We start from the raw sequence: 576,716 nt of genomic DNA, 5'->3' as shown, positions 1-576,716 counted from the left end.
ATCCTGGGCTGTCAGAGGAGTTTGATTCTTGCTAGGGGCCTGCTGCATTTACCAGGAAGAGATCATCCTAGCCTTTCCATCCCTTTCTGCTGATACACCTTACAGGTTACAGTGGTCTAAGTGATTCTCTGGTCTCTCACTATGCACTCATCACCCTCGATAAAACCAGCCAGGTTAGGTTCCCACTAGTGGAGTTTTTTTGTGGCTTGAACAAATTAATGTACAAGCTTAAACAAATAGCAGAAGTAGGTTATTCAGTCACTTAGGCCTGCTCAGCTCTTTAATTTGATCATAGCTGATCACATTGTGACCTTAAATTCACATTCCTGTTTACGTCAATAACTGTTCATCCACTTCCCTACCAAAAATCTATTCATGTCCTCCTCAGAAATAGTTGAAGATTCTGCCAGTATCATCTTTGCAGGAAGTGAGCTCCAAAGACCCACAGCCTTCTGAGAGAAAAGAAAATTGCCTCATCCCTGTTTAAAATGGCTGACCCCTTATTTTTAAACAGCAACCCCCCCAGTGGTATTTTCTTCCATAAGAGGAAATATCCTATCCAGATGCAACCTATCAAAACTCCTCAAGAGCTGATATGTTTCTATTAAGTTAAAAATCACACAAAACCAGGTTATAGTCCACTGGTGCTTCCAATTAAACCTGCTGGACTATAACCTGGTGTTGTGTGATTTTTAACTTTGTCCACATCAGTCCAACACTGGTGTCTCCAGGTTGTGTGCTTATTAAGTTGTCTCTTGCTTTTTTTAAATTCAGCAAATAATAACCTAACCCATCTAACTGTTCTTCATAAGACACCCATCCATTCCAGATATTAGTCTGGTAAACCTTCTCTGAACTGCTTCCAATGTATTTACTTTTTTCCTTAAATAAACAGGCCAATACTGTACTTAGCACTCCATATGCATTGAGTATTTGAAGAAAACCCCTCTAGATTTGCATTCAATTCCCCTCTCAATAAATTATGACATTCTATTAGCTTTTCTAATTACTTGTTATACCACATACTAAACTTTTTTGTGATTTATGCATTTCTGCATCTCAAAGATTTGCAATCTCTCAACATTTAGATAATATGCTTTTTTTAATTCTTCATACTAAAATGAATGATTTCACATTTCCTCATATTATGCTCCATTTGGCACATTCTTCCCAGTCACTTAACTTCGCTTTATCCCTCTTGCTTCCTCAAGTCATCTGTACAACTAATTTCCTATCTATCATTGTGTCATAATAGCATTGGACCACATGGACCATGGCTTATTTCTCTAGGTACGTATGATGAATATGTTTTCTGAGTGCCTACTTCTTTGCTACTTCTTTAAGAAGTTTAGCTTTTGTTATGCTTTACTCACTGCAAATGATTGATTTTTTTTCTTGTTGTGATCTGCGCACTTTATCACAGACGTACTTCTAAACTTCCTTCAGCTTCTGAGTGCTTTTTCCTGTTCCACTTTTCAGTGTTTAGTTATGCCCCAGAATTCACTGCCAGCTGATCCCTAAGCTGCTGAGCTTCACTTCAAGGGTACCTCCCTGACCTTGGGGTTTGGATCAGTGTGCTGGCCTTGTCATTTCTTCCCAAGCAGGTTCCATTGCTGGGCTTCACTTCTCCTGCTTCCCTCCACTTTCATGAGTCTGGTCACCATAGCCACCATGTAGTAATGTGAAATCTTGAGCAACAATAATCTTTATTGACTGTAACTATAGTTAGAAGATGATAAGAGAGAACATCTTATCTGGAGCTGTGATGACCCAGGCTTCAGTTCCATGTGATTTGATGTTATTACGATATACCTTCCTTCTCACAAGCTCAGTAGAGTAGATGTGTAATTCCTTTTATTCTATGCCTTGCATTATAGAGAATGAATACTAATGTCTGGAATTCTGTAAGTTGAGATAATTCCTAACCAACTTGCTCAATTGATCATGAGTGATGTGTGAACATAGTAAGTACTTATTTTGTAAGAGATATCACTTTTAATATTCTCTCTGCAGGTTGTAGAATCCCTACAGTGTGGAAGCAGGCCATTCGTCCAATCAAATCCACACCAATCCTCTGAAGAGCATCCCACCCCAGACCCACCCCCATACCATGTAACCCTGCATTTCACATGGCTAATCCACCTAACCTGTGCATCTTTGGACTGTGGGAGGAAATCCATGCAGACATGGGGAGAATGTACAAATTCCACACAAACATTCATCCAAGGTTGAGACTGCGCCTGGAGTATTGTGTGCAGTTTTGGTCTCCAAATTTGACAAAGGACATTTTGGCTATTGATGGAGTACAGTGTAAGTTCACGAGTTCAATACCCGGAATGGCGGGAATACCATATATTGAAAGTTTGGAGTGACTGGGCATGCATACACTTGAGTTTAGAAGGGTGAGAGGAGGTCTGATTGAGATGTATTAGATTATTAAAGGATTGGACACTCTGGAGGCAGGAAGCATGTTTCTGCTGATGGGTGAGTCCAGAACCAGAGGACATGGTTTAAAAATAAGGGGTAGGCCACTTAGAACAGAGTTGAGGAGAATCTTTTTCACCCGAAGAGTGATGGATATGTGGAATGCTCTGCCCCAGAAGGCAGTGGAGGCCAATTCTCTGGATACTTTCAAGAAAGAGATGGATAGAGCTCTTAAGGATAGTGGAATCAAGAGTTATGGGGATAAGGCAGGAACAGGATACTGATTGTGGATGATCAGCCATGATCATAATAAATGATGGTACAGGCTCGAAGGGCCGAATGGCCTAATCCTGCATCTTTTGTCTATTGTCTATTGTCTATTGTCAAGGGTGGAGTCAAAACCATATCTCTAACATTGTGAGGTAGCAGTGCTAGCCACTGAGCCATCATGCCACCAATACTGCCAGATCTGTTGAGTTTCTGCAGCATTCACTGTTTAAGTCAAATACCTGCCTGGTTTTGCCTTCCTAACAGTGGGGGCGGGGAAACCTATTGTAAGCCCTCAATAATGCTAGAGTTGAAATGAGCTATTTCATCAGAGAGTGAGGACACAGCAGTTTTATTTGCTGTAAAGTGCAATCCAATCCAAAATCAACCAATTCCCACCCAAAACAAAATCAATCTCACGACTAGGGTCAAGTTGATTAGTTTTTTCATTGACAATTTATCAACCATTTATGGCTGAGTTGAAGAGAAATTTCTTCATTATAAATGATGTAAGTATTTGGAATTTTAAAGCCAGAAGATAGTGGATGTTTAATCTCTAATGACTGAGATTGACAGACTCTTGGGTTACAAAGGGAATTGAGAGATGTAAAAATAGTGTAGTAAGTGCTGTAAAGATAGAAGACCCAGCAAGTTCTAGTTGAATGACAGAGAGGGATGGAAAGAGCACACAGTCTACTCCTGCTCCTATTTCTCATGTTTGTATTTTTTATTTGTTGTTGTTATGTAAGGAATTACAGCAGCTGATTTGCACCAGCAGCGAATTTGGTGAAAGGCAAGTCTGTTTTATTGGTTTTAGAAGTTGCACCTCACTGATTGTCCAGTATGTGTCAGTCAAGTTCAACATTGATTAAAAATTGCTAAATATGGTTCATCCTCAAACAGGAAAAAAATCACTGCATTTCAATCGCTTCCTATATGGAAATTTTCGGCCATATAATTTAAGGACCATTCAGTTAGACACTTTTTGAAAACAGGAGCACACCTGCAACTCTATATCCCTTCAACACCGCCTTCCAACCTGGTTGTCATAGCGCAACACTTATGCAATTATGTACTAAATGGTTAGAACCTTCAATAGAGTGCCTGGGACTGAGGACAAGGCAGATTCAAATGTGGCCTTCAAAAGAGAATTGGATCATTATCCGAAAGATAAAAAGTTGCAGGACCATGTGGAAAAAGCGGGAGAGTGGTACCTGGTGAATTGCTGTTGCAGAGAGCTAGCACAGACATGATTGACCATGTTGCTGCCTTCGGTGCTGTAATCACTCTGAGACATGGAGGTTTGAATTAATCACAATCCAGTTGATGTCAGCTGCAACAATTCATCACTCAGTGGAACATTAGCCTGAATTCCTGTTGTGGCCTTTATACCCATACCTTTTGGCACATATAGAGCTACGGTACCAAAGCAAAAATAAATCTAAAAATTTTAAAGTGAAACAGTAGCAGCAACACAAAAAAATGAAGGTATGGATTACAAAGAACTCAAGTTAAATGAACTAGTACCAGAACAGGGAAGAGAAGAAAAGGAAAGCTTTGAACAATTTTATTTTGATAGAGCAATAGTTTTACAGCATCTGAAAGATCTCTGATACCACAGTGACATTACTTGAATAATATTCAGGGATTTTTCCACCATCGCAGGATTTGTGATTCAAAATGTTCAATTAAATGTGACTGGAGAAAATGTATTTCAAAGCTGGAAATGACTTGAGGTCAGAAAAAAATGGAAAATTTACAATCTTGTACCATGTGACAGCTTTTAAAGTCCTGAACTATTTGGGATCATCAGTCAGAGTCGCCTTAGTCTTCCTGCAACCAACTGAGAAAACATTGCAGTTTTTTTCTAAGGAGACCAGTAAATATTGTAATAGGTATGTGCACAGTGTTCCCAAGCACACGATCATTGCTTTGGTAATACTTTAAGCATTTTTTCCTAAAGAGACACTGAGAGCAGGAAAAATGCACACTGTGTCGTATGAAAGTCTGTGGGTGAGTGGAGAGATTAATGTGGCCATTAACAGCTTACACCTGCGGTTTCCCCCTGTGCACTTTGATCTAACATCAGATCATTTGTAATTCGGCATTCCCCCCCGTGGTTCCTTTTAAAAAGCTGGCACCAACTGCATGGGTCTGTCAACAGCAGCAGGGTGACAAGTCAGCAAAGGACTTGCTATCTGCCTCTCCTTTGACTACCTCATCAATCGGCTGCTTCGTGCATCTGTGACCTTTCATTGACATGTAAATTTTTACATCCAGCCTTCTTGTTAAGTCCATGTTGTGCACATCGTCCTTACAATGGCCAGCCATTTTCAGACATTTTTTTGTTTCCCAATATGCTGAAGAATGATCAGATAGATTTTCAATACGGTTTTCTGATTTCAATTTTTTGCAGTTCATTCTTTTGTGGGAATCACTGGCAAGTGCTCTTGAATTGAATGGCTTGCTGGGCCATTTCAGTGACAGTTAAGAGTCAGCCACATTACTGTGAACTTAGAATCGTATACAGGCAGCTACCTAGTTATGGTGGGTAGTTCTGGGAATGGTGATTGGTAAGATGGGGATAGAATTGCAAGTGCTGAACACCATAGCCTATGTAGTAGTTGGTTAAGAAGGTGCTTTTGGTCAAATACAGTAAGAAATCTCACCAGGCCTCGCAGCAGATACCCTCAGTGTTGGAGTGTTTCTTAGAAATGAGGTGGACCAAGTAAATCCATTGTCAGTGAGATATGTTTAGGAGGCAGTGATCATCGTATTATAAGATTGAAGATGACATAATGGTAAATCCAGAGTAAGAAAACTGAATCAGCAAAAGCTGATTTCAATGGACCTAGTCTGAATTGACAAGAACAAAAGGTTGGTGGAAACCGCTGAAGCTGAACAGTGGGCTGCCTTCAAAAGAGGAGAGGGCATAGAGTTAAAGTGATTTACAAAATAAGCAAATAGGATATGAGAAAAGACTTTTCACACAATGAGTGGTTTGAATCAAGAATGTAATGCCAGAAGTGTAGTGGGGGCAGGTTCATTTGAAGTATTTGAGATCACAGTAGATGATTATTTGTTTAGAAACAATGTGCCTTGTCATCAGCGGCAATCATTCGCCAGTGAATATTGATCATTCACCTGGAAGATTCTGTGTCCTTGGTTGTAGCTTCTATGGGTGATGAGCCTGATCCCAGAACCACATCTCCAACTGTACATTTAGCAGGTATTTCCTGGAGATGGATTTGGTCCTTGCCTTTGAGATTGCTGGCATTCCTTTTTCAGGTTCCTTTTTCCATACTTCCTCATGCCAATGGGTCTTCTCAAAGAATTGTAGCCTTTCATAGAGGAGTTTCCTTCAAATAGGTTTCTTCTGAACAAGGGTCTCCCATGCATTGACATCCATGTTGCAATTCTCGACGAAAACCTTCAGGGAGTCTTTGAGATGCCTTCCTCTCATCCAGGTGCCTTCTGGGAGCTGGGTAAAGATGATTCGCTTTGATAGTTGGAATTCAGGCATCGTAAGCATGTGGCTGGTCCAGCAGACTTGGTTTCGGGTGATCATGGCCTTGATGCTGGTGCTATTGGCTGGTTCAAAGACGATGATGTTAGTATGCCTGTCCTCCCAGCTGATGAGGAGAAACCATCTCAAACAGCATTGATGGTACGGTCAAGGGCCTTGAGGTGGTGTCTGTATATATTACAGGTTTCAGAGCCATATAGAAGTGTCGGAAGGATAAGATCTTGGGATCAGTCATCAAAGATTGTCATCCTTCACCTTAAAAAGGTGACGTTCATAGATCGGATGCGATGTTGAATCTATTCATTAGTGCCATCCTTAGATGATTGATTTTAATGGGGAGAAGGACTGGAACTTGACAAGTTATTGAAGGATTTGGGTCTTCTTGAGGTTGAGGCTGAGTCTAATTCTCATTCTCCCGTGTGTCTCTGCAAAAATATTAACCAAGGATTGAAGATTCTCTTCCAAGAGAATTGAAATGATTCTGCCATCCACATACTGAAGTTCATCAAATGAGATTGCGATCGTTTTCTTCATGGATTTCAACCAGTTGAGGTTGAAGTTTGCCATCAATCCTGTACACAATATCCACATGACTGGCAAGCTTATTTTTGACAAGATGAATAGTGGCAATGAAGATGGCGAAAAGGTTCGGGGTGGTGACACATCACTACTCGACCCCTGTTTTGACCTCAGGATTCTTCCATATGACAGTCGGTGAGGACCACAGCTGACATCTTACTGTGGAACGGTCAGAAGACATTGATGAGTTTCACTGAACAGCCAGCCTTTGACAGGGTCTTCTGTAACACCTCCCATTTGTCTGAATCAAACATCTTGGTCAGATCAATAAAAGCCAATGGAATGGTTGCTTCTGGCATTTCTCTTGGAGTTGCTGAGCAGTAAAAACATGTCCCTAGATCCAGAGTTTCGTCAGAAGCCTCACTGGCTTTCAGGAAGGATTTCCTCAGAGACTGGGAGAAGACGCCTAGTGAGAATTTGGGTGATCATCTTTCCAATAATGGAGAGTAAGGAAGATTCCTTAGTAGCTTCCACAGTCCATTTTGTCTCCTTTCTTGAAGATGGTGGTGACTGCAGCATCATTGAGATTGGAAGGGCGTTCTTCTTTGTCCTAGATTTCCACAGTGGTTCATGGTCTTGGAGCTGATGGTTATTTCACAGCATGAGATGATGGCTGTACTCAGCGCTTTCCATATTTCCCCCATTGCATTAAAATGAACGCTTTGGAGCTTTTGCTGAAGAAGTTGCCAGAAGTTCACTCATCTTATTTAAGCCACTCAACATTGAACTGTTTCTCCATCTTCAGTTGCCTCTGGTGGTATTTGATGGACATTGAAGAGTGGATAAACTGGTGGTCTATCTAGCAGTCATCTGTACTGGCCATCATTTTGGTAATGAGGATATCTTTCAGATCTCAGGATCAAATAATGATGTATTTGATCATTTGCCAGTGCATTGATCGTGGATACCTCTAAGAAGCCTTGAAGTTGCCTTTTGGTGGAACTATGTGTTGGTGACAATCAGCTGGTGTTCTGCACATCTGGTGTGCAACTACAATAGGACTCTGTTGCTGTTCCTGTTTTCATTGGCCCCTTTCCAGATTTTGAAGCCTGATGAAGGAGCAGCACCCCGAAAGCTAGTGCTTCCAATTAAATCTGTTGGACTATAACCTGGTGTTGTGTGATTTTTAACTTTGTACATCCCAGTCTAACACCAGCATCTCCAAATCATGTTTTCCAACCCTGGTATTGAAGTTCCCAATGATAATAATCTTACAATCCATAGGGATATTGATTAGTATGGTTTCCAGGATGGAGTACAAATCTTCTTTATTTACATCTGTGGCATCAAATGTTGGAACATTGGCACTCACAATGGCTTGCTTATTCTTGGCAAGCTGTAGTCAGAGAGTCATGGAGGTGATTGTTGCTGCCAACAGGATGTCCCAAGAGTTGGTTGATGAGTTTGCTCTTGGTAGCAAATCGAGTTCCAAATGTCCTGGGTTCATTTTTAGGTTTTTCTCTCCAGAAGAAAGTGCAACTATCACTTTCTTCCCCTCAGTTGCCCTTCGCCTGGTCTTCAAATCTCCTGCAGGGCAGCAATATCAACGTTGAGGCGCCTGAGTTCATGAGCAACAATGACAGTTCTTCATTCTGGCTGACTTGTTTTACTCATTTTCCATGAGGCTTCGTACATTCCAGGTTCTGACATTGAGCTTGACTTTGGTTCCCAGATTGTATGTAGGTGAATACAATAGATGTGGTTTTCTAGTCAGGTTGGTGATGGAACAGACTACTTTTAAGGAACCCTTTTCTCACCCATTCCCTAGGCAGGATGAACAGAATGGATTATCTGAGGATTGCTCGATTGTGAAGAAGGATGTAGTCCTTAGAACCATTTCCTATAAAGATTCTATTCCATTCTCTCAGTTCCTCTGTCTCCATCGCGTCCATTCTGATAATGCTGCCTTCTGCAAAGGAGAGTCCTAAACATCCATCTTTTTCCTCAACTGAGTATTCCTCAGAACTGTAATTGGCAAGAGCCTCAGCAATGTCTGACCCATCTCCAGCGCTCAGCCTTCCCCCCCACTCTTCCTTACTACATCAGCGATAAGGTTGCCTATTCTTCACTTACCATCCCACTAGCATCCACATACAAAAGATCATAAGCCACCATTTCTGCCACCTTCAGTAGGGTGTCACCATCAGACACATATTTCCCTCCCCTCTCCTGTCAGCCTTCCGCAGCTTCTGGTCACTCTTGAACATGTTGGTCCACTCCTCCTCCACTCCCAGCACCTCCTGACACACCCAAACACCTTTCCCTGCAATCACAGAAGGTGTAAGACCTGCCCGTTTATTTTCTCTCTCCTCACAACCAGGCATACCTTCCAGGTGAAGCAATGGCTTTCCTGCACTTCACTCAATCTAGTCTACAGTATTCACTGCTCACAGTGTGGTCTCCTCTACACTGGGGAAAGGAAACAGAGACGAGGTGACTGCTTTGCAGAGCATCTATGTTCTGTCAGTAAAAAAAAGACCTTAAGCTTCCGGTTGCCTGTCACTTCAACATACCGCCTTGTTGCCATCTCTGTCTTGGGCTTGCTGCAGTGCCCCAGTGAAGCTTAGCACAAACTTGGGAACCTTGCAGCCTTCAGGGCTCAATGTTAAGGTCAATAATTTTAGGGCCTGAGTACCTCTCCCCTGTTGCAAACCGCACACATCGTGTCCTCTGCCTGTTTTGGTACGCCAATCCACTTCACCCACTATTAGTCCCCATTAGCAGCATTTCTTTCTCGCTGCTCAGCATTATCATTCATTCCATCCCCCCTCCCCCAAACTCCTCGATATCTTCAACCGTTTTCTAACTATCATCAGTTCTGAAGAGGGGTCACCGGATTGACAGTGCTCTGCCTCTGCAGATGCTAACAGACCTGTTGAGTTTCTCCAGCTATTTTGTTTTTGCTTATTTTGTTAATTCCTTTTTAAAATATCTACAGAAATGCTTACTATCTGTCTTTAATATTCTCACCAAGTTTCTCTCATACTCTAATTTTTCTTTCTTTTTGTTCTTTTGGTGATTGCTTTTTTTAATGTGCTGTCTAATCTTCTGATCTGTGATCTTTCCTTGTATAATTATATGTTTTTTCCTTTGAGGTTTATACTGTCTTCAATGTTTCAGTTGAGCAAATGGATGGTGAGCACTTCCCTTGAAATTTTTAATTCTGTCTGCAAAATAAATATTCTGTGTATTTTGAAATATCCATTTAAATCTCCTTATCCCCTTTGATGTTGCATCACTATTGACATATTCCCTACTCTAATGTATCAGTTCACTTTAGCTAGCTCTGCTTTCATGCCTTCACAATTGCCCTTATTTAATGTTACAATGCTAGTCGTAGACACACTCCTCAATCTGAATGCAAAATCCATATTATAATCACACGTGAAACATCTGAAAGTTGGGTATCATTGTAGTTACTTGACTCTGATGAGTGGTGGGTGTAATGAAATGTGCAGTGTGAGAGTCATTCGCGAGAGAAAGGTAATATTTAAGATATATTCACTGATCTTGATGACTGTGTAATTGAGTTTTTTGAATAAATAACAAAGAGGATTGATGAGGGCAGAGAAGTAGATGTGATCTATATGGACTTCAGTAAGGCATTCAACTAGGTTCCCCTTGGGAGACTAGTTAGCAAGGTTAGATTTCAAGGAATAAAGGGAGAACTAGCCACTTGGATGCAGAACTGGCTCAAAGGTAGAAGACAGAGGGTGGTGGTGGAGGGTTGTTTTTCAGACTGGAGGCCTGTGACCAGTGGAGTGCCACAAGGATCGGTGCTGGGTTCTCTACTTTTTGTCATTTATATAAATGATTTGGATGCAAACCTAAGAGGTTTATTTAGTAAATTTGCAGATGACACCAAAATTGTAGGTGTAGTGACAGTGAAGAAGGTTACCTCAGAATACAATGGGATCTTTATCAGAGGGGCCAATGGGCTGAGGAGTGGCAGATGGAGTTTAATTCAGATAAATGCGAGGTGCTGCATTTTGAGAAAACAAATCTTCGCAGGACTTATACACTTAATGGTAAGGTCCTGGGGAGTGTTGCTGAACAAGAAGACCTTGGAGTGCAGGTTCATAGCTCCTTGAAAGTGGAGATGCAAGTAGATAGGATAGTGAAGAAGGCATTTGGTATGCTTTCCTTTATTGTTCAGAGTATTGAGTACAGGAGTTGGGAGGTCATGTTGCGACGGGCTGTACAGGACATTGGTTAGGCCGCTGTTGGAATATTGCATGCAATTCTGGTTTCCTTCCTCAGAGAGATGTTGTGAAATTTGAAAGGGTTCAGAGAAGATATACAAGGATGTTGCCAGGGTTGGAGGATTTGAGCCATAGGTTGGAGGATTTGAGACTGAACTGTTTTCCCTGGAGCGCGGAGGCAGAGGGGTGATCTTATAGAAGTTTACAAAATTATGAGGGGCATGAATACGATAAATAGACCAAGTCTTTTCCCTAGGGCGGGGGAGTCCAGAACTAGAGGGCATAGGTTTAGGGAGAGAGGGGAAAGATATAAAAGAGACCTAAGGGGCAACGTTTTCACGCAGAGGGGGCTACGTGTGTGGAATCAGCTGCCAGAAGAAGTGGTGAAGGCTGGTACAATTGCAACATTTAAAAGGCATTTGGATGAGTATATGAATAGGAAGGGTTTGACTAGATTAGATTAGATTCCCTACAGTGTAGAAACAGGCCCTTCGGCTCAACAAAAAAGTCCACAACAAGTTTGGAGGGATATGAGCTGGGTGCTGGCAGGTGGGGCTAGAATGGGTTGGGATATCTGGTCTGTTTCCATGCTGTACATCTCTGTGACTCTATGACTCTAAGTCTCTGTGGAAAATTATAAAGATGTTTACACACATTGACTTTCATTACTGAAATGAACATCATGCATCTTATGATTGATATATTCTAGTTATGAGTAAAAACTACATTCTTACAATTTTATAACCATGCTGCTAACTTTCTTTAAGATTTGTTCAAAGAATTATATTAAAATATGCTTTCAATTGTCACAAATATGGAAAAAAATCTTGGTGAATGTGATAAATTCTTAATTCTAAAGCAGCATTAACTTTGGCAAATTTAGCTCAAACATACTTTTTAGTTACCAACAGTTTATTTCCTATAATTCAACAAATTAGCTGAATGATGACCGTATTGTTCACGGGAGAATGATTAATTACACTCTCAACCCCCTCACTCCTGAAAATCTTTTTCCATTACTTCATTGTTTTCCTTGCTCCATTGTTCACAAATTACCACTAATTCTAAACTTTTGATTTGAGTTGAAAGATCTACAAAGTCTTTCATACACAGCAACACTGGTTCTCTGCCCCATTATTGTCCTCCTATAAAAAAATGTATTAGTCAAATAATTTGATGTTAAAGTTTTTAAAATTATCATTCTTTTGCTTTCTGAACCCTCCACATTCTCGCCCCTCTATATCTTTACAAGCAATTCCTACCCCAAAATCCTTTTGGTGTCTGCAATCTCATCGAATCCAGACAGTGTGGAAACAGACCATCTGGCCCATTGAGTCCTTACAAATCCTCCAAATAGCATCCCGCACAATCGTTGTATTATCCAGCGCTAATCAACCTAGCGTGCATATTCCTGCATAATTTAGCATGGCCAATCCAACTATCCTGCACATCCTTGGACTGTGAAACTCACACAGACATGGAGAAAACATGGCTAGAATTGTACCTGGGTCTCTGGTACTATGAGGCAGCAGTGCTAACCATTGAGCCACCCATGCCACCTCGATTGGCAGGTCTAGATAGCTCCCAATTTTGAAACGCTTAGGCTGCGCCTTCAGTTGCCTATAGACCCAAGCTCTGGAATTTTCTCAATATTTTCCCCTGTTAATGCACACTGTAAAAGCTAGTTATTTGATCAGGTTTTTGGCTATTTAGCATAATTTTCTCAATTTGGCCGGACATCAAGTTTTATTTGATCACTCTCTGCAAACTGTCTTAGAAAGTTTTATTATGTTAAAGTTGTTTAAAAGTATAAATTGTTGTCATTCTATTGTGGTTAACAGATTTCTTCATTATCTGAGCAATAACCTCCTGCTGAACGTTTCAGCCTGATGCTGACCACAGACTGCTGCATCCCCCAGAACTTCCACAGCTTTCCATTCTCCCTGTCTAGTACTCTGTTTGCTTATTCCCTTTAACCATTAATGACTATCATGTCACAACTGGGTTAAAACAGCTCATTTTCCATTTCTTCCAGTAATTGTCACAAACTTATATTAGTGATTGTGCTTTTGGTTTCTCCCTCTGCTTCAGTTCTTCAGATTAAGTCTCTTTCTCGAGGATAGACAATGCACGGTCTTCTGCAACACGAGAGACAAGATACATTGAGTGATAAGCTGTTGTTAATGTTTTAATCCTCCCCACTGAAAGTAGAATGGGAGGTGTTTTTCCGACACGGTAAGCAGATGAATTCAGATTTATATCTGAGATTTTTTACGATCAACCAGAATGGCTGCAAAATGAATCAGTTCATACCAAGTGCATGACACACCTCACTTTAAAACAGTTGTAAATTCAACAGTTGTAAGTGGAAATTTATAGCTAAGCTATAAACTAGTAAGAATTTACATGATGGACTAGAGATGTGCTATGACCCATAGACCTTACAAGATCAGGGGCAAACTGAACTCAGCAGGTTTAGTAGGCTCCAGCTACCTCACTGGAGCGAAAAAGCAGTATAAGTTTCATTGAACTCTCAATACCCTTTTGTATATGAGCTCCAGGTTTAGACAAAAAGCAGGTCAATTCAGCATCAAGCTGTTTGTGTAATAATATTAGTTTAATTAATATAGCATTTAAATGCTATGCCCTATCAGGCACCCCTTCTTGATTTGGGTAGAGAGTTCAGGGGATGGTCTCTTCAGGAAAGTACCTCAATTTCCCCAGAATGAGCTTCGGCTTTTACCCAGATGAAAAAGTATTTTCAACATAATTTTTCTCCATTATCTTGCAAAGAGAACCTTAGTTTTAGCAAGGCCAGTGGGTCATTTGGAGTTTGATGTGTTAGTTAACAGCATTTAGAAGATTTTCTTTTTCTATCTATTACAAAGGTTTGCTTTGGGGAAAATTGCTGTTTCATTGTGGTACATATTGGTGTAAGTGGCAAGTGTCATACTTAATTATTTGTGTACATCTTCAAAACTTTCTACAACCATATATCAAATTTCTGGATGATGATATTGTCAGAATTTAATATGCACAAACCAGATGAAATTACTAAAATATATTCCTTCAAGTAGTCCCTCATAGATAATGTTAACCAAACAGCCTTGTGTCTACCTGCAGTGAAATCAGTCACGATTTACTTGTTTGGTTTTAGATATTAGGAAAGGGCTCTACTTTCTAAAGCCCATTAGGTTTTGCCCTTGTTAGAAAAATAACAGTTACAGTTGAATTGTGCGAGACTTTGGAGGGAAAAGGGGTGACGTATGTCAGAGACAGCCACTTAAAATTTTATAATTTTCATTTTGACAACGCAATGTAAAATATTGATGAATATTGTTGCTACTCAGCTAGAGCAGAAATAGTGACTGAATTTGGATGAACAAGCAGAGAAAAAGATAATTGATTCAAAAAAGTAGCTGATCTAAGGAAATTAACACATTTCTCAGGTGTTTGTTAAATAAAACACAAAATAGATGCATAAGCGATTACAATCACCAGCTTCACGCTGTCCCTGAAGGCTTTTTCACAGTGGAATAAACCTTTTGAGAAGGACAAACATTGACTAATAAAAGCTACCAGGAAACACAGCTACTGTGTCCACATCATTTATTTCTGTCATCCAGGCTAAGACTGACCTTGTAGTAATTAATACCATCAGCACAAAAAAAAATGAAGGTGAAGGTTGCGGGGGTATTCAGTTCTTCAGAGTAAGTCTCATTCCGTAAGCATCTTCCAAGTTATCAATATTCAATGTCTTGGTCTGTTTGTATCATTTGAAGTTGCAATGTATCTCCATTTATAGACTTACAGTTAAAGGCTAATGAGCTGGAGGGATACATATTTTTATAAAGCATCCATTCCAAGAAATTTTCTTTCTTCTGTAAACCTGTTTGTTCATTCTGACTGTAGTGTGGCTGTTGCGGGATTAATTTATATTTATGGTTAAAATCCAGAATTTCCTGGCATTCAACTTCCAATGAGTAGCAGCGGAAATGTTGAGAGGCTAACACTGGAACAAAGTAAATCATGAAGCCATTTGTGACAATTCACAATTCCTGGTGTGTCTCTTGTCTCTACAAGTCTCACCCACTAAAATGGCAGGCACCTTAAAGCTGTTATTACTTTTTCAGCAATTTCTGTCCCTATCATTCATTATTTACTCTCACAAGTACTGTCAAAATTGTGATTCCTGCTATCATGGATATTTAACATTCAACTTATCAATTCCTTGAACACAGCATGTCTTTTCAAAGTTCTTATCATCATAGAATCCAGTGTGGAAGCAAGCCATTTAGCCCAACAAGAGCACACTGCCCCTCCAAAGCGCATCCCACCCAGATCCAAACCCTTACCCTATCCCTGTAACTCTGCGTTTGCCATGGTTAATCATGTGGACACAATGGCAATTTAGCATGGTCAGTCCACCTAACCTGCACGTGTTTGGACTGTGGGAGAAAAACTGAGCACCCAGATGAAACCCACGCAGACATGGGGAGAATGTGCAAACTGCACGCACACAGTCGCTTGAGGGTGGAATCAAGCACTGGTCCCTGGTGCTATGAGGCAGCAATACTAATCATTGAGTCATGTTGCCAACCCATAACTATATGGTAGCATTTTACATTGTACTTTTCTCATGTATCCTACATAATTTCCCATAATGGAGTCAACACAATACATCAGCAATGAACTAACCAGTGATTTGTGTGTCATAGAGTCATAGAGATGTACAGCATGTAAACAGACCCTTCAGTCCAAAACGTCCATGCCGACCAGATATCCCAACCCAATCTAGTCCCATTTGCCAGCACCCAGCCCATGTCCCTCCAAACCCTTCCTAATCATATACCCATACAAATGCCTTTTAAATGTTGCAATTGTACCAGCCTCCACCACTTCCTCTGGCAACTCATTCCATACACATACCACTCTCTGCGTGAAAAGGTTGCCCCTTAGGTCTCTTTTATATCTTTCCCCCCTCACTCTAAACCTATGCCCTCTGGTTCTAGACTCTGCCACCACAGGGAAAAGACTTTGTCTATTTATCCTATCCATGCCCCTCAATTTTGTAAACCTCTATAAGGTCACCCCTCAGTCTCCGACGCTCCAGGGAAAACAGCCCCAGCCTGTTCAGCCTCTCCCTATAGCTCAAATTCTCCAATCCTGGCAATATCCTTGTAAATCTTTTCTGAACCCTTTCAAGTTTCACAACATCTTTCTGATAGGAAGGAGACCAGAATTGCCCACAATATTCCAACAGTGGCCTAACCAATGTCCTGTACAGCCGCAACATGACCTCCCAACTCCTGTACTCAATAATCTGACCAATAAAGGAATGCGTACCAAATGCCTTCTTCACTATCCTATCTACCTGCAACTCCACTTTCAAGGAACTATGAACCTGCACTCCAAGGTCTCTTTGTTCAGCAACACTCCCTAGGACCTTACCATTAAGTGTATAAATCCTGCGAAGATTTGCTTTCCTAAAATGCAGCACCTCGCATTTATTTGAATTAAACTCCATCTGCCACTTCTCAGCCCATTGGCCTATCTGATCAAGATCCTGTAGTAATCTGAGGTAACCTTCTTCACTGTCCATTACACCTCCAATTTTGGTGTCATTTGCAAACTTACTAACTATACCTCTTATGCTCGCATCCAAATCATTTATGTAAATGACAAAAAGTAGAGGACCCAGCACCGATCCTTGTGGCACTCCACTGGTCATAGGCCTCCTGTCTGAAAAACAACCCTCCACCACCACCCTCTGTCTTCTACCTTTGAGCCAGTTCTGTATCCAAATGGCTAGTTCTCCCTGTATTCCATGAGATCTAACCTTGTTAATCAGTCTCCCATGGGGAATCTTGTCGAACGCCTTACTGAAGTCCATATGGATCACATCTACTGCTCTGCCCTCATCAATCTTCTTTGTTACTTCTTCAGTCATTGTCTAACGAAATTTTGTCATTTGTATTTACAGACATTATTTGACAGCAACCTTTAGCTTTGCCTAGCACTGCATCGTGGATTTTATTCCTTGTAGTCCTGTTTTTTAGAATGATCGTCATACCTGCATTCCTAGTTCTTTCTGTTTCCCCACTCCAAAGTAAATTTCAACACATAAATATATTTTTATTTTTTGTTCCATTTCCAAAAATGCATTACATTCAAGTGCATTTACCTTCTCCACTTCTCTAATTTGCCAACACCTCTTTACAGTTTATCACATGTATTCCCACAGTTTTACTTGACCCTACTTGTTATTTCTAATAGGCAGACTCTCTTTCCGCTTACAAATTCTTACATATTTTAAGAAGAAGAAAGACCAAAACATAAATGCCTGAAACATAACAGTTACCATATCCTGGCATTTGACAGATACGCATACACATTTATTATGTTTTCTGTCCTCAGGCAACTGTCTAATTCAAGCATTTCTGTACCTTTAACACTGTGAGAAAAATAAACAAGACCTATAATTTAAAATGTAATAGATTATTTATTTAATTTGCTGTTAATTCCTTTTACTGTTCATATAATGTAATTCTCTATGAGGTAACTGTTTGGTTAACTCATCATTGGGTTCAATAGCAAGAATGACCTTTATTGCCCAGCCCAAGTTAGTCTTGATAAAACGATGGTGAGTGTTCTTAAAACTATTACTGCTGAGTGATGTTCATTCTCTTGCAATACTGTTAGGTAGACAGTTGCTTCATTTTGACCCAGCAGTGTAATCTGGTTGATTTTAAAAATTACTGTAATTTTTCTGATGAAAAACTAGTAGTCCCTTTAGAATTGTATGACTATACCATCAGTTACATTGCCATACTTATACTTTTGGTTTCCAAATTGGTCCTATCTGCACAGATTTCTAATGAGTGGCAGGGAAATTAATGTTACAGTGTATAAACAATGCAGTGCTAGGCAAAGGTAAAGGTTGCTGTCAAATAATGTCTGTAAATACAAATGACAAAATTTCGTTAGACAATGACTGCCTGTAGGCATGAAGCATATTAACACAGGTAGCAATTGTCATTGTAATAGATGAGTTAAGTGGGATGACAAGGAAAGCAAAGATTGGAAAAGTTATACAGAGATGGCAGCTTAAAAAAAAGGATGGCAATGAGAATTCGCCTGTAAAATCTCAGGTTACAGTTCCTGCTATGTTTCAGGCATTTATGTTCCGGTCATTATCCAATACAAATACATAAGAAATTTGGAACAGGGAGTCTACCTAATAAAAATAACAGGGTTCCAAAAACGGATGAGCTTTCCTCTAGAAAACCAGTCTTGACCAAAGCCAAATAAAGGACTTATGGTTCTTATCACTGGAGGACAGGGAAGATTTGAAGGAGACTAAAATTGACCTGCATATAAAAAAAAGGAAGAATTAGTTTGATGTTCTTGAATTATGCATATCAATTTAATAACTGATTGAACTTGTACTATAAATATGCTTTGGTATTTATAAATGACTAAACACACAGCAATATCACTGTAGTTTTCCGAGCACATAAAGTATTATTATACAGAATACTAAAATGACCATTTGTAGTACCGACAAACTTCAACCTTCTCATAGTTCACAGTAAAATTTCCATTGTGATTCTTAGGAAACAATCTCCTTGATCTGGCCTAGGAACAGCCCGCACGTTATCAAATTGATAATATTTTGCAATGGAATATCCTGATGTACACAGAGAAAGTTCCATGCAGTTATACATGTGTAGACAATGGGCCCCATAGGGAAATCAAAGAACCAAACCAGTTTTGCTAAAGCTGGGATTTTGAGAAACCAGTGTGATACTTTCAGGGGAATAAAATGTGCTGTAATTAAGGTCTTTGTCCATGCGCCTGTTTGTTATGACACTGATTGGACAGCCTTTAGTGTGACTGGAGATACAAACAGGGACATAATCTACTCTGATGATTATACAGGCAGTAATATTAAAAGTGCTGATGAATTTAATGTATAAACAGTCACCATGTTGAGGAAAGTTCTGAAATAAGCTGACGCTCAATTAACCTTTAAATGTAACAGCAAGTTAAAACATTATAACGAAATGTTCATATGGCAGTCAAAGTAAGAAAAACACAATGACTAAAAGAAATATAATTCAAAATATGCAAAGACACGGGCTGATTTTCTGGTAATTTAGGATGCTATTTTTTGAATTGTTGCCTAATTATGCTGGTTTAAGGGAAATCTTGCGGGCATAGATTTCTAAATAAATTTGGAGAAAACCCTCTCACTATATGATGGATTTTGAGTATAATTTGTATTGCAGGTAATCATTATGCCCAAAACAGAAACTTGATCCAGTAGGGTTGTCTGTATGGTCAAATATAGATTAGTGTTTCAAGTGAAGATTCTGCCAATTCATAGACTAAAATTCATCAGTAAGCTAATGAGCTTTTGCTGCTATCAATGCTTTTTTTTTAAACACTTGCTTCATCTATTACTGTCTATAAAAGGCTTTGTTACACATATAGTTTCTCTGGAAGGTTTTCAGCTCAGAGATATTCCCTTCACAGCAATAGTTCATCTCTGTGTATTTTTCTCTGTCTACAAGCTGATCTTAAAGCTGTGCCAATGATATTTTTGAAGAAGTGATTTGTTGAATTGTTTTCTTTTTTAGGTGATCTCACGTATGGTTCTTAACTTTCACTGCTGGCACAATTTTCTCAGCAGCATTTCCACTGGCTGCCAAAGTCTTTTATCATGTGGTTTCATGCTACATTCGGAGCTTGTACTCAAAAAAGAATGGTCAAGGAGAAGGCAAAGTCAAGTACTATCTTATGGCTGAGGCTTCAAAATAACACTGTTTATTATTCATTAATAATATATATTATTATGCATGGTAATAATAAATATGCTAGACTCTGATTTATAGTTATGTTAGGAAAGGACTGATCTATCTTCATCATGTGCTCAGGGCCATATTATATTAAGGCTGTTTTTACTAAATTGTTGCAGAGATGCAGTGCATATTGTATTCTAACTCTGCCCATACTGCTCTATTTACCCTTCTGTGGTGTGCAGCTATCAGACATCATCTGAAGGTTTCTCCACTTTTATACAACAGCACTCAAGATACTTTGCATATTTCAGTTCTCCTCGTGGCTTTGGTAAAGTTGGGTAAAGAGGTCATCTAAACATAATATGAATTCCAATCAAAGCATTAAACTCTCATTTTTGGATGTTAATTTACTCACATTTTTAGAACAGTCATTACTTTATATCTACAAGGGTTCTATTCCTGAAAACCACTGCGACTAAGGAATTCACAAGTGCTGAGTTTAATAACTTATGATAAAAATGGGTTTAGGTTCACAAACCTCAAGATTATGATTTCCATCTATTAAAACTTATGAAATAGAAGTTAATATTAATAGAATAAAAACATCAAAAACAATTCTAATAAATTGGAACTTTCAGATCAAAGTGAAAATTCTGGGGTTGGCGCGAATGGGGAGGTTATGGATGGTTACTGGGTGTGGAAGGGGGAAAGGATGTTCAGATTGTCTCCTTCCCAGCCACTCTTTTCCTTAACCTGTTTTCATCCTCCTGAACACCTATGCCTTTGTCAAAGATTGAGGGGAAGAGCTACGTACTGGACAGGTCAGACAGTGAGAATGAGAGTGAGATTTCTGGGTAAGTGAATGTGCTAATGGATGGACAAGTTTGCTCATGATTTTGAATGATTGGTTACTTATTTTTTGACACGAACAGACAAATTCACAAATTGTGACTGAAAGGAATGATGACATTTTCAATATTTTTGCCAAAAAATATATATTTTTGTTCTTTTTAAATAGTTTAAGCCTCATTTTTAAACAAAATAACTTTTCTGTTTTTGAACTTTTCTGTTGTTACTTAATGGTTCATTGGTTCCCGTGTTGTCAGTCAAAATGAACAAAGATTGGTAACATTAATAGCAAGATTTTTGCGGTATTTTAAAAAATTATTTACTTGTTCACAGCAGGTATTCTGTCAAATGACACTGAGCAAGCACAACCAAAAGCAAACAGGATATTCAGGAATAATTAAAGTCCTTCCTGAGTAATTCATTTCCTCCCTCAGACATAGCTATCAAGGGTATTACAAGCTGAGAAGTCAGAAATTATAGTGATTTTTTTTTACATTTACTCCATTCCAAAGAATTACAGAGCCATCGTAGAATACTTATGGGATCAAAACTCTGGCTAGACATTTTCTGAATATAATCAAAACAAAGCAAAAATAAAATCTATTTGACACCTTTTGTTCTGCAGCTTTTATTGCTAGGTATCTCAGTGTAGCTGTTTTATAGTTCACGTATACGGAACAACATAAAGAGGTTTTAGACTTTGCAAATTGTTTATCTTGATAAGCTGTGAAGTCATCCAAATGAAGTTTTAGATGAAGCATTATATGGGCTTAAGAGTACCACTTTGGCTTTATATCCCAAACAATGATTGAACTTGCATTTATATATTGGCTTTTATAGCCTCAGGACAACCTGTTGCTTTTTAGAGCCAAGGAAATAATTTAAAATGTTGTCGCTGTTATAATGTTGGAAAAATGGCGACTAATCTTCATCAGGAAGCTCCAACAAACACAAATGCAACAATGACGAGATAGTTAGTTGCAGTGTTGATGACTGATTGGAGTATGTTTGTCTGGACAACAGAAATAACCTCCTTGCTGTTCTATGAAATGGTTCCAGTGGATCTTAATCAGCGAGGAGAGGAAGAGGACTTGGTTTAACATCCCATCTAAAAGACAGAAGCTTTGTCAGCATTGCACTCCCTTTGTACTGAACTGGAATACTGCAACTAATGCACCAAAGAAATATACAGAGACTCCATATCAGTTACACATCATAAAATGTCTCTATTTTCAGAATATGGAAATTCTCAAAAATAAGACTTTTCAATAAAATGCCAGCACATATAACTTTTGATGAAAACCAGTTTAATTGACACATTGAGCAGAATCTTACAGGGGCCTGATAAGAAATATGACAGAATCACCCACAACATTGAGAGCAACTTGCTGCAGCTTTTAACCAAGTTTTAGACATCCTGTTATTGTAGACTATTGCTTGTTAATTGTATAACTTGCTTCATTAATAATGCAGCTACCTATTGTATCTCCCACCATGACAAAATTGTACGTTGACAATTCTTGGCGAGGAAGGCAGGCTGGATAGATGGTAAATTCAGCTTGCTGCTTATTCCAAAAGAATGGCTTTCAATAAAAATCCCTAATGTAGAGGAGTATTCAAACCATCAAGTCTACTCTGCTATTCAATGAAATCATGGCTGATTTAAAAATCCTCAAGTCCACTTTCTTTCATTTTCCCCATAACGCTTGATTCCCACACAGATTAAAATTCTGTCCATCTCAATCTTGAATATACTTAACAACCCAGCCTTGACATCTTTCTGTGTTAAAGAATTCCAAAGATTCACTTCCATCAGAGAGTTAAAAATATCTCTTCATCTTGGTCTTAAATGTGCGACCCCTTATTCTGAAATTATGCCCATAAGGGGAAACAAGCACTAGCCTGTCAAACCTCCTAATAATCTGATATATTTCAACAAAGTCTCCTGTATTATTCTAAACTCCAATAATTACAAGCCCAACCTACTTAACCTTTCATCAAAAAGAAAATCCCAGGGCGGCACGGTGGCTCAGTGGTTCGCACTGCTGGTTAGCACAGCACCAGGGTCCCTGGTTCGATTCCAACCTTGGGCGACTGTCAGTGTGGGTTTCCTCTGGGTGCTCTGGTTTCCTCCCACAGTCCAAAGATGTGCAGGTTAGGTGAGTTGGCCATGCTAAATTGCCCGTAGTGTCAGGTGCATTAGTCAGAGGGGAAAAGGGGTTTGGGTGGGTTACTCTTCAGAGGGTCAGTGTGGACTTGCTGGGCCGAAGGGCCTGTTTCCACACTATACGTAATCTAATATATAGATTCAACCGAGTGAACTTTCTCTGGACTGCCTCAAATGCCTGTGGAGCTTTCCTTGAATATGGAAACCTAAACATTCAGGTTATTCCAAATGTGATCTGACTTGTGCCTTCTATAATTTTAGCAAGTCCTCCTTATTTTTAAACTCCATTCTATAAGAACAGAAGAAACAGATAACTGGAGTAGGCCATTCACCCCTTGATCCTGCTCCACCATTCACTTGGCTCATGGCTGGTCTGGCACTTCTCACATTCACTTTCTTGCATTTTCCCAGTAATCCTTGATTCCCCTACTGATCAAGAGCACATCTATCTCAGCTTTAAATATACACTAGGACTCTGCCTCAATAGTTCTCTGTGGTAAGGAATCCCAAAGCCTCACTCTGAGGGAAGAAATTCCTCCTCGTTTCAGTCTTAAATTGGCACCCCTTTCATTCTGAGACTATGCCCTTTGGTCCTAGCCTCTCCCATGACTGTCAACATTTACCCTGCCAAGCCTCTCACTAATCAATTATTTTTCAGTGAGACCAGCTCTTATTCTTCTAGACCTCGGTGAGTAGTGTTTCAACCTGTTTAGCTTTTTTGCAAAAGATATTCCCTCCATGTCAAGGATCATCCTAGTGAACCTTCTCTGAAATGCCACCAATTAAATAATATCTTTTCTTCCCTTTGAAATAAAGGACAACATTCCATTTGTCCTCCCTATTACTGGCTTAACTTGGACATTAGCTTGTTGTGATTCACGCATGAGCACCCCAAATCTATTTGTTCTGTCGCTTTTTGTAGTTTTTCCTCATTTAAATGTTGTGCAACAGCAATTATTATTATAAAGGCATTGTATGCTCAGGGATTGTACCCAGCTCATGTAACGAACCATGCCGCATCTCTGGGATCTTCGCTTGTCCTCATAGGACTCGCTGACTCTGAGCCTACCTGGATGCTCAAAGCAGCTCTACAATGCCTTGCACTGTCTTGCCTCCTGGTGCTTTGCCCCCTCAACCAGAGATACCAGGATCACAGTACAGTTCAAGCTTTTGACAAAGGGTCAGTTAGACTCGAAACGTCCGCTCTTTTCTCTCCTTACAGATACTGCCAGACCCGCTGAGATTTTCCAGCATTTTCTCTTTTGGTCACAGTACTGTTGCATTGTAGTGGAGTTCCTCAGGCAGAAGGCCAGGAAGCTTGTCATGGCTGTCATCCGCCATTAATCATGTGAAAGGGGTCCCAGCACAATTGGTCAAGGGCATCCTCCAGTACCAGTTCAGGGGCTTGGACACAGTCAGCTGCTTGGAGTGGTCAGAGCCTGGATTATCTCGTAGAGGGGCGAGGCAGCCCACCACATGCCTGAACTGAGAAAAAAGCAGATATTAAATGAAATCAAAGTGGGTAGCATAATGCCACTGTTGGTCAAAGTAGCGAGATGTCTTGAGGCAGCACAGAGGCCATGCAGAATTGTGGTTTCAGAGGTTGGGTGGGAGACAGCATGTGAGCGAAGATTTTACAAGCAACAGTGAGATTGGTATTACACAAATGTTGGTGGGAGTTAGGTACAGTAGTAGAGATTCTATTAGTGTGAGGTATTGGAGAAAACGTAGCCGCACATATGCTGGCAGAGTAAACAATGTCATTGACCTTTATCCTACACTGCTAAACATTCCACCAGCTGGCTATGACTGCACTGCCCTGGATGGCAATCTTTGTCCAGGCTGGCATGGCCCGTTGTGATGGCCTCCACTCCTGCTCCTGGGGAAAAGGACATCCTGCCTTTAAATCCCTCCCCCCTCCCAAACCTCTGCCCAATAGGATCTCCAGATCACTGCCCACAAACCAAGGCACTGATTTTCCCTTCTCCGCCATGTCCCAGAGCAAATGTCATGGACCATGTGGGGAAACTTCCGACAAACTGCTCGCCCAATAGACAATGGCCTTTTAAAGATGACACCGGCACCAGGGATGGATATTCTAGCAGTGGCAACTTGTTCTGAGCGCAGCGAGTGGTAGACTGGAATCATAACTGGATGAAAGGAGTGCCTTGGGGGCGAGGTAGATTGTTAATAAGGTGAGTTTGGTGTGATATAGTAAGAAGTCTCATTAGGCCTCAAGGGGAGAAACCCTCACTGAAACTCAATAAAACTGACACTTAGCCAAAAATATGTACGATTCAGCCCTTTGAGTATCTTTAATACCTTTGTGTATCAAGTCTCAAAATAGACAAACTATCTTTCGGGATTATTTAAACAATATATCCCCTTTGGCCACTTATTCGGAATGTGGCTAAATATTATGCAAGAGTTATTAAACCTGACAAGGTTAAACTAAGCCTATATATAGAAAGACCAGTGCTACTGGAAATATATCAGCTATATTCTCAGTGGATAATAGTTGGCAGAAAGAGAGAGCATGCTGAATGCAAACCTCATTACAATTTTCTCCACAAGACTTGTATCCATTGGATAAGACAATAACAAGATACTGTATACATATTAAAGCTTTCTACAATGATCTTTAATGCCACTACAAGACTAAGGATGTATTCTTGTCCTATTGAGTCAGTGTTATACGAGCAGGATGCAGAGGTAACATAAATATTCTACAAGCTCAGTTGGTCCTTCTCATGCCTGCTGTGCCATGTTATGCCCTCTATCCATCCCATGACTCTCATGCTTCTCCATGCCAGGGTATGTTCCCTGTTGCACCCTCCATGGCACCTCATGACACACAAGCCAAGCAATGGCACTTTGTGCCCATTCATTCGCTGTACATTGGAGAACCAATGAATCTTGTTGTGACAGTACAATACCTTGTGATAGGCATGACTCAGCTCATGGAATGTTTTCCTCAATTTCCATTGATTCTACTTTTTGCGAGGACTCCTTGATGCTGTACTCAGTGGCACGTTGCCTTGATGTCACTCTTACCTCTCCTCTGATATTCGGCTCTTTTTTCCATGTTGGGATTGAGGTTGTGATGAGCTCAGGAGCTATTATTTGTGAAGCTATTATTTGAACCATTGGAGCCTGCTCCTCCAGTGATTGCTCAGTTGTCCATCACCATTCACTACTGCATGTGCAGGACTACAGAGCTTAGATTGAACCATTCTATTCTATTGATCTCTTTCTGCTTGCGTGGTATGGTGCTTAGATTGTCCTTCACCAGGTTGATGATACATTTTTAGGTCCGCCTGGTGCTGCTCTCTGTATGCCCTCCTGCACCCTTCATTAAACTAGGGTTCATCCCCTGGGTTGGTGGTACTGGTAATGGTAGAGTGGGGGATATAACAGAGTACAATTCTGCTCCTGCTGATGGTCCACTGCACCTCATGGATGCCAAATCTTTAATTGTTAGATGTGTTCAAAGTTTATCTGGAGATCATAGTTTTAGATTAATGTGTAGCAAATTTAAAACAGCAATGAGGAAAATTATTTGTCTCCAAGGATTGTGAATCTGTGGAATTCACTGCATCAAACCATGATGGACACTGGAGCACTGAATTAATCTAAGGAGGTATAAACAGATTTTTAGTTAGTAATGGGTTAAAGGGTTATAGGGTAGGAAAGTGGAGTTGAGGCCTGGATGAAATCAGCCATAACTGCATTGAAGGTCTGGGCAGGCTCCAGAGGCTCAATTACCTACTCCTGCTCCTACACTGTCAGTGCTTTACCTTCTTATTTCCCACGACACCATTGTGCCAGATGCTCTGCTGGAATGTGATGGTGTTGTCTAGTATGGAATGATCCCATGAGTATGACAATGTCATGCTGTTGCTGGACTAGTTTGTGAGACAAATCTGTTAGTTTTGGCAGTGGACTCCAGTTGTTTGTAAGGAAGGCTCTGAAGGGTTGATAGGGCTGAGTTTGCCATTGTTGGTGCCTTTGTCCATGCCATGTGGGCATCCAGTTTCATTTTCCTTTTAATGCTGGCTTGATAGGTGATTTCAGAGAGCACTTAGCGGTCAATTATATTGTATGTCACTGGAGTGACATGAGACCAGTCCTGAATCAACTCTTAAAAACCCTGCTGACCAGACAGGGTTTTACAATAATTATAGTTATTTTAAAGCCGTCTGTTTGGTGATGTTATACATCTGGGGTAGGTAGGACTTCAAACCAGATTTTTGGCTCAGAGGTGGGGACACCTCAGAGGTAGAGCTCTTACAACAAGTGCATAATTGTTATATGGTCATTATTAGACGTTTTTAATTCCATTCATGATGAGATCTGAGCCAAATCTTTCAGAGCATTACCTAGAGTATTAACCCAGTAACAGTACCATTACTCCATCTCCTCTCTATTGATGGTGAAGGTGTGAGAGGGGAGTGTGTGTCAGAGGTGAGTTTTTTAGAGAGGCTTCCTAGTCTGGTTATAACTTGCACAAAGACCCTCAGCACTAAGCAGGCCTTTTAAATAGTCCACTTTGGCACCTGACAAATTATTCCCAAGTTGATTGGCCCCAACTGCAGCCCACACACAGCACTTCCCTTCGCTCTGAAGGTCAGTGCAATTCTCCCAGTCCTCCCAAGCCACCTTGGGGATAAAAGCTCACACCAATGTAACAGACACACGACTCACATACAAATATACATACACATACAAACACACATCTACCCTATAGGGAGGTGGTGGTCTACTGGTATTATTGCTAGACTATTAATCCAGGGACTTAGATCAGAGTGGTGCTGGAAAAGGCAGCATCTGAGGAACAGGAAAATCGACGTTTTGGGCAAAAGCCCTTCATCAGGAGTAAACAGGGAGCCAGATAAATGTTCTGGGGACCTGAGTTTGAATCCCATTGTGGCAGATGCTGGAATTTGAATATAATGAATAATAGAATTAAGATTTAAATGATGACCAGTTGCTGGGGGATAACCTACTTGTTTCACTAATCATCTTTTAGAAAGGAAACTGCCATCCTTACTTGGTCTGACCTATGTGTGATTTCAGATCCACAATAGTGTGATTGACTTGTAATTGCTCTCCACGCAATAAATGTTGACCTAGCCAGTGATGTCCACACTGTTCACAGTCACAAACACCTACACCTGGTCTAGAATTGTGCTGCAGTGTACAAAGCTCTGGTATGGCCACACTTGGAGTATTGTGTACAGTTCTGGTCACCGCATTATAAGAAGGATGTGAAAGCTTTGTAAAGGTGCAGAGCAGATTTACTAGGATGTTGCCTGGTATGGAGGAAAGGTCTTATGAGGAAAGGCTGAGGGCCTTGAGGCTGTTCTTGTTAGAGAGAAGAAGGTTGAGACGTGACTTAATAGAGACATACAAGATAATTAGAGGGTTAGATAGGGTGGACAGGGAGAGCCTTTTTCCAAGTATGGGGACGGCAAACATGAGGGGACACATCTTTAAAGTGAGGGGAGATAGGTATAAGACAGATGTCGGCGGTAGTTTCTTTACTCGGAAAGTAGTAAGGATATGGAATGCTTTGCCTGTATCGGTCGTAGATTTGCCCAAGTTTAAGTGCTTTAAGTCGTCATTGGACAGGCAAATGGATGTACATGGAATAGTGTAGCTGGGATGGGCTTCAGATTAGTATGACAGGGCAACACAACATCGAGGGCCGAAGGGCCTGTACTGCGCTGTAATGTTCTATGTTCTATAATGAGAGTTTGTACTTTTTAGAGGAAAGAATGGTAAATTCAAAATAGAGATGAAGAGGAATTACTTTTTTTCAAAGGATCATGAATCTGTGGAATTCACTACACTGGAGTGTGTTAGATTCTAGTTCAATGAATACATTTAAGGAGGAGCTTGACAGATTTTTAATTAGTAGCAGGTTAAAGAGTGATGGAGAGCAGGCAGGAAAGTGAGACTGAGATGAGATCAACCATGATCATATTCACTGGTGGAGAAAGCTGGAGAGGCTGAGTTGTCCAGTACTGCTTCAAAATTTTAAACACACACACACACATACATATAGACACAACATACTCATATATATATATATAATGCATACACACATGCGCACAAGTGAAATTTAGTTGTTATTACCTGTGCAGCCTGAAGTTTGTCAGCAACGTAAAATGGTTTTGAAGGGAAATAATAATCATACAGGTTTAAAATGTGCCACCAATTCATTATTGCTTGTTTTTGTATTAATGTTGTGAACCAAATTTACCCTGCACACTTTCTGTCAATTGCAGAAATCAATATGGCTTTGGCAGAAAGAAATCATTTACATATTTAATCCAGTCTAATTAATCTGCTTTCTGAGACATGCCATTCCGCAAGGCATGGTGATGTTCAGGTTTAACATTCAGCCCCACTGTGAAATAATAAAGATTGAAGAAATCAAGGGTGTCTATAGCCTAATCCATCAGGGTTATGTGCTTTTATATCCTTATTGCAAGAAAACAACAGAGTAAAAGATAAAACATTTTCACCCAGGTTTAATTCACCCATGATACTTTTTTTCTTTCCGTTCACAGCATTTTGTACCAATAAATGTATCGAGAAAGTAGAGGGCAGAACAATGTCTTTGGAGCAACACCCGATTGAAAACTGTGCACTTTCCAGTGAATTATTTGTGTATCACAGGTCAGTTAAAGGCTGAATCTTGCCAATCCACGTCAGGTCCCAGTCGCACTACCAGAAGCAGGTGTTATTGCCGCCCTTGAACTAGCCCATGGTGAACATAATCACAAACTAAACTAGTCCAACCTGCCTGCTCCTGACCTACATCTCGCCAAACCTTTCCTATTCATGCACCTATCCAAATGTCGTTTAAACATTGTAATTGTATCCATGGCAAGTTCATTCCATATGTGAACCACCCTCTGTGTAAAAGAAAAAGCCCCCATGTCTTTTTTAAATCTCTCTCTTCTCGTCTTAAAAATGTGCCTCCTGGTCTTAAAATTTCCCATCCGAAGAAAAAGACAACTACCATTAACCCTTATCTATACTCATTATTTTATAAAATTCTATCAGGTCATCTCTTAATCTCCTATGCTCCAGTGAAAAAAGCCAGAGACTAAACAAACTGCAGGTGCTGGAATCCAAAGTAGACAGGCAGGAGGTTGGAAGAGCACAGCAAACTGGGCAGTATCAGAAGGTGGCGAAGTCGATGTTTCGGGTATAACCCTTCCTCCAGCCTAACCAGCTTTTTCTTTATAACTCAAACCTTCCATACCCGGAAACATTCTGGTAAATCTCTTCTGAACTCTCTCTAGCTTTATAATATCCTTCCTACAACCGAGCAACCAGAACGGGACACATGATGAATGCAAATCATGTTTTCCTGCTCTCCACACTGCCCAACCCACCCATTCAGGACATACAAACTTCAACTCTGTATGTGCAAACCAGTCAGATTAAAAAGAGATAAAAATCTTGCATTTCTGTAGCATCTCCCATGAGCTCAGAATTATTAAAATATATTCATTCCCAGGATGCAGACATCGCTGACTTGACCAGCGTTTATAATGGATGTCTTGGAAAAGGTAGTGAGTTGCCTTCTTGAACAACTGCAATCCATGTGGTGTCGAGGTACTCACAGTGCTGTTAGGAAGAGAGTTCCAAGATTTTGATCCAGCAACATGAAAGGAACAGCAACAGAGTTCCAAATCAGGATGGTGTATAACTTGGAGGGGAAATTGCAGATGTTGGTGTTCCCATGCATCTAATGCCCCTAAGCTTCTAGATGGTAGAGGTCTTAGGTTTGAAAGTGCTGATAAAGGAGCCTTGGTGAGTTCTGCAGTATACCTTACAGATAGTACACACAACTGCTCCTGGTAAGGAAGGGAGTGACTATTGTAGATGGTGAATGAGGTGCAAATCAGGAAGACTGTTTTGTCCTGGATGATGTCAAGCTTATTTAGTGTTGCTGAATTGCATCCAACCAGCCAAGTGGGGAGTATTCCATCACATTCTTGACACATAGTGAGCAGAAGGGCACCGGAGAGACTGGAGCTGAGTTACTTGTCACAGAATTCCTGGCCCCTGACTGCTTCTGTAGCCACAGAATTTATGTTCTGGTCATTGGTGACCTCTGGGATGTTGATAGTGAATGATTCAGTAATGGTAATGCCATTGAATAGCAAGGGGAGATGGTTAGATTCTCTCTTGTTGGAGGTGCACAACTGTCACTTTCCAGTTATCAACTAAGCTTGAATTTTATTCAAATCTTACTGCATATGGGCATGACCTGCTTCAGTATCTGAGGAGTTGTAATGCTGCTGAGCATTGTGCAGTTTGCAATGAACATCTCCATTTCTGACATTACAATGTGGGGAGGTCTTTAATGAAGCAGCTGAAGATAGTTAGGCCTAGGCCACTGTCCTAAGGAACAACTGCAAAGATGTCCTGTAACTGAAATGATTGATTTCTAACAATCCCACCCATGGGATGTGTTTTTTTGTGTAAGGTATGAGTCCAGCCAGTGGACAGCTTTCCCCTTATACCATTTTCCTCTGGCTCCTTGGCAGCACACTCAGTTAAATATTGCTTTGATGCCAAATGCAATAACTTTCACCTCACTCTGACATTCAGCTCTTCTATCCATGTTTGGACCGAGGCTTTAATGAGGTCAGGAGCTGGGTGGCCCTGGTGAAATCCAAACTGATTGTTACCAAGCAGATTATTGCTGTGCAAATCCTACTCAAAACCAATATTGACAATCCCTTCCCTTGTTTTGCGGCTGATGGAGAGTAGACTGATAGGGCAGTAACTGTCCGACTGGCATGAAATACCCTTCCTCAAAAGCAAGACAAAGATGTGTCAAAACATTTTACAGACAATGAAATGCTGTTCGATGTATAGTCACTTATGTAACACAACAAAAATGGCTGCAAATTTCAGTGTTGTAGGATCCCAGAAATAGCAAACTGATAATGCTATGATGATCTTCTTTAATTGATGTTGAATGAGGAAAACAAGTTACATTATTTTTTATGCAAAAAGTACCAGTTTTGATAACTGTTATCTAACATGGCAAAATGTGACTCAGCAATACTTTCAATGTCTAGTCTTGTTAGCCAGTTTTTCAAAATCACATTAAATGTGCAAAAGTTTGTACCTAGGTAACTTTGTATCTAAGAAGGGGTCGGGAATGGTGACTTTGTCACTTTTCACTGTCCTCCTGCATCCTCCTGTACACGTGACAATAAAACCAAAGACCTAATTCTAAAATATGCGGATATTTTACATTTTCATGTTATGTTACAGTTATTTTACAGTTTTATGTTATGACGTAGTGAAATAATTCTGTGTAGAAATTAAGTGAGAATTGGTCAGGCTTTAATCATGGCATCTTTGATAAACAATTTCAGTTTTTATGAAAGAGATACTTTTATTTTGTCATTTTATTCAAACTGAATTCTGTATTTATTTAATGAACTATATATTATAATATATATATTATATATATTATAACTATATATTTTATATATTATAACTATATTATATATACTATAACTATATATATATTACTAGGGCCCAAATTTGACACACTCTTCAGTTGCATCTTATCACTCCAAAATATTGTTTGCAAGTGCTGTAGTTTCTCTGGAATTAAGTTGATAATTTTATTGAGTGTGCCACCAATATTATATTGCTTTATGAAGTAGTGCAGCCATTTCATTTAAGTATTCCTCTGTCCATTATACTAATGCAGCAATAAATGCTACCATAAAGCTGAGCAAACATTTGCTATAAATGATAAAAATAATACAACAATAATACTTATGGAACACTTTATCACATCTATATATTTCAAACATATTCCACAACAGAGCATTTAGGAATTGCATTGATTTTGGCTGTTTGGAAACACAAAAGTGATTGAAGAGTGTAACAATTCTATTCCAGATCTTCCTGCTTGGAACAGAATCAGTGTAAGCTGCATAATATTATGCTCGTTAACTCTAAGTAACACAGTCCACAAATTAAGCAAACCAACAAATTGGTTGCATAGAATTCTGTCAAAAGTTTTCAACTGCAGAATGTCAACGTTCTAAAAGAACCAAGTTTGGTTCTCTATTTATGCATGTTATTACCTGATGCTATACATTTTTCATTTGTAAAAGATGTTCTCTGGTCTCTCCTCTATGTGGACCCACTATCTTTTACAATTGTGAGCTTGCCTTTACTGTACAATATTCTGTTACATAAGAATGCAACAATGAAGACTTCTTTATTGACAATTGGATATTGTAACCTTAAGCACCCTCACGTGCATTTCTCGTATCTTCCAGAAGGCGGCCTCATGAACATTGCAGTGGAACAAAGGGAGTTATAAAACAACAGGGTGATTCACTTTACATGTAAGATTTTACAACACGGCTTAGAATTTGGGAAATAACAATGAACACAATAATTAGCTTATGAGCAAGGTAATTCCATTTCCCTAACATTCTCCCCAATGCCAGTCTACAATATACTTATGAGGAGAGAGTTTTCACCTACTGAGACCTTTTCATATCACACAGCTTAACAGACTGCATATGTCCTTGGTTAGCTGGACAGGCAGGCAAAAGTTTGACCTTTGTCGTTTCCCCAACTCCTCATGCCAAGATGTTGGCCAATTGAGCAACCATTATCCGGGATGTGAAATTATAAGACAGCATCTCCTGCTGGGCTCACGTGAATTAAACCATTCCAACTATCATATTAAATTTCCTCCTTGGGAGGTGTTAACATATCTCATTATACCAAATGAATATGAATGGGGGAAATAACAGAATGCCTAGATTCTTTAAATTGATTTTTGTGCTGAATTCTAATCAATACAAAACATGTTGCGGATTTAAATCAGTTATACTGAATTTAGTGTTATACCAACATTATAATTTAAATACCAAAAACATCTTTGTTAAATAGCCAAAATTCTCAAAGTTATAACACTTCCTTAACAATGGCAATTTGATTCTAAAATATTTGGCAATTACATAAAGATAACTCAATATGAGGTCTGCAGTCAGTTTTAATTAATTTACTTTTTGACTTTAGAGAACTGTTTGTTTTTCACCTTAAACAGGCTGAGAAGACAGCTGCTGTTGACCTTTAGCTAGTTTTGTTCATTTGTTCCATATCTCATTCATGGTAGTTATTATAGCAAAGACCGATTCTGAAGTATTCCTCAGATCACTGGGTTTTTCCTGTACCATCAGAGTCACATACAGTATTTTGATTGACAGGGTGCTTCTAGCCAACTGCTATCAACCAGAACATCCCACTGTGCAGCATATGCCAGCTACTAAAATTAATATTAATATATTGAACCATGAAGTTTGTATTTGGAATGACATTTTTCTTCTTTCTTAATCATGCAGGTAGTGCTGGATTGGAAACATGTGTCTCCTGGGTCCTGCCAATAAAGCTGTCTTTGTTCTGTGACCTAAAATGCTGTAAAGGTACAAACCAACAGTAGTCAGCTGGAAGATATGAGCCACCACCAATGCAGCACATTCTTACTTCACTCAATATTCCTCTTGCATCTTAGTCTTGTGAATACTAGATGAACATTCTTTTCAAACTGGTGCTATCTTCTTTCATATCCTTTTAACTCATCCCAGCTATGGAGAATGAGGTTCAAATCAAGATTTCATACATTCCAATGTCTGCACACCATAATTTTATTTCCCTTAAATTGTGATGTTTGCATATTATTAGGTGCATTGTCATTTCAAACCGTGGAATTCAAATGAAAATAATTCCAAACAGAAATAGAAGAAAGAACAACCTTGAATTTATGTAGAACCTTTTCAATCTCAGGACCACCCAAAATGCATTACAGTTAACTGCATACTTTTGAAGCGATCACTGAGGTAATCTAGGGAAGCTAAGACGCAATTTGTGCACAAAACACCATAAATAGCAACAATCAGATAATCAGTTTTTTTTAATGTTGGTTTTTGAACAAGAATTAGCCAAAACCAAATGAATTAGAAGCAGGCAGAGATCGTTCAGCCACATGAGCCTGTTCTTCCGTTCAACAGGATCATGGCTCCTCTGTTTGTATTTTGAATTTCACATTATTATGCATTATTACTCATCTTTGATTCATTTACCTATCAAAAATCTATCCACTTCTATTTTTAAAATATTCAATGACATTGGCTCCATCACCTTCTGAAGCAAAACATTCCAAAAATGTTTTCCTCACCTCTGTGCTAAAAGAGAAATCCCAAATTGTAAAACAATGCCTCTTAGTTGTGGACTCATCCACAAGAGGATAGATCATTGCCTTGTCCATCTTGTCAATACCATTCAGTATCTTACACACTTTAATCGATTCACTCCGCACTCTTCGAAACTGCAAGGTAAACAAATTTGGCCTATGCAAGCTTCCCTCATATGACAGCTGACTCATTCAGGGTATCAATCTTCTCTGAACTGCCACCAATGCATTTACATTCTCCCCTTAATAAAAAGACCAAGACTACACACAATATTTGAGATGTGATCTCACCGGTGGCCTGTACCTGCATAACTGAAACATAACATCCTTCCTTTTAAGTTCAGTTCCTCTTATAATAAATGATAGCATTCCATTAGCCTTCTTCATTGTTTGCTATAACTGTAAATTACCTTTTGGTGACTCATGAACTGGAAATCCTAGACCCTAGCATATTGGAAGTTTGCAATCAGTCCCTGTTTAGTTAATACTTCTGAATGATGAAATCCTTCGTGTTCATCAGAGAGACTGACAGAGCAGCTTTTGACTTAACGTCTCATCTGAAAGATTACACAACTGATTGGCGCAGTACTGAGGGAGTTTTGCACTGAGTGCTAATTTAGATTAGGTACTTAAGACTCTGGAGTCTGACCTTTGTCAGTAGCCTGGGATTAAAAAAACTAGCAGCAGAGAAAATATTATTTATTATGAATATAAATGAGAATAGCAATAATAGTAATATTTTTCCTGAGTCATACATAACACAATCAGTGTATATTCTTCTTTGCACAATATCTTAAATGGGGAATCAGCAGTTTAATAATTATTTTCTGTTAAGTTTTTTTATTACTTTGTCTTTTTCAGATTCTAAATTTTAATTTTTGAAAGTTTATTCAAGGTGCTTCACAACAAAACTGTTTGGTGGTTTGTTATTGGAAATGGAGTCAGCTTAACTCAGTTGTAAATTCAGTAAAATTAATAAATTGGAAAGTATGTTCAGTGAAATGTTAGAAGTGCCAATAGTAGCCATATATGAAGTGATATGCAATTTTCAATGGTAAGATGCTTAACAGAAATATTAATACTTTAAGTTTTACAAATTAGAGATTAGTGAATATATTAAAAGTATTCCATTCATTCCAACTCATATGATCATTCATCTCGGAAGGAACCTATGACAGGTTGATCAATATTGAGACATTCAAGCAAATGTTGTGATTTTCCTTTTCACTAATTTGTATCGGAATATTTGTGCTAACAATGACTTTACCTACTTCCCGAGGACAGGACTTCCTAGTTCCTGTAACTCAAAAAAAAGCCTATCTTCCATATAATCTAATTGTCATTTGTAAGTAAAGTTTATTTTGCATAATTAATTAACATATTATCTTTAATAACATAATTATATTTTCAAGTTGTGTCATGGATTGTAGTTTTGAGTTAATAAAGTCTATTTGCAAATGATGTCAATTTACATATGGAAATAGAGTAAAACTAATATTTATTATTTATAGTGTCTCACTGGGTGGCAAGATTTATAAACCTAGTCTTGTGTTTGTGAATCATTTTACTGAATTTAAATTAATATAATTTCCACAAAGAAATTAGCTTAAATGAGGATAATTAATTATTGTTATAGCTCCTTTTTAGCAGCACAGCAGTTGTATCCTCCTTGTTTTATGAATCATAGAATCAATGAGATTTGAGATAATAATGCAAAATGCAGAAAGTATATTAAAGATCTAGTTGCAGAACCTGTTTCCAGGTCTCCAGCTTCATCTTGTACCATAAAACCTTCAAGTAATTATTCAGTCTAATTGGTTGTTCTAATTTTCACTGAACAGTGGGGAAATTTAAAAAGAACCCCTTTTGCCTGGAAGTTGATGGTTTTGGGTGTATAACACTAATTTCCAACTCACTCAGCCCCAACCTATGTCCTGTAATTTCAATTTTATTCTCCACTGAAGACAATGGGAGGAGTAAATTATTCATGGTGCAGCTGATTTCTTGTATTTCCAGTCAGTAAAATGTGATGAAATTACTCCCATGATCTAAGGCTAAGAATTCTCTGTCTATGGGGGTTATTTCTGGAATGTTAATGTTATATCAACTAGTTGTTTAATTGTATTCAGGTAGATTCAAATTGCAGTTGTCAGGTTGGAGGTGCCTCTGTCCATGAAAGCTTGCAAGTGTACAGAGACTAAACTCCAGTTCTAGCCTTTACCACATTGCTATGAGCATTAACATAAAGCATGTTCTTTCCAGTGAATTGCCCAATGAATTGGACACAAAGGCTTTATTTTCCCTTTCCGAGAGGTAGATTGAGATGTATCAAGAGGAAATTGAGGGACAAATTTCCTTTCAGAGCTAACTTACCACTTTCTCACCACCCAAACAATTAAGAGCCCATTGACCTTGGTAGATCTCATGACTCATCAGCAATTAAGCTTTTTATGGTTTAGATTACATTACAGCGTGGAAACAGGCCCTTTGGCCCAACAGGTCCACACCGACCCGCCGAAGCGCAACCTACCCATACCCCTACATTTACCCCTGCACCTAACACTACTAGCAATTTAGCATGGCCAATTCACCTAACCTGCACATCTTTGGACTGTGGGAGGAAACCGGAGCACCTGAAGGAAACCCATGCAGACACGGGGGGAACGTACAAACTCCACACAGTCAGTCACCTGAGGCTGGAACTGAGGTGTCAACTATTAGCCACTGAAGAGCCTCAATTCATATCCTCTCACTCACTTGTCTTTCCAATGAGCAAGAAAGAAGTCCAATTTCTCAACTGGAATGATGACCTGCCTACCAAGCAGGGAGAATGATCAGAGATACAGATAGAGGTCAAGGAAGTGGTGTCTGAAAGCCATCCTTTTAAGCTTTGCCATTAAATCCCTGACAACCCCCTCCCACTGAATCCCTCAGGGAGTAGGCCTTAACTGGTGGATGTTAGGACCAAGAAACCATTGGCCAGCAGCTTCTGGTGTCTCAGGTCATCAGTATCAGTGCTTGGGATAGGTTGAGATACTCACCCTTGCTCACATGCCAGCTCTTATTTAGCAGATTGGTGAGTGATCAGGTGAATTACCTTGCTGTTGAGGTAGCAAATTAATCATCACCTAATGCATTAACAACATACTTAGAAATTAAATGGAAAAGTTTTGTTTGTGGATACTAATGCAACACTGTATTTGAAAAACACTGCACAAAATGTCTGCATTTTAAATGTGGCTTACATGCCTCTGGACAGTTTATAAGTCAGTCAGGAAAATTCTTGTCCAAATAATCACCTAGCTTGTTCATTACTCATCCACACTGATTACATCTAAGTTTTTTAAATTTAAGATTGTCTAAACTGTTTTGTTATACTCATCTCTATAGACCTTTCCAGTTTGCCAGCATACATATGAAGATGAATTCTGGATGAGATATCACACAGTTGCTGATATTGGTGGGTCCAAACTATGGTATGAGTAAAAGACTTACTGAAATTTAGGGATAAGGAAGACAATTCTGTGTGTGAAATATAATTCTAGAGTGAACTGATTGATCACAAGGCCAAGTACATTGTATATGCCACAAAGGTCATTGTTTCAATGCCCTCCGTTAACTACTTTGTTCCTATTGGAGTGGATCTTTCATTTAACCTACTCAAGACGATACTGTCAAAAAGAATTTTTAAAAAGTTTGAAAGGAAAGTCATCTTAATATTTATCCATTTTAATGCATTGCATTTCTAATTCTTATTATACATTTTAAATATTTCTTAATGTGTATTCATGAAATGAAAATGCATAGAAGTACATTTTTTCAACACATCAATAGGTTAATGCAGGCTGCTTCAATGACATTAAGGAGAATTGAAATCTGCTATTTATAAAGATTATGCTAAAGTAATAAATAATGATGTTAAACTGGTACCAACATATCAACAAAGTCAGGATTAATATTTCTAAGCATAGAATGAATCTTCTGACCTGTAATATCTGCAAGCATAAATGTCTTATATTGGCATTTATAGAAGTCATGGATATATACGCCAGTAAACTAATGTTAGCAAAGAAGCTGCAATTGCAAAAAAGAAAACAAAAGAGACAATTTATAACCTAGTTATTGTTCAACAACTCCTTGGGAAATCTGTCCTAAGGGTTCTTCTGGCAATATCATCTTTGGAGCACTCTTGCCAGCTGAATATGAGCATTTGTGATATTCATCTGAAACAGTCAGCGAAGAGATTCCAGATTTCACTTCTGCTCTGATCATGTAGAAAACAGACAGAGACCAAATATCTACTGCTGCTTCCAGTAAAGAAAGTACAAAGAAATAACAAATGATAAACCAAATGCGTAGGAAAAAGGCAAAAGCTTATTATATTTCTAAAGTAATGAAGAATAAAATCTGCATGGCTCTTGGGATGACAAGTCATAATCTTATGATTCATAAAATTCTCTCAATGTCTCAAACTTCAGACTTCTAGCTTTATTAGTAAAGTCTCACAAAAAGAATTGACGGATTGAAATTATATCTGCTAAACATACTTTATACTGATCCCAATAGGTAAATACTCACTACTCTATTTGGACTAAAATGGGTCCCATCCTTATTTTAATGCAGCTGCAAAATGTTCTATTTTAACAAGCCAACCTTCAGCTCAAATAGTAAGGGAGGACATTTATATTCAATGTTTACACTCTGGAGTAGACACAGAGCCTTCAAGTACAGGTTATATTAGAAATGAATGGAACAGAAGAATATGAACTGGACTTTAAAGGGTACATATACCCCATTCCTCCAATTAAAAACTTAGGAGCCTACCTACTAAAATGTTCACTGCCATACTCTGCTTGACTTCCCAACATTTCACATGATTAGATTAGATTAGATTCCCCACAGTGTGGAAGCAGGCCCTTCGGCCCAACAAGTCCACACTGACCCGCCGAAGTGTAACTCACCCAGACCCATTCCCCCACACCTACCCCTTCACCTAACACTACGGGCAATTTAGTGTGGCCAATTCACCTGACCTGCACATTTTTGGATTGTGGGAGGAAACCGGAGCACCCGGAGGAAACCCACGTAGACACGAGGAGAGTGTGCAAACTCCACACAGAGAGTCGCCTGAGGCGGGAATTGAACCCAGGTCTCTGGTGCTGCGAGGCAGCAGTGCTAACCACTGTGCCACCGTGCCACCCCAACCTTTATTAAAATTGTCTAACTTACACTTGTACCGTACTGTGAACAGTTTAGTTAAAAGATGGACTTGATTGCATTTTGGGTGCAATCTCTGGGCCCAGAGGCTGTGGGTCTACAGGCAGGAAATAAATGTAATTAGGTGAGATGGAGATGGTCCAGAAATCCATCATTCTCCTGGCATTCCCTGATTTGAGTTTAAACTCCACCTTTCTGATTGATATCAAATAATAACCACTTAATGGTCTTACTCTGCCTGGGCTGATATGATTTCAGCGCCATGAGGGACAGGAACAGACCTACCAACTAGTTACTCAGTACTACCAGGCTGTGGGAGGTGGAATGAAGGGGGAGAGAGTGGTAAGTCCTCTATCTGCACTCTATGAGGAACTGGACCCTTTGAGAGAGATGTTTCCTCAGCCACCACAAATGTCGCCACCCACCACCTCCATCACAAAAGACCCATCACAAGCAACACTTTCCTTTCTTGTAGGCATTCCTTTATTATTGGAATCCAGTACCAGTTGCCTTTGCAGCACATCTGACCTTTGCCCCTGCTGCTGTAACTCTCTGAAGCTGTCATCTGATTGGCTGGCAGCCCTTGGCAGTTGGTCTGGAGTCCTGATTCTAGCAGAAAGCCAGTTGACAACCAATCAGCTCCCTGTTTGTCAGAGATCACATGGGCCTTCTTAGCTTCGTAAACCATGGGTTTCTTCCCTGAAAACTCTCCCACTTTTGAATTTAATCCAAAAAATGGGGAAGATCCCAGCCTCTATCCTTATTGTGAATATAACATTTATGAAGGTAGAGCTTTTATTTATTCATCTCAGCCTAAATTATATTGCAATTATTAAGCAGATCATAATTGTCCATTTATTGTTCCAAAAATAACATATTTGATGCCTTGCTTTAAGTTGGATCAGATAACTGGCACTTAAGCCCGTCAGGAAGTGGTACTTAGAATATATCTTGGAGCTCAATAATTCAATGCCATTTTTGGTTCAAAATCCGGTTTGCTAATCTTTCATAAAAACCACACTAGATTTGCAATTTTTGCATACTTCCATAACTATATTGGGTTACAAAAGTGTTTTTGTATGTCTTACCAGTGAACATGATCCTCCCAAGAACATCTAAATGGTTGCAAATTACTACTGTACTTCCTGAAGCAAATTACTTCAGCTTTTAAATGAAAGCAATCTACATTAAGAGCCTCCTTTTATTAAACTGCCTTTGCAAACTGTAGCTCTTATTGGAAAATAAGTTTATATCCTGAACAAACAAAGTTCTTAAGCCCAGCAATATCACTAAAGCTATAAGCAAACACGATCATTTGCCAATTTTATATTCACTTTTATTTCTCATGTGACATTAAAGATAGAAACTCAAATTGATTTTAAGTTTGTTTTTGCTTATGTCAAACAAAATACAGCTTATTTAAAACAGCACCAGTACCCCTTAGGGACTATGTAGTCTGAAGTCTCTTGGAGTTTGCTGCTTTTTTTTCCCAAAGAATTAGACACAGCAGAATTGTTGATGATTTTTTTTTTCCACAATTCTAAGACATAAAACACAAATGTTCAGCTTTTTCTGCCCATCATGCTTTTTTTCCTCTTTGCCTTGCTGCTCAATCAGCCTCTTCCAGTCAGAAGGTTAAAAGCCAATGATAATTGTGCAGTCCATACTGGTGGTTGGCTAACAGGAGGACAGAATAAAACAAGTTGGGCAGAATTTTACTGTAGCTCCAGGTATCAGGAACACTAGTAAAATGCTGGAGTATTTTCCAAGCAACAGGCTGTAATATGGACTAGCTGACTGTTCTAAATTGGGGTTTCATCAAGATCAATAGAAAAGTGTGAGGTGGTGCATTTTGATTTAAAAGAAAGACAATACAAAATGGGGGTACAATTCTACCAGGGTGGGGTGCGGGGGTTTGGGAGGGTGGAGTGCAAGAGCAGAGGGACCCAGGTATATATATGCACAAATCATTGAATGTGGCATGGCAGGTAAAGAGAGCAGTTAATAACATAGACAGTGTCCTCAGCTTTATTGATAGGGGCACAGAGTTCAAGAACAAGGAGATGCTGCTGAACTTGTATAAGATACTTGTTCCTCAGTTGAAGTATTGTGTGAAGTTCAAAGCGCTACTTTTAGAAAGGATATGAATGCATTGGACATTGCAAAACAGATTTACAAGAATTGTTCTAGGGCTGGGAAACTTCAGTAATGAAAATTGTTGGAAGGTTGGGACTGTCTACCTTGGAGAGAAGGTGACTAAGCAGAGATCTGATGGAAGTTTCCAAGTAATGAAGGGGTTTCATAGAGTAGATAGTGAGAAACAACTCTCACTCAAAAGAATAATGAAAAATAAGATAGCACCAAAATAAGTTGATTTGCAAAAGATTTATCTGAAAGGTGAGAAAACATGGTTTTCACAGACTCAATTGGGGCTGGAATGCATTGCCTTGAGGTTGGTGGAGGCAGATTCAGGTCAGGCATTCAAAAGAGTGTTGGATAATGGAAATAATTTACAAGGGTATGGGAAAAAGCAGGTAATGGCACTAAGTCTTGATGCTTATTATTGAGCCAGTGCAGGCACAATAGGCAAACTGGTTTCCTGCATTGTAACATTCCTGTGAATTGAAAGACAAGCTTCTCTGTCCTGACATCAGTCTCCCACTATTGCAACAATCAAGTGGACTGTCAGACAAAAAATTATTTTCTATCTTAGATATTTAATCTTTGGAAATTTGTTTACCCTGTCCATATTCATTTTCAACCCATTGTGCATGTGTTAAACTATTTATCTTTTGTCTGTCTTCATTGTGATTGAGTGTGTGAGATTTGATGGGTTTTGATGAAGCACAGTTTAAAGTTGCATAAATAGAAATAATTTCTTTGTACTGTTCTTGTTAAGTGTATTACAATAAATAGCGTTACTGGTACTGAAGAAAAAACGGGTGTGTATTCCTATTGTCAGTCAGGCAAATTGATAATTTTGTTGGTCTCATTGGCATTTTCATATATCCATTAAATTTGTGAAAATTTGTGAAACAGTGGGACACAATTATCGATGCACTTTCCCAATTAGGTCATGTGAGTGGTCTTATGTTAATTCTTTTAGATTTCCATTCTCACATTATTCATCCAGCCTGTAAAGGCTATTAATACAAACATCTACTAGTTTACTTCGTTTCTGGACTCTTTTGTTGATATTGGCCCATCACTAGATCTTATTACTTCTTACTTTGTAAAACGTTGTCAAAGGCTTTCATGACTTCTTTAAATTTATCTGAGATCTCATTAATGCCCTGTCTCATAGAATCATCATTTACTACTGTTGCTATGTTATAATGTGTTGACCTATTCAGCTTTTAATTTACAGACCAAAACTGAAGCAATTTTGTGTCTCAAGCATCTTTTTTCTCCAGACCCCAATTTTGAGTTTGAATTGTTGTCTGCATGTGTCTAACCCTCACAGACGGTGTGACTTCAGGATATGTAGCTTTTCTAAGCCTTTAGATGTTTTACCTGAAGTTTTGAATTTTCCTACCAGCTTTTGAAGTTGCAATGCACTGTTACACCACTCACTGACTCCCATTGTGGCCATTAAATCTCCCTGGGGAATCTCTTAGTGAGACCTATGGTTGAATATTCCCAATTCTAGTTAAAGTGTGGCAGTGAGTGCATTTCAGTACACCCCAGGATAATTTTCACACGTTTTTCCATTTTTCATCAAATTAACTAAGCAGAGACACTGGGCACATTTTATTGAGGAATGCTGTGGTGAATGAGATGGATGAACTTGGCACTGATGAGATCTACTGGCTTTAAGCCTCTGGTGCCATATTTAATATCACGTCAGATTTTAAATGCTAAGGATGAGCTCTCACACTGCATATGCACTTGCACTACAGTCTTTACAGTATGGAAACAGGCTATTCGGCCCATCAAGTCCACAGCGATCTGCCGAAGAGCATCCATCCAAACACCACCCCCTTGTCCCACCCTACCCTCTCCCTGCAACCCTGCATTTCCCATGGCTAATCCGAAGTTTATAAAGCATGGTGCTGGAAAAGGCACAGCAGGTCAGGCAGCACCTGAGGAGCAAGAGAGTCAATGTTTCAAGCATAACCCTTCTTCATGACTGAGGTGAGGGAAGGGGGCTCACAAATAAAGAGGGGAAGGGCATGGAGCTAGGGGAAAGAAAAGTGGGATTGCGTTGGTGGGGGGGGGGGGAGGTAGGAAGTGATGGTTCAGTGGGAAGTGTAGAGAGGATAGGTGGGAAGGAAGTTGGACAGGTAGGTCAGATTAACATGGTCAATCCACCTGACCTGCACATCTTTGGACTGTGGGAAGAAACCGGAACACCCGGAGTGAACCCACACAAACAGGGGAAGAATGTGAAAATTCCACAAAGGCAATTGGATGAGGGTGGAATCGAATCCAGGTCCCTGGCACTTTGAGACAGCAGTGCCAACCACTGAGCCACCATGCCACCCATGCCAAAGAAAATGTCTTAGAAGGAAGGCAAGCTTGCTTTCCTGTTCCAGGAGAAGGACTGGAAATCTTGATGGACAAGATGGTGGAGAGGATGGCAATTTTTTTCCCTGGTCCCAAAGGAGACCGTGCCAGTAGACACAACGAGCCTGGACAGAAATCACAGCATGTGCCTCAAGTTAAAAGGTTTAGAAAGAAGATCAATCATTTCCTGCATTCCACAGAGGAAAGTGCCACCATCTCCTGTCTGCTATCTCAAACTCAAAGGGTCATTACTCAATTTAACTCCGCCACTACACACATGTCGCAAGGTTCACCTTCGGTATCCATGCACGATGTTCACTCAAGTGCTCTCATCCACCTCGTCCTTACAAATTCCAAATCCTGGCTGTCCTCTGCACTTCATTTACACCCACCAGGGACACCTCACCACCAGTCCTGCCCAGCCGTAACCATTAATTGATTTTTGCATCATAATCAGCAACTTCCTCTGCCTCATAGCAGCAAGAACTGATCCACAACGAGTTGTGAGGTCCAAATTGAGAGGGGGTTGGCAGACATCAGGCTTCTCACTCATTTTATGAGAATACAGTGAGTTTGTCAGGTGGAAGAGGAAAACAAAACCTAAAGGGGATACCAGGTGGAACAGGTGCTACATCATTGTGAATAATCTATCACTTGTGGTGACATATTTTCCTTTGCGCTATTGTATCCATTTGCTGTAATATCATTCCTATTGTTGGACCATGTGAGAGATGAGCAGCCATTTCAGGCAGCCCAATGATGAAAGAAGTCGTATTGGCCAAGCTACTGAATCCTTGACTGTCGATGGCTTCATACATCAGGGATTCTGGAACAATGACATTATGTACTGCAGCCAAGGCATTGCACTTGAATGGGGAAAGCACTCAAATCTAAAAAAAATCAGCGTGGAGGGATTGTGTTAGTGCCTGGCATTCCACACTTACAGCCATCTAAGGATTGAGTACATAATCAGTGATGATCCCACACATCTGTGCAGGGAAAAGTTCATTCCATATGTCAGCTTCACAAGGGAGCATATTGCTGTTCAATACTGAGTGACATCAAAGGGACAGCTCACATATCCACTGCCCCTCATTTTGCAACTGTTCCTGACAAACTGCTGCATTAAGTCCCAGCTCCCAGCTGGTTTAACACTATCCTAGAGATGCTCAAGCATTTCAGGAAACCTTACAGCCGAGGTGCATTCTGAAAGAGTGCAGGGTTAATGATGATGGAAGGATCAAGTAGAGATTCCTTAGGATTCCTGTCATCTTGCTGGCTATCGTAAAAGATTCACTATACAACAATCTTGTCTGATATCCTAAGGGATGCCGTAAGTGCTATCAAACATTTGTAGGATGCAGTGTTAGTGCAGAACCTGACTGATGTGTTTTCCCTAACAGTTATGTCAGGCAAGTTATGTGTAAATATGTTAAACTGGGATGACCCAAAGATATCAAGCATTAAATCACATCAATAACAAGATGCTTATTCAGAAACACAAAGCTCAAGGACTGGAAAATATAACACTCATAAATATATCAAACCCCAACATGACTTGTGCACTGAACAGAAAATGCCTCCAGAGAAGTACATTGATTACAAATAATTACATGAAGTTCAAACCCAACTTGTTCATCTCAGGCATGGGTGACAATAACATTCATCACATTCCTGATGAAGGGCTTATGCCTCAAACATCGACTGTCCTGTTCCTGTCCTGACCTGCTGTGCTTTTCCACTGCCACCCTTGGTGACTCACTTTCTCCGAGTGGGTGACAATAAGGTTGCCTCTGACCTTTTGCTTTCTGTGATACATTCCTCTGTTCTGTTATCATGGATGGCCCTCCTGCCAAATGTTCTAATCCTCAGCCTCATCTTCATCCTCTGAAGATTGCTGTTCACCCCCACATTTCATTTATAGAGTCATAGAGTCATAGAGATGTACAACATGGAAACAGACCCTTCCGTCCAACCTGTCCATGCCAACCAGATATTCCAACCCAATCTAGTCCCACCTCCCAGCACCCGACCCATATCCCTCCAAACCCTTCCTATTCATATACTCATCCAAATGCCTCTTAAATGTTGCAATTATACCAGCCTCCATCACATCATCGGTAGCTCGTTCCATAGACGTACGATCCTCTGCGTGAAAAGGTTGCCCCTTAGGTCTCTTTTATATCTTTCCCCTCTCACCCTAAACCTATGCCCTCTAGTTCTGGACTCCACAACCCCAGAGAAAAGACTTTGCCTATTTATCCTACCCATGCCCCTCATAATTTTGTAAACCTCTATAAGGTCACCCCTCAGCCTCCAATGCTCCAGGGAAAATAGCCCCAACCTGTTCAGTCTTTCCCTATAGCTCTAATTCTCCAACCCTGGCAACATTCTTGTAAATCTTTTCTGAACCCTTTCAAGTTTCACAACATCTTTCCGATAGGAAGGAGACCAGAATTGAACGCAATATTCCAACAGTGGCCTAACCAATGTCCTGTACAGCTGCAACATGACCTCCCAACTCCTGTACTCAATAATCTGACCAATAAAGGAAAGCATACCAAATGCCTTCTTCACTATCCTATCTACCTGCGACTCCACTTTCAAGGAGCTATGAACCTGCACTCCAAGGTGTCTTTGTTCAACAACACTCCCTCAGACCTTACTATTAAGTGTATAAGTCCTGCGAAGATTTGCTTTCCCAAAATGCAGCACCTCGCATTTATCAGAATTAAACTCCATCTGCCACTTCTCAGTCCATTGGCCCATCTGGTCCAGATCCTGTTGTAATCTGAGGTAACCTTCTTCGCTGTCCACTACACCTCCAATTTTGGTGTTATCTGCAAACTTACTAACTATACCTCTTATGCTCACATCCAAATCATTTATATATCCTGTCTGTTTGATATTGATGCTCCCCCACCTGGAGATATTCTACACGTTTGGTACCCTCAGTGATTCCTGCAAGCGATGCTCAAATGGAGGAGCACTGTTGCATCAGCTAAAGTTGTTGCTGGAGGTGGGGAAGGGGGGAGGTAAATCGTAATGATTAGGAGTTTTCCTCCTCTATATTAGACACAATACCACGACAAATCATGGGGTCCAGAATTCATCGTGAATGCTCATAGGATGACTGGCTTCTGGGTGACTGCAGATTACTGACACTTTTGACAATAATCATCCCCACACACCCAAAAATGTTTACCACATCTACACCTTCTGACAATGCTCTCCCTCGCACCCTGATCATATTTACTGCTCCTACACACCTCAACAATTTTCAAACTCTGCACCCTCTCCTGACATTGCTCACCCCCACTACACAATGCAGAATGCCCACCCTAACCCTCGCCAACAATATCCACACTGTGCACTCCTGACAATGCTGACCCCTTACAGAACCACCCCCATCACAGTGATGACCCTCTCCCACTCCTGACAATGCTCACCATCTCTTCTCCCCACCCCATTGTTGGACTGCAGCAATTAAAGAAGGCAGTTCACCACGATCTCCCTCAGGACAACTAGAGATACACAGTAAGAATAGGCCCAGCCAGCGACACCCACCTTCTATGAATGAATTTAAAAACAATACTGGCAATGCTCAACTCCTGACACCTAACAATGTCCACCCCTTCTCCAATTGTAAATGTGATAATGTAATACTGGGTAAGATTTTCTGATGCTAATGTTAGTAAATATTGAGGCATGTACTGCAGTTATTTTGAAGATATGCACAAACCCTGTAATTACCCAGGAAGTTTAGATTCCATGTAAGCTAATTTGTTTTGCCTATAACCCTCCATCAATATCTCTAACATTGATCTAATTGTTAGGGTTGGGATAACTATGGCTACTTAAGCAGATAGTTGCTGTTTAACCTTTGGTGTAACACAATGATTAACAGTGTAACTCAACCCACGACCTTAACTGATTCATCCACCGATATCCATGACCTCCATATATTCTTAATCCAGACTGCAACATTACAAAAAAGTAGGTGACAGCAAGTCTAACACATTTTTTCTGACACAGGTGATATAGAAATCTGATGTAGTCATTTAACTCATTTAAGGTCGTTCTGATAGCAAAATAGGTTTCTATACATTATTGCTTATAAAAAGCATGATAAAAATAATGCAGATAACAGAAACTGAGAAATATGCATCAATTTGATTTTGTAGCAAATATTTCCTAGGTAGGAAAGCAGGAGAGTAAAGAGACCAACTTTGCAAGGCTATCTCCCACGTATAAAATACATCTGATCTTATGTTGAATGGACCCCTGACACCACATAAAACAAGCAGCAACCCTTTGCTTATGCCAATGAGTAGCCTGTTGCATGGCTTATGGCAGCTTCATGAAATTATTCAGTTTTTTTTCAATCTGGTTTTGTACTGGCTGTGATATAAGAACACAAGAATTAGGAACTGGAGCAGACTATACAACCCTGTTCTGCCATTTATTAAGATCATGGCTAATTTGCTACTTCAATTCATATTCCTCTGCTATTCATATATCATTTACGCACCCAAAAAATGTCTATTGATCCCTGTCCTGAATTCCTTAAATGAGCATGCATATTTCAAAGAATCACAACATTTTGAGTGAAAAACTTTCATTTCATCCCACTTCAAAATGTTCAATCCTTTATTCACAGTTAGTGACACTGCCTTATTCTGAGAAGGTATACACCTGTGCCTAAAACTGTTGTATATTTCAATTCCATTTCTTATTCCTCCAAATCTACGGAATGTAGGCCTGACCTATTCAATCCATCTTGATGGGATAATCCCTTCATTCCAGGAGACAGAGTGGTCCCCGACTGTTTATTTCATAATATAATCAGTTGGCTCAGCTTCCTTGGTACAGGTAGTTCTTCTATAACACGATGATTGCGTTCTTGTGCAACTCTGTAATACAGAAAAATCGTGCTTCAGAAACAGCACTTAAAGTGTTGGCAATGTAATCGCATTTCAGGAATGAAAGTTCGTGCTTTAGAAACAGTGTCCCCAATTTGTTAATTGTGTTATAACAAATACACGTTAACCAACATGCATTATAGCAGAACGACTTGTATCTTTATTTTCTTGTGTGGAACCAAAATATTTAAGTGATAGGAAATGTAACATTTTAAAATGTGAATTCTTGGAGTGTCCAATTAACAGGTTTCTCACATACTGCACCTTTGGGACAATTATATTAAACAAAAGCATATTAATAAGTTAAAAAATGCACTGAAGGTGGAGGAAAGCAATGATATAGTGTCCTTCGACTGTCTCAGGTTACATCAGTTTGACTTGTTTTCATACAGACAAGTAGTTTCAGGCTATGTGGATTAATTGGTTTGAAAATGAACTCTCACCTATCATTGTCACAATTAGAATTTAAAATGCCAAAGTATTGGCCATTCACTGTGTGGCTAGGTGAAAAAGTTTGATTAAGTGCACTTAACCCTTGCGACGCCACACCACAGCCTCTGGAAGAAACTAAGACATAACTGATCAGAAATGACAAAGCTTACTTTTTGTAAGCTTCATCAAATGTTTTGGCAGGAATGTTTGCATTTGATATATGCCTTTGTTATCTCTCTTTGCTATACTGTGACGGACAATATTCTTCATTCTGAGGTAAAAGGTTTGTCTGGATATTTCTGGGGTCCACCTTTAACTGTTTAAATATAGTGGAGCCGCCATCAACTCTTCCTAATGACCTAAGCTAACAGGAGGAGAGTGAGGGAGATTGATGGTGAGCTGGAAACAAACCTGACTTTGCTCACTGACCTGTTTTAAAATATCCACATGAGACTAAGCAACTGAAAGCAGGCTTCTTAAAACATGCCACTGATTGAAATTAAAGTTTGTGATCTCATGGTCCTGTTACTGTAAAGAGTAGAGTCTGAAGATGAACATCTTGTGTAAATTCTTTTAACCAAGTGCAACTAAGTGTGACCTGGAATAGATTACAGTTCACTTCCAACAAAGTGGATGGAAAGAATTCTCCAAATGTGCTAAGGATACTTTCCTTTATAACAGCTTACTGATTGTTGACAGGATAGTTAAATGGGGAAATTTTGTGAATGCTTAGTCCAAGATTTTGATATTGTCTTTGGAATTAAGCCAGCATCCATTAAAAAAAAACCTGCTTGAGATTGGATTCGCTTAGTAATGACTGGCAGAATTTTTATTCTTGTAAAACTAAACTTCAATTTTTTTGAACATATCGGTCCGCTGTAGATCTACTTCTAACACTGTGGAGATATGTGCAAGATTTAACACAAGTCAGTGCCAGTTCTGCTCTATTAAAATTGATAGATAATGGGAAGATACAATGCTTCTCAAACATGTGTCCTGGGAAACTCTATTTTAATGCTTCAAAATTCATGTAGCCCCAGAATGAAATTTTGGGGCTATGAGAACTGTTGTAATGGTTGGTAAATTAGTGGAGGATTTAATTCTGGAACAGAGGTGAAAGGAAGCAGAAAATTCTCAGTTGCTGAGGCAGAGGTAGGATGCCTTTAGTTTCCAGGTAACAAGGGATGTGGAAGGAGGGGCTTTGATTCAGTGATATTAGTGGGTGGGAGTTGGGGATTGGGTGAGGGTGTGCAGGTAACTGAAGATTGCACAGTGTTGTACACAAAGAAATTTAACCAAAAGGTGTAAAACTAGACAAAATGCCAAGTGAAAGTGAGGACTGCAGATGCTGAAGATCAGAGTTGAGAGTGCAGTGCTGGAACAGCACAGCAGGTCAGGAGAATCGATGTTTCGGGCATAAGCTGTTCATCAGGAATGAGGCTTGTGGACCGGGGGGGATGAGAGATAAATGGGAGGGGAGTGGCATTGGGGGAAGGTAGCTGAGAATGCGATAGGTGGATGAAGGTGAGGGAGAAGGTGATAGGTCATAGAGGAGGCTGGAGGGAAGAGATGGAAAAGGTGATGGACAGGTCAGGAGGGTGGTGCTGAGTTGGAGGCTTGGGACTGGTTAATATGGGTGGAGGAGAAATGAGGAAACTGTTGAAATCCACATTGATCCTGTGTGGTTACAGGATCCCAAGGCAGAATATGAGGCATTCTTCCTCCAGGTCTCGAGTGGTAAGGGTTTGGCGATGGAGGAGGCCCAGATTAATTAGATAAACAAAGCTGGAAAATTCCTCTTCAACATTTTAGTTGAGAACGTTAGTCTAGGAAAGCACATTGGCTCTGATTAACATTCAAATTAAATATTGAGAAAGGGTATATTCCTCACCAAGATTCACTTGTGTCAATCAGCGTGACTGGAATCTATGGAGGCATACATGCCAGTCCCAAATTAATTTTTCTGATTGCCATTAGCACCTTCACCCGCAGACCCTTTCACTTAAACTCTCCCTTCTCAACTAATAGGGGAAGGTCACTGGCCACCCCTTCATTGCTGTCAATAAGAAACCAAAGGGGTCTGGAAACAAAATTGATTTTCTTGCTTTGTGCTGCTGATCCCACTGACTCAAAGGGGCACCAAGCAAAGAGTGTGAGTCATCCTGGGGCTGCTAAAACCCTTTTTGAGAGTGTACAAATAACGGACATTTCTCCCTCTCTTTATGACCCAACAATTTACTTTTGTAGGTCTTTTCAGAATTCCTCTGCCTCAGTTAGGATGTTTCTCTTCTTGTTTACTGGAACACCACTATTCCTGCTGTAATGTTGCCCTTAATAGTCTTGTCAGACAGTAGCAAGCTGCTTGTCATAGTAGTCATATTTCACTGGGAACAGACTTTGCAAAGATGATCAGTGATCCAGAAAAGTGGATCGGGGTCAACATGATTTGGGTGATGAGTGGAAATCCCATCCTGAGCCTCCTCCAGCAGCAGGAGGGAAATCCACCTCACATTCTCTGAGATTTAATAGTTGAAGGAAGGTTCGTGTCCAGGGAGGGCTCCTGTTACAATGTTTCACCGAGTTGTCTGTATTTCCTTTCAAAAAAAAATTGGGGACCTTGTTACAAAGCAATAATGAATGTTACTTCATGAATTTTGTCCTTAATGCTGATTGAGTGCAGGTTACAATGTGCCTCCAATATAACATTTCAATATGTTCATTTCTTAAAGCAAGAAACTGATCGAATTTTACACTGATTTCCCTTAAATTCTGTCTTCCCCATGCAGAGTATTTGTATTTCATAAAATATTTATTGAGAAAATAAATTCTGTGCTGTGATTAGGGGTGGCATGGTGGCTCAGTGGTTAGCACCGCTGCCTCACAGTGCCAGGGACCCGGGTTCAGTTCCCAACTTGGGTTACTGTCTGTGTGGAGTTTGCACATTCTCCCCGTGTCAGTGTGGGTTTCTTCCGAGTGCTCCGGTTTCCTCCAATAGTCCAAAGATGTGCAGGTTAGGTGAATTGGCCATGCTAAATTGCCCATGCTAAATTGCCCATAGTGTCAGGTATGTTAGTCAGGAGTAAATGGGTCTGGGTGGTTGCTCTTCGGAGGGTCGATGTGCATTTGTTGGGCTGAAGGGCCTGTTTCCACACTGTAGGGAATCTAATCTAATCTTAAAAACAAGATCAGAAATCTCAACAGGTAAATGTTTATTTGTTTTGCCCATAGCCATGTCAATGGTGATCTTCCACAGAATTTGGAATATTTTCTCCTTTTTGTATCAGAGGTTCATGCATTTATGCATAAGCAATTTAAACATCTCTGTGTTCAATAGGTCCTGTGGATGTATTTTGACGTTTTCAAAAACCATACACACACACACACACACACACACACACACACACACACACGATCATGGATCAGGGCAAACATAAAGCTTGTTACAAGGTTTGAAATGTTCTAAGGTATTTGCTTGTGCAAATCAGCCATGAAGGCTGATGTTCTCGCAGAGATTTGAAATCCCTTGTTATAATTTGAATTTTCTTTAGGGCTTTCTGACGCATGCATAGCCCAATGCATGAATAGAGTTTGTCTATAGATTATAGAATCCCCACAGTTGGAAGCAGGCCATTTGGCCAATCGAGTCCACACCGGCCCTCCAAAGAGCACCCCACCCAAACCACCTCCCTTACCCTATCCCTCTAATCTTGTACTCCCTACGACTAATCCATATAGCCTGCACATCCCTGAACACTATGGACAATTTAGCATGACCAATCCACCGAACCTACGCATCTTTGGATTGTGGGAGGAGACTGGAGTATCTGGAGGAAACTCACATAGACATGGTGAGAATGTGCAAGCTCCATACAGACAGTTGTCCGAGGTTAGGATCGAATTCAGATCCTTGGCACTGTGAGGCAGCAGTGCTAACCGCTGAGCCACCATGCTACCCGCTGGCAGGATGACAGGAAAACATTATACCTGAGCGCTCTGTAGAAAGGGAAAGCGTTCCTTTGCATTTGTCTAGGAGAAAGGAGTGGAGGCTGGGTCAAGCATAGGCTCAATTAGAATATGCCCCCATTCTTTGCTAACACTGGAAGGATGTATCTGTGAAAGATTTCCTTAATCCATTCCCCCTTATAGCAATGCCTTTAAACAGGCAATCTAAAAGTACTGTGGCTAGTGTACTCACTGAGAGCCATCATGTTGTCATTATCTTGTCAACTCTGTCTTCTGCAAAATGTGGAAAAAAGACAAAATAACAAATTTGTGAATTACAGAGCATAATAACAAAGTTATTTTAAAAATTTCCATTCACAATCCTCCATGAATTTGCTGAAAACTATTAAGCAATGATCATTGCCATATATTCTCATTTCTTAAAAGGAACGAAAGGAAGAAACTTTTTAAAAGCATGTGTAAATAGCCTCAAGAGTATCAATGCATTATTTGGAAATAGTATCATTATGATTTTAAAGAAAGATGACCAAACTACTGGTTTATATTTTATGAAGTAAAATGATCGCACATGACTAAACCTATTGCTAAGGTGACTATTATCCTGCAGTGCTGGGCAGGCTATTTCCTGACAGCAATCACCATTATACTTCTATAAAACACATAATAGCGAATGTAATCAGAAGGCAACCACAGAACAGAGGGGAGAGGCCAAAGGGTAATGGAAGAAATGAAAGAGAGAACAATTACACTATGCTCCAGTTAGGATAGTGGAAGATGTCTCATTTTGTGTGGGAATTCCAATGTCAGACAGCTATAAATTAGTCACAGAATGCAAATCATGGCAAACTCTCCAGCCCTGGTGTTTTGCAGCTCTTACATGGTGTATTGCAACATCTGCAAAGTGATTGTTGTAAAATTGTGCTCTTCTGAATATGAAGTTAATTGTATTCACAGAAATGCACCAGAGAATGTTTGTTAATGGGTGGGGTTTTTTTCTCATTGAATAAATAGAGGCTATTGAAATGCAGAGAAAAAGCTGTGACTGTCTTCTCTGAAAGGATCATAACTCATCAGCACTGCATGCATTAGTTAGTTGCGATGGGAGTGATAAACCACCTGGAAAGTCATTTCACTGGCGTGATATTATTCTGTTTACTTTTTGGCTCCTGGCTTCTGACAGGCCCTTAAAAACATCTTTAACTGAATTCTGAATCACTGACCTTTAAGCACTCTATTTTACTTCTGATGCTGCTTGTGGGTGCAAAGTATCTGGAAGAAAAAGGGGATTTTTAAATATCCTTTTTACGATTTAAGAATTTAAACATCTCCAAATATTGACATTTACATTTCCTCACTGCATCAGGCTTGCTCTACATACTTCTTCCCACTTTATCTATTTTTCATTCTTTAGTGCTTTTTGTATATTTCTTATCCATGAGGTAATGGCCTGAGAAAATAAACAGAGGGGAAAAATTAGAGGAAAGAACATCTCTTTTTTTTAACAGCGGGCTTCTGATTTATGTAACAGGAATGAATACAAGTCTTAAGTAACTATATAGAACAGGAAACTTTACTATCAGTTAAATGCCCACTCACTGAGCTCTGAGACTGCACTGTTATCCGACAGGAAGGCTCTCTTCATGTCATTGCTGCTTGCGCACATTCCGAATGATTTACCAGATGGAAGACTTTTGCATCTACAGAATTTCAATGTTGGTAAACTCACTGTTGTTGTCTGCTTGGCCCATTGACATGTGTTTCATTGCCACTGCTTTATTGATTGGCAACCTGTATCTTTGTCATTGTGTTGACTAAAAGTTTGACTTTACAACTGCAGATCATTATCTGCCTGCCCAGAGGAAAGTCCAGTAAAATGAAACAGTTTGGAAATGAATGTACTGTGTATACTGGAGCTCCATGTTGATGTATATGAGTTGGACCAGTAAGTCTCCTTTGCAAGTTTCATCCTGGCTGCCTGAAATGGTTCTACTCTGGACTCTGAGTCAGAACACGTGGCTTCAAGCATTACTCCAAATATGGGCACAGAAATCCAGCAATCACTTTATTTTGTAACTAAAAAGTTGCTCATTTTCAGAGATTCCAGATTTTAAATGCGATTTTAAAATAACTTCCCATCCAACTTTTCTAGTGAATGCAAAATATCCCATGGCAGTGTTCGAAATATAACTGGGAGACATCACAGCCCACATGCCTCCTTTAACTTACACTATCAAAAGCACGTTTTCTATTTGTTCATTTATATACAATTTGTTGCGTGCAACATTCAGATACAGTATAGTGTTATGTTCCTCTTGCTCAATATAGGAGCTCAGGGATGCGGCTGATGTTCCTGACTCCTTCATATGCAGGAAGTGTGTCCATCTGCAGCTCTTGTTAGACTGCACGATGGCTCTGGAGCTGCAGATGGACTCACTGGAGCATCCGCAATGCTGAGGAGGTCATGGATAGCACGTTTAGTGAATTGGTCACGCTGTAGATGAGGTTTGCTGAGGGAGAAAGGAAATGGGTGACCAAAGGCAGAGAAAGAGTAGGAAGGCGGTGCAGAGTCATCTCCCTCCAAAACAGATATACCGTATTGGATATGTTGGGGGAGATGGATCACCAGGGGAAGGTAGCAGTAGCCAGGCTCATGGCACTGTGGTTGGCTCTGCTGTTCAGAAGAATGGGAAAAAGAATGGAAGGGCTATAGTCATGGGGGTTCAATTGTAAGGGGAGTAGATAGGCAGTGCTGTGGTCGAAAATGAGATCCACTGCTGCCTCACAGCGCCAGAGACCTGGGTTCAGTTCCCGCCTCAGGCGACTGACTGTGTGGAGTTTGCACGTTCTCCCCGTGTCTGCGTGGGTTTCCTCTGGGTGCTCCGGTTTCCTCCCACAGTCCAAAGATGTGCAGTTCAGGTGAATTGGCCATGCTAAATTGTCCGTAGTGTTAGGTAAGAGGTAAATGTAGGGGTATGGGTGGATTGTGCTTCGGCAGGGCGGTGTGGACTTGTTGGGCCGAAGGGCCTGTTTCCACACTGTAAGTAATCTAATCTAATCTAATCTAATCCCGAATGGTTGTTGCTTCTCAGGTGCATGGGTCAGGAATGTCTCAGATGGGCCGCAGGACATTCTGAAAGGGGAGGGTGAACTGCCAGCTGTCATGGTGCATATAGGTACCAATGATATTGGTAATAAATGGGTTGAGGTTCTACAAGCAGAATTTAGGGAGTTAGAGGGCAAGTTAAATAGTAGGACCTCAGAGGTGGTAATCTCAGGATTGCTGCCAGTGCCACGTGCTAGTCAGAGTAGCAATAAAAGAATAGGTAGGATGCATGCGTGGCTTTAAAGATGATGCAGGAGGGAGGGATTCATTTGGGACATTGGAATCGGTTCTGGGGGAAGTGGGATGATTACAAATTGGACGGTCTACACCTGGGCTGGACTGAAACTAGTGTTCTAGGGGGTATTTTTGCTAAGACTGTTGGGTATGGTTTAACCTAATGTGGCAGGAGGATAGAATCCAAATAAGGAGGCTAGTGGACAGGAAGGAGGTAGAAACTAAAGCCTGTAAGGAACTTGATAATGAAGTCAGCATGATTAAGAGGAAGAGTAGGCAGGGAGCAGATGATAAACACAAGGGGACTGGTGGTCTGAGGTTCATTTTTTTAATGTGGGAAGTATAGTAGGTAAGGCAGATGAACTAATGGCTTGGATTAGTACCTGGGAGTATGATGTTATTGTTATTACTGAGGCTTGGTTGAGGGAAGGGAAAGATTGGCAACTAAATATCCCAGGATATCAATGCTTCAGGCAGGATAGAGAGGGAGGTAAAAGGGGTGGAGGAGTTGCATTACTGATCACAGAGGATATCCCATCTGTGCTGAAGGAAGGCACTATGGAGGACTCGAGCAGTGAAGCAATATGGGCAGAGCTCAGTAATAGGAAGGGTGCAGTAACAATGTTGGGGCTGTACTACAGGACTCCCAACAGTGTGTGTGAGATAGAGGTAAAAATATGTAAACAGATTATGAAAAGATGTAGGAGCAACAGGGTTTTGGTGATGGGAGGTTTTCATTTTCGCAACATTGGCTTAGTTTTAGAGGTCTAGTTGGAGCAGAATTTGTGTATGGAGCATCCAGGAGGGTTTTATAGAGTACTATGTACATAGTCGAACTCGGGAAGGGGCCATACTAGACCCGGTGTTGGGGAATGGACCCGGCCAAGTTTTAGTAGGGGAACACTTTGGGAATAGTGATCACAATTCCGTTAGTTTTAGAATACTCATGGACAAAGACGAGAGTGGTCCTAAAGGAAAAGTGATAAATTGGGGAAAGGCCAAATATAGCAGAATTTGGCAGGAGCTGGGGAATGTAGATTGGGAGCAGCTGTTTAGGGGTTAATCCACATGTGATATTGTGGGACGCTTTTAAAGAGAGGTTGATTAGAGTGCAGGAGAGACGTGACCCAGTGAAAATGAGGGATAGGAATGGCAAGATTAGGGAACTATAGATGACAGGTGAAATTAAGAGACTAGCTAAGCGGAAACAATTATCCATACATAAGGTAGAGGTGACTGAAGACAAATGAAGCTTTGGAAGAATATCGGGAAAGTAAGACCAACCTGACACAATGAATTCAGAGGACTAAAAGGGGTCATGAAATATCTTTAGCAAACAGGGTTAAGGAAAATCCCAAACCTTTTATTCATATAGAAGGAGCAAGAGGGTAACTAGAGAAAGAGTTGGCCCACTCAAGGAAAAAGGAGGCAAGTTATGCATGGAGTCAAAGGAAATAGGTGGGATTCTTAAATGAGTACTATGTGTCAGTATTCACCAAGGAGAGGAACATGGTGGATGTTAAGGTTATGGATAGATTTTTGATTACTCTCAGTCAAGTCAGCATGAGGAGGGAGAAAGTGTTGGGTATTTTGAAAGGCATTAAGCTGGAAAGGTTTCTTGGTCTAGATGGGATCTATCGCAGGTTACTGAGGGAAGTGAGAGAGGAAATAGCTGACTCCTTAACAGATATCTTTGCAGCATCCTTGAAAAAGGGTGAGGTCCTGGAGGACTGGAGAATTGTTAGTGTTGTTCCCTTGTTTAAGAAGGGCAGCAGGGATAATCCAGGTAATTATAGACCAGTGATCCTGCCATCAGAGAAGCTGCTGGAGAAGATACTGAGGGATAGGATTTATTTACATTTGGAAGAAAATGGGCTTATCAGTGCTTTGCAGCATGGTTTTGTGCAGCGAAGGTCATGTCTTACCAACTTAATAGAATTCTTTGAGGAAGTGACAAAGTTGATTGATGAGGGAAGGGCTGTAGATGTCGTACACATGGACTTCAGTAAGGCATTTGATAAGGATCCCCATGGTAGGCTGATGGAAAAAGTGAAGTCGCATGGGGTCCAGGGTGTTCCAGCCAGATAGATAGAGAACTGGCTGAGCAGCAGAAGACAGAGATTAGTGGTGGAAGGGAATTTCTCAAAATGGAGAACTGTGACCAGTGGTGTTTCACAAGGATGTTGGGACTACTGTTGTTTGTGATATACGTAAATGATCTGGAGAAAGGTATAGGTGGTCTGATTAGCAAGTTTGCAGATGACACTAAGATTGGTGGAGTAGCAGATAGTGAAGGGGACTGTCAGAGAATACAGCAGAATATAGATTAGATTAGATTAGATTAGATTACTTACAGTGTGGAAACAGGCCCTTCGGCCCAACAAGTCCACACCGCCCCGCCGAAGCGCAACCCACCCATACCCCTACATCTACCCCTTACCTAACACTACGGACAATTTAGCATGGCCAATTCACCTAACCTGCACATCTTTGGACTGTGGGAGGAAACCGGAGCAGCACCCGGAGGAAACCCACGCAGACACGGGGAGAATGTGCAAACTCCACACAGTCAGTCGCCTGAGGCAGGAATTGAACCCAGGTCTCTGGCGCTGTGAGGCAGCAGTGCTAACCACTGTGCCACCGTGCCTGCCTATATAGATAGATTGAAAATTTAGGCAGATAAATGGCAGATGGAGTTCAATCCGGGCATATGCGAGGTGATGCATTTTGGAAGATCCAATTCAAGAGTGAACTATACAGTAAATGGAAAAGCTCTGTGGAAAACTGATGTACAGAGAGATCTGGGTGTTCAGGTCCATTGTACCCTAAAGGTGGCAACGCAGGTCAATAGAGTAGTCAAGAAGGCATATGGCATGCTTTCCTTGATTTTATGGGGTATTGAGTACAAGAGTTGGCAGGTCATGTTACAGTTGTATAGGTCTTTGGTTCAGCCACATTTGGAATACTGTGGACAGTTCTGGTCGTCACATTACCAAAAGGATGTGGATGCTTTGGAAAGAGTGCAGAGGAGTTTCACCAGGATGTTGGCTGGTATGGTGGGTGCTAGCTATGAAGAGAGGTTGAGTAAATAAGAATTATTTTCATTAGAAAGACGAAGGTTGAGGGGTGACCTGACTGAGTTCTACCAAATTGGGTGGCATGGTGGCTCAGTGGTTAGTACTGCTGCCTCTCAGCGCCAGGGACCTGAGTTCAATTCCAGCCTTGGCCGACTGTCTGTGTGGAGTTTACATATTCTCCCTGTATCTGTGTGGGTTTCTTCTGGGTGAGGAGGGAGCAGAGCGAAACAGATCCTGAGAGAATAGGTGAAGGTTTAGAAAGAAGATCTGGATCGGCACAGGTTTGGAGTGCAGAAGGGCCTGTTCTTGTGTTGTAATGTTCTTTGTAGGACAATAGTGATCACTATTCAGAACTAATCCACTATTTGTAACTTGCTCATCAACTCAGACAACAGGAAAGGTGCTAAATTAACGGTTAACTATTTTTAAGTTCTCAAAATTTACATATTTTAAAATCTCAACTTTGGAGTTGCTGAACCACTAAGTGTATCACTTAGTGCTTTCAATCCTTATGGCAGCCAATGCTACAGATCTTCATCCATGTTTCTCAGTAGAAAGCAAGTCATGGACATCTACATCCTAAAGTGATAAAATCTCCATCTATTTAAAACAGTTTGCATACATTTCTGGTCCTCAGACCTTACTTTCTGTTGTTATTTTTACTTATAATCTCGTGCCAACACTTCCCATTGTAAATTAGCACATAAAAATCTCCTATTCAATTTTACATTGTTAACGTCTATGTATAGTCATAGACACTCTGGTCGCTAAGTGACTCTGTGGAATAACTCTCGAAAGAATTTCTTCTCAGTTTGGCTTCTTGCTCTATGCAGGCATATTCTAAACTCCTGTTTCTCTTAGTCTTTTTTTTTATTTGTTACGAGTATTCACTTTGCCTTTCATCTTCTTAAATCCAAACTTTCAGCCTTTGTTTTTCAGGCATTTGGGCGGCCTAGTCAGCAGTCATTGATGGTGGAAGGACAAAGGCAAGAGGTGTGGAATTCAACTCAGGTCAGAGCCCAAGACAGACAGTATCCTGTGACACAACAATGCTCAGTGCTCTTTGACACCAACTGACAATTACAAAGCATCTTAAAATATTCCAAGATATTGGAATATTTGTAGGGCAATCAGAGAAAAACTGAAACCAAGCCAAAGAAGTAGGTATCAGCTTTTACTATAAAGGGATTAAAGTATAAAAACAAAGAAATCTTGTTTCAGTTTAAAAAAAAAGTCAAGCAAGATCACACCTGAAATACTAGGTACAGTATTTGTCTCCTTGCTTCATAAAGAATGTACTTACTTCCAGAGGAAGTGCAAGTACCGTTCACTAGTCTGATTCCTGGAATTAAGGAATTGACCTATGAGGAGAGATTGAGTAGACTAAGCCTATACTCCCTGCAAGTAAGAAGAGTGAGAGGTGATCTCAGTGAAATACAACATTCTTAAGGGGTTTGACAGGGCATACATATGTTGGGATAAAAAGCCTTTGACTGGAATATTTAGGATCAGAATTCTCAGTCTCAGAATGAGGCATTGTCTATCTAGGATTGAGATGAGATGAAATTTGTTTATTCAGAGGCTCATGACTCTTTAGAGTTCTTTAGCCCAGTGACATGCAGTTGCTCAGTCATTGAGTATGTCCAATAATGGCATTGATAGATTTTTGTATGTTTTTGCACCCAGGATAGTGCAAGAGGGAAGATTTGGGGTAAAAGATCAGGAATGATATTACTGAATGGGAGGAACATGTTCAAGAGGCTGAATGACCATCTCGCTCTCCCATTTCTTCTGTAAAGAGATATATAACCCATTGACTGAACCTTTGGCAAAGTGCTGGATTACATCTCAACGGAGGATAGAGATATGAAAGAGAGAACAATAGACAATAGACAATAGGTGCAGGAGTAGGCCATTCTGCCCTTCGAGCCTGCACCACCATTCAATATGATCATGGTTGATTATCCTTAATCAGTATCCTGTTCCTGCCTTATCTCCATAACCCTTGATTCCACTATCCTTGAGAGCTCTATCCAACTCTTTCTTAAATGAATCCAGAGACTGGGCCTCCACTGCCCTCTGGGGCAGAACATTCCACACAGCCACCACTCTCTGGTTTAAAAAGTTTCTCCTCATCTCTGTCCTAAATGGTCTACCCTGTATTTTTAAGCTGTGTCCTCTGGTTTGGCACTCACCCATCAGCGGAAACATGTTTCCTGCTGCCAGAGTGTCCAATCCTTTAATAATTTTATATGTCTCAATCAGATCCCCTCTCAGTCTTCTAAACTCAAGGGTATACAAGCCCAGTCACTCCAGTCTTTCAGTGTAAGGTAATCCTGCCATTCCAAGAAATGACCTCGTGAACCTACGCTGCACGCCCTCAATAGCCAGAATGTCTTTCCTGAACAAAGGAATTTTGTTACAGCTGAAGCCTTGGCTACTATTGGAGGAGTGAAAGAAATGTGAAGTGTATGGGAGGCCTTTGTTGAAGAAATTGAGATTTCTCAGAAGGTTACATTTTTACTATATAAATCTGTCATTGCCACGAGCCAAATATCATTTCATCAAACACATCCTCAACTGTACTCACCTTTCATCCGCAGTGCCCTGACTCACTCCAGAGCACAAAATATTTTTTTCAATGGCTATTCTTGAAGTTTACTCAAAAGCTAATTCATAATTTTCAGGACTTTTTTTGGTTTTCAAATCCCCTTCTCATTATCACCAGTCAGCTTTTATACGATGTGATCATGTAGAAACAATACTATTTGCATTTGTGGTGGCGTACAGTATTTGAACTGACAGAAACACAATGAGAAGAATTTATCAATGCCCTGAGACCTTTTCAATTCTTCATTGAACTTAGAATCAGAACACACAGGGAAACATTTGATTTATTAAACAAAACAGTGTTTAAATTGACATAAGAAAACAAACATGAGTTAGCAACAATTTTTTCCACAAAATAATTGATATACACTTCTGCATACAAAAAGTCCATCACTTTAAACACACATTTCACAGGCTTGTGGGCCCACCATTAATGTATTTCTATGACATATGCACAAATAGAGATTTTAATCAAATAATTATAAAAATTGTTACTTCAACTCAGATCTCAACCTTAGATTTACAATTTAACAATTTAGCAATTAGTACTGTTTATTGCAACAGTTTTCACATATAGTAGTTCCTGAACAGATGCTGCCTTAAGCTAGAGATTCCATATTCAATGAAAGAAGATTATGAGCTCAGTTATTTCAGATTTGCCTAGCTCCTATTTGTTGACAGGTTAAAACTCGTCTGTCTCTTGGGTCAGAATGGTAGCTCAGTGGTTAGCACTACTACCTCACAGTACCAGGGACCCGGGTTTGATTCCAGCCTCGGGTGACTGTCTGTGTGGAATTTGCACACTTTTCCTGTGTCTGCATGGATTTCCTCCAGGTGGTCCAGTTTCCTCCCAGATGTACAGGTTAGGTGGAGTGGCCATAGTGAAATTGTTCATAGTGTTCAGGGATGTGTGTTCTAGGGGGATTCACCATGGGAAATGCAGGCTGTGCGGATAGGACAGACATCTGGGTGGAATTCACGGTGAGCTGAATGGGGTGCTTCTGCACTGTAGGGGCTCTATGATTCTTTGCAGCCTTCCTCTCATCTCCTTGCAATTTCCTTTTTGACCAAACTTTACAGCCTATCTCACCAGTCCTCCACCATTGCAGTCTCCTTCTGTCAGCCTTTACAATTGCTCCCTTTCCTCATTCTCCCTACCTCCTTGCAGACTTTCCCTTTTTACTGACTCCCCCACAACCTCTTTGCAACATCCTCTCTCCTCCATAACCTATGCTTGCTTCCCTCTCCCTCAACCCTCCTGCAGCCTCTTTCATCTCTCCCTTCTGAAAGCAGATGGTCCTCTGTCCCCACCCCATGACCTAGAAAATGTAACTCCAGATACATGGCTCTCCAACTTTGGCATACCCTGGCTTTGACCCATTACTCCTTGGCTCTCTTTGAAGAAAAGCTTCCATCTTACTGATCATTCACTTGCTCTTGTTCCTTCTTTTCATCTTACACATTTTGCCTGCTGCTCCCTCCAAACACAGGCTGTCTCTCTCCTTATCTCTGTCCTGAAAGTTCTGTACTTGCCCACAAAGGAAGCATCCTTTCTACATTATTCAGTACCTTATACACTTCAATCAAATACTTACTATGATCTGAGGTTCCCCCTGTTTCAAGAAGACCACTATTATCCTGGTGCCAATGAAAAATCAGACAATTTGCCTCAATGATTGCTGCCTAGTGGCTCTGACATCCATCATTATGAAGTGTTTTGTGAGAATGGTAATGGCACACATCAAGTCCAGCCTCCCAGATTGCCTTGATCCACGACAATTCTCCCACCATCACATACATCTATCGTAGGTGCCATCTCCCTTGACCTGCACTCATCCCTGGAACATCTGGATAACAAGGACACCTATGTCAGATTCATATTTATTGACTTGAGCCCAGCCTTCAACAGAATAATTCTCCAGCAAAATTCATCTCCAAACTCCGAGATGTAGGACGCTGCCCCTTTCCCACAACTGGATCCTTGACTTACTGACCCAGAGACCACAATCAGTAAGGATAGGTGACAATACCTCCTCTACAATAATCCTCAATACCAGTGCCCACAAAACTACATATTCAGCCTCTTACTTTACTCCTTATACACTCACAACTGTGTAGCCAAATTCAGCTTTAACTCCTTTTACAAATTTGTTGATGACATTACTGCAGTGGGTCAGATCTCAAACAACAAGACAGACTAAAGGAAAGAGATAGGCAACTTAGTGGAATGGTGTAAAAACAACAATCTCTCCTCACAAAATGAAGGAACTGGTCATCGACTTCAGGAAGTAGAGAGGAGGGCAGACTCCTGTCCTTATCAGTGATGCTGAGGTGGAGCTGGTGGAGATCTTCAAGTTCCTAAAAGTAAATATCATCAACGGTCTATCCGGGTCTATCCATGTCAACACTACCATCAAGAAAGCCAATGCCATGACTTCCACAGAAGTTTAAGGAAATTTGGCATGTCTACAAAGACGTTACCAACTTCTAAAGAAGCACCGTAAAAAGCATCCTATCTAGATGCAGCACAGCTTGGTATGGCAAGACCACAAGAAACTACATAAAGTTGCAAATGCAGCTCAGGCCATCACACACAAAAAAAGCAGCCTTCCTTCTATTAACTCCATCTACACTTCCCACTGCCTTAGGAAAGCAGCCAACATCATCAAAGACCCCTGTCACCCTGTGTTACGCTCTCTTCCGCCCTCTACCATCAGGCAGAAGCTACATATGTTCGAAAATACATACCAACAGGTTTAAGAACAACTTCTTCCCTGCAATTATCAGAATTATGAATAGATCTCTCATATATTAGAGTTTACCTTTCTCTGCACCTTATTAGTAGCTGTAGCACTATATTCTGTATTCTATTGTATTATTTTTATGGAACAATATAAGATCTGATTTGCCTGGTTAGCACACAATAAAATGCTTTTCACTGTATATACATACATGTGACAATAATAAATCAAATCAAATTAAATAAAATCAAATCACCCCTCAGTCCTTGAAATGCCAGTGGAAGCAAGTCCTGCCTGTCCAACCTTTCCACATAAGATGATTCACTCTTCCATGTTTCAACTAGTAAACATCCTCAGAACTAACTCCACTAAATTTACATCCTTCCTTAAAGAAGGAGGTCAAGACTTCATACAGTATTCAAAATGTGGTCTCACTAATACCCTGTATAATTGAAGCATAAAATGTTTACTTCTAAGATCAATTTTTCTTGTAATAAAGACTCACATTCTATTCAGCTTTTTGATTGCATGCTGTCTCTATATTGCAACATCTATTCTCTCCCTTGTTCAAGAAAGGGAATAGTGATAATCCTGGGAATTACAGACCAGTCAGTCTTACATCAGTGGTGGGCAAATTATTGGAGAGAATTCTGAGAGACAGGATTTATGATTATTTGGAAAAGCATAGTTTGAATAGAGATAGTCAGCATGGCTTTGTGAGGGCAGGTCATGCGTCACAAACCTTATTGAATTCTTTGAGAATATGACAAAACACATTGATGAAGGTAGAGCCGTGGATGTGGTGTACTTGGGTTTTAGTAAGGTATTTGATAAGGTTCCCCACGGTAGGCTCATTTGGAAAATAAGGAAGTATGGGGTACAGAAAAATTTGGCTGTCTGGATACAGAATTGGCTGGATCATAGAAGACAGAGAGTGGTGGTAGATGGAAAGTATTCATCTTGGAGCTCAGTGACCAGTGGCGTTCCACAGGGATCTGTTCTGGGACCTCAGCTCTTTGTGATTTTTATAAATGACTTGGATGAGAAAGTGGAAGGGTGGGTTAATAAGTTTACTGGTGACATGAAGGTTGGTGGACTTGTGGATAGTGTGGAAGGCTGTTTGTAGGTTGCAATGGGACATTGACAGGGTGCAGAGCTGGGCTGAGAAATGGCAGATGGAGTTCAACCTGGTAAAGTGTGAAGTGATTCAGTTTGGAAGGTACAATTTGAATGCAGATTACAGGATTAAAGGCAGTGCAGATGAACAGAGTGATCTTTGGGTCCACGTCCATTGATCCCTCAAAGTTGCCACCCAGTTAAATGGTTGTTAAGAAGATATATGATGTGCTGGATTTCATTAGTGGGGGATTAAGTTTAAGAGCCGTGAGGTTATGCTGCAGCTCTATAAAGCCCTGGTGAGACCTAAAATATTGCGTTCAGTTCTGGCCACCTCATTATAGGAACTATGTGGAAGATTTCGAGAGGGTGCAGAGGAGATTTATCAGGATGCTGCCTGGACTGGAGGGCATGTCTTATGAAGAAAGGTTGAGGATGCTTGGGCTTTCCTCACTGGGGTGAAGAAGGCTGAAAGGTGACTTGATAGAGGTGTACAAGATGATGTGAGGCATACATAGACTGGATAGCCAGAGACTTTTTCCCAGGGCAGAAATGGCTATTTCAAGCCAGCATAATTTAATGGTGATTAGAGGAAGGTTTAGAGGAGATGTCAGAGGTAAGTTCTTTACACAGAGAGTGGTGAGTGTGTGGAATGCACTGCCAGTGGTGGTAGTAGAGTCAAATACATTAGCGACATTTAAGTGATTCTTAGATAGGCATATGAATGATAGCACAACGAAGGATATGTGGGTTTGTTTGATCTTAGAGTAAGATGAAAGGTCAGCACAACGTCGAGGGCTGAAGGACTTGTACTATGCTGCACTGTTCTATGTTCTATGCTTTAATTCCCTCTGCACCGCTGAGTTCTGCAGTCATCTATACTGAAACAATACTTTGCTTTATTATTCTCCCTGCCAAAGTGAAACTATCACATTTTCCCAGATTACACTCCATCTGCCAGGTTTTTGCCTACTCACTAATACTAACTGTATACTTCAGTAATTTCTTTATGTCTCCTTCACATTATATTTAACTACTTATTTTGGTGCTGCCTGCAAATTAATCCACTATGCCTTAGTTCCCCTTAGCTAGGTCACCACATGAAAAATATTATAATCTTTTTAAATAGCTACAGTTATTGGAGCATGGAGCTAGAAATTTAAACCATTTCCATGACAAGTTACTTCAGTACAGAACTTCATTTTCTTGGAGCTGTGAATGTAGTTTTTACTAGGAGTAGGAAGATGGTGTTAAAATATCTTAACTCCCAGTTCATATAGCCAGTTGTTTTTTCTCACAGAAGATTAATTACCAACTGTCAGTTTCTTTGATAGGTATATCATCCTTGCAATAATATTTGATCTCTGTCCCTACCCATTTTGCTGTGATATATGTTAGGCATCCTGATCGTAGTCATCACTGAACATAAGAACATGAGGAATAGAATCTGCAGTGGATACGTTTACCTTTTCAACCTGTTTCTGCCACTCAGCAAAGAAAAGCTAAGCTTTTATCTCAACATCACCTTCCCAAGCCCTCCCCATATTCCTTGAAGGAGAATTCTCAGGGTTTGCAAGATTTTGCATGTAATAATTTTAGTCTTTATTGCTCAACACATTATTGCATCACAGTGACCCTATGTTCTCGACTCCCGAAACAGGCGTATCATTTTCTCCACAATTACCTTGTCAAACCATTAAAGATGTTATATTTGTTAGGTAGATTGCCTCTTATACTCCTAAAACTCAGGAGATATTGGGCAATCCACTCATTATGATCCCAAGCCATACTAACATCTGCCTTAGGAGATTATATTTTGTTTTTATTTTGGTTTTAACAAGATGATTTTTCACTGAAATGCGGACATGCAATGCTGCAATTTAGGTTTTAAAAATGAAACAGCAACTTATTATGCAAAAGAAATGAAGATGAAATAGAATAAGCCAATTTATTTACATGTAACACAATTTGAAATATTTCAAAATGCACAGTAAAATACAATCCCACCCATCCCAACACTATCACATGATAGTAATTAAATAACAGAAAGAATACGTTTCTCGATCACAACCATAAATTTGACAATTTTTTTTTGAATTCCTGATCTTGAGAGTTTGCTAGCTTCTTCCTTGATTTGTCATTCAACTAATTTTTGACTTTTTCAGCTTCAAATTACTACATTAGGGTTCCTACCAAACAGTTCTGGTCTGCAATCCTAAAACCCTTAGATTGAGGTAATCTACCTTTTCACTGTTCTATACTGATACCTTTCTCCAGGTATTTTTCCTTCATCAAACTTCTACTAATCTTCTGCAAATTGAAATCAAAAGCTTTTCAACCTCTGGGTTTTTCACGTAAGCCAAATAAAAAACATGCCTCTAAATATAAAGCAAGCCAATCATTGTCAATATTTGATCTATCCAATCATAAAACTCCTAAAACATAAACAAATAGTATTATTACTCCTGGAACTCTCTCCCACCTTGTTTTTAAAAGCCTAGCTACCAAAATACTGATAAGATAATCATTAAACTCTTTTGTATACATAGACTATAACACATATACCATTAGTTCAAAATCCAAACTCTAAAGTAAATGATATTGAGATATATTTTCCTTACATTACACTCCTTACAAGATAATGCCACTATTAGACCTGAGGTGAGTTCAAACCTCCTATGAGAGTTGGACTGAATGCAGGTTTGGGATTTTTCTCCCAGATCAGGAGCATAGATTGAAAAGAAATCCAATTTCTACAATCCTGACATTTTAAAAAAAATAGTTGCCTGCATTTCATATTTTTGGTCTAGGATGCAGACTGGATTAGGATTCAGGTGAGCTGGCATTGGAAAACACCCTAATAGACTACCACAGCAAGCTGAATGGAGACAATTGTTGGCAAAGTTCAAAAAGTTGAAACAGAAAACATTCCTCCTGCTCCCAACCCCTCAATGTTAACCAATGCCTTCTGTTGGCCATCATAACCTTTATGTTCCCATAAACCCATCCCTCATAGCCCCTAAGCCAATCTATACCCATCTACCCATTCCCCATGGGTGCTCATACTCATTATGTCATGTTCATCTGTCCAATCCCAATGGTCCCTCATACCTCCATGCCCTGCAGTCACATTCCATGAGTCTTACTACATCCTGTGCCATGCTACACTCATCTCAATTGACTCCTCATTGGCCATATGCTCCCAATCATTCTAGGGCCCTTTGAGGCCCAATGCTACCGCGGTGCCAATCATCATCCTTTACCCTTTCCTCTCCATGTCAACTCACCTCCCATCCAGTATGGGCATTAAGAAGCAAGCATCATGACAGAACATAAAGTCACTAGTCTATTGTTGTTGTCACTATTAAAAAGAACTCTCATTGCAATTCAATCAAAGTGCACAAATAAGTCCTTATGAGAGAAAAAATCACAGAAGAGCTCAATGATTTATATAAACAATCAGTTCACTTGTAGTTGCTACATTATGTCAATAAACAACTCATTCAAGTACTTGCAAAGTTTATGTCAATACACTTTTCCATTCAATAAGCAGGTGGGGTTATCCATCAGTAGGCACTCCATCGTGAAGATGATGATTTGGCAAAACAGTCAGACAACACATGTTCTATGATGATTTTATGTCATACAATTCCTACAGTGTGGATACAGGCCATTCAGCCCATTGAGACCACACAATCCCCTGAAGAGCATCCCACCCAAACCCACCTCAGTACCCTATAAACCTGCATTTTCCACAGCTTATCTTTCTAGCCTGTACATCTGTTGACTGTGGGAGGAAACCAGAGCACCTAGAGGAAATTCACACAAACACAGGGAAAGTGTGCAGACTCCATTCAGGCATGCCCCTGAGGGTAGGATCAAACCCGGGTCCTTGGTGTTGCGAGGCAGCAGTGCTAACCATTGAGCCATCATGCCACTTAGTCACTTTCAAATACATAGCAGTGCTTCGTTATGAAATGCATTTTTCTTTTGGGCAGCTTATTGGAAAATTTGCAGGTTCAAATGTGTTAATGCATTTTTTACACACAAGCATATCTTTTCACAATTCCCAAGGTTGACTTACCTTTCCCAAAGAGTACCTTATATCTGCCAAAAATGACCCAGGACCAGATCTAATGGGGTACCTTACCCCTCCAAAAATGGAGAAATATAAAACATTCATCCCATGCTCTCCTACACACTCCCCATGCCCCACTAATGCCAACTTATACAATTCTAATTGCCATATGCCCAAACTGATGATATTTTCTAGCACTAATTTTAACTTGGTGCCTATTTCTCCCTTCACCCACTATTCCAATACATTGAATATCTTAGATGAATGCAACTGCAATAATTGTCAAGAAGCTCAACACCATCTGAGATGAAGCAGCCTGCTTGCTTGGCACTCCACCAAACACTTTCACATTCACTCTCTCCACCACTGACACAGAATGGCACCAGTGTGTACCATCTGTGAGGTGCTCTGCCACAACTCACTCAGGTATCTTCAACCACACTTTCCAAACTCTCAAACTCATGCCATCTGGAAGGTCAAGGGCAGCAGGTACTTGCGAACTCTACCACTTGCAAATTTCCTTCAACATTCACCATCCTGACTTAGAACTATAATCGCCATTGCTTCAGAGTCACTGGGTCAAAATCTTAGAACTCCCTCCTTAACACTATGGGGTATACTTACGCCATATGGATGGCAGCAGTTCAAGAAGACAGACCACCAACTTTTCAAAGGCAATTCGTGATAGGTGGTAAGTGCTGGCATTTGCCCATACCCCAACAACAAATTTAGAAATCTACAATACCCATATACAGAGTAGAAAAAATGTAGTTATATTCCTTAAATTTCTGTGTCATGGACTATTGAGAAAAAAAACATTATAATCATAAATCAAATTATTTCACAGGTCATGGAAGGGGATAAGAAGAATTTGTGGTGAGAAACAAGCTTCCAATGTAGTTGGGAGGGTACTAATCAGCCCCAGCATGCTTTGTTTAGCGTGTATGAAGCAAGGGGGAAGGAACTGGTGGGACTGCACATCTTCAGGTCAGCCTCATGTAATCTGAACACAAACTTCACTCTTGTGTTTCTCCACCACTTGACTGTGTGAATGCTGGGTCTAACAGAAGGTTTGAAGCTTTATAAGGTTGAAACAAAATACATGAAGAACCTTGATAAACAGTACTTCAGTTACCTAGATGACATAATTGTGGACTAATAGTTGGAGGTCACAGTAGCCCCTGCTCTTGCTTGCTAGGACCTGAAGGATCAAGCTTCCAACAGTTGTATTTTTGAGCAGCTTGTGAGCAGATTCTTCCCTGGAACTTGTTTCCAAAGCTGGCAGCAGGAAGTTGTGAAGTTGAATGATAATTTGTTCAGTGTTGACATGGATATAAATAAAAGACCCCTAGTGTCAGTGTATGTGTGGGCCCACATGGAACATTTAATGTACAATCTTACCTGTCTTTCATGCCTCCTGTGGTCTTTGTTCACTATCTTGGAAACTACAGCTAATCTCCTTCCTACTAGGAATATCTACACGTGAGAAGTAATGAGCTCTCTCACAACTGAAGCTATATAAAGTTTGACTGCCAAAAATTTCAGCACAGCTTTAAGTAGCTACCAAGGAAGCTCCAACATGTTTCAATTATTTGCTTCATGCCTGAAGACAAAAATGGGACCGAGGTACAGTATCACCCATTAGATAAAAAGAACCATACTGAAAGAAGCCCGCTTCATAAACAGGGCGTTAAAGAAGCACACAGCTGGTCACAACCTGTAGCTATCTCTCCCCTGAAATGTTGTGATGCTTCCTTTTTAAATGAAATTGGAGGCAAGAATAACTACTGCACATGATGTGTACACAGGGCTCTCTGCATGTAGGTTTACAGCTGATCTTAAAATGTACCTCATTCTTAGGCTATTATTGGGTGCTGTCCAAAATGGTCCAATCATTAACCTGTGCTCACTCATGATTTCCCAATGCTTGGAGTCATTTGATGATTTGCCCTGTTCACATTTCATTTGCATAATTCATTGCAACGTGAGTTATGGAGATGTTTGTGAAGCAGTTAGTTATCATGATGAAGAGACTGGAGGCCTTTTCTGGCTGGCTGAACAAGCATAGGTCAATTTTACATTTTGTGAATTACCTTGAGAAACTGTAAAAAGTAAAAAAAAGGCTTGGATTGATGTAGAACATCTCTTAACCAGACAGTGTCCCAAAACAGTTTACAACCAGTAAAATACTTTTGAAGTGTAATTAATATTGCAATGTGGGAAACATGGATGTCAATTACCATAGTTGGTCCATTCTGAAGACAATTCAAAGCGAATTGAAATTAAGTGCATTTTGTAGATTGACAACTGACTTATAGTTTGTAAAATAAACCATCATAAAATGACTTGGAGTGATGTTCCTTCTTTCACACTTACACTGTCAGACATCAGTCAACAACTTTCGCCATCAAATATTGCAAACTAATTCAGAGTAAGGCAAGAGCAAATTAGAACCAAAACCTTGAAAACGCATCAAATGTGAGGGAATGGATGAAGTACATCGATGGACAAGGGACATGGAGCATTTGAAAATAACTGACCCTGAACGTTGGTGTGCTGCAAATTCATGTGTTTTATAAATCCTTAGAGTACGATGACAAAAATATTACATGACAGGAATTAATTAGCATAACAGGAAGTGCAGACAGTTTAAGATGAAATGGATATATTTCCAACCTGTTGACATGCTACAATGCATATTGTTAGGGTATGTTGACTGTAAATAGTGCTAAGAATGAGTGAGCAATTGAGACAGAGTTATGTACATTTTAAGTGGGCGGTAAAATTACAGTATTGGCTTTATCTACACATTGCTTCCATTACATTATAAATCCTTGCAACAATTTCCAATCACTGTAATAATATTGAATGATTTATGCTAAAAGAAATGCTTAAAAAAAGATGCATTACCTAAGAGATTACAATTCCAAATATTGTTTAACACCAAAGCAATATATGCCAATAATTGGTACAGTTACTAATTGTGAATTCTTACCTCCTCTTGAGTTATGCTACACGTTCATTGATACATATTGTGGTTTTCCATGTTAGTCTGCATAATATAGACCACAATTACTCAGATTTTATTTGGAGGCAGATGTCTTGAAGTTTATTAATAAATTGTGTGACAATAATATCAAAATTACATATGTAGTCTGAGTTCAGTGCATGTATGTTGTACATTGAGTTCTGTGCATACTCATGACGTTGTATGTGATATTCTCGTGAGACAATGGTGACTATACCTTTACATCCCATGCAAGAACAAAAATCCATTATTTGAGAACAAGGCCTAATTTATATTTGGTGAGTATGCACTGTATTACAATAGCACTTCCATACTGCTCTAAGTATTTGAATGGCAAGTTTCTCAAAGAGCAGTCAGTGTAAAGAAACTTTCAGCGAAACGTATAGAACAATTCAGATAGCAACCTCCTGACTTTCATGTTCAATGGCCATCGAAGGTTTTTGGTCAATTTACCTTATAATTTTAGTGAGAACTTGCCATTATTTTTATCATTACACTTAAGTCATTATAATGAAAGTGCAGTGGAAGGTTGCAAACTTTTAACAAACGCATATCCTTTGACTGTTTTTACATCTTAATGTGATTATTTTTTAGGACTGTTCACTATTTGGAATGCTTCCTGAGTCCCCTTTGACATTTCACTGTTTTGCCTGGGTTATTACATGGATTCCTTTCTAGAAACAAGACTAAAATTCTCTGAAAAGACAAACCCACCTTTAATCCATAAATTATTACTTTTTGAAGAGACATGTGGGGCCTGAAGTTCTTATTTCAGATATGAGGGCTGACAAAGAATTTAACCAACATCTGTTTCATTAATAATTTATTCTCATCAGGATTTCTCATTTGAAAAAAAATGTCAGATTGATTGAAATATTAATACATGTTGTACATTGTAATGTCTGGTATACTGCTCATTGTATTAAAAGATGGGAAATTCATTTTAACATCAACAGTATAGAGCATGATGGATAAAGTGTTCTTGTGATATGTGCTTCCGTGAAAGTAGAACGTGTCATTTGCCGTGTGTCTAAGGCACCAGTGTAGATGGTTGCTTCTTTTGAACAGACATGCTTTATTCATTAATTTAAACATTTTGCATTTTTCTTGTCATTTCCAATTCCATCAAAAAAAATAAACTACTGCAGTTGCATTGACAAATGTAAAATAAAACTATGTTACTTTTAGCTTCAAATATATATTCTCCATTGTTAGTTTCCTGGCATCAAATTCTGTAATACACAGGTTGCTCCCATATATTGCATGTCTTAGACAGAGTTTCTAGCACACATTTAGACCAGATCTTTTAACCAAAAACATAGTAAATTCTACAAGGGGAATTAATTGGTGTAGCAGTAACTATACTCTGAATTATCAAGCTGTTTGATGCATCTAATGACATCAGATGGTTGCCACCATGAGTTACACAGAACAAGTACAGGTACAGAGCCATAGAATTTTAAAAAAAAACATTGAATTTAAAAATATGAGTAACAAAGTTCTTCTTAGGATTAGCTCTGACACACGTTGATGGACAAGTTGCTGATTTTATTCTCAAGCAAGTAGGAGACACGGCTCATTGACTTAGTACTACCCAACACTCACTTCAAGTTGTGGATATTACATCCAGATTGGCAAAGGAATGTGATGCATAGCCAAATTACATAACAAATAATCAGACAGGCTGAAAAGTTCGTCTGTGTACTGAGTAAGGCAATAGATCACATTGAACAAAGTTATAGATGTCACAACACATGTCTAAATTTTCCATGCAGCCAATCAATGGGCAGTCAATGGACCATGGCTGAGTAACCTCTCATATAAAAAGACAAAGTCATTTTAAAGGATCATGTTGAATTGTCTGTTAGTGAAAGAACTCAGTTGTAATTAAACACCTTGTAAAAGTCAGTGAGTGAATAAAGGAACACACATCCGGGTGAAGAATAGGAATTTGGTCCACCAATTAAATAGGCAAGAGTGCATACAGGAAATGATGAACAACTTACAGCAGTGTCAATTAAACATGGTATGTGCCCACTTGAGTCTCAATTAAATAATGAAAGATTTATATTTCAGTTATCCCATAGACATTGTTTGCTTGATTAACACGTCATTCTATTCACCACTGACAACATTAAGGAAATTCATGTAAAATGTATTAAATCTTCCATCGAGGAAGGGCTGATTGCCTATTGTTAATGACCTGTGTATTTATTGGAGCATTCTACTTTTCAAATGCATATACCTGCTTCTAATCAGTTAGCTGATGCAATTGCTGCATATTTTCTATTTAGGGGTGGTCATAGTCAGACAAAAAAAAAAATCAGTGATAGTAAGTTTATTTTGTAATTATCAGTGTCCTTTGATTATATTTGAAAACCAATGAGCTTGAAATTTGCAATTACTGAATTAATATTATTTTTATGTCGTCATTCTCTGCTTGCAGCTGAGAATTAGAATTACAACCTAACAAAAACATACCAATTACAATTTACTGTCATTACACTCAGTGGTTCCACTCATTTTGTGCTGGAAGCAAAGAGGTGACCAGATCAAGTCTCTTGCTCCTGCCAGGGCCTGAAGCAATTGTGCACGAGGTCTTAGTAAAACAGTTCTAAATATACACACTACTGCCGGCTATCAATAAAAGATGCACATTAACTCTGCAGGTTTTCTACTAAGTCTCACAAATGATGCTTAATGTGAGTTTGTCAGGTTTACAAATGTTACTAAACTGAAAAAAAATTGAGAACTGACGAGCAGCCAGAGAACCACAGAATGAAATAGACAAAATTTGGAAGTGTTAGAACTATCACAGATGAATGCAACATGGAAAATTTGACATTGCATACTGGAAGGAAAATGGTGATGTACAGTATAAGTGATGACAACCTTGCTATGAGAAAGACTAAGAAGTCCCTTCATGAGAACTCAAGAATTAGGAGCAGGAGTAGACCATTTCATCTTGTCCTACTCCATCAATTGATGACATTTTGTCTGGTCTGATTTTCCTACTTTGCTGTCTGCTACCACCATTACTATTCTTGATTCTCTTGTTCATTAAAATGTTGTCTAACTCAGCCTTGAATATTTATAATGATCAACCTCCTACGGTCTCTGGGGAAGAGAATTCCACAGATAATAAAGAACCCCTTCCACAAAAAAGTTCCAATTTTTAAACACCATCCCTTATTTCTAGATTTACTCCAAAGTGGCAAATTGTAATCACCTGTCAAGTTCTCAGAATGACAGAATTGTTATGGTGAAGAAGGATGCAATTTGATCCATCAAATTGGTTCTTCAAATGAGTATCATTACCCAGAGACAGTCTTCTGCTTTTCCTCCATATCATTGTACACAATTTCTCTCTAAAAAGCCATCTGATGTGCTCTCTAATGACAAATTGAACCTGTCTCCACCACATTTCCAGACAATTCATTCCACATCTTAACTCCTCATTGTGTAAAATGTTTTTTTTTCTCCCTTTACTCTTAATTCTTTACTTTAAATCCATGCTCTCTCATTATTGTTTGTTTTACAAGCGGACATAATTTGTTGCTTATTAACAACTGGTTAAACTGACATGATAGACATTATTACCATGACTACAACGAGGGCTTGGATTTAGCATTTTACACCTCTGAGATTCTAAACTGTTCTCCCAAAAGTTCACAAGTCATCATCATAGTAGGTGTTGCTTGTGGAACTCATCGTAATTAATCCTTTCAGATGCTTTGAGGCACATTAACATCAGTAATTAGATTTCCAAAGATATATGAGGTTTCGAGATGCAGTTTGAGGTTGGAAATATCTCAATTAAAAATCCAATTTTAGGTTAGTTGATGATCTCCTCTGATGACACTCTGTAAATTAAAGAATGGATTATTTTCTACCGCATATACATATTTCTAAGAAGCTATGCAAAATCCATAGACAAAGGAATGGTCATCTGACATTTCCATTTACAAAGCAGATATTGACAAAGGGAAGACTTTGAAAACATTTTTTTTATGAAACTATAACAATGATTTAAATAACTAATAGCAAGCTAGAAGCTTAGCCAAGTAACAGAAAATCAGGGAAGGGGTGAAACATAAGTCATACATTGTTATTACAGGGATTGAAAATTGTTGCAAGGATTTATAATGTTATGGAAGCACGGTATGGATAAATTCATTATGAATCATGTTGAATTTCATGTTTTTGGGTCACAAAATTATTCTTTTATGTGGATATGTAATTGGATGGCTGAACTTAAAGTTAAGACCACTAAAAGAATTTTGGAACAAAACTGAACTTTGGTTGTTTGGCTTTCTGACATTTACATTATTCATCTATGGCAGCTTTGAAAACAAAAATCAGCATGCAATCTTTTTTATGGTAATTACTCAGTCATCTTTGGTAATTTTCACTGTTTTGATTCAATTACCTTTATTGATAAATTATTATCTTAACCGAGTGATATATAACACTTTAAAGAGTAATGTACTTGATGTTTAACCCGACTGATATGTGATTGGTATCAGACTTATCTTTGTATGAATGGACATATCACTTAAAATTTTTTCTAATAATGAAAAGACTAGGAAGATGAAGTCCATGAGGCACGTTTTTTCCAAGAAATCTTTGCTGTGAGAACATTAGTGGAATTCATTTAACAGCGCAACAGTGGTCACAGATAAAGTATTAAAAGAAGATTAGAGTAAGTTTACATACGTAGAAAGAATTGGAAAATTGAATACTTTTCAAATCAAGAAAACTATTGTTACACTCTTGTTAGAGACTGATACTTTCCAAAAAGATATTTGAATTTCCAATAAGTAGATCAAAGGATCACACAACCAAATTTCATGTTTTAATACTTTTAGTGGAATTACAAACTAAAGTCAACATTAACTAAACATTAATTAGTAGGCAACTAATACACTAAACCATAGATTTATTATCCTCCTTTACATGACTGAAAAACTCACACTGCTTTTATATGTTAGACTGCATTCTTCATAAATTGCAATCTATATAGGAGACAGTTGAAAGTCATTTCCAGCATCCAACTGGCTCATTTTTCCCACTTTCATAAGTCGTAATGTCGTATATCCATCAAAAAGTAATTTCTCCTAATCTTCTGTGAATTTGTGAACGAATTTCAAGAGGAAGCAGCTGAACAACAAAATCAAGATAAATCCAAAGTTGAGAATACCATCTTTTGGAAGAAAAACATTTTTATGCGATATCTCCTCTCAGCTCACAAAGGTAAGTGAAGAGTTGAAAAGAAAGAAATCAGGATGAGCTACAAGCTTTACTTCATCAAACCAATGAAAGAAAGAAGATGTGAGGTAATTCATACATAAAGCAGATCAAGCTCAGCAGGAGCAGAGACAGAAACACTGGCTTGAAATCAAAGAAATATTAAACATTAGAAACAGTTGTGATGCCTAGCACACAAACCAAGGAGTTGCAAATCACTCATGTGGTAGTCCTTTCAGAAATGAATGCCAGCAATGATGCTCTAGTGAAAGAACTAAATCATCACTTAAAAGAAAACAAACAAATCTGAGGCAAATGAATGGAAGAAGTCCAGGCATCCAAGAAAATAAGTAAAACATTGGAAGAGGCTGTTGTTATAAAACTATATGGGATGAACAGAATGCTAACAGTTTGGTAGGCTTAGAAGAATTCAGGGGACAAAACATGGACTGTTTGGACTTAATGGTCTGTTTCTGTGTTGTACGGCTCTATGAGTAGAATCTCAACAACAAAAACAGGAATAACAGTAAATATTATTGATAACTCTTGTAACCAACAGCCTTGTGGACAGAGTTACCATCATGAAATCTGGATATCTCAATAAATTGCCAGTATGTTATAGAAACTCTCGCTTGTCACTGTAAATGCTTAAACCTTTCCTTGTAAAAGAAAGGGATGCTGTATACATATCTTGTTTTAAAATTAAAACATTGTACAGTGAATGCTGGAAATATGAAATTTAAAAAAAAACAGAAGATGCAGTCAAAACTCAGCAGGTCTTGCAGCATCTGTAGAGAGAAAAATCGATTTACCATTTCCAGTCCAACATGACTTCTTCAGAACTTCTTTAGTTCCTTTGCAAACATAGAAATGTCCATTGAGAGTATGAGAGAGACTACACATTAATTTTGCAGAATTTGCATATGAACAGACATTCATTATGATCGACAGCCCATTGAATTGTGTTGAGAATATCTGATATAGCGAATAACAATGAGTATAAAGTGAGAGTTTTGTTTTGTTCACTCATAGACCGTGGGCATCACTGACTGGACATTATTCATTGTCCATCCCTAGTTGCCACTGAGAAAATGGTAGTGAGCTGACTTCTTGAACTGCTATAGTTCATGTGTTGTCGGTTGACCCACAATGTCCTCAGGGAGGGAATCAGTTTACATAGGTTGATCGCTGTTTATGGATTCACAAAGGAAATTGTGTCTGACAATGCACCTCAGTTTTGTTCAGAGGAGTTTTCAATCTTCAGAAGGACAAATAGGACAAAACATGGAGGAACAGAGTGCACAGTACAAATTGTTAACTGATATTTTAAAATAAATGTTGGATAAGAACAGGAAGAAATGTCAGATGTCATGGAATTACAAACTGGCAATGTTTTTTGTATTTATTGTAATACATGTTATATGACACAAATCAAGCAGAGACTCTTATGAGGTGTTCAAAATTATGAAGGGGAAGCTATTTCCAAAGACACAAGGCTCAGTAACTAGATTAGGCAGATAAGATTATTTGTATCAAACTTTGAGAAGTGAAGAGATTTTTTTAAAACAGTGAGTTATGATCTGGAATTCATAGCCTGAGAAGGAAGTGGATGGAGGTGCAATATGAATTTCAAAAGAGTGTTAGGCATATACTTGAAACATTAACTTTTGCAATGAGAGAGGATAGGGAAGTGGGACTAATTACTTGTTCTTACAAAGAGCCAGTACAGCCTCAATGGGTCAAAGCATCTGCCTCTGTATTGGAAGGTTCTGTGACCACTGAAATATCTTTCATTTCTATCCTTGCATTGTACTATCCATTCTCTCTAAGGCTTCCTCCAGCTGTATCCAATTTAGGTTTGTTCAATATATCATTTTAATTGCATGACACTGTGCTCTTTTGCTATAAATTCTGTGTCTTATAATCCTGCCCCACTAGTTACCTGATGAAGGAGCAGCCCTCTGAAAGCTAGTACTTCCAAATAAATCTTTGGACTATAACCTGATGTTGTGTGATTTTTAACTTTCTCCATTTTGAGACATTCTCGAAAAGGAGGTGAGAAACATATTGTTGTGCTGGGCTCAGTGAGGTAGATGCCGGGATCAGAAGGAAAACCCTTCTAAACATGGGGCCATGAGGCAGCCATTGCCATCTTTATGGTCACATACCTCCAGAAACTTAGTTCAACCATCCTTCCTCAACTCTGAGAAGCTGCTGGGACAGCATCTCCAATCAGCTGCTGATCTCCCCAAGTGGCAGGGAGCACTTTGCTGGTGGGAAGATGCCAGTGACCTGAGAAAGTGGTCAAAAGTTAATTTGTTTGGCATCCTCTCACCTCTTCATGAGTGGCCAAGCATCCCCCTTTCCAACTAGGCAAATAGATATGGGACTAGTGTATCGGGGAGTCCTGTAGTCACAGTCACTCAGTTCCCCTGCTTCCTGGCCTGCCAGCAGATGCTGGACATCTTGCATCCCCCAATTCTGCCAAATTTCTGCCAGAGATTCATCCTGAAGTGTACTCAATTTTCCAACTAAAGCTTTTTAAACACTGTCATTATTCCCCAAAAACACAGTATCAGAAGTAAAATCTTTATGCTTTGATCACCAAATTGTCAGTCTTTGTTGATTGGCTTGTTCGGTAGGTCAATCAAGGTACCATTTCTTGTTGCATTGTGTCAATATTGAGTAAATCATTATTAACAAATACATTAGAAACTAGTCATATATGGATTTCAAGTGAAATCTGGTGGTAGTCAAGCCATCAGGAAGTTACTGAACATAATGTTTTGCTGAACAAACTGGATAATTTCAGCCATGTACTGTGACGTATCATTTTAAGGAATCGCTCCATGCAGTTGTACTTATCTCTTAAGACAACATATCCATTCAGCATGTGGTAATCTGGTGATTTTAGTTCAAACAACTTATTAAAACCATTTGTTAATTCTAAGAACTCTTTGTTCTCATGGGTGCGGACTAACTATTTGTTAAAATTCCCAGCATTAACATTGAGCTTCTCAACTTAAACAATATTTTTATTTACTGGTAAGAATTTGTTAACGTTTGTGTGACAATCCATGCTTTCCAACTCATGCACCAAAGTATCATAAACTTTTTGTATGTTTTTGAATCAACCAGCACATTGTTCTAAAAGGTCAAAGGTTGTCTTTTCGCAAGCCAAGAGTTAAGTCTAACCCTATCTCTTCTGTTGCTTTTAAAACTGAGGGGTTAGAGTGGCGGGCAGTGTTGCTCACCAAATAGAAAATCAAGTATTTCCCAACATTATTGATTGTCAACTACAGCTTTAAGCAACCTGTTAAGTCACCCACCTAAAACAACTGGAAGTCTCATAGTGTTATATAAGCCACATTTTATTGTGTTAAAAGAAATTCAATTGTATTTTAATTGGGGCCTCTGGAATATCAGCCTCTATTGTTGTGTTGTTACATAATATTTGATGTGTTCTGAGTTTAAATGGTAAATTTTTAATATTGATAGAATCCCCATAGTGTGAAAACAGGACATTTGGCCCATTGAATCCACACTGACCCTCTGAACAGCATCCTACTCAGACCAACCCCCCTTACCCTATCCCTGTAACCCCACATTTTCCTTGGCTAGCCCACCTAGCCTGCACATTCCTGGACACTATGGGCAATTTAGCATGGCCAACCCCACTACACGTGCATATCTTTGGACTGTGGGAGGAAACCAGAGCACCTGGAGGGAACATGGGGAAGAATGTGCAAACTCCATGCAGACAGCTGCCCAACTGGAATTAAACCGGGGCCCCTGATACTGTGAAGCAACAATGCTAACTGCTGAGCCACCATGTGCCCCCCCATGAATGTTAATAGGATAGTTGATCATCAGGAGACATTATCTCCCACATTTTGTTCTCACGCACATCTCCCTTTCTAAAACAAAACTACCAGATAGCCAGCAGGAGCAGAAAACATGACATATTTACCTCTGGATTGGGGTATCTGAGAACAATTTAAAACTCAATCACCATCAGCTAGATCAGCAGCTTGACACACATACATAGCCAGCACTGCAAGACTTGCATACAGATTTGCATTTACCAGCTGAAGCTCTGAAGAAGCTTTTGTTTTCAATGCCATCTTGTGCTTTCCCTTCAACGGGATGGATGTTGTAGTGATGTGTTGATGTGAGAGTGCCGATGTTGACCTGCAAGGCTGACAAGCTCGCTTGCATTTATGGAATTGAGTTTTGTCTGATATTATGGGATTTATTAACTGGTGCTGAGTATCTCAAAGGATTTGCTGTATCTGTTGAATTGTTTTCACTGTTTGAGGATTATCTGTCTCTTCTGGAATTTAGAACTCATCTATTCCCTGTGGCCCTTGTTGCCGGAGAGCTTCTGTTTCTGGGAATAATATTTATTCCAGCTCTTCTGGATCACAGTCAAATTATTTTTGGAAATATGTCTGAAAATTGTCAGTGTGAACAATAAACAATGAAGTACTGTCCCTTTTGACTGTACATTTAAACATACACAGAAATTAATTTTCATTTTGGTCTCTGGCACTTCTGCTGTGATTTTTATTGCTGAAGGATTAAGATGCAAAATTGACAGTTCCTGTTACAGTTTGTCTACTGTTTAAGAACAAGACTACTGCAGGCCATTGTTTATGGCTTATCATGAACTAAGTCAGCAGGCGGCAGGGGTTACAGGAGGCATGGTGGATCAGTGGTTAGCACTGCTGCCTCACAGCACCAGGGACCCGGATTCGATCCCAGCCTCGGGTGACTGCCTGTGAGGAGTTTGCACGTTCTCCCTGTGTCTGTGTGGGTTTCCTGCTGGTGCTCCACTTTCCTCCCACAATCCAAAGGTGTGCAGGTCAGGTGAATTGGCCATGCAAAATTGCCCATAGTGTTAGATGCTTTAGTCAGAGGGAAATGGGTCTGGGTAGGTTACTCTTCAGGGGCTAGAATGGACTTGTTGGGCCGAAAGGCTTGTTTCCACCCTGTAGGGAATCTAATCAGATTAAACTTCAGCTAAGGGTTTTGTAGTACAGTGGTAATGTCCCCACCCTGGACTAGAAAGTGTGGATTTGAATCCCACCAACTCTGGAAATACGGCACAACATATCTGACCAGGTTAATTAGTGAAACTAAATGCAGCATGTGTACCATATTCCCTACTTAGGAGAAAAAGATTAAAAACTTAAAAAATAAACACTTTGCAAATCTTCCATCAATAACACACTCAATGTTAGCAGCTAGTGCCAAGTCTGTTATAGCAAACCCAATATTAGATTAGATTCCCTACAGTGTGGAAATAGGCCCTTCGGTCCAACAAGTCCACACTGACAAGTAACCATTTCCCTCTGACTAATGCACCGAACACTATGGGCAATTAATCTGACCTGCATGTTTTTGGACTGTGGGAGGAAAGTGGAGCACCCAGAAGAAACCCACGCAGACACGGGGAGAATGTACAAACTCCACACAGACAGTCACCCAAGGTTAGGATCGAACCTGGGACCATGGTGGCTCAGTGGTTAGCATTGCTGACTCACAGCACCAGGGACCCAAGTTCGATCCCAGCCTCGGGCGACTGTCTTTGTAGAGTTTGTACATTCTCCCTGTGTCTGCGTGGGTTTGCTCTGGTTTCCTCCCACAGTCCAAAGATGTGCAGGTCGGATGAATTGGCCATGCTAAATTGCCCATAGTGTTCGGTGCATTAGTCAGAAGGAAATGTGTCTGGGTGGGTTACTCTTCGAAGGGTCGGTGTGGACTTGTTGGGCCGAAGGGCCTGTTTCCATGCTGTAGGGAATCTAATCTCAATATGTACATGGTCTAAAATGTTGTATTTATGGGAATTATGTGACCAGATTATAAGATTATGCTATCACCCTGGACTTGAGATTTGTGGCATGATCTTTCTTTGTTAGTCGGTGGAATTTTCCCCTTCCCTGGTTGACACTGATATTGGAAAGCAAGTTAGGAAAATCACAGGAGATGGCCATGAGGAGATTCTCAACATTAAGAGCAAAATGTCCCACTTTCCAAGTTTTGGATGGGGAAATGTGAGCAGCGAAAGTTCTATTTGTATGTCTTAGCCTGCATTAATATCCTATTGTTACTGAATCAGATCTCATTAATATATTATTTCCCATTATCCCATCCATCAGATAGCAATTTGATGGCGACAATTCTCTAACATACCGCCAGAGCAGTTAGCTGGTTACTGCAGCTTACTTCTACAGATGCAATTGAAAATAGAAACTAACTAAAGAAGAAATAATTACAGAATACAATGTTGTGGTACTCCGTTCCCGGAAACAGTGATCCCTGCATGCGCATGTGCAGAACATAAGAAACCTTCTTTCGCGGGCTTTTGTTGTACATGTCATCCAGACTATGAAAACTGCTGTACCTGTTTTTCGGGGAGAGACAACATGGTCAAGTCCCACTGTTAGGGTCAGAATCACGCTGCACCTCCCAAAAGCTTTTGATTTTATAAATATGATTGACTTGCTCCTAAATTTGAATTTTATTAATTTTACTACGGCACAATCTTGGACATAAAGTGCCAACATCTCAGTGAATGCTTCTTGGCCAGCGATGACTCACACTCCCAATCCATGGATTTTGGCATCTGACACATACCACCCTCACTGCACTTCATGGCACTCTTCCGATACACTTATATCGTTCTGTATTTCAAGCAATAATTTGGAGCATATATCACCTTTCATTGAAATGCTGTTGCCAGGACACTGACCTGGGGACATCACCTGCATCTCAGAGATCCTCTCTTGCTGTCTTCACTCACATTGTGTTCACTCACATTGTATCTGCTTTAATTCCCACATTATCCCTGCCTTTCCTTGCCTTTTTGCACTTTGACCTCTCAGCCAGCACTTACAGGCTCACAGTATCTCTAGCTTGCTTGCTGCTTAGTGCAGACAGAAAGCCAGGCAGAATGTTAAACGTGCAGGCAGTGGTCAGTCAAGAGGTGGACATGTTCCTGTGGTACTGTTCTACCCCCAATCTCACACCTGCACCATGGGCCAGCAGCAGATGTGGCAAACCCAGTGCATCTGCTTTAACCAAATGGTCATGTCTCAAAGTCTAAGAGAAGCCATCCTCAGCCAAGTCAAGGGAGACAACCTTCAGTAGGGGAGTACTGGCACAGTGGGTGAAGGTTTACCTCTGAAGTCTGTCCAGGGCTTGGGGAGGTCAGAGGGTCCATGGTTAGTCCGGTGGATCTGATACAAGCGGTCCACAGTGTTGCAGGAAATTAGTTAGGAAGATGCACAGAAATCAGTCTGGTCACTTACCAGTTGGTGCTATACTTTCAAGTGGGTCAATGGGTGGACAACAGTTAGTCCTAAGGTTCCATCCAGTCAAGGTCAAGAGGCGATTGTCAGGGGCCAGTGATAGTTAGGGTAGTTAGGGAACATAATTGTGGGGATATGTTGATGGAGGAAATAGCTTCTCATTCACAGAAATATTCAGAGCTGAGGAAAACCTGATCTTGAATTGCAATAGAATTGAAAATTGGTAGTGTGCAATAACCTTCTCTGAACAGGCTGACCAGAAAGCAACTGAGAAGGGCATACTGCTTCATTGGAGTATAGTTGGCATGGATACAAAGCAAAAACTATTAGCTAATTGATTAAATCTAAACCAGGCAAGTTGACTTTAATTGGTCAGTGTGTTGCCATGAGGATAGAACTGGGATTATATTTCCTCACTACTCTTTGCTCAGTGAAAAGTTTGCAGTATACAGTATTAAGGCCCTGTTGTGAATAAATGTAAGCCTACATACCTGGCATCACAATAGAACTGAAGTTTTTTTTTCCTTCCTGTATTACTCATTTGTGAGATAGCAAGAACGTCTTTATGACTTCATGGCAGTATCCTTCTTTTTAATTCACTCATGGTTTGTGGGTCTCACTGGCTGGGCCATTTTGTTTGTGAAGAATACCGTTCAGGTATTTATTACAAACTATCAGTACAAGATAGCAAGCTTAACCTGTTCCTCAAATTTTTGAGTCTTCTTCCTCAATGGAAATCTAAGGTAAACTGGGCACCATTTAGGGTCATAAGTGGTGGCCATAAGTCTTTCCATGAAGTTGCATGATAGACAGTGAGCAATTGTCTTTTATGGTCTTTTCTGGCCAGAATCTTGATTCAATTTACTTGTAATTCAATCAATTTAATACACTTGACTGCCCATGATGTTATCTATACATTAGGGAGACCGATATCCCAAACTCATTGAGCACTTTGCCAAACACATACATTCAGGCTGCAAATTGTGAACCTATGTTTCCAGTTGCTGATCATTTTAATTCTACAACTGCTCTGACCTTTCCATCTTCAGGTGCCCGAACTGTTCCCATGAAACATCAGGAGCAACACATCATCTTTCATTTCAGCAAGTTACAACCTTGTCAATAGATATTGAGTTCAACTGTCTGAAGCATTACCCATTCTCCTAATTTTCAAAGATCTCTGCCAGTCATTTGATTTTACTTTTGTCATTTTCAGTTCCTCTAGACCAATCTTTTGTTGCCTTTTATTGTCAAATATTTCTTTAAAATCCATTCTTCATATGGAGACTCTTTTTGGCAGGGCCATCAATTGTTGTCTATCCCTGATTGCCTTTGCAAATGTGGTGATGAGTCACCTTCTTGAACTGTTTGTGTCTATGTGGCGTCTATGCTGTTAGGGGATCATTTCAGATTATAGATCCAGTGGCAGTGAAGGAAAAGTGACTCAGTTCTAAGTCCATGTATGTTCTTTATATAAGTGGTGGAGCTCCCATGCAATTGCCACCATATCCTTTCTGGGGTGGCAATGGTCACAGATTTAAAAGTTCCTGTTCAAGGCATATTGATGAGTTGTTGCAATGCATCTTGCAGCTGGTATCCACTGCTGCTACTGTGCACTGGTGTTGAAGGAGTAGATATTTAACATGGTGGATGAGAAGCCATTGAAGCAGGTTGGTTTGTCCTGGGTGAGATCAAGCTTTCTAAAATTTGTTGGAGCTATACACATGCAGGAAAGTGCAGGACCGAATCATAGTCCTGATTTGTGTCGGTGGACAGACTTTGGAGAGTCAGCAGGTAAGTTACTGATTGCAGAATTCCCAGCCTCACAACTTGCTCTTTAGTCACAGTATTTATTTGCCACTTGTGAGCCCAAACTTGGATATTATTCAAGGCTTATTGCATTTGGACTCGGACTGCTTCAGTATCTGAGAATTTTAAACGGTGCTGAACATCATGCAATCTTCAGTGAACACCTCCATTTCTGATTTCATGATGGATGGAAGCAGTTAAAGATGATTGAACCAAGGGAACTAATGACCCTGAGGAACATCTGCAGTGATATCTGGAGGCTCAGATGATTGGACTGCATCAATGACAAGTATCTTTCTTTGTGATAGGTTTGAATCCCCCTACTTAACATTTACTTCAATTTTCCTTGGATTCCTTGATGTTACAATGGGTGAAGTGTTGTTCTTATGTCAAGGGTAGTCACTCTTATCTTAGAAGTTCAGCTCTTTTGTACATTTTTGAAGCAAAGTTATAACAAAGTCTGGAGCTGAGTGGCCCTGGCAGAACCAAAGGCATTGTACCATCACTGTTCTTATTTAATCATTCCTTCCTTCCACCCTTCTACAGAACTTCCTGTTTTATTCTTTTCCTTATATTTTCCTTATATCTTGTGTACTACCTATTACATCTTTATCTTTTCAATGGAAGTCATTCACCTGAAGTCCTAAAAGCAAGCAGAACTGGAAAACATTTAATCCTACTGTTTCAAGTTAAAGTACAAATCTATAAGTTATTTATAAGGAAGCGAAAGAAAGCTTAAGTCTCATGAAATTGATCAAAATCCTAATCTAATATATATAGTTTTCTTTGGTTTCCGGACGTCACAATAAGTGAAATAATACATATGTATTCTATATGTACTAACATATATTTTTCGGTGACATTTTGTATACCATCGTCATTTCTGATGGTATTGGCTGAAGGTGAAGGAGTGATGAAATGGAGCAGATCTTTCACCTCTGTCTGTTTAGGCTGTAACATTTTTAACAGCAAGAACTGAAGAGAAAATGTGTCCTCAAGTTGTCCGCAGCAACCAGACTGGGTGGATTAATCTAAAAATTAGGATGCATGGGCTTTGTTCTAGTACAAATTGAATTGTGCATGCTCAGAACTCAGACAACCTGTGCACCTGCTCATTAATAATCTCCGCAATGCTTCCTGCTGATGTGTCTTTGAGCATGGAAGATTGACAAACTGAACTTCAGAGCTCAATTTCACCAGACAGGAGATTCTCCATAATATATCATACCCACCATCAAATCTTAAACTCTGGCTGAACTTTGATTTACAGCATCCAGCTTTAATATTACATCTGGAAGAGATGACAAATGAGGCATTTCAGATGTACAGCTATTTGCAGATCCATCAGGAATAAGTTCTTAAAATGGGGTGTTTAATCCTATTAAGGCCTGACTCAATTATATTCATTCAAAATGTTCACAGGGTTTCTTCTTCTTTTATACCTTCAGTATTATACCTTCTATTGTAACACTCATGGAATGGTAGCTATTTGTACATTGTTCCTGGAACTAATGGGGTGGAAGTCTCGATTGCCAGCCCTCATGGTTGTTCTTGGTATAAAAAGATAATTTAGACTTGGTACTGCCAATAGTCTTTGATAACACCAAAGTAGAGTTTAGCAAACATTAAGATAGATTTGTAAATTATTTTCAGGCTGGAATTTGGAACTTCCATAAAATGCCAATAAAGCCAATGTTTTGAAGAAAGGTCACTTGACCCAAAACGCTAAGTCTGACTTCTCTCCACAGATGCTGCTCTCCACAATTGCTGAGATTTTCCAGCAATTTCTGTTTTTTGTTAATAATTAGAAATTATTTTATAAAACATGTTCAGCTTGTAGTTGGACAGTTTTGAATGCTTCATTATACTGTACTCATATGAATCCACATACTGCAAATTGAAGCACAAGAAATGATTTGGTATACTGACAATATTTTCACCAGAGCAGAGAAATCTGTGAGGAGATTTAATAGAGAGTTTTCAAATTATAACTCACAAATAATCTACCATGTTCATTAGCACATCTTCTCCCTCTTTCCCTCAGTACAAACATACTTTTGAAGATGGTACAATATATGACTGAATTTGTTAACAGATAATCCAAGTCACTCCATTCGTCAATAGTCATCCCAAATCTCAGCATTTTTTCACTAAGTACATAATAGTTTTCCAGCATTGTGTGAGGTCCTACCACAAACTACATGTCACTGCTAATATTTCTTGTACACCAAAATACTGTGCCAAATCCCAGACAAACTAATGACTGGCTGCTTAGTCAAAGGCTTTGGTAAATATGCATCCATTGTGAAGCTGTTCCTCATTCCATAGTGTTCAAAAGTAGGTTGGCACACTTCCTGTGTCTTCCCTCTCTGTAATAGTTTACCCTTTTTGTCACAAATTCACATCATAGTGCCTGGATCCTTGACATAGTTTGGTGAAATATCTCCAACCTCTAAACCACGAAAGAGAAGTCGTCCAAGAAAATCAATGGAAAACTGCTTTGCAACGTTATTTTTATACTACAATGTCATTCCAAGGGAAATTTGATTTTGATTTCCGCTGACATTTTTTCACACAGTATTAGATAGCACTTTAATTCCTTCGCAGTGAATCTGCTGGAGGGAAGGACAGCTGGAGCCCAATCCCAGAAGTCAGCGATCACTTTGTGTAACTGCAGTGAATATTTAACTGCAAGTTACAAAAGGACATAGAGGATATGTCATTGCCAGCAATAGGAATTGATAAATATCTCCAGCAGTTAACCTGACTTAATGGTTTATGTGTTGCCAACAGACTGTCTGCGAACCATCGTTAGGAGTGTTTGTCATACCACTCATCTGTCCATGACATATTGAATTTACAACTGGAGATCGTTTTAAAAAAATGTTATTAGTGTTACTGTAGTTTTCTTAATTGTCCATGAAAAACAGATTGCATTGCAATGTGATATTCTTTGTCCTTGCAATTTCAAAGCTGATATTCAAACACATTTGCTCACTTGTACTACTGGCGGCTAGTTGATAATCTGTCACAGGAAAGACTATAGGATATTTGTGTCAGACTGTGCCTTTATTGCACTTACTTGCATAATTTCACCAGAGCTGAAAATGTGTTGCTAGAAAAGCGCAGCAGGTCAGGCAGCATCCAAGGAGCAGGAGAATCAGTGTTTTGGGCATGAGCCTTTTTCAGAAATTCAGCAACACATTTTCAGCTCTGATCCCCAGCATCTGCAGTCCTCACTTTCTCCTAATTTCACCAGAGCCAGAGAAAACTCTCTGATCTACATTTATTCTTCAACTATCTGGAGATAGATAGTCCTGGGCAATTAGTTGATCAATTAACTCTGACCTATCTGTCCCACTCCTCCTTACACTGCTGCCTCTATTGAAATTAGTCAGTCGTCAGCTCCTTGATCAGGTTTTATCCATGGTGGAATCAGTCAGCCTCAGCAATTTTGGTGTAGCAAATAGTTGATGAGAAATATTGTGAATATGGAACAGAAGTTTCCATGGGAGAAATAGCACTTCTATGGGGATACAGATAAGAATTGAAAAAGTGCTCTTTCCAGACTTTCCTCCATTCAAGTTGCTTGAGTATCAAAATAGCTTACCATTCTGTGTTACCTAGCGCTCTATTTTAGAAATCTTGAAATTTTGTTTCAGATCTAATTAAAGTATTGCACACATACCAACTTCATACCTACTCAGATAACTACAGAAAAGACTGGAAATACTTAGCCTTTCTGACAACATATGTGGTCACACGCCCTGATTTTCAAAACAGACTGTCGTTCTTCTAGATAGACCATTCACATTTACATTAGACTATTGCAGGCTTGGAAGAACTTACACACTCAACAATGCTGAGCTTATTTGGAGTACTATGGCAGGTCAAAGACTAAAATACATGACAATGCCTCTACTTTCTCAGGACGTTAAGGAAATTCAGCACGTCCACAAAGACTCTTATCAATCTTGCAATTTTTTTTAGAACACATTCTTTCCAGATGTATCGCAGCTTGGTATGGCAACTGCTCTGCCCAGGACCATAAGAAATTACCGAAAGTTGTGAACACAGCCCAGTCCATCACACAAGCCAATCTCTCATCCATTGACTCCATCTATACTTCTTGCTGCTTTGGAAAGATAGCCAACATAATTAAAGACCCGCCCCTCCCCCCACCCCCGACCCTGGTTATAATCTTTTCCAAACTCTTCTGCCAAGCAGAAGATACAAAAGCATAAACACACATATCAACAGATTGAAGAACAGCTTCTTCCTGGGTATTATTAGACATCTGAATGGACCTTTCAAATCTCAAATTTAATGTTGACCTCGCTTTTTGTGTACCTTCACTGAAACCGAAACACTGTATTCCTCCCTCTGTTTTATTACCTTTATGCATTTTGTATGGTATGATCTGCCATGCAAAACAAAGGTTTTCACTGTACCCAGGCACAATAATAATAATTAACCAAATCAAATCAAAAAGTCAAAGTGGGAGGAGTTAGAGGATTAACTAGCAACTCAGGATCATGTTTACGGACTAAGTGAAGGTGTTGCACAAAGTAATCACACAGTCTGTCTTTAGTTTGTCGAAGATAGAGAAAATGACAATGTAAGAAATAAATACTGTACTAAATTGAAGGAAGTGCAAATAAGTCATTGCTTCACTTAGAAGAAGTGAATGGGCTTTTGAGCAGTTACAAGAGAGGAGAAAAAAGGACGTGTATTGAATTTTCTCGACAGAGGGATTTCTCTGTCCACAAATGCTGCCTGACCTGCTGTGCCTTTCCGACATTTTCTGTTTGGTTTTTCAGATTTCCAGCTTCTGCAATATTCTTCCCAGTATAAGCCTTACCAGTTCCAAGCTTCCATTGTTGTTAAGGAAATGAGTGCAAACTTTGTAAAACACATACTCATTATAGTCCGGGAATAATGTAACATCAGATCAATTCCATGCTTTGCACTAGGGCACTGGGACTTACAGATCATTGTGCCAATTCAATGCAGGCAATTGCTGTCAGCCTTACTGCAGAAATAAAATTTCCCTGTCGATAAAACATTACCAACACTTGAACTTACTCGCAAGTCTGGGGGTTGAAATTAAATGAGACCTCAAAAAAGTGAACATTACTTCCCCAAATCCCTTAATGCAGTCAACCATATCAATACTGAACCAGACCTCTGCTTGTTTCTCATCAGGATCAAATCCCTGTTGCACTCATAGTTTAATTGTTTTGAAGGAAGAATTACCAGGGCTACCTTGACTTTTAATTTGCTGAACATAGTTCCGATTCTTCTCTTCTGAGCTACCATTCTGAGAAGATCATGTCGGATAACTGATGTTTGAAAGTGAGGTTGTGCTTGTGCTGTGAATGCCTTCAAATGAAAATAGCAGTAATTGGATCAGGGAGCTGCAGCAACCCTGATTACAATTAGGTTTACAGCTGGATCATACTGAATGAGAAACACTGAAAAGATCCACAAACTATCGCTGCATTAGAAGGTTATTCTAGCACAGAACCTGTTATTGATCGGTGTCAAAATTGCTGTTGTTGTGAATTCAAAGGAACAAGACAGCAACAGGGGATATAATTTTCTAAGTATTTGTAATGATAATCGATACATACATAGACTGAAAACTAATGGCTAGCAATCAAAAGTAGTCACTAGACTTTTTAAAGTCTTTATTACTTCACTACAGTAACTGGGAAAACAGCCAAGGATGTGCAAAACCTTACATTCCTCTGAGTTAGAGCAACTTCCAAACCACAAAAAGCTGCAACACATCCAGGTAGAGTTAGAATTATTTTCTCAATGTGGTTATTTCTGCTGTAGCTGACTGTTGATTTTTTAAATCATCTGTTAGCAATTCATCTTTCTTTTGTAAATAGTGTAAGTTGGTAGAAGGCTTTCCCACACTTTGTTATGGTATTGTTCCCAAGAAGGTTTTGACATTTGCAAACCATTTGCCTTCACTGCAATTCAGCCATCAGTCAGGTTAGGGAAGGGATATTTTGGAAAGTAAAGCTTTGATTTCTTTCAGATTTCTGCCTTTTCAAGCCCTTCTCAAGGTCACTGGATCTCAATTATCTCCCAAACATTTCAACATCACGGTGGCACAGTGGTTAGCACTGCTGCCTCACAGCGCCAGAGACCCGGGTTCAATTCCCGCCTTAGGTGACTGACTGTGTGGAGTTTGCACGTTCTCCCCGTGTCTGCGTGGGTTTCCTCTGGGTGCTATGGTTTCCTCCCACAGTCCAAAGATGTGCGGGTGAATTGGCCATGCTAAATTGCCCGTAGTGTTAGGTAAGGGGTAAATGTAGGGGTATGGGTGGGTTACGCTTCGGCGGGTCGGTGTGGACTTGTTGGGCCGAAGGGCCTGTTTCCACACTGTAAGTAATCTAATCTAATCTAATCACTTGCTGTTCTGTAAAGAAAAGAAGAAAGGTCCTGAAGTTGTTTGATGACATTAGTCACCACTTTAGGCGAACACGGAATTAGTGACAAACAAATTAATATCATTTATGTTGATGTCTATTCAAGTCTATAATCCGTAGGCCTGACCTCTTCAGTACCTTACAAACTTAATGTATCCATCAAGGTTATCTGTATACAGTTTGAACATTATTGGAACACAGAGCCAGAAATAACAAAATCCAATAAAAGGAAGTTTAGCCATTGGGTATCCATTTTCAGAAACAGCATCTGCCATGGGCATAATTATTTCTTTAAGAGAAGGGTTGACATCTTCAGATCAATTCCATTTTGTCATGGAGAATGCAGCTTTTATAGTTTATTAAGTTTTGTAACTGGGTTTTACAATTTCGTTTTGGCCTCAGCTAAAGTGAAGGCTAAGAACCAAGGGAGAAGGGGGAATTGGAGGTCAGCTCACCTTATCTTTATTGGGTGAAGAGTTTTTTTTCATCTAATGTAGGCATCACTGGTGAGACCTACATTTATTGACCATCCCTAATTTCTCTTCAAAAGGACACTAATAATCCAATTATTATTTTAATAATGCGAGAATCATTATTGACATTGAAATTGGAGCCTCTAATCTAATGGTGAGGAGCTTTTGTAATATGTGATTTGTTCTGGATGTGTGTTACATGGTCTCTGATATCAGGGCCCTGGGAAGTCTGCACATTTACCATAACTACAGAGCAATTTAACCTTCATGTCATATGTAAAGTTACAGTTTTAAATCAGAAAAAAAAATCCATCTTCACAAATCTGATCCCTCTTGTCTGAATTATTCAAGTCCAAATGCACAAAATTTAGAAAACATCAATAATTCTAAGCTCAAATACAAAATATTATTCTAATTCCTCCAATGTTACTAACTGTGCTCACTCCCAAACCTTCACTGTTTGTGCATAGTTTGTAGTTTGTCCTGCTCCAAAATATGAAAGCTGAAGAAATTCAGCTTCACCTCATTAAACAGCATGGCTGAAAGGTCAAGTGAAGCTAAAAGGTAGTTTAGATTTAGATCAATCATCACAAGGATCTATTATAAAATTGCAGTTTCAATTCTTGTTAATTTCAGCTACTGTGAAGCAAAATTGCATTCAAAATAGCTTTGAACTTTTAATGAGAGAAAGTGAGGATCAGACAAAAGATATACAGTACTCACCAGCTGAAATGGGAGGTAAGCCCACCTGGAATATGATTTGGAAGAGCCAGTTTTGGGCTGGGGTGTACAAAGTTAAAAATCACACAACACCAGGTTAAAGTCCAACAGGTTTATTTGGAAGCACTAGCTTTTGGAGCACTGCTCCTTGACAACCACCTGATGAAGGAGCGGTGCACCGAAAGCTGGTGCTTCCAAATAAACCTGTTGGACTTTAACCTGGTGTTGTGTGATATCTACCTGGAATATATTCCACTTCTGGTTTTAACAGAGGACAGGGAAGGCTCAAGCAGCAACCCGTTCATGGGAAGGGTATTAGTTATTTCAATGTAATGACGAGTCTGTGTGCCTTCATTTTAACAGTTAATCTTTACCCAAGTGGAATGGAAGTTGGATCCAGGAGGTAAGCATTTTCCTAGCATTGTATGTAAGGCAAGAGAAGCAGGAGTGGTTCTTTCAGTTCCAGTGAGCAGCAGCCCACAACTCCACACCCTAGCCAACAACAGAGCCTCTGATCACCAATAAAATTGGGACCCCCGAGCAAATCACAAGCAGCTTAACAACTCTGTCTTCCTATTAAACACCTCAATTCGAACCAGTCTCATTCACTAGCACACAAGTTCTGTTTGCTCACCCATATAATCTCTCCTGCCAAAACCACCCATTGCTGTAAACCAACAGTTACCCCACAACCACACTGAGCTACACATGAAGGTCTATAATCTGGAAATCCCAACACCACAATGACGATAGTTGAAATCTGAAACTGTTTTCGAAAGATAATGTGTTGGGGCTAAGTCAGATGAAAATGTCAAAATTGAGATTGCTAGATTTGCTTTCAGGAAAAGATAATAGAGATCACAAAGCCAAGATACAGAGATACAGATACAGATCAACCATGTGTGATGAGTGTAATGAAAATTGACTATCAATATTCAACTTCCATCATTTTACTTTAACACTTTAGACTTTCATGAGACCAAATCTGGTTTTAAGAAGGACATACAGATCATTTTGCTATAACACACAATTTGTCTGTGCGAATTGGCTATAATGTGATTGATAAATAGTGGATGTTGAAAAGTGTGGTGCTGGAAAAGCACAGCGGGCCAGGCAGCATCTGAGGAGCAGGAGAATCGACGTTTCAGGCATAAGTCCTTCTTCAGGAATGAGGAGGGTGTGCCAAGCAGGCTAAGATAAAAGGTGGGTGGGGGGTGGAATATGACAAGTAGAAGGAGGTGAGGGTGAGGGTGATAGGCCGGAGAGGGGGTGGGGGCGGAGAGGTCGGGAAGAAGATTGCAGGTCAAGAGGGCGGTGCTGAATCCGGGGGTTGGGACTGAGATAAGGTGGGGGGAGGGGAAATGTGGAAGCTAGAGAAATCTACATTCATCCCGTGTGGTTGGAGGGTTCTTAGGCGGAAGATGAGGCGCTCTTCCTCCAGGCATCGTGTGGTCAGGGTCTGGCGATGGAGGAGGCCAAGGACCTGCATGTTATTGGCGGAATGGGAGGGGGAGTTAAAGTGTTCAGCCACGGGGCAGTTGGGTCGGTTGGTGAGGGTGTCCCAGAGGTGTTCCCTGAAACGTTCCGCAAGTAGGCGGCCTGTCTCCCCAGTGTAGAGGAGACCACATCGGGTGCAACAGATACAGTAAATGATGTGTGTGGAGGTGCAGGTGAATTTGCGACGGATATGGAAGGATCCCTTGGGGCCTTGGAGGGAGGTGAGGAGGGAGGTTTGGGTGCAAGTTTTGCATTTCTTGCAGTTGCAGGGGAAGGTGCCGGGAGTGGAGGTGGGGTTGGCGGGGTGTGTGGACCTGACGAGGGAGTCGCAGAGGGAGTGGTCTCTCCGGAACGCTGACAGGGGTGGGGAGGGAAATATAGCCCTGGTGGTGGGGTTTGTTTGGAGGTGGCGGAAATGACGGAGGATGATACGATGTATCTGGAGTTTGGTGGCTGGAAGGTGAGGACCAGTGGGGTTCTGACCTGGTGGCGATTGGAGGGGCGGGTTTCAAGGGCGGAGGTGCAGGAAGTGGAGGAGATGCGGTGGAGAGCATCGTCAACCACGTCGGAGGGAAAATTGCGGTCTTTGAAGAAGGAGGCCATTTGAGTTGTTCGGTAGTGGAATTGGTCCACCTGGGAGCAGATGCAGCGGAGGCGAAAGAATTGGGAATATGGGATGGCGTTTTTACAGGGGGCAGGGTGGGAGGAGGTGTAATCTAGGTAGCTGTGGGAGTTGGTTGGTTTGTAGTAAATGTCTGTGTTGAGTTGGTCGCCCGAGATAGAAATGGAGAAGTCTAGGAAGGGGAGGGAGGAGTCTGAGACGGTCCAGGTAAACTTGAGGTTGTGGTGGAAGGTGTTAGTAAAGTGGATGAACTGTTCAACCTCCTCGTGGGAGCACGAGGTAGCGCCAATACAATCATCGATGTAGCAGAGGAAAAGGTGGGGGGTGGTGCCAGTGAAGCTGCGGAAGATGGACTGTTCCACATATCCAATGAAGAGGCAGGCATAGCTGGGGCCCATGTGGGTGCCCAGGGCTACTCCTTTGGTTTGGAGGAAGTGGGAGGATTGGAAGGAGAAGTTGTTAAGAGTGAGGACCAGTTCAGTCAGTCGAAGGAGGATGTCAGTGGAAGGGTACTGGTTGGGGTGGCGGGATAGGAAGAAGCGGAGGGCTTTGAGGCCTTCGTGATGGGGGATGGAAATGTATATGGACTGGATGTCCATCGTGAAGATAAGGCGTTGGGGGCTGGGGAAGCAAAAGTCATGGAGGAGGTGGAGGGCATGGGTGGTGTCCCGAATGTAGGTGGGGAGTTCTTGGACTAAGGGGGACAGGACCGTGTTGACGTATGCAGAGATGAGTTCGGTGGGGCAGGAGCAGGCTGAGACAATGGATCGGCCGGGGCAGTCAGGTTTGTGGATTTTGGGCAGGAGTTAGAAACGGCAGTCCGGGGTTGTGGGACTATGAGATTGGAGGCGGTGGATGGGAGATCCCCTGAGGTGATAATGTTATGGATGGTCTGGGCGATGATGGTTTGGTGGTGGGAGATGGGGTCATGGTCAAGGGGGCAGTAGGAGGAGGTGTCCGCGAGTTGGCGCCTAGCTTCAGCGATGTAAAGATCGGTGCGCCAAACTACCACTGCGCCTCCCTTGTCTGCCTGTTTGATGGTGAGGTTGGGGTTGGAGCGGAGGGAGTGGAGGGCTGCACATTGTGAGGGTGAGAAGTTGGAGTGGGTGAGAGGGGTGGACAGGTTGAGGCGGTCAATGGCGCTGTGGTAGTTGGATATGAAGAGATCGAGGGCGGGTAAGAGGCCAGCACGGGGTGTCCAGGTGGATGGGGTGTGTTGGAGGTGGGAGAAGGGGTCGTCAGAGGGTGGGCGAGAGTCCTGGTTGAACAAGTAGGAGCGAAGGCGAAGGCGGCAGAAGAAATGCTCGATGTCTCGCTGCATGTCGAACTCATTGATCCGGGAGCGTAGGGGGATGAAGGTGAGGCCTCTGCTGAGGACTGATAGTGGATGTTGCTTGGATAATGTGAACTTTCTACTGAGCGGGTATAGCAATTTTCTATTAGTGACTGTCTACAAGATGATTTTCTATCGCGGTTTCCCATAGTACCATTTTCTATAGCGTTACGGAGGCACGCAACAGTCACATTTTAGCAGAACAACCTGTAACTAATTCAAAATGAATGTTGTGGTTCTGTTCGCCGCGCTGGGAATTTGTGTTGCAGACGTTTCGTCCCCTGTCTAGGTGACATCCTCAGTGCTTGGGAGCCTCCTGTGAAGCGCTTCTGTGATCTTTCCTCCGGCATTTGTAGTGGTTTGAATCTGCGCTTCCGGTTGTCAGTTCCAGCTGTCCGCTGTAGTGGCCGGTATATTGGGTCCAGGTCGATGTGCTTATTGATTGAATCCATGGATGAGTGCCATGCCTCTAGGAATTCCCTGGCTGTTGTCTGTTTGGCTTGTCCTATAATTTTAGTGTTGTCCCAGCTGAATTCATGTTGCTTGTCATCTGTGTCATCTCCACACACACGCAGATGACAAGCAACATGAATTCGACTTGGACAACACTACTATTATAGGACAAGCCAAACAGAGAACAACCAGGGAATTCCTAGAGGCATGGCACTCATCCACAGATTCAATCAATAAGCACATCGACCTGGACCCAATATACCGACCACTGCAGCGGACAGCTGGAACTGACAACCAGAAGCGGCAGAGACAAACCACTGCAAATGGCGGAGGAAAGATCACAGAAGCGCTTCACAGGAGGCTCCCAAGCACTGAGGATGTCACCTAGACAGGGGACGAAATGTCTGCAACACAAATTCCCAGCTCAGCGAACAGAACCACAACAATGAGCACCCAAGCTACAAATCTTCTCACAAACTTTGAATCTAAAATGACTGTTGTGATCACCTGAAAAACTCAGGGAACCTACATAAAATATACAAAGCTGGCTGCATCAGAATTACCATTTTAATCAAAAACAACTGAAAATCAGTGAGGTGTCAAGAAATTCCTTGTTTTACTCACATTTGCTTGATAAATTGTCAAATTGACAGATTAAAGTGTCTACAATGACCCAGCTTACAATGAAACAATTAGACAGATAGCAAGATCCACAGAGAATCTCTGTATCATCAGTAGCCTTTGAGCAGCAATAGAGAGGGAAAACAATATGGACTGATAACAGCAAGAATACAGAAAGCTCTTTTCTCTCTTATTCCAAAGAAAACACCATTCACTTCAATCTACAATTGCAGATTCCTGATTGTATTCGATATCCCTTCCTGTATCTTTTTAAGATTATACATGTGTTTGTGTGTGCATTTGATTTAATTATTTTCTTTCAAAGCAATAATATCCCTTTTTCTCAAAAAAACTTTTACTTTATTGACCCCATCGTTCTGACCTAAGTAATTGTATTTTAGTTGAATTGTGTGAGCTGCATTTTAAAAAATAACACAAATAATACTTTTGCAATAAATGAAAAGGCAGTTTAAAAAGAGAAGAACTGATCAACTCTCCTCATTTGATTGCAACAATGATCTACTTGAATGATGGAATAGGCTAAATGACACTGTTCTCCCAAGGAGCTGATTTTAAATCTGTATAATTGCATGCTTGGAGATGGTGTATATACAATGGGCAAAATGACCTCCTTCAGCACAATAATAAATCTCTAGCCTCATCTCATTTAATGACAAAGAAAGGAAAATGGTAGTGCTAGCTAAATTCAAAATTTCTTTTTAAAAGGAGTAAATTATTTGTTAGCTTTGACTTTTTCTCATGCATATGCCTGGGCAGCCCTGTGTCTGGGTATAATCAGCAAATTGAAAATAAATGTAATGAAGCCATTAAACAATTGAGCAGAATTTTACAGCAGGCTTTGCCAGCTGCAGTCTATAAAGTTTCTTGGGTAACGTCCCCTGCTGACTCTCCCTCATGTTCCCAACTTCAACTCTATGGAAGGCAAAAGAAGAAGCTGAAACTGACCTATACACCCTCACCCCAAGTGAGGCCTGTAATGGTTAATGGATAATTATTGGCCATACATGGGCTACTTTCCACTCAGATGTAATTCTGAGATAGGTGGGTGGAGATCAGGAATGCGTTGGGGGGTGGATATCTGGTAGATCACATTGTACAAGTCTTAGGCATGAAGGAGAGGGGCTTCCTCAAGGTCAATTCTTCCACGACAGGTAGCTCTATCCCAAGATGTGTCCTCCACATATGGTCTTACTCACTTACCCCTGCTTTCTTCATATGTTGAGCAAGACTCCCACCTGAACACCAGGACTGAGAATGTGTGGGGACTATTTTCCAGTTCCGTTCCTGGTCAGTGCTGCCATTGATGCTGCTAGGCCTATAAGTTGGGCTAGCAGCTCCCCAAAGTGGGATATCCTCCTGAGTGAGGGGCAGAAGTCTTGGCACCAGCTAATTTGTACTCGTTGAGGATTAAAAGTCTGTGCGGCTGCAATAATTGGTAGGGATGCTTTCCCTGGTGACTTCTCAGGTGGCAAGGTAGGAACATCCATCATCTAAAAATCCCTGCCCATCGGTATTGAAACTAAGGCATGGAGGTGCTACATCAGTCATGAGACAAAAATAATCATTTCAGGACTGATGGCATGACTAGCTCAAAAAAGTAATTTCACAGATAACAGACATCATATCTTTCAAATTAGAGTCATAGAGATGTACAGCACAGAAACAGACCTGTTGGTCCAACTCAACCATGCCGACCAGATATCCCAACCCAATCTCGTCCCACCTACCAGCACCTGCCCCATATCCCTCCAAACCCTTCCTATTCATATACCCACTTAAATGTTGCAATTGTACCAGCCTCCACAACTTCCGCTGGCAGCTCATTCCATACACATACCACCCTGAGTGAAAAAGTTGCCCCTTACATCTCTTTTATATCTTTCCCCTCTCACCCTAAACCTATGCCCTCTAGATCTGGACTCCCTGACCCCAGGGAAAAGACTTTGCCTATTTACCCTATCCATGCCCCTCATACTTTTGTAAACCTCAGCCTCCGATGCTCCAGGCAAAACTGCCCCAGCCTGTTCAGCCTCTCCCTATAGCTCAAATCCTCCAACCCTGGCAACATCCTTGTAAATCTTTTCTGAACCCTTTCAAGTTTCACAACATCTTTCCGATAGGAAGGAGACCAGAATTGCACACAATATTCCAACAAAGGCCTAACCAACGTCCTGTACAGCCGCAACATGACCTTCCAACTCCTGTACTCAATACTCTGACCAATAAAAGAAAGCACACCAAATGCCTTTTTCACTATCCTATCTACCTGCGACTCCACTTTCAAGGAGCTATGAACCTGCACTCCAAGATCTCTTTGTTCATCAACACTCCCTAGGACCTTACCATTCAGTGTATAAGGCCTGCTAAGAATTGCTTTCCAAAATGCAGCACCTCATGTTTATCTAAATTAAACTCCATCTGCCATTCCTCAGCCCATTGGCCCATCTCTTCAAGATCCCGTTGTAATCTGAAGTAAGTCTCTACACTGTCCACTACACCTCCAATTTAGGTGTTATCAGCAAACTGTTATGCTCACATCCAAATCATTTATGTAAATGATGAAAAGTAGTCGACCCAGCACCGATCCTTGTGGCACTCTACTGGTCACAGGCCTCCAGTCTGAAAAACAACCCTCCACCACCACCCTCTGTCTTCTACCTTTGAGCCAGTTCTGTATCCAAATGGCTAGTTTTCCCCAGTTCACCAGTCTCCCATGGGGAACCTTGTCGAACACCTTACTGAAGTCCATATTGTTCCCATCTACTGCTCTACCCTCATCAATCCTCTTTGTTACTTCTTCAAAAATCTCAATCAAGTTTGTGAAACATGATTTCCCACGCACAAAGCCATGTTGACTATCCCTAATCAACCCTTGCCTTTCCAAATACATGTACATCCTGTCCCTCAGGATTCCCTCCAACAACTTGCCCACCACCGAGGTCAGGCTTACTGGTCTATAGTTCCCTGGTTTGTCCTTACCACCCTTCATAAACAGTGGCACCACGTTTGCCAACCTCCAGTCTTCCGGCACCTCACCTGTGATTATCGATGATACAAATATCTCAGCAAGACGCCAGCAATCACTTCTCTGGCTTTCCACAGAGTTCTCGGGTATACCTGACCAGGTCCTGGGGATTTATCCACGTTTATGCTTTTCAAGACATCCAGCACTTCCTCCTCTGTAACATGGACATTTTGCAAGATGTCACCATCTTTCTCCCTACATTCTATATCTTCCATGTCCTTTTCCACAGTAAATACTGATGCAGAATATTCATTTAGTATCTACCTCATCTGCTGCAGCTCCACACAAAGGCTGCCTTGCTGATCTTTGAGGCGCCTTATTCTCTCCCTAGTTACCCTTTTGTCCTTAATGTATTTGTAAAAACCCTTTGGATTCTCCTTAACTCTATTTGCCAACGCTATCTCACGTCCCCTTTTTACCCTCCTGATTTCTCTCTTCAGTATATTCCTACTGCCTTTATATTCTTCTAAGGATTCACTCGATCTAGTCTGTCTATACCTGATGTATGCTTCTTTCTTTTTCTTAACCAAACCCCTCAATTTCTTTAATCATCTAGCATTCCCTATACCTATTAGCGTTTCCTTTCACCCTAACAGGAAAATAATTTTTCTGGACTCTCATCTCATTTCTGAAGCCTTCGTATTTTCCAGCTGTCCGTTTACCTGCAAACATCTGCACCCGATCAGCTTTTGAAAGTTTTTGCCTAATACCGTCAAAATTGGCCTTTCTCCAATTTAGACTTTCAACTTTTAGATCTGGTCTATCCTTTTCCATCACTACTTCAAAGCTAATAGAATTATGTTCACTAGTCCCAAAGTGCTCCCTCACTGACACCTTAGTCACCTGCCCTGCCTTATTTCCCAAGAGTAGGTCGAGTTTTGCACTTTCTCTAGTAGGTACATCCACATACTGAATCAGAAAATTTTCTTGCACACACTTAACAAATTTGTGTCCATCTAAACCCTTAACACTATGGCAGTCCCAGTCTATGTTTGGAAAGTTAAAATCCCCTAACATCCCCTAAATCCCCTAAAATCCCCTAAAATCCCCTAACCTGTTATTGGTAACTGAGATCTCCTTACAAATTTATTTCTCAATTTCCCTCTGACTATGAGGGTCTCTAATATACAATCACAATCAGGTGATCAACCCTTTCTTATTTCTCAGTTCCACCCAAATAACTTCCCTGGATGTATTTCCGGGAATTTCCTCCCTCAGTACAGCTGTAATGCTATCCTTTATCAAAAATGCCACTTCCCCTCCTGTCTTGCCTCCCTTTCTGTCCTTCCTGTAGCATTTGTATCCTGGAATATTAAGCTGCCAGTCCTGTCCATCCTTGAGCCATGTTTCTGTAATTACTATGATATCCCAGTCCCATGTTCCTAACCATGCCCTGAGTTCATCTACCTTCCCTGTTAGGCCTCTTGCATAGAAATAAATGCAGTTTATCAGTCCTATCTGATTCTCTGCTTTGTCCCTGCCTGCCCTGTTTGACTCACCTTTGTTCTCAACTGGATTAGTGGTGCTGGAAGAGCACAGCAGTTCAGGCAGCATCCAACGAGCAGCGAAATCGACGTTTCGGGCAAAAGCCCTTCATCAGGAATGGTTTCCAGCATCTGCAGTCATTGTTTTTACCTCGTTTTTACCTTTGTTCTCAACTGTACCAGTCTCAGATTGAAATCTTTCCTCACTATCTCCCTGGGTCTCACCCACCAACTTACTAGTTTAAATCCTCTCAAGCAGCTCTTGCAAATCCCTGCCAGTATGTTAGTCCCATTCCAATTTAGGTGCAATCCATCCTTCTATTCAGGTCACTTCTACCCCAAAACAGCTTCCAATGATCCAAAAATGTGAATCCTTCTCCCATTCACCAGCTCCTCAGCCATGCAGTCAGCTGCTCTATTCTCTTATTTCTGCCCTCACCAGCTCATAGCACCAGGAGTAATTCAGATATTAATACACTCAAGGACCTCCTTTTTAAATTCCTGTCTAACTCTCTGCAATCTCCCTTCAGAATCTCATACTTTTCCCTTCCTATGTTGTTGGTTCCAATGTGTACAATGACCTCCTGCTGGCACCTCTCCCCTTTGAGAACATTCTGCACCCTCTCTGAGACATCCTTGATCCTGGCACCAGGGAAGCAAAACACCATTCTGATTTTTTGCTGCTGGCCAGAGAAACATCTGTCTGTACCTTGGATGAGACAGTATCCTAACGCAATCAATCACTTGGAACCTGACATACCTCTCATTACATTAGAGCCAGTCTCAATACCAGAAACTTAGTGGTTCATGCTCCATTCCCCTGAGAATCCATCACTCCCTACATTTTCCAAAACACCATATTTGTTTGAAATGGGGATAGCCAAAGAAGACTCCTGCACTACCTGCCTACCTGTCTTACCTTTTCTGGAGTTAACCCATCTATGTGACTGTATCTGAGACTTTCCCCCCTTCCTCTAACTGCCATCCATCACATCCCCTTGCTCTTGTAAATTCCTCATTTTCTCTAACTGTCTCTTCAACTGACCCATTCGATCTGATAGAATTCATGACCAACGGCATTTATTGCAGATATAATCCTCAGTAATCCATAAACTCTCCCTAAACTCCCACATCCGACAAGAAGAGCACATCACTCTACTAAAAGCCATTTTTGTTTCTTTCAGTCTACAGACCCAGAAAATAGTCCTCTTCAAAACACTGGTCCAGGTTAAATTAATACTTATGGCTTATATTTTAAGTTTAATCAACAGACATATCTCAATAAAACATATAATTAAGAGAGAGTCACTCCACTCACTACTGCAGACTTAGTTTAAGGCCACACTTAAAATCCACTTATCTGTTTCTGTGCTGTGACCTCTCCCAGATAGGTTCCTCCAAGATCAGTTGTGAATTTCACTGTTTTTTAAACTTTTCCAGACGCATTCCAATGTCCAGCAAAGGCAGTAACTGCTAACAGCAATGTGGGTTATTTTCTCTCTCTCTCTCTCTCCTGCACTGACCTCAGCATGTGCTTCCTTTGTCTGTTCCTCTCCCTTTTAAAATTGCTGTTGTTTTGACTTTTTTTCCCCCCAAATTTCCAAAACAATGCAACAGTAATTGCTGCTCCTGGAGTTCGAAGAAGTCACCTCCAACACCTAAAATACCTCAAGAAGGAAGTAGCTGTTACAGCCAGAAATTTTTTCCATCCTCCATCTTGGATTACCCAAATCTGATTGGTTGGAAGAGGAAGCTAAAAACAAATGTATGCTAAGTGAATTTCCAATGCACATAAAATAACGTCACACTCGTTAGAATAAAACATATGCAATACAAGGCAAATTCATTTGGATGGCAATCTCTTTTTATAAAGCTTACTAATGTTCATTGACCTCTCACAGTTCATAAATTTGAGTGGAAAATTGATCTCAGGGTCAAATGTAGTTGCCTGAAAACAAAAAGAGGTTTGCAGATGATGAGCCTTCAGATGTTGTAAATTTAATATTTAATGTTCTCATCTCCACAAGATGATTCATGCACATCCCAAGACAGCAATTATTTTTTTCCCGTCTGGCGATTAAGTTCTTGTGGATTTGAATGGGAAGGAAGAAGATGATTCTGAGGGGGGAGCGGTGAGTCTGAAAAGTTAGAAGCATTAACCACCTAGGGGCAAACTAAAGTAGAGAAGACTCAGTGGGAGGAAGCCACCCCTGAAAAGTCATGAGAAATCAAAGGGAGCAGAGATTATGTCCTAAAACCCTTCACCCCATACACTAGAGAAAACAGGAGGCAGGAGGATGTGAAGCTATGTAGGAAGGTGCAGGGAATTATCATTTTATATTGAAGTCCATTTATCATTATATTCTTTGAATACACCAAATACTTATATAGCATTAGCAAGTTTTGTACTTTTTTTCCATTCAACAGAAATACTAGGCTCAAAATTACAGCTAGCAATGCTACCACATGAATGTTTAGCATACTTATATGAGGTTCCTCTCTGCTATTTTAACAAAAGTTTTAACCCATTTAAACTAAATTTAATATGAGAGCATTTAGCAATCACACCATAGTGTCACTGATCGTAACTTCTGAGAATTAATGCTTAGACAGTCTTCCAGGGAAGAATGTCCTTAAAGAGTAAAACATGCTAACAAAGCAATTTTCATTTAATGTTTTATTCTTCAGAGAGGTCATAGAATTGTGTTGCATAGCATTCTGTGATTAATGTCTCATTTTCTGCTCTGCTCTAATGTCAAGGGTAACGGAAGAACAAGTTTGCTTTGTGCTCTCATCATCCCAACAGTTTACTTTTGATTCATAGTCCCTATCTACTTTGGTTCAGTAAAATAAAGGTAACCATTTGCTATCAATTTGTTTAACCCTGAGAAAAAGTGTTGGCTGTGGCAAATATGATAGCCTTGATATACTTGAGTCTGCTCTCCGTAACCCTGACTATTGTACTCAGAAACATTTATCTGTTCATCTTTCTAGACAGAGAACCAGGATCAGAATGCAAGTGTGATTCAGTGGCATGAATTTAAATTTGCTGTTTGGATCAAAGAAGTGGCAATTGATTCTCCAACAGATGAAAGCTGTTTTTGGAAGAATACAACAATATTTCCGATTAGATAAATTGACAAGGGTAATCAGTACCTGCTAAGATCAATTACCAGTTAAATTCCACACAACCTCTCCCTAGTCTACTGGAATTTAAAGGGTAATTTGACAATGAGGAATCCAAAATTACTAGTGTCTCCAAATGGAAATTATATTTTTTCTGTCCCTTCCAAATTCAACTCACTGATTTGAATATGACTGCTTGAAGAATTTTTAATGTAAGCTTTTAATAATGCAAAACATAAGCCAAAAGTTTTCATTGTGAATGCACTTGGAGATTCAAGAACAGATTACTCTCAGAATTGCCTTTGTTTATCTCCAATGTATGCTCAAATTCAATTTTATTTCCAAAGAAGCGTTTCTGGACCCGAAACGTTAATTCCATTTCTCTCCCAATAGATGATGCCAGACATGCTGAGTTTCTACAGCAATTTCTGTTTTTTGGTTTGGCTTTATTTATTGGGGCGGCACAGTGGCTCAGTGGTTAGCACTGCTACCTCACAGCAGGAGGTCCCAGGCTCGATTCCAGCCTTGGGCTGGATTCCAGTCTGTGTGGAGTTTGCACATTCTCCCTGTGTCTGCGTGGGTTTCCTCTGGTTGTTCTGGTTTACTCCCACAGTCCAAAGATGTCCAGGCCAGGTGAATTGGCAATGCTAAATTGTCCATAGTGTTGAGGTGCATTAGTCAGAGAGAAATGGGTCTGGGTGGATTCTCTTCGGCGGGTCAATGTGGGCTTGTCAGGCCAAGGGCCTGTTTCCACACTGTAGGGAATCTAATTTAAGAAGACTTTGGAAATGTCTGGCTAGGCTAACATTCATTGCTCATCCAAACTGCCCTTGAGAAGATGGTGGTGAGTCATTTCCTGACACTTCTACAGTCTTTGCAGTTTAGATGCTCCGAGCTGCTGTTTACAGGGAGTGTTACAAGATATTGACTCCACAAAGGAGAATGAAAAGTAATATAGCTGCATGTCAGAGCTGTGTGTGGCCTGCTGCTCCAGCTTTTCTAATCATTAGAGATTGAGGATCTGGAAGGTGGTGTTGAAGGAGGCTGAGTTGAAATACATCTTTTAGTTAGCAAAAGTACACTGATTGTGAAGGGCGTTACTGGTGAAGACAGTGGACTGGTGCCAATCAAAGAGGTTGCTTTATCCTGGATGGTGTCAAGCTTCTTGAGTGTTGTTGGAGCTGCATCCATCCGAGCAAGTTTGTGACTATTCCAACATGTGCTTTCTGGATGGTTGACAGGCTTTGGGGTTACTTACTTCAGGATTCCTATTCTCTGGGGTTTTCTTGTCATCACTGTCTTAGGTGGCAAGTCCAGTTGAGTTTCTAGTCAATGGTTGATAGTGGAAGATTCAGCAATGGTGACTCCCTTGAATGTCAAGGGGCAATGGTTTGATGGTCAGAAGGGTGGGAAAATTGTAGAAATAAGAAAAAAAAACACTATAAAATAATGAAGGGGGAGAAATTAGAATGTATGAAAAACTAGCAAGTAACATAAAAACAGACAGTAAAAGCATCTATAAGTATCAAAATGATAAGAAAACATTAAAATTAACTGTTAGACAATAGACAATAGACAATAGACAATAGATGCAGGAGTAGGCCATTCTGCCCTTCGAGCCTGCACCGCCATTCAATATGATCATGGCTGATCATTCCTAATCAGTATCCTGTTCCAGCCTTATCTCCATACCCCTTGACTCCACTATCTTTAAGAGCTCTATCCAATTCTTTCTTAAAAGAATCCAGAGACTGGGCCTCCACTGCCCTCTGGGGCAGAGCATTCCACACAGCCACCACTCTCTGGGTGAAGTAGTTTCTCCTCATCTCTGTCCTAAATGGTCTACCCCGTATTTTTAAGTTGTGTCCTCTGGTTCGGCACTCCCCCATCAACGGAAATATGTTCCCTCCTGCCAGAGTGTCCAGTCCTTTCATAAGCCTATAAGTTTCAATCAGATCCCCTCTCAGTCTTCTAAACTCAAGGGTATACAAGCCCAGTCGCTTCAGTCTTTCCGTGTAAGGCAATCCTGCCATTCCAGGAATTGACCTCGTGAACCTACGCTGCACTCCCTCAATAGCCAGAATGTCTTTCCTCAAATTTGGAGACCAGAACTGTACACAGTACTCCAGGTGTGGTCTCACCAGGGCCCTGTACAGCTGCAGAAGCACCTCTTTGCTTCTATACTCAATCCCTCTTGTTATGAAGGCCAGCATGCTATTAGCCTTCTTCACGACCTGCTGTACCTGCATGCTTGCCTTCATTGACTGGTGGACAAGAACACCCAGATCTCTCTGAACAGCCCCTTTACCTAATTTGATACCATTGAGGTAGTAATCTGCCTTCCTGTTCTTGCCACCAAAGTGGATAACCAGACATTTATCCACATTAAACTGCATCTGCCATGCATCTGCCCACTCACCTAACTTGTCCAGGTCACCCTGTAATCCCCTAACATCCTCATCACATTTCACCCTACCACCTAGCTTTGTGTCATCAGCAAATTTGCTAATGTTATTGCTGATACCATCTTCTATATCATTTACATATATTGTAAAAAGCTGCGGTCCCAGCACGGATCCCTGCGGTACCCCACTGGTCACTGCCTGCCATTTCGAAATGGAGCCGTTAATCACTACCCTTTGTTTCCTATTAGCCAACCAATTCTCTATCCAATCTAGTACTTTGCCCCCAATCCCGTGCGCCCTAATTTTACTCACTAACCTCTTGTGTGGGACTTTATCAAAAGCTTTCTGAAAGTCCAGGTACACTACATCCACTGGATCTCCCTCGTCCATCTTCCGAGTTACATCCTCAAAAAATTCAAGAAGATTAGTCAAGCATGATTTCCCCTTCATAAATCCATGCTGACTCTGTCCTATCCTGTTACTATTATCCAGATGTGCCGTAATTTCATCCTTTATAATAGACTCCAGCATCTTTCCCACCACTGAGGTCAGACTAACTGGTCTATAATTTCCTGCTTTCTCCCGCCCACCCTTCTTAAAAAGTGGCACAACATTAGCCGCCCTCCAATCCTCAGGAACCAACCCCGATTCTATTGAACTCTGGAAAATAATCACCAGCGCATCCACGATTTCCCGAGCCCCTCCTTTAGTACCCTGGGATGCAGGCCATCAGGTCCCGGAGACTTATCAACCTTCAGACCTAACAGTCTCTCCAACACCAAATCCTGGTAAATAGAAATTCCCTTAAGTTGATGCCTTAGAGAATGGGATTGGGGAATTAATATTGGGAAATAGGAAATGGCATATTGTCTTCACAATAGAGGACATAAAAGCATCCGAGGATAGCATAAAGTAAGGTGGGGGAGGAAGTAGGGAAGTGGGGAGGAATTCAAAACGATCACAATTATAAGAGAAAAAGGTACAGGGAAAACAAATGGGACTGAAAAGTACTCCAAACCTGGAAGCTTTAGAAAAAGGGGATATATTGAAATGACTGTAGCGATAATGGATGCATTGGTTGTCTTTTTCCAAAATCTCCTAAAGGTGTCAACGGATTGGAAAACACCGAATATAACACCTCTATTCAATAAAAAGAGAGACAGAATACAGGAATCTATAACCAAGTTAGCATTTCATTAGGAAATGCTAGAACCAGTTTTTAAGGAGGTTTCAAGATGACATTGAGGAGATCTTGTGGTGCAACAGTTAGTGTCTCTAACTCTGAGCCAGAAGCTTATAGGTTCACGTTCTTCATCAGCATTTCCTGGCTGAGGAAGTATATTTATAATATGATCAAATAAGTTGTGTTTCAACCTAATAATTCTTCCACACATGTCAATGGCAGGTCTTAAGAAGAACAGAGATTCCTGGTTAACTATGCGATGGACAGAACATTAATGCCTCTACCATCACTATTGTAGTTCCAGACTGCAGGATCCGTGTAAAAATGTATATTACCACCTCAACCCGGACCCACAGACTGTGCAGCATTAGCATATTTTTGTGAAATGAGCTGTGTTTGACCAACCAAACAATGTTCTTTGAGGATGTAACCAATGGGGTGGATAAGAATATAGCAGTGGAAATGATGCATTTGGATTTTCAAAAAGCATTCAATGAAGTGCCACATAAAACGTCATTGCATAAGAATGTTAACGTGGATAGTTGGTTGTTTAATGAAAAGAAACAGAGAGTTAGGAAAATGGATCATTTTCAATTTGGGAAAACATATGGAATGGAATGCCACAGGGGTCAGTGCTAGAGACACAATTATTTATTATATCATTAAATGACTTGGATAAAAGGGACTAATAACAGGACTGATAATATAACTATTCAAGAGAGCTCTTAATGACATATATTTGATACAGAAAATAATGCAGACATGCACCCAGTTCAAAGATTTTCCTCAAATCATAGATTCCCTACAATGCAGAAAGATGCCATTTGGTATATTGAGTCTGCACCGACACTCCGAAGAGCATCGCATCCAGATCCCCCAACAACCCACATTCACCCTGGCTAATCTACCTGGCCTGCATACCCTGTACACTGCAGGGCAATTTGGCCTTGTCAATCCATCTATCCTGTACATCTTTGCACTATGAGAGGAAACCGGTGTGCCCAGTGGAATACTCCGCAGACAAGGGGAGATCATTCAAATGGCACGGAGACAGTCATCTAAGGTTGGGCCCTTGGCACTGTGAAGCAACTATGCTAATCACTTAGCCACTGTGCTGCCCCTAACTCCACAAGACTTGAACTTTACATGACCTCAAGAGGTTGAACTGTAATAAGAACAATAATCCTCTATTCGGCAACCACATCAAATATAGCTCATCCTTTAATAGCATCTTAAAACCATCAAATTGTGAACTCAGTCCTTCTGAAATAATTAATTTTGTCACTTTTGAAACTCAGTCAAGCATTCACAGTTGGATCATCTGTACTAACAGTCCTTGGAATATCAACAATACAGCATATTGAAACTGCAGAACTTTTTTTTTATGCAACTCTTCAAATTACCTCTTAATCAATGCATTCCTGTAGCTGGTTCTGATCTCAAACAACCCAGTTATTTGCTGTCTCTGTTCATCTTTCATGCTTTTGCGGGGCTGGCAAATTTAAATAACTTAAAGCCATAATACTTGCACAGATTTTAACATCCTTCAAGAGAATTTACGTTACCTCCATAAATTTGTGACTAAAACACTATAGATTAATAGCCTTGAAACAGGGAAACTGGACTCTGTTGGAACTCAGCTCTAATTTCAAAGCGTCCTCTTGAGTTTGAGTTTCTTAGCTCTGTGATACCCTCTTTTGGCAAAACGGAGTCTGCAACAAACTGGGAGGGGTGTAGCACGGTGTGGCAACTGGTCGGGGTGGGGGTGGGGACATCCTGTATCAATGTCTACCATTCTTCAAATCCTCTGAAGTCAGCAAAGATCTGGCTCACAGAGTCCGCAATAGCATTCGGATTGAAGTAGTCATTTCTGTAGTAACTTGTTTATATAATTTTGCTAAAGCTTTTCATTTTGTACTCATTGAGACAATTGGTAGGAAATAACAGTGCAATATGAAAACAGCATTTATACTGAGTGAGAGGAAAGTTAATTTGTTGACAACTGGATGCTTATTGTTAGAAACATTGACATGGAAAATGCACAGTAAACCTTTATCATTGGCTTATTATAGAATCATTGACACCATGAATCTTTTGTTTTCTTATTTCCAACTTACATATTAATATTCAGTCCAATATTTTCAATATGCCTCAGCTAATTACATACTCAATGATGCTAAAACTATAGCACTATATCAAATATGCTTCTGACTACCTCAGACTGTCTAACAGTTATAAATGAAATCAATTGAATGTTAAATTTGTCAGACTTCAAACTGTAATATCAAAGCTTCACAATTAAATAAAATATTGTAGTTTTGAAAAATTAAACAGCAGATGAATTAAACCATGAGCTAGCAGGATTCAGAGGAAATCATTTCACTGCGTCATTGTTTTAACTGTACCTGTAGCAATAATCCAATTCAATTTTGAAGAAAGTAGCATAATTTCAAACTTGGACCTTGTCCCAATTGTTGTAAAACTTCTGCAAACAAGGTGTGCATAAAAACATGAGAATCTTTCAGAAAAGCAAAAGGCCAGCAAAACTAAAATTTCAAACTTTTTTGTAATGAATCAATGCTTTCCTTTTACAAATTTCAGTTTGTTAATGCAGTGGGAGTAATGGCTAAGATGTTCCCAAAAGCACCCTGCTTGTTCAGAGCTAAAGAATTACAGGGAAAATGAAGATTACAATTCATGGGTTCAACCTCATTTCAGGAAAACATAAAACATAGAGTCATAGAGATGTACAGCACAGAAACAGACCTGTTGGTCCAACTCATCCATGCCAGCCAGATATCCTAAATTAATCTACTGTCATTTGCCAGCACTTAGCCCATGTCCCTCTCAACCCTTCCTATTCATATACCCATACAGATGGCCTTTAAATGTTGTAATTGTGCCAGCCTCCACCACTTCCTCTGACAGCTTGTTCCATACACATACCATCCTCTGCATGAAAAAGTTGCCCCTTAGGTCCCTTTTAAATCTTTCCCTTCTCACTTGAAACCATAGTAAATGTTTCAGTCACTGTAATGTTTTTATTCTGGGAAGTGTTTTCTACATATAAATGTACATTGTTTGTTGCTGCACATGCCAATGCACACAAAAAAAAACCCCACAATTCACGATCATCAACTCATGGAAAGCTCTGAGTATCGGCTTATGCCCTGGGACCACTATTGCATGGTGATAGAATGGCTGCAATATGTTGAACAAGACGTTTGGCTGAATGTTGTTATTCTGCATGGCAGAAATCAGGCCCACTATTCTGGAGTAATTACAAAAATTAAAGATCGAATGGAAGTATGCAAAATTGCTCAATTTACCTGATTTTTAAACCAAGGTTACAGAAAACTTGGACCAGATATCTACTTAAAAAGAGTTACTATTTAGTAATTACATAGGCATATACACAGCATCACAGAGAGGAAAAAGTAACATTTAGGGGATCCTGTTGAAAAGACCAAGTGAGGTGATAATTAGCTGATCGAAGATTGCTTCTTGGTCTTCCTTTCCAAGATGCACACTGGTTTGTAGGAGCCACAGGGTGACTGAAACAAATGCTAAAAGTCTCTGACTTATTAATTAAAGTTCATAGTTTTCAGAAACTGTTGAAAGCAAGTCACTTAGCTTCTTCAGGCTGAAAGTGGCTTTTACTACAGAGAATAGAGACAAAGCTTCTGACCTGGTAGAGATCAGATGACTTTTCATTATGTTCTTCACAGCTCCAAACTATTCAGCCATTTGAAAACCATTCACATAGTTGCTGTCAGCCACAAGGACTTTGTCACAATAATTGGCCACTGGTCCACAGAGCAACCAGCTACTTGTTACTGGAGGAATATCCATTTGTACACCACCCTTGGCTCCATTTGTCTGCACCTGCCCTGGTTACTGCTTGAACCAGCAGCTCTGTCAACAACGCTTCAAATGAGTTGCAGGTAACTTGCCTTTACAAACCTCAGTCCTTGATTTTGAAAACTGTTTGTTTTCCATTTCAGTCCACAATTAAAAATACTGAACAATAAAAATGATATGGTCTTTACCTTAATGAATAAGAATAGAAATACTTACTTAGGTAAAAGGACTATTTGATGAAGTTTGCTAGTATTATGTCCACCAGCTTTGCTTCGTATTTCATAAGGCCATGATGTCTATGTTTGCTGTCTGAATGTTTAGCTTTATGTGGGCTTTCCCATGTATATTTTGTTGACATCGAGCCTGGTTTAGTATCAAAGTCAATTATTGTACAAGCTGCAATTTCCTGCAGAAGGGATTTGGAAGAATTTAGCCCCTGTCACAAATTCCATAACCTTGACACCTAACCTAACTCCGTTTCTGGTATCAGGTTTAAGATAACTGATCTCAGCACTTCAATTATCTGATTGAATCCCAGCTGAACTTCTAACTCTCTGTTCTGTCTATCACAGAGACCATGTATTTGCACTTTTGTGTCACCACTACGTTCTGCTCCTATTCCAGTCCCTCAACTGTTGAAATCTTCAGAGACAGCAGCATTTTTTACGTGCAATGCTATTTTTTCACCTTTTTTCCTACTATGAGTAAATCACCCATGTTTTCCAACTGATCAATTTACATGCAAAGCCTGTTAAGGACAATACAGATCAGCAAGGATGAGGGAGACCAAGGGAGACGGGGAGGGGGCATGGAGGCCAGGAATCATTGTCGTGATCAGAGTCGTTAGTATAGACATACTGAGAAATTCACCAAGTGAATTGCTACTTTCCTGATGTTAAATTCTTGTGCTGCTTTAGTGTCATGCTTGATTTATAATTTCACCTGTAAATAAGTCAGACTGTCAGCCTACCGACCTATTGTCCAAGGCTTTCAAAAGTATGGAATAAACATAATGGACATGCCATGTATTTGCTGAGACAATCCATTATATATAAGGAGTTAGTCAATCTAATCTTTGCAATGATGTGCCAACTTAAGTTTATTTTAGACAATTTGTATGCCAACAGAATTTATGACCACAGGGGAGAAGTTTTGAGAGAAACACCAAAACTGCGTGACTCAGGCCTCATTAACACGTTATTCTGACCTTCATCTTGTCTTCACAAGCAATCCTCCAGCATAAGCCACTGAAGGTTAAAACCCTCTAATTCTTCCCTTTAGCAAACCAACAGAGTGTGAGGCCAATTGCAGTGAGCCTTGTTTCACACCTAATGAATCTTCCTTGTCAGAAAGTGAAGTTTTACTTCTAAGGATCTTTGTAATAAACATTGTTTGAAATATTTCATTCTTTTTGCTTCCCCATTTTCTCAGACTCTGTGGTTTATGAATGAAAGCTTGTTCCAGAGAACAAATCTTGTTTGGAACCTTGGAGTTTTCCATAGACATCTGAGAGTCTGGTTTTCTGTAAGTTTTCTTTTCATTTGTCTGTGTTGCTTTGTTCATCAAAATTTGGAAATGTGCATCTCCCCCTTTTCCCTTTGATGATCAGACCAAACACAGTTAAATCTGGTTGTTGTATTAAAACTGAGCTCATGTGTGAAGTTCCAACATCTGAATAAGACTTCCTCCCTATTACAAGACTGATGTTCTCATACTCAAACTTCGTAGTCTTCCTGAACAAACAGGTCTTTATTAGTCTAATTTTTAAGTATAATTCAAGGACGTTGGATGTTACTTTAGGAAATCAACTCAGGCTTGAATCCTCACTCCCAAACCCGATGGAGTGGAGGTGTGGATGGATATTAACAGAAGTCAAGCCAATCACAACTGGAAAGAGTTCAAAGACAGCCATAGGGGCTATTGTGTGCAGGGATGGATGTGGGAAAGCCTTCTTTGGTGATCTAAGATTTTGCCCCAATTGTAACAAAAGAATTAGAACAATTCTATAGTGATTGCTTTCAGGCTCATGTCAACTGATAAACTGAATCAGCAATTATATTTTAAGTCTACTTTTAAAACCCATTCACACCTATTTTAAAAAAGACCAAAGAGTACTTGACCTATCCCAAGGTATTTGATCTCTCCCAAAGGAAGTCAACATCCTCAAAAGAACACCTTATGTCTCCAACAAAGGGAAACTGGACCTATACAAAATTGTAAATTTAGACCTTTCTTGGAAAATGTAAATTCTGGAAATTATGCTTTGGACATTGCATTAATGATACTTGAATTTGACTGAAGGCAGCTGCAATTTTCAGTGTGAAAAGTTGGTGAACCCTGCAAATTATAACAGATCATCCTTTTGGTAAAAATGGTGGGCTCAGGAGTAAGAGCTCTATAATTAGGGATCTGGCCCCATTTCTTTGTGAAACTGAAGACCCTTTCCATCATTGTGATAACCTTGCTATAAAATTTTGTTAAGCATTTTCTGTACCCTCTTTAATTTTCTATATATTATCCTCTTTTTTTTGCCAATTAATCATTAAGCAACAGAAATTGAACTTCCTCTCTTGTTCCTCATTAGCAAAAAGAAGATAACTTGCAGTTCTGTAACACTTTCACATTTATTTTTGAGAGACTAACATAGAGATAGTTATTGATCAGGGCACCAGACATAATTTTCCTGCTCTCATTTGAAATAATGTCATGTCATAGGTACCTTTACCTGAATGGACACACGAGTGGGTTTAATTGTCATTCAAAACCTTAGTGGACACAGTAATGGGTTTAACTGTCATTCAAAAGACAACACTTCTAACAATGCAACACTCCCTCAGTACGCATTCAAGGACCAGCCTTGAATTTTATGCTTAATCTCTGGAGATAAATGTGAGCCAGGATCTCAGTATTCAGAGACAAGAGGGCTAGGCACTGAATCACAGTTCACCGTGTCTGCTAATATTGACAAGGTTATAATCCTGATGGTTACCTGCTGCTCATTCTCACTATGGAACTTTGCCACTCTGATGTGATAAAAGTTCACTGAGTCTTTGGAGAAGTCTGCAAAGACAGATCTTTAGCAGTGAAGTAGACATTTCTGTGGTTGTCTCCACTGTCAACCCTCTGGAAATGTTGAAACAACTCGCTGAATCCAGGCCAACCATTGCCCCAGCTTATTGAGCCTAGAATATGCAAATATTAACCTCGTGGTGAGAGTGGTCATGTTAATTCTGGGTAAGGTGATTTAAGTCCCATTAAGATCAGGACCTGACACATCTAGGTCTTAACTGAGATTCCAACTGTTCTGGAAGACTCCTGCCAAAGTTGTGGTGTGATACTTATGGAACAACTGGATAAAGTTTAGATTTTCTGAATACTTTGTTTTTACCCACATGTTTTGCTTCAGAGCACTTTGATTCTCACAGTGTCACTGAAGGTTCTGCTTTCAGTTCCACCTTATTGTCCATCAGGTGAACCTGTACAGCTCTGAATGGTAATGTCCCCATTACACAATGATGTGGTGGTTCAGTATCAGTATAATCAGCAGGCTAATAACCTAACCAATATATTTAATTAATTGGTTTCAGTCCTGTTGGATAATGAATAGCAAGTCTGTTGTGGCTTTATGCAGCTAAAATAACACATACAGGACGGAAGTCCTTGCAGCGCTCCCATCCCTTGGGTTTCTCCAAGTATAAATCCAGAGCACAAGGCTGCCCCTAATTAGTCAATTGTCAGTCTGGCTCAGGTAGCATTCCTGTCTCTGAGTCAAATGGTTATGAGTTCAAATCACATTCTAGAAGTAAAGCAGAAATCATTTTACTGCAATATGGTGTTAAGCTAGGGCCGTATTGCCAGAAGTTCTTTCCTTTAGATGATACATTAAGCTGCAATGCAATCTGCTTCATCTACTGATTCAGTTGGATGTTAAATGTGCCAATGCAAAATATAAGTGAGAACAGGATGCTGTCCCAACGTGTCATGCTATTGGGTTTAAAGAAAAAGTCACATTGCAGTTGGCACAACTTCACCTGATTTAAGAGTGCTTGACACTGACTGTATATACTTATAACAAGAAGCTGTTCCATGCTTCACCACATATATGACCTAATAAATTACCATGCACAAAAAGAACAGAACAATTGTGGTCAGTGATCCAAAGATATCATTGTTTCATCAATCATACTAATTCATTTCTTATGAAGCAAATCAAATACATCCCAAAGCTACATGACTATCTACAAATCATAGGCTATAGTCTTCAAGCAGCAATGCTGCAATAATTAGTTTTGACTGATCCTTCATAAACATTAAGTTGAATGTTGAGTGCTTCTCTCTGCTATCGTGACATCCAATTACTCATAAAAACATATATCCTGAAGGCTGACCATGTTTCCTGTTAATTGCACCAGAAACAGACTTGCCATGCATCACTTTTGATGAACAGTGACATCCGATTGTCGTTTAAGCTTGTGCCCAGGTAATATGCCAGCTGAAAATGCCATAGTCGGTTTAGGATCTGGCCTTCAAAAAAACACGTGCAAATTAAGAGTTGTAATGAGTCTTAACCTTTAGCTAATGTTGCATGTCAATCAATATCTCACACTGCTTATGAGGCAAATTCTAATCAACAGTTATAAACAAGTCAATGCAGGATTGAATTGGATTGGTCAAATTGACTCTTTTAAGATATCATTGGGTTAACTGACTACTTTGAAGAAAAACAACTGTATTGCTTTGCTTAAAAACATACTGAAAATTGCAGGTATAAGTCAACTTAGAATATTTTCCGGATGCCAAAAGTCATTGTTTGTTCACATATTTGGCACAAAAGACTACACTATCTTCAGCTACAAAATGCTATATCCACAATTATAGTCAGTTTTAATTTTTCACCACAGAAATATGTTTTACTTGCCTTCTACTGTGAGTTGTTTTAAGCAGCAAGTATGGGCTTTGTTGTAAAGATGATGATGCAAGGCAGCTGAAGACATGCTCACATATAGCAGACCATTCATGGCATGGTGTGTCGCCATCAGAATTGGATACTTCAAAAAGGATTACATTACAAAGCTGCTTTCTCATTAAAAGTTGGATCATTTGCTAACTTGTCAACTAACCACCACAGCAAAGGAATTCAGTATCAGTGAAAATCCATTGCAGGAGTAGAAAAGGAAGATAGCTGTCCTGAAGAAAATACCAGAGATCAAATAAACCATCAGAACTGGAACCAGACACTGACGTCATCTTGAGAAGCATCTAGACCAGCATCTGGGGCAGCACAGTCACTCAGCAGTTAGCATCGTTGCCTCACAGCACCAGGGACCTGGATTTGATTCCAGCCTCAGGTGACTGTCCGTGTGGAGTTTGCACATTCTCACCATGTCTGCCTGGGTTTCCTCCCACAATCCAAGAAGATGTGCAGTCAAGTGAATTGGCCGTGCTAAATTGTCCATAGTATTAGGTGCATTAGTCTGGGGTAAATACAGGGTAGGGGAATGGGTTTGGATGGGTTACTCTTTGGAGGGTTGGTGTGGACATGTTGGGCTGAAGGGCCTGTTTCCATACTGTAGGGAATCAGTCTTTACTATATATCAGTGTGGGTCATTGAAAATAATCACAATGGATGCAGCATCATGAGAAGTGCAAAACATTTTTGCATATAAATGGACCGGATTGAATCCTGAGCCCAGCAAATATTTCAAGTTAAAAACTACAGATTTCAAAATTATCAGCATCTAACAGTTTATCATCAGACAGCAGCAAAAATGTAGATATCCATTATGTAATTTGGACAACATGGGTGAAGCACTCATGAATTTTGGTACATTCAGCAGATAAATGGTAAAGTGGAAATGATCAAGAACAGTTCAAGTGAAAAATGCAGAATTGAGAAGGCTACATTCATTGTGCTGGAAGGCTGGATGGCTGACAGAATGAAATTAAAGCCTAAAGTAATTTTCAAATAGTAAACCATGCCAAACACCAAGTTTCTTTAAGGAGCCTTCTTGCTTGTGCACCACAATAGTAGCATGAACGAGGAGATGTGAAGCTATGGATCAATAAATTATGGAATAGCCCTCCCAGAGCTTCATCCAAAGAAATTTACCAGGATGTTGCTGGGGATGGAGCATTTGACTTATAAGGAGAGGGTGGGACTTTTTTCACTAGAGTGTAAGAGGTTGAGAGGTTTACAGAGGCTTATTAGATCATGAGGGGTATGGATAGCATGAATGGCAGGTGTAATTTTCCTAGGATGGGGGACTTCAAGACGAGGGGGCATACTTTTGAGGTGAGAGGAGAAAGACTTAAAAAGGACATGACAGGCAATTTTTTTACACACACAATAATTTGTGTGTGGAATGAACTTCCAGACAAAGTAGTGGATACGGGCACAGTACGACAGTTAAAAGACATTTGGATGAGTACATGAATCAGAAATGTTTGGAGGCATATGGGCCAAGCTCAGAGGGTGAGACTAGTTTAATTTGGGACTATGTTGACATGGACTGGTTGTGTCTGGTCTGTTTCTGTGCTATATGACTCTTTAAATCAGCCTGTTCGTGTGGGGCATGTTCAGATCCTGTATAATTGATGAGATCAATAGGTACCTGCAAATAAATTACTCCCAAATTGCAGTTATACTATTTCTATTTCTGGACATATGACTCAACAAACCATTGAATGATCATGTTTGTATTGAATGGAATCAATGGATGATTAAGGGGGAAAAAGTGGAAATGTGCAGACTGCCCTGCTTGCTGTTTTGTGTGATTTCATGAGAAAATTGCACGATGATGATCGTCTACAAAGTTTAATTAGTTTATTCAAAAAATGCAAAAACTCCAAGTCAATGGTTGGAGAGGAAGATGATTTATTGTGGAAGGATGATTCTGCGAGTGTCAAATCTGTTTCACAGTAGACTACTTATGATGGTGCCATAACCAAAGTGATTCAGTATGTATTCAATTAAACATTTGTATCAGATGCCAAAGTCAACAAATTTGAAATGTTCAAAATACTTTTTGATTTTGAGTACAAGTAATTTTTTTGCGATTGATTCATTTAAAAAGCCATGCTACATTAGTTTAATATGAATTGCCACCATTACATATTTTCATGATTCAAAATGGTGACCACATATTTTATACTTAGCCATGAGTCAATCTGTTTTTGAAAGGGTTTTTCGAATTTTCAAAGGTTGACTCTTGCACTGTGATCTGGAGTTCTTTTCAGGGAGAAATAAACTTCTTACTTCTCTCAGAATTTTTCCTAAACCTGTTCTGTGTCACAAAATTCAGAGAAACAAGGAAAATTAATTTGAGGGAATGTGCAATCATAGTTAGAAATAATCAGGGAAAAATAGTCTAAATTTGATCGCAATAATTTGGCTTCTTTTGGTTGCATGTTAACAAGCAGATATGAAGATACATTCTATTATATGGTAGCATATTTAAAGAAGGAAACACTTCAGAGTCATAGAGTCATAGAGACGTACAGCATGGAAACAGACCCTTTGGTCCAACCTGTCCATGCCGACCAGATATCCCAACCCAAACTAGTCCTACCTGCCAGCACCCGGCCCATATCTCTCCAAACTCTTCCTATTCATATACCCATCCAAATGCTTCTTAAATGTTGCAATTGTACCAGCCTCCACCACATCCTGTGACAGCTCATTCCATACACATACCACCCTCTGCATGAAAAGGTTGCCCCTTAGGTCTCTTTTATATCTTTCCCCTCTCACCCTAAACCTATGCCCTCTAGTTCTGGACTCCCCGACCCCAGGGAAAAGACTTTGCCTATTTACCCTATCCATGCCCCTCATAATTTTGTAAACCTCTATAAAGTCTCCCCTCAGCCTTCGACGCTCCAGGGAAAACAGCCCCAGCCTGTTCAGCCTCTCCTTTTAACTCAAATCCTCCAACCCTGGCAACATCTTTGTAAATCTTTTCTGAACCCTTTCAAGTTTCACAACATCTTTCCGATAGGAAGGAGACCAGAATTGCATGCAATATTCCAACAATGGCCTAACCAATGTCTTGTGCAGCCGCAACATGACCTCCCAACTCCTGTACTCAATACTCTGACCAATAAACAAAAGCATACCAAATGCCTTCTTCACTATCCTTCTTCACTATTCATTTACGATTCCACTTTCAAGGAGCTGTGAACCTGCATTCCAAGGTCTCCATGTTCAGCAACACTCCCTAAGACCTTACCATTAAGTGTATAAGTCCTGCTAAGATTTGCTTTCCCAAAACCTTGCATTTATCTGAATTAAACTCCATCTGCCACTACTCAGCCCATTGGCCCATCTGGTCAAGATCCTGTTGCAATCTAAGGTAACCCTCTTCGCTGTCCACTACATCTCCAATTTTGGTGTCATCTGCAAACTTACTAACTATATCTCTTATGCTCGCATCCAAATCATTTATGTAAATGACAAAAAGTAGTGGACCTAGCACCAATCCTTGTGGCACTCCACTGGTCACAGGCCTCCAGTCTGAAAAACAACCCTCCACCACCTCTTCTACCTTTGAGCCAGTTCTGTATCCAAATGGCTAGTTCTCCCTGAACTCTGTGAGATCTAACCTTGCTAATCAGTCTCCCATGGGGAACACATATTGCCATATAAATGGTAGCAGAAAAACTGTTAAAATGTCTCAAATACATTACATTCAAAGTGCAGCAACTAATCCTGTTTAGACAAAATATACAGCTAACTGTAAGACCTCAGATTGTGTCCTGACCACTTCATGTCTGCCTGAACCACCAGAGCAGGGATTAAGGAATATGCAAACGTGCCTCAGAGATATGCTGTGATGTAATCGTGATTTGAGTATTCATGAGAAGCAGACTCTGCCAGAAGATTGGAACTGGAGATGTCTACTGTAAATAAATGCTGTTTGAAGAAATGACTGAATCTTGAGATTGATTTGACCTGAACCTTAACTGTGAACAGGCAAACCCACACCAAAAGCCTTTCTTGGATTTAATTTCTAATCTGAAGGATGACATTCTGAAGAATACAGCAGTCCCTCAGTCTCATCCCTCAGGTTTAGTATTGAGGCTGCTCAGAGGGCATGCTGAGATTATGTGCAGCTGGGAATTACCTCAGACACTGCCCTCTGAGGAAACTGAAATGCCTCAGAAAGAGATGCTGGCACCAAGCTTTCCAGGTGGGAACTTCGATGTCCTAATCCGGTAAGATAGCAATGGAGTCGGGCTCTGACCCTGGAGCTCGTCCACTCCATCTGCTTTTCTCTTCATTTGTTTTCTTTTTTTCTTTTTTTTGTGTTTTATTTTCTTCTTTTCTCGTTTATTTTCCATACCTCTTGTTTAAGATCTCGATCGTGGGGACGATATCAGCAGTGGGGTGATGGCCCAGTGCGGACATGTAGCTGCTGTGATGGAAGTGAGTTTGGGTTCTCAGTGGTGTCTGCATCCAGTGCAGACTCATGGAGGCAGTGGTGGTGGCGAGTCTAGGGCCAGGTGAAGAGCTGACAGCATTGGTAGCGGCTGCATTGGCAAGGTTGGCCTGAAGAAGACTTATGGCAGCGGCAAAGTTGGGTTTGAGCAGGTGCAGTACCTGGCTGCATTGGTGAGGTGCAGCGAGGAGTCATAGTGTCGAGTGTACCAGTGGAGGGGAGATGGCACCGAGGAGTAGCAACTTTAGGTCTAGTGATGGGAGCACGGCAAAGGAGATTTGTGCCCAGCCCCCAGTCCCATGGCCCATGGCAGAGCATTTAACAAGGAGGACTATAAAGCTGAACACTTTTTCTTTATTTTTCTGCCTTTATACTCTATGCTTTGGCTTATTTTTCTATATTTTAATATGGTGCCAGAGAGTGATGACACCATACAACACCTTTCACTATATCTTGCAACAACAGACATGAGAATAAGTGACTCAGATCAAATATTGGATCAAGTGGTCAAGAGGAGGACATCTTTTGTCTGATGGGCCACTAAAGGAGGTTGAGCCACCAAACACAGCCATTCTGGAAGCAGAGAGAAGTCTGGATCAGTGCTATCTCCAGGGCGAGGAGGCGTGCATAGAAATGCAGGAAAAATACAATCATCGTCTGTGATCTTCAAGGCAAATTGCCACCATCTTTCCTGCTGACAGTCACAGGGCCAGCATTCACTATCACTCTACCACTGCACACAAACTCCAGCAACGATCACACATTACCAACCTCACAACTGCACACAACATTTCTATCCAATGCAGGACTGCTCACCTTTCCTGCTCTCTGGTTAAAAGGCTGTGCAACCCACAAAAGCTGGCAGCCTCCAGATAGGTGCAAAGTGAATGAGGACCAAGAAATAAAGCGAGAAGCAGTAAGTTGCATCCTGTTCAGAGACAGGGGAAGATTGTGTGTCCCAATGTGCAAAATGGCCCAGCAGGAGCAGACAAGTCAGAGGTGTCCATCAGCTGAAAGCAAAATGCAGAAGATCTGAAATGGACTTTGAATTGATCTGAAATCAGCCATGGTTTGCTCGGGATGGGACCATTCACCATAACAGATTCGCTGCTGATGATTCGCCACTGCCCTTTGACCACTGTGGACGCTGAGCCACCGCCCATTGGCCACTGAAGATGATTCGCCACCGCAAATTCCGCAAATAGAAGTATATATAATATTGGATGAACCCCATCAAGTCTTTTTGCTAAAATACAATATACCTGAGAGAATAAAATAGGGGCTAGGTTGAATGTACCATCCACAAACCACGTGGATTCTGCTAAATGATGTAGCCAAGATTCCCTACCAAATATGATTATACAATTACTTCCTTGGCCATCCAATAGTGTATATACTTCTACCAAATAAGCAGCATTCAACGTATATATGCATGTTTGAAATGGTGAAGTCTTTGGTACCTAATCCCAGACCACAGTATATCCATTGTGACTTTGAGCAGGCAGTTATTAGTGCTGTGAGAGAAAGTTTTCCTGAAGTTAGAATTAGGGGCTGTTTCTTTCATTTGGCACAAAGTATGCATAGATGTATTGATGCAGTTGGAGCAACTCGTCAATACCACACCCATCCTGATTATGCTTTAAAAGCAAAAATGATAATTGCTTTGGCTTTTATCTTTATAAATAAATAGCACATAACTAACAAATGAACCAAAATTTCATTGTTTAATATTAATGTGAGATATTACTGCCATCATAACGATTTTTAAAGTATATTTTCTTTTTCTGGTTAAAGTTTGTAACTCGTTTTTATATGTAAACCAATTAAATGATATTTATTTTACCTTTTTTTTAATCAATAAATAGTATGTAGTTGTATAAATAAAGGGGAATGAGAAGTATGAAAGAACAGGCAGGAGGGAAAACAATCAGTACATATATATATATATATATATTTCCAGGGGCGAACAGTCTCCAGAGGTCAAACGACCCCAGTGGAGAAACGTTGGTGGTGAACCGGCAGTGGCTAATCATCGGCGGTGAATCTGCCGTGGCGAATTGTCACCGATCCTGTTTGAAAATGTCAACTTCCGTCGATGAAGGGTGGAGGAGAACACTGTCCATGAAACGTTCAATGACATGTTATTGAAGGTACATTGAAATGGAGACCTGGAGAAGCAAGAGATGGTCTACTTCAACCAGGTAGCTGTTCGTCCTTTCAAGCCAGGAATTGTCACGTCCAGTTTCCCAAGAGAAGAGGGGAGAATTGCAAAGTGTAAAGAAATGAGCTATTTGAGGTGTTAATGAGATTGAGATGGAAATAAAGCAGTTACAACTTATTAACGAGATTCTAATATTGCCATTGACTGCCTAAGAAAAGAAAGAATTGCTTTTCAGAGAATCCAATATTTTTCATTCACACCATGTTTTCCCATATTTTACACCTACATTTCCTAATGCATGGGTAGATTCTGCCCTGAATTACTGCCCTTCATCAGTTCTGAATGTTTAATAAGTCTTTGGGATGAGGGTTTAAAGGCTCAATGCTTGGATTTCACAGGCTGTTGGATGCTCTACTCCATATAACTACAAATTAAGGAATGATAGATTTAAGATAGATGTCAGAGGCAGGTTCTCTACTCAGAGAGTGGTAAGTGCGTGGAATGCCCTTCCTGTTAATGGAATCAACTCAGCCACATTAGGGAGATTTAAACAATCTTTGGATAAGCACATGGGTGATGATGGGATAATGTAGGGGGATGAGCTGAGAATAGTTCACAGATTGGCATAACATAGAGGGCCAAAGGGCCTGTTCTGCACTGTATTGTTCTATGTTCTGTGTTCTATGTTCAATGTTCTATAACAACTCTGCCAACAAGAGAAGAACTGAGGTCAAGGATGTTCTATTACTCGAAGAAAGATGCTTATAGCAGCCATTACAGAAGGGGCTACTCTGATCACCCACTGTAACTTTGGCAAAAAGATTTGCTGGCATCCTGGTGAAACAGTACAATCAATCTTTATATAAATTCTCCAAGGTTTCCATGTATGTACTGCCAAAGGTACAGCAGATGATCAGGAGAATCCTGTGGAAATTCAACCCTGGGGAATTTTGCGAATTGTCAAGCATGAACAATGCGAAGCAGGAATAGAATAGATGGATTTAAATTGTCATTTGCAGGACTGATTTGCTTCAAGAGACTCCAATTCAAATAGATACACAGATTCAGCAATGGAGCAGATGAATGGAAAAATAAACTTTGAGATAGATCAAATGATTTATACTCCACGTAGAAAGCACATATTGCTGCAAAGTGAAGACATAATCCTGGTGTTATAGATTCATAGTCGAGAGTGTGGTGCTGGAAAAGCATAACAGGTCAGGCAGTATCTGAGGAGCAGGAGAATCGACATTTCAGGCATAAGCCCTTCATCAGGATTAAAAATCTACAGCAAGTTTGGAAGGAACATTATTTGACCCACTGTTGTTGTAACTGTTGGTGGAAAATCACTTCCGTCTTTTGCCCAGATTGAAATGTGGTGAGCATTCTCTGCCCATTACTGACTGTGTATTGAATAGTAGCACAGAGAAAGTTCCTAAATGTTAATCAGAACAATCACAGAGACTTGCTGCTATAATAATAATAATATTTAAAAATCAGTTGTTCCATTATGAAATTAAAAATCACACAACACCAGGTTATAGTCCAACGGGTTTAATTGGAAACACACTAGTTTTCGGAGCGACGCTCCTTCATCAGGTGATAGTGATGAAGGAGCATCGCTCCGAAAGCTCGTGTGCTTCCAAGTAAACCTGTTGGACTATAACCTGGTGTTGTGTGATTTTTAACTTTGTACACCCCAGTCCAACACAGGCACCTCCAAGTCATGCCTATTATGAAACACATTGTTGAGTCAGAAAATGTGTCTAACTGTACAACTCCTGACATTAAGCACTCAGAAAATGGCAAGGAAAGAAGTAAAGAAAATGTTTATGTTCAATGCGAGGGTGAATATTATGGGGAAGAATTTAACAGCAAAGCTCTAGAATTTAATTTGGGCCTATGGTGTCAGAGAAAGCAAATTTTCCCAGGCGCTGAATGACATGGGCGAGTCAGTGGGAAAATATGGTGAGATCAGAAAAATGGGATTTGCGCCATCAGATAAACAAAGTCTGATATTCCACCCTGGATTTGAGCAGTGAGATGTAAAAGCAATGACAGGCTTACTTGTGAGCAATTGTATTTCCTGAATACCTAATCTGGTGTCATTTATATGCAATATCCTATTCTCCCATAGAGTGAAAAGAACCTAGACAGTGACAACTCCTGACATGAAAGGCATCCTGGGTGCTTGGCAGTTCCAGCTCACTCTTGTTCTTCTGGGCCTTCATTTTGGACAGCGATTCCAAACCTCTCAGGGTATATTCCGTGGACAGTGACTGCCTGCACACTCTCACCCATGCAAGCTGGCACTGGACCCACACCAACCTCACCACATCAACATGACACAATTTTGATTCGCTTAGAACATAGTTCTCCACTAAAATGCTGCACTTTGGAGCGCATCAACACCTTGCATTGTAATGCTGCTGTAAGCCCACCGTGTGGAAAGAGACAGATACCCAACATATTGATTAAGAGCAGGATGCACTTCAGGGCTCTTGGCTTGCTCTTGTAGTGCTCACTCAGTTCATGTATCAGTGCAAACACCAAGAAAACCTTGTCACTGTTTGTCAGAAGTGGTTAAACAAGGAGGTACAGCACCATGTTATGTCAAGGTCACGCCCACAGCGGGTGAAGTCAGCTTATGCAGCAAACACACCAAATGTGCTTCAGCCAAATAGCACCGTCTCAAAGTCTGAGTGAGTCCTCAGTGAAGTCAACACAGACTGTCATTGAGGCTGACTTCACAGTCAGTCAGGGACAGCATCTGATCTCATTTTGGACATAGTCAGTAAGCTGTTTGTGTCATAGGCTATTGCAGGGACAACTCACCATTCAGCAGATGTCTGCTGGAAAACCAATATCCCTGGTGCTTGCACAATATTGAACTGGCCATTGTGTGCCTGGATGAACACTGGCATTCTGAAGCTGCCCTGCTCACTCAAGGACATTTTGGGAAAATTACAGAAAAGAGGAAGATGGCACCATGATCTTCTGACAGAGACCTGGAGGTGCTGGTTCCCTTCCTCGAAAACCAGACCCAGGAAGTCTGGTGCAAGGTTGCCATCTGGATCAATGCCATCCCCAGAGAAATGGTCAACAATGCTGTCAGAGAATAGAATAGGTCTAAATATCCCTGAACACCATGGGCAATTTAGCATGGCCAATTCACCTAAACTGCACATTTTTGGATTGTGGCAGGAAACCAGAGCACTCAGAGGAAAGCCTCGCAGACACAGGGAGATTGTGCAAACTTCACACAGATAGTCACCCAAGGTGGGAATCAAACCTGTGTCCCTGACATTGTGAAGCAGCAGTGCTAGCCACTGAGCCACCGTGGATGATCATATTCTCCACTTTGCCAGTCCATGTGCCACATTCTTTTCTTTGCTACTCAAACTGACAATGGATTGTGACTGCTTTTGCACTTTTGTAAAAATGTTACTGGTATAACCTTACGTTTGATTGTCCATCTCTCTGTGTAGACCCAAATAGCATCATGACAGCATCAGGCAGTACTTCATGGCTACACCCAGCTTCCATGGCTGGAGGTCTGTGCTGAGAGCTGACTGCATTGTCTGGAAGTAAGAGGAACAGTGCTTATACATTGGGTGTGCAGGCAGTCACTGTTCAGAGACCTTCACCTGAGAGTTTGGGAATTGCTCTCCAAAATCAAGGCCTAGAAGAATGAGGATGAGCTGACCACTCTGACTTTCAGGTCAGGAATTGTCTCTATCTAGTTTCCTTCCACTGCATAGGAGAATAGGAAATTGCATATAAATGAGGTCAGATTAGGTTGCACCTTTAACTGTCTTCAGAAGGCACCCCTATTCTTTCACAGCCTCTGCATCCAAAAATGCAACTATCAATGAATTATTCAATGAGGACTGGAGCCGGGAGGTGTAAGACTTGGAGTGGGGGTAGTGCTTTAGAATGGCCCGGACGTAGGGAAGCTTCACGATTGTGTCCTGCGTTAAATAGATGTTTGTGTATGATCTTCATTCACTTTAAAAGCCCTTCCATTGGTGGGTCCTGTAGCTGTGCTCCCTCCCCACCCCTGGGCCGAATCGCTTATTCTACCCCCTGAGCCTGGTTGCAATCTTTTTTTTCCCCATTATGCATTTCTGATTTCTAGCAAGAAGGAAGGGAAACCATGAAGGTCCCTGAGTTAGTTCTTCAAACCTCTCCTGTGGTGTTTCAATAAGCTTCCAAACACATAAATCCCCTTCCAACCCATCTAGAGGAGATTGCAACTGCCAATCTTTCTCACCCTGTCCTCGGAGTGAGGTGACCATGGCATGTGGGATCACACACTCCTCCCCACCTTGAAAACAGGGTGCTCTCAACTCTGGACTAATTCCTCTTCTACTAGAAAACCTAATGTCCATGCGCTACTGGATCCTCACCTTGCGCCCCCCACCCATTTCATAATTGTCATTCCCCCCTTTCCCAAAGCCTGCACATCCCTCCCAGTCTCATTGTTCAACTTATCAAGTCTCGGTCTTTCAACAACTGCTGCCCCTTCCTCAGCTCACCCGCTCAATGCTCTTTCCATCTTCGTTTCTGAGGATGGACTGTCCATGGCCCACCCTCTTGATAGACCCAAGGGGGCAGTCTTGGACAAGACGTACCAGATCCTGACTAGTGACTGTACTTCTCTTCAACTGCATTGGCCCTAACAACAATAGTTGGCATGGAACCATAGAATTGACTATGACCCAATGCCTGGACTGTAGAGACCTGGACCCCATGACTGACATTGCCCTGTGCTGATGCCTGACCATGGTCAATCAATTCCCTGGGCTGAGATCAGAGGACACCCTTGATGTACTGTGCTGCTGGGACCTCTTGATTGATGGTGCCTCCCTGGGCTTCAATGAAGATCATTCCGCTAAGGCTCTGAGATATGACTGCTTGCTTGCTGCATGTGCAGTGTGTTTGTCACATAGACTGTTGGCATGTGCTGCTGGTATGAGATTGATGTGGCATGTTGCCAGATAGCAAGATGTACACCCTCCTTGACTGAGGACAGCTGAACAGTAAGTCACTGCCTGGCTGAACGATGACACTAATTGGCAAGGCAAGGCAGGGATGATGTGAGCACACAGGTAAGTGGCACAAAAACAAATGAGGTGCAGCCTGGTCCAATCCTTAAGCTGGGTACCTGCCTGTGCACACAGGGTCTATTTGCTGCAGCACTGCAATGGTATGTGTTTGCCCTTTAATGCACACTTGAGCTTCCAGAGCCACCTACCAATTTATTGGAGAGGTGCCATGACAGTCATGAAGGGTTGACAGATACTGAATACCAGGCTACATGGACAAACATCGCTGGTGCCCAAACGTTGTGCCTGGGCTGTTGTTTGATCAAATGTAAGACATATGTCCTTCAATACATACAACAAGTTGAATGTGCTTGTTGGTACCTGTGCTTGTTTCCAAGTTAAGTTTCCTCAAAATCTAGCTTAGGTAGGATAGAAAGCTGAATATTAATGAGATGAGTCAGGCCATCAACAAGGTTTAACAAGCAATATTTCACTGCAATTGGCAAATCACTGTTGCCTTCAAGAAATTGACACTTAGCTGACTTTTGATGGAATTCAGCCCATTAAATTTCTGTATGATGTGAAGGTGCTGCTGTTGGACTGGGGTGAACAAGGTCAGAAGTCACAAGATGCCAGGCTATAGTCCAGCAGGTTTATTTGGAATCACAAGCTTTTGTAGATTTGTCCCTTCACCTGACGCTATCCAAAAAGCTCAGTTAAATGTCACATGTTGGGATGTTGGGAAGAATGGGCACAATGTCCCATCTGTGAATGAGTCATCTTTTGACATTCACTGTCAAGACTTGCATGTGATTAACGAGCTCACAAGTGAAACCTGACAAGAAGCCTATTGGTAGGTCTTGTAGAAGGTTGGCATTTTAAGGAGGGATGGAGGTGCAAAAATTAGCAATAGAAATATTTGAACACTGTTGAAAAGAGAGTCATGTTGCTGAAGATTTCCAACTTCCATATTTTAGGACAAAGACAGGAATGCCAAATTTTAAATGATCAGGAGAAATGTATGCTGACTGGTTGACATGTCGTATTTGATTGGCTGAAGCATTACCATAGCAAAAGAAGCAAGAAACAAGCTCCCAGTTAATTTGAAAAATGCTTGAACAAGTTCCTTTTGGTTTCTTGAAGGCAGGACTATGAAGGGCTTTTGCCCGAAACGTCAATTTCGCTGCTCCTTGGATGCTGCCTGAACTGCTGTGCTCTTCCAGCACCACTAATCCAGTCTATATTATCAATATTTGTTGCTTTCAGTGAGCCTAGGTGAGCCACATGAGGAGTTAGATAGAATATCTTAAATTTGACATCTTCTACAAACCCACCGAGTCCCACAGCTATCTGGACTATACCTCCTCCCATCCTGCCTCCTATAAAAACACTATCCCTTATTCCTAATTCCTCCACCTTCACTGCATCTGCTTTCAGGAGGATAAGTTCCACTACAGATCATACCAGATGGCCTCCTTCTTCAAAGACCACAATTTCCCCTCCCACGTGGTTGATAATGTCTTCCAGTGCATTTCATCCACTTCCCCCACCTCCGCTCTCAGACCCCACCCCTCCAACTGCAACAAGGACAGAACCCCCCTGGTCCTCACCTTCCACCCCACTGCATCATCTTCTGCCATTTCCGCCACTTACAAATGGACCGCATCACTAGATGTATATTTCCCTCCCCACCCCACTGCTTTCCGTAAAGCAGGTCCATGACCCCCTATCAACCCAGCCTCTACTTCTAGCACTTTCCCCTGTCACTGCAGGAATTGCAAAACCTGCGCCCACACCTTCCCCCCTTACCTCCATCTAAGGCCCCACAGGAGTCTTCCACATCCATCAAAGTTTCACCTGTCATTTACTGTGTCCATCAAAGTTCCACACATGTCATTTACTGTGTCCTTTGCTCCCAATACGGTCTCGCCTACATTGGGGAGACAGAATGCCTACTCGCAGAATGCTTCAGAGAATATCTCCAGGACACCACACCAACCAACCCCACCACCTTATGGCCAAGCACTTCAACTCCCCCTCCCACTACGCCAAGGACATGCAAGTCCTGGGCCTCCTCCATCGCCACTCCCTAACCACCCAAACCTGGAGGAAGAACGCCTCATCTTCTGGCTCTGGACCCTCCAACCCAATGGCATCAATGTGGATTTTATCAGTTTCCTCATTTCCCCTACCCCTACCTTATCCCAGATCCAACCTTCAAACTCGGCACCGCCCTCATGACCTGTCCTACCTGTCCATCTTCCTTCCCACCTATCCACTCCACCTCCCCTCTGACCTATCACCTTCACCCCCACCTCCAACTATTTATCACAATCTCAGCTACCTTCCCCCTAGCCCCACCCCCCTCCTCCCATTTATCTCACCATTCTCTCAGCTCAGAGCCTCATTCCTGATGAAGGGCTTCTGCCCGAAACGTGACTCCCCTGCTCCTTGGATGCCTCCTGACCTGCTGTGCTTTTCCGGCACCACACTCTCGACTCTTATCTCCAGCATCTGCTGTCCTCACTTTGCCTATCTCAAATTTGTTGTTGGTGTAAGTTTTCCCCTTCTTGTAATGATTGTTGTGATTGTTTGAAATTTGGCATTCTCCTGATGAGCGAAAGACAAAACACTTTGGCACCATGTGTTTCTTGTCAACAATATTCAAGTTCTGCACTAACAATAGAAAAATTGTGAACATTGGAAATATGACATAAAGATCATGTCACATTACCCAGAAGGAAATGTTAAGCAAACAAAGTGGACAAATGAAATTTTAACCAGCTGAATTACTTCACAATTCATCAGAAAACAGAATAAATACTTTTGTTCCGTTAATGAATAATGTTTGATAGGTTTTTCTTAAGCTGAAGTTACATGGCACCAGGTTATAGTCCAACAGGTTTATTTGAATCACAAGCTTTCATCATCACATTCCTGATGAAGAGCTTATGCCTGAAACATTGACTCTCCTGCTCCTTAGATGCTGCCTGACCTGCTGTGCTTTTCCAGCGTCACACGTGTTGACTTTTGGTCACCAACAGAGACTTGTTATTAGGCCTGTCAACCCTCCACTCATACCATTTGTACGACCTTTTTATCTCTCTGCCTATAAATTCTCTGCCTGTGTACTTTCATTCACTTCACTTGATGAAGGAGCAGCACTTCAAAAGCTTGTGATTTCAAATAAATCTGTTGGATTAAAACTTGATGTCACGTGACTTCTGACTCTGTCCACCCTTGTCCAACACCGGCACCACCAGATCATTTCTTTCACTGATGGAATTCTCCATCAAAATGACAGCTTTAATTTCCTGAAACATCCAACACTTCATGAGGAGCTGCATTTGTTAACATGCAAGAACCAAAGCGATTGTGCTGTTTGTTGCTGCATGTAATCATCCTCTTAAACCCTTCCAAAACTAGTAGAGTTTTCTCCCAGGACACTTGAGAATTTACAGTGGGAGTTTGGCAGCGGTTTATAGTTCTAATCATTGTGTGAATGTTCGAGCATTAAAACAAATGTGTACATTGGTCCATATGAAATTCTTTAGTTCATTTGTCAGAAAATTCATTTTGTACTGTTGCATAATTACACCCTTTGAGATTTCTTTGAGATTGCTCTGTCAGATCTGTTGAACTATTAGAGGGGAGACAGTAAACAAGGAAAATGATCAAGTAGATTTCAGTTTGAAGAAAATAAGATGTGGCAGCGTGGGGAAAATATTGAATATTTCAGCAAATAGTTGCAATTGAGATCAAACTGTTGACTGGTAGTTCCAAATGTTCATGACTCACCTTAATGGACTCATGTAATCAATAAAGTGTTGATATGTCAACATTTACAAGATTGCACTTGAAAGGATTCTAATGAATAACTGTCGGTTCAGTATGGGAACCAACTCTGTACCTGCTATACTTATTTAATATTTAGTTACTTATATTTAACTGTTACTTTAAAAATATTCATTGGTAATGCATTGGCATTGGTGGTTCATTGCCTGACAGTTACTTTTCAAGAATTTTATAACAATAGCGAATATTCAAATAACATCTAAAGAAATCAAACAAAATACAACATCAAGACACTTCAGGGACTCCACTTAATGCACCACAGCACCTGACGAAATTTATATGCAATTCATAAATTCTAAAATCTCAATCAAGTCTCAGTGATAGTGACTATGGACGGAGGATTTCACAAGAAAAGACATTATGGGCCATGGGGGACTGGGTGCCATGAATTTCACTTGAGAAGACAGGAGAATGCAGCTCCATGAAGCTATTATTGATTTTTGGAAAGAGCATCCACTGTTCTTACCTGGTCTGGCCGATACGTGATTCCAGAGACACAAAAATGTAATTGGCTCTTAACTACCTTTGAAACGGTCCAGACAGCCACAAGGGCAATTATGGATGGCTAACAATTTCTGGCCTTGTCAGTGATACCCATGAAAAAGAATAAAGAGCAAAACAAAACCATCCCCGGATCCTGGGCCACAAGGTGAATAATAATGGAAAGGGTGTCAGGGACTGGGGATTGTCGCAACTCAAGCTGAAAGAACACCACTCAAAGTCACATATTTATCTCCAGTTATCACATCATTTAATCCTTGACTTCCCAACGTACTAGCTGTCCTTGCACCTTCAGATTGGGTGACCTCTTATATAACACAGATTGTACCTAACAGTATTTTATCTGAGTATTGTAACGGGCATTAAAGGGAGTCATAGAGGCAGGATGAAGGAGTTTGGACAGAGGAGAGTAGGACTGTTTTATCTCTCAGAGGATTCCTACTTTTCCCAGTGCTGGGTCCTGCACTCAGACTCTGAATGCTGTTCAATACAGTAAAAATGAACCAATCAGCAGCAAGCTCGTGATCAGGGAGCAGCTCTTCACCATTTCCTTCCATTCTTCTGAAAGGGCTGACTATAATTGCCCCAGGATTGAATTTTCCAGGCTGATTCAGAAAGGACTCTGAGCTTGTGAGGCAAATTATAGTCAGACGACTATGTTTTCAATATGCTTTCAAAATCAGCAAAACCTATCTCATAGACAGGGTTCCACCATAAACCATTGAATTAGTTGCAAACCAGTAAGTAGACAAGGCAATTAACATAATACCTTGAAAGCAGAAGATCCCAATGGAGAGAAGGAACCACCTAGAAATTCAACTGGGAAAAAATTTCACAACCTGCATAGAATCTTCACTTCACAAGACCCTCACTCCAACTTTAAAATATAAATGTAATTCATGGAACCAGCCTCTTTCATGTGAGGAGATCCTAAACCAGAGATGGAGTTAACCATAATTTATAACAGTCTTACTATCTTTACCTATAATTAGCATTTGTGTGTGCGTGTGTGTATGTATTTCTGTGCATGTGTGTGTATGTGTTTCGGTACATGCATGTGTGTGCAAGCACTTTTGTAAGACATTGCATTTCAAACTTGGGGTAAACAGATGAGGATTTTTAAAAATTTTTTTAAACTCACAAAGGTCTGCCGCTGGGTATATTCAATCAGGTGACAGAGAGGCTAAAAATGCCCACATTCCTTCCATTCAAAACATACTGATCACAGACACTAAAGGGAACATAGATTTTGTCTTTAATAGTTATATTTTGGCATGCCATTCTCAGCTCACTGAAAAATAGAGTTACTGGGATCGGTTCAGAGCCTAGCACATGTACTTTGGATCAGGTTAGACTGTGATGCCTCCTGCGGCCAAATACTCCATTGACAATCATTGCCAAGGCACATAAAGAAAGACTATTTGGATAAGTCTGTGGAGGAGAAGGATAAAAAGAATTTGGATTCTCTAAAGGTAAACATGCAGGTTGAGACTGTGATTAAGAAAGCGAATGCAATGTTGTCTCTTATCTCAAGAGGGTTGGAATATAAAAGCAGAGATGTACTACTAAGACTTTATAAAGCTCTGGTTAGGCCCCATTTGGAGTACTGTGTCCAGTTTTGGTCCCCACACCTCAGGAAGGACATACTGGCACTGGAACGTGTCCAGCGGAGATTCACACGGATGATCCCTGGAATGACAGGTCTAGCATATGAGGAACGGCTGAGGATACTGGGATTGTATTCGTTGGAGTTTAGAAGATTAAGGGGAGATCTAATAGAGACGTACAAAATAATACATGGCTTTGAAAAGGTGGATGCTAGGAAATTGTTTCTATTAGGCGAGGAGACTAGGATCCGTGGACACAGCCTGAGAATGAGAGTGGGTCATTTCAGAACAGTAATGCAGAGACATTTCTTCAGCCAGAGAGTGGTGGGCCTGTGGAATTCATTGCCACGGAGTGCAGTGGAAGCCGGGACGCTAAATGTCTTCAAGGCCGAGATTGATAGGTTCTTGTTGTCTAGAGGAATTAAGGGCTACGGGGAGAATGCTGGCAAGTGGAGCTGAAATGCTCATCAGCTATGATTGAATGGCGGAGTGGACTCGATGGGCCGAATGGCCTTACTTCCACTCCTATGTCTTATGGTCTTATGGTCTTATGGGAAGCAAGAAACAAGGAAATATGTACAAAACAAGTTGAAAGGCTGCTGTACAAAGATGACTGCTCCACTGTAAAAGTATAACTAACAAATGGTGATTATCTGCACAAACATGTTTACAAATCTATCAAAAGGCAAGTTCAAATTACAGCACAAAAACATTTTTTAGAACTGACATTATACAGCTGGCATGTAGAGCTGTAGATTCAGTATATCTGAACAATCAGTCTTGCAGCCCTATGGGATTATTTTTATTAGAAAAAGCCATGATTTGAGACTCTGATACTGAAAAACAATTCATTATCTGTTTGTCTTCCAGACATAATAGTGCTGCCTTAAAAGTACTTTTGAAAACTTAATTATCTAAGCACATGGCATCATCAGTAAAACAGGCATCTTAAAGATAGTTATTGTAAGTTGCAGGGCAGAAATAATTTATACGAAAGACTGTTTTACATTTACGGTAATAGTATATTTTGAACTGTTTAAAGGAGTTGAAGTGAGATTATTACACTAGCCAGATGTTAAACAATTAAACAATTAGTATAGTGCAAATGGTGCTGTAGAATTTAACTTTACATCCTTAAAAAATTATTGCAGGGTTTATTTGGAAGTAACAGGACATTGCACATGTAATTAAAGATGCTAGATTTAACAATATTTGTCAAGTGCTCTCCCACATTTTCCAAATATCTAAAATGAATTTCTAAATCTGATTATGGATTAAAAAATCCTTAAAGCTTCTGGTGCAGGTGAATGGTTTAAAAACAGGTTTGAACCAGGTACGCAATCCTGGATTCAGATCTTTGATCCTGTGTCTGCTCCAAACAAGAGCAATTAAACTTCAACCAAATACTCTGACATTGACAACAATGTTTACATGGGAAAAAATAAGGACTGCAGATGCTGGAGATCAGAGTCCAGATTAGAGTGGTGCTGGAAAAGCACAGCAGGTCAGGCGGCATTTAAGGAGCAGGAAAATTGATGTTTCGGGCAAAAGCTCTTCATCAGGATTCCTGATGAAGGGCTTTTGCCTGAAACGTTGATTTTCACTATCCTCAGATGCTGCCTGACCTGCTGTGCTTTACCAGCACCACTCTAATCTGAAGATGAATGCACATGCTTCAGCCTTAGCTTTTGCACTGAGGTGCTGGGGTCCCCGTTTTTGACAAACAGCTTGGTTGTGAAACCCCTCCTCTAGTGAATTGTTTAACTGTCCAATGTCATTCATGACCACATGTGGCAGGATTAAAGAAATTTGTTCTAATCCATTCGTGTAGGATGAGTTAACATCGTGGTCCTGTGTTGTAGACTTACCAGACTGGCACCACATGTTTAGGTGTACCTGGTATTGCTTCTGGCATGATCTCCTTCACTGTTGGTTGACCCAGAGGTGACCCTTGTCTTCATGGTAATAGTTGAGTGAGGAATATGTATTCACAGATATACAATTCTGCTGCTGCTGATGGCACTCATTAGTTGCCCAATTTTGAGTTGCTGGATTTGTCTTGAATTTTCCTACTTAGCACAGTGGATTGCCACAAACACATGGGATGCTATCTTCAGTGTGAAGATGAGATCCATAAGATTTGTGCAGTTGTCATTCCTACCAATAATATCATGGACAGATTAATTTGTGATAGACTGTTATAAACAAGATAATGTAGATGTTCCCCTTTTGTCACTTCTCTGACCACTAGCTGCGGGCCCAGTCTGGTCTCACTGCTTCTAGGGACTCACCACCTCATCAGTGGAATTGCCTGAGCCAATTCTGGTGGTGGACATTTAAATCTCCCAGCCATACCCAAGTTGTGGTGTTTAACTTGAAGGAATATTGACTCATCAGATGAAGGTGGTGGTATGTGGTAATCAGTGGAATGTTTCTTCCCTTGTTTTATCTGAGATCATGAGATTTCAATAGTCTGAGCTCCTTGATTACTGATGTAGTAGCATTATTACCACTGTGCTCCAGTTCCCATAAATTCCTCATTAGTAAACTTAGCAAGCAAAAATTATTTTGCTTTCCATAAGAGGGAGGGAATTTCAGACCAGAAGATCACTGTCTTTGCTTGGTGATTGTGCATGGATTTGCTGCATACTTTTTTTTAAAAAACAAAATGTGACGATCACAATGTCTTCATCAAAATACTAAATTGTCAAACAGCACAGATGCCATCGACTAATAAAATGTTTATTAATTCAGTAGCAATGCCGCCTCAACACTCAACCAAAGTCCTGACCAATTACAGTGCTAATGCTTTTGGTCTTTCTTCACATGTCATTGAAAATAAGACAGCAGTCCATCATAAACCTGATCAAACTCTTAGTGGGACTTCCTCAAAAAATATCAATAAATCAATAAAGACTCATGTTTTGATATTTTCAATGCACCATGTTCCTGTTGACTCACTCAAGGGTGATATAATTATTTTTATTTCCTGTTATACTTCTTCCCTGGAGTTCTTTTGCTCATGCTGTCTACAATGGGACATTCAAGTGGGAAATGTGAAATCACACAGATTTATGAGTCACTCAGTGATTTGAATTGAATTTTTCTGTCTGCTACTTTATCAGAGGCAGCTGGAATAAACAGATTAAGGTGAACCCTCAGTACATGGCAAAAGCATTTCAGAAGCAAATCCAAAGCATTCATGTTAATATTAGACAGTGTGATCTCAAAGTGGGTGAGTTTCATTGCCAAAGGGTAAGAAGTGCAGTCATCATAATAAAAGATTGTATGTGTAACAATATTGTGCATGGACATCTGATTATTCCTGGTTCAGAATAAAGAGTATTTCAGGCTTCATAGATTTTGCTATAAAATTAAACATACACCATATGTGGCAGATTTAGGTGATCTGCCCTACACTGTATAGTTCCAAGTGCGAGAAGAATATTGTCTATCAGAGAGACTGGTCAGTCCATCATTCCCACATGGTACTGTAGGCTAAAAGACCAAATTCTCTTCTGAAAATGAATACACACAGCAATATTTGTTATTTATAATGGCCTCGATAATGAATTGCTTTACATTAGCAACAAACCATCCACAATTGCACACAATTAACATTTGTTATTATTGTTTTTTTTACATTATAGTTTTTGTAACTCCATTGAGTCCATTGGATTTGAACAAAGAAACAATTACTTATATGAAAAATGTCAACAGAAATAAATAATATCTACATATTCTGATAAAAATAAAATGGTAATTGGGGTATTTAGAATCAGAGAGTCATAGGGTCATATAACACAGTAACCAAACCTTTGCTCCAACTCACCTGTGCCAATCAGGTTTCCCAAACTAAACTAGTACCATTTGCCTGCATTTGGACCATATCCTTCTAAACCTTTCCTATGTATGTACTTGACAATATGTCTTTTAAATGTTGTAACTGTACCTGCACTTAGCATTCCTCTGGCAACTCATTCCACATAAGCACCACCTTCTGTACGAAAATGTTACTCCTCATGTCCCATTTAAATCTTTCTCTTCTCATTTTAAAAGTATGCCCTTGTGATTTGAAATCCCCTATCCTGGTGAAAAGACCTTTGCTATTGACCTTATTCAGGTCCATCATGATTTTATAAACCTCTATAAGCTTATCCCTCTAGCTCCTTTGCTCCAAGGAATAAAACTCCCAGTCTATCCAGCCTCTCCTTATAACTGAAACCTTCCCAGTTCTGGTAGCATCCCAGAATCTTTTCTGCACCCTTTCCAATTTAGCAATGCCATGACACCAGGTTATAGTCCAACAGATTTATTTGAAGTCACAAGTTTTCAGAGCACTACTCCTTCGTCAGGTAATTTCAAGTAAACCTGTTGAACTATAACTTGGTGTTAAGTGACTACTAACTTTCTCCGCCCCAGTCCAGCATCAGCACCTACACAATTTAACAATGCCCTTCCTATAGCAGCATGACCAGAACTGTATGAAGTACTCCAAAAATAGCCTCAGCAACATCCTGTACAGCAGCAGTATAATGTCCCAACTCCTATACTCAATGCACTGAGAAATGAAGGCAAGCACACTACCCTTTTTCCCAGGCCAAACTTAATTAACTACCAGTTACACAATCTAACACAACCTATCTTCTCAGATGGTTCACATTCTTCATGTACCCCTGCTGAAAACTGAAATACTTGTGTTATCAATACATTTGTCGAGCAAAATATGACAGCAAATGCCAACCATGCCATTTGAAAATAGAAAAAAAATCCAGGTAATTTTACAAATATTTAAGGATGTACATACATTGGTTTTCTTTGTTTTGTAATATTTTCAAACTTAAAGAAAAATAATGATAGTGCCACAAGATAGGTTCGTGAAATGTCTGAACAATAAACAAGCTACAAGTTATAATTACACAATTCTAACTCATAACTGATATGGTAAGCGGCAATCCATCTAAATTCTATCTGCTAGGCACAGCCAGCAGTTGCACTGCACAATCCTATTAAGATTGACTAGTGTGTACATTTTATAAATATTTGCATTTGTATGATGCTGTAACATGAAGAAATGCAACATTTACACAGTCTTTTGTTGCTCTTCATTCCACTTGCCAATGACTTTACTCTTTTGAAGGTTCTGGAGCTTGTTCAAGGACAACCTGATGTTTTGGCCAAGTGCCCATTCTTCACATTTGAACCTGCAGCCTCTTATAACATGAGTGATAACATTCCCAAGCCCAATGCTACTCTCACCTGTTATCCACACACAGTTTCCAACTGAAGAGAGTGGAAGCTGTTGCATATAGCTAACAGCGGGAACCCCACCTGGCTTTTTCTCTCTCACTTCTAGATTCTAGAGCATTCCAATTACTGACCTGACAAAGGTTCTCACAGGCAATTGAATATACACATAATGATCCATTTTAGATGGTCAGTATCAGACCATGAGAAAAAGAATGAGCTTTCTGAGACAGAAAAAAAAACAGAATTCAAGGTCACCATTTGCTCTCCACAGAATCTATTAATCAGATTCCAATACCTCTGACAAAGCCAATAATTCAAAATAGAAATTAGTTTGGACTGGCAATTCTGATTAATTCAGGCTATGTGCACATTATTGTTCAGTGTCTGTAGGTTTTAACATTTTCAGGAACGTGCAATATCATCTTCATTCTGCTTTGATCAAAGAATTAGAGAATGTTTACCCAACCATCTTGCAAATTCTCTTGGTTATGAATAGTATATAACATTTTAAATAAATTCATCAGGTCTGGTCCTAAGTCAGGCTGCTGTGCACGACTTTCTAATCATAATTTGAAGATCAAATCGGTCAACTTATTAACCCTTTCTCCCCACTGTCATACTGCCAAAATTTTCCTGATGGTCTCTGGATATGTGATTTCTGATATAAATTCATTGTTAATTGAAGCCCAATGAAATAGAGACGATCCTGCTAATGAATCCAACCTGTATTAATCTGCAAAGTCTGTCTATTAAATTCTATCCCATTATATAGATGGTGAAACTGTATTTTATTGGTGGAAAGATCTGTGCCAATATAACTCCATGAAATTACAAGACCAACGAAGATCTCTTGAGCATGCCTATTTTAATTGGTTTGTGATTGATGCCGAAACCCTGAGCTCTAGAATTCCCATCTCTTTGAAAATGTTCTTACCTGGCCCCACTCGGTGTTTGTTTTTCAGTGGAGAGCAAAAAGCAAAAGGACTGGTGCCCAGATCATCGTTTTCTGACTCACCAATAATATGAAAGGTGTGTACTGCAGATGTTGTCTCTTAACCTCCCTCTTCAATCCAGCGTCTGGTCACCTCTTTGAATATATCCTTGTGTACCTCAATGCAAAATTATGTTTGATAGTAAACAGATAAAATGTTTACTAAATTAACATAATTCTAGGTTGTCATTAAGTCACAGGTGCACTATGTAATTTCAATTTAATCAGTTTACAGGACAACTGTTGTGGCACAGTGGTACCATCCTTACCAGGAGGATTGGGTTCAAGTCTTGCCTACTCCTGAGGTGTGTAATGGTGTCTCTGAGCAGGCTGATTAGAAGATACCTGTTGAATGTTGATTTCCTGATCCAGATTAATCCTTTGGGGTGGTAAATGGATTTTGGAACTTACATATTTATAAACAGCTGAATAAAATGCAGTCATGAATGTAGACATAATACAGTTTTAAATCAGATACCAACACGTTCACGCTCTTGTAAGTTTCAGAATATTTCATTCAGCTGCCCAATTCTCATGGACTATAAATATTCAACTTGATGTTGGCTTGACTAAACTCTTGTGACAAATGAACAAGGAATTAACTGTCAGAAGTAGACAGATATATAACTAATATTTGCAATTGGAAAAAAAAAGTACTGCAAAGCATTTTATTAAAGATACTGAAAATTGATAACCTCAATTGAAAGCATAGGTAGTAAGATAATAATGATATTGAGACCCAGACTGTAATGTTCAAGCAACATGGATTTGAATCCAAATTTGGCAGATGGTGAAATTTGAGATAAGTACTCACATTCAGACTCGAGTTTGCTTTCCCTGGACTGCGCATGACAGTTGGCTACATCTTTTCAGCCTGGTCCTTGGCTCGTTCTCATATCCAGCTCTTAAAGCATTAGTACTTTCTGACCCACCAGCTTTTCCAATATTTTATCTTTATTCATTTTTCTATCCCATGTCTCACGATCAGATGGATGTAAGGTTAAAGGTCAGTTTTAGCATGAAGCTTGACAACAGCAAAGTTTGGATTGTGCAATCGAGTAACAGCAGGAAATTGTGGGCTTTAACACAAAGATAGATTACCAGATAGATCAGCTGGAAATGAATCTTCTGGAGGACAGTCTTGCTAACTCTCCAGCTCATATATAGTGCTTGGCTTCCCATGTCAGATTTTTGCTACCCCATAACAGGAAGTGAATTATTAGTAATTTTAACCCAGAGACCTCTGTGGTTCAGGGACTCTCCAAGGTCTAAAGTGTAATCAGGAGAATCCTAGCCTTGAACTGAGGTCTAAATCAATGCTGATGCATTGAGAGTTCCACAAGATTTCAATGCCCTCATGAGTGATTTAGGAATGTAAAACAAGAGATTTCTTTCTTTCCTTTATACCGGAAGATATTTTATCACTGAAGTGCTTGCTCCAGTATGAATGGAAGGAAATAAAAATCTCCCTGATTCCCATTCTTGTCTTTTGCAAATGCAAATCATTGAATATTTTTTTTAAAAATATGCAAACAAAGATCTTAATGAACTCCCTACAAGAACAGAATTGAGCAGGAATAAATACTAAAACTCTGAATTCTCAAGACTGTGCTACAATTTTATATAAAGTCCTTATATTTACAAATAATTATGAATTATACAATATCACATTGCTGTTAGACTTGAAAATAAATGGAAGAATGTACTTCTCTATTATCATAAAAGTATTCTCTCTTTAATGCCAGCATGAGACATATCAGAAAAGGATATCATAACATTCCACTTCAATACAAAATGGCTATATATTTATAATATGATTAAAATCTGGCACCTATGCATATTTCATGTCAACATGTTTGTATGACATGGCAATCATCACCTTGCTATTAGAAACTGCCTCTGTACATTTGTCAACTGCAATGTTATCCCTCTTTCAGTGATGGTTCTGCAATGTTATATCTGATGTGTGTGGTATGAAGTGTTACTTCATACAGAATGGTAAAGTTCAACTTTTACATTGTTACAAAATAGACAGTTGTGGATCACATGCCAATTATTTTTATACTGCTTGATTCTGTCATATATGTCTCATTTTCAGTAACATGGTGTTCCATATACTTGCTTTGAGAAACGTGGCACAGTGGTTAGCACTGCTGCCTCACAGCTCCAGAGACCCGGGTTCAATTCCCACCTCAGGCGACTCTCTGTGTGGAGTTTGCACATTCTCCCCGTGTCTGCGTGGGTTTCCTCCGGGTGCTCCGGTTTCCTCCCACAGTCCAAAGATGTGCAGGTCAGGTGAATTGGCCATGCTAAATTGCCCGTAGTGTTAGGTAAGGGGTAGATGTAGGGGAATGGGTGGGTTGCGCTTCGGCGGGGCGGTGTGGACTTGTTGGGCTGAAGGGCCTGTTTCCACACTGTAAGTAATCTAATCTAATCTGGTAACTGGGCAATAACCATTTGAAAATATATGAAACTGAATATCTATTGCAACAAGAAACACAAGAAATATATCGTAAAGATAATGAGAATATAAGAACATAAGAACTAGGAGCAGGAGTAGGCCATCTGGCCCTTTGAGTCTGCCCCACGATTCAATAAGATCATGGCTAATCTTTTTGTGGACTCAGCTCCACCTACCCTCATTTTCACCATATCCCTTAATTCCTTTATTTTTCAAAATAAAAGTATGTATCTTCACTTTCCTGGGCAAGGAATTCCATAGATTATCAACCCTCTGGGTGAAGAAGTTCCTTCTCAGTTCAGATCTAAACCTATTACCTCTAATCTTGAGGCTATGCCCTGTTGCCCTAGTCTCACCTACCAGTGGAAACATCCTATTTCTATTTTATCAATTCCCTTCATAATTTTATATATTTCTGTAACATCCCCCCTCATTCTTCTGAATTCCAATGAATATAATCCCAATCTACTCAGCCTCATAAGTCAACACCCTCAACCCTGGCATCAACCTAGTGAACATCCTCTGAACCCACTCCAGTGCCAGTGTATCCTTTCATAAGTAAGGAGACCAAATCTGCACACAGTACTCCAGGTGTGGCTTCACCAGCATCCTGTACAGCTGTAACATTACCTCTCTGCTTTTAAACTCAACCCCTTTAACAATGAACAACAAAGTTTCATCTGCCTTCTTAATTATGTGTTGTACCTGCAGACCAACCTTCTATGATTAATGCACAAAGACACCCAGGTCCCTCTGTATAGCAGCATGCTGCAACTTTTTACCATTCGAGTATTAATCTATTTTGTTGTTACTCCTACCAAAATGTACGATTTACTAACATTGTATTCCATCTGCCAGACCTTTGCCCACTCACTCACTCAATGTATCTATGTTCCTCTGCAAAGTTTCACAGTCCTCTGCACACTTTGCTCTGCCACTCATCTTATTGTCATTGGCAACTTTTGACACCGTAAATGTCGTCCCCAACTCCAAATTATCAATATAAATTGTAAATAATAGTGGTCCCAACACCGATCCCTGAGGCACACCACTAGTCTCTGATTGCCAGCCAGAATAGCACTCATTTATCCCCACTCTTTGCTCCCTGTCAGTCAAACAATCCTCTATCCATGCTAATACTCCACCCATAACACCATGCACCATGCATCCTCATCTTATACAGCAGCCTCATGTGCAGCCCCTCATCAAAAGCCTTTTGGAAATGTAGGTACACCACATCTACCCCATTGTCCACCTTGCTTGAAATGCCTTCATAGAATTCCAAAACATTTGTGAAGCATGACCTGCCCTTCATGAACTCATGCTGTGTCTGTACAGTGGGACAATTTCTTTCAAGATATCCTACTATTTCTTCCTTGATAATAGACACAAGCATCTCCCCACTACAGAGGTTAAGCTTACTGGTCTATAATTCCACATCTTTTGTCCACTTCCCTTTTTCAACAGTGACATCACATTTGCTATTTTCCAATCTGCTGCAACTGCTCCAGAGACCAGCAAATTTTAGAAAATTACCGCCAGTCCACTACTTCTCCCACCATCTCTTTTAGTACCCTGGGATGCATTCCATCAGGGCTAGGAGACTTATCTATCCTTAGCTCCATGAGCTTACACCAGCTCTTCCATAATAATAATTGTTTCCAGGTCCTCACCTACCTTTGTCTCTTTGACACTGACTGGCACATTATTGGCATTCCTGATGAGGGGATTTTGCCCGAAACGTCGATTTTCCTACTCCTCAGATGCTGCCTGACCTGCTGTGCTTTTCCAGCACCACTCTAATCTTGTTATTAGTATTCTCTACTGTGAAGACTGATGCAAAGTTCAATGCCTCAGCCATTTCATCATATCCCATAACTAACTGCCCCTTCTCATCTTCTAAAGGACCAACATTTACTTTAGCCACTCTTCTTCATTTTATATACTTATAGAAACATTTGCTATCTCTCTTTATATTCTGTGCTAGTTTTTTTTTCTCATACTCTATCTTACTTTTCTTTATAGCTCCTTTTGTGGCTTTCTATTGACCTTTAAAGTTTTCCCGATCTTCTAGATTCCTACTTTTTCTTGGCCACTTTGTATGCCTTCTCTTTCACTTTGATAGCCTGCCTTATTCCTCAGGCACCCATGGCAGATTACCCCTCCTCTTACAGTCCTTCCTTCTCACAGGAATATTCTCTTGCTGAGGACTTTGAAAAGTTTTTTTGAAGGCCCTCCACTGCTCATCAACTGTCACACCATAAAGTCTTTGTTTCCAGTCTACTTTAGCCAGGTCCTTCCTCATTCTATAATAGTCCACCTTAATCAAGCACAGGATTCTGGTATTGGATTTTATCTTCACACTATCCAGCTGTATTTTAAATTCAACCATACTGTGATCACTCTTTCCCAGAGGATCTCCGGCTACAAGGTCATTAATTATTTCTGTCTCATTACATAGGACCAGATCTAGGAAAGCTCCCTCGTAGGTTCCATTACATGCTGTTCAAGAAAAGTATCATGGATACACTCAATGTACACATCCTGAAGGCTACCCTGACCGAGCTGGCTCAATCAATCTATATGCAGATCTACACAGCCTTGAACTTAAACCCTCCTGTATACATACAAACTGCTACTTACCTTTTCATTTATCACCATACTTCCTGTTGCTTTCCCTTTCCCTTACCCCCGACTCACAAGTTTAAAGTCCTAGGGACCACCCTATTCATCCTTTTCGCTTGAACACTGGTTCCAGATCGGTTCAGGTGGAGACCTGTCCCATCAGTACAAATCCCACTGGTTCCAAAACTGATGCTAATGTCCCATGAAATGGAAACCCCTCTTTCCCACACTACTCCCTTAGCTATGTGTTTTCTTCCCTAAGTTTCTTGTCCCTAAGCCAATTGCATGAGGTTCCGACAGTAATTCGGAGATTATGACCCTTGAGGACCTGTTCCTTAATTTCGTCCCTAATGCTCAATAATCTCCAAACAGGTCCTCCATCCTACCCTTGCCTATGTTGTTAGTCCCAATGTGGACCACAACAACTGGATCCTCCCCCTCCCGCTCCAATATCCTTTCAAGCCAGATGGAGATGTCCTGCACCCTGGTACCGGGCAGGCAACACATCATGCAGGACTCCCTGTCCAGCTTGCATAGGATACTATCTGTCCCTCTAATTAAAGAATTCTCTATAACTACCACTGGTCTTTTTGCTCCCCCTCTTGAATGGCCTTCTGCAGCATGGAGCCATGGTGATCCAGCCTATCTTCCCCGCAGCCCTTTTCCTCATCCACACAGGGAGCAAACATCTCATACGGATAAGGTCAAAAGCTGAGGCTCCTCCTCTCCTGAATTCAGAATCCCTCTACCAGCCTCACTTCCAGTCAAACCCTGTTGTCCCTGATTACTAACTGAATTTGAATTACTTAATCTACCAGATGCGACTCCCTCCTGAAACAAAGCATCCAGGTAACTCTCCCCCTCCCGGATGTGTTGCAGTGTTTGAAGCATAGATTCCAGATCATCAATTCTGATCCAGAGTTCTTCCAGCAACCAACGCTTGCTGTAGATGTGGTCACTGCCATTCACAATGAGATCAGCCGGCTCCCACATCATACAGCTACTGCATATCATCTGTCCAGCCATCTCTATCCATTTAATTAATATATACAAATTTGAGTTAAATAATTTCCAATACGTCTCTGCTATGGTCTTATTCAATTAACCAATTAATAGAAGATAAAGTAAATGTTTAACCAATTAACTTACCTTATCAACCCACCACAGAGTCCTATTTCTTTGGTCAGAGGAGATGGCAGGTGGGAGACACTGCATGTGTATGGTCTCAGGTTCAGCTGCTGCCCCAATATATTGCCAGCAGCCCCCGGTTGTTATCCTTCTTGATGCTCCCGCACTTCCTGCTGTTGGAGCAACAATAAGTTACTCCAGGTGGATTAGTTTTTCTATTCGCCTATGGGACTTGTGTATTACTGGATGGACAACATTTATTACTCAACCCTAGTTGTCCCTGAGAAGGTGGTAGTGAGCTGCCTGTTTGAACTTCTGCAGTCTTTGTGCTGTAGGTAAACCCACAATGCTCTTAGGGAAGGAGTTCCAAATGTTTGACCCAATGATCCTGAAGGAACAGCAATATATGTCCAAGTCAAGATGGTGATTGGAAGGGGACTTTGAGTGGTGTTGTTCCTATGTATCTTTGTCCTTGCCCTTTTAAATGGAAATGGTTGTGGGTTTGGAAGGGGTTGTCTCGGGAAACTTTGGTGAATTTCTGTAGTGCATCTTGTAGATGGTACACTCTGCAGCTGTGGAGCATCAGAGATGTTTGAGGTGCCAATCAAGCAGGCTGTATTGTCCTCGATGGTGTCAAGCTTCTTGTGTGTTGTTGGAGCTGCACCCATCCAGGCAAGAGGGGAGTTTTCTATCATTCTCCTGACATGTGCCTTGTAGATGGTGGTCACGCTTTGGGGAGTCAGGAAGTGAGTTACTTGTTGCAGGATTCCTAGCTTCTGACCTGCTTTTGTAGTCATAATATTTATGTGGTGAGTCCAGTTTTTGTTTCTGGTCAACGGCATTCTTGGGATGTTGATAATGGGAAATTCAGTGATGGAAACAGCCTTGATTGTCAAGGGGCGGTGGTTAGATTATCTCCTACTGGAAATGGTCATTGACTGCAATTTATGGGGTGCTAATGTTGCTTGCCGCTTTTCAACCAAAGCCTGGATATTGTCCAGGTTTTGCTGCATTTAGACATGAACTGCTTCAGCATCTGAGGAGTCACAAATGTTGCTGAGCATTGCACAATGATCAGTAAACATCACCACGTCTGTCCTTATGATGGAGGGAAGGCCAATAATGAAGCAGCTGAAGATGGTTGGGCTAAGGCCATTACCCGAAGGAACTCCTGCAGAGATGTCGTGGAGCTGAGATGACTGACTTCTAATAACCTCAACCATCTTCCTATGTATCAGGTGTGACTCCATGCAGTGGAGAGGCTTCCTTCATTCCACACAACATAATATGAAGTATTGTCAATGTGAAAGTAAGACTTTTTTCTCCACAAAGACTATACAGTGCTCACTCTTAACCGATACTGCTATGGAAAGACCCATCTGTAGCAGGCAGATTGGTGAGGATCAATTAAAGAACATTTTTCCCTTTTGTATGTTCCCTCCCTAAGTGCCGCAGACTCAGTCTAGGTACTGTATTCTTTAAGATTCAACCAATTTGGTTGGAAGTGGTTTTCCACATTTCTAAAAACTTGTTATGTTTTCAGCATAGCTAAGCCATTTCAGAGATTGGCTAAGAGTTAATTACATTGGCCTCATGTACACCTGACCTGATAAGGGCAATAGATTTCCTTCCCAAAAGGACATTAATTAATCAGATGAGCTTTTAACACAAGCAACAATGGATATATGGTCATCATTAGATTAGATTAAATTCCAGATTAGGTTAACTCAATTCAAATTTCACTATCTGTCATGATGAGATTTGAGCACTTGTCTCTGGGATTTTAGTCTGAGGCTCTAGTATTCCAGTTGTCATGACACAACTGGTTCCTTCATCTGTGAAGAAAACTTATCTAAGTTGATTTTTAAAAATGAATTGGCAAAAAGCTAGAAGCAAGTAGTGGTTTTCGATAATGACTCATCAATAAATAGTCAAAGTTGACCACAACCTTCATAACTCTGTTTGGGAGGTTGTCATTCAACAGGTTACATTTTGGCATAACTTCAGTGCCAGAAATCCCATGGGATAACCTGAAGTATCCTGAAGGAGTTGTATGTCATGTTGATATTGTCATGGTCCCGAAGTCCATTCAGACAGTACATGACACTAAATTGTGAGCTTTGGCATGATGCCTAGAGGAAGCAGAACTTATAATCAAAATCAAATTTGAATTCTCACAGCTAAACAGTCAAGCTCCTTGAGCACATTCCGGATGCAAACAGTTGATGCACAGAAGAAAACTACCAGGAAGTTTCTGCTCCTCACAACATGTCTGAGCTCCAGAGATTCATGGGTATTGGAAACAATATTAGGAAGTTCTTTCCCAACTGACCCAGTGAAATGAACCACTACATCAGCTGTTGTGACAGGCCAATGGATGGTGCTTGGAGGAACCATAACAGACTTTGTAGAATCCCTACAATGTGGAAGCTGGCCATTTGGCCTATCAGGTCCACACCACCCCTCCAAAGATCATCCTACCCAGACTGACCCCCATCTCTGTAATCCTGCATTTCCCATGGCTAATCCATTTATCCTGTACATCCTTGGACACTATGGTTAATTTTGCATGGCCAATCCACCTAACTTGCACATCTTTGGACTGTGGGAGCACCCTGCAGAAATGAGGAGTATATGCAAACTCCACAATGTCCGTCACCCAAGGATGGAATCAAAGCTGGGTCCCTGGCACTGTAAGGCAGTAGTGGTTACCACTGAGCCACTGTGATGCACTTCTTTTGAGAAAATCAAAGGAGTGTTGATATCACTTGATATTCCAGCTCACTATGAATTAGAGCTTCTCTTTATCATTGCTGCAGATCTATCTCTGAAAAGATTGGGAGCTACTCTCTTCAGATATAGAGAGATTGAAAGTGCAGACCAATTGACCATGCATCTTGTTCACTAACAGAAGTTAAGTAGAGATATGCAATGACAATGAAAGAAACATTAGTTGTGAAGTGGGCTTGTGAAAGGCTTGTAGATTATTTACTTCACCTCCGCTTCACAAAACAGACAAACAGCAACATCCTTGTAAATCTTTTCTGAACCCTTTCAAGTTTCACCACATCCATATAGGATGGAGACCAGAACTGTACACAATATTCCAAAAGTGGCCTAACCAATGTCCTGTACAGCCACAATACCACCTCCCAACTCCTATACTCAATGCTCTGACCAATACAGGAAAGCATACCAAACACCTTCTTCACTATCCTATCTACCTGAGACTCCACTTTCAAGGAACTTTGAATCTGCACTCCAAGGTGTCTTTGTTCAGCAACACTCCCCAAGACCTGACCATTAAGTGTGTATGCCCTGCCCTGATTTGCCTTTCCAAATTGCAGCACCTCACATTTATCTAAGTTAAGCTCCATCTGCAACTCCTTGGCCCATTGGTTCATCTGAACAAGATCCCATTGTACTCTGAGGTAACCTTCTCCTTAACCCTATTTGCGAAAGCTTTCTCGTGTCCCCTTTTTACCCTCCTGATTTCCATCGTAAGTATAATTCTACTGCCTTTATACTCCTCTAAGGATTTACTCAATCTCTCCTTTCTATACCTGACATATGCTTCCTTCTTTTTCTTGACCGAAACCTCAATTTCTCCAGTCATCCAGCATTCCCTATACCTACCAGCCTTTCCTTTCACCCTAACAGGAACATACTGTCTCTGGACTCTTGTTATCACATTTTTGAAGGCTTCTCATTTTCCAGCCGTCCTTTTACTTGTGAACATCTGCCCCCAGTCAGCTTTTGAAGGTTCTTGCCTAATACCATCAAAATTAGTCTTCCTCCAATTTAGAACTTTAACATTTAGATCTGGTCTGTCCTTTTCCATCACTATTTCAAAAGTATTAGAATTATGATCACTGGCCCCAAAGTGCTCCCCCATTGACACCTAAGTCACTAGCCCTGCCTTATTTCCCAAGAGGAGGTCAAGTTTTGCACCTTCTCTAGTAGGTACATCCACATACTGAATCTGAATATTTTCTTGTACATACTTAACAAACTTGCAGGGTTTGAGTTTTTGAGAGATGCTGAATAGGCTGGGGCAGTTTTCCCTGGAGCATCAGAGGCTGAGGAGTGGCTGTATAAAGATTTATAACACCATGATATTGATATATCATGAAACACCATATCATATAAAATCATATCATGTATAAATTTCATATAAAATCGTGATATGGATAGGGCAAATAGACAAGATCTTTTCCCTGGGTTGGGGGAATCCAGAACTAGAGGGCACAAGTTTAGAATGAGAGAAGAAAGATTTAATAGGGACCTAAGGGGCAACTGTTTTACGCGAAGGGTGTGGTGTGTATAGAATGAGCTGTCAGAGGAAGTGGTGGAGGCTGGTACAATTACGGTATTTAAAAGGCATCTGGATGGATATATGAATCGGAAGGGTTTAGAAGGATATGCGTCAAATGGGACGAGATTAGTTGAGGATATCTAGTCATCATGAATGAGTTGGACTGAAGGCCCTGTTTCCATGCTGTACATCTCTATGACTCTATGACTCCACACTTACTGGCACTCTTAAATTCTGAGAAATTGGCAAACATGCCTCCATGATACAAGATTCAGACTTAGGATGTTGAGGTCTGATGCAAAGACAGAGCTTATTGCAGGGTTAGAGCAGATAATAGCTGATCCTTCATCACCTATCCCTGTGGTATGGCCTGAAAAAAGTGAAGTAGCACTTGTTGAAGAGGTAGAAACATTTACATTGATAATAACTGTACCTCTATTAGTGACAACTCAGCAACTGAATCAAACCAGAGATACACAGAAATCGAATAAGAATGTGCTAGGCAGTATTATGAACACACTTGAAGGAACTATGTACAGAAGGGATGCCTCAGTGTAGTTAATGATTCACTCATCCATGATGAGAGAGGGATTGTTTCTAGTGTTTGGAAACTCAACCTTTTACAAAGGACATTTGAGCATTACAGAATGTCAAGCCAGAGCAAATATTCATTTCGATGGCCAGGTCTCTCAAACTTGTTGGAAAAGTTGATTTTGAGCAGTTTACCTTGTCGAGATGTTTGTCATCAGAAACAAAGAGAACTATTGGTGTCACCTTCCTTTCCATCATGACCATAAGCACTCCTCTGCTAAGACTAGGAACTCAAACCCTTCTTCTCCTACAGGTCTCATTCTGCAAGTGCAAGCAGATGGCTGGGACAAGTGAGAATGAGGTCAAGTATCATTCCAGCAAAATGAAAATTATGACAACCTGTAAGACCTCCCAGAGAGTTGCTTGGCTTTGAGTTTAAGCTTGTTTTGAATAAGTAGCCATACAGAAACCACATTCACAGTCATATTTCATTCAAACAGAAAATAGAAGATAAAATGTAATAGCAACAATGATTGCCATATAGAAGCAGTCATTTATCCAACTGAACTGGCCAGAGAAGCTGCATTCATCTTTCTATCCACGTGGCCATTGAACAAGAAACATCAGTCAATTTCACTGCTGTTCAGCAGAGTCTGAGAGATGACATACAGTACTCAATCCCAAAGGAGCAAAAGGAGATTTCAGGTAGTCTCATGAAATTGTAATACAGGCTGTCCTTATAAAAATGAAATGGAAGTCAAAGACTTGAGGGAAATGCAGTATCATGGGTTAGAATCAGAGACCTGGAGGTAGGTGGAGTATCATGGAGTATCATGGAGTTCATTGTAATTGCTCAACATGCCCATGAGGCATTAAGTCCATCACCACAGAAGTGATGCAGCATGACATGGTTATGTTTTTATTTTCAGATGCAAACACAATTAGACATACTTTAATTAAATTAGCGTTTAATATACCTCACAGACTCTGTCAACATTCTGTATTAACAAATAAAGGCAAAAACATTTTTTAAATAATGCAGAATTTCATTCACAGTCCCACTAATTGAAAATGATACAAATGATGGACTTTGAAATGAAAGGTCTTTTGTTTCTCAATGAAAATTCGCGTGGCAGAAACTCACGGGTTGTGCATACAAAAAGCAGATATCATGGAGAGATAATAACAGTTAATAATTAAACAATGCCAATATAATAAATGCTATGCTATAATAGCACCCCATCCATAAACTGTGACACACTTTCCAATGTAGTAAAAATGAAAACTTTAGTTTTTTGTGGTGAAGGTTCACAATATGTTATTATTATTATTTGAAAACTTAGGTTCTACAGGGGAAAAAGAAAATGGACTCTAGTTTCAGTAAAGATTAGAACATTATTGTTTGTGGTATGATTTTAAAAGTAAAACAACATTTCCAAGAAATCATAAGATATTAGATAATTGATTTCCAGGGTGTTTGATTCCTTGAGTTTTGGAACTCAGAGACAGAGAGAGAAGTATGTTTATTCAGAGAGAAAAGGTTTTTAACAGCAGAATTGCTGTTATTAGCAATCCAAACAATCAGGGCTAGGAATAAAATCCCAAGTTGCTTTGAAAATGCCAGAAACAGGAAGTTGTTGACATGGAAGAGAAGAAGACATTCAACAAGATTATTGAAGACATGAGGTTAAGAAACGTAATAATAAATGAGCCGAGTTAGCAGTTTGTTTAAGGGACTCACATTAACTGAAGAAATAACATGAAGTAAATTTGCTGAAAGGAAACCAAATTACAGCCATCTTGGCTGAACAAGGATCTGTTGCATCGAGATTAGGATGGTCTATTATTGAGATTTTCATATCTGTGAGGTTACTATGGGATAAAAATGTTGTAACTTTCTTTCTGCCATTTGCAATAAGACCATTTCAAATCCTTCTTGCGCTATAATGTAGTTCATGAAGTTTTTTGTTCTTTGTTAAAGGTATGTTAGCAGGCTCTTGTGAGTACGTTCAGTGACTGACCTCCATTGTAAACTAAAAGAAAAATAGAAATGGTCTACAGTCTATCTAGCCAGGTCTCATTCTGGGATATGACTTATCCACTATTATCATCAACTGGGATCATAATACCAAAGGTTGCACTGTAGAAACATGCCAAGATTTCTTGGTATTAGCTCTTGAACTCTCAAACATTCTGCCCAAAAAGGACAAAGGCAGGATAATGGAACACTACCAGCATCCATCCAAATTGCACACCTTCCTGAATTAGAAATATATAATTGTTCTTCCATTTTCACTTGGCTAATACCTCACTATTCCATGTCCAAAAGCACTGTCGAAACATTTACACCACACGGACTGCAACAGTTCAAGAGGCTGCTCACCAGCATATTTATAAAGGAAATTAAAAATGGGGTATAACTGCTAGTCTTGTCAGTGATACACATATCCAGCGTATGAATTTTTAATCAATGCACGATAACACCAAACATTGGCTGAAACATTATACTTGAGCGGCACATTTCCAATATCTGTGAAGAGTTCCTGGTATATCTGAAATACATTTCCAATAACAAGCCAAGTTCAGGAGAAAATGCGTGCTCTTATTGTAGTTGGTTGGGCTTATTTTCCAGTTTAGTGGCTACCACACGAAAATTTCACACAACAACCATGGTGTCTACTGATGGCCTTGTGAGAAAATTGCTGATAATGTGACTAGGTACCCATTTCAAACATTTACAAAGCAGTTTAGGAAAATCGTAATGATATAATACTCAACTGCTCTCTGAAGTGGCCTAGCAAGCCACTTGGTTGCATCAATCACTATTGAAATCTCAACGAAGAAATAAAATGGATTGTGGACTGCTGCAGTTCAAGAAGGCAGGTCATCACCACCACCTTCTCAACAGTAACTAGAGACGGGCAATAAATTCTGGCCAGCCAGCAACACTGACATCCCACGAATACATTTTTAAAAGTTCGAGAATAAATACAGTTTGGAGTGACAAGAATACAGAACTTCTGTGAAAATATGTACTTTACTTATAGCCTTTGGTCTGTCAGCCAAAACTTTAAACTGTAATTTCAATACGAAACAGAAACCGAACCAGCCGATATCAAATACTTGAACAAGGAAGCCCTCAAGTTCCAAAGTAATTTGCAGGTGAGAGAGGGAGAGAATTGCATGCAATTCAGACATGTTGCTCATACTAGTTTGGTCTGCTCATTTCTATATGTTCGAATGAAATGCAATTCTCCAAATTTTATTTTGTAAAGGACTAATCAAATCTAAGCAATTTATTGTAAGACTAATCCCACTCCCCTGGTCCCTCCACCATTGTGGCAGTGAAGAAGCTGTGTCATTTTGAGGCCTAGCCTCACTGATATTTGGCAGCCATCCCAATGCAGCTTGTTACATTGGAGCCTGAAAACCGAGCCAGAAAAAATTGCCCAGCAGCAAGGTAAGTTGCCTGGTGAAGGGGTTATCTGGGGATTTGGGGTTATTCTCATAAGAAAGCCAGCCAGATTATTTTTTGTGAACTCTGCAAGAATACTGATCATTGGAGGACCTTCAAAATCTATGTAACTAGTTATACACATCCTATCTAAAATGGCAGTTTTCATCAGATACTTATTTCCATTTTGATATAGGTGTTTAGAGAATCACTACAGTGTAGAAACAGGCCATCCAGCCCAGACGTCCCCTCTAACCCAAGCCCACCCCTGTATTTCCCATGGCTAGTCCACCTAGCCTACACATTCTTGGACGCTACAGGCAATTTAGCATAGCCAATCCACCTAGCCTGCACAACTTTGGAAGGAAACAAGAGCACCCAGAGGGTACCCACACAGGCATGGGGAGAATGTGCAAACTCCACACAAACAGTCACCTGAGGGTAGAATCAAACCTAGGCTCCTGATGCTGTGAGATAGCATGCTAACCACTTAACCACCATGCCACCCATGCAGTCAGCTTTTCTATCCAGCAGTAGGTCTCTCAAAGTGGAACCAGCCACTTTGCTGGTTTTGACAGAGCACAAATGATGACTATGAATTCTCTTAATGCTGGACCAATTATTCTGATTGGCTGGTCCTTAAAAGATCACTTGATAGCCATGGTCAGTGCAATCATGCCTGTTTTTATGCTCTTGGTAATTTTCTTGACAAAAACAAGTGACATGGTTTTGATAAGTTATCAAGCACTTAGATTGTCCTTCTTGCAATTGTCACTCAAAATTCCTGAAGGTGCAGCTAAATGTTGTCATGACAACTATGTCAGAGATGTTCAGCTCTATACAAATTGCTTGGCCTCCAGTATCAATCCACAATTTTCCTGCTGCTGTTCATTACCACACCATCATGTTATTGGGGAATGTACACCATAAACCCTTCCCATGCACAAAACTTGAGAAGCCCATCACAAAGCAGTTCAAAGTACAACCGTCTATTTGGGATAGCTGCAGCTGGTATCACCTTACGATCCAGAGGGACAGAATCACAACAAGAATACTTCACGAGGGAGGAACATGTGGTCACTAAGCCAATAGCCAAGGTCCTTGCCTTCACATTCCCTCAAAGACAATGGACAATGCTCAATTAAATCTGCAGTGGGTATGGGTAATGGGGCAGTCTGATTCATAACTGGAACCACAGAATCCCTACAGTGTAGAAGCAGGCCATTAACTCCATCGAATCCACACCAACCCTCTGAAGAGTAACCTTGTAACCTTGCATATCCCATGGATAATCCATCTAGCCTGCACATCACAGGTCACTATGGGCAATTTAGCATGGCGAATGCACCTAACCCTAATCTTTGGACTGTGGGGGGAAACCAGAGCACACCTGCACATCACAGCCATGAGGAGAATGTGCAAGCTCCATACAGACAGTGACCTGAGGATGGAATATGAACCCAGCAATGCTAACCATTCAGCCACCATGCTGCCCTAACTTGAAGATGAGGAAAGACCCAAGGTCTGATTGTGAGTGTGAATCCCAAGCTATGGATGGCCTTGCATTAACACATCCACTAAGATCTGTTTCAGAAAGCACCTAATTTCTCCACTTGGTAGAGAAGGAGGCCATTGACTAAATAGCCAAGCCAGAGATCCCATTATAGACTATACCCATCATACAGAAGGGTACAGGGCGGTATGGCTATGGACCCTAATCTGAGGTTGCTATTAAGAGAAGACATTAAAAATCAGTCTTGCTATTCCCTAAAAAGCAGGATTCTCAAAACTTCCCATTTAGTTTTTTTAAGTAATTTGAATAATTGTACAGCAATACAAAGCAGGCGTACTAATGCAAATGAAATGTAATATTTTCTTGAATTTATTTTGGCAGTCGTAGATTTATAATATTTAATAGCTGCTTCAATTGCATACTTAAATTCTAAAACAGTTTCTGTCTAATTCTGGTGCCTGACATACACTACATTATTATGTTTAAATCAAAGTGATTTCCAAAAGTAAACTGCTTCATACACAGCACTTAGTATTAATGGAACAATCTAGGGCTGCAGTTCTACTTTAGTTTGACACTGAAGGGAAGCAGTCTGTGCTGTTATCAATGGAAAAGCAGCAGCATTATATCAGAATCCAGTCTCAATCTTTGGAATGAACTGAAGACAACACGGGAGGTGAGGGGGAAAGGGAGTGTGCGACAGGGTGGTGATAACAGGGGCCTTCCAAGAGGGCTCAAAGCAGTGTCTGTCTAATTTAAGTTTTGAAAAGATCTCATGGCATTGAGAAGTCTTGTTCTTGTAATAGTTATTGCAGTGTCTTTCAAATATTCTAAAGAAATGTGAATTTTGGCACCCACAATCTGCAAAATCTAGACTGACACTTCAGTCAACACTGTGGTAGTGCTGCACTGTCAGAGATGCTGTCTTTCAGAGGAAATGTGAAAAATGGCTTTTAATTCAAATGCCTTATTTATTCACTGGATGGGCACTCTCTCATAGCATTGTTTTGGTAATACTTCAAAAGGGAGAAAGATAGATTTCTCCATTGCCCTAGTCACCAGTTATCCTTTACCCAACATCACTAAAGCAGATTATTAGGTAATATCTCAGCTATTAGAAGGATCTAATGTGGTTAAATTGACTGCTGTGTTTATTACTTTACTAAAGTAATTCATAAGCAACTCTATTGCTTGTCAAATGTTTTATGATGTTGTGAGAACATAAAAGATGATATTTAAATGCAAATTATTTCTTGAACTGAAGAAAATGGCTACATGCAGTGTAGTCACTGACATCCATTGTATATTCCGACTCACTGATATGTAGTTAAGAATCGATACATTTGACAGTGCTTTTGCAAGTTTAACAAGAGGTCATTTGCAGTCAAGTCTCACTTACCAAGCAATTCAGAATCCATTACCCCACACTGAGCATAATATGATATCAAAATCAAATGAAAGCGAGTTTCAAATTAGATGAAAGGTTTTAACTGTTTAACCTTGTTTAAAAAAGATCCTCAACAGAGCAAATTACACCTCATTGTCATTCATTAATCTTCAAGAAATATTTTAATTATTCCAACTAAAGTACTGAATCCATATGTCTTAATGGGTCTCATATTTTGCACATTCTTAGAATACAAAATCTCATTATTTTGTTTTAATGGTTTCTACATATTAATACACAATGTTCATTTCATATCCACTATGCATCAAGTCATTGACAGTTTTAGTTCACTCACTTGCCAAGTCATGTTAGTTATAGAAGTTTCAAAGGACTATTTCCTTTCTTGGGAACAGAAACATCTTCATTAATCTTGGAAAGGTGCTTTTGTGATTGTAAGCCTGTGACCATTGGTGTACTATAGTGATCAGTGCTGGGACTTTTGCTGTTTGCTATGTACATTAATGACTTGGATGTGAATGTAGCAGGTATAATAAGTAATTTGCATATGACGTGAAAATTGCTGGTTTTGTTGATAGAGAGGAGTTTGGTCTCAGGCTCAGGAATTTGATAAGCTGGTAAATTGGGCAGCCCAATAAGAGATTGAATGTGATCTTGATAAGTGTGAGGTGATGTGTTTTGGAAGGTCTAATAATATACAGAATGTGTGGTAGGTCCCTAGGGAGTACTGATGAACAAAGTGACCTTCATATACAGGTCTATTGATCCCTGAAGATGTCAGCACAGTTAGACACAATGGTGAAGAAAGCATTTGTGATGCTTGATGTCAGTAACCTGGGAGTAGAATATAATAGCAAACAAGTCCTATTACACTGGTTAGGCCACAGATAGAACATTGTTTGCAATTCTGGTTGCCACACTATCAGCAGGATCTAATTGCACCAGAGAGGGTGCAAAGTAGATTCACCAGGATGTTGCCTGAATGAAAAGTCTCAGTTATAGAACACAGAACATAGAACATTACAGCGCAGTACAGGCCCTTTGGCCCTCGATGTTGCGCCGACCTGTCATACTAATCTGAAGCCCATCTAACCTACACTATTCCACTATGTCCATATGCTTGTCCAATGACAACTTAAATGTACTTAAAGTTGGCAAATCTACTACTGCTTTAAGCAAAGCATTCCATACCCTTACTACTTTCTGAATAAAGAAACTACCTCTGACATCTGTCCTATATCTATCACTCCTCAATTTAAAGCTATGCCCCCTCATGCTTGCCGTCACCATACTTGGAAAAAGGCTGTCCCTGTCCACTCTATCTAACCCTCTGATTACCTTATATGTCTCTATTAAGTCACCTCTCAACCTTCTTCTCACAAAAACAGCCTCAAGTCCCTCAGCCTTTCCTCATAAGACTTTCCCTCCATACCAGGCAATATCCGAGTAAATCTCCTCTGCACCCTTTCCAAAGCTTCCACATCCTTCTTATAATCCGGTGACCAGAATATTCCAAGTGCGGCCGCACCAGCATTTTGTACAGCTGTAGCATAACCTCATGGTTTCGGAACGCGATCCCTCTATTAATAAAATCTAAAACACTGTATGAACAACCCTGAACAACCCTGTCAACCTGGGTGGCAACTTTCAAGGATCTGTGTACCTGGACACCGAGATCTCTCTGCTCATCTACATCAGCAAGAATCTTACCATTAGCCTAGTACTTTGCATTCCGGTTACTCCGACCAACGTGATTCACCTCACACTTGTCCCCATTAAACTCCATTTGCCACCTCTCAGCCCAGCTCTGCAGCTTATCTTTGTCTCTCTGTAACCTACAACATCCTTCGTCACTATGCACAACTCCACTGCCCTTAGTGTCGTCTGCAAATTTACTAACCCACCCTTCTATGCCCTCATCCAGGTCGCTTATAAAAATGAAGAACAGCAGTGGACCCAAAACCGACCCTTGCGGTACACCACTAGTAACTGGATTACAGGATGAACATTTCTCATCAACCACCACCCTCTGTCTTCTTTCAGCAAGTCAATTACTGATCCAAACTGCTATATCTCTCACAATCCCGTTTCTCTGCATTTTGTACAATAGCCTACTGTGGGGAACCTTATCGAACACCTTGCTGAAATCCATATACACCACATCAACCAGTTTACTCTCATCTACCTGTTTGGTCACCTTCACAAAGAACTCAATAAGGTTTGTGAGGCATGACCTACCCTTCACAAAACCGTGCTGAATGTCCCTAATCAAATTATTCTTTTCTAGATGATTATAAATCCTATCTCTTATAACCTTTTCCAACACTTTACCAACAACAGAAGTAAGGCTCACTGGTCTATAATTACCAGGGTTGTCTCAACTCCCCTTCTTGAACAGGGGAACCATATTTGCTCTCCTCCAGTCTTCTGGCACTATTCCTGTAGATAATGACCATTTAAAGATCAATGCCAAAGGCTCGGCAATCTCCTCCCTGGCTTCCCAGAGGATCCTAGGATAAATCCCATCCGGCCCAGGGGACATATCTATTTTCACACTCTGCAGGATTTCTAATACCTCTTCCTTGTGAACCTCAATCCCACCTAGTCTAGTAGCCTGTATCTCAGTATTCTCCTCAACAACATTGTCTTTTTCTAGAGTGAATACTGTTGAAAAATATTCATTTAGTGCTTCCCCTATCTCCTCTGACTCCACACACAACTTCCCACAATTATCCTTGATTGGCCCTCATCTTACTTTCGTCATTCTTTTATTCCTTAAATACCTATAGAAAGCCTTAGGGTTTACCCCGATCCTATCCGCCAACAACTTCTCATGTCTCCTCCTGGCTCTTCTGAGTTCTCTCTTTAGATCTTTCCTGGCTACCTTGTAACCCTCAAGCACCCTAACTGAGCCTTCACATCTCATCCTAACATAAGCCTCTTCCTCTTGACCAGAGATTCCACTTCCTTCGTAAACCACGGCTCCCACACTCTACAGCTTCCTCCCTGCCTGATAGGTACATACTTATCTAGGACACCCAGGAGCTTTTCCTTGAATAAGCTCCACATTTCTAATGTACCCATCCCCCGCAGTTTCCTTCCCCATACTATGCTTCCTAAATCTTGCCTAATTGCATCGTAATTGCCTTTCCCCCAGCTGTAACTCTTGCCCAGTGGTATACACCTATCCCTTTCTATCACTAAAGTAAACATAACAGAATTGTGATCGCCATCACCAAAGTGCTCACCTACTTCCAAGTCGAACACCTGACCGGGTTCATTACCTAATACTAAATCTAATGTGGCTTCGCCCCTTGCAGGCCTGTCTACATACTGTGTCAGGAAGCTCTCCTGTACACACTGGACAAAAACTGACCCATCTATAGTACTCGTACTATAGTGTTCCCAGTCAATATTTGGAAAGTTGAAGTCCCCTATGACAATGACCCTGTCTCTCTCACTCCTATCGAGAATCATCTTTGCTATCCTTTCCTCTTCATCTCGGGAACTATTTAGAAGCCTATAGAAAACTCCCAACAGGGTGACCTCTCCTTTCCTGTTGCTAACCTCAGCCCATACAACCTCAGTTGATGAGTCCCCCAACATCCTTTCTGCAACTGTAATACTGTCCTTGACCAATAATGCAATACCTCCCCCTCTTTACCATCTTCTCTGTTCTTACTGAAAGATCTAAATCCTGGAACCTGCAACAACCATTCCTGTCCCTGCTCTATCCATGTCTCCAAAATGGCCACAACATCGAAGTCCCAGGTACCAACCCATGCTGCAAGTTCACCCACCTTATTCCAGATGCTCCTGACGTTGAAGTAGACACACTTCAAACCAACTTCTTGCTTGCCGGTGCCATCTTGTGTCCCTGAAACCTGATTTCGGACCTCCCTACTCTCAACCTTTTGTATACTTGAACTACAATTTTGGTTCCCATCCACCTGCTGGATTAGTTTAAACCCACCCCAATAGCCTTAGCGAATTCCCCCCCCCCCCAGGATATTGGCATCCCTCTGGTTCAGATGAAAACCGTTCTGCTTGTAGAGGTCTCACCTACCCCAGAAAGAGCCCCAATTATCCAAGAATCCAAAACCCTCCCTCCTGCACCATCCCTGTAGCCACGTGTTCAACTCCTCTCTCTTCCTATTCTTCGCCTCACTAGCACATGGCACGGGCAACAGAGACAACAACTCTGTTCATCCTAGCTCTAAGCTTCCATCCTAGCTCCCTGAGTTTCTGCCTTAAATCCTCATCTTTCTTCCTACCTATGTCGTTGGTGCCTATATGGACCATGACTTGGGACTGCTCCCCCTCCCCCTTAAGGATCCCAAATACACAATCAGAGACATCACGAACCCTGGGAGGCAACACACCAACCATGAGTGTCTCTCGTCCCCACAGAACCTCCTATCTGTCCCCCTAATATGGAGTCCCCAATGACTACTGCTCTGATCCTCTTCCCCCTTCCCTTCTGAGCAGTAGGGACAGACTCTGTGCCAGAGCCCTGTGCCCCACTGCTTTCCCCTGGTAAGTCGTCCCCCCCCCCAACAGTATCCAAAACTGTATACTTATTGTTGAGGGGAATGGCCACAGGGGATTCCTGCACTGCCTGCCGGTTCTCTTTCCGTCCCCTGACTGTAATCCATCTGCCTTTTTCTTGTACCTGTGGAGTAACTATCTCCCTGTAACTCCCTTCAATGACCCCCTCTGCCTCCCGAATGATCCAAAGTTCATTCAGCTCCAGCTCCAGTTCTGTAATGTGGTTTTCGAGGAGCTGGAATTGGGCGTATTTCCTGCAGATGTAGTCAGCAGGGACACTAGTGGTGACCCTTACCTCCCACATTCTGCAGGAGGAACATTCAACTGCCCTCACCTCCATTCCCACTATTCTAAATTCTCAAAGAGACTGTTGAAAAATAAGGAATAAAAAATAAACTGATTACCTTACCAATCTGGCGCACAGAACCTTTTTTTTGGTTAGAGGAGGAGGATGGGTGGGAGACACGACCTGAGTAGTGTTTCGGGTAACGCAACCACACAAATATATGACTTCCCAGAAGTCCTTCGCTCCTCCCTCACACCTCTAGGCAAATGGAGGCCCCGACTCGCGAGGTAAGTCCCTTTTAATGCGGGAAAACTCACCCTTCCCGGCAGCCCTCGCTTCACCACTCCTTCTCTCCTCGCCGCTCTGGCAAAATGGAGATACTAGATAGGCTGGATTTATTTTCCCTGCAGCAAAGAGGCTGAAGGGGGGAGGTGGGGTGTGGGGAGGTAGGGGTGGATGTGGATCTGATTGATGGAAACAGAATTATGAGGCGGCATAGATCAGGTAGATTGTGAGAATCTTTTTCCCAAGGCAGATGTCTCTAAGTCTAGAGGGCATAAGTTTAAAGTGAGGAGCAAGTGACTTCGAGGGGATCTGAGGTAAAATGCTTTCACATAAAAAGCAGTAGAAATATGGAATATTCTGCCTGAGAAGGTGGTGGAGGCAGGTACTTTCACAGCATTTAAGAAGCGTCTGGACAAGCATATAAAATGCCAGGGCATAGTAGGCTATCAACCAAATGTAAATAAATGGAATTAATGTAGTCTGATAATTGTTGGTCAGCATAGGCATGGTGGACCGAAAGGCTTGTTGCTACCCTGTATGACACTATGACTAATTCTCATACTGTAAGTGGTCATATCATGTTAATACCTTAAAACTTCTTTAAGGTGTAATGTTGACAAATTACATAGACACAGATGACCCCATTAAGTATCATAAGGCAACGCTAGCTGAGAAAGGAATAATTTTCCAGCACATAACTTGTTGAAATATTGTCAGGTGTTCTCAAATATTCAGTTGAACAGCCAAGTCGTAGTCCACATGGGCACCAACAAGCTTGGTTTAAAATCTTATCTAACAACAGTGCAATACCCCCCCACTGAAGTCCCAGACTTATGATGCATTCAAGCCTCCAGGTATAAGCCTTGAACTTTCAACTCTCTGACCTGGAAGCAGAAGTGGCACTGCAATTAAGACCATAAGTCGTAGGAGTAGAAGCAGACCAATCTACCCATCGAGTCCGCTCTGCTATTCAAGTGAGATTGCGGTTGCTCTGATAATTCTTAACTCTACTGTTTAAGATTACTGTCACTTCCCAAACTGAATTCTATTTTTAAAAGTTTATTTTTAGCTCTAATCATGCTTGCCTTCTCACATTTTTTAACATAAATATTGACGTGCCGTTGTAAATGGTGCATGGGAATACAACATGGTCTTGAACTTACTCATGGAAAATTCCTGCAACAGTCACTCCCCAGAGATCCAGACATGATCTCTGGGATGCTATGTTGCCAATATTGAGTAAAAGGAGCTATCTGAACTTCATATGTGATCTGAATGGTATTCACACTGTTGTTTAGTTAATCCATAAAATCACTTTCCACTGTTTAATGGTTAAAAGGCCCAGGAAGAAGGACTATAAATGATATAATTTTTATAGGACTAGATATCCCAATGACTGGTGTTGGGTTCATTATGACCCAATATTAATATATCAGCTTTATAATATCTGAAGCCATCTTTTTTTTTGTATGAAGCTGTTGCTAGCTGATACATATGTAAGCACATCTTGCCGAAATAAAAATTCCATTAATGGATATTAATGCCCATAAACCGTGAAAACTTTGCAGAAATTCATAAAAAATTGCTGTGAATTTAGAAAGTTCACACAAAAAAATTCCCATCTGAGCAAAACATAATTGCAAAAACAACAACCCAGGGATAGTGTAGTGCAGAAGGTACTCGATAATCTGTGCATGATTTAATTAGAGATGGCACCGTTACTCCCAGGAGATATCACAGTGTTGCCTGATGAGGATGAAATGTTCTTTTCGAGTTATACATATATTGAAACTTGGATTCAGTCCACATCATGATCCTTTGAGGACTGAGGGACCTTTTTTTTCTGCTGTGAAATCCATCCCTGTCTTCACCCTGAAGTGACATTCTGTAAAATCCTAATACTGGCTCTAATAAAGCAGTCTGAGAACAATGTGCACAACACATGGACTTGGTCTGCAATTATGGCACACACGGAAGGAATTGGAAACTTCTAATCTTGTATTATTTTTGGACACGGTACAAAATAAATACTCCCTCAGTCCAAAGAGGATTAATAAAAGAAGTGCACAAGTACACAATGAACTTATGTGTATGACCCTATCAATCCAAGCTTAAGAAATTAAACTTCCACAACCATATAGGCCACATTTTTCAAATACATATTTAAACATTTCAACTGCTTGGCTGTGATGTGTGTGTATGTAATATAGACATCACAATACAAGAGAAAAGGCAAGATGTTGTGACAAAAATAGATAAAAAATTTAATGTAGATAATACATATTTCACAAAATTTTCAATACTGTGGGGGAAACATCATTTTTGAAAAATGAATTAACATTTGAATATGTGAAATTGGGATACCTTGTATAGGCTAATGTTTAATGATAATCTGTGCACACTTCAACATGGCAGAACAATAGGAAAAGTTGGGAGGGGTCTTCACTCTGACAGCAAAGTCTAAAATATGCTCTATAAATTGTTTAAGACATAATGCCGTAAGATAGTCATTAAACTTTCCATTCACCGCGAGTTATCTAGTGCCAAATTGTATCGGGTTTGTTTGAGGAAATAATTTAATCAGTTTAAAAACTGAAAGCCACACTCAAGCTTGCATCACTTCTGCTGCTTCTAACTCATAGATTGGCTTACCACTGTCCAAAACATCATTTATCTTTCTAACTATAATTTTTTGTATTTAAAAAAAACAAAAAAGAAATTCCTTTCTTCCCTGTGACAGATTTTAACCAGATTTTCTTCTGCTGCCAGCCGCCGAAAGGTTTTGAGATCTTCATTGTTTTACCACCATAAATAATACTTAAACATACCACCTTTTTTTAAATATATAAAAAAGGTAGAAAACAGAGCCATCATTCCTTCTTTTTAAGGCATTTACACTTATAAAGTTTGTAAGTCTTTCATGTGCCACATCAACTGACCAAATTGTTTCTCATTCCTATGTGACCTTCATTGTACTAATACAGGTTCCCATACTACGTCAGTCTTATCATCATTGGTTACATCCCTTGATGCACAAAGACTTGTCTTGTCGTTTACACTGCAACCGGACTGTTCTTGGTGTGTGTTTCCAGTTGCTTAATGCTGCTCACTATCTTTTTCTGATGACCAGAAAGAGTAACTCCCAGCTTCATTATATCACTGCAAAAGAGGATAACAACAGTTACATTTTCTTTTGTTTTAAAAAAACCCGCTTTGTTCCCTTTATTTTTCAGTACTTCTAAATCCACAGTATAAACAAAAAGGATGCATGTCTGTCGTTGTATATCTTCATTCCATTTCAGATAGAATTTGCCTTCATTAATCAACTATAAGTGAATAGTGTTATGGCTTTGGTGTCACATTTGTATCAACATGAAAGGGACAATGTAGTTTCAGAGACAGGCAAGCATATCATTTGCAACTAAAACTCTTGAGGCAAACACAACAAAAACAGGAGTTCTGAGTTTTCCAATGGGATGTAGATTTGTATCTGTTTGAGTTCAGTCTCAGAGAAGCAGACTTTTTCATAGACATTTGCCCTATTGTACTGTTCACAGCCTGCCATCTACTGACATAGAAAAGCAGATAATTAAAATCTGAAACCAAAGATTTATTTTATTGCATCTCAGTTTTAATTCTGACTCATTTGAGGAATGGTTGTACTTTTCGATGCTAGAATCTAACAGCAAAAACAATCAGGACTCCCCTCAATAACTTTGATCCACATGTGATAGATGGTAAAATAGAATAGGCAGGATTTCCCACCCTACTATCAGAGGTGTTGCAGGTGACATAACAGAATTCTGAGAGGCCTAGATAACGTAGACATGAAGGAGATGTTTCCACGAGTAGAAGAGAATAGGACCCGAGGATACAGCCTCAGAGTGAAGGGACAACCCTTAAAACTGAAGTGAGGAGAAATTTGTTCACATAAGAAGATGGTGAATCTATGGAACTCATTGCCAAGTCATTGAGTGAATTCAAAACAGAGGTAGATAGATTTTTGATTAGTAAGGGGATCAAGGGTTGTTGGAAGATGGTGGGAAAATGTGGCCAAGAAACACATTAGCCATGACTGAATTGTGGAGCAGACTTGATTGGCTAATGGCTTAATTCTGCTCCTAAATCTTACGGTTTTATGATCTTGTGGTGTGACACTTACAACTACCGTCAGGGAATGCTCTGAAGAGGGCTAATTCCTGCTGGAGGCAGGAAATCTACCCCTCACTCAGAAAGGCAGACAGCTGCTGGCTATCTGATTGACTAGCAAATCTATAGTTCCAATCATACTACCAGGAGCAGCAACCACTGCTGGGAATATAAGCAGCCCCACTAGTACTGTAGTTGTAGGGTCAATAGTAAGACAAAAAGGGAAGCCCAGTGGTGGAGGGAAGAAGTAGAGTTGGGATTTATGGGTGGTGGGGTAGTCAAAGAGTTCCTGATTTCAGGACCAGGGAGGTTCTAGGAGATATAGAAAGCAAGGCCAGTCATAAAGGTAGCCACCCTCCCCTATTTCCCACCTGACATCCAAGCAGGATCATCTGTCAGGATTCCTCCCCATCCTTGAATTCCACCCCCGGCAACAAAATTATGGCTGGGCAAGCAGCTCTTAAGTGGCCAATCAAGGGTCTCAAATGAGGTGAGAGTGGGAAAGAAGAGGCTCTGCCCACTCTCAAACTTGGTGCCAGATTGATGTAGCAGGGTGGAGGGGATGCAAACCATTGAATTTTGCAGATGGTTCCCCTCACCTGAAACAGGCTCAGGGATGATAGTAAAATTGCAGCCAATGTCAAATATCAAGGGACATGGAGAACACAACAGCAGTGGAGTCACAAACATTCAAATATTTTACTTTGGTTGAATGCAAATTAGTACATGATCTCGGACATGACATGTCTGAAAAATGTGACAATAATTTCCAAGCTTTTACTGTATTGACTACTGCTGCTATTCCTAGTCCTATGAAGAGTTAATTAACTATCTCTGAAAGGAAGAAGATGAGCTTTTTGGAGTTGCCTCCTGAACGTCCATGTGCACATTCCCCATTTGCATTTGAAAATCATGGCTGGAGTCTTACAGAACCACAGGATTCAGACTATTTCGTCTTGGACTGCTGGTTCATCATTTAGCTTTAAGCATCTATGAAGCAGCGATTGTTTTACTGCTGCTATCAACCGCTAGATGTCTTGGAGAATTAAGCCCCTTTATTGTCATTGATACATGGTAGAAAATGAAGATACTGTGGCTACATGGGAGTGCATATATTTATCCTTATAATTTTCAGTTTTGAGGTGCCAGGGTAGCAGAGTTTGATTTTGCTCTTACTAAGTACTCATATTGCCATTTCAAAAGAAACCAATGGATAGCAAGCAGACCAGGCCTCTTGGCCTAGTTCAATGATACTGAGTGTCTCTACCTCCGACTGAAGTCAAGTAACTCAAAAGGAGAGTAGCATTCCAGCTGGAGGGATTATTGCCTGTATGACTCGGGACCACATTAAGGTATATATCCATCCTGAGCCAATGGGACAAACCTCTGAACGCCCAGTTAATTAAGTCAGTTTCAGACATCTTTGAAATGTGATTAATGAATTCTAATTGAACGGTTCTGTGATATTTACTGTTAGGGTTTAGCAGATTAAAGCAAATGGATTACTGGAGTAGTTAAAGTAGCTGTCAAGAAATAAACCACCTTCATCCAATATCGGACAGCGTTTCAAATGAAGTATCCAACGTTATAAAATGAAAAAGGAGGGGATGCTAGTTGTTAGAATGGATCAGACAGGGAACTTTCATCTCTGGATCTCAGAGGGATGACATAAACGTTTACTGGCTGTAAGGGACCTGGTTGGACTGAGCTTGGCTCATCTCGAAGCCACAAAGTCTCACAATTGGCACAATATGGTAATTTCACTCAGAAAGACTATTGGACGGCTAATATCCTGTGGGTGAAATACTGATGTTCTTTTTGAAGCTGAACCTTTTGTACACTGTTGTTTCTGTTTTACTAATACTGTAATTGGATATTTTTTTAAAAACTGAAAACAAGCTCTGCAGTTTTAGCCAGATTGGAAAGCACTGCTTCCTTTTAATATACTGCAGCTTGGAACAGTTGATATGAGCCTGTTGTTCCCTGGTTATAGACAGGGACAAAAATCAAACTACTCATTCTTGGCTCAAAGAGACAAGTTTCCGATTTCCATCTCTGGTTATAATTCTTAATTTCCAACAGCAGTATTTATTCCTGCTGAGGGGAACATTTGGCACTGCAGTAAGCTCCCAGGACTATTTTTCTGAGCTGCTAGCCTTCAATCAGAAGTTGTTAGATACAGTAGCAGGCATTTCCTGTTTTGAACATGCTTGGTCAGGACCCTTTTTGTTCTCTTTATGGAATCATCCGTTAAATTGCTTGGTGTTCAGAATTTTGCCATGAAGAAAGATTGATTGGCAGTGTTTCTCTATTTGAAAATGAAGATTTCATGTCCAGCTTTGAAACATTTTTGTATGCCCCTAGGAAAATTCTTATTATTACTTACTGGACTACAGTCTAGAAGCAAATGTACTACTTCCCTATTGAAACAAATCCAACACTGAACAAGAAAATTTACAGTTTTCATTCTTACAAAATAAAAGTGATTCAATCGGTGAATATTTAATGCTTGTCTAATTCTATTTAAATTTTTTTTGACATAGAATAGGGCAACATCTCAGTACATAAGTGCACCAGTTCCCATTAACACAGTTGTCACCTAACATATACTCAATAATCCCATTACATGAGTTTCTGCATTAACCCATCTTCAGAAAACATTTTCAAAAGCATCAAAATGGGAATTAAATCTTGAATTTACTAAGTTGATGAACTATCCTTCAGTAATCTAAAGAGCTGTATGACTCTGTGACTCCATGAGATCCTTATTCAGTGAAAACACAGAAGCCTAATATATATTTAAATTGGTTGTTGTGCACACATGAATTAAAATAAATTCTTTTTGATTCTATATGTGTACAAGATGTTGAGAGGCATAGGTAGAATACATAGCTACAGACTTTTTCCCATGGTTGAAACATCTATCATGAGGGGGCATAATTTTAAGGTAATTGGAGGAAAGTTTAGAGGAGATGTCAGACATAGGTTCCTTACTCAGAGAGTGGGGGGTGCATGGAATGCATTGCCATCAGTGATAATAGAGTCAGATACACTAAAGACATTTAAGTCACTCATGGAAGTTAGTACAATGAAGGGTATGTAGGTTAGTCTGATCTTAGAGTAGGCCAGAAGGGCGGCACAACATCAAGAACCAAAGGGCCTGTACTGTGCTGGAAAAGCACATCAGATCAAGCAGCATCCGAGGAGCAGGAAAATCAATGTTTCCTGATGAAGGGCTCTTTTACAAAACATTGATTCTCCTGTTCCTCGGATGTTGCTTGACCTGCTGTGCTTTTCCAGCACCACACTCTCGACTTTGATTTCCAGCAACAGTGCTATGATAAAATACTGGGAAACAATCCACTTTCATGTGGCTGAAAGGATCCATGTAGTGGTTTGACCCACAGTGGTGTTTTTAAAATACTAATATTCATTTCTTTAACAATTTAATAAGGGTCTTCAGCTTGCACCAAATGTCAGCTGAGAGTAATCAAACCTCCCTGTTGGCATTAGATCTCAGCCAAACAACCTTATATGTTCATGAACTTGGAAATAGTGAAAACTTCAGATGCTCAAGAATCAGGATGGATAAAGAATGGAGCTGGAAAAAGAACAGCAGGTCAGACAGCATCTGAGGAGAAGGGGAGTGGATGTTTCAGATCGGAACCTTTCTGAATACAACTATAAAAAGTAGGGTGAGAATTCCTAACTTTTCAATTCCACAGTTCTGATTTTTAACTCTGGGCAGGAATCATGCATGTTGGATTTGAATGGAAAGCCTAGATGATTGCATTATTGTTTTTATTGCTATTTGAGTTCTGTCTCTGGCCAAGAATAAGCGACAGGGAATAGATAGTGAGGGATGCAGCAATGACAGGGACTTGAATGTAAAGGGTAGATAGTTCGATTCTCTTTTTTTGGAAACAGTCGGTGTATGGTATTTGTATGGCACAAATATTACTTGCTACGCATCAGTCCAAACCCGGATGTTGTCCAGGTCATGCTGCATATTGGCAAATACTGATTCAGTCATCTTAGCAGTCACAAGTGATGCTGAAAATTGTGCAAGGGCGGCACGGTGGCTCAGTGGTTAGCACTGCTGCTTCACAGTGCTAGGGTCCCAGGTTCAATTCCAGCCTCAGGAGTTTGTACATTCTCCCTGTGTCTGTGTGGGTTTCCTCCAGGTGCTCTAGTTTCCTCCCACAATCCAAAGATGTGCAGGTCAGGTGAGTTGGCCATGCTAAATTGTCCATAGTATTAGGTGCACTAGTCAGAGGGGAATGGGTCTGGGTGGATTACTCTTCAGAGGGTTGGTGTTGACTTGTTGGGCGAAGGGCCTGTTTCCACACTGTAGGGAATCTAATCTAATCTGCCCTTATGATGGGCTTAGGGCACTACCCTGAGGAATTCCTGCAGCAATGCCCTGAGCCTGAGAGTCTCTCCTCCAATAATCCAACCATCTTTCTTTGTGTTGGATATGGCTCCAATTAATCTTTTCCCCAGATTCCCACTGACTACAAGTTGCCCAGGGCTTCTTGAGCCATACTCGGTCAAATGCTACCTTCGTGTCAAGGGCAGTCACTCTCACCTCACAGAATCAATAGAGATGTACAGCACAGAAACAGACACTTCGGTCCAACTCATCCACGCACCAGATATCCTACATTAATCTAGTCCCATTTGCCAACACTTGGTCCATATCCCTCTAAATCCTTCCTATTCATATATCCATCCAGATGCCTTTTAAATGTTGTAATTGTACCAGCCTCCACTACTTCCTGTAGCAGCTCATTTCATACAAGAACCATGCATCACTTAAGTTTAACTCTTTTGTCTACATTTGAACCAAAGTTGCAGTGAGGTCAGATCTCTTGATGGCACCTTTGAGGGAAATGCTTTGGGTATGGTGCGTACATCTTATTCAGTGAAGGAGATGTTGAGGCCTTCTGGCCAGCAGAGAAAGAGTACTACCCCTTTCCAAATGGTTGGCTACAATCCATTGATCCATTCCTACTGATGGTGAGGCCCATGTTATATTATTAAGGGCGCACCTCACTGGGTAGTTAGAATGCTTACTTAATCAGACAGTAGTCCCCTTTAAAGATGTTAATGATGGTCCTATAATATTCCCAAGGCCTTAATTGCCACTGCAGAGCTCAGTTGGATGCAGCCACTCTGTTCACACAGTCTACAATCCATTAGAGGAGGAGGCCACAAGGCAATTGACATTTTCAAATTTATCTCTCTGGGGCCGGAGGTAGCCCAGTGTTATCACAGGCTCCACAAGTGATCCTGTGCCTCCATGCTAGGAATTAGGAGCAAACAACTGGTTAGGGGCACTCAATGTTCCTCCACAAGTTACTAGTCCTATCATCATAAGGCTCGGTCCTCAAAATGGACCGAATTGGACTAACTAAATGCTACAATAAAGAACATCTTTGAAAGGTTTTTCTTTCAAGAATAGAATTATAGGCTTTTTGCTCAAATTAAGTTGATCTTTATTGGAAGGTTATGATGAAAAGGAAGAGCAGTCCTTTTAAAAAATGATAAGAATATTAAAGACTCAAAAAGAATGCGATGACATCAGAAAGCACAAAGACTGAAATTTCAAATACAGTACATCTACTGGTTTTCCTTGTTTTAAACAATATCTCTAAAAATTCCAACAGGTTTATCAAATATGATTTCCCTTTCCAATATCTGTGTTGACTCTGTGCAATTTTACCATTTTGTTCCAAATGTCCAGTTATCACAGTTTTTATAATAGACTCTAACAGTTTTCTGACTGTTGATAAAAATGAACAGGTCTGTAACTTCTCTCATCACCCTCTTTCTCCCTTAGTAAATAGTAGGATTATATTTGCTACATTCCAGTCTGCAGAAACCTTTCTAGAGATTAAGAATTTTGGAAGGTGACCACCTTTGAATACTTGAGATGAAACTCATCTGATCTGGGGCATTTATTAATCCTTAATCCTATTAACCTTTCAAATACTACTTCTTTATAGATACCAATTTTGTTCAGTTCTTCAATTTTTCAAGTTCTTTCTCTGTTTAGCATTTCTGGGAAATTCACACCTTAAAATTTTAAAGGACTGTGAAGCCAGACACAAACTAACTGTTTAGTTTCTCCACCACGACCCGGTTCACCACAAAAAAATCTCTTGTTCCCTACCTGTAGTGGTCCCAGACTTGACCTAGCTAATCCTTTCCTATGCATGTACCTAATGAAGCTTATAGATTCTCGTTTTATGTTCTGCACTAATTTGCGTTCATGCTCCTTTTCTCTTTCTTAATTAGTTCCTTGGTCCTCCTTTGCTAGGTTCGAAATTGCTCTGAGTTCTCAGATTTACCAATTTTTTCTGGCATTCCTTTATGTTTTAACTTGTTTTGCTAACCAAAGTTCATTTTTCTTTAAGTGTTTGTGCCTAGAGGAATGTGTAATCTGCTGTGGACCAAGGGGTGCATCTTCACATACTAGTCATTACCTGTCTATCATCAAATCTTCCATTGTATTTTCCAATCAACTAGTTCACCTGCCCCGATACTTTATAAAAACCCCAGTTTTAAAACCCTAGTTTCAGTATGAGTTATATTTTATTCAAACATAATGAGAATTTTTTATCATATCACGGTCACTGTTTTCTAAAATCCCCTTCACAGTAATGTTATTAATTATGTCTTTCTTATTACTCAGCACTAAATCCAAAATTGCTTGATGACCAGTTAGCTTCTTAATGTACTATTCCAGAAACCCATCTGGGATACAATCAAGGAATTCATCCTTCACAAGATCAGTGCTGATTTGGTTAATCCAGTTTATGTAAAGTCTCCCATGACTACCATAATACTAACATGACATGTGTCTCTAATTTCCTGAATTATACCATGTACAACATTACCACTACAATTTTGTTACCTACAAATAATTCCATCAATGTCTGCTGCCCTTTGCTGTCTCTTGGCCACATACAAATCGATTTTTTTTAAAAATAGCCATTTGTAGGATGTGGGCATCACTGGCTGGCTAGGATTTATTGCCTGTCCCTAGTTGCCCGCGAGCAGGTTGTGGTGAGCTACTGTCTTGAGCCACTGCAATCCACTGTTGGTTGACCCACAATGACATTACGGAGGGAGTTTCAGGATTTTGACCCAGCGACAGTGAAAGAACGATGACGTATTTCCATGTCAGGATGGTGAGTGGTTTGGAGGGAAACTTGCAGGTGGTGGTGTTCCCATGTATCTTCTGCCCTTACCCTTTTAGACGAAGTGGTCACTTGATTGGACAGTGCTGTCTGAAGATCTTGGATGGATTTCTGCAGTGCATCTTGTAAATGGTACACACTGCTGCAAATGTGGGTCGCTGGTGGACAGGGTGAATGCATCTGAATGTAATGTCAAACAAGTGGGCTGCTTTGTTCTGAATGGTATCACGCTTCTATTGAAACCGCACCATTCCAGACAAGTGAGGAGTATTCCATTGCACTCCTGACTTGTGCCTTGTCGATGATGGACATGCTTTGAGGATTCAGGAGATGAGTTACTCGCCATAATATTCCGAGCTTCAGACCTGCTCTTGCAGCCACTGTGTTTAAGTGGCAGGTCCAGTTGAGTTTCTGGTCAATGATAACACCCAGGATGTTGATGGTGGGGATTTCAGTGATGGTGACACCACTGAATGTCAATGAGTGCTGGGTAGATTGTCTCTTATTGGTGATTGTAATAGTCTGGCATTTGTGTGGTGCGAACGTTACTTGCCACGCATCAGCCCAAGCCTGGATATTGTCAAGTCTTGTTGCATTTGAACATGGACTGCTTCAGTATCTGAAGAGTCATGAATAGTGCTGAACATTGTGGAATCATCAGCAAACATCCCCACTTCTGATGTTATGATGGAAGGGAAATCATTGATGAAGCAGTTGAAGATGGTTGGGCCCAGGACACTACCCAGAGGGACTCTTGCAGAGGTGGTCTGAAGCTGAGATGACTGACTTCCAATAACCACAAACATTTTCCTATGTGCCATGTATGAACCCAACCAGTGGAGAGTTTGTCCCCGACACCCATTGATTCCAGTTTTGCATCCTTGATGCCACACTCAGTTAAATGTACCCTTGATGCCTTAGGCTGTCACTCTCACCTCGCCTCTGGAATTCAGCTCTTTTGTCCATGTTAGAACCAAGGCTGTAATGAGGTCAGGAGCTGAGTGACCCTGACAGGATTCTTGCAAGGATGCCTACCTTGAAGAAGTTCTCCTCCTCTCTCTACAAGAATCTCAGTGAGTCTCTCTCTCACGGCAACCCCCAGGTCATCTCCTCTGCCCTGCCTCATGACCTGTCCTACCTGCCAATCTTCCTTCCCACCTATCCGCTCCACCCTCACCTTCATCCACCTATTGTACTCTTGGCTATCTCCTTCCCAGCTCCACCTCCCCCCCTCCCATTTATCACTCCATCCCGGAGGCTCCCTGCCTTCATTCCTGATGAAGGGCTTTTGCCTGAAACGTCGATTTTCCTGCTCTTCAGATGCTGCCTGACCTGCTGTGCTTTTCCAGCACCACTCTAATCTGGACCCAAACTAGGCATCACTGAGCAGGTTATTGATGATCAGGTGCTACTTGATAGCACTGTTGATGACACCTTCCATCTCTTTACTGATCAAGATTCTACATCTTGTTCCTTTATTCTAAGATCTTCTCTTACTAATGTACTAATCATGTTTCTTCTGAATGGTGCTATCCCACCTCCTTTTCCTTCCAGTTATCACTACTCAATGTTGAATATTCTTGTCTATTTAGTTCTCAGTCTTGGTCACTCTGTAGCCATGGCAAGTAAATCATAGCCATTTAGCCAAATTTGTGCATTCAAATAATCAACCTTTTTTTGTAAATGGTTTGCACCTTTTTTAAATAGGAAGCTTTACACTCAATGAAGAATGCTGTTTTTTCTATTATAGTTTACATTTCTCATTGGAATGTACTGTTCAATTAGTTGACATTTTTTCACAGGACTTGGTGCTTTAATTGTTCACTTCGAGCTGTTTTGTTCAGAGTTTCATGGCCCTTGCGTCCAATATCACAAACTGGCTGATGTATAAACCATGACATCATTTTAATACCTTTGTGCATGTGTGCTGCTGCCCTCTGATTGTATTAATGAAGAAACAGTAAAAGCAGCACAAGATTCTGTGTGCCTTTACAGCCTTACAAAATAACAGTGGCTAAACATCAAGTGTAGTTCACAGGTTGTCAAGTACTTCAGGGTATAGAGTCATAGAAATGTACAGCATGAAACAGACCCTTCGGTCCAATCCATCCATGCCTACCGGATATCCCAACCCAATCTAGTCCCACCTGCCAGCAGCCGGCCCATATCCCTCCAAACCTTTCCTATTCATATACCCATCTAAATGCCTTTTAAATGTTGCAATTGTACTAGACTCCACCACTTCCTCTGGCAGCCCATTCCATACGCGTACCTGTCTGAAAAAGTTGCCCCTTAGGTCTCTTTTATATGTTTCCCCTCTCCCCCTAAACCATTGCCCGCTAGTTCTAGACTCCCCCACCCCAAGGAAAAGACTTTGTCTATTTATCTTATCCATGTCCCTCATGATTTTGTAAACCTCTATAAGGCTGCCAATCAGCCTCTGACACTGCAGGGAAAACAGCCCCAGCCTGTTCAGCCTCTCCCTATAGTTCACATCCTCCAACCCTGGCCACATCCTTGTAAATCTTTTCTGAACTATTTCAAGTTTCACAACATCGTTCCAATAGGAAGGAGACCAGAATTGCACGCAATATTCCAACAGTGGCCTAACCAATGTCCTGTACAGCTGCAACATGACCTCCCAACTCCTGTACTCAATACTCTGACCCATAAAGGAAAGCATGCCAAATGCCTTTTCACTGTCCTATTTACCTGCGACTCCACTTTCAAGGAACTATGAACCTGCACTCCAAGGTTTCTTTGTTCAGCAACACTCCTTAGAACTTACCATTAGGTGTATAAGTCCTTCTAAGATTTGTTTTCCCAAAATGCAGCACCTCAAATTTATCTGAATTAAACTCCATCTGCCTCTTCTCAGCCCATTGGCATATGAAGCAAAAGTTGTTAAACACATTTTGACTTTATCTATTTAATTGCATGTGAGAATAGTTGCACTGTAAGATTCTGTTTTCTTCTATAATCAGCTGCTCCTCTTTCAATTGAGAGCTCTGGAAAGATTCAGCAACATTTAAAACTTCTTTCAAACTTGGCACCAAATTGCCAGTTTTTTTCTCAACATCAAGGTGATACACTCCAGACTACACTTAAATCCAACTTCTGATCCTGAACTGATGTTTCGTTTTGTGATATTTGGTAAACTTTGATCAGTTTCCATTCTCTCTGAGAGAATGAGGGAATTGATGCTCCTGCTGAGACTGTTCAGACCACAGTTATCTTTTACTTTTCAGCTTCAGTTTGTTCCTGATCCTAAAATTTCTCACCTGGCTCAATGAAACCCCACAACTTGTCTCAAGATTTTATGGTGTCCTGCAGCATTACCATCAATTTTCCATTCTGCAACGGACTCTGTCCACCTCCTGCATCCTCATTTCTCAGGGACACCTGTCAGCGTGTCCTCAGTAACTCTCTCTGGACATTGCTTATTCCATCTTGCTTTGAATGCAGCCTGTCAATGCTTCATGATGACTCCATCACCCTATACTATAATTACCTTACATTGAGATCTCTGACTATAACCCCGGTCACCTGTTATCTCCCATCTAGTTTTGTTTATGAACTGTAGTTTTTCAACATGTTTTCACTTTTCCTCTTTCTGTTAAAGAGCCTTTTTTGTTCTACTCTTCCTGAACACAATTCTATTATCTGTTTTCATTTATTCTGTTGTTAGTCACACTGTTCTCCCAATTCCTTTCCCCAACCTTTCAGTACACTGCACTCTTTCCCCAACCCCACAGTACGTTGCACTCTTTCTGCTCTCTTGCCATCATTCCAGGCTCAATTCCTCTTTAGATAGGCCTACAGCTTCTCTCTTTGCCTGTTTTGTCATCTTCAGGAAGGAACCTCGGCACTGGCACATTCTCAACTGTCCCCTCCCACACCCTCATCTATCTTTTCACTCAGTGAGTCCTCTGTGCAGTAATCTTGCTCATCCCTTTCCTTCTTGTCTCACTCATCCACCTCACTGCTGACCCTATGGACTCTGCCAGCAGATTAGCTCTCAGCAACCCTCTATACATCACTCTCCAAAATGCCTGTGAACTCAGTGCCATCCATGAACATATTGTGGATAACTGCATAAACATTACGGCATTAACACATTCTTGGATGATGGATGATAACATCTTTCCCTTTAATAAACTTTTTGCACCCTGGCTACATCTTTCATTACTTGCCTTGTCAAGATCATCTTGGTGGTAGTGTGATACTGAGCACCAAGTCTCACCTTGATCTGGTCACCTTCTCCTCTGGAAACATCCTTGAGCATCTAAACAATTCTCTTCCTAAAGTCAGACCATCAGATCTGAGGTAGGTCTTTCAGCTCATTCAATGACATCATGATCTGACCTGAACTGCACGTTTCTGCTTCAACCTCATAACATTTGACTCATCCCATGTCTCAATCAATAACTATTCTCAATCACTCTCCCATGTACAATAATTATTTTGAATTGAGGCATCTTCACTGCTTTCATCCCTCAGCCTCAGCACTGCATAACTTTTCAACTTCTGTGATCTTCAAATTGCCTCTCAATTCATCAAGCTCTCCCTCCTCTGAGTTCACTGCTTCTTATCCTACTGCATCTCTTCCTCAATTGAATATCCCCAACCCATATTCACAGTCACCCCCATGACTTTGCTTTTTTAGATTGTCTTGCTAGACCCATCATATCATTCATAGATAAGACTTCTATTATCATTGTTTGCCACATCTCCTTTCCATATTCCCAACTTTACTTCTTTCCACAACAGCCACTGGAAAACAAAAGAACCTCCCAAATTACTAACAATTGCACTTTCAAAATCACAACCACATCTAGCCTTTGATCATTGTTTCACCTTGACTTTTCTGTTCAACCTATGCTCAACTCCACCTTTTATGTCCAAGTCCATAATAAATCATCATTCTCTCTTACACTGGCAACTCCCTCTGGAATGGCTTATATCTCCATTCCCTTAAATTCAATGAGAGTTAGGGACTATCAGATCAACCGTGATCTCATAGAATGGATAGCAGACTCAATGGGATAAATGGTCTACCTCTGCTCCTACATCTTATGGTCTTACGGAACACAGATCTGACTGGAGCACTCTCCGAGCTCTGATTCAGACTAAATTGCTGATCATCCAAATCACGGCCACAGTCAATTTGCTGTTTTTCTAACCATCAACAACCACAAAATGCTTCTTCATGTGTACCCTTATTCTGCCTCACTCATTTAATGAATCTGTTGAATGAACAGAAATCCTGAGAGATCTTTATTTCTTAAAAAAAACTATATCACATGAGCAACACAAGTAATCAATTGACTTCAATTCTTTCCAGCAATGCACAACCTAAAGCATTGATGTTGACTCGCCTATGAAGTAGTATTTCATTCATTTATGTCAGATAGGAAACCTCAAAAGTGAAATAAGATTTAATTACCCTGGTGTTAGTCTTACACAAAGCTTGAAAAACTAAGGTTGATATGACACCCATAGTTGGATGAGTGCATTTGAGTACAATACCACTTCTGGACCCTAACATGTATTCCTAACATTTGCGTAACTTCTTCGAAATGTTGTATTGCCGCTGAAAAAGAAAAGTTGTCTTACTCTGAGGCCAATTTTGCCACCATGTCGCAGGAGCTGTACCCTGCCCCCGAGAAGGTATCCTTGTATTGTCCCATCCGGACACCATCAAGCCAGTCACCTACAGAACGGAAAGCTGAAACGTCTGTGTTGCTCCGGTCAAGCAGGAGATTTGATGGCCTAATTGGAAGGAAATAAAGAAGGCAGGTATAAGTACAGAGCATTGTGCATGAAAATAACAACTAGCAACAGCTGGGACTTCCAGGCTCCATGCAGGTTTTAAACACGACCATGGAATTTGTCTATCACTCTGCCTTCATCTGTTCATGCTGTTAGATTAAGGCTTGACAGACCATTATGCAATCACCAGACCTGAAACAAGCCAAACAACCTATGCTCTACTGAAGCATAGGATCTAAATGGGGACATTAACAGCACCACAAGACTATACAAATTTCAAACTAAAATATATTTATGTCGCATTATTGCCTCGTAACTGGAACATGCAACAGGACAGTCTGGGTGTTGTCCATGGACTTTTCCATCACCTTCAGTTGCCCACTGTGTATCGCAAATAACAATGTGAAAACCAAGCAGTGTGGTATGCCCCCATCAGCCACTGCCAATATTTTTATTTTCAACTGGATCCCTTGACTTTTAGTGCACTCTAAGTAAGAGACCCTGCCTGTCAACGTGACAAGTCCAATCGACCTGTTCAACTGAGACTGGAATTTGATGTCAAGCTGGAACTGACTGACATGAAGCCGTCTACCCAGTGGAAGTCAGATGAATGCAGATGCTAAATATATACAACAATATGTTCCCTCCAATCTCTGAATGGATTGGAGTGCTAATTTGCTTTTTTTAAGTGTCAAGTGGCATAGCAGGATCTGCCTTTAAAATGTGTCACAGGGAGCCAGTTGGAAAGAGACACTCTGACAGCTTTGTAGAGGGAGGAGAAAAACCTCTTCAAGGTGGGCATCCTTGGAAGAGGCTTTGCAGTATTTTTCGCAGCAACTAAGAGACAGTGACGACTATCGATGCTGGAGACAGTAGAGACAATAAAGTGTGGCGCTGGAAAAAGCTCAGCAGGTCATTGCATCTCAGTCTGGGCCCACAGTATCCAGGGAATAAAGGCTAACCCACCAGAAGTTTCCTGTAATGTTAGTCTGTGTATGAGGTTAACCTCAACATCTCGGGTGGCACAATGGCTCAATGGTTTTCACTGCTGCCTCACAGAGCCAGGGACCCGGGTCCGATTCCCACCTCGGGTGACTGTCTTTGTGGAGATTGCACATTCTCCTCATGTCTGGGTGCTCTAGTTTCCTCCCACAATCCTAAGATGTGCTGACCACGTGAATTGGACATGCTAAATTGCCCATAGTGTTAGGTGCATTAGTCAGGGGTAAATGTACGGGAATGGGTCTGGGTGGGTCACTCTTCAGAGGGTTGGTGTGGACTTGTTGTGCTGAAGGACCTGTTTTCTTACTGTAGGGAATCTAATCTAATCTCAATTCTGCAGAAACCAAGGAAAATTGCAATCTCCAAATGAAGAGATTCCTGTCGCGCCACACGTCACCCACTCACAGGGAGGCATAATTACCTCATGACAGCCTAGACAATAAAGCCAAATTGGCTTCTTCACCAGACCACAGGCATCAACTGGATTCGAGGTCAGTGGAGGCCTATAGGAAAATGACACTTTCTTTCTTTCTTGCTCCGTCATGATTCGGAGGAACAGAGCTGCTTCACAAGGAGACAGGAGATCTTGGGTATTGCCTCCCTGTGACATCCTTTAACTTCACTGATCTGACCTGAATGCAAGAAACCATCCTTACGGGCCTCATGCTGCCCAAACTTTTGCCCCCACTCACCAACCAGACAGTGTTTTGCATGAGTGGGAGATTGACCAGAGCCTATGCAGTGAACCTCTGGGAGTTAAAATCGTTCCAGCCTCCCCTTGCAGAGGGTTGGTGGGTCAAGCATTCACCTCAGTTATCACTCAGACAATTTGTGCTGGGAGTTAATATCCATCCTTGGGTCTCCTTCCTTGCAGCACCTATGAGTTTCCTGGTGAATCAGTAGTCAACTAAACATGACCAGACAGTGCAGTCTATATATTAAAAGAAACCAAAGACATTTTGTTTTTAATGGAAATTTAAAAAAAGGCAGTGCCCTGGGAAAATACAAGTTCAGATTATTTCACCACAGATCAAAGATTTGCCTATGGTTGCAGGTAAATTGAGACAAAATTTCTGAGGGAAGAAATTTATTCCTTTTATTCTGGTCCAATGCAAAGTCGGACATGATAACGAAGCTAGGATTGTGCAACTGAAACAATTATGAATGTCCACTATATTGGGCTTTACGTTTTTGACATTCATAACATATCATAACATATATTAGTTAACAAGAAAGTAATTTATTTTCACTACTGGACCTCGCATCTCTTTTCATGGTTGCTTGAATGACAACTGCATTATAATCACTAAACTTTACACGCATGATGTCCTGCATTATGTTGCTGCTACAGTGGAGCTGTGTTCAATATGGACTATCCCTTTAAGGCCTTAATAACTTTGGCAATCAACACCCTTGCAACAATTGCAGATTAATTCCTATGACGAAGGACATTTGCAGAATGATGATCTTGTAACTGCCTGATTCCTGGTCATTTTGCAGGAGTGCCTTAACAAAAGTCAATTAACCTATTTGACCTAAGCAAGTACCAGCTGCCTATCTTTCACCTCCTATTTTCTCACACTCCAAGGTGTGAAATTAGAAGAGTGACAGATGCACCAAAAACTTTTACAAGGACTATCAATTCTTCCCACTGTCTCTCAGCTGTTCACTTGGCAGCACTTTTACCTTCATCAGAAGGTTGTGTACTGAAGTCATACTGGGGCTGATTTTAAATTAGTGCAAATGAAAGCGATTTGAGTGAGTTAAAATCTCGCTGCAGAACTTGAATGGAAAAATTTAAGGCTGATATTCCAGTGCAGTTCTGAGGCAATACTGCACTATCAGAAACGCTGTCCTTTGGATGAGATGTTAAAGCAAGGCATCTCCACACTGACAGGTGAACGGAGACGATTGATGGCACTATATTGAAAAGGGCAGGAGAGGTACTTTTGGTGGCCTGGCCATTATGTTTGAACATTTAGTTTTATTCCTTTTAGTTTAGACTTAACACTAAGAAGGGCTTTAACTTTATCTATTTATATTTTACACTATTCTAAGAGTGACTGCAATGTTTAACTTTGCTCCTTATTTCTTTATACCTTGTTCTTAAGTTTTTGTAGCTAGTTACTTGGACCTAAGAAGACACCAGAGTGGGGACATTGAAAACTCCTGTACTTTTGTACTTGGGTACATGTGACAATAAAGTCTAAATATAAATCTAAATTATTGATGCCTCAGTTGACGCCACAAAAGTAGCTTATTGAGTCATAACAATGCTGTTTGTGGGAACCATCTGTGTGAAAAATGGCTGCTGTCTTTCAGCAGTGTCTACTGGGTAGAAAGAATTCTGGGATGTAATATTTGCATGAAAGTATTATGTGTAATTATTTTTTTGTTTGCTCACAGAGAGTCAGAATAGTCATTAAACTGTAATGAGTGAAAGTAGGCAACTAGCAAACCAACAGCCCACTGGATACCACTTCTGGTTTTCTTCTTTGACTTCAATGGGAAAGAAAAGCAGGTTTTAAGCCTGTTTTGCATTATTCAATCACGACAGTTAAAGTGAGACTGGAAGTAAACACAAGGCTCCCAGGAAACATCAATGCTTATCTCAAAATGGGAGTGGAGAAAAAGGGTAGACTTCACTTGATAAACTACAAATGACTGGAACGAAAGCATAGTTGACTGGTGAGGTTCCAACCAGGAAAGGTCAAAAATACTGAGTCAAATATCACACGACATTGGGTTATAGTCCAACAGGTTTATTTGAAACTGCAAGCGTTCAGAGACCCTGCTCCTTCACCAAATAGCTAGCTGCCTGAGGAAGGAGCAGGGCTCTGAAAGCTTGCAGTTTCATATAAACCTGTTGGACTATAACCCAATGTCGTGTGATTTTTGACTTCATCCACCCTGGTCCAACACCGGCACCTTCACATCAATAATATTGAGTAAAAGCAATCACATATAAAATTAAGTCTCTCCTCCCTTAAATGATCTTTATATTGTCTGACAGCAGAAAGTAGGTTTAAATGTTTATAAAGGCTACAGAAAGCTCTTCATTTGGAGGTTGGAATTTTCCTACAGCATTGAGATGTTGAAGTTAACCTCATCACACAGACTGACATTACTGGAAATTTCTGGTTGGTTAGCCATTATTCCCTGGAGACTGTGGGTCCAGATTAAGATGCAATGATAAATATCAATGCACAGTTTAAATGAATTTCAATTCCTGAAGTGAGGGATTACAATCTTCTCAGATGTATTGATTATCCAACTCCAGTAAAGACAAAGCAGTGAGCCCAACACTTCAATTAAGTCTTTATTGTCTTGGTCTGAGACCTTTACAGAGATTATGTCAGCTGTCATGAATCATCACTCATTTGTCATCTGCTAATGTTTGTTTGTTTCCAATCAGTCAAGTGTGAATTAGTTTTACAGTAATTATACACTTATAACGTTCTGTGAGTAAATATAGGCCAGTTGTTCTCAGGATAGCTGCAGATAGGAAATGATGAAATGTTATTTTTGACCAGTCCCAGGATACTTAGATAAAAATTGACCGCTTCATTGGCTCAAATTGTATCAACGATTAGTTTGCTTGTTTTTTGCAACTTAACATATATTTAGAGGTCTGATATTATCTCAACATTTCTCTCTTTCGTCATAACTACAGCCTATGACCTGGACCAGGATTACAATTGGATCATTTAAACTGGTCAGTTGTTCTGACCCAGGCAGGGGGAGTGCATCTTTGCTCTCGTCCCACTACTGCAAGGATGTCAACATAAAATAAAAATCGTTTCTCAGTTACCAAGAAGACTCATTAAGTATTTATCTTTATCAGGTTTTAAATAACAAAATCTGTCAATCAGATTTATTAATAAATAGATATGGGCTTATCATCAAAAGAACACTCACTCAATAAAGATGTCCCTTTATTGGATAACGTGCAGAGTCAGTAATATGGAATTAGATTACTTACAGTGTGGAAACAGGCCCTTCGGCCCAACAAGTCCACATCAAACCTCCGAAGAGCAACCCATCCCCCTACATTTACCCCTTCACCTAACACTATGGGCAATTTAGCATGGCCAATTCACCTCATCTGCACATCTTTGGACTGTGGGAGGAAACCGGAGCACCTGGTGGAAACCCACGCAGACACAGGGAGAATGTGCAAACTCCACACAGACAGTTGCCCGAGGTGGTTATTGAACCCGGGTCCCTGGTGTTGTGAGGTAGCAGTGCTAACCAGTGCACCACCGTGCCACCCATTGTGCCACTGTGCCACCCATAAATGTATAAACACACACACTCTCTCTCTCTTTAGGAAAATAGAAGAATAAAGAGATATTCTTGCAGAAATTGGTTTTCTCAAAAAAAAATCAATGTGTTATTCTTGAAGGTAAAAGGATAAAGCATAATTTATTCCAGATTGTGTTGTTACTCATATTGTATAATGCATGCTCAAGTCACTAATCAAAAATCATTGCCTCTAACATCTTGCAAATGCAACTTGCTCAATCTTGAGATGTTCTTTTAATCACTCTTCAAGGGAACAAATATTTTTCACACTGAAATGATGTGGATGGTTTTCTTTTCAGAAATGAGAGTGATCAGCTGGGCCGCTTGTTCTAAGCAACTTTCCTCCAACTCAGCTTGTTCTTAGCAGGCTTCCCTGCAAATGAACCAGAGAAACAAACACCTCTCCAACCAATCACTGCGAAATCGCCACCAGGCAGCACTTACAGTCAAGAATACAGTTATCACTGGTCATTGGATGTCTAGGAAGACTTGCCAAAAATCTCCAATGTCTACATTTAACTTTTAATGATCACTTTCAAAGAAACCATTCCAGAGCTGTCCACAAAACATGAAAAATTTTTTTTTTTTTTACACAATCCTTCAAAATGTAAGTCCGACAAGCAATGTGAAACATAAAGCATATAATCATGCTCTTGGGGCCAGACAAGAACAATGTGCTTTTTATGTGTACTGTTCTGGTCTGGCGCATGACTGGAGTGGTGGGATTTGTTGGGCGGTATGTGGGTGGGGTGCTAAAACTGCTCTGATAGGTTTAATTTAAAACAAGCTACATCAGAGATTATATTGTATATTTATGTAGTCAGAGAAAGTCTTGGGTAATTAATGATGGCCCTTGTATAAATGGAATTGCTCCTCTCTGCTTCCAAAAGCCTACATTATTCATTAAATACCTCCTACAGGCCATATATTAAGTGCTACAACATGAAATTGCTGGAATTCAGGACAGATTTTGATGGTTCCTACAGCTTGTGAGAATTATATTCAACTGCGACCCACGTATGGATCCACAGCTCCCTGAATACAGCACACAGTGCCCATGTAACTTCTGCCAACCCTGGTGTCTATTGAGTCAGCAACCATCTGTCTCTTTATGTATTTCACAAAGAGGGAAAGTAGTTCAGTTTTAATTTCAGATCTTGCAACAAGCATGTTGTTCACATTAATCTCAGTCAATTATACACAATAAATCAAAATAAATATATCAGTTGTGTATACAATATATACTGGCATATCCAAAAAAAACATTGATTGTATCTTGTTAATGCCTTAATGTATATATGGGTGGCCAATTTGCTTTGCAAGGTGGGGTTGTTTTGATAATCAAATTCTAAGCTGAGTGTCCAGTGGAACATCGGTTTGATGACCTAACTGAATCTAGGTCATCATACTTTCCATATATTGTGTCTATCAGCTGTACAATTACTGTTTGTTTGAAGAGAAAGGGTGTTTCTTGACCATTGGGTGTTGTCTCATTGGTTGCTATCACTTTCAGTCACATAAACCCTGTTCATGTGGAATAACCAGTGTTTTACTATGGATTTATCTGTTCTTCACATCAGCTTAAGCCAAGCTTCAAGACTTGTCTTTATAACAATATGCTGTATACATAATGATGTTCCAGCAGGTATCTCTGCCCAGAGCTGCACATTCGAGTAGAATCTCTACCACACAATAACTAATGAGGTTACAGTTCCATCACCTCAGAGGCTCCCATTAGAACTTATCTCTGTTACCAAGTGCTAACTGTGTCAGAAAAAGCCACTACCACTTTCAACCAACCCCGATGAAAGTTGACAGAGCCCTTAGCTATGCCAGAGCCATTTCCTACACTTCTGCCCTTACCCCTTTCCCTCGCTCTTAGAAGAACAATAAGATTCACCCATGAATTCAAAGGTCACTGAGGTATCATCTGAGTGATGTAACTGTAATCTCAGTAGTTAATTTGTCATAGAGACTTTCCTAGAAAGTGCAGCCGTGGGCCTGCTGCCACATCATTGTCCTCCATTATTTCTCCAACATTTACCACCATACAGATCTTCCTCGCCTCTCCACCATCAGCATAGCTCAGTACAGGTGAGTCTATCAAGGTTCAATAACCAGTGCTAAGTGCTGTTTGAGTCAGGGTCAGCAGTGAAACCCATGATTTCTATCCCCAATATTGCATGTCAGCATTCCCAGACATAGGAACAGAAATTAGGCCATTCAGCCCATTGAGTCTGCTCCACCATTCAAACATGGCTGATACGTTTCTCAACCCCTTTCTCCCACTTTCTCCCCGTAACCCTCAATCCCCTTGACAATCAAGAACCTATCAAACTCCATCTTAAATACATTCAATGACCTAGCCTCCACAGCCTTGTGTGGCAGTGAATTCCATAGATTCACCACTCTCTGTCTGAAGAACTTTCTCCTTATCTCCGTTCCTAAAAGTCTTCCCTTTTCTCTAAGGCTGTGCCCTTGGTTCTTAGTCCCTCCCACCAATGGAAACATTTTTCCAACATCCACTGTCTCCAGGTCATTCAGTATTCTGTAGTCAATACTACTGAGTATTATGACACCCAGGTCCATTCCTCTGACACTCCCAAACCTCTTAATTCCCCCTCGTAGCAACTTCCACTGCAGTCCCAGAAGGTGTAAGTGCCCATTTATGTAGTTCCTTATCACTGTCCAAGGCCTTAACCACACCTTTCAGGTGAAGCAACAATTTACTTGTACATCGCTCCATCTAGTTGACTGCATTCACTGCTGATAATGAGGTCTCTCCTACACTGGCGAGAACAAACAGACTGAGTGACTACTTTGTGGAACACCTTTATTCCATCCGCAAAAACAATCTAGCCTTCCATTCACATGCTGTTTCAATATACCATCTCCCTCACGTTAACATTTCACTAGTATGCCTGCTGCAGTGTCCCAGAGAAGCTCAGCACAAGGGATCAGTGTCTTATCTTCCACTTAAACACATAGCCTTCAGGATGTCAAACTGATTTCAACAACTTCATACCAGAAACCCTATTCCATTTTGTTTCTGGCACCCCACTGTTTCCAAGGTCTCGTTTATGTGGGTTTATTCTCGTTAGGGTTGAACTGTTTACTGCTAATAGCTATTTGCAGGTTCTTCTATCAAAAAGTCTTCTGTAGTGGAATGCAAGTGAGCTTAACTGCAGAGAGCGAGAGAGATACCAAACTGAACTCTTTGCAAAGTAGAGCAATAACAGGAATATAAAAGGCGAATCCTGCTTCCTGTTACAGAATGTTAACTGCAACAATGAACACTGCATCCTCCTTCTAGCATTAGGAAAATCAAGCTGATGTTGTTACTCACAAGACGTGTGATGTCGGTGTTGCAACAGTTTAAAGAAAACTTGCTGCTGCTCCAGTTCAACTGAAATGTATTTAGCTTTGTCAGGGCACTGCCACGCCTGGAAGTTGCAGGCAGGAAACTTATCAACAATGTTCATATGCTTATAGCAAATGCACATGCTTTTCTCCCTAATTAATTCATTTATTAACGATAGCTTTATAAACATTACAGTGAGAAATTTCATCCGTGTGCGCCAAGGGTTTGCATGGTAAAATGCAAGTGTCAATTCTCATTTTTAACAAATGGTGTTGAAACAGGAAAATGAATTAAAATTTAAATATTCATAAATGATTGAACAATGGATAATGAAATTTAACAAGTCAATTTGATTTTGTTTTAAATTGAGTAACTAATAGACAGGAATGCAGCATACAGCAACTTAAATGATTTCTGCAGAGGACATGGAACTCAGGCTGAAATTGTTTGAACTTATGAATGAAATCTAAAATTACTGATTTCTAGTGTATTCCAAGAGAATACAATTCTCCCCAACCTCTTCTTGACCTTGCCCCAGTGATTGCAAAGATACTGGCTGTTTTTTTCTCTCCTGAGGGAGGACATCTGGACAATTTAGTAATCTAAAGGAATTTGGATCTGACTGTGAATAGTCTGTGATGTCTCAGTGCGAGATCTCAGGAACGGAGATATTCCGCAATAGTTGCATGCATCAGCATGTGATCCAGATGCCTGTCTATGGCCTCGACCATGCAATTTATTGGCCAGGTCATGCATCCTATTAGTTCATACAGGAACAGACAAATTAGGTGTGTTTTACTCTCTGCCGTTGTTACAAGCTGAGTTGCTGTCCTGCTGTTTCCTAGCAGGCTATTAATGCCTTTCATAAATCACCAATTCTAAGTTCTGAGGTGATGTGTGTGTGTGCTTGCGTATATATGTGAGTCTGAGGATGTCAGAGTGTGTGTGCGTCTATGTGTGTGTGTGTGCGGGAGGAGAAGGAAGAGACAGCAGATCGTGAACCATTTTTTCTTAACAAGAAACCTGAACAAATCTGCAAGACATTGAACATGAAAGGTTTTAATGACCTCTGAGTATCGAACTTTCACAAAATCCAAGTTCCCTCTGTCCCCATTTCATAATGGCACCAACTGAAACATCATTCTCAACTGGCTCCTGCATTTAGGAAAGTTTGCCAGAGTTACACTAACTTACTTGGACCCTGCATCAAAAAGCAACCTCTCTAGAAAGGAATTATGAAGGAAGACTCATCCCACTGTATAGAACACACATGGCAGTGGCAGTACCACGGAACTTGGAAATTCCATGGAGAGACTAATACCCTCGGGCAGCCAGTGCTTAACAAAAAGGAAACATATTTATAGAGTGCCTTTGATGAAATGAAATGTCCCAATGTGCTTCACAGGAAGGAACATTCTAAAACCAAGTATAACACCAATCCACAAATGAGCTATTATGCAGATTACTAAAGTCTCAGTAAAAGAGTTGGGTTTTAAGCAATGTCTTAAAGGAGGTAAGTAAGGCAAAGAGGGGAGATATTCCACAAGTTTGGGATCTAGGCAACTAAAGGTCCAATCACTAATGGTGGAGAAATTATGCTTGGGAATAAATAAATAGTCAGAAATAGAGGATATTTTAGAGGGTTAGAAGTTATTACAGAGTTAGGGAGGGATGAGGCCATTGAAGGATTTGTGAACAAAGATGAAAACTTTAAAATTAAGACATTGCTTGGCTGGAAACCAAGGTAGGTCAGTGACAACAGGGGGGAATAGTTGAACAGAACTTACTACACAAAAATAAAAGACACCAGATAGACAGTTTTGAATGAGCTAACTTTACAGAGTGTACAATATACAACTGAACAAGGGCTGCATCAGAATAGTTAAGATCTATCAGACTGCTTAGACAAGATCCAAAACTGGATGAGGAGAAATCTCCTCTGATAAAATACTGGTATAACTGAAGCTACTGATTCTACCCCTGCTCCAAACTCTATACCACGCTACCGTCTGAGATTGAGGCTATTTGCAACTTTAGTGCTACATTTGATCCCAAGATGAGCTTTCAACATCATTTCATGCCAATCTAAGATCACCCCTTTACATCTCTATAACATCACTCAATGTCACCTCTGCTGAAACTCTCATCCATGCCAATGGATTACAAACTGGGACACTTAGATAATTGGAGAGAAACGTAGATAAGATGCATTGTGCACATATAATTTATTTAGATGGCATATTTATTATTAATCTTGAAGAGTAAAATTCTAATATGAATTCTAATATGAAACTTTGAGTTAAAGTTTATAACTATGTATTGATATTCAGAATGATTTCTCCAAATTTTAAGTCTTTGGTACATCACAGAGATGTCCTAGTTGAGGATTAGTGAGACTTGTCAGCAGATTGGAGGTTCCATCCAATTGAAGACTCTGAACCCGATGGAGCAACTCATGATATGAGAATGCATTACCTCGAGGGCCTAATCATCTCTGATGATGCACAGCTTCTGTAAATGCATCGGTGTAAACAAAACAAGATTCCTTCTCAATCAGGAGCCACTGATTTTAATCATGCACAAGTGAATTGGGAAATAGTAGACTGTTGTTCATGGTTTATTTTACAAAATGAATTACATTCAAATTAATTATCAAGTTTGATCAAGGTTGGGTCTCTGGCATTAAATCACATATATCATACCTCATGTATTACCAAATCACTAGGATACTTGTACAGTCAATGGAATCCACTTAAAGCTAGCTTCATTTATGTATTTGCTATACTCCTTAAATAATTTTCTTTGAATTCCAACAAAAGTAATAGTGGAGTCCAACATGCAATTTGGGATTTGAGGCTTAACATTTTTATCATGTATTAAAGTTGTTTTAATAGATTCTGATAGAAACATAGAAATTGAAAAAAAAAGCACAGAAAATCACTGCTCAGTTAATTGTGTTTGTGCCACCTGAAAAAGGACTATGATAACATGCTTAATCCCCACTTTCCAACTCTTTGTCAATAATCCCATAGCATATAGCACTGGAAGTGCACATCTAAGTGTTTGTTCAGTGCATTTAAGGCCTCTGTGTCTGTGGTGGTTTGTAGCTTAAATTAATATATTGTACACAAAAACAGAGAAGTAACAAAGCCAATTCTGGAATCTGGAGGATGTCTGAGGAAACCACTTTGTGTTATAATGAAATTTCAGGTGGGATAAAATTCTTTTCATTGCCATCTCCTCACGACTGCATGCTTGTAACTCACTGCATAATGGTGCAGGAGAAAACATAAACTTCAGAATAGGAGTCCAGTAAGTCAAGTGCACATCACTATGTGCGTTATTTCAATGGCTTCTTATATCCCTTTTAGAGAATGGCCAACTCTTTTCACCCTTGCCAACATCATGATGTAATTTTGCAGAATTAACCACTAATATGTGTCAACATGCAGCTCCTGACCCTTTGGTTTAGTATTTTAAAAAGCAGTAAACAGAGTCATGGATATTGAAATGCATTTTTTTAAAGTAACCAGTCACCTTGCTGCGGTATTAGCAATGATCTTCAGGCTGCTGGGATTCCGAATCAACTTGTCCAGAATGCTGACAATCTGTTCAAACTTCGGCCTGTTATTCCTATCCTTCTGCCAACAGTCCAGCATCAGCTGATACAGGGCAGCTGGGCAGTCCATGGGGGGCGGCAGCCGATACCCTTCATCAACCGCTTTAATTACCTGAATGAGAATTCAATACAGGACAACGTCAGTGTATCACAACGAAAGCTACTCATCTAAGATATACAGTCATGAGCAATCATGGAAAAGAAAAGTGTGTGCTTATCATTGATTTTAACATAGTAGGGACTTCTTTGGCAAAAAGCAAAGTTGGGCTGAATAAAGGGCTTTTATATTTAAATCTAGATGACCATACACTTACCTTGTTGTACTGAAAATTTGTACCCAAATAGCATTACTTGGTACACACTTGGAGGGGTGATGATGTCGTAGTGTTAATGTGACTAGACTGGTAATCCAGAGGCCCAGGATAACATTCTAAGAACACAGGTTCAAGTTAAATTTAAATACAATTAAAAAATCTGGAATATAAAACTACTCTCAGCAATAGTGGTTTTTTTGTAGAAACTGATCTGGTTCACTGTTGTCCTTCAGAGTAGGAAATCTGTCAGCTTTATCTGGTGTTGCCTACATGTGACCTGAGACCTACAGCATTGTGGTTGACGCTTCAGTGCCTCTGAAATGGCCGAACAAGCCAAACAGTTAATGGGCACTTAGGGTGGAGTAACAAGTGATGGCCTTAACTCTGATGCCCTCACTCACTGATAGGGCAACTAAAAGAAAAAGCTAGAACAATAATACACGCTCTAGTGTGAATAGTATAATGGCAAATTGGCCACCCATTAACATCTCTCAAAATTCAATTCAATTGAAATAATAATCAGGAGAAATGTAAATCTGGCTACCCACTAGCATTGCACAAAGTTCAATGATTCCCATTCACTCAGATCATTATTTAAAATGAACCCTCCAGGAATGAACACAATGCTCAATTTAGATTCTGTGATAAGCAGAATTTAGGTGTAGCTCAGAGGTGGTATACCTGAAGTTTTAGGTTCAATCAAAGTTTGATTTTTCAATTCATGGAAATTTCTGAGCTGATTGGAACTTGAAAAACATACAGCAAAATTGAAATGGAGCCAGATTTAGTTCAGAGGAGGCGTTGGAGTCTATTGCTATCTATCTCTTGAGCTCTGTCAGCAGTGAAGGAGGGGCACAATGCTGGACTGATGTAAATGCCTGATGTGAATCTCCTACTGTTTTCTGTGGAAAAATGAAATGCAGCCGGTGCTGAGGGTGGGTAATTTAATACGACTGGTGCACACACTGAATCTGGCCAGCTCTCAGCATAAATACACAGATCATGTTCTGCCCGGGTCAACTTGATGAATGTCACCCAGGCACACATACGTGTGTGTGTGTTTAATACGTGTGTGTGTGTTTCTGACATGAGTTTTGTATAAATGGGGCATTTGAGATGATTATTCTGTTAATGGTAATTTTGGTTGCTGCTGATTAAGTGCACGGGGACGATTTGGTACTATGTCGAGGAACTTCCCAAAGTGAAGAGTGAAATGAAAATGCAATGGTGTTGTTTTCACAATTAGACAACGAATTTGAGATATTTCCTCATCTGGAATTTACTGCCCAGGAGGACAGTGGAGGCAGAGACAATGAATCTCCTCAAAAGGATTAAGAATGGCCACTTGAGGAAATAAACTTGCAGGGATATGGGGATGGAGCTGGGGATTGGGACCACCTTGGGGAATATAGCCTTGAAGGGCTGAATGGCCCCATTCTGTATTCTAAATGACTGTTGACTCTGATAGGATTAGATGTGGACATAACAATGCTTGAACGCATTCTATATTTTCCTTGAATTTGGATTACTGTAAAGATAAAGTAAAAGATAATAATGTGGTAGTGAAAAGGAGACATTGAGCCACATGTGAATGGCAGAGGAAAAGCAAGTAGATAATAAAATCACAGGGTGCATTTAATAGCGATGACAGGAGTCTTGTTCTCTGGTTAGAGAGCTAGCAAAAACCCATCCTCAAACACTTTGGGGTAGGTCTACCTTACTGAGGTGGTACAAAGAGTAAAGAGGAGAGATGAGTAAAAGATTAAAGATGAGTAAAGAAGAACTCAATATCATTCCAGAAAAGTCGGAAAGCAATAGTCAGTCTCAAAGATGGCCCTGCTGGAATTGAACATAATTGAAGGAATAGGAATCCATGACTCAGTGACCTGAATCATATCCTGAATCGAGTGTGAGTGACCAGTGTCAGATTTGAAGGGAGGCTGCAGCAGTATTCTTGGGTGTCCCTTGGTTGGTAACACCACTCTGGACAAGGAGGTGCATCACATCTTCTTCAGCAGTGACAGTGAGTGGAAGTAGTAGGTTAGGGTGTGACATGACCCCCCTCATTCCAGAATGGCTTCTCACTGATCAGAATGGGGGCTGGAGAGGGCCGGGGTGGTGCAGCAGAATAAAGGAGACCTACTTTCCACACACAGCTGGGAATGGGAAGCTCTGTTTTCTTAACGTCCCTGTTGAATTTCTGTAGCGCCTTGTAGATAGCACAAACTGCTACTACTATGCATCCGCAATGATGAAGGGAATGTGTGTGAATGTAGTGCAAATCAAGTGGGCTTCTTTGCCCTGTATGGTGTTAAGCATCAAACTCCTTTCTTGTACCTTTAGATGGTGAAAGGCTTTGAGGAGTCAAGCGAGGAGTTACTCATGGAGGATTCCTAGCCTTTGACTTGCTCTTGTAACTATTGCATTTAGATGTCAAGTCCAGTTCAGTTTCTGGTCAATGGCAACCCCAGCATACTAATATAAGACATTGAGTGAATGTAATGCTATTGAATGTCAAAGGGTGATGGCTAGATTCATTCTGCTGAAGCCATAAATATCACTTGCCACGTTTCAACCCAAGCCTGCTTCAGTTTCTGAGGACTTGCGAACAATGCTGAACATTGTGTAACCATCGCCGAGCACCCCTCTTTCGTGACCTTATGACGGAGGGAAGGTCACTGATGAAATGGTTGGACCTAAGGCACTATGTTGAGGAACTCCTGTAGAGATGGCCTGTAGCTAAGATGACTGACCTCCTACAACCACAACCATCTTCCTGTGTGCCAGGCATGGGTCTAACCAGTGGATGATTTTCTCCTGATGCCCATTGAGTTCAGTTTTACTTAGGCTCCTGGACATCACACTTGGTCAGGTGCAACAATGATGTCAAATGTTACTCTTACCTCACCTCAGGAATTTAGCTCTTTTGCCCATATTTGAACCAAGGCTGTAATAAGATCACATGCTGAGTGGCTAAAGCAGAATCTAAACAAGGCATCAGTGAGCAGGTTATTCCTGAACAAGGGCTGCTTGATAACACTGATGATAACTTCCATCACTTTACTGATGATCATGGGTAGACTGATGGGGCAGTAATTGGCTGGTTTGCATTTGACCTGCTTTTTGTGAACAGGACTTATCTAGGCAATTGTCCACATTGTCAGGTAGATGCCAATGTTGTAATTGCAATGGAAGAGCATGACTAGGGCAAGTTCTGGAGCACATGTCTTCAGTAATATTGCCAGAGTGTTGTCAGGGCCGACAGTCTTTGCACAATCCAATACTCAAGCTATTTCTTGATATGATGTGAAGTGTATCAAATTGGCTGAGCCTGGCATCAGTGATGCTGGGTATATCTTGGAGGAGGCCTGGCCTTGTGACCCCTCTGCCTAATGAAACACATCCCTCGGAGATCAGGCAGGGCCAGATGGGGAGGGCAAAAAGGCGAAACTATCAGCGCAACAAGTTAAAAGAACTTTTGACAACGCGATCAAGATGGATATAGAAAAAAACACAAGACAGAATTACAACCAGAATATTTTAAAAACAAAAAGTTGGAGATCTAATTCTTGGACATAAAAAAATAGAGAGCAAAAATAATTGTTTTAATCTGCAGTCAAACATTTAATTATACCAGCACAGAATGTTGTGGTGGATTATAATCGCTCTCAGGTTCCCAAGATTATATCACATGTTTTGAATTGCAATCATCTCCAGGTCCTTTATCTGTTCTGAATAAAGGGTATTGCTTCTTGCGTGTTTACTAATGATATATACATGCACCTCACAGTGGAATACATGTGCACAATGCAGACATTAGATTCATGTGCAACAATTTATGATGTTAAAATTCTGTTTTGTCATACCAAAGTGCCTTGATATGCTGTCACAGGAAGGTGTATTTTCTAACCCTTTGCAACTGTATAATACATTCATACTGAATTGTCTCTGCACATTTTCAACACAGGGATTAACCTGGTGGGAAAACATACCTTATATTTATGAGTTGGTACATAGAAACAGTTCAAGCTGCTGAATATTAACTTCCACAAAGGTTTCACATTGATAGATTGGAATTCTACTGGGACACCCAGGAGGAAGTGACCTCTGTGGGTCAGCAGAAAGACAGAGGCCTTTTCACCTCTGTCAAAAATAAGAACTTAAAAAAATGCACTACATCCAGGAGTACAGATAAAAGCAACTTTGACGCAGATATGTATTGCCACCATATACGTTTTTCCCCAAGAACCTGAGATGAGGAAGGAATCATGTGAGGAACAATGGGTATTAAGTTGTGTTAGCAGATATGAATTATGCATACCCTATAGAATACATTACTCATAGTTAACAATGCAAAGCCAGTGCTAAATGTTTTAACAGTTTAAGTGCACATAGTTTTTTTTACACTGATCAGTTTTAGTCCTGTGAACAACCTTTATTTTCCTCATTTACAGCTGGTATTTTTCTTTTAGTGAAAGTGTCCGCTATATAAAGATGTGTAAACTGGTGTTCGGTGCTGAAAGTTAGCTTGTGTGTCTTCTCTGTTGCTTTCAATGACACAGAAATGCATGGCCACCTGGCATTCCCATGCTCGACTTCCTCACCCAGCTTGACTCATTTACAACAGAGCAATTCACAGAAGATACTCACATCCTGATTGGACATTTCCCAGTAAGGCCTCTCTCCATACGACATCACCTCCCATAGAACAATCCCATAACTCCACACATCACTGGCTGAGGTGAATTTGCGGTAGGCGATGGCTTCTGGCGCTGTCCATCGGATGGGGATTTTCCCACCCTAGAAAAGAGTTTATTTAGAAAAAGTGGTTATGCATGACTGTACTTTTGGTGACCATGCAAGAAAAGCAAAACTTGTTTGTAGGTCAAATCAAGACATTCGAGTTAAAATTGCATTAATCAAAACCAGCCGTAAACACACTGTGGGTTTCTTTTGTCTGCTGCCTTAACCCAGCCATTAATCTATATGAGCGATTTGAAATGCATTTGTGGCCAGAATAAACAGCAGGATTTCAAAGTGATAGTTTGAAAGCAATTCTTCTCTTTATTTTCCATTCAATTAGGATTATTACCATAAAAACAAAACGTACTGCTCTTAATTTTATTATCACATGCAATTTGTAAACACAGATTGGCAACAATTCCTGACAGGCTGAGAAACAATGGAGGTGGCAAAAATGTCATAATTCCACTTCTGTATTTCAAGTATTGAAGATTCTTATTTTTTTCCACACAGGGGTATTCAGTATAAGCCCAAGTATTTCTTAAAGTGTTACTGGTTTCACAATGAAGCTGTCTGTTGTACATATGTGTGACAACAAGCCCAATGAGGCAGATGCAATCAAAATTGAGGGTTTCATTTAGAACAAAGAACAATACAGCACAGTAACAGGCCCTTTGGCCCTCCAAGCCTGTGCTGCCACATTTATCCCTTCCATGCTAAACTGTCTTCACGTACAGGATCCATATCCCTCTATTCCCTTCCTATCATGTATTCATCCAGGTGCTACTTGAATGCTGCTACTGTTGTCTGTTTGCACCAGCTCCAATGGCTGCGTCCTCCAGGACTCACTATCCTTTCTGGGACAAAAAAACCTGCCTTGTACATCTCTTTTAAACTGCCCCATCGCACCTTGAACCTGCCTTGCCTAGTAACTGACCTCTCCACCCTGGGAAAAAGCCTCGTACTTTCCCCTCTACCCATGCCATTCACAATCTTATAAACTTCTATTAGGACATCCCTCAAACTCCTGTGTTCCAGTGAAAACAGACCTAGTCCATCCAACCTTTCTTCGTAACTAAAATCTCCCATACCAGGCAACGTCCTGGTAAACCTTTTCTGTACCCTCTCCAAAGCATCCACCAAATCCTTCTGCTAGTGTGGTGACCAGAACTATAGACAATATTCCAAGTTTAGCCTATCTAAAGTTCTACAAAGCTGCAACATAACTTGTCTATCCTCAAAATCAATGCCTCTTCCAATGAAGGGAAGCAAGCTATAGCCTTTTTCACTACCTTATCTACCTGCACTGTCACCTTCAGAGAGCTATGGACCTGTACACCCTGATCTCTCTGCATATCAATACTACTAAGCGGTCTGCCATTCACTGTGTAATTTCCATCTGTACTTGACCTTCCAAAACGCATCACCTCACATTTGTCTGGATTAATCTCCATCTGTCATTTTGCTGCCCATGCTTCCAACTGATCTATATCTTGCTGTATCCTCTGACAATCCTCCTCACTATCCCCAACTCCACCAATCTTTTTATTGTCTGCAAACATACTAATTAGACCAGCTCTGTTTTCCTCCAAGTCATTTATGTAGATCACGAACTGCAGAGGTCCCAGCACTGATCCCTGAGGAACATCAGTAGTCACAACCCTCCATTCTGAAAGGCATCCTTCCACCAATAACCTGTCTCCTATGAGTAAGCCAGTTCTGTATCCATCTTGCCAGTTCACCCCGAAACCATGTGACTTCATCTTTCGTACCAGTCTGTCATGAAGGACCTTGTCAAAAGCTTTACTGAAGTCCATGCAGACATCAACTGCTGGATGTAAATCTGCTGGAAGGTTCATTTTCAGACATTTTGTCACCATACTAAGTAACATCATTAGTGAGCCTCCAGTGAAGTGCTGGTGTTATGTCCTTCTTTCTATTTATGTTTAGGTTTCCTTGAGTTGGTGATGTCATTTCCAGTTCTTTTTTTCAGAGGGTGGTAGATGGGGTCCAAATTGACGTGTTTGTCGATAGAGTTCCGGTTGGAATGCCATGCTTATATGAATTCTCCTGCATGTCTCTGGCTTGTCCTAGGTTGGATGTGTTGTCCCAAAGTACAAAATACCTTCTATGAACTGTAACAAACACTACATTGGACAAACAGGCAGAAAACTAGCCACCAGGATACATGAACATCAACTAGCCGCAAAAAGACTTGACTATCACTAGTATCCTTACATACAGATGAGGAAGGACACCACTTCGACTGGGACAACACATCCATCCTAGGATATGCCTAACAGAGTCATGCACAAGAATTTCTAGAAGCATGGCATTCCAACCGGAACTCTATCAACAAATATGTCAATTTAGACCCGATCTACCACCCTCTGAGAAAAAGAACTGGAAATGATATCACCGACCCAAGGAAACCTAAACATATAAATAGAAAACAGGACATAACACCAGCGCTTCACCAGAGGCTCAGTGATGATGTTACCTAGTATGGTGATAAAACGTCTAAAAACAAACCTTCCAGCTCAGTGAGCAAACTTACATCCAGAACCTCAACCTGAGCTACACATCTTCTCAAAACTCACTAACATCAACTGCTTTTCCCTCATCAATCACCTTTGTCACCTCCTCAAACAACTCATTGAGTCATAGAGTCATAGAGATGTACAGCATGGAAACAAATTCTTCAGTCCAACCTGTCCATGCTGACCAGATATCCCAACCCAATCTAGTCCCACCTGCCAGCACCCAGCCCATATCCCTTCAAACCCTTCTTATTCATATACCCATCCAAATGTCTCTTAAATGTTGCAATTGTACCAGCCTCCACCACTCCCTCTGGCAGCTCATTTCATACTCGTACCACCTGCTGCGTGAAAAAGTTGCCCCTTAAGTCTCTTTTATATATTTCCCCTCTCACCCTAAACCTATGCTCTCTAGTTCTGGACTCCCCAGTCCCAGGGAAAAGACTTTGCCTATTTACCCTATCCATGCCCCTCATAATTTTGTACAAAGTTAAAAATCACATAACACCAGGTTATAGTCCAACAAGTTTAATTGGAAGCACACTAGCTTTCGGAGCGATGCTCCTTCATCAGGTGAATCATAATTTTGTAAACCTCTATAAAGTCGCCCCTCAGCCTCCGATGCTCCAGGGAAAACAGCCACAGCCTGTTCAGCCTCTTCCTATAGCTTAAATCCTCCAACCCTGGCAACATCCTTGTAAATCTTTTCTGAACCCTTTTAAGTGTCACAACATCTTTCCGATAGGAAGGAGTCCAGAATTGCCCGCAATATTCCAACAGTGGCCTAACCAATGTCCTGTACAGCCGCAACATGACCTCCCAACTCCTGTACTCAATACTCTGACCAATAAAAGAAAGCATACCAAACGCCTTCTTCACTATCCTATCTACCTGTGACTCCACTTTCAAGGAGCTATGAACCTGCACTCCAAGGTCTCTTTGTTCAGCAACACTCCCTAGGACCTTACCATTAAGTGTATAAGTCCTGCTAAGATTTGCTTTCCCAAAATGCAGCACCTTGCATTTTTCTGAATTAAACTCCATCTGCCACTTCTCAGCCCATTGGCCCATCTGGTCAAGATCCTGTTGTAATTCAATATAACCCTCTTCGCTGTCCACTACACCTCCAATTTTGGTGTCATCTGCTCGATTAAGTTAACGATGCACCAGCCCTATACAAAACCATGCAGTATCGCTAATAAATCCATTAACTTCTAAAATGCATGTAGATCTTGGCCCTGAGAATCGTTTCCAATAATTTCCCTACTACCTACAGGAGACTCACAGATCTATAATTTCCAGGATTATCCCTGCTACCCTTCTTCAACAATGGGACAACATTTGCTCTTCTCCAGTCCTCTGGGACTTCACCTGTGGCCAAAGAGGATACAAAGATGTCTGTCAATTCTCCAGCAATTTGTTCTCTTGTGCCCCTCAATACTCTGGGATATATCCGATCAGAACCCAGGGACCTATCCCCCGAATACATTTTTAAAATGCAAAACATCTCTTCGTTTTTAATGCCAATTTGGCTTAGAAACTTGATACCCTCTTCCCTGACAGCATCCTGCACCAATTCCTTCTCTTTGGTGAATACCGACACAAAGTGTTCGTTTCGAACCTCACCTACCTTTGCTGGCTCCACCCGTAGATTTCCTCCTTTGTCCTTGAGTGGGCCAACCTTTCCCTGGCTAGCTCTTGCTTCTTATATAATCTATAAAAAGCCTTGGATTTTCCTGAATCCCTATTGCTAACAACTATTCATGACCCCTTTTCGTCCTTCTAATTCCTTGTTTAAGGAATTTCCTACTTTCCTCATATATTTTAAGGGCTTCATCAGTTCCCATCCTCCAAGACCTTAGTGAATCCCAGTCAATTTAGGGGAAGTTAAAATCACCTACCACAATAACCCTGCTGTTTTGTATCTTTCCAAAATTTGTTTACATGTTCTCTCCTCTATCTCCCACTGGCTGTTGGGAGACCTGTAGTATACCCCCAGCATTGTGATTTCACATTTCCTATTCCTGAGTTCTATCCAGTTTGCCTCGCTGCACGAGTCCTCTGATGTACCCTCCCTCAGTGCAACTGTGAGACACTCCTTTATCAGTAATGCAACTCTCCCACCCCTTTTACCTCCCTTTCTCTGACACCTGAAACATCTAAATCCTGGCGCATTCAGCTGCCAGTGCTATCCCTCTTTCAGCCAAGTCTCTGTAATCACAATAAGGCCATTGTTCCAAGTACTAACCATTTCATGAATTGTGAGCTCAAACCTAAATTCTAACTGACATTCCCATCAGCATGCCTCAGCTTGGTGAATTTTATTAGCCGACATTCTTGGTCTGCACCTTCCTTCTTAAAAAAGAAACACATGGGCAGAGAACAGCAATGGAAAAAATCAGAAAACAAAGTGTGAGGGAGGACTGAGTGGCCAGAATTTATTCATTTGTTTTTAACATGTAGAAGATAAGATTATTAAGGGCAGAATACAATGGAACCTCTAGAAATGGGAAATAAGGCTGGTGGGGCTGGAATTAAATAGACATTAACATTTAAGTTCCTTATGATGGGTTAAGTTTTTGAACCAAATCAGGCAGCATTTCAATGACAGAGCAGGCATCTCCTCACCTCGTGTCAAGAAGTTTTGTCCCATTTATGGATATACCATTAATATTCATTAAATGGAAACCCAAAATTTAGCTCTATCTTCCAGATGAAGTCGCCAGTATTTTTTCAACTATTTAAAGGTGCTGCACACCAGTGGGTTTGCTGTGGTTAGTGACGATTGGGTCGTCAAATAGCAGGAAGGTTGGTTTGTGAAGTGGACAATGCATCAAGTCACTTGTGTGTTTGGGACTTGGCATGTCCAAATAGAGCCAGGCTACTCTAGCCTGCATCTCAAAGGGAGGCAAGTAAACCATACATGGTTGGTCTACAGTCAGAGAGGGGATCTTAAGCTCGAAGCAACTTCTTCTAGAGAGAGGATCTTGGAGGGATGGTCAAAGGACATGGGGGGGGTGGGCAGGTCAGGGTTAACAGAAGAAAGTTTCAGGACAATGGTGAACCAATCAAATGTGATGGTCAGAGTTTGAAGAGTGATTGTCAGTAAGAGGCGAGGGTGACGAGTAATGGGAAAAACCTTAAAGGTGACTGAATAGAAGTGGATGGGTCATGGCTGAAGGGTCATACTGTGTTTTTCCATCAAGGTGGTTGCAAACTCCTGATGAAGGGCTTATGCCTGAAATGTCGATTCTTCAGCTCTTCGAATGCTGCCTGACCTGCTGTGATTTTCCAGCACCACACTCTCGACTCCTCCCTGCAAACTCAGTTAAGCTGGCAGAGGATAAGATTCTTGAGGGAGGTGGGCAGAGGAGTCCTAAGTATGGTTCATTGGAGTATTCTGCAAATTTACTGGTCAACTGCAGCACTGGAGCCATTTTTGCTATAGCTCACCTCCTCACCTCATGTCCTGTGTGGACACTTCAGTCAAATAGGAAGATCTTCCATTTCCATTGGTTAGAAAGGGCATCTTCCATCAATTCCAGATTGCCCGGACAAACCCCTGTATTGTTGAAGCATGTTGATGCTCATTGTTTGGAACCGGACCTGGGAGAAGAATGAATGGGATCCAGAAAGATGCTCACTGGCATCGGGAGCTTCAGTATACAATAATTGCATGAAAAGTGATAGTTTTAGGATGAGGGGTAGCAGATTTAACACAAAAATATGAGGAGAATTTACTTCCTTCAAATGGTCATGAATCTGGGGAATTCATTGCCCCAAATTACTGTGGATGCCGGGACGTTTAGTAAATTGAATTAATCATGGGTTGAAGGATTATGGAAAGCAGACAAGAAGGTGGACTTGAAGCCAAGGTGAGGTCAGCCATGACTGTATTAAATGGTGCACACTTGAGGGGCTGAATTACCTACCCCTGCTGCTCATTCTTATGGAATTTCAGGGACAGATACTTGTGCACTCCCAACATCCCCAAGGTGTAATTGCAATAGACACTTTTGATTTACATTGCAAATGCATGTGTGAAGATTATTGATATGAGTTGAAGATGTCCCCAATTCCTGTCCTGCCATTGGGAAATATGCTCTTTCCGTTAAATTCTTCAATGTAGGCGATGTGTTTGATTGCAATTACATGTGCAGCAAATGCTGGATCAAACCAAGTTAAATAGATTTGCATTTATCTTAAACAGATCGAAGTCTATCTTAATATAACCTCAAGAAGTCCACAGCATTGAATCACAATTGTTTTCAATTTGATTGTTGCAAACTCGTAATAGGGCACTTGTTTCTATCAGTCTTATTTAAGTGTAAGTCCCAGTTTTGGCTGAGGCAGGGTCTTGTGAGCGCTGAAGAGGACATTTGGTTGGGTCCCGTGCAGCTTTAATGTCACAGAGTGTGTCTGTTGGATGGGAACGTTCTGCGAACCAGGGAGATGATCAATTGACAAGATTCTTGATCAATAATTGAGTCTAAACCTATGAGAGGTAGGCAAGAAAATGGAGTTGAGGTCACAATCAGATCAGTCGTGAGCTAATCAGATGATGGAACAGGGTTGAGGAGTTGAAAAAGCCATTCTTGCTCCTACATTTGTACAATCGGCACTTTCATCCAGCTGGAAGTATATCTGGAGAATCCTACTGGATAACTAATGGTGAGAGTGGGGGTAGGGCAGGAATGAAAAGGGACCATCATGTAAATGGGCAGCACTCTGACCTGTACAGCAGTGATTGCTGTGCCTGGCATCTCTGAATGATTTTTATAAAAGCATTTTGAAAAGTTAGTCAGGGCAGATTGACAGTTGGAAGCCGGGGCAGAGTAGAAAAATGTTAGTCTTGTTAAAATTTAATGGATGCACAATTGATTTTTGTCAAAACCTCCACTCCTGAATGCTGCCAACCCTGTTGCCGACAGACTGGAGCTGTTCAGCTTTACACAGCTTCCAGAGATCACACACCCCTTTGAAATTCTTGAGACATTAGAAGGCACGTTCTTAACAAGGTCTTTAATTCTATAAAATGCATCCAATTAACAATGCAGGCTACTATACTTTCCCACCCTCCCTCTAGCTCTTGCGAAAGTTAGTAGGTTCAGAAACAGAAGCAGCAGAATGGCACACAATCTACTGGCGTCATTGTTCGGGTAGCCCACCTTTGTGCCAACCTAATTTGGTGTCCGGAAATCCTGCCTCTGGTCTTGGCTGGCCTGATGGTTAATGAGAATGCACTGGGTATTCATCCCTGTGGCCGAACCATTCTGCTTTCCAGTTCCCGCCTGCCAGCTACAGCTGAGAAGTGTCCAGAACTAAAAGGTTTCAGAGCCGTAAGGGCTGAGCTGTTTTTAAAAGTGCACCCATTCAAAATCCTCAGCTATTCTGAGGACTCCTGGCTTTTCAAATTGATAAATCTAACTATCAAGCCAAAAATGCTTGCAAACCAAGGCTGAGAATGTGATTCCTTTGTCTGCTGTTGCAATTTATTTCGAAGGCATTTTCATTTTAATAGCATGCAAAGGATTTTCACATGGCATGCTGACATTAATATCCAGTACAACTCAGCTTAAATCACAGAAAAGGACTGGTTCAAAGTTGGGAAATAGAATCTGTAAACTGTTGGCTGTATTAGTGACTCGGGGGAGGTAGATTTTTGTGAATTTGTGGTGCTCAGGAAGAATGAGATTGTACAATTATATGTTGCTGGAGCAAACACCTCAGCCTGATATTTTCGTGCAAGATCCTTTGCCAGCTCTCAAGTGCAGAAAAATAAAATCACACGACAGCAAGGAAAACACAGCTGCATGTTAAACTGACTAAATCAATTTGAATATTTTACTGATCTGTTAGCTATTTATCTCTTCTTCTGAAGCAGTGTACGTCTTTCTATTATTGCTCTTCAAAGGCTTTCAACATAGTTTAAACAGAACCGCTATTTCGCATGGTAATTAGATGCAAGGCAATATTCAAATCAGAATTTCATAATCAGCAGGTTGCTTTGCCTGTTGTTGCTTTAACTCTTAGAGTGCAGGACCAAAGAAATTATCTATAAACCTTTTTTAAAGCCATCAGTTCAGGCATTATTACATTTAAAGTCAAAATTATACTAAGAATGGCATTTGAAAGTCTGGAGTAGATTTATCACTGTAATCTTAGTCTTCAGCTATAAAACCAAATGATTAGAATAATTTTAGTTCAAGTTAATTATGAAAAAAATACATATTTTAAACATTTGCTACTTTCACTTCCCCCAATCTTTCTCTATTCATTATTCGTTCAATTTTGTTCTTTTTCTTCCTAATTTAACCCATTTTTCTAGCTGCTTTGCTCACTCCTCCCTAAAATCATAATTTATGGTTGAAAACTTTCATTGTATTAATAAAAGGAAAGTAGGTTTCTCTTAAGGGGTGATGTAATGCTAAGAAAATCACAGGACAGAGCAGCTTGTAAACATAAGAACTGTGAGAATGGAATTTCATTAGAAGTAGCATTGGATCACGCACATCTGCAATAACGATTCTTTAACACTTCGCAAGCAGCTAATGAGGCGCCTAACCACAATAAATGTCAAAACTTCCATAATCCAGCTGTGAAGTATGGATTGTTGAAGAATGTGTTTGACTGGAAGGAAGTTAAAAAGGAACAATTCAGTGGCGATGTCCTGTAAATGGAGGTGAGCACAATAATGGATTGATGCAAATGTGTTTTTTTTACTGCAAGACAATTGCCTTTTGGTACTCAGGCAGGAAACGTGGCAGTTCATCACAGGCATGGTCAATACCACCTCATCAGAAGGAAGGAGGTCTAGAAAAAGGTGCATGATTATAATGAAGCATGGCAGAAATATGACTATCTTAAAAGTCCAGGATGTATACAAAAAGGAAATCAACAGCTGTGAAAAATAAATAGGTCATCCATTGGCAAGGAAGCAGTAAGTAAATTGTTGGGAAACAAAAATGCAGATTTTTTCCGAGACAATATGGATGCCAGAACAGCTGATAATGCACCACACATTGGTCAAACCTGAATCTCCATTACCTGATGGTTTCAAAATAAAGATTATAGATTTAATTGACTTCCATAGGTGAATCCTCAGATATGAGAACATTTGAGAGATTAGGAATTGTTTAGAACTGTCAAGATTAAATTAGAGGATAGAGCTAATGGTATTTATTATGCAAAATATATTCTTGTACTATGCAAAACATAGAACAAACACTGTTGATGGACAAGTTGAAAATGTCATTCTTATCATTCTTATTTTTCTTTTCTTAATAATATTCATGCCTCATTCTCTGGTTCATCACAAGAGGTTATATCCATTTCGAATATTTGTACTTCTAGTTTCACAGATTCAAATAGGAATGGGGATGATAGGTGTCCATAGGTGTTGATTGCTTATTTATATTAGAAGTATGATTGTCCATTTGGATTTTGTAATATCATTTACTTGCACTTTTTAAACTTGTCATCAATAGTATTTATGTTTTGATATGATACGTCATAATTATTCTTTGTTTTGCATAATACAGATGGATTAGCTCTACCCTCTAATTCAATCTTGACAGTTCTAAACAGTTCCCAATCTCTTCAGGGCCTTAATTGTTCTTGACTTCTGTCCTTGATGGATACTAGGTACATGAGCGTTGTGCTAGCTAGATGCTTAACATCCATGGACAGAGCTGGACTAATGTCACCATAAAGGTTTGCAGGCTACTAACTTGCTTGCTTCAGCAATCTCTTACCCCCAGTCCCAACCAAGGCTTGCATTGGGAGCTGGGATCCAACTCCAGCCTATTTCTATATAACCAAAAACACAAAGCCAAGTGCAGACAGGCACTGTCAGGCAACAGGAAAGAATATAAAATCTCCTCCGTCATAATTCCCACCATAAAGTGGAAAAGACTGATTCCATGAATGCAATCTGGATCTCTGTCTACCATTGAGAAAGATGCCCGGGGATGTGAATGTATCAAGGATTGCTCCTGATGTAGCTCCAACGTTTTCTTAATCACCCACAACCTTTTTCACATTTCCAAACCTGCCCAAGTGGGCTGGGCCAATCCAGTACAAGCAATATTTATATTAAAACAAAACACCGTGGATGCTAGACATCTGAAATAAAAACAGAAAGTGCTGGAGAAATTCAGCAGGTGTGGAGAGAAAAAAATGAAGTTATCACTTCAAGTCCATTTCTTTAGAAACAAAAGAAGCTGGGAAATATTTATGGCTTTTTTTACAGTGAATTCCTGGTTTGCCCACAGCTCCTCATGCACGCCTCCTCCACTGTGCCCACCTAATATCTGTTGGTCTGGTATATCCATTACCTTCCGTGCACAAAACAAAACCATCCTCTCCTCTCCTGCTTTACTGTGCAACCACCCAAGCAGTAAGTGTCTTTGTACTATTTAATTATTTCACTGCTTTGGTGATTGTAGGAACATTTGTCAGCTTATAGCCTAAACAGTCTTTAGTTAGATATGGAACTGAAAAGCTCACATTTTGCCATGAGTTCTGTAACTATGGGATACCAAATAAACACATCATTAAAAGTTTAATTATGCTTTTAGCAAGTTAACTTTTCTTTTTCACTGCCTTTCACTGGGATAGTCAGAGGCCTTTTTTGCCCCAGGGTGGAAAGCAATAGTTCATGGTGAAAGGGGAAAAGTTTAAGGGAGAAGTGTGGGGAAAATCTTTCACACAGAGGGTGGTGGGAGCCTGGAACACACTGCCAGTGGAGGTGGGGGAAGCTGGCACATGAGCAATGTATAGCACCGCACGGTGGCTCAGTGGGTGGAACTGCAGCCTCACAGCACCAGGGACCCAGGTTCGATTCCATCCTTGGGTGACTGTCTATGTGGAGTTTGCACATTCTCCCCATGTCTGTGTGGGTTTCCTCCAGATGCTCCAGTTTCCTCCCACAATCCAAAGATGTTCAGGTCAGGTGGATTGGCCATGTGCCCATAGTGTTAGGTGCATTAGTCAGAGGGAAATGGGTCTGGTATGGGTTACTCTCCAGAGGGTCGGTGTAGACTTGTTGGGCTGAATGGCCTGTTTCCAAACTGTAGGGAATCTAATCATAAGGCGTAACTTGATAGACGTATGAATGGGGTGCGAACAGATGAATTGAAATCGTGTATGTGCAATAAATAAGGATTGGGAAACAGCACAGTCTTGGTGGGCTGAGGGGCCTGTTTCTGTGCTATGTTGTATTGTTGAAGGACAGGATTGCTAATTGCTTGATTCATTGAATGTTGTTCTCTCTCACTGGTTTGTCAGTTGGATTAGATAATGCAGAAACATATCATTATTACTTACTTAGATTTGTTTTTCTCTTTAATCTGGGTTCTCACCTGTCAATTCAGAAGTGGGATTACCTTGCACACAAAAAGGCACAGGTTTCATTTGTTTAAAGCTGGCTGTAATAAACTTTTATGTAGCTCATCAAAAGTACAAAAATCAGAAGCCTGCTTCAATCATATCAATAAAGGATTTAGCTCTATTTTAAATTGTAAAAAGATATTCAACAACAAGTAAGGATGTTGACAGGTGAATAAACTCATCAGCAGCCCAGACCTTTATGACACCCAGACAAGAAAGTTCATCTGTGTTAAGGAATATTCAGACTTGAGAGATAAAAATATATTTACACTGTTATTGTTATACTAACTAGAGAGGAAGGAACAATAAGGTGTCAACCACACAGAAATAAATCAAAGTGCTAATTATTGGCATCACCTTCATCAGTACAAACTATACTCCAGATGTCGTTTTAATTCTACGTAGAAATTTTATTTCAGTATGATTTTGTCTTGCACTTTGATACTTTGAAATTCTCTATTCAATTCTATAAATTGAACCTGCATTAAATAGCAGGCAAAGATATTTTATTGTTTTGGCATTAAAGTATTTCTTGCCATTATCTCACTGTGATTTCAACACATGAATGGCACTGCACAAAGGTACAGCTAGAGGCAACTATAGTTATAGCAGACACCTTGAAAATGTGATCTTGCTGGCTGCTAAGAATATATAGAAATGTTGTTAGTGTGAGGCAATTAACGCCTCGCTGTCGTCTATGTCCAAAAGGAGTGGTAATTGATAAAGTGCGCTGAATTACAAGTTGGAGCAGTCATGTTGCTTATCCAGAAGCTTTGAACCTTTCCACTTGCATTTTACAGCAATTTGAGGTTACTTTATCAGAAGATTATCAATGGTAAACATACAATTCATTGATTTCAAATTCTGCTCTATGCATGCATCATCGTCAACTGTTTTCTATTGATATTGAATATCAATAATTTACAACTTTAAATTTTATTTTGTCAATATCAAAATCACAATATCTATTGTTCTCCTAGCAGTTTTATTTGTTTTGTTGTAAAACCATGCTTCATAATGATTTTTTATACATTTACTTGCTGGAAAGCAATAACTGATTTTATTAAAGTAAAATTGAAGCAACATTCAAACAACTTGAAAATTGATGTCTGAATATTTGCATCCCTGCACTTTTAACATTCTAAAGCCATTGAATTTGAAGGTAATAATGTGAAGCATGATAGACAACTGCTGGTGTTTTACATGGAGCCAATGGACAAATCTTGAATCCTGATCTGTATCATTCACTGTTTCTGATACAGGCAACAGATTAGCTGTGCTAAGTTCTCTCAACGATAATGACTTATCTCTGTTATGCTTATGCTGCACATCTTGTATAAACATGTGGCAAATTCTGTTCAGCATCTTGTCTGAAAGCCTGTATAACACTTCTAAAGAGACTGCAAACTTTCCTGCAAGTCAAAAGCTCCTCTCGGGAAGATTCTATCTATACGCTAGATACTTGTAAATAGCTTTAAGATATTTTGTGAAATTAAAATAGCAGGAGAATATTCTCCAAAAGGACTATAATCAATACAGTTCATCAGTTCTATGAATAGCTTTACAATAATAGTGATTGTGATCTGCTCCTTCATCAGGTGGTTGTGAAGTATAAGATCATAAGACACAGAATTTATAGCAAAGTTGTACAGTGTGATGCGACTGAAATTATATACTGAAAAAGATCTGGATTATTTGTTAAGTCTCTCATCAACCAACATGTTCATTCTAAAAGATGAGAGAGTTCACATACAATCCAGGTCTTTTTCAATATATAATTTCATTTACATCACACTGTAAACTTTTGCTATAAATTCTGTGTCTTCTGAAGGTCCTGTTTCCATACTGTTGGGATTCTAATTCTAATTCTAAATTTCCAGAAAACAATTCCATTTTCTCCATATCTGCAGACCTCCAAAACTCAATCTCCCATCTCAGGAATCTCATTGTCGCCCTGGATTTGGTGACAAAGGCAGAGAAGGTCTTTTACGATAATGAGATACTTTTGGAAAGCTCATGCAGGTTGAAGACATCACTTAGTGCCACAAACTGGTCCAACGCATGGGAAATTCTATAAATCACCCTCACATCACCCCAATCCCACTAAGTGCAAGTGGGGGAATTCCAAATTTCTTGGGTCATTTGCTGAACCAGTACTAATAATGTTCATATTACAGATTAAGATCTATTATTTCAATTATAGTGTGCAAAGAGGTGTATGTGTGTCATGGGTTTAGCAGATCAGAGTTAGCACAGCAAAGCAATGCTCATTAACTTGCGGTCTGATGAAGGAGCTCCACATTCTTCACCAAGATAACAGTTACAAGTCAATGCTAGCCAGTGGAGTTCATAAAGTTCAAGTGATTCCCTCAGATCACTGTTCATATCTGAACCTTACCTTGGATAACACAAGAGACTAATTGGTGGTTCAGTATTATGAATCATGTTAACTGCGCCTGACCTTGAGGTGAAGCACCAAGAGACCATGATATTGTTATATTCTGATTAAAGCGAAGGAGGGTAGTAATGACTTTATACCAGCACAGATTGAATGAATATGTTCATGACGGAATTAATTGCTTTGGAATTTGTAATCTATGCTGTCCCACACACTGGGAAATACACGTACATGTGAATTTATAAAGTATTACCTGTGTATTTTTAGTAAATGGGTTATATATTATGAAACCAATTACCTCTTGAACAGCTAAATTCCAGATAATGAAGAACACATCTGACAATAATGTACATTTGTAGTAGGTAATTAAATGGGAGCAGTACAGCAATAGCATTGTAAAAATTAGGAGTGGTATTGTATAATAGGATGCTAACCTGTTATTTGTGAAGCAAACATTTACCTTCTATGGTGGCATTTTACAATGAAGGACAATTAACACTGAGGGATGAACATGGATTCATGCTCCAATGGCTAATATATCATTTAATTTAAATTTGGCAGCTCGCAGCAGGGAAATGAGGAAATGAATCACACTAATTCAAACTTCTCCAGGGCTGACTCTGAGCGAAGAATTTTCTAACATATCCGAATTGTTGAGGACATATTTGTTGCAATACAGGGGGAAACCATTTAAATGTTGAGCCAGAATCTTACTAAATAAAGATTAGCTTCAGTGTTGTTAGGACAGCTTACTAGTACAGAATTCATATTTTGATTGACAAGCTTAAGTGCAGGTCAGTTCAATCATGAGATGCTCATCCAAGCCTGCAAGTACGTCCAGAAATTTGTGCTGAATTATGCCAAGTTTGGGTTTTCCAAGCTGTGTAGAGTACGGAGCTATTGTAGATCTTGGAAATTTGCCAATCATAGTCACTTGCCAATCATATCAATGAGGCTGCTAGTTCAGGGCACTATAAGGGAGTGTTGCATTGACAAAGATGCCAGCTTTCAGATGCAGTCTGAAACTATAGCATTGTTTGCCCTTTCAGGGAGATGGAAAAGATCTTAGGGCACACTTCAAAGGAGATCCAGAAAGCTCCTCTTAGCACCGTGTTAACAAATATCCATCAACAAACATTTAAAGCAGATGATCTGGTCATTAATTATTTCTATTTGTGGGAACTTACTGCACACAGATTTTCCACTGTGCTTCATATATTACAATAGGAATTATTTCTCAAAAGTACTTCATTGGATTTAAATGCACACAAAAGCCTTTTTTTTACTTATTTTCTTTCTCTCTGAGAAAGAATGCAAAGTTAAAGCCTATAAGTCATCACTTGATGCAGTGAGGATGAAAAGACTACAATGAATTTGTAGCTTCGAAGAATCAGCAGAAAGAAGCTCAGGGAGCATGAGCCATAACGATATCCAAAGAGGAGTGGCTGGCAGGTGAGATTAAAGTATACAGACTGGAGGTGGCTTATGGCTGAAGGTGAGAGAGAGGTTGCACAACGAAGATACACTTCTTCTGTATTTGTCTCAAGTGTTATTTTGCATTCACAGCTGGCATGAAATCTTGTCTCCTACAGCAGCAGCAGAGATCATAAATGATATATTTTTAGGACCACATAGCTTGAATAAACCATCAGTTTCCACCTGCTGTGTGTCTTAATAACTATCCAGATATGAAATATTATGCTTATTCACAAGAAGAGACAGACTTGATAGCATGATCTGGGAAGAAGGATGGTTTCTTACCCTTGTGGTGTATGCAGCTTCAGGGTCATCTTCAAGAACTCTGGAGAGTCCAAAGTCAGACACTTTACACACCAAGTTGCTGTTGACAAGGATATTGCGAGCAGCCAGGTCCCGATGCACGTAGCCCATGTCAGATAGGTACTTCATCCCAGAAGCTATCCCCCGAAGCATGCCGACCAGCTGGATGACTGTGAATTGGGCATCGTGTTTCTGAAAGAAAACGGAGAAAGTTTTCAAATATAGTTCGAAATCTATGTTTCGGAACTTTAGTGGGGGTGCGGCATCTGGCAATTCACCAGTGGCTTACCCTGAGGAAACTGTCCAAAGAACCGTTCTCCATGTACTCTGTAACAATCATGACAGGTTTACCTAAAAGAAAGAGAAGTCAGATATGAAAACAAAACATAGTATGATATAGATAAAAGATAAGGTTGGCCTAGTCTTACCAGACCATAGGGCTGCTTTCTCATTAGAGAGAGATAACTGGTGATTACCACGCCTCATGTGAAATGAGAGGCCAATAAGGAGTATTCTTTGTGATAATTAAAAAGGATTTTCCTGTTGAAGCTCCATCTTGATTGTATAGTTGTCACGACTGTGGTTCGAACAATAGTAGTAAATAAGTAGCAAATATGTCTTTTTCACGTGAAAAGTATATTTGAAAAAACAGATAAATAAAAGAAAAAAACATCAAATAGTAGGGAGTTCAACCAATTCAGAATCTTCAGAGAAGAAATCCCTCCTCACCTGAGTCTTAAACTGGTGCACTTGATTCTGAGACTATGCCCTCTGGTCCTCGATTCTCCCATGAGGGGAAGCATCCTTTCAGCATTTACCCTGTCATCCCCATAAGAATCCTATAAGTTTCCGTGAGATGCCTTCTCATTCTTTTAAACTCTAATGAGTACAGTCTCAACCCATTTAACCTTTATTCGCAAGGCAAACCCCTTCATATTTGGGATTATCCCAGTGAGCCTTCTCTGAACTGCCTCTAATGAAATAACATCTTTCCTTAAATAAGGACAACCAGAACTGCTCACATAACTCCAGATGTGGTCTCACCAGCACCTTGTGCAGTTGCAGTAAGACTTCACTAGGCTTATGAAAGTACCCACCATGGCCAACATGTTCTGGTAAGGGATGTGAACCCAGAATGTTTGGCCCAGAGGTATTGGAATACTGCCAAGCCATTTCATAATCTCTAAAAGGAATCCATGCAGTAAGGCAGAACCTGAAAAAGTAAACCCACCTAAGTTTTGTAATCGAACAAAAATATATTAGTTTCTGAGGTCTGTGAGGACATTTCTTTGTTTTAAGCAGATTGTAGCTTATAATTGTTATATCAGTTCACTTAGATAAACAGTATTCACAGTGCATTCTGGCTTGCATTCTGCACATGCAGTAGCAAGCATTATTACAATTCTGACAGCTTCCATTCCAACTTCTAATGATTCTTTAGAAGCTGCAGGAAATTTTATTTGCTCACCACTTTTTCTAATAGAGGATACATGGAGAATATTAATGGATTTTCTGTTCATATTAAATTGTGACCCTTACTTTTTGTAACCACTCCTTCCAAATGAATGATGTTTGGGTGGTCAAACTGTCCCATAATGCTTGCTTCACTCAGGAAATCCCGCCTTTGTTTCTCGGTGTAACCAACTTTAAGGGTCTTGATGGCGACGGAGATCTCTTTTTTGGAGGGTAGCTTTAGACGCCCGCTGCACACTTCTCCAAATTCACCTGCAGCATCCAAAATGATTCTGGTTGTAGTTTCAAAGCAAGTCAACATTCCTTCCTTTTTGCATCGCATGTAAGCGTTAATCAAGTCAGGATTTACTCATGTTTCCTCAGATAATGGTTGTGTTTGGAAAAAGAAAATATTTTGATCCTGTTTCAAAATTCAAAGCAATCCTGCATTAGACTATTGATGGCACTCCTGAAGAATGGGACTGAAGCTCTGTTTGGGTAACTAACGTAAATGAGATTGTGAGCCACCATATAAGCTGTACCCATCTTTTAGAAGAAGTTCCCTACTGCTATACAATCTATTGGCTGTCAATAATGCAGCTGAAATGTCTGAATTGGAGGCCTTCCTTAAACATCACATATTTTCCTTTCTTCATAGTATACTCATGTCCCCTATTCCATCCCTGAGCTCAGAGTGAGCAGACAGCTATCCACTTTACGACTCAAAATGGCAGTCTTGGTTCTGAAATGCATCAAGAGTGAGAAATCTCAAATATAAGATTAAGTTAAATGCATAATTAAGTCAACCTCTCTTTGTGGGCTGGTCAATCTGTGCCTAAGTGGCATTGACATAACCTTCAAATGATTTTTATCATTAACCTGCAGCTACTCAATAATAATGCTTGCTGAACTCAGTACCTGCACCAACAACTTTGTCAATAGATATGGAGGAAGAATCCAGCTCTTTGGCAAACTCATGGACAGCTTGGCTGGGGTCTTCATACGTGTGTGGATCCACATATGTTCGTAGACCCGGAAGTTTAACTGTTAACACAGAATTTGAGAAATATCACACACACCCTTGACATTAACATAACTTAGCAATATTCACAACACCACTGCTTTAGAGATAATTGTTAAAACTAGATACAAGAAATGCTCACAACTTTTCCTGCTGCCACAAACATTTCAGACACAGTGGTGTCACTGAATTTTTTTTAAAGTATTTCTTGTTCCAAATTTTAATTTTCCCTTTTTCACTTCAACATGTTGCTGTTCTTTATCAAATAAAAGTTTGGCTGCCATGGCGCACGTAGACTGTGCCAAAATCATTCCCTAACCCATCTATGTAAATATATATGTATACGTCACTAGAGGAGCACTTAGACAGACAATTGGTGGTGGGTCAATCTGAGGGTCACCATGCCTCAGTCAAGGGTAAAGGTTCAGATGGAGAGTCCTTCATGAAAACCTCAGCTCATGCACAAACCGAACCCACACTTTTGGCATTACTTTGCATTGCAAACCAGCTGTCTAGCCAAATGAGGTAACCTGTTTAAGGAGGTTTTCATTATTGTTAGAATGTTCCAGGTAGGCATCTAGATCCTATTACAACTAATCTGTCTTGTCCTTCAAATAATGCAAGGATGGTTGATGCCTGGAAAATGATTGCTGCCAGACTGGGCTGACCCATTATCCTAAACGTCAGTGTAATAAGGAAAGACCGAGGAGTATTTTAGCTTTGAAACAGGTGATTTTCTAAGAGTCCATAGAGTAGTAACTGAAATAGGAAAGATAAAATTACAACATGGGCGGCACAGTGGCACAGTGGTTAGCACTGCTACCTCACAGCGCTAGAGACCCGGGTTCAATTCCCGCCTCAGGCGACTGACTGTGTGGAGTTTGCACATTCTCCCTGTGTCTGCATGGGGACTTGTTGGGTCGAAGGGCCTGTTTCCACACTGTAATGTAATCTAAAAACAAGTTTATTTTAACCTAAGTTGCCATAGTTGGACATGCAGGATATGTTCAAAGTACTTCAAGATAAATAGATTACTGAGCAGTTCTTTTTTCACATAAAGAATTGACAATATATAGAATTGGGTAAAAACAAAGGCTGCAGATGCTGGAAACCAGAGTGTAGATTATAGTGGTGCTGGAAAAGCACAGCAGGTCAGGCAGATAGGGAGGAAAGAGGATAACGGGCTAAAATCATTTAAGAAACAACTGGTTGCCATAATGGAATAATTTCATGTTCTTCTGGATGAATGGACACAGAAGGCCTAAGAGCTATTCTATAAATCGGATTTTCCATAACCTCTCACACACCCACTTATAAAGCTAAAATACTCCTAAGTCTTTCACCAATGCATTAACCTCTAGCACCATGGAAGTCTGGCAGCAATTACAGCATCATTCATCATGTCAAGGATATTGGAAGGAGTATGCAGACTGGTTAGTTGGTTGTAAAAGGATAATAAAAATCATGTGATTGATTGACAATTTACGAGTCTTACACACTTGCACATGGACAGCATGAGAGCTTTGTCTATTGATATACCTTTAATGGTGATGTAGACAACATGAGTCTATGTGCTTTTACATAGAATACACATTCATCCTAGTACAAACCAAACAGAGACATGCACGAGAATTCCTAAGCATGGCATTCCAACCAGAACTCTATCAACAAACACATTGACTTGGATCCCATTTACCACCCTCTCAGAAAAAGAACAGGAAATGACATCACCAACCCAAGGAAACCTAAACTCATAAGTAGAAAGTGGGCACTAACACCAGTGCTTCACCGGAGGCTCATTGATGTTACCTCCTATGGTGACAAAACATCTAAAAATGAACCTTCCAGCTCAACAAGCAAACTTACATCCAGACTGCCATCTGTTAAAAGTATTTTTTAGTCTTTTCCTGTTGTCTCCTTTCCAAGGGGAGAAATGACAATAGTCTCCCAGATACACAAATCTTCTGTTACAAAGTAATACTCAACCACAGGCAAGCTATTGCAGCATGTGTCATCAACAAAGGCCAGGAATCATCCAGTTGAACAACAACTTAGTGCTGAATTTGTCTTCATGGCTGTAGACAGGGTTTCCTTTGCAATAATTAATGTTGAAGTTAAGTTTGAAAACATGTCATATATTTTGCAACATCAAAGGCAGATTTCTTCAGATAGGGTGTACCTGAGTCTGAGCACTGATTTGAACCTAAGTAACCTGACCAAAAACATCGCTCTCATCATATACACCATGCCCCAACCTAAACACACTCTCAAAATTGTAAGTTCTATTGACTACACCTTACAGTAAAAGTGGATGGGTATACAAGAGTTGTCAGAAATAACTTTGCCCTAAGTTCCACCAAGTGGGCTAGATTGGAATCTGAGACAAAGTCAAGTTTTACCAAACTAACTGTGGTACAGTACTAACAAAACGTTTAATTGTTCCATCTTCATAGACTTCTTCTTCCAAATCCATTGGAAGCCTCAATTGAATTGAATGTGGCTAATTCCTGTCTGCACCATTTCTGTAGTATAAGTCTGTGCAAAAGAAAACATTTGCAGGTATGCAGCAGCAAACAATAGGAGAGGATAATATTTCAAAGACAACACTAATATAATAGAAAAGCTCCTGAGAAATTCAAAGTCAAACTCACAATAGCGTAAATGAACTCTCTGAGAACATACAATGTGGATTCCCTCTTATACCACTTTGTAAAGCTAAACAAAATAGTATAGTAAATGAGTACTGAAACAAATATTCTGAACATAATCAAAGTGAATGATAAGTGTATTGTGTCTTCAAGATATCAGTTTTTGAATTCTTATGTAACTTTTTTTTGGGTAGAAAGAAGAACTTTCCTTTATTCACTATATAGCTCATTTTATATCTTCAGGAAGTCCCTTAAAGACTTCACAGATTTGCATATATTACAATAGAGAAAACACTTCAAAATCCTTTTTGCACAGCAAAATCCCACAAACAGCGTTGAGGTAAGTGAGCTGTTGCCTGACTCACTGAGCATTAAACTTAGTGTTTTCAGTTCAATACTTACGGTGGCTATTTGGGTAATATATTCTTTTGTCATCAGAAATATGTTTTGATTTATTATAACCACAGAATCTGCAAATAAGAGCAAAAGAAAAATCAAATATTCACAGTAATCAAATATTTCCATGTTCCACTGTACTGAAAGCTAAATTTTGCCTTATAAGACTGAATTTTAAGCTCCTGTCACATTTAATTCAGTGGTAGGGGGCACTTGAAATGTGATGAGTATCTCATCCATCACCCTTCACCTCAGTCCCAATACAATGACAGTTGGACAATGACACCTGACACTGGATTAGTGGTGCTGGAAGAGTACAGCAGTTCAGGCAGCATCCAAGGAGCTTCGAAATCGACGTTTCGGGATTCCTGATGAAGGGCTTTTGCCCGAAACGTTGATTTCGAAGCTCCTTGGATGCTGCCTGAACTGCTGTGTTCTTCCAGCACCACTAATCCAGAATCTGGTTTCCAGCATCTGCAGTCATTATTTTTACCTCGTTGATTTTAACCCTACTGCGAATCCCCTTGCAAGAATGACACCTGACAGTTGTAATTTCTAAAAGAAAGTTTCAGTTCTAGCAGTGCTTACTTCTCAATTCTGCCATTGCTGAGATTGCTGTGGAGGTGCCAGTATTGGACTGAGATGGGCAAAGTTAAAAATCACACAGCACCAGATTATAGTCCAACAGGTTTAATTGGAAGCAGTAAATTTGAAGCGATGCTTCTTTATCAGATAACTGTGAAGCAGGATTGTAAGACACAGAACTTATAGCAAATGACCACAGTGTCATGCATGTGACTAATAAGAGATATTGAACAAACCTGGATTGTTGTTAAGTCTTTCATCTTTTAGAATGGGTTGAAAGTTTTGATTCATTAAAATGTAAATCCCAGAACTTCTTTCAAATCACATTCTCAAGATAACTTAACGTTTTGTAAAAACAAAAGATGACATCTCAGCTTTAAAATTGTTAGATTAGAGTCTGTCTGTCTCCCAGTCTTGAGTCAGACTGGTTCTATTTCTAGTAGGAATTTATAGAATGTTACATGGATTGATGCCTGTAGATTGTGTGTTTTTTGAACAAAATAGAATGTATCTACAATTACAATTCTGCAAATGCAAATTCACCCATAAACTTATATATGTGTGTGTGCATGTGTGTGCCTCTCGGGGGGTGTATGTGTGTGTGTCTGAGAGAGAGTGTGTTTATGAGACAGGGTCTGTGTGAGTACATAAGAGTGCAATAACCAAGTTTGGTGCCCATGAGGATGGCCTCAACCCGGGACCTTGTGTTCATGTCACACTACAGGTGACTCCATTGCACTATACACTCACACACACTTCCTGCAAGCTCTTACACACTCACACACTCATGCAGACCCTCTCTCATATACACACAGTCTCTCAGATACACACATATACACCCCTGAGAGGTGCACACACACAAACATATGCTCTCACACGCATGCGCACTCACACTCTCTCCCACACTCACTCTCTCTCCCTCACATGCACACATGCACAAATGTAAGTCTATGGGGTGAGTTTGCATTTGTAGAGTTGTAATTGCAGATATATTCTATTTTGTTCGAAAAACACAAAATCTGCAGTCAGTCAATCCATGCAACATTTTATAAATTCTGATAAAGGAGCAGCACTCTGAAAACTAGTACTTCCGAATAAACCTGTTAGACTATAACTTAGTGTTGTGTGATTTTTAACATTGCTGAGATTGATAGAGCAAGCAACCTATCAAACCCATCTAACCTCGCACCAAACATGAAGCATGTTATGGTAGCCAGTGGTCTCATGAAACATTGGTTGGTGTGGCACTGACTTCTCTGCAGGCTGGGAAAGTGGAGCAGTACATTCTCCCATAAAAATCAGCCTATAGTTATCATATATTTTAGGAAAAAGGGGGTCCTATCATCAAAACGTATTAAGTTCAATGTCAATGTAATTTCATGTATTTGACCAATTGCTCTAGAGTCTCATCAATTCAAGTCCCATCCTGCCAGGCAGTTTTTCTGGACATCTCTGAACTGACCAGTATGTCTGACTCCAGCATCATATATAAAAGGCCACTGTTCACCTGTACAAGAACTGAGTGTCTGCAGCTTCACTGCATGGTTACTGATACTTGTCAGGGAGAAAGTGAGGACTCATTGCTGATGAAGGGCTTATGCCCGAAACTTCAATTCTCCTGCTCCTCAGAGAATGCCTGACCTGCTGTGCTTTTCCACCACCACACTCTGGGCTACTGATACTTGTCCTCAACCTGGCAAAGCAGGGAAATATATAACCCACTTTGCTCCACCTGGAGCTTCTGCCAGCCAGGGTGGTGCAGAAGCTGGATGTCCTCATTCCCTCAGGACCAACAGTGCAGGCCACGCTTCCAGACCTCACCAGGGACAGCACTGTCTCAGCCATCCAGAGGAATACAATGTAGGAAGAAGGTCAATCACTTTCTCCACTCTGTGAGTGTAAGTGCAGCCATCTTCTCTCCAATAGATCACACTCACTCCATCCCTACTACCGCACCCATGTCCCACTAAAGGCTGATATTCTACCACTCTCTCTAGTTCCTGAAATATCTGCCCTCACTTACTATCACCCACCCCAACACCCAGCACCACGAACCCAGCATGATCCCTGTGCTGACTACTCATTAGACACCTCCCCAACTGCACCAAAAGGAAATAGCTATTCCATCCATTTTTATCTCCCATAAAACCTCCCTCTCTCTCATTCCAGGTGGAAAAGAGCCCACTATAAGGCAGAGAAGAGTCAAGATGGGTGGTGAGCTTCTTCACATTTAGCTCCTCATCTCTTATGTGGAGAAGATTTTGACGCTGATCACCCCAAGTAGCTGACTATGCCATGTACAATCCTCTGCACTGGTATCACAGGCTGCCTTTGACTTACTGGGACATCCTGACTCTTGACTCACTTGAGGACTGCTGACAACTATGGCATATTTCCTGGCTTTGTGTCTGTGTTAAATGACATGACTTGTGAGCATGGTGTTTCTGACTGAGTGGGCAAAGGGCAAAAAGGCAAGGCAATGAATGCAAGGCAGGGATGCTGTAAGCACGCAGGTCAAGTTGGAATGCGTGACAGCAAGTGAACAGGTTGGAAATGCAGCCTGATCTAATCCACGGGCTGGTATCAGAAGCTGCCCTTGACCTATTGCCCTTGATCCATTAGAATAACAGATGCTACTTAAACCTAAGTTGCAGCATTGCCATTCAGATGCATTTTGTAAGTGGATAGGAGATGTATCATGAGGAATAATAGTGGCTAACATATGTCTATGGATGTGGGGTGCATGTGGCTATTGCCCATCGAGTGTGCCCAGAGATGTTGGTGCCCAACGTCTAACAATGGAAGTCTTTTAGATCAAGTGATGAGCTAAGTTTGCCAGGTACCCACACTGATTTCCATGTCAAGAATTCCCAGGATCTAATTTGTTCTGCACATTTAATAAGTTAGGAAAAAGCGTGTTAATGAGGAAGGCATGTGCCACTAATAAACCCGTTAAGGAATAACCATCCTTGATAGGCAACACAGCACTTCCTATTGATAAACTTGCCTCAATGACAAGCTTCTAATATCAAGATAGACCTTGTTGGACTTCTGGTGTAATTCTGCCACAAAATCTACCCATACTGTTCAGGCTCCAATTAAATTCCACCCAATATAACTATTTCCATTAATATATCAATTTGTGTTATTAAATCATGTACAATTAAGCATGATTCATCAACTTCACTATTTAATCCATTGTGTGACCATGCTGTGGCTTTAAGAGGCTATTTTATCCTGTCTTTTTTTTTGAAGCAAGGTTGTAAGGCAGAGGCATCAAGCACTTTACAAAAACTACTAGAGTAAACAGCTTCTGAGGCCTTGAGCGTTTTTTTTTTAAGTTGGAACAGTAGAAGCAGCCTGGCTGGGCATGGGCCAGCTCTCACAGTCTAGGTTTTCTAGTTTTTTTTAGTTTTAGGGTTAGCTTTAAGCAGTTGCTGTTGTGGGCTTGAAGAGATAGAAGTTTGACCAGTCACATTGCATTTGAAACAAGACACTTTCTATTTGCCTTAAAAATAAGAAAGGTTGAGGTGTAGGCTATCTTCTTAAAATATTCTGAGGGAATCTGACCTGATACACAAAAATGACAAATCACCTCTCATAGGTGCTAAGTAAAAGTACCTAAGAAATGGTCATTTTACCAGAGAATATAATGTTCGACTAACCTCCCGATTATGATGTACATCACTACTGTGAGGAGTACGATAGCGACAGCTGCTGATATGGCAATCATTACAACCTGGCTATTCTCACCAGCGATGGAGAAAGCTGAAATAAAAAGAGAAAGAAACCTTGTTCTTTTAGGCAGAGCAGAGCATTTAGGGAGAACAGAAAATACAACAAACACTGCATGAGTGACCAGCTGGAAAAAAAAATGACCGGGTACATTTCATAGCAAGGAGTTCAAATTATATCATTAATTGCACATTATTAACCATTGGCTGAACCTCTGTGATAAAATTACAACATGGTGATCATTTCCTGAGCTCATACCTTTGCAAGCGTACAGCCAATCCTACTGCTGATATTTTCCAGAAATGTCTTTGCAACTGATACTAAATTGATGGATCTTGCTTCTCCCTCCCAGACTAGTTAACTCTTCAAGTGCTTATCATTTCAAGAAAGCTAACTTTCACTTACAGTCTGGACTGGTCTCAAATTCAAACTTGCGACTGGGCATCCCATATCCAGCTGCGGTCCGAGCTCTGATCTGAAACAGGTAAGTGGTCTCAGGTTTCAGCCCATTGATGGTGACATTGGTGCCCTTCGATCTCATGATAGTGTAACTGGTCTCCTGTTCCTGCTTTAAAACAAATTTATGATGATTCAGTTCTTCCTTTTAAGTAACTTTCTCTGTGAGGCACAATTCATTTCATCATCAAAAGCCGGACATTATGCTTGAAATTGGACTTCATTCATGTTTTCCTCCATTGTCAAAGTAAATGAACCATAACCAACAATATTTCCATGTGTGAGGGTGGACATCCAGTGCTAACTTTCATGCGTTAGAGACTCATATGTTTGAGATGAGAACGATTTATATGATACTTTTAACATGGGAAAAACAGTCTGAAGCATTTCACAAAAGGTACAGGTACAATAAGAAAGAATGGATTTCTTGCCAAAGGTACATTTGTGAAAGCTGCAGAGTTTGAGGAAGGATTTACAGGAAAGGAGGGAAGCAGAGGGGTGGAGGGTTCGTGCAAAGGCCAGGCTGAGGGTTAGTTGATTATGTGGCCCAGTAGATCCAGCTTCACCCAGGGTCATGCATGTGCACTTCATCAAGTCTGAGTGAACAATGATCTAAGACTTGACACCTGGATGAATGTTTCTCTTGAAAGCTTTGTGGGTTTTTAGGCCAATTGTAAAATCCCTGTTGTCAGGTATGCCAAAGCAATAAGAGGCTTGGAAAGTATACCAAGCTTTGAGCTTAGTCAAAATGCAGTGAGATGTTATGATGATAATGTCGTCAGGTGAGAGAGTAGTGTAATGGTAATGTCAGACATGGCAGACATCCAGACAAATACATTGGGAACAGGTTTAAATTCCACCTTGGTAACTGGGTAGAATTTAAATTCAGATAATTAGTCTGGAATACAAAGCTACTGATGACCACAACTGATTGTCCCAAACATTCTTCTGGTTTACCTATGTCCTGTGGAGAAGGAAACCTGTCATCCTTACCCAGTCTAGTCTACACGTGTGAGCCAGCCTGACAGCAATGTGATTGGCTCTTAGCAGCCCTAGCAAGCCACACAGTTCAAGGGCAATTAGGGTCGGGCAAGGAATACTGACCTTGCCAGTAACACCTATATCTCAGGTAAAGTTGAAAAGGATTTAATATACAAGGTAAATGAACTTTGATGTGTTGTAGAACAATTATTATTGTTCTTTACTTTCAATATGCAGTTTGACTATCCTTTTAAAAGAGTGATATTATTGACATTAAAATTGAACCTTTAAGTGAAAATCAGAGTGCAGGATTTTCAATTACTTGTGGGAGTGAGGTTAAACAAGTATGGCTCTGAAAATGGCACTTTTGAGCAGCACTTCAATTTTTTCGATGTCTCTCCCTAGCGCTGAAATTTCTAAAGGGAGAGAGGCGATATTGGCAAACAGCATGCCACCAATGAACCTGCTGCTAAATTTTGAAAAACTTGTCCCAGGCTGGAAAGGGGAGGCAGACTTAAATTTTCAGCATTAGTAACAAGAAGGGAGAGGAAGTCTGGAAAGCATTCATAGGGAGCCATTATTAATTGCGGTTCCTGATGAAAAGAGGAGAAAGTGAGGACTGCGGATAATCAAGCTGTACTCCTGCATGGAGTTGCCACTACTCAAACCACGTGGCTTGAAACAAAAACAGAAATAGCTGGTGAAACTCAGCACATCGGCAGCATGTGTGGGAGAGTTAACATTTCATGTCCATTGGCTCTTCATCAGAACTGTGCCTTGAACACAGGTGAACCGAGTGTTTGAGAGTTTGAATGGAAAACTGGTCTTCCACTGCCCTCCCTGTTTGATTTCTGCAGGCAGCAGCCATCCCAGTAAAGGCTGACGTTTGCCTTTTAAAATTATCCTCCAGAAGTACTTTAAGTTTCTTCACCATCCCCATTGCCTCAAATTAGGCAATGAACTGGCCTCAGTGCTAATTAGGACATTTTTCATTGAAAATCTCATCAAGTGACTGACGTGGTACAGGGTCAGGACCTGGATATGGTGCTGCTGTCGACTTCCCTCACGGAAATCTCAGGCCCTGGAAGCAGTAATTAGCTGGTGAAGATGTTTTAAGGAAAATGAGCTGTTCCTCCAGCAAGGAGAGACTTTGAAGTGACTTAAGTAAAATGAAGTACATTATAATAGTGCAGATCCTTACATTAGAGCGTGAATACATTTTTTGGCAATATTTCACAGACTCAAAAATGTTTCTGGATGTTCTAGGATGTAAAAGGTCATGTATAATAAATAAACATAGCGTACACTCATACATTGCTTTCTTTACATGCAGCCAGCTGAACTGATCGACAACAAACATACTAACAACAAACAAGTGGAGGCCATTCAGCCCTTCAATCTTGTTCCACCATTTAATAACATCATGGCTGATCTGATTTACCCATCAGCTCTACATTCCTGCAATTCCCCCAATAATCTTTCATCCCATTGATCATCAGGAATGGCTTTTTGGGTGGCACGGTGGCTCAGGGGTTAACACTGCTGCCTCACAGCGCTAGGGACCTGGTTCGATCCCTGTCTTGGGCAACTGTCTGTGTGGAGTTTGCACATTCTCCCCGTGCCTGCATGGGTTTCCTCCGGGTGCTCTGGTTTCCTACCACAATCCAAAGATGTGCAGGTTAGGTGAATTGGCCATGCTAAATTGGCCATAGAGTCAAGTGCATTAGTCAGGGGTAAATATGGAATGGGTCTGGATGGGTTGCTCTTCAGAGAGTTGGTATGGATTTGTTGGACCGAAGGGCCTCTAAAGAAACTATCTACCTCTGCCTTAAAAATAAGAGCTGGCCCATGTATGTGCCAATTCATCATATTCTTTGCAGTAGTTCCTATGATTGCATAAGTTTTCAACTTAACATGGAATAGTAACATTTTAGCAAGGTAAATTAGTAATGGTGCAATCTCCATGCTCACTGGCAGCGATAGGTGCTGGAGGTTCTATTCAATGAGAGGCTGTGGAAAAAAAAGGACATTTTTCTGCTGCCAATTCTAGGTTCAGCCAGGAGCTTTATTTGAATCATGCACCTTCTTTAGACAAAACATAAATCCATTCCCTAAGACAGACATTCCTCACCCGAGTGAATGCAAAACAACCTCCATCAAAGAAAAACTCCTAACAGGTTTCAGATAAAATCTTTACATCGGGTTATTTTCAAATGAATTGCCACTAATGTTGACATTTGTACAAATGTGTTCAAAACACAGTATAGAATCAGTTTAGTTTCACTGAGATCTTACTCCAAGATAAACACGTGATATCGGCTAATATGTCACACCTTTACAGAAGGATTCTTTTCTAGCTAGCACTGTTGTCCCTTCAGAAAATATTAAATCCTTATATGACCATTGGGTAAATGTGTTAAAAATGACATAGCATTATTCAAAAAAGAGCATGAAGTCCTGCCCAAAATTTTTCTTCAGAAAACATGATGAATTGGTATTACTCCATAGGTTGGTTATGGGTTTCTTCGTTTTCCGACATGACAAGGTGTGAGCTTTTCAGTAATTAAGCATTTTCAGATATCCCAAGGACATGAGAAGGATCCATATAAATGAAAATTGCTGCGCAAATTGTGTGGAAACTACATATCCTCATATATCTTGGAATGTTCTGAAAGCAGTCGCTATATGATAATTGCAACATTTTGTAATATATTTTAGCTTTTGTGACTGCTTGGCATGTAATGTAAACATCACAATTTGCAGCTTCTGTGAACAACACTTTGTATAGATAGTAGCGTTTTACTTTAGTCTCCAGAATAACAAGCAGTAAGATTTCATCTTAAGAGAATGCACAGTAGGCCTCCGATGCCGTTAAACATGAAAACAAAATATGCGTTCTCTTAATTGTGACTGCTTGGCATGTTACGTAGACATCACAATTTGCAGCTTCTACAAATCTTGCAGAATCTGCAGAAATCTAGCATGTTTGTTAGTTTTTAATGAACACAAGCAATTTGTTTGGAAATTCTTGCCATTTCTACCTTGGATCTTGGGTTGCCCCATTGATCTTGGGAGAAATTTGATGCTGCTGTTATTGGTAGCGAAAACAAAACACTGAAACAGTGTTGGAAAAAATAATTAATTGATTCTGAAAGGAAAAAGATGCTGTGAGTAATGCAATGGCAGATTACTTTCGAGATGTGCTTCAGCTTACTGAGCATCAAGCATTGTCCTGGACTCTCCAGGAATTAAATAATGAGATGCTTTAAGTGGGGACAAAATAATTAAGACATCAAATAAAGCTTGTTAGAAAAATATTTGAGATGTGTAAAACAACTGTTTGACTGAGGTTGAATGTCAAGAAACCTCTGGAAGAATTATTTGGCAATTACAGGAATACCTGTGCCTGATGGAATTATCCCAAACAGAGCTGAGATTATTCGTATACAGAGGAACTTCAATTATCCGAGGGACATGGGCAGGGAGTATTTCAGTCGGTTAATCGAATTCCAGATAATCAAATGCCGGATGACATAGTTTAGCCAAGCATCGGGACCTTGCGATCTTGCCAGACAATCCAATATTCAGCTAATCGATTGTCGGATAATCAAGGTTCCTTTATAGTTCTTCCAGAGTTCACTGTCCAAATGCATTGCCAAGGCACTTGGGCCACAACAGCAAGACATCAGCCACCAATGTATGAACATACAAACAAGCAGCAGGCAATTCAGACCCTTCAGCCTCTTCACTAATCATCGGGATGTAACCTCTGAATAACCTTTCCCATTGCTCTTAACAAGAATCTACCCAATTCTGCTTCAAAAAGTACTCAAATACTTTGCCTTTGAAGAGAGAGTTCCAAAGTCTTATGACACTCTGTAAGAAAATAAATTCAACTCACCTTTGTTTTAAATGAGCGACCCCTGATTTTTAAACAGCTCCCCGCCACTCAACTTGTAGATTCACCCTCTCCACATCCACCCCATCAAGACCCCTCGGGCTCTAGTATGTATGAATCAAGGTACCACTTACTTTCCTAAGCTCCAATGGATAGAAGGATAAGCCCGCCCAACTTTTCCTCATAAGGTAATCCTTAATCCAGGTATGAGCCTGGTCAATCTTCTCTGAATTGCTTCCAATGCATATGCATTCTTCCTTAAATAATGTATCCAATGCTCTGCATTCCAGATGTGACCTCATCAGTGAACAACTAAAGCAATTCACCTTAATTTTACATTCCATTACACTCGCAGTGATAATATTTTATTATTCCCTAATTACTTGCTATACCTGCATACTTGCTGGTTGTGATCCATGCATGAGGACAGGCAGATCCCTCTGCATCTCAAAGCTGTGCAATCTCTCACCGTTTCGATAATACTCTTCTTCTTCTTTATTCTATCTGCCAAAATGGATAATTGCGCATTTTCCCACATTATGCTCTGTTGCCAGATCTTTGCTCACTCACTTAACCTAATCTATACCTTTTCATAGCTTCCTTATGTTCTCTTCACAATTTACTTTTCTACCTACCTTTGTATCATCAGCAAGTTTGGTATCCCTATCTTCTGTTCCTTCATCCAAGTCAATTATATAATTAGTGTACTGTTGCACTTCAGCACACTGTTTGCTATATCCTGCCAACCTAAACAAACACTTTTGCCAACTCTCTGGTTCCTGTTAGCCAGCCAATCTTCCATCCATGCCAATATGCTACCCACTACCCACTTTTATTGTCTGCAATAACCTTTGATGTAGCATTTTTGCATACCTTCTGGAATTCTAAGTACGCTACATCCACCAGTACCTCTTAATGCATAGCACCTTTTACTTGCTTGCAGAATTCTCATACATTAATTAAAGCATGATTTCCCTTCACAAAGTCATGTTGACTCTGCCAGATTACCTGAAGCTATCAAACAAAGATTTGGAGATGCTGGTGTTGGACTGGGGTGGACAAAGTCAAAAATCACACAACACCAGGTTATAGTCCAATAGGTTTATTTGGAAGCATGGGGCTTCCTAGCACTACTCCTTCATCAGTTGATTGTGGAGCAGGACCACAGGACACAGAATTTATATCAAAAAGTTACAGTGTCATGCAGCTGCAATATATTAAACAAACTTAGGTGAAGTCTTTCATCTTTTAGAATGGCTTTGCTAGTTTCAGTTCATTAATACGTAAATCCCAGCACTTCTTTTAAGTCACTTTCTCAAGATAATTTCAGGTTTTCGAACAAAATGTGTCATTTCAGCTCAGACAATGTATTAAAGGTGTGAGGTTAAAGTCTGCCAGTGTCCAAAACCTGACTCAGACTGGTTCAAATATAGATTCTCCCCATAAACTTAGATGTGTGTGCGTGCAGGAGAGACAGAGTGAGTGTGTGTATGTGAGTGTGCATGCATGTGGGTGTGAGTGCAAGTGAGAGAGTGTATGTAAGTGAGTGTGTAAGCTTGCTAAAGTACATGTGTGAGTGTGATGGGGTATAAGCCTGTGAGAGGACATCTGTGGGTGTGAGTGTGGGGGTGGGGGGTGGGGGGTATATGTGTGTGCGTATGAGAGAGAGTTTGTGTAAGAGAGAGGGTCTGTGTCAGTTTGTGAGTAATTAGGAGAGTGTGTGTGTGAGAGAGAGAGACTCCTACTTCTATGTTCATAATTTTTAATACTGTGGTAAATGAGTGCTTTATGATTCCTTTAGAACTAGTGAACAAATGAATTTATGTATATACTCAAATGGCATACTTTTTCCCCTGTTAAGACATTTCCTTGAGAGAAAGTGAGTGGCAGATTTTATAACATCACTCTCTCTTTATAAATCATATATTCAAAAAAGCCTTTACTATATCTTGAGTTGAGTTATAATAAGGTAATGAAAAAATGGCATTCTGATTTAAAACAGTAAGATTAAATATGCCCAATTGGTTTGTCAGTACCTCCAAAGAGCAAAAGGCAGGCAAATGTTCACCAAGCAGAACACATTTTTATTTATTTTAGGACTGATGGTCATCTACCTGAACCTTTTATTTTGTTTGACATTTGTGGCTCAATGGGTAGCATGCTCTCCTTTGAATAATTGGCTGTTATGGGTCCAAGTCCCACTCCAGAGAGCTGAGTATAGAGATCTAGGCCATTGATTCAGTGCAGCACTGTCAGAGATGAAGATCTAGATCTTACAGTTTCTGAGTGCTTGGTGACCAGACTTATCCCCAAAGTCCCAGTGCAATCACAACACAGAATTTCCTGGAAAGTCTGAACTTCTGATTACCCTGCACCCTGAGCACTTACAAATAAAGGTCTTTGACTCTTAAAAACACCAACTTTAAAAATGGTTACGCTTCATCTTTCAGAAGCGGCTCAATTTGGAAGTCTAGGCCCAAAATGCAGGGCTCTGTTGGAATGCAAAAAAAAACAACTGGAGGTGGTGCCACAATCCAGCAGTGATTGTCACTCGTTGGACATTTTAGATTGACATTTCTCAGACATTACATCTAGGATTTATCTGCTCTCTCAGCTGGATGCAGAAGATGAAGAAGTTCAGGACATCAGAGGAAAGAAAGCGGTGCTGAATCTAAGTTTTTTTCCTTTATTAATACAATGAATTCATCATATTACTCTGGATACTATTAATCCCACAAGCAGCCACATTAGAACAGATTATCTGGTCATTTTCACACTGCAGCTTTTGGGAGCTCACTGTGTGAAAATTGGCTGCTGTTTTTCTTATACTACATCAGAGACTACACTTCAAAAGCACATTGATATCCCACAGCACTTTACAGACAGTAATGACACAATATAAACACACAAAGTTCTTTTCTCTTCAGTGCTACCTGACCTGTTGATTATTCCCAGCATTCTTGTTTTTTTTTCAGATTTTCAGCATCTGTAGTGTTTATTGTCTTGCATATTGTCTTATAGAGTTTTAATGCAATTAAATATAATTGCTAAGTAAATTTTTTTTACTTGTTCATGGGATATCAGCACAATATGCAAGACCAGCATTATTTCCCAACCCTGTGCCTTCTTGAGTTTCTGCAGTCAATGTGGTGTAGTCACTCCCATAGAAGCTCTACAGTGTGGAAACAGGCCCTTTGGCCCAACAGGTCTATACCAACCCTCTGAAGAGTAACCGACCAAACCCATTCCCCAACACAATTATCCTCTATTTACCCCTGACTAACACACCTAACCTACACATCCCTGAACACTATGCACAATTTAGCATGGCCAATTCACTTGACCTGCACATCTTTGGAGAGCACCCAGAGAAAACTCACACAGACATGGGGAGAATGTGCAAACTCCACGCAGTCAGCTGAAGGTGGAATCAAACCCAGGTCCCTGGTGCTGTGAGGCAGCAGTGCTTATCACTGAGCCACTGTGCCACTCATAATAATTATTTTCTAGTTATAATAATGCAGAATCTCCTTTATCAAAAATTCCTCCATTATGAAAGCAACAAAATTTGATGGTTTTGAGATGCACATCGATACATGAGGTATTAACTTACAGCTCGGGCTTTAAAAGAGATTTGTGTATATTAGGTAACTTAGTCACAGGAACTCTTGAACAAATGGATACTCTTTGAAATATCTAGAGATAATTTCCAAATGTTTGCAATGTTTTTGTTTAGCTGCTAATCATTTTATCAATTTTTAAATGTATTTTCCCACCTTCTCATAGAATTTGACCTCGTAGTCCAATATGATTCCGTTCGGATGTTCCGGCTCCTGCCAAGATAAAGAAATGCTGTTTCGGGATGTCCGCTCCTTCTTAACAACAGTGACAAGGGATGGAGCTGAGAAAGAGCAAAATAGAGTGAAAAGAACAATTCACACTTCATATGGCCGAATTGCTGGATGATGATCAACTGCACAAACTTTGATTGTTTTTTCCCCTTCCTTAGTCTGGGAACACAAAGTCATTTTGATTATTCCCACTGCTGAAATGGTTGACATCAGCTAAGTGAAAAAATACCAGGGACCAAACCTGAGACAAGCCAGACTTGGATGGATCAGTACACAACATGCAGTGCATTTCCCCAATGAGCAACCAATGGAAATACAAGGCAAGTATTTCTGATGCAGGATTAATTACATATATATATATATATATATTTAACTTTTCTTAGAACTTAGGTGACCCACCAATCTTCTAGTGTTGTCCACTCAACGGAATGTATTATCCACTGGCAGCACATATCACAAATACTATTGCACACTGCACAGCCCTGTGCCAATGTTTGTATCCAAAGCAGTTTCTAATTAACACCATTCTTGTGGCAAGACTAGGCAGCTGGAAACGTTGACTCTGAACATACTTTGGAAATGATGACCTTAACAAAAGATTAGACTAAATTTCACAATATTTAAGCTCCTTCAAGTGGAGAGTACCACTACTGTGAGCAATCTGTCAGAATCCTTAACCAAACAACTGGTGTGCATTTGGTCATGAAACTCACAAACATTGCATATGCCAATGTAAAGCTTTGCCAACATCCGACCTGTCTCACAAATGACAGTCTGCCCAATGGCTAACCTTTATCCATGCACTCACAACATTGTAGTACAAAATGTGTTTAAATCATAAATATGTTAAGTGTTTCTTATTCTGAAGGGGTCAATGGGCAAGCCCAATAAGGAGCTACAGTCTTTCGTGTTAGAGGATATGCTTGATTTAAATTTCAGCAGATGCCACATCAACCCTTGAATCATTTTTGCAACAATTTCTCAGAACTTTCACCTGTATCTTTCTTCCACAGGAGGCTTCTAGTTTCCTGAAAATCAACAGCTTTCTGCTATAAGAAAGCTTGCTTCAATTAAATGTTCTTCCTTTGTGACCACTGCAATCTGATCAAGTATGGGGCCCAAACATTTGTTCATCCAAAATTCACACTTCATATGGACAAATTGCTGGATGATGATCAACTGCGCAAACTTTGATTGTTTTCTTCCCTTCCTTAGTCTGGGAACACAAAGTCATTTTGATTATTCCCACTGCTGAAATGACTGACATCAGCTAAGTGAAAAAATACCAGGGACCAAATCTGAGACTATCCAGACTTGGATGGATCAGTATACAACATGCAGTGCATTTCCCCAGTGAGCAACCAATGGAAGCACAAGACAAACATTTCTAATGCAGTATAGAAAACTTTTCTTAGAACTTAGATGACCCACCAATCTTCCAGTGTTGTCCATCGAGTGGAATGTCTTATCCACTGGCAGCACATATCACAAATACTATTACATACTGCACACCATTTTCCAACCATTACTTAGAATGACAGAGTCTATCACATCTGAACATTGAACTCAATGGATCCTATTGGTGCTAATACTCCATGCAAGTCACCCTCCACTTTACTTATCTCTTTTCATCCAAGGTTGCTTTGTCACCCAAGTGTGCATTAAACCTCCCCAAAAAGTCATCAATGCTATTTCCTTTAAACATTCCAAAAGGCAGAGAGTTCCATTTTAAGACCACACTTATAAAGTTAAAAATCACACAACACTAGGTTATAGTCCAACAGGTTTATTTGGAAGCACTAGCTTTCAGAGAACTGTTCCTTCACCACCTGAAGAAGGAGCAGCGATCCGAAAGCTAGTGCTTTCAAATAAACTTGTTGGATTTTAACCTAATGTTGTGTGGTTTTTAACTTTGTCTATACCAGTCCAACATCGGCATCTCCAAATCATAGTGTTGTATAAAGAAATTATTCCAAAACTGGTCTGTATACATATCTTACGCACTTTATTGCTGGACTCATACACAAGTTTCTCTACATGTGCCCAATATCTCATAATATTAAAGATTTCTTTCCTTAGTCTTGTTTTTTCCAAGCATAGAGCTTCCACATCTCCAATTTTTCTTGATAGTTCCTAGTACTTGCTAAGTAGGATGTGTTATTTTCAATATCTTTGGTTCTGACATGGATTATGATAAGTAGTTCATCTCCCTCAACTCAATGAGTTAATCTCTTTAGATTTCTCTTCTTATAGACAGCCACTCAGAACCAAGGATAGCTTTCTTCTACTCTGGAATTGTGTAAACTAAGGTGACAAACTAGTCCAATACCAATCAGCACACCAAATTGCAGGACAGTCTTTAGCATGGTCTTTCCACTGTTTGAGTTTGGCTTGTTGGAGCTGCTTGAGACGACGCACCTTCATGGAAGCTTTTCTGCAGTTTGGGTGATCTTGGCCATTTGTTGACGGAGATGTTGTATTTCTCAAGAAGGCTTTGAGAATATCCTCGTAGCATTTCCTCTTCCCTTCTGGTAAACACTTACCACGATGGAGTTGAGAGTTGAGCTTATTTTGGTAGTCTTGTTTCCAGCATGCAGAAAATGTGGCCCACCCAATGCAGCTCATGGACAGTAACCAGAGCTTCAATAAAAACTGAAAGAACTGTGGATCTTGTAAATCTGAGACAAAAATATAAATTGCTGGAAAAGCTCAGCAGATTGAATGAGGAAGGGTCCTCAAAACTGAGGAAGGGTCACTCAATCTGAAACGTTAACTCTGGCTTCTCTCCACAGATGCTGCCAGACCTGCTGAGTTTTCCAGCAATGTTTTGGCACCAGCGCTTCAATATTCAGGAAGTGAATGCAAGGGAGGACACTAACATGGGAGTGCTTGACTTGCCATTCAATTTGCAGAGACACCGCTATTTTACTTCTCCAAAGATTTGAACTGTTTGTTGTATATTGTTCATGCCTCAGATCATACAAGAGAGCAGGTAACACTATACCCTGTAGACCATGAGCTTGGAGTTTGGTTTGCAAATGTTCTGTTCCTCAGATGGCCAGGAGCTACACTGAGACAAGAGGTAAGTGGAGTAGGCACATAGCAAATCGGTGGACCACCTGTTTGATTTTGGCTACTCCTACCTTCAAATGTATAAAATCCAGTGCTGTCGGTCAACATGGACAAGAAGCAAGCATTGAGAAAATAGCTTGGCTTTGTGATTTCCTTTGACAAAACAGAAATATTCATCTAATTAGAGCTGACTTTGCACAGATCAGCTCCATTACAGCTTCATCAATACATAGCAAGTATGCAGAGAATTGTTTGTTTGCCCTGCTTTTAGAATAAATAGTAACTTAGTCACTGTCAATATAGGAGACAAGGTAGTAACACAGGCATCTCTTTGCAGAGATACCTTCAGGCTGTTGATAATTAACTTGCTTACACTAGGAAATCCCAATCAAGTTACCTCAGAGTCAGTACCACAGATTAACGTTACACTCACATCTATCTTGAGTTTGAAGGCCTGAAAGACTCCAAATAGGCATTATATAAACTGTAAAAATGTCAGATACTTCAAATTAGTCCATTTTGCACAAGAATTTACATGTTTCCTATTTCTGTCATTTTCATTTCTGATATCAGACCAATAAATAATGCTATTTCCATCACCAGCACAACTAGCCCTCTTCTCAGGTCTTGTTACAATGAATATACGTGCACATTTTACAGTGCATGTAACTTTGAGACAAAACAGATGTGGCTGAATTGTCAGCTTGTAGCAGTTATAGAATCTGATTAATGCATGTGTTTTCCTCAGGCAGAATGGGAATCGAGAACTTGAGACAGATTGCTGTGAATATTACTTTGCAGTTGGCTATGTGGCACCTGGAGTTTAGAATCTTACCTTAAACTAAACTGGGAATAAGGAGATTTGCAGTGGCGTTTGGAATTTTGAAGACTCTAAAACCGGGCAGAGGGATCTTCTAAATAAGCCTCACCTGATACCATAACTACCAGCATCTCTTCACCACCCACTTCAACCTTAAACTTCCACAGTAAATAGATGATTTACACATGAAGCCCATTTAGGTCACTGCAAACATAGCATGAAATGAGTTGCTAATCCTGAACAGAGGTTTCAGAGATTTGGAGCATATTTGTTCAAGCCACAGCCCATTAACATAGCTTTTCTTTTCCACTAATTACTAATTTAATAGCAAAATGGAGATAAACAGATCCACATGGTATAATTGTTGAACATCACATCTCACAGAAGACAATGTTTTAGTCACTGGACCGTGACAAAACTTACACATCAATATATGTGGAAAGCATCAGACAAGAGTCCTTTGTGGAAGAATTACTGAAAAGTTGAAAACATTGAGTACATACTAAATGGCTAATCCTAGAAGAATAATAGTTCCGACTTTGCATGCAAGTTGCTTGTAATGGATTGATACGGTTGAGAGGTTACTTCAAAAGACAAGGAAAATATAATCATATTCACAACATTGACCAATCCAAAATGGGATGTAGGTTTAATTGGTAAAGTTTCTACTAGTCTGCTGTGCTCAGTCTTCAAAAGTAAGAAGGGATTATGACAGGATTATGTTGTGAAAGAACTAGATGCGTACATTCTACAAACTTTTCATGACAGTCATGAAAGCAATTGAGAAAAGATATACTTCTCAACATGATCAGTTTTCTTATGAAGTTGTTGTATTATTCCAAAGTAAGTAAGTAAGTAAGTAATAATTTTATTGTAAGGGATCATGCTGACTACATTGAAGGTAGTTTTTTAATTGTTGATTCCAGTGTATGGCAAAACTCCAGATATTTTTCACAGTAAACACAGCAAACAAACACAACTCACTCAGAAATAATTCACAACATCGCTATAACAATGTTCCGTTTTGAATTGTATTTGGAATTGTTTGAACGGTGAAGTTACAGTGGTTTTAATTTTAACATTGATTTGTTTTATTTCATCAAATCTTGCTTATTCCAGTCAGTAGAATGCAACAAATATATTCAACTATTTGACTGATGGACTATGTACCGATACATCCTGTTCCATGACAGGTATTTCTACATTGCATACTTCTAAGATAAATAAACTGTAACATATGTTAGTTTTTATTTGTCAAGCTAACAAGCCCTCTATGAAGATGTTAAAACATCAGTAATGATGTTTGTTTTAAGACCATATCCCCTTTTTCAGGATGTGGTATATCTCACTCTGGCACATAGAAATAGTTTTTTTTTAAACTTAGGAGTCTGGGTTTCCTGAAATCTCAGCTCCATCATTACATTTGGTGAGGAAGCAGAAGATAGGAGCCAAAATCTTCAATACTTGATGTATCTTTTGGTTTTCAAGTTACCAGAACCTCAAATTTCAATTGTAAACTCTACATTTAAAGTATTTAATATGCACCCCATTTAGATTAAAAGAAAATACCTTTATTTGAAAACACAAAGAAACATCAAGAATAGGAAAGGCTACTCATACCAACCTTGATCCTGTATATGTATACATTATTACAACAACTTGCTGTTTTATTTTAAAGTGGTTGAAATTTGTGATCTTTGTAATGAAAGGGTTAAAATGTGCATCAAAAGGTCTGTTTTCCTTCTTACGTTAACAACAAAGGGCTTTATAAAGTTGTTGTATTATTCCAAAGTAAGTAAGTAAGTAAGTAAAGAGGATGGGACGTAATACAAAATAAAATAAGAAAATGCTGAGAATGCTCAGCAGGCCAAGCAGCTTCAATGTTGCCTTGAGATCTTAATGCTGGTTCTCTCTGCATAGTTGTTGCCTGACATGCTGAGTATTGCCGGCAGCATTTGTTTACATTTCAGATTTCCAACATCTGCAATATCCTGTTTTCTGATTCATATTTAATACAACGTGACTTCAACCCACAGAGCACACCATCTGGCTCATCCCTTTTGTGCTGACTGCTTTGTAGAGCAATATGCGGTACCTACATGAAACTGCATTCCAATTACATGGGCAAACGCTGGTCCTTCAGAATTTCTGTATTGACAATTTGAATGCCGTTTAAACAATATTCTGCTTTTCCACTTTTACTACCACCCACATGATCCTTCACTGACCACACTGTTGATCAAGGGGACATAAATTTAAGGTGAAGGGTGGAAGGTATAGGGGAGATGTCAGGGGTAGGTTCTTTACCCAGAGAGTGGTGGGGGCATGGAATGCGCTGCCTGTGGGAGTGGCAGAGTCAGAATCATTGGCGACCTATAAGCGGCAATTGGATAGGTACATGGATGGGTGCTTAAGCTAGGACAAATGTTCGGCACAACATCGTGGGCTGAAGGGCCTGTTCTGTGCTGCATTGTTCTATGTTCTATGTTCTATCTATTTACTCTAGCTGTAGAGCCCAGAGAAACTCCCAGGACCAGGACAAAAGTCGGAAATGAAGTTGTTTCCAAATCATGGTTCTTGGTAGCCAGTGCTGAAAATATGTTGCTGGAAAAGCGCAGCAGGTCAGGCAGCATCCAAGGAACAGGAGAATCGACGTTTCGGGCATCAGCCCTTCTTCAGGAATGAGGAAAGTGTGTCCAGCAGGCTAAGATAAAAGGTAGCCAGTAGCAGGAACATATTTTCAATGTACTAGCAAGTCCTGCAAATTAATTGAAATGCTTGATCATCACGTACAGTTTATTTCTATTAGAAGTATGCAATGTCAGGAACAGGATGTATCAGTACATAGTACATCAGTCAAATAGTTTAATATATTATTTGCATACTACTGACTGGAATAAGCAAGATTTGGTAAAACAAAAAAATTCAATGTTAAAATTAAAATCACTGCAAATTTCACCATTCAAACAATTCCAAATAGCATTTAAAATGGAACATTGTTATAGCGATGTTGTGAAATATTTCTATGAGTGAGTTGTGTTTGTTAGCTGTGTTTATTGTGAAAAATGTCTGGAATTCTTCCATACACTGGAATCAAAAATTAACAAACTACCTTCAATGTAGTCAGCATGATCCCTTACAATAAAAGTATTACTTACTTCTTTGGAATAATAAAACAATATCATAAGAAAACTGATCAGGTTGAGCTTCCATGATTATCGGGCAATGTTTGTAGAATGTGTATATCTATTTCTTTCACAACATAATCCTGTAATAATCCCTTCTTACTTCATCAGGTAAAATCATACTTCTGTAGTTTAAAGTGAAAAGAAAGAGCATTGTAGATCACTGTAAGTATTCAAAAAGGAGGTAAGTGGGTTTTTGAAATATCAGGGAGTTGAGGACTGTGATGAGCTGGTGGAAAGAAGAGTTGAGCATGCATCTCCCAGGATGTTGGTGCAGTAGGAGGAGAGTTGGTGGAAGCAGTTCATATTCTGAACCCTCCTCTCACAGAGAAAACTGCTGGTTGCAGGAGGTAGATACCTGCCATCCAATATGGCATTTGGATCTTCAAGCATCATGAACTAACTCCTTTCCTGTTCTGTTGCACAATTGGCCATGCCTCTTGAGTGTGCATTGTTAATTGACTAAATATTATCACACACAGAATTCCTTTTGAATGAAAGTTCTGCTCCTCCCATTCTTACTGATATGAGGATTCAACCCAAAATGTTCAAATCTTTTGATAGCCTGCTTTTGTCCTTTTCATAGCTGGTAATCCCGACCAGTTGTGTAACATCTACAAACCAGCCACAGCCTGCCAATGTGAAAATGCCTCATTTCTCTCCACTGTGCATCTCCTATTCATGATAGTGCATTGGCCGGAGTTGTCTGGTCAGCATTGGAACCTCTCTTCCTGGCGCAGATCCAACATTTTAAAAAAATCTTCCAATTACTCTGCTCAAAATTCTAATGGAGGATCCTCAGAATTCAGTTAATGAAGAAAATCTCAGAAATATCAGTGACATCCCCCCAAAAGCCCCTATGGTTTTAGGTGGGAAGTGGGTAGGATGGTAGTTTTCATGGAGTCAGGAGTCAATGCATCAGGAAGTCTGCAGGGTCTTGGTGCACATTTTGAACCAATATCCAGTGTTTGAATTTCCAGAACCTGGAAGATTTGGGCTTCTATTCCCAACTCCATGAGTCCTTATCTTACATGTTAGCTTTTGTATGGAGCCATATTGAATGCCTTTTGAAAATTCATATATGCAGCAGTCCCTTTATGTCCCTTACTAGTTACAGTCTACAAAAACCCCAGTAACTTTATTGAATAGGATTTACTTTTCATGAAAACCATCCTTGGACTAAAGAATGTTTTGGAACAGGAAGAAGAAGCACTGTTATGATTAGGATCCAAAATCAATGATACTTTGACAAGTACTTCCTGAAGATAGATGTCAGAATTCACACTAAATTGATCCTTGGGTCCTGTTCACATATGACCTGTGAGCTGTAAACATCAACTAGACATCTCAATGAAACTCAGTGGCCTGGCTGGTTCCAAGATGAGCTGGAGCAGACAGAAGGTAAATCCCAGAAGCAATAGGAATAGGGAAAGGGAGACGGACTTATCCATTCTTCTAAGTCTGATTATATGGAAATGAGGAGCAAAGATCATTTTAAGGACAGTAAATTTTCCAAGAATGGATCAAGAGCAATTCAGTGCAGCATGCCAGCTGCAAATTCTGTCCAGGTTTTGCCAAAATTGGCATCGGAGTTTTGAAACAATCAGTAAAGCTTCTGATGGATAGGTTTTGCTTAGCAGTCAAAACACTCCAAAGATATTTGGAACACGGTAGATTATGTCCAGAAATTACACTTGTCATTTTTGTGACATGGACCAATTTGCCGGTGTGTGGTAAGTATACTATACTGTTTATACAAGTGAGAAACTAATAGCAGTTTACTAAACACAATAAGTACAATATAGTTAGTCAAATAAGTTTACAGAAAAGTAATCTAGTTTGAGCTTTTGAATCATTTTAGGCAAAGCTGATCATTTGTCCTTCAAGTCATCACTGACATTGTTGTATATGAGCAAAACTGATGAATCTGCCTTTTCTTCTCAACTTTATAGAGTTTTCTTACTTTAGTAAAATACAAGATTATAATTAAAATAATTAACACTGAGGCAAAGTGTATGATTAAGAAGACAAGTTCTTAAACATAGTAAATTCTCTCAAAGTTTCTCTCATACTCAAAATTCTCTCTAGTGCTTATGGATGGTCTAATGATAAACTTATCCATTAGTTAGGCTCAGTTTTTGAATAAATATATTCCTACAAAGTTTATACACCTATTAAGCCCATTCTTATATTGAGTTAGTTCTCTGTCACACTCTATAATTTCAGTTATCTATCCACTCATAAAAACATTTTTGTTAAAGAAAGTATTTTGCCTGATGACATTCCTTTATTGTAAATACAGTCAGCAGTTTTCCTAATAAATTGTTTTTCATCATGAAATGCATGAAAATATCTTCCAATGTAAGTATGCAAGAGCAAACTAAACAACATTCCTGCTTGCTGCCCACCATTGCTATCATACGAAATGTTTCTTGCCTCTCTTTGTTACAGACGGCTTCACTTGAATTGGGACAATAGTAATGAAACCTTAATATATCTGTGAACTTTCAGCTAATGCACATTTTTTATAGGTGGTTGCTGGAAGTGGAAAGTAGGGAAATAGAAAATTAGAAAAAGGAAGCTCAGGGAATAGAAAACATTCAGGAAACATGTAAATGTCAAAGGTTAAGTTGGAAGCATTGATCCAGAAATGAAACTGAGGATGTGTCATCCTGCCCCATCTCTCTCACTGACAGTCACCACTAAATCTCAGTAATGTTCATAGTAACAACATATTGTGGACTATGTTCTGCTTCCATGTGTTAAAATATGCCCTCTAAACAAAGAATCTTATATTTCACAACCTGAGGTGTACCTACGTACTTTGTCACCTGTGAGGCATTTTTAAAGTGCAGTTGTTTTAATGGCAAGCAATTTTTGCACAGCAAACTCCCACAGGCACCAGTAAAATGAATAAGCAAATAATTCATTTTCTTCTTATTGATGTTATCTAGGGGACAGACAATGGCCAAAATACCAAGGCAAACTCCCTGCTCTTCTTGAAATCAAGCCATTCCATGGTTTAAATTTTCTTCCAACTACAATGGTGGATTCTTTCTGTTTTTTTTTCTACATAGGAGCCCTGTAGTCCTTGACCGTTTCATGTATGAGGCCAGACAGTGAGCATAAATAGGCAACGTAATTGTGAAGGCATCACAGATAAGACCATTCCACTCTCATAAGACAGACATGGGGCAATGAATTTGCTGCATTTTACGTAGTAAGTTCCATTTGTACAAATAAGGTTTCACACCTGAAATCACTGGGATTCTTGCAAAACATCTGTGAGGCATTAACATTTGAGCAGGACTGTGGGAGTCTGCAATCAGGAAGGTGGTGAACATAGTCTTGAGTGAAGGGGATTGTTATTGTCTGGGGAAGAAGGGTACAGACTCACAATTCATCAACCTTTGTGGCTGTTTCTTTTTTAATGGAGAAATGAGCTGACAAGAATGGAATTTATAGAATTTGAAACCTTAAAAAAAATGATTAGTTTGCTTGTAGGTAAAAAGGAGAGACAAAGTGCTTTCACGATGGCGTGTGAGTGCCTCACTGAGAGAAAAGGCAGTTTTCACCCCTTTATAATAAGGCAGACTTTGCTTTTCTAATATCAACAAATGCTTGGAAAACAAGATATATGAATCCATTTGTTATGTTTCTTTTTTTGGTTTCTAGCTTCCTGGTATGGCCTCTCTTGCCACTTAACATCTAATCACCACATCAGCCTCTCCCCTCAACCAGTCTGCAAGGACTTAAAAAAAGTTTACATTGAAAAGGCTACCCCTGGATATCAGCAATGGTGCAAAATTGCAAACCACAAACATCATTCATCAATGATCCACCAGTAAGGCTTTTAGAGCTATTGCAGCTACTGCAGGAACTTGGTAATGGCCATTCTTTTTTCTTTTGTGGCTCAATTCCAACCATATTCAGTAAAGCTACATGACTCAATGTAGAGTACAACAGCTGACATGGCAGGGGTTAGGCAAGCTCAGTCCAACCCTATCTGCACCACCAAAACTCTACACCACTGAAGGGGGAATGATATTGCCAGCCCAATCAAAAGCAACCCAGACAGAAATCAAGATCCAATAAATTGCTTCAGTCCTTAAACATATATTAACACTCAACGCATGTGCATGCATCAGGAGGTGGAGAAGTCAACATTTTGGGTCAACTTTACTTCCTGACGCTGCTTGGCTTATAGTGTTCTTCCAGCCTCCTGCTTGTTTACCTTGGATTCCAGCATCTGCAGTTTTTTTTGTCTCTAACTTCTCACAAAAGCACAGAACCAATCTGCATGTTGACTTTAAAACATCTGTACTTGTCTCAGGCCCAAGAAAACATAGTGAAAATGTTTAAAGTGAGATACTAAGCAAATTTTACCTGAGCATATTGCTCTGGCTGTTAGGCCAAGGGGAAAATCTGCAAGCTTGCAATGGCACTGCTGTTTTTAACACCCAACTGTCACGAGTTGGAATATCATTATCAGGTTTAAGAAGGGAAGAAAAACAGATTGGTTTGAAATTGTTGCTGAAATCTATGAATTTATATGGACATGATTCACTCGTTAAAGTCAGATTGCACCTCTTTTGAAGATATTTTGTAACAGGTCAACCGCCCTCCTTCATCAAATTCTTTTCCACCTTACTTAGGGATTTCAATGCTAAGATTCCCTTAGATCTCCCGTGGCTACAACCTGGTCAATAAATCAGATGGGCTGCACTCAGATCCTCTACCTTGAGCAAATCTGACAGTACTTTGATTGATGTAATCTCATCCATTATACTCAACATTCCCTAGTGACTCAAGATGTTGAGTGGATTGGAAGGGTATTTGCAAGTGGTGGCAGTCCCATGGATGTGCTGTCCTTGTCATTCTAGATGGAAATAGTCGTAGGTTTGGAAAGTGCTGTCAAAGGAGCTGTTTTGAATTGCTCAACCTGCAGCCCCACCAGGAGCTAAGTTTAGATCAGGAACTCAGCATGGTCAAATTTTATTAATACTTTGGTAAATGTTCATTGAAGAACATTGGCGTGGATCAGCTCCATAAATAGACTAGTGTAAGCAAAGCTCATTTTACACATTGAGACAAGCCTTGTAAATGTAGTAGCGATTTCCAATCACCCTGAAGGCAGCTTGATGTGCTTTGCTTATTGTCATTCTGAATGGGTACAAAACACATAAAATCAGTGCCTTGAACTTTTAACAGTTCAAAAATAAAATGAACAAGATGCTGTGCACCTTGGAAAAGGAGATCCAGTGACTGGTTATTTCTCAGATCAGCTTTCAAACCAGCCTTTACTCTTCCTGCCCGACTTCAGATTTTGCATATCGTTTCAGCAGACTGCTGCATTTATAAAGAAACATTTTGTCTGCCATGCTTCCAGAAATAAAAACTATCCTTTGTCTTCCTCTAGCTGGAAGTTACAACCAATCTGAAAAGTTACATTTTTATTTATAGCTGGGCTGTTTGATTGTCAAAAGATGTATGCCCTTATAAAGTGAACACTTCTAGATCCTAAACTGAATGCGCTACAGCTGTAATAACAGTCAGTGCAGCACAATCTTACTATATCATATCATTAGATTGCTTTTAATAATTTGAACAGCATTTTATGGCCACCTATAGGGGGAAAATCCATATCAAGCAATAAATCTCCCCTTCATCATGTAGATTAAAAATAAAGATTTAGTTACCCAGGAAGATGATCAAAACATTCAGGAGCTGTTAAATTCAGACCACACCAATATAGGCGACTGCTTTATTGCTACATGAGAAGGGAAAGGCCACAGTGAACTTTCTCCCAGCAATAAGATAAATAAAGATGGCAACTCTGTGCAGTCAGTGCTGAGATCTGTCAAATGTCAATTGAGGTCAGGGAGAATGTCCACTTAATGTAGCCCAGCTCTAGCAAGGGCTGCGGCATTTTTTCTTTTTACAAAAGGATTATGTGTCAGACTAAATCAGATATGGTCTTTTTCCTAGAGTTGGGGAGTCCAAGACGAGAGGTTGAGATGAGAGGGAAAAGATTTAAAAAGGACCTGAGGGGTAACATTTTCACGCAGAGGGTGGTGCGTGAATGGAATAAGCTGCCAGAGTAAGTGGTGGAGGCTGATTTACAACATTTAAATCTGGATGGGTATATGAACAGGAATGGTTTAGAGGGATGTGGGCGAAGTGCTGGCAAATGGGATTCGATCAGAGTGGGCTGGCTGGTAGGCATGGCCGAGTTGGATTGAAGGGTCGGTTTCTGTAATGTATGGCTTGATATATGTCACAGAAAAAAAGCCATTCAGCTCAACCACTGACTGCCGGTATTTATGCTGCCTTCATGCTCCTTTCATCCCATATTTTCTTATCTAACTCTATTGTCATGAGCACTGATTCCCTCTTCCCGCAAATTCTTGCCAGTTTCCTCTTAAAAGCATCCACACCATTTACTTCAACCAATCTCCCTGGCAGTGTGTTCTGCATTCTTACCACTCTTCAAGTATAATTGTTTGTTCTGAGTTCTCTATTAAACTTCTTGGTGACTATCTTATATCGATGGCCTCTAGAAATGTTCTTCCCCAAAATTCTCTCAAATATTATTAGTGTCAGCGATAAAATTAATGGGTATTGTCGTCCAAGCCTGCACAAACACCTATTGAAGGCAGCCGTCTTGCACTGCCCAAACACATTGAATCATAGAAATTAAAATAGAAAGAAAACTGAAGACGTTTCTTCATCCTCAGTGTCAGCAATGTCTCTGCAGTTAAGACAGAATTTCCACTGCATTAATAATCTCTTGTAAATGCAACATAAATTAAACTGTACAGTGACCTTGTCATAAGTTATTTCTCAGCAACATCTTCTCAACAGCAATTAGGGACAGGACAGAAATGTTGGCCTCGCCTGTGGTGTTCACTCTCCAGGAACAAATAATCTAAAATGTCAAACTTACAATGAAGTAATTTTTTAAAAAAAGAAAAATTTTCACTTAGATAAACAACAGTGTGATGGTGAAGATTCATCAGGGTTTGATTTTACCTTCAGCACACACTTTCGGTCAAGACTATGAGCTCAAATGTGCTGCAGGGAATGTTCTGAATGTTCTACTATCAGCTGAAGTCAGATTCATGGCCTCAGTTGTTTTTGGTTCCAGAGAATCCCTTCAGTGTGGAATCAGGCAATTAGGCACAACAAGTCTCCTCACCAACCTCCCTAAGAGTAACCCACCCAGACCCATTCCCCTACCTTATTACTCTACATTTACCCCAACTAATGTACCTAATCTACACATCCCTGAACACTACGGACAATTTAGCATGGCCAGTTCACCTAAACTGCACATCTTTGGATTGTGGGAGTAAACCAGAGCAGTCAGAGGAAACCCATGCTGACACAGGGAGAGGAAACAAAATCCACACAGAGGCTGGAATCGAACATAGGTCTCTAGCACTGTGAGACAGCAGTGCTAACCACTGAACTGCTGTTTTTATCCATCCAAGGCAGAGGCTGTTATTCTAAATGATTTGGTGTGATATCTAATAAGACCAACCCATGATTCAGTTGGAATGATAGCTATAGTTCTGCCTTAAAATCAGACTGGTGTGAGCAAGCACCTTACCAATTGGATGCTACGCTATTTCCTACAATGGAGCACCTTCCATCTCCAGCAACTGAAAAGGTCTACGCATAATGTGACTGGTTCAGTTTCATGTGGGAGCATTCTCACACTATTGTTCAAGGGAAAAGTTCATTCGAATCCTTGCTTGCTCTCTCAGGGGGATGTAAAAGATCCATGACACGTTTTCAACAAAGGGTTTAATCTCAGTGTCTCAGTCAATATTTATTCTGCAGTTCTGAAAAATATGCCATCTGGTCTTTATCCACTTGCTGTTTCTAGAAGCTTCTTGGTTGCTAATTGGGTGTTGGCATTAACAAAAAGTTACTACAATCCAAAAATGCTTCATTTGTTATAATGTGATTTCTGATGTTCTGAGGTTGTAAAAGAGACTTCACAAAATGCATGCCTTTCTCTTATTTCCTCTGATGGCTATAATCTGAAACTGCGAACATGTTCTCATGATTTAACCAGAGTGATTGACAAAGAGGACCCACCCCACTTTTTAATTGCATTTGTATTCAGCTTTTAAAATGATGGTACATTCATTTTAGGATTGGCTTGGTACTGGAAAAGTACTTCTTTCTGAAGATCAGAATGGGCAGAAACCTTTTGTCACAAATCCACAAACAGAAAAGAAGTTGGGAATTAACTGGTAGCAATATTAACAAGAGCCATTTAAAAAAAATATATACATACGAAAGTAGCTTCACTCTTGGACTGCAATGGTTGTCAATGTTAGCTCACTGCCACCTTCTTCCAGACAACTGGCTGTCAGTGAGGCCCTTGTTGGTGAATGAATAATCAGAAAAATAAAGCATTCTGATGCCTTTGTCGAAACAGCTTCTCACAATTAATGTGCTCCTTTAGATGTTGGAATCCAATCACAGAAGAATGGATTCCCCAGTGAAAAGGCACCGGGACAGGGTGCAATGGATGTAAATACTACTTCATAATCAACCCTTCTGAAATTCCAGAAAATGTTCTTGTGTTCATTGGCTGTGTTCAAGAAGCTCAAACAGTAAGAGGTGGGGTTGCCTAATTTCTTTCTTACCCTATGTACTACAAAGAAAGTTTAGTACTCAGACTTGATTGACAGCATTTGGTTGTGCAAGCTGACAGGATTTAATATAGTCATGGAATTGCCAGATGCAGCACTTAAAAGTTCCCTTTAGGATAGGGTACTGCAACGTTAATAAAGAATGGATAGGAAAAGGATAGAAAAATGAAACATTCGATTGGCTCTCTTGCAAACTTATACATGTAAAAATGTCTCTGTCATCAACATTTACCCTGCACAAGCAAGTGAGGAGCAAGAGGGATTCATATTTTTGAGAGTTACATAAAGACGTGCATTGACAAGGAAAGTGTTGGTCAGTATCTTTACACCCAGTGTGAAAGCGCAAGGCTCCTAAATAAGTAAATTAAAGCATTTTAATCACAACAATTATCAATTTGTTTCAATTACTTAAAAATTCATTTTGCACGTGCAAACTTTGAAAGGTGGGAAATCATTCCAAAATAATTCAAATCGGCTGCAAAGTCAATGGAGCACAAGATACAATTAATATTTACCTAAAGTTTACTCTGCTGACAAGATTACAAATTAAATACATTGATTAAAGCAGTGGTGATGCACATGGTTGAACATTCTATTTCATAGGAGATCATTGGAAGGGGTTTAAAAGAGCAGTTCTCACCAATGTTACATTCCTGAATGTATACAATTTAGTGGAAGGCATCTTTCAAGTGCTGAAAGAGGCAATAAAATAAAAAACAGAACTTCCATTGTTGGTATCCAAGGATAGCTTCTAGGACATTCGTAAAGTAAGTCAATGGTTGAGACTCAAACTGACTTGAGTACCATTGCTCTTGACTTGTAATTGACTTGGGTTGGTGACATTCTTCAGTCAGAAAAAGAAAGCTGTACTTTTTTACTACAGCTGATCAAAAGTTTAGCATAAAGAAACTTTGTGGAGTCCGGCACAGATTTTGATCTCCTTCTACCTGATCCTTCTCAGTGCCACCTTTGCTTCAGAGACTGGACTGACAGATCAGCAGCAGTGATTGGTCTAACATCTAGTCAAGCAAGGATGGTCCAATCAAAAGGTTCTCCATTTTCAGTCTTTCACTGACCTCATATGAGGCGATCTCTGCCTGTCAAAATACTCCCAGCTACAGGATACAACTCCAACTCAAGTTAAATAAGGAGATTTAGCCAAATTCCTGCCAGCACATGCTGCCAAGCCTGAACACAATGGCCCTAATTTTTGTCATGGTCAAGAAGTAGTTCTCTGCTCTGATGAAAATGATAGAAAGGGTCTGAATTCACAAGTATTCATGAGTGCGGCACTTCCCATAATAATGGGGACTGAACTTGTTAGTCTGGGCTATCTGTACATTTTACAGAGGCAGCTGGCCAGCTACATCTCACCTGTCTCCACTGTACCATGGAACTTGACGTGTATATATTAGACATGCTGAAAGCAATTCTGAATTTTGTAGGATTGCTTAGATAGTGAAGATACATCTTTCAGAGAGGTGAGGTGCTTATTTAAATAAGGCCACAGGGCATCTTTGACGTTGGGTGAAGGGTGGGTCAAGTGCCCTTCAGGGAGGGGCTGCAGCTGCCTTTCTTTGGAGGGTGGAGGGCAAAAGGTACATTTTGCAAGGGCTACCTTTGAGATTGTTAAAAATAGGCATGAATGTGTCTAAAATTTGCTTAACTCAACTAAAAGTATCAAGTGTCAGAGAACTGTCATAGCTGTCAAAGAACTGTCAAGGTGTCCAAGAACTATTAAAGTTGTTAAATGATTTGACTTTCTGGATTTTAAAACCGAAACAAAAGGTTCAGTTTATTTTAGAAAGTCAATCGATGTTTTTTCACAGACAGATAGAAGGTAAGAGCAGGAGTGGGCCATTCAATCCTTCGAGCCTGCTCCACCATTCAACATGATCCTCGCTGATCATTGAGCTGAATGCCCTAATCCCACCCTCTGTCTGTTGGCATGAGCCTGGAACTAGCATTACAGGATTTGAGATGAAACCTGACATTGTAGGATGCCTGTTAAATAAACAATTTTATTTACATCTCTAAATGGTTGTAGAATACCAATGTTTGTTTTTCTGAAGGTTTAGTTGAGGGAATCACAATGTATTCTTTTTTTTTAACTATTAGTTTTTTTTTCATTGCATTATCAATAAAAGGATAACTTCATTTTATGACAATATGACTCCTGAATTTTGCAAATGATGGACGTTTGATGAGTTTGCATTGGCATTGGGTGTAAGGAGATTATCAAAGACTGGGGCATGAGTTGACATAAGAGGTATGATGGAGAATGGGATGTGGGTACAAGGGAATAAGTTAGCATGGAAGGTTTGTGGGGGTGGGTGCAGGGCATTAGGTGACATGGAGAGTATGGGGCTATGTGAATAGGTAGATGGGTACAAGGTAGAATTGTGAATATGAGCAGAGGAACACAGGTGGGAATAGGGGCATGAGATGGCATGGCTTGGTATGAACGGGCATGGAGTGCATGTGTGGCAGGGAAGGTGCAAGAGGACTGTTATTTGTTTCATTCGATTTTTATTGATCTTCCACATAGTGCCTGTGCACAAAGACAGGTCTTGCACCCAACCCAGACCTGAAATCGGCAGCTTTCACTCCCATTTGGAGATTACCTAACCTGCCTCCCAAGGAGCCCCACCATTCCAGAAGGAAACTCCAAACTCCAGTTTCTCCTGGATTAGATTTGCAGAGGCAAAAGATGTCTTTTGGTTCTAACCCAAAGACAGCTGTGTTTGGCTATCACCGATCCAACCCTTCGAGCATTCTTTTTGTTCACTCAACAAATGTAATGAAGTCAAGGTTTTGTCAGCTTCCATGTTACACGCATAAACAGTGATTCAAACACAAATTAGTCTATCCAGTTTGCTGAATACACCACTGTACAGTGAAAAAGGTAAGATGATGTGTTCCTGAAAAATGAGTTGTGAGTTGGTGAGGGGGAAAAATACTGTTACATTCTTGTAGGATGTGTGTTCCTAACAATAAGGCTATAACTGTGAAAGTAGGCAGGCCTTAGGAAAGACACCAACTTAATGCCACTGAGAAGATTCTTGCACAAAGTATTTCTTAGAGGTATGAATTCACAAAACATGTCCTCATAATGTCTTTAAAACCAATACTATCCTTGTATTAGGCACTTCTTGAAAGCTTGCATCCTTTTGAGCTTCTTATGAACACACAATATATTGAATGACATGATACAGGATATTATTTTCAGAACAAATTAAAGTCTTCACATAATAAATCCTTGTAATGCGCCCTGATATGCATCGGGTTACTGATGGATTATACGGGCAACTATGCTATGTTACTATTGCTGTCAATGAGAAAGGAAATGGTGTATTGTCTCAGCTGCACAGATAATGCAGTGGATCTTGTGGATGGTACACACTGCTGTTGCTGACTCAGTGTGGAGGGAGTGGATGTGATTTCACAGGTCGGAGCAAAATTGAGGGCCTAAGGGCCTGTACTGCGCAATAATGTTCTATGTTCTATAAAGAGCCTCTTAGTTAATACACTTATAAGCAAAATGGTTACAACAACTGTTATACAATTATATATATTTATATAACTTTTTATAAAAATTCATTCTTGTGATGTGGGAGTTGCTGGCTTGGCCAGACTTTATCACTCTAGTTGCCATTGAGAAGGTGGGGGCTATGCTACCTTCTTCAATCACTACAATCCACATGTTGCAGGCACAACCACAATGCAATAGGGGAGGGAATTCCAGAATTTTGATCCAGATACACTGAAGAAATGATGAAATATTTCCAAGTCAGGATAGTGAGTAGTTTGAAGGAAATCTTGCAGCTCATAACGTTCCCATGTATCTGCTGCCCTTGTGTTTCTCAATAGTAGTGGTTGTCAGTTTGGAAGATGCTGTCTCAGCAGCCTTAGTGAATTTCAGCAGTGGATCTTGTGGATGGTACACACTGCTGCTACTGACTCAGAATGGCCGGAGTGGATATGGTGCTAATCAAGCAGGCTGCTTTGTCCTCGATGGTGTCAAGCTCTTGAGTGTTGTCAGAGCTGCACTTATTCACACAAGTTCAACTGACCAGAATTGCACGCAATATTCCAACAGTGGCCTGACCAATGTCGTGTACAGCCGCAACATGACCTCCCAACTCCTATACTCAATAGTCTGACCAATAAAGGAAAGCATACCAAACGCTGCCTTCACTATCCTACCAACCTGTGGCTCCACTTTCAAGGAGCTATGAACCTGCACTCCAAGGTCTCTTTGTTCAGCAACACTCCCTAGGACTTTACCATTAAGTGTATAAGTCCCGCTAAGATTTACTTTCCCAAAATGTGAAATTTGAAAGGGTTCAGAAAAGATTTACAAGGATGTTGCCAGGGTTGGAGGATTTGAGCTATCAGGAGTGTCAGAGGCTGAGAGGTGACCTTATAGAGGTTTACAAAATTATGAGGGGCATGGATAGGGTAAATAGGCAAAGTCTTTTCCCTGGGGCTGGGGAGTCCAGAACTAGAGGGCATAGGTTTAGGGTGAGATGGGAAAGATATAAAAGAGTCCTAAGGGGCAACGTTTTCACACAGAGGGTGGTACGTGTATGGAATGAGCTGCCAGAGGATGTGGTGGAGGCTGGTACAATTGCAATATTTAAAAGGCATTTGGATGGGTAAATGAATAGGAAGGGTTTGGAGGAATATGGGCCAGGTGCTGGCAGGTGGGACTAGATTGGGTTGGGATATCTAGTTGGCATGGTTGGGTTGGACCAAAGGGTCTGTTTCCATACTGTACATCTCTATGACTATGACTCTATAAGTTGGGAGTATTCCATCACAGTCCTGACTTGTGACTTTTAGATGCTGTCAAGATTAGAGTGGTGCTGGAAAAGCACAGCAGGTCAGGCAGCATCCAAGCAGCAGGAAAATTGATGTTACGGGCAAAAGCCCTTCATCAGGAATTTATCACTCTAGTTTCCTGATGAAGGGCTTTTGCCCAAAACATTGATTTTCCTGCTCCTCGGATACTATCTGACTTGCTGTTCTTTTCCAGCACCACTCTAATCTTGACTCTGATCTCCAGCATCTCCACTTCTACCATTGTAAATGCTGGACAGGCAAGAGGTGAATTATTCACCACAAGATTCCTAATTCTGACCTGTTCTTGTCGACACTGTATTTATCTGGCATAAAATTTCATCAAAATCCTAGGATGTTTTAAATTCTTAGGCAATGTCACTTTGCCTCTTAAGGTTACGGGAGGGGAGTTTGAATCCAGCAAAAATGCCGATATGAATACAGAACAAAAAAACTCAATCTTACATTGACTCCAGTTTTTCATTAAAATAACAGCAGGAATTTTACACTTTGTTTTTATTTCACTGAACATTAGGGAACAGTGGGGTGTAGCCAAGTGTGTGAACATTTTCAAAAGCCATAACTCTCAAAAAATTTAACAAGTACAACTGGGCTGTAACAATCTGTACCATTTATTCTAAGGCCACATGATCATAGAACATTACGTGTTCCTCCTCCTGTGATATAATTCATTATTGATCTCTTGGTGAACTAACAATTTTTACACAGCACAGTCTCACGTAGATTGGTTCTGTTAAAATATAACTTGCTTCTCTCAAAAAGTTTGAGGGAGATCAGATGTCATGGTAAAATGCGAAAAAAAAGTACTGATTCCAGTATTTCCCCTGGAACTGGTTTAGGAAGTTTAGTGCTGACCTGCGATTTACTTTTCTGACTTAGAATCCATTGTGCCAAGTTCTCAGCATGATGTTTGGGTGGGAACTAATTGGACATCTGCCTCTGTAAACATTTAATGGTGGAGCACCCTATTCTACTGCCAATCATCTCAACAATATCAGATAACTAGAAATGTAGTAGCTGTTAATTGAAAATACTAAACTTAATTGAAGAGGAATCCTTCAGTTATACCTGTCATTTTATATGCCTTTTTATCAAGTATATCCTATTATTACATTTCATGTGCATTATTGCTTTAATAATATCCTTAAGTTATTTTGATTTCTAGCTCAAAATGTTGCTTTGCCATTTTGAAACTTTTCCTTGTGACTTGCTCTTATGATGGTGACATCTTTCAGCCTTTGTCTTGCACAGGTAGATCCCATGAGCTTGCTCAACAATTGTGAACCCAATCTTTCTAAATCCATTTACATTTTGGCTACTCCTGCTGCACACAAAACACAGTACCCCTCCCATCCGGATTTGAGCACTGTATTTAGGTCGACATGAGGTGAACGTGCCAGTGTTGGACTGGGGTGACATGTTAAGCGCAGTGTTGAACAAGTGCCACATTGTCAAAGGTACTGTTTCTCAGGTGAGAAATTAAGCTGATGAACCTTTAATCAGTGGGACAGAGAAAGACTGAAACAGTTGCAACTATCTTAAACCTTAACTGCTAAATCGCTGATCCATCTCTGCCTTGTCCTTGGGTTTCCAACATCCCTGATGTTAATCCTCAGCTAATTTGATTCATTTTATGTGATATCTAGGAATAGCTGAAAGCATTGGATACTGTAAGGCTATGGACTCGACAACATCCCAACAACAGCACTAAAAGATTTATGCTCCATCTCTAGTTGTGCCGCACTTAGCAAGTTGTTCCATTAGCTGCCACACTGGTTTACTCCTGACCATGTTGAGAATTACCTAAGTAGATCCTGTGCACAAAAAGCAGGGCAAATCCAGTGTGGTCATTTGCCTTCTTTCAATCATTAGAAAAGTGATGGAAGATGTCATCAACATTGCTATCAAAAGATATTTAAATAGCATTTACTTGCTCAATGATATTCAGTTTGTGCTTCACCATTGTCACTCAGATCCTGACTTCAGTCCAGCCTTGCTTCTGACATGGACAAAAGAACTAAACTATACAGGGGAGGTGAGAGTAATTGACCTTGACACCAATACAGTGATTGATCGAGTGTGATGTCAAAAGCCCGAGCAAAATTGAAGCAATGCGGATTATCAGGAAACATCTCCACTGGTTGGAATTAAACTGAGCACACAAGAAGATGGTTGCGTTTGTCGGAGGCCAATTATCTCAGTCCCAGGACAACGCTGTTAGAATTCCTCAATGTGATGTTCCAAACCCACAATCTTCAGCTGCTTCACCAATGACTTCCCTCCATTATGAGGTCAGAAGTGGGAATATTCACACAAGATTGCACAATGTTCACATGATTCCATGCTCCTCAGATAACATCATAAGGCATAGGAGCAGAAGTAAGCCATTCAGTTTATTATATCTATCCCGCCATTCAGATTATTATATCTGCTCCACCATTCAATGAGATCATGCTAACCTGATAATCCTTAAGCCAACTTTCCTTCCTTTTCCCTTTAACCCACAATTTTCTTACTAATTAAAACTCTGTCTAATTCAGCTTTGAATATCCATAATAATCCAGCCTTGACAGTCCTCTTCTTTAAAGAGGTCCACAGGTTCATTACTCTCAGAGAAGAAGGTCCTCCTCATCTGTCTTAATTAGGCAACCTCTTATTCAGAAAGTATGCTCTCTGATTCAAGATGCTCCCAAAAGGGGAAATAACCTTTTCTGCATCTATCTTGTTAATTCTCCTAAGAATTCTGTATGTTTCAGCATAGTCACCCCACTTTCTTCTAAGCTCCTACTGGTTCAGCCCTTGCTCCTCATAAGACAATCCCTCCACACCAGGTATTAGCTTAGTGAACCTTCTCTGGACTGCTTCCAATGCCAGTATGTCATGAGATACTGAAGGCTTACAATCCAATCCATGTCCAAACACAGCAACATGTGGACAGCATTCAAGTTATGGCTGATAAGGAGCAAATAACATCCACACCACACAAGCGCCAGGTAACATCCATCTGCAATACAGAGAATCTTGACATTCAATGGCAATACTGTTGCTAAGTTTCCGACTACAAACATCCTGCCTGTTAAAATTGATCTGATACAGCTATATAAATATTGTGACTACAACAGCATTTCAGTGGCTGAAAATTCTGCTGTGATTACACACCTCTTGATTCCCCAAAGCCTGTTCATTACCTACAGGCCACGTCAAATACCCTTCACCCGCCAGGATGAGTGCAGCTGTAATAACATTCAAGCAAACCAATGCCACCCAGGACAAAGCAGCCCACTCGTATGGCATCTCATCTACCACCTTAAACATTCAGCGCCTCCACCATCAGCACACAGTTGCAGCAATGCACACCAACTTTAAGATGCATTGTAGACAAGGACAGCTGATACATGGGAATACCATGACCTGTAAGTTTCCCTTTAAACCACATACACAATCCTGACAAGATCTTCACTGCTGCTAAGACCAAATCTAAGCACTTCCTCCTTACAGCAGTGTAGGTTTACTTGCACCAGATTAAGTGGAGCAGTTCAAGGTGGCTCACACTGATAGGTAACAAATGCTGGCCTTGCCAGCAACCTCCCATTCTATGAAAGAATGAAAAAAATAAATATACTGATCAGGGCCTTTAAGCCAACACTGGAGGAAACTTATCCAAGTTAAACAACTGCTGTTTTTATGTAAGTCTTTTAGCACAAGCACTATAAATGATTAAAAACAATAAACTGATAGGTTATTTTCATTTGTGCAAACCTATATTTATGTTATGTTGATATACAATTTATACTTTCTATTTTATCATTTTATACTTGTTCAATAAATACACATTACTTAATATATCCTTGTGAAAATATTATTTTGCTCTTATGCCATAAGTGAAACAGATTTAAACAACTGAAATTACTAGTGTTACAAGCAATGACAAGAATGGATAGACCAAACCATCTTTTGCACTCCATACTGTTCAATACGTGAGGTAACAACAATGACTGCAGATGCTGGAAACCAGATTCTGGATTAGTGGTGCTGGAAGAGCACAGCAGTTCAGGCAGCATCCAAGGAGCAGGGAAACCGACGTTTCGGGCAAAAGCCCTTCATCAGGAAAGAGGGCAGCAGAATTTCACAGCAGAATTTTCAGCCACTGAAATGCTGTTGACGTCACATTATTTATATAGTGTTCAATACATGAGCCATACAGACTAGGGAAACTTCAGCTTTGCGGAAGTGGGTACTGCAGATGCTGGAGATTAGAGCCAAGATTAAGAATGGTGCTGCAAAAGCACAGCAGGTCAGGCAGCATCCGAGGAGCAGGAAAATAATTCATTCCTGATGAAGGGCTTTTGTCCGAAACGTCGATTTTCCTGCTCCTCAGATGCTGCCTGACCTGCTGTGCTTTTCCAGCACCACTCTAATCTTAAAACTTCAGCTTTAATCCCCTCATTATAAATTTCAGATGAAGTGTCATGTGGGAATATTACAATAGATCTCAGTGGTCTTGGGAATAGAGGGAAGAAGTTGGTCTGGGTTACCATCTATGATCACTATCTAGTGGCTCCCATTTGAAGTAGATCATAGTCGAGAGACAGGATTTACTCCAATAGTCAATGAATGATGTGCAAGCGAGTTACCAGTCATCAATAACTAACATGGATCTGCATCTCCAGGAGAAAAGATTGAGAAGATATGTCAAAATTAAAGTAAATAGGAATTATTCATCATTAGAGTTGCTGCATCTTACAATTGAATGTTTCATATTTTTGTTTCTCTCTTTTATAATTGGCAAACAAAATCAATGAAAAAGTCATAACTGTAAAATTGTGTTCATGATAAACACTAATACTTCTTTGTTTTGTCCCATTTGTATCTATTTTTGAGTTCAGTAAATACTAATGACATCATGAGGTCTTGATTTGACTATGTTATTGAGGCTAACTATTACAGACTGGAATTAATGTTAAGGCAAATGCAGTTAGAAAACTAGTGCCTGATTCAGAATTAACTGTGTTAATGTACCTTTTATTTTGGCATTACTATCACAGTATTAGCTTAGCTGAAAGGGCTGAGTTATTTTGCAAAGTCAAGGCACTATAAAGGATGGGAGCTATGCAGCTCAGCATATCTTCATCCAAGTTATCCTATAAGACGCAGAATGCAACATGACTCAATTAGCCTTGTTGAATTGAATTGAACTGAATTTATTATCACATGTACCGAGGCACAGTGAAAAGCTTTGTCTTGCGAGCAATACAGGCAGATCACAGAGTTAAGTAGCATAGATAGTAAATAATAGGTTCTGTCAGAAGGAAACTGAATGATAGCACAACTCAAACAGACACGTAAGTAAAGATAAGAGGATTGTTTCTTCAGCATTACAGTCAACTAGAAGGAGGAATGGACAGCCAGTGACTTAAATGTGCACATAACATTGATCTGGCATCTCGCTTTCAAAGCACAGTGATTCTGTGACTCGAGTGCAGAGAGTAATCCGATTATATGTCCAATGTTCGTTCTTTTTGATAAGTTTCAAGGAACAAATTGTTCAAACTGGCATCACCAGGCTTACAATCCAATCCAATCCAATCCAATCCAGAGACTTGATTGACTGGCCCAAGAATAGATAGATTCTAATTTATACTGTGTATAAAGATGCTTTCTAAGGGCAGACCTCATTATCAGCACCAAAGTCTTGTCACATCCATTGAGCTCAGATATACTTCTGATGCATTATAACAATTTTAAAACAATATATACATACCTTATGGAAAGGTTCATAGAATCATTCAGCATTTGGTTCTCTGTGTTTGTTCCTGCTCTCATTAGCCCCTTCCACCCTTATGTTTCCCCATAGCCTGGCAGATATTCCCTTTTAAAACGAACAACCAATTCCATCTGAAAGTCATCTTGAATCTATTTCCATCCACTATTTTACACAATACAATCCAGATCATAACAGCTTGCTATATGATGGCTCAGTGGTTTTATTGCCAGACGATTAGTCCGGAGATGCAGGTAACATTCTGGAGACCCCGGTTCGAATCCTACCATGGCAGATGCTGGAATTTGAATTCAATAAAAATCTGGAATTGGAAGTCCAATGATGACCATGAAACCATTGCCAATTGTCAAGACAAACCCCATCTGGTTCATTAGTGTCCTTCAGGGAAGGAAACTGCCATCCTTATCTGGTCTGGTCTGCATGTGACTTCAGACCCACAACAACATGGTTGACTCTTAACTACTCTTTGGCCAGTTAGGGATGGGCAATAATTGTTGTCCTAGCTGGCCACACTCAGATCTTGTGAATGAACACAAAACAGTTTCTCTACTCATCACCCCCGTCCTTTCACTAAATATCTTGTTTTTTTAGATTACTTACTTACTTACTTACAGTGTGGAAGCAGGCCCTTCGGCCCAACAAGTCCACACCGACCCTCAAAACAGCAACCCATCCAGACCCATTCCCCTACATTTACCCCTTCACCGAACACTACGGGCAATTTAGCATGGCCAATTCACCTAACCTGCACATTTTGGACTGTGGGAGGAAACTGGAGCACCCAGAGGAAACCCACACAGACACGGGGCGAGTGTGCAAACTCCACACAGACAGTTGCCTGAGGTGGGAATTGAACCCAGGTCTCTGGCGCTGTGAGTATTGGAAGTAGTTTCTTCATATGTACTTCATTGTGTTGCCTTTTGGATTCTTTACCCTTCAAATGAGGAATAAGCTCAGTGACTTACCCGCCTGATTTGTGGTGATGGAGACTGCAGCAAACTGCCGTGGCACCGAACTCATTCCGGACACCCCATTCACCGCCTCAATCTCAAAGGTGTAGTTGGTGTGTGCCAGCAGGTCGACCACCGTCACCGTAGTGTTGGCCAGACCTGTCTGCCGAGGGAGAAACTGAACATTGCTCATACACGGCTCACATTGTGTCGGACCGCTGGTGCACTTCTTACAGATGACACTGAAGGTGACGTCCTTGCGGCCTCCTGCATCAGTCGGCCAGCTCCAGTCTAAAATGACTGATGTCTCATTGATGTTGGAAAACACGTTCCTTGGGATAGAAGGAGGCCCTGGGACCAAAGAGGTCAAGGAAGAAAATTAGAAAAACAGGAAATGTTACAACCATCACAATTCATTGTTCTACAACAAAGACACTTCATTTTCATATTTGGGCCCAGAGCTGTGGGGAAATAGTACAATCATTTGACTCTTCAGTCTGCAATAATATTTGAATTAACTTTGGCTTACAATAATTTTGGTTTAATCCTTTGAGCCCTCAGCCTCACCGACAAAGAAACGTAAGCAATGTCTGGCTTTATTAGCAGAAGAAAATATATCACACTTAAGGGATTTCATATTCACTCTTCATCTTAGACTGAAATTAACTATTAATCCTTCTACTAAAAATTGATACTAAAAAAGTATCAGAAGCACGATGTGTCAATGATTAACCGACACAACTGTGAAGTATGCAGATACTTTATTAATTCTTCTTAAATTCATATTTCCTAACTCTCTTTCATTTTGTAAAGCAAGGTTAGAAATCACTATCTGAATGCCTCTGGGTGTATTTCACTTTGATGTCTGAGGATTTAGGACTGGGATTGGTTTCCCCTAGTGGCATTGGTACAAAACTGCTGCTTCTCTTATGCATCCCATTCTAATAAGTTCTGTTACTCTGCTGCCTCTGCACTGTCGTACTTAAAGAGACTTGATATGCTGTCTAGCAGAAAGTGAGGACTGCAGACGCTGGAGATCAGAGTCGAGAGTGTCGTGCTGGAAAAGCACGGCAGGTCAGGCAGCATCCGAGGAGCAGAAGAATCGACATTTCGGGCATAAGCCCTTCATCAGGAATCTATATTGGATGTTGCTTGATATGCTGTCTGTTTATCTGCTTGAGACTTTAAATTTAATCAACCAATCAGGTAACAAATAGCCACCACAGTTTGCATCATGTTTCATGTGTGCATGAGGTTATGTGAAGCACTACACTTCGAGCTTCTGATTTTCCTTTTGATGATGGTTGCATCATGATAGATGAAACTATGCTTTGTCATCTTGGGAAACATGTACCAACATATTTATATGAAATTTCTATGTGATTTGTTTTTTACAGAGGGCCTGAAATAGGTTCACATCCCAGTGAAAAGTAGATAGAAAAGCACACAAAATAGCAGCAGGAATAGGCCTTGCAGACTTTTGAGCTTGCTCCTTCATTTAATATGATCATGTCTGATCCTTGTCACCTTCCTACCAGAATACCATATTCTTTGATTCCCTTCAAAGTTTGAAAATCTACCAAACATGCTCATCCTTGACTATACTCCATGACAGAACATCCTCTAGGGGGTAGAGAATTCCAAAGATTGGCAACTCTTTGGGTGTACGAATGTTTCCTTGTCCTAGTCAGAAATGCTTTATCTTGAGACATTTTCTCTTAGTCCCAGACATTGTAGCCAGGGAAATATTTCCTCAGCATCCACCCTGTCAAGCAGGAAAGATGTTTTGGGAGAAATCTAAATATAACTGGATGTGAACTATTGGGTATGAACGTTAATCTAAAAAGTACATTTTCATGATAACAGAACTAAATATACAGTCTGCCACAAAAGAGTAACACATTGAGAAATTCCATGTTTATCATGAGGTATTAACTGATTGGGTCCAATTTATGGGACATCTGTCATACTGCAGTTATCTTTGGTCATGCCCTGCTGTTATGCTAGCCAATTCATAAAAAAAGGTTTGATAGGTTTATCGGTGTGTTAATGACTTGGATCACATTCCTAGATATTTTTCTTTGGTTGCTGAATTTCTCAGACTGTAATTTTGATTTCCCAAGCCAAGCTCTTCTCTGGGTGGTCCAAGTCACTCCAGAATGTTCCACAAAATTGATAGGATCAAAGGGAAGACAGTACTTGAGATTCTCTGTACCACGAGCAACATTTTCTCAAAATTACAAATTGTTCTATTCAGTGTATTATCTTCTGTAAAGTGGTAAGCAACTTCAACAAGAAATGTAATCTGCAAAATGTCCATTCCCCATTTAACAGGACACTTTTAATAGTTATGAACTTTGCATGCCACAATTAAAACTCATAAATTTACTTTATGATGCTGCTGAATAGCCAGTTAGACCATTGCAGTGGGTACTGCTTTGGATCCTGACATCACTCTGGCAATATTACTTAGCCTTATGTTCCAGAACTAGCCATGCCACAAGCTAAGTTGTTCCAGTTTAGCTAGAACATTGGCATTTACTCAGCAATGTCAAAAACTGCCCAGGTATGTCCTGTACACAAAAAAAGGATAACATCCAACATAGCCAGTTAGATCCCTATCAGTCTAGTTGTAATCTTCAACAAGGCGATGGAAGGTGTTGATAATGTTTTCAAAGGAAACTTGCTCAGCAATAACCTGCTCAGAGATTCTCAGTTTGGCAAGCTCAGACCTGACCTCATTAGAGCCTTGGATTTAAAATGTTCATAGGATCTGAACTCCAAATGGGAAATGAGGGAAATGTCACTGATATCAAGGTGGCATTTGACTGAACATAGGAGCACTCAAAACAGATAAACCAATGTGCATGAGGATGAAAATACTCAGCTGGTTAGTGTCAGACCTGGCACAAAGAAGATAGTTGTGATTGCTCAAAGCCAACCATCTTAGCTCCACGACATCTCTGCTGATGTTACCTAGGACGGTATCCTGTTCCCAACCATCTACAGTTGCTTCGTTAATCATCTTCCCTCCATCACAGAAGTGGGGATGTTCACTAATGATCACACAATATTCAGCACAATTTGTAGCAGCTCAGATACTGAAGCAGTCCACGTCCAAATGCAGTAAGACTGGACAACTTCCATACAAGTGGGAAGCAATGATCATTCCAAAAAGAGAGAATCCAACATCACCACTTGACATTATCATTATGATCATAGAATTCCCTACTATCAACATCCTGGGGATTACTTTTTGACCAGGAATTGAACCGGACTAATAAGCTTCCTGGCTGGTCAAAGTCTGTCCACCATCTGTAATGTGACAGAATACTTTTCACTTGCCTGGATAAGTGAATAGAATCCCTACATTGTGGAAACAGGCTCTTCAGCCCAATGCGTTCACACTGACTCTCCGAAGACTAACCCACCCGGACCGATTCTTCTCCATTTACCCCTGACTAATGCATCTAACCTACACATCCATGAACACTATGGGCAATTTAGCATGGCCAAGTGACTTAACCTGCACATCTTTGGACTGTGGGAGGAAACCAGCGCACCCAGAGGAAACCCACGTAGACACGGGGAGAATGTGCAAACTCCACACAGACAGTTGCCCGAGGCTGGAATCGAATCTGAGTTCCTGGTGCTATGAGGCAGCAGTGCTAACCAGTGAGCTACCATGCCGGTCCTCCAACAACACTCAAGAAGCTCAATACCATCCAGAACAAAGCAACCAGTTTGATTGTGCACTAACACTTCCAACAGTACTTTGGTCTGGTCAGCAGCAGAGTAGAAGTGTTGGACCCCAATGGCGGGATCACAGTGCTGAGAGCAAATGCTAGCACTCAGGCTCTTTCTATCAGTGTTGGTCCAGTAAATTTTTCCCATTAACTGCCATCATTAATACACAGTGACAGCAGTGTGCGCCATCTACTGTTACATCTCCCAAAGGTTCATTAGGCAATGCATTAGAAGGGTGGCACAGTGGTTAACTCTGCTGCCTCACGGTGACAGGGACCTGGGTTCAATTCTGGCCTCGGGCGACTGTCTGTGTGGAGTTTGCACATTCTCCCTGTGTCCGTGTGGGTTTCCTCTGGGTGCTCCGGCTTCCTCCCACAGTCCAATGAACGTGAAGGTTAGATGAATTGGCACATGATGAATTGTGCATAGTGTTCAGAGATGTGTAGGTAAGGTGCATTGGTCAGGGGTAAATGTAGAGTAATAGGGTAGGGGAATGGGTCTGCGTGGGTTACTCGTTTGAAGATCGGAATGGCTTTGTTGAGTCTCATGGCCTGTTTTCACACTGCAGGGATTCTATGAATACCTTTCATACTGGCAAACCCTATGACCCAGAAGGACAAAGACAGCAGCAAATACTCAGAAGCATCACCTGCAAGCTCCCATCCCAGTCCACATCACTCTGACTTCAAAATATATTGTTGTTCCTTCATGGGGCAACCTCATGGCAATCGCTCCCTCATAGCACTGGGTGTACCAACATCACATGGATAGAGTGGCTCATGATCACCTTCTGAAGGGCAACTAGGATGAACAACAGATGTTGGCCTCACCAGCAGTGCCCCCACTTGTTCTCACCTGAACTCAACAGAGGTTTTTACACAATATTGAAAACAATGGAGGAACGTTTAAACAAGTACCACAGAGGATGGGAAGGTCTAAATTTGAAATTGGAGAGGAGTTCAGGTTTAATAAATCTATTGAAATGAACAATGAGAAAGGTTATCACAGGGACAGGAAAAGTAAGAGACTAAAACATAAAAAGAAGACAAAAGAAAACTGTAGAAGGGGCATTTTCCCTTAAAAGATGGAATGGTCTCTAGCTCAACCATCCACTGTGACAAATAGTCAAAGAAATACTTTGTGATAGGCATTATAAAACCTAAATAATTAGAGGCCTTTTCTTTTATTCCTTTTGAACCTATAACGTATCGAGTTTTTTTGTTCTGAAGGAAGACTATTAAGCCGAAATGTTAACTCTGCTTTTCTCTGTCCAAGTCTGCTGGACCTGTAGCATGTTTCCAACATTCTACCACAATTCACAGTTCCATCATCAAGATTGCTGTGGGAATATATAGAGATCTATGACCATCTAGTGAACACCCTAGTGATTAAAATAACATAAAGCCATCTCTTGGCCAGGAAACGTAAGGGAAGTTTGATTACAAATCACAGCAAAGGCTGACTGTCTTCCTTGTATGGTCAGTTTCTTCCCATATGGTCAAGTGTTGAGGGCAAACAATGTCACCAAGTAACAAAGTAACAGAGAAAAATTAATACTCACTCGTGCAAGCCATGGAGATGGGATCTTTATGTGCTCTGAAGTAATTCCTGTCACAGTCGCAGTACACAGAACCGTCTTCTTGAGCGTGGCTGTGAGGGGGGCACTTAGAACATTTAACATTTCCAGCAAAGGCTTTGTAGAACCCAGATTTACAGGCTGATGAGAAAAAAAAGGGTGTAAATTAATATTGTTTTCTGGGCATGCAATAAATGCAGCTCATCTGTTACTGGCAATGCAATTCTTTAATGGCAGATGATGAAATCCAGATGACAGACATTACACATGGAACAGAACTGAAAATATAAGGATAGAGAATAGGACTAACATCTTTTTCTAGATATTAACATATTGTTATTTGTGGGATGTCACTGTACATGAAGTAGTTGCCACATTTCCCACATTACAGCCTAGCCACACTTTAACAGTCAGGATGCCTGAATGTTTAGAATGGCACTATATACATGCAAGTTCTTCTTGAAGTTGAGAGCTGGAATATAATTAAATGTGGCAATCTTGCTTTTAACAATGACAGGGCAGATGGTGAGGTCTCTTGAAGTCCTGTTGTGTTTGGAAAAAATATGCTTAGAGTTCAGAGTAACATGTTGGGTTTTGATCAACATTTGTTTTGAGATCCCCCGAACTGGAGTTCCTGCTGAAGTAAAAGAAAACATTTTTTTCTAGCAAGTTATTCAAGTCAAGGGTTACAACAATAATGTTTCAAAATAGAGGTTGTGAATTTTTTTACAAGGATTTTCCTGATCTTCTGCTGGGTGGGGACTGGGGGGTGGGGATAGTGGTAGTGATGAAATGGCTCTGCTAGTCTCTCACTGAGGTTACAGTAGAAGACTGGCTGAGCAATTATACACTTTCAGGACCATAGGATTTAATGTGAAATCCTGAGACACTGATCACTCCTACATAGGAGCCAATTTTTCAAAGGTCTTGTTTAGATTGGGGAATGGTCTCCAAGACCAACAAAAGGGGGGAACAAATCGTCTGCTTTCTAGCTTTTTTTTAATTCATGGAACATGAGTATTGTTGCCTAGGCTAGCACTTATTACCCATTCCTAATTGACCAGAGGGTAGTGAAGAGTCAACCACATTGCTGTGGGTCTGGAGTCAAATGTAGGCTAAACCAGGTAAAGATGGCAGTTTCCTACCCCAAAAAGTCATTAGTGAACGAAGTGGGTTTTTCCTGACAATTGACAATAGTTTCGTGGTCATCATTAGATTCTTAATTACAGATTTTTTTTTGAGATTGAATTCAAATTCCACCATCTGCAGTGGCAGGATTAAAACCCGGGTCACCAGAGCATTATCTGGATCTCAGGATTAACAGCCCAGAGATAATACCAACAAGTCACTGCCTCCCTATATGAGCTACCTAAGATCTGGCAGATTCAAGACAGTGTCTTCAAATGGACAGCTAGTGTTCTTGCTTATTCTGTTATTTAAATTCTTATGTGTTTTTGTACTGATAGGAATACCCATGTTTGACGTATCTTCTCCTGTGTTTCAGCTCCCATCACAGAAAGTCCGAACCAAACCATTCTCATTCCCTGCAATAAACAAATGAAATGTTCTTCTGTTTTTGTGAGGTTAGGAGAATCTGAAGCTGGCAGTAGTTCAACCTCTCTGCTCCTTTACTGAACTCGAAGCCCCTGGTCTCAAGTTGTAAGACTTGACTACAAAGGTTGTTCACGCCCCTCAAGGATGTGATCTCAAACAGGCTGTTCCATCTCAGGAAGAACAGGTAGATGAAGGCCCATAGGATACTTGCTTTTAAAGGCTAAGGCATTAAATACAAGGCAGTTATGATAGAGTTGACTATAACATCAGCAAGGCAAAAGCTGGGGTAATGTGTGCAGTTCTGGTCACCACACTGTTTGAAGAACATGACTGTACTAAAGAGGTTGCGGGAGATGTTCACCAGGATGATGCCTGGGCTGGAGAGATTCAGCTATGAAGAGGGATTAAATATTTTAGAGGTCTTTCCCTTAGCCGAGAGAAGACTGTGGTTGGGGAGGTTCCTGATTGAGGTACAAGTAATTATAAAGGGCATTGACAGGGTGATTAAGGGAGAAATGTTTTGTCTTCATAAGGGGTCATTAATAAAGGGCACAGTGTTCAGGTAAGAAGCAGGAGAATTGGAGAGGATTTCAGGAGAAAATGTTTCACCAGAGGTTTGGGTATCTGGAACTCACTGAGTGGTACAGGTGGGAACCCTCAAGATATTTAAGGAATAATTAGATGAGCACTTCAAATGCCGTAGCATACAAGGCTATGGGTCAAATGCTGCAAAACAGTATTTGCGGAGATAGATGCTTAATGACTGGCATGGATATGATGGGCCAAGTGGTGGTTTCTCATACTGTAAAAACTTCTGTGACTCTATAACCTTCATCACCCAACTCATTACCACAGCTAACCTAAACGTCTCCATAGTTACAAAATGGTCATAACATGTGCAGTTGAAGATACCTACTCTCTCACATTGAAATCAATCCAATCTTTAAAATGCATCTTTGTATTTTATATGTCCTATCAGACAGAACCTTTGGTCTGTTTTTTCAGTGGAAAGCCTACACATTTGTCCTTTGTACTCTCTAAACTGGACTTCTGATCTAATTACCAGAATTAGAATTAAGTGTATATGATCATATTCCTTTGTATTCTGAAAGAAATGCCACAACTTGAAATTTATTTTTTCTGTTGAGGCATTCAGGATATTTGAGGCTGCCATCTTGGCCATTCATCAGCCGAGATAAAATTTTAAAAAGCCACATTTGAGTTTAATACAGTCCCTTTTATGTAAACACATCTTTATGCTTAATGCCTTCATTGTTAGATGGAGGTATTCATCATAATCTGACTTGCGACATGAGTTTGATCTATCTCAATAGATTGACATAAAAACCTTTCACTGACAGGAGTTTTTTGTGCTCAGCTTTTGGAAAGTTGATAGACTGAGAACACACAAAAGGAATGTGGCATTAATAATGGCTCTGCATCACTTGAGTGCAGGGAGTAAAAGCATCTCCTGAAGTGGGTCACAGTGCAATGTGAGTTCCAGGTACCACCTTTTTTACATTACTATGGCAGCCAGAAGGGAAGCAGCTTCACCTGGACCGCTGGCTAAGAACTGAGGCGCAAATCACACTTGGAATGATCACTATATCAATGAGAAACACTTGATCTGAATTTGGTTAAAAAAAAACATGCTGTGCAATTAACAGAATTCCTGACAGACTGGAGTGTGAACAGCACAGTTAAAAACACAGTTCCATCTTCTAACCTGTAAATTATCCATCTTAACATCTTAGCAACTTCTAAAAGCTCTGAAATGCTGACTGATTGTGCTAAAATGGATGGCAAGATACAAACCCAATGTCTGAGCGCTGCACTCAAAATGGATCTTCCTCCTTGTATAACAATAAGTTTATCCGCATCACTATTTATGAAAAAAGTCATTAACTCTTTCAGGTCTCCTGCCAGGATCTCAGGTGCACTTACAGAACTGGTGTGTAACCATAGACACATTACCACAAGAAACATTGCTGAGCAGACAGCCCACTGGCCAAACTGTTCCTGCTGCTTAGAACATTTTGGAGGATGGACCAGAGAGAATCTAAATTGATGGCCTTCTGATGCATACCTCATCTCTTTACCATCATGAAAGAACAATCTTTAACATCAACTGGGCATCAGGAAATACAGGAGACAGATAAACTGGATGACAAGGGTTAACAGTAAGAAGAGAAGGTAGAGTAGGAGTTACATCAACTGCTAGTCTCCAATCTGTCAGAGAGTAACTCAACCATGTGCTTGACATGATTATGCTTCTCATCTTCAACATACTGACAGTTGCACAGATCTTTATCAGCTTCCTTCCAAATGCTATTCATCTTCTCCCTGCTTTAGAAGTCTTGTTCACTCTTCAATCCAAATATAAATGGTAACTCAAAATTGTGAACAATAAACAAATCTATCCCACAATTCAAGTCCCTCTAGTCATAATCAGAAATACACTAGAAAAACTAAAAAAAATACACTTTTGCTAATTTTTAGTGCCCATTTCTTGTTCTCATTTACAGAGTACAGAGGTACCTAAAGTATTTCACCAGTGACCACAGCATCAGTAACTAGAAGGTTGCTATGCTCAGACTGGGGACTGCCCAGATGGTAATGGTAGGCTACCAGTTTGTGATCCCAGTTGCAGTCTATAGTCCCTAACCCTGCATTTAGGCAGTTTGGCTGAGCTGTCTGTGTGCCATTAGAGAGACATTGCCAGAGTAGGCAGTGGAGGAACAGCTACTTTGCTGTCCTGAGGGAGGACAGGAGGTGCCTTACTCATGGACTGACAACCACCTGCCTGGGGCTGAACAGCAGCACTGCTACAGGTCTTTAAGAGAACTGAGTGCAGGCAGAATATGGCATTCTCTGCATGCACTGTCAACAATGGCTTCCAGGATCAAGAAGGAGATTATCTGAGCTTCTACATCAACAGTACCATCTGCTATGCAAACTGCAAAAGAAGGCTCAAGTATGGTGCGCACCACTATGGCTTTCACAGAGTTCACCACTGAGTCCAGGTAGATGGAAAGCTCTCTCTGCTCTGTGTGAAACTTTGACACAAAGGAGCTGAACTCCTTCATGCACTTGATCGCTGGCAGGCTTCTTACCACACTGAACCTTTCCTGTTCATGTACCCATCAGCTTTCCTCATCAAACAAAAACAGAAATTGCTGGAGAAACTCAGCAGGTATGGCAGCATCTGTGGAGAGGAAACAGTTCACATTTCTTCAGATGAAGCTTGAAACATTATGCTGCCAGACCTGCTGAGTTTCTCCAGAAATTTCTGATTTTGTTTGATTCTGATCCCCAGCATCCATCCTTCTGTGTTTCATTTTAGCTTTCTTCATCACCCAGATCCTTAATGTTACCCTTAAGGAGATCCCTGAACAAGATTAGTATGTGTCCATGCCCTCAACCTTTAGCGTCTAATTTTTCTTCTTTTACCTTACGGTATCTGTGACTGGTCATTTACTATGTGAAGACATTTCCTATTGCTTAACTTCGAAAGTATGCTTGATGCCAGTCTTTGAATTAGAGTTTGCTGGAATCAAATTGTACCTTCAAGAAGGTTGTGCCCTGCTCCTGACATGGCAGAGGTTTATCATGTTTTCTATGTTGTATAAGGTAAAGGTTCTAAAAGGGTTAATGCTCATGTTGCATTAGCTCCGCCCATTCTACTGATGTCACACACAGGCTCTGAGTGGAAATACAAAGTTCTACTCCAGCTTTTGAATGGAATAGAAGCAACGATACCAACACCCCCACCCCCCCCAGTGATTATACCTGACCTGGTCAACATCTGAAGTGCAGAGATGGTGGAACTACGTAAGCCACACCAATCACAACTGACCTCTGTTAATTATATCAACAATGACTGATTTCTGCTCATTATATCAACACAACTAATAAATATGTTCCATGCCAGAATTTATGGCAAGATACAGAACATACTCATTGAATGTAAGATACTGCATGTGATGAAGAATACAATGAAACGTCTCTCGTTAACAAGACTCTGGCGGGAGCTATTGACCAGCACAAAAGGGCAGAGGATGAAAACACAAAAGACAACCAGCTCTTGGTCTCCAAAGCCGATGCATTTTTGATTATGAAGACATTATATTAAACTTTTTGTCTTAAAGCAGACTTGAATTTTGAAGGATTGTGGAGAAAAAAAGTTTATTTGGATACGATTGCATTTATGTCTTTTAAAATAAAAGGTCAACAAAATGCCACTGTTTTTAACCATTGCATTTCATCAAAACCAGTTTGTTTCAACTAATCGCTGGATCTGTCTGCCCGAGGCCTCCCTGGCTGCGTTTTATGGCTGTTCTGTGTGAACAATGTTTTGCAGACAGTTGGAAGATTTGGTTTTTGGTTTGGGGGAATCTGCTAAAGAGCAGGATAGAACATAGGACATAGAACAATACAGCACAGAACAGGCCCTTCAGCCTACGATGTTGTGCCGAACATTTGTCATAGCTTAAGCACCTATCCATGTACCTATCCAATTGCCGCTTAAAGGTCACCAATAAATCTACCTCTGCCACTCCCACAGGCAGCGCATTCCATGCCCCCACCACTCTCTTGATAAAGAACCTACCCCTGACATCCCCCCATACCTTCCACCCTTCACCTTAAATTTATGTCCCCTTGTAACACTCTGTTGTACCCGGGGAAAAAGTCTCTGACTGTCTACTCTATCTATTCCCCTGATAATCTTATAAACCTCTATCAAATCACCCCTCATCCTTCGCCGTTCCAATGAGAAAAGGCCTAGCACTCTCAACCTCTCCTCGCATGACCTATTCTCCATTTCAGGCAACATCCTGGTAAGTCTCCTCTGCACCCTCTCCAAAGCTTCCAAATCTTTCCTAAAATGAGGCAACCAGAACTGCACACAGTACTCCAAATGTGGCCTTACCAAGGTCCTATACAGCTGCAACATCACCTCACAACTCTTGAATTCAATCCCTCTGCTAATGAACGATAATACTCCATAGGCCTTCTTACAAGCTCTATCCACCTGAGTGGCAACTTTCAAAGATCAATGAACATAGGCCCCAAGATCCCTCTGCTCCTCCACCTTACTAAGAACCCTACCGTTAACCCTATATTCCGCATTCTTATTTGTCCTTCCAAAATGGACAACCTCACACTTGACAGGGTTGAACTCCATCTGCCACTCCTCAGCCCAGCTCTGCATCATATCTAAGTCCCTTTGCAGCCGACAACAGCACTCCTCACTATCCACAACTCCACCAATCCACAGAGCTAATTACATATCCAGACTCGTCATAAAAGAAGCTAATTTTTGTTTTTAAATGAAAAAGGAGTTTATCCGACTCCAGTGTTGCACAAACTGGGTTCCTTTGGTCTCGGCACCAGCAATTTCTCTGTACCAGACAGTGACCTGGTTCCATTGCACACTTATTATTAATCCAGTTTGATATCTAATTGCCCACTCGAAGGTCAACTCTAAGAATTCTCAAGACTGTGTTCTGTGAGCAAGCTGTGTCTGCCAAGATTCCAGAGAAATTTGTTGTATCAGATCTGTTTATATTGCCAGAATGCCAAATCAGCATTCATCTGTTCTTGCCACATTTTGCCCTATTGTTTCTTTCAAGAACTAACCATTATTGGCTAAAAAATGTCTTTGTCCAAGGTGAACCTCTGCAGAAAGAAATCAATCTTTTCCCTTGAACTCATGTACATGTGTGTTCCGGGTTATTAGGAGGTAAACATTTTCAGATTACAAACTGTGGGTTAACCAACTTGCATAGAGTATGTTTTATTTTGTAATATATCAATAAGATTGTGTTCACTAAAGAAACCTGATTGATTAATCTTTTTATTCTAAATTTAATATAGAAAACTCATATGATTGGCCATACCTGAAACTGGTTAAAACAATGAAAGTTATGCTGTGACCTGTGGAGTAGAGAAAACAATACACTTATCCCTTCTCAGTCGTTACATCTAGACTATGCTGCACAGAGAGTAAGTACTTTCAACAACTGACTTTTAGCAAATGACATCCGATAAACCTGCTTAATTAATTAATCTTTAATTGGTTTCAGTCTCTGTAATTGTCTAGTCTCAGTAAGAGGTTGGAGAGGTGGGAATCACTATGGGACCAAGTGTATAAGCGTGTTCAAGCACTCTGCATGCTTAATGTCCTGAGCCTATGGCTTCAGCAGAGGTCTCTCTCCTCATGTGTTAATTTAATTCTGAAGACAACAGATGGAGAATAAGAATTCAAGCAAATCATGTTTTGTTTCAAAATTTGGCAAAAATTTACTTCCATAAAAGTAAAGTCTGGAAATGGCTTCCCCAACATGTAGAATGCAGCTGCGTTGTGAGAAATTTCTGTCTTCCCAAAACTGGAAAGTGAAGAGACTAATTATGGAATGAAGGTCAAAGAGTTTTGTTAAGAAAAAATGTTTTGCCCTGATCTCAATTGCAAAAAACAACACCAAATAAAGCCAAGCAATGTTTGATCTCAGATGGAGGACTCCTGCTGCCACTCTACCCCACCAGCATTAGATACAACACATTTGGTGGCAAAATATTACATGCCTGCTGTTCATTGTACACCCTGAGGTGGTGTAGGTAGGCAGGCATAGTGTTGTCATGGTAACAGAGCCTCTGAGTTCAGCATATGGTTGGCTACACTCATTTCCTAAAGGCACAGTGACTTTGTGAGAAGGCAGCTTTCAAATATTCAATAGGTTTTTTTCCAAAAATAAGAGCTCAATGCAATAAGCAAAATCCTATTTTTATTAGGTTTCTGTGTGTGACAGAAACACATCGCACCCCCTAAACAAAACAAAGATGAGGTTGTGGGGTTTGGGGGGGGTGGTCGAAGTTATTACCTTCATCCACATAAATGTATTGCACCTTACATTTCCTTGACCAGGCACAGCTGAGGAGTTACTCTCCCGAAATGACATTTCAAAAGACCCTCTAGGATATAGCAGAGAAAAGTTTTTTTTTAATCAGCTTTAATACTCAAGAGGCTCTGAACATGATTTTTTTTTGTACAGCAGCTGACAGGAGGCCAGGTGGTGTTATTTTCTATGTGCTGTGGAGAATATAACTAAAAGAGTAAAAAAAAATGAAACAGGAAAGAGCAGAAAGCATTCCAAGGAGGAATAAAGAGCTCAGATTGCTCTTTTCTCAAGGGAGAAGCCTTATGATTGGTTTCACACTCAGTTCACTTCCCTCAGCTGTTATAGCTCTAAGTGATGTTGAAAATGAGCTATTCAGGAGCCTGTCAGGCCACCATGTCCCAACCACGGGACCCCAAACTAGTTATTTTCCTCAGTTCCAACTATTATTTAAGCCCATACACTGGATAATGCAGGAAATGTTCTTATTAGGAATTGTACCTTCAGGACTTGAGGGTATCTTAAAATGCTTTAATGCATTCAATTCCAAGCAGAAGGTTGATTTTTTTTTATCCTTTTCTTAAAGTGGGGATGCCAGGGTTATTGAAAAGTTTGATACACAGATATCAGAAAAGGTAATATGAATGTTGGTATAAAGTCTATCTGAAAACATCCACTCAACTGATGAAATACTGGCATCTTGTAGGCAGGTTATGCAGCAAGAGCCTTTTGTGCAACATTTCAATCTCCTGATGTTATACAGGAAGTTTTAAAAGAGGATTGCCACTAGGCATCATTAGTAATGCAACAACATCACAATGTCGCTCACCATGCTATTTCTCTGTGGAAAAAGTTGATTAATGCTGGTCTGGGGTGATTTACTAAGTGATAATTCCTTCAGATACATAAATGTCACTCCCCAAATGTCTCAGTTGGTAACAAGAAGCTGTAACTGAGGAATATAGATCAAAATAAATTAAGTATAATCTGCCTGTTCTGTGCAGTTAGCTGATTTTGTGTAACATTAGAGCACTACAAATGGGAGTAGAACCACTGGAGTACACAGGGGAGGACCTATCAAGAGTTTCCACTGTTTCAATGATTCTTGTTGTAAAATGTGAATCCGTGGAAGTCAGAAGAGGATGAGATTGAGATTGTATATGAAGTCCACTACTATTGATCAAGTGACAACATTCACTGTTAATAGTTACACTTGGGAAATATATTGAAAACATCTTCTGATGTATACAGATGCATACAGCACCTTCAAGTGAGAAGGAGAAGAATATTCGAAACCATTTTAAAAAAACACAACTTATAAGTAAAGAAATGATAAAACAATTTATAAATTAGCAGTTGTCATTCATAATGGCTTTGGGCTTGTGGCGCAACAGTAGGGTGTCTGACTCACAATCAGAAGGTTGCATGTTCAAGTAACATCAGGTTCACTGAAGCTCAATTCCTGGGGTGGCATGGTGGCTCAGTGGTTAGTACTGCTATCTCATGGCAACAGGGTCCCAGGTTTGATTCCAGCCTTGGGTGACTGTGTGTGGAGTTTGCACATTCTACCACATCTGCGTGGGTTTCCCTTGGGTGCTCCGGTTTCCTCCCACAGTCCAAAGATGTGCAGGGCAGGTGAATTGGCCATGCTAAATTGCCCGTAGTGTTAGGTGCACTAACCAGAGGGAAATGGGTCTGGGTGGGTTACTCTTGGGACAGTTGGTGTGGACTTGTTGGGACAAAGGGCCTGTTTCGACACTGTAGGGAATCTAATCTAATCATGGCATCACAGGCTCATCTTGATTGTCAACTGGGTATGTACGTACGTTGTGATGTTTTGATCTCCGTTAATGTCACTTCTGGATCGGTCAGATCTCCGAATGAAATCCCATTTGATGAATCATATTTTTCTTTAATTTAACATGTTGGTTATTGTCACACAAGGCTGCAGAGTTGGTTTTATCATTAAGGCAGAGGTTTACTACACAAAATAAAGAAAAAATAAAATACACCAAGCTATCTAGATTTAACAGTTTGCAAGATTTCAAAACATGCCAAAATAAAATCGCATCTTCTTTCAAACACTATCACTTTATGGTTACTCAAAGCTCCGAAGAACTTTTCTTTACTTATCAAATCCCCGAGTTGCCCCTTAGGTCCCTTTTATATCTTTCACCTCTCACCCTAAACCTATGCCCTCTAGTTCTGGACTCCCTCACCCCAGGGAAGAGATTTTGTCTATTTACCCTAGCCATGCCCCTCATGATTTTACAAACCTCTATAAGGTCACCCCTCAGCCTTCGAAGCTCCAGGAAAACAGCCCCAGCCTATTCAACCTCTCCTATAGCTCAAATCCTCCAACCCTGGCAACATCCTTGTAAATCTTCTCTGAACCCTTTCAGTTTCACAACATCATTCCTATTGGAAGGAGACCAGAATTGCACTCAATATTCCAACAGTGGCCTAACCAATGTCCTGTACAGCCGCAACATGACCTCCCATTACTCTGAACGATAAAGGAAAGCATACCAAATGCCTTCTTCACTATCCTATCTACCTGTGACTCCATTTTCAAGGAGCTATGAACCTGTAGTCCAAGGTCTATTTGTTCAGCAACACTCCCTAGGACCTTACCATTAAGTGTATAAGTCCCGCTAAGATTTGCTTTCCCAAAATGCAGTACCTCACATTTATCTGAATTAAACTCCATCTGCCACTTCTCAGCCCATTGGCCCATTTGATCAAGATCCCATTGTAATCTGAGGTAACCTTCTTCGCTGTCCACTACACATCCAATTTTGGTGTCATCTGCAAACTTACTAACTATACTTCTTATGCTCACATCCAAATCATTTAGATAATGATGAAAAGTAGTGGGCTCGGCACCGATCCTTGTGGCATGCCACTGGTAGGATAAAGTTCAAGGAAAGCAATGTTGTATAACTTTAAAACTCTCTTTCTAATAGGAGACCAGTCAAATGCTGCTTTCCACATACAGCATCACAACATAGATTAAGCTTTAATAACTTGTCAACTAGCAAAGCTGTATGGACAAGAAAATCTTTGACCAATGACTTAGCAGATAGTTTCTGACCTGGTAATAAGACTAGTGCTGTCTTTTAGCTAATATGTTGCATGATGTATCAAATACTCTGTGGAAAGCAGAACACACAGGCCTGTACAAAGACCTAGATGACAGTGTTTGACCAGTGTTAGGAGACAGGTTTGTAAGGAACGCTATAATCAAAGGCCTAATTGTTACCTGGAATTATTGCCTAAAAGAAAGTGACCGAATGGTAACAGGCAGCTTCTAACCTCACACTGATAATAATCTTGTACTAATTACACAACAGAGTGATCCTCTGTAATTCTTGCAGATTCAAATGACCAGGAGCTATGTTGTTCATGCTAATTGCAAGAAGCTACTCATACATCCATTCATTCACTCCATTTGTTCCAAATCAAATGGTGCTCATTTGGGTTTTCATTTAAATGGAGGAAACTTATTTTGAGTTTCTAAGTAGAATGTGCCCTTTTGTTCACGTCCGTTGACATTATTGATTTTGCATAAGCAAACTTTACTGAGAATATGAATACAGAAAGCAGGGGGATGAAGCAGTACATGATTGATTATTTCTTTGAGCACTGAATTTCGGTAATACTTTGCAGGGCACAAATCTGTTTTCTGTCACTTGACAAATATAATGATGATACTCAGTACAGCTGTAGAGATGAATAATGACATAAGAATAAGCTGATGACTTTAATCTGAGTTCTTAGGTCACTTTAGATTCTTCAATTCCTTCATACCAGAGGGCTCAAACGTTTGAATGCCCTCTACACCTGGCATTTAAATCTACCAATGATTTAGCGTCTAAGCTTAAAATGCTGAGTGACATCTTCCTGAAGACCTATGTCCAATCAAATGCAGGACTGACAAAAACCTTGCACATCCTTCAGGAATCAAATTTCTATTGAATATTAAGCAGCTCTGACAGTAGAGAAAGGGAAGAGGCTGGGCATTTCTGGCATGTTTATCTGTATACCTGCAATCACTTCAAATAAAATCAAGTAAAACAATCATTGAGATGCTTTTCTATACTGAGGAATAAGATGCATGAATTTGTCTCAGTCGTGGTATTAGAAACATCAAAAGCTGAATCCATAGCCAGAAAGGAATTCTAAAATTTGAATTTAGTCATGTTTGGTCTCTCTTTCAATGGAGGCAGAATGTGATATTTACCCTTGTGAAGTGTATAAACTCTAAGTGACCAGTGTGACACTGGGACAATTATACAATTGTGATAATCTTTTTAGTTTGAAAATAAAGGCGAGCAATCATGAGTGTCCTTGGTTATGATCTGCATGATGGGTTGAGTTTCAATAACCACTGGGTCTGGATGACTTTGGGTTAGTTCAGTGCTGACTCCAAGGAAAATTGCTAGTGTGGCAAAGAAAATCCCTGAGTCATACCGTCGTGTGAGAACTGTAGCTCCAATACATCATCGAAGGAAAGGTGGGGGAGGGGTTTCCACCAATAGCGAAATGTTGGTGATCTCAACCATATCATCTTTGGAAAATATGAAGTCTCACAGAAATAAAGAGCAACTTAGAGGGAGAGTTATTACAGACTGTCATTGTGTACTCCCTTGTATATGATCATAGAACAACATTAGCAGAGATCTGAAAGGAATTTACATTCTTAGTCAGAATTACTATTCCTAGTATTATGAAGGTAAGCCCAACAAAGAGGAGGAAAAATAATAATCCCAAAAGTATAACAAATGTACATATATAATAGATACATCTGTCATACATCAAGTGACAAACTTTGACACTTTTTCAGTGAAACTTTCCCAACAATGCAGAATAGTTTCTAATCAGCTTCATGTTCTACTTAAGGACATAGGAAAACAATGAGCAGGAAAAGATTCAATGAGCATGTTCACAACAACATAAACTCTTTAATTGTTAACCCAAGAAATATGATTGACTTGTTTCTCCCTAGCTTTAGGCGTGCTGAAGTAAATAGTGAATTGAAAAATCACATCTTTTTAAACATTCAAATTCAGTCATAACCAAACTCAGGAGTGAATAGAAGGAAATTTAATTACTCCTCCAGACTTAATCATAACACAAAGCTTCCCAATCTGTTTTCCAACTCTGCAACCACATTTTAATGTTTGAAAATTGGTTTGACCCAAGAGTAACTGGGGGAGGAAGGTGCTGAGTGTGGAGAATGGTAAGGAGTTGTTGGATAAAGGCAGGATTTTTGAATCAGGCAAGCACCTTTGTCCACAGTAGTTTTGAAGAATCTGAATCGGGCCTCAGAACTAAGAACCATGCATATCAGTCACCAGGGCATGATGTCAGTCCAAGTACTGTTCTGCCAATCACTACAGCAAATATTCAAATTACCCTCCTCCATTCCAAGCCTCCAAGGAAATCCCTGGTTAACAAATCAGAGTAATGATCTGAACATCTAATCAGAGCATTGAATGGGCAACCAGAGTAGTGAAAACTAGCCTTGTGTCAAACCATATAGGGAAAAAATACTTTCTGGTCAAAAGTTCTATTTAATAGTCTCCACTGCTGCTTCAGAGCTAATGACCCCAGGTAAACAGTCCATGACCCTAACAGGGGTATGACCCATGGTTTGGATAACACTGCTTTATTTCTTTGAAAGGGCTTACAACTGCACACTAATGGGTTCTGCTCAAAGAAATATTTATACGCAGCTCTAACTTTCCATCATCTCTCTTAATTATATTCATCCCCTAATCATCACCGACTTCTGCTGTGTCAATATCCAGCACTGCATGAGTAGAAATTTGCCTCAGTTCATTTTTTGGGAAGAGATCAGTTTTTGGTCCCACCACAAATTCCATTTTCCAAACAACTAACTTTACCCTTTGTTCAGACAACTACCTAAGTTTGTAGCATATTATTTGCAACCTTGGTGTCATATTTCAATCTGAAATGAGTTTCCAGCCATATACCTACACTGTCACCAAAGCTGCTACTTGCATCTTCATCACATCCATCAACACTAACTTTGCATCAGGTCATCTGCTGCTGAGTCACTTATTCATTCTTTTATTATTCCTACAATTAGCTTCACGAGTGCTTTCCTAGGTTGTTTCTATCTTTCAGTTATAAACTTGAACTCATCCAAATCCCCATTACTCATGCATAATATAGGCTAAGTCTCGCTGTGCTCACTACATGGCCAGATTAGGAATCAATGCCTTGACTTTCAATTGTCATCCTTGATTATTAAATCAATCAATGGTCTCACTTTTCATTCATATACCCCCATGCCTCACCCAGCCTCCAATCCCAACCCAATTAGTGACCTCCTCCAGCTATACATATCTTGTGATATTTCTGCATTTCTCCAAATTTGGTTGTATGCACTTTCTCATGATAATCACTCCACCACTGTGACCACACTTTGACTAATGAGGTTCTGAGCTCTGCAACATGCCAAATAATCATTTCCACCTCTCCTTCCTCCTTTTAAGGGCTCTTGAAAACTCATCTCTTTGACCATCTACTCTCATGTGACTTGATGTCACATTTTATTTGCTAGTGCTGCAATGAAGTGTATTTGGATGTTTTCTTACCTTTTAAAGGCCCAACATGGTACAACATCCTCATCTTATAAAGCAACATATCTGCTGATTTACTCTGATCAGCTCATATTTTTCATTTCATGGTATTAATCTCCAACAAACTGTTCAATTTTATATTTGTTATTCTTCAAATTTGGCAATTGTCAGTCAATCCCCAAGCCCATAATTTCCCATGTTATCCACCCAATAAAAATAAGAGCGCTTCCAACTGGTTGCATTTTACAAGCTAAATGAATATTGCAGTTACAAAATCATACTGCAAACTGACATGCTTTTAACCTTCAGTTTAATTTACTATTATTTGAAATCTTAAACAAAAACCAGGTCTGGGTAAAAGTGGTAGTAACTTACTTCTGTAAACAGACCAACATCACTGTAAACACGCTTAATGATCCAAGTCATATTGGCTAAATAGGCAATTTCCTGAGACCACTCCCTATTCTGGACCTACCAGCTCCTGTTTACATATTAACTCAATGTAGCTGTTTATTTAAAAGTTGAAGTTTGCTTTAGGTTCCTGCAGGAAACCTATTCTTCGCATTATGAATGGAACAGAAGTATGGAGGCAATATTCCAAGATTTCCATTCCACAAAGAGGATGGTGCATTGTGTGAATTATTGCATACAGTACTGGGACTGTACAGTGCTGACAGCTATTTCCTTCCCATGTTATTGCAACGTACAGTGTGATTACATGGTCAAAAGCTTTCCTTTAATGGACGGGAGCAACCTGTTTACCACTTCACTGCTCAGGCATGGTTATAGTTCACAGGAGTTTCAATCATACTCTTTTCTTCTGGCACTGACAGCAACCTGGGTGGAAAACAAATTGTTTCTGTCTGTTGATCATTTCAATTCTGTGCAGTGACCGTGTGCTGGAATGGACAGCTCCAAATGACAATTGAAGTCATCTCATTTAATTTAATTTATCTAAAGAGTTGGATACATTTTTGGATTTTAAAGGCATCAAGGGGTATGGAGAGAAATCAAGAATTGATATAAAGGAAGAGCCATGATCAGCTTGAATGGTGGAGCAGGCTCAAAGTTTGGGTGGCCTATTACAGTTCCTAATTTCTATATTCCCATGATTCAGCATTTAGGTGGACTGCTGGCTCTGTAAGTGCAATTTGACTTAATACATTCACCCAAGACAGAGATCCAGCGATATGTCTGTCGACTGTGTAGTGAGTGAGGTGGGTGGGGGAGGAAATAAAACAAATTTAACAATGTTGGTCTTAAATTAAGCCTGGGCTCATTTTAGGTGACTCCAGTGTTGTCTTTAAACAAAAGTACCAGCTAATTGAGCAGTGACCACAATGTCATATGACCTGCTTAACATTCAGGTTTGGGTTAATAAAGGGCACAACATGGTTACACAACAAAAATACCAAATCATACCAACAAGAAAAAGTCTAACCATCTCCCCTTGATCGAGGCAATGGATGCTGTCATGGTCAGTGACACCTACATCCCATGAATACTCGAAATAAAAGAAAGGCTTTCCAATCATCAATATCCTGGGATTATCATTGACCAGAAATCAAACCACATAAATACTGTTGTAACAAGAGCAGGTCAGAGGCTGGGAACACTGGTGGGAAGTGACTCATTTCCTGACTCTCAAAAGCCTGTCGACAGCATACAAATGATTGAGAACATGTTATGACTAGACCCTGGGCAAGATTCCTCAATGTGTTACAGTTCCAGATGGGACAGCTGTACTATTGAGGTCCTAGCTGAGAAGAGATGGAACTGACTCTCCTTTATTCACCCAACCTCAACTTCAGTTGGTTGCAAATAAAATTCTGTTTTGACAGGAGCCAAATTAACCAAGCTTTCCTGAATTATAGAGTCATAGAGATGTACAGCATGGAAACAGACCCTTCAGTCCAACCTGTCCATGCTGACCAGATATCCCAACCCAATCTAGTCCCACCTGCCAGCACACAGCCCATATCCCTCCAAACCCTTCCTATTCATATTCCCATCCAAATGCCTCTTAAATATTGCAATTGTACCAGCCTCCACCACTTCCACTGGCAGCTCATTCCACACCCGTACCACCCCCGTGTGAAAAAGTTACCCCTTAGGTCTCTTTTATATCTTTCCCCTCTCACCCTAAACCTATGCCCTCTAGATCTGGACTCCCAAGCCCCATGGAAAAGACTTTGCCTATTTACCCTATCCATGCCCCTCATAATTTTGTAAATCTCTATAAGGTCACCCCTCAGCCTCCGATGCTCCAGGGAAAACAGCCCCAGCCTGTTCAGCCTCTCCTTTTAGCTCAAATCCTCCAACCCTGGCAACATCCTTGTAAATCTTTTCTGAACCCTTTCAAGTTTCACAACATCCGATAGGAAGGGGAGCAGAATTGCACACAATATTCCAACAGTGGCCTAACCAATGTCCTGTACAGCCACAACATGACCTCCCAACTCCTACACTCAATACTCTGACCAATAAAAGAAAGCGCACCAAATGCCTTCTTCACTATCCTATCTAGTTTAATAATTACTGCAGGCCAGAAGAAATACTATCACATGCACAGATTAGAAGTAAGATGTAAGTCCAACAAAGTTTTTAAAAACATCAGTCTCCAAATTGTTCACAAAGAGTGAAGAGTTGAACATTGTGAGTGGTGGTTGCCAATAGTGTTAATGTACTTTTTTAAAATTCCTTTGTGGGATCATGGGCCTTGCTGGTTGCCCAGTATTTATTGTCATCTAACCATAGAGTTGCACAACATGGAAACAGACCCTTCAGTCCAACTTGTCCAGATATCCTAAATTAATCTAGTCCTGTTTGCCACCCTTTAGCCCATATCCTGTAAACCCTTTCCTATTCATGCAGCCAAACCAGATGCGTTTTAAATGTTGTAATTGTATCAGCCTCCACCACCTTCTCTGGCAGCTCATGCTATACACGCACCACTTTCTGCGTGAAAAAGGTGTGGAATCAGTGGGCTGAATGGCCTACTTCCACAATGTAGGGATTCCATGTTTCTACGAGTGCTGCTTCAATAACACACCAGATGTTCAGCACCACCCACGTTAAAGCAGCCCACTTAGCTGTAAGTTTCAAATGATAGTCACGCTAGACTCAAAACATTAACTCTTTCTCTCTCCACAGATTTTACCTGACCTGCTGAGTTTCTCCAACATGCCCTATTTTTATTCTGCTTGACTGGGACCTGTTACCTTCAACAATTGCTCCCTTCACAATAGGCACACAGGGGTAGGGTAGTGCATACCATATACAAAACACACTGCAGCAAACATCCTTCAACAGCACACCTGAGTCACACATAATCCAAATTTGGGTGTGTATCATCATCCCTTCAGTGTCGCTGAGCCAAAAAACTGAGGACACCCTGCCTAACAATACTTTAAAAGCCCTTACATCAGGTGGACTGCAATAGTTTGAGAAGTGATCCATCATCACCGTAAGGGCAATGGGGATGCGCAACAAATGCTGACCTTACCATTGAAACTCACATGCCATGAAAGAAAATATTGTTCTTAAGAATTGCTCACTGACCTGCCAATTTCTTTATTGTTTTGCCCATTTTAGACCTACAAAATAGGTCCATGTTGAATTTTGACTCCAACATTTGTGGCTGACATATGCAATTTCTAGCTCACTGGCAACTTGCTGTGCTACTCTGTAGTGCGACATTGCATTTTTAAACTATATGCAAATAACCTGACAGCACAGTGGGTGAGCAATGTATCACCACAGGATTCCACTCCTAACAACCTTCAAATTCCACTGTGCTTTTTGAAGAATGTATCTCCCTTCTGCTTAAGGATATAAATTCCTTGTAATATTAACAGACATGTTTTATTAGTGGCACTATATTTTACTTTTAATCACAAGGTCAACTCAGGAAGAAGTCACTTGCTGGTGTTTAGAAACAATTCCTGATGACTATTGCACTTGATCCAACTTTCAAACTCAAATGCCTGTACTGTTTGCAATTTTGTTAAGCAAGTCATAAGTCTGTGTACAGTTACGGAAAATGTGGATTTTTTTTTGTGTGTTCCTTTGGAGATTTCTCTCGCTTGCCTCAAAGTTCACTTCAGCTTTCCGTTGAGTTTTGGTGAATACGATGTATGCAGGTGCACAGTACAGAAGACAGGGATTAATTGCACGTTATGTTCTTACTTTTGTTTTCTCACAAATCAATCAATTTCAGTGAAACGTGGTAATTAGTCTGCCCTTCCCACCTCCTTCCTCTCCTTCACTTCAGTTTTTATCCCTCCCACTCTCAATGAACCATCCCTTGCAGAGGTAGGATACACTATACAGTGACTGCTCTTTGTGTGCAGCTTAGTTATTGTCTATTGGTTGCTCATTCACCAAGGAAAGGACTGCACTAATATACAATCTAATTTGGATCCTGTTATCACATAGGCATGCTTTATAGCATAGCAAACCAGACTTTAATCATGTACGAGAACCCTGACTGCTTTATGCTCTTGCCATAGCTGTCATGCTTCTTTGATGCTCCTCTACTCCAAATATCAAAGCAATTTTGTTTGTCTCCATATCTCTCCACAGCTGCTTAACTCCCCAACTGAGATATTTTCCAACTCTTTTATTCTCTTAATTGCGTCTTGAATGCTTAACTGAGGTAATCTTCATTCATATTCCATCAGTTTTTATTTCCTTTAATTGTTCCAAAAAAAAAATTCCTTTTGACACAACACATCATTGGTAAATAACGGGGGTTCAGCATTCATGATCCATGGGGTAATGACCCCACTTTGTTCAATGTTGTTTAATGATATACTTCTCCTATTGATTCTAGTTCTGTTGAAGGATCTAACCCATTAAATTAACCTGCCACATTTCTTCATAGCTGCTAAACGATGTGCTGCACTCTCTCTGCTATTTTCTGCTTTTCATTCTTCTGTTTTTTTTTCAAACAGGTCAGACCTAAATAAAGAGCTGCGCAGCAGGTTTTTAAAAAGAGACACATCTGTTAAGAGACAGAATCAGGAGATGTGTTTCTTCACAGCTACATTCTGTGCAGGTACGTCAAATTAAAAGTCACAACAAGCAGAACATCTTGTGCATTAACAAAATCAAGTAATAATTAAGCACTGTCAATGCTTCGATACACATTTGTAGCTACAAGAAACTTTTAATAAAACGTTAGTCTTCCCTACTGATATTTCAGATGGCTGAATCTCAGTTATTTGTTCATTCAGTTGCGTGCATCTGACATTGGGGACAATGTTACAAGTGGCACCAGCTTCCCAGTCTGTTTTCTGCAGTTTCTACATAAAAGGCACCTAGACTGTCACCAATTAGCTCTTCTATGATTGCTTGCTTTATTTATGGGGATAGGAAATTTGGACCGGTGTTCCCCAAAGGCAACCTGCTATTGGAATACAAGGGATGGATGAAGTGCCCTATTGTGAGCCATTATGAACATTCCCTGGAGATTCTTCAGCAGCAGGTTTACTTGCAGCGTTGCAATCACCCAGAGGCTGGGTGTTTGCTCTCTCGGGCAGAGAACTGACTTTATATTTGAGTGATATTAAAAGTGCCACATCATGCTTGGTCTGAAATAATCCTGGAACCGTGGTGTTATCCAACTGCTTGAAATAGTGCAATATTTGTGCTGGTGGTACTATCCCATCCTGTTACATTTTGACCAGGTGGCAATGGGAGAATGGCAATCATGAATCCAAGAATTCTGACCCAGAGCAAGATGAAGGGGCAGTGGTGTACATCCAAGTCAAGATTAGTGACAAAACTCAGAAGAGATCCTTAAGCCCCTACTGGCCCAAAGATCAGTTAAGAGTCAGCTACATTGCTGTGGGTCTGGAGTCACATTTAAGTCAGATCAGGTAAGGACAGCAGTTTCCTTCCCCAAAGGGTTTTTCCAACAATTGACAATGGTTTCATGGTCATCATTAGACTCTTAATTCCAGTTTTTTTCCTTAATGAATTCAACATCTATCATCTACCATGATAGGATTTGAACCCAGTTTCCCAGAACATTTCTTGAATATCTGCATCAACGATAATACCACTAGGTCGGCACCTCTCCACCTTAACAAGTGCATCCTAACAGGTGGTGCCTATCTTCGGCACAATGCACTGGGAGGAAGGAGAATTGAAAACAGATGAGTGTGAAGCCTTGGGAAGTGGGAGGTGAGCAACTCATGAACGTGGGCTGGATTCATTCATTTCTCAGCAAGGAGCTCTGCTGACTCCTTCTCTTGCTCCAGCATTTCAGCTTGTCCAATCTAGTGTTGGATAGACAATTCAAGGAAGGAGATCAGTTAGAAGCATAAGGTATAAAAACGTACTTTGTGGGGGTTTTGAGGTGTAGTAGCAGTATCCCTACCTCTAAGCCACTAAGGCCCCAAGTTCAAGTCTTACCTACTTCATAAGAGTGCTGTAACACTGCTGAACAGGTTAATTAGGAAAATATCCAAACATTTACTCCATAGGATAAAACAAGCAGTCTTTGCCTTAACAACAGTACATGTTTATATTTGCATGTTCTAGTGAGCCATGTACTGTCAAACCAATATAGCAGCACTATCCAGTTAATACAGGATTCATCGATAATGATAAAATCACAGCATAACTTGAATGTTAACTGAAAATGGAGATTTCTTTCTATTGCTTTTCGTACCTTTAACCTAGCAACTGGCATCTTATTCTGTTCTTTCACAGATTTGACAAAGCGTTTTCAAGTGCTGTGAAAGCAGAACAGCCAACTGTAATTGATGTGTTGTAGAATTTACACTGCATAACTTTGCAGGTTTATGTCAGAAAATTTAAAATTTTGTGAAGCATTTTAACATGCATTTTACATCGGCAACAGCCCAGCAAGATTTGTAATTAAAAAGAAAACTTTTAAGAAGCGCAAATACCCTTGCTGTGTCCTTACCCAGATCTCTCAGTATATGGCACTGACCCCTGTGGCACACCATTTGTTACAGTCTGCCATCTTGAAAATGCTCCCTTTATCAAAACTCTATCCATGCTAATATACTGCTTCCAATTTAGGGATTCTTATTCTATTAAGCAACCTAATATGTGATACTTTATCAAATACCTTTTAAAAAAACTAAATATATTCCATCCACTGCTTGCCTTTTTTATACCCTACTGAAAGAATTGTGGTAAATTTTTTAGGCATGCTTTTCCCTTGACGAAGCCACGCTGATGCTATTTAATTATACTATGTATTTCTAAATGTTCTGCAATTACATCTTTTATATAATTTCTAACATTTTTTCAATAACTGATGTTAAGCTAACTGGCCTATAGTTACCTATTTTTTGTCTCCTTCCTTTCTTTATACAAAAGTGTTCCAATCTGGGAATTTTCTAGAATCTAAAAATTTCTGCATGATTATTACTGGCACATACACTACCTATGTAGCTACTTCCTTTAAAATCCTAGGATGCATTCCAACAGGTCTAGGGGACTTACTGCTCTTCAGTCTCCTTAATTCACCTAAACGTATTTCCTCTAGTGATAAGTATTATATAATCATTTGCTCTCTTCTTTTTGCCCCTTGAATATTTAGTAATCTTGTGATGCTATTAGTGTCTCCTACTCTGATGATTGATGCAATATTGATTTTGGACAACATTAAGGCAACAAGAAAAGTGTACACATAGCAAAATACTGCTGATGCTAGAAATCTGAAGTAAAGTTAGAAAATGTTGGAATTGCTCAGGTAGTCTGGCAGCAGATACAGAGTGAGAGGCAGAGTCAACAGTTCAGATCAATCTTTCAGTCAGGCCTGACCAGTTGAGTATTTATAGCATTCAAATTTTATCCGGATAGCATTGAGCAGGTAGTTAAACTGATTTGAGATTTAATGAAGGACTGACAATGTATTTGAAGAAGGGTTACAACCGAAATGTTAACTTCTCCACCTCCTGATGCTGCCTGGCTTGCTGTGTTCTTCCAACCTCCTACTTGTCTTTCAGGGTTGCACTAAGCAGCTATCTTGATCTGCCCCATTCAGGTTTTGTAGCAGCCTTTGTGTCTTAACCAGTAGCTACCAACAAAAAGGAAATGTTAAAAGAAAAATGATATTTGTGTGTCGCCAGGAGACACAAGAGCATTGCCTTTTTATTAACCCCAACAAAATGCAGACATACTTAATAGCTGGTTTCAAGTTGCAACAGTACTTTTCAAGTTGAAAATTGACACTCTATCATCTTCATTTTTTCCTCACTCTCATAGCCTGCTCTCTTTCTTTCACTTGCTAATATTAATTGAACCAAAAACAAAAGCTGAAAATATCTGCCAAATAGTCTTTGTCTCTCACAAAAACACACAGCAAGATATTCCCTCTGGGGCTGGGAAAGAGAGGTCACAACTGTTTCTGAGTCCTGAACACTTTCCTGAGGGGGAAGAAATTACAGGTGCTGATTTTGAAAGGGTGTGGCTTTGGATAGCAGACAGGCTTTCCAAACTGAAGGCCCAACCAAAGACCTTCTATCTGAGAAGGAACAGTTAGAAGAGGAAAAGTAAAAGATAGGGCATTTCAAAATAGTAATAACCTCGCTCCAATCTTTCTAAACCAAAATTAACATGTGGGTCTCCCCGTGTGGGGGTGGGGGGTCCAGAAATGGAGGGCATGGGTTGAAGGTGAGGGGGAATAGATTTGAATGGAACCTGGTGGTGGGTGGGTGGGGGGGGGGTGTGGGGGTATTAAGGCAGCGGCTTTTTCATGCAGACAGTGGAGCATGTATGGAATGAGCTGCCAGAGGAAATGGTGGAGGCTGGTACAATTACTTAAAAGACATCTGGATGGGCACATGAATAGGAAGGGTTTAGAGGGATATGGCCAAATGCTGAAAAATGGGAGTAGATTAATTTCGGATATCTGGTCGGCATGGATGCATTGGACCGAAGGGTCTGTTTCTGTGCTGTATATCTCTATGACTCTATGACTCACTATTAGGTGCCCTCTACAAGGTAGAATAAGTTTGGACATTCTCCCTGTTAGTGAGTTTTGAGAAGATTTGTAGCTCAGGTTGAGGTTCTGGATGTAGGTTTGCTTGCTGAGCTGGAAGATTCATCCCAACAACACACTAAAACAGCAGCTAATGACCTTGAAAGACCCTACACAGACAACAAGCAAAACTAATGTCATTTACAAAATACCTTGCAAGAACTGTAACAAATACTACATTGGACAAACAGGCAGGAAACTAGCCACCAGGATACATGAACATCAACTAGCCACAAAAAGACATGACCCACTCTCACTAGTTTCCTCACATATGGATGAGGGAGAACACCACTTCGACTGGGACAACACATCCATCCTAGGACAAGCCAAACAGAGACACTTACGAGAGTTCCAAGAAGTATGGCATTCCAACCATATCAACATACACATGGACTTGAATCCCATTTACCATCCCTTGAGAAAAAGAACAGGAAATGACATCACCATAGAAAATGGTGTCATTACAGGAAATGACATCACCAACCCAAGGAAACCGAAACATATAAATGGAAAGTGGGCTACACCACCAGAGGCTCACTGAAGATGTTACCTAGTATGGTGACGAAACGTCTGAGAATGAACCTTCTAGCTCAGCGAGCAAAACTACATCCATTCTCCCTATGTGTGTGTAGGTTTCCTCTGGGTGCTCCCGTTCCTTCCCACAGTCCAAAGATGCACAGGGAAGTGCAGGGTTACAGGGATAGGTAGAAGTTGGGTTGGCTGCTCTTCAGAGGGTTGGTGCAGACTCGATGAGATGAATGGCCTGCTACCACTGTGGAGGTTCTATGCAATACATTTTTCAATGAGTCAATTCCATTATAATCATGAATAATAATTGTAGCTATGTGACTGGATTCATTTCAAAATTACTCCTTTTTTTATTTTAGTGCACTATGAGGAGACAGTGTTACTGGAGAACAGATCCATTTTAAAGTTCTCTTGAGCTTGATTTAGATATGATGCATTGCTCACCACTATAAGCATTGCCATATCATCTCTAGCAATGTAACCTTAGCAGCGATCCTCCCATTACATGAATGAAATTTTCCACTTCTTCGATTGCCTGCCTGTATTCCCATCTGGGTAAAATGGCCAATTTTATGCTAGTTATGCACTAGATCACTTTTGTGCTGCAGGCTCATGAACACTGAAATATAAACAGACATTTCTCCCTGATACATTTATCTTAATCTGAAGGGCACAAAAGCTGTAAATTCTCATCTTGTGTGCCTGAGCCAGGTATCAAGACAAGGCCCATGTGCTGATTAAAGACTAGTTTAAGTGTATACATGCAAAACACATATGGCATTATTTATGGATAAAAGGTTTTGAACCTACTATAATTTATCCTTGGTTTCTCTCTTGTAATTATATTTCTGCCCAGTTTTTTTCTGGGAAGGTGTTTCATAGCTAACGGGCTGTTGAGAGTCTCTAATACCTCAGGTGAGCATTCCTCATATTGCATACATTAGCAGGAATTTTAATTATTGAGGCATCACAGTGAAACTCCTGTTATCTCAAGCAGGTATGCAGCAGGGGTCACTGGACAGTTATCAGCAGCAGGAACCATAGACAATTTGCTTCTCTTTCTTACATTCGGCACTGAGCCCCTTTGTGGCAAATCCATTTAGTGTCAGATGGGTTCTGCTGACTACTGCAGAATGGTTCAGTACCATTACCATATTTGCTCTCTCTTTACCGAAATAATCAATGAAATAGCACCATATATCAGTTATCTCTTCCAGAAATAATGGTAGAGTGTTTGGTAATTGGTTCAGTGTTCCAAACTGTTACATATCACTCAATGTTCACATCCTGAAATTAATTCTCAAATCTGATTCCAAACTCAGAGCTTCCTATACTTTCCCAGGTCAGTAAAACCAGGGTAACTACAAAGATTTTCAAATATTTCATTCCACAAGGAAATATTCCCATGAGACATGGCATGCTTTCTGAACATTTCTAATCAATTCACTTATAGACCATTTACTTTTAATAAGGAAGTGAAAATTGAGCACAGCTCTCTTGGAAAAGTGAAGAACCAGAGTTATGCATAAAGTCAGATTGAAAATCTTAGTTCTTCAAGAAGAGAAACCTGAATAAAAGAGGTTCATATTCCCAAGCCAAATGCACTCACACATCAGACACTGATCTATTAATTGTGGCTGATCAAATAATGTCTTTATCATAATATCAATCAGGAACTTTTATTAAAGCTTTACACTCTTTGCTGACAACAATTGCGATCACTATCAGAGGTACTTCCTGATAGATAGATGGTTAAAATAGTTGCTTTCAATATTTGCTTCTTGAATATGAATGCAAATGATTGTTCAGATTAATTATCTTGTGAATCCATCTAAATTGAACTGAGAGGCTGCAGAAAAATGGCAATGCTGCTTTCCTTCCCCATTCTGAAGTGTACTAATAAGTGTAATACCTCAGTTATGGTATCCTAAACATTGCCGGGCACATTAACTCTAAAGAAGATCAGCTATTAGCAGTGTCTAAATGAATGCTGTGATATTATTCAATTCTCCAGATGGCATCGTACAGATGCTCATATTCTATGATTAAATGTTGCCTGGCAACTCTGAATGGATAAATATGCAGGGTTTTGCTACAGTGATGTTAAGGGGTTCTGATGCTGAATCCCAGGCTCTGTATAAGGACCTGAAATTATCTTGCAAAGTAGTCAAAAATGAAAAGCGGAAAATCAGTAATCAGAAAATAGTGCAGTGACTGGCCCGCTGAATTAACCTTCCTTCTCTTTTATCCTTCTCGATTCTTCAATGTAATCCAGAGACAAAACTCCTCTAGGTTTTCCATGCATTTGAAGTCCCCCATCTCTAGGATTATTTCCAGTGAATCATTTCTCCACCCTCTCAGTCTTTGGCCTGCTCCTAAAGTTGGATTCGCAGAATTGAACAAAATTCTCCAGCTAGGGCTGGGTCAATAATTTGTATACACTTTGCCACAGTTCAGTATTATGTAGTTTTATACTAATCTCCTTTGTACAAAGACTTTTTTAAAAATTGTGCTATTCCATCTATCTAAATAAAACATTACATTTCTGAGCCTTTCTAACGAACCTACGATCAAAAACCAGGATGGTGACTTTTGTTGCTGTTAAGTGTTTTCACTCAGTGACTGTGAGGTAAGGTTTCTCTCCACCTTATAGTCAAAAAGACTTTTCCAGCTGCTCTGGAGACAGCTGAGTATCATCCCCTGCAGCTGTCTCAGCAGACAGCAGACAGGTCGCAGCATCAGATGCTGATCATTCCAACCAGCCCACAGAATTCAATGGCCAAGAGGCCATATTGACTGTCAGCTGTACATCACAACGCAGGGCTAGAGCAGAGTAATGACATTACAAGACAAGTAATTCTGCTTAATATATCATAGTCCGTGGCTTGCAACCAAGATGCCACAATTGGGTTACGGGGCTTCGGACACAATTTCCCTGTGTATGCTTGGTACAAATAGTATTTATAGGGATGGTAAACAGGGATACAACACTATTTATGGAATATTTTGAGCTTACTCTCCATGCTGCCATAAAGGCTGAGAAGCCAGCTTCTTTGACCTGAAACAGTGAATGAAACAAGAGAAGCTGGTAAGGAGAGAGACAAGGAACTCAGTATAGTAACTTTTCTGTATTGATGTATTAAAATAAAGTGCATTGATAAAATTAACTGACCACTCTGTGAATTAGGAAAAAATTTCAAAGGATAAAATTAGAGTATTATATTCCTTTGTTCCAGCTGCATGCTATTCAGCTATCGATATAGTTTCTCTTATGATTGCTGTATAGCTGATACTAAACAACATGTAAAGGAGAGCATCTGCAATGATTTGAATGATTGTAATAAGAAAACTAAAGGTGCAATTATACTGCCATTAGCTATTGATACGAAGTGGTTTGTGATTTAAATCAACATGAAATTGGCAATAAGATGTGAGCATTGCCAGCAATCTAGCTTTCACGTGTCCTAAAGTAAGAGAGGTCAAATCATATTCATCGAGCACTCTTGGACAATTTTGCCTTTCACATAGTATGGCCTACTATGAGCGCATTTTTTAAAAAAGTGCCCAACCATTTCACTGAGATGTTTCTCAACTGATTGTTGTAACATTTTCATGCAAGGAAAGACTTGAAATTCTCCTCTCCTCTGCCATTAAAGGTTATCCTCCTGGGACCAGAGTTCTGAACAGGGAATGTGTGAGTTAAATGTGATTCTTAGAATTAGAACTAGAATTAGTATTAGGTTTATTGTCGCGTGTACTCAAGTACAGGGATGCATGAGTACAGGGAAGTGTACAAAGGCAATCATTTTGGGCGTCATGTTAGGTACAAAGATACCTAGGTACACAATCTTTGGTAGAATTTAGAAAAATGAATAAATGAAATTAAAAGATCAGCACTGTAGTCCTTATAAAGCTAGGTACAAGGATACTAGGTACAAAATTTTAGGTATAATGAGAAAAGCAAAGAGATAGAGGTTAAAGGTCAGCATGATAGTCCTTCTAAAATTTGTGAAGATCAGATATAACCTGGTGCAGGGTCATCTCCCCATTAGCAATTCTGCTGGAGCTATCCCTGTAGTTGCATAAGGGGTGGTCCTATTATCAAATAAGAACTAGAACAGTTTGGTATCGAATGAACCCAAAAGCTGTTTCTTGAAGTCTGCCTTCAAAGTTTAAGCATTATGTGTGCCTTCAAAGGTCAGCATTATAGTCCTTCTATAGTCTTTCTATAGTCCTTCAAGCGAGTCCACCCTTGACTTCACCTCGAGGCTGGGAGTCCATTGAGTCCACTCTGGCTCAAATCTCCCCACTGATGCTGTCTGAGGAAGGGAGGTAAGTAGAGATAAAAAGAAAGAGAAAAATAAAACACATGAAGAGGAAAAAGATGTCCTGTAGACATCATAATGCCAAGAACATAATGATTAGCATGAAACCAGCAACTTGAGTTGTACTTGAGTAAGTACATCTTAGAAATTCGGGATATGTGCAAATTAGGGATAAGTGCAAATTATGCTGCTTTTTGAATATGATAAAAAGAAATGCATGTTCATGAAACAATTAAAGCTAAGTAGATTCCAATGTTGCAAAATATTTCGAAGACAGCCAGAAGCTTAACTAATAATTTAGGAATGGAGGAACCAGTTGGTTTCTTTTTTCTTTAAATCAAAATACTCCTGTTCCTGAAATGACTTGAAGTCTTTCGCCTCTTTCAGATGTTTCCTTCTTAGGTTAATCTAATGCTAATAACTTCTCAATGTAAGACCAATGGTCCATGTCACAAGACGTAGCAGGTTGGATTCCTGGGAATCTTATCCAGGTAAAGAACATTGTCCCGAGCAAAGATTGCCACAAGATACAGACAAAACTTCACCAGAGTCATCCAGGGATTTCCCAAATGAAGTTGCTGTTGACAAGTTTTGTTTGGTGGCCAAGTTTTGATGCAGACGTAGCCACATTGGTGGGGCAGTGCCAGAGTGGCAACAAGGGCAAAAAGTACTACCAATAGCTCTCCAATAGTCATGGGAACAGCCGGGTAAACCCTGGACTCAGTTACGTGTTGACTATATAGCTCCTTTCATGGGCTCAATGTTCTTAGTCATTGTGCATGCCCACTCAAAGTGGCTGATATGCATAGAGTTCATTTGTCAAACACAATAGAAAAACTGCACATATCTTTTGCAATACACAGACTCCCAGAAATGTTGGTCACAGATAATAGACCATTGTTTACCAGCAGGGAATTTGAATACTGCCTAAAGCTGAATGATATTCAACATATAAGGACGGCTCCAAACCATCCAATGGTCTGGCAGAAAGAGCAGTCAAAACTTTGACGGTAGACTTAAAGAAACAGCTTTTGGCTTCATTAGATACCAAACTGTTCTAGTTCTTATTTGGTAATAGGACCACCCCTTATGCAACTACAGGGATAGCTCCAGCAGAATTGCTATTGAGAAGATGGCCCTGCACCAGGTTATATCTGATCGTCATAAAGCTGGGGGGGATGGTAAAACATCTTCAGGAATGCCAGTGCCCAACACAAGACTCTTCTAAGTGAGAGTGACAGTTTACTTCAGGCGACGAAGTTTGGTGTAGAAACCACGGGAATGGCCCTGCAAGTATAAGAAGCACGGTTGATGCGAGATCAGATCCAGTGACATATAAAGTTTAGTTAGATACAATAGTCCTGAACAAGCACGTCGACCACATGAAAGCTACAAACTCGCAAATGGTACAGGAGCAAAACGGGCCCGGCCCCTCAACAGCCTTTCCGACTGTCCCAGAACTCCCACTCCATCAAGCATGAAGATACCTTGGAATCGGAGATGGACACAGCAGATGCTGCCACCTTGATGTTTTCCAGCTGGAAGAAGAGAATGAATTTCGTCTGACACATTCTGGGCGCAAGAGATGAGCTACTGTACATTACATGCTGCCCATGTCAGAGACAGAGATGGAGGAACCTGACCCAGTGCTAAAATGTCGCAGGAGAAGCTACAACAACAAAAAAGACCGGCCTATGTCCTCGGACTCAGAGGCGGTGGGATGTAGTGATTGTACTGAGGTCTGCTGGTTGGACCTCACAGAATTTTAGTTCCCTGGTTGGGAGCTGTTAATATGGTCCAATCAGGGAGCCCTGGCTGACAGATACAAACAGGAGATTCAAAGTCTCCTCAGTTTAGGGGACTGACTCTGTGCTGGCTGGGCCACAGTCAGTGTGTTACTGTTAACCTGGTCCAATCAGGAAAGCCCTGGCTGACTGATATAAACATGAGATTCAGAGTCTCCTCAGTTTAGGGGACTGACTCTGTGCTGGCTGGTGCTACAGTCAGTATGTTACTGTTGGTTTCTGTTTCCCTTTTTTTAGGGGGGTGGGGAAACCTGATTCCTGAACTGGCTGAATCATTTAGCCAGTTTGTTAACTGGCATTCCTTTTAGTGAGGACTGATTTTTAAATTCCTGATGCCCACAATGTGTTTCAGGTGTAACTCAGTTCTCATTAGGGGATTGTTGTTTCCCTGGCTGGTTACAGCCTGTGTGTTACTCTTTTCTCTTTTTCTTTTTTTGAGAAAAGAACAATGTTAATTTTGTGGTAGGGCTTAGCCCTAGTACTCTAGTTTTCTTTGTTTTTTGTGTAAGTGTCTTCACTGTTTTTGGTGGTTGGACTGAGCCCTTGTGGAAGACATCCATTTCACCAGAGAAGCTGTTCCTGTGGGGAGGCCTAGCCCTGGGACTGGGCCTCTGAAGATTGAACACCTGTGTGTGTGTGTGCTGGGAGGTGAGCAGTTGCTGTATCCTAGAGTTTGGTTGAAGACCTTGCCTTCAGGAATGGACCAAACTCCTGTGAGTTAACTGCACCTGTACAATGTACTATGTTCCTGTGAGTGGGCCTGGTTTTCCAAGGCTGGGTCAGGACTCCACAGAGACTGAACACCTGTGCTGTGGGGTGTGTATTTGCTGCCTTCGGGAGTGGACTCTGCCCTTGGTTGTGGATCCTTTTTTTTAGCAGTGGACTCTGCAGTTTGGAGTGGACTCCATTTTGGACAATGCACCTTGTAAACTGGAGTGGACTCCATTCCTGGGAATGGACTTTATATTTGAAGACTCTATATTTGGACTGTGGACCAGAAAGGACTCTGTTTTTATGTAATTAACTGTTTTGTGTTGTTTGGGTCTATCAGCTGCACTGTCTTGTGTGTCTCTGGGTCTGGCAGGTCATACTGTGAGCTGGGAGGCTCATGGGTCATCCTGAAAGCTGTCACCCCGAGATCCGGAGGGTGGGTAGGCCATCCTGTGAACCTGAAGGTTGGTAGGCTGTCCCGAAAGCCGGAGGGTGGGTAGGCCACTCTGATGCCAGTCACCCTGAGAGACAGATGGTGGGTAGGCCGTTCTGAGCACTGTCGTCCCGAGAAGGGGTAATCGGGACGGACTGTCCTAGAAGTGGTCGAAAGGTGTGTCAGAGCAGCCGAGAGTCAGAAGGCTGGTAGGGGCAGGCTGAGATCCGGAAGGCTTGTGGGCTACCCTGCACGCTGTTATCCCAGGGAAGGGGACGGGCTGTCCTAGAGGTGGCCGGAAGGTGTGCCAGGATAGCCCACTGGCCGGACGGCGCATCGGGGTGGGTGAGAGCCTAATGGTATGTAGGGGCAGACCGAGAGCCAGAAGGCGGGTAGCCGTTCTCAGCGCTGTCACCCCTGGCAGGTACCGGGGTGGGCTGCCCCAGAGGTGGTCGAAAGGTGCTAAGGGTGGTTAGTGAAGCCGGAGGGTGGGTAGGCCGTCCTGACCGCTGTCACCCCGGGCGGGCTGCCCTAGAAGTGGTCGAAAGGTGTGTCAGGGCAGACCGAGAACTGGAAGGGGCATGGGGTGGACAGAGAGCCGGAAGGTACATAGGGCAGGCTGTCTTAGAGTGGCCGGAAGGTGGGAGGGACGGGGACTTGCTGGGTCTGTATTGTACACTGTTTATGTAACTGGATTAGCTTTTTATGTACAAATGTCATTGTCGCTGACTTTTATATGTGGAACTGGGATTTGGGGTTTTTGCTCATCTCCCTGTAAACTGGTTGAATGGTAGGGTTTGGTGCCTAGCTTTGCTGCTCCTCTCCCTTGTAAAATTGCTGTTGTAAACAGCTGTAAATGTTAACTGTTTTTTGTAAACTGTGTTTTGTAATTTGGTTAATAAAATATTACAAACAGGAGTGTCAGAGGTTCTGGTCACTCTGAGAGCTGGCTCTGAGGAAGCTGGATCAGTGTCAAGGAATCTCCATGTGTAAGTAAAGAATGAGTTGGTGGCAGGATACCAATCTCTGTGGAGTTATTTCAGGATTGAGGATTACAGAGAGAAGGCAGGAGAATGGGGTTGAGAGGCATATGATCGAATGGCGGGGCCAACTCAATGGGCTGAATGGCCAGTTCTCTATCAATGTATCATTTCTGATTTGAGCAGTCTACAGTTTCCCTAAATTTGACAATTTTGTACCATTTAATGCCCGTTTTGCACTTAATGCTACAACACATTATCTCCATAAGACAGAAACCAGCAATCACCCCACATGCTATTTACAATCTTGTTCCTAATGAAGAGCTCCTATCAATTTCACTAAGATGTGAAATCAATCCCAATCCCAAAAAGTTTTGTGTAGGACAATGATCAAATAGTTAATTGAATGATATGGTTACAATTTTCCTGTGGCTGTGGAATGTCATTTGTGCAAAGTAATGGATCACGATTGAATTGGCAGGACCCAGCATGGCCCACTCCCCGGGACCAGCAGGACCGAGCGTGGCCCACTCCCCGGGACCAGCAGGACCGAGCGTGGCCCACTCCCCGGGACCAGCAGGACCCAGCATGGCCCACTCCCCGGGACCAGCAGGACCGAGCGTGGCCCACTCCCCGGGACCAGCAGGACCGAGCGTGGCCCACTCCCCGGGACCAGCAGGACCCAGCATGGCCCACTCCCCGGGACCAGCAGGACCGAGCGTGGCCCACTCCCCGGGACCAGCAGGACCGAGCGTGGCCCACTCCCTGGGACCAGCAGGACCCAGCGTGGCCCACTCCCCGGGACCAGCAGGACCGAGCGTGGCCCACTTCCTGGGACTGAACGTGGCCCACTCCCCGGAACCGGCAGGACCCAGCGTAGCCCACTCCCCGGGACCAGCAGGACCCAGCGTGGCCCACTCCCCGGGACCAACAGGAGTGAGTGTGGCCCTTTCCCCAGAACAAGCAGGATGAAGCGTGACCCACTCCCTGGGACCAGCAGGACCCAGCGTGGCCCACTTCCTGGGACCAGCAGGATCCAGCGTGACCCACTTCCTGGGACCAGCAGGACCCAGCGTGGCCCACTTCCTGGGACCAGCAGGACCCAGCGTGACCCACTTCCTGGGGCCAACAGGACCCCGCATGGCCCACTCCCCGGGACCAACAGGACCCAGCGTGGCCCACTCCCCGGGACCAGCAGGTGTGAGTGGGGCCTATTACCCTGACCTCCCTGCCTCTAACTGGCTCAAATGCCTCACTGACCGTGTCCAGCCCCCTGCCCAGGTATCACACAATGCTGTTACCCCTTGACTGACAACATTCCCCTTAGGTGTATCTAAGGAGTACTCCCCTTAAAATTCAGACATGGCCATTTTGATGAGCCACAACCAGTGTTACTGTAATGCGGATGTGGCATGGTGCCCTACAGCAACATGTTCACACACTTAATCGATTACTGCTGGCAAATGTGACCGGCTGCCTTGCTTCATGTCTGCACTAAAAAGCAATGCAAGACAGTAGTACTGTGAATCTGTGTGTACGGCATCAGGTAGTAAGATCCAGAATGATGAGACCAGGCAAAGAATCTGTCAGCATCCATATAGGAGCAAGCACCAAGAGAAGAGCCTTAAGATGCACACTGCTCCAATCTATGATGGATTCTTGTCTCTGCGAGTAAAGTGATCTGGCAGCAGCATAAAATGAAAGGTATTGGTGCATTTAAAACGTGCAGCACTAGAGAACTGCATTCTGAGTGGTGCATGAGCTATGACAACATGGTGAGGCTGTTGCATGTCCAATGCTAAGCTCAGTGGAAGAAGGATGCAGGCAGTCACTATTTATGGAGTGCACTGTGAGGTGTTGAGCCAAGCTGGAGGCCTGGAGGAGCACATAGCAAACTAGAATCGCCAGATACCTGCTCAGAATTGCATATAATTTTTTATGTTCTCTCTTCCATGTGGGAGAACAGCAAACCACATATAAATTAGGCAAGAAGAGGTAAGGGGTGGCACAGTGGGTCACTGGTTAGTGTTGTGGCCTCACAGTGCCAGGAATCTGGGTTCAATTCTGCGACTGTGTGGAGTTTTCACATTCTCCCTGCGTCTGTATGAGTTTCCTCTGGATGCTCATGTTTCCTCCCACAGTCCAAAGATGCACAGGTTAACTGGATTGGCCATGCTAAATTGCCCTGCAGTGACTAGGGATGTGCAGGATAGGTAGATTAGCCAAAGGGAAATGCAGGGTTACTGGGTTGGATGGGCCAAATGCCCTGCTCCCACACCATAGGGTTTCTATGTAATGATGAGATCTTATCGCAAGGAACCAAGCCTCAGTTGTTGTTCAAACCTTGAGTGGAAAAATAGACTTTTGCTGAACATCGAGAATCTCTTTTCTAATCTAACCATATTTTCCCAACACATCATTGTCCACGTTGCTCCAGGACTGGGAAAATACTCCCTGAACACTGTGCTTGCAAAGGTTGGAGAAACATTTTGTCTAGTTTTCTTGGAACCTTTACTTCAGAGAGTTGATGGTCTTTGCATCGGAAAAATAAACTCACTAAACAAAATTGTGAATGCAAATATACACACACAGACACATACAAACACACACACACAAACACACACACACACTCCGAAGTGTTGCTGCTGTAATAAAAGCTCAATAACAAGTTACCATGTAGTTATTGATTAATGAACAATATGACTTTAAAACAATTGATTTTGAATAAATTATTTACAGCAAGGGCCAAGGGTTGCTCAACTGGGGAATTTTCAGTTCCAACAGCAGCTTGCTCCAAAGACTCCATTACAACATTACCCAATTGGTGACAGCAACAAGTCATTCCTACATCTGCTGCACTGTAAACTTGATCAATACAATTTTCGTAATTTAACCTAATTGGAATTGAAATACAAATACATTTGAACTTATTAATGCCATTGCTGATGTGTTGTCATTCAATTACATTTTAATTTGTCAAAGACGTCATCTGTAATATAATGAGTACCATAGAATACATTGCAATATCGTCCTCTAAGTTAAACCAGCATGGGAGAAAAAGGCTAAATTTTTTGACAAAGCCGAGAGCTGACTGAAACGATCATTCAGGACTCATTCTTCTCCCAAGAGCCAAGGACACCCAGTCTATGATGTTAACATGTTCCATGTTAAAGATCTCTTCCCCTTTATACTTGATTTCACAATGATGGAATTATGTCCATTTATTTTCTCAATGTGTTATGATGAAGTCTCCACAGGGAATATGAATGAAAATAGTTTGGCGGAGTCTCTTATGTTGAACAATGTTGAATCTTATGTAAAAGATTCCGAGGAAAACTGAATAATAATAACTTTATCCCGGTATTTGGCCTGAGGTCGTTCCTTGAATAAACTTTAATCATCAATAGCTCCAGCTGCTGCTATATTTAACATGCTGTGATAAAACCTCTTGGACAAAGCCTTTCCTTTTGTCTTGATAACTCTCCCATTGCGGACACCTGTGACAACACCAAGTAGATATGAGGAGCTTGCCTCAGAAGGAGGAACAGGAGGATAGTGGGATTCGATCGGGCTTGTATCGGCACTTTCAAGTTAGTCCCATTCACTTGCTCCTTCCCTGTAGCCCTGCACTCATGACGTCTTTGTACTTCTCCACCTCTTCCAGTTGGCAATTTTAAAGTGAAGTTCAGCATTTTCAAAAATCGGGTAACTTATAAAATTACAGTAGCAAATATTAACTCAGCTAACAAGTATTTAGGTGTCCCACAGTACCAGAGATCCAAGTTTGATTCTAGCCTTGGGTGACTGTCTGTGGAGTTTGCACATTCTCCCTATGTGTGTGTGCGTTTCCTCTGAGTGCTCTGGTTTCCTCCCACAGTCCAAAGATGTGCAGGTTAGGTGGATTGGCTATGGTTAATTGCCCACAGTGTCCAGGGATGTGTAGGTGACAAAGATTAGCAATCACCCCACATGCTATTTACAATCTTGTTCCTAATGAAAAGCTCCTATCAATTTCACTAAGATTTGAAATCAATCCCAATCCCAAAAAGTTTTGTGTAGGACAATGATCAAATAGTTAATTGAATGATATGGTTTCAATTTTCCTGTGGCTGTGGAGTGTCATTTGTGCAAAGTAATAAATCACGATTGAATTGGCAGGACCCAGCATGGCCCACTCCCCGGGACCAGCAGGACCTAGCATAGCCCACTCCCCGGGACTACAGGACATGGCATGGCCCACTCTCCGGGACCAGCAGATTCTGGGAAATATAGTTTTGCTGGGTTCTGCTTCATATGCAGTTGCTGATGGGTTTGCAGTGATGTGTGGATGCAAACCAGTCCCCATGATTATTTTGTTTATTAGCTCACAGGATGTGGGTGTCATTGACAGAGCCACTATTTAATGCCAGACCCTGTTTGCCCTTGAGAAGATGGTGATGAGCTATTTTCCTGAACTGCTGCAACCCACATGGTGTTGACAAACTACAGTGCAATTACGTATGGAGTTGACCCAGCAATAGTGATATAGTGTGAGACTTGAAGGCGAACATGCAGGTGGCTGTGTTTTGCTGCTGTCCTGTCCTTGGTAGTGAACAATGTGGGTTTGGAAAGTCCTATCAAAGGAGACTTGGTGAGCTGCTGCAGTGCATTGGATAGATAGTATGAGTTGACAATTCTGACTTGACATATTCCTTGAGGTTACAACAGACCAACATCTTCCTTGCTCACTGAAACAATCTTCTTACCAATATGTTTACAACTAATAAAATAAAAGAACTAAAATAAAAATAAAAGAAAATAAAAGAACTATCCAATGAGTTTGATGCCAATATGATTCTTTTTTCTGGATTGCTTCTGGAGATGAATGAATACCATTTGGGAATTCTCAGGCAATTCTGAAGGGCTAAGCAGACACGTTTACATTCTTGGGCAATTGAAAGGGGAAGCAGAGAAGAGAATTATTATCCATGGGAATCAATAATCTAAATGTGAAGATGCCATCTGAAAGTTTATTCATAGTTCTAAGAACAAATGAGGAAAGAACCCCGTACAAAAGTATTTTGTTTCTCTCTCTCCTACCCTTTAAATCAGCACATTATTGCTTTTATATATGTGTGATTACAAATATAGACATATATGCTACAGCAAGACTAAACAGACAAGCACACAATGATCTCAGATGAAGAATTAGTGGAGTTGTGTTTGCTTCAGACGATGTCAGTGAAAGCCACTGTCATTTCCTGTGTTTCACTGAAAGAAAATCCACTGCCAGAAATGCTGCTTGTTCATACGAGCTGAGCGAATCAATCATATCAGATGCCTACAGCTCAGATGAGATGTCAGCACCTTCAATAGTGTTCAGCTGCTGACATCCGAAGCTCTGCATCATGCCCCCACCTTCATTCTGCACAGTTCCCCCATGCTTCCACCTCACCCTCACCCCCTTAACCCCACCTACTGCCATTCATCTGAACCGATTAAGCTCAGTATATGCCCTGCATTACCAACCTGCTCAAAATATATCAGACCTCATTTTAAAAGTTCACTGAGGGAACAGAAGCATTCATAAATCACATCAGCCTTGTATGAATGTCACATAAATCACCAAACCTTCAAACGAGGCCAGCGATAACACACAGAGGAATCAAGTGGCACAAGAACAGATTTTCATTTGAGATTTGATATGTCTATCCCATTTCTATTAACCCTAGAATTTCCATTGGGCAGGCCCGCTTGTTAAAATCCAGTTGTGAGTTGTTGACTTGCTGGAGATTATACGCTGATTAAAGGCAACCATAATTCTGGAGGCAGTCACTTCTGGTCAGATGGGAATAAGCATGGTTGGATTCACACCACACTACAAGGTCTAAGGTCAATTGCTGCATGCTACTGCTGGCCCAGATTACGTTAGCTAACTCAGCATAAGTCAGGATCAGAGATAGTCTTTCAAAGGTGATGTACTTCCTCTGGTACAGATCAACTCCTTATCCATCCTTGTGGAAATACTAATTGTTTATTGAGATGACACTTGGGTAATTTTGTGACTAGTCCATTATTAGACTAGCAGATACAAACATCTAACTCTTAACACACTCTGACACATGAAGGATTCTAATTAATTTAGATAGAAATTCATAGTACTTCAGTTGGAATGAGACAGCAATATCAGCAATTATCTGAATAGTTTTGACATAACTTCATGTTCTGCTATAAAACAAATCAATGAACTAAATGCAAAGCTCTTTTGATTACACAATGCAGTGGACTAGTAACATTAGCCCAAACCAAACCAAGGATGGTTTACTGTTAATGCAGTGTTTCTGTTGCTGAAATATTTGAGTGAAGGGAGATTCCCAAGATATCTCTATTAAAGTGTTTCGTTGACAAGTGGTATATGGAATGAAAGAGCTTTGCTTTTCACAAAGCTTGAAAAGCAGATGAGCACTAACACACTGATCCTCATTCCTGGCTACCTATTTTTAACCTGAGCCAACTTGGGGCTCTGCAGCTGTGGATTCCTGACTCCCTGCAGCCTGAGTCTGTTTCTCTGGCAGCATGTGGCATGGGGGAACAGATACAAGAGGCCCACTATTCTGTCTGTCACAATGCCAGACTCCAATTAATATTACTGACTTGACAGAAATATAGGAGCAAAAGGATTACATTAAAGTTAATCCTCTCATGCAAATAAAAGTTGTGGAGCAAAGCCACAAGTAAACCTTTCCAAAACTGTGCACCCAAATCTGTGGTTTCATCAAACTTTCTGCTTCCAGTCATCTGTACTTCGTCACTCCTCTCTTGAATACAATAAAAAAAGATTTATACAGGGTCTTGCATGACTTCACAACTTTCCAAAAATACTCATTTTGTCAGAGTAGCATTGGACCTGATTAGTCAGGCTCACTTCAGGTCGCTTTGGAGAGGCCAGATTGGATTTTATGTTCATTAGGCAGCAATTGAGCTGCTGTTGGAGCTCCAATTCTTTTCTGGGTCACGATACCACCTCCAAGAGCCAATCAGTGGGGCCAGCAGCTCTTGCATACAAGCAATGCCACCAGGAGCAGTGGCCACCGCTGATACTGCACCCAACCTCAAGGTGCAGGATGGATTCCACCTTCATAATAGGGTCAGTAGGAGTCTGATGTTTCAGGGGCCAGTGAGGCTGCCCTGGCAATCAAGAAGGGAGCCAGTGGGTGACTTGTTCAGTAGGGCAGAGATACAGGAGGTGGAGGTGGATCATGGAGTGTTGCTGTCATTGGGTGCTTGATCAGCAAGGACTCAGTCTCTCCTCGTCACCCCACTGCCTAAGCCCACAGGAAGAAACATATAATTACCAGATGGCCTTGTCACACCATGGAAAATCTGACCATAAGACACTGTTTAATCGGCCACTTAAGTGGCACAATTGGCCTCTTGTCAGAAAGCCTATTTGCCAACCTCCCCATGGTTGACAAAATGCCTAAGATATCAACGGGGCATCCCTACCTGCCTCTCAGTTCTTCATCTGATCCCTCTCCTGCAGGCTCTATATAATCCCTACCACAATTTCTTGAAATGGGAAACGTGGTAGTGAGTTATCACATAACTAGGCACATCAAACACTAATGAGATAATGATCAAATCACTTGTCTTAGTCTTATTGTTTGAGGCATGAATATTGACCAAATGACACCAAAATGTAGCCACATGCGCTGTCAATTTTCAGAAGGCTGGAGTCATACCTGAAAGACATAAAAACAGATGTTGCAATTAGGTTCCTATTATCCCAGTTTGGGGGTATCTTTACAGAGGTTCACCTCGGTAACACGGTCAGCCTATAAATGTCCTCAGCAATTTGCTCAATTTTCCAATCTGATTAATTAAGAACTGGAGCTGTTCATTGATAATTCCAGAGTGCAGCTACGTTCACAAATCCCCTGATAATGAGCATACTACCATACAGCCATACAATATCCAGGTTTTGTTTGACTAGTGACAGGAAATGTGAGGAAATAACAATCTCCAATAAATGTTGACCAGCCAGTTTCCTCTGACCATTCACATTCACTGTTCACAATTACGTCACCACTGGCATCCAAGTAGATCGCCACTGATTAGGAGCTGAATTGGAAATATACATATCAACACTTTGCGTGATACAGTATACCAGCCCAGAGGCTGAATTCTCAGAAACAAACAGCTCACTTTCCACAAAACTTCATAACATTTGAACAGCTCATGCCAGGTGAGTGATGGAATGCTACCACTTACTTGGTAGGAAACTGACAGAAGCTTTAAACCCCTTTTAGGATAAAAACTTTTGTTTGATAGGATACCCTTCCACTATATATCTACCATATCAGTAAAACTAGAATGAGTCACCCTTTTACCCACTTCTAGCAAAGTGTAGACCAAATGGTTTATGGTATTTATCAGTAGATAAGCAGAAGTGCTTCAGTTTACAAATTACAATCTGGAAAAATCTTTTTCACCCTCTGTTCCCTGCAATCATCTCTTATCTTTCAGCACTGGAATTAGCAAGGATATGTCAGAGCAAATAATGACAGACTGAACTTGCAGTAAATTTATCTTTAAAGTCCAAATGAGATAAATGTTTATTTTCTAAACATTTTTTAGTTTCTTGAAAGTTTAAAACATGCCACCATGCTTATTAAAGATTTTGGTGAATTGATCCAGCAGTACACAACTCAGTTCATCCTACCCACCTCCCAGTCAAAATAAAATCTTCACACTAATGTTGTAGGTCCCTTACAATTCAATGTTACTAAATTCACCAAATAATTCGAAACAAAATTGGAGAAATGGATGTAGCAGAATAAAAATGTTTGAGTTAGTGCTGACATCGTGATAATATCATTCGACTAGTATCCAGAGTCTGATACTAATGTTCTAGGAACAAAGATTTAAAGCCCACCATGGTGAAATTTGAATTCAATAAAAGTCCAGAATTTAACAAAAAACTAGCTGAATTGGTGTGTTATTACAAAAACAATCTAGTCCACTAATGTCTTAGATATCATTCTTAAGGCTAAAGGGAACAAAGGAAATGAGGAGAAAGTAGGGAAGTGGGAACAGGTTAATGAATTGGATCAGACATAGTCATATTGAATGGTGGAGCAGGCTTGAAGGCTCCCATTTTCCATGTTTCCATGTAAAAATTGTTAAGACAGGCACCAATTCTAGGGAAATCAAGGAAATGTGTTACTAAGGCGGAGAAGCTTTGTTAAGAACATCTACACATGAAAACATTACAAAGACCAAGTGGCTCAATGGTTAGCCTTGCTGCCTCACAGCGTCAGGGACCCGGGTTCAATTCCAACCTCGGGCAACTGTCTGTGCGGAGTTTGCACATTCTCCCCATGTCTGCGCGGGTTTCTTCCGGCTACTCCAGTTTCCTCCCACAGTCCAAAGATGTGCAGGTTAACTGAACTGGCCATGCTAAATTGCCTGTAGTGTTAGGTGTAGGGGAATGGGTCTGGGTCCGTTGCTCTTCGGGGTGGGGGTCGGTGTGGACTTGTTGGGCCGAAGGGCCTGTTTCCACACTGTTGGGCATCTAATCTAATCAAGGACAATTCCCCATCTTTGCAATAATGTTAGCTCTTGTTTGTCAAAAATGACAGGGAAAATTGAGTGAAAAATGCATAGATATGTAATCCACATTTAAAGTATATGTGATGTTAAGCAGAGAAATCTATTTTGCAAATTATTACAACAGGAGTACAGGTATAATGTTATTCAGGCTTAATTATATTGTTAGTGATGTCTTTAAAATGGAACATTCAAATTGCATTATTTGATGGAGGACAGAAAGCTAATTAAAGCACTAACTAATAGTTGAGGGAGTTAATTAGCTCAAGGGTAACTATTCCAGCACAGAACCTTTGAGTCATAATGTATTGGCATTGGGTTATGACTGAGTCAAGATAAGCCAATTTGACATTTATTTCATGCAGACATGATGACATATTTTGCTCTGGTCCTATCTGTTGATGATTAGAATTTAGGATTTACCTTCTGAACATTTTGATTTAATCCTGATCCTTTATGCATCTCAATTGATTTTCAAGAACTTTATTTTATGAACCATCTGCCCTAGCATAGCTAGGCCTATAGCAACATTTGAGAGTCTGGGCTAATTCTAATTCCAGCACTCTTAAGGGAGTGCTTCAATGCAAGAGAAACAGTCCATCAAATTCAACATTAACCTAGACTTCCCAATTAGGTTTGGATACCCTGAAGAGATGAAATTAGCAAGGCCAACTGGAAAACAAATAAAATTATTTTTTGTCTACCTTATTTTGGATGATATGCCACTTCTTTCGAAAGTGTTAGTGTCTTACAACTGTGGAAGAGTATTATCAGCTTTCAATAAATTTAGATTAGATTGCTTACAATGTGGAAACAGGCCCTTCGGCCCAACAAGTCCACACTGACCCGCCGAAGTGTAACCCACCCATTCCTGTACATTTACCCCTTTACCTAACACTACAGGCAATTTAGCATGGCCAATTCACCTGACGTGCAAATCTTTGGACTGTGGGAGGAAACCGGAGCACCCAGAGGAAACCCACACAGACACTGGGGAGAATGTGCAAACTCCACACAGTCAGTCGCCTGAGTCGGGAATTGAACCCGGCCGGGTCTCTGGCGCTGTGAGGCAGCAGTGCTAACCAATGTGCCACCGTGCCGCCCGAGATGGTGAGGGAAATGTCACATGGTTCATGAATTAAGCATTATGCATTTGGGCAACAAGTACACCTACATTTTTAAATGGGACAAAGTTGAGATTAATTGGAACAGAATAGATTTTAGTGATAAAATCCATACTTCAGTATAAGCTCATGTCCAATGCACTAAAAATGCAAAAGAAAAGTAATGTACTTATTAAGTTGTATTAACAAGATTATTTATAAGAAAACAAAGAACAGAAATTTGTCAATATGCTGACCTTGGTTATACCACATTAAACAAAACTTTTTATCTAATTTTGGCCCACCCACCTGAGGGGTGGTTTACAATGCAGGAGAACAGGTTATTTGGTCAAAATATTGATTTCCACTTAATAGTGTTACTTTCTCAGAAAGACTGAAAACGTTGTGTTCATTCAAAAAGTCCAGTTGGAGTTGATTTAATAGTGATATCTAAAGTAGCTCAAGGATAAGATTGCATTCCTAAGCATAAAGGTCAGGTGTCAAACACCTCAGTTACACAGGGGTGCAGTGAGCTTCGATGTTTTTTTCCAAAAGGGTCTGGATTTACTGAATGAGTTCTTGGTGTAGGGGAAGTGCTGGCAAAGTGGCAATGTCACTGGGCTAGCAATCCAGACCCTGGTGTTCTGGGACATGGATTTAAATATCACCATGGCAGTTAATAAAATTTGAATTAAATAAAATCTGAAATTAAAAGCTAATTGTTGCAAAACACATCTAGTTTACGAATGCTCTTTGGAGAAGAGAGTCTGCCACTGGTCTGGCCCACTGTGACTCCAGAAACAGAGCAATGTGGTTGACTCTGAGCTGCTTTTTGGGCAACAAATACTAGTCTAGCTAGAGACACCCACATCTTCTGAATTAACTTTTTAAAAATGTGGTGCTGACTCTTTGTAAATCCAACCAACAGATTTGGGCTGGTGGGGAAATTATGTCTTGTACAATGATAGTAGACAAATAACTAGGAAAGGTCTTGTAATGCAAATGATAGTGTCCTTGCCTCTGAGCCACAAAACTACTTTCAGGTCACATTCCAGGACCTAATGACCCAAGATGGTACAAACATAACATGGCCAAATAGATCGAGCATCAACTTGCAAATCCTTCCAATATATGCAGCTGACAGGTGACAAAGGTAGACAAGATTCCTGGTCAACCATGCTCCAGGCTACAGGATGTGTCTAAATATTGCCATAGCACTTCAGATTCATTGGGGTTGAGGGAATGCAGGGTCAGTGGGTACTGTTTGGCTCAGTTGGCTGGACAACAGTATAGGTCAGAAATCAACAGCGCAAGAGTCCTAGCCCTGTTCTACCTGGAGTCGGTTTGGGAATATCTTTTTTTTCTCTAGCCATGACAGGAGTCATGACCTTGTGGGTCTTCAGGCAGAGAACTGATGATGAAGAAGATGAAAATACTAGGGCACATAAGCATGGCCAATGTGCTTCCAGGACAACTTCTTATTTACATTAGCCAGGTTGGAAAGTTGTCTTCCACTGTTTTTCAGTAACTAGACTTGGGTTTTTCCCTGTCCCAAGAGATTATATTATTATCAGAGGGTAAGGTTTCTCTAATTATAACTTTTTGAAGATCATGACTGTGTGAGGTAGTTTAACGAACTAGACTTTTTTTATACTGTTATGTTCAAATGTCTATAAGCTATACATGATGTATTTCTAGGGTACAGCAAACAACAGCAGAAAGTGCCTGCCTAATAGAACAGGTTCTGCATTGAAATAGTTAAACTTGAGAGAGAACACTCTGCATATAGTATCTGAATGGTGAAGGTTCAGTAACATTGGATGTAGACAATAAAGACCAGCTGGACAACATTGTCCAAACTCAAGAGCAAAGAAAAATCATTTCTTCTGTTTGCAAAACACTTCCTCTGTTTAATTACACAGCAATACCCACCACATTTGGAAAGTAATTAGACATGAAGGCCAGTGAAACAATTGAGAGATGAGATGCAAATAAAAATATTTTAATTTCAGGTCTTTTTTTAAAAATCAAGTCTCCACTTGCTCAGCAGTTTACAAAGAGGATAAATGTTGGGACATGTCCAATGTTGTTTCCTCAGGAATTTGAATGTATCAGAGTGGCCTGTAGCAACAAGGTGCCTATGTACACTTAAATTTACATAATTTTCAGCACAACATTATATTCATTCGCAGTTGGTGGATATTCTAAATTATGTTTTTAAGCATTTGCATGTATATAACAACTTATCATCCCTCCCAGAAATTTCTCACATTACTTCAATTAAATTGAACAATTATTGTTTTGTAGGCCATTTTTCCTAAAAAAAATCATATGGTAATTAAGACTTACAGTACCTTCAACTATATAGCAACAAAACATCATCTTGGAAAATATATCAAAGACTGGCTGTAGATTTTGAACCAATAACCTTTAGACCTTGACATGTGTGTGATACCAACTGAAACAACTTGACACTCTGAAGAAACACTGCAATTAAAATTAAAATCTGAGCATTGCTAATGTGAAGCATCAAAGCAACTGAAGAGAGCATTAGTGTAATATCTACTCTTATGTTAAACCCTAGTCTAGAATAGTATTGTAGTGACTGTAGCAAGGACAGTCAGTTGTACCTCATAGAATGAGAGTTCCTGATTGGGGTTGTTAATCTGGTCCAATCAGGGAGCCCTGGCTGACAGGTAAAACAAAGGGTTTGTGTCAGTAATACTGAAAATCTGATAACTGACTACGAATGAGACAGTACTAACGTCAACAACTGTTCATGTGTAAACAAAGGGAGACTTGCTGACTATTTATTGGTCTCTGCGGAGTTATTTCAAGTGCCACCCACTTGACTGATGCTTTTTTTAAAGGGCAAAAGTGAGGACTGCAGATGCTGGAAATCAAAGACTAGATTAGAGTGGTGCTGGAAAAGCACAGCCAGTTCAGGCAGCAACTGAGGAGCAGGTAAATCGATGTTTCGGGCAAAAGCCCTTCATCAGGACTCAGGACACAGTCCTGATGAAGGGCTTTTGGCCGAAACGTTGATTTTCCTGCTCCTCAGATACTGCCTGACTGGCTGTGCTTTTCCAGCACCACTCTAATCTAGACTAATGCTTTTTTAAGAATGCCTTCACTTGTGGTATCCCAATTGCATTAAACCAATTGTGTATGCATGTTAATTTTTACACATATAAGAGAAGCAAATTCACATTTTTCACCTGTATCAAGAGTGTTTCAGATTTAGTGTGAATGAAAGTGTGGCCGTGGGTGTGTGAAAGATGCAATGTTATGAGATAGTCCTACTCAAACTTGACAGTTGGTATGTATGCAAATATTTAACACCAGATGCTATCTTCATTTCATTGAAATGCACGGAAATATGATAAAATTTGCAAAAGGAGAAATATATTTACTGGTTGATTGTTCATTATTTTTTTCTTTAATCAGCATCTTCAATCTATAAAGGATAATATCAACAATGTGTCATATCACAAATCAGGGAAGTTCATTGCAGGAAAAAGTTTCATTTACATTGCTGTTAATACATTATAACAAACAAATGTTACCAAGATTTATTTCAAAGGAAACATAGTCTAATATTGTACTGTTCTATACTGATCAAGAATTTTAATTAGATCTGTTGCCTGTGCAAAGTAGGTAAACTGAACAAGGTTAGCAGAAGAAGAATTACAATTGGCTCCAATTTCCTTTGGCTAGGATATAGAATGATCTATCCTCAGTAAATATGGTGACCCTTGCTGACTTAGTTGTATTTGTTGAATATTTGATGATAATCAGAAATGGACTTATAACATTGTTTGGGATAAAAATGGAATCTGTGCATATGTGCTTACTGGATTATTATAGTTGTGATACCTCTTGCAGCAAATATTAATAAAATCACAGTATTGCTTTCTTGGGAAAACATAACAGTGACTTAGAATTGGATCTGAGTTTGAGTGTTGATGATCTGTAAGAGAAAAAGCACATTGCTAGAGATACACAGACGTGTAGAAAGCTGTGAAAGCTACAAAACACAAATGAAAGAAAAAGTGAAAAAGAACAAAAATAAAATAGGCAATGACTGAAACATTAACGAATAAACAATGGTTCAAATTAGACATAGTACTGGTCAAAATGAAAAAGTGATAAGAAGCAAAATTGGTTGTTTTTTTTCCCTTGTATGATGATAACATTATAAAATTTAAAATTTCACCTAATAAGCCAGAACAGCTGTGTGTAGATGCAATCTTACTACTCTTCAGAAGTTGTACTCCACCTTAAATGTTAAACGGAAAAAAAAACAGAATCTTTGAAAACTTTAAAGGTGTGTTTTGAATTGCAAGTGAACATAACTTACGAACAGTATATGTTCAATGTTAGTGCACAAAGTACAGAACAGTCCAGTAATCAATCTGTGTTGACATAAATGAAGCTCATAGAATTCTTCAAATTAAAGGACAATCTAATCAAAGATGGGATAGCATTACGAAAAGAGATCCTGCACTGAGTGCACATCTACTGAGGAAGAAGTATACTTTCAGGAAAGCAATCAACATTTGCATACACAATGAGGTTATATATCAGCTGGACAGTATATTCATAACAGGGAGACCAGATTTTGCATTTGCTGATAGATTCTCTAAGCCAAAATGGCAGAGCAATCAAAGCTGTGAAAAGAAAGACATATGCTCCAAGCATGAGCAATTAAATGAAGGATCTCATCAGCTAGAGCAGTTTCTGTAATAAGCAATAAGCTGAGTAAGCTAGAGAGTTACTGATGAAACATGGTACTCTAGACAGACCATGGTGGAAGTTGGTAGTAGTCCTCTTCACTCTCACTGGAAGTAATTATCTTGTCTCCATAGACTATTATTCTGACTACTGTGACATGGAGCAATTGATTTTAAAGCCTGCTGGTGAGCTTGTTAAATGCCTAAAGGCATCACGGACATTGTGAAGAGTGACAATAGTTAATAAGGAGTGAAGAATTTAATAACTTCATGAAGGATTGAGAAATTCAATACTACATATCACCTCTACAGTCTTCCCATTTAAATGGAAAGGCTGAGACAGAAGTGAAAATTGTCAAATTAATTGTCAGGCAGTGATTAGGGGGTCCCATAGAAATCAGTGCTTGGACCCCAGCTATTCACAATATATATTCATGATTTAGATGGGACAGTAAAGTGTGATATCTCTAAATTTGAAGACAACACAAAATCAGAGTGGAAAAATCAATTGTGAGAAGGATGCAAAGATGTGTCAGTGTGTTTTAGACAAGTTGAGTGATTGGGCAAATGCATGGCAAATAAAGTCTAGTATAGATAAACATGAGGTTATCCAGTTTGGTAGCAAAAACAGGAAGGAAGGTGGATTACTATCTGATTTCAATTGACTGGGGAGGTGGGTGGTGCAATATGACCCGTGTGTCTGCTTACACCAGTTGTTGAAAGTAAACATGCGGGTGCAGCAGATAGTGAAGAAGGCAAATTATATGTTCACTTTTGGAGCATAAGGATTTGAGGATAGGAGCATGAATATCTTGCTGAAATCGTACAGGGTCTTGGTAAAGCCAGATCACATGTGCAGTTTTTGTCTCATCTGAGGAAAAATATTCTCTACATATATTTTTACTAACATCACACACCATACATCACAGTATGTATTTAGTATGCTTTGTGTGTGGATTAAAAGGTTACTTGTACTTTTAATCTCATAATAGCTGCAGTGCATGTGCATAAAGAACTATCATGATGACTTCAAATCACACAGAACTGGGACTCTTGTAGGCAGGGTTCCAGAGATTCTTTCTCTAACTATCACATGTTTATACTTAATAAGATTGCCAGTGTTCATCTAGACAGGTGTGGAATATCTTCTCTCAACAATCCTAACATGATCACACCACATAATGTCTCAAGGTGCTTCATGGAAGTGAACAGTTGATATTGAAAGACACAGAGGGTTAGTATGCAGGTACAGCAAGTAATCAGAAAAGCTAATACAATATTATGTTTTATTGTGAGGGGAATTGAATGCAAGAGTAGGGAGATTACACTTCAGTTAAAAAAGGGCATTGATGAGACTGCATCTAGAATACTGTGTACAGTATTGGTCACAGTACTTACAGAAGGGTGTTAATGTGTAGGCAGCAGTTCAGAGAAGGTTTTCTACACTAATATCTGGAATGAATTCTTTGGCCTTTAAGGAAAGGCTAGACATGGTAGGTGTGCAGCCGCTGGAGTTTAGAAAAGTATGAGGTGATTTGTTGAAACATAAAATCTTGAGGACACTGGTCCAGGTGGATGGGAAAAGCATGTTTCCTATTGTAAGAGAATGTGGAAATAGAAGTAATAGATAAAAAAATAAGAGGGACTTCATTTAAACTCTCTCAGCGGGATGAGAGACTTTGGTATTCTCTTCTGAGAAGGTAGTGAATGCAGGATCTTTAAACATTCTTGATTACCAATGAGATAACAGATTATTGGGGCTACAGAGGAAGATGGATTTGATGTGTAAATCAGATTCAACCATGACCTTCATAAATAGTGGAGCTGGCTGACTGACCTGCTTATTTTTTACTCAAATGTTCATTTTGCGACAGGTAAATAAAAGCTCGATTGAAGACTTTTGTTTAAAGGAGCATCTTTAAAGTTCAGCGGTTTAAGGAAAAGAATTTAAAAAACTGAGGTTTTAGATGACTGAAGGTGAACAAAGCCAGGGTGCAGAAAGAGACCAGTGTTGAGAAAAACACAGGTTTTCCATGGTGCTGGAGATGGAGAGCAACAAAGTCGTGGGGAATTTAAACACAACTTGACAATTTCAAAATCAAGATATTTATTAAGACTTAAAAGTGCTCTTACATGAAAATTATCCTTGTCACACTCAAGGAATGAGCTGAAATAAAAATGACTTAAAGGTTTTCGATGTTGGTCATTGTGTAAAGCTGGCTCTACACAGGGTTCATTTTCCAACTTGATGCTCCCAGCAATACATCATTGAAAGCTCAGAAGTGCACAACTTCCAACCACTATTTTCCGGTAAGTCAGGCCCAAATGTCTGATTTGCTGTTCTAGGTGACATCCCTCACCAGGAGTGCAAATTTGGGAAATCGCACTTCAGTCTCTGTCAGCATACAGAAATAAGATTGAATAATAGGAACGACCCCAGGAGCCTGCTCCCGGCTGACAGAATCTAACTTTAAAAAGACATATGTAAGTTACGCCTGTGTGATGGGCTTAGGAAAATCATGCATAGTTGATACAGTACTAATGACCTAGAACTAGCTGTTAGTAGGGTTACTAGGTACTCCCATATTATATTACACTGACAAGCTAAAAAACAGAATGCCATTATTGCTGTTATTGTTGCTGCTCTTTCAGTCCAACACTGGGATCTTAAACTGCATCAAACTGAATTCCAGATCTACCCACACCTTCCCACAACATGGAATACATTTTTTTTTATTACCTTCAAGTGGAATTAGAGTAAATCAGATTTATTTTATTCTTGTATTTTAGCGAGTCTTGTTTGACACATCAAAACTACAGAATTTTAAAGAACCTTGTAATCTTAAGATTTTCTCATTGATATTTTGGTCCTCTTTCAAATAAACTGTTTTTTTTTAACTTGCCCTCCAGTCATGCCCTTTATTGCATAAGTTTAAGCCTTTTCAGGGCAATGACAAGATTCAGACTGAGCATTGGTCAGCTCATCAAGTTCACACCCAATTAATTGAGCAGAAAGATCAGGCGGTTGGACACCATCTTCAGCAGCCTCCCTGTAATGATTTGCTCTGGTAAAATGTACTGCTTCGGTGCACATGTCTGACTTCTTGCCTTTAAGCTGTCACAAAATGCTTCATTCCACACTAAAACCATTAGGTTCAGGGCCTCGGCAACTGTTGGCTCTTAACTGTTATCAACTGCTGTCAATACATGCTCCTTCCCTCGGAAATTCTGTTCCAGGAGAGTGATGAAACTAACAAGTACAAGGTTTTAAACAATGTTTCTGGCCTTAAACTGCAAAAGCAGATACGTTAAAAAATCTAAGTTTCTGTTCCACTTTATACAAACATCAGTCTCAGTTGTAAAATTTGCTTCTGCTCTAAGTGCTGCATAAAACTACAAGCATTATCCTGCCTATTATAATCAAGAGATATTATTATTTCATACAATATAGGTTTATCTGTCAGGGAAGGTGCATACAACAGATTAGGTATGATCACTTACAGTATATGATGTTTTTGAAATATTTAAAATATTGCAAAATCTGATGTAGTTTCTGAATTTTTTTCTCACTCACAGATATGGATGTACCTGCCTAAACTAGCGTGTGACCCCTATCCCTGACTATCCCCAGGAAGCTGGTGCTTGAACTACAGCATTTCATAGGTATTAGGCACACACACAAGGGTATTTTTAAAATTTCAAAACAATTTTAGGACATTTGTCAAGAATTTGCTGTTAGGTTGAATTAAATGCCAGAAGTAGGTTTGTTTATAATTTATATCCAGTATAGATTGATTTTGGTATCTTTTATTTAAGGCATAGTGTCCCTATGACAGAACACTTTGCAAGGCAGTCTCACAAGGTATTAGACCATAAATGGCGTGATGACCCTGACCATGTTCACTAAATTATAGCACTTATATACATGACCTTTACACCCACTCTCTCACCAATGCAACCTGATGTGGAGGTACCAGTTTTGAACTAGGGTGGACAAGGTCAGAAGTCACATAACACCAGTTTAGAGCCGAACAGGTTTATTTGAAATCACAAACCTCCTGAGTGCTGTCGCTTCACCTGACTCATCTCATCCTCTTGGAAAACTCCAGGAATCTCATGGGTCTCCAACTGTCTTTCCTACCTGACCACAAAGCAGAGGAAATCTTCGCAGATTGTTCATGCTGACCACAGTAAAATAAAATAAAATGTAACATATTTAGAACTGTAATAAAATTAAGAATAATGACTTTGATAAAGCATATTTCTTTCAATCTCACATGTGGTCTTAGAAATCTACATCAGATCAATCTCGTGGAACATTCAACAAACTTCCAATTTTCCCTCCTAAGAGAGTCCTGTTGCCTCATTCTGGCCATTGTCTCCATGACTACTTTTGATTATTTTTCATTGATGAACCCAGACAATAGTCTTTTGAACACAACTGGTATCACATTCAAAAGAATTCTGTCTCAACCTTTCAGCAGAAGATATTGGATAGTGGTCAGTAGAGCCAACATTGACTGTTTGATCAGTGGTGTTGAGATCCCAGTGTTAGAAATCCCATTACTTTCTAACTACCTCCAACTTCCTTAGCACAAACCTATGACTCTATGATCTGCATGAACAAATATTGGCTCTGCAAGATCTTTTCTGACAAAGTGATGCCAAGATCTGTAGAACGGTATAAACCAACTTTGAAAGATTAATTCTACTACAATGTCAGTATACTATCTATCACCATCATTCACCATCCAACTTTTGCCAAGCTGACAAAATACTGTACAGCCTTTTTGCATTTGAGCATACAGAAGAGATTGTTAGACCTTACAGAGATGCAACTCATTCCTCATAGACGCACCTACTATGTGTGTAAAGCTAGGAAATACAATACAAAAGCCTTTTAAATTTCCTTCAAACCAACAGTAATGTTTGCAAATGACAAAAGATGAGAAATGCATGTTTTGAAAGCTAAAGATATTTTATCCCCCAAAAAGGATTTTTCTCACATTTTCAAAGACTTGATTTCAACTATATCTTTCAATTTAGGCACGTTTTTTCCTGTCATAACACTTGGAGGCTGGTTCTTCAGTATGTGTAGAATGTTTTATTCACTGCTGTATTTTAATTAATTGTGTAATCACCCAATTTCTCCTGATAATGCTGACTCTCACTGGCCAGTGACTTCGTGAGTGCCTCCTTTATACCAGCTCATTCACATGGCCATTTGTCAAGTATAAGCCTCCATGGTATAGTCAGTTTTCCTGCCTCTATATTGGTCAGCCATAATACCTAATTAAAATGAAGTGTATGGAAGGAAAACTCCAGTGGGGACAGAAGTAGAAAAGCCATTTTAGTGTCAGAAGGCTGTACAAGAAAGGGAGGTACCGCTGCAAATTGTGGTCTGGAGCACATACCTTGGGTAAATTAGTTTTCTTTCTTTCTCCAGCCCTCCTGTACTCTGGCTGATTGTCAGCATATCACATCAGGATGAAAAACTTTTGCTCAAAACGTTGATACTCCTGCTCCTCAGATGCTGCCTGACCTGCTGTGCTTTTCCAGCACCACTCTAATCTTGACTCTAATCTCCAGCATCTGCAGTACCCACCTTCACCACATTAAATCTTTCCTAGTCCCAATGTTTCCATCTGTGCTGCTACTGGTGGATTTCATGTTTACGGTCTTCTGGCACAACCACAACACTCTCTGACTGAGAGCACAACTACCAGCCTGCTGCTGAGCATCGGTTAACTGCATTTCTATGCCAATCCCTCCAAAGTGCTGATAGTGATGAATCTCCAAGCAAGTTTTCCCCCTCGAGAGCTTTCACTTTACGTCTGCTGCACATGGCTTTCTCAAGAAATATTACCAAGGCAAAATGTAGCCCTGCCCGTTGCTATATGTTCTACAACCAAGTGTATATTCTAACATGTTGCTTTGGAATCTCAAACCTCTTGGCTTTCTGTTATTTTATCGTGCACAAACAGGTGGGGAAATAGGATTTGACTTTCCCATTTTGTTCAATCCTTGAATAGTGGCTTGTATTCTGTCGACATGCATTGATAGCCACAAGCAAATTCCAAAAAGTACATTGGAATTCAAAAGCAATTCAAAGTGAAGAAGCACAGTGGACACCTAATACTTAGTTATCTCATCTCAGGATCAGAATTACATGTACCTATCCTTAAAATGTTGTAAATTACAAGAATTCTCATTTTGAATGACAAGGACGCTAGTTTTAAAAGTTGCAAATGGATCCAATTGTTTTGCTGTGTTGTGCTCAGAGTAAAACTGGACAATCGATATTCAAGTCTGATCATCTGATTGTTATACACAAGACCCTTCATTGGCTAAAGATGTTTCTTTTCTTTAAAAGGGACAAATACTAATCATAATGGCTTCTGTAATTACCTGACCACAGACTGAGGCAAGTCCAGGAAATCCATATGCAATAAACAAGGTGCACTGCATTGATGTCATTGGAAGTTTGAAACCAGGATAGAGAGTGTCGTGCTGGAAAAGCACAGCAGGTCAGGCAGCATCTGAGGAGCAAGAGAGTATCAATTCTCCTGCTCCTCGGATGCTACCTGACCTGCTGTGCTTTTCCAGCACCACACTCTTGACTCTGAGCTCCAGCATCTGCAGCCCTCACTTTCTCCTAAAAGTTTGAAACTAACCAAGTTAGTCAGCATCAAGAAATGTGCATCTCTTCTTTAACTTACACTTGCACGCTAAATTCACATATTGGAAGTTAAATGTTATCAGTGGAATACTCGGTTTGAAAGGACAATGGACCAGACTCAGGAGTATACTAATAGACTTCTATCTAAAGCTGCTTTGACCAGCAAATTAGAGAGAAAAAGAAATAAAAATTTTCAAAAACAAAAGTCAGAAGTTGCTCTCTCTCCTGGATTCGCTCAATCTTGAAATCAGTGCCCAGTCTAAAAACAACTTGGAATAATATTCAACCAGCCGTCAGGATCCACAAACTTTGCCATTGCTGCAGAATAAGAATCAACAATTAAACAATTAGATTTTAGCCTCAGATTTTAAATCTAGCATCTGAAAGTCCAAGGAGTTTTTCGTCAAAAAAAAACAAAATCTGCAATCCCTTCTCTTTCTACCTGTGTCAGGCATTATCTTCTTTTCAACTCATGACCTGTGTTTGTGCATTTTATGTTAAATTTTCGACACTTTTTCAGAGTTAGTAGGTAATTTCTCACACCCAAAAAGATATTGTAATTTGGCTCCTTCATCTAAATCTAATTCAGTATGTTTGACAGCTCTGTGCTAGAAAATGTTAGAAATTGTTGTTACAGACAGATTAAAAGAGACTCACCTGGTCTTAACAGTGATTAGAAATGTGCACTTATATTGATAATTCGAATACTCAATGATACAAAGGATCTCAACTTCATGCCAGTAATGGAATTCCAAAGTACAAATTGCAAAAAAAAATTAGTTATATGAGTGCTCAAGTCACAGTGTGATAAATCAATCAATACTGTTGTTGAAACACACTTAGATTCTTTGAACACAACATAATGGTCTTGAAATATTGGTGGAAGACAGTGGTTTATAAATACTTAACACGTGAAAATTCTTCTGTTCACTATCATAACTGTTATACTTTAGTTTAAGCAGATTTATATCTGTGTTAAAATAGCAAAGAAATTTGCTAAAGGTTTATACACTATTATTATGAATTGATATTATTTTATCCCGTGTTGTCTATCTCCAGCAAGGACTTCTCTATTCCTTTGCAATAGCAACGCAACTCTCAAAATGTCTATAACCTGATTTGACTACATATGGACACTTTGAGAATTATCAGACCCAACAGGATAATACTCCCAACTTTGGCCAATTACGATAGAAACATCAGTTGTCAATGGTATATTGTTTCAATTTGCAGGAATGTACAACAGATAGTAACACAAGATGGCAATGTGGCCTTGTTGAACTCTTCAATACTCAGTAGTTTTACTATTGATCCAGTGTCAAATTTGCAAAACATTCCCCACACCAACCCTCAGATGTAGACAGGCTGTCTATCCTCAGAGTCTTCCCTCGATACCAGTAGTGGCCTCTGACTGTGTTTCTAGCCAAACATTTGTCCAGCTCCTTCAAAATATTGAATCAATGGACAAAAGGGGTTAAAAAAAATTAACAATTTCCTCCCTGCTGTGATGAAGAAGCAAGCTAATATCCTGCTCAGGGTACATGTTATTGCATTCTCAGGCTAACGTTCACAATCTGAGAGATAACACTTGCTTCAAGCTTTCCCAAGTATTCAGCTGTTGTATTGTGCTATGTTGTCCCAAAGGCATTGTGAACAGCGCAACGTTTTGTTTGTGACATCTGACCCATGAATTAACACAGGTAAGCCTTAATTAACAGTTCACTCACCCTCAATAAACACTCAAGAGTTGAAGTCCAAGTAACAGGGTAACGAACAGGTTAAGTGTCTGGCAATCTCTGATTGTTGATATTAAAATAAAAAAATTAAATCCTAAATCATTAATGGGGTGGAATAAAGGCAGCAAAGAAAGTCAAATTTTAAGGACAAAATTACCAGTTTGATCTGTCAGCGGATAATACATTTCTTTCCTCCCAAAATAAAGCACATTGCTTTGATTGACAACAGTGTAAATCATAAATTTTGAAATGGACTGCTGGAAATGATTCGAGAGTGTGTTGCTGGAAAAGCACAGCAGGTCAGGCAGCATCCGAGGAGCAGGAGAATCGATGTTTTGGGCTGGAGCCCTTCTTCATCCTTTCCTTATGAAGGGCTCCGGCCTGAAACATCGATTCTCCTGCTCCTCGGATGCTTCCAGCAACACACTCTCGACTCCGATCTCCAGCATCTTCCCAGTCCTCACTTTCCCCTTGCTGGAAATGATTCTCTTCTTTATTTTGAGCAGGAGGGAACTCAGGGGAGAGTGCTTACCCCAAATTTGCGACTTACACCAGGTCTGGATGAGGATTCCTGTTGACAACAGAGATTCAAAACTATTAACGTCACCAAGGTGCCTTAAAGTTAGCCCTATAATCCATCCCAGAAAAAAATCTGCTGGGTTTTCAGGCCTCATGCTCACTGGAAATAAGGTGGTAGTGGCCCATAAATGGTGTTGATGACTTCCTGTGGTTGCTTTAACATTCTCTCCAGACCTGCCACTGGGTTGACCAAAAGGCCCCCACATCAGGCAATACCTTCTTTAGAATCTTAATGGGACGGCTGCAGACATAAGAGCTCAATTTCCATTTTTTAACTGATTTAAGTCGAACCAGCACTGTACACACATTGTCCAGTTTCTGCAAGCTGCTCAATGTAAGAGTCGTCCTTCATGAAATACCTGTTTATTTTTGTAGAACCTGGGGGAGTAAAAACCTCTCCCTCAGGCTGCTGAAAACCAATGTGACCTTCTGCTGCTTCGGCTTCCTGACACTTCCCTTTGCGTTTGAGCTCCCCCAGTGCTCTCCACAAATTTCTCCTCCTTCCTGCTATTGGTCTCCTTTTAATGGTAGTTTAGAGGCTTCTTTGCTCTGCCCTTAGTACTCAGTCCTTTGATAACCATAGCCTGCAAGCCCAATATTATAGAGCCGTAGCCATCAAAATGAACTAAAATTGACTGTAGATGGTACATTCTCACCCAAAAGCCTCTCGGATGGAAAGTTGCGTTTATACTCATAGAATCCCGACAGTGCCATTAGGCCCATTGAGTCCACATCAACCCTATGAAAAGCTTTCCACCAGACGCGACCCCTGACCCTATTCCTGTAACCCTGTATTTACCATGGCTAATCCAATTTGCCTGTACATCCTCTAAGTGGGCAAGTTAGCATGGCAAATCCAACTAAGCTGCACATTTTTGGATTGTGGGAGGCAACTTGAGCAGCCAGAGGAAACCCACACAGACATGGGGGGGGGAACATGCAAACTCCACACAGATAGTCACCTGAGGCTGGAATCAAACCTGGGTCCCTGGTGCTGTGAGGCAGCAGTGCTGAGCACTGAGCCAACCGTGCCGCACAGAGATCCCAGAATATTGATAAGGGACAGTGAGAGTGACTGATTTCCATCCATCAGTCCCTTACTCTGATCCAAACTTTCTCAGAGCTTTGATGGGTTGGCGTATAGCTTATGCTGATGTGAAGTGAAGTATTTCAACCTCCAAATACCACCATGAGCAGTTAGGTCAGCACAGGTTTGATAAGTGAGGCTGCAAGACTCAGCACCACAGTGTCCACTCAGGGGCAAAGGAAGGAATTCATTGTTGGAGCCAGTGAAAGTGGGTGAGGTCCTAAACAAGTACTTTACATCAGCATTCACGAAGGAGAAGGACATGGTTTCTGGCAAGTTTAGGGAGGGGCTACATTGATATTCTGCAGCATTTTGACAGAGAGAAACAGGAGGCGTTGAGTGCCTTGAAAAATATTAAGATAGGTAAGTCCCCAGAGCCTGATTGGATCTACTCCAGGAAATTAAGAGAGACAAAGGGAGAAGACTGTTGAGATCTTTATATTCTCTTGAGTCACTGCTGAAGTTCCAGAAGACAAGAGAACAACCAACATTTTGTCTTTCTTAAAGAAAAAAGGAACAAGGGATAGTCTAGGAAATTATAGCTGGTGAGCCATCCAGCAATGGTAGGAAAACTACTGGAGAAGATTCTTAGGGTCAGGATTTATTCACATTTGGACTTATTATGGTTAGTCAGCATGGCTTAGTGCAGGGGAGGTCTTGTCGAATAAATTTGATTGAGTTCTTTGAGAAAGTGAAGTAGATGATTGATGAAGCTAGGGCAGTGGGACGTCTTCTGCATAGATTTTACTAAAGCATTTGACAAGATCCCTCATGATCGAGAAGACAAAGTCATATGGGATCAATGGTAGCTTGCTGAGTCAGATACAAAATTGGCTTGGTCATAGAAGAGAGGGTAGTTGTGGAGGGGTTTTTTTAGTGGAGGTCTATGAGTAGTGATGTTCTGCACAGATCAGTGCTGGGACCCCTGTTGTTTGTAATTTATACAAATGATTGATATGAAAATGTAGGTGGCCTGATTAGTAAGTTTGCAGATGACATGAAAATTGGTGGAGTTGTGGATTATCAGGAAGGTTGTCAAAGGATACAACAGGATATAGATCAATTGGAAAAGTTGTGTGAAGGAATGGCAGATGGAGTTTAATCTGGACAGATGTGAGATGATGTATTTTAGAGGTCAAATGCAAGAGAAAAGTTTACAGTAAATGGCAGGACCCTGAGGAGCATTGATGTACAGAGAGATCTTGCAGTCCAAAACTTTAGCTCCCTAAATGTGGCAACACAATTAGATAAGATGATAAAGAAGGCATACAGCATGCTTACCTTCAATGGTTGAGGCAATGAATACAAAATTTGGCAAGTCATGTTGCAGCTGTAAAAGCCTTCAGTTAGGCTACATTTACAGGATTGTACTCAGTGCTGGTAGCCACACTATAAGAAGAATGTGGAGGCTTTGGAGAGTGTGTAAAGGAGGTTTACCTGGATGCTGTTGAGATTGCAGTAAGGAGAATTTGGAAAAATTTGGATTGTTATTGCTAGAGTATCGGAGGTCAAGGGGCAACCTGATGGAAATATATAAAATTATGAGAGGCATGGGTAGAGTGGATAATCAGAGTCTGTATCCCAATGGTGGAAATGTTAGATTCCAAATGGCAAAGGTTTAATGTGAGAGGGGAAAGTTTAAAGCAGATGTCTGAGGCAAGTTTTTTTTTACATAAGTGATGATAAGTGTCTGAACTGTGCTACAAGGGGAGATAGTAGAAGCAAATACAATAACAATGTTTAAAGGGATTTAGACAGACACATGAACAAATGGAGTGGAGGGATATGGACCATATGCAGGTGGATGGGATTAGTTTAGAATGACAAGACACTCAGCGCAGACATGGTGGGCTGATAGACCTGTTCCTGTGCTATATTGTTCTATGTTCAATAATCTATGTTTACTCTTAACCAACATCTACATCCTACAGAATAACTTGATGGGCATATTTACAATGTCTGTAAACAATTTAGTTACAGTAAAGAATAGGAACATTTTAGATGTTCTTATTACAATGGAACGTGACTAAATTCCAACTTAATTCACTATTAGTTTACAGAAGTAATTAACAACTCTGTACTCCAGCCTAGCTGCACATTTGTTGGAAGTGCACTTCCCACAGATATTTTCAGTAACATTCATGCCAAAGAAACAGGATCTCTCTCAGACAAACATGCACTGGATCAGTTACACTGCAGTTCTAACACAGCTTTTTGTTTAGCTAAGCAGCTGTTTTTGTTTTACAGATACTGGCCTGCCCTGTGATAACACAAGCGACTGTAAATATCTTGCAACTCTGGTTGCTTGTCTGTCCAGTGTCCTCTTCCATTGGAGGCTGGGTTTTCAGCTCTGGAAGCCCTTCTTTCAAACTCTAATATTCTCCAGCATTCTTTTCACCTTTGAGACTATCCCCTGAAAACATGCTACTTCAACAGAGTTTTCAGTTACACTTTGCAATATCTTCCTCCTTTACTCAGTGACGATTTGTCCGACTATATTCCTATAAAGTATCAGGCAATGTTAAACGTCCATTAAAGGTGAAAGTTATTGTTCTATATTAATGGTGAGTTATATTGCTTAAGTGCAAATTGGAGGCATGTTAATGCATTTTAAAGAATAACTGTGATACCCTTTTTTTATTGGAATCAAACAGTGTTCCCTTGTCCTACTTTAAAGATTTATTTTTGGTGCTAAAAATCACTTCATTTTCAAGTATGGTTACATGTAGACACTTTTGTGACCAGATGAAGAAGGGTACCCACTTTCCCACTTCTCATTTCACCCCAATATTTATTGCACTTAACACCCGATCTAAGCAAAAGTAATTTAAAAAGCTTCCACTGTCACATACATACACATAAAGTGGGCTGACAGGCAAATTGACTTTGAATACGCAATAAAAGTCAATGGTGCACAGATTTTTTAATAACCTATTTTTCTAATCAACCTGTTATTATACAGCACTGGAATAGGTGGGACTTGAACCTGGGCCTCGTGGTCAGGGGTAGTGACACTCCACAGCACAAGAGGGCCCACACAGATCTTTTAGATTGGTAACTCGGATTGTTTTAGGCTGGGCACAATTGTTTCTGAATTTAGCAATGAATCAGTTAACCGATGTTGAAAGACAATTTACCTTGCCATCTGGAGATGGCCTGCTGCTGGGTTAAAACAGTGCCTTTCATGAGTGCATGGACCAAAAACAGGGGGAAAAGAGAGTCAGAGAGAGAGGGAGATTCTGTTCTGTGGCCATGAGAAATCACTTTCTTAATCTCAAATGAAGGTTGGTTGCATCACCATACAATCTTCCTGATGAAGGGCTTTTGCCCGTAATGTCGATTTTCCTGCTCCTCGGACACTGCCTGACCTGCTGTGCTTACCCAGCACCACTTTAATCTTGACCATACAATCTTGTCTCACCAACTAACCAATGGTCCGAATATGCACATTGATTTCAATTCCATGATTTAAGCATGATTCAATTCTGACTGAGCAAGTTCATTGTATCCCATTGTATAGAATCAACTGAAATGTTCCCATCCAGTTGAATATGCAAATGATTGACTGGACATTTTACAAGCAAGTCAGGAGATAGTTCATTCACACTCATCCCAGGTGATTGTCTCTGATGGGGTTTTTCAGAACAGGCCAATTATATTTTCATGGCTTTGGAATTTGTGATGTACGGTGTTGCAAATATTCAGCTATCTTAGCAGCTACTGCGTTGAGTGCTTTTTTAAAAAAAGGTTTCTTGTTCAGTCTTATTAAAACTGAAACAGTGTTATTAGCTCAATAAATGTGTGAAATTGTGTCATAAAGGATAACTCTAGTTATGTATGCTTTTTGCCCTCTATATGATCAAGTACAATTGAAAATACCAGATGCATACATATAATCAATCTTGCAGCTCTTCACAGAACAGTCCCTACAACTTGCAAGTCTCCTTTATGTCTCCACAGTCAGTACTGGATTCAACACACAAAATATTATCTCATTAGAGAACTTTATTGTTTTCAAATGTATGTTGTATGTTCCCAAGACTGATGGATTGCATAAAACAGTATATTCCTTTGATTTCTTGCAATGATCAAGGCACTAACTTTTTTAATAAATAAGGAAATAACAGACATAAACACGGAGCAACAGAACAGTAAGTGGAAATAAACCAAAAAGCATAAATTTTTAAAAAAAAGGTTCTCAAGCATCGTTATTTCTTTTTACATATTTCATTTTTCATCTTTCATTTTATTGTTGTAAATATTATTTTAGCTGACTGGAGACCCCTGACACTATGTTATCTGAAAGCAGTCATTAAGCAGGGAATTATTTCCTTTGTGGAATTCTGGAAGTGGCACTTGCAAAAAAAAAGTGCAGTCAGCACCAGTTGGTGAATGTTGCACATGTGTTGCTGTAGTTGCATTGTCTGCTATGGCCCGACAAAATGCTTAGATTTAGTGAGAGCCTTTCTATTGATTGGTTCATCTTCACTTATTGATTGAGTCTCTAACCTATTGGCATTGTCAGGAAGTTGGTGTCAAATTTCTCTTTTTTGTGCAGTGAGACACTGTCAACAAGCCTCTATCCCATTTGCAGTTGAGGCCCAGGAGGCCTTCAGCCAAGCTAGTGACCCTTCCCCTGAGCCAAGTTCCATTTGTCAGTTGTACACGTTGCAGCCGCCACACATTCTGGGGATCAGCTGGCTTGAAGTGTGAACAGAATAGCCTATTAGCATAACTATAGCTCAGCCCTGTCCACTTGATTACAAATTCATTCAAATTAATTAATTTTTAATTTTGCGCTATCTCAACAGTTATAAATCAAGTTAGCTGATCGCTTAAATGTTTGGGGAGATATTAAATGTCTGAGGCGGAAAATGGCAGATCACAGGCTGTGCTTAAACAATCTGTCGCTCTGCTACTGAATAAAAGACAATTATTCCTCATAGACATTAACTCAACCTTATTTTGAAATATCACCTAAATTACTTCTATTGCTTCTGACAAATGCTGCTAAATGCAAAGAAAGGCTTTGATTTACATCAAATAGCTTTCTGCATGCAGAATTAAGCACTAACACTGTTAGTGACAGAAAGCCTTGACTTCTTCTGGCTTATTGGCAAAGCAGCCAACTATGACACAATTTACATAAGCTCATCAGACTAGACAACTGTAGGAAGATTGAATGAGCTACTATTCAATAAATGCATTGAAACTGTTGGATAAAAATCAGAAACCAATTGAAATTTCCTTAGATAAAAGCCTGTTCCTTTCAGCTTTGAAATTCATAAGTAAGTTATAAAAAGTGCTGGAAACAGGGAAAGCCAGTGAGCTTTCACAATTTTCCTTAGTCTTTAGGTCCCTTTTCCAAAGTAGTAACTGTTTGAATCATTTCACAATTTACTTGAATAAGCTGTTTGCTGTGATTTTTGGTTCACCAATATGGACTTTGGTATTGCTGAAAATAGACATTTTGTCAAAAGCGTTTGTCTTGCACTCATCAGGACCATTCACAAGAATACTCCATTCAAGGGGAAAACCAATATTTATACTGCATGAGAGTAGAGTGCTGATTGGTTGGCAAGTGAAATACAATTGGTAGAGGTCATGGAGAATACATCTATTAAGTCTGATTGATTGTTAACATTCAGACTTTGTTTAAATTTTAAATCAGGTAGGTCAACTTTGATTGGTCAGGTGATTGCCCTGAGAAATGAACCATGACTGACGAGGAGCTATGCAATTAAATCAAAAGAAATGCATTATGTATACATGCTCTTTATAGCTCCAAAGAACAGCATTCTGTTAATATATATGCCTTCCACACACAAATGTATCTCAGTGCAAGCACCACTGATGATTCTAAATTGATTGTCAGTGTAATTCCTTGCACACTCAGAATTATCCAGCAAATGCCAGACCTGCTGAGCTTTTACAGCAACTTCTATTTTTGTTCTTAATTATGTTGGTTTCTTGATTGTGATGGCATTTCTGAAGCACCCTCGGTAAGTTCATTGCCAAATATATTAATTAATTTCAATGAATACACTTATTTTAGGATTATCCAGTTATCTCTGATGACAAATATTGTTGAACATTTCAAGAATGTTGCAACGTTTAAACTAAAAAGTATTGTTTTATTTCTTTTCAAGAGGAAGGAAAAACTGTTAAGTTGCATTGCTTTTTCCTTCATCTTACAGATTTTGTGCTCTTTTAAACATTCAAATAGTTGAAGGAAATGCCATTTAACAAAATTATTAACAATTGCCATTTTTGCCATTGCATTTCCCAATATTTTAAAATAACTTCAACAATGTCAGCTTGCTTTGTGAAGTGATTTTCGCTTTCCACAGCTTCTCAACACATTTTTTTCTCTCTTAAAATGTAAAATGTTTCACCTTTCTTCTCAGGGATTATTATCGATGCCATATATCCACCCTGGATTTAAAATTCAGACATTTCTCCTTCCAGCTCTAAGAACCACCAATGGAAGTATTATAAACTCTGGTGAGCACATACAGAACCTCTCGGACAGAGAAATCTGGTTGACTTTGTCTAGGCACAGTCTCTTACATTCTGATGGACAGAGCTTCTCTCATCATGTCAGTTAACACTTACAAGTATTAGCTGACTTATACAAATATTAGATGTACATCAAGAAGTTTTAGCAGAGGACTCATTCTAATTCCAATTTCTAAGTCAAATCCTGGAATGGCAGTATCACATATAACCTTCTGGTCCAGACAGAGAAGTGCCACTGCTTGAACCTAGTTAACACCTTCAATCTACAGACGTACACTATTTGAGGAATATTTAGTCCCAAATTGGTCAGTTGCATTCTAATAATGTGTAACACATTCGAAATAAACACTGTCCCCATTATTACCTTTAAGAAATGAACATGTTAACATCATTGCAATAAAGGTTTTGCATGACCACATTGCACATGGTAATTTGTGCCTTCATATCACTGCAGGGGATTGAGTCTATAAAAGTCCACACAACTTGGTAACAGGACTGGGGAGGCAAATGTGTCAATAATGAATGCTCAAATCCAGCTTAATGCACCCAATGTGCATTCTTTATGCCGCCTATGACAACCGAGTAAGTGATTCCCGGTCATAAAGTTTAATTACCATCGGCTTAAAGTAATTAAACACAGTAGGCTAATCAGGTTTCCACCTCAGTAATACCATTCTGTTAAATGGGCACAGGTCCCAGTTCCAACATGGCCTATTCCAGCTTCACTGGATTTAACAGCTCACTCGTGAATCGAGTGTTTTATTCTAGTAATTAAATGCTGCACTTTGAGTGGATTAATACCTTCTCACTGGCCAAACCATTAAAAAAAATTAATTCAAATACATGTGGAATCAGTTTCCTAGCATTTCTCTTACAAAAGAGATTAAAGCTAGAGCACAGCAAAAGACAAAAAATAAGATTTTGTTTTCAAAGAATCTAAAATATAAAGATCTAAGGGTCTAATAGTGTAAACTTTTCTGCAGGATTATGACTCCAGGATTCCTTGCTAAGCTCTGAATTCATTCATCTCCACACTTCCCACCCCCTGCATTTGGAACACATTCTAATAACAGGCTGCAGTAGAAACCGAGGAATCCTGTGGTTAGGGTATCAGATCGAGAAGTATATTCTAGGGAATGCCGGCATTTTTATAACACCAAATGAACATGACAAATCTCGCCTTTGTTACTAAAATAGCCTAACATCACTCATCTGTGCAAGAGGTAAGGCTGAGTACTGCAAAAGATGAAATTACATACTACACAGCACTGCACATACTTTATTTAGAGTTTGACATTTTTTATATATTGCCTGCACTTTTAACAATAATTATCAGATAACCTGTCTGCTCATTCATTCTGGGTTAACTCTACACGACCCAGCTTTATGAATGTCACATAAAGGGGGCAGCAGTAATGATCAGCATGCTAAGGTAGAAAAAATTCTCAGATCATCCTGCAGTAGGATGCACTGTTGCAGTAATATCATTTTCTTTCCAGCTTATCTGGACTTAGGTTTAAGCTGTAAGTTGGACCTCATTTATATATATAATTGAATGAGAACATGCACAAGAAATCTCTGCCTAAATCTAGTGCCCTATCAAGTTCAAATAAACTCGCAGTTTTACACAGTTATTCATTCACAAAATTTGAATCACGAGGTCACAAAATGGTTAATTGGTTCAGCTTATTAGATTTCTTAAATGTACATCCATCTTCTCTTGCTGTATAACACTGAAATGAATATATTTAGTGAGCTGAGCATTTCTGCATAGGAGGTGAGGGAAAGTCCTGTATTCAAACACAATGTTTTATTGGTGTGCTTGATTTAAATGACTTGGAGGTGCCGGTGTTGGACTGGGGTGGACAAAGTTAAAAATCACACATCAGGTTATCATTCAACAGGTTTATTTGGAAGCACTAGCTTCAGGAAGAATCATTTGCAAATTAATAGAAAGGGAGATTAGATCTTTATGGCTCTGAATAATAAGACTGAATTAAAGTTGGTTTGCTTTTTAATAGATATTTACTATAATTATATCAATTAGTGGGTACTACCAAATTCGCCAAGCAAAGGTCATATAAAGCCTACAACTCGACAAATATACAACTGTTGGGATTCACTAGAAAAGATGTCAGGATAATATCTTTTCAATGGATCTCGAGACAGCAGACTGAGAGATGAGGGGCACTGAAATTACCTTAAAGAAACTGAGTTGACCACACAGTGCAGATCAAGCCAGCAACCATCCTGTCTGTATGACACACAGCCACAAATCAGTGTTTGCTGGAGACTAGAGAAGTATGAGATGACCTGATTGAAACTTATAAAATCCTGAGGAGTTTGACAAGTGTGTCATGGAGATGATAATACCTCCAGTGGGAGAATCAAGAATTTGGAATCACTGTTTAAAAATTAAAGGTCGCCACTTTAAAGATGGGTGATTTTTATTTCTCTTAGAAGGTCATGATTCTTTGGAATAAAACAAAGAACTGCAGTTGCTGGAAATTTGAAACAAAATAGGAAGTGTAAGATAATCTCAGCAGTTCTGGCAGCATAATGTTTCTGATCTGGTGACCCTACTGATGGTTACACCACTTCTGAAGAGGGGTCACTGGATCTGAAACATTAATTCTGTCTTCTCTCCACAGAAGCTGCCAGATCTACTGAGCTTCTCCAGCAATTTCTGTCTTTGTTTCATGAGTGTTTGGAACTCTTCAAATTACAGTGGAAATAGAGTCCACTGTATTTTTAAGGAGGTGGGTGGATTCTTAGTAAGCATGGGGATAAAAGATTATCGGGTGTGAGATTGGGGTCACAACTAAATCAATCATGATCTTATTATACGGCAGAGAAATGAGGGCTAAATGACTGACTCCTATTTCTAAATTGTGCATTCACTGTCTTAATTATGGGAAGCATTAGAATATGTCACCAAAGCACTCCAGTGTGAAGATCAAGGAAGGCAAAATAACCAAATACTGCTGTCAGCTGGTGCACTCTTTCCCGCATCTGATCACAATGATACAGACCATGAACTAATCCAAGACAATCCTATCATCCAAACTGTAGCCTCTACACATCCTTCTGGTCCATTGATTGCAGAGTATCATTGACAAAGGTGACACTTCAATCTCACCTCAATTTTAAACATAATTATGGGAGGTGGGCTGGCTTGACTATCAGGGCTTTCCTTGTCTCGTGTTTTTGTAAGTTTTACTGGCGTTATCATCCTTTTAATACCCATGCTGTCTGACCATTATCATGCTATGCATCAATGTGACAATTCGTCCAGGCTATATACAGCCCTGTTTCATAACCATCGAAAGCTGTGATCTAACTATTTTCCACTTGGTAATATTTGGACCTGTAATTGTCGTTATCGCTGCCCATAATGCAAAGAAAACAAAAACAGTTCCATAGCAAGTGAAAATTTTATCCACCTTTCCAATTATCTTCTGTCCTCTCAAGTAACAAGATTTTTAACAACTACCAATTCTAGTCAAAAGACATAATTTGCTTGATTTCAATCTATAAATTATTTAATGTGATTTTGGTTTCAGATTGCAACAATAATGAACCTTTAATAAACAGAATTTTCTGTCATGGAGTCATAGAGATGTACAGCATGGAGACAGACCCTTTGGTCCAACCCGTCCATGCCGACCAGATATCCCAACCCAATCTAGTCCCACCTGCCAGCACCCGGCCCATATCCCTCCAAACCCTTCCTATTCATATACCCATCCAAATGCCTCTTAAATGTTGCAATTGTACCCGAAGTGAAAACAAGCAACTTTGGTTAGTTTGCTTCAAGGGTCCCCTGCAACATCTACATGAAGTGATAAAATAATTTTCAATGCCAAAGCAATATAGTTTATCTATACTATTGTGCTAGAGTGATACAATATAACTACAGGTTCTGTTACAATAAATCTGAAATAAAAATCAGGAAAAGATAACCTATTAATCAACTGATCTGGCACTTAACTTGTGAGAATGAGCATTGAAGTATTCAATCTAGTCGAATGCATGTGTACAATATTCTGGAATGGAATTAAGCTGTGTACTTCAGTCAACGCAGAAAGAGATGTTCCTGGACCATGCCTAAAACAAATCTCAGGCATCTTTGCAAAAGGCTTATAAACCAGGTCACAGGCTTTTGTGGGCACCCACCGTGCTCAGGATGGGAATGGGGGCCCAAGCCCAGAGCAGCACCAGGGCTACGAATTCTGTCCCTGTCCCCTACTGCCAAGACCGGTTTGTGGCTCCTCGGCCAATATTGGTGAACTCTTAAAGTGATTACTGGAGGCGCACCGTCAAACAAATTTTGATATAAAACAAAGACTTTCTGACCCAGATGTGGAGCTGGGAGAAGCAGGAGTCCAGTGCTGAAGACCACCGCTGACTTTGGTTGGCACCCTCCTGATTGCCACTGAGCTGCTACTCGAAATCCAATGGTGTTTAACCAGTGAATGTCTGTAGACACCCAGCAAGATTCTGAAGTTGGCCAGACTCATTTAAAACGAGGCCAGAGGTCAAAATGTGATGAGTTTCAAGCATTGCCTGTCCGGGACTGAGGTTATTCCTGGCAAAATCCACAAACCAATTTCTCTCTGTGTTCTGAAGAAGGGTCACTGGACCTGAAACATTAACTCTTCTGTTTCTCTACAGATGCTGCCAGACCTGCTGAGTTTTCCCAGCAATTTCTATTTTAATTTCTCTCAGCCAATGGCTTCAAAGTTCTACAGTTCAATTGCAAATATGATGTGGAGATGCCGGTTTTGGACTGGGGTGGACAAAGTTAAAAATCACACAACACCAGGTTATAGTCCCACAGGTTTATTTGGAAGCACTAGCTTTCATCAGGTCAAGGAAGATGAAAGAACAGTGCTCCGAAAGCTAGTGCCTTGAGCCTTGAAGCCTTGTTTTTTAACAATTGCAAATTGTCAGTTCTTTTTAAAACAGAGCAATTAATGCTTAAGTAACCCAAAACCTTTCAGAATTGCCACAGTTTCTTCATTTATTTTTGCAGATAAATATTTATTATACAAGTATGGCAAATATTCAGTTCATAAGGATGGGGCTTCAATTAGTCATTATTGTAAAAGAGAATACTATGAAGATCCAAAAGACCACAGAAACTTTCGCTCATTCACATTTGCTGGTGAAGGGGAAAAATCATCCATCACAGTCACATGTCCTGCTGTCTGCTGGCAAACCCACGCTGGTCATCAGATCCTTGGTCAATAGCTCACCAGCAGTGCCTCTGCTGAAAAGGGGAATCCAGATTACATGTTTTACCACACAACAACCGTGTATTGTTCAAGCACAGACTAACAGCACTGCTCTGAAGGAACGGATACAACAAACTTAGTAACAATAAAAGGAGGAATGCTTTGATGTGATGAAAAGAAAAAAAATCTAGTTTTGCTGCTTACCCTAACCCTTTCCTCTTTATTGCCACCTTAGACGTGATCTCTCACTTTCTGTAGTCTTTAGAGTATTCCATTAGGTAGATCTTCTTTCAATTGGCCATCACAACATCACCTTATAACACTCCTTAAGGTAAACAACAAGAAGCAGAAAACAGCTTCGCTTCATAAGCATCACAAATATTACTGTGCCTAATTTTCTCACAATTAAAGAGCAATTTAAAAATATAGGAGGTTAATGATTTTGACATTACCATTTAGAATTTTTAAAAATGCACAATCAAGTTATGATAGCTGCACTGCTTATGATGAAAACATCATAATCTTCCTCTTCCCATTTCGAGTTAATCTTTTGAATTCAATATCCAGCTCACAACCTTTACTTAAAAAACATTAAGACACTCAAGTCAGAAATTTTTAAAAAATGATAGGGAGGTCATATTCTGTATTGTCTAATTTGTAAATTGGTGAATGAACATATGAGATATATTACATTGCACAGTAATTGGGCAATTTATTTTGTAACGATTTCCATCCTTCAAAAAACGTTTCTTGTCCCAGTGTCTTTCTTTCAATGTCTTTAACATAGCGTGATGAGTGGCATATTATGAAGATATAATTATGGTTATCTTATAATGTGCTTTCCAGATTGTCGATTAAGCTTTCCATACAAGACTGAACAAAAATCTCTGCCACATTTCAAATGTCCATTAGAATCACATATTGATTTCCAGGCACCTGGCAAAACTTAACAGGAAGAATAATATTTACTAATTCCCTAATAATCTTCAAAACAAGTGTGTTATATCTACTGGTGACATATGGAGAGCCTCCTTATAAAGGGAATAACAAACATTTTTGGTTCACAACATTTTTTTTCAATTACAGTAATGTGGTACATTGCCGATTTATTTAGGTTGTTTTTCTCTGCCAATTTTATGCACATGCCGATGTTCTAAGGAATTTTTAAATACATTTTTTCTCAGGGAGTAACCCATTGCAGCCACTGAATCTCAGTGCCCATGGAAATGCATTATGCTGAAATGGCAAAATATTTCAATGTCCTACTGAGGCCATGGATTGTAGTACCACATTGCACCCAAACAGATACTTATTACAATCATCAACATCACACAGACTAATTTTCATTGAAGTTTTAAACCAATTTTTCAAATTCATCTGCACAATAATGATGCAATCTGACTTGTGTGGTCTCCAGGTGGATGGGTGAAGACTTTTGTTTCCAATATTATCTCACACAAATATAATTTTTATTAGATATGTTGAATTTGATTACACAATACAAGGTGATTAAACCAAGACATTAATATTTTTGCCAGCAGCATGGATACTAGTGGTAAAAGTGTTATTTAACACTGATATATTGCTTTTTGTACAGTGGTTGGATTGTTGGATCACAATTATGGGGTGGCACAGTGGTTAGCACTACTGCCTCACAGCACCAGAGACCCAGGTTCAATTCCCACCTCAGGTGACTGACTGTGTGGAGTTTGCACATTCTCCCCGTGTCTGCGTGGGTTTCCTCCGGGTGCTCCGGTTTCCTCCCAAAGTCCAAAAAAAATGTGCAGGTCAGGTGGATTGACCATGCTCAATTGCCCGTAGTGTTAGGGGCAGGGGTAAATGTAGGAGAATGGGTCTGGGTGGGTTGCGCTTCGGTGGGTTGGTGTGGACTTGTTGGGCAAAGGGCTTGTTTCCACACTGTAAGTAATCTAAAATTACTACAAACAATGTACCTTGTGGAATGGTCTTTCTTAAATTTAAGTATTTATGATATAACATCAAATTAACTTCCAAGTCAGTTTTAGGGGTGATTATAATGTATAATCACACAAAGGTGGGTATGATGTTAAGTGTTAGATCAACCACAACCTTAATGAACGATAGTGTGACTCAAAGGTGCAAAGGACCTGTTCCCACATTTAACCAAGCATTTGTAACACCATTCGCCTTGCAACAATGACCCTCTGCGGCTATTTCACGGTTAACAATAACTACTTTCAGTTTACCGTCATATTTCAACAGCTGTTTAAAAAGGTGCTGTTGGGCAGGCTCTCATTCTTGGCTATAATGACTTTCCAACAAAAGTGCCATGAGTAACAGGAAGTGCCTCCTCAAGAGTGTGTGCATGTGTAAAAGCTAATGAGATGCAAATCAGGTCCTCAGGATTCTTTTCTGCATATTTCTCACCTCTGCACTGCACAAAGTTAAGATTGCTGGCATATACCATTGTGAAATAGCAAAATGAAACCCAAAGTGAAATTCAAGACTGATACAAGAACTGGCAACAAAAATGCTGCAGAGCTTAAGCTGTGAAATAGTTTTTCACACTTTCATGTTGTGCTTCACTCCCTGGTTGTTGCTAATTGCCATTCTATAACAGACTTCTTTAATCCTTTATCCATTCAACAGAGAGGGTGGAAGTTTGGGAATATGCCTTTATCCACTTGCAATAGAAAGAGGGCAGTAAGACAGCCTAGAGAGATGGTAAGTTGATTACATGGTTCAAACTGTTGCGCATGCCATTTAGTGACAGGTCTAGCTGCTTCTGATCACTACGATAGTGAGGTGAGGCTGTTAAGAGGTCAAGGCCCTCAGTGGGCAGCGGAGTGAAAAGGGCATCCTGCCAGAAATTTATTCTGGTACAAGCAGGAAAATGGCAGGATTCAATTATACCACCAAACCCACTATGAGAGGCAGCCGAAGAGTCAATGTCTTTCAGATTCACCCTCTTTATACATGAAAGGTAATTGCCAAAGTAGAGCCAAGCTGATGAAAGCAGTGCATTCTTGGAGAATATCAGCTCAACAGCACTCTACCAATATGACGACTAGAACCATTATACAGCATATTGGAATTCTCAGATACCTGAATCAACCTCACGGTGTCCTAAGTAGAACCAGGACTGGGTGCCAAGGTTTTTGATGACTTAACAAATGCTTCATAAGTCTCCCAGTCTTGATGGGCTCCCCAAGGAATTTATATATGCCATCTTAACGCCAGGGGTGTTTTCTTCAGATCGCCTTCACAATCTTCTGCTAACAATCATTGTGCAACCACGCACTGACAGGCTTTAGAAAACAGCAGCCTTTGGTCAGGCCTGGAGATGGACCCCGAGGCTTGAGGTGCTCATGATAGATGAATTAGTCTTTCATCTTCCTTCCCACCTGCCTGATTCAGGGCAGCATTCAGATTCCTATTGAAACTTCAGAGTGTTCTACCTGCCCAAATCTGTATGAGATGAACAGAAAGTCTTGCTATTTAAATAAGCAAGACCAGAATTAGATATCTTTGCTTTAACAATACAGGTCTGCACAATGAATTGAGTAAAGGGAGAAATTAGGTCAAGCAGCCAGAATTACATCAATATTTGAAATTTAATTTAAAAAGCTCAGCATCGGGGCCAGAGTTCTGAGTCTTTCAAAGCCTCAATGCTTCAACCTTAAGCAATTGCACAGGACAATTTGCAGGATGTATTTCTAATCCAATTTCCATCAAATTAGTTGTTCACTTAAACAGGATAACCCAAATTCAAATTTCCTGCAACAAAACTGTTTGGGTGGTTTTAAACTAGCTCAGCAGGGGGGTGGGAACCTGAGGTGTAGTTCCAGTACACCAGGAGGTTGAGAATAGGGAGGACATTGACAGGATTTCACGGTCACAGGAATGTGCTGGCAGACAACAAGCTGGTTTGGAGAGAGGATTGGCAAAATGATTCTGGGCAGGAGTCAAAGGAACAGGGTGGTCATTATGGGGGACTTTAACTTCCCCAACATTGACTGGAAATGCTATCACTTTAGTATGTCGGATGGATCAGCTTTTGTTCAATGTGTGCAGGAGGGTTTCCTGACACAGTATACTGAAAGGCCAACAAGATGGGAGGCCACACTGGATCTGCTACTTAGTAATGAACCAGGCCAAGTGTTTGATTTAGCTGTAGGTGAGCACTTTGGAGAGAGTGACCATAATTCAGTTACATTTAGTTTAGCAATGGAAAGGGATAGGTACCTGCCACAGGGCAAGAGTTATTGATGGGAGAAGGGCAATTATAGTGTGATTAGGCAAGACAGGAGGCATAGAATGGGGTAGCAAAATACAGGGGATGGGGACAATCATCTGGTTTAAGGAACAGATATTGCATGCCCTTGATAGGTATGTTCCTGTCAGGCAGGGAGGAAGTGATAAGGTAAGGGAACCATGGTTTACTAAAGAAATTGTATCTCTTGTCTAGCAGAAGAGGGAGGCTTATGTGACGTTGAGACGAGGTGGTTCAGGTGAGGCGATGGAGAGCTACAGATTAGCTAGTCAGGATTTAAAGAGGGAGTTAAGAAGAACAAGGAGGGATGTGAACAGTCTTTACCACATAGAATAGGGGAGAACACTAAAGCTTTCTATAGGTATGTGAGGAATAAAAGACTGACTAGGGTAGGAATAGGGCCAGTCAAATATAAAAGTGGGAAGTTGTGTGTGGACCCTGTGAAGATCGGAAAGGTGTTAACAAATGTTTCTCATCTGTTTTCACTCAGGAAAAGGAGAATATTGTCGAGGAGAAGACTGAGATATGGGCTATTAGACTTTAAATGATTGAGGTTAATAAGGAGGAGGTTTAAACAATTCTAGAATGTGTGAAAGTAGATAAGTCCCCTGGGCCAGATGGGATTTATCTGAAGGTTTCCTGGGAATCCAGGGAGGAGATGTTGGAGCCTTTGGCCTTGATCTTTGAGTTGTCATGTCTACAGATTTAGTACCAGAGGACTGGAGGTTTGCAAATGTTGTGTCCTTATTCAAGAAGGGCAGCAGAGATGACCCAGGTAATTATATACCAGTGAGCCTTATGTCTGTTGTAGAAAAAGCTTTGGAAAGGAGTATAAGAGATAAAATTTATAATCATCTAGCAAGCAACAATTTGATCAGAGATAGTTAACATGGTTTCGTCAAGGGCAGGTCGTATCTCGCAAACCTCGTTGAATTTTTTGAGAAGGGTAGGGTAGTTGATATGGTATACATGGACTTCGGTAAAGCCTTTAATAAGGTTTCACATGGTAGGCTTTTGGAGAAAATACGGAGGCATGGGATTGAGGGTGATTTAGTAATTTGAATTAGAAACTGGCTTTCTGTAAGAAGGCAGTGAGTGACGGTTGATGGAAAATATTCAGCGTGGAGTCCAGTTACTAGTGGTGTGCCACAAGGATCTGTTTTGGTACCACTGCTGATTGTAATTTTTATAAATGACTTGGACGCACGCATAGGTGGATAGGTTAGTAAGTTTGCAGATGACACTAAAATCGGTGGAGTGGTGGACAGTGTGGAAGAATGTTGCGGGGGACTTGGATAAACTGCAGGATTGGGCTAAGAGGTGGCAAATGGAATTCAATGCAGATAAGTGTGAGGTGATTCACCTTGGGAAGAATAACAGGAAGGCAGAATACTGGGTCAATGGAAAGATTCTTGGTAGTGTGGATGTGCAGAGGGATCTTGGAGTCCATGTACATAGTTTCCTGAAAGTTGCCACCAGGTTGATAGTGCTGTTAAAAAGCATATGGTGTGTTAGGTTTTATTGGCAGAGGGATTGAGTTCCAGAGCCGTGATGTCATGCTGCAACTGTACAAAACTCTAGTGTGGCCTCATTTGGAATATTGTGTACAGTTCTGGTCGCCCCATTACAGGAAGGATGTGGAAGCATTGGAAAAGGTGTGAAGGAGATTTACCAGGATATTGTCTGGTCTGAAGGGAAAGTCTTATGAGGAAAGGTTGAGGGAGTTGGGTCTGTTCTCATTGGAAAGAAGAAGGCTAAGAGGGGATTTAATAGAGACATACAAGATGATCAGAGGATTAGACAGGGTGGACAATGACAGTCTTTTTCCGAGGATGATGATGTTGGCTTGCACGAGGGGAAATAGCTGCAAATTGAAGGGTGATAGATGTCAGAGATAAGCTCTTTACTCAGAAAGTGGTAAGGGCTTGGAATGCCCTGCCTGCCAATGTAGTTAACTCACCCATGTTAGGGGTATTTAAACAGTCCTTGGATAAGCACATGGATGATGATGGGATAGTGTAGGGGGATGGGCTTAGATTAGTTCACAGGTTGGAACAACATTGAGGGCCGAAGAGCTTGTTCTGCACTGTATTGTTCTATGTTCTATGCTCTATGTTCTAAAACTAGCTCTAAACTTAATTAATATGGGTAAATTTCAGCTAACTGTAGATCACTTTTAAAATCCAAGTTTAGGACTAGAAGACTGGCATTGCAACTTGTCTTAATTTATGTTTGCTCTTTTTTAACAAGGCAATACTAATATTGAGGACTGCATTTGTAAAGCATGACTCTTTATACTGACATACCTGACCCACGATTGATTTGACTGTCACATTAGTGACACAAAATTACACCTTTAGCATTAATCCAAAAGCTAAATATTGCAGATACTAGAAAGCTGAAATTTTTTTAAAAATGCTGAGAAGACTCAATAAGTTGGACAGCATCTGTGAATTGGTGGTAGGTCATTGACATGAAATCTTAACTCTATGCCTGCCTCCACAGATGCTGTCAGACCTACGGAGCACTCACAACATTTTCTGTATTTATTTAGTATTAACTGCCTATGCCAGGGCTCTCTATGCTCAAGTCAATGAGAACATTCAAGACAGAGAGCAATGGTCCTTGGGCAGCAAGAGAATAGAGGGATCTCAGAACTGGTGGCAACATAGAGTCGATATAAAAATTCGACCATGATTTTCTTTAATGGCCAACAGGAGGTGTGTAGCCTCCTCCTAGTTTCTGTTAAGAGCTAGTTCGGAGTTGATGGATATCTTCCTGCAATCCAAAGCTGCAAACATCTGGACGCATCTAACCCATTTTCTTTTCTCAGATTAGCACTGCATTTTTGAATTGTTTAGACTATCTGGTGCATTGAGCAGTGCTTAAGCCTCCCTGGAAAAGCTTCATACAATATGTTAAACCGCATGGCACTTCATGGGAAACTGCATGAGAAAACAGATTTGAACTTCCAAGCTTCTTGCAATGTTGTTTGGCCATATATTAAATGGTTTCTATGGATGCAAAGTTTTTGATGGTATTCTTATTGATAGCTACTTCAATCTGATTTCAACTTTTTGTAGTTATTCAGTGTTTGTTGAAATACTTAACAGTGAACCTTATCGTGATTGAAAGACGCACGAGAGAGAAAGAGAGAGAGAGTACAAAACGGAAAACAACCCCATTCGCTTTTCTGAAGCATTGCAAAATTACAGTTAAAGTTCAAGTGCAAGCTTTGGATTCTCCATTTTGTTTCTTTGCTGTTACTTTTCAAAAGCATACCAGTGAAGGAGCCAGAGGTTACCATCTCAGCTGTCATTGCTTTGAAAGATGATCCATTATTAGCCTCTATTAAGCACACTCTAGAAGTACTACCATAATGGGTCCTTCAAAAACACCCAAGAAAGAATTCTGCCACTCGACAGTTGCAGATGTGCCGCATTTCCACTCAACAACAGACGCTGCTGTAGCTCACCCAATGAAAAGAACAGTTCAGGGGTCAAGTGGGAAACAGAAGATAGAAAGCATTGCAGTAACAAATAACTACAGACGCTGGAATCTGTAATGCATTGCTTTGCTGTTGGTTGAGATATCTGTTTTTTTTTACCCAAATGGCAGGTAAGGAATACAATACAGAAAACCAGGTGAAACTGAGAAAACTGTCCTGGTCACACAAAATTGGAGCAAATGACTGTCCCCTTTCATCACCTGCAGCTCCATGATTCTTCACTGACATTGCTTTTGTTCAGTTTTCAAAAAGGTTTGTTCCTTTGCACCAGCCCTCTACCTACCTGTGACTCTTTCCAGTCGTTTCAACAACCTGAATCATAAGTTCGAGTGATTTCCACACTGCTGGGCCAATGCACTCATTTAAAAACGATTTGTTCAGCACACTGGTCACAGTATTGTAAATTGCCTCTCCTTATTATGGTTGGTTTCGGTTAAGAGGCTATAAAGTTAATGGAGCATCCACAGTTTCATCACACAACATCGTTACGTAGCTTCAATTAGCTTTGAGGATGAACAAAGGAAAGAAATAACAGGAAAGAAGGCAGGACGGGATAAGGTGCAGGATATTGAGATAATTTGGAATTAATAATTGCCTAGACAACATAGAAAAATGTCAAGATTAGAGTGGTGCTGGAAAAGCACAGCAGGTCAGGCAGCATCCGAGGAGCAGGAAAATCGACATTTCGGGCAAAAGCCCTTCATCAAGAAAATATAGAAAAATGTACTCGACTTTATCAGATTTATGATTGGCACAAGTTAATGACATAATATTTTCATGTGTTTGTAATCATCTATTTGATTACTTTTGTTCGTCCTGCCATTCGTTTTTAAATTTAAATATACCAATGACTTCAGCACATTTTCTAATGATAACCTAACTGTTTGGAATCTTGCCTACAGAGTGTCATCACTTGTCGATATTTTTGGCTCAGCTTGCTCATCATTCTCTACCAATAATTTTAGTGGCAAGTAAAGGTCTGTAGGTACAGCAAACATTTTTGTGTCCAGTCCAATCAAGTAAACGTTAGTGTCAGCTTGGCTAAGTTAGAAGCCTTGAGGTTGGTGGATCAGAAGATTTATGGATTTGCAACCCATGTCTGGAGTTAGAGAGCACCATCATTTTAACTGATAATCTGCTGTCCTACTGAGGGAGAGATGTAATGTGTGGGGTCACTGTTTCCAGGCAGGACCTCAAGATGAAGCTGACTATGATGATCCAGATGGCTTTTGTGTAGCCTTAGCATTATTTGAAAAAGAGGTCCAGTTGATTTTTTTCTCCTTTAACCAATAATATCAAAAAAACACATTTTATTAGTCCTTCATCTCACTGCTATTTATAAGAAAACTTGCAATGAACAAAATGGCTATGCTTATTAAAACATGTAATTGTCGTGTCAAGTGATTTGGAATATATCCAAAACAAATGATAATTGCTGTGTTAAAATCTAAATTGAAATTCTTTATCTCTGATCCTATCTATATCTATTAAACTAGCACCTTTCAAAAATCAAAAATCACACAGGTTTCTAAATCCTGTGATTCATTTCAGGGAGAGGCACTGTGGTGATTGTAAAGAGATCAGCCAGGTGGACCTCAGAATAGGAGTTCCCTGACTGGGGCTGTTTATCTGGGCCAATCAGGGAACCCTGGCTGACAGATCTGAACAGGAGTGTCAGAGGTTCTGAGAGCTGGCTCTGAAGAAGTTGGATCAGTGTCAGGGACTCTCCACATCAAAGGGTGACTTGGTGACAGGATACTAGATAATGGCCTCTGTGTAGTTATTTCAGGCACCAGTGTGGAAAATTGGATTGAAATACTATTGAAGATGTACCCAATTCTTTGGTTGAATTACTGAGATCAATCATTCCAGAAAACGAGGAAAAGGTGTTGTTCTTAGCCTCCTTTAAGACACTCAGCATAGTTTTACTTCAAAGAGCCTTCTGTCAAAGATAAAGAATTATGAGGGAGCAAACACACTTAAAAAGTGAGATCCTCTCAATTTCTATTACCCATGTACATCTATTCAATTATTTGCTGTACAAATGAATTGAGACATGCAATTAAAACATTTTGACAAAACAACTCTCTCACATAAAAAATCCATGAGAATGTCAAGCAGATTTGATACTTATCCCATGCACTACTTACACAATATGCTGCGTGTCTTTTAAAACATTATTAATGGCTTGGCCTAAATGTGCTCTACTTAACCACTCCAAACATCTGCTGAAGTGTATTTACATTAAAGAACATTCATTTCATGATATTGCTAAGGAAATGGGATAAGGGTAAAATCAGTCAGGTTTTAATGGGTTTTTTGGCATTCTTTGAATGAACCTGGAGTCCAGTTATGTGCAAAGTTAAACAAAATACCTTTGCCTTATCAGTATGCCAGTACTTTGAATGAGACAATAAGTACAAAAAAAATTTATTAAGAATTCACTGTTTTAGTGAATCTGATTAAAGTATGCTCATAAGTATTTTGGTCTATGCAGTCTGAATGATAGATCAAACACACATTTTGATGTTTTTGTATCATTGACTTACAGAATCAATTCTAAAGAAATGCATTGTCAAAATATGGCAAGGATCAACACTTAACTAGATCAAAGCACAACCTCATGACAGACACTTGTAGCCCACACAGACTGTAACAAAGAGCAGTACTTGATATCCCAAGGTAACCATGAGGACTCAACGTGTACAATACATGAGAATCAATAACCTTCCTGCATTGCTTTGCCAAGTGCACTCACACAGCAATGTATGACATTTGGGATCCCACAACTCTCAGAAATGAATAAATGGAACTCTGTAAAGATGCCAAGTGTGACCTAGGATTAGCAACACTTGGTTATAATAAAATTCAATTGTATTTTTCTCTTATGCTTCTGGAATTATGTCAACAGATTCAAAGAAAGAACAAGATGGGCTCAAAAGCTGCTGAAAACATTAAAACACAATCAATTTTATCCATACTGCATAGACTGTAAATAGAAGAAAAAAAATGCAATTAAATATTCTAATACAATCAATTTTAAAGATAAATTCCAACCCAATGAGGGTGACACAATATGAATTCTTTAAAATTTCTGTGTACTAATGTGTTAAATTATCCTATAAACAAAGGGGGTTTGGCAAATCTGTTGAAACTGATAACATGTTTCTGAAATGGGTTCAAATAATTCATAAACTGCTGACTGGGAGATTTTCCCAATTCTAGCTCAACTAATTGTTACCTTGGCACGTGCTTCCTCTTTCTTCATATCCAGCATTGCACAGGCACTTCCCTATTGGCACCAGCCATTCTCCATCTGTGCTGCAATACATCCTGGGTGGGTCCTCCTCCTTGGAATGATTGACACAGGAACCACGCACCTCCACAAGAGACAGGGAGTCTACTCCAGGCACTGTGTCTGGGAACATAGCCAAGTTCCTTGTGATAAAAGGACACTTTTTGAAGAAGACACGCACAGACACTAATGCAACACAGGCACCAACGTCCTGAAAGGCCAAATAAAATCCTTTCTTGTTGATTGGCCCAACCTCACGGACCTCAGTGTTCAGCTTGAGGATTCGATCACCCAGGTCCATCTGGGTGAAGCTCTCGTCTGCAGCAATGGTGTCAATCTTTACAAACTGGCTTTCCCTGAACCTGACAATGTGATCTTCATCAGACTCCATGTAATAGAGGTTGAACGTTTCTTTACAGGATCCCAGCACCAAAGGGATGCTGTTGCAGTCTCTCAGCGTAAACTTAAGTTCAACATAAACCTTTTGGGCAGAGTTCCGAGGAATCCAGTTTGTCCGTAGCCAGTTGTTCTGACTGGGTTCCATTACATTACATACCTGGTAGGTACGGATTGGTATGTAGTGCTCGTCCACTCCGCTGATTTCTTCCCACTGAAAAGAAAATTGAAAAAACGTTACAGAATTGTAACTTAGAACTTAGAGCTTCTTCCTGTGCTGAGGTGACCCACAATTCCACCTGACAATTCTCCAATTCAACTTGCCTGGAACATTAGTCATGGTCATATTTAACCCCATAGAAAGAAACAAAACATTTCCAAACTGGATATAGTGCCAGTTGAATGAAAGAAAATTAGTGCAATTTGCTTTTCTGGCACTGGCCCATTTAAAAAACAGCACACTAAGATAAGAGAAAAAAAGCAGTAAAATTCACAAATGACATATCTTGCTTATCTTATTTATATCAAATTGGAGACCCAGTATGACCAGTACATTTGTTTCCAAGTATTACTTTTTTTTACACCTAGGAATGAAAATGAACTTAACATTTACTCTAGCTTCCATCTTGCACACCCACGTACAATCCTCATTTTCCCTATTCATGATTTCTGGTTCTGGGGTATCAGGCTGGGGAGGAGTCACATTTTTTCAGTTGCCGTCTTTCCATTTCTCAGCTTAAAAAAAATGGCCAGGGGTTGAGGGGGCACCTCAGCCAAATTCCAAAGGCAGCAAGCAGATGTTTTCGCAAATTATGCAAAGTCTCGTGTTGCCCTGCCCCCATACATTTTAGATCAGGTGTTCAATGGGGTCACCCTTAAAAGCAACAGCTAAATGCTGGAGGAGAAAAAAAAAGGCTGAGGAATTTAATGGTCCAGAGGAGCAATAGTGCTCCAGTAGGTAAACTCCAGCACAATGGCAGTCCCTCTGGATCACATCCCTTCCAGTCCTTCACACCCAATGAGTTCAACACTCAATCTGTCCCATTTCCTCTGTTCTGTCCCAGTGGCTGTAACTGGGTCCTGTCTCCTGCCCACTTGACCCCTGCAGTTCATTGACAATGTTTGAATGAGGTGCAAGTCAAAACTGGTTCAAGTTGTCTGGCATTGACATCAAGTGGGCAGCACTTTTGACCCCGCACCCATTGTGAGCAGAAGTGCAAGAACACCCATCTACACCCAACTGCTGAACAACTGAACTGTGGCATCGCAGGGCAACTTGTTTTCGGAATAATGTCATTAATTCTCCTGTCTTGCAAACTGTTCAGGCTTGTCCTAAATATATCAAAAAAGCCAAAATATTTAATAGCACAAAGTATTATATACACAAAAGGGCTGTGTGTCATCTGGAAAGAAAACAGCGCAATGTTCAATGCTAATTGGGGTGGCATGGTGGCTCAGTGGTTAGCACTGCTGCCTCACAGCAGCAGGGTCTCAGATTCGATTCCAACCTTGGGTAACTGTCTATGTGGAGTTTGTACATTCTCCCCGTTTCTGTGTGGGTTTCCTCCCAGTGTCCAAAGATGTGCAGGTTAGATGAATTGGCCATGCTAAATTGCCCATAGTGTTAGCTGCATTAGTCAGAAGGAAATGGGTCTGGGTGGGTTACGCTTTGGAGGGTCGGTGTGGACTTGTTGGGCCGAAGGGCCTGTTTCCATATTGTAGGGAATCTAATCTAAAAATAATGTAATGTCACTGACTGCATGTTATGGGATTCATTTATTGAAAAAATCACTTTGTTGAATCTGTTTTGATAAAAAGTGACTGACAAACTGATCCTATTACAGCAGATGCTCCTTCTGCTACAGTGAAGAGATTTTTTCAGTTTCTTTCCCCAGGAGCCAATAAACAAGTCCTCCAAATTTCGGGTTAAATCTGATCATTAAGATGCACATCAATCTAGTTTAGCAGTATGCTTAGCAGCAACAATTGCAAACATTTATTATTGACTTGCTCCTCTGAGGTGGATTACATCAAACATATCTTTTAATTTTAATCCATCTGGGTTATCCCACACTCCAAAAAAAAATCTGTGAACTCTTGACTAAATACGTCAATGTTTTGAATTGAATGTGGATTTAAAACAAAACAGGAAACCTAATAATGAGACAAGCTGCTCCTGATTATGTTGCATCTTGAAACTACTATATCTGCATTAAATAGCATCATGAAAATAATCAGGTAAAAATATACTTATTGCAAAACTGATTACCTATTATTTTGGATTAAAGCTCTACCGGGGATCAAGAGGTATTCTAATTGTAATTATTCCTTGTAGGTTATTCAATGTTGTGATAAATTTACATCATGGAGTTTTCTGGTAGCTACACCAAGAATATAATTCTGGAAACTAGGCAAGTCAACATTTAGTCTCATTATTTTGACATTTACTGATGTCCAGGCACTGAAATTCAACCTTGGCCCTCTTGTTTCAATTAATGCAACGCTACATTATGTCAATGAGATATGACAGCTGTTATTAGTCTCCAGTACAGATGGACAATGAAAGTCCCAATTCTTTTGGGCACTAACTAAAGCTGTACAACTGCTAGAAACAGACAACACACTAAGACCCCTTCCTCCTGTCTTAGGTTCTGAGTTGTCGTGGTGAAGAACTGCATTGGAATTGCCTCTCTGTATTTGGAATTCAATTCTAATTGAACGATATTAGGCTGAAAAGTAACAGAAACCATATTGAAGAAGAGAGCAGAGGAATATATAGAAATCTAAAATACAGTAATGAATTTCAAAAGGGATTTTTTTGCTTGACCAATTCCTACTTTGTTTTGTAAAAAAAAGTGAGCTGACAAGGATAATGCAGTAAATGTAATTCATCTAGATCTTCCAAGAGGCCTTCACTGAGGCAGCATGTAAAAAACTAATTAAAAAGGTCACAGCGTGTGCAGTCGGGGTCAAATGACAAAATGGATGGCTAGCTGACTCCAAGACCAAAATCATAGATTTGGAGAAAGGGGAATTATTCAGCATAATAAAAGGTGTTCAGTAGTGTTCCACAAGGACAAATGCTGAGACCATTACCATTTACAATTTATATTTAAATTTAGACTTAGGAATCAAAACTACAATTTCTAAATTTGCAAATGACACCAAATTTGTTGCGACAGGGTGGGGGCTTATTAGTTAATGCTGAGGAAAATAGGAACAAATTACATAAATACAATAAATTTCATAATGAGCATATAATTGGCAAATGAATTTCAACAGAGATAAATGTGAGATATTACAGTTTGACAAGAAATTAAAGAGATTACATCTTAGAAAATAAAATTCTGAATGAGACAGAGGAGCAAAGGGACTTGGGAGTAAAAATGCATAAATCATTCATGAAGTTACCAGGGCCATACAAAAACCAAACCGAGCACATACCATTAACATTTTTTCTAAAATGCACTATTTTGACTAACAAGGCCTTGTTGTTCACTATCATTGTCCATAGCATTGCCCTTTTACACAATGCTTTTAAACACCGATTTTATTACTTTTCTTGTCACATTGTACAGCTGTGAGTGCAGCTTCCTCCTGACGGAAAGTCTAATTGCAATCATTGCAAAGCAAATGCAGTAACTAGAAGAAAGACCAGTCACAGCATCTCTTGTAACTGAACCATTTGGTTAAGATGTTTAGCATTTACAGTCTTTCTTTTAACCAGCACTGCAATAAGTGTCATCTCTGAATGCAATTTCAGCTCTTGAAGAATTAGGAATTCAGTTTGATCCAGAAAAACTTATTCATGCAATGTTTAGTCATCATGTGGGAGAAATAAGTTAACAATTCATTAGATAGACATTCACCATTCTAACATAGAAATAAAATGCCACTGTCACTGTCCTGGGACACCTTCTCTAACACTATTGTGGGTGAAGCTACACCAAATGGATGCAACAGTTTAAGAAGGAAGCTCACCACCAACTTCAAGAATGACTAGAACGGATAATAAATGCTGACTTAACCAGCTATGCCCACATCCCACAAATGAATAAAAACAACTGTCAATGGGGTCACAGTTTTACCTCATGAGGCTATTGAGATTTTCTCTTCAGGTCCGGGGCACAAAGGACAAAGGGACTATCTTGGGTACACAGTTCCTTGAAAGTGACAGGTAGACAGGCTGGTGAAGAAGGCATTTGGCACACTTGCCTTCATTGGTCAAAGCATTGAGTATAGGAGTTAGGACACATGTTGTACAAGACATTAGTGAGGCCACTTTTGTAGTATTGCATACGAGCTGGTCGCCCTGCTACAGGAAGTATGGTATTAAACTAGAAAAGGTGCTGAAAAGATTCATAAGTATGTTGCCAACCAAGACTGAAAGGTTTGAGTTATAAGGAGAGGCTGGATAGGCTGGGACCTTTTTCCCTGGAAGTAGAGGGGGCTGAGGGGTGACGTTATAGAGGTTTTATAAAATTATGACAGGCATACATAAAGCGAATAACCAAAGTCTTTTCCTCAGGATAAGGAAGTCCAAACCTAGAGGACATAGGCTTAAGGTCAAAAAGAAAAGATTTAAAATGGATCTGAAGGGCAACTTTTTCAGACAAAGCGTGGTCCATACACAAGCTGCCAGAGGGAGTGATAGATGTGAGTACAATTACAATATTTACAAGGTATTTGGACAGGAACATGAATAGGAAAGGTTTAGAGAGTTCAGGGCCAAATGCAAGCTTATGGGATAAGTTCAGTTTAGGAATCCCGGTCAGTATGAACGAGTTGGACTGAAGGGTCTGTTTCCGTGCTGCATGACTCTATGACCCTATAACTGTATCCGTGAGAGGGTAACTTGCTGGAATGTGCATACAGTCTTCAAAAGGAGAAGGAAGTGAACCTGGTTTATTATTCACAAAATCAAAGTGTTCCACAGCTCGCTATTGTAAAGAGTGTGAGCACTCATGAAAGGCATAGCCCATAGGATTCCATTGTCAGTATTTCTCCGAAAAAAAGGCAATAAAATGAAGGGAAAAAAATGCAAGTTCTTGCCACATTCTAAACTATTACATATAAACTGTAAAGTAATGTTAGAATCAGGAAAGCAACCCACAGGGCTTTATGATTCCTGACATCAGATGGAGAAGAGGTTTGGTGCCTCCCACAAGTTTTAATTAGTACAGTGGCCTTTGTATCCATTTTCCAATGATTCAACCTGCTGATCATCTACCTGAAATTTCACAGTTCTGCTGTATAAACACAGTCCTGAGGCACAGCTGCTGACCCCAGTCTCCTTCACTCTGACATAAATGCAAATGACAGACCATGGAAAATTCATTTAATTTGTGCTACGTGCTTTCAGTAAGAACTGGACCAGACAACAGCCCCGGATTTTACTTGGCGGCTTGCCTCTGCTAGATACATGCTCCAATACATTGAGCTACCACTGCAGACTCACTGCAGAATGGGACGTGTCCTGGCCTCATTGAGCTGAGCCTCCTGCCTACAACAAGCAAGTGGCGGGATCATCTGCTGGGCCATTTCAAGAGGTTTCACAAAATTGGTGGGGAGTTAGATTTTACAGCTAGAATCTTCTGCTGCCAATGGTGGAGAAAGATAATTGGGATTGACACCACGTTACCAATTAAGATTCTTAAATGGTCAACCAATAATAATTGAAGGGTTTCATGCCACACAGGTGGGCCTGTTGTCACGCAGCATGCGCAACATCTGATAGAGCACATCCAAAATGCCAATTTAAGGGATTTGACCCTCTGGAATAACTGTACAGAGGCCAGTATCCCATCACCAAGTCACCCTGTATTTACATGTGCCCAGGATGCTGGCTGTGGCCAGCCAGCTCTGAGTCAGTCCCCGAACTGAGGAGATTCGGAATCCTCTGTTTATACTGGTCAACCAGGGCTCCCCATTTGGCCTAGGTTAACAACCCAAACCAAGAATCTCTTAGTCAATGAGATCCATCTGGTTCCAATCACTTCATCCTCAATCAAAGGCAATCTGTTCTTGAGTTGGGTGCAATATATAAGGCAATGGGGAGCATTATGAGAGCCAATCATCTCCCCTTGCTCCTGACACCCATGGACTCTCTCCCTGCAATATGTCAAACAGCCACTGACCCTCAATCTTACCTTTCTTTGTCCTGGGTCCTCTCTGATATATGAAGTACAGAATATACCCTTCCTGCAAGTCAATGCCTCCATTTTACTCTCACCTTTGTGGGCCTTCCACCTCTGCCAGAATCTGGATTCCTGCAGTCGACCTGACTAGTGCCTGAGTTGTTTATGGTTTGACAGGCCTTCCCTGGAAGGGGCAGTGCCAGATCTTTCACTAATTCTCTATACAGCCACCAGGCCACCTCAAGAGGCCTTCACAAAATCAGTGGGCCACAAACCCCACTTGCAAATGTCACATGTGGCATGTTGACATCGGACCAGCAATGCAAAGTTATTACACATCTCAAACCTTCCAGAAGCCAAGCAAGTGTGTAAATCTGAAGTCCACCCAACTGCCAAATAGTAAGCTATTCAATTTGCTAAAAAAAACAACTGTGTAAAATTGTCCATCGCCCACCTCATTTTTCAAGTGTTGAACAGATCACAATTTGGGAGTTTTTTCTAGCAGCGCTAATAAAGTTACACAAGTTCAGAGTAAAGACCTCCCACTATAACTGCGCTGAATGTGGTAGTTCATTCTGCTGTTGAAAGCAGCTGTATCTGCTCTTTGATTTCATGTGTGAACTTTCAATGTAAAGGAAAGATCAGTTTAGACACTGGGGGATCTTTAAATTTGTGGTTGTGACAGACTTCCTGTTTGCAGGAAGATTCCATGCCTTCCCATGATGTCCCTTATAAGACACCTGATGAGGTGCAGAGTCCACTTTTCACTAACCAGCCAATTCCCATTGGCTTGACTCAATGGTCTGAAATGGTATTTGGTAGGGTGAAACCATTCTCTTTGCATCAACTTTCCTTCTCCCCCCCACTGAGAAATGTAAATTCTAGCCCCAACAAGGAATTCCAAGCTTCCATTTCATTGTAGGTAACTTCTGTTCATGACCTGAGCATTTGTGATAGCCCACTTTCAGTGAGGGAAGGGAAAATTACAAATAAGACCTGTAAAGTCACGAAGACAACAGATTCAAATACAAACCAGAACCCCATCAGCTTTTGTCACTGGAATCTTAGGTACTATTTCAGTCGTACAGATAAAAATATATTGTTTGGTTCCTTGTAGCTTCAAGATGGGCAGTTGGTGGATTTAAACTGCTCACTCACCTGGCTTCTGCCAGGCAGCTAGGGTTAAATCACCTTATACTTTGAGGGCTCTCAATTATTGGTCAATTTCACCTGGTGGTCTCCTCTGTGATGATCGATGAAACTTGCAACTGAATTTACACTTTGGAAGTAATAGTGTACAATAATCATGACTTAAATGCAATTGATGACATAAAGCAAGGTGATTGTTTGTTGAGTGGTGCTGTTAGATAGCTTAATTGTTTCTGAGTTATGAAGCAAACAGCTAGGCTTGGAATTTCTTCTCAGCAGCTCCATGGCCCTAACTTAGCCAAATATGGAACATTTATGTCCATGAGAGGAGTTTCTACCAGAGGCCCAGACAAGTTATGGCTGGGGGAGCAGAAGCATCTCAGAGGAATAAACTCCTGGCTTTGCAAATAAATCCATGTTCCTCTGATTTCGAGTGACATAATTTTGTTAATTTCATTACTTTCATTTCATCACAAAGACGCAGCTCTTTGGGTCATCCATATCTTTAATAAGGTTCCACCACTTTCTCCAGATCTTAAATTACACACAGCTAAGTTTAGTTCTTACATATTTCAATGTCTGTATTCCACTAGACCAACATAAAAGGATTGCTTGATTGAAAGAAAATATCTGAAGCACAAATAATGAAACAATCTGTTTGCAGTAATATCACAGCTGTAATTACATTTAGCGTAACCCTGTGTGATGTATTTTGAGTGTATTCTCTAGCTGTGGATCAGTTAGCAAGCTTGACTTTTATCTTCTTTGAAACAAAGCTTAGTCTGCTTTGTATTTGAAAGTATTACACAATAAAAGGTCTTCCAGGTGTCAGCAATTATACACAAGGTTCAAACAAGTAAATGTTATGATTTTTTATTCTTCGTTTGAACATTTTCCCAGAGTACCACTCTGAGCACTGATGTATGAACTGCTGAATGGCAGCTTTTAATGAGATCTGTCAGATTTTCAAACTCCTAACTTCTAGCTCCCCACTGCACCATCTTCATACCATACCCTTGTGAGTGCTTGGGTTAATAGAAATAAATGGGACTTTCACATATAATTGAAAAAAAGTCTTAAATTCTACTGTTGATTTAAGCTAGGTTTTTCCATTTCCCATGCAACCAATTCAGACATATTTCAGCTAACAATGAGGAGTTCATTAAGCTGTCTGTGCAACAACAGACTAGCCTAAGACTAAGGCCCTTGTGGTACAGTGGGGGTATCCCTATCTCTGAGCCATACGTTCCAGGTCCAATTCCATCTGCCATGAAGGTGTGTCGTAACAGATACAAAGAACTTGATTAAATTCCGACTCAAAAAATTTCCAACTGCTGCCATGATAACAATCTGAAGCTTTTACAATAATACCAACACATGCTGTTAAAGACTAGTACACTGTATAAAACAGGGTCAAACAATTTCTACTGCATTCACTGCCTCAATATGAAATGTAGCAAGTTTTTCATCATTCTTAGATACAACTAACTACCACATCTAGTGTCTGAATTTTTTTTAGATGTACAAATGTAAGAATATTATACTAATATTTACGATATCCATCTTACAGCCCGAACCTGCCTTTTCTGTTGGCATTCAAGCATTCCCATGAACATGGGGTTCTCACCTTAACCTCAGGTAAAAACAATGACTGCAGATGCTGAAAACCAAATACTGGATTAGTGGTGCTGGAAGAGCACAGCAGTTCAGGCAGCATCCAACGAGCAGCAAAATCGACGTTTCGGGCAAAAGCCCTTCATCAGGAATAAAGGCAGTGAGCCTGAAGCGTGGAGAGATAAGCTAGAGGAGGGTGGGAGTGGGGAGAGAGTAGCACAGAGTACAATGGGTGAGTGGGGGAGGAGATGAAGGTGATAGGTCAAGGAGGAGAGGGTGGAGTGGATAGGTGGAAAAGAAGATAGGCAGGTCGGACAAGTCCGGACAAGTCAAGGAGACAGTGCTGAGCTGGAAGTTTGAAACTAGGATGAGGTGGGGGAAGGGGAAATGAGGAAGCTGTTGAAGTCCACATTGATGCCCTGGGGTTGAAGTGTTCCGAGGCGGAAGATGAGGCGTTCTTCCTCCAGGTGTCTGGTGGTGAGGGAGCGGCGGTGAAGCAGGCTCAGGACCTCCATGTCCTCAGCAGAGTGGGAGGGGGAGTTGAAATGTTGGGCCACAGGGCGGTTTGGTTGATTGGTGCGGGTGTCTCGGAGATGTTCCCTAAAGCGCTCTGTTAGGAGGCGCCCAGTCTCCCCAATGTAGAGGAGACCACATCAGGAGCAACGGATACAATAAATGATATTAGTGGATGTGCAGGTGGAACTTTGATGGATGTGGAAGGCTCCTTTAGGGCCTTGGATAGAGGTGAGGGAGGAGGTGTGGGCACAGGTTTTACAGTTCCTGCGGTGGCAGGGGAAAGTGCCAGAATGGGAGGGTGGGTCGTAGGGGGGTGTGGACCTGACCAGATAGTCACGGAGGGAACGGTCTTTGTGAAAGGCGGAAAGGGGTGGAGACGGAAATATATCCCTGGTGGTGGGGTCTTTTTGGAGGTGGCGGAAACGTCGGCGGATGATTTGGTTTATGCGAATGTTGGTAGGGTGGAAGGTGAGCACCCGGGGCGTTCTGTCCTTGTTACAGTTGGAGGGGTGGGGTCTGAGGGCGGAGGTGCGGGATGTGGACGAGATGCGTTGGAGGGCATCTTTAACCACGTGGGAAGGGAAATTGCGGTCTCTAAAGAAGGAGGCCATCTGGTGTGTTCTATGGTGGAACTGGTCCTCCTGGGAGCAGATACGGCGGAGGCGGAGAAATTGGGAATACGGGATGGCATTTTTGCAAGAGATAGGGTGGGAAGCGGTGTAATCCAGGTAGCTATGGGAGTCGGTGGGTTTGTAAAAAATGTCAGTGTCAAGTCAGTCGTCACTAATGGAGATGGAGAGGTCCAGGAAGGGGAGCGAGGTGTCAGAGATGGTCCAGGTAAATTTAAGGTCAGGGTGGAATGTGTTGGTGAAGTTGATGAATTGCTCAACCTCCTCGCGGGAGCACGAGGTGGCGCCAATGCAGTCATCAATGTAGCGGAGGAAGAGGTAGGGAGTGGTGCCGGTGTAATTACGGAAGATCAACTGTTCTACATAGCCAACAAAGAGACAGGCATAGCTGGGGCCCATACGTGTGCCCATGGCTACGCCTTTGGTCTGGAGGAAGTGGGAGGATTCAAAGGAGAAATTGTTAAGGGTGAGGATCAGTTCGGCCAATCGAATGAGAGTGTCAGTGGAAGGGTACTGTTGGGGACGTCTGGAGAGGAAAAAACGGAGGGCTTGGAGGCCCTGGTCATGGCGGATGGAGTGTAGAGGGATTGGATATCCATGGTGAAGATGAGGCGTTGGGGGCCAGGGAAACGGAAGTCTTGGAGGAGGTGGAGGGCGTGGGTGGTGTCTCGAACGTATGTGGGGAGTTCCTGGACTAGGGGGGATAGGACAGTGTCAAGGTAGGTAGAGATGAGTTCAGTGGGCAGGAGCATGCTGAGACAATGGGTCGGCCAGGGTGGTCAGGCTTGTGGATCTTGGGAAGGAGGTAGAACCGGGCAGTGCGGGGTTCCCGCACTATGTGGTTGGAAGCTGTGGGTGGGAGATCTCCTGAGGTGATGAGGTTCTGTATGGTCTTGGAGATGATGGTTTGGTGATGGGGGGTGGGGTCATGGTCGAGGGAGCAGTAGGAAGAGGTGTCCTCAAGTTGGCGTTTGGCTTCAGTGGTGTAACCTAAGGTAAGGTAAGGTAACCTAAGGCTTACTATACTTGACAGGAGGTTAGGGAAACACCAAAGCATTCTTCAAAGTCCATTTCATAGAAATGACCCCTCAGGGATTTCTAAGCTTTACAAATTTAGAAATAATAAAGTAGTCGCCTAAATTTGCTAACAGTCTTTAAAAGTAGCCTTGAAGGGAAGAATTCTTATCGATTGGTCAGTGACATTACATGGTTAAGGTTATCACCCAAACTGTTGCCCAAATGCAAACAGATCAGGTTCGATTAGTTTTTGTGGGGAAGTTTCTGTTTCATATTTCAATAAACAAAGATTTTTTTTCTATATGATTTTGTTGCCATTATGCATCTATTTTGTTTTTAATTTGTTCACGCAGCATGAATATCACTGGCAAGGTCAATATTCAACACTTCGTAGTAATGCGCTTGAGAAAATGTTGCTGAGCTAGTTTTTCAAACTGTCCTGTTATAAGTTAGAGTAGTCAAGAGGAACTCTAAGTATTATGTCCCCAATGTTCTTATTTTTCTCTGTCTCCACTTTGACGCACAATTTTACAAACAACTTTTCTACATCTGCCAAGATCTCAAAACACCCAAGTCTGCTTCATAGAATGGAGACCTGTATGATCCTGTTACATATCCTATATAAGAACACACCAGTAATTGAAATACAATAGTTACAAAGCCAGACAGCTTGCAGGCTTAAATACCCATAAATAAGCCACAAAATAAAAGGTAAAATTTGATTGTTCAAGATTCTCTTTTCTTATTGGGATATCAGAATCTCTGCTCTGAAGCGACGTCAGACTAAGTACCTGCTTCTTCCAGCACAAAGAAAGAAAGAAACAGGAGGGTCATTGACCTATCCTCAAATGTGTTGCCATTTCGTGAAGTGTTGGCTGATTTGTGTCTGAATCCCATTTACCTTTTGGCTCCACATCTTTTTATACCCTTGTCAGATAAAAACCCATCAATCTCAGGTTTAAAATTAAGCCATCTTCCACTACCTTTTATGCGAGGTAACTCCACATTTTCAATCCTCTTTGTCTGAAGAAATCTTTATCAACTTTCCTACTGAATAACTCAGCTGTTTCAAAGGTTCTTCTCCTGGACTCTCCAACTGTCAGAAACACTTTTTCCGGGCTTTCACTATATTAATTATTTTCAGAACTGTAAAATCTCAATCAACTCACCCCTTAGCATCATTAGTTATGTAATTTTTCTTTATTATTTAATCCTCAAAATCCTGGTAACATTCTGGATTATTTGAGGCTTTATGTGCTCTAAGGGAATAGTGCTGAAGGCTTAATGATTCATCATATTTGTTAATAACTTAAAAAATAGTTTAGAAGGTCATGTATTCAACTTTTCTAAAGATAGGCAGTACAGTGCCTAGAGCAGTGTAGATGGAAGTGTATTAGACAATAGACAATAGACAATAGATGCAGGAGTAGGCCATTCTGCCCTTCGAGCCTGCACCGCCATTCAATATGATCATGGCTGATCATTCCTAATCAGTATCCTGTTCCAGCCTTATCTCCATACCCCTTGACTCCACTATCTTTAAGAGCTCTATCCAATTCTTTCTTAAAAGAATCCAGAATTGAACCCGGGTCTCTGGCGCTGTGAGGCAGCAGTTTTAATCACTGTGCCACCGTGCCACCCACATTTTCTGGTGTTAAGTCATATTGTGAATACTCAAAAGCATTCTGTTTCAGTTCTCCTGAGTAATGTTACATTCCTGCTGGAGATTTTGATTCACCTGATGAGTTTTTGGAGACTGTGATGGGTTTGGATATATTTACAGGAACAGGAGTAGGCCACTTAGCTCATAAGGAGAAAGTGAGAATTGCGGATGCTGGGGATCAGAGTCAAAACATATGGTGTTGGAAAAGCACAGCAGGTCAGGCAGCATCTGAGGAGACTCTATGCTCCTCAGATGCTGCCTGACCGGCTGTGCTTTTCCAGTACCACATGTTTTGACATTCAGCTAATAACTCTATTTCCATAAATGGCCTATTCCTGTTCCTGTATGCACTGAGAATGAACTGGTGGAAATTTGAAATGAAAAACCAAATTCTGGAAAAACTGAATAGGTGTGATGGTATCTGTGTAGGGAAAAACAGCATTAGTGTTTCAAATTCGATGTGACTCTTTTTCATTGCTATGATCAAACATGTTATAGGCACCAATGTTCCATTTGTCCTTTTACCTTTGGCTATCAAGAAAATAAACAGTCTCAGATTTGGAATGAACTACTGATTTGGCATTAATTGCTGTTTTGGAAAAGAGTTCCACCTTTTAGATATTGATGTGTGTTCTAACTTCACTCCTAAAGCATGGGTTCTAATCTTTGAACTTCCCAACTAACAAAAATCATTTCTCCTCATTTACCTGTATGTTTCGCTGAATATTTGGAAAATTTGTCCACGTCACCTCTTCATCTGATAAATTCCACATACTTGAAGATTTAACATTTCTGCATAGCTTAACACCTATAATATTTAATCTTATCAATCCCTGCTGTACTTTCTCCAAAGCGAATATATTATTCCTAAGTCTGGTGTCCAGAACTAACATAAAGCCTTGATGTGGTTTAACCAGAGCTTTACCTAGCTAAAGCAAGACTTCTGTTGTCATGTAGTCTTCTAGATCCAAAAGCCCACATTCCATTAGTCTTTTTCATTATTTTCAAGGCCTGTTTTTATATGGCACTTTTATTATTTATGTACCTGGCTACCTGCATCTTTTTAGACCTCAGTTATTTCTAGATTGTCGTCATTTATAAAGAATTATGCTATATCCTTTTTAGGTGGATAATATGAGTTTATACCTTTAAATGTACCTGTCTTGTGATCCATTTACTACATTTGTGTTACACTTAAAACAACAAGACAGGTAGAAATTTCCACCAGTTCATTCTCAGTGCATACAGGAACAGGAATAGGCCATTTATGGAAATAGAGTTATTAGCTGAATGTCAAAACATGTGGTACTGGAAAAGCACAGCCGGTCAGGCAGCATCTGAGGAGCATAGAGTCTCCTCAGATGCTGCCTGACCTGCTGTGCTTTTCCAACACCATATGTTTTGACTCTGATCCCCAGCATCCGCAATTCTCACTTTCTCCTTATGAGCTAAGTGGCCTACTCCTGTTCCTGTAAATATATCCAAACCCATCACAGTCTCCAAAAACTCATCAGGTGAATCAAAATCTCCAGCAGGAATGTAACATTACTCAGGAGAACTGAAACAGAACGCTTTTGAGTATTCACAATATGACTTAACACCAGAAAATGTGGGTGGCACAGTGATTAAAACTGCTGCCTCACAGTGCCAGAGACCCGGGTTCAATTCCCGCCTTAGGTGACTGACTGTGTGGAGTTTGCACGTTCTCTGTGTCTGTGTGGGTTTCCTCCGGGTGCTCCGGTTTCCTCCCACAGTCCAAAGATGTGCAGGTCAGGTGAATTGGCCATACTAAATTGCCTGTAGTGTTAGGTTAGGGGTAGGGGTCTGGGTGGGTTGCTCTTTGGAGGGTCAGTGTGGACTTGTTGGGCTGAAGGGCCTCTTTCCACACTGTAATCTAATCTAAAAATAATGCTTTGCCAAGATTAATAAAATCAAAAATTAATTAAACTTTTTTCTTTGTTTGGATTTCCTTTAGCATTTCCTACCTCCTTTGAAACCTTTGTTGATGTAAATACTGATAGGCACTGCATGCAAGCTCGAAACTGAAAATTTTTAAGACCTGTAACAAATTGATCTCCCTGCATTCTTTGACCTCTATTTTATTCCTAACTTCTTTTCAATAGTTTTCCATGAGGCCTGGACTTCGCTTATGGCCCTGTGAGTCTGAAACTGAATGAGACAAAAATGAAGGTGTACCCTGTGAATGCATGCAGTGTTCTCACCAGCAATTTCCTTTCTTTTAAATTCAGTGCTTGGTAAACTGGGATCAGCTGTGTCTCGGTTGATAGCCCCCAGATCCGTGAAACAAGAGGTCATGAGTTCAAGTCACCACTCCAATGAGTTGAATACATAATCTAGTCTGGCAATTCAGTGCAACACTGAGAAAGCACTGCATTACTGGAGGTGATGACTTTCAGCTAAAGTGAGAACTCTCCTCTGGCCTTTCAGGCAATGGACCCAATTTTGGGAGGAATTGCAATCACATTCAGATTGCTACTCAGAACCACAAAAACGTCATGATGCAGAAGGACACTTTTCTATCCATTACGACTCATGATCACTAAGTGCAATTCTCCTGCTTTTTGCCCATACCTTTGCATGTTATTTTCTATCCAAATATTCATCCATTGTCCTATGGAATGTCTCAATTGAACCTGTTTCCACCGCATTTTGAGGCATTTTATAATCTAAGTATTCAATGAATAAAATGCTTTTCCTCACTTTACCCCTGAACCTTTTATAGATCATTTAAATCTATGCCCTCTCCCTCTCCTCATTTTATTACATGAAGGAAGAGGTCTGCATTTTTGGCAGGAGATTCCAATCTGGGCTCGTTCATAAATGTGAAACAGGCTTCAAATCTGACAGGTCCCTTATAGTACAGGAAGTCTGGGGAGGGCAAACCATGCCACCATTCTCAACATTAGTCCCTTGCCATGTCCTGTGATTTCAATGCTTGACATCACATAATGCATATGTGAGAGAGCAAATATGTAAAGGTAAAAGGTAAGGGAGTCATGTTGCCAGGAGGGTACAGTGCCAGATGAATAGGGTATAGGGTACTGGGGTAGGGAACTAAGGATGTGAAGGTGTGATCGCATTGAAGGGAATATCGGTTCACTGTGGAATGTTGGTGGGAGTGGATGTGCTCACTGGTGCCCTCTGGAGACAACAATGGATATTGGGTCCAGCAATGCTGGAAGGTGGGGAGATGGAAGGTTGGGTGCTGGCCACTGGGTGTAGATGAGGGAACAAATCTGGCAATAAAGTCATAGAGATGCACAGTGCGGAAACAGACCCTTCGGTCCAATGCGTCCATGCCGACCAGGTACCCTAACCTAATCTAGACCAATTTGCCAGCACTTGTCCAGTATCCCTCTAAACCCTTCCTATTCATATACCCATCCAGGTGCCTTTTAAATGTTGCAATTGTACTGGCCTCCACCACTTCCTCTGGCAGTTCACTCCATATATGCACCACCCACTGCGTGAAAAAGTTGTCCCTTAGGTCCCTTTTATACCTTTCTCCTCTTACCCTAAACCTATGCCCTCTAGTTCTGGACACCCCCACCCCAGGGTAAAAACCTTGTCTATTTATCCTATCCATGCCCCACATGATTTTGTCAACCTCTATAAGGTCATCCCTCAGCCTCTGACACTCCAGGGAAAATAGCTGCAGCCTGTTCAGTCTCTCCCTATAGTTCAAATCCTCCAACCCTGGCAACATTGTTGTAATTTTTTTCTGAAACCTTTCAGGCTTAACAACATCCTTCCAATAGAAAGGAGACCAGAATTGCATGTATTATTCCAACAGTGGTCTAACCAATGTCCTGTACAGCCGCAACATTACCTCCCAACTTCTACACTCAATACTCTGACTAATAAAAGAAAACATACCAAACGGTTTGGAGGGATATGGGCCGGGTGCTGGCAGGTGGGACTAGATTGCGTTGGGATATCTGGTCGGCATGGACTTGTTGGACCGAAGGGTCTGTTTCCACACTGTACATCTCTATGACTCTATGTCTACTGCTCTGCCCTCATCAATCCTCTTTGTTACTGCGGTGACTTGGAAACTTCTGAAGTCATGAAAGGTGCAATGAAAGTACACATTATTTCTTTTCTTTCGTTCAAGAAATCTTCAGCTTTCCTACGATTCAACTCTACTTAGATTCAAGATCATTGATATTGAAAAGGTAGGGGGTATTGTAAGTCTTAAAGGGGTATTACAACCTAACTAAGCTGGAGTGGTATGGTAAAATCTCCACTGGTGCAAGTCCTGATTTTCCTTTTAAACATGGTAATGGTTTATAAGGCTGCCAAAAACATTTCAATAACAATTTCATTGGCATAAATTGGAAGTTATTAATTTTAGTTACACATTAAACATTGGCAAGCAGACAAAGTCAAATCAGGAGTTTCTGACTTCCAAACCCAGGAATGCAGCAACTCTATGGTTTCCACGAGACATAAAGCTGTTGAGCATTTGAAACAGGTAATAGCAAAGATAGGCTTTTTAATAATTTAGAAGATATTTCATAAGACTGGATGACAGTTTTGAATAAATATTTTGCTTTCTGTCGACTCAAAGATTCATAAGACACTTCATGGCACAAACTCCTCAAACAGCACTGTATGTCTTTGGATTATTATTCCCATGCAGAGCACGAAGAATTATTGATGTGAGAAATTGAATATGAAACAGCATTGTGTTTGTTAACCAAAATATGTTTTTGTATAGTATCTTTAATACAGCAAAGAGCTTAATTAAGCATCAAACCAAAAGACGTGAAATTAGGATAAGGTGAAATTGAATACTTGGTTAATCAGACAGATTTAAAGGCATGATATTAAATGAGAAAAATGGGAAAATAATCATGACAGCAGTACCTAAACAACTGAAGGCAGTGACACAAACTACTGTATGAGTACCTTGTATTTAACATAGTCTGTTTTTCAGGAGTCCGTGAGCTGTTTGTGCACTCCAATCTGGCTGTTTACACACAGTCAGTTTGCAAGCTGCACAAACAAACCAATTGCCTGCTGTAATGTCTGCTTCATAACTTAGAAAGTGTTTTACTATTTTAAATGGGCTAATCCATGAAGCAAGGAGAAAGGGAGGACTGCAGATGTCGGAGATTAGAGTCAAGAGTGTGTGATGCTGGAAAAGCACAGCAAGACATGCAGCATCCAAGGAGCAGGAGAATTGACACTTCGGGCAGGAGCCCTTCATCAGGAAAGTCCAAGTGGAATCAGATGGTTCCATAGGCAGGTAGTGAAGAAGGAGACACAGCTGTGGTAGCGAGTCTGCTTGAGGACTTGGCTGAAGAGCTTCAGGGCAGAGGAGAGGACCTGGGGGTACAGTGAGAGAGGGACTCAGTGAGATCTTTGTAGAGAGAGGAGGAGAAATTCTTCAAGGTAGACATCCTTGGAAGAGGCTTCGCAGTAAGTTTGAAATCAACTAGGAGAAAGTGAGGACTCCAGATGCTGGAGATCAGTCGAGAGTGTGGTGCTGGAAAAGCACAGCAGGTCATGCAGCATTCGCAGAGCAGGAGAATTGAAGTTTCGGGCAAGTGCCCTTCATCAGGAATTCCTGATGAAGGGCCCCTGCCCGAAATGTTGATTCTCCAGCTCCTCAGATGCTGCATGACCTGCTGTGCTTTTCCAGCTCCACACACTCTTGACTCTAATCCATGAAGCTGATCAATCCCTGGTAAGTGACTAATTATTTGACCATTATAGACCACATGACACACAAACAATGAGGATGGGGACGTTGGGCACATATAATGGGGATGAAATGAAGGGACAGAATTCTTCGAGGCCCGAGACAAGTTACAGAGATAGAGAGGTCATAGAAGGACCTGAAGTATAGTTTTCCAATCAAGCTGTTGGTGAACAGGGAGCAAATGTAAGCCAGTGAACTCTGGTGCGATGGGTACCTGGGCTTTGATGCAAGTTAGAAAACTTTAAAGCATTAAATGTGTTATTTTAGGTAGAGTAGGAAAAGAAATTCAGAAATCATCAATTTTCTGTCATCATGAAATCTGGAAGGACTGAAATCCACGAATCAAGACATCACAGAAGTGGTTACAAGAAAGAGAATGAACGATGAGGGAACTCTAACAGCAGTAGTTACATACAGTACCTCCAGATCTGAAAGTTACAATCAAGGAAAGAATAAGGGAAGTAATGAGTTCTGCAGTTTTAAGAATCTGGTACAGAATCAATTGGAATTGGAGAAATTAGGATGAGATAAGTAGCGTTCTTTGAATAATTTACCTACTACCAAAGTTATTATTTTCCCAGCTTGTGCAAAGCTGATGTTTCATTTCCAACCAAAACTTTTCTTTTATTTGTCTGGATGCCCTTTCAATTTTTTCCTAATAAAGGAACTTTACATCCTTACACAGTCTGACCTACCTGTGACTCCAGACCCACAGCAACGTGTTCACTCTTAACTGTTCTATGGGTTTCAGGGATGGGCAATAAATATTAGCTGAGCCAATGACACCCATATCCCTTGGATTTTTAAAACAAAATTATATAGATATATATTTATATACATTTAAAATTGACTTGATTTTCATGAGCTTGTGAAAACAATTCTGATGCAGGTTAAAAGAAACAGGAAGCTGTCTGGACACATGGAGTTGAATGGATCACAGTGTACCTTCTGGAAGAGGAGACAAAGATAGATTGGTAGAGTAGATTAAATTAATTTTAACTGCAACTGATAGTTTTCACCAAAAAAACGGTTATTGAGTTAAAGCCACTTAGCCATTGAAGAAAGGCTTTCAGATCTTCAGGTGAGAAAGACAATGTAAATCATAGATCTCTTAGAATGTTACGACTAAAGCTTGAAAGAAATCACGTGAAATTCATTTTTGGAGTTAACACAATTCAACACAAAATGTTGCCGCACTTCCAGTATTTGAATATGGTTCATTAATGTTTTTGTCTGCTTTTATGATATGGAGACAACATTTGGGATATCCACCTTTGAAGCTGTCTGTTCATCAACTTGTAAGACATATACCAACAATAAGGAGAAAGTGAGGACTGCAGATGCTGGAGACCAGAGTTGAAAAATGCTGGAAAAACACAGCAGGCCAGGCAGCATCCGAGGAGCAGGAGAATCGATGTTTCGGGCATAAGCCCTTCTACACCAACAATAAGTCTTATGTGTATGGCATCTTTAATGTATTAAAGCATTTGAAGGTGATTCACAATTGGGTAATCAACCAGTAGCAGGCGTTGTGCTGAATAAGTGACATCAGAGCGAATGATCAAAAGTTGACTGAAACAGGAATGTTTTATAGGAGGCATGACAGTGGAGATATGGAGAAGATTTTAGGAAGAATTCCAGAGCTTAAAGGATAATCAACTGAAGGCACAGCCACCAATAGTTGGGTGAAGATCTGGGGAATGGAGGAATTTAAAGCCCCTAGAAGATTTTAGGACTGAGCTAGATCCAGATGAAGAATGACGAGTTTCAAAACTTGAGGCATTGATGGGACTGGATACCTACTTAGATCTGTGAGCAGTTGACTGAGTGAAACTTCTAGAATTTAAATCATAGGCAGCAGTGTTTATGGAGGAGATGGGAGGTCAAAGGTTGAATGCAATATAAATAACTGCAAAGAACAATAAAACAAATTAAAAGAGAAAAATTAGACTGAGATAAAGCTAGCTCAAAAATACAAAACAGTCAGAGGTTCTATCAATAATTATTCAAATGTTAACACTGCATACCGTAGAAAGTGGGTCTGAGGAATTAATAAAAGGAAAACGAAAAGATAGTATATGATTTGAACAGGTAGTTTGCATTGTTCTTCACAATAGTGTCCACAAGTAACAACCCAGAAACAGAAAATAAAAGGGAGGGAGGAGCTCTGAAAAATTAGAACTGTAAGGAAAGTGGAACGAAGCAAATTACAAGACCTACAGTATGACAAGTCCATGGATCCTAATGAAGTTCACCATAGGTGTTGAAAGATGTGCCGAATGATATCATTAATGGGTTGGTTTAATGTTCCAAAAGTTCTTAGTTTCAGAGAAGGTTTCATTAGGCTGGAAGATAACAAATCCCCTTTGTTCCAAAGAAAAGGTGAGCCAGAAAGCAGGAAACTATTGGCAAGTAAAGTATCCATAATATAACTGGACCAACAGAACAATTTGCTCATGAGAGAGAGATAACGGGGGTGCTTTAACCTGAGGGTCACCATGCCTCCGGTGAGTGGAGAGGTTGAAAAGGAGATCCGTTCATCATAGCATCTGCTAATACCGGAACTAAACCCACACAGTTGGCATCACTCTGTGTTGCAAACCAACCATCTAGTCAACTGAGCTAACTAGGCCCCTTTAATTCATCCAATACATGATGTAGTTTGACATCTTCATTGTAAAGAAGATAGAAGCAATTAAAGATATCATGGCAAAGCTTTAAGAAAAAAGAATCATGATAATCATGCAAGGTAAAATAGTTACGTGGAAAAAAAATCACGTCTAACCAATGTATTGGAATTCATTGAAGAATTAACAGGTGCCATCAATAAAGGGGAGCTAGTGGAAGTACTTAGATTTCCATAAGACATTTGATATGGTGCCTTATCAATACTCGCGAAATGAAAGCTCATGGTAGAGGCTAACAGATTGCCATGGATAGAAGATTGAAGAGATACCGGAACAAATGGCTCTAATGTTCAAGTACCCCCCACTGTGCTTTGCATTGTAGTAGTGATTTACACCAGAGGGGACTTTTCCCTTCTTCTCCATGCCTTGCAGTGTTGTGCTTTCCTCTTCTGTTGTTTATAAGAATTACGGTTTCAATTTCAAAGATGTGTACAACTAGAGAAAAAACTACCTCAAGTGACTTCCTATTGATTTCTTCATTTGTGCTTAAATGAAAAACACATCCATTCGAAAATTATTCTAAACTCACAGACAGTTGATAACTCCCTCAAGATTCTTACGGTTTCACCATTGAAAACTCATGGTTCCACAATTGCTGGCTCATAAACCCTGAATATAGAAACCTTATCTGAACCTTCAGTAACTGGCAAAAGATATAAGTTCCATAAATACAATCTTGTTTAACTGCAAGGCAGAATTGCAAGTAACAGAACTAAACACCGTTGCTTAAGAGTACAGTACTGCGGTGTATATATGCTGGGGAAGATACAATCATTTTTCTTCTATATTCCTTTTCATAGGAGATGGCATCGCTGGCAAGGTCAACATTTGTTGCCTATCTAACACTGACTTTGAACAGAATGCTTGTTTGGCCATTTCAGATAGCAGCTCAGAGTCTGTAGTCACATATAGAGCAACGATGCGAACTTCCTTCTCTGAAGGAGAGATAGGTTTTTCCTCTGGTAACCAATGATAGCTTCATGCTCAGTAATACTGTCATAAGCTTTCGATTCCAGATTTTATCAAGTGAATTTCAATTCTATAAGCTGTCTTAGTGGGATTGAAACCCATGTTCCCATGGCATTAACCTGGGCCTACTAGTTAGCGATCTGATTACTACACTACTGCTTCCCCTTTACTTCAGTCATTACATTTGTTAAAATTCAGGTAAAAATTTGAAAAGTTCACTTTGCAATGGATAAAGTATTTTTTCAAGTAATGCAGAAAAAGCAGTGTCAAACAATGCAAATATTGTCTTGAAATTTATGCTGACCTAAATTTTTACTGGTCATGAAAATAAACTAATAAATTGATTAAATTAATAAATTGAGTAATAAATGTACTCTAGTTGAAAATGTCACAGAATCCTACAGTATTGAAACAGTCCACTCAGCCCATACCGACCCTCCAAAGAGCATCACACCCAGACTCATCTCCTTACCCTATAATCCTGCGTTTGAAAAGCCATGTCTAACACACTTTATCTCTACATCCCTCGACACAATAGGCAATTTAGCATGGTCAATCCACCTAACCAACACATCTTTGGCCTATGGGAGGAAACCAGAGAAACCGATAGAAATGGGGAGAACATGCAAACTCTACAGAGATGCTGCTGGGTGGAATGGAACCTGGGTCCTTGGCTTTGTAAGGCAGCAGTGCTAACCACTGAGCCACCACACTGTTTAGTTGTTCATAGTGTCCGGGGATGTGTAGATTAGGTGCATTAGCCTTGGGAAATGCAGGATTATTGGGATAGACCATAGAACATAGAAAAATATAGCACAGAACAGACCCTTCAGCCTGCGATATTGTGCCGAAGATTAATCCTAATGTAAAATAAAATAACCTGACCAATACACCCCTCAATTCACTGCTGTCCATGTGCATGTCCAGCAGGTACTTAAATGTCCCCAATGACTCTACTTCTATCACCTCCGCTGGCAACGCATTCCATGCATTCACAACTCTATGTGTAAAAAATCTACCTCTGGCGTCTCCTCTAAGCCTTCCTCCTAATATCTTAAAACTATGACCCCTCATCCCAGTCAATCCTGCCTTGGGGAAAAGTCTCTGGCTATTGACTCTATCTATGCCTCTCATTGATAGGGCAAAGGGATGGGTCTGGGTTGGATGCTTTTCAGAGGGTTGGTCTTGGACTCGTTAGGCCAAATGGCCTGTTTCTACACTCTACAGATTCTATGGTATAAAAATTTAATAAACTGAACTGTCTGTTTTTAATTCTGAGACTGAAACTCTTAAATGGTTTGGGTGTTTTACAAGCTGTGCAACTGTTTCGGTTGGTTGATGCAGCCGGATTGGGTGGTCAATATATTTCATGTTTTTCGGGCAAGTTTTGGCCTCAGTTTTCTACACAAACTCAAGGAATTTCGAGTATTCCGGAAATGGTTACTATAGCAATGAAGTTTCCTTAAACAAAGCAGCAACAAACTGGGCCACAGAAGTGAACCATTCCGTGAACACCTTGTACAGTTTGCATGAGCTCTCTGCTGTCTCTCACTCCACAATTACCGGTAATGAGAATCAAATGTTTCTTTGGACCAGGATTAACCTCGGAGGGAAAAGGGATGTAATTATTGTTATGAAAAGGTTCCTTTCTGCCCATTGAGATAATGAGGCTGAGCAGACACATGTGCTTCTTTTGTTAGGCAGTGACTGAGTGGCAATAAGCAGCTGAGCAAAGTTAAACTGCACACACATCGCAAACCAGTTGGCCACCACCTGCCTATATTTCCTGGCCCACTCTCTTGACCCAATGTGACAAGCTGTTTCTGAACATCATGTTCTTAGACATAACATTTTATTATGTGCAGGTAACTGAGGGCCAATGATAAAAACTATAGGTAGGCAATTTCTATCATTAGTGCACGAGTCACACAGATTCATCTTATGTTCAATTCTAGGTAAGTATTTTCTGGAAATATGCCCTACACAAAATGGACAGGGCGAACAGGACTGACAGCTGTCAATCTAGTGAAGCAATTTTAAACCCAGGAAGTCCTGGGTTTAACTCTCAAGGTTTTGCAATATACCAGCACTGAAATGGAACAGCCTAATCTCCTGACTGAGGCAGATGACACACAGGCACGGGAGAGAAATTAAAGCAATAGTGGAGGTTACAATTCAGAATGTTGCGACTTTCTCCTCCCCACTTCCCTCACATTATCCCCCCCAATGTTTTTCAGTGGTAGGGATGCTGATGCAACTCCCTTTGTAATACAAAGGGGACAACAGGGATTTCAAAAGTCATTCCAATTTCCAAGAAACACCTTCGAGGAATCATTTCAACATACTCAGAAGGTTGAACCTGTATCCTTTGGAGTTTCCAAGGAAGAAAGGCAATCTTATTGAAGCACAATGAGTCCAAAGGAACTTGACTGGATGGTTGCTGAAAAGACGTGTTCCCTTGAAATAGGACTAGAAATAGGAAATCCAGTTTTAAAATATGGAAACTCCCATTCAAGACGGAGTTGATGAAGAGATTTTCTATCTCTGTGTGGGTCAGCGGTCCATGGAATTCTCTTCCCCTGGGAGTGATGGAGGCAGGGCCTTTGATTCTTGTTCAGACATGGTTAGATAGATTTTTATTTCAAAAAGGAGTCAAAGGGTATTGGGCGTAGGCAGGAGATGGATTGGAGGACACACTGAGATGAGCCATGATCTTAATGAACGCTGATGCTCAAGAGGCCAGTCCAGTTCCTATTTTATATGTTCTCATTCAACTGAACAACTGTGAAGTGTACAGTCTTTCCTTCAGGTAAAGTCAAGTTGTAAGAAGATCAGATACAGAAGAGGCCAGTCATGGCAAGTTTCTGTGCACCTTTTTAGAGGTTTAGAGGCTCAGGAATGCTTGTTCGTGCCCGACAAGGAAAATTTAAGTCTCCCTTACCCAGACTTTTCTCCCCTGGATTAATACCCAATACCTGCCAAGGACTTCGAAAACACAATCCACTGACTAATAAGTAAAAACAAAATTTCTGCACCAAACTGTCAATTTGCAATGAATTCTGCCTCCAAAGTTACTCACATTAGTTGCACACATCCTACTCATATTTACTTTTCCCTTTGTGACCCTGCAGCCTTGGTTGTTTAAAAAGTGCTAATTATCACAGAAAGGCCACTACACATGAGGAATAAATGGCACGTACAATAGTAATCCCACTAAAGCTACTGTCTGTCACCCAACATTCCATTTAGAACTAAAAATGAGCTTACATTCTGTTAATCAGAAGGTGGTTTGTTAAGAAAGATGACCCACTTTCTTGAAGAGAAATTGCAATTTCACACCAATACAATTCCAACTCATTTAAAGGAAATGGTTAATGAATACTCAGTGTTCTGAACTATAATTTATTTGGATGCTCTGTAATCCTAACTGAAACTATCTCCATATCCCATTGAAATTAGCTCGCAGTATTTGATTTAATTCTGACGTACTTATAAAAGCTCTGGTTCTTTAATTAGCAATTCTCTGGTTGCTGAAAGTTTTCCTAAAACTTCCACAATGCGGAAAAATGTTCTAGTTTGGGAATAGTCCAGTGCTTTTCTTATTTTTAATTACTCCTATTAAAAGTTCAAAATTCTTCAAGGACGAGAGATGGTGAATGCAGAAAGGAAGTTTCTCCTGAGTGGTGGTAAAACAGGGGACACAGACTCAGAATACAGGGTAGCCATTTGTAAGTGAAATGAGGAATTTCTTCATTAAGAGGACAATGAATCATTGGAATCATCAAAAGAAGTGTGGAAGCTGAGTGAGTTCAAAACAGAGATTAATAGACTTCTAGGTACTAATAACATCAAACCATTTTATATAACAGTGCAATAGACTCAAAAGACTGAGTGGCCTATTCCTTCTCTCACGTTCCTATTAGGCATGTGTGTAAAATGTATGTATTCTTTATAATGAGCACGAGACATTGATGGCCCAGTGTGCACTATTTATTATTTATGTGATAGAAATATATAGCAACTTGTGATATGGAGCATGCAGAGCTAGAATAAAAATGAAACATCCTTTAGATTGTCCAGATAGTCTAATTCAAAGATAGAAGGTGAATGATTTCTTTGTAAATTCCTAGCCATATAGAGCAGCTTGTTCTCAGCCTGCAGTAACCATCCCCTTCCTGTCTTACCTTTTGGTGAAATTTCTCATATCAATTCGGCACTTCCCCCATGACCTTGACTAAGCTAGAGAGTTTGCTACACAGAGAATGGCAGATCTTAATACTCAGTTCTTTCCAAATTAATGTGTCTGACACTGCTGAGAAGTAAACACCTCTTGTCTAAACTATTGCCTCCAGAACGCATTCCCAAACAAGAATAGCATGATACAAGTTGGAATGCCCATTGTGTACTCCAGTAGCATCCAAAAAGTCCTGATTTAGAAAAATGTTCCCTAATAAAACATTGTAACAGTTCTAATCCCCAGATCAGCAATCATGAAGACTTTATGTAAGATGGTTCAATTATTTCCAAATTAAGGTCAGTTTTGTATTGAGACTGAGGCATTGACTTCACCAAATACTTGTAGGTTTCATTAATGAGAAGACTTTCATCCTGTCTATCTGAAGGATCTGAATTCAGGTCTCAGAGGTGGAAACAATCACTTATTGAAGTCACTATTACAAAAACAGTCAATTTGATTGACAAGGATTTTGGTTTCACGTAGACAGACTGTCATAGACAGAACAGGTTTTGTCAGCTGTTGAAAGACCGTGGTGCAATGCACAGCTGTAATCTACAAAGGAGTGAAACGCATTGTATTCCTCTGTCAGCTGGAGAGATCACCTTCTGCAATGGTAACACCAGATACCCTAAAGGCAGAAACATTGGGTGGGACTTCAGATGCAAGAATGACTGATGGACTCATTTGTTCTAGAGTTTACAGCAATTGTATCATCCCATACTCCATTTTAACAGGACCATTTGGTCTTCCCAATATATTATTTCACTAAAATTATTACCAGAAAATGATTATGTCATGAAAAGTCTTTTGTAACATTGTGTAACGTTTCTTTGAAACATTCACAGGATAGATGTCACTGGACAGACCAGTATTTATTGCCCATCCCAAGCTGCCCTGGAGCGCAAGAACTTTCTATCAGCTACAACCTTTAGAACCCAACTGGAAATCTTGTAAAGACACCTGCTCATTGTAGGGCTATGGAAAATTAAGTTGCAATGTAACATTTTCTGACATACGAGCATATGAATCAATTTAGACCTAGACCATCAAGCCTCTCAAGGCTGCCCCACCATTTAATGAGATCATGGTTAATCGGATTGTGTTTTGAATTCAATTTTTTCACTTGCCTTCAAAAGTCCTTGACTGCCCTGCTTAAAAAGCTACATCTACTTCTGTTTATAAATGTTCAATGACCCAGCTTCCTCTGCCTGCTGATGCAGTGAATTTAAAGTCATACAACCCTCAGATAAAAAGAATTCATAGAATCCTTATAGTGCAGAAAAAAGCCATTCAGTCCAATGAATCTGCACTGACCCTCCAAAGGCTGTTGTTGGACCAAGTTCTGGGCTAGCCCAGAAGAGGAAATATCCTCTTTCACATCCATCTTGTCAACATTTTCACAGACATTCTATTCTTCAAAGCATCCTATCTTCACAAGACAATGTGCTCAATCAATCTAGTAAACCTCCTCTGAATTATCTCCTATACATTCAAATCTTTTTCTAAATCAGGAGCCCAGAAGTATACACTGTATTCAAGATGTGGTCTCACCAATGCCTTGGAAATTGAAACAAAACATCCTACTTTCATATCCAACTCTTCTCATAAATAAGGATAACATCCAATTGATGGCCTTGATCATGTGCTGTACCTGTACATTAACCTTCCCATAGCCCGTGCACCAGAACATTGAAATCCTTTTCCACTTCAGAATTCTGTAGTCATTTTCTGTTTAATGAATAGTTTCCTTCTTTATCTTTTCTGTCAAAGTAGACATCACATTTCATGTCATCTAACAGGTTTTTGCACATTCACTGAACCTCTGCTTGCAACTTCTGTATGTCTTCTTCGCAACATCATTTCCTACCCATCTTGATTTGACCTGCAAATCTAGCTACCACGCCTTCATTCCCATGATCTAAATCATTGTTAAAAACTGTGAAACATTGGGGCCCCAGCACACACTGCCGTGGGAACTACTGTTGTATCAGGCAAAAGATCCAATTATGCATGCTCTCTGTTTTCTGGCAGCTAGCCAATCTTCCATCCATGTTGGTAGGTTACACCTATACCATGAGCTTTTATTTGCTGCAATAAACTTGGGTGCGGCAGCTTATAAATGTCATCTGGAAATCCACAGGTTCTCCTTTATAAATGCCTTCAAAGAATTTCAATATATTGATTAAAGATTACTTTCTTTGGCTAAATCCTGCTGACTCTTCTTAATTAGCTTGAGCTTTTATATATGCATAGCAATATCCTCTTTAATGATCAATTCTCATATTTTACCCGTGACAGACATCAAACTAACTAGCCTATAATTTCCTGTTTTCTGCCTTCCTCCCTTCTTGAACAGAACTGGAATGTTTGCTCCTTTCAAGTCCAATGAATCTGGGAGATATAGGAAAATTAACACCAATGCATCTACTAACTTATTGACAAACTCTTAAGACCCTAAAATGAACCTGGACCTACAGACTTGTCAGCCAACAGCTCTTTCAATTCTTTAGTATCACATGCTTTGTGATTATAATTTGGCTAAGTTCCTTGTCCCCTCTTGCTTCCTGATTTACAGCTATGACTGGAATGTTTTTATATCCTCTGTAGTGAAGACAGAAGTAAAGTATATGTTCATTTCATCTGCCATTTCTTTATTACCTCCTACTAATTCCTCATTCTCTCTCTTTAGAGAATATACATTTGTTAAAGGAAAAGTGGATAATCTTGCTATCCGGTTTGACAACCCTAGCTCCCACACTCTCATTTCTATTAGTCATTCTCTGCCATTCTTTATATCTGGCCAATCATCATTTTAAGGTGAGAGAGGAAAGGTTTAAGGTGAATGGGGAGAAATGTAAAAGGATCTGAGGGGCAACTTCTTCACATAGAATGCAGTGCGTGTACAGAATGAACTGCCACAGGAAGTGGTAGAGGTGGATACTATTACAGCATTTAAAAGACATTTGGACAGGTATGTGGATAGAAAATGTTTAGAGGAATATGGACCAAATTAGGCAAATGGGAGTAGTTCGGTTTAGGAAACCTGGTCAGCGTAGACAGGTTGGACTGAAGTGCTTGTTTCCATGTTGTATCGTTCTACCTACCTACCACCTCATCTTTGTGCAATTAGGTGCTTTTTTGTTCCCTTTAGTTCAAAGCTTCCCCTAACCCCCTTAGTAACCACAAATAGTGAACTCTCCCTTCAGAAATTTCTAAACATTGACCTTTAGGATTCTGGATATACCTTGTTCCCATTTACACTGGTATGAGATGTCACTTGAGTCTATACAGTACTGTATTACCTGCTATTCACTGTATCCCACATTAGGCTGACACTCCGATGGCTAATACTAGACAAGCACTTCACTTACAGTGATGCCACTTTCAGATGGAATGTTAACTGAGACCTTGTGTGCCCTCTTGAATTGAATGCAAAAGATCTCACGACATTGTTTGAAGAGAAGTGGGGCAGTCTTACAGCATTTATCCCTCAACCAAAAAATAATCTAGTCATTGACTCAACCCTGTTTAAATGTTGAAAATAGAAGCAGGAATAGGTCATTCAGACATTGAGCCCACTCCGCTATTTAATATGATCATCGTTGACTCTCTTTCTCAACACCGGCTCACACTCACTCCCCATACATAGATGCCTTTCATGTCTGGATCTCTTTCCATTTCTTTCTTAATTATATTCAGTGATTGGCCTCCATAGCTTTTGATGTTAGAAAGTTCCGGAGAATTGCCATTTCCTTCTTCCCCATTATCAATTTGTCTGTTTCAGACTGTAAGGGGCCTACATTTGGAGGCTAATATAATAATTTACTGCTGAATTTCCTACAGTGATTACACTTCAATAGTACATCATTCGCTGTAAAATGTTTTATGAAAGGTGATATATAAATGCAATTCTTTATATTTTTCTTTCTCTGTCAAACCACAACCATTATTAAATATCTCTTTAATCTCAAATAACATATCATAATACTTCTGGATAATTGACTTTATATTTGTTATTACAAATAATTACAGTAATTACCATCAGCAATTGGAAAAGTTTAGAACAGGGCATACCCGTGGCATATCACTTAACAATAATTTGGCACAACAATTATCATCCAGACATATAATCATGAAAGAACCTGGTTGGATCATCAACTAATTTTAAATTTTCTTCAAAGCACACATAAGTACCTGAAAGAGAAAACAATGGATTTACAAATAATCCCAGAAATGTACCCTACAGAAGTTTATTATTGAAGTCTCAGTTCTAATGATTGCAGAGACTGCATTGTGAAAGACTCCTGTGCAGAACACTATGATATATTTTTAGAACCAAGCTTGTGGAAAAGTACTGCCCACACTGCAGGTTTATGGAAAAGTAAGTGCTGCAGTATTAAATTGCCAGGCATATCACTATTTCTATTTACACTACTGCAAGATATCACTTCAACCTACACAATGCTGACTAAGCTCACAAGTAAAATGAGTTATAGGAGGTACTGTTAACACTTGTCTGCTTCTTCAATGACTGATTTTCACATTCCATCAGTGGCTTGCTTTGGCAGAAGAAAGCTAGACTTCAAATCAATCAGTTGCTAAGGCTAAAACCACATTTACTAAACTGAGGTATTTTTCACATTGGTAGAAAACTGTTCATCTTAGCTTGGAAGGTCTCTTCTCAAAATAAGCCTCTCTGTCCATGCATTGTGTCACAACCCAGACTGACAATTGATACAATTCCTTCATAAAACAAGGTGGTAACTTACTCAAGTGACGACTGTATGAAATACAAGCTTGTGAGGTGAAAGATAGCATGTGGCAAACATGTACAAAATATGTTTGAATAAAGCTAATGTAAGTCAAATGAAAATAATAAAGATCGGATATCCTCTTGGCTTTATGTGCATGGCTGACATTGTGAGGAGGGCAATGTTAGAGCTAGAGAGAAGGAGAAAGAGTGGAAAAACTAAAAAGGACAGGATAGTGGTAACAGATTACAACAAAGATGTATTTAGGGTAAAGTTTATTAAATGCTAAAATGATTGCAGGATCATAATGAAGAATTAAATTGTGCTGCATTTATCTCCTGCAGGCAACACCCAAGCTTTGTACTCTCTGTTCATTTAATTCAGGCAGAGTGCAGCCAATGCTATTGAGTAGCTGCACACCTGAACACAGGGCACAAAATTGATCTCACATTGGACAGCACCACGAAGCTAGAGGTAAGATTTAAAGGCACCCTAGAGTTAGGAAAAAGGGGCAGACATTTAGGTTGTACCAGATACTGGAAGCTATTCCAAATATCATTTGACACAGCAATGGCAGATTCTCTAAGGCAACTTTGAAAACCTTATGACTGACATTTGAGAGGGAAAGTGGTTCTCTGCCCACAGAAGGACATGAGGATCCTCAAGCACATCCTCAGCATACAGTCAAATAGGATTCCTGATGAAGGGCTTTTGCACGAAACGACGATTTTCCTGCTCCTCGGATGCTGCCTGACCTGCTGTGCTCTTCCAGCACCACACTGATCTAGACTCTGGTTTCCAGCATCTGCAGTCCTTGTTTTTACCTAGTCAAATAGACAGCCCCATGCAGGTCAATGCCAGTAATTTAGAAAGGTGGACCTGGATACTTTGTCAAAAGAAGTCCAATGACCCCATAAAAGTAGTCAAGCTCAATGAAATCATCTTGAAATGATATTTCTCAGCGACTACACCACTAATCTCATGTTCTACAAAATGCACCACACCCCTATCACTCACCTAACAACAATTTCTATCAATCTAAATTCATTCCTAAGATCCTCAGTTTCACCTCACACTTGCATAGCATTGCTGCAAGTTTCACACCCGTATCTCAAAGCACGCACAAACTGCTAGCTACTTAACAATGACAGGCACATCATCCAAACATATTGCACCATATTCATGCTCACTCTCATACTCTCTTTACTCTTGCAGCACCTGGTAGCTGTGAGATCTTTTATTAACTGCTTTGTCCACCTACCTGCCCCTTCAATGATTCCTGCTCATATACATCCAGGTCTTTCTGCTCCAGCATTGCCTTTAGAATTGTATGCTTTTGATATTATTGGTTTTTCTCATACTTCCTACTTCTTTACATCAAATTTCATCTGCTCCATGTCTGTAATTCTCCAAAAGGTAGCAGGATTGTAATAGACTCAAGGCCACACTTTCATATGAGAGCTTTATTTCAGTTATCCACAGTCCATAAGCCTCACAGCCAATGCTAGTCAGGCATCTGTGGAGTAGGTAGGGTTTAACCCTAGGGTCTCCTTCCTCAAAGGCAAAGAAACTACTACCTGCACTGCAAGAACACTTAGAGGTGATTTTGAATAAAGGCATCACTGAGATTTGGACCCAAGACCTGCTGGTTATAAGACAGACATTTCAATCCACTAAGCTATTTCAGCACTCAGCCACACAGTGATTAATAATGCCATATTATTTATACAATAAATTCAAACCCAATTAATTTAGTTAATACATCCATCACCTGTTCTCTCATTCCATTAGGCCTCAGACATTGCTGCAGACCACATAAAATGATAACATTGTCTGCCTATTCCATGAACACATTTCATATATTCGGCCTCACTACTGTTTGTATGTTTCTGGAATAACCTCAGCTAATAAAAGAAAATATCTCAGATGACTAATAACCACTACCCTGCTATCTTCAGAGACCTGTGGACATGCATTCCAATGTCCCTCAGTTCTTTTATGCTTGTATTCTCTTTCATGTTTACCCTCTTTAAATTCATTACCTCACACTTTATTCATACCTCCATTTTACACTCATTACCTCCATTTGCAACTTTTCTGCCCCCGACTTATTCATCAATTAGCCTGGCATTCCACAGCTTTCTTCTCCGTTGCCAACCATATGGGGCAATTTTTCTCTCATCTCAAAACTTTCAGTCGTGTACTATACATTTAAATGTAAATCATTGACACATGACATGAATAGCAAGGCTCCTTCTATCTAATCAAACCCCTTCCACTCAAACTGAGCCACATTGTTCACCCCACAGTTGAACTTTAAATCCTACATCCTGTCTATCAACTTAATTGATTACTTCCACACCTACCAATACACGTCCATATTTTTCAGGCTTCCATGAACTCTGATAGCAGTCTTAAAGAAAACTGAAGATAAAAATTATTCTGTGACGCAGAAGTTTCTTTTTTCCTCTTGGTCTCTCATCTTTTATCTTTACCCATTATACTGCCTCTGCCAATCTCTTGACATCCAAATTTGTAACCTAAGAAATTCACCATGGCTTTGCACCTGCTTAATACTGAAACTTTATACAGCATTATACCCGAGACCTATAAACTTCTGGTTTTGACACATCCCAGTTTCTCCACTCCAACACTCGTGGAACTGTTTTCAATCATTTCAGCTGCTCTTTTTCAAAATCCTTCCTCTAAGTCCTCCACTTAGCCCCTTGGTTTCCAGACATCCTTAAAATCTCATTTTCCATTAAGCTTTTGCTCACCACTCTGTTTCTGCTTACCACCTGTTTCTCATAGAACAACTGAATATTATAAACTGTACTCGATTCTTCCCTACTGCTGATTTAGATTATATTACAGGATAAGTTAAGGGAGGACCAATGGGCACATACGCACAACATAACAGTTAATGATGTAGAAAATATCCAAACTGCAAAGAGGTATAATTTAGCAAAGATAAAGAAAAAAAGATACAGGTATGATTATTGATCACTTACTGAAAGAATCCAGGCAGTGCTAAGCTCAAATCAATAGAGTTAATCAAATACTTGAATCCATCAAGGTGACTCTAACCTTGTATTGATCTCTGGTGAGGATACATGCTTGCAGTTTTCAATATGCTAAGATCAACAGATCTTTTATGACTTACAGTTGCCTTGGAGAAGGGGACCAAGAAGATCCCATGCATTAAGGATCAAAGAATTTGGGCAAGCCTTTCAGATGTATTTTGATTGGAGGAAAGATCACAATTAGAGAGGTGATCTATTTCTATAAATTATTTAATGTCATTTGTTTAGAAATATCTGACTTGGATTACTTACACAGAATTAAATAAGATAGATTTTAAACTGCACAAGATTCAAATAGAATGCTTTCCAAACAATGCCCATCTCGCTATTGCCTGTCCACCATCTAGAAGGCACAAGTCTGGAATGTGAAAGAATATTCCCCACTTGCTTGGATGACTGCAGTTCCAGCAACACTCAAGAAGCTCAAGACCATCCAGGACCAAATAGCCTGGTTTATTGTCTGCCCAACTAGTACGTTCAACATTTACTCCTTTCATCACAAATGCACAGTAGCAACAGTGTGTACCAGTTACAAGATTATTTGTTAAGGCTCCTTCAATAATACCTTCCAAAGCCACAATCTCTCCCATATAGAAAAATATGCACAGCAGAGGCATGGGTCCACCACCACCACCTGAATGCTCCTCCACCAAGCCACCCACCATCCCGACTTGGAAGCATATTGCTTTTCCTTCACTGTTGCACGATCAAAATTCTGGAATTACCAGCCCTAGCATCAAGGTGGATGTCCTACAACACAAGGATTGCAGTAGTTCAAGAAGGCAGCTCACCACCAACTTCTCCAGGGCAACTAGGGATGGGCAATAAATACTAACTCAGATAGTGACACCCATATTCCATGACTGGGTTAAAAAAAACTCTCAAAGAAATAGGCCTCATCAAAAAGATCACCTACTAATTGAATCTGATCAAATTCTATTGGGAACTGGACTGAAGATTATGAAGATAGGCGCATGTAGAGTTGACCTAATACACTGTCTTGACCTAATACACTGTACCTAATAATAGTGGGCGGCACGGTGGCACAGTGGTTAGCACTGCTGCCTCACAGCGCCAGAGACCCGGGTTCAATTCCCGCCTCAGGCGCCTGAATGTGTAGAGTTTACGCGTTCTCCCCGTGTCTGCGTGGGTTTCCTCTGCGTGGGTTTCCTCCGGGTGCTCCGGTTTCCTCACACAGTCCAAAGATGTGCAGGTCAGGTGAATTGGCCATCCTAAATTGCCCGTAGTGTAGGTAAGGGGTAGATGTAGGGGTATGGGTGGGTTGCGCTTTGGCGGGGCGGTGTGGACTTGTTGTGCTGAAGGACCTGTTTCCACACTGTAAGTAATCTAAAAAAAAACTACAATCAGGGGCAATTGGCTTCAGTCTTGTTAAAGGAGGCAAAATGGGAGGGTTACATTTCAGAGAAGGAAGACAAAAGTCAATTGCATACCATAGAGTTTGACAGCATTTGATGCTAAATTATTTTGTCAGGATCCTTAAACCTCAGCTAGATTGACAGGTTTGGCTTCCATTCAGTAATGTCCAAAGCAAGCCTTATCCTAGGTAAAGGTCTACAGCTGGAGACAGAGGTTCACCTGCCTCTTCTCCAACCTAGTTTGCTGTATCCGGGGCTCCTCGTGTAGTTTTCTCTAAATTGGGCAGACCAAAAGTAAACTAAGGTTATATTTCACTGAGTATCTCAGCTGGGCCCGCAAGGGCTGACCTAACCTCCCAGTCATTGCCATTTCAACTCCCCTTCCCATTCTCTCTCTGACATGACCTCCATTGCCACAGTGAATCAGACCGCAATTGGAAGAACAACATGTCATCTTCTGCCTGGGCAGCCTACATTGGAGGACTCAACATTGTGTTCTCCAATTGCAAATTACCATCCCAACCATTCCCTGACTCCCTTTCCAGTCCCTCCCCACGCCTTCCATTCCTTCCTTACTGACCCTTCCTTCCAGCCACCAACCGGATTCATTCCTTCAATCGACAAACCAGGCTGGACACTCTACCTGTGTTCACCTATCACCACCTCACCACTCCACCTATCTCCCCACCCAAAAACCCTGCTTCTTGCCCCCCACTTGGTCTGCAGCTCCCCTATCCCCTCCCCATTCATAGTCCTGAAGGAGGGTCATACCCAAAATATTGACTTCTCCACCACCTGATGCCGCCTGGCTGGCTGTGCTCTTCCAGCCTCCTGCTTGTCTGGAATGGTGTGCCTGCCAAGGGCAAGGGGATCTGGTCCATCAGTCCAGGCTGATGCCTGACTTTGAAGAGGGGGGATAATGATAGTTCAATCCTCTTATCTGGAGTTACATGAGGTGGAGTAATATACTCGTGGAAAGGGAGGAGCAGGGAATCTGTTTGGTGACATTACAACGCAGTGGAAGATGGTTAGCATTGGGTGCCCAGGTGCCAACAATCATGTTCATCCCAGGTCACAAGTCGTACTGTAAAAAGGTACTTTGCTCTTCTCCAAAGCTGTTCTTTCCTCATTTCAGTTGACGGGTTTCCCCAAAGCCTTGGAAATGCACTTGGCCAGGATTAAACCTGCAGACTAAATTCAAGGTTGCTAGCCTTATTGCAATAGTTAAATAGCCATCTCCTCTTTGTATGGGTTGGCTACCCATTCCTCCTTCCATCCCTGTTAAATCTGGAAAAGGGCTGTTAGGGTCAGTTTTAAGATTGTAAAAACGTTAAGATCCTGGAATACTGCGTATAATTCTGGTCTCTCTGCTATAGGTAGGATATTGTGAAACTTGAAAGGGTTCAAAAAAGATTCACAAGGATGTTGCCAGGGTTGGAGGTTTTGAGGTATGGGGAGAGGCTGAACAGGCTGGGGCTGTTTTCCCTGGAGCATTGGAAGCTGAGGTTTATAAAATCACAAGGGAAATGGATAGGGTAAGGAGACAAGGTCTGTTCCCCAGAATGGGGTGAGTCCAAAACTAGACGTTTAAGATGAGAGGGGAAAGATTTAAACAGGATCTAAAGGGCAACTTTTTCATGCAGAGGGTGGTGCATGTATGGAATGAGCTGCCAGAGGATGTGGTGGAAGCAGGTATGATTATTACATTTAAAAGGCATCTGGATGAGTATGTGAATAGGAAGGGTTTAGAGGGATATGGGCCAAGTGTTGGCAAATGGGACTAGATTGGATTGGGATATCAGGTCAGCACGGATGAGTTGGGCTGAAGGGTCTGTTTCCATGCTGTACATCTCTATGACTCTTCCTCACTTGATCCGAACACATTATTTTTTTATGGACATGAGATGAGTACATTCTGAATGATTGCTGCTTACTTCAATCAAAATCAAAATTGAAAGTGATTTAAAAGGGCTTTCCACTCATTATTACCCAATTCTGGTAAGGCAAGACCTGTCCCATTTCGAAAAGTGCTTTTTCTCAGAGTTTGTTTTCACTTTCAACTTCTTGTGATCTTCTTGAACAAACATTTTGCTGTGATAACCACATCAGTATTCATTTGAGTTTTGGTTAGAGATTAAAGAAATCAAGTGTGGGCAATGGGCTTTAATTACATAGCATTTTCAGAAATAGTCAATACTGTGATTTGTTGAACACTTCATGCTGCCATTACTGCTAATTTAAAAAAGGTCTGTGTGTGTGTTAGATTATGGCTTACAGTGGTCGAAGCCAAATTGAGGATGAAACAGAATTGTTTGAGAAATGGTCTGGGTGGAATATTTTGAGAAATAGTTACGTTATTTTTTAACATTATTACATCCCTTTAATGATAAAACTACTTTGATATTACAGCTACAAATCTTCATATTTATAATAATGTTATGTTATTTGATACAAATCATATTTTTCCTGGCATATTTGCTGGAGCCTATAAAACATGAAGATTAACGACAAGCTGTTATAGATGATGCATGTGTCATGCCAGTTATCTGTATGTGAAATACGTGCCTGTGGGAGACAAATGGTACCATATGAACTAAATAAGGACTAAACTCAAGAACAGATGGAGAATATATCTAAATCCAGACAGCATAGTCTCTAAATCTGTATAAGTATAAATAGGTTAATTTAAAACACTTAGTAAAAGATTTAATCAGCTTCAGGCTGAGGCAAAGATTGTTTCTGCTTAACTATTTTAAACTTTGCTACCTGTGTAAAGGAGGAGAAATGCAGATGCTGGAGATCATAGTCGAGAGCATGGTGCTGGGAAAGCACAGCAGGTCAGGCAGCATCCTGATAAGGGCTTACGTCTGAAACATCAATTCTCCTGCTCCTCAAATGCTGCCTGACCTGCTGTACCTTACCAGCACCACATTCTCGTACCTGTGCGTTATGAAGGTGTAGAAGTGTACTGTACCTTTAAGTGAGTTGAAAAGCTAGCAAGGACTAAAAGCACTGAGTGTTCTGAACAATGTAACCTTTGGTTGAAACAAGTAGAAGCACATGGGTTGCCATGAAACAAAAACAAATTCAAATTCGGCCAATCAGTTTAAGTTATGCCCCAAGATACCAAAATCCAATCGCATTTGAATTTAGTATTTTGATAGTATTAAAACTAATGAAACGATTCAATGTTTTGGGGTATAGAACCGAACATTTTGAATAGTTAGGGGGAGAACTGTCAAAGCCCAACAAATGCGGACTGCTATCTGAAGAGTTCTCTGAAAGGTACCTGTGTGTGGGGAGTTCATGCAGCAGAACATCGAGACCGACCTGGAGAGAATCTACAGAGGAGAGTCGGCAAAGTTGACTGGCTTTTACACGTGATTTATTTTCTAAATATTAATCGGGATTTTTTAAAAAATTGCGTTAGCATTGTAGAATGGGAGATAAAAGATAGGCTCAACAGAAATGTGTTGTAAGTTGTTGTTGGTTTTAATATTTTCTGTTGGATGTAAAGAATAAAGTTGTTAATTTTTACTTTAACTAGTGACCTCTGTGATAGTTCTTTGCCTCTTGAATTTTAACAGATTACAGAACGAGGTGAATCTTTTGTGTTGCCTATTTAAATTAGCAGAGGGGTTATATTATAGGACATACCAAACATTTCTGAGGTGAAAGACAGATATTTTTCTACACTCCATTTCTGAAGTTGCTCACTTATTCAGAATATAAAACTACCTGTTAGTATTTTGTCACACATAATCTAATTCTGACAGTACCCATACACAAGCATACTTTTCAAATGGGTCATTGGATAATAATCAAGCAGTAGGTCTCAATGATGGTTTATCCAGTTCTCAGCCCAATTTTGATGCTCACAATATGTATTTGCTATTCAATCTGTTCAGGGATCACATTACACACCACTGGAATATGTGGGTTTTCAACGCAGGGCCTCCTGACTCAAACGAAGGGACACTACCACTGTGCCACAATATCCCCTGCCCACTCTAACTTACAACATATGTCTCTTGCAAGCATGGCTCCCTGCCAAAAATGTCAAATCAGAAAACCACACTTTATATTACATGACATGTGGGAAGCCTGGAGGAGTGAAGGGGAAGGAGAAATAATATTACAGTTGGGAAATAGTGTAAAATGGGCATCAAATTGGTTGTTTATTATGCATTCTATCCGACTATCCCAAGGTACCAGGTAACTAGTTCATTATCGCCCATGGTTAAAGGGATCCCTCTGTACTTTGGCTTTACAACTTAAAAGGTTTGTTCATTTGAGATCAAATGGACCACTTGCAGTTTAACACAAGCTGTTGACAACACTTACAGTTCCAGTGGCCTGTCTGCAATTTCAGCTTGTCATTCAGGCCAAACTAAAGATTGTAGTATGCATTTACAAAGAAATAGGTAAATAATCTGAAGAAACAGACAGGAGATACAATGCTTCTTATATTTTGGACAAGTTTTTCCAAGCAGAAACATTCAGCATCGTTAAACCTTAAACTATAAGGTTAAAAATCACAACACCAAGTTATAGTCCAACAGTTTTATTTGGAAACACTAGCTTTTGGAGCACTGCTCCTTAATCAGGTAGCTGTGGAGCAGGACCATAAGACATAGAATTTATAGCAAAAGATTACAGTGTCATACCGCTGAAATAAATTAAACAAACTTAGATTAAGTCTTTCATCTTTTTGAATGGTTTTGCTAGTTTCAGTTTTGTTAATATGTAAATCCCAGAACTCGTTTTAAGTCACATTCTCAAGATAACTTCAGGTTTTCTAACAAAATGTGTCATCTCAGCTCAGACAATGCATTAAAGGATGTAAGGTTAAAGTCTATCTGTGTCCCAATCTTGAGTCAGATTGGTTCTATTTCTAAAAGTGGAATTTACAGAATTTTACATGGATTGACTGTGGGTTATGTATTTTTTGAGCAAACTAAAATATAATTCTGCAAATACAGATTCACCCATAAACCTATATGTGTGTGTGCAGGAGTAGTCCATCACGTACTACTCCATGTTCTTTGCAGCCTGTAACACATTATTGATGAGGATGAGACCATCCCCACGCCTCCATTTCTGCCCTTTAAACAACCACCAAACCCTTAAACACACCATTATTTGCGGCAAACTGCCCAGCCTCCAGGATAACATCAACCACAACACTGCACAGATCAGAGTGGTGCTGGACAAGCACAGCAGGTCAGGCAGCATCCGAGGAGCAGGATAATCGACGTTTCGGGAAAAAGCCCTTCATCTGGAAGGCTTTTGCCTGAAACGTCGATTGTCCTGCTCCTCGGATGCTGCCTGACCTGCTGTGCTTTTCCAGCACCACTCTGATCTAAACTCTGGTTTCCAGCATCTGCAGTTCTCACTTTTGCCACAACACTGTACAACCCTGTCACAGCAGCCACTGCAAGACGTGTCAGAGTGTCAACACCATTACACAAGGGTACGCCACTCACCATGTACGCGGCAGGTACTCATGTGACTTAACCAAAGTTGTCTATCTCATACAGTGCAGGCAAGGATGCCCTGAGGCATGGTACATTGGTGAGATCGAGCAGAAACTACAACTGATGAAGGGACACTGTACAACAATCACCAGGCAGGAGTGTTCCTTCCCAGTCAAACACTTCAGTGGTCAGGGACATTTGGCCTCGGACCTTTGGGTGACCATCTTCCAAGATGGACTTTGGGACAAGCACCAATGCAAAGTGGCCAAGCAGAAGCTGATGGCCAAGTTCAAAACTCATGGGGATGGCCTCAACCAGGACCTTGAGTTCATGCCACACTACAGGTGACCTCACTGCACTATACACTCCCTCCCCACCTCTCTCTCTCTCTCTCTTTTGCACACACACACACACACATATTCTCGTACACAAACTCTCTCTCATATGCACATACATACACCCGCCACACTCACACCTATGTATGTACCATCTCATAGGCTTATACCCCATCACACTCATACACACACTTTACCAAGCTTATGTGCACACATTGTCTCACATATATTCACTCACATATACACACTCACTCTCTGTCTCTCCTGCACGCAAACACATATACATTCATGGGGTGAATCTATATTTGCAGAATGATATTTCATTTTGCTCAAAAAATGCATAACCTACAGTTAATCCATGTAAGATTCTGTAAATCCCACTTTAGAAATAGAACCAGTCTGACTCAAGATTGGGACACAGATAAACTTTAACCTTACACCTTTAATGCATTGTCTGAGCTGAGGTGACACATTTTGTTAGAAAACCTGAATTTATCTTGAGAATGTGACTTAAAACAAGTTCTGGGATTTACATATTAACAAGCTGAAACTAGCAAAACCATTCTAAAAGATGAAAGACTAAATCTAAGTTTGTTTAATATATTTCATATATATGCATGACATTGTAAGCTTCTGTGCCTTATGGTCCTGCTCCATAACTACCTGATGAAGGAGCAGCACTTCAAAAGGTAGTGATTCCAAATAAATCTGTTGGACTATAACCTGGTGTTGTGTGATTTTTAACTTAGTCCACCCCAGTCCAACACCGCCTCCTCCAAACCACGATTAACCTATAAGTGAATACCTCTCAATAGCATAGTTTTGCTGCCAGTTTTCTGCCTTCGCCTTAAACCCATCCTTCAGTGAAGCCAAGAACAAGGGCCATTGTGTCTATTTTGCAGGTTGCACTTCTGCACTTACCCCATGTATCGGATAAGATATCCATCCCAGCTCTCCTTGAACTGCTTTAGAATCCAGGAGGTTCACTGTGGAAACAGACAACAGCTAATAAACAACAAGTCCCACATTTCTTCACCAAGCCTTCTTCATGATTAACTCTCTCATGCAATTTAATCATGACCTACAATTTCAAATAAATGCACATCTGATCAGAGTGTGGTTTCTCAATATAGCAAGTCATTTCTCATTCATTCCCATTCAGAAGTACTGATACAGGACATAATACAAATCCCAATTGCAATGCAAACTAATTCCAAAATCAAAGAAAACACGTTTTCCAACAATCGTGCACTGAATCCCATCAAAATACACATCATTGGTGACTTTGCTGTATTAGATTTTACAGTACAGATGGTAGAATTACAATATCCAAAATGTAAAGCCAAACACATGTTAATTGAGTACCATTGACAACAATGCCTTCAACTGGTGAGTCACTGAGAACTGGAATTTAAACCCTAACTCCTATTATGTTGCTCTGTTCCTTTAACACACTCAGCAAAACTCATCTCCTTGACAAAGCCTTTGTCCTTCGGCCCTGGTACCTCCTTATGTAGCTCAGTGTCAAACCATATTTGGTAATTTTCCTGTGAAATGCCTCAGGATGATTTATTACATTAACTTGCATTTTTGTGAAGTGCTTTTATTGTTGTAGTGGTCTGCTCTCAGATTCTCCTTGAACTTCAACTGTGGAAATGCTTGCTTGTCTCAATGTTAAAGATGGCTATTGTTCGGGGTTGTCACATTTAATTTGTTTTTGTCAGAGATTATAATGTTACAACTGAGTCTTGAGAAATACATAATGAATTTGTCATGAAATGTGATTCTTGGCTCAGAATGAGAGAAATGTATTGTCACAGTTAAACAAAATAGTTCTCTCATCTATTTAACAGTTTTAAAACATATGTTTGCTTTTGATACTCATAATTATGTAAAAATTCAGTGGACAGAGAGGGTATTGTCAACGCACATTTGCACTAAGAAAAGGATGTATTCACATGTTAATCATATCTTCTGAATATCTCACAATGATTCACAGTTAAATAACTACTTTGGAAGTTCTGTTATGTATTAAAGAAAACCTGACCCTGCAAACAGCAAATGAATAATTGACTAAGTATTTCATTTTTACCAATATTGGACATATATGATGAGAGGAGGTGACGATACCAAGAAAGCTCACTCTTTGAAACAGACCCAAAATCCTTGGCTTCTATTAGAACTGGCATTGGCTTAACAGCTAAAAGATCATTTTCAAGGAGGCAATATTCCCTTAGTTCTATACTGAGATTAAAGTTATGTATTCAAAACCCACTTGATCTGGAATCACTGAAGTGGGAATGGAGCATTTGACTTGAATGGCTCAGTGAAATAGACGATAATGAATTTCATAGAATCACTACAATGCGGAAACAGGCTATTAGGCCCAACATGTCCACACCGACCCTCCGCAGAGTATCCCACCCAGACCCATTCCCCTACCCTATTACTTTACATTTCCCGTGACCTACACATCCCTGAACACAATGGGCAATTTAGCATGGCCAATTCACCTGACCTGCATATCTTTATACTGTGGGAGGAAACTAGAGCACTGGCGGAAACCCACACAGACAGGGGGAGAATGTGCAAACTCCACACAGACAGTTGCCCGAGCCTGGAGTCAAACCCAGGTCCATGGAAGTGTGAGGCAGCAGTGCTGACCACTGAGCTACCGTGCTGCCCACTTCTACATATGTGTAATGGTGACTGCAGTCAATATTTCCTGGCTGCAATTCAACTGGTGAAATAAGTAAAATGTTAAACTACAGGACTAACTGTCTCTGAATATCAGAATATAATGTGATGAATGACCGTTGTCAACGCCCTCCATAGCAGCTGTTATTTTATATAATGGTGGGCATAAGAAAAAAATTATTGGATTGAATGCAGAATGCCCTGTTGATTCATTATCATGCTCTAAATACAATTTTTCAAAATTAAATTCGTTCCCCAGTTTGAATTTAGTTATTCAGAAGCGAAAGCAATTGGAGTACAGTTATTGCTGGAGATCATACTGTGAATGTCACATTCAGCAACTGGGGTGAGTGGTGCAAATATCAAATACTTAACCCAGTGATCTACTCCAAAGTACTTCCACCCTCTTAGTTAGGCTTAAATTAAAGTGAGCCTCCTGAAGTCTCTCCAGGTGTTGTCCCATTAATCTGTGAATTTCTCGTTAAATTCTAACACCTTTTTACTCCCTTTCTCAAACTGCACTTTCACAGGTTTTATTGAATCAAACTTAGGCTATGTGTGAATCATCACCACCTTCGCAGATTGGAACATCTGTTCAAAGGACTTGCTGCAGTTAGCAGTTAAGATGTGTCTGCTACCAGAGAATAGTTACTTCCTTGCGTTGAATACTTTTTAATTCTGTTAGAGAAAGGAGACAATTCTACATAAGTGTAATGGTGACTGTGGGCAATATTTCTTGGCTGCAATTCAAATGATGAAACAAATGAATTGTTAAACTACAGGACTAACTGTCTCTGAATATCAGAATATAATGTGATGAATGACAGTTCTTCACGCCCTCCACAGCAGCTGTTATTTTATAAAATGGTATGCATTAACTATGATTCCAATGTGCAAATGGAAACAGCAACACATAGCATTACTTGTGCTGATGTGTAGGCAGAAGGGTGTAAGGAAACTGCAATGAACAGTTAACAGCAAAGTTGCAAGACTCACGAAAGCATTACACCACAGGGTTGTGACATCCACGAAATAGCAGATGTATTCAATCCATAGGAGGTTACAACAGTCTAGTTTTGATGAGGAATCTTAGCTGTGATATGCAACAGTAAGCAATTATTAATAGGCCAAGATAAAGGCCTAATTTAAAATTGAGATTGCAGTCTTTCTGGGGTGGTTGTTGGGACTGGGGTAGGGGTTGGACGGGAGGGGGGCAGCAGATAGAAGAATGTTTCAATCTCACTAGCATGACCACCAGGAGATAGTAACTTCATTTTTAACATGATTCAACTCCTGTTATTCCCACTCAAACACCCATAGAAAGCAGAATGTTAGAGAACAAGAGACCATCAAAAGGGACTGAATGAATGGTCGATGACTTGATGACTGAGCCAAGGATGACACAGGTCTTCCTTGTCTGATTCAGAGGACTCTTAACTTCTCCGAGCTCCAAAGAGAAATTTAAAAGAAAAAGGTGAACCATTTACCTCTTCTTTACCTTGTGGCCCTGGTTCTTTTCCTTTCCTGCTTTGCGTCATGGAAAAGGCACAATAATTTCCACAGGCAACCCTCAGGTTATAATTACAGTCAAACCCTGACAACATAATTAGAGCCTGATCAACATATTCAGTCAAAGGCCCTTGCTGGCTTCAGACCCCCTACCTCCATACATGAAAGAGCAAGAACCCTCAGGAAGACAGCAGGCCCTTCTTGAGTAAATATAAAACATGCAATTGTGAAGAATACATACTGTTCTGTACCTCCAGACTTGAGCAGACTTGAAAAATTCAGACTAAGTTGCTTGCTGATATGAAAATATTACAGTATGCCATATTCTTGAAAAAGAGTGATTGGTGTGATATAGGCAGTCATTTACAGATCAAGACAAAGGCCCAATTTAAACTTGACACCAGAGTCGTTCTGGGGTGGTTATCAGGCAGGAGTGGAATTGTAAAGTATATTTGGCATGTTTCAAGGTAAGGGCTTGCAGTTTTGTTCTAAATGAATAGTAGTGATGGACTAGAACACAATGCATTATGAATGGAAATGAACAGTTGCACAACGGTTCAATTAAATATCTAGTAGTTACACTGTTATTGATAGGTATTTGGTCATTTAACCCTGCATAATGTTGTCATATGATCAATGAATGACACATATCAAATTAATGCTTAACACCATCCATGGTTATCCACTACCATCCTCTACAAGAACTGCAGTCATCCCATACATGCTTTGACGTAAATTTAATGAATTATTTCATAGAATTCCTGCAGTGTGGAAGCAGGCTATTCAGCTCATTGAGTCCACACCAACCCTCAAAAGGGCATCCCACCCTATCCCTGTAACTCTACATTTCCCATGGCCAATCCACATAGCCTGCACAGTATGGGTAATTTAGCATGGCCTATCCACATAACCTGCACATCCTTGAACTGTGGGAGGAAACCAGAGCACCCAGAGGAAATCCATACAAATACAGGTAGGATGTGCAAACACCACACAGACATTTGACCAAGGGTGGAATTCAACTTGGGTACCTGACACTGAGGCAGCAGTGCAAATTCCTGATGAAGGGCTTATGCCCAAAACGTTGATTCTCCTGCTCCAAAAGATGCTGCCTGACCTGCTGTGCTTTGCTAGCACTATACTCGTGACTCTGAGCACCAGTATCTACAGTCCTCACTTCCTCCTCTGCAGCAGTGCAAACTACTGAGCCACTGTGCTGCCCCATTTGCTCTATGGGTCCCTCCTGATCTGCAGGATCACTGCATTATGATTGTTATTGGGATGTATATTCTAGTTGATTCAGCACAATAATCCATGCTTTTAAAAATAACTACTTATCCAAAAAGAAGTTAGGAACTTGGTGAAAATAGGGCACTAACATAAAATGTTGGCAAGTTCTTTTGCATTAAGAATAGATTTGGTATATTTTGGTTGGTAGCAAAAGGGCTAAGTGTTAAATTACTGTTGGTAATATCAATAGAACAACACTACATGAACATGAGCAACATCCCTCTGTACATTTTAATGGAAATGTTAATACATTTAAAATGTAAGTTAACTACATTTAAAAGTTAATTGCTGAAACTGAAATAGAGAAATATTTTGTGCTGGAACCACCTCTTTCGTAGATGTTTTCTAGGCATAACCATGAATGCCCTCCAGAACCTGGATTTGAATGCAAACCTCCTCCATGACCATGTTTATCTGTATGAATATGTTCATCTACATTCTGATGAGCTTTTGCAATTTTACATTACTGTATATCAATTTAGGAAATTTCAAATTCAGTGTATGGTCCTGTAATATTGCCTAGAATTTGGTACAGATTGGCATTAGATGCCAAATTCAATCGAAGAACATGTGCGTGTTAAGTAAGACAAGAAGTAAAATTAAATCATCAACTCCTAAAAATCTGGCTGCTCAAAACTGGATTTCTGTATAGATTCAGTGACACATGGCAATGAGGAATTAGACAGAAAATGCAGCAAGACTTGCACAACCACAGGCCAAGCTATAATACACAATACTTAAAATAACTTCTGCTGCAGAAGAAAATTAAATGAAAATACTGCTTGCAGAAGATATAAACATGTATGGCAGGACATAGTGAGTGGAAGCTGGGAGCTGGACAGGCGTGCTGAAGGCTTGAAACTCATTTTGAAACCAGGTTCAAGTACATGATTCCTGAAGGTTTTCATCATTGACGATTTATTGGCTGAACATTGCAGAACTGTGAAATCAACTGCAAGGTTGTCTTCCAACTCAAAAGTAATGCTTTCTGGAAATACTAAGTCTTCAAAATATGAAAAGATGCATGGATTTTTATGTAACTGTACATGATACATATCCTTTGATTGGGAATCAACCAGAAATTTATCTTCTTCAATTGTCATGGGAAGACATGTGGCTTAAGGTTAGCACTGCTGCCTCACAGTGCCAGGAACCAATGTTCGATTCCAGCCTCGATTGACTGTACATTTGTACATTCTTTCCGCGTCTGCATGGGTTTCCCCTGGGTCCTTCGGTTTCCTCCCACAGTCTAATGATGTGCTAAATTGCAAGATAGGGTCTAGGGATGTGCAGACTAGGTGGATTAGCCATGGGAAATGCAAGGTAATAAGGTAGAGGGTGTGAGTCTGGATGGGCTGCTCTTCAGAGGGGCAGTGTGCAATTGATGGGATTCTTCAGGGATTCTATGATTCTATCATGTCAACATACAGTTACAATAATTCCAATCAGGAGCCTATTCTAAATTCATAGGATACAAATCACACAATGCACAATTGGCTAATATTGCATCTGTCTCTTCCAGAACCCTGTACCAACCCAGGGCGGCACAGTGGTTAGCACTGCTGCCTCACAGCACCAGAGACCCGGGTTCAATTTCCACCTCAGGCGACTGACTGTGTGGAGTTTGCACATTCACCCCGTGTCTGCGTGGGTGTCCTCCGGTTTCCTCCCCCAGTCCAAAAATGTGCAAGTTAGGTGAATTGGCCATGTTAAATTGCCCATAGTGTTAGGCGCAGGGGTAAATGTAGGAGGGTGGGTGTGCTTCGACGGATCAGTGTGCATTTGTTGGGCTGAAGGGCCTGTTTCCACACTGTAAGTAATCTAACCTAAATTCCAATAAGATATATTACAAAAACTATATGTTATATTTAGACAATTTGTTCAACTTTGTACAAGGTTTCAAGACTCTTGATAAGATCATTTCAGACAAACTCTAATATCAAGCCACAAATGAAGACTGGTCAAAGAAGTAGAATTTCAGGAACGTCTAAGGGAGGGAAGACAGGTTGAGAGTTGGAAAGGTTCTCAGAAGGAAATTACAGAGCTTAATACTGATAGCTTTCACAACTGGGATAAAGGAAATTTGGCTTGTGCAAGAGGTCAGAAGAATACAATGTTCTTGGATGGTTATAAGACATAGAATTGACCTAGGGAGAGATTTGAAAGCTAGAATGAGAATGTTTACTTTGAGACATTGCTGGCAAGCCAATGGACTGAGAATATACTGATACAATTAAAAGGCTTTTTTTACTTAAATTGGCTTATGCTGTCAAGCTAAGGTTATCAAAACCACATTTCAAAACCATGAAGATAAAATTAAAAAATTAATGTCAACTTTTCCTCTTTTATATCTGAAACATATTTTAGTTTTAACATATTGAAACAGGATGCCAGAAATTACTACTGGCAAAATGTTTAACATACTCTCTTCTACACAACTTCTATTGGAGATATGGATTGATTTAAAGTAAATTTACTAACATCTTCTTTAAAGCAAATGTTTTTAAATTAATGGCCTAGTGGAATTATCACTGGATTGTCAATCCAGAGACTCAAGTAAGTTTCTGGTAACTTGGGTTTGAACCCCACCATGGGAGATGTTCGAATTTAAATTGAAAACAAAACAAAAATTGGAATTAAGAGTGAGGACCATGAAACCATTGTCGATTGTTGGAAAAACCCATCTTCTTCACTAATGTCCTTCAGGGAAGGAAACAGCCATCCTAACCTGGTCTGGACTACAATATGACTCCAGATCCTCAGCAATGTCATTGACTCTTAACTGCCCTCTGGGATGGGCAATAAATGCTGGCCTGGACAGCGATGCCCTCATCCCATGAATGAATAATAAGAACAGCAGTAAACATCCACTATTGAATGCACCAGCATGTATTCACATTTCTCACCATCAATAACTTTTAGAATGTATTCTGTTTTGATCCTGTCAAAAGAGGATTTGTTTAATCTTTTGGAAGTAAGATTATGTCCCATAGTAATTTTAAAGAAGTGCATGGAAATGTGTTTTGTACATTAGACAACAGGATTTGAGTGGTCCAAGCTGTCTCTGGCCTAAGGACTCTAAATGATTATACACTGACTGTTTATTAATATTGCTCTTCTCTCTCTCTCCTCCTGTACCCTCTCCTATCAAGGATCTTCACTGCTCTAACATGAATTCATGCAAACTTCCATGCTGGAACTGGAATGCTCAAGAACGCCAATTAACATATTCATACCAAGGAATCTTTTCATCATCTCAGCAAGTACTTGGAGCAAACCTTGAAGAAAATGAACCATTTTCAGGCAGAAGCACTGTAGGCTTTTTGGTGAAGCACTTTTTTTCAAATGGACACGAATGCAAATTAAAACACTATATTGCATATAATATGAAAGTGTTGCATAGTAAACATTTTAATAAGGCTTCTAGGAAAGGTAATTACTTACAAATATGAGTGAGATGGGAGTGTTTACTTTTCACTGCAGAGTCAGGTTATTCTTGACAGCAGTCTGGAGAGAGTTGAAATCCAAGGGGAGCAGAACACAGGGGGGCCATGAGCAGAGCAGGAACAACAGGGAAGTGTAACACGGTGAAAACAAAAACATGCAGCGAGCGAGAGCGTGGAGAAAACAGGAATCTGGAGAGGGCATGGGAGGAGCAGGGGGAAAACTGGAGTATGAGTGGAACAAGTACAGATTTAAATCACCAGGGGAGCAGGAGAAATGAAGGAAGAACAGAAAATGCCAAGAGCAGAGCACAGAGACATGAAGGGCCCAAAATCAAGAGAGATGAAGATTGCAAAGTGTGGGTCCAGAGCACACTTTCAGGTTGCTAATTAATTGTTTACCCTAGACCTGGATTGCTGGATGTAGTCATCCATGTTACCCACCTGTTGACAGGCCCTTGTGTTGTGAACCCCTGGTAGGTTTGCAGACCCCAGGTATCAAACCGATCACAACTTGAGCAGCAGCTGAGCGCGGCCGAGAAAAATTGCCTTGAGCAAAATTATATACTTAGAAAAATTCAATCTTTCAGTTTTGTTTCATTTTTAATTTCCCAAAGGACATTCACTAAATAAACACTTGTAATTGGAACTGCCAGATATCAAATTATTTTAAATCGTTATTGTCACCATTCCAAGCATGACCAGCAATAGAAGAAAACAATGTATAAAGTTGAATGGCCTGTAATTCCGCACTCCATAACTGATCCGGTTGATCATGATCCCTAGTTTCACATTCCCATTTAATCCGTGAGCTAGCCTCTTGGTCCACCTCCCTGCTTGGTACAGATTCATGATCTAGTGGAAGAGCTGATTGTAAAATGTTAAGGAGCTCACTATCATTTCAAAATGCTAATGGTCAACTTTGCTAGGATTTTCCTGTTTTGTCTTCAAACATTGATCTACTATTTGCAAGACACACAAACTCCAAGTCTCTCTGGTACCTGAGTGGTCACTTTATTACAGTTGGAAGCATAATTTCCTGGTTAAGCAATATCCCATATCCCCCAAGCCACCCTAGCTTGAAGTTGCCAGCCATTCAGAGGCTGCTATCTCCAGAACCTGGCAGTATTAAGGCTGAAGCTGTTGCTATTGCCAGGATACCAACATTGCCAACCTTCCAAGTGGGGGAGCAGAGGCAAGATGTACTATGAGAACTGTTTGGAAAGGATTTCTGGGGTTTGTGGTCAGAGGTCAGATTGTTGGCCCCCTGAGAGCCACTATCCTCTCTAGTGCTTTGGTCTTGCACAAATTAGTGCCATTTAAGGGACTTGCCTGATCTCTGATCCACCTCAAATTGACATATTTTCTGCACAAGTTAATCAAATGATTACTTGGGTAGGCCAGCTCTTTTTCATCTCACTTGCAGCCTATGCAGGCTGAGGTACCTTAGTTGGTACTAATTGACCTTAATCAGATGTAATTGGAGACAAGTTGGGAAAGTCAATGCTGAGCCTCAATAGCCAGAATTTAATTTCTAAGGGAAGATTATTTCCCTGGGACCAACTCACCTGATTATTGTTCCTTCCTGATCCTTGCTGCTTCTCAGAAGGGAACATTTCTGCCACATGTATCAGAATTAGAATAATTAGCAATGAGACTTTGAAGTGTCACACTGATGAAATAAAGAGTGCACTTTTGAATTTGGAACTGAGGAACATGAATTGGACTGGAAACTTTACCTTATAATTAACACATGCTATAACAGCAAGCTAATGCTGTTCTTATGGGAAATAGTTCATGCAATAAATTTCAAAGAGCTGACAATTTCTGCAACATATTTATGTCTATTTACCCTATCCATGCTCCTCATGATTTTATAAACTTCTATACGGTCACCCCTCAGTCTCCGATGCTCCAGGGAAAACAGCCCCAGTCTTTACAACCTCTCCCTATAACTCAAACCCTCCAACCCTGGCAACATTCTTGTAAATCTTTTTAAAACAAGATATTTCTGTTTGGTTTCATGAATTTATTGTGAAAAGATGCTGAGACACTATTCAGAGAGCATTAAGGAATTGTTCCAATGTTTTAGCTAATATTTCTATTTCAAGCAACACAGCCAAGAAAATAAATACAGACTTATGATTGATCACAATGTTGTTTCCAGGAACTTGCACTGTGCAAACTGACTGCTACGTTTGTCTACATAATAAGTCAATTCAAAGTCAATTTTTAAAATACATTTACAAGATGTGCGTATTTATTGTCCACTCCTAATTGCCCAGAGGGGAGTTAAGAATCAACCACATTACTGTGGGTCTGGAGTCACATGTAGGCCAGCAGTTTCCTTCCCCAAAGGACATTAGTGAACCAGATGGATTTTCCCTGCAATTGAAAACAGTTCATGGTTATAATTAGACTCTTAGTTTCAGATTTGTTATTTAATTCAAATTTCACCATTCCTCATGGCAGGATTTGAACCCAAGTCCCAGGACATTACCTGAATTTGCTGGATTAATAGTCGAGCTAATAATAACTTTAGGCTATCATCTCCCCAGGTTATTGTATATGAAGCATTTTACTTATTCCTGAAAGGTGTGATCATGCAGATGGATAAGAGTCTTGCAAAGATATGTACTTGTGAATAATGAAAGTACATGAAAATTAATCACAGAGTTCAGTTCAGTTATGTTGCAATCAGTTTTGACATAACAATATGCGACTTTGTTTTATTTGAGCATCAAGTGACCTTCCTTCCTGGCAGCATGTGGAAAAGCCAACCGAGTGCAAGTTATAATAATAGAGAAATAATTGAGTGGAGGAAGTGTTTATGTGTTGATGGATTGTTCTCTAACCCATAAAACTCTGGGTATCCTATTATATTTCAGCCTCCTGGCTTTTAGATAGGTTACTGTCCAGTGTTAACAAATAAAACAAGATCATTTCCAACCTATACAACAGAAACAACTTACACTTCCATAACATTCCTCACACAAAACAATATTTCACATGGCTTTTTGAAATACGATCATAAAAAGATCAAGATACAAGAGGTATCTGAAGGTTAAATTACCATTGAATTGACCACAATTGAGAGTGTATAATTACAGAAAGGATAGGCAGAAGTATGGATAGAAGAGAACCACCACTCTAGGGAGTTATAAAAGAAGCTTGATACCAATGAGGTTACAGAAAGGTTCCGGAAACCATCATTTCTAAAGTAGTGTTGATGTTTGCAACTAACTCTGTCAGCCATAATTTGAATTCTTTTTCCCAATTCTGCTTTTTTTTTTGTGAATTAACATTTGAATTTGAAGGACAAATTGTGTTTCAGATATTTAATATTTTGCTCCTGTACCATGAAATCTGTATTTAACCTCCTCTGCTTAATGTAAAACTAAATAACTAAAATGGTTTCTCCTTATCTTGCAAAAAAAATCTATGTTTCGAAGGAGAATGATGTTCGAAGGTGCAGGAATGTAGTATCTGTAATGGTTACAGCCCCCTTTGTTGTCTATTATCCTAATTGCACTAATGCAAGGTTAAATATATATTAGAGTCGACCATGAAGGCATTATTACTGCATGTTGACTTTTCAAAAAGGCAATTGAACACGCACCACTTAGTACTCATGTTGCAAGTGCCTTTTTTGGGCACTGTCACTTCTGACAAGCTGATAAGATGCTTCTGCAATCTGCCAGAGATGCTTAGCCAGCTCAAACAGCTGGCAGGACATTAGAGTACCTTTAAAATGTCCTACAATCAGCTAAATGCACATCGTAGAAATGTTATTGAATTACAAGAAGCCATGAAATAAAACATGCTAACAATATAGCACAAATTTCATCACACGATAAATTCACACTTTGGTATGACTTACATGGTGCAAACCTCAATTTCACTTTCAAGCACTTGATGCAATCAAGGGATCTCACAGCCCAGGTGAAGCACTGAACAATGAGCAGAGTCAACAGATATAGTCATTCTCTGCTCCAAATTTGCACAGTAATGAATTTTATATTCCTTATTATAATACTGCCTCTAGAGACAGAATTACAATGTCCAAGCATCACTCGAGGCACGGAAAGCTATTATCTAAGGGAGAACAAAACTCAACGATAATGGTAATCTGCAAAGCTCACTCCTGACAATACTGGTGGATGGGAAGTACTAATAGCACTCAGATCAACCAAGTTTACTAGATAGGTGAAATGGCATACCCTGGTTCCCAAGTTAGGTATATCCCATCCAAATCATTCACAGAAAATTTCATATTACAATTTTCAAAATACTTAGCCTGATGTTGAGAAAGTTGCGTCGCCTGAAAGGAAAGGTTTCTTTCTTACAAATCTGTTGCTCAAGTTTGCTGTCAGTTCTTGCAATCTGTTGTACAAAGTGTGCCTTTTTGCAGCAAAGACTTCAGATCACTCAACAGTTGCCACTGGAAGCAAATTTACAACTTTGATGGAAATATAATGCAAGAGACAGAAACTATTTGAGTATCAGGTGTGATATTACTTGAAATTGCTTTTGTACCACTTTCTGGAACACAATGCTTCAGCAGTACACTGCATGTGCACCACAAATTGAATATGATAAACGTCTTGGAAAGTTTTTGTGTAACATTAGCACAAAACCTGAAGGAAAGTATGCCTGCAACTGATTTACCCCAACTTCACACTGAAACATCACTTCATGACTTTCTTCCAATTTGTCTATTAATGTTGGAAGAGGCTCAAAGCGTTGCTTAATCCTGTTTCTAGCCTTGATCCTGTGAGTGTTGACTGCAGTTATTACACCTTGAATATCATTCGTCAGAATCTATAGTGTATATGTGGCATAATTCATCCACAGACAATGTCAGAACAACTTGTGCACATGAGAGACAATAACGCAGTATGCAGTCAATGAGTGCGAAGTGATAGGATTGAGCTGGCTCTACTTTAACAAAGTGTTAATGCTGTGGTTACTACAGCCATCAATCACCTAGTCCACAGCTGCCATTACTAATCTCCAGCTCTATCAGCTCTTAATTATCTAGCTGGCACTCAGCTCTCCCCTTCTGACAATCTCTTCACTCATTTCAATCTCTGCATGAAATATAGGTTATCTCAACAGTACTAGTGTATATGTGCATGGGTTGCATTTTTCACAAGTGATTAAAGGACAGAACTCACTAGTACTGTAGGCATGAATGAATAATGATAGCAGCTTTGCAAATAAAGGATTTGTGTTATGGCTGCATATTTTGCTGCAATATTCTATTTACTAAGTGGCCATAGTCCAGAATGGGCATTGTGCCATAATTTTGGTCATGATTGATAAATAATTAGTCACATATGCGAATAGTGCCTTTCTTTGCAGTTAATGAGCACTATCTTAACCACTTACAGAAGTGGCAAATAGCAACATATTGTGAAACTGGAGATCTAACTTGAAAAGTATTCATATGCTTCTGTCCCTTGGACTGTGGTAGTTACAAAAAAAAGATAAATGACAAATAGATAACATCATTGTCAGGTATAACTTTGATTGGCCAAAGTATGTTATGTCTGAAATATAAATGAACACAATTCAGAATTGCAAAATAAATCTCAAAAATAATCCACATATAACTTCTTTTAAACTATATTTCTGCCTATTTATATTTCCATTATCGAAATGTGTATTCAGTGAGCCTTAGTAGAGAAGAGGATTTATTGTGCAGATGGTATGATTTCTTAAATAAGGTGATGGCTTATCCTTTGCATTTTTATCATTTCTCCAATATGGACAGACCATGTGACTGAGTTTATTGTACTCTGCTTTCTGTCCCTGGCTGTCTTCAGTTGGATTGAGTTGACCAAATTGGTTTGGGATAGAATTAGTTGGACTGAATTTGTTGCTGCGTGATGCCCATTCTCCATTAGTCAGAGATTTCTCCAATCACATGAACAAAGACTGCTCCTCAAAATGGTTCAGTACCCAAAGTGATGATCTCAGTGAAAGCTGCAATCCACAAAAAGGATTGGTGTTCAATTAAATAATGTTCCATTTAGGTGGTGGAAAAAAAATCTATAACGTACCGGTATAATAAAGCTCAATAACTATGGGCTTGAAATTTTAGTGATCACATTGGCTACATTTTATGTTGTGATCTGTTCATTTAAATGTGCTATTCTTTATTTGAAATTATTTGAAATTCCAGGATTGAACTAATCACAAATTTCCTTGAGAAACAGAAAGGGAAAAACAATTGACCTTTTCACATTTCAATTTTTTTGAGATCCGTATACAATAGCAACATGATGATTGCAATTATTTCCAAATTTAAAAAGTAATATCCTCCACACATTACAGATTAACCATTACAATTGCATCTCAATTCCCATTAGCCACAAAGAAAATTGAAGTCTAATTATTGCAAAATTAATTACTTCCACCGATGGCATTGGATTTGCTCTTACATGTTTGGAACCTTTCTTCCCTTACATTTTTAAGGGTTTGATTTATATAGTAGGGTTTGATGGGCATAGGTCACCATTTAGGATTTCAGCAATGGGACCATTTTTCAGTAAGTACCAGGAGGGTGTTGGACTATCAAAGCATCAGAATTACCACCAATTCTGAACTTGTATACAATGTCCACAGAAATATACTTGCAGTCAGAGTCATTAGATTGCATTCAAAAGTGGCAGCTTGTACACTCAAACAGGCCAAAATTATGTATCAAACCAGACCAATTATAGCTCCCTGACCATTGGTTCAAATACCCAAGGGGTTTCTATCTGCATTGCTCAGTCACCCTATCTAAACTCGCTATCAGGAAAAGCACAATCATGTTACTTTTAACAGATCAATCACCTTTCAAGAGCAGCCCATAGCCATTATTGCATTATTGTTTTATTGGGAAAGATTTGATTATTTTTGTGGTGAATTTTCCTGCAGCTTTGCTCAGGAAACACTTGCTGTGAAATTCTCCATTCAACTCCATAGCCACTAGAAATGTTCAGACTACAGAACAAATGCAACGTCCACAGCAATACAGAATAATTCAACAGTTTAGGGGCTCTTCTCGTTTTAATTAACTTTTAAAAAAATGTATTGTTGCAGTTATATGCTGGCACAATGATATCCCTGTGTGCGATTCACAAAAGGGCATTTGAGTCAAAACATCCACATTCCATCATTGTTTTATCCAGTCAACGTACCCTCTAAGTGCCTGTAACGTTTTATGTTGGTACACTTTAAATTGATAGAGTGGAATACATTTTAAAGCGCGAATGTATTTGGAAGATGCATTCACCTCCCCTTGAAACTTGTCAACTTTAAAAACCAGACTTTGCAGCGGAAATGTCCACTATACAGATTTAATACCAAAAATACTCAGAGATAATTTACTAATAAATTATTGTGGAGAAATATTATCATCTCCAAAGAAAAGCTGAATTAAATTGCAACGTGAGGGGGTTGCGGGGAGAATTCGGTCAGCAATGAAAGCTTTAACTTGAGGCCAGATCGTAGCCAGAAACAGTGGATTCCAATATTTCAGACTAATTAATTGGTGTTTGAATTTTGCCTTGGCACGCATCTTGCTGATTTTCACACCAATGAACGCCCTTAAGACTACAATCGGCACTTAGATATTTTTTTACGAGTCCTGACAGATATCAGCACTGCATTCTGCACACACTAATAGACTGTGAGCATATACACATCAGTTAGCATGAGTTATAGCTGTACAAATGATTGGTCTCTCATTTCGAATGATTGCCATTGCTATCCTAACAATAGTAAACACTGGGTTCAAGTTAGCTGTATGAAACAAACTTTCAAAGGAAAACTTAGCGAAAATCTTTTATTGTTTGAAAAAAGTAACAAGTAAAGGGGTAGTTGAAACGGTGTGGATTTTTATTCCATTTCTCGAAATGGTCTCGTGGCCCATTAACCGACAAAGTGTCGTTGCTATTCGTTGTTAATGCATGGTAAAGAAACCCGAATTCTATAGTTCTCATTTGGAAATGGCAATGGAAAGAGAGCTGCAGTTACCCGAGTAATCTCAATAATGGGGATTCTCGGCGTCTCGACTCTGTTAATCTTCAGTGATCAGTTGGATTCTTTGTATCCAGCTGAAAAGATATCTTCATACTCCACTAAACTGAACATTCCATTTCAAAATAAGATGATTACCATTTCTACAGGCACATTTTCATTTTGTTTCTCTGTAGAGAGAGTAATCTGTTTAATAAGTCATGCCGGCGTATACACAGTAAATGGAGAAAAAAAGCTTGGAGGCTAAAATAAAACGGGTTTGAGTGTCACAGGGAGAATCGAGTAGAAACTCACTAGGAACGAAACGTCAATTAAGACCTCTCTGACATTGTTGCAGAACATGAAAGGTGCCGACAACATTCAGAGGATTGTGTGTAAAGGTCAACAAGGTCGCTATGCATTTGTCCTTCCACGAACATGATGTTGGAAGCGGGGTTGGAGACACTCCACGTCTCGCCTATTGCTCCCTGGTGTCTCTCTCCTCCCTCTGTCCTCCTGGGCTGTATTCTCCAGAGTTATGACCATCCCCTTTCACAGAGGGCTGTCAGCTCCGATACGCTGCAGTATTCCAGCCAACACAGGAAACCCCCCTCTCTCTCTCACACACACACACAAAACTCTCACAGTCGCCGCTTTGTCGATTATATTGCTCTTGCATCCACTTAGCATTTAAATGTCTGTTGCGTCTGCCTCTTGCAGTGTGTGAGGCTGTTTAAACAGTGCTTTGATCAGCACGACCAGCTCAGACGTTAGAACTAAACCCGAGCCTTATATTAAAACACACGCGCGCGGATTTATCGCTTTCTTCAGACCAACGGGCAAAGAGGACCCTCCCAGGTCAGTTTCCCCGACCGTAGGGAAGGCGTGAGATCGGAGTTCTATCGGAGATTTCCTCCCCAGAATTAGAATAACCACCGGCCCAGCACAAAACTCGCCGCCTACTTTACCCACACGGCGGCCACTCTAACTGAGTAAACCGTCCGCTCATCTCTGTGGGAACACGAATCCCACCAACAAAAAGGTAACACAGGGCCGGCGGAGGCCGAAACGCGATTGGGAAGTGTCGGCTTCTGAAGGCTCCGACACCCACCACACCCCCACCCCCCCTCGGCGCTGCCTCATTCAGCTTGGTCCAAAACAATTCAATTGCTTCCTCAGCCGAAGGAATCGCCCCATCTCCTCATCCAGTTTCTGTTGTTTACAGCCACTAAATTGGCCCAATGGAAAGTGACAGATGTCTTGCTCGAAGCAAGTTAAAATTAAGCTGCAAACCGAGTACTGGATCCAACACTGAGAGAGAGAGAGGGGGGCAGCTGACCGCCTCTACATGTGGACCCCACATTGCAAAATTAAACGATTGATTTGGAAATAGGCAGAAACAGAGTGTCCCTTTCTCTCTCATTCACACATCAAGTAATATTCGTGCAATGTTCAAACAGGAAATCGTGATATTTTAAACGGGGGAACTGGCAAAAAAAAGTTTCAATCTTGTTATCGTAACACTGGCTGACCGAACATCACGTTGACGAAGTTGTCTTTAAAAGGTGCTGCTGATCGTTTTTGGAGTTTTCTAAGAGTGTGTTGCAGATGGGGTCACTGCGAAAACTCCCGGCCCATGAGAAACAAGTTCCCAACCATTTTATAAGATCCGAATCCTGATTGAATGGTGTCCTGCCAAGCTTTTAAAATGGGGAACATGTTGACTGCCTTTAAAATAAAGGTGCTTGCTGCAGCGGCGTGGAACAACTAGCTGGGTGTCTGACCATTCCTGCTCACTGTTCCATTGAATGCAAACAATGGAAGAGTTTGATTCATTCTATCGCAGGAATGATTTATATAAACGTTCAGGACATCAAAATTGCAGCAAAGGGAGTTTTAATTTCTTAACATAATGTTGAGTGAGTGTGTGCGGTATGAAACAGTTTTGAAACAAAATGTTTCAGTTTAAAACTTCATATTGAGACCTTAACCCCTGAGCTGACCGGTGCATTTGTGTGCATGTTGTTTTCGGCGCTATAATTTTGCTTTGTTCCCCAGTCTCCACCAACTTTATTTATTTAACCTGAGTCAGATTAATACTTCGACCTTCGTTTCAAACTGGACAGAAAAAAAAAAGCCGCAATAAAGTCACCTTGTTTTAATCTTTGAAAGTGAACAAGTTTGCTCCCCTCGATGCCCAGATTCCTCTCCTTTTCCTCAGGAAAGCTCTGCAGTGACCCACACTGGTCAGATTTCAACTAATTGAATAACTACTTCCCGGCGGGATCTATTCGCTGATTTTACTCGATAATGCTACAAAATAAACACAACAAAGCAGGCCGCCGTATATGGAAGTTTCCATTGCTGTAAAAGCCAAAGTCCAAAATGAACCACCAAACCGAAGATGAAATAGATGCTGTAGAGTAGATTAGATTAGATTAGGTTCCCTACAGTGTGGAAACAGGCCCTTCGGCCCAACAAGTCCTCACCCAAATGTGCATAAATGTGCATTTAAAACCTGCTTGAATACAGGGAATGAGCTGAAAATGTGTTGCTGGAAAAGCGCAGCAAGTCAGGCAGCATCCAAGGAACAGGAGAATCGACGATTTCCTGAAGAAGGGCTGATGCCCGAAACGTCGATTCTCCTGTTCCTTGGATGCTGCCTGACCTGCTGCGCTTTTCCAGCAACACATTTTCAGCTCTGATACTCCAGCATCTGCAGTCCTCACTTTCTCCTTGAATACAGGGAATTAAAAGTAAAACTTTATGCACACAAAACCCTGTAGCACTCGTGCAGGTAAACCACACGGAACCTTCAGCGGATCGGCTATAGTCAGCAAGTTTCCATAAATTGTCAGAAAGGAAATTAAACGTGGAATTTCTAATCAAACGTTTAAGTGGTGGCCATAAGATTTGACGCATGCATCTAACATTTCCCGAACAGCATCAGTGAGCAGTTTCATTCATGTTCATTTAACAAAATAGAAAACTGACTTGATCTTGGAGCAATTCATTTTATTTACTCGCATCGTCACTTTGACTATCAGCTCTGGCAACTTTTATCAACTATGAAAAAAAATTTCTCCATAATACTCATTCGTTATCAAAGTAATTTCAGTATCGTGAAAATATACCCATGTGCTCACCTTGTACTTTACATTTTGGTTTTATCTAATAAACTGGTATTAGGAATGACATTGCCTTTCCGTCAAATTATTTCCCCTTTCTTTCAATCACAATTTGCCGAGTTTGCCATCCAGTTTCACAAAGTTATATTTAAACACGCCTGTCTCCACGCAGCCCATCTCTATAACTCTTTCAGTCACTACCTAAAGGTAAATCTGTCTGAGTTAAAACTTAATTGTTGTTTGAGTTTAAGACCTATCCTCTAAACCTTTTTTTTAATCGTCGGGGGTTTGTTCAAGTAAATAAACTGTGAAGATGAATTGGGCTGTAGTCGTACAACTGTCTGTATGTGTATTTTATAAGGTGAGTTTAAACACTTATTATATGCGATGCAAACTACGCAGGTCTGAGAAATACTTTATTTCTATACCGACTTCACCATTCCTTAGGTAGTTTGCACTTTAGATAATAAAGTCATTTCAAACTCTCGACCTACGCAGACTAGTAAAGGGATTTTAATTAATTTACAAGAAAAGGTTTAAGTTTTTTTTGAAGTGTCAATGATGCACCGAGGATTTCAGGATCTCATCTCAGCCTGACTGGCCAATTCATTTTATAGGACTCCTGAATAACAAACGGCAGTTTCAAGCGAGTAAGCTCGGTAAACTGAGCAGCGGACCAGGTGTACACGTTTCTCCCCAACTGATCTCTGCTGCTTTTTACATTTCCGGACGGTACCTTCATTCAGAGAAACAACGGTGCAGAATTGGAAAACTTGCTCTGATCGTGCCTTTATTTACGAATACTTGGAAAAAGTGAATCGGTGAAGGATGAAGGGCCATTTAATCTGTCGTGTGAGAATGGGCTTCACAATATAAACACGTTCCAAACAGTACTTACTGACTCAGCTCTTAAACATAGCTGAGACTTCTTCTTTTCCTACGCGCCTTTATTAGATGTGGCTGTCATTATAACTCCTGTGTGGATCGATCAACTTACCGGGCCATGTCTGAATTCTCATAGTAACAGAGGCGAGAAAAGCTTGATTTTAAATAATTCCCTTTATTCCTGCTTTGCTAACTATACAAACTCATATGACTTGAACTTTCTCATTTTAACCCTGACCCTCCAATTGATTTATTTACTGTTGTTTTAGTACTGATGGTAGCGTTTAAATATCGCAGCGATAACATTATGAGAGCCGTAGCTGAAATTGTGGAATGGGCTCGGTTTGATTAATTAAGGTTGCTAAATTGTGCCCTTGACCACCTTAAAAGATGAATGCAGCTCAGCCTCTTGCCGTACAGTACCACCCACTCGGTGTGTGCTAGACCGTCTCTAATACTTCAGTGAGGAATAATGTTCAGATCTCTTTTTAATTCTTACCTTCATTTGCAGAATGCCCAATCGATTGTGCCACGCAGATAACACAGCAGAGGATCAGAGAGAGAATGCGGATTTGGAAACCCAAGGCCATTTTGGAGCTGTGATCGGTTGTGAGTGGAGCATATCTCTGTGAAGCATGCCAGCAATGATCTGAGGGAGCTGTGATCGCTGTGGAAGTTACCATGCACAGCTTTCAGGGTGATGTCAAGTTTGACACTACAGATAAGGAGGAGTCAGCACTGCCTTTCTACTGCCAGCAGAGGGCCGCGACTGGGTCCTAGAGCCCACACATACATTAATCGCAAACCATCTGGTGAGGATATTTACAAGTTCAGTGGAAACAGGCTTTTTTTTTCCGCCGTCGTAATTTAACCATCCCTAAGCCTTTCACCTTGATTTTTCTTTGTTAATATTTAATGTAATTACAAAGAAAGTTTTTGTTACTGATGCGTGTTGGGGATGGAAGTGGTGTCTTCAGTACACGATAGTGTAAGCCAGAATGTTTATTTACAACAAATTCTATTCAGCGAACATACTGTTAAACACTTTATTTTCGAGTAAACTATGAATCTCTCCAAATGTAGTTTGGTTATCTCACTCTGCCACCCTGCACCCTTCACCCTTGCATCTTTGCTCTCAATGGGTGCAGATGAGCACATGATCCACTTTCTTCAAAAAGGTGCTATGGTGTAGTGATATATGTCACTGGATCCCACGTTAATGCTGTGGGGACATAGGCTTGAATCCCACCATGCTAGATGGTGAAATTTAAATTCAGGTAAAACTGGAATTAAAAAAAATATTGTCCCAGTGGTGACCCATGTAATCACTGTTGATTTTCATTAAATATATGGTTCATTAATGTCCTTTAGGGAAGGAGATCTGTCATCCTTATCTGGTTTGGCCTACATGTGACTACAAATCTACAACAATGTGACTGACTGACTCTTAATTACCCCCAGATAATTAGGATGAGCAATACATGCTGTGGAACCAGCGATGCCCACATTCTGTGAATGATTTTTTTAAAAAACTTCGACTTATGTAAGCAAATGTAACAGTCATTTTGCTCAAAGCAAGATTCCAGAATCAATAACAAGTCTATTTATTTTCTTGGTTATGTTGGTTGAAAAATAAGTATTTGCTAAAATAATGGAACAATTCCTTATTCTTCCTTGAATAGTATCATGGAATACTTTTACATTCAATTCACTAGATGAAAGCTCCGTATAAACTTTGTACTTCCAAAACATTATTACTATTTACTTGTTATCTTTTAAGAATCCAAGTTATTCATATTTATCAATGTCCATCTTATTACTTTTTAATTTTGATTTGCTCTGCTGAATATTGCTATCTGACATCTGTAGATAAGTCATTACGATCAATCAATATGTTGTCTATTGCATTGAGGATGCAAACATGCATTCTTAGGAGTTTAGGAAATGGTGGTATAGTCAGTCTTAAATTTACACCATTGTGTCTCATTTCCTTTTCCCCGATCCATCTTCTCAAAGTAATAATTAATGGTTAGGCTTGTCATACTGAAATTGGAATCTGAAGCTGATTAAAGCATTTTGCTGCACTTGGTGCTTTAATCAGCTCAGCATCCTCTATTCAGCATTAAACACTAAAACATTCATTAGAATCATGTTAATGCAAAGTTAAGCTACTGGCTAACAATAATTATGAATATATATATAGTGAAGATATAGAGACTGACTGACAAATCCTAAATTCTGAAAGCAACAAGATTTTTTAAAAATCACAAAACAAACATTCTGTGGATGATTCTATTTGAAACATGTATATGGGAACCCAAAAGCAACAATATTAAAAGTTGAAATTCAAAAACAATATTCATGATTTAATGATAAAGTTAGGTATAATTCCTATATGACCATGGTGAATGATCCACTCTGATATTGCAAAGTTAAACTCATTTAATTGATACTGGATGTTTCTCTATTCTTCAATCCATCACAATACCAGATAGAATAAATTGACCAAAGCCTTAGTTAATCACATCAGAAATAATGGCATGCTACATATATTGTACTACAACAAGTTAAAATACATTTAAACAATTTTAGCTCTTCTGGAAAAAATTCTGTCTGAAATGCAGAAGTACAGGCATTTTGTAACATTTTATCAATAATTAAAATAAATCAGTCTTAAGGAAGTAGATTTTTGTAAGAATATATTAAAAGAGAGTACCAACAAATGATTAGAGTATCTTTTAAACAGCCCAAATATAATGGATGTCAATAACAACATTTTGTTTTGGAACTTTGCCTGTTCTTATTTTTGAGAGTGTCATGTATTCCACATGGAACCTTTTGTTTGTTGCAATGGACCTGTTGCATTTGAGCTTGCTTTTGAATAGAGTGTCATATCTGAATGTTATAATGTTTATTTGCAGGAACGTATTGTTAAACCTTTTTCCAAGTAAAAGTATGAGACATTTCAGTTGTAACCTTTTCCCCACTATACTACCCTGCACCTTTTCACATCCTTGCTCCCAAAGGGTCTAGAAGAATACACGTCTGAGCAAGCAACCCATTATCACCAAATCTGACTGGACCCCATCAAGCATATTGGGATCACTTTTCTCAGCTAAAATTAGCCAGTACTCCAGGATCACACTACCCTTTCTCCTCCTTTTGGCTCTCATTCTAAAGGTCATAGTGAATTGCTTTTTCCTCCCCTGGTACTGATAATACTCCAGTCAACTCTCAAAATTTGCAAACTTCATATGTTTTCTGTAAATGCAGTGCCCAACTTTGGAATGTTGAATTTTGTTCCTTTTAAATAATGACATTTCAAACATTTACAGTGCCAAAATTTGAACAGTTTAATTGAAATAAAGCTATCTAGATGTTGAAATGTTAAAATTTGTATTAAATTAAACTCTACGTGACAATAGACAATCAAAAAATTGTCTCTTGTGGAAAAATGACTAAACAAAGGCTTGAATTTAATGAAAAATTGAATGCATGCTATGAATCTGCGGCTAGACTCACCTTTTATAAAGGCAAAAGTGAGGACTGCAGATGCTGAAAACCAGAGTTTAGATCAGAGTGGTGCTGGAAAAGCACAGCAGGTCAGGCAGCATCCGAGGAGCAGGGTAAATCGACGGATGTCATGATGCATATTAAATTCATTGATGTGTGGATGGAAGGGGATAAAGGTAAGGCCTTTGCTGAGGACTGATCGTTCGTTTGATGAAGGGCTTTTGCCCGAAACGTCGATTTTCCTGCTTCTCGGATGCTGCCTGACCTGCTGTGCCTTTCCAGCACCACTCTGGTTTAAACTCACCTTTTATAAAGTAAGCCTCATTTACAATTGTTTATATTGTTTTCCCACCTTTTGTGTTTTAATATATTCTGTTACAGAAATAATAAAATAATGAATTAAGAAGCCTTAAAAATAGTATTCTGATCATTACAGAATAAAATTAACATGGGATTGACAAGATATACAGATTTTATTTTTCAGTACAAATGTGAAATTAGAGGGCTGTTGAGACAATATGCAATTTTACATTTCAGTTACGTTTATTGGGAAGTAATACCTCGCATTGCTTCACCCTTCACCACCTTCTCTAAACTGCTTTTGTTCGCCACAATCAAAATCATGGCATGTTTGAAGTCTGATATTTAAATGCAAGTTTGCATTTTGTGCATACAGTCTCTGTTACTTTGTTTCTCATGATGTTGCTATCTCTTAAGTTTTCTATATGACAAACAAATTGTGAGCAATTTTGGGCCCCATACTCAGGAAAGATGTACTGGCTCTGGAGACGATTCCGAGGAGGTTCACGAGAATGATCCCAGATATAAAAGGTTTAACATATGAAGAATGCTTAGGGACTCTGGGACTGTACTCAATGGTGTTTTGAAGGATGAGGGGGATCTGATTGACATGGTGGACATTGAGAAAAGGTTTCCATTAGCAGGAGAGACGAGGACCCAAGGGTATAGCCTTAGAGCAAAGGGAAGACCTTTGGAACAGAGATAAGGAGAAACTTCTTTAGCCAGAGAGTGGTGGTTCTGTGGAATTCATTGCCACAGAAGGCTGTGGAGGCCAGGACATTGAGTATACTTAAAACAGAGATAGATAAGTTGTTGATTGCTAAAGGGATCAAAGGTTAAAGGGAGAAAGGTTTTTCAACCCCATTTCCCCATTTTCAGCCATGATTGAATGGCAGAGCAAACTCAATGGGCCGAATGCCATAATTTCTGCTCCTATGTCTTATAGTTTTATCCCATTTGCACATTTGATGTTCTCTCTTTCACATAAAGTAAAATACTTTTTTTTTTGAAGATTATCCTTCAGCTGGAGGAAGAGTAGCCTAGGCCCCAGATGTCATCATTAAACATAAGGGCTTACATGTCAAGAGTGTGGTGCTGGAAAAGCGCAGCAGGTCAGGCAGCATGGAAGGAGCAGGAGCATCGATGTTTTGGGCTAAAGCCCTTCATTAGGAATTCATAAGGCTTGCATAGTTCATTATGTCCTTCTGTGTGCTTGCATCCTGATGTGAAATAGTATTGTAATATAAGCATATGGGCACTCAGAAATTGCTGGATAGCTGTATCAGACCTGTTAGCAAATACTTAATGTTTAAACACCACCAAGATAAAAGCACCAAGAAAATCTGGTTCTGCAAATTTTTTTATTAGAAATTGTCTCTGTTTGGTTTTCAGAAATGAAGCTACTTTATATATTAAGCAACATCAGTTGGAATGGATGGAAGGGGGGGGAATATTGCATCTGCCACTGATATTCAAGAAAATGGTGGAAAACTTATAAGTATAAAAAACTGTGAGCAGAAAACAACTTTTCTTGTCCGCTGGTTTAATCTTTTAACATTTTCGTAACTATATATTGCAATAGGTTCCCTAATATACCAATCGCTAAAGGACAGTTTGAAAATAATTGTCCCATTTCAGTCAAGAAACTCTACATTTTAAAGAAATCTTTTGATGGAACATTTCAACAGGAGGAATTCAGGTCTCTAACTCTTTCTTTATTGTAACCTGATATTGTTCTTTATTCACAATTTTTCCACAGAACAAACTCATTTGATAAAAGCAAGGGACGTTCTTTGTTTTGTCTAATGTTTGTTAATATTTCATTACATATAAGTACTATTGTAATATTTTTAATGTAAAAGCTTTCCTTTCCTCACCACAATTATCTGTCAGAAATATAAATTGTATATGAATAACATAACATCTGTTTTGAATTGTTGACAATGTTTATTTGAATAATTGTGTTATTGCATTAAATGAACAAGTGAAGATTTTCTTTCAGATTCTGTTTTTATGCATAGCATTGGAATCTAATTCATCAAAACCATAACTTGCTTATTATTTCTTTTCATTTTAAATTTGAGCTTTCCATGCTGTCTTGCCCAAATGTTTTTGAAACAAACTTTAAACTATGACAATAATGTCAAGAGTATTGTGAGCTTGATTCTCAGGTCCTGTTCAATTCTACATCAAAATGTTAATGTGGCAGTCTAAACAGATCTGACAATAAAATAATGTTGTGAGGCACATGCATATAAATATTTAGCAAATTCTTAATAATTTGTTTTCACCATTTTAAAAGAGACATTAATCTATTGAGTTTTAAATAGGTGACTATCTGTGGTAGGCACCGAAAGAATAATATTTAAATTGAATAACTTCAAGAAGCAGACTTTCAAATAAGTTCTGATGAAGGGCGGATATCCATCTGAAAAGTTATTGCTTGGTGGAATGTTATTGGGGTCTGAACAATGTGGGATATGGCATGACAAGTAACAGAATCAGATCGAGAAGTCTAATCGAGGTCCACCTCATTACTTGGGAGCAACGTGTGCCATCTTTATGTTTTTCATAAGTGGCATGACAAATTTTGTGCTAGGCATCAGGGAGTTATCAATTAAGGGAGATTGTTACTTCTTAAATGCCTTTTTAACCTTTTAATCAGTTTCCCATTTTGCTACACTCACCAAACAAGCTCGATATCTAGAAAATTCCATATGAAAATAAGAGCGGGTATGTGGGAAGTTCAGCTCGCTGCTTGCTCTGAACAATCTTCATGTTGGAGATTGCTAACATGTCAGGGCATACTCCATGGCCTCCAGCCAAATGCACTCCATATCCCCAGACACTGACATCCATAATGTGTCAATGTCTAATAACCCATAACCCATAAGCATCCTTTAAACTTCAATGCTGCACAGTCAACTATCATTGTAATGCTACTGCAAGGACATTTACCAGTTCATGGATTTGACCAGGCTATATTATCATGTTCTTTGCTCATTTTCAGAGTGGTCACTCACCCCAAGCCTACTTGGATTCTCACTCTAAGCCTGTCTAGAATTGCCTTGCCTTTTTGCATTTTGTCCCCTTCAACCAGCATTCAGGCTCATTTCATTTGTCTTGCATTTCAATTTATTACAGACATGAAGGAACAACATGTCTCTTAGTTTTCAATATGCTTCAGTCATTGCGTATATGAGTAGGAAGGGTTTAGAGGGATATTGGCAAAATGCTGGCAAATGGGACTAGATTAATTTGGGATATGTAGATGGCATGGATGAATTGGGCCAAAGGGTCTGTTTCCATACTGTACAATTCTATGGCTGTAAGTCAAGGGCAACCCCATAGCACTCCGGGTCTTTGACACAGTCGGTCAGACACAGAGGGTGATCAGAGTCTAGATACTCTCCATGTAAGGGTTAAGAAGCTGAATGTCAGGCAGCTGTATACCTATATTGTCTTTCTGCCCTATTGTGGACTGCTTTCATCCTGAAATGAGAGAGACACAGGTATTTGGGGAGATGAAAGTGGATGGCACAGCAGTTACTTTTGGTCCAGATGGCAACCAAGTGAATAGGCAGCACAGGAGGAATGCAGATTTATTACTGTTGGGGGTGGGTGAGAGCAAGTAAGGGGAGATGTTGTAGTGTGCGTGAGAGTGATAGTGCATGAGCCTTTGTGGGATGTGTGCACAGAAGCAGAAATAGAGTGAATGTGGGGCACTGGAGAGATGATGGTGTCACAGTAGCCGAGCAGATCAATGACCTTCTTTCTACATTGCTGGACATTCCTCCCGATGGCTGAGACTGCTTTAACCTCACTTGGACCAGCCTGCTGTAGTCCAATGTCATGGCCTCCACTCATGGTCCAAGGAGAAGAGTAAGTCCCACATCTGCATCCCATTCAATAGGATCTCCTGGTCCCTGGCTGCAGAATGGGACATCTGTCTGCTATTTCCAGTGCAACTGTACAAGGCAGCTCCATAATGAGTGACTTTGCTTACACAGTTTCACAATAAGATTTTGAAGCTGGTGCAGACACAAAGAATGCCAGGGAATTCTGGGATATCTATTAAGTGTTGTTTGGGAATGGCATGTGGTAATATGGAGCCTGAAGTGAATGTGAGAGATGCCATAGGGATGGTCAGTATTTAATGCAGAAACTTAGATAGGATATGGTGAGAACTTGCTAAAGAATACAATAATCAACTCTCCAAAAACCTTGACATAATGCTGACTTAGCCAAAAAAAACAACAACAAAATCCTCTCCATAAATGTTATTTGATCTAATGACTGTTTTCAGCATTCTCTGGTTTGAGATATATTTTCTCCTTTAACTTGTCTGGCTTAAAAATTATAATCTTCCAAATGCTAAAATTGTAGTTCCTGTTAGAGGGTTTTCATGTGTTGCTTTGAACTCATATATTAGCTATCTAGTAAATATTGTTCTTTGGAAATTGGGGTGTAAAGAATTTACTTGTTGGAGTTTTGCCTTTCAGTTAATTTGGGTTATATCTGACCCTGGAGGTAAAGTTATTAACAGTGAATGAAAAATGCTGGAAGTATTCTATTGAGTAACACTCATGGCTTGTTGAGTATAATTCTTACTCAGATAAAAGACTCAGTAGTTATTCGTTATAAATAGAGATGTACAGCATGGAAACAGACCCTTCAGTCCAACCTGTCCATGCTGACCAGATATCCCAACCCAATCTAGTCCCACCTGCCAGCACCCGGCTCATAGCCCTCCAAATCCTTCCTATTCAGACACCCATCCAAATGCCTCTTAAATGTTGCAATTGTACCAGCTTTCACCACTTCCTCTGACAGCTCATTCCATACAAGTACCACCCTCTGCGTGGAAAAGTTGCCCCTTAGGTCTCTTTTATACCTTTCTCCTCTCTCCCTAAACCTATGCCCTCTAGTTCTAGACTCCCCGACTCCAGGGAAAGGACTTTGCCTATTTACCCTATCCATGCCCCTCATAATTTTGTAAATCTCTATAAGGTCACTCCTTAGCCTCCGACGCTCCAGGGAAAACAGCCCGAGCCTATTCAACCTCTCCCTATCGTTCATATCCTCCAACCCTGGCAACATCCTTGTAAATCTTTTCTGAACCCTTTCAAGTTTCACAACATCTTTCTGATAGAAAGGAGACCAGAATTGCAAGTCCTTTCTCTGTAAAGGTTGTGCCCTTCACAATACCTCCTTATTGGACCAATGTATCTCGGATATGTTCTGTCAGTTCAATCAGGAGACCAGTTTGCTTGATTCAAAATCATTTTCGGCTTTAGATTCTATATGCAAGTTCAAAAATAATTAAGAAATGTTTACAGAATCAAACTGATTCAATCTCTCTTGAAACAATTAACTTGGTCTTCCCATTCCAATTTAACTTTTAGGTATTGTTCAAACCCATTCACTGAACTTAGAGGTTTTGGGCCATTTTCAAATTGTTGTTGAAGTTGATAGTGGATATGATAGGTTTAAAATAAAAGATATTTTATTTCAAGAAGTTGACATATGCCTCAGGGATTCTGGAGGTAACTGTGGCAATGAAAAGAGAAGCCTTGGCAGGAAATATTTTGGTTCCAATTGGATAAGTGAAGGTGGAATCAGACAAGGACAATCTTACTCAGCTGGCCAACAGAAAGGAGATTTGGAAAAGGGTAATGCAGTTAACTTTATCCAATACTGCAGATTGGTTAACAAGCACAAGGAGGATAGTGCATAATGGGCACAATCATAGAGAATAACATTTGTGAGCAAGGTTATAGTGGCAGAAATATATTGTGTAGATTCACAAATGGTGTGGCAAGAACAATGGGCATTGATTTCGGGGGAAGCAACATGTTTGAGGATGCTGGATATGAAAGGGAAATTTGAAGTGGGATTATTATTTTCAAAGGACAGAGTTGTCAAGAATAGGCTTTTAGAGAAGCAATTATGATGGCAGATTTGAATGAAACATTTGGGTATATTGCAAATGAGAGAACCAGTTGTAGTATTCAGGTACCTGGCTGAAGCATGCTTCAGCAAATGCAGCCAAGTTTACTTTTAAAAGTAATAAAGATGATTAAGATTGATACCTTTTCATGACTTTAATACCTAAGAAGTATGTAAAGAAAGCAAGAATATGGCATTAAGATAGAGGATCAGCAATATTCATGTTGAATGGCAGAGCAGGCTTGAAGGGCTGAATGGCCTACTCCCACATCCAAGCTCAGTCTCTTGCACCTTAATGAATGGGGGTCCATAATTTGTGGGAAGAGTTTTTTATTCTTCTTTGGGATTTGGATGTCACAGGCTTGGCCAGCATTTATTGCCCATCCATTAATATGATACAATGGTTTACTTGCTCATTCCAGAGGGTAGTTGAGCATCGTTGTTGTATTATATTTAAGCCAGATCAGAAAAAGTCAGATTTTCTTTATGCAATGATATTAATATTACAGATGGGATTTTATTTTAACAGCAATTGAGGATTTGTTCCAGGTTGCCATTATAAAACTTGCTTTTAGTACCAGATTTTTAAAGTGAATTTAGATTCGACATCAACCATGAAGGGATTTAAGCCGAAAGTATTCCCTATGTTACTAAAATGGTCATCCAATGAAATTACCAATTCATCACCACTTGTTCAAGAGTTCATCCTAATAGATAGCATGAAATCTTTACTTGCAATAGGCCTAACATTTTAAGTTACTAATTAAGGAAGGATGTTGTGAAACTTGAAAGGGTTCAGAAAATATTTGCAAGGATGTTGCCAGGGTTGGAGGATTTTAGTTATAGGGAGAGGGCTGTTTTCCGTGAAGCTAAGGGTCAGAGGCTAAGGGGTGACCTTATGGAGATTTGTAAAATCATGAGGGGTATGGATAGGATAAATAGATGAAGTCTCCTCCCTGGGGTGGGGAGTCCAGAAGTAGAGGCAATAGGTTTAGGGTGAGAGGGGAAAGATTTAAAAGGGATCTGAGGGGCAATATTCTCACGCAGAGGGTGGTGCGTGTTTGGAATGAGTTGCCAGAGGAAGTGGTGGAGGCTGGTACAATTGCAATATTTGAAAGGCATCTGGATGGGTATATGAATAGAAAGAGTTCAGAGGGATATGGCCCAAGTGCTGGCAAATGGGACTAGATTATTTTAGGACATCTGGTCAGCAGAGATAAGTTGGACCGAGGGGTCTGTTTCAGTGCTGTGACTCTATGACTCCTTATGCGACCTTTCCCTCATGGAAATTAACTTACTAATGGATTTACTGCGTATGTGAGCACTTCTGGTTTTGGTTTAACAAGAGTTATTGCAAGTTCTACATTTTAAAAAATTCAGACATCAGATAAATTGGATCGGAGTTCCTTCCTAACAATTCAAAGTCTGAAGTGCTACGGTGATTTATTAATATCTGCATTATTTCTTTGACAACAGATTTTCTGAAACTTTGAAGCAGCCAACAAGTAATACATTTCAGGAGCTACAGCCCACGGACTATTTACAATATACTAATGGGAGCAATTCAATTCTTCAAAGATCAACTGCCATCTTGATGTCAATATCAAATAATATCGAGGTGGGAACCACTTTAACCTGAGCCACCTCCATGTCAAAACGAAACTGACCACCATAGATCTACCGTCTCTTGGATGACTGGAATGTTATTGATGGCTTTGCAGTAGATTTACAAGCCATGCATGATCTTTTCTCCTCTGACTACAAGAAATTTCTTGCAATGATGGCAAAATAAAACTCATGTCAACCCATGCCTTGCCAGCCAAACATTCCGCCTCCCGTAAATGAAGGGGCTTTGGAATATGTCGAGCAATTCCTGAACCTCAGAAGGTAAGCCTCTCTAATGACCATCAATGATGATGAGATCCAATGCTGAATCAACTCTCCCATTTTATTCTTTTACAAACAACGGCAGCAAGTGTTGGAGATCAAAAATCTCAGTAAGTCGACAACAGTTTTAGTGTACACAACAGTTGAAAGCACCACCCTTTGGTTCTGCAGTGGTATCTGAAATGTGTAGCATTTAGTTTGTATCAATGCCACATAAGAATATTAGAGAAATTCCATCAGCAATGCTTCTGCTAAATCTTCCACAGGCAATGGGTGAACTGTTGAACAAGTATTTCTTGGAGCCACATCCAAAAGCATTTAGGAAAGTTCCTGCAAAATCAACTTAATACACTGACCACTATTTATTCATGGCTGAAAGAAACTCATTAGGTTCTGTTCCATCAATTCTCAAAAGATTAACCTTCAACGCAAAGACAAAGAAATCACATGAAAGACATTCCAAAGGTCTCCTATGAGTCTTAAGTAAGTGGGAGAAACTTGCGAGCAATCATACAGAATGGTGAAAAACTGTCTGTCAAGCTTCACTACACACTGAATGGCAATGTCATAATGATTAGCGTCATAAAAGCTAGTCCCTTTTTTTCTAAAAACATTTCCTTGTCTCAAGGAAACTGTCCTTAATGTTTTTCAGAGGGTTAATAAATGGGCAGGACTCTGATCAGTTTGGTTTGGGACCGAGATGAAAAGGATCTAGAGAGGTCTTTTGTTTATCTGCAAACAGATGAGACTTCAGGCCAAAGTGGTCATGTTTTAGAAGTGACCTGTATAATGAAAGAGGAGTGATCAGCTCTTTAGCTGGGCTGAGCAGTTTTAGTTCAGTCTTGAACTAGGAAGTTCAACAGGGAGCTGTGTGGAAACTCTCTCTCCTTTCTGCCCTTCATCTTCAACCTCACTTACGACATTAAAGTCAGTGGAGTAGTGGATAGTTTGGAAGAATGTTACAGGTTGCAGAGGGACTTGGATAAACTGCAGAATTGGGCTGAGAGGTGGCAAATGGAGTTCAATGCAGCTAAATGTGAGGTGATGTGCTTTGGGAAGAATAACAGGAAGGCAGAGTACGGGGTCAAGGAAAGATTCTTGGTAGTGTGGATGTGCAGAGGGATCTTGGAGTCCATGTACATAGATCCCTGAAAGTTGCCACCGAGGTGGATAGTGCTGTTAAGAAGGCATATGGTGTGTTAGGTTTCATTCGTAGAGGGATTGAGTTCTGGAGCCGCAATATCATGCTGCAACTATACAAAATGCTGGTGTGGCCATACTTGGAATATTGTGTACAGTTCTAGTCCCCATATTTTGGGAAGGATGTGGAAGCATTGGAAAAGGTGCAGAGGAGATTTACCAAGATGTTGCCTTGTCTGGAGGGAAGGTCTTATGAGGAAAGGCAGAGAGACTTGGGTCTGTTCTCATTGGAAAGAAGAAGGCTAAGAGGGGATTTGCTAGAGACATACAGGATGATCAGAGGATTAGATAGGGTAGACAGTGAAAGTCTTTTACCGAGGATGATGACATAAGCTTGTACGAGGGGGCATAACTGCAAATTGAGGGGTGATAGATTTAAGACAGAAGTCAGAGGCAGTTTCTTTATGCAGAGTGTGGTAAGTGCATGGAATGCCCTACCAGCTAAGGTAGTCAACTCAGCCACATTAGCGAGATTTAGCAATCCTTAGATAAGCACATGGATTATTTTGGGATAATGTAGGGGGACGAGCTGAGAATAGTTCATAGGTCGGCGCAACATCAAGGGCTGAAGGGCCTGTTCTGTGCTGTATTGTTCTATGTTCTATGTTCTCTAACCTGTGAGCATGTATTCCATTTATACAAGTTTTCAAAGGGTGTTTGCTTATTGGAACAGTTGTGTATATTTGGAACAGCATAATTAAGTTTAGTTGGATAGTCTGAGTTCTGTAGGGATTTTTTATTCTGTTCTTTGTGTTTCATTGCGTAACGTTTTGAATAAATGTTTGTCTGTTTGAAAATCTAGTAGTCAAACTCGCTATCTTACTCCAGGTAAACTTACCGAAACTAATCACAAAGTTATCGTCTGTGGTTGCCTGCTGAAGAATGTTTTGAGTGGTCGGGCCTAGTCCAGAACGTGAGATAAACTGATCACAAAGAGGGAAAGGAATCAAATCTAGCAATTTTTTAATGAGACATGCTGCATCTATTCTCAAAGATTTGTGAGTTGTAGGTCAACCTGCTAAGCCACAAGAAAACTCCTGGCAGAAGATTGCAACTCTAAGTAGATGGCATCTTCAAATAGGAGGATAGTCACTGATTATTATATTTCACAATAAATCAATTTAAATGACTGTTTTAAAGTAAGAAAAAATTGAGATTCCCCTCACAAATCAATTAGAATGGATCAATTTTCACTTTTGTCCATTTTGAACTCCATTAGCTTCCAATGGCAGAGCATTGACTACAAAATCTTTATTTTCCAGTCTGTCTGTGACCTTGATGTATACGCTAACGCAACCTTTTACAACCCTAGGTCTCAACATTCTGAATTACTTACAGCATGGACCCCTTCAATCTAACAGTAGCAAGACTTATTGCTGCTATGCCACTATCCTCCAGAATTCTATCATCTGTCTTTGTCATCTTTCTCTTGTCAACATTTCCTCCATTTCTAAAGAACCCTTGAAAATTTGCATGGAGCACTTTGCTAACAGATGCCATGAAATGAGAAAAACAGAAGAGAAAAAGAGAGAGAAGCAGATTGCTGCTAATGGATTGGAAGTACCTTCATCCATACCATTTTCCTAAAGCTACCATTCGAGGCTGTTGTAATGTCAGTAGCATTGTCTTCAGTTGGGTTTATGAACTATTCAAGGGTACAGCTCCTTATGTTCTTCCAGGTTACATAGGACTTATCCTTTCCCCTTTGGCTCTTTCATTTTCACTTGTGTAGATCATGCAGCCATACTGTAGAATTTTCATGATTTTAATAAAGCTCAGAGGGAACTGAAATGTTCTTGACTGTACAATGAAATTCATGACTTTTTATTGACATCTGAGTGTAGACTTAACCACATTTGTAGACATAAAGTGCATTTTTACCTGCTGGAATCAACCATAAAAGTTTGTTTGATTGTGTGAAAGTGTGATTGAAGTAAATTTTTTATTCATTCATGGGATGTGGGTGTAACTGGCTGGCCAGTATTTATTGCCCATCCCTAGTTGTCATTCAGCTGCTGGTGGTGAGCTGCTTTCTTGAACGGCTGCAGTCCACCTGCTGTAGATTAGCCCACAATGGTCTCAGGGAGGGAATTTAAGGATTTTTATCTGACAACACTGAAAAAAAACAATGATTATATTTCCAGATCAGGATGACGAGTGGCTTGGAGGGGAACTTGCAGATGGTGGTGTTTCTATGTACTTGCTTGTCCTTCTAGATGGAAATTGTTGAAGGTACTGTCTAAGATCTTTGGTGAATTTTGGTGTGCATCTTGCAGATGGTACACACTGCTGCCATTGTGCATCAGTTGTGGAGGGAGTGGATGCTTGTGGATAAGTTACTTACTGGTTTTGACAAGGTGGGCATGGAAAAAATGTTTGATTTTGTGGGCAATTTCAGAACTAGGGAGCACTGTTTCAAGGTTAGACATCACCCTTTTAGGATTGAGATGAGGAGAATTGTTTTCCCCTCTGAGGGTTGTACTGCATTGGAACTCTGAGAGTCGTAGAGACGGGAATCATTAAGTATTATTAAAGCGGGGTAGATAAATTCGTGCTAGGCTGTGGAATCAAGGGTTATTGGTGGCGGGGGGGGGGGGGGGGGGGGGGGGGAGTGGGTGGGTTGATGTAAATGTGGAATGTGAATTACAAACATATCAGCCATGGTCATGTTGAATGGCAGAACCAAATGAAGACCAAGTGGTTTCTGCAGCTGCTCTTTTGTATATTCATATAATTGTATGTGATTACAGAAAGCTTAGCATTGAAAATGGGTTACCGCATAAGTCTAAATATCCTTATTCAGGATGGAATGTTCCCAGTCCCTGACTGACCTGGGCTATAATGAGAAGTTTGGGAAAATTAGGTGACCTGTTCAGCAAAGTCCTTCTCATTGATATGCAGTCTCTCAATATCCCACTGCTGGATAGAAATTTGGCTCTGAGAATTCTTGATCTGATAATTAGAGTGGAGACCTGGTGACTCCAGCTTACCGTTTTGCTGCTCCTCCTCCTCCTCCTCAGCTTGGACACTGGGCAGTAACATCCACGGGCAGCTGCTGCATACACCCACCATCCATGAACATTGGCATCTGACATATACCAGCCTCTATGTATGATCATGGCATATTTCCGATCCACTTACAGCATGGTTCTGTACTTTAATGTTGCACTGGAGTGCACTGGCACCTTTCATTGCAATGCTGCTGCAAGGACACTTTGCTTGCATTCAGAGCTGGGACATTGCAAGATTCCTGGTGCTAGGGCCAGATTTAAAAGGCCATTGCACTAAGTGCTGACAATCTGGTGCTCTGCCTGGTTTGGGAACTTTGGTCCATGGCAAATTGGCATGCTACTTTGCAGATAGGGACCTGGAGATCCTGGTAAATAGAGTGATGCACAGGAGGGTGACCATCTTCCCCAGACCAGCAGAGAAGATCACAGCACCTACCCTTGCCAGTCTGATCTGAGGTTATTCCCCCCCCCCATCCCCCAGGCAATGAGGTCTCAGCCATCTGGAGGAACAGCAGGCAGTGCTACAGGAGAGTCAGTTACTTTCTCCAGTCCACCAGGTAAATGCCACCACCTTCTCTCTGCTACCTCATACTCATTCTGTCTGTGCTACTGAACCCACGTCCCAGCAAGGTTGATGCTCTATAACACTCACTGTCACTCCCAAAAATCTTCCCTCATGCTCTTTCATCCTCCCAGAATCCTAACCCTGCATGGCATCTACACCACTTACACCCTCACTCATGACACCTCACCACATTTCATCCACCTGCCAGTGTGTGCTGGTCACTACCTGCTTTTGTCTCATTCCAGAAGGAAACATCTCACAGTCGGGCATAAAGAGCCAACTTGAGTGGTAGGGTTCCTGACATTCAGCTTCTCATCTGCTACGAGGAGACAATCCTGATTGTGACTCTCCCAAGCGCCTGAACTTATATTGGAGAGTGCCCTTGAGTTATTGTAATCGTGGTCCTCGGACTGACTAACAGGGGACTACCCTGCTTCGACTTTGGGACATTTGGCTGGTGCAAATGCATTGTGTTTGCTGTGCAGGCTGTTGGCGGATGCTGAATGTGTGACATTGACATGGAATGGTTTTGTACAGCAACATGTCCATTCCCTTGACTAATGCATGCTGACAACCATAACGAGCTGCCTGCCTTTGTGTCTATGCTGAACAGCAAGGTAAAACAGAAGTTTGGCAAACTGCAAAAAGGTAAGGTAAGGCAAAGATATTGTGACCATCCAGGTGGATGCAAAGTGAGTGTGTAGTAGGAAAGTGAGCCCTGTGATGCAACTTGGTCCAGTCCATGAGCTGAGTGCTTCCCTATCCGCAAAGTGGCGTGCCAATTTCTCCTTCTCTGCTATGTCTGGAGCAAAGTTCCCACACCGAGTAGAACATCTCTAATTGCCAGTGCTTAGTGCAATAGTCCTGGCAGCTGGAATTCTGCAATGTCCCAGCACTGGTGATTACTTTGCTTACAGTGAGTAGGAGAATTGGGTTAGCATCTGATGAGAGAGGACCTAGTTAATGAAGCATGATAGTATTTATTCAATTCCACTGAGAGAAACCATCGACAAATCTTAAAAAAAATGAAGCTGAGGAGATTCTGGTAAAATTCAGCTACTAATTCCACTTATCTTCTGTCTTGCTCCCACAGAGTGAATCCCTTCTCAGGTTAAAAGTGATGACCAGCTATTGTAAATATCAAAATATGCTCATTATTCTAAGCAATGGGAAACAAATTCATGAAATTAAATTATTAAAGTTATCCCAGCAATTTTATTGTAATTTACCACATTAGCTATGAATTATCCTGTTAACTACTCCTTTGTTACAGAACAAACCTTATTGAATACAATGATATGTGGACACAAATGCTACTTTTTGAAACAAAAGTCTTCAACTTGTCCTTAATCATTCACAATTACATTTGGCCATGAAGTTGTGTATTACATTTTTGAGTCCAGTTTGTAATTACAACAATCATTTTGAAAATAGGACACTAAGACCTGAGGGAAGTTTATTTGTTCTCTATAGATAGACTGTCAGTTACACCTCTTAAACAGAGGGTACACAGTGGCGTCTGGAGGACTCTATAACCGCGGATCATAATCAAACAAATCTGCTGCTTCAAAGCTTCAAAAGAGCTGCAAATTGCAGAAGCCACCCCTCATTTTCGCACAACTGCCAAATGTGTGACTGGGTTCATTTGAGTTCCGAGTATGCAGTCAATAGGGGAAACAAACAGGATGAAAATTAACGTGTGTGTGTGATTATTGGCACAGGTGAAACTCAGTTATTATAGTTCTTCAAGAAAGGGATGTTTGGTTCGCTTGACTTACCTACATTTTTTTATCCTCCTAAATATTTTACAATCCTGTCAGAAAATATTTTTGTACTTTTCAAAAAAAAATGTAAACAAATAATGCTAAATTTGGCCACTATTCTAATTCCAACCTCATTGACTTTACACTTGAAAAATGAAAGGAAAGCAATTTTTTGAAAGGAAATGAAAGAAAATGCTGGAAATACTCAACAGGTCTGGCTGCATCTGAGGAGAAATGGAGGGCAATAATTTCCAATAGGCTGCAGGACTCTCCTGTCAAGTTCAAATGGGTGTAAAAGGTCCAACCTGGGCAGGAAACTCGTCACTTGTCCATCCTTTTCCCTGGACCAGTCTGTTATTGAATTGTGGGTGCTATCAACAATGGTTGAACAATAAGAAACCTTCCAATTTGATTACAGAAGCATGTCAGTTGTTGCAGGTAAGTGAGGGAAAAGGGAACCCTGTATAATTGAAGGTGCCGCCTATTCAGCAACTTCAGGTATCAAATAAAAATGACTTTTCAAGCCAGGCTATCACACAGGCAGTTCAGGGAGAATTACATTTGAAACATTGTCCCCAGTTCCACATTTCCCACTGGAAACTGCTTCAACGCCCCGTCTCACCGTACAAATCATCACTCTTCAACAAGCCATAATTATTTCAGTTGGGTACCCACTCCTGTGGGCATATAGCCTTTCACCAAGAGCCTCCACACTGCCAATCGACGTCCAGGGAAGTGGGTGCAGGTTGGAGCTGGGAAACTGCTGAGCAGCGCAAAAGTCCGAGCCAGCCAAAAAACCTTGCCCGTGATACCTGACAGGGTTTTGCCATGCTATTTGGGTTCATGTCAATCTTGTCGGGTGAACCAGCAGGGAGTAACTGACCTTGCCCCAAACCCCACACACCGTCCACTGCACAGTCATTGCACCAGCCGGACTGGCAGTAGCTGGAGGCACAGGATCTGACTGGCTGGAGGCATGACCCCAGGCCAATAGGTCAGTGAGAGTGGGATAGGGGTCGCAGGAGAGAAGGGATGAGAGGCCCAGGGCAAGGCTAGTATGGTTGGTTTTCAGTGGCCGCTCACTGCCCAATGCCACATCACTTAACCGAGTGTCTGAATATGGGGGACCACTCCAGGTTGACTGGATGACCTGACAAGGGCACAGGAAAGCTGTTTGGCCTCCACCGAACCCCTAAGTCACCTCTAACTTGCAGGGGGCTCAGGGGTAATGGCTATCGATTGTCTCATTAATGAAACTAACTGACATCCTGCTATTGCAGGCTTCCTGCAGTTTAAACATGGGCACAGAGGTTATTCCACCAGAAGGTTGACACAAGGATTCTCCTACGAATAAACAGACCTGGCCACTGGGTTTCCCACCTCGACAGTTTGCATTTCTTCTCATCCAATGTCTCAGGTCCATGACCTATCATCAGAATCACATAATGCTGCTTAAATAAACACCTGCTTAAACCAGTGAGAAACTTTGGAAAATCTATTCCTATCAAAATGACGGAAAACATCTAATTGCTCAATTATTTTTTTCCCTAAATGTTTTTAACTTGCCCAATTATGTTATTTTTTTCTTCTGCCATTTGGTTAAGATCTTTTTCACAGGCTCACTATTATTCTTCAAACTACTTGACTGCCTGTGAAAAATAATAATATCAGAAAGTAAAAGTTGAAGGGCCCTTTTCAGTCTCAGGCTGCAACAAAATTGACAATTGTTAACTCAAATGAATCATGGTACTGCAAGTGGGTGGATGGGAAATGGCAGATGTATTTTAGATTCGTGCCTCCACAGTGCTTATGAAACAGGATTTGCACTTAGTTGGTATAAAGTATTTTGGTGTTTGGTGAAAACGCACTCCAACAGTGAACACTTTCACACAATAATAAGAACAGGAAATGCTGGAAATACACAGCGGACTTATCGCGATTGGTAAAATGTAAAGGTGGACTACATTTTCAGGTGCTTCTCTTGTTTTTCTAGATGCTGATTTTGCACAATTTTCTAGCTACACTGTAGTGGCTGTGCAAACACCAGCATGGTGTGTGAAAGGGATCTTTACATGGCAAGCTAACACAGCCGCTCGCATATTGAACTCCTGTTAACAAGAGATATTTAGCCTGTTCCAGTGAGTTTGTGAGGATGAAGTTTGAGTGTATTGAAAAATAGGAAACAGATATAATGAAACAATTAAACAAAAAGAAAGCAAAGGTGATCAAACAAATAAAAGAAGGTTCTGTGAAGTGTAACATTTGATCATGATTAATTTTCATTACTTATCAAGTAAAAGCATTGTTTATGATTTTTGAGAGGATTTGTAGCTCAGGTTGATGATAAGTATGTAAGGTGAAAACAAACCTTCAAGCTCAGCCAACCAACTTACATACTTATAAAACATTGTATTTGATCAAAGACAATGTTGTGATTCACCATATTTAACAGGATAATGTTACGTGCGGCTTTAGTATAGTGCTAATGTCACTGGACTAATAATCTAGAGATCCAAAGCAACGCTCTGCATACACAGTTAATTCCCACTATGGCAGCTGGTGGTATTTAATTTCAATTACATTGTATTGCAGGAAAGTGTAGGTAACAGTACATTTTTGGTAATACATATTTGATGAATAGTAGACCTCTCCTGTTGTGTATTATTCTACTATTATTATTATAGACAAGGTTTATCACTTCTGCTGCCATATTCTTCAGTTCTATCAATGAAAACTCTAATGGGGTAAATTTCTCTATGACAGAGTTACTTGTGTTCTGAGACTAAATTAGTTTGACAGCCTTTGTTTTGTCAGCTCATTCTCTCTTTCCGTTCCCACATTTCCCTGGATTTCTTTATATTTGTGAGGGGCCCAGAGGATGCTCAAGCTGTGGATTTAATATGCTTTATTTTCATATTTTTAAATTTATTCCAAATTTAAATTCTTGAGCTTTTCTTGTGTCTTAACGGGCTGACTGATGTGTCAGAATCACAATGAAAGCAATCCAATTACTAACTATATGTAACCACAAACATTACTAAATGTAAAATATGTTACCAGGTGCTTCTATCCCAACACAGCACTGTCTGTGTTTGGGTTAAACATGCCTTCCATAGAGCAATATTAATTTTTTAAAAACTGAAAATGGCATTAATTGTGAAATTCAGATCTTTTACTCAATGCCATGTTAAATTTCATAATTAAGCAAAGCATATCGATTACTTCTGTAACATTAAACATGATGTAGTGGTCTTAGAATATTCTTAAAGTAGCAGTATCAATATTTTGGAAATTATCAATGCCAAGCTACCTTCTTGAGACCAGACACTGTGCAGGGAATGATGGTTGTGTATCCATATCTCCATATTTTGCCTATGATTATTTGACACAAATATTCACAAGCCTTAACCAAGTTTAGTACACAGATAAGCAGAGGAAGAGCACAACTCTGATGACCCCCTTCCTAATCATAATTAAGCAATTCAATATTCAACATTTTGGTCCTGTTTAGACAAATTCAACTTTACAGAGTGAAAAACAGTTTCAATTTTCCACAACATATCAGTTCTGAGATCATGAAGAGAGAGGTAATATATTTAACCAGTATGTGATTAACTCCTTAGTATACCCTGTTTATAATGTCATAATGTTGATATTTAGTGAATGACTGGAACTACAAAAACAAAGCTACATTCCTTTTGAAAATCAAATCATATTGTTATACCCTGCTCCAAGTTATGCTTTATGGTGAGATGTTTTTGTATTGTAGAAAGATTTTATAGGAATCCTAATCCCAGATAGTTTGAAAGACTGCCCATCTGAGATGGAGTTTGAATTTGGGTGACAGTTGGTAAGTTGAAGACAAAATTCAAAATGAAGGCAAATGAATTCTGAAAAATAATTGCCTGATGATGTCTTTTCCAAAACACTACAAGATGAAAAGACCTAAATGTGGATGAAGAATGGGACACCTGGAATAAAGTTCAGTGCAGGTTATAGATGCTTAAGAATATCTCACTTCGGAAACACTACTGCAAATTCTTTTTAAGTGAGCATCCCAAGGTAAAGGCATGATATTGTGCAGTGCCTTGATGATATTCGCTTGTCTATATGAAAATGGCTTTACATCTCTTCAGCAATATTGTCCTCTGCAATTTCTCAACTGTCCTCAATGCCCATCATTTGGTGCATCATCTCGTCCACCTCCTATTCTTAATTTGTAGTCAACTAATAGTCTGAAGAAGGAAAACCTAGCCTTCTTGTGTACTGGTTTCCAAGGGTCATCTAGGGCCTAAAGCAGAGGCAGATGGGCACAGTACCAGTGGATACTGGTTTCCTTGTCCATTCACCCAGAGGTTAGAACATGGAGGAGGGGAGTAGGCATCCTGCCTGAAAGTAGCATTAATGGATTCAGCTATTTGATAACAACTTAATGCCAATTATTGAAAATGGAGTGGGATTTTCAAGTTAAGTTCCATGCCACAGGAAGGAGCTGTTTGATCCTTTGCAGACAGTTCCTCAGACAAGGGAGCCAATGCTCCAGACAATCTCCAACACTGTCCTCGCCTGACAGGGTCCCTACAATATTGGTGGCGAGACTGCTAAACGTATTCTTTACATTAACTTCCATCAATTTGGAAAGAGGGTGCCTCCATTTTGGAGTGCTCTGTAACTCCTCTGGCATCCTGTTACTACTTTGATGCCAGAGGAGCTCTGAATTGGTTCTTCATCTTAGAGCGTCCATCCTCAATATTGATTAGATAGTGGGCCTGCCCTATTGGATATTAATTGGGTCACAGGTTTCCAAGACTTACAGGAGACCCACAGGAAAATCTTTAAATTGTGTTGCATTCAGAGCAGTCATGAGAAAAACACCAGTCCTGAGGCATTGAGCTTTTTTAACAATAGGTGCTACTGCAATGCACATTCCCATTCGGTGGTGAGTTCAGGAAAATTAATGATCTAGGTCTTTTGCAGAATTTTCCAGACTTGGAGCAAGACACAAGGGCATTTTTGTATGGATTCAAATTAAATCCATAATAAGCTCACACAGGCACTAATCCGAAAATCCAGCTTTCACCAAGTTACCTCCCTCCAAGTTTGTGATGCCAGCCTGTTTGAAGGAGGATGGCAGTCTACAACATGTGGCGAAACCCGAGCAGTGTGGCCTGCATGTCATAATTGAATCAAGTAGCTTACATTTCCAGAGGTCCCAATTTCCCCAGAATTTAATGGGCTAATGGTAGACTACTTGGTAGTGTGGAAGAGCAGAGGGATCTTGGTGTCCATGTACACAGATCTCTGAAAGTTGCCACCCAGGTAAATAGTGCAGTGAAGAAGGCATATGGCGTACTGGCTTTTATTGGTAGAGGAATTGAGTTCCGGAGTCCTGAGGTCATGCTGCAGTTGTATAAGACTCTGGTGCGGCCGCTTCTGGAATATTGTGTGCAGTTGTGGGCAAAGTCTTAGAGAGAATTATAAGGGATAGGATTTATGCACATCTGGATAAGAATGATGTGATCAAGGATAGTCAGCATGGTTTTGTGAAGGGCAGGTCGTGCCTCACAAACCTTATTGAATTCTTTGAGAAGGTGACGAAGGAGGTAGATGAGGGGAAAGCGGTAGATGTAGTATATATGGATTTTAGTAAGGCGTTTGATAAGGTCCCCCATGGTAGGCTACTGCAGAAAATACAGAGATATGGCATTGAGGGTGAGTTGGAGGTTTGGATTAGGAATTGGCTCTCTGGAAGAAGACAGAGGGTAGTAGTTGATGGCAAAGATTCATCTTGGAGTGCCGTCACTAGTGGTGTTCCGCAAGGATCTGTTTTGGGACCATTGCTGTTTGTCATTTTTATAAATGACCTGGAGGAAGGGTTAGAAGGTTGGGTGAGCAAGTTTGCGGATGATACGAAAGTCGGAGGAGTTGTAGACAGTGAGGAAGGATATGGCAGGTTACAGCGGGATATAGAGAAGCTGCAGAGCTGGGCAGAAAGGTGGCAAATGGAGTTCAATGTAGCTAAGTGTGAAGTGATTCACTTTGGTAAGAGTAATAAAAAGATGGATTACTGGGCTAATGGTAGACTACTTGGTAGTGTGGAAGAGCAGAGGGATCTTGGTGTCCATGTACACAGATCTCTGAAAGTTGCCACCCAGGTAAATAGTGCAGTGAAGAAGGCATATGGCGTACTGGCTTTTATTGGTAGAGGAATTGAGTTCCGGAGTCCTGAGGTCATGCTGCAGTTGTATAAGACTCTGGTGCGGCCGCTTCTGGAATATTGTGTGCAGTTTTGGTCGCCATACTATAGGAAGGATGTGGAGGCACTGGAACGGGTGCAGAGGAAGTTTACCAGGATGTTGCCTGGTATGGTAGGAAGATCCTATGAGGAAAGGCTGAGGCACTTGGGGTTGTTTTCTTTGGAGAAAAGAAGGTTTAGGGGTGATTTGATAGAGGTGTACAAGATGATTAGGGGGTTAGATAGGGTTGACAGTGAGAACCTTTTTCCACGTATGGAGTCAGCTATTACAAGGGGGCATAGCTTTAAATTAAGGGGGGGTAGATATAGGACTGATGTTAGGGGTAGGTTCTTCACTCAGCGAGTCGTAAGATCATGGAATGCCCTGCCAGTAGCAGTAGTGGACTCTCCCTCTTTATGGGTATTTAAGCGGGCATTGGATAGGTATATGGAGGATAGTGGGTTAGTGTAGGTTAGGTGGGCTTTGATCGGCGCAACATCGAGGGCCGAAGGGCCTGTACTGCGCTGTATTGTTCTATGTTCTATGTTCTATAAATTCCTGTACTTCTATGCAGTAACACAGCAGTATACATTTCTGCTGAAGCCATGCTACTCAGCTGATTAATAGGTGTGAATACTCCAATGCCCAGCTTTCTGTGTGGGCACAAACTCACAAACTTTGCACAGGATGAGAGAACAAGCAGCAATACTGCAAGGTAACGTGCAGGCAAGCTTCCTCTCGAAAACTATTAGAAGCACAGCTAGATCCTGATGAACACAGCCAAAGTAATTTCCAGGCTATCTGTTTTTTCATAATTAATAATTACATAAAAGATCTTTCCAACCACTCCACATCCCAACAGACTCTAAAAATATCCTTCAATCACGCGTCTGATAAGAGGACAAGCAGTGCTGACAGTGGACAAGGGAATGAATGTGTTTGCAATGTGCTCAAATTGATGACAATATGTATATCTGAGATTTGTTTGTGGTACCACTATGGATTTCTTTAATTACCATAGCAGTAGCTCAAACACAGGAGCAAAGTCTAAAAGAAAGCTAGCCCACATTAATCTATAAGCGAGGAGTCGTTATCATCTAAGATTATTGTCAGAAAAGTGTGAAAGGCAAATAATTGCTTTGATTTACAGTAAGGTACAGGTAGTTCTAGGATGCCTTAGTTGCGTTCCAGTGAAAGCTCAGTTAATACAAAATCACTTAATAATAATAATGGGGCCTATGGGAAAAGTGGAGTTAGAGGGAGACCAGCAAAAGATATCATGCACAATCACTCACAAATCACCCAAAAGTTTAATGCAACATTTAGCATAGCCCGACTGAAAGTTGAAATCATATTTACTAATGAAATAAAAGTAAAATTAGCACAGTACATTTAAGGAAATATAAGAAAGTTCCTCTCTGTACCATACCTCTGATGAAAGCTGTTCTTTTGGCAGCTGACATCAGAGTATTTGGAAACTGAAGAACGTGAACCGATCCCCACTGAATTTGTGTTATTGCCAACAGGAGGTTCTCGAAAATACCATTCCCTAATTCTTCAGCAATGTTATAGGCAAATTGTGCTGCCGAAATGCCGTAATCCCAGAAGTACCTGTACATTCACCCTTGCCCAGCTATTCTAACTGTTCCCATTATTTTAAAGATGTTTAGTTTGAAAATGCATTGAGATAATGATTTGAAATGGTAAAGATAAGACCAGTCCACTGATGTTTTGATTTCTAACAGATAGTTATTTATACCAATGTGCACGGTGTAGCGATAACTTAAATATTGCTGTAAAGAGAGACATATTCCTGAATCCTTTTATCCTGTACTTATTGGGACAAACCCAAGAATGTTAAGCTTCAAACCAAATGATCACTATTTTTCCATAGGTGAAAAGGGTAGGGATTGGTTGGCAAATTGGTTCTAATTGATTTGGGCATTGTATGGCGAAGGCAACATGAAACCCTTGTGGCATTGCTTGGGAAACTAACTAATCCAGATGCACTAGAAGATATAGAACTTGCATCAATGAACATCCTGTTGAGTTTGTGTTTTACACAAGGTTAAGTATTACCATTCTATCAGAATGATCCACCCTGAAGCAGCAAATACTATAGTAATACAAAAATTAAATTACACAGTGCAGGTATAATAACTGTCAAAACCAGGGCCAACAGTCCTCAAGCATGAGACCCAACAAGTGGTAGGAGAATGTGTTCTGGGAAAAACTTGGGATATCCAGACCATCTTTGTGAAGTCAGAATCTTGGGAGGAAATGAGGAAGCAGTAAATGTAATATATCTGTATGCACAATGGTATACTGGATTAATTGTGGCCAAAAACCAGGGAAGATGCAGTGGTTCTGACGAGACTAATATTTATGTTACCGCAGCTCTATCCATTCTACTGATGTTACACAAAGTGAGAAGGGAGAGTGAAGGAGCTCTACTCCAGTATTTGGAGGGAGAAAGTACATTTATGTCAGCTCCCTAAGCAATGTGGAAGTATGCTTACCCAAATCCCTGCTATCGTGCAATTCAACTTATTGTTATGTAATAACAGTGCCACTTCCATAGATACTCTAAGTTGGTGGTATATCCTGTGTCAGTAAATAGGCCCAATACAAAGGAGATTTGGTGAACTACTTTAAGCATCCCTTATCCATTATGTAGAGGTGATGCATAGTCCAAGATACCAGGAGTGGGCATCTGGTTGAATACTATCGTATGGAACATCCCCATGCCACAGCAAATGGGAGATCCGTGATTCAGGCCGTGGTTAAGGGAGGATAAACATACTCAAGCAACAAAAATCAAAATTCATTCAAAGAAGCTGTTAAAATAAACAGGAATCTTTATTAAAATTGAAAGGGAACAAACATTATTAGAAATGTTGTAGACTGCATGAATCATTTAGGGAGATGTTTAGCAAACAGGATTCATCCTTATCGTAGCAGGATTGATTTGGTCAATCAGAGAAAAGTATGGGATTTGTTGTAAGTAATTGTGCATTTGCTCACACAAAGGTAGGAAAACTCCATTTCAGCCACAAAAACACAGGAAAATCCTCCTCTAATATGCAAAAGGTTATATTATAGATTTAAACATTTTTCAGGTATAGAAAATAAAGCAACATTGAGAAACTGCAGAATTGGAAGGATTTAAGGTAAGATAAATAAGTCATAAAGCATGGAAGTCATAAAGTCATAAAGTGTCCTGCAGCATGGAGACAGGCCCTTTGGCCCAAATTGGTCCATGCCAACCGAAATGTCCATCCACGCTAACCCCATCTCCCTGTACTTGGCCCATACCCTTCTAAACTTTTCCTATCCGTGTGTTTGTCCAAATTTCTTTTAGAAGTTATGAATGTACCCACTTCAACCACTTGCACTGGCAGCTTATTCCACATGTATACCACACTCTGTGTAAAAAAGTTGCCCTTCAGGTTCCCTTTTATTCTTTCCCTTCTTATCTTAAATTGATGTCCTCTAGTCCTTGATTCCCCAACCCTGGGAAAAAGGCTAAGTGCCTTCACCCTATCCATGCCTCTCAAAATCTTATATACTTGTATAATTCCCCCCTCAGTGTCCTATGTTCTAAAGAAAAAAGTCTTAATTTGTCCAACCTCTCCCTATAACAGAGACCAATCAGTCCTGGCAACATCCTTATAAATTTCTTTTGTACTCTTTCCAGCTTAATAACATCCTTCCTATTGTAAGGTGACCAAAACTGAATGCAATACTCCAAGTGCAGCCTCACCAATGTCCTATACAACTCTGACATAACTTCCCAACTTCTATACTCAATGCTCTGACTGATGAAGGCCAGTGTGCCAAAACCATCTTAAATGCCCTGTCTACCTGTGACTTCAATATCAGAGAACCATGCACCTGAACTCCAAGGTCTCCTTATTCCACTCCACTCCTTTACACCCTACCATTCACCATGAAACTCCTACCTTGATTTGACTTTCCAAAATGCAAGACCTTACACTTTTCTCTATTAAACTCCATTTGCTATTTCTCAATCCACTTCCCCAACCGATCAAGGTCTTGCTGCAATTTCTAGTAACTTTCCTCAGTGTCCATGATACTGCCTATACTGACTTTAAGAAGAAATTCCAGCAGAAATAATATAGATGAGAAGATTTAATTTCAGAGATGGGACAACAATAACATAGAATTGGATATCTTGGAGAAAACTTTTCTTGAGATACAAATTGCTCCCAAACTAGACACTAGATCAGAAACCAAACAAGTAAATGCTTTGTATTTGATTCAGTCTATAACTGGTGACATTATAGCTCACTAAGATATTACAAAAGGTACAATTACATTTGATAAGGTTCTACAACCTTTTGATAATTACTTTAATCTGGCAATCAAAAAATTTCTTGAAAGAAAAGAAGAGTTCAGCTTCCAGAGGAAACATTAAATACTTTGCTGAATAATTTCTATAGTTTAATGAAAACATTTGAATGTGCAGCTTTAAAGTCAGAATTCCAAAGTGATAGAATAATTCATGGAATAATTCATGAATCTCCATCTGATTTATTACAATATAAAGAAGATTTGACTTTGGAGAAAGCCATTCAGGTGATTTTAGAAGCAGAAGTCAGAATGAAAACAAAGAAATCTTGAAAGGTGAAGGACAATATTATCACAGGAGAGCATGAAATCCATAAGTCAAGATAAGGATTAGACAAGACAGTCGATGTTCAGTCACAGTTAGTTGTAATGAGATTTATATCCAAAATTGTTGGGCAATACAATTTTCATAGTTCACTCAGTTCAAAGGGTGGCTATATGCGACAGTTTCAATATGTTAGCAATATTAAATTTTGCTCAGTATTAGGTAAGGGGCTTATTAGAATATTTTTGATGGGTTACTGATGTCAATTTTGAGGGTCACTGCAGAGGAGTTTGAAGGCTACAAGCAATGAGTGAGGACGAAGAGAGAAATGAATCTCATGTTAATAGTGCAGCAGTTAGTTGTTCTGCTAAGAAGGCAACTGAACTATACAGATTCTGTATAGCACACTTAGTAACAATTCAATGTCCATTTGTCCATTGGATTTTTGTGCTGTAGAATTCAGCATAAATTGTAGGTGTTAAGAAGCAGCCAAATGTTCGAGTCAGGGCTTAGGGATTATGCCAGTGTATAAAACAATGCAGTTTTGGAGTCCAGTGAAGCTTACATCTAGGAAAGGAGGGTGATTGACTATAACGCGAGCAGTTATTAAGGCATTCCATGATGGACTGTCTTCTGAAAAGGTAAGTCAAGGCCAGATCAGTAAAAGTGAAGAATTGTGACTATTTTGTGAAGTTTGATTATGTTTAATGACCTACCATGCAATTTGCATTTAGAAGGAATTTCTAAGAAATCCATAGGATCTGTCTTGATTGCTTTTCCCATTTGATATGCATTGTCTGGTGTTTGGTTATATTCAATTGCCCATAAATACAACATGTTAATTTTGAATGAAAGTAGTCAGCTGCATACATTTTGTATTACTCTTCACTGTACAGTACTCTTTAGTGTTGTGTATTCAAAACCACAGAATCTAGTCGTTGTTTTCTCTCAGTAAGTATCTGGAACCCATGTTTTGTCTACTTCAAACAATAAATTACTGGACCCTAGCAGATCATAATAGAGTGCTGTAGAGCAAGAAATCCTCACAGGCTTAGGTTGTGCCCAGCTATCACAAAAGTACTCTGTATCTTTAAAACAGGATGTCATTTCCAGAAACTATGAAATGGTAAAACACAACTCCAGAGCAGCATGAAGTTAAATAGCTGCTCACACAATGATATTAATGAGGTCAAGCAATCTGCAGTAGAAGAGACATTCGATGTATTCCTAGGGATAGTTGGTAACGCAACCAATTTGTTTTGACAAACATTGGTTTATTTCAATGGACATCTCAGTAATTTTAATCTTAATACAAGGATGCTTGCCAATATATTATTCCACTGGATACCATATGTGGAATAACAGCAGTTATCACCCACAGGAATGTAACTACACAAAATATGAAGTATAGGTCTCAAGGTTAATCGTATGTTGCAAGCAATTCTGCAACACAAGATATGTTAGATAACAGAGAATGTATACATGCATAACAATCAAGACTTCTCACTCATGAGCACGAATTACCTCAACCTCATTCGAAGGGCAGAAGAAGTTGAGCTAGCTATAATCCATAATGAAGTGGCTGAGAATCAACTTTTCATGCCTTGACTGTTCAAGAAGATGCTATTCATAGAACAACTGGAGCAGGAAATCTAGTTATTCAACAACCCATCAAAACATCCAGTAGAAGATTTCAGAGGGCTTCCTAGATTCAAAGTGGAAAATCCAATAAAAGGCAGACTCCAATATCTTTAACTGAAGTCATTCTGATCACAGCACAAATGCTACCAGTCCTGTTGAGTTTCTCCAGGAATTTCTGTTTTTGTTTCTGATCTCCAGCATCCATGGTTTTTTTAAAAAATGTATCATACATTTCGCAGAACAGCCTGTTTGAACAAATTATTTTGACAGATTCAAATTTGATGTCAGAAAATGAGATAACACAAGTTCAACAAGTACATTTCAGTTCTTTATTTTTCAAGGAACAATCATTAGTATCAGTGACAGAGATCACGCTGAGTCAGCAGAAATCCTCAATTAGCGTGGCTGAGGAAGTGACTGTGTTGGGTTCAACAGTAAAGCAAACAGAGCAAATACATGACACCAGCCCAATTTTTTCTTAAGAATGTTACCTTTCATGAGGGAAATTCAAATATTAGAGGTCCCCAGATGATATTATGAGACAGTTGCCTGTATCAGCAAGATAAAACTCCTCTGTTAAAGAAACTCAGGTGACTAAGTGTCCTTCAGATGAGGTAATGGACCAATTACCTCAATCAGTGACAAAGACACCATTCGTGAAGGACTTTTAAGAAATAAGTGGTCATCCAATAATAAAAGACTTCACAGACTTCATAAGGTCCAGAACAGAAGACTGGCCAGGTGCAAAAATAATGCATTCTGGAAGAATAGTGATACCTCCAGCTTCCCTGAGCCCATGAAGTCAAAGACTTTGGGAAGATGGGGTAACAGTGATTGTAATAACATACCTGAATATATAATCACCAACTGTGGAAATAAAAATGTATGGGGGAGATGTGTTTAAGTTAAAGATTCTGAAAGGGTTAATTCTGAGGACTGCATTGTGCTCAGTGATGTCATCAGTACTTAGGCAGATTAAAGCAGGATCTTGGATCTTGAAAAGGACAGACCTATTATCTGCACTCTCTCAGTAGTTTTTCATAATAATGTCTTTCTTATTAATGTTACTTTAACTTGATTGTTATCAAGCAGTAAACTACATGTTCTTACACCTCAGCAGAAAAAAATAGAGTACATATTCTTGTAACAAATTAAGAAATTGCTGGAGAAACTCAGTAGATCTGGTAGCATCTATGCAGAGAAAGCAGATTTAACATTTGGAGTCACTGGACCTGAAACATTAATTTTGCTTTCTCTCCACAGATGCTGAGACCTGCTGAGTTTTCCCAGCAATTTCTGTTTCTGTTTCTAGTTTTCAGAATATGAAATTCTTTGGGATTTTTGCCACTTTTTGATAAATTGCCAAAGAGCTTTCCTTTCCCATGTTAGACCAAGTACCTGGAGACCCAGTCAGAACAAAAGATTTCAGCTGTCTGCTCAACCATATGTGGTTAATGTTTGCAACACATACCCATTCATACAGAAAGCTGACTAGCATCATAAAACCAGCCTTGATCTTATGCAACACTGTGACTCAGTGATTAGCATCGCTGCTTCACTAAGCTCCCAGGTTCAATTCCAGCTTTGGATGACTGTCTGTGTGAACTTTGTGTGTTCTCTCAGTGTCTGCATGGGTTTCCTCCAGGTGATCCAGTTTTCTCCCAAGGTCCAATATATGCAGGTTAGGTGGATTTGCTATGCTAAATTGCCCCTCATATCCAGGGACGTGTAAGCTAGGTGGGTTCGCCATGGGAAATGCAGGCATATGGTTGAGGGATGGGTCTGTGTGGGGTGCTCTTCAGAGGGTCAATGCCAATTTGATGGGCCGAATGGCCTGCTTCCATACTGTAGGGATTCTATGATAATCAGTGGGCCATTTCACTTCCACTCTCAGGTTAGAATCAGTGCTTAACTGTCAGGTTTGAGAATCTAGATGTTCTATGCTTTTCCATTCTCTTTTTTCATTCTGGGTCATGTGATTAGGTCTTACATTGTCTTTTCTAGGCTAACTTACTTCAAAAAATGCCTTTTCCTCATATATGGCAATAAACAAAATTCCACTGGAAAGGTACCAGTAAAGAAAAATGCCTTTCAATTATTTGCGATTATGTGCTTAGAATCAATATGACTCATCTTTGGCTGTTCTGAAATGTGAGGAAGAAAATAGAAGCATCGTGTTAGGAAAAAGGCTATCCAGTTAGAATGACCCCCAAATTACCCAATGGGTTGAGGAAAGGGGAAGATGAAAATAAGAGATACAGCACTTCACAAGTCCCAAAGGAGCAAGCATGGTGTCATTGAAGAGTGAGTTATGGAATGAGTAGCCCAAAGAAAAATCAATGGCAATAATTATGACTGATACTTGATATGCTTTATTAAATCTACAAAATGCATAAATTTAAGCAACCTGGAAGCATTGGTAATGAGCTGTGTATTTTATCGCCAATCTTGTACATGCCAACTAATTAAATTCAGAGCGACATACACGGTTGACTGATCTACTTCTGGCAATCACACATCACTGAATAACATTAATTGAATGATTAGAAAACTGAGGTGGTCTTTCAGTCCAACTGTCTGTTTCTGTTGGGGGGTGGGGGTGTATCCATGATTTTGACCAGATTATTGGTTGAAATAAGGCTCTATTCCCCTTATTTCCACATTGTTTTCAATCCATTCACTTCCTACAAGCAAAACAAATGATACAAATCAGCCTGTTAATTCCTGAAGATGTATTGTCACTTCCAAGCAATGAATCACACAGTAGCATTGTACAAACTGTACAGTCACTCTTTACGTTTGTTAAACAAAAAATCAGAAGACACTATTGCAAGGAGATTGCTGAAGGAAAGTGGGATCACTGCACCCCAACAGATTGTTCACAGAGCATAGTTAGAGCAATGCATTTCAGACCAGTGTCACATCTGTTTCCACAAGTACTTACTGCTGCTCTGTGCAAACTGTCAAATTGTTAACATCAGTATCCATGCTTGTGATGAGTAAATAGACTACAGATACAAAAAGAAACTTTTTAAAAAAATAAAATAAATCTGTTAAGTCCCAGAATAATTGCACAGAATCTGGTGCAATTAGCTATGATGGAACTAACACCTGTATTGGTTTTATACTGCACCATTAATATAACTTACCCATTGTATAACCATGTTAGTCTTTCATGTTTCATTTAGAAAGCAGCAGTAGTTTTTCTTATTTATCTGCCACACTAAAACAATCAGGGATTCTGCTGGGATACAGTTTGATTAATCTGCGGAGACAGCAATTAACCATGGCTTTAATTTCTTCAGCAATCTAACACTAATGCTGACATCTTCATCTCTTTCTTTCTGGACTAATTGGGTTAGGTTTGGCTAACACAGGAAGAATATTAACAAAGCTGAAGCTAAGCACATTGACTGTTCAGCCAAAGAAAACTCGAATGGTTCATTCACAGTCTGGAGCAAGGGCGGGGGAGGGAAAAGCCTTGTACTGGTGTCCGGTTCGTGATCTAAGATGCTTTACACAACTGACTCTTCGAAGCCCAATGACTGGTTTAGTTTCTGCTTTAATTCTGGCTTTAAGGATAGCAGCTATAGAAATCAGAGCTGAGTTTTGAATTTAGTTAACTTGGTATTCCCATGTAAGTTTGGTCACAGTTTTTCCCAAGCTAACATTAATCAAAATATAAGTTGTTATACAATATACATTGTTATATTGAAATCATATATGTACACTTCTTCTTACATTGCAACACTGATTATATTTCAAAAATGAAGTAATTAATTTGCTAAATACTACTTTAGCACATCAGTAGTTATGAAAGGCACTTCGTTCTATCAGTGGATCAACAGATTTCAATTTGTCAATAAAATAACATTCATTTCTGTTTCTGCCATTGCTTGGGTATTCATGAACTGCCAATGTTTATAAACTAAATCATAAAGCAAATTTATTAGCTTTTTCCAGTAAAGGGATGGAAAGTTGAAGGCAAGCATGCCTACTCTTTTTGTATATCTCCTGCAAGTTGATTCAAGACTGCTGGAACTTTCTAACTTGAATCTCCTGTTACTCAGAAATCTAGGGATTGGAAGAAAATCATTCATAAAATGGATGGGGGAAGTAAACAAAGTGTTACAGAGAAGGGGGAATATTTAATCAAGCCTTCAGGGTGAAAAAAATATCTCTCTTTAAGAGGCATGCAAATACCTAATTTTCTAATTGACGATTATCCAGTGCTCTTCACTGTACATGGCTCCTGATAACACATGATAGACAATATCCAGAAACTTATCAAGGCATCTTAGGCAACACCTTTCAAACCCGGAAATATTACCATCTAGAAGGACAAGGACAGCAGATACAAGGGAATACCATCACCTGCAAATTCCCCTTGCCATCCTGACATTGGAAATATATCGTCATTTCTTCACTATTACTGAGTCAAAATCCCCTGGATTTGGCATTGTGGATATGATAGGAAGGATGTTATTAAGCTAGAGGGGTTCAGAAGAGATTTACCAGGATGTTGTCGGGTATAGAAGGTTTTATTATAAAGAAATGCTAAATAGGCTGAGATTTTTTACACTGGAGTGTAGGAGATTGAGAGGTAACCTTATAAAGGTTTATAAAATCATGACAAGTATAAATAGGGTTAATGGTAGTTATCTTTTCCCTAGGATGGGGGATTTCAAGATGAGTGGCACATTTTTAAGGTGAGAGGAGTGAGATTTAAAAAAGATATGAGGGGCAAATGCTTTATGCAGAACATAGTTCATGTGTGAAATGGACTTGCTGAGGAGGTGATGAATTTGGGCATAGTTACAATGTAAAAGGACACTTAGATAAGCATCTCAATATGAAAGGTTTGGCCAGAAGCAGACAGGTGGGACTAATCTAGTTTGGGATTGTGTTCGGCATGGACTGATTGGAACCAAAGGTCTGTTTCTGTGCTATATGACTTTATGATTATTGCATCAAATGAGTTGCAATGGTTCAAAAAAGCAACTCCCCCACCCGGGATGGGACCATTCTCCATAGCATATTTGCCGCCAACAATTAGCCACTACCCTTTTACCACTGAGGATGCCTAGCCACCGCCCATTGGCCACTGAAGATGATTCACCACTGCAAGTAACTCATATATTTTGAATATAATGTTTGCGTTGTTTCAGTAGCAACTTCTTTTCATTACAGGAGAGTTTTTTTAAGCTTGTATTTTTGGAACGGGAGTTTTTAGTATGGAAACAGAAATTATTACTAAACGTGGAAATAAGAAGTTTTACCACGATGGTTTTATATCAGTGCTATGAGAGAATGTTTTCCTGAAGTTAGAATTGACCAATAAAATGATATTAGATTAGATTACTTACAGTGTGGAAACAGGCCCTTCGGCCCAACAAGTCCACACCGCCCGCCGAAGCGCAACCCACCCATACCCCTACATCTACCCCTTACCTAACACTACGGGCAATTTAGCATAGCCAATTCACCTGACCTGCACATCTTTGGACTGTGGGAGGAAACCGGAGCACCCGGAGGAAACCCACGCAGACACGGGGAGAATGTGCAAACTCCACACAGTCAGTCGCCTGAGGCGGGAAATGAACCCGGGTCTCTGGCGCTGTGAGGCAGCAGTGCTAACCACTGTGCCATCGTGCCGCCCACTTTACCTCTTTTTTAAATCAATATGTACTATGTAGTTGTATAAATAAAGGGGACTGAGAAGTATGAAAGAACAGGCTGGAGGGAAAACAATCAGTACATATATATATATCCGGTGGTGAATAGTCCCCAGAGGTCAAACGACCCCAGTGGAGAAATGCTGGTGGTGAACCAGCAGTGGCTAATCATCGGTGGCGAATGTGCTGTGGCAAATCGTCACCAACCCCTCACCATCACCTTCTCAATAGAAGTTAAGGGTGGGTAGTAAATGCTTACACAGCCAGTGAATCCCATATTCCATGAAAGAAGTTTTTAAAAAATCAGTGTTATACATTTCAAAGTACATATCTGAATGCAATTCCAAATTACATTCTTTCAGTTGGTCAATCTATTTGCAAACTTTATTAAAAAAATTGGAATATTAATCTTCTGTGGCATGATTTTTCAAATCTACATGCCATCATTTTAATTTCCAGCAGAAATATGTACTAACAAATTCTGATTGATGCTTAATGCAGTCTTCAACATCAACTCTTTACAAACTGTTATCACACGGCATTGATTATTCAGATTTATCTGTATTTATTCCAGCAATGCAAACATATGTAATGCTTCAAAGCAATATTTGAAATTAAATTACCCAGTCAGACAAATATTGTATTTTATTGGTATATATGATGATTTCAATTGATGACCAGATTTGGATGGTATAATACCAAATGAAAACAATAAAGTGTAATGTGGCTCATTGTGAAATTACTGTGGCGTAAGGAGTTAAACATATCTTTACACTAAGGATGATGATTAATCTTGCGTGTAAGGGATCATGCCATAATGATACCAGGTCACATGGAATTTAAGCTTAAATCTGTCGGGTCCCAGAAAATATCATCTCTTATCATTGCATGTATATGGTTAAATGCAATAAAACCTGCTAATGTTCACTCACTTGAGTGTAAACCTGAACTTAGTATAATTGGGGTCAGTGATCATACTGACCTAATAAGAAAGATAGGGATACATATTAATTGATTAGACCTTAGGTTTTACCCAAATATTACCTCCAATTAAGTTCCATTTTAAAATAATGAATATCTGTCCACCCATGCAAAAGTTTTTTGGTCAATTTTACTTAGTGTTAAATTAAAGTTTGGTAATTTTTTTCTGCAATGTTGCAGGAAATAGCTTAGCTTGCTTTGATAAAACTTTTTCAGAATATATTTACTTAGGTCTAAGAGCCTAATTGGTTTAAAATAGTAATGGATTAACTACTGTTGAGACTTAACAATAAGAAGTTCCTGTCTCAACGTGATACAGTGGATTGAATGATAGCCAATATGTAAAAGCTACATTTGCTCATTAAATATTGTGATGAAGATAATTAAAAACGGTGAATCTTAATGCAGTTTCCAACATTAGCTTTTTCAGAAAACCTTTACCTATATAGCAATAGACAGTAATACCATTATTCCAGACATCCTACTTTACCTACTGAAACTGCAGTAAAATAAAAGACTCATCTCTCCATGGAACCTGCTACAAAAATCATAATTTTTTTTTCAGAGGGACCAATTCTTTACACTGATGCAAGTTAGAGTTGTGTGCACAGCCCAGACAATCACGGAAGCCAACCACCCACCCATGGGCTCCATTTACACTTCTCATTGCCACAGAAAGGATGCCAACATCATCAAAGACCCTTCGCACCCCGGTAATGCTCTCTGCCAAACTCTTCTGTCAGGCAGAAGATACAGAAGCTTGAAAACATGCACCAACAAGTTCAAGAACAGCTTCTTCCCTGCATTTTTAGACTGTTGAATGGACCTCTCTAATTTCAAATACCGTTGATCTTGCTTTGTGTTTCCCTTGCATAATTGTAACATTATATGCCTTGCTCTATCTAAACACCCTATAGTTTGTACGCCCTTGTTTGCTCTTTTCTGCCTATACTGCTCACAAAACAAGACTTTTCACTGCATTTAGGTACATGTGGCAACAATAAATTAAATCAAAGTTGTACACAGACATTCTGTTGGGGAAATATTTTGGCTCAAGAAGGATAAAAAGTTAATTAGATTTCCTTTTATCTCCTGAGAAAATTCAGGGCAATGATTTATATGAATCTCCTCCATGATCAATGAGCTTATTCTTGCCATCTTTTGAGGATCTCTCCAGAATGCACACTAGCTATGAAATGTTTGTTGTTTCAATTGGTGTTTTAAAGGCTTTATACAGCAGATAAGAAGGCCATTTGGCCCATTACATTTATACCAGCTTTTTGATAGGCTTATCTAATCAGCTAACTGGAGAATATCTGAAGAAATAAAAACAGAACATGTAGGAAATGTTCAGCAGTCTGAAAAAATCTGCATGATAGATGTTTAAAAAACAAAATTAAAGAGCTAAAGTTTTGCATCAGAATCTTTGGAATGGCTTCGGAAATCTAAGGTAATTGTTTGACAAAGACTTTGAGTCTTTGCATTTTACAATATTTGCTACGCGCATCATAACTAAGAATGCAGGAAAATTGGCCCTGTAGAATTAATATATTAAATGCTGTTAACATTTAGGGTTTAAGATAGGAATGTATTATTTACAACATTTACATAAAATAAGGTTTATTTTAATTATTTAATCAGTTTCGCTCTGTTCACTGTCACAGTACAGAAGAAGAGCCAAGCTTTTCAGAGGAGGTATTAGCCTCGGTGGTATTGTACTTGCTGCCTCTGAATCAGCAGGTTGTGGGTTCAGGTCCCACACATCGACTTGAGCATATTGTCTAATATGACACTTCTGTGCAGTGTTGATGAAGTCTGTCAGATGTGACATTAAATGGAGGCCCCTTTGCTTTCCCAGGTGTCGTGTAAGAGTCCCTTGCCATCTTTGGGCTGGAACAGTAGAGCTCTCCCTGGTGTCTGTGCCACTGTTTATCTGTCAACCAACATCATTGAAAAACAAATTAGTTGATAATTTTCACATTCCTGTTTGTGCGGGACCTAAGTGTGCACAAATTTGCTTATATATTTCCTACAGAAATTTTAAAAATGATTTGGGACATCCTGACATCATGAAAAAGCCATGAAAAAGCAGGTCTTCCTTTCTTGAAATTAATTATCTGTACAAAACCTAATGTATTAAATCATCAGAGATTAACAAGCACGGTGTTGTGTGTCGGAGGAAATCACCGATCTTTCCATCTACATCTGCAAAAAAGGAGCATGCTTCACACCCATTCCTTAGGTAATGACTGTTAGGAATTAACACTTCTGATGCCACACTTTTCATCACTAGGCTTTGGTGCTGCATACTCTTAAATGCAAATGTTTTTCACATCATTCCCATTTCAGCAAACAGGGATAGATCAGAATTTTGCCAAGAGAGGGAGAGAGGATTATCAGAGCACCAATCTTCTATTTTGATGAGAAAAGTTTAAAGAAAATTTAGTGCCTATTTTTATCAAGATGTATTTCTTTTTATCAATGGAACTCAAAGTCAATCATTTATCAATGCCACAGTAATATTATCAAGTGATTATTTTTCAACATCAGAGAGGCGGCTACAGATAGTTGATAGACTGGGGGTCAATGCTTACAATATGTGTTGTTTCTTTTTTGTCATGAGAATCCATAAAATATAATTATTTGCATGAAGATTTATTTTTACAAAGTAGCCTCAGCCACAAGGAATGATATTTATTTTTTGGCAGTCAGTTAGAAAAGGTCGAGATTCAGCCAAAGCTAAAGCTCTTGAGTGTTTTTTAGGTGTTTGGTACATTGGGTTGGAGGTGATATAATTTTGGGTATTAAGGAAAGACAGTAGGTGGGACTGTCAAACTGCCAGCCCATTTAGAGGGCTCGCAGATCTGGATCTTCTGCAGCTCTGCAGAGAGAGATCCCTGGACCGAAGCCGCAATACAAACCTGTTAGTCGCTCCATTTATTGAGAGACTTGGAAAGATGAGAATTTAATACATTTTTACGTGAACTAATCTGACAGAGACATATTTCACATGGGGGACTGGGGTGACAGGGATGCCGTTTACTGCTGTGCCACAGAGAATGTGTTTTCGAAGAATCGTTCTGGTAAGTTCCGTAAGGCTAGCTCTGCAAAGTAAAAACAATGACTGCAGATGCTGAAACCAAATACTGGATTAGTGGTGCTGGAAGAGCACAGCAGTTCAGGCAGCATCCAACGAGCAGCAAAATCGATGTTTCGGGCAAAAGCCCTTCATCAGGACTGAAACGTCGACTTTGCTGCTCGTTGGATGCTGCCTGAACTGCTGTGCTCTTCCAGCACCACTAATCCAGTACCTCTGCAAAGTGGTGGTCACTGTAAGCTATCAATAAAATGACAGCAGTCCGAAGGAATCACTCTTAATTCATTTAACCATTAACTTTGGCTTTCTGCTGAGTTTGGCAGCAATCTGTATCACAAAACATTTTACTGGCTTCTTCACCAGGCGACCATCACCTCCAGGTTACAGGTTTGAAAGCCCTGTTCAGAAAGAACAAAGGGGCAGAAGTTTAAGTTTCCCTGCCAGTGGGGATGCCTGAAAAATTGCCCAGAACCCCTGCCCATTGGCTGTTCACCAACTCTGATATCTCCATAATTTTACAGCAGAATGGTCTCACTTCCAGGCCTCCCTGCCCTGGCCCCACCTGAGAGGCTTCAGTGACCAATCGCTGGCTGCTTAAGGGCCCTCTTCCAGTCAGCCTTATTTTTCAGGAGGGATGGGGGGAAACCCAGAAAGTTACCTGCTGGCATGGGGAAAGGAATTGTGGGGAGGGGGAAGTGTTTGTGGGCGTTTGGGGTGGGGAAGAGGTTTGGGATTGCCTACTTCTTTCCAACTTCCCATGGGTGTTCACACATGCTGCCACTCTCAGCCCAGCCTCTCCAACAACACCCTTAACCCCCTCGGCCCATCCCCTTCCAGCCCTCATCTCCTCTCTGCGCTTTGAAGCCCCAGTAATTAACCTGCTCCTGGGTTCTGGAGTTGAAGACTTGGCCGGTCCACTACAGCTCTGATGCTGTTGGAACAGGGAAGCTGTTAACCAATCTAATTCAGCTGTAACTCTCTGATGCAGGACTTCCTACTGAGTGATGGCCAATGTAATGGCCACGGGTGGTTCTGGACATAAACAACTTGTACTCTTGTAAAGTTTACTGCAGGGATGGATTTAAATGCTGCTCAAAATTTTCAGGAAGTGGAAGATATTCCAATGAAATATTAAAAATTCTTGAAGAAAACTGTGATGGAAGAGTTAGAAGATAAAAAGAAGGTGAAAGTAAACACAAAATCTCATGTGGATGAGAGGCTTCAACTGATTTTATAACATTCAGAATTCAAAGGCAGGAAACCTGAAATGAGTATGTCACATCTGATTAGCAAAGTTATAGAAATGAAGAGACGTAAATTTGGCATGAAAGGTACAGCATGATGAAGGGTTAAGAAAACTCAAAATAGAAAGGGAGGAATAAGAGAGGAATAGAAAGTGCGGAGAAGGAAAATCAGAGAGAAATGGAAAAGGAGATGTGAGTAAAGAAACACTTTAACTCCAAAGGGTAGGGAAATGAAAGAACATGAGTTATCTTACAGCAAAGTGGGATACAAGAGTTTTATCGAACAGACATTTCATAATGCTGGCAGCGAAGTACACAGAGAGCAGGCTCTTGTGTCTGGGGCTCGTCCGCACTGCCTGTTTTTTTAGAATTTTTTTTTCTTTACTTCTTTTTTTCTTTACTTCTTTTCTCTTTTTTATTTCCTTTTTAATTATTTCTGCAACTTACCTTCTTAGGAGAGCTTGGGTTGTGGCGGCATCAATGGTGATGGCATCGACAAAGAAAATGGCTTCCTCAGGGCCTGGAGTGTGGTGGCAGCTGGTGAGTTGTTGTGGTTCTGTTCGCTGAGCTGGGAATTTGTCTTGCAAACGTTTCGTTCCCTGTCTAGGTGACATCCTCAGTGCTTGGGAGCCTCCTGTGAAGCGCTTCTGTGCTGTTTCCTCTGCCATTTATAGTGGCCTGTCCCTGCCGCTTCCGGTTGTCAGTTCCAGCTGTCCGCTGTAGTGGCCGGTATATTGGGTTCAGGTCGATGTGTTTGTTGATAGAGTCTGTGGATGATGGCAGAGCGGACAGCTGGAACTGACAACCGGAAGCGGCAGAGACAGGCCACTATAAATTCCGGAGGAAACAGCACAGAAGCGCTTCACAGGAGGCTCCCAAGCACTGAGGATGTCACCTAGACAGGGGACGAAACGTTTGCAAGACAAATTCCCAGCTCGGCGAACAGAACCATGACAATTAGCACCCGAGCTACAAATCTTCTCCCAAACTTTGAGCTGGTGAGTCTGGAGTGGAGACCCTGGCAGTGGTCTAATGGAGATGGTTGGTGGAAGTAGGCCCAGTGGCAAAAGATGGTGCCTGGGAATGGTGACTTTGACATTGGTGGGGACCTGCACTTGGAGGTGGTGACTTGGTGGAGACAGGGTTATGAACTCTCTTTAGGCTACATCTTTTAAAAAAAATTCTTGAGCTATTCAAAATGCTGCCGCAATCACGGTGATGGTAGAAGTTTTTCACTGCATTTTATTATATTTTTCACTGTAAAATACACGTGACGATAAAATCATTCATTCAAAAGATGCCAAAATAATAAGGGAGAAAGGCTGAGTCAAAAGCTGATGTAAAGAAATTAAAATGCTTCAATTGTAAACAGTTTGGATACATGAAAGCCAGCTGCTAGAGTTAAATGGGAGTCTAATTGCAGTTGATGGGATGTCTAAGGAACCTTCAAAAAAGAAAGGAAATAGGTACTAAAACTATCAGTAGTACAAATATCCTTAGAGTACACACGAAGGATGTACACAAATTTGTTGAATAGTGCCAAGGAGAATCAGACCACTTGAGGTTCTGAGTATCCTATCTCACAAAGGGAGGTGTTCCTTATGCTTTGAACAACGAAGGTAAACCAATAAAGATATTGAGAGATAATGTAGCAAATCAGTCACTGATTCTAGCTGATGATACTATTTATCTTCCAGAAGGGTCAATGAAAGAGAAAATATTAATTGAAGTTACACATAGATATTCCAAACCATGTTCATTATTGTTGGGATAGAGTGACTTTGTAAATGGAGAAGTTGTAGTGCAAGTTATGAAGCAAATTCCTACAGAAGGGACTGATTTTAGTTTTGGAAATTACCTGGCAGGTTCAAAAATATTTGCTTCACTAGGGTGGTTGAAAAACCAATGGAGATAAAAACAAAAGAACGAGAGTAACATCCTGAATTGTTTCCCGATTGTGTTGTGACTAGATAGCAGACACATTGACTTAGACGGGAAGAAGAGGAATAAATAAAACACAGTCAGTTTGGAAATTCAGTAATCAGATACAATTTTCAAAAAGTTAAATAAAAAAAAGGTAAAAGGAATGATGCTGATATGGTTAGTCAATTTTCCTTTATGGAAATGCAGGAATCAAATTTGAAATGTAAAGAGATATGTGTAAATAGTCTACTCAGCAATTGGATTAGAAACAGTTTTTGAAAGACAATGTACTAATGAGGAAATGGAGACCACCTCAGATGTGGGCTGAGGAGTGGGCCATTCAGATGGTAATTCCTGATGAAGGGCTTTTGCCCGAAACCTCGATTTTCCTGCTCCTCGGATGCTGCCTGACCTGCTGTGCTTTTCCAGCACCACTCTAATCTTGATTCTGATCCCCAGCATCTGCAGTCCTCACTTTTGCCTAGATGGCAATGCCATCTGAGTTTTGGAATTACATTTTAGGAATGTCTCATGAAATTCCAGTTGTGGGTCAATTAAGGTATTAGCTACAAGGCAAAGAAGTAAAACACATTTCCTGCCGAGGATTCCATAAAGATGCACTTTTAAGTTTTTCCAAAGAGTCATGTCAGGTTCTGGGGAAATCCCAACTCTGTAGTAAACCATATTTTAATTCTGATATTCAATTTGACGAACCATTTAACAGAATTTTAATAGATTGTATAGGAGTCCTACCTAAAACCAGGAGTTGAAACCAATAACTATTGATTATGAATGTTTGCATACTTTTTCCTGAGGCCATGAATTTAGGATAAAAAATACAGCTGTGGCATGTTAGTTGGAAGAAATATTGAAGTTCAAATTTAATTTTGCAAATATATAAAGAATTAATGACTTACCACCCACAATCTCAAGGTGCTTTGAAAAGATAACTTCAAACCTTGAAGACCATGATTAGAGTTTATTATCATGAAAGTCCTAATGATTAGGAAAAGCAATTCCTTTGTTAATATTTGCCAATAGGGAGGTCCTCAAGAGTCTGCAAGATTTAATCTATTTGTACCAATAAACGGATATGAAGTGAGAGGACAATGCCACCTAAGAGAAATTGATAAACTAAACGTCAAACATGATGCTTACAATCTATATTTCAAATTCCAGAGAATAATTGACCAATGCCTGTAAGTTGACCAAAAAGCATTTGAAGATGTTCAACAAACAATGAAAACTAAAGCAGATAGTAAGGCCAAAATTTGAAATTTTATTGCTGTTGTTACTTGTCTCCAGGGGCCATCAAAAGCAAGGTTTACTGAAATTTAGCAAATCTGAAAGAAACTCAGCTCCAGACAGGGGGTAGAATCAACAAGTTCACCATAGTAGTATATTGAAAAGAGATTATGACAGGGACGATAATCAGGGGAAAAGTGCAATTACAGTAATGCAAGAAGCTTGGAGTAAAATAGAAACACGAGAGTATTATTCAGGAATTGAAAATCCAAACGTTAACCTTCAAACCATCAGATTGTAAAATGTGGAGATGCTTAAAAGATCATGTTTTATCTTTCACAGCAGGGGATTACTAACAAAAGCTGTTACAGAATCATAATTTGCGGGAAAGTGCCAGAAGAATGATTTTGATTCTTCATGACTTTAATGTGGGGTGTATTACCTAGAAAGCAACACTTGTACAGAACTAATTTCAAAATTAGTTAGCTCAGGTGATGGAAGAGATTAAGTTCATCAGTTCTTATGGTCTTGTGGATAAAGACAATATTCAACTATGTCAGTTTACTCATCATGATGGCATGGAAACCAGATTGGTCACAAAGACTCTGTATTGATTATTGCAAAGTCAATGTGATAATGAAAGTAGATTCATATCCTAATCATAGACTGGAGGACTGTAGTGAACAAATTGGACATACACAATTTGTCACAAATATTGACCTGCTAACAGGGTATTGGCAAGTTCCATTAACTCAACACTGTATGGACTTTCTCAGGACAAAGTCATACCATTTGGAATGAAAAATGCACCAGCAACAATTCAACTGTTAACCAATAAAGTAATTGAAGGACAATGTAATTGTATTAATTACATTGGCGATTTGTTTTATTAACTAAACCTGGGAAGAACGCTTACACCATTTGACTGAACTGTTTTATCAGCTACAAAACACCAATTTCATTATAAATTTAGCTAAGAGAGAATTTCCAAAGGCAAGGGTGACTTATTAGGCAATAATGTGGTGCAAGGTTTAGTAGCTCCTAGAGAAATGAAAGTATGAGCTATTGTGACGAGGACACAATGTGAGATTTTACATTATGTTGGCATGAATGGATTCAATCACAAGTTTGTTCTGAACTTCAGCACAATTTAATAAACTTCAGCACCTTTAATAAACTTTGTTGAAAAAAGGCAGAATATTTCAATTGATGTGAGAGTTTAAAATGCTTTTAAAAATTTCAAAGCTGTGACAACAACTGTATCAATTTTGTTTGAGCCAAATTTTACTAAACCATTCAAACTAGTTGTTGATGTCAGTGACTTTGGGATGAGGGCTGTTTTACTGAAAAATATTTTAAAATATTTTAAAAAGGTGCATTGAGTCTTGTTATAGCTCTACATCATTTTGAAATATTCATTAGTAATAACATGAAAACAAAACGTAATTTATATGAGCCACAATCCATTGATTTTCTTAGAATCAAAAAATCCCTACAGCACAGAAAAAGGCCATTTGGCCCATCACATCTGCACTGACCCTCTAAAGAGTATCCCACCCAGACCCACCACCCATCCTTTCTCTATAATCCTGCATTTTCCTTGGCTAACCACCTAACCTGCACTTTGCTGGATATTAGGGGGAAATTTAACATGGCCAATCCACCTAACCACCACTTCTTTGGAAAAACTTTGGGTTAATTAATTAGGTACTTTGAGGAGCTTAAATCTCCAAGTGTAAAGTTTGAAAATTGTTCATGCACCAGGAAAATAAAATGTGAAAATAACACTTTATTGCGAGCACCTTTGCAGAATAGAATGATGTGGTGCCCATAGATGGATACAAAATATGATTGATTTATATCTCATTGCATGTTCAAGTTTAATATGTTGCAACTGTTAGTATGACATAAAAGTAGCATTAAGACGATTCTTATGAATAATGGTAGCTCTGCTTCAAGATATATATTTATTTTTCTTTGTAAGGATGTGTGATGTAGAATGTGTGATACATGTGTACATCAGTATCATTTATCTATGAGTTATGATTTTTAGGTTATGAACCAGTGGCATATGGGTTTGATCTATATATATGAAACATGTTAATGACTAACCTGTAAGTAGCCATGATGATTTATATTAAAACAAATTGAGAGATTCATGAAGAACTAATGGTTTTGCGTACATTGGGAAAGTTTACATGCGAATGAAGTACACAGTGTAGGATATAAGGCTTTCTAATGGAAGATTCTGGATTTGTTTTCTTTTTAAAAGCTTAATGAAGAAACACCCATAGCTCAGAGGGAAACATTTCAGTCTTGGTTTCAGTTTGTGGCAGATCTACACAAGTCTTGGCTGGATATGGATGTGTAAAACAGTTGCTCCTGAGAAAGGGAGTGGATAGAATAGGTTTACTGAGAATAATTACATCAGGGTAAGGAGTTTAGTCATAGTTCCAAAAGACCATATGTGGTTGGAGTAGAATTAGGCTATTCAAACCATAGAATCTGCTCTGGCATCCAAAAGGAGAACTGTCAACTTCACTTTCCTCCTTTACCTCTATTATTCTTGATTGCTTTATGAATTAAAAACCTGTCTATTACAACCTTGAATATACTTAACAGCCCAACTATACAGTACTCTGCTGTAAAAAAAATTCCACATATTCAATACCCTCTTAGAGAAGAAATTCATCTTTATCTTAAATGGGTGACACCCTTACTCTGAGATTATGCCCTCTGGACATAAACTGTCCTACAAAGGGAATCTATCTATCAACATCGAGGAATCAAGCCCCCTAAGGATCTTGTTTGTTTCAACAAGAACTTCTCTTATTCTTCTAAACTCCAATGAGTATAGGCCTAACCTTCTCACTCTCCATACCTGAGATCAACCTCATGACCCTTACTTGGACTGTCTCCAATGCCAGTATAGCTATAAGGTAAGCAAAATGCTTCACAGTATTGAAGGTGTGTTCTTACTATTACCGTGTGTATTTTTAGCAAAACCTCCCTACTTTCCCCTTTGAAATAAAGGCTAACAGTACATTTGCCTTTCTTATTACTCACTGAACATGAATATTAACTTTTATCATTCATGCAAAAGGCTGTTCAAATCACTTTGGTTTTACGTTCCTTCAATTGTTCTCTATTTAAATAGTATTCTTCCTATCTAAGTACATAACCTCATATTTTCCCACATTATACTCCATCTACCAAGTATTTGGTTATTCACTTACTTGTCTGTATCCTTATATTGACTCTTTGTACCTCTGTTATGACTTACTTTGCTACTTATGTTAAGTCATCTGTGGAACCTGGAACCTTTTAGTAGGTACTTTGTTCCTGGCATTGTACCTTCACTTCCATTATGAAAGTCGGTAATATATATTGTAAATTATTGTGGTTCCAGCACTGATCCCCATGGTGACTCCATTAGTTAAAGGTTGCCATCCTAAACACACCCTCTTTATCAAACTCATTGCCTTCTATTAGTTCATCACCAGAGACCAGAGTGCTTGTGTAAAACCCTGAAGATATTATTTAGAGTTGAGAAACTATAAGGGCGGGTATAGGAAGGGTCCTGGGAGAAGCTATTAAATTATCCAGATTGGGAGTTGATGTCAATGTTGAACTAACCTTACTGAGGTGAGCGATAACCAAGGTTAGGTTATGCTTGTTATTTTTTTCCAGAGAGGTTGTAAACGACACAGGTTCCGAAATGTCTAAGGTTGGATGGATTTTAGGGTCAAGTTGTTTACAACTAACAGATACTGCCTCAGGCAGAAGGCTTTCCGGTTTTGAAAACATACTTGCATAATGAAAGGGGTGCGGCCAGTTCGAGCAGCTCCGATTTTTTTCTTTTTTTGGTTTTAATGCAGCAGTGGGTGCATGAAGAAAGGCTGCTGGACTCTCTCACTCCCTCTGACTCCATTCCTGTTAGAACTTGTGTTTCATTTTACCTCTTGTGCCAAGGGGTGCTTATGGGAATGGTTGTGGGTATCTTGGAATAGCATCATTAAGTTGGGATAGTCTGTTGGGTTTTCTGAAAGGGTAGGTTACTTAGTATTCTGTTTTCTGTTCTTTGAGTTTCATTTAGTAATCTTGTAAATAAATTCTGATTAGATTAAAACTAAGTAGTTAGACCAGCTGATTCTCTCCTGGAATATCCAATGTACACTTACTTAAAACAAATGCAAAGGTAGGAACTGAGCTACATTTTTGAAATGTTTTGAGGGGTCTGGCCTGGTCCATAACAGGTGAAAGAGAAGGAGATTCTCTTTGGTGTGAGTACTGTAAAGAGATGCTTTTAGGATTATATTTTAGCATTTATTTCAAACTCTTTAAATATGTATTGTATGTCAACGTCTTAATATTAATTTCTTTGACATAATAAACCTCTGTTTCATTGATAAATCCCAAATCTGCAACAGTGCATGCTAATGTTTCAGTGACAGACTACCTCATTAGAACCAAATAAAACAAAATATGACCTATCAAGTCAGATTTCAGTCTGGATCTAACTTGTCCTGTTTTGATCATTACAAGATTTACAGAGGGCCAAGAAATTGTACCCCATTTCAAATGAAGTATTGGTCAATTTATCTATAAAATATTTTCACGTCAACTGTTGAGGGTAGCAGATGCCCTCTGGAATGATTTAACTGATCCAGTGGCGTGAAATATTGATGATATTTTAACCTTGGCTTCACCGAAAGAGAGTCGACCTTGTTCCAGATGTCGTCAGAAGGACATTCTGCAGCAGATGGTAGAACTCTGTTAGTGCCAACATTGTGAAATGGGTAGCAAAGCAAGGTCTCCTCTGACATATGGAGGGATCTGTAAATCTGAGTTCTAAGATGGTAATGGGAACATTCAAAGCAGCTTGAGTGTCATTGTGCCAGTCCTCACTGACCTCTTAGGAACACCCATTCCTTTCCTAAAATATACACAATATCTTTGAAGTTCCCGAAGGGATTCATAATTTCAGCACTTAGTTGCAATTTAATTGAATCATAAAATCACAGAATGGTTATGGCACTGGAGGGGGCCATTTGGCCAATGGTGCTGGCTCTTTGTAAATCCAATTTGGCTAATTCCCCACTCCCGGACCTTTCCCCAAATCCCTGTATTTTGTTTTCTTTTTTATATGTATGTTTAACTCCCAAATATCAACACAAAAAAATCTAATTCGTGAAAATATGAGAAAATGTGACAAAAATTACAGATTTTCCCAAGACAACCTTGAACCAGGAAGCAAAATAAAAGTCTAAAAATATAATCTAAAATGGAAAAATAGAACACTTCTATCACTAACTAAACGTAATGTCTTATTTTAAGCACCCGATTGACCAAGGGTTCCAGCACCCATCCCACTTCATTTTAAACAGAACAGATGATGCCTTACCTGCTGAATATTCCCAGTGTTTTTTTTTCATATTTATTCTCCTGTTTTCAAGTTGGGATGTTCAATATGGGATGAGTGTTAAATGATTCCATTGAAATTAAGTCCTGCATCATGGTTTCATTTTAAGAAACCCACTGCTTGTGAGCAATAGATCAGCTCCTATGAATTTTCCTTCATCTGCAAGTGGAGAGACTCGATCCTATTTCAGAACCCCAAAAAGATTCAATTTAGAATATTTGCTAAGAATTTATCTGGATAAATTTGATCTGGATTCCCAGCTTTCAACCACCTCATTCCAACTTGAGTCCACTTCCATCCCATCTTTTCTCATGTGCTTCATGCAAATGATGGTGGATGCTATACATTGTCCTCATGTTGACTGGAGCTATCTTGATGTCCTACGTGGGTTCAGTGGGTTCAATCTTTCTCTTGGGTGTTAGTCAAAGTTATGAATACCAAGTTGAGAAGACATCCCATGTGAAATCTTAGATAAACAGGAGGCTTGGTTTGAAAAACAGGCTTACTACAGGATATTTAATAGCTACTTGCATGACATCTTGCTACTTGTGATACTTGCAAATCCTTTGTTAGACCTCATGCTGTATTTAAGAGTATGCTGGCTTTGCTGCTACTGAAATACTCAGTTTACAATTTAGAGACTTAAATGTATCACTTTGTCTGGCAGTTCATTCCACATACAAGCTACCCTTTGTAGGAAAAATTTACCTTTATATCCTTTTAAACCATTCTCCTCTCACCTTAAAAATATGCCTCGGGTTTGAACTCGCCCACCCTGGGGGAAAAGACCATTGTTATTCCCTTTATCTATGCCCCCGATGATTTTATAAGCCTCTATAAGGTCACCCCTCACCCTCCTATGCTCCTGTGAAAAAAGTCCCAGCCCATTCTTATAACTCAATCCCTCCATTGCTGGCAACACCCTGGTAAATCTTTTCTGAACCCTCTCCAATTTAATACCAGCCTTCCTATAACTGGGTGACAAGAATTGTACACAGTACTCCAAACATGGCCTCACCAATGTCCTGTACAACTTCAACATTATCCTGCAACTCCTATACTCAATGGTTTGAGCAATGGAGGCAAGCATATTAGACACCTTCTTAACCACCCTGCCTACTTGAGATGCAATTATATACTTGAACCCATTGGTCTTTCTGCTCAACAACTTTGTACAGGTCCTTTCCTTATTTCTCTTACCAAAATGCAACACCTCACATTTATTCAAATTAAATTCCATCTGCCACTCCTCAGCACAATGGCTCAATTGATCAAGATCCCTTTGTAATCTTAGATAACACACCTCTTGATTCCTCAAAGCCTATCTATCATTCACAAGGCACAATCTGAGTGTAATGTGATACTCCCTATTTGGATGGTTAGCTGCAGCTCCAACTATAGACAAGAGGTTCAACAATATCCAGGAAAAAAACAGCCATTTTGATCTGCATCCCATCTAAGACCATAAACCTTCACTCCCCTACCATTGACGTACAGTGACAGCAATGTGAATAATCTACAAAATATTTTGCACAATTTCATCAAGGCTCCTCAGACAGCGCCTTCCAAATTCACAGCCTCTACTAGCTAGGACAAGGGTAGCAAATATTTAGGAAGCAAGTTCCCTTTCAAACCTGTATTGTTAGGCTGAGAGTACCTAACGGATTCATTCTGATTAAAATGATATTACGAAGACATCTGCAGTTCTGTGCAGAATATAATGGTAATTTATTAGCTTAATTTATTTAATATATACACACAAACTGATGAACAAATCTATTAGCTTAAACTACTTTATTCGCTGCTCCTTGGATGCTGCCTGAACTGCTGTGCTCTTCCAGCACCACTAATCCAAAATACTTTATTCATATGCAAACTAACGAGTCTCTCTGCATTGTCTTCACACTGGGCAGTTTGGACAGCTGGCACTTGGAGCTCCATCTCAGATTCCATCGCATTGTTCTCTTGAACCTGGTCTGATGGGGAAAGTACAAAGAGTGGGACAAAGTCCCTGATAAATGCTATGTAGCCACTTTATAACATTTTTAGTACTTTTAAGACTTACCATTGTGCATAAAACAAGTTGAAAATATCTCCAGGTGGCTCTATGTTAGCTACATAAAAGAATGGTTCCCTTAGACAATCAAGGTTAAGCAAATACCTCCCAGCCAAAACAGCCTTTTTTTACCCTAGGTGTATTTTGAGGGATTTTTCAGCTTTGCTTCAATTGCTCATTGCTGTGTCCAATTTAACCTTAATCATTAACTATAATGGTCTGGTTTGGAGATATCAATTTTAAGCCAAACACTGCAAAGCCACACAACATCCTGGCGCTTGGAATTGGCTGTTTGCTATTGTAAGCAGTTTTGATCTCCTTATCTGAGGAAAGATGTTCTAGTTATGGAAAAAGAGCATTGAAGGTTTACCAGGCTGGTTGTTGGGATGGCAGGACTGACATATGAAGAGAGACTGGATCAGTTAAGACTATACATTTATTGAAGGTTAGAAGAATGAAAGGTGAGCTCATAGAAACCTCTAAAATTCTAACAGTAACAAGACAGGGTAAACTGGAAGGATTTAGGGTGTTTCAAAGGATATTCCCGATGACCAGGGATCACAGTTGAAGGATGTGAGGTATGTCATTTAGGATTGAGATGAGGAGAAATTCTTTCACCAAAGGAGTGGTGACCTTATAGAATTCAATGCCACAGAATGTGGTTGAGGCAAAATAATTTCGAGAAGGAGTTAGATCTGGTTCATAGCATAAAGGAATCAAAGAGCACAGGAGAAAACAAGAACAGGGTATTGAATTGGATGAACAGCCATAACCAAAGCAAATGGAGAAGCAGGATTGAAGGGCCAAATGACCTACGTTCTGTGTTCATATGTTCCTTCATTGTTGCTGGTTCAAAATCCTGGAAATCCTTCCTGAACAGCATTGGGGATGTACCAACATTGCTTGGACTGCAGTGGCACAAGAAGACAGCTCACCATTCCATTGAAATGGACAATTAAGGATGGGCAATACATTCTAGCCTGGCCTGCACTGCCCAAATCCTGTGAGTGAATTTTTAAAAAATGATAACTTTGTTGGAAAAAGAGCAAACTTCCAGAGCTAAGTTGAAAGTTACTGTCATTGAAACCAAGACAGCATTTGTGAGAGTTTGGTATCAAGGAGCCTTTGGACTTGATTTTGTCCTACCATTATGGCACCATCTGACAGGCTGAATGTCATCAGGAACATGATATAGGTTTTAATTTGTTGAATAAACACAATTCAATTAAGCTTGGGAATGCAGATGATGCAGATTTGCAGCTGTATTATATTTTGGGAGTTCTGATCTCGGGAAGCCAGTATCACCTGATGGATTATTATTGTTTATGTGATGTAATCATCATTGGTAAGACCTGAATGTGTGGCCCATTCCTAATTGCCTTTGAGCCAAGTGTCTTACAAGGTAGTTACAGGTCAACCACTTCATCACATAGATGTCAGACTGGATAAGGATGTGACAAAATAAGGGAGTGGACAGATATTTTTGAGGAAGAAGTTTTAATATTTCCAAGGTGGCCATTACTGATGGCTAGCTCTCAATTTCAGATTTTTTTTTTGCTTTTTCAATTTAAATTCCACCAGCTGCTGGGATAAAGTTTGAATCCATATCACCAAAGGATTACCTTGGACCTCTTGATTACTAAACCATGACACTACTATCTTGGGAAGCGCTATGCAAGCTTGTTAAGAATGTTCGGCAATGTAACTCTCCAGTATACAAGATGATTCAGCATCTTGTCCAGTATCACTGTCCAGTCAGCACATCTCCTCCAGAGACAGGGACAGGGTGGATGATTCCCAGATGCCACAATCTCTCCCTTTCCTTTCAACCCTTCCTTCCAGTTAGTGACTCAGATGTGTGATGCCTAATGGTATGTTTCTTCTGCAGCTCAGTTTTGCAATGTCCCTTTAAATGTTGGACTCAGTGTGTTCCTCTCCAAGAGCCCGAGTGAGTTTTCTTATGTCATTGTCTACAACTTGCCACAATAGCTATGCACCAAGCCTCTCTGGTGCCCTGCTTATGCTTTCTTGCCTCTCTCAGAGACTGAAGAACTCACCACTGCCAAGCTAGAAGGGAACTAGTGCTGTATTAGGACTTCCAGAAGGTGTTTGATAACTACCTCACAAAAGGTTCAGTAATACGTTAAGAGTCCATGGTGTTGGACGTTGTATATTTTTGTGGGTAGAGAATTGATTAATGGGTGGGAAACAGTGAGTGCGGATAAGGGGTTCTTTTACATGTTAGCTGCCTGCAACCCCCCCCAGTAGGGTTCAACAGGGATTAGTGCTGGGACCACAACTGCTTATAATATATCTTTATGACTTGGAGGAAGGAAGTGAATGTACAAATTTACAGACGACACAAAAATAGGTAGAAAGGTAGTTTATGGGGAGATATTCATAGATTAAATAAGTTGAAAAATGTAAAGTTGTTCATTTTGGAAGGGAGAATAAAAGAGCAGAATATTATGTAAATGGAGAAAAATTGCAGAAAGCTACAATACAAAAGGCCTTGTGCACAAAACACAGAAAGCTAGCACATAGGTACAACTGGGAATCAAGAAGGCTGACGGAATGTTGTCCCATATTTCAATGGGATTGGTGTATACGAGTATGGAAGTCTTACTGCAATTGTCCAAGGTATTGGAGAGACCATATCTGGAGTATTATGAACAGTTTTGGTTTCCTTATTTAAGAAAAGATATTACTTCCCTGAAGGCAGTTCAGAGAAAGTTCACTAGGGTATGGAGGGATTGAACAAAGGCTAAACCGATTGGGATTCTACTCACTGGAGTTTAGAAAAATGAGTGGTGATTGCATTGAGACATAAAGGATTCTTAAGGATAAATTCTGTCAGGATGTTTCCCTTTGTGGGAGGATCTCAGACGAGGGACACCAAGTAAAAGAACATAGAACATAGAACATAGAACAATACAGCACAGAACAGGCCCTTCGGCCCACGATGTTGTGCCGAACTTCTAACCTAGATTAAGCACCCATCCATGTACCTATTCAAATGCCGCTTAAAGGTCGCCAATGATTCTGACTCTACCACTCCCACGGGCAGCGCATTCCATGCCCTCACCACTCTCTGGGTAAAGAACCCACCCCTGACATCTCCCCTATACCTTCCACCCTTCACCTTAAATTTATGTCCCCTTGTAACACTCTGTTGTACCCGGGGAAAAAGTTTCTGACTGTCTACTCTATCTATTCCTCTGATCATCTTATAAACCTCTATCAAGTCACCCCTCATCCTTCGCCGTTCCAACGAGAAAAGGCCGAGAACTCTCAACCTATCCTCGTACGACCTACTCTCCATTCCAGGCAACATCCTGGTAAATCTTCTCTGCACCCTCTCCAAAGCTTCCACATCTTTCCTAAAGTGAGGCGACCAGAACTGCACACAGTACTCCAACTGTGGCCTAACCAAAGTCCTGTACAGCTGCAACATCACTTCACGACTCTTGAATTCAATCCCTCTGCTAATGAACGATAATACTCCATAGGCCTTCTTACAAACTCTATCCACCTGAGTGGCAACCTTCAAAGATCTATGTACATAGACCCCAAGATCCCTCTGTTCCTCCACCTGACCAAGAACCCTACCATTAACCCTGTATTCCGCATTCTTATTTGTTCTTCCAAAATGGACAACCTCACACTTGACAGGGTTGAACTCCATCTGCCACTCCTCAGCCCAGCTCTGCATCATATCTAAGTCCCTCTGCAGCCGACAACAGCCCTCCTCACTGTCCACAACTCCACCTATCTTTGTATCATCTGCAAATTTACTGACCCACCCTTCGACTCCCTCATCTAAGTCATTAATAAAAATTACAAACAGCAGAGGACCCAGAACTGATCCCTGCGGAACTCCACTTGTAACTGGGCTCCATGCTGAATATTTACCATCTACCACCACTCTCTGACTTTGACCGGTTAGCCAGTTTTCTATCCAATTGGCCAAATTTCCCTCTATCCCATGCCTCCTGACTTTCCGCATAAGCCTACCATGGGGAACCTTATCAAATGCCTTACTAAAATCCATGTACACTACATCCACTGCTCTACCCTCATCCACATGCTTGGTCACCTCCTCGAAGAATTCAATAAGACTTGTAAGGCAAGACCTACCCTTCACAAATCCGTGCTGGCTGTCCCTAATCAAGCAGTGTCTTTCCAGATACTTGTAAATCCTATCCCTCAGTACCCTTTCCATTACTTTGCCTACCATAGAAGTAAGACTAACTGGCCTGTAATTCCCGGGGTTATCCCTATTCCCTTTTTTGAACAGGGGCACAACATTCGCTACTCTCCAGTCCCCTGGTACCACCCCCGTTGCCAGTGAAGACGAGAAGATCATTGCCAACGGTACTGCAATTTCCTCTCTTGCTTCCCACATCATCCTAGGATATATCCCGTCAGGCCCGGGGGACTTGTCTATCCTCAAGTTGTTCAAAATGTCCAACACATCTTCCTTCCTAACAGGTATCTCTTCTAGCTTATCAGTCCGTTTCACACTCTCCTCTTCAACAATACGGTCCCTCTCGTTCGTAAATACTGAAGAGAAGTACTTGTTCAAGACCTCTCCTATCTCTTCCGACTCAATACACAGTCTCCCACCACTGTCCTTGATCGGACCTACCCTCGTTCTCGTCATTCTCAGGTTTCTCACATACGCATAGAATGCCTTGGGGTTATCCTTGATCCTATCCGCCAAGGATTTTTCATGCCCTCTCTTAGCTCTCCTACTCCCTTTCTTCAGGTCCCTTCTGGCTATCCTGTATCCCTCCACTGCTCTGTCTGAACCTTGTTTCCTCAACCTTATGTAAGCCTCCTTCTTCCTCTTTACTAGACATTCAACCTCCCTCGTCGACCAAGGCTCCCTCACATGACCATTTCTTTCCTGCCTGATAGGTACATACATATCAAGGACACGTCGTATCTGCTCCTTGAAAAAGTTCCACATTTCCACCACATCCTTCCCTGACAGCCTATGCTCCCAACGTATGCTCCTCAAATCCTGTCTTACAGCATCGTAATTTCCCTTCCCCCAATTGTAAAATCTTCCTTGTTGTGCGCACCTATCTCTCTCCATAACCAAGGTGAAAGTCACAGAATTGTGGTCACCATCACCAAAATGTTCACCCACTAACAAGCCCACCACTTTTCCCGGTTCATTACCGAGTACCAAATCCAATATGGCCTCCCCTCTGGTTGGACAATCTACATACTGCGTTAGAAAAGCTTCCTGGACACACTGCACTGCACAAACACCGCCCCATCCAATCTACTTGATCTAAAGAGCTTCCAATCAAGACTGAGATGGTTAGAATTTCTTCTCTCAGAGTTGCGAGTCTTTGAAACTCATTGCCACAAAGAGTTGTCAAGGCAGAGTCCTTGTGCATATTTAAGGCTGAGATAGATTCTTGATCAGTAGAGGAGTCAGGGAGAAGCTAGGGCAGTTGACATGAGGGAAGTCAGATCAGCCATAATACTAGTGAATGATAGAATAGGCTTGAGAGGATGAATAGCCTTGTCCTGTTCCTATTTCTAATGGACATATACTCTAATGGATTTCCCAATATTCTTGGCGCTGATACCAATTTTAAAGTCAAACCATGCACCCCGTGAAGCACTGCCAGACAGGAACTACCCTTCATGGTGCATATGAACTGGGAATGGGGCGAAATAGAAATTATTCTGAGGGCATATTGTTGGCATGGCTGACTCTTCATTTCAAGGATAAGTGCACCTTCAGAGGTAAACTGCTATTAAAGAACCAAACTATACAGGTTAGTGTCATCCTCAGCATCACCCCAATTCGAAATCTTGATTAAGGGAGTGTTACTCTTTCTCCAGTGCCTGGTCTAACCCAACATTTTCTCATAGTTCAATGAGGAGCCATCATACACTGGAAAGTCTTCAAATAGTTGAAAACATTCACTTAAATTGAGTCGCAGTAAAAGCAAAGAAAAAGACAAAAGCAGCATTTGGGAACAGAGAGGGACTGCTTGCCTTTCGAACAGTAACAGATGTACATTGAGTGATCACTGTACTTAGCTCTCATCTATTGGTGTCATTAAGTTCTGTCTGTATTGTTGTTCCTGATGCTGCAGCGCTCTATCATACTGAAGTGATGTTCCTTCTGTTCAACGTGTTCATCTTCTTCTTTGAAGACTGCTGCCACTCTCCTAGCTCTTCAGAATCCATCACATCCCTTCTTTGCCTGTTATGTAGAACATAGCATGCTAGGATGATGAAGCACGCTCTCTCTGGGCTGTATTGCAAGATTCCACCTGACTGATCCAAACATCCAAATGTCATCTTCATCAGACCTATCATCTGCTCCACAACATCCCCTATCTAAGAATGGATGCACTGTATCAACAAGAGGTTGGGAGGCAGTGGCATATTGGTAATGTCATTGGGCCAGCAATCCAGAACCCTCTGCAATGTTCTGTAGACATAAGTCTTAATCTCATCATGCCAGATGATGAAATTCAAAATCAACAAAAACTGGAATAAAGAGTTGGCTTTGGCTTTGTTATTACTATTATTTCCTGCCTGGACCTTAACATAATGTAATATTTTCATTAAACTGCTCTTCCTTTCCTGTTCCAGTCAACTTATCTTTTTCTGCACTGTTATGCTTTTCCTAGTGTGTCAAATTTTATGAGAGAATTTTGAATGTCACTGGTTTGAGAGTTAGCTCACCAAAACTCTGGCATCTATCCTTAGTTGCTGTGGGGAACAAAGTTGCTTCTACGTCAGGTTCCTCCTCCTGTGAATCTTGTCATCACTTTCTCTTTCCACTTTATCCTTGACTTCCCTTCTTCACTTACTCAGAATAGCTCACCCAATAGCTGCCGATGTGAGATGATTTTGTGACTTTTATTTTAACCTTTAAAAGGTAAAGGCAACAACAGTTACTGACCATCTTCAGACAAGAGATCGCCTGGTCTGATATCACATGACCAGACGTCTCCTTGATCAAATTTCCAGAAATATTCAACCTGAGGATGGTCATGATGTGGAGGTGCCAGTGTTGGACTGGGGCGGACAAAGTTAAAAATCACACAACACCAGGTTTATTTGGAGGTAAGCTTGTACCTGTTGGACTACAAGACCATAAGACATAGGAGTGGAAGTAAGGCCATTCGGCCCATCGAGTCCACTCCGCCATTCAATCATGGCTGATTGAATCATGGCTATAACCCCGTGTTGTGTGATTTTTAACTTTGTCAACCTCAAGATGGCAGCCCTTGTTAATTTTGGCCAAAAACCACTTCACACAGCTCAGAAGATGACTTGAATTTGGCGCCTTTGGGGTTTACAAACTCAAGTCATCAGTTCACCTAAATCCTATTATTTTCACAAAAAGGGAAAATAAATAATTGTTTTGTGCATTCATACGTATGCAAAACATCATTAGCTGTTGAATCCCCTCTGATCTTACTGACGTCTAATAAACTGAGCAACTCGGCGATTCAATGCAGACAACGACTGAGTCTGGAGACTGCAATATCAGCTTCTTAAAATCTGAAGTAAACATTTTCTGTACGTTTTGAGACGTTAAACAGGCTTAGCAGAATATGTGAGATATCAGCAAGGCTTGTTTGCCTTACTTTCTTGCTGCAAGTAAGAATGCGATGCTTTTGATAAACTGAAGCCATTTTAATATGTTCTATTTTTCCATTAGGTTATGCTGATATCTCACACATGGGGCATCTTAATCCTGAGGAGTTCAACTAAGGGACAATTGTAATTCAGTGACTGCTGCAATAACCTGATGTTTGCCTTGGCAATCAGGCTCAGTGCTAAACTCCAATGTGCAGGGGATGTTGAAATGCATTGGCTGCCAACATATTATACCTGAGGGAAAACAGCAAAGAAGCAGCTAGTTGGGGGAAAAGGAGGAAGAAAATTGATCCAAAGAGGATGTGTTGACTGATAACCAGTCTTTGTGAACCTGAAGATAAGATCACACTAGGAGATTGCTGTATGGACTCTGTACTTTCAGGCTCTAATCTCTCCACCATTTTGGGAACTAGTTCAAGGTAGTAAGGAATTAAAGGGATTAAGACTTCCATCACTATGTCTGCCAGCCCCATTGGTTTCCAGGCTTCTCTCGCAGATGGAGTGTTTTCCTTTGATTCCGATCGGATGGTATTGCTCTGTTGCTGTTACACCGGTGCTTTTCATCAAAATGTTGAACCAACTCGTATTTTTTTCTTATTCATTTCTTGTTTCAGATACCTTTTTGAAAAAAATAACCAAAAGTTACGCTGTTGAGGATGCAAAAGCCATTTTAAAACATTGCAGGCACCACTGTTTCACAGCAAGTATTTGCAAAAGAGCTGTATGTGAGTTTAACGGTCCTCAGTAGGCAGTGCTCTGTTTCATTTAGTTTCAATTATTAAGATATTTCCAGCTCCAAAGTTTACACCTTTGCCAGAAACAATGTCAATTTTAATAAATTGCTTTGATAAATAATGGGCCCAAAATGATGTGGGATTCCACAGGATATCAAAGAGGAGGAGAGCATTGGAACAACAATATGTCAAAAATCTGATGATGGTGGCCCTGTAATTCTCCATGATGTCCTTGGGAGGTATCTAAATTCCATGGTTCCAGAACAAGCTAAATATCATTGACAGGTGGGTCTGAGTGGCTGGGACTCTGCACACCAGAAATTCCCACTTTTCTAGATGTTTCAGGACACGGTGCAGTATGGAAGAATGTCTGTTCTGAGGCGAGGGGAACCAGCTAGGATTCAGGTTTTATTGTCATGTGTGTTCAAGTGCAGGATACAAGGGGACAGTGACAAGTGCACAATGTCACCACACACAGAGTCCTCTGAGGTAAAATATTTTAGTTTAAAAAAAGAGCAATAAAAGAATAAGTTTAAAAATTCAGCACCTTACATTTCTCAGCATAAAGGTAGAAAAATAAACAAATAACTTTAAAATGTCAAACATGATAGACCTTAATTGACATACAGGCCCGCAGATGCTCCAAGCTGGGCTTTCTCCGAGAAGGATCGTGCACCAGCACGCTGGGCTAAAAGTCACCCGTGCATGCCAGGCTTCGCCGATGCTCGCAAAGCATCAGCCCTGACTGCTGTATCGCTGCTGACTGCAACAAACGCAATCCTAAATGACCGACATCCTCATCGCTAATAGGTACAGAACACTGCCACACTGCTGCTCCTGTACACTGCCTCACTGCTGCTGCAGAATATTGACTCACCGCTGCTGAACACTGCCTCACTCCTGCTGCTGAACACTGCCTCGATGCTGCCACTGAACACTGCCAGGCTGATGCTGCTGAACACTGCCTCAATGTTGCTGCTGAACACTGTCTCAGTGCTGCTGCTGAATATTGCCTCATTACTTACACTAAACACTGCCTCACTGTTGCTAATGAACACTGCCTCGCTGCAGCAGCTGAACACTGCCTCACTGCTTCTGTTGAATACTGCCTTGATACAGCTGCTGAACACTGCCTCGCTGATGCTGCTGAACACTGTCTCAATGCTGCTGCTGAACACTGCCTCGCTGATGCTGCTGAACACTGTCTCAATGCTGCTGCTGAACACTGCCTCGCTGATGCTGCTGAACACTGTCTCAATGCTGCTGCTGAACACTGCCTCGCTGATGCTGCTGAACACAGCCTCACTGCTGCTGCTGAATACTGTCTCACTGCTTCTGCTGATCACTGCCTTACTGCTGCTGATGAACACTGCCTCACTGCTGCTGTTGAACACTGTCCCACTGCGGCTGTTGAACACTGCCTCACTGCTACTGCTTAACAGTGCCTCACTGCTGTTGAACACTGCCTCACTGCTGATCCTAAACACTGCCTCACTGGTGAACACACCTCAATGCTATTGCTGAACAACGCCTCGCTGCTGCTGCTGAACACTGCCTTACTGCTGCTGTTCAATACTGCCTTGATACAGCTGCTGAACACTGCCTCGCTGATGCTGCTGAACACTGTCTCAATGCTGCTGCTGAACACTGCCTCGCTGATGCTGCTGAACACTGCCTCATTGCTGCTGCTGAATACTGTCTCACTGCTTCTGCTGATCACTGCCTCACTGCTGCTGATGAACACTGCCTCACTGTTGCTGTTGCTGAAAAGTGGCTTGCTGCTGCTGAACAAGACATTGCAGCTGCGGCTGAATATTGCCTCAGTGCTACTGCTGTATACTGCAACACTGCTGTTGGACACTGCCTCACTGCTGCTGCTGAACACTGTCTCACTGCTGATGCTGAACACTGCCTCATTGCTGCTGCTGAATACTGCCTCACTGCTGCTGTTGAACACTGTCCCACTGCGGCTGTTGAACACTGCCTCACTGCTACTGCTGTACACTGCAACACTGCTGTTGAACACTGCCTCGCTGCTGTTAAACACTGCTTCGCTGCTGCTGTTGAAGACTGCTTCACTGCTGCTGCTGAATACTGCCTCGCTGCTGCTGCTGAACACTGCCTCACTGCTACTGCTGTACACTGCCACGCTGCTAGTGAACACTGCCGCACTGCTGCTGCTGAACACTGCTTCACTGATGCTGCTGAACACTGCCTCAGTGCTGCTGCAGAACACGGTCTCACTGCTGCTTCTGAATACTGAGTCAGTGCTGCTGCTGAACACTGCCTCAGTGCTGCTGCTGAACACTGCCTCACCATTGCTGCTGAACACTGCCTCGCTGCTGCTGCAGAACACTGCCTCACTGCTATTGCTGTACACTGCAACGCTGCAGTTGAATACTGCCTCATTGTTGCTGCTGAACACTGTCTCACTGCTGCTGCTGAACACTGTCTCACTGCTGCTGCTGCTGAACATTGCCTCGCTGCTGCTGCTGAACAAGTCATTCTGCTGCGGCTGAATACTGCCTCACTGCTACTGCTGCACACTGCAACGCTGCTGTTGAACACTGCCTCACTGCTACTACTGTACACTGCAGCACTGCTGTTGAACAATGCCTCACTGCTGCTGCTGAAGACTGTCTCAGTGCTCCTTCCGAATATTGCCTCACTGCACACTGCCGCTGCTTAACACTGCCTCGCTGTTGCTGAACACTGCCTCACTGCTGCTAAACAACACTTTGCTGCTGCAGCTGAACACTGCCTCACTGCTGCTGCTGAACACTGTCTCACTGCTCCTGCTGAATATTGCCTCACTGGTAAACTCCCCCTCACTGCTGCTGCTGAACACTGCCTCGCTGCTGCTGCTGAACACTGTCTCACTGCTGTTGCTGAACACTGCCTCACTGCTGCTGCTGAACACGGTCTCACTGTTGCTGCTGAACACTGCTTCACTGTTGGTGCTGAACACTGCCTCATTACTGCTGCTGAATACTGCCGCACTGCTGTTGCTGAACACTGCCTCACTTGTGTTGCTGAACACTACCTCACTGCTGTTGCTGAACACTGCCTCACTGTTGCTGCTGAACACTGCCTAAATGCTGCTGCTGAACACTGTCTCACTGCTGCTGCTGAATACTGCCTCACTGCTGTTGCTGAACACTGCCTCACTGCTGCTGCTGAACACTAACTCGCTGCTGATCCTGAACACTGTCTCACTGTGGCTGATGAACACTGCCTCACTGCTGCTGTTGAACACTGTCTCACTGTTGCTGCTGAACACTACCTCGCTGCTGATCCTGAACACTGCCTCACTGCTGCTGCTGAACACTGCCTCACTGTGGCTGCTGATCACTGCCTCACTGCTGCTGTTGAACACTGTCTCACTGCTGCTGTTGAACACTGCCTCACTGCTGATCCTGAACACTGTCTCACTGTTGCTGCTGAACACAGCCTCACTGCTGCTGCTGAACACTGTCTCACTGCTGCTGATGAACATTGCCTCACTGCTGCAGCAGTACAATGCCTCACTGTTGCTGCTGAACACTGCCTCACCGCTGATGCTGAATACTATCTCACTGCTGTTGATGAAAACTGCCTCACTGCTGCTGCTGAACACTGCCTCACTGCTGTTGATGAAATCTGCCTCACTGCTGCTGCTGAACACTGCCTCACTGCTGTTGATGAAATCTGCCTCACTGCTGCTGCTTAACACTGCCTAAATGCTGCTGCTAAACACTGTCTCACTGCTGCTGCTGAACACTGCCTCACCGTTGCTGCTGAATCCTGCCTCATTTTTGCTGCTGAATACTGCCCCACTGTTGTTGATGAAAACTGCCTCACTGTTCCTTCTGAACACTGCCTCACTGCTGCTGCTGAACACTGCCTCACTGCTGCTGATGAACACTGCCTCACTGCTGCAGCAGTACAATGCCGCAATGTTGCTGCTGAACAGTGCCTCACTGTGGCTGCTGAATACTGACTCACTGTTGCTGATGAGCACTGACTTATCGGTGAACACTGCCTCACTGGTGCTATTGAACACTGCCTCACTGCTGCTGCTGAACACTGCCCCACTGCTGCTGCTTAACAATGCCTCACTGCTGTTGAACACTGCCTCACTGCTGATCCTAAACACTGCCTCACTGGCAAACACACCTCAATGCTATTGCTGAACACTGCCTCACTGATGCTGCTGAACACTGCCTCGCTGCTGCTGCTGAACACTGCCTTACTGCTGCTGTTGAATACTGCCTTGATACAGCTGCTGAACACTGCCTCGCTGATGCTGCTGAACACTGCCTCACCATTGCTGCTGAACACTGCCTCGCTGCTGCTGCAGAACACTGCCTCACCATTGCTGCTGTACACTGCAACATTGCAGCTGAATACTGCCTCATTGTTGCTGCTGAACATTGCCTCGCTGCTGCTGCTGAACAAGTCATTCTGCTGCGGCTGAATACAGCCTCACTGCTACTGCTGCACACTGCCTCACTGCTACTGCTGTACACTGCAGCACTGCTGTTGAACACTGCCTCACTGCTGCTGCTGAAGACTGCCTCACTGCTGCTGTTGAACACTGCCTCACTGCTGCTGTTGAACACTGTCTCACTGCTGCTGTTGAACACTGCCTCACTGCTGATCCTGAACACTGTCTCACTGTTGCTGCTGAACACAGCCTCACTGCTGCTGCTGAACACTGTCTCACTGCTGCTGATGAACATTGCCTCACTGCTGCAGCAGTACAATGCCTCACTGTTGCTGCTGAACACTGCCTCACCGCTGATGCTGAATACTATCTCACTGCTGTTGATGAAAACTGCCTCACTGCTGCTGCTGAACACTGCCTCACTGCTGTTGATGAAATCTGCCTCACTGCTGCTGCTGAACACTGCCTCACTGCTGTTGATGAAATCTGCCTCACTGCTGCTGCTTAACACTGCCTAAATGCTGCTGCTAAACACTGTCTCACTGCTGCTGCTGAACACTGCCTCACCGTTGCTGCTGAATCCTGCCTCATTTTTGCTGCTGAATACTGCCCCACTGTTGTTGATGAAAACTGCCTCACTGTTCCTTCTGAACACTGCCTCACTGCTGCTGCTGAACACTGCCTCACTGCTGTTGATGAACACTGCCTCACTGCTGCAGCAGTACAATGCCGCAATGTTGCTGCTGAACAGTGCCTCACTGTGGCTGCTGAATACTGACTCACTGTTGCTGATGAGCACTGACTTACTGGTGAACACTGCCTCACTGGTGCTAATGAACACTGCCTCACTGCTGCTGCTGAACACTGCCCCACTGCTGCTGCTTAACAATGCCTCACTGCTGTTGAACACTGCCTCACTGCTGATCCTAAACACTGCCTCACTGGCAAACACACCTCAATGCTATTGCTGAACACTGCCTCACTGATGCTGCTGAACACTGCCTCACTGATGCTGCTGAACACTGCCTCGCTGCTGCTGCTGAACACTGCCTTACTGCTGCTGTTGAATACTGCCTTGATACAGCTGCTGAACACTGCCTCGCTGATGCTGCTGAACACTGCCTCACCATTGCTGCTGAACACTGCCTCGCTGCTGCTGCAGAACACTGCCTCACCATTGCTGCTGTACACTGCAACATTGCAGTTGAATACTGCCTCATTGTTGCTGCTGAACATTGCCTCGCTGCTGCTGCTGAACAAGTCATTCTGCTGCGGCTGAATACAGCCTCACTGCTACTGCTGCACACTGCCTCACTGCTACTGCTGTACACTGCAGCACTGCTGTTGAACACTGCCTCACTGCTGCTGCTGAAGACTGCCTCACTGCTGCTGTTGAACACTGCCTCACTGCTGCTGCTGAACACTGCCTCACTGCTGCTGCTGAACACTGCCCCACTGCTGCTGCTTAACAATGCCTCACTGCTGTTGAACACTGCTTCACTGCTGATCCTAAACACTGCCTCACTGGCGAACACACCTCAATGCTATTGCTGAACACTGCCTCACTGATGCTGCTGAACACTGCCTCGCTGCTGCTGCTGAACACTGCCTTGCTGCTGCTGTTGAATACTGTCTCAATGCTGCTGCTAAATACTGCCTCGCTGATGCTGCTGAACACTGCCTCACTGCTGCTGCTGAATACTGTCTCACTGCTTCTGCTGAACACTGCCTCACTGCTGCTGATGAACACTGCCTCACTGCTGCTGCTGCTGAAAAGTGGCTTGCTGCTGCTGAACAAGATATTGCAGCTGCGGCTGAATACTGCCTGAGTGCTACTGCTGTATACTGCAACACTGCTGTTGGACACTGCCTCACTGCTGCTGCTGAACACTGTCTCACTGCTGATGCTGAACACTGCCTCATTGCTGCTGCTGAACACTGCCTCACTGCTGCTGTTGAACACTGTCCCACTGCGGCTGTTGAACACTGCCTCACTGCTACTGCTGTACACTGCAACACTGCTGTTGAACACTGCCTCGCTGCTGTTGAACACTGCCTCGCTGCTGTTGAACACTGCTTCGCTGCTGCTGTTGAAGACTGCCTCACTGCTACTGCTGTACACTGCAACGCTGCCAGTGAACACTGCCGCACTGCTGCTGCTGAACACTGCTTCACTGATACTGCTGACACTGCCTCAGTGCTGCTCCTGAACATGGTCTCACTGCTGCTTCTGAATACTCTGTCAGTGCTGCTGCTGAACACTGCCTCGGTGCTGCTGCTGAACACTGCCTCACCATTGCTGCTGAACACTGCCTCGCTGCTGCTGCAGAACACTGCCTCACTGCTGCTGCTGAACAGTGCCGCACTGCTGCTGCTGAACACTGCCTCACTGTTGCTGGTGAACACTACCTCGTTGCTGATCTTGAACACTGTCTCACTACTGCTGCTGAACACTGCCTCTCTGCTGCTGTTGAACACTGTCTCACTGTTACTGCTGAACACTGCCTCACTGCTGCTGCTAAACACTGCCTCACTGCTACTGCTGTACGCTGCAACACTGCTGTTGAACACTGCCTCGCTGCTGCTGCTGCTGAACACTGCCTCACTGTTGCTGGTGAACACTACCTCGTTGCTGATCTTGAACACTGTCTCACTACTGCTGCTGAACACTGCCTCACTGCTGCTGTTGAACACTGTCTCACTGCTGCTGTTGAACACTGCCTCGCAGCTGATCCTGAACATTGTCTCACTGTTGCTGCTGAACACAGCCTCACTGCTGCTGCTGAACACTGTCTCACTGCTGCTGATGAACACTGCCTCGCTGCTGCAGCAGTACAATGCCTCACTGTTGCTGCTGAACACTGCCTCACCGCTGATGCTGAATCCTGCCCCATTTTTGCTGCTGAATACTGCCTCACTGTTGTTGATGAAAACTGCCTCACTGTTCCTTCTGAACACTGCCTCGCTGCTGCAGCAGTACAATGCCGCACTGTTGCTGCTGAATACTGACTCACTGTTGCTGATGAGCAATGACTTACTGGTGAACACCGCCTCACTGCTGCTATTGAACACTGCCTTACTGCTGCTGTTCAATACTGCCTTGATACAGCTGCTGAACACTGCCTCGCTGATGCTGCTGAACACTGTCTCAATGCTGCTGCTGAACACTGCCTCGCTGATGCTGCTGAACACTGCCTCATTGCTGCTGCTGAATACTGTCTCACTGCTTCTGCTGATCACTGCCTCACTGCTGCTGATGAACACTGCCTCACTGTTGCTGTTGCTGAAAAGTGGCTTGCTGCTGCTGAACAAGACATTGCAGCTGCGGCTGAATATTGCCTCAGTGCTACTGCTGTACACTGGAACACTGCTGTTGGACACTGCCTCACTGCTGCTGCTGAACACTGTCTCACTGCTGATGCTGAACACTGCCTCATTGCTGCTGCTGAATACTGTCCCACTGCGGCTGTTGAACACTGCCTCACTGCTACTGCTGTAAACTGCAACACTGCTGTTGAACACTGCCTCGCTGCTGTTAAACACTGCTTCGCTGCTGCTGTTGAAGACTGCTTCATGATGCTGCTGAATACTGCCTCGCTGCTGCTGCTGAACACTGCCTCACTGCTACTGCTGTACACTGCCACGCTGCTAGTGAACACTGCCGCACTGCTGCTGCTGAACACTGCTTCACTGATGCTGCTGAACACTGCCTCAGTGCTGCTGCAGAACACGGTCTCAGTGCTGCTTCTGAATACTGAGTCAGTGCTGCTGCTGAACACTGCCTCAGTGCTGCTGCTGAACACTGCCTCACCATTGCTGCTGAACACTGCCTCGCTGCTGCTGCAGAACACTGCCTCACTGCTATTGCTGTACACTGCAACGCTGCAGTTGAATACTGCCTCATTGTTGCTGCTGAACACTGTCTCACTGCTGCTGCTGAACACTGTCTCACTCCTGCTGCTGAACAGTGCCGCACTGCTGCTGCTGAACATTGCCTCGCTGCTGCTGCTGAACAAGTCATTCTGCTGCGGCTGAATACTGCCTCACTGCTACTGCTGCACACTGCAACGCTGCTGTTGAACACTGCCTCACTGCTACTACTGTACACTGCAGCACTGCTGTTGAACAATGCCTCACTGCTGCTGCTGAAGACTGTCTCAGTGCTCCTTCCGAATATTGCCTCACTGCACACTGCCGCTGCTTAACACTGCCTCGCTGTTGCTGAACACTGCCTCACTGCTGCTAAACAACACTTTGCTGCTGCAGCTGAACACTGCCTCACTGCTGCTGCTGAACACTGTCTCACTGCTCCTGCTGAATATTGCCTCACTGGTAAACTCCCCCTCACTGCTGCTGCTGAACACTGTCTCACTGCTGTTGCTGAACACTGCCTCACTGCTGCTGCTGAACACTGCCTCACTGTTGCTGCTGAACACTGCTTCACTGTTGGTGCTGAACACTGCCTCATTACTGCTGCTGAATACTGCCGCACTGCTGTTGCTGAACACTGCCTCACTTGTGTTGCTGAACACTACCTCACTGCTGTTGCTGAACACTGCCTCACTGTTGCTGCTGAACACTGCCTAAATGCTGCTGCTGAACACTGTCTCACTGCTGCTGCTGAATACTGCCTCACTGCTGTTGCTGAACACTGCCTCACTGCTGCTGCTGAACACTAACTCGCTGCTGATCCTGAACACTGTCTCACTGTGGCTGATGAACACTGCCTCACTGCTGCTGTTGAACACTGTCTCACTGTTGCTGCTGAACACTACCTCGCTGCTGATCCTGAACACTGCCTCACTGCTGCTGCTGAACACTGCCTCACTGTGGCTGCTGATCACTGCCTCACTGCTGCTGTTGAACACTGTCTCACTGCTGCTGTTGAACACTGCCTCACTGCTGATCCTGAACACTGTCTCACTGTTGCTGCTGAACACAGCCTCACTGCTGCTGCTGAACACTGTCTCACTGCTGCTGATGAACATTGCCTCGCTGCTGCAGCAGTACAATGCCTCACTGTTGCTGCTGAACACTGCCTCACCGCTGATGCTGAATACTATCTCACTGCTGTTGATGAAAACTGCCTCACTGCTGCTGCTGAACACTGCCTCACTGCTGTTGATGAAATCTGCCTCACTGCTGCTGCTGAACACTGCCTCACTGCTGTTGATGAAATCTGCCTCACTGCTGCTGCTTAACACTGCCTAAATGCTGCTGCTAAACACTGTCTCACTGCTGCTGCTGAACACTGCCTCACCGTTGCTGCTGAATCCTGCCTCATTTTTGCTGCTGAATACTGCCCCACTGTTGTTGATGAAAACTGCCTCACTGTTCCTTCTGAACACTGCCTCACTGCTGCTGCTGAACACTGCCTCACTGCTGCTGATGAACACTGCCTCACTGCTGCAGCAGTACAATGCCGCAATGTTGCTGCTGAACAGTGCCTCACTGTGGCTGCTGAATACTGACTCACTGTTGCTGATGAGCACTGACTTACTGGTGAACACTGCCTCACTGGTGCTATTGAACACTGCCTCACTGCTGCTGCTGAACACTGCCCCACTGCTGCTGCTTAACAATGCCTCACTGCTGTTGAACACTGCCTCACTGCTGATCCTAAACACTGCCTCACTGGCAAACACACCTCAATGCTATTGCTGAACACTGCCTCACTGATGCTGCTGAACACTGCCTCGCTGCTGCTGCTGAACACTGCCTTACTGCTGCTGTTGAATACTGCCTTGATACAGCTGCTGAACACTGCCTCGCTGATGCTGCTGAACACTGCCTCACCATTGCTGCTGAACACTGCCTCGCTGCTGCTGCAGAACACTGCCTCACCATTGCTGCTGTACACTGCAACATTGCAGTTGAATACTGCCTCATTGTTGCTGCTGAACATTGCCTCGCTGCTGCTGCTGAACAAGTCATTCTGCTGCGGCTGAATACAGCCTCACTGCTACTGCTGCACACTGCCTCACTGCTACTGCTGTACACTGCAGCACTGCTGTTGAACACTGCCTCACTGCTGCTGCTGAAGACTGCCTCACTGCTGCTGTTGAACACTGCCTCACTGCTGCTGCTGAACACTGCCTCACTGCTGCTGCTGAACACTGCCCCACTGCTGCTGCTTAACAATGCCTCACTGCTGTTGAACACTGCTTCACTGCTGATCCTAAACACTGCCTCACTGGCGAACACACCTCAATGCTATTGCTGAACACTGCCTCACTGATGCTGCTGAACACTGCCTCGCTGCTGCTGCTGAACACTGCCTTGCTGCTGCTGTTGAATACTGTCTCAATGCTGCTGCTAAATACTGCCTCGCTGATGCTGCTGAACACTGCCTCACTGCTGCTGCTGAATACTGTCTCACTGCTTCTGCTGATCACTGCCTCAATGCTGCTGATGAACACTGCCTCACTGCTGCTGCTGCTGAAAAGTGGCTTGCTGCTGCTGAACAAGATATTGCAGCTGCGGCTGAATACTGCCTGAGTGCTACTGCTGTATACTGCAACACTGCTGTTGGACACTGCCTCACTGCTGCTGCTGAACACTGTCTCACTGCTGATGCTGAACACTGCCTCATTGCTGCTGCTGAACACTGCCTCACTGCTGCTGTTGAACACTGTCCCACTGCGGCTGTTGAACACTGCCTCACTGCTACTGCTGTACACTGCAACGCTGCCAGTGAACACTGCCGCACTGCTGCTGCTGAACACTGCTTCACTGATACTGCTGACACTGCCTCAGTGCTGCTCCTGAACATGGTCTCACTGCTGCTTCTGAATACTCTGTCAGTGCTGCTGCTGAACACTGCCTCGGTGCTGCTGCTGAACACTGCCTCACCATTGCTGCTGAACACTGCCTCGCTGCTGCTGCAGAACACTGCCTCACTGCTGCTGCTGAACAGTGCCGCACTGCTGCTGCTGAACACTGCCTCACTGTTGCTGGTGAACACTACCTCGTTGCTGATCTTGAACACTGTCTCACTACTGCTGCTGAACACTGCCTCTCTGCTGCTGTTGAACACTGTCTCACTGTTGCTGCTGAACACTGCCTCACTGCTGCTGCTAAACACTGCCTCACTGCTACTGCTGTACGCTGCAACACTGCTGTTGAACACTGCCTCGCTGCTGCTGCTGCTGCTGCTGAACACTGCCTCACTGTGGCTGCTGATCACCGCCTCACTGCTGCTGTTGAACACTGTCTCACTGCTGCTGTTGAACACTGCCTCGCTGCTGCAGCAGTACAATGCCTCACTGTTGCTGCTGAACACTGCCTCACCGCTGATGCTGAATCCTGCCTCATTTTTGCTGCTGAATACTGCCTCACTGTTGTTGATGAAAACTGCCTCACTGTTCCTTCTGAACACTGCCTCGCTGCTGCAGCAGTACAATGCCGCACTGTTGCTGCTGAATACTGACTCACTGTTGCTGATGAGCAATGACTTACTGGTGAACACCGCCTCACTGCTGCTATTGAACACTGCCTCACTGCTGCTGCTGAACACTGCCTCACTGCTGCTGTTAAACACTGCCTTGCTACTGCTGCAGAATACTGGCACACTACTGCTGCAGAACACTGCCACACTGCTGCTGCTGAACACAGCCTCACTGCTGCTGCTGATGAACACTGCCTCGCTGATGCTGCTGAACACTGCCTCGCTGCTGATCCTGAACACTGCCTCACTGTGGCAGCTGATCACTGCCTCATTGCAGCTGATGAACACTGCCTCGCTGCTGCTGCAGTACAATGCCTCACTGTTGCTGTTGAATACTGCCTCACTGTTGCTGCTGAACACTGCCTCGCTACTTCTGCTGAACACTGCCTCACCTCTGCTGTTGAACACTGCCTCGCTACCACTGCTGAACACTGCCTCACTGCTGCTGTTGAACACTGCCTCGCTACCGCTGCTGAACACTGCCACACTGCTGCTGTTGAACACTGCCTCGCTGTTGCTGCTGAACACTGCCTAAATGCTGTTGCTGAACACTGCCTCACTGCTGTTGCTGAACACTGCCTCATTGTTGCTGCTGAACACTGCCTCACTGCTGCTGCAGAACACTGCCTCGCTGATGCTGCTGAACACTGCCTCGCTGCTGATCCTGAACACTGCCTCACTGTGGCTGCTGATCACTGCCTCATTGCTGCTGATGAACACTGCCTCGCTGCTGCTGCAAAACAATGCCTCACTATTTCTGTTGAACTCTGCCTCACTGTTGCTGGTGAACACTGCCTCGCTACTTCTGCTGAACACTGCCTCGCTACCGCTGCTGAACACTGCCTCACTGCTGCTGTTGAACACTGCCTCGCTACTGATGCAGAACACTGCCAGACTGCTGCTGTTGAACACTGCCTCGCTGATGCTGCTGAACACTTCTGCACTGCTGCAGCTGAATACTGCCGCACTGTTGCTGTTGCTGAAAACTGGCTCGCTGCTGCTGAACAAGACATTGCTGCTGCGGCTGAACAATGCAACACTGCTACAGCTGCACACTGCAATGCTGATGCTGCTGAACACAGCCTCACTGCTGCTGCTGAACACTGCCTCGCTAATGCAGATGAACATTGCCTAACTGATATGGCTGAACACTGCCTCACTGCTGCTGCTGAACACTGCCTCGCTGATGCAGCTGAACATTGCCTAACTGATATGGCTGAACACTGTCTCACTGCTGCTGTTGAACACTGCCTCGCTACCGCTGCTGAACACTGCCTCACTGCTGCTGTTGAACACTGCCTCGCTACTGATGCAGAACACTGCCAGACTGCTGCTGTTGAACACTGCCTCGCTGATGCTGCTGACCACTTCTGCACTGCTGCAGCTGAATACTGCCGCACTGTTGCTGTTGCTGAAAACTGGCTCGCTGCTGCTGAACAAGACATTGCTGCTGCGGCTGAACAATGCAACACTGCTACAGCTGCACACTGCAATGCTGATGCTGCTGAACACAGCCTCACTGCTGCTGCTGAACACTGCCTCGCTAATGCAGATGAACATTGCCTAACTGATATGGCTGAACACTGCCTCACTGCTGCTGCTGAACACTGCCTCGCTGATGCAGCTGAACATTGCCTAACTGATATGGCTGAACACTGTCTCACTGCTGCTGTTGAACACTGCCTCGCTACAGCTGCCGAACACTGCCTCACTGCTGCTGTTGACCAATGCCTCACTGCTGCTGCTGGACACTGCCTCACTGCTGCTGCTGAACACTGCCTAAATGCTGCTGATGAACACTGGCTCGCTGTTTCTGCTATACACTGGCTCGCTGCTGCTGAACAAGACATTGCTGCTTCTGCTGAACACAGCCTCACTGTTGCTGCTGAACACTGCCTCACTGTTGGTGCTAAACACTGCCTCATTGCTGCTGCTGTATACTGCCTCACTGCTGTTGCTAAACACTGCCACACTGCTGTTGCTGAACACGGCCTAAATGCTGCTGCTGAACACTGCCTCACTGTTGCTGCTGAACACTGCCTCGCTGCTGCAGCAGTACAATGCCTCACTGTTGCTGCTGAACACTGCCTCACCGCTGATGCTGAATCCTGCCTCATTTTTGCTGCTGAATACTGCCTCACTGTTGTTGATGAAAACTGCCTCACTGTTCCTTCTGAACACTGCCTCACTGCTGCTGCTGAACACTGCCTCACTGCTGCTGCTGAACACTGCCTCACTGCTGCTGCTGAACACTGCCCCACTGCTGCTGCTGAACACTGTCTCACTGTGGCTGCTAAACACTGTCTCACTGCTGCTGCTGAACACTGTCTCGCTGTGGCTGGTAAAGACTGTCTCACTGCTGCTGATGAACACTGCCTCACTGCTGCTCATGAACACTGCCTCACTGCTGCTGCTCAATACTGGCTCGCTGTGGCTGCTGAATACTGACTTACTGGTGAACACCGCCTCACTGCTGCTATTGAACACTGCCTCACTGCTGCTGCTGAACACTGCCTCGCTACAGCTGCTGAACACTGCCTCACTGCTGCAGCGGAACGCTGCCTAACTGCTACTGATGAACACTGGCTCACTGTTGCTGCTGAACACTGCCCCACTGCTGCTGCTTAACAATGCCTCACTGCTGTTGAACACTGCCTCACTGCTGATCCTAAACATTGCCTCACTGGCGAACACACCTCAATGCCATTGCTGAACACTGCCTCACTGATGCTGCTGAACACTGCCTCACTGATGCTGCTGAACACTGCCTCGCTGCTGCTGCTGAACACTGTCTCACTGCTGCTGTTGAACACTGCCTCGCTGCTGATCCTGAACATTGTCTCTGCCTCATTGCTGCTGCTGAACACTGCCTCACTGCTGCTGCTGAACACGGCCTAAATGCTGCTGCTGAACACTGCCACACTGTGGCTGATGAACACTGCCTCACTGTGGCTGATGAACACTGCCTCACTGTGGCTGATGAACACTGCCTCACTGCTGCTGCTGAACACAGTCTCACTGCTGCTGATGAACACTGCCTCACTGCTGCAGCAGTACAATGCCGCACTGTTGCTGCTGAATACTGACTCACTGTTGCTGATGAGCAATGACTTACTGGTGAACACCGCCTCACTGCTGCTATTGAACACTGCCTCACTGCTGCTGCTGAACACTGCCTCACTGCTGCCATTAAACACTGCCTTGCTACTGCTGCAGAATACTGGCACACTACTGCTGCAGAACACTGCCACACTGCTGCTGCTGAACACAGCCTCACTGCTGCTGCTGATGAACACTGCCTCGCTGATGCTGCTGAACACTGCCTCGCTGCTGATCCTGAACACTGCCTCACTGTGGCAGCTGATCACTGCCTCATTGCAGCTGATGAACACTGCCTCGCTGCTGCTGCAGTACAATGCCTCACTGTTGCTGTTGAATACTGCCTCACTGTTGCTGCTGAACACTGCCTCGCTACTTCTGCTGAACACTGCCTCACCTCTGCTGTTGAACACTGCCTCGCTACCACTGCTGAACACTGCCACACTGCTGCTGTTGAACACTGCCTCGCTGTTGCTGCTGAAAACTGCCTAAATGCTGTTGCTGAACACTGCCTCACTGCTGTTGCTGAACACTGCCTCATTGTTGCTGCTGAACACTGCCTCACTGCTGCTGCAGAACAATGCCACACTGCTGCTGTTGAACACTGCCTCGCTGATGCTGCTGAACACTGCCTCGCTGCTGATCCTGAACACTGCCTCACTGTGGCTGCTGATCACTGCCTCATTGCTGCTGATGAACACTGCCTCGCTGCTGCTGCAAAACAATGCCTCACTATTTCTGTTGAATACTGCCTCACTGTTGCTGGTGAACACTGCTTCGCTACTTCTGCTGAACACTGCCTCACTGCTGCTGTTGAACACTGCCTCGCTACCGCTGCTGAACACTGCCTCACTGCTGCTGTTGAACACTGCCTCGCTACTGATGCAGAACACTGCCAGACTGCTGCTGTGGAACACTGCCTCGCTGATGCTGCTGAACACTTCTGCACTGCTGCAGCTGAATACTGCCGCACTGTTGCTGTTGCTGAAAACTGGCTCGCTACTGCTGAACAAGACATTGCTGCTGCGGCTGAACAATGCAACACTGCTACAGCTGCACACTGCAATGCTGATGCTGCTGAACACAGCCTCACTGCTGCTGCTGAACACTGCCTCGCTGATGCAGCTGAACATTGCCTAACTGATATGGCTGAACACTGTCTCACTGCTGCTGTTGAACACTGCCTCGCTGCTGCTGCTGAACACTGCCTCACTGCTGCTGCTGGACACTGCCTCACTGCTGCTGATGAACACTGCCTAAATGCTGCTGATGAACTCTGGCTCGCTGTTTCTGCTGTACACTGGCTCGCTGCTGCTGAACAAGACATTGCTGCTTCTGCTGAACACTGCCTCACTGTTGCTGCTGAACACTGCCTCACTGTTGGTGCTAAACACTGCCTCATTGCTGCTGCTGTATACTGCCTCACTGCTGTTGCTGAACACGGCCTAAATGCTGCTGCTGAACACTGCCTCACTGTTGCTGCTGAACACTGCCTCACTGTTGCTGCTGAACACTGCCTCACTGCTGTTGCTGAACACTGCCTCATTGTTGCTGCTGAACACTGCCTCACTGCTGTTGCTGAACACTGCATCACTGTTGCTGCTGAACACTGCCTCACTACTGCTGTTGAACACTGTCTCGCTGCTGATCCTGAACACTGCCTGACTGTGGCTGCTGATCACTGCCTCATTGCTGCTGATGAACACTGCCTCGCTGCTGCTGCAGTACAATGCCTCACTGTTGCTATTGAATACTGCCTCACTGTTGCTGCTGAACACTGCCTCGCTTCTTTTGTTGAACACTGCCTCGCTACCGCTGCTGAACACTGCCTCACTGCTGCTGCTGAACACGGCCTAAATGCTGCTGCTGAACACTGCCTCACTGCTGCTGCTGAACACGGCCTAAATGCTGCTGCTGAACACAGCCTCACTGTGGCTGATGAACACTGCCTCACTGCTGCTGCTCAACACTGGCTCGATGTGGCTGCTGAACACTGCCTCGCTGATGCTGCTGAACACTGCTGCACTGCTGCTGCTGAATACTGCCACACTGTTGCTGCTGCTGAAAACTGGCTCACTGCTGCTGAACAAGACATTGCTGCTGTGGCTGAACAATGCAACACTGCTACAGCTGCACACTGCAACGCTGATGCTGCTGAACACTGTCTCACTGCTGCTGTTGAATACTGCCTCACTGATGCTGCTGAACACTGCCTCACTGCTGCTGAACACTGCCTCAGTGCTGCTGATGAACACTGCCTCACTGCTGCTGCTGAACACTGCTTCACTGTTGCTGCTGAACACTGCCTCACTGCTGCTGCTGAACACTGCCTAAATGCTGCTGCTAAACACTGTCTCACTGTTGCTGCTGAACCCTGTCTCACTGCTGCTTTTGAACACTGCCTCGCAACAGCTGCTGAACACTGCCTCACCGTTGCTGCTGAATCCTGCCTCTTTTTTGCTGCTGAATACTGCCTCACTGTTGTTGATGAAAACTGCCTCACTGTTCCTTCTGAACACTGCTGCTGCTCAACACTGGCTCACTGTGGCTGCTGAATACTGACTTACTGGTGAACACCGCCTCACTACTGCTATTGAACACTGCCTCACTGCTGCAGCTGAACACTGCCTCGATACAGCTGCTGAACACTGCCTCACTGCTGCTGCTGATCACTGCCCAACTGCTGCTGATGAACACTGCTTCACTGTTGCTGCTGAACACTGCCTCACTGCTGCTTCTGAACACTGCCTCACTGTTGCTTCTGAACACTGCCTCACTTTTGCTTCTGAACACTGCCTCACTGTTGCTGCTGAACACTGCCTCGCTACTGCTGCTGAACACTGCCTCACTGCTGCTGCTGAACACTGCCTCACTGTTGCTTCTGAACACTGCCTCACTGTTGCTTCTGAACACTGCCTCACTGTTGCTGCTGAACACTGCCTCACTGCTGCTGCTGAACACTGCCTCGCTACTGCTGCTGAAAACTGCCTCACTGCTGCTGCTGAACACTGCCTCACTGCTGCTGTTGAATACTGCCTCACTGCTGCTGTTGAACACTGCCTCACTGCTGCTGTTAAACACTGCCTCACTGCTGCTGAAACTGCCTCACTGCTGCTGCTGAACACTGCCTAAATGCTGCTGTTGAACACTGCCTCACTGTTGCTGCTGAACACTGCCTCGCTGCTGTTGCTGAACACTGCCTCACGGCTGCTGCAGAACACGGCCACACTGCTGCTGTTGAACACTGCCTCGCTGATGCTGCTGAACACTGCCTCGCTGCTGATCCTGAACACTGCCTCACTGTGGCAGCTGATCACTGCCTCATTGCTGCTGATGAACACTGCCTCGCTGCTGCTGCAGTACGATGCCTCACTGTTGCTGTTGAATACTGCCTCACTGTTGCTGGTGAACACTGCCCCGCTACTTCTGCTGAAGACTGCCTCACTGCTGCTGTTGAACACTGCCTCGCTACTGCTGCAGAACACTGCCACACTGCTGCTGTTGAACACTGCCTCGCTGATGCTGCTGAACACTGCTGCACTGCTGCTGCTGAATACTGCCACACTGTTGCTGCTGCTGAAAACTGGCTCACTGCTGCTGAACAAGACATTGCTGCTGTGGCTGAACAATGCAACACTGCTGCTGCTGAACACTGCCTCACTGCTGCTGTTGAATACTGCCTCACTGCTGCTGTTGAACACTGCCTCACTGCTGCTGTTAAACACTGCCTCACTGCTGCTGAAACTGCCTCACTGCTGCTGCTGAACACTGCCTAAATGCTGCTGTTGAACACTGCCTCACTGTTGCTGCTGAACACTGCCTCGCTGCTGTTGCTGAACACTGCCTCACGGCTGCTGCAGAACACGGCCACACTGCTGCTGTTGAACACTGCCTCGCTGATGCTGCTGAACACTGCCTCGCTGCTGATCCTGAACACTGCCTCACTGTGGCAGCTGATCACTGCCTCATTGCTGCTGATGAACACTGCCTCGCTGCTGCTGCAGTACGATGCCTCACTGTTGCTGTTGAATACTGCCTCACTGTTGCTGGTGAACACTGCCCCGCTACTTCTGCTGAAGACTGCCTCACTGCTGCTGTTGAACACTGCCTCGCTACTGCTGCAGAACACTGCCACACTGCTGCTGTTGAACACTGCCTCGCTGATGCTGCTGAACACTGCTGCACTGCTGCTGCTGAATACTGCCACACTGTTGCTGCTGCTGAAAACTGGCTCACTGCTGCTGAACAAGACATTGCTGCTGTGGCTGAACAATGCAACACTGCTACAGCTGCACACTGCAACGCTGATGCTGCTGAACACTGTCTCACTGCTGCTGTTGAACACTGCCTCACTGCTGCTGCTGAATACTGCCTCACTGATGCTGCTGAACACTGCCTCGCTACTGCTGCTGCTGAACACTGCCTCACTGCTGCTGCTGAACACTGCCTCGCTACTGCTGCTGAAAACTGCCTCACTGCTGCTGCTGAACACTGCCTCACTGCTGCTGTTGAATACTGCCTCACTGCTGCTGTTGAACACTGCCTCACTGCTGCTGTTAAACACTGCCTCACTGCTGCTGTTAAACACTGCCTCACTGCTGCTGAAACTGCCTCACTGCTGCTGCTGAACACTGCCTAAATGCTGCTGTTGAACACTGCCTCACTGTTGCTGCTGAACACTGCCTCACTGCTGTTGCTGAACACTGCCTCACGGCTGCTGCAGAACACGGCCACACTGCTGCTGTTGAACACTGCCTCGCTGATGCTGCTGAACACTGCCTCGCTGCTGATCCTGAACACTGCCTCACTGTGGCAGCTGATCACTGCCTCATTGCTGCTGATGAACACTGCCTCGCTGCTGCTGCAGTACAATGCCTCACTGTTGCTGTTGAATACTGCCTCACTGTTGCTGGTGAACACTGCCCCGCTACTTCTGCTGAACACTGCCTCACTGCTGCTGTTGAACACTGCCTCGCTACTGCTGCAGAACACTGCCACACTGCTGCTGTTGAACACTGCCTCGCTGATGCTGCTGAACACTGCTGCACTGCTGCTGCTGAATACTGCCACACTGTTGCTGCTGCTGAAAACTGGCTCACTGCTGCTGAACAAGACATTGCTGCTGTGGCTGAACAATGCAACACTGCTACAGCTGCACACTGCAACGCTGATGCTGCTGAACACTGTCTCACTGCTGCTGTTGAACACTGCCTCACTGCTGCTGCTGAATACTGCCTCACTGATGCTGCTGAACACTGCCTCACTGCTGCTGAACACTGCCTCAGTGCTGCTGATGAACACTGCCTCACTGCTGCTGCTGAACACTGCTTCACTGTTGCTGCTGAACACTGCCTCACTGCTGCTGCTGAACACTGCCTAAATGCTGGTGCTGAACACTGCCTCACTGCTGCTGCTGAACACTGCCTAAATGCTGGTGCTAAACACTGTCTCACTGTTGCTGCTGAACCCTGTCTCACTGCTACTTTTGAACACTGCCTCGCAACAGCTGCTGAACACTGCCTCACCGTTGCTGCTGAATCCTGCCTCTTTTTTGCTGCTGAATACTGCCTCACTGTTCCTTCTGAACACTGCTGCTGCGCAACACTAGCTCGCTGTGGCTGCTGAATACTGACTTACTGGTGAACACCGCCTCACTGCTGCTATTGAACACTGCCTCACTGCTGCAGCTGAACACTGCCTCGATACACTGCCTGAAAACTGGCTCGCTGCTGATGAACAAGACATTGCTGCTGTGGCTGAACAATGCAACACTGCAACAGCTGCACACTGCAACGCTGATGCTGCTGAACACTGCCTCACTGCTGCTGCTGAACACTGCCTCGCTGATGGAGCTGAACATTGCCTAACTGCTGCTGTTGACCACTGCCTCGCTGCTGGTGCTGAACACTGCCTCACTGCTGCTGCTGAACACTGCCTCACTGCTGCTGATGAACACTGCCTCACTGTTGCTGCTGAACACTGCCTCACTGTTGGTGCTAAACACTGCCTCATTGCTGCTGCTGTATACTGCCTCACCGCTGTTGCTAAACACTGCCTCACTGCTGTTGCTGAACACGGCCTAAATGCTGCTGCTGAACACTGCCTCACTGCTGCTGCTGAACACTGCCTCACTGTTGCTGCTGAACACTGCCTCACTGTTGCTGCTGAACACTGCCTCACTGCTCTTGCTGAACACTGCCTCATTGTTGCTGCTGAACACTGCCTTACTTTTGCTGCTGATCACTGCCTCACTGCTGCTGTTGAACACTGTCTCGCTGCTGATCCTGAACACTGCCTCACTGTGGCTGCTGATCACTGCCTCATTGCTGCTGATGAACACAGCCTCGCTGCTGCTGCAGTACAATGCCTCACTGTTGCTATTGAATACTGCCTCACTGTTGCTGCTGAACACTGCCTCGCTTCTTTTGTTGAACACAGTCTCACTGCTGCTGCTCAATACTGGCTCGCTGTGGCTGCTGAATACTGACTTACTGGTGAACACCGCCTCACTGCTGCTATTGAACACTGCCTCACTGCTGCTGATGAACACTGGCTCACTGTTGCTGCTGAACACTGCCTCACTGTAGTCGCTGAACGCTGTCTCACTGCTGCTGCTGAACACTGCCTCAATGCTGCTGCTGAACACTGTCACACTTCTGCTGCTGAACACTGCCTAACTGCTGCTGCTGAACACTGCCTCACTGCTGCTGCTGAACACTGCCTCGCTACTGCTGCTGAACACTGCCTCACTGCTGCTGCTGAACACTGCCTCACTGCTGCTGTTAAACACTGCCTCACTGCTGCTGTTGAACACTGCCTCACTGCTGCTGTTAAACACTGCCTCACTGCTGCTGAACACTGCCTCACTGCTGCTGGTGAACACTGCCTCACTGCTGCTGCTGAACACTGCCTCACTGCCGCTGTTGAACACTGCCTCGCTACTGCTGCAGAACACTGGCACACTACTGCTGCAGAACACTGCCACACTGCTGCTGCTGAACGTAGCCTCACTGTTGCTGCTGAACACTGCCTCGCTGCTGCTACTGAACACCGCCTCGCTGCTGCTGAACGCTGCCTCGCTGCTGTTGAACACTGCCTTGCTACATCTGCTGAACACTGCCTCACTGCTGCTGTTGAACACTGCCTCGCTACTGCAGCAGAACACTGCCACACTGATGCTGCTGAACACTGCCTCGCTGATGTAGCTGAACATTGCCTAACTGATGTTGCTGAACACTGTCTCACTGCTGCTGTTGACCACTGCCTCGCTATAGCTGCTGAACACTGCCTAACTGATGTTGCTGAACACAGCCTCACTGTTGCTGCTGTACACTGGCTCGCTGCTGCTGAACACTGCCTCACTGTTGCTGCTGAACACTGCCTCACTGTTAGTGCTAAATACTGCCTCATTGCTGCTGCTGTATACTGCCTCACTGCTGTTGCTGAACACTGCCTAAATGCTGCTGCTGAACACTGCCTCACTGTTGCTGCTGAACACTGCCTCACTGTTGCTGCTGAACACTGCCTAAATGCTTTTGCTGAACACTGCCTCGCTGCTGATCCTGAACACTGCCTCACTGTGGCTGCTGATCACTGCCTCATTGCTGCTGATGAACACTGCCTCGCTGCTGCTGCAGTACGATGCCTCACTGTTGCTGTTGAATACTGCCTCACTGTTGCTGGTGAACACTGCCCCGCTACTTCTGCTGAAGACTGCCTCACTGCTGCTGTTGAACACTGCCTCGCTACTGCTGCAGAACACTGCCACACTGCTGCTGTTGAACACTGCCTCGCTGATGCTGCTGAACACTGCTGCACTGCTGCTGCTGAATACTGCCACACTGTTGCTGCTGCTGAAAACTGGCTCACTGCTGCTGAACAAGACATTGCTGCTGTGGCTGAACAATGCAACACTGCTGCTGCTGAACACTGCCTCACTGCTGCTGTTGAATACTGCCTCACTGCTGCTGTTGAACACTGCCTCACTGCTGCTGTTAAACACTGCCTCACTGCTGCTGAAACTGCCTCACTGCTGCTGCTGAACACTGCCTAAATGCTGCTGTTGAACACTGCCTCACTGTTGCTGCTGAACACTGCCTCGCTGCTGTTGCTGAACACTGCCTCACGGCTGCTGCAGAACACGGCCACACTGCTGCTGTTGAACACTGCCTCGCTGATGCTGCTGAACACTGCCTCGCTGCTGATCCTGAACACTGCCTCACTGTGGCAGCTGATCACTGCCTCATTGCTGCTGATGAACACTGCCTCGCTGCTGCTGCAGTACGATGCCTCACTGTTGCTGTTGAATACTGCCTCACTGTTGCTGGTGAACACTGCCCCGCTACTTCTGCTGAAGACTGCCTCACTGCTGCTGTTGAACACTGCCTCGCTACTGCTGCAGAACACTGCCACACTGCTGCTGTTGAACACTGCCTCGCTGATGCTGCTGAACACTGCTGCACTGCTGCTGCTGAATACTGCCACACTGTTGCTGCTGCTGAAAACTGGCTCACTGCTGCTGAACAAGACATTGCTGCTGTGGCTGAACAATGCAACACTGCTACAGCTGCACACTGCAACGCTGATGCTGCTGAACACTGTCTCACTGCTGCTGTTGAACACTGCCTCACTGCTGCTGCTGAATACTGCCTCACTGATGCTGCTGAACACTGCCTCGCTACTGCTGCTGCTGAACACTGCCTCACTGCTGCTGCTGAACACTGCCTCGCTACTGCTGCTGAAAACTGCCTCACTGCTGCTGCTGAACACTGCCTCACTGCTGCTGTTGAATACTGCCTCACTGCTGCTGTTGAACACTGCCTCACTGCTGCTGTTAAACACTGCCTCACTGCTGCTGTTAAACACTGCCTCACTGCTGCTGAAACTGCCTCACTGCTGCTGCTGAACACTGCCTAAATGCTGCTGTTGAACACTGCCTCACTGTTGCTGCTGAACACTGCCTCACTGCTGTTGCTGAACACTGCCTCACGGCTGCTGCAGAACACGGCCACACTGCTGCTGTTGAACACTGCCTCGCTGATGCTGCTGAACACTGCCTCGCTGCTGATCCTGAACACTGCCTCACTGTGGCAGCTGATCACTGCCTCATTGCTGCTGATGAACACTGCCTCGCTGCTGCTGCAGTACAATGCCTCACTGTTGCTGTTGAATACTGCCTCACTGTTGCTGGTGAACACTGCCCCGCTACTTCTGCTGAACACTGCCTCACTGCTGCTGTTGAACACTGCCTCGCTACTGCTGCAGAACACTGCCACACTGCTGCTGTTGAACACTGCCTCGCTGATGCTGCTGAACACTGCTGCACTGCTGCTGCTGAATACTGCCACACTGTTGCTGCTGCTGAAAACTGGCTCACTGCTGCTGAACAAGACATTGCTGCTGTGGCTGAACAATGCAACACTGCTACAGCTGCACACTGCAACGCTGATGCTGCTGAACACTGTCTCACTGCTGCTGTTGAACACTGCCTCACTGCTGCTGCTGAATACTGCCTCACTGATGCTGCTGAACACTGCCTCACTGCTGCTGAACACTGCCTCAGTGCTGCTGATGAACACTGCCTCACTGCTGCTGCTGAACACTGCTTCACTGTTGCTGCTGAACACTGCCTCACTGCTGCTGCTGAACACTGCCTAAATGCTGGTGCTGAACACTGCCTCACTGCTGCTGCTGAACACTGCCTAAATGCTGGTGCTAAACACTGTCTCACTGTTGCTGCTGAACCCTGTCTCACTGCTACTTTTGAACACTGCCTCGCAACAGCTGCTGAACACTGCCTCACCGTTGCTGCTGAATCCTGCCTCTTTTTTGCTGCTGAATACTGCCTCACTGTTCCTTCTGAACACTGCTGCTGCGCAACACTAGCTCGCTGTGGCTGCTGAATACTGACTTACTGGTGAACACCGCCTCACTGCTGCTATTGAACACTGCCTCACTGCTGCAGCTGAACACTGCCTCGATACACTGCCTGAAAACTGGCTCGCTGCTGATGAACAAGACATTGCTGCTGTGGCTGAACAATGCAACACTGCAACAGCTGCACACTGCAACGCTGATGCTGCTGAACACTGCCTCACTGCTGCTGCTGAACACTGCCTCGCTGATGGAGCTGAACATTGCCTAACTGCTGCTGTTGACCACTGCCTCGCTGCTGGTGCTGAACACTGCCTCACTGCTGCTGCTGAACACTGCCTCACTGCTGCTGATGAACACTGCCTCACTGTTGCTGCTGAACACTGCCTCACTGTTGGTGCTAAACACTGCCTCATTGCTGCTGCTGTATACTGCCTCACCGCTGTTGCTAAACACTGCCTCACTGCTGTTGCTGAACACGGCCTAAATGCTGCTGCTGAACACTGCCTCACTGCTGCTGCTGAACACTGCCTCACTGTTGCTGCTGAACACTGCCTCACTGTTGCTGCTGAACACTGCCTCACTGCTCTTGCTGAACACTGCCTCATTGTTGCTGCTGAACACTGCCTTACTTTTGCTGCTGATCACTGCCTCACTGCTGCTGTTGAACACTGTCTCGCTGCTGATCCTGAACACTGCCTCACTGTGGCTGCTGATCACTGCCTCATTGCTGCTGATGAACACAGCCTCGCTGCTGCTGCAGTACAATGCCTCACTGTTGCTATTGAATACTGCCTCACTGTTGCTGCTGAACACTGCCTCGCTTCTTTTGTTGAACACAGTCTCACTGCTGCTGCTCAATACTGGCTCGCTGTGGCTGCTGAATACTGACTTACTGGTGAACACCGCCTCACTGCTGCTATTGAACACTGCCTCACTGCTGCTGATGAACACTGGCTCACTGTTGCTGCTGAACACTGCCTCACTGTAGTCGCTGAACGCTGTCTCACTGCTGCTGCTGAACACTGCCTCAATGCTGCTGCTGAACACTGTCACACTTCTGCTGCTGAACACTGCCTAACTGCTGCTGCTGAACACTGCCTCACTGCTGCTGCTGAACACTGCCTCGCTACTGCTGCTGAACACTGCCTCACTGCTGCTGCTGAACACTGCCTCACTGCTGCTGTTAAACACTGCCTCACTGCTGCTGTTGAACACTGCCTCACTGCTGCTGTTAAACACTGCCTCACTGCTGCTGAACACTGCCTCACTGCTGCTGGTGAACACTGCCTCACTGCTGCTGCTGAACACTGCCTCACTGCCGCTGTTGAACACTGCCTCGCTACTGCTGCAGAACACTGGCACACTACTGCTGCAGAACACTGCCACACTGCTGCTGCTGAACGTAGCCTCACTGTTGCTGCTGAACACTGCCTCGCTGCTGCTACTGAACACCGCCTCGCTGCTGCTGAACGCTGCCTCGCTGCTGTTGAACACTGCCTTGCTACATCTGCTGAACACTGCCTCACTGCTGCTGTTGAACACTGCCTCGCTACTGCAGCAGAACACTGCCACACTGATGCTGCTGAACACTGCCTCGCTGATGTAGCTGAACATTGCCTAACTGATGTTGCTGAACACTGTCTCACTGCTGCTGTTGACCACTGCCTCGCTATAGCTGCTGAACACTGCCTAACTGATGTTGCTGAACACAGCCTCACTGTTGCTGCTGTACACTGGCTCGCTGCTGCTGAACACTGCCTCACTGTTGCTGCTGAACACTGCCTCACTGTTAGTGCTAAATACTGCCTCATTGCTGCTGCTGTATACTGCCTCACTGCTGTTGCTGAACACTGCCTAAATGCTGCTGCTGAACACTGCCTCACTGTTGCTGCTGAACACTGCCTCACTGTTGCTGCTGAACACTGCCTAAATGCTTTTGCTGAACACTGCCTCGCTGCTGATCCTGAACACTGCCTCACTGTGGCTGCTGATCACTGCCTCATTGCTGCTGATGAACACTGCCTCGCTGCTGCTGCAGTACAATGCCTCTCTGTTGCTGTTGAATACTGCCTCACTGTTGCTGCTGAACACTGCCTCGCTACTTCTGCTGAACACTGCCTCACTGCTGCTGCAGAACACTGCCCCGCTACTGCTGCTGAACACTGCCTCACTGCTGCTGTTGAACACTGCCCCGCTACCGCTGCTGAACACTGCCTCACAGCTGCTGTTGAACACTGCCCTGCTACCGCTGCTGAACACTGCCACACTGCTGCTGTTGAACACTGCCTCGCTGATGCTGCTGAACACTTCTGCACTGCTGCTGCTGAATACTGCCGCACTATTGCTGCTGCTGGAAACTGGCTCACTGCTGCTGAACAAGACAATGCTGCGGCTAAACAATGCAACACTGCCATAGCTGCACACTGCAATGCTGATGCTGCTGAACACTGCCTCACTGCTGCTGCTGAACACTGCCTCAATGCTGCTGTTGAACACTGCCTCGCTACAGCTGCCGAACACTGCCTCACTGCTGCTGTTGACCACTGCCTCGCTGCTGCTGCTGAACACTGCCTCGCTGTTGCTGCTGAACACTGCCTCACTGCTGTTGCTGAACACTGCCTCACTGCTGTTGCTGAACACTGCCTCATTGTTGCTGCTGAACACTGCCTCACTGCTGCTTCAGAACACTGCCACACTGCTGCTGTTGAACACTGCCTCGCTGCTGATCCTGAACACTGCCTGACTGTGGCTGCTGATCACTGCCTCATTGCTGCTGATGAACACTGCCTCGCTGCTGCTGCAGTACAATGCCTCACTGTTGCTGTTGAATACTGCCTCACTGTTGCTGCTGAACACTGCCTCACTGTTGCTGCTGAACACTGCCTAAATGCTGTTGCTGAACACTGCCTCACTGCTGTTGCTGAACACTGCCTCATTGTTGCTGCTGAACACTGCCTCACTGCTGCTTCAGAACACTGCCACACTGCTGCTGTTGAACACTGCCTCGCTGCTGATCCTGAACACTGCCTGACTGTGGCTGCTGATCACTGCCTCATTGCTGCTGATGAACACTGCCTCGCTGCTGCTGCAGTACAATGCCTCACTCTTGCTGTTGAATACTGCCTCACTGTTGCTGCTGAACACTGCCTCGCTACTTCTGCTGAACACTGCCTCACTGCTGCTGCTGAACACTGTCACACTGCTGCTGCTGAACACTTCCTCACTGTTGCTGCTGAACACTGCCTCACTGCCGTCGCTGAACACTGCCTCACTGCTGCCGATGAACACTACCTCACTGCTGCTGATGAACACTGCCTCACTATTGCTGCTGAACTCTGGCTCGCTGTATCTGCAGAACATCAGCTCGCTGCTGCTGAGCAAGACATTGCTGCTGCTGCTGAACTCTCTCAGTGCTGCTGCTGAACACTGCCTCACAGATGCTGCTGAACTCTGTCTCACTGCTACTGCTGTACACTGCAACTCTGCTGCTGAACACTGCATCACTGCTGCTGCTGAATACTGCCACGCTGCTGCTGCTGAACACTGCCTTGTTGATGCTGCTGAATAATGTCTCAATGTTGCTGATGAACACTGCCTCACTGATGCTAAACACTGCCTCACTGCTACTGCTGTACACTGCAACTCTGCTGCTGAACACTGCATCACTGCTGCTGCTGAATACTGCCACGCTGCTGCTGCTGAACACTGCCTCACTGCTGCTACTGAACACTGCCTTGTTGATGCTGCTGAATAATGTCTCAATGTTGCTGATGAACACTGCCTCACTGGTGAACACTGCCTCACTGCTGCTGCTGAACACTGCCTCACTGCGGCTGCTGAACACCGTCTCACTGGTGCTGTTGAACACTGTCTCACTGTTGCTGCTGAACACCGTCTCACTGGTGCTGTTGAACACTGTCTCACTGTTGCTGCTGAACACTGTCTCAGTGCTGCAGTCGAACACTGCCTCACTGCTGCTGTTGCACACTGCAAATCTGCTGCTAAACACTGCCTCACTGTCGCTGTTGGACACTGCAAATCTGCGGCTGCTGAACACTGCCTCGCTGATGCTGCTGAACACTGTCTCAGTGCTGCTGCTGAACACTGCCTCACTGCTGCTGTTGAACACTGTCTCACTGCTGCAGTTGAACACTGCCTCGCTCCTGATCCTGAACACTGCCTCACTGCTACTGCTGCACAATGCAACGCTGCTGCTGAACACTGCTTCACTGCTGCTGTAGAACACTGCCTCACTGATGCTGTTGAAAACTGGCGCGCTGCTGCTGAACAAGACATTGCTGCTGCTGCTGAACACTGCCTCACTGCTGCTGCTGAACACTGCCTCGCTGTGGCTGCTCAACACTGCCTCACTGCTGCAGAACCCAACGTCGCTGCTGCTGATGAACACTGTCTCACTGCTGTTGCTGAACAGTGCCTCGCTGAAGCTGCTGAACATTGTCTCACTGCTGCTGCTGTACACTGCCTCACTGCTGCTGTTGCACACTGCAAATCTGCTGCTACACATTGCCTCGCTACTGCTGCTGAACACTGCCTCAGTGCTGCTGCTGAACACCGTCTCACTGCTGCTGCTGAACACTGCCTCAGTGCTGCTGCTGAAATCTTCCTCTCAGTTGCTGCTGAGCACTCCCATGCTGCTGCTGCTGAACACTGCCTCACTGCTGCACTACACTGCATCACTGCTGCTGCTGAACACTGCCTCACATCTATTGAAATGTGCCTCACAGCTGCTCCTCAATACTGCCACATTGGTGCAGCTGCTCACCAGTGCCTCACTGCTGCAGCTGCTGAAAACTGCCTCACTGCTGCACAACACTGCATCACTGCTGCTGTTGAACACTGCCTCGCTGATGCTGCTGAACACTGCTGCACTGCTGCTGCTGAACACTGCCACACTGTTGCTGCTGCTGAAAACTGGCTCACTGCTGCTGAACAAGACATTGCTGCTGTGGCTGAACAATGCAACACTGCTACAGCTGCACACTGCAACGCTGATGCTGCTGAACACTGTCTCACTGCTGCTGTTGAACACTGCCTCACTGCTGCTGCTGAATACTGCCTCACTGATGCTGCTGAACACTGCCTCACTGCTGCTGAACACTGCCTCAGTGCTGCTCATGAACACTGCCTCACTGCTGCTGCTGAACACTGCTTCACTGTTGCTGCTGAACACTGCCTAAATGCTGGTGCTAAACACTGTCTCACTGTTGCTGCTGAACCCTGTCTCACTGCTGCTTTTGAACACTGCCTCGCACCAGCTGCTGAACACTGCCTCACCGTTGCTGCTGAATCCTGCCTCTTTTTTGCTGCTGAATACTGCCTCACTGTTGTTGATGAAAACTGCCTCACTGTTCCTTCTGAACACTGCTGCTGCTCAACACTGGCTCACTGTGGCTGCTGAATACTGACTTACTGGTGAACACCGCCTCACTACTGCTATTGAACACTGCCTCACTGCTGCAGCTGAACACTGCCCAACTGCTGCTGATGAACACTGCTTCACTGTTGCTGCTGAACACTGCCTCACTGCTGCTTCTGAACACTGCCTCACTTTTGCTTCTGAACACTGCCTCACTGTTGCTGCTGAACACTGCCTCGCTACTGCTGCTGAACACTGCCTCACTGCTGCTGCTGAACACTGCCTCACTGTTGCTTCTGAACACTGCCTCACTGTTGCTGCTGAACACTGCCTCGCTACTGCTGCTGAACACTGCCTCACTGCTGCTGCTGAACACTGCCTCACTGCTGCTGCTGAACACTGCCTCGCTACTGCTGCTGAAAACTGCCTCACTGCTGCAGCTGAACACTGCCTCACTGCTGCTGTTGAACACTGCCTCACTGCTGCTGTTGAACACTGCCTCACTGCTGCTGAAACTGCCTCACCGCTGCTGCTGAACACTGCCTAAATGCTGCTGCTGAACACTGCCTCACTGTTGCTGCTGAACACTGCCTCGCTGCTGTTGCTGAACACTGCCTCACGGCTGCTGCAGAACACTGCCACACTGCTGCTGTTGAACACTGCCTCGCTGATGCTGCTGAACACTGCCTCGCTGCTGATCCTGAACACTGCCTCACTGTGGCTGCTGATCACTGCCTCATTGCTCCTGATGAACACTGCCTCACTGCTGCTGCAGTACAATGCCTCACTGTTGCTGTTGAATACTGCCTCACTGTTGCTGGTGAACACTGCCCCGCTACTTCTGCTGAACACTGCCTCACTGCTGCTGTTGAACACTGCCTCGCTACTGCTGCAGAACACTGCCACACTGCTGCTGTTGAACACTGCCTCGCTGATGCTGCTGAACACTGCTGCACTGCTGCTGCTGAATACTGCCACACTGTTGCTGCTGCTGAAAACTGGCTCACTGCTGCTGAACAAGACATTGCTGCTGTGGCTGAACAATGCAACACTGCTACAGCTGCACACTGCAACGCTGATGCTGCTGAACACTGTCTCACTGCAGCTGTTGAACACTGCCTCACTGCTGCTGCTGAATACTGCCTCACTGATGCTGCTGAACACTGCCTCACTGCTGCTGAACACTGCCTCAGTGCTGCTGATGAACACTGCCTCACTGTTGCTGCTGAACACTGCTTCACTGTTGCTGCTGAACACTGCCTCACTGCTGCTGCTGAACACTGCCTAAATGCTGGTGCTAAACACTGTCTCACTGTTGCTGCTGAACCCTGTCTCACTGCTGCTTTTGAACACTGCCTCGCAACAGCTGCTGAACACTGCCTCACCGTTGCTGCTGAATCCTGCCTCTTTTTTGCTGCTGAATACTGCCTCACTGTTGTTGATGAAAACTGCCTCACTGTTCCTTCTGAACACTGCTGCTGCTCAACACTGGCTCACTGTGGCTGCTGAATACTGACTTACTGGTGAACACCGCCTCACTGCTGCTATTGAACACTGCCTCACTGCTGCAGCTGAACACTGCCTCGACACAGCTGCTGAACACTGCCTCACTGCTGCTGCTGATCACTGCCCAACTGCTGCTGATGAACACTGCTTCACTGTTGCTGCTGAACACTGCCTCTCTGCTGCTTCTGAACACTGCCTCACTGTTGCTTCTGAACACTGCCTCACTTTTGCTTCTGAACACTGCCTCACTGTTGCTGCTGAACACTGCCTCGCTACTGCTGCTGAACACTGCCTCACTGCTGCTGCTGAACACTGCCTCACTGTTGCTTCTGAACACTGCCTCACTGTTGCTTCTGAACACTGCCTCACTGTTGCTGCTGAACACTGCCTCGCTACTGCTGCTGAACACTGCCTCACTGCTGCTGCTGAACACTGCCTCACTGCTGCTGCTGAACACTGCCTCGCTACTGCTGCTGAAAACTGCCTCACTGCTGCTGCTGAACACTGCCTCACTGCTGCTGTTGAACACTGCCTCACTGCTGCTGTTGAACACTGCCTCACTGCTGCTGTTAAACACTGCCTCACTGCTGCTGAAACTGCCTCACTGCTGCTGCTGAACACTGCCTAAATGCTGCTGCTGAGCCCTGCCCAACTGCTGCTGATGAACACTGCTTCACTGTTGCTGCTGAACACTGCCTCTCTGCTGCTTCTGAACACTGCCTCACTGTTGCTTCTGAACACTGCCTCACTTTTGCTTCTGAACACTGCCTCACTGTTGCTGCTGAACACTGCCTCGCTACTGCTGCTGAACACTGCCTCACTGCTGCTGCTGAACACTGCCTCACTGTTGCTTCTGAACACTGCCTCACTGTTGCTTCTGAACACTGCCTCACTGTTGCTGCTGAACACTGCCTCGCTACTGCTGCTGAACACTGCCTCACTGCTGCTGCTGAACACTGCCTCACTGCTGCTGCTGAACACTGCCTCGCTACTGCTGCTGAAAACTGCCTCACTGCTGCTGTTGAACACTGCCTCACTGCTGCTGTTGAACACTGCCTCACTGCTGCTGTTAAACACTGCCTCACTGCTGCTGAAACTGCCTCACTGCTGCTGCTGAACACTGCCTAAATGTTGCTGCTGAACACTGCCTCACTGTTGCTGCTGAACACTGCCTCGCTGCTGTTGCTGAACACTGCCTCACGGCTGCTGCAGAACACTGCCACACTGCTGCTGTTGAACACTGCCTCGCTGATGCTGCTGAACACTGCCTCGCTGCTGATCCTGAACACTGCCTCACTGTGGCTGCTGATCACTGCCTCATTGCTGCTGATGAACACTGCCTCGCTGCTGCTGCAGTACAATGCCTCACTGTTGCTGTTGAATACTGCCTCACTGTTGCTGGTGAACACTGCCCCGCTACTTCTGCTGAACACTGCCACACTGCTGCTGTTGAACACTGCCTCGCTGATGCTGCTGAACACTGCTGCACTGCTGCTGTTGAATACTGCCACACTGTTGCTGCTGCTGAAAACTGGCTCACTGCTGCTGAACAAGACATTGCTGCTGTGGCTGAACAATGCAACACTGCTACAGCTGCACACTGCAACGCTGATGCTGCTGAACACTGCCTCACTGCTGCTGCTGAACACTGCCTCGCTACTGCTGCTGAAAACTGCCTCACTGCTGCTGCTGAAAACTGCCTCACTGCTGCTGCTGAACACTGCCTCACTGCTGCTGTTGAACACTGCCTCACTGCTGCTGTTGAACACTGCCTCACTGCTGCTGTTAAACACTGCCTCACTGCTGCTGAAACTGCCTCACTGCTGCTGCTGAACACTGCCTAAATGCTGCTGCTGAACACTGCCTCACTGTTGCTGCTGAACACTGCCTCGCTGCTGTTGCTGAACACTGCCTCACGGCTGCTGCAGAACACTGCCACACTGCTGCTGTTGAACACTGCCTCGCTGATGCTGCTGAACACTGCCTCGCTGCTGATCCTGAACACTGCCTCACTGTGGCTGCTGATCACTGCCTCATTGCTGCTGATGAACACTGCCTCGCTGCTGCTGCAGTACAATGCCTCACTGTTGCTGATGAATACTGCCTCACTGTTGCTGGTGAACACTGCCCCGCTACTTCTGCTGAACACTGCCTCACTGCTGCTGTTGAACACTGCCTCGCTACTGCTGCAGAACACTGCCACACTGCTGCTGTTGAACACTGCCTCGCTGATGCTGCTGAACACTGCTGCACTGCTGCTGTTGAATACTGCCACACTGTTGCTGCTGCTGAAAACTGGCTCACTGCTGCTGAACAAGACATTGCTGCTGTGGCTGAACAATGCAACACTGCTACAGCTGCACACTGCAACGCTGATGCTGCTGAACACTGTCTCACTGCTGCTGTTGAACACTGCCTCACTGCTGCTGCTGAATACTGCCTCACTGATGCTGCTGAACACTGCCTCACTGCTGCTGAACACTGCCTCAGTGCTGATGATGAACACTGCCTCACTGTTGCTGCTGAACACTGCTTCACTGTTGCTGCTGAACACTGCCTCACTGCTGCTGCTGAACACTGCCTAAATGCTGCTGCTAAACACTGTCTCACTGCTGCTGCTAAACACTGTCTCACTGCTGCTGCTGAACACTGCCTAAATGCTGGTGCTAAACACTGTCTCACTGTTGCTGCTGAACCCTGTCTCACTGCTGCTTTTGAACACTGCCTCGCAACAGCTGCTGAACACTGCCTCACCGTTGCTGCTGAACACTGCCTCTTTTTTGCTGCTGAATACTGCCTCACTGTTGTTGATGAAAACTGCCTCACTGTTCCTTCTGAACACTGCTGCTGCTCAACACTGGCTCACTGTGGCTGCTGAATACTGACTTACTGGTGAACACCGCCTCACTACTGCTATTGAACACTGCCTCACTGCTGCAGCTGAACACTGCCTCGATACAGCTGCTGAACACTGCCTCATTGCTGCTGATGAACACTGCCTCGCTGCTGCTGCAGTACAATGCCTCACTGTTGCTGTTGAATACTGCCTCACTGTTGCTGGTGAACACTGCCCCGCTACTTCTGCTGAACACTGCCTCACTGCTGCTGTTGAACACTGCCTCGCTACTGCTGCAGAACACTGCCACACTGCTGCTGTTGAACACTGCCTCGCTGATGCTGCTGAACACTGCTGCACTGCTGCTGCTGAATACTGCCACACTGTTGCTGCTGCTGAAAACTGGCTCGCTGCTGCTGAACAAGACATTGCTGCTGTGGCTGAAGAATGCAACACTGCTACAGCTGCACACTGCAACGCTGATGCTGCTGAACACTGTCTCACTGCTGCTGTTGAACACTGCCTCACTGCTGCTGCTGAATACTGCCTCACTGATGCTGCTGAACACTGCCTCACTGCTGCTGAACACTGCCTCAGTGCTGCTGATGAACACTGCCTCACTGCTGCTGTTGAACACTGCCTCACTACTGCTGCAGAACACTGCCACACTGCTGCTGTTGAACACTGCCTCGCTGATGCTGCTGAACACTGCTGCACTGCTGCTGCTGAATACTGCCACACTGTTGCTGCTGCTGAAAACTGGCTCGCTGCTGCTGAACAAGACATTGCTGCTGTGGCTGAACAATGCAACACTGCTACAGCTGCACACTGCAACGCTGATGCTGCTGAACACTGCCTCACTGCTGCTGGTGAACACTGCCTCGCTGATGGAGCTGAACATTGCCTAACTGTTGCTGTTGACCACTGCCTCGCTGCTGGTGCTCAACACTGCCTCACTGCTGCTGCTGAACACTGCCTCACTGCTGCTGCTGAACACTGCCTCACTGCTGCTGATGAACACTGCTTCACTGCTGCTGCTGTACACTGGCTCGCTGCTGCTGAACAAGACACTGCCTCGCTACTGCTGCAGAACACTGGCACACTACTGCTGCAGAACACTGCCACACTGCTGCTGCTGAACGTAGCCTCACTGTTGCTGCTGAACACTGCCTCGCTGCTGCGTCTGAACACCGCCTCGCTGCTGCTGAACGCTGCCTCGCTGCTGTTGAACACTGCCTTGCTACATCTGCTGAACACTGCCTCGCTGCTGCTGCAGTACAATGCCTCTCTGTTGCTGTCGAATACTGCCTCACTGTTGCTGCTGAACACTGCCTCGCTACTTCTGCTGAACACTGCCTCACTGCTGCTGCAGAACACTGCCCCGCTACTGCTGCTGAACACTGCCTCACTGCTGCTGTTGAACACTGCCCCGCTACCGCTGCTGAACACTGCCTCACAGCTGCTGTTGAACACTGCCCTGCTACCGCTGCTGAACACTGCCACACTGCTGCTGTTGAACACTGCCTCGCTGATGCTGCTGAACACTTCTGCACTGCTGCTGCTGAATACTGCCGCACTATTGCTGCTGCTGGAAACTGGCTCACTGCTGCTGAACAAGACAATGCTGCGGCTAAACAATGCAACACTGCCATAGCTGCACACTGCAATGCTGATGCTGCTGAACACTGCCTCACTGCTGCTGCTGAACACTGCCTCACTGCTGCTGTTGAACACTGCCTCGCTACAGCTGCCGAACACTGCCTCGCTGTTGCTGCTGAACACTGCCTCACTGCTGCTGTTGACCACTGCCTCGCTGCTGCTGCTGAACACTGCCTCATTGTTGCTGCTGAACACTGCCTCACTGCTGCTTCAGAACACTGCCACACTGCTGCTGTTGAACACTGCCTCGCTGCTGATCCTGAACACTGCCTGACTGTGGCTGCTGATCACTGCCTCATTGCTGCTGATGAACACTGCCTCGCTGCTGCTGCAGTACAATGCCTCACTGTTGCTGTTGAATACTGCCTCACTGTTGCTGCTGAACACTGCCTCGCTACTTCTGCTGAACACTGCCTCACTGCTGCTGTTGAACACTGCCTCGCTACCGCTGCTGAACACTGCCTCACTGCTGCTGTTGAACACTGCCTCGCTACTGATGCAGAACACTGCCACACTGCTGCTGTTGAACACTGCCTCGCTGACGCTGCTGACCACTTCTGCACTGCTGCTGCTGAATACTGCCGCACTGTTGCTGCTGCTGAAAACTGCCTCACTGCTGCTGAACAAGACATTGCTGCTGTGGCTGAACAATGCAACACTGCTACAGCTGCACACTGCAATGCTGATGCTGCTGAACACTGCCTCACTGCTGCTGCTGAACACTGCCTCGCTGATGCAGCTGAACATTGCCTAACTGATATGGCTGAACACTGTCTCACTGCCGCTGTTGAACACTGCCTCGCTACAGCTGCCGAACACGGCCTCACTGCTGCTGTTGACCACTGCCTCGCTGCTGCTGCTGAACACTGCCACACTGTTGCTGCTGCTGAAAACTGGCTCGCTGCTGCTGAACAAGACATTGCTGCTGCTGCTGAACACTGCCTCACTGTTGCTGCTGAACACTGCCTCACTGTTGGTGCTAAACACTGCCTCATTGCTGCTGCTGTATACTGCCTCACTGCTGTTGCTAAACACTGCCTCACTGCTGTTGCTGAACACGGCCTAAATGCTGCTGCTGACCACTGCCTCACTGCTGCTGCTGAACACTGCCTCACTGCTGTTGCTGAACACTGCCTCATTGTTGCTGCTGAACACTGCCTTACTTTTGCTGCTGATCACTGCCTCACTGCTGCTGTTGAACACTGTCTCGCTGCTGATCCTGAACACTGCCTCACTGTTGCTATTGAATACTGCCTCACTTCTTTTGTTGAACACTGCCTCACTGCTGCTGTTGAACAGAGTCTCACTGTGGCTGATGAACACTGCCTCACTGCTGCTGATCAACACTGGCTCGATGTGGCTGCTGAACACTGGCTCACTGCTACTGAACAAGACATTGCTGCTGCTGCTGCTGAACACTGTCTCACTGCTGCTGATGAACACTGCCTCACTGCTGCTGCTGAACATTGCCTCGCTGCTGCTGCTGAACACTGCCTCACTGCTGCTGCTGAACACTGCCTCGCTGCTGCTGTTGAACACTGCCTCGCTGATGCTGCTGAACACTGCTGCACTGCTGCTGCTGAATACTGCCACACTGTTGCTGCTGCTGAAAACTGGCTCACTGCTGCTGAACAAGACATTGCTGCTGTGGCTGAACAATGCAACACTGCTACAGCTGCACACTGCAACGCTGATGCTGCTGAACACTGTCTCACTGCTGCTGTTGAACACTGCGTCGCTGCTGCAGTTGAACATTGCCTAACTGCTGCTGCTGAACACTGCCTCACTGCTGCTGCTGAATACTGCCTCACTCATGCTGCTGAACACTGCCTTACTGCTGCTGAACACTGCCTCACTGCTGCTGCTGAACACTGCCTAAATGCTGGTGCTAAACACTGTCTCACTGTTGCTGCTGAACCCTGTCTCACTGCTGCTTTTGAACATTGCCTCGCAACAGCTGCTGAACACTGCCTCACCGTTGCTGCTGAATCCTGCCTCATTTTTGCTGCTGAATACTGCCTCACTGTTGTTGATTAAAACCGCCTCACTGTTCCTTCTGACCACTGCCTCACTGTTGCTGCTGAACACTGTCTCACTGCTGCTGCTGAACACTGCCTCACTGCTGCTGCTGAACACTGCCTCACTGCTGCTATTGAACACTGCCTCACTGCTGCTGAGGAACACTGGCTCACTGTTGCTGCTGAACACTGCCTCACTGTAGTCGCTGAACGCTGTCTCACTGCTGCTGCTGAACACTGCCTCAATGCTGCTGCTGAACACTGTCACACTTCTGCTGCTGAACACTGCCTAACTGCTGCTGCTGAACACTGCCTCACTGCTGCTGCTGAACACTGCCTCGCTACTGCTGCTGAACACTGCCTCACTGCTGCTGCTGAACACTGCCTCACTGCTGCTGTTAAACACTGCCTCACTGCTGCTGTTGAACACTGCCTCACTGCTGCTGTTAAACACTGCCTCACTGCTGCTGAACACTGCCTCACTGCTGCTGGTGAACACTGCCTCACTGCTGCTGCTGAACACTGCCTCACTGCCGCTGTTGAACACTGCCTCGCTACTGCTGCAGAACACTGGCACACTACTGCTGCAGAACACTGCCACACTACTGCTGCAGAACACTGCCACACTGCTGCTGCTGAACGTAGCCTCACTGTTGCTGCTGAACACTGCCTCGCTGCTGCTACTGAACACCGCCTCGCTGCTGCTGAACGCTGCCTCGCTGCTGTTGAACACTGCCTTGCTACATCTGCTGAACACTGCCTCACTGCTGCTGTTGAACACTGCCTCGCTACTGCAGCAGAACACTGCCACACTGATGCTGCTGAACACTGCCTCGCTGATGTAGCTGAACATTGCCTAACTGATGTTGCTGAACACTGTCTCACTGCTGCTGTTGACCACTGCCTCGCTATAGCTGCTGAACACTGCCTAACTGATGTTGCTGAACACTGCCTCACTGTTAGTGCTAAATACTGCCTCATTGCTGCTGCTGTATACTGCCTCACTGCTGTTGCTGAACACTGCCTCATTGCTGTTGCTGAACACTGCCTAAATGCTGCTGCTGAACACTGCCTCACTGCTGCTCCTGAACACTGCCTCACTGTTGCTGCTGAACACTGCCTCACTGTTGCTGCTGAACACTGCCTAAATGCTTTTGCTGAACACTGCCTCACTGTATTCGCTGAACGCTGTCTCACTGCTGCTGCTGAACACTGCCTCAATGCTGCTGCTGAACATTGTCACACTTCTGCTGCTGAACACTGCCTAACTGCTGCTGCTGAACACTGCCTCACTGCTGCTGCTGAACACTGCCTCACTGCTGCTGTTAAACACTGCCTCACTGCTGCTGTTGAACACTGCCTCACTGCTGCTGTTAAACACTGCCTCACTGCTGCTGAACACTGCCTCACTGCTGCTGGTGAACACTGCCTCACTGCTGCTGCTGAACACTGCCTCACTGCCGCTGTTGACCACTGCCTCGCTACTGCTGCAGAACACTGGCACACTACTGCTGCAGAACACTGCCACACTGCTGCTGCTGAACGTAGCCTCACTGTTGCTGCTGAACACTGCCTCGCTGCTGCTACTGAACACCGCCTCGCTGCTGCTGAACGCTGCCTCGCTGCTGTTGAACACTGCCTTGCTACATCTGCTGAACACTGCCTCACTGCTGCTGCTGAATACTGCCTCGCTACTGCAGCAGAACACTGCCACACTGATGCTGCTGAACACTGCCTCGCTGATGTAGCTGAACATTGCCTAACTGATGTTGCTGAACACTGTCTCACTGCTGCTGTTGACCACTGCCTCGCTATAGCTGCTGAACACTGCCTAACTGATGTTGCTGAACACAGCCTCACTGCTGCTGCTGAACACTGCCTCACTGTTAGTGCTAAATACTGCCTCATTGCTGCTGCTGTATACTGCCTCACTGCTGTTGCTGAACACTGCCTCATTGCTGTTGCTGAACACTGCCTAAATGCTGCTGCTGAACACTGCCTCACTACTGCTCCTGAACACTGCCTCACTGTTGCTGCTGAACACTGCCTCACTGTTGCTGCTGAACACTGCCTCACTGTTGCTGCTGAACACTGCCTAAATGCTTTTGCTGAACACTGCCTCGCTGCTGATCCTGAACACTGCCTCACTGTGGCTGCTGATCACTGCCTCATTGCTGCTGATGAACACTGCCTCGCTGCTGCTGCAGTACAATGCCTCTCTGTTGCTGTCGAATACTGCCTCACTGTTGCTGCTGAACACTGCCTCGCTACTTCTGCTGAACACTGCCTCACTGCTGCTGCAGAACACTGCCCCGCTACTGCTGCTGAACACTGCCTCACTGCTGCTGTTGAACACTGCCCCGCTACCGCTGCTGAACACTGCCTCACAGCTGCTGTTGAACACTGCCCTGCTACCGCTGCTGAACACTGCCACACTGCTGCTGTTGAACACTGCCTCGCTGATGCTGCTGAACACTTCTGCACTGCTGCTGCTGAATACTGCCGCACTATTGCTGCTGCTGGAAACTGGCTCACTGCTGCTGAACAAGACAATGCTGCGGCTAAACAATGCAACACTGCCATAGCTGCACACTGCAATGCTGATGCTGCTGAACACTGCCTCACTGCTGCTGCTGAACACTGCCTCACTGCTGCTGTTGAACACTGCCTCGCTACAGCTGCCGAACACTGCCTCACTGCTGCTGTTGACCACTGCCTCGCTGTTGCTGCTGAACACTGCCTAAATGCTGTTGCTGAACACTGCCTCACTGCTGTTGCTGAACACTACCTCACTGCTGTTGCTGAACACTGCCTCATTGTTGCTGCTGAACACTGCCTCACTGCTGCTTCAGAACACTGCCACACTGCTGCTGTTGAACACTGCCTCGCTGCTGATCCTGAACACTGCCTGACTGTGGCTGCTGATCACTGCCTCATTGCTGCTGATGAACACTGCCTCGCTGCTGCTGCAGTACAATGCCTCACTGTTGCTGTTGAATACTGCCTCACTGTTGCTGCTGAACACTGCCTCACTGTTGCTGCTGAACACTGCCTCACTGCTGTTGCTGACCACTGCCTCATTGTTGCTGCTGAACACTGCCTCACTGCTGCTTCAGAACACTGCCTCACTGCTGCTGTTGAACACTGCCTCGCTACCGCTGCTGAACACTGCCTCACTGCTGCTGTTGAACACTGCCTCGCTACTGATGCAGAACACTGCCACACTGCTGCTGTTGAACACTGCCTCGCTGATGCTGCTGACCACTTCTGCACTGCTGCTGCTGAATACTGCCGCACTATTGCTGCTGCTGAAAACTGCCTCACTGCTGCTGAACAAGACATTGCTGCTGTGGCTGAACAATGCAACACTGCTACAGCTGCACACTGCAATGCTGATGCTGCTGAACACTGCCTCACTGCTGCTGCTGAACACTGCCTCGCTGATGCAGCTGAACATTGCCTAACTGATATGGCTGAACACTGTCTCACTGCCGCTGTTGAACACTGCCTCGCTACAGCTGCCGAACACTGCCTCGCTGCTGCTGCTGAACACTGCCTCACTGCTGCTGCTGGACACTGCCTCGCTACAGCTGCCGAACACTGCCTCACTGCTGCTGTTGACCACTGCCTCGCTGCTGCTGCTGCTGAACACTGCCTCACTGCTGCTGCTAGACACTGCCTCGCTACAGCTGATGAACACTGGCTCGCTGTTGCTGCTGTACACTGGCTCGCTGCTGCTGCTGAACACTGCCTCACTGTTGCTGCTGAACACTGCCTCACTGTTGGTGCTAAACACTGCCTCATTGCTGCTGCTGTATACTGCCTCACTGCTGTTGCTAAACACTGCCACACTGCTGTTGCTGAACACGGCCTAAATGCTGCTGCTGAACACTGACTCACTGCTGCTGATGAACACTGGCTCACTGTTGCTGCTGAACGCTGCCTCACTGCTGCTGCTGAACACTGCCTCACTGCTGATGCTGAACACTGCCTCACTACTGCTGCTGAACACTGTCTCACTGCTGCAGTTGGACACTGCCTCGCTGCTGCTGAACACTGCCTCACTGCTGCTGCTGATCACTGCCTCACTGCTGATGCTGAACACTGCCTCACTACTGCTGCTGAACACTGTCTCACTGCTGCAGTTGGACACTGCCTCGCTGCTGCTGAACACTGCCTCACTGCTGATGCTGAACACTGCCTCACTGCTGATGCTGAACACTGCCTCACTACTGCTGCTGAACACTGTCTCACTGCTGCAGTTGGACACTGCCTCGCTGCTGCTGAACACTGCCTCACTGCTGATGCTGAACACTGCCTCACTACTGCTGCTGAACACTGTCTCACTGCTGATGCTGAACACTGGCTCGCTGCTGCTGAACAAGACATTGCTGCTGCTGCTGAACTCTGTCTCAGTGCTGCTTCTGAACACTGCCTCACTGCTGCTGCTGAACACTGTCTCACTGCTGCTGCTGAACACTGTCTCACTGCTGCAGTTGGACACTGCCTCGCTGCTGATCCTGGACACTGCCTCACTGCTACTGCTGCACACTGCAATGCTGCTATTGAACACTGCCGCACTGCTGCTGCTGAACACTGTCTCACTGCTGCTGCTGAACACTGTCTCAGTGCTGCTGATGAACACTGGCTCACTGTTGCTGCTGAACACTGGCTCGCTGTGTCTGCAGAACACTGGCTCGCTGCTGCTGAACAAGACATTGCTGCTGCTGCTGAACTCTGTCTCAGTGCTGCTTCTGAACACTGCCTCACTGCTGCTGCTGAACACTGTCTCACTGCTGCTGATGTACATTGCCTCGCTGCTGCTGCTGAAAATTGCCTCACTGCTGCTGCTGAACACTGCCTCACTGCTGCTGCTGAACACTGCCTCACTGCTGTTGATGAACACTGCTTCACTGCTGCTGCTGAACACTGCCTCACTGCTGCTGTTCAACTGTGTCTCGCTGCAGATGCTGTAGACTGCCTCACCGCTGTTGAACCCTGCCTCGCTGCTGCTGAACACTGCCTCACTGGTGCTGCTGAACACTGCCTCACTGCTGTTGAACAATGTCTCACTGCTGCTGCTGAATACAGACTCACTTCTGCTGCTGAACACTGCCTCACTGCTGTTGAAATGTTCCTCTCTGCTGCTGCTGAACACTGTCTCACTAGTGCTGTACACTGCCTCACTGCTGCTGTGCACTGCCTCACTGCTGTTGAAATGTTCCTCTCTGCTGCTGATGAACACTGACTCACTGCTGCTGCTGAACACTGTCTCAGTGCAGTTGAAATGTTCCTCACAGCTGCTGCTGAAAATTGCCTCACAGCTGCTACTGAAAACTAACTTACTGCTGCTGCTGGACACTGTCTCACTGCTGTTCTACACTGCCTCAATGCTGCTGCTGATCACTGCCTCACTATTGCTGCTGAATACTGACTCGTTTTGCTGCTGAACATTGCCTCACTGCTGTTGAAATGTGCCTCATAGATGCTGCTGAACACGCCTCACTGCTGCAGAAGTGTGACTCACTGCTGCTGATGAACAGGGCCTCGCAGCTGCTGCTGAACACTGCCTCACTGGTGATGTTGAAAACTTCCTCGCTGCAGATGCTGAACACTGCCTCACTGCTGCTGAACACTGCCTCGCTGCTGATGCTGAACACTGCCTCACTGCTGCTGCTGAACAATGCCTCACTGCTGTTGAAGTGTGACTCACTGCTGCTGAACACCGCCCCACTGCTGCTGCTGAACTGTGCATCACTGCAGCTGCTGAAGACTGCTTCACCGCTGCTGAACACCCTCACTGCTGCTACTGAACACTGCCTCGCTGCAGTTGCTGAACACTGCCTCGCTGCAGTTGCTGAACACTACCTCACTGCTGCTGCTGAACACTACCTCGCAGCTGCTGCTGAACACTGCCTCAATGGTGATGTTGAAAACTGCCTCACTGCTGATGCTGAACACTGCCTCACAGCTGCTGCTGAACACTATCGCACTGCTGCTGTTGAACACAGCCACACTGCTGCTGCTGAACACTGCCTCGCTGGTGATGTTGAAAACTGCCTCACTGCTGATGCTGAACACTACCTCGCAGCTGCTGCTGAACACTGCCTCACTGGTAATGTTGAAAACTTCCTCGCTGCTGATGCTGAACACTGCCTCACTGCTGCTGAACACTGCCTCGCTGCTGATGCTGAACACTGCGTCACTGCTGCTGCTGAACACTGCCTCACTGCTGTTGAAGTGTGACTCACTGCTGCTGAACACTGTCCCACTGCTGCTGCTGAACTGTGCCTCACTGCAGCTGCTGAAGACTGCTTCACCGCTGCTGAACACTACCTCACTGCTGCTGCTGAACACTGCCTCACTGGTGATGTTGAAAACTGCCTCACAGCTGCTGCTATACACTGCCTCACAGCTGCTGCTGAACACTATCGCACTGCTGCTGTTGAACACAGCCACACTGCTGCTGCTGAACACTGTCTCACTGCTGATGCTGAACACTGCCTCACTGCTGCTGAACACTGTCTCACTGCTGCTGCTGAACACTGTCTCACTGCTGATGCTGAACACTGTCTCAGTGCTGATGCTGAACACTGACTCACTGCTGCTGCTGAACACTGCCTTGCTGCTGCTGCTGAACTCTGTCTTACTGCAGATGCTGAAGACTGCCTCACTGCTGCTGCTGAACACTGTCTCACAGCAGCTGCTGAACACAGCCTCACTGCTGCTGAACACTGCCTCACTACTGCTGCTGAACACTGACTCACTGCTGCTGAACACTGCCTCGCTACTGCTGCTGAACACTGCCTCACTGCTGGTGCTGAACCCTGCCTCGCAGCTTCAGCTGCTGAACACGGCCTCACTGCTGCTGCTGAGCAATTCCTCACTGCTACTGCTGAAGACCACTGCTGAACAGTCCCTCACTACTGCTGCTGAACAGTCCCTGACTACTGCTGCTGAACACTGCCTCACTGCTGTTGAAGTTTGACTCACTGCTGCTGAACACTGTCCCACTGCTGCTGCTTAACTGTGCCTCACTGCAGCTGCTGAAGACTGCCTCACTGCTGCTGAACACCACCTCATTGCTGCTGATGAACACGGCCTCACTGATGCTGCTGAGCACTGCCTCACTGCTGCTGCTGAACACTGCCTCGCTGCTGTTGCTGAACACTGCCTCGCTGCTGCTGCTGCACACTGCCTCGCTGCTGCTGCTGAACACTGCCTCGCTGCTGCCGCTGAACACTGCCTCGCTGCTGCAGATGAACACTGCCTCGCTGCTGCAGCTGAACACTGCCTCGCTGCTGCTGCTGAACACTGCCTCGATGCTGCTGCTGAACATTGCCTCGCTGCTGCCGCTGAACACTGCCTCACTGCTATTGAAACATGCCTCACAGCTGCTGCTGAACACTGCCGCACAGCTGCTACTGAAAACTAACTCACTGCTGCTGCTGGACACTGTCTCACTGCTGTTCTGCACTGCCTCAATGCTGCTGCTGATCACTGCCTCACTGCTGCTCCTGAATACTGACTCACTGCTGCTGCTCAACACTGCCTCACTGCTGCTGCTGAACACTGCCTCACTGCTGTTGAACAATGTCTCACTGCTGCTGCTGAATACAGACTCGCTTCTGCTGCTGAACACTGCCTCACTGCTGTTGCTGAACACTGCCTCGATGCTGCTGCTGAACACTGCCTCGATGCTGCTGCTGAATACTGCCCCACTGCTGTTTAAATGTGCCTCACCGCTGTTGAACGCTGCCTCACTGCTGTTGAAATGTGCCTCATTGCTGCTGCTGAACACTGCATCAGTGTCCCAGCTGCTGAACACTGCCTCACTGTTGCTGCTGAACACTGCCTTGCTGCTGCTGAATACTCCCTCAATGCTGCTGCTGAATTCTGCCTCACTGCTGCTGCTGAACACAGCCTCCCTGCTGCTGCTTAAACACTGCCTCGCTGCTGCTGTTGAACACTACCTCGCTGCTGCTGTTGAACACTGCCTCACTGCTGCTGTTGAACACTGCCTCAGTACTGCTGCTGAACACTGCCTCACTGCTGCTGCTGAACACTGCCTCACTGGTACCGCTGAACCCTGCCTCACTGCTGCTGTTGAACACTGCCTCACTGCTGTTGAAATGTTCCTCACAGCTGCTGCTGAACACTGCCACACAGCTGCTATTGAAAACTAAGTCACTGCTGCTGCTGGACACTGTCTCACTGCTGCTGCTGGACACTGTCTCACTGCTGTTCTACACTGCCTCAATGCTGCTGCGGATCACTGCCTCACTATTGCTCCTGAATACTGACTCACGTTTGCTGCTGAACATTTCCTCACTGCTGTTGAAATGTGCCTCACTGCTGCTGTTGAACACTGCCTCACTGCTGTTGAACAATGTCTCACTGCTGCTGCTGAATACAGACTCGCTTCTGCTGCTGAACACTGCCTCATTGCTGTTGCTGAACACTGCCTCGCTGCTCCTGCTGAACACTGCCTCACTGCTGCTGCTGAACACTGCCTTGCTGCTGCAGAATATTCCCTCAATGCTGCTGCTGAACACTGCCTCACTGCTACTCCTGAATACTGCCTCACTACTGCTGTTGAACACTGCCTCACTGCTGTTGAACAATGTCTCACTGCTGCTGCTGAATACAGACTCGCTTCTGCTGCTGAACACTGCCTCACTGCTGTTGCTGAACACTACCGCGATGCTGCTGCTGAATACTGCCTCACTGCTGTTTAAATGTGCCTCACTGCTGTTGAACGCTGCCTCACTGCTGTTGAAATGTGCCTCACTGCTGCTGCTGAACACTGCGTCAGTGCTGCTGCTGAATACTCCCTCAATGCTGCTGCTGTACTCTGCCTCGCTGCTGCTGCTGAACTCTGCCTCGCTGCTGCTGCTGAATAACGCCTCACTGCTGCTGATGAATAATGCCTCATTGCTACTGCTGAACCCTGCCTCGCTGCTGCTGAACACTGCCTCACTGCTGTTGAACACCGCCTCACTGCTGCTGTTGAACACTGCCTCACTACTGCTGCTGAACACTGCCTCACTGTTGCTGCTGAACACTGCCTCACTGCTGTTGAAATGTTCCTCACAGCTGCTGCTGAACACTACCGCAAAACTGCTACTGAAAACTAACTCACTGCTGCTGCTGGACACTGTCTCACTGCTGTTCTACACTGCCTCAATGCAGCTGCGGATCACTGCCTCACTGCTGCTCCTGAATACTGACTTGCTTTTGCTGCTGAACATTGCCTCACTGCTGTTGAAATGTGCCTCACAGATGCTGCTGAACACGCCTCACTGCTGCTGCTGAACACTGCCTCACTGCTGCTGTTGAACACTGCCTCACTGCTGTTGAACAATGTCTAACTGCTGCTGCTGAATACAGACTCGCCTCTGCTGCTGAACACTGCCTCACTGCTGTTGCAGAACACTGCCTCGATGCTGCTGCTGAATACTGCCTCACTGCTGTTGAAATGTGCCTCACTGCTGTTGCTGAACACTGCGTCAATGCCCCAGCTGCTGAAACCTGGCTCACTGTTGCTCCTGAACACTGCTTTGATGCTGCTGCTGAATACTCCCTCAATGCTGCTGCTGAACTCTGCCTCTCTGCTGCTGTTGAACACTGTCTCACTGCTGCTGCTGAACACTGCCTCACTGTTGTTGAACAATGTCTCACTGCTGCTGCTGAACACTGCCTCACTGCTGTTGAACAATGTCTCACTGCTGCTGCTGAATACAGACTCGCTTCTGCTGCTGAACACTGCCTCACTGTTGTTGCTGAACACTGCCTCGATGCTGCTGCTGAACACTGTCTCACTGCTGCTGCTGAATACTGCCTCACTGCTGTTTAAATGTGCCTCACTGCTGTTGAAATGTGCCTCACTGTTGCTGCTGAACACTGCCTTGCTGCTGCTGAATACTCCCTCAATGCTGCTGCTGAATTCTGCCTCGCTGCTGCTGCTGAACACAGCCTCGATGCTGCTGAACACTGCCTCGCTGCTGCTGAACACTGCCTCGCTGCTGCTGCTGAACACTGACTTGATGTTGCTGCTGAACACAGTCTCACTGCTAATGCTGAACACTGACTCAATGCTCCTGCTGAACACTGTCTCACTGCTGATGCTGAACACTGCCTCACTGCTGCTGCTGAACACTGCCTTACTGCTGCTTCTGAACTTTGCCTCACTGCAGCTGCTGAACACTGCTTCGCTGCTGCTGAACACTGCCTCACTGGTGTTGAACACTGCCTCTCTGCTGCTGCTGAACTCTGTCTCAGTGCTGTTGAACACCGCTTCACTGCTGCTGCTGAACACTGACTCACTGCTGCTGCTGATCACTGCCTCACTGCTGCTGCTGAATACTGACTCGCTTTTGCTACTGAACACTGCCTTGCTGCTGATGCTGAACACTGCCTCACTTGTGCTGCTGACCACTGCCTCGCTGCTGATGCTGAACACTGCCTCACTGCTGTTGCTGAATAATGCCTCACTGCTGATGCTGAACATTGCCTCGCTGCTGCTGCTGAACCCTGCCTCGCTGCTGCTGCTGAACCCTGCCTTGCTGCTGCTGAACACTGCCTCACTGCTGCTGATCAACTGTGTCTCACTGCAGATGCTTAAGACTGCCTCACTGCTGCTGAACACTGCCTCACTGCTGTTGAACACTGCCTCACTGCTACTACTGAACACTGCCTCACTGGTGCTGCTCTTGAACACTGTCTCATTGCTTCCGCCGAACACTGCCTCACTGCTATTGAAACATGCCTCACAGTTACTGCTCAACACTGCCTCACTGCTGGTGCTGAACCCACCTCGCTGCTGCAGCTGCTGAACACGGCCTCACTGCTGCTGCTGAGCAATTCCTCACAGCTACTGCTGAACACTGCCTCACTGGTGCCACTGAACACTGCCTCACTGGTGCAGCTGAACACTGCCTCACTGCTACTGCTGAACACTGCCTCACTGGTGCTGCTGAACACTGCCTCACTGCTGCTGCTGGACACTTCCTCACTGCTGCTGCTGAACACAGCCTCACTGCTGCTGCTCTTGAACACTGTCTCATTGCTTCCGCCGAACACTGCCTCACTGCTATTGAAACATGCCTCACAGTTGCTGCTCAACACTGTCTCACTGCTGGTTCTGAACCCACCTCGCTGCTGCAGCTGCTGAACACGGCCTCACTGCTGCTGCTCTTGAACACTGTCTCATTGCTTCCGCCGAACACTGCCTCACTGCTATTGAAACATGCCTCACAGTTGCTGCTCAACACTGTCTCACTGCTGGTTCTGAACCCACCTCGCTGCTGCAGCTGCTGAACACGGCCTCACTGCTGCTGCTGAGCAATTCCTCACAGCTACTGCTGAACACTGCCTCACTGCTGCTGAACATTACCTCACTGCTGCTGCTGAACACTGCCCCGCTGCTACTGCTGAACACTGCCTCGCTGATGCTGCTAAACACTGCCTCACTGCTGTTGAACTGTGATTCACTGCTGCTGAACACCGTCCCACTGCTGCTGCTGAACTGTGCATCACTGCAGCTGCTGAAGACTGCTTCACCGCTGCTGAACACTGCCTCACTGCAGTTGCTGAACACTACCTCACTGCTGCTGCTGAACACTGCGTCACTGGTGATGTTGAAAACTGCCTCGCTGCTGCTGCTGAACACTGCCTCACTGCTGTTGAACACTGCCTCACTGCTGCCGTTGAACACTGCCTCACTACTGCTGCTGAACACTGCCTCACTGCTGCTGTTGAACACTGCCTCACTGCTGTTGAAATGTGCCTCACTGCTGCTGCTGAACACTGCGTCAATGTCCCAGCTGCTGAAAACTGGCTCACTGTTGCTCCTGAACACTGCTTTGCTGCTGCTGCTGTATACTCCCTCAATGCTGCTGCTGAACTCTGCCTCGCTGCTGCTGCTGTACACAACCTCACTGCTGCTGCTGAACACAGCCTCCCTGCTGCTGCTGAACACTGCATCGCTGCTGCTGTTGAACACTGTCTCACTGCTGCTGCTGAACACTGCCTCACTGTTGTTGAACAATGTCTCACTGCTGCTGCTGAACACTGCCTCACTGCTGTTGAACAATGTCTCACTGCTGCTGCTGAATACAGACTCGCTTCTGCTGCTGAACACTGCCTCACTGTTGTTGCTGAACACTGCCTCGATGCTGCTGCTGAACACTGTCTCACTGCTGCTGCTGAATACTGCCTCACTGCTGTTTAAATGTGCCTCACTGCTGTTGAAATGTGCCTCACTGTTGCTGCTGAACACTGCCTTGCTGCTGCTGAATACTCCCTCAATGCTGCTGCTGAATTCTGCCTCGCTGCTGCTGCTGAACACAGCCTCGATGCTGCTGAACACTGCCTCGCTGCTGCTGAACACTGCCTCGCTGCTGCTGCTGAACACTGACTTGATGTTGCTGCTGAACACAGTCTCACTGCTAATGCTGAACACTGACTCAATGCTCCTGCTGAACACTGTCTCACTGCTGATGCTGAACACTGCCTCACTGCTGCTGCTGAACACTGCCTTACTGCTGCTTCTGAACTTTGCCTCACTGCAGCTGCTGAACACTGCTTCGCTGCTGCTGAACACTGCCTCACTGGTGTTGAACACTGCCTCTCTGCTGCTGCTGAACTCTGTCTCAGTGCTGTTGAACACCGCTTCACTGCTGCTGCTGAACACTGACTCACTGCTGCTGCTGATCACTGCCTCACTGCTGCTGCTGAATACTGACTCGCTTTTGCTACTGAACACTGCCTTGCTGCTGATGCTGAACACTGCCTCACTTGTGCTGCTGACCACTGCCTCGCTGCTGATGCTGAACACTGCCTCACTGCTGTTGCTGAATAATGCCTCACTGCTGATGCTGAACATTGCCTCGCTGCTGCTGCTGAACCCTGCCTCGCTGCTGCTGCTGAACCCTGCCTTGCTGCTGCTGAACACTGCCTCACTGCTGCTGATCAACTGTGTCTCACTGCAGATGCTTAAGACTGCCTCACTGCTGCTGAACACTGCCTCACTGCTGTTGAACACTGCCTCACTGCTACTACTGAACACTGCCTCACTGGTGCTGCTCTTGAACACTGTCTCATTGCTTCCGCCGAACACTGCCTCACTGCTATTGAAACATGCCTCACAGTTACTGCTCAACACTGCCTCACTGCTGGTGCTGAACCCACCTCGCTGCTGCAGCTGCTGAACACGGCCTCACTGCTGCTGCTGAGCAATTCCTCACAGCTACTGCTGAACACTGCCTCACTGGTGCCACTGAACACTGCCTCACTGGTGCAGCTGAACACTGCCTCACTGCTACTGCTGAACACTGCCTCACTGGTGCTGCTGAACACTGCCTCACTGCTGCTGCTGGACACTTCCTCACTGCTGCTGCTGAACACAGCCTCACTGCTGCTGCTCTTGAACACTGTCTCATTGCTTCCGCCGAACACTGCCTCACTGCTATTGAAACATGCCTCACAGTTGCTGCTCAACACTGTCTCACTGCTGGTTCTGAACCCACCTCGCTGCTGCAGCTGCTGAACACGGCCTCACTGCTGCTGCTCTTGAACACTGTCTCATTGCTTCCGCCGAACACTGCCTCACTGCTATTGAAACATGCCTCACAGTTGCTGCTCAACACTGTCTCACTGCTGGTTCTGAACCCACCTCGCTGCTGCAGCTGCTGAACACGGCCTCACTGCTGCTGCTGAGCAATTCCTCACAGCTACTGCTGAACACTGCCTCACTGCTGCTGAACATTACCTCACTGCTGCTGCTGAACACTGCCCCGCTGCTACTGCTGAACACTGCCTCGCTGATGCTGCTAAACACTGCCTCACTGCTGTTGAACTGTGATTCACTGCTGCTGAACACCGTCCCACTGCTGCTGCTGAACTGTGCATCACTGCAGCTGCTGAAGACTGCTTCACCGCTGCTGAACACTGCCTCACTGCAGTTGCTGAACACTACCTCACTGCTGCTGCTGAACACTGCGTCACTGGTGATGTTGAAAACTGCCTCGCTGCTGCTGCTGAACACTGCCTCACTGCTGTTGAACACTGCCTCACTGCTGCCGTTGAACACTGCCTCACTACTGCTGCTGAACACTGCCTCACTGCTGCTGTTGAACACTGCCTCACTGCTGTTGAAATGTGCCTCACTGCTGCTGCTGAACACTGCGTCAATGTCCCAGCTGCTGAAAACTGGCTCACTGTTGCTCCTGAACACTGCTTTGCTGCTGCTGCTGTATACTCCCTCAATGCTGCTGCTGAACTCTGCCTCGCTGCTGCTGCTGTACACAACCTCACTGCTGCTGCTGAACACAGCCTCCCTGCTGCTGCTGAACACTGCATCGCTGCTGCTGTTGAACACTGTCTCACTGCTGCTGCTGAACACTGCCTCACTGCTGTTGAACAATGTCTCACTGCTGCTGTTGAACACTGTCTCACTGCTGCTGCTGAACACTGCCTCACTGCTGTTGAACAATGTCTCACTGCTGCTGCTGAATACAGACTCACTTCTGCTGCTGAACACTGCCTCACTGTTGTTGCTGAACACTGCCTTGCTGCAGCTGAATACTCCCTCAATGCTGCTGCTGAATTCTGCCTCGCTGCTGCTGCTGTACACAGCCTCGATGCTGCTGAACACTGCCTCGATGCTGCTGAACACTGCCTCGCTGCTGCTGAACACTGACAATGTTGCTGCTGAACACAGTCTCACTGCTAATGCTGAACACTGACACAATGCTCCTGCTGAACACTGTCTCACTGCTGATGCTGAACGCTGCCTCGCTGCTGCTGAACTCTGTCTCACTGCTGTTGAACACCGCTTCACTGCTGCTGCTGAACACTGACTCACTGCTGCTGCTGAACACAGCCTCACTGCTGCTACTGCTGGACACTTCTTCACTGCTGCTGCTGAACACTGCCTTGCTGCTGATGCTGAACACTGCCTCACTTGTGCTGCCGATCACTGCCTCACTGCTGTTGCTGAACCCTGCCTCGCTGCTGCTGAACACTGCCTTACTGCTGCTGATCAAATGTGTCTCACTGCAGATGCTTAAGACAGCCTCACTGCTGTTGAACACTGCCTCACTGCTGTTGAACACTGCCTCACTGCTGTTGAACACTGCCTCACTGCTGTTGAACACTGCCTCGCTGCTGCTGAACACTGCCACTGCTGCTGCTGAACACTGCCTCAATGATGCTGCTAACACTGCCTCACTGCTGTTGAACTGTGATTCACTGCTGCTGAACACTGTCCCACTGCTGCTGCTGAACTGTGCATCGCTGCAGCTGCTGAAGACTGCCTCACCGCTGCTGAACACCACCTCACTGCTGCTGATGAACACTGCCTCGCTGCAGTTGCTGAACACTGCCTCATTGCAGTTGCTGAACACTACCTCACTGCTGCTGCTGAACACTGCCTCACTGCTACTGCTGAACACTACCTCTCTGATGCTGATGAACACTGCGTCACTGGTGATGTTGAAAACTGCCTCGCTGCTGCTGCTGAACACTGCCTCACTACTGCTGCTGAACACTGCCTCACTGCTGCTGTTGAACACTGCCTCACTGCTGCCGTTGAACACTGCCTCACTGCTGTTCAAATGTGCCTCACTGCTGCTGCTGAACACTGCGTTAATGTCCCAGCTGCTGAAAACTGGCTCACTGTTGCTCCTGAAAACTGCTTTGCTGCTGCTGCTGAATACTCCCTCAATGCTGCTGCTGAATACTCCCTCAATGCTGCTGCTGAACACCGACTCGCTGCTGCTGCTGAACACTACCTCTCTGATGCTGATGAACACTGCGTCACTGGTGATGTTGAAAACTGCCTCGCTGCTGCTGCTGAATTCTGCCTCACTGCTGCTGCTGTACACAGCCTCACTGCTGCTGAACACTGTCTCGCTGCTGATGGATGCTGCCTCGCTGCTGCTGCTGAACACTGACTTAATGTTGCTGCTGAACACAGTCTCACTGCTGATGCTGAACACTGCCTCACTGCTGCTGCTGAACACTGTCTCAGTGCTGATGCTGAACACTGCATCACTGCTGCTTCTGAACTGTGCCTCACTGCAGCTGCTGAACACTGCCTCGCTGCTGCTGAAGTCTGTCTCACTGCTGTTGAACACCGCTTCACTGCTGCTGCTGAACACTGACTCACTGCTGCTGCTGAACACTGACTCACTGCTCCTGTTGAACATTGCCTCACTGCTGTTGAACACTGCCTCACTGCTGCTGCTGAACACTGCCTCACTGGTGCTGCTGAACACTGCCTCACTGTTACTGCTGAACACTGCCTCACTGGTGCCGCTGAACACTGCCTCACTGCCACTGCTGAACACAGCCTCACTGCTGTTGCTGCTGGACACTTCCTCACTGCTGCTGCTGGTCACTACCACACTGCTGCTGCTGAACACTGCCTCACTGGTGCTGCTCTTGAACAATGTCTCATTGCTTCCGCCAAACACTGCCTCACTGCTATTGAAACATGCCTCACAGTTGCTGCTCAACACTGCCTCATTGCTGGTGCTGAACCCACCTCGCTGCTGCAGCTGCTGAACACGGCCTCACTGCTGCTGCTGAGCAATTCCTCACAGCTACTGCTGAACACTGCCTCACCGCTGCTGAACACCGTCCCACTGCTGCTGAACACTACCTCACTGCTGCTGCTGAACACTGCCCCGCTGCTACTGCTGAACACTGCCTCGCTGATGCTGCTAAACACAGACTCACTGCTGTTGAACTGTGATTCACTGCTGCTGAACACCGTCCCACTGCTGCTGCTGAACTGTGCCTCACTGCAGCTGCTGAAGACTGCTTCACCGCTGCTGAACACCACCTCACTGCTGCTGATGAACACTGCGTCACTGGTGATGTTGAAAACTGCCTCGCTGCTGCTGCTGAACCCTGCCTCACTGCTGTTGAACACTGCCTCACTGCTGCCGTTGAACACTGCCTCACTGCTGCTGCTGAACACTTCCTCACTGTTGCTGCTGAACCCTGCCTCACTGCTGTTGAAATGTTCCTCACATCTGCTGCTGAACACTGCCGCACAGCTGCTACTGAAAACTAACTCACTGCTGCTGCTGGACACTGTCTCACTGCTGTTCTACACTGCCTCAATGCTGCTGCTGATCACTGCCTCACTGCTGTTCTACACTGCCTCAATGCTGCTCCTGAATACTGACTCGCTTTTGCTGCTGAACATTGCCTCACTGCTGTTGAAATGTGCCTCACAGATGCTGCTGAACACTGCTACGCTGCTACTGCTGAACACCGTACCACTGCTGCTGCTGAACTGTGCCTCACTGCAGCTGCTGAAGACTGCCTCACCGCTGCTGAACACTGCCTCACTGCTGCTGCTGAAAACTAACTCACTGCTGCTCCTGAATACTGACTCGCGTTTGCTGCTGTTGAAATTGCCTCACTGCTGTTGAAATGTGCCTCACTGCTGCTGCTGAACACTGCCTCACTACGGTAAAAACAATGACTGCAGATGCTGAAAACCAAATACTGGATTAGTGGTGCTGGAAGAGCACAGCAGTTCAAGCAGCATCCAACGAGCAGCGAAATCGACATTTCGGGCAAAAGCCCTTCATCAGGAATAAAGCTTTATTCCTGATGAAGGGCTTTTGCCTGAAACGTCGATTTCGCTGCTCGTTGGATGCTGCTTGAACTGCTGTGCTCTTCCAGCACCACTAATCCAGTAACTGCCTCACTACTGCTGTACACTGCCTCACTACTGCTGCTGAAAACTGACTCACTGCTGCTGATCAACAATGCCTCACTGCTGCTGTTGAACACTGCCTCACTGCTGTTGAGCAATGTCTCACTGCTACTGCTGAACACAGACTCGCTTCTGCTGCTGAACACTGCCTCACTGCTGCTGTACACTGCCTCACTGCTGCTGCTGAAAACTGACTCAATGCTGCTGCTCAACAATGCCTCACTGCTGCTGTTGAACACTGCCTCACTGCTGTTGAGCAATGTCTCACTGCTACTGCTGAAGACAGACTCGCTTCTGCTGCTGAACACTGCCTCATTGCTGTTGCTGAATACTGCCTCACTGCTCTTTAAATGTGCCTCACTGCTGTTGAACACTGCATCACTGCTTTTGAAATGTGCCTCACTGCTGCTGCTGAACACTGCATCAGTGTCCCAGCTGCTGAACACTGCCTCACTGTTGCTGCTGAACACTGCCTTGCTGCTGCTGAATACTCCCTCAATGCTGCTGCTGAATTCTGCCTCGCTGCTGCTGCTGTACACAGCCTCACTGCTGCTGCTGAACACTGCCTTGCTGCTGCTGAATACTCCCTCAATGCTGCTGCTGAATTCTGCTTTGCTGCTGCTGCAGTACACAGCCTCACCGCTGCTGCTGAACACAGCCTCGCTGCTGTTGCTGAACACTGCCTCACTGCTGCTGTTGAACACTGACTCTATGCTGCTGCTGAACACTGACTTAATGTTGCTGCTGAACACAGTCTCACTGCTAATGCTGAACATTGACTCAATGCTCCTGCTGAACACTGCCTCACTGCAGCTGCTGAACACTGCCTCGCTGCTGCTGAACACTGCTTCACTGCTGTTGAACACTGCCTCGCTGGTGTTGAACACTGCCTCACTGCTGCTGTTGAACACTGCCTCAATGCTGCTGCTGATCACTGCCTCACTGCTGCTGCTGAATACTGACTCGCGTTTGCTACTGGACACTGCCTCGCCGCTGATGCTGAACACTGCCTCACTGCTGTTGCTGAACCCTGCCTCGCTGCTGCTGAACACTGCCTCGCTGCTGCTGATCAACTGTGTCTCACTGCAGATGCTTAAGACTGCCTCACTGCTGTTGAACACTGCCTCACTGCTGCTGCTGAACACTGCCACACCGCTGCTGAACACTGCCTCACTGCTGCTGCTGAACAATGCCTCACTGCTGCTGCTGGACACTTCCTCACTGCTGCTGCTGGACACTTCCTCAATGCTGCTGCTGAACACAGCCTCACTGCTACTGCTGGACACTTCCTCACTGCTGCTGCTGGATACAGCCTCACTGCTGCTGCTGATCACTACCTCACTGCTGCTGCTGAACACTGCCGCACTGCTGCTGCTGTACACAGCCTCACTGCTACTGCTGAACACTACCTCTCTGATGCTGATGAACACTGCGTCACTGGTGATGTTGAAAACTGCCTCGCTGCTGCTGTTCTACACTGCCTCACTGCTGCTCCTGAATACTGACTCGCTTTTGCTGCTGAACATTGCCTCACTGCTGTTGAAATGTGCCTCACAGATGCTGCTGAACACTGCCGCGCTGCTACTGCTGAACACCGTCCCACTGCTGCTGCTGAACTGTGCCTCACTGCAGCTGCTGAAGACTGCCTCACCGTTGCTGAACACCACCTCACTGCTGCTGATGAACACTGCCTCGCTGCAGTTGCTGAACACTACCTCAATGCTGCTGCAGAACCCTGCCTCACTGCTGCTCTTGAACATTGCCTCACTGCTGTTGAAATGTTCCTCACAGCTGCTGCTGAACACTGCCGCACAACTGCTACTGAAAACTAACTCACTGCTGCTGCTGGACACTGTCTCACTGCTGTTCTACACTGCCTCAATGCTGCTGCGGATAACTGCCTCACTGCTGCTCCTGAATACTGACTCGCTTTTGCTGCTGTTGAAATTGCCTCACTGCTGTTGAAATGTGCCTCACAGATGCTGCTGAACACGCCTCACTGCTGCTGCTGAACACTTCCTCACTGCTGCTGCTGAACACTGCCTCACTACGGTAAAAACAATGACTGCAGATGCTGAAAACCAAATACTGGATTAGTGGTGCTGGAAGAGCACAGCAGTTCAAGCAGCATCCAACAAGCAGCGAAATCGACGTTTCGGGCAAAAGCCCTTCATCAGGAATAAAGCTTTATTCCTGATGAAGGGCTTTTGCCCGAAACGTCGATTTCGCTGCTCGTTGGATGCTGCCTGAACTGCTGTGCTCTTACAGCACCACTAATCCAGTGCTGCCTCACTGCTGCTGTACACTGCCTCACTACTGCTGCTGAAAACTGACTCACTGCTGCTGATCAACAATGCCTCACTGCTGCTGTTGAACACTGCCTCACTGCTGTTGAGCAATGTCTCACTGCTACTGCTGAAGACAGACTCGCTTCTGCTGCTGAACACTGCCTCACTGCTGCTGCTGAAAACTGACTCACTGCTGCTCAACACTGCCTCACTGCTGCTGTTGAACACAGCCTCACTGCTTTTGAAATGTGCCTCACTGCTGCTGCTGAACACTGCATCAGTGTCCCATCTGCTGAACACTGCCTCACTGTTGCTGTTGAACACTGCCTCACTGCTGCTGAATACACCCTCAATACTGCTGCTGAATTCTGCCTCACTGCTGATGCTGAACACTGCCTCACTGCTGTTGCTGAACACTGCCTCACTCCTTTTGAAATGTGCCTCCCTGCTGCTGCTGAACACTGCATCAGTGTCCCATCTGCTGAACACTGCCTCACTGTTGCTGCTGAACTATGCCTTGCTGCTGATGCTGAACACTGCCTCACTGCTGCTGCTGATCACTGCCTCGCTGCTGATGCTGAACCCTGCCTCGCTGAGGCTGAACACTGCCTCACTGCTGGTGATCAACTGTGTCTCACTGCAGATGCTTAAGACTGCCTCACTGCTGTTGAACACTGCCTCACTGCTGCTGCTGAACAATGCCTCACTTATGCCGCTGAACACTGCCTCACTGCTGCTGCTGGACACTTCCTCACTGCTGCTGCTGAACACAACCTCACTGCTACTGCTGAACAATGCCTCACTGATGCCGCTGAACACTGCCTCACTGCTACTGCTGGACACTTTCTCACTGCTGCTGCTGGCCACTTCCTCACTGCTGCTGCTGGACACTACCTCACTGCTGCTGCTGATCACTGCCTCACTGCTGCCGCTCTTGAACACTGTCTCATTGCTTCCGCTGAACACTGCCTCACTGATGCCGCTGAACACTGCCTCACTGCTGTTGTTGAACACTGACTCTATGCTGCTGTTGAACACTGACTTAATGTTGCTGCTGAACACAGTCTCACTGCTAATGCTGAACACTGACTCAATGCTCCTGCTGAACACTGCCTCACTGTTGCTGCTGAACACTGCCTTGCTGCTGCTGAATACACCCTCAATGCTGCTGCTGAATTCTGCCTCGCTGCTGCTGCTGAACACTGCCTCACTGCTGTTGCTGAACACTGCCTCACTGCTTTTGAAATGTGCCTCATTGCTGCTGCTGAACACTGCATCAGTGTCCCATCTGCTGAACACTGCCTCACTGTTGCTGCTGAACACTGCCTTGCTGCTGCTGAATACACCCTCAATGCTGCTGCTGAATTCTGCCTCGCTGCTGCTGCTGAACACTGCCTCGATGCTGCTGCTGAACACTGCCTCACTGCTGCCGCGCACTGCTTCACTGCTGCTGCTGAAAACTGACTCACTGCTGCTGCTCAACACTGCCTCACTGCTGCTGCTGAACATTGCCTCACTGCTGTTGAAATGTGCCTCACAGATGCTGCTGAACACTGCTACTGCTGAACACCGTCTCACTGCTGCTGCTGAACTGTGCCTCACTGCAGCTGCTGAAGACTGCCTCACCGCTGCTGAACACCACCTCACTGCTGCTGATGAACACTACCTCGCTGCAGTTGCTGAACACTACCTCAATGCTGCTGCAGAACCCTGCCTCACTGCTGCTGTTGAACATTGCCTCACTGCTGTTGAAATGTTCCTCACAGCTGCTGCTGAACACTGCCGCACAACTGCTACTGAAAACTAACTCACTGCTGCTGCTGGACACTGTCTCACTGCTGTTCTACACTGCCTCAATGCTGCTGCTGATCACTGCCTCACTGCTGCTCCTGAATACTGACTCGCTTTTGCTGCTGTTGAAATTGCCTCACTGCTGTTGAAATGTGCCTCACAGATGCTGCTGAACACGCCTCACTGCTGCTGCTGAACACGCCTCACTGCTGCTGCTGAACACTGCCTCACTGCTGCTGCTGAACACGCCTCACTGCTGCTGCTGAACACTGCCTCACTACAGTAAAAACAATGACTGCAGATGCTGAAAACCAAATACTGGATTAGTGGTGCTGGAAGAGCACAGCAGTTCAAGCAGCATCCAACGAGCAGCGAAATCGATGTTTCGGGCAAAAGCCCTTCATCAGGAATAAAGCTTTATTCCTGATGAAGGGCTTTTGCCCGAAACGTCGATTTCGCTGCTCGTTGGATGCTGCCTGAACTGCTGTGCTCTTCCAGCACCACTAATCCAGTGCTGCCTCACTGCTGCTGTACACTGCCTCACTACTGCTGCTGAAAACTGACTCACTGCTGCTGATTAACAATGCCTCACTGCTGCTGTTGAACACTGCCTCACTGCTGTTGAGCAATGTCTCACTGCTACTGCTGAACACAGACTCGCTTCTGCTGCTGAACACTGCCTCACTGCAGTTGCTGAACACTGCCTCGATGCTGCTGCTGAACACTGCCTCACTGCTGCTGCGCACTGCCTCACTGCTGCTGCTGAAAACGGACTCACTGCTACTGCTCAACACTGCCTCACTGCTGCTGTTGAACACTGCCTCACTGCTGTTGAAATGTGCCTCACTGCTGCTGCTGAACACTGCATCAGTGTCCCAGCTGCTGAACACTGCCTCGCTGTTGCTGCTGAATTCTGCCTCACTGCTGCTGCTGAACACTGCCTCACTGCTGCTGCTGAACACTGCCTCACTCCTTTTGAAATGTGCCTCCCTGCTGCTGCTGAACACTGCATCAGTGTCCCATCTGCTGAACACTGCCTCACTGTTGCTGCTGAACAATGCCTTGCTGCTGATGCTGAACACTGCCTCACTGCTGCTGCTGATCACTGCCTCGCTGCTGATGCTGAACCCTGCCTCGCTGAGGCTGAACACTGCCTCACTGCTGCTGATCAACTGTGTCTCACTGCAGATGCTTAAGACTGCCTCACTGCTGTTGAACACTGCCTCACTGCTGCTGCTGAACAATGCCTCACTTATGCCGCTGAACACTGCCTCACTGCTGCTGCTGGACACTTCCTCACTGCTGCTGCTGAACACAGCCTCACTGCTACTGCTGAACAATGCCTCACTGATGCCGCTGAACACTGCCTCACTGCTACTGCTGGACACTTCCTCACTGCTGCTGCTGGCCACTTCCTCACTGCTGCTGCTGGACACTACCTCACTGCTGCTGCTGATCACTGCCTCACTGCTGCCGCTCTTGAACACTGTCTCATTGCTTCCGCTGAACACTGCCTCACTGCTGTTGTTGAACACTGACTCTATGCTGCTGTTGAACACTGACTTAATGTTGCTGCTGAACACAGTCTCACTGCTAATGCTGAACACTGACTCAATGCTCCTGCTGAACACTGTCTCACTGCTGATGCTGAACACTGCATCACTGCTGTTGTTGAACACTGACTCTATGCTGCTGCTGAACACTGACTCTATGCTGCTGCTGAACACTGCCTCACTGGTGTTGAACACTGCCGCACTGCTGCTGCTGAACACTGACTCACTGCTGCTGTTGAACATTGCCTCACTGCTGTTGAACACTGCCTCACTGCTGCTGCTGGACACTGTCTCACTGCTGTTCTAGACTGCCTCAATGCTGCTGCTCTACACTGCCTCACTACTACTGCTGAAAACTGACTCACTGCTGCTGATTAACAATGCCTCACTGCTGCTGTTGAACACTGCCTCACTGCTGTTGAGCAATGTCTCACTGCTACTGCTGAACACAGACTCACTTCTGCTGCTGAACACTGCCTCACTGCAGTTGCTGAACACTGCCTCGATGCTGCTGCTGAACACTGCCTCACTGCTGCTGCGCACTGCCTCACTGCTGCTGCTGAAAACGGACTCACTGCTGCTGCTCAACACTGCCTCACTGCTGCTGTTGAACACTGCCTCACTGGTGCTGCTGAACACTGCCTCACTGCTACTGCTGAACACTGCCTCGCTGCTGCTGCTGAACACTGCCTCGCTGCTGTTGAACACTGCCTCACTGCTGCTGCTGAACACTGCCTCACTGGTGCCGCTGAACACAGCCTCACTGCTGTTGCTGCTGGACACTTCCTCACTGCTGCTGCTGGTCACTACCTCACTGGTGCTGCTCTTGAACACTGTCTCATTGCTTCCGCCAAACACTGCCTCACTGCTATTGAAACATGCCTCACAGTTGCTGCTCAATACTGCCTCACTGCTGGTGCTGAACCCACCTCGCTGCTGCAGCTGCTGAACACGGCCTCACTGCTGCTGCTGAGCAATTCCTCACAGCTACTGCTGAACACTGCCTCACCGCTGCTGAACACCGTCCCACTGCTGCTGAACACTACCTCACTGCTGCTGCTGAACACTGCCCCGCTGCTACTGCTGAACACTGCCTCGCTGATGCTGCTAAACACAGACTCACTGCTGTTGAACTGTGATTCACTGCTGCTGAACACCGTCCCACTGCTGCTGCTGAACTGTGCCTCACTGCAGCTGCTGAAGACTGCTTCACCGCTGCTGAACACCACCTCACTGCTGCTGATGAACACTGCGTCACTGGTGATGTTGAAAACTGCCTCACTGCTGCTGCTGAACACTTCCTCACTGTTGCTGCTGAACCCTGCCTCACTGCTGTTGAAATGTTCCTCACATCTGCTGCTGAACACTGCCGCACAACTGCTACTGAAAACTAACTCACTGCTGCTGCTGGACACTGTCTCACTGCTGTTCTACACTGCCTCAATGCTGCTGCTGATCACTGCCTCACTGCTGTTCTACACTGCCTCAATGCTGCTCCGGAATACTGACTCGCTTTTGCTGCTGAACATTGCCTCACTGCTGTTGAAATGTGCCTCACAGATGCTGCTGAACACTGCTACGCTGCTACTGCTGAACACCGTCCCACTGCTGCTGCTGAACTGTGCCTCACTGCAGCTGCTGAAGACTGACTCACCGCTGCTGAACACCACCTCACTGCTGCTGCTGGACACTGCCTCACTGCTGCTCCTGAATACTGACTCGCGTTTGCTGCTGTTGAAATTGCCTCACTGCTGTTGAAATGTGCCTCACTGCTGCTGCTGAACACTGCCTCACTGCTGCTGCTGAACACTGCCTCACTACGGTAAAAACAATGACTGCAGATGCTGAAAACCAAATACTGGATTAGTGGTGCTGGAAGAGCACAGCAGTTCAAGCAGCATCCAACGAGCAGCGAAATCGACATTTCGGGCAAAAGCCCTTCATCAGGAATAAAGCTTTATTCCTGATGAAGGGCTTTTGCCTGAAACGTCGATTTCGCTGCTCGTTGGATGCTGCTTGAACTGCTGTGCTCTTCCAGCACCACTAATCCAGTAACTGCCTCACTACTGCTGTACACTGCCTCACTACTGCTGCTGAAAACTGCCTCACTGCTGCTGATCAACAATGCCTCACTGCTGCTGTTGAACACTGCCTCACTGCTGTTGAGCAATGTCTCACTGCTACTGCTGAACACAGACTCGCTTCTGCTGCTGAACACTGCCTCACTGCTGCTGTACACTGCCTCACTGCTGCTGCTGAAAACTGACTCAATGCTGCTGCTCAACAATGCCTCACTGCTGCTGTTGAACACTGCCTCACTGCTGTTGAGCAATGTCTCACTGCTACTGCTGAAGACAGACTCGCTTCTGCTGCTGAACACTGCCTCATTGCTGTTGCTGAATACTGCCTCACTGCTCTTTAAATGTGCCTCACTGCTGTTGAACACTGCATCACTGCTTTTGAAATGTGCCTCACTGCTGCTGCTGAACACTGCATCAGTGTCCCAGCTGCTGAACACTGCCTCACTGTTGCTGCTGAACACTGCCTTGCTGCTGCTGAATACTCCCTCAATGCTGCTGCTGAATTCTGCCTCGCTGCTGCTGCTGTACACAGCCTCACTGCTGCTGCTGAACACTGCCTTGCTGCTGCTGAATACTCCCTCAATGCTGCTGCTGAATTCTGCTTTGCTGCTGCTGCAGTACACAGCCTCACCGCTGCTGCTGAACACAGCCTCGCTGCTGTTGCTGAACACTGCCTCACTGCTGCTGTTGAACACTGACTCTATGCTGCTGCTGAACACTGACTTAATGTTGCTGCTGAACACAGTCTCACTGCTAATGCTGAACATTGACTCAATGCTCCTGCTGAACACTGCCTCACTGCAGCTGCTGAACACTGCCTCGCTGCTGCTGAACACTGCTTCACTGCTGTTGAACACTGCCTCGCTGGTGTTGAACACTGCCTCACTGCTGCTGTTGAACACTGCCTCAATGCTGCTGCTGATCACTGCCTCACTGCTGCTGCTGAACCCTGCCTCGCTGCTGCTGAACACTGCCTCGCTGCTGCTGATCAACTGTGTCTCACTGCAGATGCTTAAGACTGCCTCACTGCTGTTGAACACTGCCTCACTGCTGCTGCTGAACACTGCCACACCGCTGCTGAACACTGCCTCACTGCTGCTGCTGAACAATCCCTCACTGCTGCTGCTGGACACTTCCTCACTGCTGCTGCTGGACACTTCCTCAATGCTGCTGCTGAACACAGCCTCACTGCTACTGCTGGACACTTCCTCACTGCTGCTGCTGGATACAGCCTCACTGCTGCTGCTGATCACTACCTCACTGCTACTGCTGAACACTACCTCTCTGATGCTGATGAACACTGCGTCACTGGTGATGTTGAAAACTGCCTCGCTGCTGCTGTTCTACACTGCCTCACTGCTGCTCCTGAATACTGACTCGCTTTTGCTGCTGAACATTGCCTCACTGCTGTTGAAATGTGCCTCACAGATGCTGCTGAACACTGCCGCGCTGCTACTGCTGAACACCGTCCCACTGCTGCTGCTGAACTGTGCCTCACTGCAGCTGCTGAAGACTGCCTCACCGTTGCTGAACACCACCTCACTGCTGCTGATGAACACTGCCTCGCTGCAGTTGCTGAACACTACCTCAATGCTGCTGCAGAACCCTGCCTCACTGCTGCTCTTGAACATTGCCTCACTGCTGTTGAAATGTTCCTCACAGCTGCTGCTGAACACTGCCGCACAACTGCTACTGAAAACTAACTCACTGCTGCTGCTGGACACTGTCTCACTGCTGTTCTACACTGCCTCAATGCTGCTGCGGATAACTGCCTCACTGCTGCTCCTGAATACTGACTCGCTTTTGCTGCTGTTGAAATTGCCTCACTGCTGTTGAAATGTGCCTCACAGATGCTGCTGAACACGCCTCACTGCTGCTGCTGAACACTGCCTCACTGCTGCTGCTGAACACTGCCTCACTACGGTAAAAACAATGACTGCAGATGCTGAAAACCAAATACTGGATTAGTGGTGCTGGAAGAGCACAGCAGTTCAAGCAGCATCCAACAAGCAGCGAAATCGACGTTTCGGGCAAAAGCCCTTCATCAGGAATAAAGCTTTATTCCTGATGAAGGGCTTTTGCCCGAAACGTCGATTTCGCTGCTCGTTGGATGCTGCTTGAACTGCTGTGCTCTTCCAGCACCACTAATCCAGTAACTGCCTCACTACTGCTGTACACTGCCTCACTACTGCTGCTGAAAACTGACTCACTGCTGCTGATCAACAATGCCTCACTGCTGCTGTTGAACACTGCCTCACTGCTGTTGAGCAATGTCTCACTGCTACTGCTGAAGACAGACTCGCTTCTGCTGCTGAACACTGCCTCACTGCTGCTGCTGAAAACTGACTCACTGCTGCTGCTCAACACTGCCTCACTGCTGCTGTTGAACACAGCCTCACTGCTTTTGAAATGTGCCTCACTGCTGCTGCTGAACACTGCATCAGTGTCCCATCTGCTGAACACTGCCTCACTGTTGCTGTTGAACACTGCCTCACTGCTGCTGAATACACCCTCAATACTGCTGCTGAATTCTGCCTCACTGCTGATGCTGAACACTGCCTCACTGCTGTTGCTGAACACTGCCTCACTCCTTTTGAAATGTGCCTCCCTGCTGCTGCTGAACACTGCATCAGTGTCCCATCTGCTGAACACTGCCTCACTGTTGCTGCTGAACTATGCCTTGCTGCTGATGCTGAACACTGCCTCACTGCTGCTGCTGATCACTGCCTCGCTGCTGATGCTGAACACTGCCTCGCTGAGGCTGAACACTGCCTCACTGCTGGTGATCAACTGTGTCTCACTGCAGATGCTTAAGACTGCCTCACTGCTTTTGAACACTGCCTCACTGCTGCTGCTGAACAATGCCTCACTTATGCCGCTGAACACTGCCTCACTGCTGCTGCTGGACACTTCCTCACTGCTGCTGCTGAACACAACCTCACTGCTGCTGCTGAACACAACCTCACTGCTACTGCTGAACAATGCCTCACTGATGCCGCTGAACACTGCCTCACTGCTACTGCTGGACACTTTCTCACTGCTGCTGCTGGCCACTTCCTCACTGCTGCTGCTGGACACTACCTCACTGCTGCTGCTGATCACTGCCTCACTGCTGCCACTCTTGAACACTGTCTCATTGCTTCCGCTGAACACTGCCTCACTGATGCCGCTGAACACTGCCTCACTGCTGTTGTTGAACACTGACTCTATGCTGCTGTTGAACACTGACTTAATGTTGCTGCTGAACACAGTCTCACTGCTAATGCTGAACACTGACTCAATGCTCCTGCTGAACACTGCCTCACTGTTGCTGAATACACCCTCAATGCTGCTGCTGAATTCTGCCTCGCTGCTGCTGCTGAACACTGCCTCACTGCAGTTGCTGAACACTGCCTCGATGCTGCTGCTGAACACTGCCTCACTGCTGCTGCGCACTGCTTCACTGCTGCTGCTGAAAACTGACTCACTGCTGCTGCTCAACACTGCCTCACTGCTGCTGCTGAACATTGCCTCACTGCTGTTGAAATGTTCCTCACAGCTGCTGCTGAACACTGCCGCACAACTGCTACTGAAAACTAACTCACTGCTGCTGCTGGACACTGTCTCACTGCTGTTCTACACTGCCTCAATGCTGCTGCTGATCACTGCCTCACTGCTGCTCCTGAATACTGACTCGCTTTTGCTGCTGTTGAAATTGCCTCACTGCTGTTGAAATGTGCCTCACAGATGCTGCTGAACACGCCTCACTGCTGCTGCTGAATACGCCTCACTGCTGCTGCTGAACACTGCCTCACTGCTGCTGCTGAACACGCCTCACTGCTGCTGCTGAACACTGCCTCACTACGGTAAAAACAATGACTGCAGATGCTGAAAACCGAATACTGGATTAGTGGTGCTGGAAGAGCACAGCAGTTCAAGCAGCATCCAACAAGCAGCGAAATCGACGTTTCGGGCAAAAGCCCTTCATCAGGAATAAAGCTTTATTCCTGATGAAGGGCTTTTGCCCGAAACGTCGATTTCGCTGCTCGTTGGATGCTGCCTGAACTGCTGTGCTCTTCCAGCACCACTAATCCAGTGCTGCCTCACTGCTGCTGTACACTGCCTCACTACTGCTGCTGAAAACTGACTCACTGCTGCTGATTAACAATGCCTCACTGCTGCTGTTGAACACTGCCTCACTGCTGTTGAGCAATGTCTCACTGCTACTGCTGAACACAGACTCGCTTCTGCTGCTGAACACTGCCTCACTGCAGTTGCTGAACACTGCCTCGATGCTGCTGCTGAACACTGCCTCACTGCTGCTGCGCACTGCCTCACTGCTGCTGCTGAAAACGGACTCACTGCTGCTGCTCAACACTGCCTCACTGCTGCTGTTGAACACTGCCTCACTGCTGTTGAAATGTGCCTCACTGCTGCTGCTGAACACTGCATCAGTGTCCCAGCTGCTGAACACTGCCTCGCTGTTGCTGCTGAATTCTGCCTCACTGCTGCTGCTGAACACTGCCTCACTGCTGCTGCTGAACACTGCCTCACTCCTTTTGAAATGTGCCTCCCTGCTGCTGCTGAACACTGCATCAGTGTCCCATCTGCTGAACACTGCCTCACTGTTGCTGCTGAACAATGCCTTGCTGCTGATGCTGAACACTGCCTCACTGCTGCTGCTGATCACTGCCTCGCTGCTGATGCTGAACCCTGCCTCGCTGAGGCTGAACACTGCCTCACTGCTGCTGATCAACTGTGTCTCACTGCAGATGCTTAAGACTGCCTCACTGCTGTTGAACACTGCCTCACTGCTGCTGCTGAACAATGCCTCACTTATGCCGCTGAACACTGCCTCACTGCTGCTGCTGGACACTTCCTCACTGCTGCTGCTGAACACAGCCTCACTGCTACTGCTGAACAATGCCTCACTGATGCCGCTGAACACTGCCTCACTGCTACTGCTGGACACTTCCTCACTGCTGCTGCTGGCCACTTCCTCACTGCTGCTGCTGGACACTACCTCACTGCTGCTGCTGATCACTGCCTCACTGCTGCCGCTCTTGAACACTGGCTCATTGCTTCCGCTGAACACTGCCTCACTGCTGTTGTTGAACACTGACTCTATGCTGCTGTTGAACACTGACTTAATGTTGCTGCTGAACACAGTCTCACTGCTAATGCTGAACACTGACTCAATGCTCCTGCTGAACACTGTCTCACTGCTGATGCTGAACACTGCATCACTGCTGTTGTTGAACACTGACTCTATGCTGCTGCTGAACACTGACTCTATGCTGCTGCTGAACACTGCCTCACTGGTGTTGAACACTGCCGCACTGCTGCTGCTGAACGCTGACTCACTGCTGCTGTTGAACATTGCCTCACTGCTGTTGAACAATGCCTCACTGCTGCTGCTGGACACTGTCTCACTGCTGTTCTAGACTGCCTCAATGCTGCTGCTGATCACTGCCTCACTGCTGCTGCTGAATACTGACTCGCGTTTGCTACTGAACACTGCCTTGCTGCTGATGCTGAACACTGCCTCACTGCTGCTGCTGATCACTGCCTCGCTGCTGATGCTGAACCCTGCCTCGCTGAGGCTGAACACTGTCTCACTGCTGCTGAATACACCCTCAATACTGCTGCTGAATTCTGCCTCACTGCTGCTGCTGAACACTGCCTCACTGCTGTTGCTGAACACTGCATCAGTGTCCCATCTGCTGAACACTGCCTCACTGTTGCTGCTGAACAATGCCTTGCTGCTGATGCTGAACACTGTCTCACTGCTGCTGCTGATCACTGCCTCGCTGCTGATGCTGAACCCTGCCTCGCTGAGGCTGAACACTGCCTCACTGCTGCTGATCAACTGTGTCTCACTGCAGATGCTTAAGACTGCCTCACTGCTGTTGAACACTGCCTCGCTGCTGCTGCTGAACATTGCCACACCGCTGCTGAACACTGCCTCACTGCTGCTGCTCAACAATGCCTCACTGATGCCGCTGAACACTGCCTCACTGCTGCTGCTGAACACTGCCTCACTGCTGCTGAACACAGCCTCACTGCTGCTGCTGAACACAGCCTCACTGCTACTGCTGAACAATGCCTCACTGATGCCGCTGAACACTGCCTCACTGCTACTGCTGGACACTTCCTCACTGCTGCTGCTGGACACTACCTCACTGCTGCTGCTGATCACTGCCTCACTGCTGCCGCTCTTGAACACTGTCTCATTGCTTCCGCTGAACACTGCCTCACTGCTGTTGAAACATGCCTCACAGTTGTTGCTGAGCACTGCCTCACCGCTGGTGCTGAACCCACCTCGCTGCTGCAGCTGCTGAACACGGCCTCACTGCTGCTGCTGAGCAATTCCTCACAGCTACTGCTGAACACTGCCTCACTGCTGCTGAACATTACCTCACTGCTGCTGCTGAACACTGCCGCACTGCTGTTGAAGTGTGACTCACTGCTGCTGAACACCGTCCCACTGCTGCCGCTGAACTGTGTCTTACTGCAGCTGGTGAAGACTGCCGCACTGCTGCTGCTGAACACTGCCTCACTGCTACTGCTGAACACTACCTCTCTGATGCTGATGAACACTGCGTCACTGGTGATGTTGAAAACTGCCTCGCTGCTAATGCTGAGCTGAACACTGCCTCACTGCTGCTGCTGAATAATGCCTCACTGCTGCTGACGAACAATGCCTCATTGCTACTGCTGAACCCTGCCTCGCTGCTGCTGAACACTGCCTCACTGCTGTTGAAATGTGCCTCACAGATGCTGCTGAACACTGCCGCGCTGCTACTGCTGAACACCGTCCCACTGCTGCTGCTGAACTGTGCCTCACTGCAGCTGCTGTAGACTGCCTCACCGCTGCTGAACACCACCTCACTGCTGCTGCTGAACACTGCCTCACTATTGCTGTTGAACACTGCCTCACTGCTGTTGATCAATGTCTCACTGCTGCTGCTGAAGACAGACTCGCCTCTGCTGCTGAACACTGTCTCACTGCTGTTGCTGAATACTGCCTCACTGCTGTTTAAATGTGCCTCACTGCTGTTGAACACTGCCTCACTGCTGTTGAAATGTGCCTCACTGCTGTTGCTGAACACTGCGTCAGTGTCCCAGCTGCTGAACACTGCCTCACTGTTGCTGCTGAACACTCCCTCAATGCTGCTGCTGAATTCTGCCTTGCTGCTGCTGCTGTACACAGCCTCACTGCTGCTGCTGAACACTGCCTCACTGATGCCGCTCTTGAACACTGTCTCATTGCTTCCGCTGAACACTGCCTCACTGCTGTTGAAACATGCCTCACAGTTGTTGCTGAACACTGCCTCACTGCTGGTGCTGAACCCACCTCGCTGCTGCAGCTGCTGAACACGGCCTCACTGCTGCTGCTGAGCAATTCCTCACAGCTACTGCTGAACACTGCCTCACTGCTGCTGAACATCACCTCACTGCTGCTGCTGAACACTGCCTCACTGCTGTTGAAGTGTGACTCACTGCTGCTGAACACCGTCCCACTGCTGCTGCTGAACTGTGTCTCACTGCAGCTGCTGAAGACTGCCGCACTGCTGCTGCTGAACACTGCCTCACTGCTACTGCTGAACACTACCTCTCTGATGCTGATGAACACTGCGTCACTGGTGATGTTGAAAACTGCCTCGCTGCTGATGCTGAATAACGCCTCACTGCTGCTGATGAACAATGCCTCATTGCTACTGCTGAACCCTGCCTCGCTGCTGCTGAACATTGCCTCACTGCTGTTGAATTGTGCCTCACAGATGCTGCTGAACACTGCTGCGCTGCTATTGCTGAACACCGTCCCACTGCTGCTGCTGAACTGTGCCTCACTGCAGCTGCTGTAGACTGCCTCACCGCTGCTGAACACCACCTCACTGCTGCTGCTGAACCCTGCCTCACTGCTGTTGAGCAATGTCTCACTGCTGCTGTTGAACACTGCCTCACTGCTGTTGAGCAATGTCTCACTGCTGCTGCTGAAGACAGACTCGCTTCTGCTGCTGAACACTGCCTCACTGCTGCTGCTGAACACTGCCTCACGACTGCTGCTGAACACTGCCTCGCTGCTGCTGTTGAATACTGACTCTATGCTGCTGCTGAACACAGTCTCACTGCTAATGCTGAACACTTTCTCAATGTTCCTGCTGAACACTGTCTCACTGCTGATGCTGAACACTGCCTCACTGCTCCTGCTGAACACTGTCTCAGTGCTGATGCTGAACACTGCCTCACTGCTGCTGCTGAACTGTGCCTCACTGCAGCTTCTGAACACTGCCTCACTGCAGTTGCTGAACACTACCTCACTGCTGCTGCTTAACACTGCCTCACTGCTGCTGCTGAAGACTGCTTCACCGCTGCTAAACACCACCTCACTGCTGCTGATGAACACTACCTCTCTGATGTAAGGTAAACACAATGACTGCAGATGCTGAAAACCAAATACTGGATTACTGGTGCTGGAAGAGCACAGCAGTTCAGGCAGCATCCAACGAGCAGCGAAATCGATGTTTCGGGCAAAAGCCATTAATCAGGAATAAAGGCAGTGAGCCTGAAGCGTGGAGAGATAAGCTAGAGGAGGGTGGGGGTGGGGAGAGAGTAGCATAGAGTACAATGGGTGAGTGGGGGGGGAGATGAAGGTAATAGGTCAAGGAGGAGAGGGTGGAGTGGATAGGTGGAAAAGAAGATAGGCAGGTTTGACAAGTCCGGACAAGTCAAGGAGACAGTTACTAAGCTGGAAGTTTGAAACTAGGATGAGGTGGGGGAAGGGGAAATGAGGAAGCTATTGAAGTCCACATTGATGCCCTGGGGTTGAAGTGTTCCGAGGCGGAAGATGAGGCGTTCTTCCTCCAGGCGTCTGGTGGTGAGGGAGCGGCGGTGAAGGAGGCCCAGGACCTCCATGTCCTCGGCAGAGCGGGAGGGGGAGTTGAAATGTTGGGCCACGGGGCGGTTTGGTTGATTGGTGCGGGTGTCTCGGAGATGTTCCCTAAAGCGCTCTGCTAGGAGGCGCCCAGTCTCCCCAATGTAGAGGAGACCACATCGGGAGCAACGGATACAATGAATGATATTGGTGGATGTGTAGGTGAAACTTTGATGGATGTGGAAGGCTCCTTTAGGGCCTTGGATAGAGGAGAGGGAGGAGGTGTGGGCACAGGTTTTACAGTTCCTGCTCTGATGCTGATGAACACTGCCTCACTGGTGATGTTGAAAACTGCCTTGCTGCTGCTGCTGAACACTGCCTCACTGCTGCTGCAGAATAACGCCTCACTGCTGCAGATGAACTATGTCTCATTGCTACTGCTGAACCCTGCCTTGCTGCTGTTGAACACTGCCTCACTGCTGTTGAACACCGCCTCACTGCTGCTGGTGAACACTGCCTCACTGGTACCGCTGAACCCTGTCTCACTGCTGCTGCTGAATACTGCCTCACTGCTGCTGCTGAACACTGTCTCACTGCTGCTGCTGAACACTGTCTCACTGCTGCTGAACACTGCCTCGCTGCTGTTGAACACTGCCTCACTGCTGCTGTTGAACACTGCCTCACTGCTGGTGCTGAACCCTGTCTCGCTGCTGCAGCTGCTGAACACGGCCTCACTGCTGCTGATGAGCAATTCCACACAGCTACTGCTGGACAGTGCCTCATAGCTGCTGCTGAACTGTGAGTCACTGCAGCTGCTGGACACTGCCTCACTGCAGTTGCAGAACACTACCTCCCTGCTGCTGCTGAACACTGCCGCACTGCTACTGCTGAACACTACCTCGCTGCTGCTACTGAATACTGCCTCACTGGTGATGCTGAACACTGCCTCGCTGCTGCTGAAAACTGCCTCACTGCGGTTGAACAATGTCTCACTGCTGCTGCTGAATACAGACTCGTTTCTGCTGCTGAACACTGCCTCATTGCTGTTGCTGAACACTGCCTCAATGCTGCTGCTGAACACTGCCTTACTGCTGTTTAAATGTGCCTCTCTGATGCTGATGAACACTGCCTCACTGGTGATGTTGAAAACGGCCTCGCTGCAGTTGCTGAACATTACCTCACTGCTGCGGCTGAACACTACCTCTCTGATGCTGATGAACACTGCCTCACTGGTAATGTTGAAAACTGCCTCACTGCCTCATTGCTACTGCTGAAGCCTGCCTCACCGCTGTTGAACACCACCTCACTGCTGCTGGTGAACACTGCCTCACTGCTGTTGAAATGTTCTTCACATCTGCTGCTGAACACTGCCTCACAGCTGCTACTGAAAACTAACTCACTGCTGCTGCTGGACACTGTTTCACTGCTGTTCTACACTGCTTCAATGCTGCTGAAGATCACTGCCGCATTGCTGCTGCTGAAGACTGACTCGCATTTGCAGCTGAACACTGCCTCACTGCTGTTGAAATGTGCCTCACTGCTGCTGCTGAACACTGCCTCACTGGTGATGCTGAACACTGCCTCACTGCTGCTGCTGAACCCTGTCTCACTGCTGCTGTTGAACACTGCCTCACTGCTGTTGAACAATGTCTCACTGCCGCTGCTGAATACAGACTCGTTTCTGCTGCTGAACACTGCCTCACTGCTGCTGCTGAATACTGCCTCACTGCTGTTGAAATGTGCCTCACTGCTGTTGAACGCTGCCTCACTGCTGTTGAAATGTGCCTCACTGCTGCTGCTGAACACTGCATCAGTGCCCCAGCTGCTGAACACTGCCTTGCTGCTGCTGAATACACCCTCAATGCTGCTGCTGAACTCTGCCTCGCTGCTGCTGCTGTACACAGCCTCACTGCTGCTGCTGAACACTACCTCTCTGATGCTGATGAACACTGCCTCACTGGTCATGTTGAAAACTGCCTCACTGCTGCTGCTGAATAACGCCTCACTGCCTCATTGCTACTGCTGAACCCTGCCTCGCTGCTGCTGAACACTGCCTACTGCTGTTGAACACTGCCTCACTGCTGCTGGTGAACAGTGCCTCACTGCTGTTGAAATGTTCCTCACATCTGCTGCTGAACACTGCCGCACAGCTGCTACTGAAAACTAACTCACTGCTGCTGCTGGACATTGTCTCACTGCTGTTCTACACTGCCTCAATGCTGCCGCTGATCACTGCCTCACTATTGCTCCTGAATACTGACTCGCTTTTGCTGCTGAACATTTCCTCACTGCTGTTGAAATGTGCCTCACAGATGCTGCTGAGCACTGCCTCACTGCTGCTGCTGAACACTGCCTCGCTGCTGCTGCTGAACACTGCCTCACTGCTGCTGCTGAACACTGCCTCGCTGCTCCTGCTGAATACTGCCTCACTGCTGCTGCTGAACACTGCCTCGCTACTGTTGCTGAACACTGCCTCACTGCTTTGGCTGAGCACTGCCTCACTGCTGCTGCTGAACACTGTCTCACTGCTGCTGATGAACACTGCCTTGCTACTGATGCTGAACACTGCCTCGCTGCTGCTGCTGAAAACTGCCTCGCTGCTGCTGAACACTGCCTCGCTACAGATGCTGAACACTGACTGACTGCCTCCCTGCCATCCGGCCTCACATTGGTTCCCAGCTGCTGCCATGCTCCATCGTCACTACTACCTCGTGGTCCATGCTGTGTGTACTCTCCTCCACATTGGGCTCACTCGAGGTCCATGCTGTGCTTTCTCTAAGTCCGCAAGGTTTCCACCAATGCTCAAAAAGTACGTCAGGAAAATAGAAGATAGAAGATAGACAAGAGAAAAAGAAAGAAAAGAAAATAATTTGGAACCAGCAAGTGCTGGCTCAGAAGCCATACTCTGCTGCCAATATGAGATTTATTTTCACCTGGACCCCACAACTGCAATGTAGTTTTGAATCTGTTGGATTTACTGGAGGTGGACATAATCTGGATCTGTAGGGAGACATTCAGAAAGCTCTCTCCTGTTTCAGCTGGGCTCCTGAGATCTGAGTTGAGGCAGATCGTTATCAAGACAAGCTGTTGACAGGACCAAGCAAATTAGTTGCCTTCCCATTGACCCCTGTGACTGAAGGGAATCTATGGATATGATTTCGGTGCAAACATTTTCAAGGTCAAGATCAGGAAGAAAATAATAAACATGTAATAAATGGAAAGGAACTACGGACAAATATGTAATGCAGGATCTTAATGAGCACCAGTGCAATAGTACTTGGGACTCTTCAGAATGGTTTATTCTTGATCCTATATTCCCAATAGAGTTAGTGCTTTGATGTTATATTTAGGCTATGCATGGGGAAGTTTGTTCGGGATGTGATGGATATAATGCTAATTACATAAGTGAGACTGACCTTAATGATTTCAGTGAATTATCGCTGAAAGAATGTGCCTTTTCATCTGTTGTGATTTATTGTTCCAGTGAAAGAAAGTGTCCCACTTCCAGGCCCATTAAGTCTTCTGTTTATATAACTGCATTCATAAACTTTGGATGTTTTGGCACTTGCATCCTTTTGTGCGAGTCGGTTTATTCCGAGATGTTCCTTTGTTTTGATAGAAGTCTGCTTCATCTCTGAGATGAGTGCTACCGAGTTTCAACTGTTAAGACATCATTCAATTATATGTGACAATTATAGGAGGCCAGGGTGACGTGGTATTGTCACTGAACTAATCATCCAGAGGCACAAGCTAATACTTTGAAGTATGTAGTTTCAAATCCCGCTATGACAAATGGTGAAATTTAAATTAAATAATAATGTGGAAAATAAACATAGTCTGGAGGACGCCGGGAAACTATTATTAATTCTAATAAAAAGAACTATGTGGTTCTGACCTTTTGGAAGGAAAAATTTGGAATCCTCACCTGGTATGGCCTACATTTTACTCCAGATCTATCGCAACATAGTTGACTCTTAACCATCCTGCGAAATGGCCCAGCAAGCTCAAGGGCAGTTAGAGATGGGGAACAAATACCAGCAATACCCTTATCCCATGAAAGAAAAGAGAAATAAGGCAATTTTTTAAGGAAGTATTGACAAGGGTTTGAGGGTAAAATTGAGCCTCATTGTGTCTATACTTTAGACGTAAAATGACATTAATAGGGTGAATTTTCTTCCTGACTCGCAGCCCTTTACAAATAGCCGAGACGCTCAAGTCCTACCCCATTCCCAATTGAACTTATTTTTGCAAAAATGGATTAGGAAGTGGAACATGATTCACACAACAAAATTTACCTGATGGTTCATTTAAAACAAGTGGGAAGTTTAAACAGGCACTATTTTTTGCAAGTGCTTAACCCACAGTATGAGAGTCACAAACTTGCAATGCAGTCACAATCATTTATGAAGAGCTCCTAAAAGATACAGGTCTCTACAAAGATAACATCTGAATACAACAGCCATGCTTCAGAAATGGAGGTCATGCCTGATCAAAGGGAAGAAGATGAAAGACGAAGGGCAGATCCGTGTAGTCTTCCATGAGTATTCCTTGCCTCAATTAGACAAATAGCAGCAGATGGGTTTCATTTTATTAATAAGTCAGATCATTGCTACTTCCTCAAATGCACCCATTGCAGGTAGTGTACATTTGCAACCATCGGTGGATCATTAGTTTCTTTGAGCAACTAAATTAAGAACCACTTTTCCATTGTCAGATATGCATGGTGACAACCTTCACACTCATAAGAAGAGAGTACTGATTCCAAGTTTCATTACCAATGACAAGTATTGTGAGCTTGTTTTGTAGTGAATAAAGTTTAACACATTGCTGAATACATAAAGGGTTTGTTGTACATCATCTCAAGTTATAATGTTGTAAGTTATACTGATTGTTAATATCCAAAAAAATGCATCTTGTTTAAGACAAGAATCCTGTCTTGTTAAACTACCTAGTGGCTTTCCTTTACTACACAAGAGAAAGGTGGGTCTGTAATTCCAAACTAAAAGGAGGATCGGGGCAAAATATCTACCTTATGGTGACCAAGAGTTTAATAACTTAAACAGCAGGATGCCAGCAATAGTTGTCTGAAGGTTTAATTTGGCTGCACTATTAAAACATAATGGCAGTGGTGTGATTGCAAGTCAATTTAGTTGTATGTAATGATGCCAGCAAATGCAAGAAAAAGGTTTCAGTTATAATGTTAAGAGCAACTCAGGCAGACAATCAGAAGCAGAAACAGCTGAACAATCAAGCAGCCTGCGACAAACTTATGGCAATATTCCACAGGAGAAAATCTACAGGCAATGGTGAAAGCACGTCAGACCTGGTAAGAGAAGCAGATAAGCAAGTGAGTTTGACTCGACATGCAGTTGAGAGAAAGTGAGGACTGCAGATGCTAGAGATCAGAGTCAAGAAGTGTAGCACTGGAAAAACACAGCACATTCCTGATGAAGGGCTTATGCCCGAAATGTCAACTCTTCTGCTCCTTGGACCCTGCATGCAGCTGGTACATCGGGAGTCATGGAAGGACTGGCTGCTGATGACTTGTAGGAGAGTTCCTTAGATGAGTTTTGGCAAGAGACCAAATATAAATCAGAGGCTCTGAGATTATAGTTAAATCCCTGGTGGGAAAGGAGTGAATTTTAAATAAGTGGGATGGTTACAGGCTGGAAAAGCTAAAATCAGAAACAGAAATAAGTATTGCAGCGAAGGGTGAGCTACCATTGTGTGTGTATACCATGAGTCACAGGTACTGTAAGGGAAACAAAGGGCAGAGAAGCAATTTGAGCAAAGTTCACAACACCAGGAACAGTGCAAGGTTGGATCAAAGCAGTAAAAGGGACTATTTAGAAATGCAAGCAGACAGAATCTTAAAAAAATGGAAGTCCCAAAGTCACCGTTAAGGTGGAAAATATTAATTAAGGCCACACAAATTGGGATTCATTTGGAGAAGCCATTCCAGTGAATGAAATTACTTATTAAAATTGTAAAGCATCCGTTATGATGAGGAGTTCCACAGACAATATGGATCCTTTTGTGAAAGCTGCTCAGTAAACAGGATTATTTTTCAAGGCTCTGGGAAGCAGTATTCATTCACTAAAGCCACTAAAGAGGATGACAAATCATTCGTAGGCACCCAAAATGTGGGAAACCCAACATTATAGCTGCAGAAGCCCTACAAAACAACAGCATGGAGAAGCAATATTGCTATATTGCACAATTAATAGCCTTTAAGACAAAGAAAGTAAACCAACATAATTATTTTGCAGAACTGAAAGCATTTCAGAAAAGGTACTTACATTTGCACTGCTGTACAGTAGATTTAAAAATCTTTCAGGCAAACAGAAGAAAGCAGCATTGAAACTCTTTAAAGCCATAAGGCCCAGATCTTGGAACTATCTTTTTTGGTTCCATGGGAAATGTGTCTTCGAGGGAATGGCATCTAACCTCTTACCCCTTACGTTTTTTCGATATGTTGATAGCATGTTCATTAGATGTAAATCCGCAGCTATATGTAAGAAATTTCTTCCACATTATGTGGCCTTACACTACGGTGCACCTCCATCTATTGGAAGCTCCATGTTGTAAAGACCAGGTCTTGCTTAACTCCTTCATTTTTGGCCATGGGCTAATACAAAAAAAGACACTACTTTAAACCAAGGAAACTGAACAAAGAAATGGCTGTTATTAAAAAATGTCATGTTTGCTGGAGCACATTGTGAGCTGTATACAATTTCCTCCTGGAACAGTGAAAGTGGACACCACTGTGACAATGTGTTCTGAACTAAAGGGACAACTTCCTGACAACAGTCTTTTGGCTGCTGATGAGGCGAACCGTGACTTATGTGAGGCCAGTGCAGCAGAGAACCATTCAGCCTACAAATAGAAAGCAAATAGATTGGCTTTGTGTCTCCATCTCCTGCATGGAGAGTCTGTTGGAGCAACTAGCTGCCTTCCACTCACTTTACTCTGTAAATCCCCTCTTCATGGAGGAATATACTGTACCATCTTCAGAGAAAGTGAAAAGAGAATTCTCATCAAATGAATGGAAGGTAGCATTGATGTGCAAACAGCTTTGGCAAAAACAATTGAATTGAAAAGAAAATAAACAACACATTGAACCTTGTGGTCTGAACTGGTGCTATTGAAATAAGTTCTCTTTTCCAGCTTTAATATTCACTTTTTGTCTATTTTTGTACGTCTGTCTATTTGGTAAAGTTGGTGGGTATTTAAAAGGGGTAGTGTTTAACTTATTGAGAGTTTCAAGTTAGAAATTCATATTTCCTAATTGCAATTGACAATTTGTTCATAATGAACATATATTTTCTTATTAAGTACAGAAACCCTATGAGCATTTTCTTTTAAACTCAGTTCATTAGTCATATAAATTTTGTACTTTGGTTAGTTTGATTAAATCTTTTCAGATTTATGACAACACCAGGAAAGGTGCAGCTTGATTTCGTACTGAGTCATGACTGGTTTCTTAAGTTGTCATCTATCTATGGCTCTATCCTCTTCAGTAAATTTTGTTACTCTTTTTTAACCTCTTTGTTAAAGAGAAAGGGAAGAATTTCCAGCCAGATCCTAAGGATCATTACCCTAGTCCTCATGTCTCATTCCACACCTAATCTGGTAAAATTCCCATTAAATTAGAGACTTACTTCTAACTAGCTATTTAGTGTTTCCTTAGTCTTTTGTTCTAATTGGTTTTGGTTTTGCTGTGATTAAATGCTCCAAAATAGTTTATATTACCCTTTATCTGAAAACTGATACTGAAAATACTAATCTTTACAAATTGTTGCACAAATATGTTAAAGTCTAAGGGATAATAAAATTGCAATTAAGCAAACTAAATTGGAATTATAAAATAAAACACATTGTTTTAATGTTAACTCTAATACAAAAATTATATTTAACCAATGGCTGCACTTTTAAACAATTTAAAGAACAAAATGACCCAGCTATGGCTATGATTTCTTGATTTTTCTTTTCTTTTTTTTTGCAGAGTGAGCAGGACCTCTGATAGTCCTGTTTAATTTATTTATTTTTAATTTTTTTTTCTCCTTTTTAAAATTTTTACTCCCACACTACCACCTAACTGCGGTAGTGCTTATATTTTCCCCAGCACCCATGTTGGGTGTGTGCAGGTGGGAGACACAGTGAGAGACACAAGGTGCACGAATCTTTATTCAGTTTCCACCACCAGGAAGAAAGGAAACACCAGAGTGGCCTGTGACATGCAGTGCCCTTCACATCAAAGGGCAATGCCGTGTGATCAAATAGTGAAGGGGAGGGCAGGGGTTAAATCAAAATAGAATTGATGATTTCTTGATAAGGGCTAACAAGCCACTTCTACGCTTTTCAATCTTGGAAGTCTGGAGCAGAGCTACACATGTGTTAAATGGAGCTCCCTGATGTTTGCAGCTGTAACTAAAACATTAGGTTATTGTCTGTTTGCAATTCCATGGTGCATTTCTTTGTCAAATTAATCTAAGTAGAATCGCATTATGTTATCATACCAAGATCTGTTATACTTAAGCAGAAGGATATAAGATTAGATTAGTCAATGTTTATACTTTAATTGCTTGACTATAACTAAATTAAGTCAATCATGAAATGTTAGTTTCCCTACTAATTCTACAAGTGACTTAACAATGAGCTTTGGTAACTTGCAATTAAACACTATAGCAATCCCTACCCTATCCTTGATTTTTACAACAGTCCATTTCCCATTGCAACGCACAATCAAAAATGCACAAAAATAAAAATATAAAATCTTCACCCTTGTGAATTGCCTGATGACAGCAAGACAAGACATTTCAACAAAAGATTTTTTTTCAGAAAAATTTAGCTGAGAAGAATAAATGATCACACTGGAAGAAATGGCAGCAGATATGTTATTGCTAGGAGGATTTAATTTCAGGGATGGGCCAAACAGAACAGAGGATGTGACATCTCAGAGACATAGTTCTTAAGATAGCGAATTGCTTCCAAACTGGACCCCTTAAATCTGTAGACGAAATTGAAGATTGCAGATACTAGAGATCAGAGTCAAGATTAGAGGTGTGCTGGAAAAGCACAGCATGTCAGGCAGCATCCGAGGAGCAGGAAAATCGATGTTTCGGGCAGGAGCCCTTCAACAGGAATGATGCTCATTCCTAATGAAGGGCTCCTGCCTGAAACATCAATTTACCTGCTCCTCGGATGCTGCCTGACCTGCTGTGCTTTTCCAGCACCACTCTAATCTTGACCTTAAATCTGTAGCTAAATAAAGACACACACTTTGCAATTCAGTTGGGACTTCAGTTGATGTTATTGTTTGCAAGCCATAAAAGAGACGTGGATCTTTTGATTATGTTCTCAAAGCTTTTAACAACTAATTTAATCTGAGAATAATTAAAATTCTTGGAAGAGTAAGATTTCACAAAAGGACTCTGTATCCAGTGGAATCTACTAATAATTTCATTAATAATACCTACAGATTAGTGGAATAATGTGACTAGGGAGCTTTAAAGTTAGAATGGATTACAGACAAAATTGTTTTTGTAATTGCTATTGCTTTAGTCAGATGTGATACATTCTAAAGAAGCTTTAACTTTGGAAATAGCTATACAGATTATATTAGAAACAGAAATCAGAAAGAACCTCAGAGAACTCTATCTGCATTTAGAAGCAAATGGACTTATTAGTGATAAGAAGCATGAGTTTGTACAGGGAAGGTCGTACCTCACTAACTTGATTGTGTTTTTTGAGGAGGTGACAAAGATGATTGATGAGGGAAAAGTGGTTGATATTGTGTACATGGACTTCAGTAAAGCCTTTGACAAGGTCCCTCGTGACAGACTGGTACAAAAGGTGAAGTCACATGCAATCAAGGGTGAGCTGGCAAGCAGGATACAGAAGTGGCTTTGTCACAGGAGACAGAGGTCAACGGTGGAAGGATGCTTTTTGGAATGGAAGGCTGTGACTAGTGGTTTTTCACAGGAATCAGTGCTGGGAATTCTGCTGTTCATGATCTACATAAATGATTTGGAGGAAAATGTAGCTGGTCTAATTAGTAAGCCTGCAGACGATACAAAGATTGGTGGACTTGAGGATAATGAAAAGGATTGTCAGAGGATACAGCATGATATAGATCAGTTAGAGGTATGGGCAGAAAAATGGCAGATGGTATTTAATCTAGACAAATGTGAGGTGATGCGTTTTGGAAGGTCAAGTACAGATGGAAACTATACAGTGAGTGACAGAACCCTTAGGAGTATTGATTTGCAGAGGGATCTGGTTGTGCAGGTCCACAAATCACTGAAAGCAGTAGCGCAAGTAGATAAGGTAATAGAAAAGGCTTATGGCATGCTTGCCTTCATTGAGTCCAATGATAGACAAGTTATGCTGCAGCTTTCCAGAACCTTAGTTAGGCCACACTTGGAATATTGTATACAGTTCTGGTCACCACACTACCAGAAGGATGTGGATGCTTTGGAGAGGATACAGAAATGGTTTACCAGGATGTTGCCTGGTATGGAGCAAATTAGATATGACAAAAGGTTGGATAGACTGGGTTTCTTTTACAGGAGGTTGAGGGGTGACCTAATGGAACTTTATAAGATTGCGAATGGCATGGAAGTATGAGGCTTTTTCTCAGGGTGGAGGGGTCAACTGAGGAGACAGATTCAAGGTGCAAGTGAGGAAGTAAAAGGATTTGTGAGGCAAGGTTGTTTACACAAAGAGTGGTGAGTGACTGGAACACACTGTCAGAGGAGCTGGTGGAAACAGACACAATAGCAGCATTCAAGAAGCATCTGGATGAAAACATGAACAGGAAGGGAATAGATCCTGTAAGTGAAGGCACTTTTAGAATGGAAGGGCAAAATGTGGTGGCACAGGCTTGGAGGGCCGAAGGGCCTGTTCTTGTGCTGTATAATTCTTTCTTTTTGATTCTAACTCCAAACAAGAGGTGATGAACCTTATCACAGAAGATGTACAGAAACCATCCACTTCATAAGGTGCATAAAATCTAAATACGCATATGTGGTACTCAGACAGAGATCAGTAAAGACAGCAGAAACTAAAGAATACTGTCAACACTTTGGAGCAATGAACCCTTGGATGAACAAGCAGTGTAACTATTAAAATGTATGCTGTTTCTGTAAAACAATTGGGCACTTCCAGAAGATGCCACAGAAGTATGACATAGCTCCAGAGCAGCAAGGAGGCTAACAGCTGCTCCCTCAAGTAGATAATGAAGGAGAGTAATCTGCAATAGAAGAGATATCCAGGATGCTTCTTGGAGGAACTGGTGAACAAAACCAATTGAAATGACAAGAAGTTTTTGGTGAGAAAGAAACTATCTGATCCAGGAGGTATACCATTTAAGACTAAAGATAAACTACAAGGAACTCTGCAATGCAAGAGGTATCAGACAGAGAGTTCAAGCACATTTCACAATAAAGAATTATCACTCTTAATCTTGAGTGTGTCTCTTGATCGTAACAATATTCATCCGGCGGGACAGTGTTCAACCAGTTACAATCCATAATTAACAGGTCAAAAAACAGCCAGTTATGCCAAATCTATTCAGTCAGGCAATAGCTAGTCAAGGAGCAGCCAGTTATGGATCCACAGGTCAAGGAAGCGTTAGTTGAAAAGTGTGGCGCTGAAAAAGCACAGTAGGTCAGGCAGCATCCGAGGAGCAGGACTGTTGACATTTTGGGCATAAGCACTTTATCAGGAAACACATTCCATTCCTGATGAAGGTCTTATGCCCGAAATGTCGACTCTCCTGCTCCTCAGCTGCTGCCTTGTCAGCTGTGTTTTTACAATGCCACATTTTCTGACTCTGATTTCCAACATCTGCATTCCTCACTTTCTCAAGAAAATGTTAGTTGTCCAAAGGACAAAATGGGAGATTTCAAAGGGTTTCCTAGACTCATGCTGGAACCCAAAACAAAAAGGAATCTGCTGACGTTACCGATGTTGGCATGAGAAAGTTGTTTCATGCAATCAACCAAGTGGAAGTCAGCAGCCGTACAGAGTAGGGATTAGGGTTAGGCAGAGTTGGTAGAAATGCTTTCCACTCCTACACTGAACAGACGTCAGCTCATCAATAATCAGTAAGCTCTACAGCAAGATAAAAATGACAAGAAAGACAATGAGCAGGGTGACCAATTTGAGTTCATTGCTGGATTTTTCAATGAAGTTGCTCACACAACAACATAGACTGACAAATAAATCATTATGGCAAATTTGAATTCAATGTCAAATAATGAGAAGAGTTAATTTCAAGAGGAATATTTCAATCCTTTGTTTTCCAAGGCAGAATCACTATTATAGATGACAATGATCAAGCTGAGTCAGAAGCAATCCTCAAGTGGCACGACGAAAGAAGTGACCGCATTGGCTTCAACTGTGTAGCAAACACTGTGGGAAAGGAACTCTCCTACGAGTCATCAGCAGCCATTCCAAGAGCCTCCATTCTAATCAATGAATTGAAATATAGAGTCTACCTACTGAAGCAAGTTGCAAATAAAGACTTGCTTGCACAAATTGAGTATTCCGTGGAAGCCATCATTGAGGCATGTCCTGAAAAACCCGATAAGGTTTCAAATGCAAGGATCCTAATTATTGCTCAGGGCAAAATAAAATCTAGTCTGTACATTATTGTGTGACTGTCACCAATCAAATCTCAATGACTGGAATTCAAAGAACTGTGAGAAATCAACCCTTTTCTTTATCTGAATTCACCCCTATGACCTGCAGGTGTGTTGAGTTTCTTTTTCCCTTTGTGCCTAATTGTATCCTCATATATAATAGCTCTGCAAAGTCATGTATGTCTTTGTTCTGTCTTGCATGAATGTTTGAGTTGGGATTAAGGGGAATATATTTTAATTTGTATAATAGCTTAGTTAATAACCAGTTTGCAACTTATTTGAAGAATAGGTGTGCCTGCAATAAATGTGTTGCTTGAGTATATTAAAAAGCCTAAAAATCTCTTTCATTATAGTTAAGAGTAATAGAGAGACAAACTGAACATTTATTGTCGGTTGAATGAGACACTTATACTTTTGGTAGTGGGCTTTGATTTCCAGCACAGTCAGCTGACCAGTCTTGTTACAAGGGGGACCAGTTAAAACATTGAAGTAGCAGTGTTGCACCCACACGTAAGGCCACTAGACACAGGATTACCATCCCCAGCAGAGCTTAGAGGGTTAATTGACAGATGACACTGGCAGGGAGGCCGCTACACCACCTGCCTCACCCTACCCATTGAACCTCCAAGGATATGGACCAGGGATGGGATGGAGCAAAGGAACTGACATGGCAGGTGGTGATGCTGTATGTAGCACCATTGTGCCCATCCCCAACAGGGTACAGAAGTCCTGCTCACTATTTTAAAAGTATATTCTGCTAATTCTGCCTTTCTCAACTGATTTTATTATTAAGAAAACCAATTGGCAAACATAAGTATTATGCTTGAAAGACTATCATAAATGTTTATTTGATATTTTAAGAAAATTATATTAGTACATGGAAAACCATATACAGACCATTCATTGTAAGGTGTGGAAGTAAATCGGTGGGTGCAGGACATCTCCCATGTTTCCTGTTAACTGTTTTCCATTTGCCTCAATAGCTTATATCTCATTTGTCAAATATGATTTTGGTCAGTCCATACTGTTCGATACTGTGATTCCCAATTATAAACAAAGGTATTGAGCTGTAAAATATCATGAGTGTGATGTCTCTGAGCAGGCTCTGTAGGTGTTTTTCAGCGATTAATTACCAATTTCACCTGACAGTATGAAAGAAGAAGCACCTTCATTCACTAGCAATTACTGACTTCATTTATTCTAAAATTCATGGTGCTCCATTTATGACGGCTTCTGAAGTGTCCATCAATTTGTTGTCAGATAATCACTTCTTACGTTACAATGAATTTGTAAGCAGCTAATTGTTTTCTAATTCCATCTTTGAGATCTGTTTTGCAGAGTGAATCTGTCATTTGGTGAGTTTTTTGCTTTGTTAAATAGGCCTCTATCATGGACATTCTTAATGAAACCAGTGACAGGAGGTCATAGGTAGGACAGATATTTAAGTCCATATTATATCAATTCCAATCTGCTCAAACAGAAAGGTAAGGCACTGAAGTCTCAGCTCTGTTTCATGTTACACTGATTTATTCATACAATTAACATGTAGCTGACAATCTAAAGTGGACTTATCTTTAATTGTCTAGCACAAGCAGCATTAACACTGGGGCAAGCAATGTCCACTTTTACAAAATTCTTTCCAACTACATTCTGTATTTCTTGCTGACGGTTTTCTCAGTTCTAATAGATTTCTCCAGTAAACCCGCAGTACAGTGCAGTCAAGCTGATTCTAAAGGATTATGTGACAACCTTGCGATGTGATCCTTTTTCAGAATAGAGATGAATTGGTGATGTATTAATGCGAAGCTGTGCACATGACAAAAGAGATATTCAGATCATGGCCCATGTGTAATTCTGCAGACCTGTAATTACGCTGCAAACGATTTCATTCAGTACATTGTGACAGGTTTGTTCATGATCCTGTCTCATTACTCCTGCAGGTTTAGGATCTCAAATACTGTCATGGCATGATCTCTCCATTTTCCTGGTTCACTAGCTATTAAAGGCTTCCTCGGTGCTGCACCCCAAATGCTCACACTCCCTGCAGTGTGTGGAGAGTTCTCACCCCACTTTGTGGATCTTTGCATTCAATCATCCTTTGCCATGAAATTCTCGAGCAAACAGGCATTGACACAGAAAGCAGAGGGTCATGTATGTATAGACAATGTCTTGCAATTAGCAAATAATGCTAAGAAAATTGTAAATAATAGCTTCCATAGTGCATACTATCGTAAAGACTGACTAGGTTCAATGTATGTCCAGTAAGTTCTTTTATATTTAAAGCAATTGCTTAACTAGATTGACAAACCTAGAAGATTAAAGCTAGTGTACAGTGAATAGCACAGACAGATGGTCCCTTGGGAATGTGTTGCTAGCTAGGGTACATTTTGTGACATGGTTTCCACAGTTCTTTTCGAAGAATAAAGTATATGTGAACTAGAGGTCTGACAGTACAAACAACTTGGGTGTTTTATTCCATCAGTTCCTTTGCTTGCAAAAAACTAAAAGAGACACTTTGAGCTTTTGGCTGCATTCACTTATTGTTTCAAATTGTTATTCAAAGTAAAATGAGGGTTGAATACCTTGAAGAAGCTATTTAAAAAGATTAACATGCATACTAGAAAATACACAAGACCTGAATGTCAACTAGATAATATTACAATGATTGCAGCCACCTTAACATTCAGCATGTGTTTGGCAAGTCCAGAATATGTTCCATGTATCTTCAATATTTTTTGACTTGGTTATGAATTTTTATTCTTTTTACAAATTTCCACTCTCTTGTACTTGTTTTGGATGTACGCAATATTTATTTAATCTTCGACATTTTAAAAAATACCTAAAAGGTGTAAGAGAGCATGAGAAATGGATTTGAAATTGATATTTTCTTCAGTTGGTTTGTCATGACAGGTTATTTTAGTGTCTATTTATAGAAGGGTTAAAGGTGCATTAAGGCAATTTTATTTTGGCATTCCTCTCAAATGCAGACCTCTGCAGCCCACGGACTATCCTCATCCATTTACATTTAGTGGTCTTCAGCCACTTCATTTGGATTTTAACAAAGTCAATAAGAAGCATTTCTGTATTTCCCACACTTCCAAACGCTGTGCAATAGGGTTTCAGATACTGTAGGAAGCATGGTATTTTGTATTTGATGTGCTCAAATTGGTGAAGCAAGTTTCAAGTGTACAGCGTTAAATTTATATTAAAAAGAAAGGTTTGTCTATTCCAAAATACATTTGCATTCAAGAAACAGACGTTCTGTAAAGGTTTTTTCAGGCATTTAGCTCTTCAGGGATATGACATTTTTGTTCTCCCAAGGTCGCTAATTTTCCTCCTGTTAACACTGCATGCCCACTTATGCACAACTCAGTATTAGAATGGTTGATACAATCATAGAAATCATAAATAGTATTTATTTGCGGCCTTCTGGGGAAAATATCATTACATGTGAAACAGAAGTGTAGTCAAAATAAAATGTTTGATGAGCCATAGGTGGAGCTATTGGGGGTTGGTGAGGGGATGGCTGGGACAACAAGAGATTGTGGCAAAGAAGTCAGGTTTATGGGGGTTTCAAGTTTATTGCTATAATTTATTTAGATTTTTTAAGTAGGCAGGTTAACTTTGATTGGTCAGGGCAATCATAACTGTCAATCAACATCATTCAAATGCCCTTGCCAACCAGTCAGCATTCTCCTGTCTTTTAGTATTAAGTTTGATTTTCCCTTTTGTTGGTATTCTTGCAAATTGTCCTGATGAGTGCAAGATGAAAATATTTGACAAAATGTGTCTATTTTCAGCAGTATGCATGTTCTATATGATCACATGACTATTCATGAAAAAAAAATCACAACTTTAACTACCTTCCAATGAAAGCAGAACAGTTATTTCCTTAGTCCAGCTGATCCCTCTTATTGACATTTACAATTGTAGTTAGGTATATCAGTTTTGAAGAAGGGTCACTGCACCCAAATCATTAACTCTGCTTCCTCTTCACAGATGCTGCCAGACCTGTTGGGTTCCTCCAGCAAATCTTGATTTTTGTTAACAATATCCCTCTTGTGCTTGCCGCAAGCATTTTAGAATTGGAAGACTAAACAGACAGCAAATTCCTAGCACCTTGCTTGTATGCATGTACTGATGGTAACTAAGCATTATTGTCAAGCTAAACGCCACCACATTGTAAATAAAATACTGGACACTCTTTACTCAACCTGTTCAGAAATATAGATAAAAACAATGACTGCAGATGCTGGAAACCAGAGTCTAGATTAGAGTGGTGCTGGAAAAGCACAGCAGTTCAGGCAGCATCCGAGGAGCAGTAAAATTGACATTTCGGGCAAAAGCCCTTCATCAGGAATACAGGCAGAGAGCCTGAAGGGTGGAGAGATAAATGAGGGGAGGGTGGGAGTGGGGAGAAAGTAGCATAGAGCACAATAGGTGAGTGGGGGAGGGGATGAAGGTGATAGGTCGGGAGGAGGGTGGAGTGGATAGGTGGAAAAGAAAATAGGCAGGTAGGACAAGTCATGGGGATAGTACTGAGCTGGAAGTTTGGAACTAGGGTGAGGTGGGGGAAGGGGAAATGAGGAAACTGTTGAAGTCCACATTGATGCCCTGGGATTGAGTGTCCGAGGCGGAAGATGAGGCGTTCTTCCTCCAGGCGTCTGGTGGTGAGGGAGCGGCGGTGAAGGAGGCCCAGGACCTCCATGTCCTCGGCAGAATGGGAGGGGGAGTTGAAATGTTGGGCCACAGGACAGTGTGGTTGATTGGTGCGGGTGTCCCAGAGATGTTTCCTAAAGTGCTCTGCTAGGAGGCGTCCAGTCTCCCCAATGTAGAGGAGACTATGGCAGGTAAGACTTGAGCTTGGTCTTCTGACTCAGAGGAAGGACATAAGCATTGCACCACAACAGCCGATTTAACTATTACACCATAACTCTTGTTTTTTTTAAACTCAGTCTCTCGTTTTAGTACTGAGTGCTTAAGATGTAAAATTAAAGAATGCAAATACCGGTTTACGAGAGCTCAATTGTAGCAATCATCCCACCAATGAAGGATTCAACAAACATGCAAATTTAATGCAAATGAGACCAGTTGGATTCTAATATGAAACCGGGTGTTAATTCTCATCCTTGAATCCCACGGTAACAGGGAATTGACATTTTTTTCCTGCTGTTCTGTATTTTTTGACTCCTCAGTGATATCTGTTCTTTTACCCTTACAAACGAAAAGAGACATTTGGGCCTCCTTTACAACAAACAGTCTAGTTAAAATTCTCCAAAATTAGGGTCAAGCAAGAATTGCCCTTACTGCATGTCCAAAATTGCCAATGCCATTGCAATTACTCCAGGTAGATTCACCTGCAGGTATCAAATATACCTCTGGATTGATGCCAGTTAAGATTCGGTAGTGGGATACTGAGACAGATAGCATTTCTCCTGTAGAATCAGCAGATCAAAAGGAAAAACACAATCCCATACACTGTCAGAACAACAAAAAAATCTAATTTTCAAATAATACCCACCAAGTTATCAAAAGAGCAGAGAGTACACAATTCTTGATGCAGCCATGGAAGTTATACCAGAAGAAATTGGGGGTGGCACATTGACACAGTGCTTAGCATTGCTGTCTCTGTGATAGAGATCCCGGTTCGATTCCACCATTGTGCAACTGTATGGAGTTCATATATTCTCCCCACGTCTGTATGGGTTTCATCCGGGTGCTCCAGTTTCCTTCCACAGTCCAAAGGTTAGGTGGATTGACCATGCTAATTTGACCATAGTGTCCAGTGATGTGCAGACTAGGTGGATTAGCCATGGGAAATGCAGGGTTATAGGAATAAGGGATGTGTCTGGGTGGGTTGCTCTTCAGAGTGTTGGTGTGGACATGGTGGGTTGAATGGCCTAATTCCACACTATGATTCTCAATTGGTCAGCAGAGGCTTGCCAAACTGGGGCCAAGGCAAGGACACAACCATGACACTATGTGCAAACCTTGTGCCTTTACACTGCTGCAACCCAGTGCAGGAACGAATTGAATGGCATCAACAATACAATTAAGAAAAGAGGAGCTGAATGCACTTTTCAGAACTTTGCAAAGTCAACCAGCCATTTAGAATGATCAGAATCTTGCTAAATGTTAAGGCCATGAAGAATTATGGTGCAGCCTTTACCTTTATCAGCCAAAAAAGCAAGCAGATCCTTCCTGCCTGCCATATTGAGTGCTGAGAAGATAGATAACAATCTAGAAAGTGGTGCTGCATGGCTGGCTTTATAGTTTACAGTTTTCTAATATTTCTTCAGATATTCTAACATCAGCCAATCCCCTAACTTATGTGTGAAATATTTTCTCTGAAGTAACTTTCCTGTACTGGGAAGTCAAGTACAATTCCAAATCTTAGTGAGACTTACTGTAACCCAAATAGATTTTACTCAGATTTTAGCTAGATTTTCATGTTCTCTACATCTTGCGGTAAAAACTAGAATTTCATTTGTTATTTTAATGAATATGTCAACTTGAAAAGCCGTCTTTAATCTTTAATCACCAATACTCTTCAACATCTAAACTGAATACATTTCAGTAGAAAATTATGTGGCTATAGTGGCTAATATTTATTTTAAAATCCTTGGAAATCTTTCTTCAATAGAACTGGAAGAAACAAATTCCTTACCTGCAACTCTTTACACATAATTCTTTGTGCTGGCAAACAGATTTGCATTGTCTTAACCTCAACAAATATTGCTAAAAATGTAGATTTGTCTGTATTATTGTGCAACATATATTACAGCAGTTTGACTTGGAAAACCTTTGAATAAGACAATTTCAGAGGGGGAGGAGCAGTGTAAAATAACGACAGAGAAAATAATCAAAATACAGCAGAGTTACCCATATGGATTTCCTTCCATTATTATTTATTACATTGGCTAAAAATTGGACGATTATTCGTTTCTATCACAATAAGTTTCATTTTCAACTCTTGCAGATGTTAGCATTAATCTGGGAAGTTTCTGTGTTGTCACAGGGAATCAGTGATTACGGGCATAATGTGTTATGCTAATGGAGAGGGAATTGAACATGCAGGGCCTTGGGAAAAAAGTACAGAATTAATGACAGACCTTTCCCATATATAAATATCCATCTACAGTGATATTTGTTTTACGCTTTGTAAATTTTATGCCAACGAGGTTTTGAGGGACATTAGTATTACCCATTTTCATCAGCCACTGTCACCCTCAAGCACTTTCAGATCAGTTTGATTGAGAAAGCCTTATTTGCCTTAGTGAAGCACCTCAGCACTAACCCGAAACAACTGTCCATACTGCTCCATGTTTCCCTTTCTGGCTCCAGACATGTTGTGGCCTCAGGTTGTGAATTCAATGCTAATTAGTGCTTAATTAGGGTGGTTTTGTACCATGAACCTGTCCCCATTAGGAACTGATTTGAGCCAGTGTTTGAAGCATCTGCTCTTACACATGCAAGTGGATGCACATGTCTTTGGTCTGCGACTATGCCATGTTTATCTGCAGTAAAAACATTATTTCCGTTGGCTTTTTATTTGATGCTAGTACCAGTTCTGATCTGCAATATGTATTCATTCTCATTTGATCAGGATATTAATAAGTTGGGTGACCTGGTGACAGGCAGGCCATTTTTATTCAGCAACTCTGCATCACAATACATCCTTTGCTCCTCATTAGACTCTCAGGATATTAATACTAAGAATCGGCTCACAGACTGAACAGATTGGGGAACAGATTGCTTGGACCAATCATTTGTGCTTTTGTTTAGCATTGTAAGAAGTAATGAGCGAACATAAATTTGTACCTCCTTTGGTATTCCTTTTATGTTAACCCATTCCCTTCAAGATGCTTCATTTAACAATGATAGAAAGACACGTGCAGCATTAAATGGTCAAAAAAAGTCAATCAATTTAACATCTGGTTGGCATACTTTGTACTGGAGCCAACTGCTATCGCCTGCATTAATGGACACAGTAGAGTTGGTGGATTGTACATCTACTAAGGCACACATACCAATATATTGAAGGTAAAAGTACAAATGGTTAATTGATGGTTATTAATTTTCTATTGCCTGAATATTTAGAATAACATGCATAATGTGTAATAATGCTATTCCACACAGTGCCATTGAGCTGCAGTATGTGGATGATGTATGTGTCTATGCAAGTTCAGAGGATGAATTAGGAGTGAACCCCAAATCAATGGGGAGGCCTTAGAAAACTATGGCTACTTCCAATACCTCAGGAAAGTCTTGTTGACCAAAGTAGCTACTGATGAGGTAAAGGGAGTTTGATGACTTCATCTGATCTGACACCAAACTCATGGTTTACAGAGCTGTGGTAGTTCCTGCGCTCCTATATGGCTCTGATACATGGATTGTCTACAGATTGGAGCAGTACCATCGACGCTGCCTGTGCAAGGTCCTGGGAATCCACTGGGAAGAAAAATGCACCGACACCAGTATTCTTGAGCCAACATCCCCAGCATCGAGGCCATGATCCCCCTTGATTGACTGGGATAAGCTGGGCACATCATCCGCATGACTGACACCACCCAAGCAGTTGCTCTACTCTTGGCTCCAGGACAACAGGCAAACCCCAGCTGGACAGAGGAAATCCTTCAGGGATATCCTCATGGTCTCACTGCTGAGATGTGGCATTCCCACTTACACTTGGGAACCACTGGCCCAAGACCTTCCAAAGGGGAGAAGGAGCATCCAGGAAAGCATCAATCACCTCCATTGGGAAAAAGCGGAAGCCGGGTGAAAAAGGCATAAGGAATGTGCTGTCACACCAATGCCCCACCCACCCCTTCCCACAATCATCTTCTGCCCCAAATGTAACAGAACCACACTGGTCTGTACAGCCACCTACAGACTCACCCTGAGATGGGAAGAGAGTCGACCTTGTCTACGAGAGACCACCGATGAAAGTGAAGCACACTGTACATTAAACAAACCCACTGACTAATGCTGTTAACTGCAGGATAAAGAAAATTATTGATTCTTATGGTATTCAAGCCCTCAATGTATTTATTGGAAATAACTGTACAGAATAGTAAAACTAAAAATCATATGATATCTGGAGATAAACTCACTGATTGTATCAGTTGGGAATTTGTGACACTGCATCCAGGTTCTCCGAGCTTGACGTCAGTCACAGTCTTCCGAAGTCTAAATGTTACCATAATTTGGATTGTCAAGAGTGTCTTGTGGGTCCTGTGGATACAGGACCGCCTTCCCTTTTTACTTAAGATCTCTACTGCAGCGTCTAAAAACCTGTAACCCACTCTTTCCTGTTCTCACTCTTTCCCAGGTCAAACTGTCTTCAGACATGACTTCCAGAACCTTCTCTAAACAAAGTGCAACCCCACTTAAAGAGGTGTATATTCACTTTAAGCTATGCAGGCTAGTTTGCTGTGATACAAACCCCTCATGAAATTGTCTCTGTGCTGATGTGACCAGCCAATGAGCAGTGTGGTTAGCACTGAATGGATATAAAGGTAACGGAATCAGACAGACAGAACAAATGTAGTGCAATAAGTACAAAGGATAGGCACCAGTTACTCTCAAGTAATCAACCTCATTCCAATTCTTGGAGTTTTCCAATTATGGTATCAAAATTTCTCAAAAATAGCATTTGGTTTGCACAATAGTACATTCATTTTAGTCTCCAATAATTTGAAGTAATTAGCAGATGCTGAGATGGTTCTTCTTTTGAATTTAACACACTGTCAGATATATAGATTAATCCAGCTGGTCTATTTTTATGGTAATCTTTGGGTTTTCCAGTCTACTGGACACATCCAAGACTTGGGTATAATTGCATTGATATTTAACAAATCTGTTTGCTTGCTTTGTAGATTATATGAGCTAACACCTGGAAGTCATCTGTATTTTCATTAGCATTAATTTCTTGGATTGTGTACACAGTGGCTTTTTAAATTTCACCCCTATGTTTAGGTCATCCGACAAGAACTTATTGTAACATTGAAAAGTATTGGAGTGAGAACACTGCTTTGTCTAATTTTTTAAATCTAAGTAAACTCACCCAATAGTCCACCAAGTATTCTAACACTACTACTCTCAAAATCTTATGGCGTGAGGCTTCCAAGCTTTTTCACACACTTTCTCTAATTATCTGAACCTGTATAGTACTGATTGCAATTTGTCTTTCTGAATGCTGTTGAAAAATATGACTGAACTGAGAAAAGTTATTGTAAAGGGAACTTTCCTATTCATGTCATGCCCTTGACATTTTCAGATCATTGACTGAAGGTAAAAAAAGTCAGTTACTTAATTTCCCCCGTTTGTTCCAAGCCCATCGTGTTCCTCACCAAGTATTCTATCAACTTTGATGCTAATTCTTTTGGCCATGAAAGATGTTAATGCTTTATTAGTGGCGGGGACAAGGCTAATTCTACAATAAGTCATAAACTAAGTTCTCTTCCTCTTCTCTTTGAAATCCAATATTTTGTCTCCTAGTCAGTGTTTCATATTTTACTGCACGGTGATGGATTCATTGAAATGCAACTTCTTAAGTTTCTTTAGTCATTTCTACCTGTATACAGAGATCTATGGATGCAGTGGTAACATCCCTGTCTCTGAGCCAGAAGCTTCAGGATCAAGTCCCACACCTGGACTTGATGGCCATGGAAGGGGAATGCACAGTGCAGCCAAAAAGGTTAGGTATCAACTCAGAAATCCTTCCAACATGGCAGGCAGTAAGAGTGGGAGAGATTCCTGCTTAGCCATGTGATATCAAAACCAATTAACACCTCTGCCATCCCTCACCATAGCTCCAGGCTACAACATCCATATAAAAATCCATGTAGCTCTAGCATCTCAAAGCCTTTTGGTGACTGGTTCACTGCAAGGCCGGTGTTGTTACAACAAAATCCCATGTTAGAGTCATAGAGTCATATAGCTTGGAAACAAACCATTCAGTCCGACCAATCCGAGCTGACCACGATCCCAAACTAAACTAGTCTAACCTGCTTGCGCTTGACCCATAAGCCTCCAACCATTTCTTATTCATGTATTTATCTAAATGTCTTTTAAACCTTGTAACTGTACCCACATCCACCACTTTGTCTGGAAGTTCATTCCACACTTGAACCACTCTCTGTGTAAAATAAAGGTTGCTCCTCAGGTCTTTATAAACTCTTTCTCCTCTCACCTTAAACATATGCACCCTAGTCTAGAAATCTGTCACCTGAGGGAAAAGACACCTGCCATTCACCTTATCTATAACCCTCAAGATTTTATAAAACTCTATAAGGTCACTCCTCAACCTCCTTATGCTCCTGTGAAAAAAGATTCAACCTATCCAGCCTCTCCTTATAACTCAAACCCTGCATTCCCAGCAATATGCTGGCAAATCTCTTCTAAACCTTGGTCAGCTTAATAATATCCTTCCTGTAACAGGGCAACCAGAACTGAACTCACCAAAGTTCTGGACTTTGGTGAGGTCAGTTCTGGTTGCCCTGTTACAGGAAGGATATTATTAAGCTGAACAAGGTTTAGAAGAGATTTACCAGCATATTGCTGGGAATGCAGGGTTTGAGTTATAAGGAGAGGCTGGATAGGTTGAATCTTTTTTCATGATGTCCCAACTACTATGCTCAAAGATCTGATCAATGAAAGCACGATGCTAAACACTTAGGTTAGGTTGGGTAGGTTAGGTTTCTGAACTTATTATGTTTCCAGATTGGATTCCCCTTACTGCTTAGCTCATGGGTAAGGAGGGATCAAATGGCTCCCTTTCTTTGCTCACCCACTGCCTTAGTTGGTTCGAATAAGTTTAATTTGATAAGATTGCTCTCTTCTGAAACTTTTCCCTCAGATTAATTTCGCTTTTAAAAAGAACGGATTTAACTAGGTTTTCTTGTGTTAACAAATGTGTGAATAAATTAGTTTCTCTGCCCAGGAATAACTCAACACATATGCAAATTGAGAAATGAAACCAAAAAAATTAAAAGATATATGGTCCCGTCTCTAATTTATTCATGAAGAGTAGATAGTGAAGCATGCATTAACAAGCTGTCAGTGTTGGAATTCTTAGCTTAACTTTGTTAAGACTATTTTCTCCTGTTTCCTTCAGAGTGGCTTTCTGGCCAGCTGGCTTTTTAAAAGTATATTTGTCAATTGGATATGGATGACATCAGCTCAGCCAGCATTTATTGCCCATCCTCAGCTGTTTTGAATTGATTGACTCTCTTGGCCATTTCAGAGAGCAGTTTAGTGTGAACTACATTGCTGTGGGTCTGGAGTCACATGTAGGCCAGACCAGGTGAGGATGGAAGAGTACATCCCCTAAAGGACATAAATGAGTCAAATTCACAAGAGAATTGACAATGGTTACATGGTCACCCTTAAACTACTTTTAATTCCAGATATTTTTATTGAATTCAAAGTTCACTATTTATTGTGGTAGGATTCTAATCCATGTCCCCAGAACATTAAGATGATATTGTGGATTACTAGATTAGTGATATTGTTACTTTACTATTTTCTCCCCCCCAGCAAAGACTCTGACATTCTGATGGAGAAAATCACTTAACTGCAACGTAAGAGAAACTAAAAGATAGTTCTTGGACACTAACAGTCACAGAACACAGGTCAGCAAACTGATGCTAGTGCACACAAATACCTCAGCCCGCTGGTTCACAGTCAGAGGCAGCTCCAGAAAGGCACAGTTCAGTATGTACGGTAATTGTCCTTTGTTATTCCACCCCTTCGATGTTCCTTGTCACCTCATCGGCTGTGACATTCCGGGTTTTCCTCACTCCAGATAGCCACTGAATTTACATTTTTGTTTTGGCTGTATGTTTTTAACATCCAACAAAAAAAAATCATAAATGAAAGTTCAAAATAGCCATAACAACTTTAGGATTCTACTGTTGTCATGGACAGTATGAATCAGATTAGTGTCAACAGCATTGAGTTTGATACCCTCCCTGGTTAGAATGGATTTGTGACTTGCCTCCTTGCCCTTACCTGTGCTATGGTACTATAGGTCAGAGCTGCCTTGAAGCAGAAAGTTCACGGAAAATAAATGCAATACAGGTGATCATAACTTGTGCCAGTACCTCCTAAAAAGTAGCTCAGAATATGTTTGAAATGGAGAAATGTTATAACTAACAAATGAGACAGGTTAAGACTGGATGAAAATAAACAGACAAAATACAAGCATTCAGTGGTGATTGAGCAAACTAGACCTGTGTTTCTTGAGTTGCATAGAAAGGAAAGTGATCTCACTGAATATTAGAAGGTAGGAATAATCAAGGCATTGGCAGAGTAGATTCAGGTAGGATGGTTTTCCCTGTTTGGTGAACTTAGAACTGGGAGGCCCAATTTAAAAATAAAGGGTCAGAGACGAGGAGATTTTCTTTATTCTGAGGGTTTAGAATCTTTAGAATTCTCTACCACAAAGGACTTTAGTTGTGCAGTCTTTGAATGTGTTTAAAGCAAAGATTGATTGACTGACGGTTCTTGATGGTATATAGGGTTATGGGAATGGGGTGACTGAAAGATATTGAAGTGTTCAATTAGCCATGATTGTATTAAATAGTGAGGTAGGCCCAAATGCCTGAATGTCCTACTTCTGCTCCTATGTTTCAAAAGAAGTGAGGAAGTAAAGACATCCACAATTATATCTCAGGATGTAAAAAAAATTCATTTAGTATGCTTGTTGATAAACCTTTGGAATTAATTAACATATTTCATAAAATTGTGGCTCAAACAACAATAAATATGAGAAATTTACAAGTCTCTTTTACAGTTGAAATTACAGCCTGCAAAGTGAACATGAGCATTTCTCAACAGCATTTAGCTTTGAGACCAGTCTTCCGTTTCCCATTGCTTGAATGACAACAGGGTTACAGAAGGGACTCACAACAGATGTACCAATTAATATATTTCCTCAATGTTTGGTAATAGAATATAAAGCTCTGTGATGTGAAAGACTTTGATGTTGTTGAAGAAAAAGGAAAGCAGCTTTTTGGCTGCAATCCAATTTTAAGAAATCTTGAGAGTATTGGAATAACGAAAATGAGTTCAGAAACAGACTTAAGAAGACAATTTTTATTCAGTAGATTTACAATCGAAAAGGTAGCAAAATGAAAACTGCCTGTCAGTGACACAAATGTCAAAAGACTTTTGTCAGCATTTATTGTGACTATCAACATATTTACATGTTTAATATGGCTAACCATTCTATCATCTGGCATGAGGAAGGATGACTTATCTTTACATGACCATTCAGACTGTGAGCCAGTCTACGAATCGTTCCATTACATGCTCTACTCTTCATACTAACAAGTAAGAAGTTAGAGAATTGACACATGTAAATCTCATTATAGGGTTCTCATCTTTCAAAAGGAGACTCATCCGACCTTTAGATGTTGATCTAGGTTAGCACAACCATCACCTGTCCTGACTGTCACTGGGAATAGTGGGATTAACAACAATGTAGGAAATGAGAGTTTCTGAACAGGACACTCCTTACTGACAATATTTACATAAAGTGGGCAGTTGGGAGGTAGTTGGCAGCTTTCCCAGGACAGGAACTGGGAACTTAGGTAAGCAATGCAAAAGTCAACAGACCTGCCCAATTTTCTTGCTTGCTGCCTCCCCATCAAGCCCTTACTATCAAATATCTAGTTGTACCCTGAGTTAAATGCAAACCTGGTCATTTCTCTACAATAAACATGAAATTCCCAGCAGTTCCTTGGTAGTAATAGGAACTGTGATCTATTGCAGAAGTAAGTGTGAATGAATCTCATTATGGACCTAATTCAAAAGGTGGGACAATTAGGTAAAAACAATGACTGCAGATGCTGGAAACCAGGTTCTGGATTAATGGTGCTGGAAGAGCATAGCAGTTCAGGCAACATCCAAGAAGCAGTAAAATTAACGTTTTGGGCAAAAGCCCTTCATCAGGAATACAGGCAGAGAGCCTGAAGCGTGGAGAGATAAGTGAGAGGAGGGTGGGGGTGTGGAGAAAGTAGCATACAGTACAATATGTGAGTGGGGTATGGGATGAAGGTGATAGATCGGGCGGGGGAGGATGGAGAGGATAGATGGAAAAGAAGATAGGCAGATAGGACAAGTCATGGGGACAGTGCTGAGCTGGAAGTTGAGAACTGCGGTGAGGTGGGGGAAGGGGAAATGAGGAAACTGTTGAAGTCCACATTGATGCCCTGGGGTTGAAGTGTTCCGAGGTGGAAGATGAGGCGTTCTTCCTCCAGGCGTCTGGTGGTGAGGGAGCGGCAGTGAAGGAGGTCCAGGACCTCCATGTCCTCGGCAGAGTGGGAGGAGGAGTTGAAATGTTGGGCCACAGGATGGTGTAGTTGATTGGTGCGGTGTCTCAGAGATGTTCCCTAAAGCGCTCTGCTAGGAGGCATCCAGTCTCCCCAATGTAGAGGAGACCGCATCGGGAGCAACGGATACAATAAATGATATTGGTGGATGGGCAGGTAAAACTTTGATGGATGTGGAAGGCTCCTTTAGGGCCTTGGGTAGAGGTGAGGGAGGAGGTGTGGGCGCAGGATTTGCAATTCCTGCGATGGCAGGGGAAGGTGCCAGGATGGGAGTGTGGGTTGTTGGGGGGCGAGGACCTGACCAGGTAGTCACAGAGGAAACGGTCTTTGCGGAAGGTGGAAAGGGGTGGGGAGGGAAATATATCCCTGGTGGTGGGGTCTGTTTGGAGGTGGCGGAAATGTCGGCGGATGATTTGGTTTATGCGAAGGTTGGTAGGGTGGAAGGTGAGCACCAGGGGCGTTCTGTCCTTGTTACGGTTGGAGGAGTGGGGTCTGACGGCGGAGGTGCAGGATGTGGACGAGATGCGTTGGAGGGCATCTTTAACCATGTGGGAAGGGAAATTGCGGTCTCTAAAGAAGGAGGCCATCTGGTGTGTTCTGTGGTGGAACTGGTCCTCCTGGGAGCAGATATGGTGGAGGTGGAGGAATTGTGAATACGGGATGGCATTTTTGCAACAGGTAGGGTGGGAAGTGGTGTAATCCAGGTAGCTGTGGGAGTCGGTGGGTTTGTAAAAAATGTCGGTATCAAGTCGGTCGTCATTACTAGAGATGGAGAGGTCCAGGAAGGGGAGGGAGGTGTCAGAGATGGTCCAGGTAAATTTAAGGTCAGGGTGGAATGTGTTTGTGAAGTTGATGAATTTCTCAACCTCCTCGCGGGAGCATGAGATGGCGCCAATGCAGTCATCAATGTAGCGGAGGGAGAGGTGGGGAGTGGTGCCGGTGTAATTACGGAAGATTGACTGTTCTACGCAGCCAACAAAGAGACAGGCATAGCTGGGGCCCATACGGGTGCCCATGGCTACCCTTTTGGTCTGGAGGAAGTGGGAGGATTCGAAGGAGAAATTGTTAAGGGTGAGGACCAGGTCGGCCAAACGAATGAGAGTGTCGGTGGAAGGGCACTGTTGGGGACGTCGGGAGAGGAAGAAATGGAGGGCTTGGAGAGCCTGGTCATGGCCGATGGAGGTGTAGAGGGATTGGATATCCATGGTGAAGATGAGGTGTTGGGGGCCGGGGAAACGGAAGTCTTGGAGGAGGTGGAGGGCATGGGTGGTGTCTCGAATGTATGTGGGGAGTTCCTGGACTGGGGGGATAGGACAGTGTTGAGGTAGGTAGAAATAAGTTCAGTGGAGCAGGAGCATGCTGAGACAATGGGTCGGCCGGGGGTGGTCAGGCTTGTGGACCTTGGGAAGGAGGTAGAACCGGGCAGTGCAGGGTTCCCGGACTATGAGATTGGAAGCTGTGGGTGGGAGATCTCCTCAGGTGATGATGTTCTGTATGGTCTGGGAGATAATGGTTTGGTGATGGGAGTGGGGTCTAGGTCGAGGGGGCAGTAGGAAGAGGTGTCCTCGAGTTGGCGTTTGGCTTCAGCGGTGTAGAGGTCAGTGCGCCAGACTACCACTGCGCCCCCTTTATCTGCTGGCTTGATGGTGAGGTTGGGATTGGAGCAGGGGATTGGAGGGCTGCGCGTTGTGAGGGTGAGAGGTTGGAATGGGGGAGGGGAGTAGACAGGTTGAGGCGGTTAATGTCCCAGCAACAGTTGGAAATGAAGAGATCGAGGGCGGGTAATAGGCCAGCGCAGGGTGTCCAGGTGGATGCAGTGTGTTGGAGGTCGGCGAAGGGATTCTCAGAAGGTGGGCGGGAGTCCTGATTGTGAAAGTAAGCTCGGAGGTGGAGGCGACGGAAGAATTGTTCGTTGTCACAGCGTGAATTAAATTCATTGATGCGTGGACGGAGGGGGATGAAGGTGAGTCCTTTGCTGAGGACTGATCGTTCGTCCTCAGTGAGGGGAAGGTCTGGAGGGATGGTGAAAACCCGGCAGGGCTGGGAGCTGGGATCTGGTGTGGGTGTGGAGCTGGGAGTGGGGGTGGAGCCGGTAACTGGAGTGGGTGTGGTGGTGGGGGGAATGGGGGTGGAGTCACGAGCA

At 41.9% G+C, this 576,716-nt stretch overlaps 1 protein-coding gene and 2 long non-coding RNA genes across 4 annotated transcripts; 1 reads left to right on the top strand and 2 right to left on the bottom strand.

Moving 5' to 3' along the window:
- Window positions 1–49,598: 49,598 nt before the first annotated feature.
- Window positions 49,599–145,507, bottom strand: LOC140485923 (uncharacterized). Its single transcript, XR_011962481.1, has 4 exons — window positions 145,405–145,507; window positions 55,341–55,389; window positions 54,353–54,393; window positions 49,599–49,716 (listed from the first exon to the last, which is right to left on the bottom strand). It is a non-coding gene; the product is annotated as an uncharacterized lncRNA (long non-coding RNA).
- A 23,872-nt stretch (window positions 145,508–169,379) lies between these two features.
- Window positions 169,380–413,998, bottom strand: epha3 (eph receptor A3). 2 transcript variants are annotated; one of them, XM_072585485.1, is made up of 17 exons: window positions 413,815–413,998; window positions 393,275–393,339; window positions 350,536–351,199; window positions 269,391–269,546; window positions 264,098–264,433; window positions 236,667–236,791; window positions 227,961–228,123; window positions 227,486–227,588; window positions 223,242–223,309; window positions 220,089–220,214; window positions 219,258–219,443; window positions 218,008–218,069; window positions 217,701–217,910; window positions 201,519–201,668; window positions 196,473–196,666; window positions 184,112–184,267; window positions 169,380–170,300 (listed from the first exon to the last, which is right to left on the bottom strand). In XM_072585485.1, exons 1-17 carry the CDS (start codon window positions 413,996–413,998, stop codon window positions 170,195–170,197), a joined length of 3,054 nt encoding a protein of 1,017 aa, XP_072441586.1. In that variant the 3' UTR covers window positions 169,380–170,194. The 2 variants fall into 2 exon arrangements, with proteins under 2 accessions (XP_072441586.1, XP_072441587.1); XM_072585486.1 differs by having other exon boundaries at window positions 227,961–228,120.
- LOC140486403 (uncharacterized) lies at window positions 410,167–427,198 on the top strand. Its single transcript, XR_011962559.1, has 3 exons — window positions 410,167–410,344; window positions 413,827–414,127; window positions 424,554–427,198. It is a non-coding gene; the product is annotated as an uncharacterized lncRNA (long non-coding RNA).
- Window positions 427,199–576,716: the final 149,518 nt, after the last annotated feature.

This window comes from Chiloscyllium punctatum, chromosome 15, assembly GCF_047496795.1.
Source record: "Chiloscyllium punctatum isolate Juve2018m chromosome 15, sChiPun1.3, whole genome shotgun sequence".
In the NCBI taxonomy this organism is placed as follows: Eukaryota; Metazoa; Chordata; class Chondrichthyes; order Orectolobiformes; family Hemiscylliidae; genus Chiloscyllium; species Chiloscyllium punctatum.
This window is presented reverse-complemented; position numbering and strand designations above follow the sequence as displayed.

Bases quoted from the DNA above. Each gene is read 5' to 3' on its own strand.
- epha3 (XM_072585485.1), bottom strand. From the start codon at position 413,998: ATGGTAACTTCCACAGCGATCACAGCTCCCTCAGATCATTGCTGGCAT. The intron at 269,547-350,535 runs GTAACAATTAGT...TTTTCTCATCAG, and splicing joins AAGAGGAAGCACGTGCCAAG to CCTGTAAATCTGGGTTCTAC. The intron at 218,070-219,257 runs GTAAGGGTCACA...TCTTTCTTTTAG, and splicing joins GGAAGGAGTGGTTACAAAAA to GTAAACCTGTCATGATTGTT.